At 41.6% G+C, this 576,716-nt stretch overlaps 1 protein-coding gene and 2 long non-coding RNA genes across 8 annotated transcripts; 2 read left to right on the top strand and 1 right to left on the bottom strand.

Annotated features, from left to right (window-relative positions):
• Positions 1-82,791: 82,791 nt before the first annotated feature.
• LOC142827617 (uncharacterized) lies at positions 82,792-117,405 on the bottom strand. Its single transcript, XR_012902313.1, has 3 exons — positions 117,282-117,405; positions 102,837-102,976; positions 82,792-82,927 (listed from the first exon to the last, which is right to left on the bottom strand). It is a non-coding gene; the product is annotated as an uncharacterized LOC142827617 (long non-coding RNA).
• Positions 117,406-233,570: 116,165 nt separating this feature from the next.
• On the top strand, positions 233,571-237,854 carry LOC142827616 (uncharacterized). Its single transcript, XR_012902312.1, has 4 exons — positions 233,571-233,794; positions 235,009-235,245; positions 235,760-236,339; positions 237,355-237,854. It is a non-coding gene; the product is annotated as an uncharacterized LOC142827616 (long non-coding RNA).
• Positions 237,855-288,241: 50,387 nt separating this feature from the next.
• On the top strand, positions 288,242-541,109 carry HS3ST5 (heparan sulfate-glucosamine 3-sulfotransferase 5). 6 transcript variants are annotated; one of them, XM_075924003.1, is made up of 6 exons: positions 288,242-288,573; positions 296,901-300,139; positions 314,115-314,148; positions 410,307-410,512; positions 534,297-534,435; positions 539,355-541,109. In XM_075924003.1, the coding sequence occupies exons 5-6, from the start codon at positions 534,329-534,331 to the stop codon at positions 540,283-540,285; spliced, it is 1,038 nt and encodes a 345-aa protein (XP_075780118.1). In that variant the 5' UTR covers positions 288,242-288,573; positions 296,901-300,139; positions 314,115-314,148; positions 410,307-410,512; positions 534,297-534,328; the 3' UTR covers positions 540,286-541,109. The 6 variants fall into 6 exon arrangements, with proteins under 6 accessions (XP_075780118.1, XP_075780120.1, XP_075780121.1 ...); XM_075924004.1 differs by lacking the exon at positions 288,242-288,573 and having other exon boundaries at positions 288,586-299,487; positions 300,040-300,139; XM_075924005.1 differs by lacking the exon at positions 296,901-300,139.
• Positions 541,110-576,716: the final 35,607 nt, after the last annotated feature.

Raw genomic sequence — 576,716 nt, 5'->3', positions numbered from 1 at the left:
GACGTACCCTATATGTTCAAAATGAGAACACCGCTGCTGTGGGCAAAATATCTTTTGTGAATTAAAATTACATAATACTAAATTCCACATTCTCACATACATCCATGACTTCAATGAAAGCTGTACCAGCATAACTATGGGCAGATTTTGGGACACTTGCTGGTCATTGCCACTGATCTGAGCTGAACATCTGATGTCATGGGGGGCCATAAGAATGATTCAGAATATTTCACTTTTCATTGATTTAATGTCCATAGACTTTAAAAAGCATATCTATTTGCAGAAATTTGATCAGTAGGTCTAGCTCACTTCTACCCAGTTATTCAGTCATTTCTCTTGAAGCACTGGTTAAATTATATTAATCTATCAAATACATTAAACAAGCTCCAGTCCTGCAATTTCTGACTACCCCTAACTTCCACTGTAAGGTTTATGGTTTTGCTTTTGTTTCTCAAATAATAATAAATAAATAAACAAAGAAACCAACAGCCTCTCTGATAATTTAATATTCAGTAGAAGGTGACAGAGATAAATAAGAGAAATTCAATTCTGCTTCTGATAGTCAAAATAGTCTCAGTGATACCATTCAGTCTTTGACTAGTCCTTATAAAAGTTAAAGTAGCTGCCCAATACATGATGGAAAGTTTGCTTGTCTCCTACCGTGCTGTGAATAATGTCTTAAAGAATTTACAGTGTTTGGACAAAAATATTTTGAATGTGAAATTATATTCTTGAGTCCTTTGACTATTGAATTTATTTTAGATCTGAGGGAAACCAGGATGCTCGAAAGAGACAACCACTTTTTTTATTTATTGCAAGCTTTAAGCAGTTAAAATAGTTGTTTAAGTTTTACAAGCCTTAAAAACAATTACTACACAATTTAAACCTTAAATACTATATATTTCAAAAACAATTAGTACAACACAAAACAATACAAAAGCAATTAATAAAAGATTTATTATAAAACAATAATTAAACCTAGTTCATTTACACTTCATCCATATGCCACCTACAGTAGCAGGCAGGAAGTTCGTGGTCCCTTTGACTCCCAAGCTTCGGGATGCTGTGCACTGCCATAGCCAGTGTGAAGGATCTTTTACTTCTAGTTACAACAAGCAGGACGTGTGTGTGAATCCTGATCACTACCTCCCATAGATTCTTCTTACTAAGCCCATTTTATAGCAAAGCGAGACTTGGTCGTTCTTATAATATCTACCAATTAATTACATAGTGTAAGATACCTATTATACCCTTATTTGAGGATAAATCCTGCTACTCAGGATGTTGAAAAACTATATGCTTAGTTAACAGTTCTATGGCTGTCTCTGCTTTTTTGCTTATCATATATAAAATGTACCAGTTTACTTCCAGTTTTCTTGGTATTATCATGCTATACTATGCTGTATACGCAAAAATTGTGCAAAAATATTTCTGCCATTCAAAGCCCCAGACTTGCCTGCATGCTAGGTGCATCAGACTTGAGACAGGCCTGAGTTTGGCTTTATTAGAGATCAGTACTTTGGATAAAGCAGACATAGTGGAGTTTAGTCAAGACAGGGTCATCTAGTCGCCCCTAGCTCTTTGCATTTCCAAGGATAACTTCAACCTACACCCCACCATCAACCTCAGCCTGGACCATTCTACACGAGAGATCCACTTCCTGGACACCACCGTACAAATCAACAATGGAAAATTAGACACCACTCTCTACAGAAAACCCACTGACTCATACAGTTACCTACATGCATCCAGCTCCCATCCAGAACACACCACACGATCCATCGTCTATAGCCAAGCCCTTCGATACAACCGCATCTGCTCTAACCCCACTGACAGAGACCAGAAGCTTCAGGATCTCTACCAAGCATTTATAAATCTCAACTACCCACCCAGAGAAACAAAAAAGCAAATTGAAAGAGCCAGACGAATACCTAGAAACCATCTACTTCAAGACAGACCCAAGAAAACCAACAATAGAACACCACTTGTCATCACCTACAACCCCCAACTTAAACCTGTCCAACACATTATCAATAAACTACAGCCTATATTGGAACAGGATACCATACTCAAAGAGGCTCTGGGAGACAGACCCATAGTCTCCTATAGACAACCTCCTAACCTCAAGATGATTCTTACCAACCACCACAGGACATACCACACTAATACCAACCCTGGTACCTTTCCTTGCAACAAACCCCGTTGCCAGCTTTGTCCACATATTCATTCTGCTGATACCATTATTGGACCTAACCAAGTGAGTTATAAGATCAAGAACACATATTCCTGCGCATCCAGAAATATAATCTACGCTATCATGTGCCGAAAGTGTCCGTCTGCTATGTACATTGGACAAACATCTCAGACACTTCGCCAAAGGATTAATGCCCACAAAACAGATATCAGACAAGATCACAAAGAGAAAACAGTTTCTTGCCACTTTAACCAGAAAGGACACTCTCTAAATGACTTAGCCACCTGCATTCTGCTACAAAGACCTTTTACATCTGCACTTGAAAGGGAATCCTCTGAACTGTCATTCATGTTAAAATTCGACACTTATCAACAAGGACTTAACAAGTCTTTGAACTTTCTCACCCATTACCAAGACAGTTTCCCCAATTATCACCTGTAATACCATTAACTCACAAACATCCCACTCTCCCTACCTTTAATATCAGCAATTCACAGACACTTACCTTCCTTCCTCCCCCTTCCCACCCCCCCGCATTCCCCTTCTGTTCTGCAATGTGATTTGTCCTTTTCATATTTGTTCATTTTTTTTAAATTGTATCCTTTGGTATATATGGTTGTGACTACTTTCTTCCACTATTTGATCTGAGGAAGTGGGTCTGGCCCACGAAAGCTCATCATCTAATAAACCATCTTGTTAGTCTTTAAAGTGCTACGTTGTCCTGCATTTTGCTTCAACTACCCCAGACTAACACGGCTACATTTCTATCACTATTCTACATGCAAGGCACTACATTTAGCCGTTTGGAATGGAAATCCATCAACCATATGAAGAAACTCGCACAGATACAGACAGACATCATCTTTCTATCCAAGTGCAAGAAAATGGACATCGTACCCAAAGGACTGAAAGTGAACAATCCACTAAGATCAACATACTTCACTGACTACAGTGAAAGACTCTGCCTCACACTATCCAAGAAATTAAGAAACCACCTGATAAGTATTTTATACAAGAAACAGAAAACCATCAAGAATGACATTTCTAACTTAGATCGTCTCATCTCAAGACAAACATCCACACCGACTGACACCTTGCAAGACTTTTGTTCCACCAGACAAGAAATCTACTATACACACTTCTATTCCCTACAACAGAGAAAAGACAATAAATTTTCTAACCTGCTCCATACCACTGGCTACAACAGCAACTGCCTCAACCCACCGGATAATATTGTTAACCTCTCCAGCTACAAACTCAATCCAGCAGAAGAGTCTGTCTTGTCCCGGGGTCTCTCTTTCTGCCCCACGTCCCCCACAAACTGGATACAATTTTGTGGTGACCTTGAGGCTTTTTTTCGCCGCCTCCGTCTCCGAGAATATTTCCAAACCACCACTGAACATCAATCTGACCTACCAGATCCCCCCTACCAACACCAAAGGAAAAATAATTCTATATGGACTCCCCCTGACGGTCGGAATTACAATCTGGATTTCTATATACACAGCTTCCGCAACAACGCACAGACTGACATTATTCGCAAACGACAACAAGCGACACACAATCTTAGCCGCGCTGAACACCATGCCATCCAGAGTCTCAAAAACAACCTGGACATTGTAATCAAACCAGCTGACAAAGGGGGTGCTGTGGTCATTATGAATAAGGCCGACTATAACCAGGAGGCAACCAGACAACTCTCGAACACCACATTTTACAAACCTCTCCCCTCTGATCCCACCTTGGACTACCAAAAGAAACTACACTGTCTCCTTAAAAGCCTCCCCACAGCTACTCGGGAACAAATCCTCACAGAATCACCTTCTGACCCCCGACCAGGATTGTTCTATCTACTTCCCAAGATCCATAAACCTGGGCACCCCGGACGTCCCATCATCTCTGGTATTGGCACGCTCACTACTGGTCTATCCAGCTATGTAGACACTCTTCTCAAACCCTTCGTAACCAATACCCCCAGCTATCTCCGAGACACTACTGACTTCCTAAGGAAACTACAAAACATCGATAACCTCCCCAATAATACCATCCTTGCCACCATGGATGTAGAAGCTCTATATACCAACATCCCACATGAAGACGGATTACAAGCAATTAGAAACACTATCCCAGAGGACACTACTGCCAACCTGATAGCAGACCTATGTAACTTTGTTCTCACCCACAATTATTTCCGGTTTGAGAACAACTTATACCTCCAGATCAGCGGCACAGCCATGGGTACACGCATGGCCCCACAGTATGCTAACATCTTTATGGCTGACCTAGAACAACGTTTCCTCAACTCCCGTCCCCTTTCACCCCTCCTCTACCTACGGTACATCGATGACATCTTTATGATCTGGACACATGGCCAAGAAACACTGGAGATATTCCACAGAGATTTCAACAACCTACACCCCACCATCAACCTCAGCCTGGACCATTCTACACGAGAGATCCACTTCCTGGACACCACCGTACAAATCAACAATGGAAAATTAGACACCACTCTCTACAGAAAACCCACTGACTCATACAGTTACCTACATGCATCCAGCTCCGATCCAGAACACACCACACGATCCATCGTCTATAGCCAAGCCCTTCGATACAACCGCATCTGCTCTAACCCCACTGACAGAGACCAGAAGCTTCAGGATCTCTACCAAGCATTTATAAATCTCAACTACCCACCCAGAGAAACAAAAAAGCAAATTGAAAGAGCCAGACGAATACCTAGAAACCATCTACTTCAAGACAGACCCAAGAAAACCAACAATAGAACACCACTTGTCATCACCTACAACCCCCAACTTAAACCTGTCCAACACATTATCAATAAACTACAGCCTATATTGGAACAGGATACCATACTCAAAGAGGCTCTGGGAGACAGACCCATAGTCTCCTATAGACAACCTCCTAACCTCAAGATGATTCTTACCAACCACCACAGGACATACCACACTAATACCAACCCTGGTACCTTTCCTTGCAACAAACCCCGTTGCCAGCTTTGTCCACATATTCATTCTGCTGATACCATTATTGGACCTAACCAAGTGAGTTATAAGATCAAGAACACATATTCCTGCGCATCCAGAAATATAATCTACGCTATCATGTGCCGAAAGTGTCCGTCTGCTATGTACATTGGACAAACATCTCAGACACTTCGCCAAAGGATTAATGCCCACAAAACAGATATCAGACAAGATCACAAAGAGAAAACAGTTTCTTGCCACTTTAACCAGAAAGGACACTCTCTAAATGACTTAGCCACCTGCATTCTGCTACAAAGACCTTTTACATCTGCACTTGAAAGGGAATCCTCTGAACTGTCATTCATGTTAAAATTTGACACTTATCAACAAGGACTTAACAAGTCTTTGAACTTTCTCACCCATTACCAAGACAGTTTCCCCAATTATCACCTGTAATACCATTAACTCACAAACATCCCACTCTCCCTACCTTTAATATCAGCAATTCACAGACACTTACCTTCCTTCCTCCCCCTTCCCACCCCCCCGCATCCCCCTTCTGTTCTGTAATGTGATTTGTCCTTTTCATATTTGTTCATTTTTTTTAAATTGTATCCTTTGGTATATATGGTTGTGACTACTTTCTTCCACTATTTGATCTGAGGAAGTGGGTCTGGCCCACGAAAGCTCATCATCTAATAAACCATCTTGTTAGTCTTTAAAGTGCTACGTTGTCCTGCATTTTGCTTCAACTACCCCAGACTAACACGGCTACATTTCTATCACTATTCACTTCTATCTTATCCTTATTCGCTGGTTATTTCTATGTTGCATTTGAAAACAACTCTGAAGCAGAAACATCAGCTTAGCAAAATACAATACTGCACTAGTACAAGGTTGGGTAGGAGAGATTATTCAATAATCTTTTCACAATATTTAAAATTATGTTCTTGGTAGTTTCCTAGCAACTGTGCTAAGGTTTATGGGGTTTCACTAAATCACTGCTCAACATGGCTTGCTGAGATGGGGAGCAAAGGAGTGCTTTCCACTCCTGCAGCATTGTTGCAAAGAGAGATTCATTCATTACTCCCAGAAAACTTTTCGGCTACATCTACACTGGCCCCTTTTCCGAAAGGGGCATGTTAATTTCACAGGTCGTAATAGGGAAATCCACTAAAGACTTCAAAGTAGGAATAAGAGATCCTCCGGAAAAGGGCTTTTTTCCGGAGGATCGGGGCCAGTGTAGACGCTCTTTTCCGGCTTTTCTAAAAGCCGGAAAAAAGCGGCGGACATTTTTATTTAAATGCCACGGGGGATATTTAAATCCCCCGCGGATTTCCCTATTACGACCTGTGAAATTAACATGCCCCTTTCGGAAAAGGGGCCAGTGTAGACGAGCCCTTCATGTTTGGGATAATGTGTATGAGATGTTATTTTTTTCCTCTACATTTTTTGGTAATATAAGAGGAATTTTGTTTGCAATGTTCTGAGAATTATTGTAGATATATTGCTGGGAATAGTCCAACTCTAGAGCTGGATAAAATGTTTTGAATACTGAAATATAAATGTAATTTACGTTTTCTAGAGTGAAACTTTGGGATGGCACTACAAGAGTATTACAAGTTCTCTTTCACTGACTGTATCAATAGTTATATCTTAACAATATTTATTGTTAGCAGTGGAACAATTCTATTTGTAAGTTGAATGTATCAATCTGTTAAATATTTTCTCTCTGACTGGAATTATTCCTAGGGATCGTTATTAAGTGTTGAGCTACTGGTTGCAGGATATACTTATGCAAGTGAATTAAAACACTGAATGGCTCCAGAATATTATTTAGCCCTTTTTGTCTCTCTTCATTGTTTATGCCTCACCTCCTGTTCTTATTGTAACTTCATCTTCTCTTTTTAGTTTACTCATGTCTCTTTCTAGTTCATTAAGATTTCAATTCCCAATCTTTTCCAGTTCAACCACCATGGAAAATATCTGAGTAACTCCTTGTATGTCCTCAACTTCATCCACTGCCATTCTCCAGTCTCTTGCCCATCATCTAATTTCGTTCAATTTTTGTTACTTTTCACTGATAAATTCTGCTCAGTTGCTTGTCTTCTGATTCCAGTTCAGTGCAGTTAATTTCTCTCTTTTTCTAGGTCAACCCCAAATACCTGAGAGTAAACTAAAATTGGTGAAATCTCAGATGACAAAGAAGTGCATTTTTCATTATGAATAAACCTGGGTGGGAATGAAAATGAGAATTTTGGGTTGAACTATTAAACAGAAATGGTTGAATGGGTAGAGAAGAGTATGAAGTGCATGAGCTGAGACTAGAAGTAAGATGACACTAAACTACAAAAGGGAAATAAGAGATTATGTTAGGAAAAGGGAAAGTGATATACTGGGCACAGAGAAATAAGATAATAAGGAAGGGTATGTCTACACTACCACCCTAGTTCGAACTAGGGTGGTTAATGTAGTCAATCGAAGTTGCAAATGAAGCCCGGGATTTAAATATCCCGGGCTTCATTTGCATCTTGCTGGGCGCCGCCATTTTTAAATCCCCAGTAGTTCGGACTCTGTGCCCGTGGCTACACGCGGCTTGGAGTAGGTAGTTCGAATTAGGTAGTGGAATGAGGTGTAACGGTAGTTCGAATTAGAAAGCCTAATTCGAACCACCTACTCCGTGCCGCGTGTAGCTGCTGGCACGGAGTCCAAACTACCGGGGATTTAAAAATGGCAGCACCCGGCAAGATGCAAATGAAGCCCGGGATATTTAAATCCCGGGCTTCATTTGCAACTTCGATTGACTACATTAACCACCCTAGTTCGAACTACCCGAAGAAACTTGCAGGCAACAGAAAGCAAGATGGGAGGGGACTAAACTAAGATTTATGACAAAGGAATTACAAATAAACAGTAATAGGAAACTGAACAAACTAAAATTAAATAGAAATCCAAATGGAAAGAAACAGAAGGTTTAACAACAGTAAGTAGAAGATGCACATGATGAAGGCAGTTTTAGGATTATATTATGATGAAAAAAGATGAAAAGGATACTGCTTTCATGGAAGAATGTTACTTTGATTTCTTCATATGTCATTGCAGTGCTTAGTGATGTAGGATTATTTTTAAAGTTCATAACTTGGAAGATATATTGGGTCTCCTGCTGCCAGATACTCAGATAGCAGCAGTTGTTAAAGGGGCTTCTTATCACCTGCACTTAGAAAGGAAATTGTGATTTTAACCTCTGAATAAGAACTCAGTATGGCTACGTCTACACTGGCCCCTTTTCCGAAAGAGGCATGCTATTTTTCCAGGTCGTAATAGGGAAATCCGCGGGGGATTTAAATATCCCCCGCGGCATTTAAATAAAGATGTCCGCCGCTTTTTTCCGGCTTTGAAGTAGGAATAAGATCCTCCGGAAAAGGGCTTTTTTTTCCGGAGGATCGGGGCCAGTGTAGACGCTCTTTTCCGGCTTTTCTAAAAGCCGGAAAAAAGCGGCGGACATCTTTATTTAAATGCCGCGGGGGATATTTAAATCCCCCGCGGATTTCCCTATTACGACCTGTGAAATTAACATGCCCCTTTCGGAAAAGGGGCCAGTGTAGACGAGCCCGGGGACTGTATCTTCAAACTACATAGAAACTGTAGATAGCATAGAACATCCCGGCCCACTTGTTAAGTGGTGTTTCATGTGGAAAGCAGTTTGTTTTGACCTTTTAAACCACTTTTAAAATGTTATGGGGCCCAGCTAGTCAAGAGACTGCCTCTTCACACACACACCCTTCCCATGTCTGTGGTTCCTTGACAACTGAAATCTTGTGATATGCCTGTGCTAAAAGCCCCTTCATGGTACAAATAAATAGGAGGAGACTGGTGGCAGAGTGTTCCCTGCATGAGGTCTTTGACTTTGGATCAAGCTTTCTTCCTTGGCCCCTCAGAGATTAGATCTGATTACCTCAGGAAATGCTAAAAGATTAATCTGTTTTCTTAGACCTGTCCAGGAGAATTAGAGAGATACTTGAGAGTTTGGCATTGGTGTTGAATGGGAAGATGATGTATGTGTAGATCTGGACTTTGGCCAGAGGTGATTTGGTTTGTATAGAAGTGTCTGAAATTATAATGAAAAATAGGATGTGGTGGTGGGGGGAAGATATTCATCTGTGAAGTGCTTGACTTTGCAGCATTTCAGTGTTCAACATCCAAAGCATCCAATGACTGATATGTATAAATCAAATATAAATAAATATATCATTTCTAGGATAGTTCTAGTATGATGTGGACATGGTAACCTATATAAAAAGCTTATGCAAGGCTCATCCGTTGCTTACCATGTAACTATATTTTTTATTATAACAGTTACAGAAGGAGTAGAATGTCTGCCCATCATTCAATTATATTTTTCAACTCTTGTGGTGGAAGGATTGTTTGGAAGTTTTTATTCTTTAGTTAACTTTTTAGACATCAAAAGAGCAAGATTCTGCATGCATGATGATAATGTGTCAACCAGAGTCTGTAAGTGCAAGAAAGTAGCAAAAGCAAGCCAAACTTAGGTCACCTCTCTGACAAAAGAACACATGGAGAGGAAGGGGATATCTTACTTAGGTCCCTGTGGAATGAAAGAAGAGAAATGTTCTTGACAATGGAGGCCATGGGATTTTTCTTTGTCAATGAAAATAAAATGCAACCAACAGCAGCTGAGAGTAAGTGGCATGAATGAAAATTGTATTGTAGGGTAAATAAGCCATAGGAAGGAATACATTGCACATATTAGTAGGGTAACTGTAAAGGAGTTTAATTTCATAATAATTAGATAGATCATTTGATGAGTACCTGTTCAGTTCATTCCCCCTGAAGCACCTGACATTGGCCACTATTGGAAGACTGGATACTGGGCTAAATGGAACTTTGGTCTGTCCCAGTATGGCCATTCTTATGTAAATGGAATAATCATCTTTAACATCACTTCTTAAGGAGCTAAGTCCTACTATTTTGCACGCTGGAAAAAGGAAGATAGAGATGCCACACATCACACAATTTTATTTCCAGAAAATGAAATACAATTCTTTTTTTTGCCTTAGGTTGTATCTGATTATCTATGTGATTTTTGTTGCTTGAAAATTATGCTGGGATTCAATGTAAAACCAAAAATGTATGTGTTTGTGAATTTATTTATGCAGACTAACTATTAGCCTCAGCTTTCATCATTAATAATTTTCATAAGAAGAATATTAGCTGCACTTTTCTATGACCATCATGCTACTGCCAAAGCAGAACTCGGGTATTAGCCTGTGAACAAATTCACAGTACTACATAAAAGGGAATTCTGTTTCAAAAGGTAAAAAATCCACTTTATTTATTAGCAACAGGAATTATAAAGTTGTCAGGTAAAATAAATATTTATTCTGAAAATTTTAACATAATGGTCTAGACGGTGTTTGGTCCTGCCATGAAGGCAGGGGACTGAACTTGATGACCTCTTGAGGTCCCTTTCACTTTTAGTCTTCTATGATTCTAAAACATTTTGATTCCTTGGAAACCTATGGCTTTATAAAGAGAACTGGATCAAAACAGATGGTAATTCCCTACTATTTTTACTAGCCCTGACAACTAAGGGGGAAGGGTTGGTTTTGAGATGAAACCATTGGCCTGGGACTCTGGAGATCTGTGTTCCATTCCTTGTACTGTCTCAGACTCCCCCAGGCACTGAATTTAATTTGTCTGTGGCTCATCAGTCATCTACAAGAGCAGAATGGCAATACTTCTCTACCTCACAAGCTGTTATGAGAATATGTTAAATAATAATTGTGAGTTCCTGAGATTCTATTGTGGTATAGGTTATATAATTGCCTACATAGCTAATTATGGTTGAAAGATGTAATGACTGTATTAACATTCCATTATTTTAATGGATTTTATGAGCTTTCTATTAACAGTTGAACATGTCAATATGCACGTAAATTTACACACAAATAAAGGTTGCAGAGTGGTGAGCTAGCAAGGATTGTCTGGCCAATTATTCAGTTTCAGTTTGACCTCAAAATATTGTAAATTTAACACTAATAGTTTTGGTCAAAAGCAATCTGGTGGAGCTAGAGTCACAAGGGCTGTGACAGGGTGTTTGGAGGATCAGACAGCCTAGTATCTAGCATGCCTGTCCTGCTTTTGACTTTTTCCTCATCAAGCAGTAGGGATTTAGACCTGGTTCTCCCCAATCCAAGTGGGGTGTTAGCTACAGGACTTTAGATTATGGGAGGGACAACAGATTCTCCATGAAGGGTGCCTAGGTCCCTTTGAGAATCTAGCCTGAATTTGTATGTCTGTGTGTGTGTTACAGAAATTGTTCTGTAAATTAGTGTTAATTCCAAAATATTTTTTCTATGGATCATTTAGGGAACCAAAAAATCAATTATTCATGCAGCTGTTGAAAAAAATAAGCACTCGAAAGTGAAGAAACACTAGAATGAAAGATGCTTGAACAAACTTTACTTGGCTCTCTTATGCATATTCATTATGATACAACCTTTAATTATATTTCATAAATTTTAGTTACATTAAATGTATTTGTGTCAGCAGAGTCAGATGAAATTTATCCTCCAATATTTAAGAAACTACCTGAAGCAGTGATGGAACTGTTAATATTTCTCTTCACAAATCACTGAGGATGAGTTAGGTTCCAGAGGGACAGAGAAACAAAATATAGAAAGGGGGAACAAAAAGAACCCAAGGAACCCAAGCACCCAGATGATAACAGTTATAAGCAATAACTAGCACAGAATAATGCCAAACTAATCTAATTTACTTCTTTGACAGGGTTACTGGCCTAGTGGATGGAGGAAAAGTGTAGAAAATGATATATCTTGATTTTAGTAGGGCTTTTGACACAGTCCTACATAACTCATAAGCAAACCAGGAAAATGTGCTTTAGATTAAAGTATTGTAAAGTGCGTTTAAAACTGGTTGAGAAAAAACACTCAAAGTGTAGTTATCAATAGGTGGCATGTAGCGAGTGGGGTCCAACGGGGGGCTGTCCTGGCTCTGGTACTATTCAACATTTTCATCAATAGCTTGGATAATGGAATGGAGTGTATTTTTGTAAAATGAGCAGATTATTCTAATCCAAGAAGGTTTACAAGCATTTTGGAGACAGGATTACAATTCAAAACAATCTGACAAATTGGGTGAATGGTCTGAAAATAACAAGATATAATTCAATAAAGTCACATGTAAAATACTACTTTTAGGAAGGAAATGTCAAATGCACAAATACAAAGACAAACTAATGGGCTAGGCTGTAGTACTGTTGAACAAAATCTGGGGATTATAGTGGATCACAAACGGAACAGGAGTCAACAATGTGACACAATTGTAAAAAAGGCTAATATCATTGTGGAGTGTATTAACAGGAGTATATATTATATGGGATGTAAATACTCCAATCTAGCTGGCACTGGTGGGGCCTCAGCTGGAGTACTATGTCCAGTTCTGAGTATTATACTGAAAGAAAGAAAGAAAGAAAGAAAGAAAGAAAGAAAGAAAGAAAGAAAGAAAGAAAGAAAGAAAGAAAGAAAGAAAGAAAGAAAGAAAGAAAGAAAGAAAGAAAGAAAGAAATTGGAGAGTCCGTCCAGATGAGAGCAACAAAAATGATAAAAGAATTAGGAAACATGCTCTGTGAGGAAGTTTAAAAATGGGTGTGTTGGTGATCTTTCTGAAAAAAAAAAAAACCTGACTTACTGCGGATGTAGAAGCTCACTACACCAACTTTCCATACAACAATGGACTACAAGCCATCAGGAACTTATTCCCAATGATGTCACAGCACAGCTGTTTATTGAATTGTGTGACTTTTTTCTGACCCACATCCAATTCAGATTTAGGAATGATTTATTTCTTGAGGTCAGAGGCACTGCCATGGGTACCCACATGATCCCACGTGATGCCAACATTTTTATGGCTGATTTAGAACAACTCATCCTCGGCTCCCATCCCCAATTGTCCCTCCTCTACTTATGCTACTTTGATGACATCATCATCTTCTGGATCCATGGAAAGGAGGCCCTTAAAGAATTCCACTGGGATTTTTTCAACAATTTCCACCCCATTATCAATCTCAGCCTGGACCAGTCCACACAGGAGAGCCAGACAGGAGTGCTCACCCTATGAACAGCTATTCAATCAGTTATTTTCTTTGCATTGTTCATTGTGTGGCCTTTTTTTACTGCACTTTATTCAAACACTGCACTGAATTATTAATTCCCTCATGGGTTTTTCTATGGAACCCATTACTAGGGTGTCTGAGGGCTTCACAAATGTGAATGAATATATTTTCACAATAGCCCTGTGAGACAGGAAACAGATGCACCAAAAGATAAAGGTTAAAATATCTCCTAACTAACAAATGTACCTAGTATTGCTTGAGTCCATAACTGGTTTATTTAGGGGATTGTGAGATGTGTGGCGGGAGGGCTCAAGGCAGGTGTGGGGGATTCAGGACAGAGTGTTGGGAAGCATGGGGGGCTGAGTAGAGCCCCAAGGTCAGCAGAGGGATGTGTTGTCCTACCAGCAGTGCTCCCTGGGACACTGGCTTCTCCTCGGGTCTGCCTTGCAGAAAGGGGTTGTACCCCAACTACTGGCTTTGCCTCAGGCTTATTCTGGGCTTGGGGGCCTGCACAGTAACCAGCAGCTACTCCCTGGGGCACACCAAGATGGCAGGTGTTGCCAGCCTGTGGTTCTTGCAGGGGCACTTGCTGCCTCTCTGTTTTCATTGCTGCCCCCTGTGATTTTGAGTGAGTGTAACTGTCCCTACCATCACACTCTTCCCTTTCCTTTTGATATGAAACAATTGCATTTCACATATATCCCATTATCCTGGCACAAACAAACCTTAATTTCTCTTTAAGTTGTGACAAAAGGAAGTTGCATACCAAATTTAGTGATCCTAGCTCTTGCCGTTTAGGAGGAGTTCATGAAGAAACAGACTCACAGACGGATGGACAAACATACAGGTAGATGCACATTTCTAAAATATATAGATAGATCTTGGGTATACAGTCTGAGGAAGCCCAGGGCCTTATATGGGAGTTTTGAGCATTATATATGTTCTTATATAGGTTCATAGAACTCCTGTTGATTTCAATGGCAGCTAATAGCATTCTGTTAAACCCGGACCAGGGTCTCAAATTGTGGCTACTTGTGAAAATTTGATTTAAGCAACTTGCCTCTTGAAGGAACTCTCCAATTCTCCAGTGCAGTGTTCTGTTGTCTTAAACATAAAATTACCGTTTTTTGCTTCCTGTAATCCCCTGACTCATTCATGACATACCTTCCAATTTAATATGTGTAGACGTTACGTGCCTGTTGTGAAAAGTTTATACTGGGGTCCCACATATTAAATTCTAGCCAACATATAGGAGAGTTCTAAGATGATCGTTTCATTTTCGTCTAGATTTTACCTTAGATACATGAACTGACTGTTAATCTTTTGCAAATAGTGGAATTCAAAGCATCAGAGGGTAGTCACATAGCTATCATAACACATAATAAATACAGTGAGAACTATAAGGCACAATGCCCATGAAATCATTTTTTACTTAAGTATAGCTATGAGCAGTAAATATAAAATTTTCCACATAACTCTTGATTGTTACGGAATTACGTGCCAATAAATTAACACATATATATACTGAGATGCAGGTTATGGGTGAGTCAAACTGCAATTTAGCTAGAGTAGTGCTGAGTCAATGTAAATTAGCAGCAACTTTGGCAGTGTTTATTTTTCCATTCCAATATTAATATTTCTGAAACGTAAAACATTGGGCTAGATCACAACATAAGTTTCAAAGTAGAATCCTCCATTACTGATGGTGTGAGTTGACCCATGATTCCCTTTTTGCCTGGAGGTGTGCATTAAAGGCACCATATTCATCAGCAGAAGTCTTTAGAGCAGGGCATAAGCACCACTGATGGGCCTCTTTGGTTTCATTTTTTCTACATGAATTGGCTTATAGACTAATGTGACTAGGAAAATCTAATTTTCTACCCGTTTTCAGAGGGTGTGTCTGAGCACTTTGCTGGCAAAAAGTGGCAGTCTAGACGGGGATCGGTTGACAAAGAAAGCTTCTTCCGACCTATCCTTTATGCCTTGTGCAACTATGTTTACAGGATCAGTTGGAAAAGGCTTTCCTTGTCGACCGATCCCCGTCTAGACTGTCACTTTTTGCCAGCAAAATGCCACGGTGGCAAAAAGTGGCTGCCATGTCTATTCAAATGAAGCGTGGGATATTTAAATCCCTCTTCATTTGCAATAGTGATGTGCCTAATCTACATCCCTCTGTCGGCAGAGGGGTGTAGTTTAGACACACCCAGATGGACAGAATTGTAAGCTCCTCTTCTCTCCACTAACTGAAAGAGAGTAAAACCCTGCAGTGTGGTCCCTCCTTCTCAGCATTCACTCATCAGATGAACTGAGTTACCTGAATAAAGGTGGATTTAAGTCTGAAATATACTACAGGCTCTACCTCCTTAAACCAGAACACTCTGGTCCATCAACATTTGTGATCTGCTAGGAGCATGGATGTTCCTGGACCAGAGAGCCTTGGGTCAAGCATCAGTAGCAAGCCCAGACAGAGTCTGGCCTGGTCAGCTGCTCAGCTGGGACAGAGGCAGGGGTGCCTGGCCTGAAGCAGAACAGGCAGTGGAGAGGGGCGGTGGCCTGAGGGTCTGATGGCAAGGAACCTCTCATGGTCTGGCAAATTCCCTCATTAGGGACTGGTCAGGTCCCGAGGGTGCTGCACCAGGGAGGTTCAATCTCTAACACCGCACAATACATCATACATATCAGGTATTAATGTAATGTGTAAATAAATAAAGATACAAGAAGAAAAGTGATCCAACTCCTATCAATCTTTACTCGTGGAACGAGGTGTACCGGTAGTTCGGAATAGGAAGCCTAATCCGAACTACCTAGTTCGTGCCGCGTGTAGCCGCAGGCATGGAGTCCGAACTAGCGGACATTTAAAAATGGCAGCGCCCGGAAACATGCAAATGAAGCCCGGGAAATTCAAATCCCGGGCTTCATTCGCAACTCCGGTTCCCTACATTAACCACCTAGTTCGAACTAGGGTGGTAGTGTAGATATACCCATACTGTGTAAGAACTGCAGGAATGAACACTTAAATTTTGAAGTCAGAATTGGGTCGTATTCTACCATTTTTTTAAATAAGGAAACAAAAGCCCAAAAGCCAAACATACCTGAAATTTTCTTTTAAAAGAATATTATTTAAAGCACTTATTTTTCTTTGCAACAAAATCCCTGTTCAATCTATGATGTCATTGGACCTCCAACTACACAGCATTCAGCCAGGTTAATATTTTGACAAAAGACTGCTAGGAAAACCAAAGATGTGACAGGAATTTATTCTTGAACCTGCTGCATTTCAGTCACAACTGCTAGTGCTTCTGGAAGGTAATCAAAATTCCTATATTCACCATTTTCTATGAGATTTAGATGCCCAATTTTAATTGAGAATTGGGTGTCCAAATCCATTAAGTGTCTTTGAAAATATCACTACATTTAAAGAAGCAAAGCCTTGGGTGAATTGCCCTATAATTAGCACCAATAATTATACCTTTTTTCCATTTTTTGCCTTTTCATCTGATAAAGCACCTCATTTGATACATAATTTAATGGTGGCAAGAATATATCTGCATTGAAATGCACACAGGAGACATTTTATTTGCTACTCAAAACTTCAGTAGAATGCATGTGCGTGCGTGAGAGAGAGAGAGAGAGAGAGAGAGAGAGAGAATATACTCAATTACTAGCTGATGTTTTTCTTGCAAAAATTTTATGAATGAATACTTTTCTGTTTATCCATTTTATTTTATACTTCCATTGAAAATGAACCCAAAACACTTTACAAAGAAAATTGCATTCTGTCCTGATGCAGATAAAGTGGCTAGCATGATAGACAGTGTTATTTCCATGGCATGGTTGCCGAGCAGTCTTTTGCACTGACACTACTTTCAGCACATCTATTTCTGGAAAGGAAGTGGTATATCCCATACAAAGCTCAGGGGCGGCCCGTCCATATAGGTGAACTAGGTGGTCGCCTAGGGCGCCAAGTTAAATGGGGCACCATGAGGCACCAAATGGTGGCGCAATATCATTGAGGGGTTTGGAGGTGGGGGCGCCGATTGCATGGTTCGCCTAGGGTGCCAGTTGCTGGCAGCTAGTCTAGGGCTGCTCCTGACAAAGCTAGAAAAGTCTAGGACTGGTATAGTCAATCTTCATTTAACTAGCCAATTAGCCCATCATAACACGGGATTTTCAGGTCTCTCCTCCACGTCGGTCTTCTCTCCTGAGCCTCCGGTCTCTCTCTCCCTCTCTTTCTCACTATTTCTCTCTCTCCTCCTGCTGCCTCTCCCCCCTCTCTCTCAGCTCTCCTCCACCTCTTGCCTCTCTCTCTGTCTGTCTCTTTCTCTTCTCCTCTCTCTCCTGCCTCTCATTTGGGGGACCGCGAAGCCCAAATGGCCGTTTGGGCACCACACTCCCCGTGCTGCATGAGGGGTGTGGAGCCCAAACAGTCGCTTGCACCACTTGCTCCCATGCGGTGGCTGTGCAGAAGTCAGCCAAGCGCCACGGCGGGAGGCGAAGGGGGGTGGAGCAGTGATGTTCATGGCCAGGGGGCAGGGCCTGGAGCCGCTGTCATGCTGCACGTCACTGCCCTGCCCCCCTTCACCTCCCGCCATGGCACTCAGCTAACTTCTGCGCTGCTCAGCTGGGCTGCCGCAGGGGAGCAAGTGGCACAAGCAGCCATTTGGGCCCCGCACTCCCCATGCAGCATGGGCCACCCAGAGGGAACAGCCAGCATTTCAGGCAACAGCGCCTACCAGAGGGAACAGCCAGAATTTCAGGCAACAGCGACCCCCAGAGGGAACAGCTAGCATTTCGGCGTTACAGACTCACAGACATTGGGCTACTATATATATGATATGCTGATCTACAGCTTTTGATGTGTTAATTGTGACCACTGCAATGCTGAATGGAGCAAAATGAAAATAAGTACAAACTCTGGCAAGTCAAAAAGTACAATTAGGTAGGCCAAAAAAGAATTTGAAGTACATCAGCAGAAGATTCAAAAAATTGCTGTTAGTTTTTAAGTACATGAGAAGTCAGAAGCCTGTCAAATAATCTGTGGGTCCACTGAAAGTCTGGGTTACTAGAGAAGCACTCAAGGCAGATATGGCCTTTGCAGAAAAGCTAATGAATTCTTTGCATCAGTCTTCACTACAAAGAATGTGTGGGAGTTGGCCACAACTGAGCCACTCTTTTTAACTGATGACTCTGAGGAGCTGTCCCAGTGGAGGTGTTTATACAGGAAGATTTGAACCAAATTGATAGATTAAATAGTAATAAATCACCAGGACCAGATGGCATTTACCCACGTCTTAGGTGATTTGTGGTAGCTCTTAGGAGTTGAACTGCCCTCCTGTGCCTCCACCAAAACTTTAATTGCCCCCTCGTCCTCTTCCTATTCCTCTGGGTGGCCCTCCTTACACCCTCCACAGGCATCAGTTGCCTGTGCCGAGAGATCTAAAGGAAATCAAATATGAAATTGCAACTACTAACTGTGGTTTTAACATTTCATTTACCACCTTCTGTACTAGATGACTGTAGGTTAGGTAATGTGACACCAACTGGTGGGCAATTCTAGGACAGTAAGCTAAAGTCAATGCCACACAAATACTGGATATGATTTTTTTTCCAGAAGTGTCAACATGACTTTTGTAAAGGGAAAACATGCTTCACTGATCTTAGAATGCTTAGTGGGCATCAGTGAACATGTGAAACAAGGGTCATTCAGTAAATATAGTGTACTTGGACTTTCAGAAAGCCTTTGACAAGGTCCCTCACCAAAGCCTCTTAAAGTAAGCTGTCAGGGCTCAGAGGGAAGATCAGCGACTGGTTAAGAAACAGGAAACAAAGGGCAGCAATAAATGGTCAGTTTTTAGGATGAAGAAAGGTAAATTGTGGCATTCCCCAGGGATGTGTGCTGGGATCAGAGCTCAACATATTCATAAATATTATGGAAAAAGGGGTTAAACAGTGATGTGGCAAAATTTGTAGACAATACAAAATAATTCAAGATAGCAGATAGCGAAGTGTAGTGTAAATTGTGTAGTGTAGCTTATTTTGAGCTCAGGGTGCAGAGTGGACATAGCCTAAGTGTGTGTAGGTAAGTAGGTGGGAAGGCTAAGGCCCCTCCCTGAGAGTCATACCAGGGCTGCTTGCTCTTCCCCTTTGCCTATTTAAAAGCATCCCTTTTCCACAATGCATATAAGCACAAGGCAATCAAGCTAACTGATGTGCTTAAAGAAACTCATGGACTTAAAGTGTTTTCCTGAACAGAGTTTGTATTTAAGCACAGGCAGTTAAAGTACTCCTGAATCAGAATCTTAGTACATTTCCCAGGGTACGATTTGAAGGAGGAAATGCTAGGGCTATACACAGTAGTCCCAGAGAGACATTCTATGAATAGGGGCAGCCCAGAAGAGAGAACAAATATGGCTACAGGAAAACAGGAAGGTTGAACCCAGTGTTGTTGACAGAGTTGATGGTTAAGACAATGTGAAAGAACAAGAGTGCAACTTGTGAACATCACATTGTGAACATCATAAACACAGGTGGCAGTGAATCAGCACATTACCTTCTATCCCATCAAGAAAAGCTCTTAGCTCTATGACTGTTACATTTTCATGAGCATTCATCTACCCTCAGGAGGGAATCAGAAGGATATTATAATGCCTGCATGGAACCACTCAAAATTTTTAATGCAAACATTAGATACCAAATCTGTTTTCCTCCCACCTTTCCCAAAAACATGTTAATAGGACTTAGTCCTCAAATCTTCTGGGTCCCCAGAAATTGCACATGACACAGGAGATCATAGAAATATATTTAATGTGAAAGCAAACCAACAAACTCCTACTTTTCCTTCCTCTCTTTCTATTCTCAGTCCCCACATAAATTAAAAGGAGACTCACACAAGGAGATTCTCTCCTCCAGGTTTTGGTATGGGAGGAGGTGACCCCACCCACTATTGTGTAGTAAACTCCATACATAAAGCTTAAAAGCCTGAGGGGAAGTGATATGCTAATTCCAACCATTCTGCATAAAAGGATACTAAAATAAATGAATGCTAATGCCCCAGCCAAAGCTGGGTAATGAACATTCCTGTAAGTAGTGTGAGAACCAACATAAATCCATGTTTTCAGTCTAAAATAATCTATCTTTATTGATCTTTTAACTTAATTTTCTCTGACTAAGATTCAATTTTCCAAACCTAGTACAGCACAACTTTCTTTGATGTTATTAGGTTGTTCAGCTGTTCACAGACTCAAGGCATTTAATTTACCTCCAATGTATTTTTTTAAACTTTTTATACTTTTCAGCACAGACTGCAATCTGGACAGAAGATAAATTGAGTGTGATTTGTACTGTTCTATGCAGTATAGAGATCAGACTTGAAGATGACAAAGAGAATTAAATACAAGTCTTCCCTCTGATACAAAACCCTACCCTAGTGTCCTTTATAGACCTTTTTTGTGCCAGTTAGTGTTGCTACAAGTTTACTTCAAAGTATGATAGCTGCTGTCTCAGACATAGATGGAAAGCATGTGGTTTAGAATTGAGTGCTCACTTTTCAATGCAACAGATAACACACCTAAATTGACAAATGCAGCAAACTTCAACTTCCTAGGATATTTTTCTTCAGCAAGGATTGGTTCATAGGGTTATTTCAAAGATTCCAGAAATTCAGGTGACCAATTGTCTGCAAAAGTAGAATTACTATGCAGAAATAAAGATTTTCGTATTTTTTCTGAGACGCTTTGTGTTGTTGTTATTCATGTAATTTTTTCATTCATCTATTTTTCCAATATCAGAATCTTTTTTGAATGCCCCCCCCCAAAAGAAAAAGTAAGAATCCTAGCAAAATATGCCCTAATTTCTAAGTGGCTTTACAGAATCTATAAGGAAACAAAGGACATTTCCTCTTCTGGCTGTTGGTTTGATTCAGGTCAGTTGTGGCCAAAGGCATCATTGTTTGATCACTGTTCAACCAACGCAAAATAAATCAGTAATCTCAAAGTGGAGACAAGTAACACTGAAAAAATCTATGGCACTAATTGGCATCCTTGCTGACAGATCTAGACAAGATGCCAAAGACTGAATGAGCAAAGAAAATGAATAACACTCCCCAGTAGAAGTGTCCCTCCAGTGCAAGCCTGAGAGCAATATGACAGCACCACTTGAGGAAGCTCACATTACTGCTGTGCTTCTTCTGAGCATTGAACAAGGAGAATGAGCTCCAGTACACTCAGTCCTAAATCTGTGAGAAAATCATTTGCTTTTCATGTAAAAAACACCACCAGAGCTTGTCTCTTGTTCACAGTGATTGACTCAGCCCTAGTCCCAGCCTTCACATGATTTCATTAAATGTATAGAACATGATTAAAAACATCTCTCTCTCAATGTTTGAAACCATTAAGTAGGTGTTAATACAAATATCCCCTTTTCTATGCAAATATTTAACCATAGTCACAATAAGGTTCAGGTAAATAACATATATAGAACTAAATTTGGCCCTGTGCCAATAAGAAGTATGTCTACACTGTAGCAAGGAGCAAGCCTCCCAGCCTGGGCAGAGACTCATGCTAATGGTCCTTGAGCTAACTTGCTAAAAAGAGCCACATGGATGTCACAGAGACTTGGGCTACAGTTCAGACACTGGAGACCAGGTTGGTTTAAGAACCTGAGTTACCACCTACGCTACAATGACCACACTGCTATTTTTAACTTGCTAGCTTGAACCCTGCTAGTGTGAGTCTGCCTGCATTGTAATACTTCGGTCTCACTTCTGCTGTTGGGTTTAGTGTGTGGATTCTGGGTGCAATGGTGACCTGTGATATACAGAAGGCCAGATTAAATTATCTGTGTTCTCTTCTGGCCTTAAACTCCTTGACTGCATTGAGGTTTGCTTCCAGCTGTAGTGAAGGCAAACCCTCTGAGGCCTACAGACCAAGTGAGTGAGGTAAAGTCTGATTTCATCTCTAGTGAGAAATGACCAAACACACAACTGTTCATTCTTCAGAGCTTTAAACCAAACATCATTTACGAGTTTTGTAGTATAGTAGGTAGTTGCACTTGAATGTATGGCTTAAACACCAAATACCCATTATACTGCATGTAAGTTATCTCTTCACACATGGGCAAGAACAATGCTAAAAAGGTAAACCTAGATATTTTAAATGTATTTATTCTTCCCTCACCAAACATATTCAAAATGACATATCAAAAAGGGCTCATCAGTCCTTCTTCATTTAAAATCACCTTCACAGCGTCCACTAATTCTGCAATACACATTGAAGGCTTGATCCAAATTGCTCTGAAGTCAGTGGAAGTCTTCTGATTGACTTCAATGGATTCTGGAGCAGCCTCAAAGACTATAGTGTGTCTATAAGCTCCACTGAGCTCATACTCTTCTTCCATTTACAGTACTAATGCTTTTATTTGCTGGTACTTTTCAGAACTTCACTTATTTTCCTGAATGCTGTACAAAATCATATTTGCTCTTTAATTACTGCTTTTGAGCTCACCTGCATAGATACTCTGTAATGGGATGTATGAAAATAATTATTATTTCAGGAATAAGATCTAAAAGCAGGAAGTAATTGACTAAATCCAGTATTTGGACACACATCAGATAGCACCTTATTAACTGATGAGAATGATTAAGCTTGGGCTAATCACTAAAGCTATTAATTTCAATGATTATGACAATGATTTAAACTACATAGTGATAACTAACCCAATTGATGCCTCTGGTTTGGATATGGGACCCTAACATAAAATGGAATAAACACAACAGAGGCCTGTTTTGTTCCCATCTTGTATACTTAGTTTGTAAGCTCTTTGGGATAGAAGATCATTGTACAGTACTAAACACAATGAATGTCTATCTTCTGTGGGTCCTGAAGAACTGTTGCAATTAAAATAATGAGTAAGTATAGTCCTGATCCCAATGAAATCAAAGTCAAAACTTCCATTGATTTCAACTGGAAAAGAATTAGGTGCTAAAGAGTACTCATTAAGGGAAACAGTGCATTTTTCATACTTAGTATAAACTTATACTTCTCTATCATGATAGGCTGGTCCCTTTCAGTAGTGTCTGTGCTTGCCAGAAAAGTTGTTGGAAGTTAATATTCTCTGTCTTCCAAGCAAAGCAATAGGGCAGCATAGAGAGGGTAAAGAAAAATGACCAAAGGAAACTGATTTGATCATCTGACTTTAACAATGTTCTTTGAAAGATAATTAAATTAAATCATAGCAAAACCACAATTTTTAAAACAATTAATTTCCAGATTAAGTACAGATAGCATAGCCTTCCTGAAAAGCATTTCCGTGTAAAACAAACACAGTAGCACAATGCACAGAAAACCTTTTGTATTTAAAACTCTCCTTAGAGGTATATACTATTAGGATACAGATATATGCCGGTTGAACCTCTCTACTCCAGCACTCTCTGGTCCAGCAACATCCATTGTCCAGCTAGATTTTAGTTAGCCGGATGTCCACTTTTCATGGGTGTGGTCAAGTTTCCCATGGTCCCATAAATTTGTTTACAACCACCAGTCCTAGCTATCAGAGTTCTGTGCTGTTATCTAGTTCTAATTTATCCCTACATGTCTTCCAAGATCCCAGTAAGCAGTGGAAGTGTTGGTAATGCTGCTACACGATACAGCCAGTCCCAAGTTGCGATCGGTCAACTTACGATCATTCGCATTTATGACTGAAGCTGTCGTAAATGGCAGACCCTGAGTTAAGAATGCGATCTGCGCTTACGAACAGCGTGGTTGCGTGTAATTCAATGGGGTCCGACTTACGAACAAACCGAGTTCCGGACCAATTGCTTGGTCTGTAACCAGTTTGTAAGTTGGGGAGAGGCTGTTTTGACCTCCCATGGTTTGGTAAACTCTCTGGTTTGGCATTGGTTAGAACTAGAGAAGTTCAACCTGTAGTTTACTCTTTCAAATTGCTAAAATGTAAACAATCTTTTACCATTATTTTAGTTGCTGTGAATTTTGAGAATACTCTAGGAAAACCTCTTTGTGATTAAAATAGCTCAGTACATCATCTCTGTGTGATAACACGTATGTTGTACATCTTTGAAATACAAATCAATTATTTTCGACCTAACACTAGCCAGAAGCTGTACTACTAATTAACAAGTTGAACTGGAGGATCCCTCTGCTACTGCTCATTAAAGAGTTCATTGCAACTGTTAAAAATCTCAAGATAACAGAACACTGCAATATACAGAAAAAAGGCAGATGTCCATATGGTAATGATTATTCAGACTTTTGAATGAACAATATGAAATAGAGGTTTTTCTGGTTCCAGATTGCATTACTGACATAGAAGCCCATTATTATTTTTATAGGAGGTTAGTGTCTCACTGTGTTAATGAAAAAATGGTTAATTTATTAATTCCCTTCTCACAGATCTCCTGATACTCAGTCATGGTACAAACAATTAGTGTAAGAGATAGAAGAGTGGGAGCAGGCAGTATATCAGTCAATCAATAATGAAAGGCAAGATAAAGGTTGCAGATACTAGGAACAGTTTTCAATGTGAGATGGAGAAAGCAAGATGTTTGTATAGCAATCAGTCAGCTGTTACAAACAGTGGCTTTCAGAAAATGTTTTCTTTTCCTGTAGGGAAATTTTTTTCTAAAAAATGAAAAAGAAAATCAGCTTCATCGAAAAAAAAAAAGAAAAAGAAAATCTTAAAACTGTTTGAGTTTACAATTTTGGATGAAAAAAAATTCTAGAAAGCAGAGTCTTTCCATAAAAATGTTGTTGAATGGCCAGTCTTCTGTCAAAATAGTAAACAGTCAAACATTTTCTAGCCCTAGTTTCAAGGTATGAAAGAAGACAGAGTCAGGGGAAAGAAGCTGGTAGAGAAGATGCAAAAGAGAAAATGCTGGAAGTCTTTACCAAAGAGAAAAAGACTAAAAAAAAACCTGAAACAACTGTCATCAGAAACTGTGGTTTCATCTACATTAGGAGTTTCCCAGCTCGCATAGGCATACTGCCACTTGCTGTCACGGAAAAAGTAGTAACAGAGACTGGAAAGGGGTTCCTGGTAAGCAAAAGGTTGAGAATCACTGTACTAAATAAAGGAAACCCCCATCCCACTCACTACCAGCACAAACAGTATCCCTGCACTCAAGTAGCTCTAGTTAGGTGCACCTGCAGAAAATGTGCTGCCCGAAGAGAAGTTAAAAGGGTGAAGCTAGCCACAGAGCAGGGAGAGAGTTTGCCCAAGAAGGCTGCCAGAGACTGTGAGGGAGACAACTGACCAGGGAAGCCCAGCCCAAGGCAGTGCCTAGTCTTCCCAGTCCCTTTTCTTAGGACAGACAGAAACTGTAGGTGAGAGAAGGGCTCTGGACATTTGCTCTCCATCAGCGTTCTGAAGGACAGTATGGGTTTGTTATTTTGAAATAACATAGTCCACATCTACGCAGCAGGCAGTTATTTCGAAATAATGTCAAAATACTGTCAAGCTGGAGGACTACTTACTCTGATTCCTGTAGCCCTCTTTGTATGAGGAGTCAGGGAAGTTGAAGGAAGAGTGCTCTGTTTTGAAATAAGTGCTCTGTAGACACTTCCTGTTTCAAAATAAGCTACGCAATGGGCGAAGCTCAATTTGCATAGTTTATTTCAAGTTAAACCCATCAGCATAGCTGCAGCCTGTCTGAGGAGCAACACCAGGGACAAGAGATCATTAGATTCAGAAAGAACCCTGAGAGTTGAGCCCCACTCCTGACGTGAACAGTGAGCGTGCTTAACAGTGGGGACTCCAAAAGGATCCCCAGGGCAAGGGAAAGAGAGCAGACTGGGACCCTGCTGACTAGATACAATTCATGTCCAAAGTAAATGGTCTGTACTTCCTCTAGTAGCTCAGACTCTACAGTAACGCCACTTGACTTCACACAACAACAACTTTCTGCATCCTTAGAATCAACAAGCTAGTTTTGTTCGGGTCATTTTTTTCAGTGTTTTGATGATCCCTGATATCCTATTTGTGTTTACTGAAATATGAGAGGTAATCTAGCCACCACAGCAATGATGAGACATCTCCCGTGAAAGCATCCAAATTAAATGATGGTTTCTGCTCCTTTAGATGATCTATCTCTTGCTCCCACTGCTGACTGGCAGCATTGTGCTAGTTATTACAATCATGTTAATTGATTTTCCAACAGAACAGCAGCGCAAATGCCATTGGTCATATGAAAGAGCAAATTACTTGGCAGCACTGGTTTTGGTGAAATACAGACACTAAATTTACACACACTCTTTCAGTCCAGGAACTTCAGCATTTACAAATAGGTCTGAACTATGCCAGTTCCAATAAATCACTACTGCTGACAACTAGCTGCATTAATCAGTGAAACGTAAATTAATCTAATGGAGTTCATTGTTGATTTCTACTCATTTAAAATAAGAGTATGTACCAGAATGAATGATACACTCAATGTTATTTCAGGTGGAGAAACCCAAGACCATACTGCTCTTGTTTCCAAATGGTCATTAGCTGTATTTTGATTGCAATGATCCCATTTACATGTTTCTGTACTTAGTCTATGATAATTATACATTAGAAAATTGTAAATAAGGCTCACCAGGTAAGGCCAAAAAGTCACAATCAAGAAACTTGACACTCACATCCACACACAAAGTTATACTCCCTTACATCCCTATACTGTCATGTAATGAGCAGTCCTGTAGCATCTTAAGGTACGTCTACACGGCAACATTATTTTGAAATAACTAGCATTAGTTTGAAATAACTTAGTCCATGTCTACACAGCAGGCAGTTATTCCAAAATAATGTAAAAATACTGTCAAACTGAAGGACTTTTTACTCTGACTCCAGTAACCCTCATTATACGAGGAGTAAGGAAAGTCAGAGGAAGAGAGCTCTATTTCGAAATAAGTGCTGTGTAGATGCTTCCAATTTTGAAATAAGCTATACAATTGACATAGCTCAATTTGGGTAGTTTATTTTGAGTTAAGCCCTGCTGTGTAGCTGCACCCTTAGGGAATGTCTACACTTGCCCCCTAGATCGGACTAGGGAGGCAAATGAAGCATACTGCAGTTGCTATTGAAGCATATTCACGGCCAGTTGCCATTTTAAAAAGCTAATAGCCCGAATTAACTCACTGCGTGTAGATGCGGCAGTCCGATCCACAACTCTTCCCTCAAATTAACTGTTACTGTCATTGTACGAGGAGTAACAGTTAATTCGAGGGAAGGGTTTTGGATCAGACTACCACGTCTACATGCGGTGAGTTAATTCGGGCTACCAGCTTTTTAAAATGGCGACCGGCCACAAATATGCTAATCAAGCGTGGGATATTTAAATCCTGCTCTTCGTTAGCAACTTTAGTATACTTCATTTGCCTCCCTGGCCTGAACTAGGGGGCAAGTGTAGACATACCCTTAGACACTAACAAATATATATAGCAGATGAGGAAGTGGATTTTGCCCACGAAATCTCATGATATTATAAATATATATTTGTTAGTGTCTAAGGTGCTACAGAGCTACTCTTTTTTTTTAAGTTACCGATTAACACGGCTATGGCTCTGAGACTTTTAAACATTCTGTTGTATTATGTAGCTGCATCTCTCCTACTACCCAATCCCCTCTCGTCTCAGTCTTCTGTCTTCCACTCAGGCAGCTTTCTCCTCATGTGACTCGGCATTGAGAACATTGATAGCACAGAAAATAGTTGCACTAATTGGCATTTCAGATGTACAAGGAATACAGGATTGCTCTCCCCAATGAGATGACATTCAGATAAGTACGTCAAACAAACTACATGCATCAGAGTTTAAAGGTTAATAATCAAATCATTTTTTTAACTTACAGCATGCATGCACACACAGAGAGAGCTAAAACATGCCAGGGATTCATTCTTGTATAAGTTACAAATGGACGAACAGAATGTTCCTCACCTTTAAAAAATGAGCTGGAAATAAAAATTATTTCAGAAAGTTATAAGTGCCTAAAATCATGAGCTTGGAACAAAAATGACTTTTCAAGCCTAATGCTAGCATCAGTATCTAGTTATTGTAAAATATATGTTATTTGCAGTTTGACAATAACATCCCATCTTTAAAGCTAACCCTGCTGTTTCTTGCAGTGCTTCATGAACATCAGAGCTGTGAATGAGTTATCAATTGCATTCTAAGTGAAGCAAAACATTACAGCAATTTGGCCATTGTGTATTAAATATAGTGTCAAATATGAATGTTTCTAATAAACTGTATTTAATGTAAATGATTATATAATGGTTAAACATTCATGCCTATATAAAATTTTGTTTATGTCATATCAAATGTTACTGTCTTAAATAAATAAATACATTGGCAGAGGCATTTAAGATGGTGGCCAATGGAGATCCTGGCTTTGGCAGTGTTTGTGGATGATTTGTGAGTATCAATCAAAGGGTGGAAATTAAGCTGCCAGAAAAGGGAGGTATAGAGGCAATACACAGCAATCTCTCTCCTCCTGATTAGTTGCTGGAGATCAGGATATCCTTTTAATTTCAAGACACTTTGAAGTCCTCAAAGTAGTTGCTAATATGGTTTACTGACACAATTACAGGCCCAGCTGTACCCCGGGACCCTTCTGGGGTCTGAGAGTACCCCATCAGGGTAGAATCTTGCGGTTTTGCCACTCTTGAAACTTGTGTACATGGGACATAGTTGCTCAGCAACTAAAGGTAGGTCTACACTTGCCCCCCGTTTGAACTAGGGAGGCAAATGAAGGCGACCGAAGTTGCTAATGAAGCGCGGGATTTAAATATCCCACGCTTGATTAGCATAGTCACGGCCGGTTGCCATTTTGGAAATTGACTAGCCTGATTTAACTTGCCTTGTATAGACGTGGTACTCCGAGAAAAACCCCTTAACTCAAATTAACTGGTACTCCTCACTGGTACCCTGTGCTTCATTAGCAACATCAGTCACCTTCATTTGCCTCCCTTGTTCGAACTAGGGGGCAAGTGTAAATGTACCCTAATATATGAATCTACAGCACATGAGTTTACAGTACAGTAACATCCTATGTGGACACTGCTACTGTGCAGTGAAACACCCAGACTGTGATTTGGCTTACTGGGGGCTTTACAAGTAATAGCCAAAATGCATTCTGGGGCTTTTAGTTCACTGTAGTAGTATCCACATGGGACCTTCTACAATGCAATCATTTGCAAGATATTGCTTCAGCATAATAAAAGTCACTAAGTCTCTTAAAGCAAGATTTTAATTTGTTGTAGCAGTGCCTACACAGGACGTTATTGACAGCAAGCTGGTGTACTGGAGAGTTGCACACTGACTTGCCATGTAGTAATGTCCCATATAGACAAGTCCTTAGACTGAGTACTCTACTGGTGCATATCAACTGCTTATTATCATGCAGATGATATGGCCTCTCAGTTTGAGTTTAATCTTTCTTTAGGGAACCTGGGGCCAGTTATATTGACCAGCAGCCTTCCTAAAATGAAGTTTAGTCTTTAAGTTGATCTGCTAAGTAAAGTAAAACTGCAAACTGCTTTAGCTTCAGATGGATTTTACTTTGACTTAGTTTACTCAAGTCTGCTACCTTGAGTAATGGGCATAGCTTTTTTTCATAATGAAGTCACAGCCACTGAAGCCCAGCATAAACTCTCCTCATGGATTGGTTAGATAGGAAATTAAACAGTTGTATTCCTGTACTAATACAAAGGGCTAAATTCTATATGAGAATAAAAGTTGGCCTCTAATATTTTCCTTTAGCATTTCTAAAGTACTTATCAGAGCTGTAAATATTGGTCACATGAAGAGTAATACATTGTCTTGATTGTAATTAGCCGAGTTCACAGCGTGGGGGAAAAATTCCAAGCCAAGAACAGAGTTACTTATGGTCCAAGTTTAGAATGCTTATCAAGCAAATCATATTAATAGTTTGCTCTTGACTATTTTATCAATTCTCTTAGTGAATATAATACAAGCTTTAAATTTTAATGTATCAGAAATACCCTTTTTTGACAGAAGGGCTAGTTCCTGGCTCCTGCTAAGGGCATTTTCGACCATTCCTTCAATACAAAGGAGCCCTATTTTAAAGATCTGGTGGAAAATTATCTCAGTATAGTTTATGGGATGTGGCTAGGTGAAAAAGCAGCCAATATTAATCCAAAACACCAGTCAGCACCCTCATGAGATACAGCCAGTGTTAACACAACCCGAGCAAACATGGATTTTAGAGCACTTCGAATAGTCCCCAACTGTACAGAAAGTGATGCTCAACCTTAGCTGTAACAGAGATGGTGCTCAGTTTGAGTTACACTGGGAGACTTGCTCGGTGACTAGTAGCCCCAGGATTGTAGAAACTCAAGAGTGGCATAAAGCCATTGTTGTATATCACCAGCACCAGCCTACTATTTCATTCTTGATTCAAAAAAACACAACTTCATTATCTGTCCCACAGTCTTTAAATGCAATCCACCCTCATTTAATATTCTAAGTGCTTTATAAATGATGGTTATGTCTGTATTATGTCATAAAGGCACAGCCCTGTGTTTGAAAGGATGAGATTCCCTGAAGGAACTCCTCTGGATTCATTAAGCATTCCTATTGGGTGAGCACACACTACAGCAGGAATATACCTTTCCCTCCCCATGAAGTGTTGGAGAATACACCCTTCTCTCCCCCACATGAGCTGCATTCTGGCACAGAAGTACTAAGCCAGAGGCTGCTATCGCGTTGCCATTTTCCAACCCCTTTAGAAAGGTTACACCTGCTAATTTATGTGATTGCCTGAAGTTTCTGATCTTTCATACTGAAATCTGGTAAGAAGGATTCACCAAGGTTAATCCTCATTTAACCTGGCTCTTAGCTTGGAACTGGAGCTGGGGATCTGAATCACACGCATTCAAATGTCTTTACTGAAATTCAGTGTGGTGAGGTTTCAGTTTGAACTTCTGGTTCTGAATCACCTCTAGTGATAATCAAACATATGTGCAGTAAAAAAACCAGGGGCTACAAAAACTTTCAGCAACATGGCTAGTATCAATTGCATTTTACACGCTTATGCAAAAAACAGAAAAAAATCAAAACCAGACTAAAAAACTTCTATTTTCAGCTTAGCATTTAGATGCTTGTTCTATCACTACATTACTCAGATTTACATTTGCATAATTCCGCTGATTTCAGTAAGGTCACAAAGGTGTAAAAAAGCAGTAGTATAGAGGTGAATCAGGTCCTTCTAGTGTATATATTAGTGAAGCAGGTTTCAGGAAGGACATGAGATGAAAAAAATCAAATTTTGCTGCCAAAGAAAGATGGGCCCTTTCTTAACCTCTACAAATTAAGAGAAAAAAATGCCACTTATGTAGAGTACAGAATGAACTATGACTGCAAAGTGGGTATTATTATGCTGAACATTTAAGAGTTCACTAGAAAGCATCAGGCACAAGTTCAATAAGCATCCAAACAAGAAAATATCTGAGTCACTAGTTATAAAATAAACAGAGATGTAGCAGAAACTGTCAGCTGTAGCAAGAAATCTTCAGAACAAAACAAAAGAACCTATTCCTCCAAAATCCTGCTTAAAATGTAGAGTCCCATTCAAAGTAATACTGAAGAACTGATGCCTGAAATTGTGTCTCTGTGCTTTCCAATGGGTTCAAACTCTAGAGATAAAAGTTCTGAAGAAATAAGAACATTGAGCCTCCACATACAAACCAAATCAATTAAAATGTCTAATCTTTATTTCTAATCCTTGAGGGAGCCATTTAGGAATTTGGGGCAAAATCTGTCACGGATGGTACTTGGCCCTGCTATGAGGGTAGGGGACTGGATTCAATGACCTAAGGTCTCTTCCAGTTCTATGAGATAGGTATCTCTCTCTCTCTCTCGCTCTATATCTATATCTATATCTATCTATCTATCTATCTATCTATATATATATATATATAATACGTAATTTTCAAGGGCAAACATGCATATTATTCCCACTTCACAGCTGGGGTATCTGAGGCACAGATCTTCAAAGATATTTAAGTGCAATGGAAGTTAGAAGACTACATATCTTTGAGGATCTGGGTCAGCATAATTAGAATGTAAGACCATAAGAACGGCCATACTGGGTCAGAGCAAAGGTCAATCTAGCCCAGTATCTCATTTCCCACAGTGGCCAATGCCAGAGGCCCCAGAGGGAGGGATCACAATAGGTAATCCTCAAGAGATCCCTCCCTGTCACCCACCTCCAGAGAAACAGAGGCTAGGGATACCATTCCTACCCATCCTAGCTAATAGCCATTGATGGACCTAACCTTCATGAATCAATCTAGCTCTAGATGACTTGCCCATGGTTACAAAGCAAGTTAGTGGCAGTTCAACAAGACTGATTAGTAGCAGATTCCTAGTCAATAGGTGCCTTATAAATGCTAATTTGCTTTACTCTTCCGTGTAAGCACTTCTGTCATTGCACTCCATGAGAAAAGGCTCCATGACAAAAACTATTAGACGTATGTGTCTTAATAAAAAAAGAAGCATTTCTTATGCTGGGAAGTAATTGGTCTTATTTTCTAAAAAAAATGAATTCAACATTTATAATAAAGTGATTTTAATTATTGCAGGAATGACCCATTTTGATTAGAAGTTGCAGATCAGCTGTTTTTTATAAAAAGTCTGAGCTCTGGAAGATGTATATTTTTCTAGAATATTTAAGCAATTCCTCAAATGAGTTTGTCTCTTCAATTAGAAAAGAGGCACTTACACGGGCTGGGGGAGGGGGCTGCTCTTACTCAGTGATTTCAATTTTACTTTGCAAGACAGTGATATAAACCGCAACACATTACAGACGATAATGAGCTTCTAGCTTTTACCAAATCCTCATGAGCTTAAATCAGGTCTTAGTGTCTCTACCCACATCTTCAATTTCCACTGGAAGTCAACAAAGTGGCTTAAAGACAAAGATACATGGGCAAAGAGCCTTTAAAATCATCACAATACAGACACGCATCATGCAGGCTTTGACAAGCCTTTCAGAATCCTCAATTATTGCCAAGCCCATTGTAGGCAGCTATCTGAAAAAAGTTGCTATTATCAATGCATTTTGTCGGGGATGATATTATTCTGATATTTGAATGGATATTTACTGTGTTTCTTTACCTGTTATTACAAATAAAGTAGTGTAAAATGTTTTATAAGAAATACAAACAAAAAAAATCCTCAGATTTCATTTGGTCTCCAGAAAAGAAAAACCTTTTTTTAATGTTTTTAGTTTCACTCTCCCCCTACCTTTTGCCCTTTCCACCACAGGTTCTGCACTTGTTTGTGCACTGAGTAGAAACAAATAACCCAGTGCTAAAGTTTGTCCCATATAAAGTGAACACAGCTTCATACCAGCACAGGGTTCCCCTCTCATAGCTCCAAAATAAGGCAGAGGTCAAAAGATGTGTATCATCACCCTGTGTCCACATGTCTGCATCCTCCTGGGCAACTGCTTTGAATGAGTATTCTAACAATAAAGGACCCAATTTGACATTTTTTGGTCAAGCAAAACCCCCAAAGAAAGGTGAAAGCACTAGCCCAGGATACAGAAAATATAGGTGTTCTACTATTAACGTCCTGTGTGGCTTTCAGCAAACTACCTAGGGTAAAATTTTGAAAACTGGCTCAATCTCATTTTAAAAACTTATCGAGAAACTTCTGAGGCACCAAATTCCCACTGACTTTGAATGAGACAGGCACTTTAGAAAACGGGACATGAGCACTTTTGAAAATGTTATCCTAAATGTCACTAAGAAGAAAGAGTCAGTCTGCTTGTGCCTATGCCATTTATGGACACATCCTCAAATGTATTTTATGTGCCTTTTGGTAGCTGGGCTTTCATACTTTTGAAGTATCATTAATCTCTTTGAGCTTCTGTTCCCCATCCATAAAATGGGGATAGCAGCACCTTCCTGTCTCCCTGGGGAGATGTGAGGTGCTCAGATACTATAGCACTGGGGACTCTAGAGATACATTAGATAAAATGACTTGAAGGGAATTTTGTTTAAGGAGTACAAAATAGAACAACAGGTTTCACAAGAAACTTGGCCATATAACCGATTTTTACAGGCATGTAGAAGCAAGCTATCAATACTAACCTACAGGTGCTTTACTCATTGGTTCTATTGAATCTGGAATATCAGTTCATGCCACTCCAGAACACAGACAAAAAGGGAGGCAGAGAAGAATTGTCAAAAAACCTTCATTCTTCAGGATAGAAATATTTTTACTGAATTAACAGAAAAAAGTAAGGTGCCTTGATTTTTGCATTTCCTGTAGAACACCACCACACATGGAAAACTGTGCATTACACTCCAATTACACATGAAACGAGGTATTTTGTGTTATGCATTTCTGGCTCAGGACTATGGAGTGAAAGTGATAGTGAGCTTCTGAGCATATGCAATTTGAATATGTTAGTGTTCATTCCATTTGCTCCACACACATCAATTAGATAAGAAAATGGTTGGGCACAGATATGGAAAAGAGGATCATACCTTAGTCATTAAAAACTGAGTACAGATGTTTCCTCATAGTGTATCCTTATTTGAGTGCAGATGATATCTTTAAACCACTTTCTGAGATAATTCAGGTGTATAAAACAAGTTGTCATGAAACAAGCTTACCCCTACTTGGAAAACACTGTATTTAATGAGTGCCCTCCAGACATAGCAAAAGGAAAACATTCTCTCTGCCCCCAAGGACCTTACAATCTAAGTCAAACCAAGTGATATAGAGTATGAAGAAGACCCAGCCTTCAATCTTGTGAGCCTCTGCAATTAGAAATGAAATGAATTAACACTAGTGGTGACATTATCTCAATCTTATTCAATCCACATTGCAAGAGGGAAATTGTCTCTGGATTCGAACATTGTTTATTTTTTCTTTAATTAGTGTTTGTTTAAGCTTCACTTCCTTTCGTTTGTGCAAATACAATGGATCTTCTAGAATACAAATGGCTTTTACACGAGAGTAAAAAGGAAAGGATTAAGATAGAGAACAACTGAAATAGCAGTAGTAACAGCATATGTAATTATAAAGTTCATGAAATCCCTGCTAATTTAAATTGGCAAAAGAGTAATAAGTTAATGTAGACCTATAAAGAGTTTCATCATGCCATCTCTCTAGATATAGTCATTGAAGCTAGGAAGATGAACAATCAAATGATCTGAAGCAAGGGAGATTTAGATTAGATGTTAGAAGAATATTTCTCACTATAAGGATTGTTAACTACTAGTTGAACCTCCCTGGTCTGGCATAATTGGGATCTGACTAGTCCTGAATGAGGGAATTTGCTGGACCAGAGGAGGTCTCCTGCCTCTGGCACCCAAACCCCCTGCCTGCTGTGAGCCCTGCCCCCAACCTCACTGAGCTACTGGCCCAGATGCTGCCAGCTCCCTGGGTAGCACTAGCTCTGGCTCCCGTCACAGGGCTTGGGCCCACACATCTGGGGGCAAGTCACAGGGCTCTGGCCCCAGCCCGGCACTCTAGGAGGCTCCAGCTTGGCCCCACACTCCAAGATACTGCCGCGGTACTCTGGGCCTGCACTGCCACAGTGCTCCAACTCCAGCCCCATGATCCCAGGGGCTGCCGAGGTACTCCAATCCCACATGCCATGAGGCTGCCGGGAGACTCCAGCGCTGGCCCCAGCCCCCTGCTCCTAGAGATTGTCAGGATACTACAGTCCTGTGCTGCCATGGAGCTCTAGCCTCAGTCCTGCATTCCCAGGAGCTACCTCAGGGCACTAGCCCCATGCTGTCCCGGGCTGCCAAGACACTATGGACCTGGCCCCACACTGCCATGGTCTGCTGGAGGTGCTGTGGGATTCCAGCCACGGTCCTGCCCTCCCCTGAGCCAGGCCGCTGATCCTGTTGTGCTGGCTCTAGCTGACCTTGTGCCCTTAGGCTTCTGGGCACTCTGGTCCAGTGCTGGGTTTTCTGAAGTACAACCTCTACTAAAATAGCTAATTGTGAAATTGCAGAATTCCCATCACACTGGAGGTTTCTGAGAAAAGGTCAGACAAATTACTGTCAGAGATGGTCTAGGTCAGTGTTTCTCAACCAGCGGTACGAGTACCCTTAGAGGTACTCAAAAGAAGTCTGGGGGAGTACGTCAATACAACTGAAATTTGGAGAAAACTAAATTTTTGTTTTAAGTTGTTTTACGTTTTACAGCATTTTATTATTTTTATACTTTTTACACCCCAAAACTGTAGATACTAGGGGTATTTATAATTTTTGTAAAGAGGTACTTTACATAAAAAGGTTAAGAAAAACACTTGTCTTGGTTTACTTGATTGTGCCTCAGCATGGGGAATGGACTAGATGACCTCTCAAGGCCCTTTCTAGCCTACATTTCTGTAGTTTTATATTATACTGTATTTGGCTCAATTTTGCCCTCACACCTCACTGAATAGCTCAGCTTTTACAGAGGGTCTTTCATTATCTTATGTAATATAGGTTACCACCCAACATTTCACTCTATTTGTACACAGGAGTCATAATGCAGACAGTGATCAGAATACAATGAACTGAGCTTATGCAGAGTACGATTGATGTATCCAAAAACCAGGAGAAGTTGATGTAGTTCTATTGCTTAAAGATCTCCCATAATTTATTTTAACACCAATTACTTTTCATTAGTTTTACATGTTATTGGGCATGAGAGACAAAACAAAAGAAAAAAAATGTGATTGGTAACCCTGAGTTGAGCTCACTGATTGATGGTTAAAAAGGCAAAAGACTCAGAATAACATCTGTTGCAAAAAGGCCCAAGGGTGGAAGTATAATGGTGATTTAATAGCTGAAAAGCCTCAGCCATGTGGCATCCTTTCCTCATGAGTTCACATGGGTAAGCGTGGTCTGAATATTTTCTCTGAAGAACTTTGGTGTTTCAAGATAAATCAGATGAGGTAGCAAACCAAGCACAAACAATCACATTGTTGCAGTTTGGTGAAAATGATCAGGTTATATAGATGGTATCATATGGTGTGTCTAGACTACATGGCTTCATCGATGGAGCCATGTAGATTAGACAGATCGGCAAAGGGAAATAAAGCTGCGATTTAAATAATCACAGCTTCATTTAAATTTACATGGCTGCCGCGCTGAGCCAACAAACAGCTGATCAGCTGTTTGTCAGCTCAGCGCGCTAGTCTGGACGCTCCACACCGACCTGAAAGCCTTTTATTGACATCCCCGTTATGCCTCGTAGGATGAGGTTTACCAGAGATGTCGATAAAAGGCTTTCATTTCGACAGGGGAGCGTCCAGTCCAGCTGATCAGCTGTTTGTCGGCTCAGCGCGGCAGCCATGTAAATTTAAATGAAGCCGCGATTATTTAAATCGCGGCTTCATTTCCCTTTGCCAAACAAACAAATCTACATGGCTCCATCGATGGAGCCATGTAGTTTAGACGTACCCATAATGACATAACATTGGTATTAAGATCAGCTAACCTATGATGTTATAAAGGAAACAAACCACAAATACTTGTAGTGTATTAAGACTTTAGCAGAATGTGGATGGTAATGTTCCGTGATCCTTTGGTGAAACTGATAAAAATGGATGACAGGCAAATGGTGGAGGTGAAGAAGACCTGGCCAAATTCTGCTCCAATTCAGACTAGTGGTGATCCAGTTTAATTCTCTGAAGTCTATGGAGTTCCACTAGATTACCCCATTGTATCAGAAAATAAAATTTTACCTACTTTCTATTATATAACTTGTCAGATGTGTTCTTCCCCACAGCATATTTTTAGTATGAGATTATCTGACAAATCAGTTCTCAACACAAGGGCTTATTCCAGTATTAGAAACAATAAATTGGGTTGGGTGGTTTGTTTTTAAGGCAGTGCTACTAAAATAGCAAGCCTAGAACAATGGTACATGGAGGTAACTGCTTCCAAATACAAGTAACTCAGCATTATTGGCAAAACCAGAAGCAATACAGGAGTTGTGAATTCCTGCTCTAGCTGTTTCAGAGAAGCGCATCAATGAATTATATCAATTTGACAATATAAAAATATTGTACCTTATGTGCAGATTATTATTGTTAAAGGATTAAGGCTGCAGCAAGGCACTTTAAATAACAATGAAGAACAGAAAGTAGAGTTTGAAGGAAAAACATTGTGAAAGCCTATAGACACAGCTAATGAACAACTGGCAGATTGACTGAACAGAGCCAATAGACAGTGAACTAATTTTACCAGGGTAAAACCAAATTTCAGTCATACACAACATCTTCCTCCCCTTACAACCATCCATGAGGCAAAAATAATTAATTTTGTCAGCTATTAGATTTCAGGTCTACCTGCAAAGATTTGCCAGTGTAGGAACTTTGTAACACTGGCCTGAGTTAGTTAAAGTTACAGTGAATACACCACAGCACTGTGGAATAATGTCTTATAGAAGAACAGAAGGCCACCTCCCAAGCAAGTAACTGTCATAGTACAAGTGCAAAGAAAATTAAAGTCACAAGAGGTTCTCTCTGTTCTGCTTTCCGTGCCTATTGAAAAGGCCTTTGGTGCGCCACAAAGGCCTATCAATTTACCCATCCATTGAGCCCCATCATGCATGGGATGATTGGCTTCAGTCACCATTGAAATCAGCTTTCTACAAGTTCTCAACATTTTCCATGAGCAAGTTCTGCCTTCTTTTAAATGAAAAAGCAACCAAAGGCCATTTTGCAACATAGGAAACTGGTGCCTGCAGGGTGAAAAGGGATATAGGGAGGGCTGTAATATACCGGGTCAGTCTGGGCACTTCTGAGTGTGTCAGATCTGGGCAAATTGCTTACAACCTGGGCTACTTACAGCCCAAGACTGGGTTCCTTCCCTATAAGACACCAAACTAATCACACAGATCACTTCAACTGCCACTCTGACCTGCAAGACTCACAAGCAAAATGCATTATACTTCTGGCACAATTCACAGTTTCTGCAATACTCTCTCAGGGTATGTCTACACTACCACCCTAGTTCGAACTAGGGCGGTAATGTAGGCAACCAGAGTTGCAAATGAAGCCCGGGATTTGAATTTCCCGGGCTTCATTTGCATATTGCCGGGCGCCGCCATTTTTAAATATCCGCTAGTGCGGACTCTGTGCCCCGCGGCTACACGCGGCACGGACTAGGTAGTTCGGATTATGCTTCCTATTCCAAACTACCATTACTCCTCATTCCTAATCTGAACTACCTAGTCCGTGCCGCGTGTAGCCGCGGGGTACGGAGTCCGTACTAGTGGACATTTAAAAATGGCGGCGCCCGGCAATATGCAAATGAAGCCCGGGAAATTCAAATCCCGGGCTTCATTTGCAACTCCGGTTGCCTACATTACCACCCTAGTTCGAACTAGAGTGGTAGTGTAGACATACCCTCACTGACCTGAATATGTGGGGCCAGTAGAAGTTCTGCTTTAGCCTGCCACAAGTTTTGCATTCACCCAGATGTCCTGCAAATGGACCATCATGAGCCAATTTCAACAATTCATTGCAATAAGCTTCAGGTATCACCAGCTGTCTGTGAATTTTTGCTTGTGAGTGCATCCTCCTTTGCAGGCGGGGGTGGGGGGGGAAGGGAGGAGGCTTCCTTTATATCAGCCTCAGACCCATATTCCTTTTGTGATCTGGTTATCACATTAACCTGGCCAGGCACATCCACTTTGTAAATCTCCACCAAGATATCAGTAAGAATCAAATCCTGTATAGCCACTAACGCCTGGTTCCTAAATCTGTCCCCCTTGAGTTGGACGTTAGCCACTGGTCAGAGTACTCAGACAGAGCCACCACTCTCATATACTCTCCTGGAAAATGTCACATAAAAAACTCATATGTGCGGCATGTAGATTAGCAGGCCCAGGATGGAAGTTTCCATCCTAGCAGCACACATCATTGGAGTCTGCAAATGCAAACAGCAGCTGGGCTTTATCACTAACCGGTAAACAAGTTTGACCTCAGTCTCAGCTCATAAGAGTGATAAGAATGAGTAGTTGTAGCTAACTTAGTCCCTGTCATATTTTATGTATAGTTGGGATTATTTTCTCCGAAGTGCATTACTTTACATTTACCAACATTAAATTTCATTTGTTTTGTTGTGCAATCACTTAATTTGGTGAGATCTTTTTGAAGCTCTTCACAGTCTGCTTTGGTCTTAACTATCTTGAACAGTTGATATCATCTGCAAATTTGCCAGCTCACTGTTTACCCCTTTCTCTATTTTCCCTGATAAACTTATCACTGAAAGATATGTAACGATATGCACAATCAGCTGCGGAGAGTTGGGTCAAACTACCAACCTCTGAAATTGATTCTTCAATTCTTACTCCTTCATGTACTCTGCAAAGACAGATGTCCCAATGTTACAATAAAATGGATTCTCTCTGAATATCACTGATATTTCAGCATCTGCTTTTTGTTCCTAATCCTGGGAAAGTTTGACATTTTTCCGCTGCACAAAGGCCAAATGCAAGCGCTTATGTGGCATCTGCAAAATCTGTCTATTCACGTGATGCATGCAAACAAACTGCATTTGTAGCAAATCGTGTAATTACAAATGCAAATAGTACTTGTGCATGCAATTACCAGATTTTCATGAAGGCTCTGCAGGTGTAAATCATCTGTATTTTGACGGTTTAATATTATGTATTTGTTTTAAATGGTCAAGAACAGTCATACTGAAAAAATCATCAAGGTAAGAAATTATAGCTTATGTTCAGGCTTTATTCAAAACTGTGGGCAAACTTATATATCATTCTAGAGGCACTAATAGCCCAACACAATGAGATGAGATAAAGTGAGATAAAAGTACAGTACTCGAGTCCTTCCCAGATTTTGCGTGTTTAAGACAGTCCCTCATTATTTGTAATATTTTTTTGCTCCAATAGGAGATTGTTGCTTATCACAACTAGGTATTTTTATGAATAATTATATGACTAAAAGGCAACATTTATGTTGTATTTATTATTCATTCGCTAGAAGTGTACTATAGTTGTTCTTTAGCAGTCAGAAAGAACTAAGCAGTAAATGGACACTACTCAATGGCTGGAATTCTAGCTAAAGTAGTAACTTTATCCAGAGGATAACGGGCTTATGGTCTAACACCCATAGATTATCTGAAAATACTGAATGTTCACCTGTGAGCTTTTCATTTCAATAAAAGGGTTCTTGAACTATGTAATTATCTCTTTAATCACACACTTCCTCCCCTCCTCTCCCTCGCCCTCCCCCCCCCACTTCAGAATATCCCTTAGACCTAGCCAACTCCCTTTCTCTGTAGGGAGTAATTGTAAAGGCTTTCCCTATAGTCAGTGCCAGACCGAGCCATATTTATGCCCCGGGCAGCAGGCACGCGGTGGATGCGCGGCCCCTCCCCCAGGCATGTGGTGCCTGATTGACATGGTAAGGGGCGCCGCGCTTCCAGGCGAGTGGCACATGCATGGCTGTGGCCCTGCCCTCGGGTGCCAACCTATGGGGGGCACCTGACTGAAGTGGTAAGGGGGGCCATGCACCTGTGATGATGCGTTGGGGTTCCCTCGCCTCCTGCACCCCCGAAATGGCACGAACTCTCTCCACCAGCCAGTAGACCAGAGGGAGTTTATTGCTTCTCCAGGATACAGCACAGCATAGATGTAATCTGGTTCCAAGGCAGGCCTAGGATGCCTCAGCCCCCCTTGAGATGGGGGATACTGGGCCCCTAAATTCCAGCCCCCTTCCCTAGGCTGTCTCCTCCATGATCCCAGACAGAAACTAACCAACCCTCTTCCAGCCCTGCCCCCAGCCAAGGCATTCCCCCTTTCTTTGTTTCTCTCCCTGGGGGGTGGCTGGTCAGCTCCCTTTGCATAATGACTCACCCCCTGCCCTGCTGGGTCATGGTTCAGACAGCAGAGGTCGCCCCCTGCCCAGCATAGCACCCCCAACGAACAAGGCACCCCCACTATGTCACAGTGCCAACCTATGGGGGGCACCTGATTGAACTGGTAAGGGGGGCCATGCACCCGGGAGCATGGCGTATGCATGGTTACCACTTCAATCAGGTGCCCCCCATAGGTTTTGCCCCAGGCAGCTGCCCATCTAGTCCCCCCCCTCTTAATCCAGCCCTGCCTATAGTCCCTCCTTTTAATATCTCTTAATCTCCTCTCTTTATAAACCTATCTCCAGTTCCTCTACCACCTGGGCTCCATCTACCAGTGGCCCTTATCAGTCCCTACTTTTCTACAAGTACAGCCCATAAGGATGTTCCACTGTAGTGCAGACATTCAAGCACAGGCCTGCATCGGGAGGTGGAAAGATCCCAAAAGTCTATACTGCCCGTAAGCAGCACCATAGCACAAGCCCAGGAAGCACATGTCAGGCCAGCTCTAAATGTTTAATTTCTGTGCCAATGTCCAGGTCATTTTTTTTTCAAAATGAGACTTATGTGTTTTTTAATTAAAATACTGTAAGTGATTTGCCCAAGATCAAAAGGACAAATTACTGGCAAAGCTAGAAATAGAACCCAGGGGTCCTGAATTCTTGCTTTTCTATTTTGGATTATTAATGATGCCTCTGGATTTGCAAGGTTCCTTTCAGGCATGTTCCTTCTCCTGAAAATTCTTAAATGAGTGTGTAACTTTACTCATGTAAGTAGAGCCAAAGTATATATGTGTATAAGATTTGCCTATTTCAATTTTAAAGGTATTTAGAGAAGTGTTTCCCAATTTTATTTGGCCATGGAACCCTTTTAAATTCAAAGGAATTTTGCGGAACCTCTGATAAGAGTCTTATATATGATATATAACAGGTGATCAGACCATTGACTGACTGCGTGCGCAGCGCTGAGTAGTGACATCATTGTTCCCACTTTCTGGCTAAGCTGGCATTACACAGGGACACTTATTGTGGCAAACCCAAATGAAAATTGTTTTCAATAAAATTCAGAAATTCTTAAATATTATTATTTTTTGAAATCATAAAATGTTATTGTCATGGAATTTTCTCACAGAACCCTTATTTTCACTTCGCCGAACCCCATGGTTTCGCGGAACCCCATTTGGGAAACACTGATTTAGAGAATGGGCTTGCACCATTGTTTTTCAAAGAAAGGCTACAACAAATGGGCAAATGGTAACTTTTTCCTACCTTAAGTTTTCAATCAGGATACCTGCCACATGCTTATAATCAGGGCTCGACAAATCACTGAATCTACTCGCCCATGGCGAGTAGATTTCAGCCGGTCGCACCATTCACCGGCGGTGCACGCATGCGCAATGTGGGTCTTTTGCATGCACAGTGTGGGGCTGACGAGTAGGTTTTGCCGCCGTTTGTCAAGCCCTGCTTATAATGGATCTCTTCTGCTTCCCCCTCCATCTCAGTTCCCTCTCCTTTATTAGGAAATTCCTTCGCTGGCATGAATGAAGGCACTTGGGCATGGGAGAAACACATTATGTTTTTATTGCATTCATTATAAATATGCAGCAAATCTTCTCTGACATGATATGACACTTGTGCAATAAATATAAATACAAATGAAGATGACTACTTATATTCTGAATTCTACTTGTGGTTCTGTTTGATACTATGCCAGTGATGTGCAAATTTTTCTACTTGTGGTTCTGTTTGATACTATGCCAGTGATGTGCAAATTTTTCACTGTGCCAGAAAAAAAAATGAAGACAGTATAAAGTCCTGATGATAGAATGTACTTAAGGTATGGAAGGTTTCCATCAAACAATCAAAATGAAAAAAAATCAAGGTACCAGTTCACAAACATTCCAATATATAATCCATGATAATTTGATCATGTAGGTAAAAGATAAGTAGAAACTGGGTTCTAGGATGCACGATGAATTTGTTAAATCATTTTGTGGGAAAGTTACCATTTATTTTATACATACCTATTTCCAGATGTTTCTCCAAAATGCAGTAGGCTAATTCTCTAATTTCACTAATTTCACTAAGGCCACTTTAAAGTGCTCTGACAGTGTAGAGAACTTAAAGTGGGGGAAAAAAATTAAATGCATCAATGAGAATTAGTTCCAGTGTCTCCCATGTTCCAGGTTCTCACTATCAGGTCAAGCTATATTTGTAACAAGTCAAAAAAAAAAAAAGAAAAAAAAAAGCTCTGAAGTACAAGTTGAATGTCTCTAATCTGGCACACTCTGGTCCGGCCACACCCATTATCTGGCATGATTTTAATTAGCTAGGTGTCCACTTATCATGGGTGTAGCCAAGGTTCCCATGGTCCCATACTGTTTGTTTGCTGCTACCAGTCCTGGCTTTCAGTGTTCTGTGCTGTTATTTAGCTCTAATTTTCCACTACATGTTTTCTAAGAGCCCAGTAAGCTGTGGAAGTGTTGGTGATGCTGTTGGACAATATTGATCTCCCATTCTCTGGCAAATTCTCTTGTTCAGCACCAGTTATGTCCTGAGGGTACCGGACTACAAAGGTTCAGCCTGTATATGCAGTTATGGTAGATGAAACCAGGAATTTCAGCAGGAAAACATAATGTATTGAATATAAACAACTTGGTATGTGTTAAATGATTTTATGCTTTGCCCATGAAAATTGCTTAATTGTGCTGGCATTGGCATTTTAATTCTAACACACTCTGGTAATGACTTGACTCTCACTGGGAAGCCTTGCAGGTGTTTCCTGTAAGACACTGAGATTTAAGACAGTGCATCTGTTATAAGCAGTAGTTGTTCTGGAAAAAGGGCACAGAATATGGGGGGAGTTGAGAGGGAGCCTTTTTATTTGCACATATTTCTATCCTTATTTAATTCTTGTCTTGGCAAGAGATACCTCAAAGCCTACAGTAGTGGCAACAGGATTTTTCTTATCTGTAGTCACTGAAGGTTTTCTTGTCAACATGTGTGGGTAGCACATTGTACAGAAAAATGCAGAAAGAGAAATATCTTTTAAAGAAGACAGCAGAACTTAAAAGAATTGTTGCTGCATGATGTGTTTGTCAATGCAATGCTATTTACAGCTGGAATGTCAGCATAGATTACATACTAGCCTTCCTTCACAAACACTTGTTTCTTCATAGACAAGACAAGAGTGTTCACTGTAGCAAGGAATAATAGGATGAAAAAAGCAAAGAGAAATTTAAACTGAATATCAGGGACAAATACTAATAAGATACATTACACTGTGATGTAGTGTGTCCTTGGAGACAAATGGTAGAAGTTCATTCTCTAAAGATGTTTAAAATTGAAAAAGAAGTCTCAGGTTCTTTGGACTAGAGCCTTTGTATCTCTTGCTCCCATTCATGAATGGTTAATGGATGTCCCTGGGAGTACTGGAGCCATTGCACCAAGGTTGCAGCAAGATCACATAGGCAGAGCAAGTTCCATGGGGACAATATCATCAGTGTAACCTAGAGCAGGCTTGCAGAGACCTCAATGGGATTACTCATCGCTTTAAACTTAATCATGTTCTTAAGTGCTCAGGGTCTGAATTATATCAAGGAACTCCTACTTCCAGATAGAATGAAAATACTACAACTGCCTTTCTTGAAAAATCACATCACTTTCCATTCCAAAGCTGTAGAATCCAGAAATGCAAAAAAAAGAGAATGATAATGAAAGAAAGAAAAAAAAACAGACATTTCAGAGCCTGCTTACTTCCTAGAAAAGGGCAAAACCTTGAGGTATTCCTGAAATAGTTCTGCTGGCCCTATTTAAAGCAGACTAGAGAATACATAAAAAAGAACAGTTTTTCATAGATAGGGACATAAACCTCAAGATTGGTACAATTATCTTAGGGTGCGTCTAGACAGAAGCCTTCTGTTAGAATAAGCTACACAACATGCACTACACAAATTGCATAGCTTATTCCAAGTCTAAGTTGAAAGACCTTATTTTGAAATTTGGTGCTGTGTACATGTGGAATGAGAGTTGCAGGGATGCCAGAATAGCGCGCCCGCAATTTTGGGAAATAGTGGGCGTTTTTAAAAACACAGGGTTGCTATTTCAGGATACTTCTGGTATACTGAAATAGCACTCCAGTCTAGGGCTATGTCTAGATTATATCCCTCCGTTGACAATGAAGCATTTCGAAAGTGCAAATGAAGCGGGATTTAAATATCTCATGCTTTATTTGCATAATCGCGTCATGACGCTCTTTCAAACAAGCTCCATTTCAAAAGTAAAACCACGGTCTAGATGCAGTTCTTTCAAAAATGGCAGACTTTTTCGAAAGATCCTGTAAACCTCATTTTTTAATCATGATGAGATTATGCAAATGAAGCCTACATATACCCTTACAAGTAAATAGCCTACATGTACCCTTACAAGTAAATACTCTAACCTTTAATTTTCGAATTTTTTAAATACTTGTGTTCTGCAGGTTTTCCCATCCCCACATCGAGCAAGTGTAAATATGTCTAAATATGTCTAGACAGTTTAAATATGGCTTCTTATATTCTCTAGAGTACTTGCAAAATTTCACAGTAGATGTATTGCTGATTAAACAATTGACAAAGCCCAGATATTAGACCATTTGCAAACTTCTCCAGGGTGGTTAGACATTAGGGGTATGTCTAAACTACATGGCTCCGTCGGCGGAGCCATGTAGACTTGTTGTTTTGGCAAAGTCAAATGAAGCCGCGATTTAAATGATCGCGGCTTCATTTAAATGTACATGGCTGCCACGCTGAGCCGACAAACAGCTGATCAGCTGTTTGTCGGCTCAGTGCGGCAGCCATGTAAATTTAAATGAAGCCGCGATCATTTAAATCGCGGCTTCATTTGACTTTGCCTATGTGTCTAATCTACATGCCTCTGACGACAGAGACATGTAGTCTAGACACAGCCTAGAAGTCCATAGCATACAAATGAGGTGCCTGACTCCTAATGACACAGTGAATATCTTCAAAAATGTATAAAACTGTCTCTGGAAGGCAATAGGTCAAGTTAACGTGTACAACATTTGAAGGTTCTAGATTAAAGGGTTTGGTGATGCAAGGGATTAAAGGGTTTGGTGATGCAACCAAAAATAGGACTCTCTGTAATATCTCAGAAATGGTACAGCCAATTCACTGAAGGAAAGAAGTCATGGCCTGAAGCTAGTTTTATCTGTAATATACCATTGTGGCATTCTTCAGCCTGCCCTCTTAAGGATGTTTTACAGTTGTTATGCACTGTCTGAGCAGCACAAAACAGCCATGAGTGGGATAACCTACACCACTGACTGTATTTATTCTAACCAAGCGTCCATTAAAGCATGCTGTTGTCTATGCAGCTGCTGCATTAGTGTGAAGTGACTGCTTCAGCTGACTGTCTCTTATTTCAAAGTCTCCTGCCTTCATTTCCCCCCTTCTTTTGATGCTGGTCACCTTCACCTGTCCTAGGTTCTAAAGATTTAAGTGATCATAGTGTCTGCACATTCTGACAGCGCTCCATAGTTCGCCTATCTCTTGAGCTCAGCAGGAATAAATCTGTTCCAGAGGAGATGAATTATTAGACAGTGTGGGTATGAAGAACTTGTAAATTAGCATGGGGAGCATCAGAAAGGAAATGGGGCATGATTGTGAAAAAAGATGGCACATCTCATGGAATAGAAAAAAATCACAGAAACAGGACAAGAGGTCCACTGAGGCAGCAAAGGATATAGAGAATACAACAGAAAGAAAGAAAGAAAGAAAGAAAGAAAGAAAGAAAGAAAGAAAGAAAGAAAGAAAGAAAGAAAGAAAGAAAGAAAGAAAGAAAGAAAGAAAGAACAACCACTATACAAACATTTTTGTATCTGTTTAATACATACCTGTGCTACTGTAGCAAGAATATCAATCATGTAAAATGAAAGTTTGATAATTATCCCTTATTCTCAATCTAAAAATGTTGATGTTAATTTCTTTCCTGTGTATTGATTTTTTATTAAAATTTCAAACTGTCAAATAATATTTTACTCAAATGCAAAATTTAGCAGATGAATGATGTTTACATCCAGCATGCAAAACATAGGGGCGTCAGGATCATTAGCAAGTGAAAAGGGATACTGCTAATTTATACTGAGGATCTGCATCTATTATTTCAGTACCTAATACTGAAACTTACAGATCGCTGGGGAAAAATTAACATAAGTTGATCACATTGAAAAAGGTACATGTCACTGAGCAAATGTTTACATAACAGATGGCTTTATGTGTAGCCTATCAATGAATAAACAATAATATAATTAATAGTAGAAATTATTAGAGTTGTTATACCGTAGTTTTTCAGAATGTTTGTATCTATGCAAAGTACCTAAAAAATAATCATATGTTGTTGCCAACATTTCAAATAAAGATTTTTTTAAATGTAAATATTTTAAAGTTTTAGAGGTAGAACACTGTGGAAGACTTTATAGACCAAGTTAATTTATTTATTGGACATAGACTGTAACTCCTTCTATGAGGTATTATTATTATCCAATTATTGAAACTCACAAGGACCCAGGGGAGTAGTGCCACATTTTGTACAATACCATCAATCACAAGATGTCATGTTCCAACCCTGATGACCATACATTCTGTCAAGACCAAAAATGGATATAAGAACTGATGGAAAGGAAAGGGAAGGAAGTATGAAGGAAACAGTCTTAGGAAAACTACCAAGCATCTCTATAATATTTGGATTCATTATCTTTCAGTGATGACCTTATCTTTAGTAGCATAAATTCCTGTGATTCTCTGACAATAATCTCTTGTCTTTAAAAGCTAGCATCTCATTCTACCATATGAAAACTTTTATCATCATTTTACCTGTGGTGGCATTTGAGAAACTGCCATGTAAAAAAGAAAAAAAACATGTCATCTGATTGCCAGTCTGAACTAGATTTAAATAACAAGAAGTAATTTGACATAACAAACCAGTTACTTTTTTTACTGTTAGCCGTACAGAAACTAGGAACTCAGTTGGGCTGACACTGCAGAAATGGCAAAGATACTTGATGGATCTCTTGTGGTTGCTGAAAATGTGCTGTAGGAGGCAAATGCTACAAAATTTTCTGTAGCTCTCAGAAAGGAAAGAAATAAAGGTGGGGGGAGGGGGGATTTTTGCCCAGTTAGCTTCAAAATGAGACTCTTTCAATAATGACAGCTGTAGAAATTGTATTATCAAGCTACACATCCATTCCAATAACCCTGCCTACTGCTACATAAGTGTATTTCATAAATGTAGCTAACATGTAGGAGAAGTATATCATTTTTTTATAGTACTTATTGTGAATTGTCAAAGTCTATTCAACCATACAAATGGCAAAACATGATCATCAGTAACAGCACTGCAACAAACAGTTTTATTTTTCAAACCTATTTGAACAGCAGCAGACAATGGTGGAAATAGATTGTTACCCAGAATCTAAGGAATGAGTAAGAGAATGTTTCTTAATATTTCTGGATCCATAGAATCTGTACATTCTCTCCCTGGTGGATGTTCAGATTTTCCATGAATTAGTTTTGCTTTTGCATACAGATTTATACTAGTAAAAACCACTCTCATTTACAGCCAAGTATCAGAGTGGTTTCTACCATTATGGCCATTTCACATTTAAATAAAGCTGCATTCTGTCTACAGTTGAACTACATTGATTATTGGCAATGTTAACTCTAAAGTTATTGGACTCATCCAACTATAAATCCAGAATAATTCCATCAAATTATTTACTTCACTGGAGTTGTTCTGGATTTTGACAGATGTAACAAATATCAGCATTTGTTACAATAGCTTAACCTTTTCAGTGAAGGAATTCTATCATCAATAAGAAAAGGGCAAATGATTCAAGCCCCACAAAATGAATTTCAGACCAGTTTCTATGTGTTAGCAAGCACCAGGCCTAGACCTGAAGGCTCAGTGCAGCAAGGAGCTGTCTGCCAGTCCCCAGCTGGTAGTCTCTAAATATAGCAAGTGAAAGACTGTAGCCTTAAGAAAGCCCTATTCAGCTAAGATTAATATCCATGACCAAAGATGACACAAACACTTCATTTTGATTCGGTTGCTTGCATTAGATCATAAAAACATATGGACCTATACAGCTCTAAAGCTGTTGGAGAGGTCACTTGTGACATTCCTTTGAAATTAGCAACTGCCTAAGTCTCCCTGCACTACAAAAGAAGAGAGAATATATTTAAGGAAAATCCTCCAGTACATTTTAACCCTCCAGCTATTGACAATGTCTGTGATGTTCTTCCTTCCACATGTTTGTGACAAGAAAATTCTGAAGGCTATAACTACTCATTGTGGTTTGTAACCTATCACACTTAAATCAGCTTCTGGAACAAATGACTGGAGGATAGCTAATGTGACACCAGTTTTTAAAAAGGGCTTCAGAAGTGATCCCAGAAACTCAGGCTGGTATACCTGACTTTGGTACTAGGTAAATGGGTTGAAAATATAATAAAGAACAAAACTGTCAGACATATAGATAGGTAAAAGTCAATATTTTTTTGTAAAGGGAAATCATAGCTCATTATTATACTAGGATTTTTTGAGGGGGTAAAAAGGCATGCAGATAAGGGGGATCCAGTGGATGATATAGTGTACTTAGATTGTCAGAAAGTCTTTGACAAGGTCCAGCACCAAAAGTTCTTTTTAAGTAAAATAAACTGTCATGAGATAAAAAAGGAAGTTCCTCTCATGGATCAATAACTAGTTAAAACATAGGAAACAAAGCGTAGGAATAAACGGCCAGTTTTCAGAATGGAGAGAGGTAACTAGTGGTGTCCATCAGATGTTGGGGGAGGGGCACCATTTTTTAAGTCATCCATTTTGTTTTCCTCTTTAAGATGGAGTCCAGGCTTCTGGTCACCATCTCCAGTCAGAAAAGAGTAGGAAAAAGAGGAAAGGCGAGAAAGAGAAAAGGTGGGTCACATGACTAATTTGCCCAGTAACCAGAGGGTTTTTAAGGGGAGTTCATCCTCCTCTCAGGGCTCTCTGCGTGCATGTCATCAGCACAACCCAGCAGTACTAGGGCGTTAGCTAGCAGGCTATTTGGCTTTGTAGGCCGTCTGGGAAGAAGCCAGTCTGGTTGCTGACAGCCCTTTGTGGTGCAGCAATCCAGTTTCACAGCTGAAACAACTGCTAGTGCAGGGTTTATTTTGTTTAGTTAGGAGTCTGCAGCAGGGCCAGTTATCCACACACTCATATGTACCATCTTGTCCTCCAGCTCACACACAGCACTCAGGACATTGTGGGTGTGTCTAGACTACCTAGTTTTGTCGACAAAAGTGGACTTTTGTCGACAAAACTATACCAGCGTCTACACTACCGCTGAGTTCTGTCGACATAACGTCAACAGAACTCAGCAGTTTTGTCGACGCTGGTATACCTCATTTTACGAGGCATAACACCTTCTGTCGACAGAACTCTGTTGACAGAAGGTGTTATTGCCTGTAACACTGCATCCAGACTACGGAGTTCTGTCGACAAAGCAGCTTGCTTTGTCGACAGAACTCAATGTGTCTGGACGCTCTTTGTCGACGGAAGTTTTGTCGACAGTATCTGTCAACAAAACTTCCGTCGACAAAACGCGGTAGTCTAGACATACCCTGTGTCAAGTATAGAAGAAAGGAAGAAAGAAGACCATAAGCAGGAAGACTGTCTACTTACCTGGGTCACTGCAACTCTGTCCTGTCTCTGCTTGCTCCTTTTTCTCAGCCTGAAGACGTTCACCTATCTCTTTTCTCCGGACATCAAGACAGACTGTTTAAACCATTCCTATTTTGGGTTCTGGCCTCATGCCAGGCTTCATTTGTGACAACCAGATTTTATGTTTGCTTTCTAAATTTAGTATGTTGTTAAATAAAACAGTTGCTGTTTCAGCCATTTCTGTTTGGCTTGATTAATGCATGATGATGCAGATATGGTGCAGGTGTAGAACTTGTGTCCCAATAAGCAGGATTCAGTCCTGGTCTAACACAGGGATCCACACTGGGACCAATTCTATTCAATATATTCATAAATGATCTGGAGAAAGGCATACAGTGAGTTGGCAAAATTTGCAGATGATACTAAACTGCTCAAGATAATTAAGTCTAAAGCAGACTGTGAAGGGCTTCAAAAGGATCTTACAAAACTAGGTGACTGGGCAACAAAATAGCAGATGAATTTTGATGTTGATAAATGCAAACTAATGCATACTGGAAAATATAATCCCAATTATGTATATAAAATGATGATGTCTAAATTAGCTGTTATCCCTCAATAAAGAGATCTTGGAGTTATTATGTATAGTCTTCTGAAAACATCCACAGCATGCTCAGTAGCAGTCAAAAAAGTGAACAGATTGTTGGGAATCATTAAGAAATGGATAGATAATATCATATTGCTGCTATATAAATCCTTATTATGCCCTCATCTTGAATACTGTGTGCAGATGTAGTCACTCTATCTAAAAAAAGATATATTGGCATTAGAAAAGATTCAGAAAAGGGGAACAAAAATTATTAGGGGTATGATATAGCGTCCATATGACAAGAGATTAATAGGATTGGGACTATTTAGCTCAGAAATGAAATGACTAAAAAGGGACATGCTAGAGTTCTACAAAGTCATGACTACTGGAGAGAAACTTAATATGGAAGTATTATTTCCTCCTTTTGATAGCACAAGAGCTGGGGGTCACCAAATGATATCAATAGGCAGCAGATGTAAAACAAACAAAAGGAAGCTTTTATTCACACAATGCATAGTCAACCTATGGAACTGCTTGCCAGAGGATGTTGTGAAGGCCAAGACTATAAGATGGTTTTTTAAAAAAAAGAACCAGAGAAGTTCAAGGAGGATGGGTCCTTCAATGGCTATTAACCAGGATGAGCAGGAATGGTGTCCCTAGTCTCTGTTTGTCAGGGTTGGGAATGGACAACAGAGAATGGATCACTTGATAATTGCCTCTTCTGCTCATTCCCTCTGGGGCATTGGCTACTGTCATAATCAGGATATCAGACTAGATGGACCTTTGGTTTAACCCAACATGGCCATTCTTATGTTCTTACGATACAGCTGTTTACTAAAGAAAGATTATTTTGTGAAAACTAATTTGTTGCCTATTTTAAATGGCATTAACTATAATCATAGCAGCTCTGTTATAATCTGTAACTACTAGCAATACCACTCTTATGTCATGAATAAAACATAATTATCAAATAAATAGGTATCAAGGAGACAAATTAACTTTGACCAGTAATATGTTTTCTCAGCCACAATTTATATTTAATGGGCTGCATCCAACTGTCTGAGACTAGATCTCTCTCTCTCTCAAAACCAGGAGGGTTTGTATTTTAAATACAATGTATTTTTTTGCGCCTATGTTCTTTCCTTCCATTCAATCCAAGGAAAATAACCCAGAGTGTACTCCAGAGACAGGTTATTATAAATCAGATAATTATCTTCTAAACTTGGTAACTATGCTATTGTGTTTATTTACAAGCATTTCTTAGGATAAGGGGAAAAACACTAATCATTATGAAGGTTACTAAGAAAGAGTAGCAAGCGGTTAAAACATTGATATTACATTAGTTCCTTTGTAAGTAAATAAAATATCCATCCTGCGGCTTTGAAGCTACAAAATAATCTGAATTATATTTTTTATGATGAGTGCATTCTGTATCACTGATGCTTCATACAGTGGGTTGGTGGTGGTCTCTCCCATTCTGGCTCAATGGGAGGCCACTCCACCTCATTAAATCAGTGGACATCACCCACAGTGAACAGAGCACTGAACAATCTATGGCTCTGTCCTGCAGTCATGGCCAAGCTGCTAAAGAATCTCTGAGCACAGGCCCTCAGGCAGGACAGGGCATCAAAGAGTCTATATCTTTGGCCAACAGTGAGGGCAGAGAAGCAAACAGCTGGGTGTTTTGGGTGTGCAATCAGGGCATGGCAGTAAACGTCCTGTGAGTCTAGACCCACAGTCAATAAAAGGATCTGTCATCCTAGCTCTGGCAGTTGTATAAACACAGGTTTATAGAGTGGAAGCTGACAACCAGAGGTGGGGTAGCAGGAGGTAGGGGGACTTCCCAGCACTGTGTCAACAGGGAATCCAGCCACAAGAAGCTAACTGCTTTTTAGGCAGTGATGTAGCCATACTGAATTCAGATACTCTGATCTACTTTCTAATACTCCCCTCAGGGTGTACCTTTATCTTTGGGGTATCCTCCTGTTCCTCAGGCTAGGTAACTAGTGGTAGCCCAAGCAACTCCTCAGTGTCTTGGTTTGCTGGAGACCTCAGCTTCTCTGACCAGTCCTCAGCTCAGTGGAGCTCCCCTTTAGTCTCCTGTCTCAGGAGTGGCCTGAAGGCATCTGTCTCCTCTGGCAGCTGCAGACCAATTAAGCTCCTGCACCTGCCTTTTATCCTTCCTGTCCAGCATCCTTTCTTCCAGTGGGAGGGGTGAACATGACCAAGCTCTGCCCACCTTGGTTCAGAGAGTGGTCCCTCCTCATCTGACTCAGTTGAATGCAACTCTGCCACACTACACTTGATTATAAAAGTAGAGGAAAGTTACTAATCAGACCATGAGATAGAATCTGGCCCACAGCATTGTACCTTATCTAGCCTTCAATTTATATTTTATCAACAGGCCAATGACATTTAATCTGTGTATTTTCAGTGACATGTACTAATGGGTTAATTCAATGATGATATAAGGCTTGTACATACATTCCTATCTGCTTCTACAGTATTAATATTCATTGATAGGGACTACATACCTTGCTCACCAGGGAGTAAAGTCAGTGACCAGGCAGATTTCTCTAAATATATATAACTTCCCTTGAAGTCTTATAGGAGTTTTATCCTCACACTAAGATGCAAATCTATCCCTTAATTTTTAAAATTGTAAAATGCAATACAGTGAGACTGAAGGTTGAGTTGAAATATTGGCGGTATTATAGCTTATTTTCTAATTTGCTCTCACCAGGTAACAATATATTCTAAAGAGAAAACATTGCAAAACAAAACTCTGACTCAATACTGTATTGATAAGTGGGTGTCAGGCTGGCTTTTCAGCCTGAACAGCCTTCAATGAAATGTTTTAACAGCAAAAAAGAGAGCAGCTGTCTTTGACTAAATGTGTCTGTACTTCTCAGCTACACTCAGAATGTTTCATTCTGGACATCTGAGAGACGTCTAGCAGAAAGAAATCTACGACATATTTTCACTGCTGTATTCTGAAGACTTCATATCTTTCAATCCCTCTGTGTTTGCTATACCTGAGTTGAAAGGATGGCTCTATTCCAACATGTACTCGAAGCTATGACAAGTTTTTCATTTTGGATGTCAAAAATAGCAAATGAAAAAAAAATGAAGAACGAAAAAAAAAGTAGTGAACTGGATGGGTGGGAAAGAGACAAACATAACCAGGCTGACTCCTGAATTAGATGCATACAGGTTTGTTTATTAACTTATTTGTGTGTTTTAATGAGCTATGAAAAAAATCTTAATGAGAACTAAGAACTAATAATTCCAGACCTGCAGCTCTTTAGTGACAAAAGACCTTCTCTCCCCCAGGACATTAATGTAGTTCCTATGCAACTGCTTCCTCTGCCACCACCACCCAAGAGAGTGAAGACCATGACCCTTCCATTGTGATTGCTATATATGGCATCAGAGATGCTAGCAGATGACATGTGTGAGTGGGAGTAGGTGTCTTCTCAGAGAATGACAACTGGGGAGGTTGAACGGGTCAGCCTGGCCCAAAGCCAGGAGTCCCAAGCGAGAATTCCTGAATGCCATCTGTCAGGCAGAAGGGAAAGGATAATTTATTGTTTGCCAATACTTTATAGGGAATCTACCAAGTTGCTTCTCTCCTTCTCCGTCTGTTCCAGGCTTATTAATGGTACTTTGTCTGAGAATGGGCTGTGTTAAAAACTGAATGAGGACCTCTAGACCCCATATTTGCGGCATGCTTGCATTTGATAACTAAGAGTGCAAGAGCAAATGGGTGAATGCTATTCTATTGCTATGACAGACGGTCGATGAATCCTTCCATTTTCATTCTCAGCGAGTATCTTAGTATTGATACATTTAGCTATAGGAGCCTACATGGGGAATGTCCTTCATATTTATTGTAGCCCTAATCTAAATGTTGAGCCAGCTGTTCGGTGCAAAGCCCTCTGCTACATTGAGCACAGAGCTTTGTTGTACTGAGTGCTCCTGAGCCAATTAAAACGTGACATTTTGCACCCTCTAATTAAAATGTAAATGAAGAGATAAATTATGTAAAAACAGATTATGTAGGTTAATTAAGATGAAAACACACCTAGACCCTGAGTTAAGTGGAATTTAAACACACAAGGAACAAACCAAGTATACTTTTGTAGTGGAAAGACCTTTTATCTGTAGCAAATGAAGTGAGGTTCCTAAAGAGAACAAATGCATCATTACTCAATTGTTTTTAGAAAACAGAACAATTAGCAAAGGTGTGAATGTTTCTGTTCTGAATTGACAGTACTACCTTATCCTCCTGATTATAGCACAGACCACAGTCCTACCTTACCCTCCTGATTACAGAACATACACTATGACCAACTGCCTGTCTACCAATCTGGTCTACAATGACAGTGCCATCACAAATGCAGCCACAAGTTTGTATTCTTCAGTGAGTCTTCTCTGTTAATAATTCCCAGTTTTACTAATTACAGCTGAGCTTCTGGGTGCACAAGATACTGAGGGAAGAGGAACAAAGCCAAAAGGAAGCAAAATGACCTTTCGGCTTGGTATATGCTGGCAGTAAGAAGGAGGTACTATGAAGGGTAGAGTTGGAAAGGAATGAAAGGAAATCTAATATATATGAAATGAAGTGCTGTGCTGTGCATAGAATTACAACCCAACTCTCAATCCTCCTGATCACTTTCACTAAAGGTCTGCAGGCTGGGACTCAGAACCCCAGTTGGCAATGAACTCATGCCAGAATTTCATAAAGCAAAATTTGCAATTAACAAGCAGGCCCTTCTGGGAGAGGCGAGCAAGTCTAAAAAATCCATATGGGTCTTCTGACAAGTGAGCCTGGTATGAAAATGCCCTTCTAACCCCAAATGGCAATTCAACCAAACATCACAGCAATTCATGTGATCCTTCAGCAAACACCATATGCAAACTGTGCAAAACAACAATGGTGAGAGTAGAGCGAGAGCAGCCATTTACATGAGACCAAAAAAAAGAGCACCATTTCCCAGTTCATTTCAGGGGAAAAACAATAGCCAATTAAATAAACCACTCCTCTTGACACTGGACAGTTGGTGACCAATGAGGATGAGAAAGTCATACGTGGGACTTCACTTGCCACAGATTATGAACTTCCACTACACTACCTCCCTCTTTAAAGGAACAGGGATATCTCTTTCAAAATCGCAGGAGACCAGTCTGTCAATCAAAGTGGGCATGTTGAGTAGACTTTCAGCTGATGTGTAAAGTAGGGAGCTTTACCAAGCACCATAGAGTAAATCATGGTCAAATTCAAAGTAGAAACCACATATCCAGACATCTAGCTGCCTGGTCTTCTCATTGGATCACCATCCTCTGCAACCAAGGGTTGATTTTTTTTCTACAGCAATCTGAAAGCAATAAAGGAATAAAGTGAAAATTTGCAAATTCTTTCCAAACAAACTCACAACATGGTATCCTGCGTGCACACACTGACACTCATCTGCAATATGTTCATGCCAGTGAGACAGAAAATGACATTAATTCTGTCAATATAAAACAACAGTGATTCTGGAAAGCATTTCATACTATTGATCCCTTATAGCCTCACACAAACTAAAACCACTGTTGATTAGCCATTATCACACTTGCCTGGAAAAAACAAACATTTATCACTCTCAGGTTACAGAACATTATCATCTGGCTACAGGGCTGCTGCTGTTGTTGCTAATATAGAATCAGCTACCTAGATTTTACTGTGAGGAGAAAGAATTCTTCAGAAATTCTATTTTGTTTTGTAAATTTAAGATGAAAATGGTGAAAGGGAGAGAAGGAGAAATTTTTACACTGAGGTAACAGCCCTGCTGGGTTTCTTCAATGGGTCATCTTACCACTGTTGAAATGCTTTAGTACAGTATTTCTCAAAGCGGGCCAAAGGCCCACTTTGGGAAAGCTACTACCAGGCCCATGCCACTTTCTTTACCTTAGGAGTCCATAGCCACATAGCCTTGTGTCTCCCATTCGCTCCGGTTTGCCCTTTCCAGACAAGGGGAGCTGCTGGAAGTGGCGGCCTGGGCCCACACTGTTTCCCATGACTCCCCCGGCTGAAAATGGTGTACCCGAGTGAATGGGAGCTTTGAAGCTTCATGACTACAGACCCTTTAGCTAAACAAAGTGGCATGGGCCTACTAGCAGCTTTCCCAAAGTGGGTCTGCTTTAGTATAAACAACATCTATCAAATAAATCCTAATTTGACTGTCATGGAATGTTATCTCTCCCTCCTGCCCTCCCCATAACCTGCTCTGTAGTGTGTCTGAATCTACAAGGTAAACAAGCAGACTCTTCCCTTTCCTGCCACTAGCATTTCCTATGTGTGTGAGGGGGAGGGAGGAGGAGAAAGGGCTTCTTTTCCAGAAGTTCTAGTCCCTCATTTCTGAATGCTCATGGCCTTTTTATTAACCCGTGTTGCTCAATTCTTTGATGAACAGCATCCCTGACTGGCATCTGCTTCTAATCAGTTACTGTATGTAAGGGGACTGTTACCCCTTACTAAAACTCTGTGGGAGTTTTTTGGTTTGCCAGCTCCCACTTTCAGAGGGGGAAGGGTTCAGGAGGCTGACAGACCCCCAGAGACAATGGAAAGCAGCCAACACTCCAGCTCAGCCTGATGGACAGGTTGGACAGGCCAGTGAGGAAGGGGAGAGGCCAGGCCCCGTCCTCCCTGTGAGCTGGGATTGTTCTGGCTCTCTCTCTGAACAAACAAGCTGTGTGCAGAAGAGGTCCTGGAAAGACAGAGAGCTGAAATAGGAGTACAAGCTGTGTGAAGAAGTCCTGCAAAAACAGAGAGCTGAGAGACAGCCCAAGCAAAGCAAGCAGTATGCTGAGGGGCAGTTTTTGCAGCAGCTGAGCCAGACACACACAGCTCAAAGAGCGCAGACCCTGTGTTGAGCAGCAGACTGGCAGTGCTCAGAGAGCCAAAAGGAACAGAGAAGCAACGCAAGAAGCTAGAGACTGGCCACACAGCACAGCCTGCAGCTGGATGTGGTGAGCAGCTGGGAACTGCAAAGTGTGGGGAGAGGCTCTGGACTGGGAGAGGGGTCTGGCCACTTAGAGCTTGAGGGTGTGTGGGCACTGCCAGAGCAAGCGTGTCCAGCCTGCAGCCCCCGCTGCAGCACATCCAAGGCCTCTAAGGGGCCCCTAAGGAAAAGACTGTGAACTGTCCTTACACTCTGCAGGCTGCTGTTTTGATGTCCCTGTGCTACAGAGCAGGGCTGTGTGTTCTCATTTAACCATTCTCATTTTTTTCTTATTCTTTTCTCTTTAATCAGTTGATGTTTAATAAATTGTATTTGCTTTGAACCTTATGAAGTGATCACTGGGCCAAGAAGGCCTGCAGTGTAAAGAGAGCACCTCGGAGCACCTAACTCCTGCCCCTAGTGACTACAAGGGCAGGGATTAAGCCCCAGGAGACCTGGGCCCAGCCTTGTTGGGGTTTCGAGGGCTCTGCTACTCAGGAGAGTGGAGGGGGAGCCCTCAGGATCAGGGAGCCGTGGGATAAAGGAAGTGGGAGTGGGGACTCAGATCCTTTTGCTGGTTCATTTCACCGGGATGTATAGAAGCCAGGAAAGTTCCCCACAATAGCGGGATCATTCCCCCGCTTACATGTATAAGCAGTGCTGTCATACCCACACTGCGCAGACCCTGCGCAGACCCCAGTGAGTACAGCCTGCCTCACGTAGCACAGTAGCATACTGAAAATAAACTCAGAATAGCCATCTTAAATAGTCTTGAAACGCCATTAGGCTCATATTGTGACTCTCTCATCATTTGACATCAGTGGGGGGTTTGGTGCTAAAATGAGACACATTAAATCTGTCTCAGAAGCATTCAAGAGCTGGATAAGAGAGTTATTGCTGAAAGCCAATTCTGTAATGCACAGGGGGAGACCACAAGAGAGATGCTTGCCTTACAATGTATTTATCAGAAACATTAAATGAGAAAAGAATCACCATTGCCTTTAAATGGGCAGTTCCTTCTTGCTTGGAGTACTTTGGCTTTCAGTAAACAAGTTCCTTCTCAGAACATCTAAACAGTTTGCTTTTGTAGAGAAGAATAGTTGTTATGCCCTGAGTGCTTATTGCACTAACACATTAGTCTTATAATTTCTAATGACAGGTTAGACGTACTGGGAATCCAGCATTTTCATACAAAAAGAAGAATGTGATGTGACTTTATTAATACCCTGGATCACCCGGAATCACTGTGGTTTATGGCTTAGAGAACCACAAGAAAAAATGACTGTCTGTTAGTGAATCCATTCTGAGCCTAACTGAGGCCTGAAGCTTTACTATAGTACTGCGAAGTAATTACAGAACATAAATGAACTCAGTATTCGGTAGTTTCTCTTCTCTCTCTCAAAGTCTTCTTTAAATATAACCAAATAGCACACTCACTTCATCAAGAATATAAGAAAGATGATCTGACAGGGGAGAAGAGGCTACATTATATTAACTGGGAAACAACAGAAGGAAAAAGTCTTTGAATTTCATAGCAGGCCTTTTTGCAACAGCAATTGTAGAGAGATTTAAGACCTTTTGTGAACAAAATAATCTTTTAGGTAGGAATTTTAACAAGTGCTTGGAAACTTAAGCTCTCAAATCCCAATGAAACACATGGGAAGCTTGGTGTCTAATACTCATAGGCACTTTTGAAAATCTCAGCCATGATTTTTTTTAAAATAGAAGCCAGTAAGATTGTAAGGTTCAGAAGTCTATTTGTTTCACTTACCCACTAGCTATATAATTCTTAACTTCCTACACTCTAGCAGCTGAATATCTATACCACAAAAACAACATTAAAATAACATTATTAAGATGGCAAAAGAGAAGCACTCAAAAATTAGGAAACAATTGAATATGCCTGTGCAACCTTATTTCCACTTCCTCATGCTTTGTTGGCATGGCTGGGCATAAGTTACTTGACATAAGTAAGACCTCATTTTTTAGTGGGCATGACAGGGAAGGTGAATGCAAGGTTATGCTGTAACAAGCAGTATTCTGGCATCAATACGTCTGTGCTAGCTAAGATAAATAACAACCTGATTCTAAAGACAAGTGGACAAGATAACCCTGAAATGTGAAAGTCAGGTTAGACATGAACAGCACATGGATGGAGGATGTGTACAGGAGGGTTTGGGGTGGCCATCCCAGGCTTCGTGCTTTGGGGTGCCCCACAGAGGCCTCTTCACCTGTCTTATAGGTGGGTCTAGGGCAGTCTGGGAAATTACTGGGATGCCTAGCATGGGGTGGCAGCAGGATTGACCGACCACACACACACTCAGCGCAATGGCAGGAGCTGGAGCTACCTGGCAGCCTGCTCTGCTCCACCCTCTGCCCCTATTCCACCCCACTTCCCACCTCCCAGCTTGCTGTGCTACGCTTCAATATGGCAGCAGGAAACAGAGCACCCCTGGGCATTCCGCTTCCTGCCACTGTGGTGAAGAGAGAAGGCAGGACCCCTGCTCCCACCCTGCACCAAGTCATGCAGTAATATCCCAGCTCATGTTGCTGGAGGAGGGGGCTTCAGGTAAGGCAGTAAGCGGTGGAAGGATCAGAGCAAGTACACTGGGGGAAGGGGTGCAGTAGGGGTGGAGCAGAGCCAGGGTGGGGTCTGCAGTGGGGGAGTTACCACATTCCCAAAGCCTGCGGCAATGGGGGGGGGAGGGGAGAAGAGATTGCTCCAGACCCTGGATCTTCATAGGGATCACCCTGGGTACAGGGATTGATTCCTGAAAAATAAACAAACCAGTCATGAAGTATATGATGCAATATATAATTAAGAATGTATGTTTTATTAGTGTTAGTAAAAATATATTTAAGGTAAACTTTTGATACGTAACTTTGGCTATGTCTACATTACACTGTAAACTCAAAATAAGATACGCAATTTGCACTATGCAAATTACGTAGCTTATTTTGAGTTTATTTTGAAATAGGCTATTTCGAAATTTGGTGCTGTCTATACCCCACCAAATTTCAAAATAAAGTGCTATTTTGAGACATCCACCAATGTGATCTATGCCATCAAGTGCCAGCAATGCCCCTCTGCCATGTATATTGGCCAAACAGGATAGTCTCTACAATAAAGGATAATTGGACACAAATCACATATTTGAAAAGATAACACACACAAACCTGTTGGGGAACATTTTAACTTTCCCAGGCACTCATTAATGAATCTCAAAGTTACCATATTATTACAAGTCAATTTCAAAAAACAGCTTGAAAGTGGAGCTGAAGAACTGAATTTCATTTATAAATAGAGGTTTAAACAAATAGGTTTAATCTTTAACTGGATTGCCCACTACATTCCACATTTTAATAACATAAAAAAGCCAAGCACCAGGTACTTAAGAGAACTTAGAACCCACTCGGTTAGCTTCATTTAGCACGGACACTCTAACTGACAATTTTTTCCCTTTTTTTCCCCCCTTCTCTTTCTCTTCCCATTCCTTCTCTGCTATTTATTTTGCAACCTGCACCAACTCCACTCACCTGAAGTAGTGGGTTGTGCCTATGGAAGCTCATGATACCATTTGCATGTTTTGTTAGTCTATAAAGTGCTGCAGGACCATTAATTGTTTTTTAAGTTTTTTCAGTTACAGAACTAACTTGACTACCACTCTGAAACTGTGCATGCTGTTATACTTGAAATAATTTTACCAGTTGCTGCTGGTCAACAAAATGCTGCCTTAGGAGACTGGTAGCAGACTTACTTATAAAAATACTAATTTTATAAATGCAATTTTTGTCACCTATCAGTAAGGAACAATCAGTACTTCAGCTTAGACTTCACCAATGCAGAGTATAGACATTAATTATGTCTTTTCTCTAATGAACAATGCTGCTGTTAACACACCAGAATATTAGCTTTAGTCTATAAGTGCATCAGACTGCTAACTCATATCCCCCAGATCCTTTTCAGCAATACTACTTCCTATCCAGTTATTCCCTCTTTCTACCTGTGCATTTGATGTTTTTTAAGTGCAATACTTCTTACTTATCTTTACTGAGCTTCTTCTTCATGATTTGAAATCAATTCTCCAATTTATCCAGCTTATTTAGAATTCTAATCCTGTCCTCCAAAATGCTGGAAACCCTCCCAGTTTGGTGTCATCTGCAAATTTTGTAAACAGATCCAATTCATTATACAAGCCATTAATGAAAATATTGACTTGTACTAGGTCCTCTGAGGGACCCCACGAGACACAAAAAAATAGTTATCAGTGGTGGGAATGTGTCATCTTTCAAGCACCCATCTTACAGTAATTTCAATTAGACCATATTTCCCTGGTTTGCTTATGAAAATGTCCTGTGAGACTGTCAAAAGCCTTACTAAAACAAAATCAAGATATATTACAGCTACAACTTCCCTAGACAGTACAGCAATAATACAGTTAAAGAAGAAAATTATGTTGGCATGACATGATTTATTCCTGACATGATATTCCTCATAGCCCTGCTACCCTTCACTTGCTTACATATGGATTGTCTAATATTTGTTTTGGTATCTTTCCAGGTAACCAAGATATGCGGATTGTTCCACCACTTCCCATGATTTTTGTCCTCTCTTTTAAAGATAGGTGCTATGTTTTCTTTATTCCAGTACTGAGATTTTCCCATCTTCTAGGAGTTCTCAAAAATTATTAACAGTCCTGGGATTGTTTTTACTAGTTCCGTAAGTACTCTAGGGTGAATTTCATAAAGACTTGAATACATCTAATGTAACAACATTTTAAAACCTTTCCTTTTCTCCTATTTTTTCTTGCATTCATTCTCCCTTGTTTTTAATGTTAATTGTGTTGTGTATCTGGACACCCTTAATTTTTTGTTGAAGACTGAAGCAAAATAAGCATTGAACATCTTACCTTCTTGATGTTCCATGGAGTACAGGACCAACACTTTTCCTTCTTCCTTCTCTTTCTCCTACTGTATAGCAAGAAGGTAATTTATTGCCTTTTATGTCCCTTCCTAGATATAATGCATTTTGTATCTTAGCCTTAATGATTTTCTTTCTACTTGTTCGTACTTCTCCTTTGTTGTCCTCCTTAGTAATTTTTTCATGTTTCCCCTCTTTGTAGGATTCTTTTTTGATTTTCAGGTCAATAATGAGCTCCTAAAGGAGCTATATTTTCTTCTTCCTCTCTTTCATTTACATTGTGATAGTTGGCTGTTGTGCTTTTAATATTCTCTTTTCTGGAGAAACTGACAGGACTCTTGAACTCCCATTTCCTTTAGATTTTCTTCCCATGGATCACTGTCTACTTGATCTCTAAGTTTGTTAAAGTCTGATTTTTAAAATATTTTTCTTTGTTCTTCTGCTTACCCCTTCCTTTCCTTAAAATCAGGAACTCTATCATTTCATGATCACATTCATCCAAATTACTTTCCACCTTCAGATTTACTACCAGTTCCTCCCTGTTGGTCAGAATCAATTTTAAAATGGCTGTCCATCTGGTTACTTCATTCACCTTCTGAAACAAAAAGCTATCCCTAGCACAGTCCAAGAACTTATTTCATAGTTTGTGTTCTTCAATATTACTTTTCTAATTATGTCTGGTACTTAGTGTTCCCCATTACTGCTAGGTCTTGTGTTCTGGGTGTTTCTGTCATTTATTCTAGAAATGCCCACATTCACCTCCTCTTCCTGTTTTGATCATCTCTAATCGACCTCTACTATGATGTTGGTCCAGATTTTTCCTCTTATCTTTAGAGATTCCACCTCCCTTTGGACTGCAGAATAAGTACACAGCAGCACCTCCTCCCTTTTCCTCCTTCCTGTGCTTCCTGAACAAGCTATATTTCTCTATACCAATAGTCCAAACATTAGATTTATTGCAATAAGTTGCCAAGTCAGAAATAATTATAACTACAAGATAAATATTTCCAGTTCTTCCTGATTATTTTCTATACTTCTTGCCTTTGTGCATTGTCATCTGGGATGTTGAGCAAATTCCCTCACTCTTTTTCCTGTGCTGCATTTCATAGGACATGAGGTCAAGTTTCCAGATGTATGTCTCTGTCCCCAAAAAAGGTAGACCTCAATCACTACCACCCTATATCCCTCTTCTTGGGTATCAGTCTCGGTGGGTGGGGGCAGGTGGCTTCTCTTTCTTAGCCACTAAACTCTGCTCCACTTCTCCAGCAGAGCATACGGGCATATGTTCCATTTACCTTCTTTGTAAATAAACAGCCTTTGTAAATAAACAGCATTGCATCAAAAAATACCTCACTCCCTCATTGGTTTCTCATCCTAGTTAAATCAACTCACATTACTGAGGTCAAAAGGACAACAATATATATTTATCTTGTCCCATTTTGTCTACTTTCTAAGGTAAACAAATCTTTTCAATCTCTCTTCATGTGATAGGTTTTCCTTGCCCTTCATCATTCTTGTTGGCCTTCTCTGAACCCTCTCGTCTTCTGCTTTAACCTTTGGGAGAAGGGGTGACCCAGTACTAGTGAACATAAACCTATTACTGTACATAACTAAAAGGTGTGTATATTGATAGTCGAACCTCAACTATGATGATTCTAATCTTACAGCTCTTATTCTGGAAGATGAAATTTGAACTAAAGTAGTTTGAAAAACAATGAAAACAAAATAGTCTTTATTTTGAACTTTGGGCTGCTGAAGGATTAATGTAGGTGGAGTAAATAACCTGATATCCTATAGCTATCTTGTCTGAAGTCATCAGCAGACAGGCTACTGGGCTAGATGGACCTTTGGTCTGACCCAGTATGGCTGTTCTTATGTTATCATTAACTCTGCTCAGTTTTTATAATCATTTTAAGCACAGATGTCATATGTTACAAGTTCAAGTTCAGTTTAGATTAGGCTCCAAAAGATCAAATGCTTTCCCAATGCTTCTCCAAACTCTCCTGCTTTCCTAAGTCTGCAAAAGTGATCCTGAAAGCCCCATAAAAAAAAAAGACTTGTAGCATTCCTGTTGCTCCCTGTTTCCAATGAAGCCAGACATGACATTAAAAAACTTCTCACAGCATTTCAACATTTCATTTCATCAGATTTTTACAGCCAACATGTATCTTTCTGAAACCTCTGTTATGCCCTACTCCAGCTACAGATTAATTCAATAGCAAACTCTCTTTGAGGTCAGTGGGAGTAGGAATAAATTCAAAAAAGCAAATTCTGTCCAGACACCTTGCAAGTTCCTTGACAATGGAACCAGTCCGGTGAAGAATTTGGGTGGCTATGCAGCTGATGCACACTATCAACATTTCATGTATCCCGCACTAAAAAGATTATCTACAAGCAGCACAGAGGAACGGCTAGAGACATGCAAGACCTAAAATTGTGTATATTCTCTAGTCCTCCACCTAGATGTGAGTGCGTGTTTGTTTTGGAAGGTGTCCATAAGTAACTCCCATGCATCTGTTTTTCACTTTATCTAGGACCTTATATTGTCCCATTATTGAGGTATCTGATATATTGTGATCTTAATACTATCCTCATAACATTCCTATGAAGAACAATAATGCTGTTAATATTATGCCCTTTTTTCAGATGATGAACTGAGGCAAGTAGGATTTTCAAAAGCATCTTATAGAAGTTAGGCACACAAGTGATTTTTTAAATGCCACCTCCTAAGTGTTAAGCTCTCTAGCCTTTGCAAAGGTTACACAAGAAGTCAGCAGCAACACAGAGAATAGAACCTAGGTCCCAAGCTAATGTCTTAATTTCTGGATTAGTCAGTCACTTTCCCAGTGCTCTGCTATCTTTCACGCACATTTTTCCCAGCACTCAACCTAGCTTTTCCCAGAACTGAGATTGTGGAGAATATTACACAAATAGATTTTATACACATTTAAAATAGACTTATCCAACAACTCTGCATGCATATGCATGAATATGAAAAATGAATTAATTTTTTTAAAACAACAACTGACACAATGTCAACCAAGGGACCCTCACCAAAACTTAATTAGAAAACTTAGCTCCCCATCCTGTGCAAACTGTCCTGCAGTGTGATTTATACAGAGAGAAAACCCAACCTCGACTATGAGATACAGTTGAAGAACCAACTCTGCACAAGCACATCTGTTCATTAAGTGTCTTGGGAAGAACATCAGCTATCATATTCACAAATGCAAAAAATACAACACACACACAGTCCACATTTTCTGAAGTACTGAACACATATTCCTGATTTACTAAGTGAATAAAACAATGTGAATATTTCCACATATGTGTAGGCATGAACATAAATACATGCTTGTAAACCTCCACCAGTGCCTCAACATTTTTCTTCTTGTTTGCCATACATGCTTAACGCCTGCCTTGCCTAATCGAAATGTAAGATTTCATAAATGCTGCAGCTGAACAGAACAAAATTACAGCACTCCCTAATATCGCAAACATAATTAACTTTGAATTATGTGAATTAACCGTGCCTGACAAATTATCATTCAGCTCTGAAATTAAATTCTTTCGTACCATTAGATTTGTTTGTTAAGCTCAAGTAGGCAAAAGTAGTATTTAATAAAGTAATAATGATGCTTTGCTGAGAGTGTCTTTGAGAGATATATGGATTTATCCAAAATAAATCATAGAAGTGCTATTATTAGCTCATTTGAAAATTCTATATACCATTGGATCTGCATAATAAAATTATGAAAAAAGGTTTGAGGCATCTATAGGTTTCTCTTTGTCTATTTAAACAAAATTTTTCTAATCACTACTTTAACTTTATCTGTTTATATGCCTATTTAACAATCTATGCAGTACACATAATAAAAATATATTTAACACTTGGTACATGCCAATTGTAGCTAAGGTCGTGTCAGAAAAAAACACCACAACCCTACTTGTAGAGATGTCAAACACAGCTGAATTTTAGTCTACTAAGCCTTTCTTTGGGAAAAAATGTTTGGACTTTTCCTACAAAAGAAATGCACAGCAATGTGAACAGAAAAAAAAATCATGGACATTAGAAAGAGATAAGATCTGTTAGGATACTTCATCCATCACATTCAGAATTGTTTCTTACAGTATATTCTCCAATGCTTTATGCAATTTAGTTTTTAGCGCAAGCCACACAGATTCTCGCATATCACTAGGAGGTATTCCACATGGCCAGTCATTGCTGGCAAACCCTTTCCCACCATAGAAGTGGTTGTCGATTATCAGGGAAGTTTTCTGTATTTCAAATATCCGTCTACCTGAAGACTGGAGAACCAAAGAGGAGATCATGTTCAGGAAAACCCAGATGCATGGTATAGCTCTCAAACATCAGCATAGCTAGCATTAGGTGGTCATATAGTTGTTTGTATGTATTTGTGTTTAAAGAAACCATTTACTTACCTGAGAACAAAAATATTTTGTTTACATTCCATTTGTTTCAGCCAGAATTTAGACAACCTTCTACAACTCTGTGTCTCCTGCAGGCTGCTGTCCCTGCCTGAATTTCCTGGAATAGAAAAAAATTATTCTTAGCCTCTGACAGATGCTACATCAGTGCAAAATTCTTTGTCCTAATGGCACAGCCAACCTCAGGCACAGCAACATCAGAAGCCACATAAAAATATCATGAGACTGGCTTAAAATAATGAGATGAAAGAGCAATAAATATAGAATTAATTTTGGGTCTGTTTATGCGTCTTTGTTTTCTGAGTCTTTAGGACACACTCGGTTCATGTTCTCAGCCATTTCTCTGTAAACTTGGGGATTTGAAACACTTTTTCAATGAAAGCTGAGGGTGCATCTACACTACAGAGCCTATGTTGACATAGCTGTACCAGCATAGCCCCCTAGTTTAGATGCAGTTCCCCCCCCAGAACACACAGAAGGAGTTCAGTTGACATAACAATGACACCTTCCCAAACAAAGCCCCCTTAGACTGCTAGCTCAGGAAGTCATGACTAGTAGTCTGAATATTGGCAGTCAGAGAACTGAATTCAGAGACAAGGGTCAGAGCTGGGATCAGGAATCCAAAAGCATGCTAAAAGGCAGATCTCAGTCTCAGACTTCAAAGACCCCAAGCTGCAGAGGTGGACATTCCTCCCCCATAGGGTCACTTAGATCATGAATGTTCCACCAGCCAAGCACCTGGGAAAGAATTCTCTGTAGTAACTCAGAGCTCTTCCCACAAAGAATCCCATAATCAGCCATTTTGGATATTTGCTACTAGCAGATGCAGATCAGCTACTGGTTATTGTAGGCAGCCTTATTAAACCAGCTCCCTCCACAAACTTAGCAAGTTAGCCATTCAGCTAAGTTATAATGAACGCCTAGGGCTTTGTGATGATTTCTTCGCTCCTTGAATTAAAATCTACTGCAGTGTTGCTCTATCTTGCTCGAAAGCTGCTAGGATTTAACCCAGCACCATTTCAGATTTTGGGAGGAGGGCCACCAGTTCATGCTGCCATGGTGGTGGGCAGCATGAGGGTCTGGGGGGCAGACTGAGGACAACAACTTCAGCAGTGTTATATAGCATGCTCAGTACAAGCTAAGTAGCAAATATTGGAGGAGGGGGGGAATTTTACCCCATCCACCTACCCCCTCCACCTTTTTCCAGGGGTTACTAAAGCACTTGAAAATTTTAGGCTTTTTTGGCAGTTAACTTAGCAATTAGCTGGCAGGAGCACTGTGTCTAATTCCTATATAAAAGAAAGAAAATTAACTAAATATTAGAACCACCCATTTCTAATACTAACATATTCTGACATCTTGTGGCAGGGACACTGGTTAAACTTAAAATTGTAATCTATAGTCTGACTTCATTACTAACACTGCAGAGAGAGAGTGACTGTCAGGACTCTTGGGCTCTTAGTGGATTATAGCAGGAGTCATATACACCTCTGTTCTAATAACATTAGATTGGCCATACTGGATCAGTCTAATGGTCCATCAAACCCAGTTTCAAGTCTTCCAACAGTGGCCAATGCCAGGTGTGTCCGAATGAATGAACAGAAGAGTTGATCATCAAATGGTTCACTCCCTGTTGTCCTTTCCCAGCTTCTGGCAAACAAAGGATAGGGACACAGTCCATTCCCACCCTGGCTAATAGCCACTGATGGATCTACTTTCCTTTAATTAATTCTTTTCTTATTAGAATAATGTTATCGTTTTGGGCCTTTCCATCATCCCCTGGCAAAGAGTTTTGTTGGTTGACTACAAAGAAATAATTTTTTTGTATTAAATCTGTTGCCTATAAATTTCATTGTGTGACCTTCTTGTGTTATGTTATTGAAGGAGTAAATAACATTTCCTTATTCCACACCATTAATGATTTTCTAAACCTCTAACATATCCCCTCACCTTTTGCTATTTCTTTTCCAAGCTGAAAAGTCCAGTCTTTTTAATCTCTCCTCATATGGAAGCTGTTCCTCACCCCTACCATTTCTGCTCCTCTTCCCTGTACTTTTTCCAAATCCAATATATCTTTTTTAGATGAGGTGACCAGGTCTGCATGCAGTATTCAAGATGTTTGCATGCCATGACTTTATATAGAAGTAACATGGTATTTTCTGTCTTATCTATTACTTTGCTAAAGATTCCCATATTCTGTTACCTTTTTAAGATCACTACTGAAGATTGAGCAGATGTTTTAAGGGAATTATCCACAATGATTTCAAGATTCTTTTCTTGAGTGGTAATAGCTAATTTAGACCCCATCATTTTCTATGTATAGTTGGATTATATTTTTCTATGTGCATTAGTTTTAATTTATCAACACTGAATTCTTCCTGCCATTTTGTTGTCCAGTCACCCAGTGTTGTGAGATCCCTTTGTAACTCTTTGCAGTCAGCTTTGGACTTAACTATTCAAGTAATTGTATATCATCTGCAAATTTTGCCACTTCACTGTTTACCTCCTTTTCAATGAAGACTATTCCCCTGCCCCATCTTATAAATTAAGAACCTGGCAATGATTCCATGTCATCACTTGAATGACAAGAACAAAAAGGAGTCTGCTATTTTAATGTTCTGCCCCCCTCTGTTTATAAACAAAATCCCTGCCCCAAGGACAAAGGTGGGAGCAGTACAAGCTCTGTTGCAATTAAGAGCTGCCTTTGGGGGCTCTACAAAATACAGAGGTTCAAACTTTAGGGGAGGGCTCCCCACCCATCTTATCCCCCATTGTGCCCATGCTCAGGCACAAGATAAATTACTATGCTGAACTGAGCTGTAATATTGGTGAGCCAGATTCAAATCTTTGTATAGTCCTCTTTATCCTTCAAATACTATAGATAGGTACCATGTCCCTCCCAAATTGTTGCTTAGCTAAGATTTGTATATATAAAAGGTGAATTATTAAGAGTCTGCAGGGACTGATTTACAATACAATCTGAAGGGTTTTACACATCAGCCAGAGAAAAGTGGTTTTTTTGTGTGAAGTGATCTGAGAACCACTGATATTATTCCCTGCCCCCTCCTCCCAAAAAACAATTTATTTGGTTATCTAGTGTATTTCCTTGACAATTGGGCTTTAGTTTTCCAAATAATGGATAACAAACTCTGGTTAGTCACATGTCAGTTATGTCTTCTGGGGATGAATGGGCTGAAGCAACACTCAAGAAGATTTTAGGGATTCTGCAGGTGCTTTCCAGGACTGATACTAAGCTCTCACAGAGCTGCTAAGATTAACAGGAGTGGAACTTCTTTGCAGCTCCTCAGAATTGTATCTTCAGCCCTGAACAACAGAAGATGCTGACAAGCTAAAAGCTCCCAAATATCTGATGCCTTGGTTTTATGAACATTTGTAAATTTCCAATGATCTGAATTTCACATATATCCACACTCTTACAGAAATCAACATATATCAACCAACATTACAAAATGAGAAAAATGTTTTAAACATTAAAAGCAGACATATATGAATTAATTGAATCCTAATATATACGGTCCTAAATATTGAAAACTGAACAGTGAGAGATGAGAAGAATAAGCTGACTAATGGAAATACATAAAAATTATACACAAAAACTATAGTTTTACCAATCTGAGTTGGGATCCACAAACTCAACCATGTGTATTCCAAGGAAAGATATGATTGTCTGTCAGGCTGTAATCACTACAACAGATAACAAAATATTTACAAAACTAACTGTAAAACAAGATTGGCATTTTCACAAATATTCATCATTGGCTTAGCTCTACTCTTGAGAAGTCAATAGTAACAACTCATTAGGACATCTCAGTAAAACTAAAAAGAAACTCTTTTCTTTAACCTTGATGTGCAGCAGGGCCCAGCCCTCATACACAAATCAATGCTGACAGCCTTTGAAAATCCTATCCAATTCTGTGTTTATTTTAACAGACAAGAAGAAGAAAAGGAGAACAGGGAGGGATGGGAAGTGATACATATAAATTCTCTAATTACAATCCTAAAAAAAAATCTATGGGACCGAAGTCAATGTGACTCCTCACAGTGCATACATCTGAGCACATGCAAAAGTCTTTGCATGATTGGAGCCTGTTAGAGGTGGACAAGAATGGTGATTATTTTTCCACATTTTTAAAAAATTTTCATCCTCCAAATTTGCAGATTTTTGCTAAAGAAGTTCAGGTGTTTGAGTTAAGCTCTTTGGGCTCAATTGTGCCTTTAACAGAGAGTCCCATGAAGGAGACAATGTGGAGCCAACCAGTGAAGCTCTCTGAGGAATTTCGATTCAGGGAGGGCTGAGTGCCTTCTGGACTTCTGCTGAAGTGCAAGGAAGAAGTCTTACTGTGGTCCTCCATCTGGGAGGCAGGGTATTTACTCCTGAACAATTGATCACTTGGTACTTACAGAAGGAGTAAAGTTCACCTCTACTCATTTGTTGAGATACCTAGCAAATCAGGAATGTACGAAGTGACTGCAGTTGTGTACCACTGTGTCTCACGGTTGCAAGTATTTGTGTGAGAAGACTCTTTGCATCTTCATAACAGTATTAATTATGTTAATTAATACTATTATGAAGTACTCAAAGTGTATGTTTGTCATGCAGGGCAATATATGGGGAGAGTGCTTTTCATTATAGTATATTGCGCAGAACTGGAAAGTTGGTGTAGTTTTGACACTATTTGATCTTTCCTGGTGTTATGAAGGACCTTTTTGAAGAAGCAATAATAAAGTACTAGCTATGCCTTTCATTTGAGAGTTTGGACCCTATCATTTTTTACTTGGTGCAATAATGAGCAGGGAAAGCTACTGTGCAATTTAATAGTGAAATCACGGTAGTTTTCATTATATATATTTTCCCTATCAGATAACCCTGAACACTGTTCCAGATTTACCTTCTGTTCTTAGCTTGTAGTAGATAATGACTCAAATCATACTGAGGAAGCTGCCTTAATCAAGATGACAGATGTAAGAATGAGTGAAAACCATGCAGAAGATTATAAAAAAAAATTTCAGCTAACAGTTGCAATTTTTAAGACTGACATCAACACAGACCTTTAAGAGGATTATGTTTTTTAAAAGCCATTATACAAACCACTCATGTTGTGCCTGCATTTCACTAAGAGGGCCTATCAATATGGAAAACAATTTGCTCTATTTCATGTTTGTTTGTAGTCACAAACTGGAAATAGTGTCAGTGCACTCTATTATCATTTTCATTGCACAAGAACAAGTATTCTCACCTTCTTGGATTTTCATTTGCGGAATACAGTAAATTGGTGGAGGCTATGGAATGCACAACAGTGTCAACTAATGTTTTTTGTCCAGTAAAGATAGCAATTATATTAGAGTATAGAAGCAACAGCCACGATGACCCATATCAGCAAGGTGGGTACAGATATATAGCAGAATTTCAACCAAACAACAGTTAATACACCCCTTTCAGTAAGAGGATATGTTCTTATCAATGTTAAAGTTTAACACTGCTTTTTTGTGGAAGGCCACCTTTTTGGAGCTATGTGCCTGGCTTGCCCCCGCCCTCCAGAAATGTGACACCCACCTGCAGCCCACCATCCCCTAAGAGAAGTGAGTTGCAATTGCCATCTGGTAGCTCGCTACCCCCAACAGCTACCAGTCGGTGGGCAACCAGTTTGGTGTGGGGAAGTCCACTGTCAGGGCTAGCCTCACAGAAGTAAGGCACTCTCGGGCTGCAGTCCCTGCACCGAGAAAGGGGGGGAGGAGTCCTGGAAAAGGGAGACCATAGGGAAAGGGAGGTTGGGGGCTGTGGGGGGTGGAGTTCAGGTGGAGGGGGAAGCCCCATCCCAGGGGGGTTGTGCCATCCTGCCCTCACACAGCCCTGCTGCTGGCAGGTGGCCTCATAGGGCATGGCTCCTGGGGTGTTTGGGGGAGGGGAAAGGAGGAGAGAGGGGCGGGCACCTCCCAAGGGCTCAGGCACTCCTCTCATTCTCATCCTGCTGTGGAGGGTCATCCATCTGGGAGACCTGGACTTGATTGTGGCTGGATTTGCTGCCCTGGGGTCCCTGAACTGTGTTGGAGCATAGATGGGACCCACATACCGATCTGCACACCTGACCATCGAGCAGCCCAGTAAATTAATAGGAAAAGCTGCTTCTCCAAGGTGCCGCAGGCCCTGGTCAAACACCATGGACAGTTCATGGACATTTTTGTCAGGTGGTCGGGCAGGGCACATGATGCCCATGTCTTTCAGAATTCCAACCTGTACACCAAACCTGCGACTTTGTGGCCTACCCCCTGATGCCATGGCTCATGAAGCCATATACTGGACACCTGGACCCCAGCAGCGACCAATTTAATGCCCGCCTGAACCTGGCCAAGATCCAGATCAAGTGCACCTTTGGCTACCTCAAGGCACGGTTCAGCTGCTTGCTAACCCGCCTGGATGTGGGAGAGCTCAACATCCCCAAAGTGGTTGCAGCATACTGTGTCCTCCACAAAATTGTGTAGAGGAAGGGGGAGGCCTTCCTCCTGGGGTAGGGGGCAGACACCAGCCATGAGGGGCGAGCCTTTGAGCGGCCAAAGACAGCTACCATCCACCAAGCCCATCAGGCCAGGGTGTGCATCCGGGAGGCCCTGAGGGAGAGGTTCTCTCAAGGACCCTAGTAACTCTCCCATGGCCACCCCAACAGGGAACTCTGGCATGCTGCCCTATCCCTTCCCTACCACAACCCCTCCTTTGCTCCTTCCCTGACCTCTCAATGAAGACATCTGTTTGGTTTTCAACAAAACAAACTCTGCATTTATCTTTCATTAAAAAAGGTGGGCGGGGGGGGGGGGTATCATAATTGGGGGGGGGGGGTCTCATGGCCTAGAGGGGGAGGGAAGCTTGGAATGGTGTGGGTGGTGGCTGGATGTGCCACCTCCGGTGTGGAGACCTTGTTGGACTTGGGGATGGGTGGATCCAGGAACCACAGGGGGGTGGGCAGGCGGGAGCTTAGAGGGGGGTCAGGGATGGCAGAGGGCAGGAGAGAGGGCATAGGCATCACTCGGGTAGGGAACATAGGCATTGCATGGGAGTCAAGGGGAGAGGGAATGAGCATAGCAGGGGGTGCAAGAGGGTGGTAGGCAGGAGGAGCAACAGCAGGCAGGTGTACCATCATTTCTCTCATGATGTCACTCATGCTATTGCACCACTGCATGAGTTGGTCCCATGTGCAGTTCCACCACTCTGCATCCTCCTGGATCATATCACGCAGGACACTGACATGCTGGCACATGAGGTCTTCCTGAACCCTGGCACACTTTCGTGTCCCCCAGGCTCTGGCTCTGGTGATGTGACTCGCCCCTTAGTCCCAACTGTGGAGAACACAAAGAGGGAGAGGTGGTCAGTCATCCCTGCAGACACTGTCCCTGAGGCCGTGCCCACCTCTGTGAACAGCGACCAAAAGTCCTTGGGCCAGAGGAGGGGGATATCCCAGGAGCAAGGCCATGTGTGGCCTGCACAACAGGCCCTACCTCACAGGGGCCCCAAGAAACCATGCTGCCCACTTCCTCCCCTTCATGGCCTACGGACAAGCAGACCAGGAAAGTGTCTAGTCACAATGGGATCCCATGGGTGGCACAGGAGCTGGAAGCAGCCTGGTCCTCCCTAGGGTCCACACACACACCTGCGGCTCACAGCGCTGCTCACAGGAGTGAGTGGTGCCTTGCACGTGCAGGCATGCCCACTTGCTGTGTGCAGCACTTCTCGGGGTCTGGGGTCGTACCTGAGCCCTTGTAACTAGCCTGCTTCCAGCCATAGCAGGTACTGGGAAAGCCCCCCCGCCCCGGGGCCGTACGTGTGTGGCCTCTCCGAAGCCTGGCAGCAGGATTTCATCCAGGCTGCTTGCTGAGTCTGTGTACTACACACTAACGCTGCACGTGATTCCACATACATGGACTGTAGCACAATATCCAGCGTGAGCAGCCCAAGTGATGCTTGAACCTCGCCCCCTGTGTGCCTGCCTCCTCCACCCTGTGTGTGTGACAAACTGAGCACACTCACCTGAAGATCCCTCACAGGCATCAGATGAGGCCTGGGAGACATCCTGGCTGACCGGCTCCAGCTCCAGTGACAGGGTGTCTGTCTCTTCCTCCTCCTGCTGCTGGCCCTGATCCTCCTCCTCCTCTGCCGTGACCTCTGGCCGGGTGATGATGGGGGTCTTGAGGCCAGAGTCCACAATGATGGGTGGGGAAGATATTTCCCTGCCCCCCCAGGATCTGTTGCAGCTCCTGGTAGTAGGGGCAGGCTGTGCTCTCTGGCCCTGATGTATCCCTGGCAGAGCTCTTTGATCTTATTCTGGACCAGTTCCCAGGTCCGAGGTGGGTGACCGCGCTCCGCCAGGGACTTGGCCATGTGCTCGAAGAGGTCTGCATTGCGGCACTTGGAGCAGAGATCCTGCAATATCTCCTCCTCGCCCCACAGCTCAAGGAGGGACAGGATCTCTTCTCTGGATCTGAAGGGTGCTCACTCCTTGATCCCCTTGGGTGAGTATTAGGATCCCTAGGGCTGCTTCCTGTGAAGGCCAGGAGGGCTTCTCGGGAGGCTTGTGGCTCTTCTGTGTGTGGCAAGGCTTGTGGCAGGGAGAGCTGCACAGTCAGGGTGCAGCTTTCAGGCCAGCTTCCTGCCACAAGGCTTCTCCAGGGTGCCTGCAGCATTAAGAGGGGCCAAGAGACAGGAACTATAGAGTTCTGACTAATTTGGATGGAGTGTCCACCAGGGCACGTGTGTTATTTCCTAGTGGCCTCTTCTTTCGAAAGAAAACCCTCCTCCCCATCCGAAGAAGCCTTTTTCCAAAAGAGCTCTTTCAGAAAAAGGCTTCTTCCTCATAGAAAGAGGATTACCAATGCAGGAAAAAACCCTCTGTTCTTTCAATTTTCTTTTGAAAGAATGTGATTGCAGCATGGACATAATTGAAGTTTTATCGGAAAAACGTCCCTTTTTCCAACAAAACTCTGTAGTGTAGACATACCCCCAGGTAGGTATTGGGCCAGGGTAGCTAGATCACACACTTCCTTCTGACACAATGTTTTAGCATTGAGTAAGCAGCATTTAGCTACCTCGCAGTGGCAAACGCATCCTCTGCAAGAGGCAAAATAAGTGTCCAAGCTATTGGAACATGGGTCACAGCTGAGACATTTTATCAGAAGCCATAATCAGCTCTTTGACAGACCACCCCCACTGCACAGTGTAGCAGAAACTGACAGCATCAGAGAATCTGACTTAAGGCATGGATTCAACATATTCTTATGTGTCTACACTGGTTTGTGTAGGTCCGTGGTCCCCAACACGGTGCCCGCGGGCGCCATGGCACCCGCGGGGGCATTTCCATGCGCCCGCCAGGTGCTCGGGGCTGGCCTGGCACCGGGCGCATGGCGGGGGGAGCGCCGGCCCCGGGCGCGCAGCGCATGGCGGGGGGAGCGCCGGCCCCGGGCACGCGGCGCATGGCGGGGGGAGCGCTGGCCCCGGGCGCGCGGCGCATGGCGGGGGGAGCGCCGGGCCCGGGCGCGCGGCGCTGGCGGGGGGGGGCGCCGGCCCCGGGTGCGCGGCGCTGGCGGGGGGGGGGTGCTGGTCCCGGGCGCGCGGCGCTTGGCAGGGGGAGCGCCGGCCCCGGGCGCGTGGTGCTTGGCAGGGGGAGCGCCGCCCCGGGCATGCAGCTATGGGGGGGGGGCCACCCCCGGGCATGCGGCTATGGGGGGGCCGCCCCCGGGGCGCAAGTGTCCCCGCCCCCTGGCGCCCGGCGGGCAAACGGCCACACCCCCTGGCACCCGACAACCTTGAAAGGTTAGGGACCACTGGTGTAGGTTAACACAAAAATCATTGTTTTGCAAGAAACTGAAGCAGCCTGAGTGGTCACATCCGAAAACAGTAGAAATGGTAGAAAAACACAATTTCTCTCTCAATGTAATGATATTTTGAAATTTGTTTTCATCCCAACTTGGGACAATATTCTAAAATACTGACATTTTTATTCACTGGAATTTTTTAAAAAAAATTAATTTTGAAAATATTAGAATGACTACATGGTTACATTTTGTTTTAACAATGTCAGCACATAATATAAAATACTTCACTCTATGTAAAAATTATTACATATAACATTAAAATAAGGTATAATACAGAAGTCAAAATGCGAAAGAATGAAATAAAATGAAATGTGAAATTTGGAGCAATGGTCAATAATAAAACCAAATCCTCCATTTTGATGGTGAATCATTAAAAAAAAATCAAATGATTATTTCATGGAAATGACACATTCCTGTGAAAATGCAGTGTTGCCACAACAGCATTTTCTGACACAAAACTGTTTCATCAAAAAGTTTTCAACCAGCTGTTGAAGATACCATGTAATTTGCCCCTTGTGATTATTCCCAAGAGTACACACTTAAAACCCAAATTCACTGGTGAACAAGGGTTTTGGAATACACACAGAGCAAATGTCTTCATTGACACAAATGAAGCTCTAATGAATTATAACTGGTGCATGGACAGCAGCCAAACTCCACCCAGGGTTAATTTTGAATACTTTCTTGGTTTGAATAGAACATGTCACACATTTCTAGGTTTTGTCCAATTGTAGTTTATTTTTAAATGATCCCTCAAATGGAAGTAAGTAGTGTATATGTCAGTTCACAAAACAGAACAAAATACCATGTGCATGTGTGTGTTAATGAACTATAATTACATAATTATTGGTATTGTGAAAAACAGAAAGGCAGATGTCTCCATCCCTCCTCCACCCTTCCCATAAGCAAATGGTTGGAAAAGCAATGTAATCTAATCTGATGAGACACACAGCTCAATACATTTCTCACACAGCTAAAAACAAGCCCAGCAAGAGTAGCAGTATTTCCCCTCTTAAGGCAATTGAAAAAGAAGTGAGTGGCTAAAGGAGATTGGTCTAAAGTTTTACCTACAGAGGGCCAGAGAGAATCAAAGACCATGCTTCAGGCTATACATTTGTCAGAGACATAATTTGCATGATGAAGAGTACAATGTTTAAAAGACTTTTATGAAACCAATTGGGGTATTTTGACCAATATGACGTAGATGTGTTCTGCCACTAACCAGAATCCAATTAAATGTGGCTCTTAATTCCTAAAGTAAAGACAGTGAAAGGAGAATCTGGCTGTCATCTGTTCACTACTGAGCAAGATTCATCCACGAGTTAAAGAACATCTAGCTCACTGTGGGGGCAAGTATGTGTTTCTTTATTTCATGTTTTTAACTGCTAAGGCCAGAATCACTGGGGCTACTTGAGGAGTAAGATACTATTCAATTGGGGTAAACATGGCAGAAAACTCAGGTTATTATTAAATGTCTTAAACAGTTTACTGTAAAAATAAAAGATTTGAATTGTCTTAAAGATCCCCAAGATAAACTTAATTTAATTTTAATGCTGTGCACCATGACTTTTCCTTTTTTAAAGTCTACAATGAGCAATATAAGGGTTTGCAATCATACTGCCATGACTTCTCCAGTTTTTGTCATGTCAGCTTTAATTGTAACTCCCTAATTTATATTCTAACAAAAGGCTGTTCAAAAGTTCCATGTTCTCCCACCGAGGAGTTTAAAATGTACATATTATACTTCAGCAGCGTGAAAGTGCTCCTGTCCAACTTGTGGGAGAGTAAACTGGATTGAAAGAGTTTAGGACTGGCAGGATAAGGAGGCTGGGCCTGAAAAACAGTCCCACTGCCCTCAACCCCACTTCTTCGTCAAGTGTGGAGCTGCCCTGGGCCCCATGCTGGCTAGTGGCTTTGCTTGGTGCAGAGGGTCTGGCTAGGAGGGAAGGTAAAGGGAGAGGAGACAGATCTGATGAGGAGCCATCATGCAAGCAAGAACTATGGCTGGGCAAAAAGACTGTGACAAGAAATGGGGGGAGAGAACACAGACTGGAGACAGAACCAGGTGAGGGAAATTAGAACTGAAAGCCACTGAGAATGGGGAACTTGGGTGGGAAAAGCAACTGGAGGACCAGAAAGAAGAGCATGGGGAAAGAGAGGTCAGTTGAGTAGCTAACAAGGAATTGGGATTGGCTGGGGAAGGAGAATGGAACCTGAACATGGGTGGGAGACTGTGACAGAAAATTTGGAGGAGTGTCGCTTCTTGGTAAAAAGACTGGAACTGGGGTCAGATGCCTGAAGAGTAGACTCTGGGACTGGTTAGATGAAGAGAATGAGACTAGGACAAGGAGCAAGGATGCAAGGAAGAGACAGGATTCTGACAATGGCAGGTTGGCATGGACAGAAGAATTTGTGCTCACTGAAGAAGCATGCTCCCCTTCTGATTCTGAAATGGAAACTCAAGGTCTCCAAGTCTCATCATTCCTCTGCTGTGAGCAAATATCAGTGAAACCCCTTGGCAAACTGAGTCACATCCTCTTATAATTCTAATCCACCTAGAAGATGACAGCCTACTACAGCTATCAATTATTTTGTTAGCTCAAGTGGCAGAACTCTGTGCATTAGAACTAAAGGTTTTATGCAAATGAAGCAGATGAGTGTCACTATGATGCGGCATGATGGATTTTTTTGATTGTTGTTTAAAAATAGGGACATTATATATACACACATAGCTAAATTAAAAAAAGACAAAATGCAAAGTCAAGCTGCCAAAAGTTAGGAATAGAAAGTAATAAGGTTACTGGGGACTATGTAAATTGAGTATTATGCATTTAATTTCCAAATTTTGTATAGACCTAAATACTGAAATCTTAAACCTATACATTTTCAAGATTCAATTTCAATATTCTGTTTATATCTAAAACTGAAATTTCCTAGTGGGTTTATTTGCAGAGTATTTTAACTGTAAATAAGCAGAGGTTTCCCAGAGGGTTTACTTCCACAGCATTTCAAATGTGAAATGTGTTAATTGACCTATCAATAATGTATTCTTGCTCTTCTAATGAAGATGTAATTCCAGTATTAATCAATTGACTCATTTAGTAATCTCTCACTGCCTTTAAAATGCCTAACAGCTTATGCATATTCATTTTGCTTCAAAAATACATTTTCAGTCTAAGTGGGATGCCAACATGCCTTTTATACATCTTTTGTGAAAAGACAGGAAATACCAGCAAAAGGATGATTCTCCCAAATGAAAATTACCCTGTTAAATATTACCAATGTACAAATTTAAATATTTCAAGGCATCATAAACTCTTTTAAATCCCACTCTTTTCTTATTTAGAAAAGAAGCATCAAAGGCAGGCTCTCTGATTTCAAATGGAATTTTGTCATTAAAAAGTCAATGGGTCCATCACTTCACCCCAAATGCATAGGCTATATCTACACAGCAGCATTATTTCAGAATAACTGACGGTATTCCAAAATAACATAGTGCACGTCTACACTACAAGTCTTTATTTCAAAATAATGGCATGTTGGGGGACTTTTTACTCCTGTAACCCCCATTTTATGAGGTATAAGGGAAGTTGAAGGAAGAATGTTCTCCCTTAGACTTCCTGTGGCATAGACAGTGTTAAATGCCAAATTAAGCTATTTCAACTTAAGATATGCAACTGACATAGCTGAAGTTCCATAGCTTAGAGTTTTTTCTCCTATGTAGGCATGCCCTGCGATCTAAGCGCATATGCCTAGAAACAAAAATTCAGATTAGGACCTTAAAGGCCACTCTTTGCTTTTGGATTTGAAACAGTAGACCTGGGGAACTCTTTCCTTGCCAAACAAAATCTTTGACCATTTCACTAGTTTTATTTTCTATAAAGATGATGAATTGAAATCATTCAAAGCAGTGAAAAAAGTAATCTAATAATCAAGAGAGGACTATCATTTCACATTTATTCTCCCTAACCAATTTATTAAAAGATGCTTCCACTTATGGCCATTTGAGATTTGATTCAGTAACAGGATATCATTAGTTTCATAAAAAGATTCAACCGTGGGAGTCAATGTGATCCCTAAATACTTTATTCTGTTATTTAAAACTTTAAAAAAGGACATTCTTTAATCAAGCATTCCTTAATTACATTATATTTTGTCAATATTGTGCAGAGGATTATTTCCATTAATCTTGAGCCCAGAGTTCATGCCATACTCTTCAAGAACACCTAAGATTAAAAGGGACAGGATTTATTTAAAACAGAAGAAAAATATAAATCTGTCATCTAGCAATACAGGGTGATCATTCTTTTAATTCAAACCAGTGTCATTTTTACAATTATTGTTAATATACTTGTGTATGGCTCAAGTCAGAAACCAAACAGAAATGGAGAATGTGGGCAATCCTGTTTTGCTTCTTAAAATAAAAATAAAGTCTTAGAATTCTCTCTATTAATTAGGATAATATTTTAAGGTACTTTTACTAGTTGGGAAAGCTGATATCTTAATTTGTTTCCATGACTTTAATATGAAGCCAGATCAGGGGTGAGCAATAAATAGCCTGGGCTAGATGCGGTTTGCCAGGGATAGTCACTGGCAAGCTGTCAAACATTAATTCACCTGCACATCAATAAGAATGGCTCATAGCTCCCATTGGCCATTGTTTACCATTCCCAGCCAATGGGAGCTGTGAGAAGCTGTGGCTCTCTAGACCCTCTCCAATTTCTCCACATCTTTCTTGAAATGCGGTGTCCAGAAATGGACACAATACTCCGAGGCCTAACCAGCGCAGAGTAGAGCAGAAGAATGACTTCTTGTGACTTGCTCACAACACACCTGTTAATGCATCCCAGAATCAGGTTTGCTTTTTTTTGCAACAGCACCACACTGCTGACTCATATTCAGCTTGTAGTACACTATGACCCCTAGATCCCTTTCTGCCGTACTCCTTCCTCGACAGTCGCTTCCCATTCTGTATGTGTGAAACTGATTGTTCCTTCCTAAGTGGAGCACTTTGCATTTGTCTTTATTAAACTTCATCCTGTTTACCTCAGACTATTTCTTCAATTTGTCCAGATCATTTTGAATTATGACCCTATCCTCCAGTGCAGTTGCTCCCTCCCATTTCCGACCCATCTCTCAGGTCTCCATGTTCTCCACTTACCTGTGGGCTTTGCTTACCTGTCCCTGTCGAACCTAGTTTAAAGCCCTCCTCACTAGGTTAGCCGGTAATCTGAAGAAGTAGGCTGTGCCCACGAAAGATCATGATACCACTTACATATTTTGTTAGTCTGTAAAGTGCTACCAGACCATTTGCTTGCTCTTTTTATCTGTAACAGACTAACTCAGCTACCCCATGAAAATCAGAAAAAGATACGCAATTTGCAGTACACAAATTGAGTATCTTTTTCTAATTTACTTTTAAAAGAGGTATTTCTGAAATTCAGTGTGTATACACGGTGCCAAATTTCAGAAAAAAGAGCTCTTTCCACACATCCCTTATTTCTCGTAGAATGAGGTTTACAGGGATGGTAAAAGAGCACATCCACTTTTTTGAAAAAAATTCAAAGGGTATCCCGGAAAAGCAATGCATTCTAGACGTAGCCTAAGATAAATAGATAAATATTTTTAGAATATATTGTGGGACACAGAGAAAAAAGTGCAAACACTTTAGTTGAGAATTTTTGTGCTTCCAGTAATCTATTAATCTTAAATCTGGAAAGTGTTTCAATAATGCCTTTGAACTCAGGAGTAAATAAGAACAGATTTTTCCTTATGAAAACAACACACTGTTAATACTACACTCAATTCTTATACTATTTTAGCATGAAGCTAATTCCAAAAAGTATTTATTTTAAAAAAGGGAGGAGGGACGAGAGAGAGAGGGACACAAGAACTCCACACCATACGTAGGATTGCCAATTCTGACAAACTATTCCTGGAGATTTTTTTTTCCTCCAGCATGACGTCATGTAATTTTCTTAAAATAGTCTATTGAAATCTCCAGGGTTGCTTTCAATAGTCACCAGGAGATTCATGCTGTTTCTGGGAGACTCCAGGCTAATGTCAGTGAATTAACAATCCTACCCATACCTCAACCCACCCATCAGGAGAGATATGAATCTATAAGTGGGGCTCTGATAGATTAACAATTAAATATATTACTAAGGAGCAATCTCTGACTCTCGGTAGCTAAAAATATTAGATTTAAATATGACATAACATGTAATGACTCTATGTAACATTAACAGACACAAAGGCAAATATGCTGAAGAGAGTATTTAGGGGAAAATGAGGAATTTCATTTATATTTGTGTTTCCTGGTTATTTAGTAATATTGTATGTCATGAAGTTGATGTTTCTTTTTTAATTTACTGTATTTTTAAAACATTATTTTAGAGGCAATTAGATGGAAAAAAATAAGCATATGGTAGATTTTTTGTTGTAAGAATACATTTGCCCAGTATTCCTAGAAATAAAACCTACCATATGTTTCATTTTGCTGCCTTTCAATGTCATTGACTGTCTCCTGGTTCTTTATTGTGGGAAAAAGCTGTACAGAAATTCCTTCTCTATTGTGTACACTTTGAACATGTTCCCCTTCCCTTATCTCTCTCAGGGTACATCTACATTGCAGTTTTTCCTCTGTAGTCACTTCCCACATAAAGGAAAGGGTTTTTTCCCCCCCTATCACTGTACTCAATCTCTCTCTCTCTCCTGCCAAGCCTAGTCTTCAGTGAGGTTAGGTTGACCTAACTACTTCACACAGGGCACAAACATTTTCACAGCTCCAGCTATGTAATTAGGTTGATCTAATTTTAAAGGTACAGACCAGGCCAAACCTGAACAAATCCAGTCTTCTTTTTCATGTCTCTAAATCATTCTTTTCACTGATCATCTATTTCTGTTACTCTTTTTTGAGTCATGCTGATCAAAACTCATCACATTATTCCAGCAAAGAATCATACCATTTTTATATAGATAAAATTTGCATATTCTATTTATAAGTATGTTCTTTGTTTTCTGTCTAATGAGAAATTTTTATTTGGCTGTTCACAGTGAAACTTGGGTTTTCTTGAGTCATGAAGGCCTCGGCAAGATCCGGCCCACGAAGCCACCAGATCCAGCCCCCAGACACAAAGGGGAACCCCCAGGCAGGCTCCTGCTTGCTTCCCACCACCTGCACACTACTCAGAAAAGTGGCTGCCAGGCCCTTTGTGTTTCTCAGTTCTGCACCTGAGGCTGGGAGAGGATTCATGAGCACAATCCCATTGGCTGGTTAATGGGAGCTGCTTGTTTGAATAACAGGCAGCACACGAAGCACCACTTCCCACCCCTCCCTTCCAACCCTCTGCCCCCTCACTCCTGCCGCCTTACTCCACATAACCAAAATCCTCTGCCCCCTCCTGCACCCACACTCCCTCCCAGAACCTGCACCCCAAAACTATCCCTAGGTCCCAACCCCCTTCTGCCTTAGGTCACGACCCAAACCCCTGCACCCCAGTCCAGTGCTCCAGGTCACAACTGCCTCCTTCACCCAAACTCTCTCCACACTCCCTCTTGTACACTAATCCCTTACCTGGAGCTCCCTTCTGCATCTAACCTCCATCCTAGTCCCTGTACCTCCTCCATACATATCATGAAAGAATGCAGCCCTCAACCATTTTCCAAAATCTTAGAGTGCCCCCCCCATCAAAAATTATTGCCCACCCCTGATTTAGAGCCTTCAAAATTATTGCTTCCAATGCTCCCTGGAGCCTCACAGGCAAGTGGGCGTTGGGCTAGACTGGCAGGGAGAAAAGAATGTCTTCCCTCATTCCCCACTGACTATTTCTTCCTGTACTCTATTTTAGCCAGTTTCTCAGCATCTCACTCCATAACTGTTTAGTTTCTTTAATAACTTCAGTGATGGCAGAATTCTGATCTCCGTATTCAGCTAAATAATATTTTAGTAACACTGATTTTACATGGGATTAGCTGCTAAGAAAGTATTACTGAGAATGAGTAAGGTTAACAGAATCTGGATCCAAACATTCAACAGTGATCACATGAGAATTTCTCTCATGTATATTAGTATTGGCTCAATCAATGAATTGAACACTTATGAATTTATGGCTCTCCCTTTTTTTCCCCTCTCTGACCTCTTGTACATGAGAAAGGAAGGGTTTTATTGGGCATCCATCCTCAGCTCCCTTATGTAATGAGAATGCTTTATAAGAGCAATGTCTGTATATATGCAAATAGTTACCAGAAAGAATGCTGTCTACTGGCATAAATTAGGAGGCTGAATAAAGTAATTGTTGTTAAACACTTTAAATGGATTACTGGGTGCAGCTTTGAACAGCTAAGATACAATGGCTGGACATTAGCAAAGTAGGGGCCCTATATCCCCATGTAACTGGAGTACATAACTGAGCCTAAAATTTTTCTCTACGTGAATTTGGGAAGTGAAGAAATTGCTTTGCAAACAAAATGTCATAGCAATCTTTGGCCACTGCTAGCATTCCAGTCCTTAATTAGAACAAGGCAGCCTAAGGTTAGTTCAAAACTTTTTTTCTTCCTACAGCTCACATATCTTCCAAATACTGATAAGAGGTGACTATTTTGGGGGTGGTCCTGATATGAAGAAATTGGAAAGGGAAACTATACAGAAGTGCAGTGTCTGATCTTTAAGCCAGTAGTAGAAATCAAACACAAAACTATGCTCAGAGCTAAGCCACCATGCTGGCAGCTAATTGAAGAGCAGGGTGGCTGCTATAACACACAGAGTACATGAACAGAGTTGACTAAATGTTACACATTTTAAATGTCATCTTACTGACAATGTTAATGTACTCTTCTTGTCTTCTCTGATATGGGCCATGTCTTCATGTGGCTTAAGTAACATGAGGATTTGTCAAAATAATACACTGCTAACTAATTTGTGATTTTTCAAATTACTTAGCAAATGTTATTTCCTTCTATCTTAAGTGAAGGACCAATTCTTATTGCATGCCAATCTAAACAAATGCTATTTGCTATCTGGGTGTAAAGAGTTAACTTACTGAAAAAACATGCAAGATATGCAATGTGACATTGACACATGATTATATAATGATCCCTATTTGCAACTTCCCTATAATGAAATAGGGAAACTTGTAAATTAAACAGCAACAAAATATGGTTTTTAGAAGTGTGAATTTGATCTATCACACAAACAGAGAAAATAATGAAGATTAGTCATTTTATTGTATATGGGAACCCCAGACACAAATTCAAGTTAGCCTCCCTTGCAGCAAACAACTCTGACTCAGGGTACGTCTAGACCGCAGACTTCTTTCAAAAGAAGCTTTTCCAGAAGAGATCATCTGAAAAAACTTCTTCCGAAAAAGAGTGTCCACTCTTCCAAAGCACATCAAAAAAGTGGTCTGCTTTTTCAAAAGATAGTGTCCACACTGAATGGATTCTATCTTGCATTTAAGATGTGATTACTATGGCTGGAGTGGCCAATAGGGCACCTGTGATTTTTCCTGGAGGCCTCTTCTTTCTACAAAATTCCCTCTTTCCCGTCCAAACATTCCTTTTTTCTGAAAGAGCTCTTTCGGAAAAGGCATTCTTCCTCATAGACTGAGCTTTACCAATGTTGGAAAAAACCCTGAGTTCTTTCGATTTTCTTTCAAAAGAACGCAATAGCAGTAAATGAAGTTTTCAGAAAAATCGTGGTTTTTCCAAAAAACCCTGCAGTCTAGATGCACCCTCAGTGATACATTGGTATCCACTGGCAAATGGCACAAGGAGCGCATATAGTTTTGTTAAATCCCTTGTCAGATATATGCCTAATATTTCACCAAAGGGGGCCATGTGAGTTCTCTACTGAGAACCATTAGCTCATTGGTTGTCATAATCATTCTGAAATGTATGCATGGATATTATTTGAGGAGTTAGATATTTATATTAATAATTATGATAAGGTCTTAAAACTCAGGCAAGTCACCAGGAGGAATGTTCCTTTCATAGAAGAGGTAGAACACTCACGCATTTCCCTGTCTGGCAATTTCTGTATTGTATACCTTCTTGCATACTCAGCCAGGAGTTGACTGAGCAATTGACAAATCAATAAGAAGTCAGCAGGAGGCAGGGGTGGAGAAAGGGACAGCTAATCTACTATACATTTCACAGAGTGAAATCATCTAATAAACCATCTTGTTAGTCTTTAAAGTGCTACATTGTCCTGCATTTTGCATAACTAGTCCAGTACTACTGGTCCATAAATGTATTTAAGCCCAGGTCAGTGAACCTAAAATATACCAGTCTGCACCTACAAGTAATCACTGCATTTTTATTGTTTTATCATTAACAAAAAATTAGATGAAATCTTAATTTTTTTTCTACCTCAGTCTCTAGAAGAAGATTATTCATGCTTCCTCCTACATGCAGTAGACAAGCTAATAGAAAAGCACCCTCTACATTTGTCAGAGTAGCAGTTTAACTGGGTCATTTTTCTGTCTCTTGCCTTGAGCCTTCAAAGTTGAATGCATTTCCTGTGAGGTTCCCAGGCTTCCCAGGAAAAGAATTTTCAGCAATCACTGCAGATTGTTATCCTGATCCATGTTCTTCTTCCATTTGAAGAACTGTTGTATTGCAATGGAGGCAGCTTTTTTTCCTGGCCAAGTGCCACAAATGATATTCCATGATTCCCAGATTACTGAAGGCCTGTGTCAGACAGCATGTTTCAGTACTCTATTATGGCTAGTCATTAGTGTTCCCTCTAAACTGCATGGCAGCACAGTTTCACTGGTGATTAATCAGCCTCTCCCAATCAAAGGCTTAGGGCTCCTTGCAGTGACTGGGCTGGGCTGATTAATCACCTGTGAAGCTGTGCTGCCCTGAAGCTTAGAGGGAATACAACTTAGTCATCATGGGAAAAGTCTTGATTGGGTCTTGGAGGGTGCAGGGGAAGGTTAGAGGGAAGTCACAATTTTAGTTTTCAAATAGGTAAAGCGAATAGCACAATACTGGATTTAAGCCACCAAAAACAATAGACACCAATACATTGTTAGATGTGTATACAGCCAAACTGTGCGAATTCCTGGATGATATTTGGTTGGGAGAAGGTCAGCTATTTTTACAAGGCTTTGAAAATTAAAAAAAACAACAACACACCTTGAATATCACTTTGTCATGGAAGTCAGAAGCACGAGTAAGTTAGTATTATTGATAAAGCAACTTCCAGTAAAGGTAAGAAGGGGTACCTGTAATATACTGGTTATGCAAATATTCTCAAAAAAATTAGAGATGGTTACACTTCCAGTAGGGTACTTGAAACATTTAAGAGATCAAATTACTTATTCAATAGTTCTGTGTCAACATTGTGCATTCCATGAATTACTTTACTGCAAGGATTTTACCAGCACTTGTGACATTTTTAGGTCTTCTGCATAAATATGTTTGAGAGATTGAACCAGATGTAGTGTGTGTTTCTAGTTTGAATAGAGACTATGACAGATTCTAAGAAATTCTTATCTAATCCATTGGTTCACTGCTTTTTCATGGAATGGAACACATTTTTAAAAACAGTTATACAAGGACGTCCTTCCTATAGATGGGGAAGAAAACTGCTTTGCTTATAAAAATTAGTCACCATTCCTAACTGGATTGAGTTTCACACTATTTCTTGTTTATTCTTATAAATAAAAAAAAATACAAGTAACTAATACACAATAGCTATTTTTAACAATCATTGCATTTATTCAACTGATCGGTAAATAGACTACATATACTGGGCATTTCATTTTAATTTCTATATTGTTTAATGATTTCTTTAAAAAACTTTGTTCCATTTTTAAGTTGGCATCAGGACAGATTAATATTTGCATGGCTGAATTTGATTGACAAGTTTGATTAGATGTAGGGGGTTGATTTTTTTTTTTATTAATTCAGAGTTATGCTAACTGTTAAACACGGAATCCAGAATTAACAACATTAGAGGCATCTGGCTGTATTTTTGCATGAAACATCTTTGTAATGAAACTGCTCTTTCAATAAATAAAAAAAAATAGATTTATTGCTGGGTTTGTTTTATTTTCAGAACTGCGGCCTCTCCCTGAACTCTTAAACAAAAACTCTCTTCAGGGGAAAGATGATGTCATTTTAGCTGAAGCATTATTTTCGTGTTGTACCTCCAAAATGTATAAAAATAAAATTGACTGTTGCTCTTATTTATAAGGTCATATTTTACCAAGCTTTTTTTAAACTTGTCACAATATGTCCTTATCCTCTGGCTGGCACATTATGCTCTAATTAAAATGAATATGTCATGCTGAAATACAAGTGATTCAACACTTCACTAGACTAAAACTTGAATTTTAAATATAGTTAAAAGGAAAGTCAATGCTATGTGGTAAAAACTGGGATCAGCCACAGCAGTTTAATTTTGCATATGGGATAGCGAGGGGTCAACATGAGGAGGTCCAGATAGAAAATGCAGAATAAAAATTTCCTAAAATGAGTGCATGGGAAAACAACTAAATATAATATATACCACTTAATCAAAATGCACTTAACAGGGAAATCCGCTTAAGTGAAATTGGTACCCTGGGAAACATTTAAGCCTAATAGTACATCATGACCACACTGCTGTTTAATGGGGGTGATAATTCTGTTTAATGGGGATACCATCTAGTGATTAAGTGATGCTTAAGTCTTTGCGTGTGTCTCATTTTCATCCCTGTTCTGTTTCCTCCTCTTACAACACCTTATATTACCTCCCTTAGCTGGATACATACAGAAAATATGCAACATAGGTATGAGTTCAACCATCAAAGTTTAGCATATTGCAAAATTTGAGGGCATACAAAGTTAGGCTTTAAACCATTTTGTAGTACGAAGTGATTTATTTGTGGTCCTAAATTCCAGTTTTTTTTTGTGTGTGTTCTCTCTCTCTCTCTCTCTCTCTCTCTCACACACACACTCTCACACACACACACACACACACACACACCCCTCCCCCCCCCAGATGCTAAGTTGTGCACTTCATGCCTGTCACTGGAGCTGGACAAAGGAAGGACAGACTCTTTCCCCAGCACAGAAAGTGGCTTCTCCTGCTTTCCAGGCCTGTCCAGTCACACAGCTTCCTGGAAAGCAGCCTTACTAGCGAGGGGAATTTCCTTTCTAATCAAGAATTCTGTATGTTTGGGATACTGTGGTAAATGGCCTGTATCTCAAACAGGTTCTTCTGCACTTTAACTTAGATAACACATACTCATGTCCAAAAAATGGTATGGCTAGGAGTGAGGCAATATAGGTGAATGTCATGGGCCAACTCACCAGTACAGCACCTCCAGCTGGCTGCTCTATGAATTAGCTTGTTGTTTTCTGGACACCTCCCTCAAGCTAGTATCTCCCTAGCTGTGTCTACATTAGCAAAAACTTGCCACCTGTCTACACTGGCCACGAGTTCTTGCACAAGAACACTGACATTCTAATGTGTGAAATCAGTGCTTCTTGTGCAAGAACTATGATGCTCCCGCTCAGGAATAAGCCCACTTGCACAAGTGTTCTTGCGCAAGAGGGCCAGTGTAAAATGGCCATCGACACTTTCTTGCGCAAGAGAACGTCTACACTGGCACAGATGCTTTTGCGCAAAAGCACATCTCTTGTGCAGAAGCACATACCAGTGTAGACACTCTCTTGCACAAATACTTTAACGCAAAAACTCTTGCGTTAATAGTATTTGCGCAAAATCTTGCTAATGTAGGTGTAGCCCCTATGTTCCTTTTTTTACCCCAGCAGTACCCAGTCCAGTCTCTCTGTGCCCCCTTCTGGGGGTGGAGGAAGCGTGTTGTTTACTTCACGCACTCCAGGATCCTCCCCTTCCAGGGGCTCCCAGGGATCACCCAGTGTCCCTGTACCCACCTTGCCTCAGTGACACACTGCCAGCCTTCATCTAGCCCCTACCTCAGGGACAAACTGCAGTCTGCAATGGCCACTCATCACTGGCAAAGGGGTGTGGAGCTGCTGCCCCTGACTACCCTGGCTTCCTGTCTACAGCCCTAGTAGCCATGGGCCTTGCTTCAGGCCCTGCAGCCTGGGAGCTTGCTTGGCCAGAGCTTCCCCAGCACTGCCTTCCTTCCTTCCCTAGCACTGCTCTACCTCCAGGAAGCCTCTTGTTTCCCTATCAGTCAGGTCCCTACTGCACTCACTTCTCCTTCCAGGAGTCCTTTTTCATATGGTCCACAGTTGGGCCCTCATTAACAGAGCTGCTTCAGCTGGGGCTTCTCTTAGCCCTCACTTAGGGCTGGGAGTTTTGCCCTTAAAGGGCCAGTACAGGGCAAACGCCCTGTCATAGTGAGGTAATATATTTTATTGGGCTAACTTCTGTTGGTGAAAGGCACAAGCTTTTGAGCCTTAGTGATTTCATTAGATCTGGGAAGGTAACCAAAGAGGTACGTGAGCTATATGAAAGCTGGAGTTTCTCTTTCCTTCATAGCCTTGCTTAATCAATAGTACAACTTGAATATTTCCCCTTTCTTTGTGCTCTTACTTTTTCTAATGAGTGTCAGTTCACCTAGCATTACTGATGAACAAGAGGGCTGTGTCTACACTGGCACGATCTTGCGCAAAAGCGACCACTCTTGTGCAAAAACTTGCTGCCTGTCTATACTGGCTGCGTGTTCTTGCACAAGTAAACTGACATTCTAATATATGAAATCAGGGATTCTTGTGCCAGAACTCTGATGCTCCCACTCAGGAATAAGCCCTTATGCACAACTGTTCTTGCGCAAGAGGCCAGTGTAGACAGGCAACATGAATTGCTTGCTCAAGAAAGCCCTATGGCCATGAGAGCTTTCCTGCGCAAGAGAGCATCTACACTGGCATGGATGCTCTTGTGCAAAAGCACATCCCTTGCACAGAAGCACATGCCAGTGTAGACGCTCTCTTCTGGAAGACTTTTTGCAGAAGAACTCTTCTGCAAAAGAGTTTTTGCACGAGAACGTGCCAATGTAGACACAGCCAAGCTGAAGAAATGGGAAGGGGAAGCTATGTGCCTAGCAATCAGACAATAGACTTTATGCTAATAAACTCCTAAAATATAGCAGAAAGAAAAACTTAATAGAAAAGCAGCAACAAGGAAAACTCCCCTCCTCACCACTTAGTGCCATTGTTGGGAGTCTAAGCTTAACAGCTGTTTGCTCCTTATTTGAGCTCACTAAAGGTCATCTGAAACTTCTGGAGATATTTCTCATAAAGACAATATCCATAGCGATGTGACATAATCTATGTCAGAGAGGGGGAGAAAAAGTGGAAGGTGAAACTGAGAGTCCAAAGAAATTTACAATGTTAGCAAGCTATAATTCTGTAGAGAAGAATGTGGGAAGATAATTCATTGATTCACACTATAAGAAATTGTAAGGAACAAAGGGGACCTGCTAGACAGCATGCAACTTAAGAAAATCAAGAATGAAAAATTTCTGGCCTACCTTTTATAGCACTCTGGACAGAAAATGAATTAACAATATTTTAAATTGTATATATCTACTGAGAAACAAATACAGCCAAATACAAAATAAGGAGGCTTCTAAACAGAGATGGGTAAACAGCTGACAGAAAACAATTTATTCGACAAATTAGCTCTTTGTTTTGCTCGAGCTATCCACAAAGAGGTTTTCTGATTTATGCCAGACATTTCAGGAACAGATCAGATGAACATATTCCATCCTATGGATTGCTTGCAAATTGCTCATTGCAAATATTTCAACTCTGATATTGAACTATTGTATCTGGTCCTTGACTGAATGATTCTTAGCAGTTCGGGTCTCCTGCCGCACATCTTACATATGGGCTCTGCTATCCCTGATCTACACTAGAGAGTTATTTAAAAAATAACTCCTCTTTAATTCAAAATAATAAGTGGAATGTCCACACTACCTAGCCTGTTATTTTGAAATAGCAGGCTGGTTATTTTGAAATCTGTACTCCTGCTTTCCTTGGGGAATAAACTATTCCAAAACAGTCATTTCTGGAGTTATTACTTCAAATTTAGTTATTTCAAAATAATTTCCTAGTGTAGACATATCCCTAGGCTTCTTGGGCTTGGCTCCTTCCTGATTGGGGGTTGAGGAGCGTGCGGGAAAGAAGGAGTATTTCTCAAAAGCCAACTATTTGTTCTACCAAAAAGAGAAGTTATTCACAGTAAATCGGTAGATCTATTACTATCCCTCTCCCTCCTTACATGAGGAATGAAATATAATAATGCTGCATAGTGATTGTGATGTGCCATGACAGTATATTTACTGCTTACTTGCATAGGACGGAAAAATAACCTCTGTGGAAACTGTTCTCCCTCCAGAATCCCAAATACTGGAACCTGCCAGATGCATAGCCCTTCTGCCTCCTGGTATCAGTGTGGATTTTGTACCTTTTATCCTTCTGAATGGGCTAAAACGGCAAGAGAAAATATTGTGCTAGGTTACCAAAGGGATTACCAAGAGGATTAAGCAGTTTTCAGTAGTATAAGGGTAAACAAGAAATTAGGTTCCATGATAAATGAGGAAGCAGATGTGATAGGACATCATCATCAAATGGAGACTAATCAGAGGAAGGAAACAAAAATGAACAGTGGGCTGGAAGACATGACTTACCATGCTCTATGTAAAAACAATGAGAAGTCCTGTGGCACCTTTGGGTACGTCTACACTACAGCGCTAATTCGAACTAACTTAGTTCGAATTAGTTAATTCGAACTAAGCTAATTTGAACTAATGCATCTAGAACTAAAAACTAGTTCGAATTAGCGTTTTGCTAATTCGAACTAGCGCGTCCACACTGATTGGATGCAGGGGCGCATTTAAGGGTGGCTGAAACTGGTTCTGGCAGGGCATCAGGTTAGTAATTGCGTTGTGTGGCTGCTGTCTGAGGCTATCTGAGGTTCGTGCTTAAAGGGACTCCCCTGGACAGCGGGTTCTCAGCTTTTCCTGCTTGCTTGCCAACCTCGTCGAGGGACAGCAAAGCGTTGGTCTCTGTGCCCGTCTGTGTCGGTGCTTCCCTTCGGGGACGCCGCCGCAGGTGGCAACATGGAGCCAGAGCTCGCCCTGCACCTTCTGGTGCACTTTCTGGACTTGCTACTGCAAGCCTGCCACCAATGGCTCGAGGCTGCCTGGCACCACCTGGTGCACATCAGCCCCCTGCCTCTCCACCTGGCCGCCCTGGGGGCCGTGGAGGAGCCGCGGCGGCGCGCCAGCACCGGCGTGCCCCACCGCATCTGGCGTCTGGACACCAGCAGCGACTGGTGGGACCGCATCGTCCTGGAGTGCTGGGAGGACCAACAGTGGACCCAGAACTTCAAGATGAGGAGGGACACCTTCTTGGAGCTCTGTGAGTGGCTCGCCCCTGCTCTGCGCAGAAGGGACACTCGCATGAGGCCCGCCATCCCCCTCCAGAAGCGGGTGGCCATCGCCCTCTGGAAGCTCTCCACGCCGGACAGCTCCCGATCCATCAGGAACCAGTTCGGCGTGGGGAGATCCACCTTCGGAGCAGTGCTCATGCAGGTACGGTCCCTCTGCCCCGGGGTCTATCACGTCCCGGGGGGCAGGGACGGCATGAGCCCCCAGGAGGCGGTCCAGAGCCAGAAAGTGGGGGTACACCTCCGGGTCGGCCCCTGGCAGGCAGGCCCGGGAGTAGGACTGCTGCAGGCCCTTGATCTTGCAGCGCACCTGCTCCCGGCTGCGCTGGTGGCCCCTGGCAGCCAGGCTGGCAGCCATGCGGCCGTAGACAGCTGCGTTCCTGTGGCTAGTGCGGAGATCGTGGACATTGGAGGCTTCCCCCCAAACCTTGATGAGGTCCACTATCTCTGCACTAGACCACGCGGGCGCCCGCCTCTTGCGGCCCCAGGCAGGGTCCTGGGAGCTGCCAGGCTGGTTCCGGGAAGAGGGGGAGGGTTGGGTGTCATTGGGTGGCTGGCTCATGGGTGTCAGCTGCTGGGTGTGCTGGCACGGGTGCTGGAAGCCTTGCAACTGGCACAAACTGTGTAGCCGGCCCGTGGCCCTTTACTGCCCCCCTCCCGGCCCCGGAGCCCTTAGAGTTTGCCTGCTGTTGGCCAGAGTGGCCACCAGGGCAAGCTGGGAAGGGCTAGCCTCCCACTAGTTCGAATTAAGGGTCTACACAGCCCTTAATTCGAACTAGGAAATTCGAACTAGGCTTAATCCTCGTGGAATGAGGATTACCTAGTTCGAACTAAGTGCTCCGTTAGTTCTAGTTAAATTCGAACTAACGGAGTGCTAGTGTAGCACCTATGAAAGTTAGTTCGAACTAACATCCGTTAGTTTGAACTAACTTTGTAGTGTAGATATACCCTTTGAGACTAAAACTATGTATAGCTCATGAGCTTTCAAGAGTAAAACCCACTTCATCAGATAAGAGGTAAATTCATAGAGCAGTCAATCTTTACTCATAAGAGACAACTAAGAAGAGGGCCACATCAGTGTTCCCTACAAGCTCAATGCTACCCAACTGATTAGCAGAGCATCCACAGTGCTCACATCAAGCAGGCAGTACTGGTGGTGTACCGGTGGTACACATCCCCACAAGCCTTGGCACATATAAATTTTATTCCATATGTCGATGGAAAACATTACAGGGAAAACATTGGGCTACAGGTAGCTGAGCAAAAATGGGGAGGGAGGGTTTCGGGAACAATGGAAAAACAACAATGAGGTAAATGGAGGGATTCAGAAAAATTATCCTTAGACGTCTGAATAGCCATCTGCAACTTCTAAATACATTTTGTTTTGATATGCCTTAAAATGTGGCATATACAACTAGGAATTCTACCAGGTATTTATCCAGAATACTGTATATGAATAGTTTCCCAAAACCAAATTATGTTTGTTAAACTACTGGCAAATGCTTCACCCCAAAATCAAATAGTCCCAAAGACCCTTTTGTATTTGCCTACAGATGTACACCATACCAAATATAAGTATATTGCAAAAATGTAAGCACAAAATCATAAGAATATAGGGCTGAAAGGAACCTTAATAGGGCAACAACTCCATCCCTCCTCCCGCCTCCCTCCCCCGGCCCTTTGCTCAGGTTCAATCTAGCAAATGTACATAATCCATGATTGGTGTTTGTCCAATATGATATACAAATCTCCAGGGTCAGGGATTCTACATACTTCCTTGAAAGTCTCTTCCAGAAGCTTACCTACTCTTACCTACCCTTATAGTTAGAAAGTTCTTCTTAATATCTAACCTAAATGTCCATTGCTTCAGATTAAATCCATTACTTCTTGTCCTACCTTCAATAGAAATGGAGAACAATTGATCACAATCCTCTTTATATCAGCCCTTAACATGTCTCAAGATTGATATGAGAGCCCTCCTCAGTATTCATTTCTCAAAGATATGCATGCCCAATTTGGAGTTCTCTCTTCAAACTTTCCATATAAGTAAGGTTTTCTAAATGTTATTTGTTCCTTACTTCTGACATTTCTTCAGTTTGTTCTTATCTTTCCTAAATGGTGTCACTCAGAATTGGAGGCAGTATTCCAGTGATGTCTCACCATTGCCAAGCAGCAGGACATGAGCACACTATTACCTCCCACGTCTTGCATACAACACTCACGTTCATACATCCCAGAATAATTTGTGATCCATTGACTCTGCTGCCACTTATTGCCTCTTTTGTCATTCTGCATTTGATTTTTCCTAAGTGTGTGTCTACACTACACAATAGTTCAAAATAAGATAAGCATCTTGAGCTATGCAAAGTGCATATCTTATTGTGATCTTATTTCAAAATAGCTTATTTTGTACTTTGGTGCTGTCTACACCACATCAAATTTCAAAATAACCCACTATTCCAAAACGTCCCTTACTGGAATGAAGTTTACAGGGATGTCACAAGAGCGAACCCATTATATTTAGAAACAACAGGCTTGCTATGAAGATGCGGGATAGCTATTTTGTAATACTTCAGTGTCCCGAAATAGCACTGCAATATAGACATAGCCTAAGTAGCTTGCACGTGTCTTTACTGAATTAGATCTTGTTGACTACAGACCAGTTCTCCAGTCTGTCAAGACTGTGTTGAATTTTAACATTGTCTCTAAATCACTAATGAAAATATTGATTAGTACTGGACCCAGGACTGATTTCTGTGGGAATCGACTAGATGCGCCCTCCCACTTTGATAGCATTTGTAAGCCAACTTTGCAGCTGTTTATCAAAGGCCTCACTGAAAATCATGATATATCCTACCTAATGCTTCTCCCCTATACACTAAAGCTGTCAAAGAAGCAAATTAGGTTGATTTGCAATTATTTATTCTTGACAAATCCCTGTTAGATGTTAATTCTAATTCTATTATCCTTCAGTGCTTACATATTGATTGTTTAATGCAGGGGTGGGAAACCTAAGGCCCGGGGCTGGATGCATCCCCTAGCTTGCCTGGAACTAGCTCCTGAGGTTTGGGGCTCCCTCCCAGCATTGGGAAGCCCAGACTGGTGCTTCCCCTCCCCTGGCATCCCTACTAGCTTGTACCTTGCCAGGCTCTAGTGCGTGAAGGTAATGAGGGGCGTGTCTTTCACCTTCTCTGTCGGGGAGGCGGGGCATGTTACTGAGAGGTATGTAGATTTTGGTTTGGGGTTTGTTTGTTTTTAGCTTCTTCCTTGTGCATGGATCCCGACTGATTTTTCTGTGGGTCAGTGGTCCTTGACCCAAAAAAAGGTACCCTAGACCTCATTTAATGATTTGTTCCATTATCTCTCCAGGTATAAAAGTTAGACTGACTGGTCTATCATTTTTCGGATTTTTTCTGTTCTCCTTTGTAAAAATGTCCTGTGTTTGCCCTTCTCTAGTACACTGGAACCTCACCATTTAACTCTCCCTGACCTAGGAAATGGAATATTTTCCTTTGTCTTTTTCTTGCTCCTAATGTATATAAAGGATATTGGGACTTTTATGAACCTTGCTTAATGTAACTCATTCTGTGCCTTAACATTTCTGATTTTGTGACTGCATGTTTGTGCTATTCTTTTGTCTTTCTCTTTAGTGATTTGTTCATGTTTCCAATTTTGTAGGATTGATATTTGATTTTCAGGTCATCAAAGAGATGGAGCCACATCGACCTCTTCCTTTATTTCCTCCTAGCATAGTTGGCAGTTTTGCTTTTAATATTGTCTCCTTGAAAAACTGTCCACTCTCTTGAACTCCCAAGTCCTTCAGATTTTCTTCCCAAAAACCTTATCTACATTTCCTCTGAGTTTATTAAAACCTGTTGTTTGTCCAAGATCTGTTTTGAAACAGATGTTGTCCTTATTCTCCTGACTTCAGACCTTTCTTTACTTAGAATCATTGACATTTTGCTACCAAATCCTCCCTGTTCATCAGAATCAAGCCTAAAATATCTTCTTCCTTGTCACTTCCTCCAGTTTCAGAAACAAGAAATTGTCATAAGAACTTATGAATGGCCATACAGGGTCAGACCAAAGGTCCATCTACCCCATATCCTGTCTGCCCAAAGTGGCCAGTACCAGATACCCCAGAGGGAGGGAGCACAACAGGCAATCCTCACATCATCCCTCCCTAGTCACCCATTTCCAGACAAACAGAGGTTAGGAACACCATTCCTACCCATCCTGACTAACAGCCACTGATGGACCTAATTCATGATACATTTCAAGAATTTATTGGAAATTTTGTATTTTGCTGTGTTATTTTTTCAACACATCTCCTTAGTTAATCACTAATTCTTAAAAACAAACGTATGACAGTTCTAAGGGCCTCATTGACCATATAAGTACAGTTAATGATAAAAAATGTAACCATATCTTGCCCCAGTCCACTCTATGTGGAAGGATCACTACGTGAACTTTTGCCTCAGGAAGACAGAATGTGTCTTGCATTTCCCAGTGTGCATGTACAATGGGCACACTGTTACAGCTCATAGCTAGCTGCAAGTTAGTTTCCTGCCACATAGTTGGCAAAATCTGGTGGATGTATAAGGAGGGAGGGCCAGGGTGTGGCTCCTTTCTATCCCTTTACAATATTTTGCTCCTGAAGGAGGTTGCACAGGTTCTTACACATTTATTCTCCTGATCTCAGAGATTGCAGTTCTGTCTAACCCTTATGGTGGGCTCTATACAAGTAGAATTGGGGAAAGGCTCTTTCCTCCATCCCCTTTTCACTCTATAGCCATGAAAGGGCCAAGCAGAATCTATCCCATATCCTGTATGCTTGCCTCATTGCTGAACATGAAAGGACCTAAAGTAGATATGTGCTAGATATACTCCCAAATACAGTAATTTCCTGACCCTATGGAATTAATATTCCCTGTTGTTGTGGCAATGAGCAGAGTATAAATACCTGGACAGTTAGAAAGGAACTGAGGAAATGAGAGAAGTAACAAGGTGTAGGAGAATGGGGAGAGGAATGAGGAAACTAGGAGGCTAGGAGTCAAGGCAAACTGATAGTATTAGCGAACAAATGGAGCCAGTGAGGGGAGAAGGCAACAAAGAAAGGGTGGGAAGGAGCAGTGTGAGAGAACCTAGTAAGGTGGGGGAGGGGAACGGAGGGGAGGGAAGGAAGCAACATTGGGTGAATGGGTATGAGGGCTCAGGGAACCAACAACTAGGGTGAAAGGGAGAAGAGTGGCAGCAAGTGGTGGGCTGTGGAGGAAGGATAGGAAGGAAACAGAAATGGGTAGCGGGACCAAAGCATCAACTGGTGTGCTTGAGGGAAAAATGTCTCAGGTACACAGAAAAAGGAAGATCTGGTGGAGCTGTGGAGAGTGACCAGTAACTAGGAAGAGCAGAGGGATATATTTTATGCTGATTTGGGAGGAGTGTACCTGGAAACTTGGATAGGTAGTTGCAGAAGGGGAGGTTTTCAGGGTGCAAGATAAGCACTTCAGCAAATCACACAGCAGCTACAGCACTCAGTAGGAATTGGTTCAGCTAACTGAATGAAGCCTCTCCCCGCTCCTCTCTGTGCAGATAGACCTGACCAATTCAGCCATGATAACAGTCTAAAATACTTGAGACATGTAAACAACAAAAAGGGAGAGGGGTTTTTTAGCCTAGTAAAAGGAACTAGTTTAATTTTGTAATTAAACAAAATTAAGAAAAGCAAAATATAGGATGGACATTAGAAAGCTTTTACTTCCTGAGAGTGTGACTGATTAAGCTGTTGAATAGCCTCCAAGGAGATAGGGGGTATAAAAAGGTCTTTAAAATTACACTGGACAAAACACTATTCCTCAGATTCTGCCATAGTGGGAAAGTGGACATAACACAGGGTAACAGTAAATAGTGAATTCCCCCTACACAGGGAAATGGCTGGCAAAGACAGCACTGCTATCTCCTGCACCACTCGTACCCAGCACATGGGGATTGTGTGGGCATTCCACAAGAGAACAGGGGAGAGACAAAGCAGAATTTTGCTACACCTGATCCTCCTTTGATATAAAGTTACTGTTAAACCTTATATCTGTTATATAACTTAGAGCTGCTCCTTGCAACTCTAACTTGTACTGGCGCCAAACACCTTGGAAAGAGAGAGAAGCATAATGGATTCCATGATGGCTTTCCCTATAAAGTGTAATACAGGATGTATTCCTACTTTGGAAGGGGTTGGACAGGATGAACTTAGACATCTTTTCCATCTCTCTGGAAATGCTATAATTGAATCTGAGACATCTGCAAACCAATCAGACTGTCATACCTAAATCCTTACCAAAGTAATAGAACTCTAAAATTCATTACACTATTTGCCCTAACTTTAAATTGCAACACACATCTATGATGCTGACAAGTCATTTATTAATTACTTAAGAATAAAAAAACCCAAACCTAGTATTTCACTTGACATGGGTTTTAAATCCAGGGAAAATGAGTAAAAAGACTCTTAACTGTTTTACAATGGTGGATTTAGCAACTGAACCATCAGAAAAGAAAATTATTTTTCAAAGGCTAAAAAGAATCAATCAACATAAATTTGTCATATCAGAATTAAGTTGTGGGAAATCTATGGACATATAACACATCACGTATTACAGAAATAGGTATAATGTTGCTTCAGTGCATGCCAATATATTATTAAGTATAATTTGCAAAATGCAGAAAATCCCAGCAGTCATCAGTTCTCATCTGTGTGTAATTACCTGTAAAAATTCCAGATAAGTTTGAATCATTCAAGTCACTGGTGTTCTCCATGATCAGCAGCTTCTAACAAACATACATGATCACTATGAGTTCTGCTTTCTTAACACTGAGCCTTTAAAAATATCTGCAGAGACAAAAGCTGTAACAGAGAGAAAATAAAGTATACCCCATGGAGCATTACAAGGCAGTACATTCATTAGGCAGTTCTTATGATACCATAAATGCTTTAGTCATAAGAACGCAACATACAATTATAGCCTAATACTCCAATAGGGACTACTTTGCTTTTTATAATATATGGTGTTTCCTTGCACAAAAAAATAAAAAGTATCAAGTAATTTTTGTCTTTATAAGTTGAGAGTGTTTTCCCCTTTTAAATGAGATTCAGGATGTTTCATATTGGGACTATGTAACATTTAGAATGTAATTCATCACTGAGGTCATGTTTAAAAATCTATCCTATGGAGACACAAGTGAATGATGTATAGAAACACATTAACTATAAGCACTAACCAATATTACAATTGCCTGTACAATGTTTGGTGTGAAAACACAATGTAGCAATAGCTTGCAGTTAGCAATTAAACAGGAGCATCCAGCCAATTAGCAAGCTTTGGTTCTAGCAAGAAAGTGTTAAATGGTTTCTGCTGACACTCTGAGGAAGGTGGCTTATTACCCCAGGCTCTGGAGATAGTGGCTCTGGGATGTAAACCCAGTAATGCATAAGGAAGGGAGATGTATTTGGACTTTACATAGTGGGTAAATGCACACTAGGCATTTACACAGCTAATTTATTTATAGAATCAAAGAGCCCTAGAACTGGAAGGGACCTTGAGAGGACATCAGATCCAGTCCTCTGCCCTCATGGCAGGACCAAGCACCATCTAGACCATCCCTGATAGATGTTTATCTAATCCACTCTTTAAAAAGTCAAATCCTTACACTGGCTGGGAATCAAATCCAGGTCAACTGCTTGGAAGGCAGCAATGCTCACTACTACATTGCCAATGCCTCCTTTGCCATATTCATGTCTACCACTAACTCAAGATATGTAATTCTTTTACAGAAACTAGTGTGGACACTTGAAACTTTTTTCTGTGTAGGGATGAAGGAGTGGGTAACTACTGCCAAGGGATGTACCTGCTCTCAGGAGCCACTTGCTGTTCTGTGCCCATGAAGCCAGGCCAGGCCTGAGTTCTCAGGCTGAGTACTGAGTTTTCTAGGTGGTAGGATTTGGGGCACTGATTTCACTGATCATTTTGCCTCAGTGAGGTCTAAGGGATCAGGCCCCAAATGTTATTTCTTTACCTGAACTCAAAGTTCTGTACTGCAGCTGTGGCCACGTTAGTTTTTTGTTCAGGGAGACATAAATGATTGTTATTGTGATTTGTATTGCAAATTCTTCAGAGGTGCTCAGTTACTACCAACAAAAGCCCTACATACACCTGTATAGATTAAACAGAAAAGTGTCTGGTCCTAGTAACCATCTAGGAAAATGCTGGAAGCCTGGATTAAACTTTAAGGTTAAGCCAAATTAGGATTCCAAACTTAAACAGAAGTCAGAAAAATAGCTAATTCTGAGAGAACACATGCAAAATTTTGGTTCAAACAAACAAACAAACAAACAAAAAGGAACTGTGGGAAAGTTAAGATGCTACTAGAAAACAGAGCAAGTTGTTCTTGATTTTACCAGAACATGAAATAAGCAGCAAGATAGAAGTAAATAAATACAGAGGCAGTCTATTAGTGAAGCCTAAATACTCAGTCAAGACTATTAAAAAGTTGTCAGTCCATAGATTTGGACATTTGTTTTAAACCAGAAGTGACTGCAGTGATGAATTTTGTTGTAGCATTTGGCAATTCACAAATGCACCTTGATGGCACAGCATGAAGTAAGGCTGGCTGAGGAAACATTACAGCAGTGACCGAACATGGCTTTTTTTTGATGGTTAAGAAATTGTAAGGACAAGATGATAGTCCTGAATGAATTGTATTGATTATTAACGAGGACATGGGAGGGAATGATATAATTTATCACTCTATCAGGGAAATAATCAAAAAGGAAAAAAAATGCAGATGTCACAAACCTAAATAAATAAACTAAAAAACAATGGGAAAAAAATTAGAATGAAATCAGAACACCAAGAAAAAAAGAGGAAAAAGTAACATTTCCTGAGTTTGGTTAGGTTAGGTTTTAGGAAGCCATTTGTTCAACACGAAAAGATAAGGAAAGTGAGTTTTGTCAGAGATTGCCAGCCAAGTACACATAATTAGTGATGGTTTCTAAATTAAGTGTTATCACCCAAGAAAAAAAAATTTGGAATCATTGTGGATAGGCCTCTGAAAACTTCAGCTCAATGCACAACAATATTTTTTTAAAAGCTCATAGAAGGGAAATCTATTAGCCAAGATGATCAGGAATGTAATCCCATGCCAGAAGCCAGCAGGTGAAGATGGGGATGGATTGTGCCACAATTCCCCTTTTCTGTACACTCTCCCTGGAGCTCTGGTAATGGCTATTGTTGGGCTAGATGGACCATTGGTCTGACCAAGTATGGCAGTTGCTGTGTCTTAATTCTCTGAAGAATCCATCTGTACTGACTATGTTCCATCCCAGAGCTACAAAAGCCAAGCAGGAGTTTCCTTTTAATTGCTGCTACCAGCTGACATGGGTCACTGAGCAAACAAGCACAAAAACAAAGAAAATCTGTTCGTCCTGAGCTCTCAAGGCTTGCTCTACTGGTGCTCAGGAGGCAAGGAGAAGCAACAATCTGACTTGAATGCAGAGGGAACAAAGCACAGACTGGGGGAGGCATACTTGGATCAGGAAGAGGGACTTGGACTGAGATTTGGAGCTGATGAGTGTTGGGGCTGAGACCCAAGAAGAGATGGGGGTGTGAGGAAATGGGACCCAAAGGATAGTGGGAAAGACTAAAATGGCTTAAGAAGCCAGGGGAAGGGAGATTGTACCTGGCAGAGAAAAGAAAAAAGGAGTCACATACTGACAGGAAGAAAACAGGTGCAAAATGGCTATGGCGTCCTGGACTGGATGGGCAAGGCAGCTGGGTGAAGAAGCTATGTGACAAGAGACTAAGAGGATTTGGACAGGACAGGCTGAAGGTAATGGATCAGAAAAGTTCAGGATGAAAAGGAAAGGGCAGAAAGGTCTGTGACCATTAGCATACACACCTTACCAGAACCTGGAATGAAATCCAAGATTCCTGTGCTTTACCATTACTTTGCTGTCAGCAGGTATCTGTGAAATCCACTGGCAAAGAGTCTCATTCCCTTCTAGTGCTAAACCACTGAAAGGATGACAACACACTGCTGTTATCAGTTATTCCATTTGTTCAAGCGGCTGAGGTCTGTGTGGTTGATCTATGTACTCCTGCTATAGCTAGGTTGCCTGTGTCATTTGTTGTGGAAGTCAGAAGATATGTAGGGAATAAGGCAAGGGACTGTAGACAGAGAAAGGATGGTCTCTGTGCTTCAATTCACCATCTGTAAAATAGGAATAAAAATACCACCTATTCTCATGGGGTGTTGGGAAAATTAATTAGTTAATGTTTGTGAAGCACTAAGATACTACAGTGATAAATACCACAGAAAAACTCCCCATTATCAGGAAATTGGTAATTCTGTCTTAATAGGAGGACTTGAATAGTGTGCAGTAAATAAAGCCTGGGGCCACACATTGAACAACAAGGAGAAAACAATGCATGGAACAGCTGCTCATTAAGGGAGTACTGTTTATGCTCTGAATGAGGCAAGGGTCTTGCGGAAAAATAGTATGTGATCATGTAATTAAAGAATGTATCGTAATACAGATGCACAAGGGGAGCAAATTAAAATTGCCTGGCCGCATTCATTCTGACATTTCTTAACTTGGAGCTTGACTTCACCACCAATGTTCTTTTAATGTTGTTTTTTATGTAGTTATTTCAACATATTATACCTACGGATAAGATTTTCTCCTGATTATTTTTAGGAAAAGTCACAGACAGATCGCAGGCAATAAACAAAACTTCATGAAAGCTGTGAATTGTTTGTGACTTTTATTAAACATAAGAGGGGGGGGACTGTTGAGGAGCGATGACTAAAGGCCAAGCCAGGAGGTGGGGAGGATAAAAGCCTGAGGCCCACCATGGAGGAAAGGGGAGCACCTGCTAACTGTGCCTCAGGGCTGCAGGGCCCTCCCCACAGTAGGCCTTGGGGTTCGAGGGCTCGCCTCGCACTTGTAGCAGCTAGGAGCTGCAGGGCCAGCACAGTATTCATGACCTCCATGATATAATCTCATCCTAATTAAGCCATTCCTGTAAACAGTGCTTTACAGAAGTCAATTAAACCAACTCCAAACTCAAGTCAGTTAGGTTATGGCTCCAGAAAAAATAATTTTTAAATCCCAGTCCTGCAGCCAGCACTTTTATTAATGCTTCAGTCAGTGATCACCTCCAGTATGGCAACCTTTGCCCTCTTTGTTCCCAAGCTTTCAGCACAGTCTGCATTATTTCCACATATTTATTGTGGGTATGATATGACAAACAGCTGCTCTCTGACTTAACCTACCCCAGACAACCAGTCCCCAGGCTACAACTTCAGGAACCATACTCACCCTGGTTGGTGCTGTGACTGGTTCCATGCATAAGCAACCCCAAGCAGAAGTGAGACTGTAGTGTCTGTATCTTAGAGGAGTGACTTTAGCAGGTACTATCACAGCGTATTCTCAGCAGAAAGAGAAATAAGATGCCAGTGACAAAGAACGTAGTAAGTATCTTTGATTAAGTAATTCCATTTAATCTTGTTATTCAGCTGTCTTGGGTCATCCTTAATTTAGACACACCACTGTCACAAATGACAATGGACCTCTGTGTTTTATCTTCAGCTGCTGGCACTGAAATCTGAGTGTCTCCCCCTCACAACCATGGAACACCCGAGCCAGGTAAAGAGGCGAAAGAAGAGGAGTTGAGATGGCTTGTTTTATGAGAGCCTGGAAGGCAGTGTGGCATCTGACTGAGAGCACAGACCCTGGGGGATGAACACGGCAGACAGCTAGGAGAAGGAAAAAGAGTAGTGAGGGAAAAGTCAGGAGGCCCTGCAGGAAAAGGAGAGGGAGATGCACCAAGACATAATGGGGCTTCTCAAGTTTCAAAGAGATGCTTCAGATGCTGGTGGACCTGCAGATTCCACTGAGTATTAAGTATCAGGACCTCCCTATACTGCCCTCTACCATCACTGTGGCATCAGGAGTCACTGCCCTATCCCTAGCACTATACTATAAAGGATATTAAAAACAACCACAGCTTCATATTCACTGACCAGTGAAAGCCACTCTTGGTGTATGTATAACTGGAATGGACAAGAATAGTCTTTCCCCTCCATAAAGTCTATTTGATTTATTAAAGCTTTTTATGTATTTGTTTTTAAAATGCCTCCTTTTTGTACTGATTTTTGTTAGAGTAAAATTCTATTATTTGGGACATAATCAATCTTTCTTAGTTCACAACATATGGTGCTGAGTATGCAGCAGCTCTGAAAGCAACCAATTACCTGTTACTGTTATGTCACAATTCTCATAGGATACTTCACAACCAAAATAAATAGGTCCATTGCCATCATTATGTTCCTAGGCATATAGCAATCACCACACTATTCCTACCCAGCCCCAAAAGAGCAAGCCTCAGTGGAGCACACTATAACACTAGACTAGCTCACTGTTAAAATGCTCTTTCAAAGCCTCACTGAGTCATACACTCCAAGCTGATTTCTCCTAATAGTCCTTGTATCTGGCTGTTCAAATTCAGTAAACTGCCACTCTGCCTTCCATTCCAGCAAGAATTATTCATCCTTTGTGTCACATATATTATGGAGGACACAACAGGCAGCTATAATGTTTGGGATTTTTTTCTCATAAGAGGTCCAATCTTGTGAATAAAGAACTCCAACAACCCTTCAAATGACCAAAATCACATTCTACTGTTATTCTGTACCTGCTAAGACTGTAGCTGAATCATTTATTGCTGCTGTCGAGGGGGCCAGTGAACAAGGAGAGCAAAGGTTAGACTAGATTGCCCAGGATCACTATTGGCATTTCAACATAGCCAATGGTAATTTACCAGCTGGAAAAAAGTCTTTGCTTGGACTCTCTGAATAGTCCTGTGTTCTTAAAAATGTGCGTATTATGCACTCTTCTTGACCAGCCCACATAATGTCAGTGAAGAAACCCCACTGATCCATGAATAACCATAGCAAAGTAGCCCTTTCTGTTCATGTAGTCTGTGACAAGGTGGTCTGGTGCCAAAACATTACCACATGCTACCACATTTCAGGATAGCTGCACCACATAGCTGCAAAGTGTCCTGCAAATTGCCAAGAGCATTGGTCCTTTACAGGAGGAGGCTATTAATGACCCCACACACTGACATGGCAATGGCTCCTACAGTCAGTTTCTTGACTACACTTTGATTCCTGACTGACTGATAGCAATCTGACATGTCAAGGTTGCACAGTGCAATTCCTATTCACTTCTCCATTATCAGTAAAGCTTTTATTTCAGTGTTTCTGTACTGGGACCCTGAAGCAGGCTCAGTACATAGATCCAAGCCTGTGGCCTTGTGTGCCTGAAAGTTCTGCAGCCGCCACTCTTCATCTCAAACCAGCGTTTTGCTGCAATCCTACCAAACACTGCTCGTTTCTTGGGCCTAGAGGTAGCAGTTTACCATCTGCAGCTGCTCCGTGATGGCCAACAACAACCTTGAACTGATTATTGCTATGTCTTGCAGCAATGTGGTTTTCCAAGGAATCGTCATGTTCCCAGGTAATTCTATTTGTTCTTGCATTTCTGCAAATACTGTAGGAATTCATACCCCATTCTTGCATGATAAAAGTGCAGAGTTCTGCAAGCTCCATCATTCTTTCAGTGATGGTGAGCAGAAAGGACAGGCAGTTTGTGGAGTTTTGAACAAAGGTGCAAAAGGTACGGGATACAGATACGATTATGGGATGGAGGCAGTTAGAAACTAGGAAGTTGATTCCATGCTGCCAGTCACTCCTGCACAACTCATTTCTGCACCATCACACTTTGCCAAAGTTTCCCAAAAATGTGCCAGATGGTGGCAAGTTACACATTGGGATGTCTATACGTGGTGCATCACACTTTGCAGTGACACAAGCATTCCTGCTGAGCCAATGTGCTACCAACACAAGCAGCCAAGTGGGTATCTGTACAAGCAATGTTCTAACCGTGGTGGTTAAATGTTGACATAACTTGAGTTGATATAAAGCCATGCATATACTACAAACTTAAGTAAAAATCTGAGGGGCTGTCTGTGCCCCCCACTCAGCTAGTTCTTTGGGGCACACTACCCCCATAAAAATTCAAGACTGATCCTGGGATCCTAGTTGCATGTGGCACTACTCAGAGGGAAAGAGACTGATTAAAAAAAATCAAACAAAAAAGCATCTGCACTCTGAAGGCAACTCTTTTCCTCGCACTCTGGCTGCATCTACACTGGTATGATTTTGCGCAAATACTTTTAACGGAAGAGTTTTTCCGTTAAAAGTATTTGCGCAAGAGAACATCTATACTGGCATGTGCCTTTGCGCAAAAGATTTGCTTTTGTGCAAAAGCATCCATGCCAGTGTAGACTCACTCTTGCTCAAGAAAGCTCAGATGGCCATTTTAGCCATCGGGCTTTCTTCCTCAAGAAATTGATGTTACCTGTCTACACTGGCCTCTTGCACAAGAACACTTGCGCAAGAGGATTTATCCCTGAGCGGGAGCATCAGAGTATTTGCGCAAGAAGCACTGATTTTGTACATTACAACGTCACTGTTCTTGCGCAAATACTCGCGGCCAATGTAGACAGGCGGCAAGATTTTGCGCAAAAGCGGCCACTTTTGTGCAAAATCTTGCCAATGTAGACACAGCCTCTGTGTTTAACCAATGTCCATGAGTCTGGGCAGAGGTGCAAGCATAACAGAAGAAGAGCTTAAAAAACATGAGTGGGGAGAAAAGTGGGGTAGAAATTGCCATAGTCCCAACCTACTGTAAACGTGCTACCTATGGAAGGCTGAAACAAGGGAGCAGAAAGAGATTAGTGGTTCCTTTTAGTCACCCTTCCCATTTTCTCTGTATATTTTATTTACAGGGTTCCGTACAGAGAGAATTCCTTTTCTCTACTGCCGCAGGGGCATACAATAGTACAGACGTACTAGCAGATACTTCTCTATTGCATAGTACAGATCCTGTCATAGATGCTGGAACTAGGTTTGCGGTTGCATCCCCGGGCTTGAAGTGCTTTCCATTATACACAGTTTTACAGTTTAGTTCAATGCTTTTCAGCACCTCCACTATGTACATTGTTCCTGGATCCTATAGCTCATTGGGACAAGGGGAGGGGCAGGGAAGGGAAGCCAAAGTATGAAGAGAAAGAGAGAACTAGGGAAAGAGAGAAAACGAAGAAAACAGTGGGAGGAAGGAACTGAAAGAGCAAGGGAGTGAGAGAAAGGAGGGGAACCAAGAGAAGAAATGGAAGAGACAGAAATGTAAGAAATGAGGGCAGAGAGAAACACTTATTGATAATTCATTTTTTGGCATTATTTTCATATTTAAGTATCGGGGGAAGAAACAGTATATGAGCAACATCTCATCAAGAATAGCAAATATTAGAACTGAAGATTTGCCAACTCAGAGCAAAAATTTCCCCCAACTTCAGTAAATGCAAATAATGGCTACATTCACAGAAATCAAGAAAGGTCTGCGAATAATTCATAATCCAAATGGAAGACTAAGGTTTATATTAATCTTTTTGTTTTAATGAATCCTATTTAACCAGCATGAAGGAAGAAAGAGACTTTTTGAGTTCAGGCTGTTTGTAGAGTACTTGATTGGCAAATATTGGAGAGTAGGGGATTTTTTAAATTACTTGTAGAGTGAGCCAATTTGAACCCCAAATACCTGAGACAATAAATCATAGACTCATAGAGCTGGAAGAGACCTCAGGAGGTCATCAACTCCAGCCCCCTGCCCAAGGCAGGACCAATCCCAACTAAATCAAACCAGCCAGGGCTTTGTCAAGCCGAGACTTAAACACCTCTAAGGATGGAGATTCCACCACCTCCCTAGGTAACCCATTCCAGTACTTTACCACCCTCCTAATGGAATAGTTTTTCCTAATATCCAAACTAGACCTCTCCCACTGTAATTTGAGAGCATTGCTCCTTGTTCTGCCATCCGTCACTACTGTGAACAGCCTTTCTCCATCCTCTTTGGAACCTCCCTTCAGGAAGTTGAAGGCTGCCATCAACTCCCCCCTCATTCTTCTCTTCTGCAGACTAAACAAACCCAGATCCCTCAGTCTCTCCTCATAGGTCATGTGCTCCAGCCCTCTAATCATTTTGGTCTCCCTCTGCTGGACCCTCTCCAATGCATCCACATCCTTTCTATAGTGGGGGGGGGGGCAGAACTAGACACAATACTCCAGATTTGGCCTCACCAAAGCCGAATAAAGGGGAATAATCACTTCTTTGGATCTGCTGGCACTGCTTCTCCTAATGCACCCTAATATGCCATTCGCCTTTTTGGCTACAAGCTGATTCATATTCAGCTTCTCATCCACTGTAATCCTCAGGTCCTTTTCTGATGTACCGCTACTTAGCCATTTGGTCCCCCAAACAATGCTTGTGATTCTTCTTGTCCTCATTGAACCTCATCAGATTTCTTGTGGTCCAATCTTCTAATCTGTCCAGGTCACTCTGGACCCTATCTCTGCCCTCCAGCATATCTACCTCTCTCCCTACCTTAGTGTCATCTGCGAATTTGCTGAGGGTATAATCCATCCCCTCAGCCAGGTCATTAATAAAGATGTTGAACAACACCAGTCCTAGAACAGAGCCTTGTGGCACTCTGCTAGAAACCGACTGTCAACCTGACATTGAGCTGTTGATCACTACCTGTTAGGCCCGACAGTCTAGCCAGCTTTCTATCCATCTTACAGTCCATTTATCCAATCCATATTCCCTTAACTTGATGGCAAGAATATTGTGGGAGACTGTATCAAATGCTTTGCTAAAGTCAAGGTATATCACATCCACTGACTTTCCCATAGCCACAGAGCCAGTTACCTCATCATAGAAGCTAATCAGATTGGTCAGGCACGACTTGCTGTTCGTGAATCCATGTTGGCTATTCCTGATCACTTTCCCCTCTTCCAAGTGCTGCAAAATGGATCCTCTCCATGATTTTTCCGGGGACTGAGTTAAAGCTGACTGGTCTGTAGTTCCCTGGATTGTCCTTCTTCCCTTTTTTAAAGATGGGCACTATATTTGCCTTTTCTGAATCATCCGGGATCTCTTCCAATCTCCAAGAGTTTTCAAAGATAATGACCAAAAGCTCCATAATGATATTTGCCAACTCCCTCAGTACACTTGGATGCATTAAATCTGGGCCCATGGATTTGTGTATGTTTAGCTTTTCTACATAGTTCCTAACTTGTTCTTCCCCACCAAAGTCTGTCCACCTCCTTCCCATACTGCATTGCCTAGTGCATTTGTCTGTAGGATCCCATGTTGCCATTTTTTATAAAAATCACTTTTGAGACCTGCACTTCAAGGAAGCTGCAATCCTTACAGAAAACTCACAGTAACCATGTTTCAATAGAATATTAAAAACAAATGGTACCATGATGAATCACAACACTGATGGTTCACACGTAAAGCACTGTGCCTGAGGGAGCAGACAAGAGAAGAATCCCACCTAGGCATGTCTGCTCAAAAAGTAGCAAGCTGGTGCTTCAAATGTACAACAACCACTTTTTTTCTTAAGCCACGTGCAAAAAGGAGGCCTGCATTTCACAGGAGGGGAGCCCAATTCCATTACTGTTGCTAGCTCCTCTAACTTACATTGCAACAGGCCAGTTGCACTCTGGCATTTCCCTTCCTCTCCCCGCACATCTCTGCTGTTTATTGGCAGGGATGCTTATGTGGAAGGAGCCCAATTTCCATTCATAGAGAAGACCATGTAAAATTAAATAGCTCACCACTGGCCATAACCTGCCATCAGAGATTTGATTTCCAAAGCACACACCCTAACATACTTGGTTTATTTATTTATTTTAATATTATTAGAAGCTAATATTTCTGGAGGGACAAGTGACAGCAGGCACTGAAGCTGAAAGTGATGTGACAAACACAGCAGCACACAATGGTGAAAACAACTCAACCTTGTAATTAATTTCTGTCTTTAAATTCCCATCAATAAAGTTTAGCTGGATGCATCTAGGAGGGAGAGGCTTTCTAGCGGCACATTTCCTGTTGTAAAGGTTATGATATTGTTTGCATATTTACTGTGGAGGACATGAGAAAATGATGCAGAACAATGAGCAATGAAAACTTTAATAGATCTGGGTGTATAAAGAAATCTTGACAACATTAGTATGCATTATAAATGGTATAATATATTACTAAGGTAGAAATAACCTTTGTATTTCAATTGAAAGGAAAGAAGAAACTTCAACCTATAGCAGCCTATACATGAGTTTAGCCAAAATCCGTTAACAGGGCAGCATGAAAGTCTTGGGGGGGATTTCTGCTGAGATTCTTACTTGTGAATAAATGAGAATAATGAAGCCTAACAATGACCAACCTTCATATAATTCATTAAAAATGTTCTTTGGCTAACATTTCTTACCTGTTCAATCAGTAAAATTCACCAAACTGAAGTTAGATTCAGCCCCATGTAATTGCCCCTTTCTCAAAAAAGTTTTAGGTTACTTTCACCTATCTTACTACCTCTTGTTTTAAGAGACATTTCATTTGGCTGACCCAGTGTAGTACTGTCATAGGTATACTGCAGGCCACTAATGGGGTTTCTAATTAGAGCTGGACCAATGTTTCAGAAGTTGTTCTATAAAATATCCACATTTATATAAAAAAATTGAATCTGATCTTCAGCTATGGCTGAGGAGTTCATGGCAGAAATGGGAAAGAGAAATAGAGAGGCATTCCAGGTCAATCTCTAAGCTGCTATGATACTGAGATCACCCCCAAAACAAACTGGAGAACTAAAAAGGTTGTTTTAAATAGTGCTGGCTGCTTGTCAAGCAAAAGGACTGTTAATTGAAACCATAAATTGCTGGGGATGTAGGAATGGCAGAGCCATACCTCTGTGCTGGTCACAAGCAGGAGAATTGCCAAATAGCCATTACTGTGACTCTAAACCCCTGAAGAATTCCCTCGGCTGAGAGTTTCCTAGTAAGAACTGGTGAAAACAGTCGCACAAAGGAAGCCATCTGCAGTTCACAACAAATTATATTGATCCAATAAAACTCAGAATTTATACTTTATATTCTTGAGCACCATCTATGGCATTGGATCTGGACAATGAGTCTCATGGTACTGACCTCCTCTGAGACCCACTGATGGAAAGAATGAAATAATATAGCAGTGTCTAGCTCTTGAAAAACTATTTACATATTCAGAGTTGTAAAACATCCTTGTGATCTCTCCGACTATATCTGTCTAATCTGACTCTGGGGCTATGTCTAGACTGCAGGCTTCTTTCGAAAGAGGCTCTTTCGAAAGCATCTTTCGAAAGAGCCTCTTTCGAAAGATCGCGTCTAGACTGCAGGCGGATCTTTCGAAAGAGCAATCCGCTTTTTTGAAAGAGAGCACCCAGCAAGTCTGGATGCTCTCTTTCGAGGAAGCCCTATTTACATTGAAGAACGCCTTCTTTCGAAAGAGGAACTTTCGAAAGAAGGCGTTCTTCCTCGTGAAACGAGGTTTACCGCCATCGAAAGAAAAGCCGCGTTCTTTCGAAATAATTTCGAAAGAACGCGGCTTGAGTCTGGACGCAGGGGAAGTTTTTTCGGGAAAAGGCTACTTTTCCCGAAAAAAACCCTGAGTCTGGACACAGCCTGGGGTACCTTTATGCCAAGGGAGTGGTGGAAGGTAGCCTAACAGAGTAGAGAATCTGGCCCAAATATTGAGGGAATGGCTATGCTGACAAGAAAGTATATCTTCTTTAATCCATAACTATTAAGAGAGAAGCAGAAAATTAGTTTTTCTGTGCCCTGTTCTTATAGGCTATGGTAGAATTCATCATTTATTTTATACTATCTGTGTAGCTGAAAGGCAGTGTAGTCGAGTAGTTCATTTTATCATTTAATTGTGTAATCCATTGTTGTGGCTAACTGATATGTAATTTCACAAGTAATCAGTGTGTGATGAATAGACTTAAGTTGGAGGTAGATATATAAATAGGATAGGATTATAAGAGTATAAGATTGACAAGTATTTATGATTCATGAGTGTAGTAAAGCAAAGCTGTAATGCGAGGCCTTCAGGTTAAGGGTTCTCAGATTTCAGTTTACCCACACTAGGCCTCGGGCTTAAAGAGGTTTGGCATAAGTAGGTGACCTAGGAATAATGCTGCACCAGTAAACTTACATTACTGTAAAAAAAATGTTCCTGTAGGTCAGGAGTGGGCAAAAGGGCCTCTGCAGGCCAGATGCAGCCTGTCAAGTGAGTTGATCTGGCCCATAGAGACCCTGCCGCTCCTCCCCACTTCCCTGGGGCATGAGGAGCACATGAAGTCTCCTCCTGTCCTGCAAGAGGCTTAGCATCTAATGTCAACTGCTAGCTGTTTGCTGTTGCTCAGCTGGCAGTTGACTGTAATCACGGCATTTTCTTGTAGGGTAGGGGCAAGGAGAGAGATTTCATGTGCTCTCCCTTCACATGCCCTGATTGACCTGGGGGCAGCAGTGGGGAGCACACAAAGTCTCCTCTCACTGCCAGGAGCATGGGTATCTAGAGGGAATTGCCAGCTGTTCAGAACAGCTGGTGGTTTTTGGGGTGGGGGAGGACAAAGACTTTGTGCACTCCCCCACACCAGACCAATCAAGATCTGTAGGTGGGGAAGCATGGAAGTGTTCTGGCCCTGCCCCTTCTGCCTGAAGCCCTACCCCTATCTGGAGTGGCTTGGGGCCACTTGAAAAAATTTCTGAAGTGACCCCCGGTCAAAAATTATTGCCTACCCCTTCTATAGGTGGATATTGGCCACAATATACCCATCTGTCACGGGGTATGCCCCTGGTGTGGGCTGTGCCCCCTCCCTTACGGGCCCGTTGCCCACTCTATCAGGGCGAATACCACCCTAGTAGTCCCTACACAAAAGTCCAGGTCCCTCTATCAGGGTAAATACGACCATACCAGTCTCACTGTAAAGTTCATGCCCCCTATCAGGGTACATATGGTATTCACAGCACAGCCACTCCAAGAAGCCTCTCCTGGCTCGGGGTTGATTGTCCAGAGTGGGGAAAAGGTGGTAGGCTCCTGCCTGCTCAGTGGGGAATCCAATACAGGCCGAGCCGTGCTATTGGTCCTTTGCCCTGGGCTGCTTCCTACCGCGCCCCGGTTCCCCTGGGGCCCATTTGCCACTGGGTTGGTACCTGCCAGGGTTGCGGGCATGCTCCTGCCTCCCTGGGGTTGGCGGCTGCTTGCTCTGTCTCCAGGTCAGGTACAGGCGGCAATTCCCATCTCAGCTGCTGCAGAAACACTGGTCTGCTTCCTCCTCCTTCCATCTGCTGCAGGGCTCCCTCTGCTTTTATACCCAGTCTCTGCTGGGAGCATGCCCAGCAGGGCCAGAGGGGCGGGGCTTTCTCCGCCAGCTGGGCCTGGGCTACCCCCTGTCCATCAGTGTGGGGCCTGTCCGCCCCGTCACACCATCTAAACTGCAAGACACTTGATTGTTACATGGAAAGTTTTGCTTTCACTACAGGTTAATATGTTTACATGAGATGCTAATGAGAATGAATAGAACTAAGAGAACAACCTATGAGAAGTGGGACACGCCTAAAGTTAATGGGGTGTGAAAGTACAATGAGAACAAGGGAGCTAGAAACCTCCACACATACATAAGATGGCAGAAATGATCATAATAAGATAAAAAGGGTTCCTGGGTTGATTAACAAGGGAAGACCCCACCAGGGAGGACTCTGATAGAAGACCCATGGAAGAGACTCATTAGGGAAAGAACCAAGTCAGGATGACCCCATGGAAAGAACCCCTGTATTGATGACAACTGTTGAGAGATCCACAAGACTATTGATATCTTTGGGTATGTGCTATGAATACAGAATGGGTTCTCTTTCACGTTGCACATGTCTGTTTGTGACTGTAACCTTCAAGATTAGCTTAGTGAAAATTATAACACAAACAAGATACTTTATTTGTAGCAGTGTTTATGGTTACTATTTTTGTTCTTCCTGTATTCCTATAGTTTCCCAACTTAAGAGACTCACCAACGATGATCTTCATCTTGTCAGTCTTAAAATGGTAGCAATACAGAAGCCAGTCTCACTCCCTAGAGACACTGTGATTTCACACAAAACTATAAATTCAATTTTAGAAAAGGCTACAGCAGCTTCATTTTAAAGGGCAACCTTTAAAGGTTTCTTTTCAGAGAAGTATCATTTATTTCAGAGAAACAAATATTAAATACTTTACCAACTGTGAATGAAATTATTCTAGCTTTATTGAAAGAGCTACATGCATGCCAAAATTGCTCATCTCAAACTGTTGACAAGGCTAGTTAAAATTCATTCACAATAGTAATAATAATACTAGTTGATGCTGCCCTAAGCAAACCATTTCACAATCTATATGTTACAAGAAGGCTCTGTCAAGAGAAGAATCCTATATTTTTAAATACTCCTAATCAGAATTCCGAACACCACCTTTGATTTATGAAAATTGAAGTAAACATAAGTACTTAATTTGCTCCTCATTAATTTTTGCTGTTTCTTTCATTTCACGCTGCCATGAGAATGAATCTAAACTGGCCAATTTTTAGTCCATTCTACATCTCAGGTCGTATGCATTAGACCATGAAACTGCACAGTGTGAGCTGCAAAACTATTTTGATGATTTTTTAATAATCATTACCTTTCTGTTAATATTTGGTTTGGTAAAACCATCTCATTATTAGAGAGAGGCTAACAGTAAGCCTTTAGAGCAGGGATTGTCTCTTCTCTGTGTTTGTGTAGCCTCAACACAATGAGGCCCTAGACCTGACTGGAAATTGAGTGTTATAGTAGTATACATATTTTCTATTATGTTCCATCTATCATGGAACTTCAGTATGCTGATGACAATGCAGTTTTTGCTCACTCTGAGAAAGATCTTCAGGCTATCTTGAATGTATTTGCTGATGCTTATGCATGCCTTGGTCTCAACCTCAACATCAAGAAAACAAAAGTGCTCCATCAGCCATCTCCAAATGAGGTACTATAGGCCCCATCTATTAAAATCAACAGAGAGGCACTGGAGAATGTTGATCATTTTCTCTATCTTGGAAGTTATCTTTCATCCAAGGCAGATATTGATATAGAAATCCAATGTCATCTGAGCTGTGCCAGGGCAGTCTTTGCTTGTTTACAACACAGGGTTTATAACATTTGAACAGACACCAAACTTCTTGTCTATCAAGCTGTCATTCTCTCAATGCTATTGTATGGGTGTGAAACCTGGACAACCTACAGACATCACTTGAAAGTCCTTCAGTAGTATCACCTCCACAAGATCTTGAAGATCAAATAGGAAGACAGGAGCACTAACTAACTGGAAAAGGCAAACACCAAGGCTACGTCTAGATTGCATCCCTTTTTCGTAAAAGAGATGCAAATTAGACGTATCTCAATTGCTAATGAAGCAGGGATTTAAATCTCCCCCGCTTCATTAGCATAAAAATGGCTGCCGCTTTTTTTCGGCTCGGAGCTTTGCCGGAAAAAAGCGCCAGTCTAGACGTGGATCTTTCGGAAAATAAAGCCTTTTCCAAAAGATCCCTTATTCCTTAGAGATAACTAAGGGAGTATCCTTAGAGGGATAAGGGATCTTTCGGAAAAGGCTTTATTTTCCGAAAGATCCGCGTCTAGACTGGCGCTTTTTTCCGGCAAACCTCCGAGCCGAAAAAAAGCAGCAGCCATTTTTATGCTAATGAAGCGGGAGAGATTTAAATCCGCACTTCATTAGCAATTGAGATACGTCTAATTTGCATTCCTTTTACGAAAAAGGGATGCAATCTAGACGTAGCCCAACAGTATTGGGACAATGATCATCTGTCAGCAACTTCAAATGCCAGACCATTACCTCCCAAAACAGGTCCTGTTTTCTCAGCTGAAAGAAGGATACCGTAACGTGGGAAGACAACGGAAACATTATAAGGACTTACTTATAGATAACTTAAAGAAGTGCAACTTTGACATTGACACTTGGGAGACACTTGTCCGGGATCGCTCAATATGGAGAGAAACCCTATGCAATGGATCCCTGCATTTTGAATTTGCCTGCTGGCATGCTGAAGGGGAGAAGAGGCACAGGAGGAAGAGGAAACTGGCTTCTAGTCAGGGTCAACAGCCTCCTGCTGTACCAGAAAACATCTGTCCTCATTGCAGTAGGACTTGTAAGCCACCTGAGGGTCCACAACAACCATGGAAGATAATCATACTCAGCAACGAGTGAGCACCCATCATCATCATTTACTATTGCTGACATAGTAGTATGTCAAATCCATAACACACCCCACAGCTCAGATACAAAACTCCAAGCACATGTATCCCAGTTCAAAGAGTGAAGAAATACTTGTTCATCTTGACTCCATTTTTGTTCACCCACATTCACTGTTCGCTTTTATCTGTATTTTGGCTACAGTAGAACTGATTTCTTTCCATAAGCTCCTGTCTGTATTTTAGCAGAGTTGTCATCCTTCTGTTTGTATTTATCTGGGCAGTGCTGCAAATGGGGGAGTATATGCATATTTTTATTTCTCTTATAGTTCTGTTATATAAGAACAGTCACACAGGGTCAGATCAAAGGTTCATCTAGCCCAGTATCCTGTCTTCTAACAGTGGCCAATGACAGATGCCCCAGAGGGAATGAACAGAAAATCATCAAGTGATCCTTCCCCATTGCCCAATCCTAGCTTCTGGTAAACTGAGGCTAAGGACAGCATCCTTGCCCATCCTAACTAACAGTCATCAATGGACCTATCCTTTATGTTCCTTATCTAATGCTTTTCAAATCCTATGATTATATATATATAGTGATTATTTTAGCTGGAATTTCTCAAACTAAAGCAAAGAAAACTTGAATGGAGCATTCTATTTTTTATTTCTATAGGATGCCAAACCAATGCCAAAAAACAACCATAATCTTGATGTGACATTTGTTTGTTAAGTTGAGGTCACAGAAATTGAGTTACTGCCAGAGATGAATTTGGCCCAAGACTTTGCTTTTATGTAAATTATCTTAAAACACACAAAGGTCAGAGGAACAAACTCAGTTATACACAGGAAGAACGTTTTAAATTGAGAAATCAAGATATATATGTCCCTTCTTCTCTCCCCTCACTTCAAGTAATGCATTCTCTAAATGTACACTTAACTATTCAATTGTACCAGCCATTGATTGCCACTTGATTTAAGCCTAATTTATCCTTATGCAGGCATCTTGCTGCTTATGAGGCCTTTGATGATTGTGAGCCACACACAGCGCAGAGAGAGTTGTAGATGGTTTGATTAATTTAGTGCTGCTGAGTATTTTTTTGAACTTGTAATTGTATTTTGTGTATGTTTAACTAATTTGTAATTCTGATTTATAGCCATGCTGGCAGGATCACCTAAACATGGAATGATGCATCACAGTGGAATTTTAACCTGTACATAAAACCAACGGCAATTAATGAACTAGATTTGTGTGCTGTCCTAAGAGAATGAGTAAGGTATATCGTAGTCCATACAAATTCCCTATTTGAATGCAAATGTGGCATAGATTAATTTATTTAATCCCAAAATGATTTTTTTTGCCTATATTTTTTTTTGTTTGAAGGCAGACTCCATAAATGAAAAGGTAAGAGAAGAGGTATAAAGATGTACAATGACTGAGGTGCACAGTCATCAGGTTTGCCTGTCCTGGAGCATGGCCTGCTGAGTTAGATTGGTGCTTCATGAACTCTCTGCCTCACTTTCCTTTCTTAGGCAGCCAGGAAGTCCACTCTGACACTCTTGACTCAATAATACCCTCCTGAGAGTTTGTTTATTACAACCACATCATACAAAAGGGCACATAAAAACCCCCGCATAAACAAAAGATGCTTCAGGCTTTCTCTATTGACTAGGTTCTTCTCCTTTTTCAATCAGGGTAACTCACCAGTCTCTGTTATCTCTTTGTGATAGGACCACTCAGCTCTCCTCCTAGAGCTAAGTAATACAAGCAATGATTATTCCTCTCCTCATCAGGAATCCCAGCTCCCCTCGTAGGACAGAGATGTGCTTCAGCTAACTCAGCTGGTCCCACTTAGTCCACAGGCTCAGAGAACTAAGTAACCTTCTCCTGCTGATATCTGCTCCTTTCTAACTCAGGGCTTTGAGGGAATCTCCTTACTGACTTCACTGTTGTAGGCATCTGCCTTCTGGTGAGATAGGAGATGAACTTCTTTCAGATCAGTCCCAATTGGTTTGGCGAGATTTGCCCTGTCCTCTCTGCAAGGCTCTTGGACCCAGACTCTTCAAGAAACATCACTGAGTTTTCTTTCAGGTCCTTGCATCTGTAATTAGACCTTACAACTCTTAATAAGCCATACCAGGTCGTGGTAGAGACTGACCAGTAAAGAGTGCTGCCCTTATAGGCAAACCACAGCAACATATGCACCTATAAAACTTATATCTGTTTACAGTCATGTGGAATATTTGTTGCAAATAATTTTGCCTATGAAGTTTTAATAAGGTTTGAGTTTGCAGAACTTTCCTAGAATTGTAGAAATGTTACACGTCTTGTTTTTGAAACAACTTGTAAGAAATGTCAGCTAGAGGACTCCATTGTGGATTTTTGTCATTGTTACAGTGGGTCCCTCAAAGCCATCCAGCTAGAAAAACTACTATGTGTCTGAGTTTCCTTGTTGGTGATATGAAGAAAATATATCTAACTACATGCAGCTAAGAGTGCCTTAAATCCTGAGGTGGGTCCCTCGAAGCCATACAGCTAAAGAAACTATGAGGTGTCTCAGTTTCCTTGTTGGTGATAAAAAGAAAATTTATCTACCTACCTTCAGCTGTGCGCCTTAAATCCTGCAGATGGGGTTTTTTTCCTATTTCATTTAAGGTAAATTTTACACAGTGTAACATTATTTGAGCAGTAATATACTGCTATAATGAGTGCCCTCAGAAATATTCAGCTGCTGATATATATGACTGTTCTTAACTCAAATAAATCTTTCCTCTTTTTCTTCACTCTTCACCCTCCCAAAAGAATACACCAGTACTTAAACTCTTCACAGCAAAATAAATAAATACATGCATACCCCAGCTCCATACTATATGACAAAAATCCATTAGCCCTCTCCTGCTTCTCCTCCGCACTTTATGGTATCTTACAGGTGGCTTCCCTACCTATCAGCTATTTTTCACAGTAGTAGTGAGAGTAGCAGGCACATATTCTGTGGCCTGTGGTGGTTGTCTGATAGGTTATTTGCAAAGGCTTCCCTGTTGTTCCTGAGATAGTAAGATCTTCATTGATAGCTGATTATTGCCACCGTCTGGTAGTAGAAACATGGGGGGTGAGGTTAAGAGGGTGCATGAAAGTTTATAAGGGGATACTCTATCCTACTATAACTCATTAAGCTCTATGGAGAGCAAGCTGGCATAGTAAGAGGGAAAAGAGGACTACAGCAGTTGCAAGATTATTACTCAGAGCTTGACTCCTCCTAGTCTTCATTATGCAGTACGGCAGCAGCCAATGGGGTGCTGAGTCTAGCTAGTACTCCACATACTCTTCGGCTACGTCTACACTGGTGAGTTCTTGTGCAAGAATGGCCGTTCTTCCGCAGACCATCCACACTGCCTGCCTGCTCTTGTGCAAGAAGTTTTACAGTAGGACATGGGAAGAGAGGGCTTCTTGCACTTTTTCTAACAAGTGTAAGATCTCTTGCGCAAGAGGGCAGTATGGATGTGCAACAGGGGTTTCTTGCACAAGAAAACCCTATGGCTAAAATGGCCATCAGAGCTTTCTTGCTCAAGAGAGCATCCAGACTGCCATGGATGCTCTTGCGCAAAAGCACATTGCAGTGTGGACGTGTTCTTGTTCAAGATCCCGCTAGTGTAGACATAGCCTTCTTGTAGTATTGGTTGGAAATACAGGAGAGGATTCCCCTTGTGACAGCTGCCAAGCCAAAGCAGGTGCACCTGTGGAGAAACACCTTCCTGACTAAGTAGCAGTTGGCTTAGTCCCAGCCTGAGAGAAGGCTAGAAATTTTAACAAAGCTCAGCATTTTGGAGCAAGCCTGTAAAATAACTTTACACACCATCACCATGATGTAACTAGTTCCCATTTGCCATTGTAACTACACTACCCACAAGATCAACCTAAGGCCTAGTAAAATGACTCTTAGGAGTACAAACCAAGCCTAACAGACTCATTTTATATCAAGAAAAGTACATGGCAGAGGAAGGAATTCGGGGTGGCAGGGAATCTTTAAGTTCCTCTTAGCTTCTTTCAATTTTAGCAATTGCCTCTGAAAGGACAAGCACTTTTTATTTAAAAAAATATCTTTGTTTCAAACACCTCCATTAATAAAGGGCTCACATGAGCCCTTATCTCTTCATCAGTGGTCTGGTGAGGTCACCTCTCTCTCTCAGGTTGTTCAAAATTCTTATAACCTGGGGTGGGGGGTACAAGAATTCACACTGGAATAGCTCCAACAGAGAGATTATATTCTACTGCCTTTATTAATATGGATAGAATAATATCATTCAAAACAACAGCCAGTATGAGTAGGACACCATACTATGATGCTTACAAGAAACTTTGTCTCCCTTAGTCACAATCTCACCAGTCCCTGAGTAAAGCACCTCCTTCTGCCTGGGCAGGACTGATTTTTATGCATGGTGCATGCTCATCAAGACTCAACACTCATGCTGCTCCCTTAGCTCTCCTCTGAGTTTTACAATCAGACCTCAGTTTCCTATGTCCCTGCAATGGCAGTACATGCCCTCTCCTGCTACCTATGCAGTTCCTTTTATCATAAACTCCTCATCTTCCAATTAAAGAAGAGTTAGCAGGGAGATGTAGGGTGAAAGTTTCCTTCCAGAACTCCAGCCAATCAGACCTTGGTGATAATGGGCAGGAGTGGAAATGCCAGCTTCCCATTCAGAGCCAATCAGGGACATGCAGGCAAGGCCAGCCTTCAAAGGACTGCTGCTGAGCTCTGGAGTGGTGGCTCTAAAGGTGATATTGCTCACGGAAGTGGAAAATGTGGGGAAGGACCCACTTTTTTAAATTGGAGCTGCCATTGCTGCTCTTAGTACATACCCCTACTGCTTTTTCTCCTTTGTTCAAGCATAACTTATCAAAAAAAAGCTATGAAGTGGGTCTTTGGGCAGGGAAGAGGAGATAAGGAGGATGAATTACAAGTATCCTGTCAGATGGGAGTTGAGCTTCTTTCTCCAATAAGTGGTGAGGATATTGGAGCACAGCATTCAGCAGCGGAGGAAGAAGTGCTAATGTTTCTTTCTTTCTACTTTCCTTGTTTAAAGAAGATAAAGATTTATATCACCTGCAATCCACAGAGAATATACAAGGGTAGCCCCTGATGCCTAGATGAGGAGCAAGGACATGCAAGGATGGCTTTATACCAGTTTGATCTTCTATAAGCTCTTACAGATGGTAGACATCACGAGGAGTACAAAAACACTTGTCATTCTCCTTTACCCCATGCATGTCTCAATACCAGACAGAGAGAGGTGTAAAGCTGTCATGCCAGATACCCTAGCCCACACAATAATCGCGACACATGGGAGGGGGTGTGTTTTATCCTGCTGTGGCTATTAAAGCTGTAGTTAGGACAGCTGTGTGCCAGTGATGCCCTACAATATACCAGGCAATATGGTCCATGTTGTAAAATTGGCCTGTAGGAAAGGGAACCAGACTGCCTAATTCTCCCTGGTGCAACAGCAGAAAACATTCAGCTCCCAAACTGTGTAAAGCACATTTTGTAGGGTTCTCCAAAACAGGAGCCAAAGACTGAATTGAAAACACTAGAAGATGCTATCCAATATTGAAGAGCACTTTCTAATATGACAATCACCATCTGTAATAGTCTCTGTTAAATATTGGAATAAAATGCAACATCATATATCTTTTATTCTTCTCTCTACTCCTTGACTTCCAATGTGGTCAAACACCATCTTCACATATTTAAAGGATACACGTACATGTACATAGAGGTACCTACTTTTAATTTATTAGTCACTGCGGCTGTGTCTAGACTGGCCAGTTTTTCTGGAAAATCAGCCGCTTTTCCGGAAAAACTTCCCAGCTGTCTACACTGGCCGCTTGAATTTCTGCAAAAGCACTGACTTCCTACTATAAGAAATCAGTGCTTTTTGCAGAAATACTATGCTGCTCCAGTTCGGGCAAAAAGTGCTTTTGCGGAAAAGCGTCCGTGCCAATCTAGACGCTTTTTTCCGAAAATGCTTTTAACGGAAAACTTTTCTGTTAAAAGCATTTCCGGAAAATCATGCCAGTCTAGACGTAGCCTGTGATTTTATTTTGATTGGGTATGCAGCTTGGAGAGAGGGGCTTTGCATATAAAGCCACTGTTAAAGATAACATGGTTTGTTTGGTTTTGGGAGAAATATCTCATTCGCTTTTTTTTACTTCCTTCTCTCCCATTTGCCTAGTGAGGGTTAAAAGTGAGATTATGGTGAGGGTGGAGCAAGAGAGGGACTCCCTCTGAAACCAAATAATGCTCTCAAAATTCATAATATGAAAAAAACGACATAGTTTAAACAAAAGAAAAATGCCATTTCTTTCTTTGTTTCAGGCTAAAGTATGGTCTATACAGAAAGATACACCAGTTTAACCAAATGTGTGTTTAAAATGGCTTAGTTAAATCAATGAAACCTGTGTAGAGATTTAAATTTGTCAGTATCTGCACTCCAGGAGGGGGAAGGGTTGCATTGATTTAACTAACATGGTTTCTAAACCAATGTACTTGAATCAGTGCACCAATTTTGTAGGAAGGCTCTCGCACAGGCATCAGAGACACTGGGTCACATATTCAAGCTTTACTATGCAACTATGAAGGCTAGAAACACTTAAATAACTGGAGATTCTGATCTCATCCTGTAATGGCAGGACCTAAAGTTCTAGGCATGAGTCTATAGTTTGGCACTCATTTAAGTGTTCCACAACCTGACCCTGAGAACTAGTGTAGAAAAACACTCTTTCCATTTTACTTCTCTAGAGTATCTAAGAATTTGTTCAAATATCACCTGCTTAAAAATACTGAATGTGACATCTTACTTATAATTCACTAGCCTTTAAAAATCAGAAATACATATTACTTTTACATGAATTTGTGTTTGAAAACCTCAGAGTGGCAGAAAATTATTTTAGGCCATGTGTATAGCATATAAACAGAATTCTTGAGATAATGCTGTGCATGGCATCTTTTGTCTCTATTAGATTTACTATCTAACTGCAGTGCACTCGCTTTCTAGTTTTCTGCCATGTTGTAGCTAACAAAATATCTTCATGGCCTACCCTGCTTCTATAACTGAAATACATGCTCATATTAAGGGGGGAATCAAATTGATTAAAATTATAATAAAAACAGAAGTGATTTTTTTTCATATCGGCTTTTCCCCAAATGTATTATTTGTTCCCCTAAGAAAGCACCTTGTAAGAACACATTTGAGAAGTTGTATTTTTATGCCAGCTCTTCAAGCCACTCTGGTGTTTGAATGACTCAATATTATCTCTTAGGCTATGTGATCTTGTTCTGCAATCAAAGCCTTTATGTAACAAGCTAGTGAAATTAGAAATGTGATTAGAAAATGTGACTATATTATCTAAAACTTACACACACTTTTGTATTGCTTCAGCTTTTCAAGTCTTGAGGGAGCTGACAATGATTAGGATCTATTTCTAGTGAAGTTACAATTGGGAATAAGGGTCTTCTGAGTACGTGAATCTACCTTATTATGACAGAATCTCCAATAAAGATATGCATTAGAGTATATTAGAATTTGCTTTTGAAACCACATGAAATTTTTGCATAAGAATTTGCACTGCAGCATACATTAACCAAACGTAATATTAAAAGATATCCCTCCCTCCCCACACACAACCATACTACATAAAAGTGATGGCAAGCACACAGAAAGAGGGAAATTAAAAGCTGAGCTTGATACATAGCAGTACATTTGCAGAAGGGTAGTTTTCTGTTTGCACATGTAAATCAGGCTGACACAGTATGGGTGTCCCATTGATGTGAGCAACCAACACCCAAAAGCTAACAAACAAGCCAACTCTGAGAGCTATCTTATGTGGGGCAAAATAAGATATTCAGCAACTGTAATCATTTCCCAGGCTGCAAGAAATCAAATAAAGGTTGTCCTTTCTTTAGGGTTTATCCAAAGTCTTATTAAAATAAAATGAACCCCATGGCTATGTCTACACTGTAGGCTTTTTGTGCAAGAACAGGTGGCGGCTTTGCTCGGGTGACCCTGGTCTGCTGGGGGGGTCCAGCGGCTTTGCTGGACCCCCCCCCAGCAGACCAGGGAGACCGGGAGAAGCTTTTCTCGCCCCGGAGGACACAGGTGATGACCCGCCGCCCGTGAGCTCCGGGGCGAGAAAAGCCCCGTTCGTAAGTGCGGATCCGACATAAGTCGGATCCGCATAAGTCGGGGACTGCCTGTATATGGTTGTGCCAAGTTTCTTCCACATATTGATCTGAGGAAGTGAGTCTGGCCCACGAAAGCTCATCACCTAATAAACCATCTTGTTAGTCTTTAAAGTGCTGCATACTCCCGTCTTTTGTTTTAAAATATTAGGGTGTGTCTACACAGCAAAGTTATTTCAGAATAACTACCATTATTCCGAAATAACTATGTGAGTGTCTACACAGCAATTTTGAAATAACAGATGGCTTATTCCAACTTCTGTAAACCTCATTCTACAAAGAATAAAGCCTATTCTGAAATAGCTATTTTGAAATCAGGCATGTGTAGACACTCCACTTCTGCTATTTCGAAATAGCCCCTCACCAGGACCATTCTAAGTTATTCCTGTCTCTAGTTGGCCCTGTGGCCCTGCTCCAGTGATGCTTTATTGCTTGTCTGAGTGCTGAGGATGCCTGTGCACAGGCTTAGAAAGGTATACTAATCCCACAGAGTATCTTTCACAGCTATCCCCTATAACAATTCTACCAGGAAGGCAGTGTCATGCTGAAATGCCTTGTGTGCCGTGCACCCCATGGACAATTGTATGCTAGGCTTGAATATCTTCATAACAGGAAGATTACTGTCCCAGCAATGTTGATTGGCACCTACACTGCAGGCTTCTTGTGCAAGAACTGTTTTGCGCAAGAGTTCTTGTGTAAAAGGTCTTCCACAAGAGCACGTCCACACTGCCATGTGCTTTTGCGCAAGAGCATCCATGGCAGTGTGGACACTCTCTTGCACAAGAAAGCTCAGATGGCCATTTTAGCCATAGAAGTTTCTTGCACAAGAAAATCATGCCAGAAAATCTACACTGTCTTCTTGTGGAAGAGCTCTTGCACAAGAGGGCTTATTCCTCATGGGGAGAGGAATAACTCTTCCGGGAGAAGCCCTTTTTTCCAACACTGTACTGTAAATTTACTTGCACAAGAACACATGTGCAGTGTAGATACCCAGCAAGTTTTTGTGCAAGAACACCTGTTCTCACACAAAAAGCCTGCAGTAGTCTATCTGACTGTGGCTACATCTACATTGCATATGCTTGCGCAAGATATGCAAATGAGGCAAAGCATGGACTATTGCCACACCTTATTTGCATACCTAATGAGCCACTATGTTGGACAAGAAGCAGTCTACACTGCTCCTTCTTGCACAAATACCCCTTCTTGCACAAGAGCTGTTCTGCCACTTAAAATAAGTGGCAGAATGGTTCTTGCACACAAGGGGGGTTTTGCACAAGAAGGAGCAGTATAGACTACTTCTTGCGCAAATGCTCCTTGTGCAAAAATGGCAGCTCATTTTGTATACAACGAGGCACAGCAATATTCATCACCACACCTCATTTGCATATCTTCTTGCACAAGAATGCACAATGTAGACATAGCTTTTGTGTGTGGCCAAGTTCCAACTCAGGTCCCTCGGTCAGGCACACCTTCTGGTCCATGAATCAGCCAGAGACACTTCTGGTGCAGTCACCTGTGCTTTTATTGTTAGTTCCCACCACCTTCTATGCACAAAGCTTACAATCAAGTCAGCCAACTCCTCCATCTGCCTAGGCACACACTCAACCACACCCTAGCTCCTCATGGCTTCCTTCCTCTGCCTTTTATAGCCCTCGCGCAGTGAGGCCCACAGCTCCTTGTAATAGCTCTTCAGGCTTAGGCTTGCTCAGCTGTTTCCCCTCAGCCTCTTTAGCCAGGCTACAGCGGCAGAGCTGTCTTAGCCAGCAGTCTGTCACAGTGCATAATAATGTGTAGGGTGGGACTTATTAATCCTGAGTAGGTCACACACCTCTTGGGGCAATAGTGACACAATGTGCAAGGAGTGAAGTGTGTTGCACAAGCAGAAAAACTGTTCAACAAATACTTTAGCAACTATCTGTGCCTTTTGGTCAGGCACCAGATGAGACTCCACCCAGGAGGATACACCAGCTGTCTTTCTCAGTCACTGATGGGGGTCCCAGAATACACATAGCTACCTTCTCTAAAGGTCAGCTCATCTAGGTGGTAACCATAGATGCTCTGGGTGAAGTATGGGCTTTATTCAGTCCTTAACAGACTATGGCAGGCCAGAAATATGATTTTGACCCTTTTGGTAAGCTTCTCTGTGCCCAAATATCCTCCAGTCCTGCTGCCATGTAACACCTTCAAAATCTCAGGGACGGATCCCCTTGAGAGCCCTAGTTGAGTGTAATAGTACATTTTGTTGACTATCTTTGGGTATGTCTACACTACCCCGCTAGTTCGAACTAGCGGGGGTAATGTAGTCATCCGCAGTTGCAAATGAAGCCCGGTATTTGAATTTCCCGGGCTTCATTTGCATGAAGCTGGCCGGCTACCATTTTTAAATGCCGGCTAGTTCGGACCCCGTGCTGCACGGCTACACGCGGCACGGAGTAGCTAGTTCAGATTAGGCTTCCTAATCCGAACTAGCTACTTCGTGCCGCATGTAGCCGCGCGGCACGGGGTTCGAACTAGCCGGCATTTAAAAATGGCGCCGGCCGGCTTCATGCAAATGAAGCCTGGGAAATTCAAATCCCAGGCTTCATTTGCAACTGCAGATGACTACATTACCCCCGCTAGTTCGAACTAGCGGGGTAGTGTAGACATACCCTTTGAGAGTTAAACGCTCCTGGTGTAAGTCAGGCTAGGTTCTCTGTATTAGCATGTACTTTGGTTTACCTGTGCCTCTTTCTTTCTTCCAGTACATTATCTGGGAAACTATTGGGTCATTGGCTTGGGGTTCCTTAAAAGTGCTGACTCCTTCATTTGGCATCACAGGCCCTGCCCTATTGCCACTGATCCTTTTGGGAGCAGAGCTCCTACTAGGCTGGCAGATATTTGTTCCCCAGTCCTAGCTTTCTTGCTGGCACTGCCCAGACTCAGTGTCCTAGACAGGGCATCAGCATTGGTATGGGTGGTATCTTATCTATTATAAGATTTGAGCCAGTAGTGCAAGCCACTGAGCTAATTGTCCATGGGGATCCTGGAAATTATGAAGCCATCTGAGTGAATGGTGATCTGACCTTACCAGGAATTCTTTCCTCAGAATGAAGTGCCAAGCATGTTTGGTGAAAGAAACCACTGCCAGCAACTCTGTCAGAGCCATGGTGTATCTCAGCTCTACTGTGTTGAGGGTCCTACTGGAAAATTCCACTACTCTGTCTGCATGCAGCTGAGGCTGAACATCACCATTGCCAACTTCACTGGCACCTGTAGCTAGGATGAACAGTAGCTGCAGATCTGAATAGGCCAACATTTGTGAAGACACAAACTTTCATTTTAGTTCTAGAAAGGCTTCTTAGAATGGGATAGTTCACTCAAATTTCCAACCGTTCTCTGCCAGCTTGTGCAATGCCTGTGTAACCATGGCAAAATCAGCAATGAAATTCCAGTAGAATGAAGAAGACAAGCAAATGAAACTCTGTACCTCAGTGATGCAACATGACACTGGCCAGGATCAGATGGCCTCTGTCTTTTTAAAGTATATCCCAATATCCTCAGTTGAGATTATACAGCCTATGTAATTTATTTTGCTGCAGGAAAAAATGTATTTTGATTGTTTCACCTTTAAGTTAAACTTTCTAGCATAATTCCCATCTTTTGAAAGTATTCCTCAAGTGATCTCCCAATGATGATGATGTCATCAAGATATACCAGGCAGAACGTAACCTGAAGATCTGCCATCATGACATCCATCAACTTTTGCTATTAACTTTGCAGAGGCCCTATATAAAGGCAAATACTGTCATTGGAGTGCACTTTCACTGTCCACTAGCCATGGGCCAGCCCAGGATGGCGAACCAACAGGCCTTTTCTAGCAACTCTAGAATGTCATCAGTCCTAGGGAGGGGATGTGCATCATTCAGGGTTCAATAACACATCCGTTAATAGTCAGTCTATCTCTGTGTTCCCCCCTCCCTCCTGAAAATAGATATTTTAGAATAGCAGTATAGCCGCTCCCCGAGTTACGACCACCTCCACTTACGACCATCCGCACTTACGACCAAAGCGGTCATAAATGCGGATCCAAGTTACGAGCGGCGATCCGTGCTTACGAACAGCGCGGTCGCCATGTAACTCTATGGGAGCTGAGTTATGAACACTTCGAGTTACAGACCAAATGTTGGTCCGTAACTTGTTCGTAACTCAGGGAGTGGCTGTACTGTGGATGCTCCACTGCTTCTGTTTTGAAATAGCTTCTCCCCTGTTATTATTGGAGTTACTACATTGCCCCCTCTAGTGCAAAAAAATATGCAAATAAGGTGAAGCGTGGAATATTGGCATGCTAAATTTGCATAATTAATGAGGCTCTGTTTTTGTGCAAGAGGCTTTTGTGCAAAAACCCGCTCTTGCGCAAGAGCCATTCTTCCTGAAAAAAATGTGGAAGAACGGCTCTTGAGCAAAAGCCTCTTGCACAAAAATGGAGCCTTATTAATTATGCAAATTAGGCATTGCAATGTTCCATGCTTCGCCTCATTTGCATTTTTTATGTGTGCAAGAGGGAGCAGTCTAGACATAGCCCTAGGGTACTAGTAGCATGTCTTATGTAGTATGTCTTGAAGGCAAGCACTATTGGTTCTTCAGCAGCTAGGGCTTGTAGTTACTTGCCCTAGTGGATCCCAATAACGATACAGATATATGGAAAATGTTTTACAAGGGCTGGTGGGAAAAGTTGGTAGAAAATAATTAGCTTCTGTTTTCTTCAGACTGGAGAATAACATTTCCTTGCCTAAAAAATAATACTGAGACAGTGGCACTAATCAGCATGGCATGGCATGGCACGGCACTTCCAGAACAGGTCTGAGGTAGCTGGTGGGATAAAGCAGAGAAGATTTTGTTATCACTGCACTGTCCTGAGGAGAGAGAATTACATTCTTTAGTACTGTCCATTGGTACCTTTCATGTGCACTAAATCCAATTTAAAAATACATTGGTCCAATAGAGTTACTATTTCAAATTGTCTTTTAAGTACAAGAGTTTTCTGCAGGAGCAGAAGCTTCAGATGATACTAGTAATGTTCTTGTGCACATTGAGCCTTAGCAATTATTTTTATGAAGTAATAAACTGAAAAATAGACCCTTAAGTACTGTATTGCTTTATTAATTCTATACATGACATGCAGCAACAGCCATTCTGAATCATAATTCTCACTGCTCTGAGAATATCTGAAATACAAAATCCCTGAAAACCTTAGTAAGATTTGACCCACACATATTATAGTCAGAAAAAATAGACATCATTGTAGGCTACATGTTCAGACTTAGGCAACTAAATCTGAGTTTATTTTTTTTTTAATAAAACATTCAGAGGTCCTGTGAACTCTCAGATGCCATTGATTTCATTAGGATTTCTGGGTTCTTAGCAACTGTAAATATTGGGTTGTTTTAATTTGTCTGGCTTATCTGTAGTATATGGTATTACAAAAGATATTGGAGTTTATTCCAATAGACACATTTTCCTACATGGGGAAAGGAGTGTAAATTTCAGTATTAACGTGCACTTTATCTTTCACATTATTTTAACACCTTTGCTTTTTTTAATGCTAAAACAGTCATAAATATTGAGTATTTCTATAAACATTCCAGGCAGAACTCATTCATGATGTCGTTTTCTTATCATCTTTTCCAGCAACATCCATCTCCACGTGCCACACATAAGGGGCTTTTTGTCAGTTCCCCTAAATATTATAAGGCTGTTCTAAAAGTTACAGAAATACAGGAAATGAAAATGAAAAATTTCCACCTGAAGCATACAGCTCAAAACTCACAACACATCAGATCTTTTTCTGTTCACTCTGTCTCTGAAACCCACTTTCATGTAGTTTCCATTGTGAAATGGAGCTTCTGCAGAGATAAGGGCAGGAGCATATGAAACTAGATGACAATGATCTCCAAATGCACAAGTTTCTCTGGCTGCCTATGGTAATTGCATTACTTGTGAACCTTTATGTTATTTTTCTTTCTTACTAGCAGTCTACACTTTCCATCTGCTAGATGGTTTATTACCTTATTTTTATTTCAGCCTTCATTTTTATTTTCAGTCTTCTTCCTCATCCACACATCTTTAAAAAAACAAACTACTGCTCCCCACAATGGCTGGCTTTCTCTTAAGCATTCCTGACACCACTCTCAAAAGCTGTGTTAACTTTAATCTGAAAGGAAATACTGTAATAGCTAAGGAACATTTGAACATAATATAAAAAAAATCAGGTGATTTACAATGTCTTTTAAATGCAGCCCTATTAGCATAAACAAAAAGTATTTCAATCATGGAGAGAAAGTGGACCAAATTAAAAAGACAATTAGAAATGTTGAACTTCCACCATGTCAAGGAGATTCCCTGGTAGATAATATGTATCTATTAAGTACAAGTTCATATGCATTTTCTTAGAACAATATAATGTGCCATTCTTCTAGCACTGTCTTTAATGTATCTTGTGCTCTTCCCAATGATCTGCATAATCTCAGCAAATGCAGGTTCCAGAATAAGACAGTTTTGGCAGAAGGACAAAAGACACTAGTAACCAATTGCTTTCATGAATCATATTTTTTCTCCTTCATAGTCTTCACAAGATATCAAGCCCGCATGGTAACCCAGAGTTCTCCATGAACAATAAGATAAAGTCTAGGATTAGTCAAGTATATTTACTTTAAATGGATTATTGATGGCTCACTGATAAAGTTAGCCTTTGTATGGAGACACATACATTCTCCAGTCTATAAATAACCTAATGGATAACACTGCAACCTTTACAGTCACTGTATTGCAGTTGTATCAAGGCCAATAAGTATAATACATAACAGAAGGAGAACTGTTATTTGCTAAGGTTCAGTCCTATTTAGCATAATCTCATTCTTTAAATAATGCATTTTGAGATGTTATAAAGATGCTGTACTATAGCCTTGGACTATGGTGAATAGTCTGTCAGCATTCCCAGTAAATCCTAAATTTTCAGGAACTGATAATATACCTCAACATTTTAAGACCGTCTTAAAGTGACTAAAACTCAGCTGATACGCAAACTCAATTTCTGTCTTATAAAATATAGTATACATCATTATATAATTAAGAAACTTTTTTGTAGTTTCTAACTTCCTTATCTCCATTTTTAAGATCTAGATGACGCTGATTAATTTTAACAAAGAGACAATTCTGTCATTGTAAAATTGGTGGTTTTGTGATGTTTTCATTTAGAAATAGTTCAGATATAGTGGTTAATATTTGAAAAATAGCTCCTGATCATTTCCACTAGCTACTATTTATAACATTATTCTATTATTTATATTATCACACTGCATCTTCACTATGCATTTATAAATATCAATTTTGAGAGTTCAGTATCTCAGCTGTATAACATCCCTTCAGGTTTCTATCCTAGATGCAAATGGTATCTGACAAATAAGATGAAAATTGGTTAAGTTATGGCATTTTTAAAATCTTATTGACTATAATTCCCCATATATCTCTAAACAAGTCCTGGAGAAAGAGGGGATTATCAGTAACACTGAGGGGCACTGGGGAGAAAGAACTTAGACTGGCAAATTCAGCAACATCAAAAGCTATAAATTCACATTCTGCCAACACTTGATCTCTAGAAAAAAAATTAGAAAAGAGTTGGCATGGAATATAGCAGTGTTTGCTGTTCATGCTTTCAATCCTGGCTTAGTTGATTTACATCACATTACTAAGGTTAAGCCTCTGTTTTTTAAGTGAGTTTCATTCTTATACTTACTGTTTCCCACATTCACGCATAATACTATATTTCATACACTGCGTTATTAATGAACCAAGCAAAAACAAAAACAATCAGTCATTTTGTCAGGATAGAGGGAAACAAAGTAATATATCCATGAGTGGAAAGGGAAAAAATAAAGCAGTCATCCAGCTACTGGTATTAAATCTTGAGTCTGCAGATTAGAGATAGGAGTGGATTTTTTTTTTATAGACGTGACATTTAACCCTTTATTGAAAAGGCAAAGGTGAAAATATCAAAGACAACTAGGAGTCTGGTAGCAACTTAAAGACTAACAAATTTATTAAGGCATAAGCTTTTGTGAGTTGTAGCTTAGATGCACAAAGTAAAAGAAATATATAGTCAGGGATATGCACATACATATATAGATGGGAGTGTTACACAGTGTTAATGAGGCTAATTCAATCAGAGTAGATGTTGTTATGCTTGTATGCTTATAAGATACACACAGGATCATTTTAGAGAAAAAGGCAATATGCAAAGTAAAACACACACAAACACACACACACACACACATCAGTCCTGCTATACCATTACTGCCCAAGTAATAAGTCATTATTGTCTAATAATAACACATTTACTATATAAAATACTTTCAGTAAAAACTTAAAACAGTCTTAATTTACATAAGCAAAATACTCGCCTTCTTTTATCACCACAAAAATGAAATGTTTAGTACATAAAGTTATATCAGTTAATACAAAATAAAAACATTAACAAGAGTCCAGTACTATTAAGTTTATTTAAAAAAAAACCCTTTGCAATGAAAATAAAACAAATGCTAATGTTAAGAAAAAATATAGCAGTGTAATGTATTTATGACTTCACATGAGCAATGAGGCCTCATGTGTGGGAGATAGGATTAGAAATTTAAATGTATCAGCAGGCTAGAAACAGAATATATGTGCTAACTAGAATAGATAAATGACAGGTAAGCTAAAAGACAGAATGCCTTTACTAGTTAAGATAATCGAGAACACCCGAAGGATCATTTACAAAGGACAGGATAAGCCTAGAATGTAAGATGAGATATAGAGTAAGTTTTACGTAGACAGAGCTTGCGCTACAGGATTTGGTTCCTAAAAAGTAAAAAAGCCAAATACCAAAAACATAAGATGCAATACATAGTAAAGGCAATTTAATATGATATATATAAAGGAATGCTGGAGGTGTACATGATGCTCACAACTATTTGGCTTATTTTATGTGTGACTTTACAGGTGTTGTACACTCTGGACCAGCGTTTCTCAAAGTGGTCTGTGAACCCACTTCGAGAAACCCACTAGCTGGCCGCTCCAGTGTGTTTATTTACCGGTTCCATGTCCTTGTGGCTGCCATTGGCTCTGGTTCTCCATTTGCAGCCAAGGAAAGCTATGGGAAATGGCATGGGCTGAGCCACTGCTTTCCTTGGTTTCCCTTGCCTGCAAATGGTGAACTGGCACCAAGTGGAGCTGGAGGCTCTGTGGCAGTGAAGCCTGTAAATAAACACACCAAACTGATCAGTTAGCAAGTTTCTCAAAGTGGTTTCACGGATCGCTTTGAGGAAAACTGCTGTATACCCACCCTGTGCACTTGAGTCTAATCAACTCAGCATAGCTTTGGTGTGTGCCTGAGGAAGGTACCTGAGTGACAAAATCTGAAGTCGAACTAAATTCTTAGGAAGCCAAGTAGAAAGAGTTCTTGGAAGGAATACCAACAGCAAGCTATTTACTTGTCAATGTGAACCTGTGCCGAGATTAAATATTTCCTTTTTTTTTTAGTTTGAATTTCTGCGAGGATATACTACACTAGTGAGGAGGGTATGTTAAAAATAATCACCTGTGGCCATGTCTACACTATAGATAAGATCAAAGCAGCCACAGTCAATCTTCCAGGGTTTGAATTAGCGGGTCTAGTAAAGACAGCTAATTCAAACTGAGAGGGCACTCTGGTTGATGCCGGTAGTCCTTTTTCTATGAGGAGTAAGGGAAGTTGAAGGGAGACTGTTCTCCCTTCAACTTCCTACAGTGTGGATGACGCCAAAATTTGAGTTAAGATCATTCAATTTCAGCTACACAATTAATGTAGCTGAAGTTGCATCTCTTAATTTGAATTTATCCCCTAGTGTAGACCAAGGATGTAAATTTAACGGTTTGTAAGTGAACACCTTTTTCTTATTCTTAACTGTAAAGAAAAATTACTACAATTGGAAAAATGGTAGAGAATGATGAAAAAAAGGAAGACTGGATTTAGTACAGAGAGAGCCTTCGCAGTACTTCATTGAAAATGACATAGACAATAACAACAAACACACCACTTTACTGAGAGTGGAAGGAGCAAATTAAATTTGGGGGCACCAGAAAAGCCAATGCCAAGTCCTTTGATGCGCTTGTTAAAATTGTCACACATCACTATATCCCCAACCCATCAGAGGTTGTGCTATGTTTATATGTAAAGTTACTGCCAGTCTGGAAAGTCCATAGCAGTTTTTGTAACTCAACTGCATTGTTTATCAGAGCATGGTTTTAAATGCCATGTTGTAGGACAGACTTGTCTGTGGTATCAGTGATGAAATAATTCAGAGACATCTGTAGGCAGATCGAAAACCTTTAGATTAAACACACACACATACACCCCTCTAGGAAAGCACAAGAAATGGAAGTAGCCACACAGCGTGTTTTGGATTTATGGGGAAGCACTAAGCACCACATAAATAGCCAGAGTAGGGGCTTCTTGTAAATGTCCAGCATTCCACATAAAATAAATGTATATTTAATTAAACCGTGATGTCTCCCGCGACATTCCTTTTGAAGTGGGGAGAAACCAGGACCATATCTCCTATCCATAAAACTTAACACTTACTGAGTGTTGGTGAAAAAATTGGCTGACACAGGCCTTAACAGGGAGAAGTGATTTTTTCAGGCTTCTGAAGTAATTTATATAGGACACAAAATTGATGTAACTGGCTTACATCCAGTAGAAAAAAAGGTACGGTCCATTAAAGAGACACCATCACCAAAGTCAGCGTTCAAATTGAAATCTTTTCTAGGCCTGCTAAATTATTATAGTAATTTTTTATCCAACCTGACATCAGTATTGGTACCATCACACTGACTATTTCAGAAAAGGAAAACATTCCAGTCAGGTCAAAACAAGACTGTTGTGATACAATGTGCTGTTTGCTAATCTAATCCATGTAATGTTCTTTGCCGACACTAGAGTGGCCTCCACAACCCTGAGTAAGGCTTCATGTAGACTATGTTAGCCCTTTTATAGGGAGAGTTTTTTTCTCTCATCTGTCTGTCTTCTGGACAATGTGTCTAGCCATATTCTACATTAGTGGAAGATGATCAGCCTTCAAGGACAATATTAAAGCAACCTTGCTGGAAATAATCTTTATATAATAACGATTCATACTTTTTATTATTATACTGCATGCTAACTTTGAGAAAAAGGACATATTTTCTTGAGAGACAACAAAAACAAATCTATCTAACAAGTTTATGCCATTATATTTATGTTTCTGCTTTTATGTGTTTCTGAGTGGAGAAGTGAATGTAGGACATGATTCAACTTTGCTGGGGCCCACAAGTGAGAGCTCGAATGTCCAGTTATCAATTATAACTCTGCCAAAAGGACAAAAAATAGAACTGCCCCTGTAAGATTCCTGCAGGTAAGATGATTATTTGATGATCTGCAGTATTGAAGATTACTGATAGATGTCCTATCAGTTCATTCAGCTTCAGGTGACCATATACCAGCAAGAACAACTCTTTCTTCATGTCATACCCAAATCTGAAACCTGACTGGAAGAAATTCAGAAAATGAAGAGATCACATGCTCTTGGCACTAACACTTTCTTGGTAAACTCAAAACAGGAAGTATAGAGACAGAAGTAATTGAATGGATGTGTGCTATCGAGTTTTTGTTGTTGTTTTCAGCAACAGATGGACCACTATGTTAAAGAATCAGCAGAACACACATTTGCAAATATTTACATGAGTTTATGCCATTATGTTTATTTTTCTATATAGAAACAGTAATTCATATCAATGGGCTCAACAACTCTAAGCTCTTCACAGGGGTCAGCTTGGGAATAAAAGTTATTGGTACTTTTCCAAGCTCTGCCCATGAGTGAAACATCACTCATACTCTCTTCTGAAAATGTGGAAAATAGAACAACACATGCTGTCTGGATTCTTGGATTTCCTTCCGCCTTCCCCCCCATTCCCCCCATGAAGGGCCTTTCTTTTTTCACTTTGGCATCCCAAAGTTGTCTCATTGAATTTGAACCACTTAGTTCTTGTGCATCACTTTGCAGATACTGGACCCCAAATTGGGACTGAGCAGGTTAACACCATGCTATGGACTGAGGAAGCCAAACCCCTCCTCTCCTCTGCTAGGCGTGCTTCAACCGGAACCACATCATAAGATGGAGCAACTCAATTCAGTCTAGACTGACTGAGGAGGATAGCAGATTGGCAGGTTCCTGCCATGAAGCTGTCGGTGCTCCAGGTGGTACTAAGGCCCCTGTGGATTCCAGTTGACTGCTGAGGGCAACAGTTTGCTGATGCTAGGAGAATGCTAATGCTGAAAGTAAGGGTAGGAATCAACCCAAGGAATGAAGGGTTCCAGAGAGAGACTGAGTCTAAATACAAGCAAATCAAGGCCTTGGGTCGGGACTTGGTGGAGTAGAGTAGACCAGGGTCCTCCTACCCTACACTTCAGGGTAGGATGTGTGATGGGATGAGGTCATAGAAGACCCCTTGGGGTTGCTTCCTGGACTGCTGACAAAGCCACTTACACTAGCCTCTTTGCTCTCTGGGGCTTCTAACCACCCTGGCCTGCTGGGCCAGCTCACGTGGTCTTCCCTAGACATAGCACAGACCTGAGATCACTGCCTTCTCCAAGGAGCAATATAGACACTGAAACTCTTCAGATCCAAGGAAAATGCAGTTTTGGGGCCAGCTTCCAGGGAAACCACTCCTCAAATGGGATCAGAACCGCAAAATGAACTGGTTAAGTAAACCCCCTTTAACAATGAAAGGAAGATGCACACTGATTGCTTCCCCAGATAATAATCATTTATACTGGTCTTGAAATAAAAGAGTTTTTATTAAGTACAAGCAGTAGGATTTAAGTGGTTGCAAGTGAAAACAGGCAGAGAAAAGTAGATTAAAAATGTAAATCAACAGAAAATGCCTAACTAGTTCTAACACTGATTGCAAACTTACCCTAAAACTGTTCTTATTCCAGCTAAGCTTGCTAACCAGGGAAGTTCCCTTTTGCCCTGGGCTCTCCTGCTCATTCTCTTGAGCATGACATGCCAGCCAAAAGCCAAGAACTTTGCCTTTTAATTAACCTCCCTTTCAGGTGGGAATTCTGTTTTACTCGCTTCCCTTCCATGGATAATGACATTGTCAGCCCCTACCAGTTGGGGAATCACATGACTTCCTAAGATTAACCACTGCTAAGAGTTAAAGAACAAAGGAGGCTATTTAGAGGTGATCATCCAGGCTATGTCTAGACTTCAGGCTTTTTTCAGAAGAAGCTTTTCCAGAAGAGATCTTCCAAAAAAACTTCTTCTGAAAGAAAGTGTCTACACAGCCAAAGCGCATCGAAAAAGTGATCTACTTTGTCGAAAGATAGCATCCACACTGAATGGATGCTATCTCGCATTTAAACTGTGTTTACTATGGACAGAGTGGCCACCAGGGCACCTGTGCATTTTCCTCTTTCCTCTTCTATCGAAAGAACTCCCTCTTCCCTACATGTCTTTTTCCAAAAGGGCTCTTTCAGAAAAAAGCTCCTTCCTCGTAGAAAGACATTTACCAATGTCAGAAAACCCCTGCTGTTCTTTTCATTTTTTTTTTTTGAAAGAACGTGATTACAGCATGGACATAAGTGAAGTTTTTTTTTCAGAAGAATGGCTGTTTTTTTTTTAAAAAAAAACCTGTGTAGTGTAGACATAGCCCCAGACATTGAAGGAAACACCCTTGATGGCTTTCATTTGCACATGTAAAACCATAAACCATTCCATACTCCATATTCCTAACTCTGCATACAAGCATGATACATACACCAAAATAAGATATCCACTGATATCCCAGGTTCTACTTCCAGGAGGCTAACGGCAGAGTCACCCCAGACACACCACTCCCCCTTGAAGCATAACTGACAGGAATGCAGCTTGGGTTTACTGATACACACCCAGCATCAATCCCCCATCACCTTCCCCCCTGTCAAAGATGGAGGAACCAACTTGTGTGCCACAACTACAAGTTCCCTTTCAAGAAACTATTTTGTTCCTATATACCTGAATAATCATAGTACTAAAGAAATCAGTATGTTTCACCACCAGTCCCCAGAACTTGGCCCCACAATTGCAATGTAGTAGGAAGTGAAGTCAATGAATACTAGTAGGTATTTATGGGTACAGTGGGATCTATTAAAATCAATCTACTATATTGTATTCATCTCTATCTCTATCTCAGAAAAGTCTGTAAACACCACTTCAGATAATGTAATAATGTAACGGTAGATATCTTTTACAGGTGCTCACTGTACAGTGCAAAAAAGCAACTGTTTCCAAGATGTTTTACATGATAAAGTACAGATCTAGGCAGCCATGGGAAAAGAGTTTGCCCTCATTGCATGATATATATTTTAACACAGCTGTATCAACGTGAGCTAGGAACTCCTCTTGATATCTCCATCTGGCTTAATCCCACAAAGGGCATCTTTAGATGTCCAGGTCCATCTGTCTGGGTCTGGCCTCCTCACAGCAGGCCCATTTGTGTGTATGACTCTGTGTTCTGCCATGCAGGTTCCGCCAAGGCTGCCTTTGTGGCTTCCCTGCCAGCCAGAGCAACTCTAATCTGAAAACTGCTGGACTCTGACAGCAGAGCTCTCCTGCCTGTGTGAAAAGATTATGTAACATTAACTGGGGCTATATAAATGATTTCATGTACATCCAATGCTGCCTTGTCACAGGCAACTCTAAGAAATAAACTTGACATGACTGAGAACTGCTGCTGGAGACAGATCCATAAAAAGAATGGTTAACTAGAAGATATGGTTAATCCACAGTTATGATTAACTGATGAGAATGCCACCTATACACTGCTTAAATATGACTGGTTTTCTACCCTCCCTGCTTGTAATGGAGACAGCTTCCTTTTACAGTCAGTCTGCTCTGAAGAAAGGGATAATATGGATTCATACCTTGCAAAAGGTAGAGGGGCTGTTGCAAAAGACAGTGCCTGTTACAAATAATTAAGCTTGTCTTTTTCTTGTATTGCTTCTGAAACAGGTAGGCAGACTTAAAAGTGTTGACACAACTAAGTATATCGCCATCCAATTTATCTGATGGACATCTCTGGCATTGTACAAGTTACTTTCTAGGACACTAATGATTTCTTTTTGCTACTGCATGAGTCTCCTTTAAAAAAAAAAGCTACTTTCCTCCTATACATATCAACTGCAAGGCACAAACATAAGATAATAAAAGAAAACAAATATTGAGTCTCATTGAACTAGAAACTTTAGCTGAGACCTGACTAGGGCTTGGCACCCAAGGAACACGAGTTGGGTTATATTGTGAAGTCAGTGAGGGACTTGGAGTTTGTCTGAACTTGCTCCACTTCTCCCTGTCAAGGCATGCTGAACAATGACTCTCACTGCTTATCATGTATATATGGTCATTATTTTTCATAGGAAGTACACAAATCACCTTGGGGTATATCTGTGATAAGAGTGAATCGGCTGACTTTATTATTTGTTATGAGAAAGACAGCAGCAAGTGTCTGAGCCAATAAGTTGTCTGGGAAAAATTTTGACATCTAAAGTGCAGTATTACCAAAAATGTAGAACAAGAAAACATGTGCATATTGATAAAGGGTATGTACCTGATCTTTGATCAAGAATGCAACTTGGCTTGCAAAGAAATAGGTAATTAGATTATGATGTTTATCAGCTGGGTGGTTATCAGTTGCACCTGTCAGCAATCACAGGCTGTTAATGTGATCTTGAGTTAGAGTAACATTATGAAAATAATGAAAACAAAAAATCAGCAACCATGGGACTGGAGCTTCAGGCTCTCCATGTATCAGGCAGAAACTCTTCAGAGCAGAAGTGCTTTCTCATCCATTCTCCTTGGTCTTTATGCATCTGCAGAACAAGTACAGGCAGTCCCCGAGTTACGCGGATCCGACTTACGTCGGATCCGCAGTTACGAACAGGGATTTTCTCGCCCCGGAGGACTGGAGCGGCGGGACGCCTGGTCCCGCCGCCCGCTTCCTCCGGGGAGAAAAAAGCTGCTCCCCATCTCGCTGGTCTTCTGGGGGAGCCAGCAGACCAGGGAGACGGGGAGCAAAGCGCCGCGGTCTGGCCCGGGTCCTCCGCCACTTTACTCCGCGTCTCCCTGCTCTGCCCCGGGCTTCCTAGAATCAGCTGCTGATCAGTTTCAGCAGCAGCTGACTTGGGGACGCCTGGGGTTCTTAAGTTGAAACTGTATTTAAGTCAGAACTGGTGTCCAGATTCAGCCGCTGTTGAAACTGATCAGTTTCAGCAGCGGCTGAATCTGGATGCCAGTTCCGACTTACATACAGATTCAACTTAAGAACAAACCTACAGTCCCTATCTTGTACATAACCCGGGGACTGCCTGTAGTAAGTTAATTAACTGCAGAGCCAGGATGTGAAGTTTTCATAGATTTATATAACTGGGAAGGCTGGATATCACTCTAGATGAATAGAGAATCATTTCATTAATGTGAGGGATGGTCTAACTAGTTGAGAAAAAACCTAATAAGTGCCTGAAACTTTGATCAATACAAGCAGAACATTTTTAAAAATATAAAAATTGAGTTCCATTTTTCATTTTACCCTTAATTTTCATTTACTTCTATAGTTCATAATTCCAGCAGGGACTGAGAAAAAGTTGCTAAAATGGTATGAGTTGGTGATCTCAAGAGATTTTCAGCACAGTACTGAATACCCAAAAATTCAGATGAGGTTTGAGTAAGCATCCAAAAATATAGGTTGCCTAATAATTTAAACCAAGCTGCTAAACCATGTGAGTATCCCTTGTTGTTAGTTAATATTTCTTTTCATAGCACTATTACAGTAATCGATAACAGAATATGAGATTAGCAAAACCTTCTGTTATCATCATTAATATTTCGTACTCATATTCCCAGCAAGGCTTATTCATTCAAGACATTTATAACAAAAATCATTACATGTAAAAGTTGTTCATGCTGCATTAGCATAAACAAATTTGAACACAATACAATGCTAGTGAGATATGAGTAAATATTCTCAATATGCAAAGTTTTCACATAAGCTCATGAAAAATTTTATCAGGAAACTGAATTAAGAAAAACAGAATTATTCTCTTTTCTGCTACTATTAGGCCTATGGAGCTTTGTTTGATGACAGGCTCTCTTGTTTTTTATTCTTGACATAAGCACTTTACTTACTGGTCGCTTTGCTAACAATCTGGCTCCCTATATACAGGATTTTTACCTATATACTGAGTAAGGTTCTAGAACTGGCAATGCAAAAACGAGGGTCATTTGTTGGTTTCAATAAAAAGTTCATATAATACCTGTTTAGTAACAACTAGAAGCTTCTGCTCAGTATTCTATTTCTTCTGTTATTTTGCACATCAGACATCTATAAACACTCTCCCATTCAAATTACAGTTTTTATAAACACCCTGTTAGCCTGAGCATAATATCCCATTTTTTCCCTTGGTATAGCTGAGATTGGGATGAATGTTTCTTAAAAGCCTTGTTAACAATATTTTTTGACTGAGCACACTGGAATTTTTATTTAAGGGTGAATATAATGTTGGATCTGGAAAGTTTGCATAAATATATTCCCCCATTCCTGTTCTACTAGACTGTAGGCATGGGTTGGAGAATGCCCTTTTCTAATTCAGTTAGTGTAAGTGTTCAGATTGAATATCATCCACTTATGATAGTGCCTTTTTTTCCCTATCATCCTTTTCCCTCCTCTTTTTTCTTTCCCATACCAACACACATATAGGCAAACAGTCAAGACCTTTGAAACACTGCAGGAGATTGCCCATACAGAAGCAGACCTAAAAAAACATCTACCTGTGACATTTCTGCTTCTCAGGAGCTTGATTTGCCTGCAACATAAGATTAAATAAAGAACTGAGATAAAAACCAAATACATGGACTGTTTAAAGGTCACTTTGGAAAGCCTCACGTATTTTAATACTGAGGACAGGGTGAAGATTAGCCACACTTTAAGGAAAAGGTTAGTATTGAGAAAAATCTGGCAAAAAAAAATCTAGATATAAAGAATTCATGTCAATCTGAAAAGGTCCATGTAAAACTAAACTGAACTGATGACTCCCACATTTCTCCCAATTCTATGTTGCTAGAAACAAGAAAAAATGTCATTAGGTGTCAGCCTCCTTTGGGCTCCTAGGATGACATAGATATTGCATCACCTAGCAACAGAATCATCTATTTAAGATACAATGAAGATCATTTTTTAAAAATATCTCACAAATCCCCTAAGGTAGACAGACGTATGTGAACTTCCATAGAAAAGTACCTTGTCTGCAGGGCAGTTTTTCCTTGTTATATCAGTGATTTTCCTATAGAAAGTCTTTGGCCTTTTGCTAGCAGAACTGAAAATAATCCCCCTCTCTCTTTTCTTCTCTTTTTTTTTCCAGAAGAAGACTCTATAGTTGAAGCTTCTCTTATTGTTCATGGTAGCACTGAAACAGAGCCTGGCAATAACATTATAGGTCACACAAACAACTTGTCTTTTTTTTCCCAAATAGAGCTTGCCTTTGTCTCTATTTCAGTTCTCATTCCAGATGTAAGGAAACTCTCTGCGGATTTCTGCTTTTATAGTTTTCCCATTCTCAGTTTGGGAAGGCAATAATTAATCTGTGACTTGCATGTTTTGAGCAATTAGTGTTTGGAGCACTGCATTTATGGACGTTCTGGAGTGACCGTGCAAGCTCTAGACGTGCCCAGTGCTGCTTTTGTCAGAAGGCCCAGATGAAGAATAAACTCAACACTTGATCCTTCTTCTGTACTGCTGCCCTCAGCATTTGCTGGCCCGCTTTTTCTTAGTGAATCCCAGACATCAAATAACACCAGATTTCTATACCTTTGCTCATGCTGAATAGTCCCATTGATTGATAGATCAATAAAGATGATTCTGTGCTTAAAATGCAGGCCTGGGATTCCAGAGGTCTTGGTTCAATTCTGATGCTGTTTTGGGAAAGTCATATGGGATGATATCCACAGCAGTATTTATGTGCCTAAACCCCACACTTTGAAACTGCTTGGAAGTGATAGTTGCCTGCCTCCATTGATACCACAAAGGTTTTACCAACATGGCCATGTCAACACAGCTGTGTCGACACGCTTTGTTGGCTTTTTTGCCTTCTCTTGATCACAATGTGCTGTTCACCCTGGCACTTGCTGAAGCAAAACTTTTGTCTTTTGTGGCAGAGAGGATAGAATCTCTAAGGGTACGTCTAAACTACATGCCTCCGTCGACGGAGGCATGTAGATTAGCCAGATCGGCAGAGGGAAATGAAGCCGCGATTAATATAATCGCGGCTTCATTTAAATTTAAATGGCTGCCCCGCTCTGCCGATCAGCTGTTTGTCGGCAGATCGGGGCAGTCTGGACGCGACGCGCCGACAAAGAAGCCTTTCTTGATCAGCACAGGTATGCCTCGTGAAACCAGGTTTACCTGTGCCGATCAAGAAAGGCTTCTTTGTCGGCGCGTCGTGTCCAGACTGCCCCGATCTGCCGACAAACGGCTGATCGGCAGAGCGGGGCAGCCATTTAAATTTAAATGAAGCCGCGATTATTTTAATCGCGGCTTCATTTCCCTCTGCCGATCTGGCTAATCTACATGCCTCCGTCGATGGAGGCATGTATTCTAGACACACCCTAAATGACAAAAGTCTGGTTGTTCAATAGCCAGTGTAGATATAACCTAAAAGTCTGCACCCAAAGAGAGAGGCAGAGTTTAACTCAACATGCCTCTGTTGTTGGCACCTCTGATTGGCTTGAAGTGATCCAAATGAACAGGGAATTAGTTGTATTTCCTGTTATGGGATGACCCAAATTGGTAAAGGTTGCTAGTGAAACTATCCAAGATTCTGTTAATAATACCCCAGCATACCCATGATGACTAGAGTTCACCTACAATCCAGCTGTTACCCAAACAGAAATTTCCAACTAACTGATTAGTCTTAGGAATTAGCAATATCTTACTCATTAAGGATAGAATCTCTGCAAGATTATAAACATATATAGTGTGGGGAAGTAGAAAGGAACTTCCTTGTAATGGGGTATACAAACCCCACACTGGGATGGAACGGGTTTTAAGGACATTACTGGGCCCTCCTCGTGGAATGAGGAGTAACGGTAGTTCGAACTAGGAAGCCTAGTTCGAACTACCTAGTTCGTGCCCCGTGTAGCAGCGCTGCACGGGGTTCGAACCAGCGGGGTTTTAAAAATGGCGGTGCCCCGCTTATGCAAATGAAGCCCGGGAAATTCAAATCCCGGGCTTCATTTGCAAGTGCGGTATGCCTACATTACCCTGCTAGTTCGAACCCTCTGGGTATGTCTACAATACAGAGTTAGTTCGAACTAACATCCGTTAGTTCGAACTAACTTTCATAGGCGCTACACTAGCGCTCCGCTAGTTCGAACTTAATTCGAACTAGCGGAGCACTTAGTTCGAACTAGGAAAACCTCATTTTACGAGGACTAAGCCTAGTTCGAACTAGCTAGTTCGAATTAAGGTGTATGTAGCCCCTTAATTCGAACTAGTGGGAGGCTAGCCCTCCCCAGGTTTCCCTGGTGGCCACTCTGGCCAACACCAGGGAAACTCGTCTGCCCCCCTTCCGGCCCCGGATCCCTTAAAGGGGCACAGGCTGGCTACGGTGCCCGTGCCAGGTGCAAGCCTGCCAGCATCCAGCCAGCAGACCCTGCACCTGGCACGGATCGAGCCACCCACCCGATGCCCCCCAGCCATCCCCCTCTTCCCGGGACCAGACTGGCGGCTCCCGGGAGCTTGCCCAGGTCCGCAAGAGGCGGGCACCCGCCTGGTCCAGTGCAGACATCGTGGACCTCGTCCACGACCTCCACACTAGGCACAGGAAAGCGGCCGTCTAGGGCAGGAGAGCTGCCAGCCTGGCCACCCAGGAGCAGGTTTGCATGAAAATCAAGGTGGCCCACTGAGGCCCCCGACCCTGAGCCCTGAGCTTAGAATGGCCATACTGGGTCAGACCAAAGGTCCATCTAGCCCAGTAGCCTGTCTGCCGACAGCGGCCAACCCTAGGGACCCTGGAGGGGATGGACCGAAGACAGTGACCAAGCCATTTGTCTTGTGCCATCCCTCTCCAACCTTCCACAAACCTTGGCCAGGGACACCACTCCTACCCCCTGGCTAATACCACTCCATGGACCCAACCTCCATGACTTGATCTCACTTCCCTTTAAACTCTGTTCTAGTTCTAGCCTTCACAGCCTCCTGCAGCAAGGAGTTCCACAGGTTGACTCTTTGCTTTGTGAAGAACAACTTTCTGTTACTAGTTTGAAGCCTGCTACCCATTCCTTTCCTTTGGTGTCCTCTAGTCCTTCTTTATGGGAACTAATGAAGAACTTTTCTGTATGTACCCTCTCCACCCAACTCCTGCTTTTAGAGACCTCTATCCTGTCCCCCCTCCATCTCCTCTTTTCTAAGCTGAAAAGTCCCAGTCTCTTTAGCCTCTCTTCATATGGGACCTGTTCCCAACCCCTCATCATTGTAGTTGCCCTCCCTTCTCCCACCCTCTCTCTTCCCCTCTCCCACCTCCTTTTCCCAGTCTCCCCCAGTTTTGTTCAATAAAGACAGATTCCATTTTGGAAGACACGTTATCTTTATTTTGTACATCAAGAAGAGGGGCTAGGGAAGGGTAAGTGGAAGGAGGTGAGGGAGGAATGGGGTACGAGCCCCCGATGGGGAGGACTGGGCTGGCTCTGCGGGCTTCTGGGGATGGAAGCTCTCCTGCAGCCCCTCAATTGCCCCCTCTCCCCAGATGGCAGCCTGCGGCAAGTGCAGCCGGGCTGATGGCCGAGTGGTGTGATGTGCCCAGTGTGGGTAGTCCGGGCAATCCAAGCCAGGACTGCTCTGCAAGCGGGGCACCCCTGAGAACTGTCAGTCCGGGGTGAGGGTCGGGACCCTTTAAGCACAGCCCTCGGCTAGCCTGAGACAGCATCTCCACGCTCTAAGTCCTCCTCTGATGCCCTGCCGGCACTGCTTCCGGCCATCCTTAACCCCGGTTCAGGGTCCACTTAATGTTTTTTAGTCTGGATCCGTTAGTTCAAATTAGCTTAGTTCGAATTAACTAAGTTAGTTCGAATTAACGTTGTAGTGTAGACATACCCATAGTCCATGGACTATGTCCAAACAGCATAGTCCTCGATCTGAGTTAGGCAATATCTCATCTTTGGAATCTCTGTTGTTGTTTTCTTATAGAAAGAATTTTTATACTTAATCTAAGCCTCTTAGCAAGACTTTTCACATCCATTACTGCCAGGGGGCCTGTAAAAATTGGTTCATCTTCTTCAAGAGATTTTTTTTTCTTTCTTTGGAACTTGTTTCTGGAGTGTGTTGTCTGGAGTGTGTCATCTGTGTCACCTCTTGATAGTTACTGAAGAGATTAGACCTTTCCTTTCCTAAGGAAGTTTTGGAGTCTGCTTGTGAATAATTATTGTGCTCTTTTAAGTCCAAATGTGTTCTGTTTATGAGTGATAGTCTGCGTATTCTAGTCACTGATTGCAATATCCTTCTTCGTGCAATAAACAAAGGCTTGGGAGCCACATCTTAAACTTGTGTCCAGAAGGTTCAGACCTTTCCTTTAGTAGGTTGGGGCTCATAAAAGGATGTCCTTGAATGCTGCACAATATCCCCATGCTTAGAGAGATGTTTCCTTTTTGGATGTCTCATGCAAATGCAAGACGAGTCAGGTATGTTATTGTTCTCTTCATTTGTACAAATTATTTCAGTTTCTTTCAATGAAAGCTTTTAATAATAATCTTACATTCTGAAATTTTCAGAGATTAATTTTTATCCATTTTTGTTTATCTGCATATATTAAAACATTTTCTGATTAATATACATGTTCATTATTTCTTTGAGTCTATCTGATTTTAACGGTCTTTAGCTGCAAAATTCTAAAATTTTGTGCAGTGCAATTCCTTTCTTCTTGGGATTTTCATATATAGGGTAAGCTATGTTGACCATGGAAAGTCTGATTAGCATAAAAACACAACTTTTAGAATTATAGATAACTTTCAGGGAAACTCAGTCAGGGATGAATACATGTGACTGTAACATTTGTTTTGAGGAAACAAGAAAGTAGATTGTGACTTTAAGCGTGCTTCCTAGTCTAGATCTAAGTTAGTTCAGCTAAACCATTGCCTGTCATATTCATAGGATTTATAGCACAGACACCCTCAACCAACACGTCAGAAAGCCAAATTGTGATTACTCTCATTAATCATAAAACGACAGCACATACTTTTGATATTAATCTTCACACTCACAGAAGTCTTCATTATTGAAATAGGCAGGACTAGATATTTAAATAATCTTTAAGTAAATCAACAAGATTAGCAAATTTCTCAAAGAAATATTGGTAGAAAGAGAAAATAAAACTGCAAGACATTTAACCAATGGACGTGATGAGATATCCAGAAAGCAAAATGTTCCATAGCATACTATCAAGTATCATTAATGTGTCTATGTTGATTAATCCCTTTAATAACATGAAACTAGTTGTATATGTTTTAACTGTAGTGATAATTGTCATACAGTTGAAAACAAATAAAAATTATTACATGTTTTAAATAAATGAAGAGTTTGGATAATATATAATAGCAAAAGAAAAACACATGGGAGGCCAAAGACCACAAAAAAAAATCTTCCACCTGAATTTTGTAGGATTACAAATCCTCAGATAAACACCAATGCTTGTATATGATATGAGCAATCCAGAGAAATGTTTCAAAAGGAAAGATAACTGGCATTCACCCGAGCTGTTTTTGCCGCATTTTGGACAGTGTTTGAGGCTGCTCATGCACTTGTTATCTGCTACCTCAACAGGCAACTTTATTTATCCTTATCTTGAGCTGTCTCTCATTTTACTAAAGAATCATCCCCCTATTTAATTTGTTGTTTAACTCATCCTGAAACCAGCTGGGATAGACAATCCATTTTTCATCCTATACTTGATAATGAAATGATAACTTAGCAGCCATAATTGTTTTTACAACATCACTCATCACTAAGACCATGTGTTGCTGTGGCTGCATAAAGTCCTGGAGTAATTCACATTGATTGATTGCAACTATTATTATATTCATTGTCCCTAAATATTCTCTCCTCAGTCCCAGAGTGAACTACAACAGCTAATAGACATGCTGTCTGATGAGTATGTATGATCAAAGACTAGCTTTTAGCAACAGAAATAAATGGAAGTATAAGCTTTTTAGTGCCTTTTAGGGGCACTTAACATAGATCTACAAAGAAGGTATAGAATCAAAGGAATTAGTGGTGGAAAAGACATTGATTCCCTTTGTCCATTCCCCAGACAAGGCAGGGTTATTGCCTATGATTCTAAAGTATCAGGACCAGTTCTGGGAATCCAATGGATGGGGTTTCTATAACTTCACTCAGGTCAGCAAAAGTGTCTTGATATTTAGTGTAAATCCTTCTTTGCTCTGTTTTGTCCCATTGCTATAGTTATATTCTTCACAATACCATGAACATTTCTGCTCTCCTTATTGTTTGTACTCCTCAGATACTTGCAGAGAGTTAGCTGGTTTTTAGTCAAGCTAACCTTGTTTGATCCTTGTCCTTGACCCATTGGTCTGTGATATAACTCTTATTTACATACAGCAATCATATTGTATTGCAAGCTCATAGCTAATGTACTACTCACTATCTTATCTGGTGGGTTTTGGTTTGGGTTTTTTTGCATTACTTCTTGTTTATTTGCCAGACACCTCCTTTTTGGATTCTGTTGATTTTTTTTCCCATTCAAATCTGGTGCTTCTTCCTAGCAGCTAAGTCTTAGCAGAATATAGTTCTAGGGGAGCAAGCCCTGAATCAAATCCAATGTGGAGAAGACATTAAAGCAGGTGGCATTGCAAATCAGTGTTATCCTTTGATATCTCCTGAAGAATTGCTAGCTTTCCTCTTGGTCTCCAAACCTTTGAGTGCAATCTGTACCACTGAGACAAGCCCCTGCCTCCTTATTTTTTTGTGCCTAGATGGACACAGCAAAAGGTTAGATATAGAGGGTCCCTTTTCAATCCCTTTTCAAACTTGCTTATTGGAATGTTAGGATAGTGTGCATTGGTATGCCAAATGTTCTAGAGGATCATGGATCCTAGAAAGTCTACTGTAATTGACACAGAGCTGGTAAAGTTTGATGTTGATACAGCCACTCTCTCTAAAATGAGACTAGCTGAGATAGGTGATGTATTACATCTTGCCTCTGGCACAGAAAAAAGTAAAAAAAGACTACTGCAAATGTGGAGTGTGTATTGCACTCAAAAACTGATTAGTAGCAATGGTTGAATGTCCTATTACAATATCAGAATACATTCTGTCACTAAGAATATATGCCATAGTTGACTTTGCCAATGTCAATACACTTTCCTGAATCTCTGAAGATTTGTTCTCTGCTATCAGGGTACATCTACACAGTAGCGCGTACCTTGAAATAAGCTAAACAATTTGAGCTATGAAAATTGCATCGCTCATTTCAAAATTTGGTGCTGTGTACTCAGAACTAATATCAAAATAAATCACTATTCTGGCTCCTTCTTAATCCTCGGGCAATGAAGTTTACAGGAAGCCAGAATAAGAAGCCCATTATTTCAAATGTGTTTTGAAATAACAGGGAAGCTGTTAAGATGTGCAGAATGCTGTGTAGACATACCCTGAACAGCTCATGAGTAAGCTTCCACCAGGCAAGCAGATATCTAGTGAGCAATCTCAGCACAAGAGTTGAGACAAAACAAAACTGTTCCCCATATATTAGCATCAACACCTCAAAAGACCTAGGAAGTTGTCCCCAGGTCACTGCAAACAATATCATATTTTGCATGTCCCTGGAATGCCAATGCAGCATAGAACATATTCAGAATGAATATCCAGATAGCTGTACCATTAACTTTAAGTTAAAAAAACCTACATGATAAACTGGTTTCCAGAATACAGTATTCTGAAAAAAAAATGCTTCCAGTTATTGCAGCAAAACACACAGCGTATCTTGGTTACAACGTGAATTTCTCTCCTGAGATACGTCCTAACCTCACATTGCAATGAACAGCAAGGCAATGTGCTTAATCTAACAGGCTCAGTCTCAAGAAGTATCCCTTGAGAATGGTGATCTAAAAGATGTGTAGGATGGAATCAAGAAAGCAATAGATCTTTCAGCCCTGTTCAAATCTCTTAATGGAGACCATGTCTTTGTCAGAAATAAACCAGTGTAATGCTGGATGGAACATGATTCCCCTGAAACTACCATTTCTCAGGCATCACTAAATGTGGTACCCAGGCTCTAGACCACCAAAGAAATTCATACGTAAATGAGCTTGAAAAGGCAATAGCCTCCCTTGCACCAGGAATGGAGTTAGGAAAACATGAAATTCCATCTGGAGTGCTGAAAGGAGGACAGGTTGTGCTTAAACATCTGCACGCTGTTTGCCACCTGAAGAGATACACAAGACATGAAGGCTGTCAGCATCATAGCATGCAAGGTCAAAGGAGACGAGAGGGAATTGAACCTGTTTCTCTGATGCCTTCCAACCCTCTCTTTGGTGTAAAAGCAGAGAACTGGCAGAAGAAAGATTCTTGACCTTACTTCTAGTTGTGTATTATGTATATTAATGGGAAGGAGCAGAAAGACTGGATTTTTGTTCCTGATTCCATCCAATTAGCTTATCATTAGAGGGTCCCTTACAGGCCACCATCATCAAAAGAATAAAAAAGTTTTAAGAATATGAGCAGAAAAAACAACGCTATTCAGCAAATATACTGGAAACAAAAAAAGCGCATATTTTTATATACCAAGATAAAGCTGCTGTGTTTATTAGAAGCACTTTTCTGAGGATAGAGACTATTAATATTATTCAAGCTATACAGCATGTGTGGAACATTAGAGAAGATTAAATACACACAAGGAGTGTAGAAATCTCTCCTTAAAAGCCCACTTTTCTTCTGTAAGAGAAACCTTTATAAATAGAATATGCAGCCCTTATAAACCAAACATGTGAAGAGTGCGAGATAAAGTGTACACATAGCAATGTGAAGTCTCTTTAATAAAGTCAATTCCCCTTGTTGGTTCAAAGATTTCAGCTATCTTCCAAGTTCTCCATTTACAAGATTTTTCACATCAGCACTTAATATGCTTAACATCCACTTTTTGAGCTACAGGCTGAAGATAATCTTCTGCAGCTGCAATGAACAGTCGTGGGCTGTGTCTTCTCTTTAACCCACTCTGTGCAAGTGAATGCCATTTCACAGAAGAAAAAACCTGTGTAAGGAGGGTTTGTGCTCTGCATGAAGGCACTAGAACTGCACCAATTTATCCATCTTATTTTGTAGAACGAGCACCTATGAAGTATGTACATACATCTAAATTACTTCCCCCACCCTTTTGTGGGTGCTTTAGTAGAGAGAAAAGAAAAAGAGAAAAGCATCTGCCAATTCTAATTTGGCTTGCAGCCCAAGGAAGTGAGGTTGGCTAGAGAACTAGTAGGCCTTGAGAAAGCTTGCTGGTGAGTGGAGGGATTATGAATGCAATGCTTATGTGGCAGCAAAAAGCAGTGCTCCAGGCACTATGGCACTGCTGATTCATCTCTCTCCCCTCAACAGCATAGCACAAGCTCACAAGAGCTATAATTGAGCCCAAGGTAAAGTTAGTCATTGCTGGATATTTGTTATGAGTATTGCTGGGATGATGTGGCCTAGGATTTTCCTATACCATCCCATCCTATATGACATTAATTCCTTGGTACCATCTTATCCCATAATTGCCCACCATAATGTTTTTTAAACACATTCTGGCACGGACCACTTCAAGGTATAGACTACTGGACTAGGTGCATCTAGATCTGATTCAATAAAATCATTCCTCTGTTTTGGGGCTGTTCACCTAGTGAGACATTTAGACAGTGATTCCTTTCAAAATGTTGCACTACAGTGAATTATTCAAAGATTGACAAAAGCAAAACAGAATCCAAGAATACAAAGCCATTCCACTGATAAAGCTAGGGAAATGTTGACACTTTGTATTAGTAGTACAAAGGCATATGATGCTGAAACTGCTCCATCTCTGATTGCTGTGCATGAAAGTGTATAAAAAAGGAAGCTAAGTAAACTGCAGCTTTGATCTTTTTTTATGTCTACTCTTTTTGTTTACCATTCAAAACCAAAATGTTTATATTTCATATAGATTTGAATAACCAGGTAACAAATTCCTCTCCACTAATTTTACAGTTGGCATTTTTGTAACTTCAGTTCTCTTTTAGTCTCACACTTCTACTGAAAACCTACATCAGTTTGATAGAGATTCTTCAGTACTCAGTTGCTCTCAGCAAATAAGCCCAGCAGTTTTTACTTGAGTGTGGAGGAAGAGAACAAGTTACTTACTGCCTTACGTATCCATCTTCCAAAAACTGACAAGCCCACCATATATCTAATCATGGATACTTTTTCTGGCTAGTGCAACATATTTCTAATAAGAAGGATGCAATGCAATGCAGAGCAAGCTATCACAAAGTGTAACAGTGAGTAGGAATATTAGTACTGCATGTCCTTGCACTTCCTAATTCCATCCCTCACCTCCAAGGATGTGGAGTCTTATACACCAAACCAAAATTAACGCAGATGGCACTAACAATAAAACAAAGATGGAGAAATGGTCTATATAATAAATAGGAAGTAGACAACATGGCATAGTCAGAGGATGCAGCAAGGTACTGCGATACTGCCTTGAATTGTTTGTAGAATGTTGTCAGGAAACAAAAGAGAATGAAATTCTGAATTTAAAAAGTGAAGCAGATTGAGGCAGAACATAAAATTAGGACAACAGCATATGTCCTACAACAGAATGGCATATTCAATATGGAGGAAGGCAATGCAATATGCATAGGATGAAAAAGGGCACTAGAAAAAAAGGCAGAAGGATCAAGTGTTATCTGGTACAGCTTTATGCTGCCATTACTCATTTCCGGCACCACACTAGAAGATGCTGCTGTTGTGTTCCCAAGACTTCAGTATGAAGTAATATTTTCAGGGAACCATAGACTAGATGTAGTCAAAAAGCCTGTGTACAAGCCATTGACTGGTTCACTTTGCATATTAGAATTAATGCCTTGAAATCTCCCAAGCTAGTGCTTAAGGTACTGCTTTAAAAAAGATATCATGTTCTACTCTCCAAAGGGGCCAGATTAGCTCCCAGCATAAGTGAGAGGCAGTTATTCAACGACTGTTGTTGTCCTCCTCAATGACTCACCTCGTCCGTGCACAGATAGAGGCACGTGCAGTGTTTATTAAGTCACCCTTAGGAGGCAAGTTGATTGCAGAGAAGACAAGGCACCTTTTTATTAACTGCATAAGCACCTGAGTTTGCCTAGGATTCTGGAACATTTAGTTCATTCTGACTATTTCCAACCATTTAATGCAGTTATCACCGAAGTCATTCATATACAGTACTCTCATTATATTGTCTCATTTGTACCGTGACTCTGATACAAGTAATAACTGGATATCTTTAGGGTAAAGCAGGAATATGGTGTATCTTCTACGAAAAAGAACAAAATGCACAAATTAAGGGATCCAGGAACATGTTAGAAAGGAGAGTAAAAATCAGATAATTGACTTTTAAAAAGATTCTTAACTAGCATTCTAGCCATTTCAGTGGATTTGCTTCACAATTGATTCTGGTGACTGCTGTCATTGAATGGTGCACACATACACGCACACAGTGTATGTATTTATACTGTATATATGTAGTGTGCCTAGCACAATATAGCCCTGTTCCCTGGCTGTGGTCTCTACATGATACTAAAACAATAAATATTTATGAATTCTTCTAAGTTTGTGTTGCTGTGTTTGAAAGAAAGGACCCAATAAATCAAAGATTTCTCTTCACTAATAATAAACCCCCCCATTTAATACATGGCTATGATGAAATTGAAAAGTAAAGTATATATAAGAGTCATACAATCCCATATCAGACTCATAATACTGTCCTTGTCAATAGAGTACTTCTCCTAGTAAAAAATAGATTTGTTTGAAGTCAAAGTCATGACAATTTTTTCCAGAGTAAAGAGAATTATATCAGAGAGACATTTAAATATGGTAGAGCAGAGTTCCCCAAATGGCAGCATGTGCAGGAACATTCGGGAGAGGGTCAGTGGAACTGGGCCAGCCATCACAGTGGGTAGAGAGGGATAGCCAACCAGCCCCATTCTGCCCCAGCTCTGCCCTGACCCACCTCCAACTGCAGTCCAAGCCTCAGCCACTGGCTCCTGGCCCAACCATGGCTGCTGGCACTGACCTTTTATCAGTTCCCACTCCTAGCTGCCAGTCCCAACAGCAGCCGCTCTTCCAGCCCTAGCCCCAGCCTCTGCCCTCACTCCACTTCTGGCCATGGCCTCAGACTGACTCATATCTGCAGTCCCCACTTCAGCCTCTCTCTTCTGGTTCAGCTGAACACCCGGTTGAAAAAGGACCATCCCCAGCCCACGACATGGGGGTGCAGGAGAGAGAGTGATGGAGGGACGGGGAATGAAGTGAGCAGTGGAGCCTTGGAGAAAAGCCAGAACAAGGGTGTTTGGTTTTGTTTGGTCAGAAAGTTGTTGGCAGCCCTGTATGTTATCTCTCTGAGTAATACAATGAGATCTTGCACGCCGTTGCACTGAGTAACCTCACTGGCAGTGAGCAGCTTGCTTCCACAGGACACGATGAAATCCAAAGATAGTTCATTACCTTACAATAATGTGAAGGTTTATGTATAGTAACAGTACTGGTCCAACGTTCAGGTTTACAGGAGATCTGTTTGACTGCAAATTAGATATCACAGTCAATGAGAAGTAACCTTCTTGCGCCATCATACCCAGTTACATTGTTCACACGATTGCCTCATCACACCCACATACATTCTCTGTTTCGTGTGCCCATGATTAATGTCATAGCTTTCCTATCTCTCAGGAATGCACGTAACTACATTTGCTCCTGGTCTGTCTCCTTTTCTTTCCTGTCTGCCTCTAACAGAATGTCAAGAGTGAATAGGCAGCATCTGGTGGAGTCTCAACGGAATTCAGCTACAATAGGCATATTCATTCTAATGCTAAGACAAGCACAAACTTCTGTGAGGTTTGAGTGAGCAGAGAAGCAGCTTTAAAATTGTAGGACCAGATTGTGAAGCTCTCTCTGGGGAACACTTATGCCATGATCCCAGAGACTTCACTGGGAATGCTCATGAAGTAAGGTACCACGCGGCATAATCAAGGGGATCAGAATCTGACCCACAGATATAATTGGAAACACATTTGTATAACTAGAAGCTCTTGTATGTCTACAAGGCACCAAAACCTTGCTCACATAGGGCCAGACTGAATATTGCCTTTGGTTGGCCGTGCAGGAGTGAAAGAGCAAGATAACTCTCCATTTGCCCAGCAGAACGGGAGCTATTGCTACTTGAGAAACAGCTCATTGTTGCCCTCCCAAGAAAGCCAGGCAGCAAAACGGAGGCAGGGCCACGTCTCCCCTCCACACTAGCCTGCAGAATGGTGCTGGTGCACTGTGGATAACATTCTGCACAACCCCTATGCAGGGTTGGTGGCTGACTACTAGTCTAGTCTTTGGTGTGTTTCTACATTCTCTCGGCTCTAGACAGACTAATAACTATATGCATTCCTAAAACCTCACACATAAAAGCACAAGTAGCTTTAAACAGTTTTTCAACAAAGGAAGAGACGTTATTTGCCTTATGCAATCATCCTTACAGGGCTCCTCAGTCATTGCCAAGGCTCCTCAGTTTTGCCCTATGGTGTCCATTCTATTCCAGGTAGGTGCAGCTTTTTGCTGATGAACGTTATAATCTCTGCTCTTAAAAAGAAACAAAAATTACTGTTGACTTATCTCTGTATTTTCCAAATCTGAGATTTGTGAATGGCCCTGTGCTTTCCATGTATACAAAAGGCACATAAACTGAACACACCAAAAGTAAAACCCTGGAAAACAAGAAGACAAAGGGAGTCTAGTGGCACTTTCACTGTGACAAGATCAGAGACTGTTCAGTTATCACAGTCTGTGAAGATCCTGATTCCTTGTTGCATTTTGCATAGTCTTTTGCACTGGTGCAAAGGGGATGTGAAATGGATACAAAACACTCTTAAATCAGTTTGGTTTATTCTACATCTATTTAGCATTTACTTTTTACTGGCATAAGTAACCCAATCATACAGGAATTGATGATTCAGGCCACAAAATTGTAGTGGTGAAATACTTTAAATTATGTAAGGTAGAAGAAAAAGGGGGGGGGGGGAAGCAGACAACAGATTCTAGTAAAACCATATTTTCCTGTATCTTGTTCTCAGTGCAAATATTTAGGTATTAGCTATTCATTGATGAAGGATTTGAAAATGAAAGTAAATAAATCCATCTTTAATCAAATGTTAATATTGGGTGAGACTGTTGAAAGCTAATGAAAAATATGCAGATGCTTTATATTAACTATGGAATTAGGCACAGATGAAGTCATTGTGAGCTAGGGACCTAAGTACCTTTGAGAATTAGAGCCTGAGTGTCTAACTTAACATTTACCAAAAAAAAAAGTAGATTGATTAGCTAGGTCCCTATGTCTGGCTACAGATAGGAAGATAAGTTGATAGATATTAGAGCTGGTTAAAAATATGAAAACATTTGTTTTTCCATTTTTTATATTTTAAAAATTTCAGAATGAATGAATCAATCATTATGAGCTCTAGAGCTGCTTGAAATTTCCCAACTTTTGAGTTTCAAGTGAAATCTTGGGTTTACGGGGCTCGCATTAACACACTACAAATAGCTGTGTAGGCAGTGCTTTCAAGTTGTGTCTTGGACTTTGAAGCCTATCCTCTTCCCTGGCTTTAGAGCCCAAATTCTAGCACAAACTGCGACTTTAAAGTGCTGTCTGCACAAATGTTTTTGGACCATGAGACCCATTAGCCCAAGTCTCTTGACCAGGGATGAGAAGTTCAAACCCAATTGCTCCAAAATTCTGTGTGGACATACGGAGCACAAAGTTTGTGTTTACTGCTATACTCCTTCATAGGATCACCGGAAACCAGCAGGGAGTGAGCAGTCCTTGTGTTCCATTGCAGACAGGGACTAGGATTCTGCCTGACCAGTTTGTGTGCTGTGTAAAGGTAAAGGGAAGCTCCTTACTCCCTGCCCTCCCAAGTAGGCGTAGGTATACCCAGAAAAGGTACAGGAAGAGTCTCATCATATGTGTATATATGGTGCCCAACACAACAGGGTCCCCCGGTGCTCATAATAAAAAATCATTATGGGTATGTCTACACATCAAAGCTATTTTGGGATTCCAGAGGTATCCCAAAATAGCTCCCCTGTGTCTTCACAAGCCACCCGTTATTGCATATCTTATTTCAGGTTTAGAGTGAAGTGTAGACATAGCCTATGGGAGTAACATTGAATGTAACTTTGTTTGAGTCATGGCTTTCTGCCAAGGGAAATATGTGCATGGGCTGGTATTTTTCGGCCATGATTGTCTTTCAAGTTTTATGGCTCATTGATAGGTTAGGGTAGCAAGTAGGTCATTACTGAAGATATGTGGTATAAGCACACTACACTTTAATTATTGTCTCAGTGATAATGGTAAAGAATCCTCAAACAGCAGAAATTATGAATAAATGGCTGCTGCAGCTGTCTCATGCCATAGTTGCTATTCCATAATCTGTTTTTTCTTGCAATATACCTACGCCTACCCAAAGAGAAAACAAAGGTATTAGCATAGTGAAAGCCATAGCTCATCTTCCTCAAATGCAAAGCATTGATTTGTTACCATATATGTCCAAACCGTGCTTTGCATTTGAGAGGCCCTTAGAATATTCAGGCCTTGACCTTCAGAATACTATTCATCCTTGTGGTTTTATATATTTAGGAGCTTGTACTGAGAAACCGCAAGCAGTTGAGTTAGTTACTCTATAAATCACTCTCCATCTCTTTTTTCTCTGAATTTTACTTGACACAAAGTGACACACAGGTGTTTTGGTTTCTTGCCTCATTAAGTGTCACTGCAAACCAAAATCTCTGCTGAAGGTCAGGAAATGATCTTAAATCTTGTGAACATTTTGATGAACCAGGAATGAGTTCTGAACTTAGATCAACCTTCAGGCCATTTTGAGCGAGTTTATGGTTTTGCCTGTGAATAAATGTAGTTGACTGATTTACCTTTGAGTCCAGATTAAAATGGAAATTCAAAGGGGTACAAACAAACTTGGAACAAAACCTGAAAAAGGGTTTGTATGAACTCATAGGAATCAGAATCACAGATATTCTCACAGGTTCTAACAGAAACCAAAGGTGAAACGATGGGGGCTGGATTTCATCCCAAATTTCTATCAGTCATGTTCCCCAGTCTTGTATAATGCATGAGACCAATATGAGAAGAAAAAGCAGTGAAAGAAACAGAGATGGAAATGTAACTTGGTTTTGAATTTGTGAGAAATGGCTTCCTTTCATTTAAGTATTTTTTTTCTCTTCCCCCTGCCCACCTTGTCATCATTAAGGGTACGTCTACACTAGCCCCCTAGATCAATCTAGGGAGGCTAATGAGGGTGACCAGAATTGCAAATCAAGGCCAGGATTTAAATATCCTGTGCTTTATTTGCATGTTCCCGGCCGGTTGCCATTTTAGAAATTGACTAACCCCAAGTAACTGCCCGCGTCTACACGCCGCAGTGAAACAGGATTCCGGAATAAACCCCCTAAATCGAATTATTTGGTATTCCTCATGGAATGAGGTTTACCACCTAATTCGATTTAGGGGCTTCATTCCGGAATCCCATTTCACTGCTGCGTGAAGACGCAGGCAGTTACTTCAGGCTAGTCAATTTCTAAAATGGCAACCGACCGGGAACATGCAAATCAAGCACGAGATATTTAAATCCCAAGCTTGATTTGCAATTCTGGTCACCTTCATTAGCCTTCCTAGATCTATCTAGGGGGCTAATGTAAATGTACCCTAAAGGAGTGAAAGGACTCAGAAGTTTTCATTCCATTTCTGGCCACACAATTAGCACTGCCAATCCCAGCTTCCACTGCTCTACAGTTTGGGATGGAAAGTGGCTAACCTCACCCTCCTATTTGTAGCCCATCCTTGAAGCACAGTAATTCAGGGCTCTTTTTGTGTGGCTATGAAAAGGCCCTTCTTCCACACGCTATATATGCTTACCACTGCTGTGAGAGTTGTAGTGAAGCACGGGGATCTCCTTTCTTCTATGCTACAAGGCTGGCATTGTGGAGCACACGCTGTGCTAAGCCATATGCCAACAATCTTAGTGTCAGAGCCACTTTGTGACCCCAAATCTGAAAATGGGAGGGGACCCACGGGCCTTCAATATTCAGCATCCACCCTTGGAAGGAGAGAGAATTGTGTGGCCCTAAATTTGAAGAAGCAGTCAATTCACATACTTCAGGGATTCCCAGAAAAAGTAATAGAGCAGGGGAACATTACATTACCATGTAGCCCCTCCCCACCTTTTCATGTCAGAGGAATCCCTGGACTCACAACCATGGTCTACACTAGGGACTTATTTTGAAATAACAAGCAGAGCATCCACACTACCAACCCTGTTATTTCGAAATAAAGGGCTGGTTATTTTGAAATAACAACTCCTGCTTTCCTTGGGAATAAACTTATTTCAAAATAATTATTTCAGGAGTTATTATTTTAAAATAGTTTCCTAGTGTAGACATTCCCCAAGTGTCTGGGGATGAGAGGCAGAAGCATCACAGGGTCTCTATGGGTATGTCTACACACAGCAATATTATTTTGAAATTACTTACTCTGTGCTCATCTAGACTACATTCCTCTGTTGAAAGCGCAGTCTAGACATGGTTCTTTCGGAAAAAAAAACCCTTTTTCAAAAGAACCCATACTCCTGAAAAAATGAGGAGTATGGGTTCTTTTGTAAAAGGTTTTTTTTTTCGAAAGAACCGCGTCTAGACTGCACTTTCACTTTCAAAAAACCCTTTTTTGAAAAAGTGCTCAGATGTGAATATGCAAATGAAGCACAGGATATTTAAATCCATGCTTCATTTGCACTTTCGATCGGGCTCATTTACATTCCTCTTTCAAAAGAGGAATGCAGTCTAGACATAGCCGCAGTGTCTACACAGCAGGCAGTTATTTTGAAATAATGTCAAAACACTGTCAAGCTGGAAGGCTTCTTACTCTGACTCTTGTAACTCTCATTGTACGAGGAGTAAGAGAATTTGGAGGAAGTGCTGTGTAGACACTACTTTCGAATAAGCTATTTCGAAATAAGCTACGCAATTGACATAGCTCAATTTGTGTAGCTTATTTCGAGTTAAGCCCTGCTGTGTAAATACACCCCAAATGGCCTTGACATCCTGTGGATTCCAGGGGTTTCGTAGAGTTGTGAGTGGCCCTTGTGGCTAGTTCTGTGGGGCACAAATCTCCTATCTCTACAGTAGAATAAGTGTATACTACTTAAATCATTCACACAGACAATATTTCGTTTTGCCATCCTAGTGATTCAGCCATCTAATTGCTAGTCCTGATTTCCCAGACACTAGTGCATTACTCTGATTATGAAAGATAAGGTACATGGATTTGACAAAGATATGGTGTCTATGCACATGAGAACATTTACACACCCACAAGTAAAGCAGATTCTGGTTGAATCAGCATCACCCACATTTGAAGGTGCTGTTTTGCTTCTTCCCTGTAACAAAATTTCTGAAAAAGACACAAAAGTGTCAGATATAGAGTACCTGACAAATATCTTCAAAGTTTTTAGTTTGTAGGAATGATTTGATGAAAGATAAATCCCAGGGATTCAGAGCAGCTTTGAAAAGAGAATTTGTTCGGGAACTATCTTTGACATACATGGTTAATGTTTGCAGAGCCAACACAATCCTATTTTGTAGTCCAAACAACATACACTAAGACTGTTGCTATACTTTATCTTTTATCAGTGCAGCTCCCATATAAAAGATAGCACCGATCTTATATATATATTAAAGAAATAACAGATTTACTGTTGTGTTTTACTCTTAATTGTTAACTAAATCCCAGTGTGATTGTGTTTATTAGTCATAATTACACCTTTTAGGCAAGAGCAAGTTCTGAAGTGGAACATGTTTGCTAAATATTTTTCTTTCACATCTGCCCGAAGGGATGATATAATTAAATTCAACAAAGCAAAAAGCAAGTGTAGGTGAATGAATGAAGAAAGTAACTTTTTAGAGGAGGTTTTTCTATAGACAGTCATGCTCTTCTGACTGCAAAACTAACTAATCCTAACATAGGAGTTTAAAGAATCAAAGCTGATTCCAGAGGATCAGGATTATAGACGATGGATGAAACTCCTTTTACTTTTAAAAGAGCCAGGATTTCACCCTAAGCCTTTCCTCTGCATACACTAGGGCTACGTCTACACGACAAGGTTTTTGCACAAAAACAGTCATTTTTGTGCAAAAACCAACAGAGCATCCACACCTCAAGCACAGTTTTGCACAAGAAAATCAACTGAATCAACAGAAAATCAACAGAGTGCTTTTGCCAGTAGAGCTATTCCTCTCCCACAAGCTACAGGTCTTTGCAAAAAGGCAGGTGTGGACGCTCCGAAGGGGTTTTTGCGCAAGAAACCCCTAATGGAAAAAGCACAGGTGCTCTGATGGCCATTCACTCTTGCACAAGAGTGTCCATGCAGTGTGCACACTCTGTTGCGCAAAAGCACATTGCTTTTGCAATGTGCTTTGAGGTGTAGACACGTTTTTGCTGAAGAAGTTTTTGCGCAAAAACTCTTGCAAAAAAGGCTTCTTCTACAAAAACCCTGCAGTGTAGACAAAGCCTAGATGAAAACTTATATATTTATTCTTTGAATCAAAATATAATGCTCATTTCACTGTGAGCACTGACACTCATCTGCTACATCTTCACAGAAATGGAGACTTTCATCTCATCTATCTTATCCCCGCAGGTCCAATAATGACCTGCAGAATTCTCTAGCTGTTCAACACACAACCTCTCCCAGAATCCCATTGAAAGTGTGATTTTTTAAATTTAACTCTCTCAAAGAGGAGCATTTAACTAGGCTTGGCAAAAAATATATATATATATATATATATATATAACTTTCATGAACAATATTAATGTTTATTTTAAGCACTTTTTCAATGTTTATTGATTTAGATGTTTATAGTTGCAGGAAATTGTGTGGGCTACACAACAGAGGGTTCGACAATAATTATTTAATAACAACAGATGTTGAGATTCAAGTTAAACCTTCTAACCATGTAACACAAGTTGCCAACGTCACATCAAAATGTACACAGCCAATATCTGTAAATCAAACTCTAGTGAGATCTCAGGTAGTATTTTTCTCACTTTGCCTTTCTTATTTCCATTTCTATTTCCACAGCCTCACACAGAGACTGCCCACAGAATCCCCACACTACTACTCTTTAATGTAACAAATAAACCACAAAAGATTACAGACTACTTAGAAAACATCCTCCTTTGCTCACCCTTCCTTTGGAAGCCCATCTGTATTCGGAAAGGCAACTTTTTCAATGCCTTATCAGGCCTCATCTTGCCATGGGAGTGTAAGGAAAGGAAAGGAAAGGAAAGGAAAGGAAAGGAAAGGAAAGGAAAGGAAAGGAAAGGAAAGGAAAGGAAAGGAAAGGAAAGGAAAGGAAAGGAAAGGAAAGGAAAGAGCAGCTTCTCCCCTTTATAATATTCCCACCATTCTGTCTGGTGATGTCCTGAACAGCATCTCTTGGTAATCCAAGGCCCCTCCCAACTGACTTCATTGCCAGGTCACCTCTCCCTTAATAAACTGGTTCTATTGTTTGGAGATATTTGGTTGGAATAGGCGAGCATTTTAAGTCAATGGTCCTCATTTGTTATCCTTTTTGTCAGCAGCTCTTGGAAGTTCCTCCAACATAGAAACTAACAGGCAACAGAAGACAAACACCCCTTTCTCTAGAGTTCTCACTTCTTTCCTTTCAGAATCTATTTCTTCAAGATAGATTCATTTTACTTCCATGCCTCCCTCCTATTCATTCCAACAGGTTCATCTAGTTGATTAGAACCTATTTTGAAGGCCTGACTCAACAAATTAAATAAACTAAACATTCCAAAAGCTTCTTAGTAGAACACAGGGCTTCAAGTTCAGTTCTGTAAGACTATTTCAGAACCATTGAGTTGGTGTGGATTCTTTAAGCTATTATATAAACATAGTTATTATTCATAATTAACCTAACTAATATATTTCTGTTTGCTTGGATCTTACCATCCTAACCTGCCTTCTAGAAGGCCTATTAGCAGAACACTGAACTTGTGAAAGACTCATTCAAGTGGTGAAGCCAATTAACAGGTCTATACTGTCATTTTCTGACTTTAATGTGTTAATGTACAGGACCTTAGTTTAAAATTTCCTTTAAAATATTAGTGTGCTGCTGAAGATTATAATATCTGTGAGCAGGGTCTGAATCAATAATTTCATTAGAGCCAGCTGAAATGGGAAAGAAATCCTGGGTATGTGCAAGTAAACACAGTTCACTCAGTTTGCTTAGGCCTGCTAGATAGTAAACTGTCACAATGGGGTTTTGCCCATTGTAACCAATTTGGCTGTTGCGGAAATAACAAATTGTGTTAACACTAAATGCAGAAATTGTGAGATATGGTCACCAATGCTTACAGTTGTTGTGGGAATGCAGGAAAGTTGGATTGTGTTTAACTCAGTGCAAAAGGAGAGACCCTGACAGTGTAAACACCCTTGAATTTACAGAGGATTGACTTCCAGAGCCCTATGAGATTAAGCTGGAGAGGGCAGAACTCTGAGTCAGCAGGCTGTATGCCCTCCATGCATGAGCTGTAAGACTGGTTCAACCTGTTTCTCCCCCCTGTTTCAATGACAGAGCTAAAGAAAGGCTCCATAAGGAGTCCTTTTGGTATTTAAATTTACTCCAGTGGATGCTGGAATCTTTTGTGGCTGGGCTGTGCATTGGGCCAAGATCTGAAATCACTGGGGGTATGTCTACACTACCCCGCTAGTTCGAACTAGCGGGGTAATGTAGGCATACCGCACTTGCAAATGAAGCCCGGGATTTAAATTTCCCGGGCTTCATTTGCATAAGCCGGGCGCCGCCATTTTTAAATCCTGGCTAGTTCGAACCCCGTGCCGCGCGGCTACACGCGGCATGGAGTAGCTAGTTCAGATTAGGCTTCCTAATCCGAACTAGCTGTACTCCTCATTCCACGAGGAGTACAGCTAGTTCAGATTAGAAGCCTAATCCGAACTAGCTACTCCATGCCGCGTGTAGCCGCGCGGCACGGGGTTCGAACTAGCCAGGATTTAAAAATGGCAGCGCCCGGTTTATGCAAATGAAGCCCGGGAAATTCAAATCCCGGGCTTCATTTGCAAGTGTGGTATGCCTACATTACCCCGCTAGTTCGAATTAGGAGGGTAGTGTAGACATACCCTGACAGATGAAATCACTAAGTTTGGCCCAGAGCCAAATCCACTACAAGCCAGTAGAAGATGTGATGAATGGCCAGCAGGGTAGCAGCAAAGGGTGACAAATGGCCAGCAGAGCAACACCAGACACCAGTGAGCAGCAGAGTGACCAACAGAGTGAATAAGATACTTCCTACCTTCCCCCTCACCCACTCAGGCTGGGAGGTGAACTCTGTGGATGCTCTGCTGAACTCTGGTCTGCCCTGACCAAGGGCAGTGACTGAGTGGAGTGCAGAGGAGAGCTGAGCATGTGAAGGGGACATTTACATTGCTGGACTTAAGAACCTGAGAAGAAAAGGACATTGCCCAACCTACTGGGGTTGGGACTTTTATACATGGTTTTGGTAATTGACTCTGTTTGTGGTGTTTTCCCAAATTATTATCACATTACTTCCCTCACCTTTTATTAAAGGTTTTGGATTGCCAAGAGGCGATGGTTCTTCCCTTAAGGGATTCGGAGGCAATAAGCACACAAATTGGGTGAAGGCTTAAAGATTTTAGTAAGCAAATATTAGGGTAAAATACAACGCTTAATGTTAGAATAAAATACAATGAAGCCTAAGCAAATCTTAGAATAAAATGCAATGTCTATTTAAAAATATAATAATTATTAAGCCTAAGAAGATCTCAGAATAAAATGCAATGCCTACATCCCTTCTGCTGCTAGGAACCCTCTGAAGAAGGACAGCGGACGGACCCCAGTGGCCAGTGCGTAGCACCTTCCACAACTTTGGTCTACGCCGAGGTTCCAATCTTAGGAATATCCCTGGCACTTATATACTGTTGGATCTATAGTAATCACCCCTATTGTTTTGAGAACCTAACAAGATCGTTGATGCATTGCATATTTTCCCACATCCAATAATTAGCTTGTTGATACTTTGAATATTTTCCCAAGCCAAATAATGAGCATTACCAGGTGGGAAACATTCAGCATAAATAGCTATGTGATCTTCCCAAGCACTCCTGCACTCCCATGCCAGGTGGCTGGCCTTGGGACCTCTCCCAGAACTTGTTGAAAGTCAACAGTGCATGTCTACACTGTGCCATCTTGAGCAAACAGCTAACTCTTTGAGAATAACAAAAGAATAATAAGAAGCAACAAGCATAAATGGCTGCCTAGATCATCCGGGCCTGTAAGAAAATGCAGGCACAAAAGGAATGCTTGTGGTACATCACCTAATTTCCTCATTATCACAATCATCTTCTGCATTTCCACTACAAGTTTCTTTTCTACGTTCAGACTCTGTGCTTGCGAGTAGGGAAGCATCGCCTCTCAGAGGCACCGAGGGGTGTTGTGTGAATTGTCCAGGTTACTAGATGGGGTGCTTGAACAAGTTCTTTGTTGATTGGATGGACAGGAACCACTAGATATTGAACTTGGCTCTGGCTGCTGTTGGCGCTACCTGGCAGAAGGTTACATATCAAATCTTTAAAATTGTCCGTGTCCCTCAGGCTGCCATTGGGCACAGGGACACCAGATTAACAGTACTGCAGCAAGCCCCATAAATCCTAAGAATAGCCCTGAGTGGATGACTTCATGTTACCTTCCTCTGGCTGCCCAACTGTCACAGTAAGCAGTACCTACACACTGTCTCCACTGGATTTCTCTTCTCTCCTCTCCTCTCCTCTCCTCTCCCCTCCCCTCCCCTCCCCTCCCTTCCCCTCCCCTCTTCTCTTCTCTTCTCTTCTCTTCTCTTCTCTTCTCTTCTCTTCTCTTCTCTTCTCTTCTCTCTAGCTAGTAGCTGTTGTTGTCCACTCAGGGCATCAGTCACCACAGGACAAGTTATCTTCACAGCTGTCCCCTTCATATCAGCAGATCCCATAGCCACCAGTTTGCCACCAGGTCCCACATTTATCTTTCACTTGGCATTCTCATTTCTGGGTTATTTGCTTTCACAAGTCCACACCACAGTACTTTGTGGTTGGTTGCAGAGCTGCAGCCCCTGCAGCTACCCCAGTACTCCCTATCACAGCTACTGCCCCTCCTATTCTATTCATTACTGAATCTCCTTATGGTGGTCTCTGCCTGATAGTCCTACACCATGTAACTGTAACACACACACCTTCTAGGTGTGTTGGACTGTCCCTTCTAGTGGCACTGAGACCACTTACAGAGAGAATAATGAGTCTGCTCTATAGCCTTAGCTGAAAGCCATCTGTCTTTTAACTCATGAAGTAGAGGCTCATGCACTAAGGTCAGGTTTACACTAGACCTGGAAGGTTGGCTTAAGGTACTCAATTCCAGCTACATAAAATACATAGCTGGAGTTGGCTTACCGTAAGCTAAGCTTGGCAGAGTCTTCACAGCAGGAGGCCGATGGACAAGAAGACATTCTTGAAGAATTGTAAGGACTTTCACTGGATGCTGACAACTGGGAATGTTCAGCCATCAATAAAAAAGGGCCTTTATTTCAAATTGGACAAAATCCATCGTATTTTGCACAGGAGGAGCACTCTCATCTCTAAGTTCTTTGTTTCATTCATGATGCCAAGCTGAAGGATACTTTTCCTGGGGTGTGGGTAACTTTGAGGATTCTGCTCATGCTGCCAGTCACAGTCACGAGTAGTGAGAGCAGCTTTTCGAAGTTCATGATCATTAAAACATATTTTTGATCTACAATAAGAGACTGATATTCCTTGCTATATTATCACTTAAAATGCCTTTGAATAGTCTCTTGATCTCTCTGACTCTCAACTTCAGCTTGTGAAGGCAAACACTAGAAAAGTGACCTTTTGAACAAAGGACTGGGGTTAATGTTCCAAGGCTGTCACCTACTGTAACATTATTTTATACTGGTCCACTCAGTGTTGGCACGATTCAATCTCTTAATGTTAATACATTTCAGTTATTCTTAAAATGTAAAAGTTTCTATAAATTTAGAGGAAGCATTTTGATTTGCTTATATATGGCATGATTAAATAAAGATTTACAAATCCTAGCATGCATATTTATTGTCTTCTATGGCAAGGATAAATCATGTATGTGAATCATGAATAAAAGCCTTGAAATAGGCTACGAATGCAATAAAATATAAGGTATTCAAAATGGGGAGCACAGGTGCTGAAGATCATCCATGCTGGGAGTTCCATTCGGTTTAAGATTAGACCTGGCACTCTGTAAAGTAAAAAACAACAAATAGTTTAGTAGCAGTTTAAAGACTAACAAACCATGTAGATGGTATCATGAGCTTTTGTGGGCACAACCCACTTCTTCAGATGACTCGAGTGCTGGAAGTCCAGAACCAAGAATAAATAAGGGAAGTAGAGTGGGAGGAGGAGCGGAGGACAGTGAGTAGATAAGTTTCAAAGGGATAGCAAAGCCAGTTTGTAACAGGAAAAACTTAAAAAACAACCAATAGTCTATTAGCACCTTAAAGATTAAATAGTTAAAAGAGGCTGATAAGAACCATTAGTATGGACTAGGAAAGGAAGAGTACTAACACTAGTTTCTACACAGACACCAAGAACCATTGGCACCTTCATTGTTTGGTTGGTTGATAATGTGCAAGCCATGGGATATCGTGATTTAGACCATTAGCATGAGAATTAAGCTTGTGAATGAAGTGGAGTTTCAATCCTTTTCTGTGTATTTGGCTTGTGGAATTGATCTGATACTAAACAGCAACTTGGAGATCCATTAATGAGTGTCCAGAAAGGTTAAAGTGTTCCCCAAGAGGTTTTTGTGTGTTGCCTTTGCGGATATCTGATTTGTGTCCATTAAGTCTTTCCCGTAGGGAAAATGATTCTTGATGTCTGTGTAGAATCTAGTGTTAGTACTCTTCCTTTCCTAATGCATATGAATGGTTCTTATCAGCCTCTTTTAACTATTTAGTCTTTAAGGTGCTAATAGACTGACTATTGGTTGTTTTTTTTATTTTTTCCTGTTACAGATTGGCTCGGCTATCCCTTTGAAACTTATCTACCCACTGTCCTTCCCCCCCTCCAATTTTTTTCCTTCCCTCTCCCCCCTTCCCTTATTTATTCTTGGTTCTGGACTTCCAACACTCTGGTCATCTGATGAAGTGGGCTGTGCTCATGAAAGCTCATGATTCCATCTACATGTTTTGTTAGTCTTTAAAGTGGTACTAAACTATTTGTTGATTTTTAAGTTTTTCCTATTACAGACTAACTTGGCTACCCCTCTGAAACGCTGTAAGGTAGAAAGAGTTGACAACCTTTCATGGGTATGTAAAGGCTGTGAGGAAGAAAGGGGAAAGCAGTGAGGACTTAAAAAATCTCAAAGTAACAACAGTTACATTAAGTTACTTAGTAAAAGACTGAGGGAAATTGGATAGTATTGGAAACAGCATTGTTACATTACTTGTAGGACACAGAGCACAGTGAGAGAATATAAACTGCTAAATATTTAAGAATTATAAGTGGAGGCAGCTATGGACTATTCAGTCAAGACTGCTTCACCATTTAAATGAAAAGAAAAGAAAAACAAAGCAGGGTTGTGGTAGGTGGTGCACATTGCTTTGCATGCTGAAGTTGCCTTGCCATAGAAAGATTGGAAAAGAAAACAAAGGAGTTACAAGAAAAGAAATTTGCAGTTTCTTTCCTTGGAGTAGATTGAATAGAGCCAGAGAGGCAGTTGATGTTAGAATCTTCTTCTGCTTAGAGAAGGCTAGTAAGAGACTAGGAGAGACCCAGAATAGCTGCCAGGCAGAGCAGGCAAGTACTTAGTAAAATGTAGGCTCCAGACTTCCCGGGACAGAATAGTGGGAGGTGTTTAACTGAGAAATAGAGTAGGGGTTACTTAGGAAGAATGGGAAAGAAAAGGCTAAGGAAGGCAGAGTTTGGTTTAAATTATGCAATTTTGGGACTGGGATCTTGCTTGAAAATTCCAGGGGAGATCCCTGGCCCTGAATGAAGGGTGAACCTAGAAAGGCTAAGGGGATAAATCCTGGCAGGGAGAGGGAATCTATGGTATGAATAAGTCCAAGGAAACAGAAGCAAAGAATCTCAGAGGGCAGATATAGGCTGCTGGCACAAGGTACTGGGACTTGAATCCAGGATAGTGAAGAACCTGGGTTTCCCTACCAGCTATTGTGAAGTTGGTGTGAAGCCCCTGACGTAAAGATGACCTTTCTCCCACTTGGGTGTGAAGACCATGGGGAGTAACAGTTAATTTGAACTAAGGAGTTAGTTCAAATAAATGTTTAACTGCCGCATCTAGCCGCGGGCAGTTAGTTCGGACTAAGGGGGATTTAAAAATGGCAGCACCCGGGAACATGCAAATGAAGTCCAGGATATTTAAATCCTGGGCTTCATTTGCAACTCCGGTTGCCCTCATTTGCCTACCTAGCTCGAACTAACGAGCTAGTGTAGACAGACCCTCTCAGCTCTCTCTGTTGGCACATGGTCTCAGGGAATGTTTCATAAAGCAGCTGTTTCAATTCCATTGCGAGTCAGCTGAATCCAGTGACTTTGTAGAAATTATGAAAATGACTGACTCAAATGATCTCAGTTATGTAAATATCCAAGTTAGAAACAGCAATTTAAATTAATGGTTTAGAACTGCTTATCGGAACAAAATCAAGTGGGAGAGGCTATATGTGATTTTTACCAAATTATTCCAATAGAGAACAGAAGTGAGTGTTGTGTGCCAAAGACTTGTATTTGGGATTCAGCCACGGGAGGATATCAGGCAGTACAGGGGTCAGCTTAACCAGTGCAAATCATGGCTTTCCTTTTCTATAACAGGGGATTGTACCAGTGTGTCTCTGTTGACTCCTGAAGGCTAAATTAGGGTTAATCCCAGATATAGACAAAAATCTAATTTTCTACTGTATAAATAACTCCTGTTTGTGGTAACCACAGTATGAGAGTAAAATGCTACAAAATCTCCACTCCTGTGATAGGGAGGTTTTGGTGTTTTTTTTATATTTGAATTAGATAAAAGACCTAAAAACTATCAAAACACATCTACTCAGCAAAGCACTTGTGTTCATGCTTAAATTTAAAATGAATAGGAGCTTTAATAACTATACAAGGGTGAATAACAAAACTATGTGGGGAAAGGAGGAAATACGGGGTCAAAACAGGAGAGGGGGATAAAAAATCAAAAAAAGATAAGACCATATTTGATGGAGTGGTCAAAATGGAGAATGAGGTCAGACAGAAACAGGGTAGAACATAAAACAAGCGAAACAAGGTGATGCAATTACCTACAATTGGGAATGGAAAAGTCTGAGATTTTTCTTGGTGATCCCTTAATCCCTTTTTCTTTTTACCATTTTAATTATATTACATTATTTCTGTGAAAAAATCCTTATTTTTTTCCTTATAGGGTCTCTAGCTAGTCCTCCTATAATCTAAGTATTGTTGTTTCATGGTTGCTCTGCCAAAAGCCCTGAGACTTTGTCTCCTGAAGGTCTGAGGTATCAGCATAGAAGCCTGAGGGGAGTCTGATGAGTTTGATTCTAGGGATACTCCTGAGACTACCACCCAGTCTGCTGGTCAAGCCACAGAGCCCGCATCCCTGCTCTATAGGATTCCTCAACACCTTGTCCTGCTAGACCAGAAGATCTGATCTCACCAAGAAACAGAGCTGGGGTTACAGTCCCCTCCCCCAGTACAGTGACACAGACACTGAACCAGCTCAACTATAAAGCCATTGACAGCACCCAGGAACACAGCCCCAAAGAGGACCAACCCCCCCCCCCCCCGATAAATCAGTCTTACTTTGTTTAAAAGTTTTACATAGAGCTTATAAGGTCATCCCCCTTTATCAATGAAAGAGAGATATGCACAGTGGTTCCTCTCCCGGTCCTTGGTAATAATTATTTACACTGGGCTTGATAAAAAACAAAAGTGTTTTTATTAAGAATAAAAGTAGGATTTAAGTGAATGTGAGTGAAAACAAACTGATCAAAGTAAATTACTAAGCCAAAATAAACAAAACATGCCAGCTACTCCTACCTCACTGAGGGGCTACGTCTACACTGGCCACAATTTCTGGAAAAGGGATGCAAATCAGGTAAGTCAGGATAGGGAAATCCGCGGGGAATTTAAATATCCCCCGCAGATTTAAATAAACATGTCTGCCGCTTTTTTTCCGGCTTGGGGAAAAGCCGGAAAAAAAGCGTCTAGACTGGTGCGATCCTCCGGAATAAAGCCCTTTTCTGGAGGATCTTTGAAGTAGGAATAAGAGATTCTCTGGAAAAGGGCTTTATTCCAGAGGATCGCGCCAGTCTAGATGCTTTTTTTCCGGCTTTTCCCCAAGCCGGAAAAAAAGCGGCAGACATGTTTATTTAAATCTGCGGGGGATATTTAAATCCCCCGCGGATTTCCCTATCCTGACTTACCTGATTTGCATCCCTTTTCCGGAAATTGTGGCCAGTGTAGACGTAGCCCATGGTGTGCCTACACAGCAAAGTTATTTTGGAATAAAGGCTGTTATTCCAAAATAACTATGTGAGTATCTACACAGCAATTCCATTATTTCAAAATATTTTCAAAATAATGGACAGCTTAGTCTGACATCTGTAAACCTCATTCTACGAAAAATAGCTATTTTGAAATAAGGCACGTGTGGACACTCCACTTCTGCTATTTCGAAATAGCCCCTCACCAGGGCCATTCTAAGTTATTCCTCCTGGGGCTCTAAATCAAGATAGCACATCTACATTAGAGAAGCCTGCCTCGGACTAATTTTGAGGCTTCCCTTCAGTGTAGAAGTTCTATTTCGGAATAACTATTCCAGAATAGTTTATTCTGAAATAACTGTGCAGTGTAGATGTAGCATTAGAGTGGATAAGTACAAGATCCAAAAAGGGTTCCAGCATCCAGTGGCCTGATTACATGTCCTGGCATGACCAACCACAATGCAAGCTTATAGGACAAATAAAACTATTCTCAAATTGTTTATTTTAGCACGGGCCCATTATGTTTCCAGAGTATCAGCAATGGCTCTCATTAGCACATTTAGAATTATAGCAATTTAGAATTATAAACATAGCCACACTTCAGATTTCTAACATCACATACAAGAATGATACATATACACATTCATATGCATCTGAAATAGCTATACTGTGTTTTAACAACAAGCCCATTCTTTAGGGCTCGCTATTCCAACGACTTTGTAAACCTCATTCTATGAGGAGTAAGGAGCATTTTGGAATAGCAGGTTATTTCGAAATGTGGCACTATGTAGACAGCACCAAATTACAAAATAAACTATTTTGAAATAAGAGCGAAATAAATACACAATTTGTATAGCTCAAATTGTGTATCTTATTTTGAACTACAGCACAGTGTAGACATAGTCTCAGGGAGACTGGTTTCAAAGATACCAACTCTGTGAGGCAGAGTTCATTTTCATAATGGTAATTTATCTCTTAATAATTTCTCTTTGGCCTGTTAGTGTCATTTCCACAGGTTTCTGAAATACTTCATGATTCAAACCTGATCTCAGTCACTAGTGCTATAAGTTATTCTATCCTTCAACTTGGCTTTGTCACAGGATCACAGCTTAAGTTTTCACCGTTTCTTCTCCTCCCTCGCTCTGAATCTAATTCTCTCTCCTGTTCAGTCTAACAGAATAGTGAGGATTAGACTGACACAAGTAGCAAAGTGATTCACAATGTTAAACCTGCAACTCTTTTAGTTCTTATCTCAACAAATTCTGATATTTATGGGCCTATTCATTAGAGCAGGAAGGGAGTGTTGATTTTTCAACATTGCTGCTGATTTTTATTAGGTTGGAAGATGTAGTACGTGCAACAAACAATGCATAGTCTATATCTAAGCAATTCTGTACATTTTTGGCAGTTGCTCAGTAGGGTTTTACAAGTGATGTAAAACTAAAATATAAGGAATTTTGCTTTTGAAAAAGTATGAGGGAAAAATAACCACAGTAATCATTTAAGCCTTTTTAATACATAATGTCAGTGAAAAGTGGAAATTTGCCAAATGACTATGAAACAGGCAAAGTAATGCAGAACTCATTATACTTGAATGAAACAGATGAAATTTGAGACCTCCCAAAGCATTTTTCCATTAGTCAGTGAAAATGGATTTAATGGCCTCTCAAAGGATTAATGAAAATGGGTGGAGGGGATACAAGAGGGAAAATTCTAAACAGCTTCACTAAGGATAATCAGGCTTGTTCTTCTACGCATTTGTACTGAACTAGACCACTACTACATATTCACAATTCCTTTTGGTACAGTGACATTTGAAAATCAAATATTCATGTATTAAAGTCAGTATTACTATAACCTTAAAATCCGCTAACGTCAATAACAGTTGTAAGTATTTGATGGAAGATCTTTGGGGGCATGGGGAAAGGAGTGGTTTGGAAGAAGGGATATTTCATATCCTGTAAGTGCACTTGTTTTTTTACAGTCTGAATTACATTGTCACCTCTGACTTCAATAAATCATCTACTATATATTTTAGAGAATTTGTCTGTCCGGCTGGACCACAGAGGTTCTGAACTAGGGAGTGCCAGACTAGAGAGGTTCAACCTGTATTCATAATTAAATCTATTTTAACAGTTCTGCAAGACAATACAATAACATTGGGTTGTGTTCCCTGGTGCAATCAATATTCTACTTGTTATTGAATGTTGTTTTTCAAAGAGATGCAAAAATCTGTAACATTTCCCCCAAGTTTTTCTACTCTGTTAAACCTTGTAACATATTAATCTGAAATGTTAAAAGAAACCCTGAAATAGATAAATGTAATGAATGAACAGGCATTCAAACTAGCTGCTGCAATAATACAGCATTCAAGAGGATCTAGGAATGTAACAAATGGAATATATATTTTTGTGTGAGCCATGAGAGAGGAATCTGCAGGTGCACATAAAATAAGAACTAGAACATGTGTGCTAACATTTGCAATGTGGACCTTCACCGAATGTCTTAGAAGACATTTAGCTGTAGGGGAGATGTTCCAATGTATCAATGTCTTTCCCCAATCCTGCTTTTCATTGTTGGTCTTCTGGTTCTAGCTCAAATTAAAACTGAATGTACCTAAAATACCATGAGAGGGGACTTTCTTATATTTCTAGTTTAATTGATAGAGAGATGACTGTAAAATCTCACTTAAAAGCCCATTCTCGTGATCTTTCCAGCCCAACTCTGCAGTTCCAAGAAGTTTGGGTTATTCAATTACAGTTTGAATAAACATCTAGAGCTAAATTCTGCTGTCACTTACAGTAGTGAAGTAACTTTATTTAAGCAGGTGGAATTCTTCCTTATGTGTCATGGTGAGAACATAATTTAGCACCTTAATCTCCAGTTGTTCAGGTTTGCCACCCTCTAGTGCATAATACAAAACAGAAAACTGCCTTTATTTTGCAGAATTCAAGCAAACGCAAGCCAAAAAATCACTCATACATTTCAAAGTATATTACAACACTGTGACAGGCTTTGATGTGAGAGCTGATTTAACTTCCATCAGTTCTATTCCATATATTACTAGAACAAAGGCTGAAGACTGTAAATGTTTCATGGTAATACAAAATATCTGTATTTCCCAGGTTTATGCCTCTTTATCTCATTTTCATCATTCAAAAATCATAGTCAGATCTATAAAAAACAATGTCCCTGTCTCAGAACATCTGTGTGCTTTTCCTTTGTAAGAATATTCCATATTTTTTGGATCCACAAAATAGTATCAAGGGACTCCTTCCTCCTCAGAAATCTCCCACAAAATACCCTGATTCTAACTAAGAGGCTTGAGAGTAATTTTTGCATTATGAAATGGAGAGATCTTTTATTTCATCACTGCCAAAAGCACTACCAATGGACCACTAGCTAATTTCACAATTGTTAAATTGATGCAAGCTTTAAAATCCTAGGCCAATATTCCTGTGCATTGAGATACTATGCCATTACATCTAGAAAAGGTATTTCTATAGTCTCTTCAGCAACTGCATACATTTATTTTTCATGAGGTGTCAGGTACTGATAAAACAGTAATTTAGAATGATCATGGACTTACTAAAGACACTGTATTAATGACTCACTATGATAATTCGTAATATATTAATACTCCTTTGTCCTGGAACTGCCTAGATATTAACTGTCCACTTCACCTGAAATGGTCACTTGCAACATGTGTTAACTCTTTATGCTTGACTATCTGTATCATCCTGTGACCTTTTGCAGAGCTGTAAGAAGAGCTCTATAATTCTGAAGTCTTCCCTCAATCTATATTGTAAATGTATATTGCTGTGAACTACATAGGTAAGAGATGTGAAAACTCCACACCCTTCAGTGACATAATGGTACCAGTCTAACCCTTTCTGCCCTCGTGTGGGCAGCACCATGTTGCTGGGAGAACTCCTCTCATCTTGAGTTGCTGCCTCTCAGGGAACTGGATTAACTATGTCAACAGGAGATGTTCTCTGTTTGGCATAGTAGCGTCTTCACATAAAGACAATCCAACAAAAGTGCCTCTTTCACCAACAAAAGTTGATCCAAAAAAAGATGCTACCTCACCCACCACTGTAACTCTTATTTAGAATAGCTTTCTTATGCTGCTGAACAGATGGAAGAAGCTGCCCAATGCCAAATAATAGACAGAATTTCTAGAGTAATGTTCTTATCTAAAGTCTTTTTTCCTAATTAATGCATTTAATTACAGTTGCCTGACATATCAATATTAATAAGTTCACTATCTCCTTTGAAATTTCACCAGTAATCTCCAGACTAGAGTTTATTATTTTCTTTGCTCTTTTAGTCATCTCTTGAAGCCTTCCATTAATATATCTATAATTTTATTTTATCCATAACTATCTACACTGATTGTTGGTTTTGAATAAACCCTGCCTGGTATCAGTTGATTGCAGAAGACACAGTGACAAATATCTGTACATCCTTATTTATTAGGAGAAATACTTCCATAAAAAAGAAGCATAATTAATTTTGCCTTTGGCTCATTGATTCTGGAACTGGAGAATTTTCTGGGAAATTATTGAACTTATAGATTTCAGGCTCAGTGCCTCTTCTACAGTTGCAGAGGGGTAGCCGGAGAAAAATATTTTCAATTAGGGTATGTCTACACTACAACGTTAATTCGAACTAACGGACCCTGAGACCCCCCGACCCTGAGCCCTGAGCTTACAATGGCCGTACTGGGTCAGATCAAAGGTCCATCTAGCCCAGTAGCCTGTCTGCCGACAGCGGCCAACCCTAGGGACCCTGAAGGGGATGTACTGAAGACAGTGACCAAGCCATTTGTCTCGTGCCATCCCTCTCCAGCCTTCCACAAACTTTGGGCAGAGACACCACTCCTATCCCCTGGCTAATAGCACTCCATGGACCCAACCTCCATGACTTTATCTCACTTCTCTTTAAACTCTGTTCTAGTTCTAGCCTTCACAGCCTCCTGCAGCAAGGAGTTCCACAGGTTGACTCTTTGCTTTGTGAAGAACAACTTTCTGTTACTAGTTTGAAGCCTGCTACCCATTCCTTTCCTTTGGTGTCCTCTAGTCCTGTTATGGGAACTAATGAAGAACTTTTCTGTATGCACCCTCTCCACCCCACTTATGCTTTTATAGACCTCTATCCTATCCCCCCTCAGTCTCCTCTTTTCTAAACTGAAAAGTCCCAGTCTCTTTCGCCTCTCTTCATATGGGACCTCTTCCAAACCTCTGATCATTTTAGTTACCCTCCCCTCTCCCACCCTCTCTCTTCCCCTCTCCCACCTCCTTTTCCCAGTCTCCCCTAGTTTTGTTCAATAAAGAGAGATTCTATTTTTGACCACACGTGTCCTTTATTTTGTACATCAGGAAGGGGGGCTAGGGAGGGGTAAGTGGAAGGAGGTGAGGGAGGAATGTGGTATGAGCCCCCGATGGGGAGGACTGGGCTGGCTCTGCGGGCTTCTGGGGGTAGAAGCTCTCCTGCAGCCCCCCAATTGCCCCCTCTCCCCAGATGGCAGCCTGCGGCAAGTGCAGCCGGGCTGATGGCCGAGTGCTGTGATGTGCCCAGTGTGGGCACTCTGGGCACTCCAAGCCAGGACTGCTTTGCAAGTGGGGCACCCCTGAGAACTATCTGTCCGGGGTGGGGGTCGGGTCCCTTTAAGCAGAGCCCTCGGCTAGCCTGAGGCAGTAGCTCCATGCTCTAAGTCCTCATCTGATGCCCTGCCGGCAATGCTTCCAGCCATCCTTAACCCCGGTTCAGGGTCCACTTAATTCAAAACGCTAATTCGAACTAGTTTTTTAGTCTGGATGCATTAGTTTGAATTAGCTTAGTTCGAATTAGCGCTGTAGTGTAGACATACCCTTAGAGTGTTCATGCTACATGAGGCTAATAAGAGTGGGCTGTAAATTCCCACTTAGAACTTAGTTTTTTATGTCATTAGAGTGTGAAATGTAGTGACCTATCCAGTTCAGATCTTTGTACAGTCCTCGATTCCAGGTATACATGAAACTAAGTTCTGCAGCTTCTTTCTCAAACTAGTTTTTGAAACTAGGAAGCCTAGTTCGAACTAACTAGTTCGTGCCCCATGTAGCCGCGCTGCACGGGGTTTGAACAAGCGGGGTTTTAAAAATGGCGGCGCCCCGCTTATGCAAATGAAGCCCGGGAAATTCAAATCCCGGGCTTCATTTGCAAGTGCGGTATGCCTACATTACCCCTCTAGTTTGAACTAGCGGGGTAGTGTATACATACCCAATAGTAGTTAGGTGCCTAAATACCTTTCAAAAGTCTGGCCCTTATGCACTTTTTGAAACTTTTACTCTTCCCATGTTCATTCATTGAAAAACTATCTGTAATCACATTTTAAAGTTTTTCATTTCCATGTTTCTTATATTCACTACTGGTCCAATCTCACAATGATGCCATCTTTAGGGTTGGACCATTTCATAGTGACTTCAGGAAAAATTGAATCTCAGAAGATGTAGCCACTACAGTATGTGGTCATTTTCAGCCTACAATTGATGGGGGAGAGGGAGGGCTAATCTCTTAAAGTTGGATTAATTTTCCCTCCCAGAATAAGGAATGTCCACTTCCAAACATCATTTAGTTGGGATCAGTACAACACATTTTCCCATGTGTACTATTCACTCTATTCAGTCTCCTCCAATAAATATATCCTTAGATGGAAAGTAATATCCCTAGCTCTACCAGGTGATCTATTTGCCTACATGCTCCCCCTTTATTACACCTATTCGTTTTTTTCTCTTGACAGGTTTGACTTCAAATTGTGATGATTGAGAAATCAATATAGAAAAAATCTGGTATTAAAGTTCTGGGCATATAACATTCTTGCCAGCACCAATCATAGGGATTTTATTTAATTTCTGGCTGCATTTTCTTAAATTCAGACATTTAGGCTTCTGACATTTAAGCTAAGATGCCAACATCTATCTAAGTCTAATTTTATTTGGATGCCATAACCTATTTTTGTTTGCAGTGTTGTTGTAGTCATATTTGTCCCTGGATATTAGAAAGACATAGTGGATGTGATAGGGTGTTTATCCTGCACTAGTCCAGAACAAGTTAATGAACCAAATAGATCAATGGCTGGATGGAATTAGGTGGTCTATGTTACCCTGGAATGATGATGGAGTCCAGCTGAGAAGGAATGGGGCTGGTGGGGCTAGAATGAAACGTAGGAGCTGGGATCAGAAAAGGGCTGAGGTGAGAGAATCTGCTGTCACTTTCTGGACATTAGGGTATGTCTACACTACCACCCTAGTTCGAACTAGGGTGGTAATATAGGCAACTGGAGTTGCAAATGAATCCTGGGATTTGAATTTCCCGGGCTTCATTTGCATCTTGCCGGGCGCCGCCATTTTTAAATGACTGCTAGTGCGGACTCCGTGCCACGTGGCTCCAGGCGGCACGGACTAGGTAGTTCGGACTAGGCTTCCTATTCCGAACTACCGTTACTCCTCATGAAACGAGGAGTAACGGTAGTTCGGAATAGGAAGCCTAGTCCGAACTACCTAGTCCGTGCCGCGTGTAGCCGCGCGGCATGGAGTCCGCACTAGCGGACATTTAAAAATGGTGACGCCCGGCAAGATGCAAATGAAGCTCGGGAAATTCAAATACCGGGCTTCATTTGCAACTCCGGTTGCCTACATTACCACTCTAGTTCGAACTAGGGTGGTAGTGTAGACATACCCATAGAGAGAGAAGGAAGGAAACCTAGAAGGAGCGGGTGTCAGAAATGTCTCAGGGAAAGAGCAGCAATGTTCAAGGTGGTGCAGACTAGTGCTGCTGATTAGAGGGCTAGAACCTGGAGAAGAGTGAGGACCCAGGAACTCTTACCATCCACTGGTGAAGTAGAATAGTCTAAGTAGTGAATGGGAAGACTGACTGGAACAGTTCACTCTATGGGACTTTGATACCCCTGGAAAGGGAAAACACATGGGGGGTTGACCAGAGGGCCAAGCCATGGAGAGAGAGCACTCTGACTTGGAGTGAGAAGGAGACTGTGACGGCCCGCGTGGGTGCGAGCGCCCCCTTCCGGCGGGGGAAGGGGGGTTCAGCGGACCCGCCGTCTGGCTGTTTGAGTGCGATCACCCGGCCGCGAGTCCGGACCGGGGATCAGCGAACTCGGGGTTCCTTTTCCTCGGGGCTGGCCCGGGGTTCCAGTCTGCCCGGGGTCCCGGCGAGGAGACGGGGTCGCCTCCGGCGGCCTGCCCGTAAGTCGGGTCCCCGTCGGGACAGTCAAAGTGACAGGGTCCTCGCCCTTTTATCTAGTCACCCCAGCGGGGTTCTGTGGGTTGGGGTCTCGTGGTAGGGAGGGAGGACGTGGGGGACCCGGGCCCGCCCTCTCCACCGGGTCCCAGCCCGGGGCCCTAAGTGGGGGGGGAACAAAGTATGCGTTCCTCCCACGACAGGCGGGGTTTATCCCCGTAACGCGCCTGTCCACGGGCGCCAGAAGGCCCCCACCCCGGGCTGCTTCCACTCCCCGCTACCATCTTCCCTGGCGGGGGGGGTCCCGCAGTCACTTACCCCGCCCGAGGCGCCGGTCTCGTCCTGCGGCCGTCGTGAGGGTTCGGGATCGTTCCCTCTTCTCCTCCAATGCGGGGGGGGGTTCCCCTTGGCGGCTGGGGCGGTGGTGGTGGCGGCAGCTCCCCTGAGTGCCGCCCCGCCCTGCTCCACCGGGCCACTTTTCAAACGGCCCGGGTGATGACGTCAGGGGCGCCCGTTCCGCCCCCCGGGCGTCCTGGCGTCCGCTGACATCACGGCCGGGGCGTCCCGGCCTGACGCTGGTTCCGCACGGCTCTGGCCGAGCGGAACGCCGTTCGGGCTCCTCGCCCCTCAGCTGGGGCTGTCCCTGGCCCCTCCTTCCACGCCGGGGAGTTAGCCGCCCCTCCCCCTGCGGGGTTTCCTCCCTGGCCTGCTCTCCCCTGCTTTCAGGGCTGCCTGCCGGGTCGTCCGGCAGCCTCCAGGGGGCATCGGCAGCCCCCGCTCTAGTGCGGACCTGCAGCGGTCCGTCACACGCCTCCCCCCTTTGGAGGGACTCCCTCGGGGGGTTCGCGGTTTCTCCTATCCGCGAAAAGAAGTCCGCGTTTTTGTGGGTGGCCCCCGGCCGGTGTACCACCTCGAAACAGTAGGGTTGTAGCGCTAGATACCAGTGCATAATGCGGGCGTTCGTATCTTTCATTGTATTTAGCCACACAAGGGGGGCATGGTCAGTTACCAGTTTGAATTTATTTCCCCATAAGTAATATCTCAGGGCGTCAATCGCCCACCTCACCGCCAGGGCCTCCTTTTCCACGGTGGCGTAACTTCTTTCTCTGGTCAGGAGCTTCCTGCTGAGGTATAGAATGGGGTGTTCTTCTCCCTGTCGTTCCTGGGCTAGTACTGCCCCGAGGCCCACCTCTGAGGCATCTGTGTACAGGAAGAAAGGTCTGTTAAAATCGGGTTGGGACAGCACGGGGGCGTCTGACAGTTTGTCCTTTAATGTCCGGAACGCCCGGTCTGCTAGCGGGGTCCACCTCACCCGCGTTGGTTCGGTGTTCTTTACCATCTCCGTCAGGGGCGCCGCGAGGGTGGCAAATTGAGGTACGAACCGTCTATAGTAACCCGCGAGCCCCAAAAACTGTCGTACCTGTCTCTTTGTTGTTGGCCTCGGGTAGTCGCGGAGCGCTTGGATTTTACTGAAAATTGGCTTTAGCTTCCCCTTCCCGACTGTGTACCCCAAGTACGACACCTCGCGCTGTGCGAAGCGGCACTTTTTTGGGTTGGCCGTGAGACCGGCCTGCCTGAGGGCCGTTAGTATTTTTTCCAAATGCTTTAGATGTTCTTCCCACGTCTGGCTATAGACGACGATGTCGTCTATATAGGTGGCGGAGTACTCTTGGTGGGGGGTCAGCATGCGGTCCATCACCCTCTGAAAGGTGGCCGCCGCTCCATGTAGCCCGAAAGGCATGGTTATGAAGTGGAATAGCCCCACTGGGATCGAAAAGGCCGTCTTTTCCCTGGCTTCGGGGTCTAGCGGGAATTGCCAGTACCCCTTGGAGAGGTCTAAGGTTGATATGTACGCGGCTTGGCCTAGTCGCTCGAGGAGTTCGTCCACCCGGGGCATAGGGTACGCGTCGAAGCGGGAGATGGAGTTGACTTTTCTGAAATCGATACAGAACCTGGTCGACCCGTCTGGCTTCGGGACCAGGACAATCAGGCTCCGCCACTCGCTCCTGGACTCCTCTATCACGCCCCACTGCAGCATCTGCTGGATTTCCCGGGCGACGGTGTCCCATACCTTCCGGGGCAACGGGCGGAGGGATTCTCGGACGACCTTCCCGCCTTCGGTTTCTATCCGATGTGTCCCTAGGGTCGTGCGTCCGGGTCGGGTGGTGAGTGTCTTTTGGTGTCTCCGGAGGACGTCACGTAGTTGTTCCCGCTGAGGGTTCGTCAACTCCGCTCCTATCACGCCCTCTCCTTCCAGTTCTTCCTCCCCGCCCCAAGGCCCGAGGTCTTCTCCTTCGGATGGCGTGGCAATCATCAGGGCCTCGCGGGGGACCCACTTTTTCAACAGGTTCACGTGGAAGACCTGGGTGCCCCGCCGGCTCCCCACCAACCTGATCTCGTAATCCACTTCTCCCACTCTTTTCACCACCTCGAAGGGTCCCTGCCACTGGGCCAGTAGTTTGGATTCCTTTGTCGGCAGTAGGAGCATCACACGGTCCCCCGGTTGGAACTCCCTCAGCCGCGCCTTGGCATCATAATACCGGGTCTGCCGCCTCTGGGTGTCTTCTAGGTTTAATCGGGCGTATTCCCCGAGTCGGCTTAGTCTTTCACGCAGTTCGGTAATGTATTGGACGGTCCCCCTTCCCGAGGTGGGCTGGCTCTCCCATCCCTCGCGCAACAAGTCTAGAATCCCCCTGGGGTGACGCCCGTAGAGGAGCTCGAAGGGTGAAAAGCCCGTTGATGACTGGGGGACTTCCCGGACCGCGAACAGGAGGCCCGGGAGCAGCTGGTCCCATCCTCGGGGTTCGTCCTGCACGAATCGTCGTAGCATCCCTTTTAACGTTTGGTTAAATCTTTCGACCAATCCGTCTGTTTGAGGGTGGTAGACGGAGGTCTGTAGTCGTCGAATCTTCAACAGCCGGCAAAGTTCCCGGATGATACGGGAGGTGACGTTCGGGCCTTGGTCCGTGAGGATCGCCTGGGGGAGGCCCACCCTCGAGAAAATCCTCATTAATTCCCGGGCCAAGGTAAGGGCCTTGGTGTTCCTGAGCGGGACGGCCTCGGGGTAGCGGGTCGCATAGTCTATCACGACCATAATATACCGGTGCCCCCTCCCCGACGGCTCGAGGGGTCCCACCAAGTCCATCGCTATGCATTCGAACGGCACCGTCACTATGGAGAGGGGCACCAATGGTGCCTTCGGTACGCGAGCCGGGGCCGTGCGCTGGCACTCGGGGCATGACTCGCAAAAGTCCCTTACGGCTCAGAACACACCGGGCCAATAAAACCTCTGGAGCACCCGTGCCAGGGTTTTCTCCTGCCCCAGATGGCCCGCCCACGGGTTGGCGTGTCCTAACTCTAGGACCTCCCGCCGAAACCGCGCCGGGACTACTAGTTGTCTGAGTCCCCCCCCCTCTCCCTCTTTGGTCACTCGATACAGGCGGTCATTTAGTACCTGGAAGCTCGGCCCTTGGGTTGGGGTTTCCAGGTCCCCGTCCGTCTCCCTTGTGCCGGCGGCCTGCTCCCAGGCATGCTGGAGTGAGGGGTCTTGTCTCTGTTCCACCACAAAATCAGGGGCCTCCTCTACCTGCAGGCACGTGTCTCTGTTGATGTCTTCCCGGGGTTGTTGCTCGTCGCTCCGGGCTCCTTGGTTCTGTAGCAGTCGTCCGAATTCGGGCCAGTCTCGCCCGATTAACACGGGGTAGGGCAGGTGCGGGGCCTTCCCCACCCTCCAGACCCGTTCTTGTCCGCCTCCGGTTAGGCGGACCTAGACGGTGGGGTAGGCTTTTACGTCGCCATGCACGCATTTCATCCATACGGGGTCTCCGCCGGGCCGCCCCGGGGGGATCAGGTCCGCTCGCACCAACGTCATCGTAGCGCCTGAGTCCACCAGGGCCTTCACGCGCCGGTCCCCGACCCTCATATCCGTGAGGACCCTCCGTCGCCCGTCCTGCCTCCCTCCTATGGCTTCCGCTCGTTCCTCTTGGGCCAGGGTACAGTCCATGAGCGGGCAGTCTCTTTTAAAGTGCCCCTCTTGCCCACACTGGAAGCAGGGTCCTTTCGGGCCAGTCCGGGGTTCCCCGGGGGGCCTCTCGGGGGCGTCTTCCCCCTCCGATCTCCCCACTGTCTTGGTTGGCCACACGGGGGCCAGTCGGGGTATGTTGTCCCTCCCTCGCCGGTTCCCCGCGGTCTGGGCCCTCTCGGTGGGCTTACCTTGTGGTCGCGTGCCCCCCGTCTTCGGGCCCGGTAGCGCCTCTCGTCGGGCGCTGCCTTCTTCTGTCTCCGCCAAGAGATGGGCCTCCATCAAGCCCACCGCCTCGTTCACGGTCGTGGGACGGTTTCTCCGCACTCACCGTTGTCCGTCCCGGGGCAAGATGTGGATGAACTGCTCCAGAACAATCAGCTCCAGGACCTGGGTGCCCGTTTTGTGCTCTGGCTCCAACCACTGGGTCGCCCACTCTCGGAGGCGCTGGGCCACCGCCCTAGGCCGGTCCCCAGCCTTCAGTGCCTCCTGTAGGAACTTCTGGCGGCAGGTTTCGGGAGAGTGTCCTATTTGGTCCAAGATGGCCTCTCGGACCTTGGGGTAGTTTAGGGCGTCGTTGACGGATAGGCTCCGGTAGGCCAGTTGGGCGGGCCCTGTAAGGTACGGGGCCAGCAGGGTGGCCCATTGCTCCGGCGCCCACCTGGCTGCGGTGGCCACCCGTTCAAAGGTAGTCAGGAAAGCCTCTGGGTCATCCTGAGGCCCCAACTTCGTGAGTCGGAGGGGCAACCCGGGTCCCTCCACGGGCCCTGTGGAGTTCGTTGCCGGCACTCCGACTCTTTTTTCGACTGTCTGGCGCCATTGCTCCTGCTGCGCCGACAGTTCCCGAACCAGCTGTCTCTGGTGCTCTTGGAACTGAGTAGTGAGTTGCTGTATTAACTGTGTTTGTTGCTCCTGCTGAGCTTGTTGCTGTCTCCGCTGCGTCTCCCCGAGCCAATCCAATAGCTTCGTCGATGGCCCTCCGTGGGCGCCAACCGCTCGTGCGTCTAGCGTCTGCGTGACGGGGGGGCACAATCGCAAATGCCCACGTTCGCCACCACTGTGATGGCCCGCGTGGGTGCGAGCGCCCCCTTCCGGTGGGAGAAGGGGGGTTCAGCGGACCCGCCGTCTGGCTGTTTGAGTGCGATCACCCGGCCGCGAGTCCGGACCGGGGATCAGCGAACTCGGGGTTCCTTTTCCTCGGGGCTGGCCCGGGGTTCCAGTCTGCCCGGGGTCCCGGCGAGGAGACGGGGTCACCTCCGGCGGCCTGCCCGTAAGTCGGGTCCCCGTCGGGACAGTCAAAGTGACAGGGTCCTCGCCCTTTTATCTAGTCACCCCAGCGGGGTTCTGTGGGTTGGGGTCTCGTGGTAGGGAGGGAGGACGTGGGGGACCCGGGCCCGCCCTCTCCACCGGGTCCCAGCCCGGGGCCCTAAGTGGGGGGGGAACAAAGTATGCGTTCCTCCCACGACAGGCGGGGTTTATCCCCGTAACGCGCCTGTCCACGGGCGCCAGAAGGCCCCCACCCCGGGCTGCTTCCACTCCCCACTACCCTCTTCCCTGGCGGGGGGGGTCCCGCAGTCACTTACCCCGCCCGAGGCGCCGGTCTCGTCCCGCGGCCGTCGTGAGGGTTCGGGATCGTTCCCTCTTCTCCTCCAATGCGGGGGGGGGGTTCCCCTTGGCGGCTGGGGCGGCGGTGGTGGCGGCAGCTCCCCTGAGTGCCGCCCCGCCCTGCTCCACCGGGCCGCTTTTCAAACGGCCCGGGTGATGACGTCAGGGGCGCCCGTTCCGCCCCCCGGGCGTCCTGGCGTCCGCTGACATCACGGCCGGGGCGTCCCGGCCTGACGCTGGTTCCGCGCGGCTCTGGCCGAGCGGAACACCGTTCGGGCTCCTCGCCCCTCAGCTGGGGCTGTCCCTGGCCCCTCCTTCCACGCCGGGGAGTTAGCCGCCCCTGCCCCTGCGGGGTTTCCTCCCTGGCCTGCTCTCCCCTGCTTTCAGGGCTGCCTGCCGGGTCGTCCGGCGGCCTCCAGGGGGCGTCGGCAGCCCCCGCTCTAGTGCGGACCTGCAGCGGTCCGTCACAGAGACAATGGAACATGGGAATGGCCAATGGAAGGGGTCATCTTATGTGGAAAGAGCTAATTTCCGGAGTAGCCAGGAAGAGATGCCCTAGCAGTTAATGAACTTTGTGGTAGTGTGTGAGGCAATACCGGTTATTGGACCAACTTCAATTGGTGAAAGAGATAAGGGTTGAACTACATATAGCTTTTCTTCAGGTGTGGAAAAGGTAATCAGAGTGTCACAGTTAAATATAAGGTGGAACAGATAATTTTGCACATACGAGACCATTCAAAGTGAAGGGCCTGGTAACAAATTTGAAGGCATAGGACAAAAAGGGGTGGGAAAGGGAATTAGTGGTTTACAAATTGTTGTAATAACAATAAATCCAGTGTTTTTATTAACACTATAAATTTTAGTGTCTAATGAAGTTATGAATTTAAGCTCCCAGGCTCGTCAAGGTCTGCAGAAGGGTTTCAGGAAAATTTAGGAATATCCTGGAACAAATACAGCTACAATAGCACTGCAAATAATGAAAGATATTAATTTTTGTTGTCTGAAATGGAAACTGGACAACATGAAGAAAAAAGGAAGCAAAGCTTTATGTCTTACCACAAATGCAAGAAATAAAACATCATTCCCAGATGACTTGTCATCTATAGCTGTCTGTTGACTATATAAAACTCCAAATATGCTGAACAGCTGTACAGCAGGACTTTAAAGAACAGGGGAACCATTTCCTGCACTTCACACAATTCAGAAGGGAGCACCTCAAACAAAAAATCTTTTCAGACTCCCATTCAGTGGAAGGAAAAAAATGAGAAAGCATGTCTGCAAAATCATGCATGAAACCCAAAACAACTATAAAAACCCACCAATGACAGCTATGCAACACAAAAACAAAAACTGTAACTTCACAACCCACAGAATATCACCTCTGGGAGAAAGCACAGCACCAGTACTCACTATATAGATATTACACAACACCCCAACATCACCAATTTATCAAGACTATCCTAACTGGAGTTTTATCTATATTCTCCAAGGGTTGTACATATTTGATCATTACATTCATTTCTTTGCCAAAAACATTGACAGCAAAATCCTTAACAAACTTCACATCCATTACAATCTGTTCACCTCTGATAGAACAGCTATACAGTACATTATATCCAATCAACAGACAGTGATCAAACTAGCAGACCATGGGGGTGCTTGTAGGCTTTAACTGGATTACTGTGATGACTGTGTTAATAAGGCCAAAAAACAACTCTCCAACACCAAACAACTTTATGGAAGAAACGAGATAATTACTATGTTCTTTTCTGTGAGATTTCATTCAAATAACAGGACAAAAACACCATAACACCCATGGACAAATGTTTTTCACAAAATTATCACTCCAGATCTGCCCCTCTCAGTTCTTGACTTCAAAGAAAACCTACCCAACAGCTGCAAAAAGCGAGCTTGGGAATAAACATTTGTAATTTTACTGAACACTAAAAATTGTGGTCTTAACAAAGATACTGGGTATATATCTACTGCAACAATCTGTAAACCTGTAATATTTTCTCTTCCCTCCCTCCTCTACACACACACCACTTTTTTTTTCTTTTCCTAGGCCTTCAGAAGTGTTAACAGGCACTTTCAGATGCAATGGTCTCTTACAATCTGTGTTAACTAGTTATTCTAAACAATCTGTTCCACCTCTTACTTAGTTGTGACACTCTGAGTACCTTTCCCAGATCTGAAGATCTCTGTGTAGCTTCAAAGCTTGTGTTTTAAATCAACCCAAGTTGGTCTTATAAAATATATTACTTCACCCACCTTGACACTTAATACTTTATTCTCAAATTTTACAGTTATTGTCTCGCTGTTCCTTCTCTGGCACTAAGCCAATTATAGCATCCCTACATATAGGCCCAAGCATATGTTTAATGGTTTTGTGACATAAAGTCTAAAATCCTTTCTTCTCAGCAGATGCATCTCTCCTCCAGGTGGTGGGAAAAGAGTATCCAGTCATAACAACAATGATCCAACAATATTGTAAAAATGGGTTGGACTCCAGTGTTTGCCTTGATTCTCAACATGTGCTATTTATTCCTATTCAAAACAGATATAAATAGGAGCTTCCTCAGACTCACCCCCACTCTATTTTTTGTTAAAAAAAATTAAAATCCAAACAAAAAAAGTAATGCTTGTGGCAAGTATTTAGTATAACTGTATCATGTCCTGAGATAAAAATAATGTATTGAAAAATATCTCTAAAAAGTTTCATCAGAAAGCTATTTCACCAGCACTATAAGAAGTTGTCAAGTATGGAAATAGCTAGAACCCTCCCCCTACAGATGCCTTCCCCATCACCATCCCTATCTTAGTGGCAAACATACAGGCCAATTTAAAGAAAAGCAGTAAAAGCTATCATATTCCATGCCTATATAGTAGATTGCGTTGTCCGTAGCCCTTCCATTCATTCCTAACATACCTGATGAGCATACACCTAACATACCTGTTATCCTCACCTTTTACATATTTATGCTCTATTATAGAGTAAACCAGTCATTCAATAATGCGACTTCCAATAACCAAATATAAAATGGAACGCTTCAGAGCTGTGCATGTCCAAGAAACCCTTGATCTCATTGATTACTCCCTCAGCCATCTCTTTTCTGCTCATATACCTCTTCCTCATTCTGTTCATCACCATATGTTCACTTTGGAAGATGTCTGTTCTGGTTATAGGCCCTCTGGGACTTGACCTGCTGCCACTTGAATGGAGAGCTGCTGCTAGTCTCATTTTCTCCTCCTGGTGCTCTGTCTAAAATTGTAATTTCCAATCTTCTCAGGGAATGTTCACCCTCACCCTCAGTCCTGATATTACAATAATGGTCAAATAGGAAGTTCTCTTGGTGTTTTATATTAGCATGGCTCAATACTTAATTGATTGTTCTGAATGTGAGCGAGGCCAAATCTTGAAAAACAACCACTTTTTGCATGTGTACTGACAATAGAGCATTTCACTTTCTGACTTGCAGTAAGGTACACTTGTATTCACGGTAGTGTAGCCAGACAATCATATTCCCAAAATAAACTCTGTTTGTTATTATATGAATGAATTGCTTCTCCCTTCCCTCTCAATTCTCTTAGTAGGATATCCAGATTTTTATTTTTGCATTCCTCTTTTTTTATCTCACATGAAAGTCCTTTCAGATTTGTATTGTTCCTTCTTATTCCATAATGCAGTATATGGAATTCTATATATGATTCCATATAATGCATTCCTACCTGGTAACCAATTTGGAATCTCTTCTCTGCATCACTTTGTATATCTGCATACTCCTTTAAGCCTGTCTCAGTTCTCTCACTATCAGCAAGTTCTAGTACCTCTTTTATTATTCCCTGAAGGAGACTCACATCTCAGGTTTCACTGATTTCATTTCAGATGCTAATTCTGTAATGTCTGCCTTTGTGGCAGACACAAATCTCAGAGGTGAAAGTGGGCCAGTGTAGTGCACTGGTAAGAACCAGCCACCAATGCCAGCTTGCACACAGCTGACTTTTTGCCCCTCCTTGTCACCAGCCCTGCCAGTAGGGTCTGGTGGCACTGCTGCACCTTTTGCCCTTTCCACCACTACAGCCTCAGGGTTCCCAGCTGCCAGCCATGAAGAACTGGCTGGTGGGGGTCTGTCCGCGGCTCTGTCCTTTCTGCCTGAAACACTGCTCCTTCCAGGGCTCAGAGCCACCCCTCCCACGCCATTGTTAAGGGCACACTATTAAGTCTCAGCATCTACTTTCACCACTACTAAGGGTGTGTCTAGACTACAGAATTTTGTCGACAAAAGTGGACTTTTGTCGACAAAACTATACCTGCGTCCACACTACCGCTGAGTTCTGTCGACATAACGTCGACAGAACTCAGCAGTTTTGTCGACGCTGGTAAACCTCATTTTACGAGGCATAACGCCTTCTGTCGACAGAGTTTCTGTTGACAGAAGGTGTTATTGCATGTAATCTGTCCTTTGCGTCTACACTACCATGTCGACAAAGCAGCTTGCTTTGTCGACAGAACTGAATGTAGTGTAGATGCTCTTTGTCGACAAAACTTCTGTCGACAGAAGCCTGTAGTCTAGACGTATCCTAAGTCTACACTACCTATATAGGACTGTTTACTCATGTCACTCAGGGGCATGAGAAATCCACACATACAAGCTCAGTGTAGACAGTGCTTGTCCTGTCAACATAGCTACCACCACTTTCCAAGGGTAGATTAACTGTACAGAAAGGAGGAGCTCTTCTGTCACCAAAGGTGTGTCTGCAGGGGCATGTCTGCATCAGTGAATGGAGTTGGTGGGCACTGTGAGAATATTGTGGCAGGCCCTCCAACTAATTTTCCCACATTCTGAAGGCTGAGAGCATAATTTTCTCTGGGAAAAAGGTGGATGCACACTCTGTCCCTTTTGCATGACTTCTCATCCCTTTGCCAATACTTTGTGTGTAGGACCATGGTGAAGATTTGCATTACATTCCTTGAAGTATATTTTGACTCTGTCTATTCAGTCCTCCAGGTACTTACATTCGACTGTCTGCTTTCAATATTAAAACCAGGGAGTGAGGTTTAATAGACACTTGCTATAAAATAAGCTTTAATATTAGGAAAAGTTATGGGCACATTGAAACATATTTCAGTGCTCACATTTCTGTATTCCTGGATCTGCACTAGCCAAAGTGAGTACTTTCAATAAGATATTCATAGAGTGATTTTTGGAAGAGATGCAGCTATAAAATAATAATACTATTTGGGCCATTCATATTTTACCCAGTGATATCTCTTCAGTATAGTACAGAATTAGTTACAGACATAATACAACAAAGATATGATCTGAGTTGAAATGAGAATAGTTGAACTGAGTCCTTATTCCATTCCATCCCCACAGTATGTTGGTAAGCTCTTGTCTGAGGAAATCTCAGACAGGAGTGTTACTAAATAACATGAATGACATGTTAGGTAGCATCTTTCATACACTTCTATCACCTTTTGGGTGAAACACAGCAGCTATTTAACAATGCTTAAAATAGTTTAAGAGGAAGTGAAGAATACTTTATGACTTGAAATTAAAGGGGTGTTTTGGTAGGCAGAATATAAACATCAGATATAGCCAGGACCACCTGGCTAACATTCATGGGGTATTTAAAGACCACAATGACATTGTTTCTATATTAATTATTCAGGTTCATAATCTAGGGCTGTGTCTAGACTGGCCAGTTTTTCCGGAAAATCAGCCGCTTTTCTGGAAAAACTTGCCAGCTGTCTACACTGGCCGCTTGAATTTCCGCAAGAACACTGACGATCTCATGTAAGAAATCAGTGCTTCTTGCGGAAATACTAACCTGCTCCCGTTCGGGCAAAAGTACTTTTGCATAAAAGGACCAGTGTAGACAGCTCAGATTTGTTTTGCGCAAAAAAGCCCTGATTGCAAATATGGTGATTGGGGCTTTTTTTATGCAAAAGCGCGTCTAGATTGGCACGGACGCTTTTCCACAAAAAGTGGTTTTGCGGAAAAGCGTCCGTGCAAATCAAGACGCTCTTTTCCGCAAATGCTTTTAACGGAAAACTTTTCCGTTAAAAGCATTTGCGGAAAATCATGCCAGTCTAGACATAGCCTAGATGTTCTCCCTTTTCAGATAGACCACAGGATCTGATTTTCTACCGTGCTGCCCTTGTTGCACACCAACATAACTGCTAAAGTCAACAGCTCCACCTGCAAAAAAACTGGTGTAAAAGTGGAGAAGTAGTCCAACATGTTTGAATGTTGAATCAATACTATCTCTGAAGGAAGAATAACACATACCAACCCCACTTTGGGTCACACCCTGAGCTGGGGTACACAAGCACATTTACATCATCTTATCTGGCCCTCCATATTTCCCCTGGTGGTCTCCTATGCAGGTACTGATTAGATCCAACTTTCTGAGCTTCTGAAAGTTGATGCATTCACAAAGGGGTCTTGATGCAGGTCATAAGTAAATACTATTTACATGGATTAGATAGTATCAAGTTTAATATCACTTTTGTACTCATGAGTACACTGGAACTCAACAACATAACCATGTTTTCAGAAAAAGATGTGTCCAGTTACTGTAACAAGGCAATCCAACAATATGCATAACTTTTTCCCTGTAAATGTAGGCCTTGGAATTCTTCAGAACACATTTAACATAATCCCTGATGAAGAAACCATAAACTGAAAATGAGATTGGCCAAAGAAATTCTATTCATTATTGGGTTAGTTTCACCTTTGACTAATTTCATTGTTACCATAGATCTCTACCATCATATCAACCTTATAAACCTTTACAAGATCTAAATACTCATATGATTTTATCCAGCAGGTCCTTATTGGAAGGACCAAAAAGTGATGCATTCCTTTGACAGAAACTGAGTGGCTTGATGGAGTTTGGTTTCTCTGATGCTGCAAGACAAAGGATTTTGTTTTTCACTCAGACATTCTTTCTTGATTTTTATGACTGAAATCAATGATGGACATGCCAAAAAACCCTAATACATCTTGTGCTGAATTCTCTGCTTGTGTGAATTGATGCAGCTCCATCCATTTGGCCCTTTGTCCTTATAGAACAATTATATTGTTACTGAAGCTCTGTGTAAATATATTTGTATTTTCATTTTGGTACAAAGACAATATTAAGCTGATTCAAGACAGCAACCTAAATCTAATGTATAAATAAAACGTTATTCAGAATCTTTTTTCTTATTTCTGATATAATCTTTAATGTTTATATTTGAGTGCCATTGTTAGATTTCAAAATACATTATCAAAATACATTAATTTTGTCTTACTGTAAAGGTTAAAAATATCTGCTGTTGTTGAACTGCTTTTCGTATGTTTGTTATGATACTGCTCTTGGTTTTCTTTAAACTTGGCACACATGTATAAGCTAACTGAAGCTATTGTATTCATACTATACATTGACAATTCAGTGCATATTCATATGGAAAGGAAAGATAGGGTTTATTGAGATGCGATTTAGGGTGCCAAAAGTACGCAAGAGAATGCAAATGTAAGAGTTACTCCCCCTCCCACATTTTAATAGTGGTGTCTCCTGGGGAAGGGTACCGAGCAGGACAATGTTGGAGGAGTGGATTTAACAGGCTTTGTTAGAGGAGCAGTGTTAGTTGTCATACTTCCCTGGCTTCCAGGTTTCCTTGTAAAAGAAACATCATAGCACATATAGCCCTGTAATAGATTTCAAAGGCTCCATTGTTTGTGACTCATCTGAGTAAGGATGAGCCGCTTCTAAAAGGAAACACAAAATGAACAACTTAAAATTGTAATGGGATGGCCTGTACCATTTCTCCTCTTTGGTACTGTATGCCATGAGAGTGGATTCATGTTAGGTTATTTCCTACTTTTGTTAAAATCTTTGCTATGGTAATAAAGTATCAGATTTTGAATGTCTAGGATCTCCTTGGAGTATGGTAGCAGTTGACATTTAAGTACTTAGTCACTTCTTGCCTTCCTCAGAAACGAGTAAACCTGTAAATAGGAAGGAATAGGATGACTTGCTAATCAAAATAAGATTGTGTAAAGGTCAAAGTAATTTACTACTGGCATTATTAACATCATGTATTCTAGGAATTAAATTCTGATACTTCGTTCTCTTTGCAAAGTCTATTACAAGTAAATAGCATATTTTTTTCTTGACAATGCTGATGCTGATGTTGATAATAGCAAATGGAGGAAAATCAACGCATTTTCCTTACAACCAATAGATTGAAATCACAAAGTCTTTTTTTTATATCATGCCAGCTAACAGCTTCCATTTCCTTTGTACCCTAGCAGTTTCAGATGTAGAACACAGCTGAATGATATCTAAGTCATACAAAAGCATCCAAAACTAAAGACTTGGGACAGGAAACCTGATACAACAAATCTATTCTCTCTGCAGTACTTCATTTTAATATTGCAGGGGGTCTTTTGTTTTTATTTTGTGTGTCTCACAAACCATCAGGCTCTGCAACCTCCCAAGGAGAAATGTAGAAAAGACATTTTCCAGGCCCAAATTGAAGGGTATGTGAAGGGTAACAAGAAAGGTTTCTACAGGCAGATTAGCAATAAGAGGGTGATCAGGGAAGGTGTGGGACCCTTACTGGATGAGAGAGGTAACCTAGTGACAGATGATGTGGGAAAAGCTGAAGTACTCAATGTTTTTTTTTGCTTCTGTCTTCACGGAAAAGATCAGCTCCCGGCACTAGGCAATGCAGTATGGGAAAGAAGTGGGCAGCCATCGGTGGAAAAAGAACAGGTTAAGAACTATTTAGAAAAGCTGGACATATACAGATCCATGGGTCCGGGTTTAATGTATCTGAGCGTACTGAGGGAATTGGCAAATGTCTTTGCAGAGCCTTTGGCCATTTGAAAACTCGTGGAGACCAGGAAAGGTTTCAGATGACTGCAAAAAAAGGCAAATGTAGTGCCCATCTTTTAAAAAGGAAAGGACAATCCAGAGAACTACAGACAGGTCAGCCTTACCTCAGTCCCCGGAAAAATCATGGAGGGGATCCTCAAAGAATCAATTTTGAAGCAGTTGGAAGAGGGGAAAGTGGTCAGGAATAGACAAATGTATTCACCAAGGGCAAGTCATGCCTGACCAATCTGATTAGCTTCTGTGATAAGGTAACTGTCTCTGTGGACATGGGGAAATCAGTGGATGTAATATACCTTGACTGTAGCTATACAGTATTTAGAAATTTATTTCAGTAAATAAATAGACTGAGGATGTTTTTTTAAACTTATACAAATGTTGGATTGTATTGGATGTGCATAACCACCTCAGACAATATTACACAGGTTCAAACCCAACTTTCTGCTACATCATGTACTTAATATCTTGGTTGTAATTGAATAGTCTGCCATTCCAAATTGATGTAAAAGATGATGCCAGCAAATCTAATTTGTGTTTATACAAAAGAGACCTTGTGGAGGTCAGATATTTTGTAGATATTCAAGTATTACCGAAAACAAAAGTTACCTAAATAGTTGTTATGACAGAGGGTGTGTCTAGACTACATCCCTCTGTTGGAAGGGAGAGGTAAATGAAGCACTTTGAAAGTGCAAATGAAACCAGGATTTAAATATTCCATGCTTCATTTGCATAATCACATAATGGTGCTCTTTTTAAAATTGAAACCGCAGTCTAGACATGGCTCTTTTGAAAATGGGGTGCTTTTTCAAAAGTTCCTGTAGACCGCAGTTTCAATTTTGAAATATAACTTTCTCAAAAGAGCACAATAATGTGATTATGAAAATGAAGCACGGGATATTTAAATCCCGGCTTCATTTGCACTTTCAAAGTGCTTCATTTACCTCCCTCTTCCAACAGAGGGATGTAGTTTAGACATAGACAGTGAGAGAACATGCAAAAGAAAGCTTTAAGTCCAATTTAGTACCAGCCTTAAGGCCACTTTAGTAGCAATTTAGACATGTAAGAGGAAGTGTGAGAGAACAGGTTACTATCCAGAAAGGTCATTCTGAGACATCTACCATGTTCCATATTAAAAAACAGGAAAGGATTTGGCATAGGGATAAAGAGAATGTAGTAATTTTCCTAAGAGAAAACATAATACTGTACCAGCAATTACCCTGTACTGTAATTCATAGACTTCATTAAAAATTTGTATAAGAACAATAACATGTGTATCAATCTATTGTGACCAATTATAAATACCCACATAAGTATAAGTACATTGGGTAACTGCGTTCCTTAGCTGCCTGTCTACATTTACCATTTCTATGCATGTGTGTGTGTGTGTGTGTGTGTGTGTGTGTGTGTGTGTGCGCGCAATCATTTTGGGTGTGTCTACAAAACACCCTAAACTCGAAATAAGATACGCAATTTGCACTACACAAATTGCATAGCTTATTTTGAGTTAATTTCGAAATAGCTTATTTAAAAATTTGGCACATCTACACAGCACCACATTTTGAAATATCGTGCTATTTCAAGACATCCCTTAATTTCACACCCCACACCCATTATTTCAAAAAATAGCAATGTCTATCTAGACGTACTGTACAAGAATTTCCAGGAACAAACATCTTATCTTTCAATTCTGAGCTAAAACAAGATACTGCCTTAGAAGATGTTTTTATGGAAAGAAAGTGCATGGGTTGCAGGCCTTAAAGGCACTTTGAGGCACACTGGCAAGCATAATGCTTCCAGAACACTAGAAAGATTATGTTCAGTGATGGCTTCAGCCTCTCCTCTCTTTGAAAGTGTAGCATGTAACCCAATTGATATGGCTACACTTCACCAAATAAAGGAGCAATCTGGATGCAGCCATACTGTTTGGCCAAATATACTTAATCCTTCTATGAATGTAGAATGTGGTGTCGGCCTATTGTGTGCTCCATAACTTGTATGAAAGCAAGAGGGAAACTTATCTGGGAGGCTGGGGGGCTGAGGCAGAGTGCCTGGCCTGAGAGTTTGAGCAGCTGGACACCAGCGCCATAAGGAGAGCACAGCAAGGGAAAGTGCAAATCAGAGAGGCCTTAAAGGACAGTTTTATGCAAAGCCTCTTTTGAGACTCTGCCACATGGCTCTCCACTACTTGCCGCTGCATTGCCTGTTTTTCTCTTTAATCCCCCACCCACCACTGCAGTTCAAGAAGAAACCATTGGTAAAAGAACAGTTTTTATCTGAGGAAAAACAACAGGGAAAGGAATGAACTAGGAACCAGAAGTGGGGAGGGAGGTTCAGGAATGGGAATGGGGACTACAAATGGAGAACACAGAGTTTGGGAGACTCGGGAATAAATACTTTTTCCTCCTTCTCACAACTGTAGAGAAGGCTGCATAGACATCTTTCATCTTTTAAAATATATTTTAATTAATTCTGTGTCATACTCATTTACATTAATCTGCCTATTTGTGTATAACAGTAGGATGCAATTTGTAATGGTCTTTGTATATGACAAGAGTAGAGTTTTGAAGCAGTAAACCACTCAAAGTTCTTTTTTTGAAACGGAGAAGGGGCAAAAGGTCAGCCTTTTGCCCCGCCAGCCTTTCTTTTTTCTCTTCTTTCTCTTACTGCCTACTGTTGTGCATAGTCCTTGTATTTTCCTACAGCAGAGATGTTTAAATGTGGTAATTGTGTTTTTGAAGTTGCTATATATCATTTTCTGCTTAAGATTCAGAGAGGATCTGGAAGATAAGTAGTCATAAATGGATATTTCTTTATATATATATTTGAAATCCTGATAGGCTCTTCTTTTTGACAACCTTGCTAATGGCTTTTTGGGTACAAAGGAAGAAAACTCTTACTTTTAATATCATCCATACCTACTGAAGGTTGACATAATCTGCAGTTTTTCAGCCTCCAATGTCTTGTGCTGCTTATACCAGCATTGTGATATTTGAAAATATTAGTCCTGCCAAATTGTGGATGAGCATTTTTTTGGTTTTATTTGCTGACATGAAAGGAAGAGAGAGGAATTACAGGAGGGTGAAGATTGAGGGGCTGAGAATAAAGGATACGTTTATAAAACTTTTCTTCTCACGGAGATCAGATTCTCTTACCTCTTTATAGTAGATGCTGGAAGGAGGTACGGGGAAAGGGTGCCTTCATCTGGCTAATCTCACTAAAGGAGTGGTTAAAGTAGATTGAAGAAGTTCACATTGCATCAACCACACAGGAAGTGAAGCTCTCGTTTGAGAAAAAAATCCCCTCTTCTTTTCCCTTTACTTTAACCCTCTTGCAATAAAAGAAGGCTACAGATTATAGCATTTCTTTTTTTGTCTCATCTAACCAAAATTATACATTGAGTTGTCTTGGACTACCAAGGAAAGACAGAACAATGACATAAATCCCACCTGATAGACTCATTTATAGTTACAGTAGGCATTTTTACTGCAATGCAGGCCATCAAGAAAGATGATTTATATTACAATATTTTGCTTGTCTATCAGCAATGGCCTGGATATACATTATTGGTGATTCGAATGAGGAGAGCAACATGACAATTGAAGTGACAACAGTAGTCAGAATTTTCCACTATTTAGAGCATTTTGTCAGGGCATTTAGATTCTATTTCTGGTTCTACCATTGCATTGTCTGACACTAGTCATGTCAATTTAGTTCTCTGTCCCTCAGCTTTCCATTCCTCAACAGGAGGTAATAATTGCTATCTACCTTCATAAGCCACTTTGAGATCCTCAGAGCTGTGAAATTTTAGAGTATTATATTATAAATTTAGATTGTTGGTTCTGCTTACCAATATGGCAAGAAAAAATATGTTTAAAAATAAGTTTTGTTTCATTGGTGTGAACTGATTCAATTTTGCGCCCAATGAATCAGTAGCCAATTTGTTTCTTGTGTTTGATTTAATGTTACAGTTTTACAGGGCTTTTTGGGAGGAAGCTATCTTTTATTTTCTATTGTGATTTTAGACAACTCAGAAAAATAATATTGGACTGCATCTTTACATGTTACTATTTATTGTTTTTTTCCTAGTCCTATCAGTGGTCAGTTTTTTCTTTGCTCCCTGCCATCCTTGTAATAAACTTTAGAATTAACAACTTTAGAACCCTAACTAGCCTCTTTTTCCCCTCTACAAGTTTGTTTTTGAAAAGATATGAAAGTCTCAGTAACAAATTAGGGGCCAGTTCAATTTCTGACTCTCTATTCATGCTCATGAAATAAAAGGGGATACTAATGGAGATATGCACTGTACAATGGGCGAAGAATAAGTGGAACAACTGTGCTCCATCCATAGAATTTTCCAACGTGCACACTACTGGCCTAAGTCTGCTCCCTTTGAAGTCAATAGTAAAATTCCCTCTGACATAAAAAGAAGCAGTCAGGCCTATGCTGAACATCCTAATCCCACCCAATATTTATTGATAAGTCAAATGTATTTAAAAATTAGGTCTCCAGTTAATTGTTTTTCCAGACCTTTTAGATAGTGGTGGTGCCATTCTGGGTTCAGTGACAATCCTAGGCTTATCACCACACAAAAGATCAATTCTTCATATGACAATGTAATAAGTATCGCAAAACCTTATTTTTTTCAGTAAAATGGTTTTTTACTGAAAAATTCTGATTAATCAAATCCAAAAATGTATAGTCGTGGGTTGACCAATTTTTCTATTTGAAATAAAGTTTTTAAATTGAAATTTTCATTTTCTGAATTTAAAAAATCAGTTTTAAGGGTTGAAACTTTTTTCGTTTTTAAATGTCAGCTAATTCTGGTAACAAAATACAAATGTAAAGTAAATATTTTGATATCAACAAAACTTGTCACTTGATCTGTACCCGTTTTTCCAATTTTTAGTTCATAAAAAGGGAAAAGATTGACTTTACAGCCCAATTTGAGATTACAAAAAAAAATTTAATTGAAAATTTTCTTTAGATGAGAAAACCATATTGTATCCAACTCTAATGTTAAGCATGAGAATATATGGCAATATCACAGTGACTTACATTGATCTTTATAATGGCAACCCATTGCACTTCAATAGGCAGCCATTCTGACCATAGCTACTTGCAATATCTAATTACTTGCTAATATGAGTACAGTAGTCACTATGGGTAATGATATTTGATATTTTGATTATGTCTAGTACTATAGGCTTGTGTGTTCTCCCAAATTGTCAGCTATCATTACTAATGATACAATAATTATGAAATACTTTCCTTGATTCTAACCTGGAGTGAGTGTCACCTCTGTCACTGACTAAGGGAATATGGCTTTAACAATTGAAAAGTTGACCTGCTCTTGAAAATATTGCTTAAAAAATGCTAGAATCTGCTGTGTCCCGTATACAACCCATAAACATGGGGCAAAATCGGCACATCGAGTCTTTTGTCTCTCTTGAACTTTGGATGATACCCAGTGCCACATCACATGCCTGTTAAACCCTTTTAGTGAATCTTTTGTCTTCCCTTTTTTTTTAACATGCTGATAATCAGAACAAATTGATTTTTGTTTCGTGGATTGCTGAAATCCTCCCAACACTTTCTTCAACACCGGTGCTGAATAAATCATTGTAATGTTCCCCTGAAGTGAATTGAAAATTAATTTACACAGCCGAGATGATCCTCCTAATAACAGGGTACATAGAATGGGGAAATTGGAAATCATTACCCAGCAAACATTATCTGCATTATTTTTGTAGCTGCTTTAGATTGCATTGTAATAGAAAATTAGGAGACCGGCTGTGAAAAAGTTTAAGAGGGTCCCCTGAAGAGCTTCTGCTTCAAAATTGATTCTTTAAGAAAGCATTAAAAAGCTATTGGAATTGATTGCCTGCTAATATAAAGGAAAAACTCTTTGCCACCATTTGAGTTAAAAAAGAGCATCTTCATTCATGCATGTTATTAAAACTACTGGCCTGAAAGCCCCTGTAGAAAGATAAAGGATATGGATGAGATATTAAAACAGCCAATCTTTACCTTATCTGGGATTTAAAGTTAATATGTCGCTTTTATTAATTTAGCAGGAACCATTAGTTAGGATGTCAAAGAAAGGATTTACAATTAAAATGCCATAGAGCAGAGGCGTCTTTAATAAACAATGGACCAGGAATTCTTCATTAATCTTCCAAGCATGAGGTACACCCCTGCAAAGAATAAATCCTGATTTTACAGTTTTCTTTATTGCTAAGTTTGCAATACAGCAGCAATAAAAGTCATAGCTGATAACACCCCTGATCAGCCCTAGCAGCTTCTAGGGAAATGGGGTGATGGCCAATCGGATTCTCAGCAATCAGCAAGATGGGAAACAATGTTGTCAGTTTTAAAGGGGAGCCATCTTCTAAAGGTCATTCATCTATTTAACAGTATTTAACATGTGTGCTACTGTTTGTTTAAAAAATAAACATAGAAATATAATTTTATTTCCTGACACTAGACTATTTAAAGCTTTTATGGCTTTCTGCTTTCAGATACAATTGGCAAAAAAATTTGCCTTGTCTCCTTTATTTTGTGTTGAAGGGGAACACTTAAGAGCAGGGAATAATGAGCAGGAAAAATTGTGGACAATATTAAAATATTGTAATAATATTTTAGCAGTTTTCACACTTGAAAAAATTACTGAACACAGCAACTTAGTTATATATGTTTTTAATGCATCTTTAAATTGAGATAGTGGGTGTGGGATTGTGGGTGGATAAATTTCTCCAAGATAATTAACGAGGTGAAATCTACTTAGTGAGTACTGCAATAGTCTATAAGTTGATGAAATTTCATGTTAATTACAGGTGTGGGCCAAGAGAGGATAGAAAAACAAAAGCAACATATTAGATGAGCAGACAATATGGAAATAAAAGCAATAGCTCTACCAGTGAAGTGTCAAGCCAGCAGTAATGCCATGGCCCTCAGTTGATAAAAGCAGCCAGCATTTATTTGGGATTTTAAATATCAATGAATAAAAGAAATCTAATGGAATAAAAGGGAAGACAAGGGATGAAATTGGTAAAATGGGGAGCAAGAGGGAGAATAAGGGCAGATATTGTTATCGGTATATTATGTATATCTCTTAAACATGCCATTAACCTATACTACTAATGTGGGAGCAAGGACGACTCTGCTGTTCTTTCCTCTTCTGAGCATTAGAAACTGTTCCACTGAGTAGCACCAAGGAGGGAAACAAGGCGAGTAAGAGGCCCTATGGAGGGTGAAAGCATTTGTAACACTAGTTGAAGTCAGTTGGAGCCATTGGTGCTCAGCTCTTCTGAACATCTGGCCCCATATTACTGGAGAATGGAAAGGGGGATGTAATGAAAATTGGTATGACTGAATGAATATGCTTAGAACATGGCATAGTATTTACTAGAGCTGCTAAAGTTCAGAATTTTCATCCCACAGGAAATGTTAAGATTTCAAACTTGGTTTTATCCTCAATTGGGACAAAAAGTCAGTCTTGGAATTTTTCACAAAATGAAATAATCTGAAAAGATTTAATATTGCACCTACAGGAAAGGTTTCATTTCACAAGTTGAAATTTTTTCAACCTTATACTGTAAAACCTGTGTTATCTGGCATCCTCAGGGATTAGGGAGTTCCGGTTATCTAAAAATTCCCATTATCTGAGGGTCCTCATCAACCTAGGAAAAACCAATGGACAATAATAGTAAAACAAGTTTTTAATATTGGTAGTTTTGTACTGTTAGGCAGCTGGTCTCGCATTTCTATTTTGACTTAAAGATGATTAGTACTTCTTCAATTAAAAATTGTTAAACCAATCATGGTAAATAGCATGGTAAACCAAGCCAGGCCTGTGTGCCTGAAGATGTGACAGTAGTGTGGCTGGGGGCAATGCCAGTTAACAAAGTTTTCTGTTTAACAGAGTGCTGGATAACAAAGGTTTCACTGTATGTGCTTTTTGATAGGTCCGTGTTTCCGTAAAACTATTTCAAATTTGTCAAGTCAGCATTCTCTGATGAAAGACTGTTCAGTCGGGAAATTTTCATCTGGCTTTCGCAGTTCCATTATTTGTGTTCACAATTTATTTTTCAAAGAGAGAAATACAGGCTATAGGAGCAGATGAAGGGATATGTTACAAGAAATAAATTGAACGAAGGAGATACACTGAGGCCTAGCACAGATAGGGAAAGCCTTTCATACCAAAGTGGCCAAAGAAGAAACTACCCATCCTGAATCTTATATGGTCATGGCCTCTATGCAGGAGCTATGTTACTCCTACAACATTATAAAGAATGCTTTACTAGTAGGACCAGATACAGCCAGTTCTGAGCATTCTTAAAATGTAACAAAATAGCTGCTTACTCTCAGGCACTTATTCTAAGCATTTTTTCCAGTGCTGAGGTGATTGTCACTGGTTGAATAATTCAGCTACTAAGAATGTTGAAAAACTGACATTCGTTAATGAGCAAACACATGCTACTTAAAAGCTATACCTTAAGGTGAGCTCACCATTCACCAATGTGGAGTAGGAGGACAATGAGGAAAAGGCAGGACTCTTCTGTCATCCGCAATAGTTACAAGGAAAAATAGTAGCTAAGCATCTGGTTGCCAGTTTGTTGTAGTATTTGCTGTGTAAATATCTATGGCCAGGGAGACCAAATTGCTGGATTAGTTTTATTTTTAAATTCTTAACCTGTTATAAGTCCTGTTTAAAAATGAAAACAAAGCCTGCACTATATATGTTATAAACATGGATGAGAAGTAAATCAAGTTGCTTTAGATAAAAAGAAACTGGGTAATGTATAAAATTAACATGTACTTATTATATTATAGCACCTAGAATACGTAATCACAAATGGAGCTTAGTATGCACAATGAGAAACAGTTTCTGCCCCAAATATTTACACTGTAAAGAATCATAGAAGATACGGGTTGCAAAAGACCCGAGGAGATTCTCTGCTCAACACTCTGCTCAAAGCAGGACCATCCCCAACTAAATCATCCTAACCAGGGCTTTATCAACCCTGGCTTTAAAAACTTCTAAGGATGGATATTCCACCATCTCCCTAGACAACCCAGTGAAATCATTTTTCCGAATATCCAAACTAGACCTCTCCCCCCACTGCAGCTTGAAACCACTGCTTCTTGTTCTGTCATCTGCCACCACTGAAAATAGTGTGGCTCCATTTTTTTTTATCATCCATCCTTCTATCCTTTTTAATCCTCCCATTTTACTGATGGGGAATTGATTCAAAGAGATTAAATGACTTGCCAATGGGTGTATATAAATTCTATTGCAGAGCTGGCTCTTAAATCCAGATCTGGTGACCTCTAGCACTCCACTGTATTAACCACAATTCCTTTTTCTCCTCACTTGTGCAGCTCCCTATAACCTACATCCCTAGCAAACATGCTTTAAATTTACCATAAGAGGTTCACTTTGGACAATGCTGTAATTCTGTGATGGTCCTATATTTAAGGTTGAAAAGTTAATTAAACTAAAGGTCAAAAGTCTAAGTTGAAGGACACCATAAGAAGATCCTTGTGAGAGCATTTAGAGACACTGGTCCCTTGTGAATAAGGAGTTAATTTTGTATCAGCTTTCTCTTGCAAATATGCGAACTGCAAATGGAATATAATGGTTATTTTAAATATACATTGGAAATATACTTACAATTGGATCTGCACAGACATTTCAAGGGAAGTTTGGGTGGGCACAATTTTAGGGCTGTTCCTAGTCTTGCTTGTACAAAATAATTACATTGTACAAAAATCATTACATTTTCAACAATTCTGGTTTCTAGTAAAATTAGTGCATTTTGAAACTTAGGGCGTGTCTACATTGCATTGTAACTTGAAATAAGATATGCAATTTGAGCTACGCAAATTGCATATCTTATTTCAAATCTATTTTGAAGTAGCGTATTTTGTCATTTGGCACTGTCTACATAGCACCAAATTACTAAATAAAGCACTATTCCAAAACGTCCCTTACTCCTCGTAGAATTAAGTTTACAGGATACAGGATGTCAGAATAGTGAGCCCAAAATAATGGACTTGCTGTGAAGACACAGGATAGCTATTTCAGGATACTCTGATATCTCAACATATTGTTGCAGTGCAGATGTACCCTTAGAGGCCAAAAGTCATGGGTCTGATTTTATTCTTGTCAAGTACACAGCCACTGAACACGGGCAAAGATTGATACCTGCAAAGATTGTTGCCAAATACCTTGCCTACGGTCAGCATGCATATTTTCCTGATACATAATTGATTGGTATTCTGTGGAATCAACAGCAATACGTCAAAAAACTGCAAGAACTTGCCCCCAAAAAACTAATAACTCACTGCTATTCTTTTTCTCTATATCAGTTCCCTGGCATTAACAATATTTGCTATTATTTTATGGCATCGGGGGGAAGGTACAACCTTTAAATAATATGTTTCTGTATATTTCCTTTCTTCCTTCTTCTGTGCTTAAAAATCTTTATAACAAAATGACTTGTTATAAGTTGTTATGGTACATACCCTTGGACAGTGATTTTACAGTTTTCATCTTCCTTTCCTGTCTCTTATTTTTCTTATGGCTGTTAACTTGCTGGAGGTGGGTCTAGGTCTTCCAAAATTATAGGAAGAAGTAATCACTGTTCTCTTCTCCTCCTCTATTTGGAGTGTCTAAACAGCCCTCTTGTTGGCAGCTTCCACTTCTATTGAAAACTTACATCCAGAGTGCCTTTCCATGCATATCTTGGACTTTCAACAACAATGTAGCTTTGCAATTACTGTAATTAAAATAATAACATAGCTTTGTCTCTTTCTGGTTCCTAATGCCTATCTCTCGCTCATTCTATTTTCTTCAATTATCACTGTGAACAGCTGTGGTCATACATAGAATACACCTGGTAGCTAGAAGTATCCAGATGCCAAGCTCATCTTTTCAGTACTGGCGTTCCTTTCGTAGTTTAGCTGTTATGTGGAAGGAGGATTTTGCACAGGAAAAATGCTTCAAGAATTGGTGGGAGAGGCAGCTTAGCAGGAATAACTAATGTCCCATGTGGAAACTATTTGTGAGAGGTGACAGGTGTCCTGATTGAAAGTGCAAGTGAATTATTGGACTATGGGATTCATTGCCTCTCTGGAATCCACTGATGAAGTCTTCATTAGTTAGCATAGTTCACTTGAGAGAATCTTCAAGCTGAGTTTTGTTCCTTTTCCCAACAAATGGAAATGGCACCTCTGATCAAATCTTTATCTGAGGTCAATAGGTAGAAGTGGATCAAATGAACAGGTAATGTTTTCTTTTCCAAAGCACTTTCTATTCTAAGGCATCTTTGGACCTTATAACACTTCTATGAGGTAGGCCAATAATATTATCCTGATTTTTATTTAAAATGGAACATAGGCACAAAGAAGGCAAGTTGTTTGCCTGTGGACACAGAGGAAGCCCTTGACAGGGCTATGAATCAAACATCCATCTCCTAATGCCCAACCTATTTGTTGCCACAGGATCACTCAGCCAACCTCAAACTTCATATAATGTAACTATGAAGAGAAAATGACAGTAAGTGCTCTGTGTACTTTTCAAAGCCAGGAAGCTTTGCAACTCTTGAGATTAAAATGACAGTTTCTGGTAAGTAACTGGGAGGCAAACTTGGAATACTTCCGAAATTCTTCAGTTCTATAACTATCAAGAGCTGTTTGTTTATAGATTATAAAAAGTTGCATATCTCTGTGGCATGACTGAAGAACTGAAGACTACATAAACTATAAGGATATAGTTCAAGTAGTTCATATTGGCTGTTGAACTTCAGGACTGCATTATAACAAAATTACAGTACATAATCTAATGACTTTGGTGTGCATTTTTCTTCTGGACTGCTTATGTCTGATTTTTCCCTGTGAGGTTTCTTAATTTTAGCAAAAAAGAGAATTTATTCCATTCAAATTGCAACCCCTTCAAGAATTCAATGCTCACTTACAGGAATGCTGCACAGAAAATGATTGGGTATAACCATCGCTTTACTGAAATGGAGTATACAACTATTTTTTTTTAAAAAGCAACTTGTCCTAAAAGAAAGGCAGCAAGTCTGGATTTACACAGTGATTTTTACCCTTCATGATTCCCATAGGATTTTAATAAGTAAAGCTACATAAAATTCCCCTTTATTATTTTAAAAATATCGGAAACTTTCATGAAAAAATGTGATGGATGATGACACTGTGACAGGGCAGCTACCTGTGCCATCTTTGTAATTAAGCATATGAATGGTTTAGGTATCAGTATGGGCCAAGTATTGTCCAGTCCATGTATGGGGGAAGCTTACCATCACTCTTCCAGGAAGTGAAAACAGTGTGTGTGTGCGGTGGGAATGTGGGGTGGGGTTGGGGTTGGGTGATTTAGGCCAATCACTCAGGTTATTAAAGCACCAGAGTAATTCTACCAGCTGGGGAGGCTCACATATTCTGGTTTGTGTTAGATTTTCTGTAGGCTAGCAGACAAAGAGAGGGCTTTTGTATAAATAATCCAGATTTTAACTGACTTGGCCTTCAACTTGATTCCTGATTTAAACATTGACGTGAGCTTGTAACCACAAGGAAAAGCTAGTGGGTGTGAGGAGCTGACACCTACCACAGCTCTAAGTTGGAGTTCAGAGTAATCTCTGGTAAGCTTTTTAGCATATATGTAGGTTCCTTTATTGTTTCTGTATGCTTTCTCTGTAATGCTATTACCATAAGGATACAAATGTTTACTTAGATGGAGGTAACTTATAGTGACAAGCAATATACTGGTCATAGTCCTTGGAGAGAAAGTACAGATGCTGTCCTTTTAAGCAGACTGGTTTTCAGAGGCTGCTGCAGTGTAAAATAAGGAGGTGTGCAGCCCTGAAATGCCTGGTCAGAACAGAAGGAGAAAGAAAACTTGACATGAGTGTCCTTGAGGGACCATAGAGGAGGAAATCCTGGTGTAGATATCCTGAAATAGTGACATATTGCACCTTTAACTCTCTTTCCCATCAACTCTCACACACTGTACCAGACTGACAGAAGAAAAATTCAATAAGGGTGCATCAGAAGCTTTCCCAGAGAAATGGGACATAGCCTATTGACTGAAAGTTAAGATGTGCCAGGAGATACATTAGAATACACAACTCTCCACCAGATCATAGGCTTCTGGCAATGAACTTAGTGTAACAGTAAGACTATTTAATTACACTGAAGACCTTTTTTGGCTTCAGCTAGCCAGAATTGGAGAAGCATAAAGGTGGTTTAGAGCCACTTACTCTGCATCTGTCTCCTCAGCTGTTCTGTAAGTTTGAGCCTTCATTGTTTACTAACACCATCCAATGGTGTCCAAGGTACCAGCTTTCCTCTATACTAAGAAGGAAATATAAGTGCATGTGACCTGTGTTAATAAAAGTTTTACTATTCAATGGCAATCAATGTGGCACTAAGTAACACTAATGGTGCGTTTACACAGCAGGGTTTAATTCAAAATAAAGCTGCGCAAATTGCAATACATCAATTGTGTAGCTTATTTAGAAATAGTTTATTTTGAAATTGGGAGAGTCTACACAGCACTTATTTCAAAATAGAGCACTCTTTCTCTGACTTCCCTTACTCTTCATACAAGAAGGGTTATAGAAGTTAGAGTAAGAAGTCCTGTAGCTTGACAGTATTTTGATATTATTTAAAATAACTGCCTGCTGTGTAGATGTGGACTAAGTTATTTCGAAATAATGTTGCTGTGTTGACATACCCTAAGAAGCACATATTTCTGCTCAAAGTTTGATCTCCCAGTGGATAATCAAAGAAACTAACCAACCAACCAAACAAACAAAAAATCCTGGTCTGTATTTTGCAGAAATTTCACATATGACAAATAGGTCAAATATCCCTAATTCCTTTGCTGGGTCCCGAAGTGTCATGTTTACTAACAAGATACAGGCTCAAAAAATTAGTAGGGATTGCAAAATGTTATAATGTTCATGTGTACTAAGCAACTAGTTGGGAGAACATGGTCTAATAGGTATAGCCATAGTCCCAGACTGCCAAAGGGTTGTGAGGAGAGGAGCCCAATCCTTCCCACTCTATTACACTCTGACTGATGGTCCTTTGAGTTACTGGTAGTATGGCAACCCAGGTTGTTTAAGGCTGTTGTACCTGGGTCTCTTCTTCTCATTCTCCCCCAGGGTCAGCTTAGTCCAAAGCTTTCTCCTGGTGGGGAAATTCAAACCAAAATAAATAGAAGGGAGTTACTAATGTCCAAAATACTTCCTTATTTAGTTGCCTCTGGGGTGGTGTCTTCTCTTCCCTCAGAGATGGCCTCTTTGGGTATCTATATCAGAGCCTTTAGGCCTCTCTTTGCTTTTGATCGATGGAGCTATGGGTGAACTCAGCTCCAGATCTACCACCCCAACGAGCTAATCCCCTGCCTTTTCATTGCTCCCAGATGGAACATTTGCTGCAGTTATGGTGGGGTGGTGTTGGCTGAGCCCAAAACAATCACTTAACCCCTTGTTGCCCAGTGTGCATTTGGGCAACAGGGTTGTATTTAGGGTGGCTACACCCATATCTCTAGAATAACGGAATCTGTTGCAGTGTCATGAAACCTAGACCCAGCCCATACGGAAATATTAGCCAATAAAACCTGTACCAAATGTTGCATTCAAAACATCCAGCTCATTGCTGAGTACTATAGTAAAAGACTAATTCTGATTTTTGGCAAGTTTAATAACAACAGTTTGATTTCACTTCTGTATAAAACTGCAACACAGAATAAAAATTACAACACAGCTCAGTTTTCTTAATAAAATACACATTCATTTGTGTGCAGGGAACAATGTGAGTGTATAAATACAGTTGGGCTGTGTCTATACTGGCCACTTATTCCGGAAAATCAGCCGCTTTTCTGGAATAACTTGACAGCTGTCTACACTGGCCCCTTGAATTTCCAGAAAAGCACTGACGATCCACTGTAAAATCATCAGTGCTTTTCCAGAAAAACGATGCTGCTCCCGTTCGGGCAAAAGTCCTTTTCCGGAAAACTGTTCTGGAAAAGGGCCAGTGTAGACAGCACAGATTTCTTTTCCGCAAAAAAGCCCCGATCACAAAAATGACGATCGGAGCTTTATTGCGGAAAAGCATGTCTACATTGGCATGGACGCTTTTCTGGAAAAAGTGCTTTTCCGGAAAAGCATCCTACCAATGTAGACGCGCTTTTTCCGGAAATACTTTTAACGGAAAACTGTTCCGTATTAAGCATTTCCGGAAAAGGGTGCCAGTGTGTAGACAGTCTTGGAGTTGCTAGAAAGAAGGAGATTGTACAGTGTGCCTAATTCACAAGTGTACCAACTGGTATTTATAGTGACCATAAAAACAAAATGTATCCTTTAACTATGCCTGTACTTTTGCCCATCCCAGGCCTCCTTCAGAAGTTCTTTGTTCTTGAGGAGTGCAGAGTACATATTCTTGCAATTCCTCTGCTTTCATTCTCTTTACATCAGCCTATTTCTTTCATTTCTCTAAATTGTGGTCATCAGAGAGAAAAACTTCTCCATATAAGTGGTGTGCCTCAGTACTGAAAAAATGCAAGAGCTGATTTTCTTCATTTTCTTAAAATTGTGCTATGCGTTGGTGACAATTTTCAGGTACTTATTCTCACATTTCAGACAACCCTTTCATTTAGGTGCTTAGGCTTTCTACAGTGCCAAATTCTTCATAGAGTTCATTCATGTCCACTACTTTCATACTGCAGTGTTGAACAAATTCAGAAACTGATGGGTTTTTCAAAAGAACACTTAAACATTTTGCTGTACAAGCTGACTTCAGAGAAATAATACTTTTCATGCAGATCCTTCTTTGCTCTTTCATAAAAGGTCACAAAGTTCTTCTTCCACCTTCCAACAATGCCTTGAGAGAATTGCCTGAGCTTACAATTCACTGTATATCCAAATAACTTGTCCCTAATCCTTCTCTCATGTTTCATATTTGGTCAACTCTTGAGCTCACTTAGGCCTACCTCAGTGAGGTCACAAATTGCTTTTAGTTGTTTTATTCTAAAACAACAAGGTGGGAATAAACCTTTAGAATTAAATATTCTACATCAACTTCAAGTTTCCTTGTAGCATGCTTCATTGTGTTATGAAGAATGTGTGCTAAGTGGTATGCTATGGTGTCTATGGCATTTTCAAATTTCTGGTAAACACTGTTATGCTTTGGCATTATCGACTGTATCTCCAAACAAATGTCACAAGCCTTGAGTTCTCCAAGTATTTTTGTGGCAATGACTTGCGCATTTTCCTGACTATTACTGTAGGGATCCAACAGAAAGTGCCGATTCTCTTTTTCAAAATTTAAAGAGCTTAAGAATAATAAAAAATATTGCCCCCTTATTTGAAACATCAATAGCCAACGAAAAATATTGATATTTAGCCTTAATATAGTCAATGTGTTTCTGGATTAAACACGGGGATAAAATATTCTTGCTCAGTGCTTTTGTCTTGGTTTCTCTGTATGTCTTTAGCCACAGATGAGTCATAGCAAATAGTTTTATCAATATTTATGCTACATTTGATGCTTCAGTAAGAATGTTGATGTGTAATGGCATGGAACACTGCAAAGTTCAGCAGCAGTCACACTATTATCATGAGGCAACACACAAGCTTTGAAGAAATTCTTTATAGTAATTGAAATAGCTGCACTGAGTTCTGTTTGAGCTTTTCAGAAGAAACGTGATGATTTAAATCCCCTTTTCTACATCACACCAAATCAGGCTGCAGAATTCATGTTGCTTTCCTTGCCTACTTTTAGCAATGAACTCATATTCATTTGACCTTTTGGGATTGAACAATATTTTACTTTTTATAGTCATGGTGACTATCAACAAACTCCAAGAGGATGTTGACTTTATAGAGTCATAGAACTGTAGGACTGGAAGGGATCTCAAGAGGTCATCTAGACTATTCCTGTGCACTTATGGTAGGACTAAGTATTATCTAGACTACCCCCCACAGGTGTTTGTCTAACCTGCTCTTAAAAATCTCCAGTGATGGAGATTCCACAAACTCCCTGGGCCATTTATTTCAGATCTTAGCGACCCCGACAATTAGGAAGTTTTTCCTAATGTCCTACCAAAACTGCCATAGCTGCAATTTAAACCCATTGCTTCTTGTCAAAACCTCAGACATTTAGGAGAGAAAAAAAAGTTCTCCCTTTTCCTTCTAACAATCATTTTTTCAGTCATCATGGAGAATGGATTGTGAAACAGAGTTTGGGGGAATACTTTATCTATGACAAGTGGTTTAGTCCTGCATGAAAAATGTACAGGTACTTCCAGAATGGCATGGGGCTGCTCTGGCCTATGTGACCCCCCACTTCCACCCTGCTGGAGTGACCTTAAAGAGTGTGCTACTCTGTCTCATCCAGTGAAAAATCTCTTTTAAAAAGGTCTGCATACACAAATGATCAGCGTTCTATTCAATAATGGTGAGGGGGAAGGTAGAAACATGAGTAATCACTAGAAATGTTGATGGCTAAGCACTGATACCTTTCTGGAGAAAAAGCACCTCCTTCAATGACTGCATATTTGGAGGAAGAGGAATTATTTAATGAAATAAAATGGCTTAGAAAAGAGGTTAAGCTAGAGAAGCTAGATTGAATATCTAGAATAGATTAATTTAGTAGGTCTATTTCATCTCTGGATTCTATGGTCTATACCAGTGCTTTTTTTGTAGAAAAAAAAAGGTACCGGTACTCCAGGGCTACGTCTACACTGGCCCCTTTTTCAGAAGGGGCATGCTAATTTTGAAAGTGGGAACAGGGAAATCTGCGGGGGATTTAAATATCCCCCGCGGATTTAAATAAACATGTCCGCCGCTTTTTTCCTTTGAAGTAGGAATAAGAGATCCTCCGGAATAGGGCTTTATTCCGGAGGATCAGGCCAGTCTAGATGCTTTTTTTCCAGTTTTTCCCCAAGCCGGAAAAAAAGCGGCGGACATGTTTATTTAAATCCGCGGGGGATATTTAAATCCCCCGCGGATTTCCCTATTCCCACTTTCAAAATTAGCATGCCCCTTCCGAAAAAGGGGCCAGTGTAGACGTAGCCCAGGGGAAAAGTTGTTGAGATCTGACTGGAGATGCCAGTACTGCATCTGGAGGTGCCGGTACTGCGTACCAGTAAGTACCATCACAAAAAAAGCACTGGTCTATACCCAAAACAACAAAAATGCTTTTTCAAATTGTTGCAATTTCAGATACAGCCCCCTTATATGCCATTATTTGCAAATTGTCCACTTAAGTTCGTGAAACCATAGAATGTACATGTCACTCACAATGAGGTGCAAATTTATCCTGATAGGTTATTACCCACAGCCATAATTACTGACTTTGTGATCCAGTTCTATAGTCCTTATTCCTGGGGTTAGACTTACACTGAAATTAAAGAGAGTTTGATCTTGTTAGAGATTGTAGGATGTCATCTGTGGACAAAGTAATGTTGCTTTTCTAGGGTGTTACATGTGGCAGTTTAGCTTTCCACTAACTTATCATGGAATTCTACAGACCATATTCCATCTATGTTTTTTGCAGATCATTGGAGAACCTTCCACATGTTTCCCAATGGTGTGTGCCAAAGTGTGACACTCCAAATTCACCACATTTACCATAGAGTGATTATGATCATGATATGTTTTATACAAAGTATGACTTGAGAAGTATTTTAAAAGTCTTGATCCATTGAACATTGATATCCTGTTGTATTGTTCCATTGTGGAGTTGTGAAATTTTGCTTATGTGTTTCTGAAATATGTTGGTGCATTCACAACTAGCCTTTCAGGTACAACAATGGAGTAGCTAGACATGCTGGTGGCCCATTAAAGAGAATCTACTATCCAAGGAACTGTATACAGTGTTCTCAGAAAGAGCAGAGAGAATGGAGACTGCTTGACCCACATTATAGCAAAAGATCTTCCCAACAAGAAACTATAAAAAGGGAAGTGACATCATGGCTTGGCCTTATACCCCCAACAACTCAACACCTGAAAACAAATGAGGAGAACAAAGATTTTGAGCTCAGGATGAGTGTCTCCAGGCTGGAGGAGAATTCAAGCCTGTGTATTCAAGATTTGTGATCTATTTGTAACATCAGAGTGAGACACTTCTTGATTCACATCCCGTCTAGTTTATATAACTCAGATTGTGCATTTACTTGTATTCATTAGGTAACCAATTTTAATCTCTGTTCTTACTACTTATAATCACTTAAAATCTAACATTTTATAGTTAATATGTCTGTTTTTTCATTTTCCCTAAAACAGTGTGTTTTGGTTGAAGGGCTTGAGAAATCTTATCTCAGTGTATAAAGGTTAGTGTGGAGGAGTGGAGTGGGTAATGAATTTACACTGGTCAAACTTCTAACCAGAGCAAAATGGTATATTCTAGGGATGTGATGCTGGGGAACTGGAGAGAATTGGCAGTGGCCTCTCTATTATTGGTTCATGTGTAGTTGGAGAAGCTTACATGGGTGTGTCCTTGCCTGTGGATGTCTGTATGGGTGCATCTATACTGCACTATTACCTTGAAATAAGCGACACAATTTGTGCTACACAAATTGCGTAACTTATTTCGAGATAATTTTGAAAGAAAGCATTATTCCAAAATGTCCCTTAACCCTTGTGCAATGAGGTTTACAGGGATGTCAGAATAGCAAGCCCGTTATATTTCAATATAATGTGCTTGCTCTTAAGATGTGTAATAGTTATTTAGGATACCTCCAGTGTATAGGTGATATAGCCTACAAGTTGTTACCTAAAAGCCCTCTGCTCTTGGGGACACTCATGGAAAACCATCCCCCTCTCCCAAGCCTCTGCTAGAATCAAAGACAAAGCAATGAAAAGGCCGGGGAAGACACACCTAAACTGCTTCAGAAAAAGGTGATAGAATTAAGGAAACACCCCAGCTTCATCTGCATTGAAGATAGAACAGACACACACCTCCATTAGCATACAGAATGGAGACCAGCTCTTCCAAAGCAGGGACCGCGCTGAACTATGGGATACCAAAAGCAGAGAAGCACTTCCTGATGGGAAATCTCTGCTCCAGATGCTAATGAACTCAGGCCTGCTTCCACCCAAATTAGTTATTATCAGACCAATTCTAGAAATGGAACCTATTGACATCCAAAATATGAACCTTCCCAGTTGCATTGTGAGCTCCTTCAAGGAACATCACCCATAACAAGATGTGATCAGTCTCTATTGTCTCACCTTTGTTTACCCATAAACAAATCCAGTATTCCCTTCAAACTATTGTCCTATTCCTATAAAAACTCCCCCACGAAAAACTGTTCTGATACCTGGATTTAAATTGCATCAGTTCCACTGAGACTTCTTCATCTCCTCTCTGATCAGGTTGGGGGCTCTGCTCTACTTGTCTCCTGCCCTCTGGACTCCCAGTTTCAATCATCATCCGGGAACCCAGATCAGGGCAAGCTCCATGGAATGGTGAGGTTTTTCTTTCTTTCTTTCTTTCTTTCTTTCTTTCTTTCTTTCTTTCTTTCTTTCTTTCTTTCTTTCTTTCTTTCTTTCTTTCTTTCTTTCTTTCTTTCTTTCTTTCTTCCTCCCTCCCCCCACCCAAGCATAGCCTCCTGATTCTGCCCTATGTAAAGGAACTACCATGACAGAATACCTGCTCTTCCAAGCTAATGACAGCTGTGTGTATTTTAAGGTCATCACTCTGTAAGACATACATTTTAATCTCAGCACTACTGTGGGAAATTATATTATCTATTGGCCTGCAGACAAAGTCTTATAATTAACCCTTAGGTTCCAAATACCTTTAATTGGACTACCTTAGTACCTGACCAATTTCAAAATCTGCTTTCATTCTTACCAGAGGTCCAGAAAGTCTCTGAATTACAAGGTCAAATTCATATGCTCCAAAACACATATCAAATTGTGAAATATGCTTTTCCATTCAGCCTATAGAATATCTCTTTTGTGCACTAGCTGTGATATATCATGTTATGTAACTAAGGTTATGAAACAACCCTATCATAGAATGATATTGGGGATATTAATGATTGTATTGCTTTCGCTTATTCTAGGAATATTTTGTTTTTGTAGAAGATGTAATAATAGAAATTGTTTTTATGTTTATATTAATCATGTAGTGCTGTTACAATCAACGAAACTTGTGGGGTTGATCCCCTTGATCTGGAAACAGAAATACAATGCCTAATGAAAATAGAGGTTTAAAAGGTTTGTTGTGCTAATAGTACAAAAGGGGGGAGTGTGGAAGCAGGGAAAGGAAAAAGGGAATTTGTGTACAGCCAACTCCCAGTTTGTTAGCAATAGAGCAGGACTCAGGCTAACCCTGAGGCCTAACAACACGGGAACTTGCGAGAGACACTGTCTTCGCGTCTCTCTCAAAGATAAAGATGGAATGCTGACTCCAACAGGGACTTTGAGATAAGGTTGCATCTCAAGGGAATTGTGTGAGCAGAAAGGTAATTTCTAGCCATTGTTGTATGTAACGGGAAGGTATATATATTGCCCTTTTTACTGTTTGTATTTGAAAATCTGTCTAAGGAAGACAGATCCCGGCATCTGTCCACAGTCTTCCCTTGCAATTGCTCAAAAAATAAACTGTCTCTGGCTTGTTGCTTACCAAACGCAGAGTGAGGACTTTGTTTTCTTCCACAGGGCATATGAGGATGGCAGCTTAAAGTGAAATCCAGCCCACGGAGTCCAAAGGCACATGAGGGTACAGTGTGGCATTGCTGTTAAACCCAGCCTGCAGAGTCCAGGGACATATGAGAGGTCAGCTTGTGAGTGCTGATTATCCAGTTCTCTCATACGTGCTCTGTTAGTGGGTGTGCGTCTGTGTGTGTTGCTACGGTGGAAAGACCCCTATCCTGAGGAACCTAGTTCCTGCAGAAGAGCTCCAGTGGGAAGGAGAATTGGCAGCAGGGAGATTCAGCTCCATATGAGAGCACAGAGGTTTGTGGCCTGTCACAGCATCGTAGTATAAGAAGGACACTCCAGGTTAGTGGTACAGAGGGCTCAGCAGTCCCACAGTTCAGAATGCATCTCCGGAACCCCATCACAGTGAGAACATTATGGGTGGCAAAACACCAATCAGCACTTCAGACTACTGGATCTGAGTCCATTTTTATCATTTAATATGTTGTTTTTTTCCTTTCTGGCCTCTTAGTCACATGGGAGCAAAGGGCATTTAAATCACTCTTCAGAAATAAACATGGGATTATGCTACGTCTAGATTACAGACTTCTTTCAGAAGAAGCTTTTTTCAGAAGAGATCTTCTGAAAACTTCTTCCAAAAGACAGCGTCCACACTGCAAAAGTGCATTGAAAAACTGATCTGCTTTTTCAAAAGAGAGCAGACTGAATGAATGCTCTCTTGCATGTAAGCAGTGATTGCTATGGATGGAATGGCAACCTGGGCACCTGTGCTTTTTCCTCTTTCCTTTTCTTCCGAAAGAATTCCCTTTACCCCAACCACACTAAGAGCTCTTTTGCAAAAAGGCTTCTTCCTCATGGAATGAGGATTACCAATGCCGGAAAAACCTCTCTGTTCTTTCAATTTTCTTGCGGAAGAACGCAATTGCAATGTGGATGTTCCTCAATGGTCGTTTTCCCAACAAAACATACCCTATGTAACAGAACATGGAGCTTAGTAATTATTTGGACCTTAAAGGGGAACACTGTAACCTGGGTTCCATAGGAGATATAAGAAAAAATATTGCATAACTTAAAACAATTTTTTTGCAAGATTATCTAAATACTCTTTAGAAAGAGTGAGAACATAATAGACTCGTTTTTATGTTACTTGGTTAATGGTAAGAACTCCTACATTCCCTAAAAAAAATGTCTTCCCATTATAAAGTTCTTTAAATCTCACACACATGAACTTCAAAGACTGTGTATGTGAGTGAGTGAGTGTGTGTGTGTGTGTGTGTGTGTGTGTGTGTGAGAAAGAGAGAGAGAGAGAGAGGAGGAGGAGGACTTTGTCTTTACATCATAATTACAGCTGCCTTTTTTCGCTCACTACACAGCTGGCAACTAAGAGGAAGAATGGAATCCCGGAATAGTATGATTTTACCATTATTCAAAAATAATTTAAAAATAAGAAAACACCTTGGGAAGGGAACCAAAATTTCATGGAAACAGAAAATTCACTTCTCTATTATTTAATGGAATGAGAGTTTAATTCCTACAGCAAAATAACTCAATAATCTACACTATAAATTTTTGTCAACACCTGAGTAAATCAAACGAAATATATTTTTCTGTCAGCCAGGCATGTCAGAAATGGCGTCAGCCCATCTTGATTGACTAATTAAAGAATCTGAAATATTTTGTTACTTTCATGTTTTTCAAGCTGTTGCAGGTTGATGGAAGCTGTTTTACCTAGGAAGCAGTTACTCCTTTGCTCTTCCAAAGTTAAATCTATTCAGGTACTGCAGTGTCCCTCTGTAATCTACATAAGGTTGGAATCTGGAATCTGAAAACTTGATACTTTTAGATGCCACAAAATGACTGAGGACAAGAGTGGAGCATAACAAGTAGTGCATACCTGTAGTCACAATCTTGATCACGTTTTCCATTCTGAACAATCACCTGTCTGCTGTGTTAGGGTTCCACACACTTCACCTGTCAACTTTTAAGCTTTCTTGAGTCCAGGTGCTGCCTTTTTATTGCGCTCCCCTCCCCCACCCCCCTAGACCTGACTCCTCCATTGTTTAAGCAAACCCTTCCAGTTTGCCCACCAAATTGGAAATCTGGATTTACAGTTCACTCTGTCAGAGATATAGGATGCAAACACACACAGGCTTTGAAAAGGGGGTTTCTAAAACAATTACTCTTCACATTAGACAGAAGAGATGTGGGAATCTAGGTTAAAAATGACATTTATACACTAATCCCTTGCCTCAGTTTATTCTCAAGAGTTCTTTGGGTATGTCTACACTACAAAGTTAATTCAAACTAACAGCCGTTAGTTTGAATTAACTTTCATAGGGGCTACACATGCAAACTGCTATTTCAAATTTAATTCGAAATAGCGGAGCACTTAATTCGAACTAGGTAAACCTCATTCTACGAGGAGTAACACCTAGTTCGAATTAAGTAGTTTGAATTAAGGGCTGTGTAGCCACTTAATTCGAACTAGCTGGAGGCTAGCCCTTCCCAGCTTGCCCTGGTGGCCACTCCGGGCCAAAGCAGGGAAACTCTTCTGCCCCCCTCCCAGCGCCGGAGCCCTTAAAGGGCCATGGTCTGGCTATAGTGCTTCTGCCAGTTGCAAGCCTGCCAGCACCCAGCCAGCAGACCCTGCACCTGGCACGGCATGAGCCAGCCACCCCCTGCCCTCTGCCTCTTCCCAGGACCAGGCTGGCGGCTCCCAGGAGCCTGCCCGGGGCTGAAAAAGGCGGGTGCCCGCCTGATCTACTGCAGAGATCGTGGACCTTATCGAGGTGTGGGAGGAGGCCTCCAACGTCCACGATCTCCCCACTAGGCTCAGGAACATGGCTGTCTACAGCCACATGGCTGCCAGTCTGGCCACCAGAAGCCACATGCGGACCCAGGAGTAGGTCCGCTGCAAGATGAAGGACCTGCAGCAGGCCTACTCCAGGGCCTCCCAGCCAGGGGCTGACCCAGAAGCATGCCCTCATTACGAGGCCCTGGACCGCATCCTGGGGCCTCACACAGTCCATGCCCCCCGAGTGGTGATCGACCCTGGGGCAGAGGGACCCGTCTCAGACTGTAGCCAGATAGGAACACCTCCTCCCACCCATAACATCCATCTTTGCTTGCCTGGAGCACACAGGGCATAGACAGAGCAATAAAATCAGCATAGTCTTTGAAGCCTTGACAGAACACCCGGATATGATCGCTGCTGTGACCCTGGATGGCTGTAAACAGAGATACACCAATTGTTGACCTCGAGGCTGCGAGAACTGACTTGGCTGGCACCTATATTGATACGAACACACAGCCGTCTGCGGGGGGAGGAATCTCCCGCCCAGTAAAGAATGTCCAGTACTCACAATTTAGTTCTCTCTCTTGCAAGTGTTAATTAAGTTGAAACTTCCTTGTAAGAACTGGCATCACAAAGACAGACCAACACAATTTGGCATCTTAGATAAGAAAGAGGATACGGGCCCCTATGGGTATAAAGATGGGTCCAGCAGCACACTTACTCTGAGCGTCAATCTACCATCTATCTGCTGGTTGGGTTAGGTGATTGGCCTCCCGAGGTTACATGGGAACACCCACCTCGTATTCGTCTTTCCTAGGAATTGAGGGACCGTCCCTGGCTGATACACTGGAGTCAAGAGGCATAGAAGGGGGTAAAAATTGTACCTGGATGTGGTCCTTTGTCTTAAGTGTATACATAGACTTAGAGCTCTTTAAAGATTAAGCTGTCACTTGGTACCATTATTTCTATTTTCTATCTTTATTTTCTTTGTAACCATTTTTAAGATCTATATTTGCTAGCAGTTAAGAAATAGAGCAATAGCCATTGTAACCATATGATTTATAAGCTTCTTTAATAAACCTGTAACTGTTTAAGCTTTAACCTGACTCCTTCAGTTGCTGTAACAGAACCAAGCACACTTTAAAAGAACTCCAGCCGGTCATAAGGGACAGATACAGGCAGAGCTGGGCATTTGGATCGTGTCGCTTCCAGGGGACAGATCTGTAGGGGCATCTCTCAGCCTTCCCTAGGCTGCACGCTGTGAAGGGATCATGTATCCTAGCAGTCAAAATCTGAGGTGTAATAAGCTCTCCCTGTAAACTCTGGGGCGTCTGTCAGCCTGTTGGCTGCCCACCACGAAGGGACCCTGGTCCTAGCAATCAAAGACATGGACGTTAAACTTCTCGGGGTGCCGCTCAGCTTCCCTAGGCTGCCTGCTGCGACGGGACCTTGTGTCCCAGCAATTGAAGACTCGGGTGTAACACACACACACACGCACTGCACTGACCATCGGCTGACACTGACACAGAAGAGGAGGAGGATGCTGAGAGCCAGGAGCCTGCAAGGAGCCTGCCCAGGACCCAGGACCCCTGAAGCACCCCACAGAGCACTTTGGCTGTGTTGTATGAGGCCGGGGAGGACTCCACATGTGAGTGCCATCACGCTCCTCTTATGTGTACGGGGGGGGGGGGGAGAGGGAGCCCAGGGACCGTGCGCCTGGGCCTTGCCCACCATGGAGCAGCAGCTGGGTGTCATGCAGGGGCCCTGGCCCATTCCCAACATGCCGACCTCACCCTGCAGAGGAGGGCTGGGTTTCACTCACTGTGTCCCCAGGGAGAACTGACCACTGCTCTTGTTTCACCACAGCTGCAGCACCTGGAACTGCAGGGCAAACCACCCCACCTGCAACAGCCACCCGCACCCGGGCCAGGAGGTGCACCAGGAACCTGGAGGACTACCAGTGGCAGCACCTCTGGCTATTGGAGCACCAGCTCCGCACCCAGGACAACTGGGTCCGGGAGGACCTGTGGCTGTGGCAACAGATCTTGGAGGCGCTGGAGGAGCAGGGCCATGCCCTCAGAGGTCAGTCCAGACCTTGGTGGACAGGTTCCTGCCTCCTCCTGCTCCAGCCCCTGTGTCTGCCCCAGCTCTCACTCCTCCTCCCGCTTCCTCTGCACCCCCAATCCCTCCTGACCCACCCTCCACACCCACTCCCCCCTAACGCCCCCGCACCCACAGTGCTGTGAGACGGGAGAGCCAGCAGGACCCCCAATCCTGAGCTTTCTCTTCCTCTCCTTCCTTCCTCTTCCAGCTCCCTCCTCCCAGGTTCCCCCCCACACTCTCATTACTCCCTCCCTCCACCCCAGTTATGTACAATAAAGAGAGGTTTTCTTTGGCAAAACAGGTGTTTTTATTTTACATTAGGAATGGGGGTTAGGGAGGGGAAAGGGGAAGGAGGGGAGGGTGGAAGAAGGCCCCAGGGCGGTATGCAGGGAGAGTTCAGTCCTCCTCCACCTAGAAGCTCTCCTGCAGGGCTTCCTGGATCTAGATGGCCCCCCGCTGGGCCTCCCGGCCAGCGGCGGTGAGGGACTGTGTGTACTGGCCAGCCATGAGCTCAGCCTCAGCCATCCAGGCAGGCAGGAAAGCTTCCCCTTTCTGCTCACATAAATAGTGCAGCACACAACATGCTGCCACCACGGGGGGGATATTGTGCTCGGCGATGTCAAGGTGGGTGAGGAGGCACCTAAAGCATGCTTTCAGTCAGCCAAAGGCCCCTCAACCACAATGCGGGCCCTGGTGAGCCTGGAATTGAAGGCCTGCCGGGAGGGGTTGAGGTGTCCCATGTAGGGCTTCATGAGCCAGGGCTGTAGGGGATAGGCAGCATCCCCCCACCAGGCAGACGGGCATGTCCACGTCCCCGACCCTGATGTGGCGGTCAGGGAAGAAGGTCCTGGTGTGCAGCTGCTGGCACACAGAGGAGTTGCGGAACACCCTGGTGTCATGTGCTTTGCTGGACCAGTCCATATTTATGTCCATGAACTGGTCCCGGTGGTCAGACATGGCCTGCAGGATCACGGAGAAGTAACCCTTGCGGTTGATATACAGGGAAGCCTGGTGTTCCGGGGCATGGATGGCCCCCCTGCAGTTGGGGAAGCCGAGGGCGCTGAACCCCTGGATGATTGCGTCGGGGTCGGCGAGGTGGACCACCCTGCTGAGCAGCACCCGGTGGATGGCCTTGACCACCTGCAGAGAGACACAGCAAACCGCGAATCACTAGGGCACCCGGGTGGCTGGGAGTGTTTGTTCCCTGGCACTGCCCCGTGCCCCACTCCCAGAAGTGACCCCCGCTCCAATTCTGGCTGCCACGGGTGGCGTGTAGTACGGCTGGGACAGACCAAACCCTCCCGTGCGGGGCACTTTTGCCTCCTCCCCTCCCCTCGTTTTCCCTGGGGCGGCCCATTCCCTCCTTGCAGCCCCCCTCCCCTCCGGCCCAGTGGCCGATGTGTGCCATACCTGCATGAGCACTTCTCCGATGGTGGATTTCCCCATGTCAAACTGGGGTTCCCGATGGATCGGTAGCTGTCCGGCGTGGAGAGCTTCCACAGGGTGATGGCCACACACATCTGGAGGGGGATGGCAGGCCTCATGCGAGTGTCCTGTCACCATAGAGCAGGGGCGAGCCACTCGCAGAGCTCCAGGAAGCTGTCCTTCTTCATCCTGAAGTTCTGGGTTCACTGTTGGTCTCCCCAGTGCTCCAGGACAATGTGGTCCCACCAGTCGCTGCTGGTGTCCAGACGCCAGATGCGGTGGGGCATGCTGGTGTCCGGGCGCTGCTGCGGCTCCTCCACAACCCCCAGGAAGGCCAGGGGGCTGACTTGCACCAGATGATGCCAGGCAGCCTCCAGCCATTGATGGCAGGCTTGCAGCAGCAAGTCCAAAAACTGGAGCAGCATGCCTAGGGCGAGCTCTGGCTCCATGGTGCCAACTGCGGCAGCGTCCCCAATGGGAACCACCGACACAGGCAGACGGAGAGGAAAATGCTTTGCTGTCCCTAGGCGAAGTAGGCAAGCAAGCGGAAAAGCTTAGAACCAGCTGTCCAGGGGGGGGTCCCTTTTTAAAGGGACCCCCACAAAGCAACTACTGACCTGATGCCCCACTGGAACCGGTTTCAGCTGCCCTTAAATGTGACCCAGCATCCAATCAGTGTGAACACGCTATTTCAAATTAGCAAAACACTATTTCGAATTAGTTTTTGGGTCTAGATGCGTTATTTCAAATTAGCTTATTTCGAATTAACTAATTTGAAATAAGTTAGTTCGAATTAGTGCTGTAGTGTAGACAAACTCTCAGGGATTTGTTCAGTCTTCTAGAGTGTCCAGGATGCCCCTCCTGAAGCTCCTGGATTCTCCTGTGGCTCATGGAGTCTGTCTGTCTGTCTGTCTGTCTCCTACAGCCAGCTTCTTTCAAAATGTCTTCTTTCCCCAAAAAGCCCTTTGTTCTTATCTCTTGTCTCACGTTTCCATTGTCTCCCTGACCCACTCAGCCTCTGTGTTTTTAAAGGGCTTTACTAAGACCTCATCTCTTTGTTCCCTCCCTTGTGGAAATTCCATTCCTTCTCCAGAACTCTGTAGAAAATGTGGAAGAAAGTGGATTTATTTAGGATGCATTTATTCCTCTGTGCTGTCAGGGCAAGACCTAATAAAATGTGGATAGTCCTTTAATAATTAGTTTATTCATAAATGCACCCTTAGCACCACTGTCCTTACCCTTTCACACAAGGAATATGAGATAAAAATAGAATGAAAGACATACATAAAGATATAAAGAGTTCATAAAATCAAACAGGAGTTCATAATGGATACCTAGACAGATTCCCTAAATTGTCACACACAACCTCCAATAAAAATGTTTTCTGATCCAGAGCCATAAACTAAGTGACAATTGCTTCTGAAACACTTCAGTGTGAACTAATGTGATATTTTTAGCCTATTTCCTCTGAACATGTGCATACGGTATATCTAATCTTTATACATTTTTAAGATAAACTGTAAAGGAAGGGGAAATGGCCTTTACGCTATACTGCTACTTTATAATACAGAAAGATAGTGTCATGTTTTCTCTTTCCCAATAGCCAAAAGAAAAAAAATACTGGGCCTGATTAGATAAGAATATGAGAACATAAGAATGGCCAAAGGTCCCTCTAGCCCAGTATCCTGTATGCTGACAGTGGACAATACCAGATGCCCCAGAAGGAGGGAACACAACAGGTAATCATCCTGTGATCCCTTTCCTGTCACCCATTTCCAGACAAACATAGGCTAAGAACACCTGGCTAATAGCCACTGATGGACTTCCATGAATCTATCTAGCTCTTTTCTGAATCCTGTTAAAATCTTAGTCTTTACCACATCCTCTGGCAAGAAGTTCCAAGGGTTGACTATGCTCTGAGTGAAGAAAAGCTTCCTTTTGTTTGTTTTAAACCTATTGTCTATTAATTTCATTTGGTGACCCCTAGTTCTTACATTGTGGGAATAAGTAAATAACTTTTCCTTATTCACTTTTTCCACACCACTCATGATTTTATAGACCTTTATCATATCTCCCTTTAGTCTCCTCTTTTTCTAAGGGCATGTCTAGACTACATTCCTGTTTTGAAAGAGGGATGTAAATTAGACAGATCGAAATTGCAAATGAAGCCAGGATTTGAATTTCCTGTACTTCATTTGCATAATGGCGGCCACACATTCTTTCAATAACTGGTATTTTGAAAGTGAAACCACTGTCTGGATGCAGTTCTTTTGAAAAAAAAAACCAAAAAACCCTTTTTCAAAAGATCCAGAAAGGGTTTTTTTTTCTGAAAGAAACGTGTCTAGACAGCAGTTTCACTTTCGAAATACTCGTTTTCAATACAATGCGTGGCCGCCATTATGCAAATAAAGCATGGGAAATTCAAATCCCAGCTTTATTTTCAATTTCAATCTGTCTAATTTACATCCCTCTTTCAAAAGAGGGATGTAGTCTAGACATGCCCTAAGAAGAAAAGTCCCAGTTTTTTTAATTTCTCTTCATTTGGGGCCCGTTTCAAATCCCTAATAATTTTTGTTGCCCTTTTCTGAACCTTTTCCAATGCCAGTATATCTTTTTTGAGATGAGGAAACCACATCTGTATGCAGTATTCAAGATGGTAGCATAACATGGTTTTATACAGAGGCAATAAGATATTCTCTGTGTTATTCTCTATCATTTATTAAAGTATTCCTAACATTCTATTTGCTTTTTTAACTGCTGCTTCGCACTGAGTGGATGTTTTCAGAGAACTATCCACAATGACTCCAAAATCTCTCTCTGGAGTAGTTGTAGCTAAACCAATCCCCTCATATTGTATATATAGCTGGGATCATTTTTTCCAGTGTGCATTAGTTTACATTTATCAACATTAAATTATTTGCTATTTTGTTGCCCGATCACTTAGTTTGGTGAGATATTTTTGAAGCTCTTCACACTCTGCTTTTGTCTTAACTATCTTGTGCAGTTTGATATCATCTGCAAATTTTGCCACCTCACTGTTTACCCCTTTTTCTAGATCATTTATAAATAAATTGAATAGGACTGGTCCCAGGAAAAAACGTTGGAGGATCCCACTAGCTAACTTTCTCCACTCTGAAAACTTACCATTTATTCCTACCTTTTGTTTCCTATCCTTATGTTCTTATGTTCATTTGTGTGTGCATGCATACGTGTGTGAAAATGTGTGTGTATATTTGTGTAAAAAGGAATTTTCTTCAGTGGAAAAGAATTAGTGAAAATCTCTGTTTATTTTTTATTTAAGTTGCCCATGGGCCCATAAGTAGAATGTATCACTAACTATAAAACTGATTTATTTCCAAAGATCCTTTTAGTTTTGGCTGGAGGAATTTTGGAATGATAATGTGCTTAGCAGAAGTTAAATCAAAGCATTATAAATACAATAAAACATCTCTCTGCACTTTTTTCCCAAAATATCTACTGCAGTTTACCACATATGTATCAAAGTATTATACTCACACTCATATTTTCAGTTCTGTTCAATAACAATTAGACTTACAATCATATTTTGACCTTCAGTTTTTAACTAGATTTCCATTACAGTAAATGACAGCACTACAGCGCATCCATGGGTGAAATTAAGAATTCTCTGTACAAGCATTTCTCAACCAAAAGGAGTGGAATGTTTATTTGAATCTAAAAATGAATCTAAATCTAAACATCAGAATGAGGATTTTGGGTGGCTACTCTACAGTCAATGCACATACAATACTACTGGGAAATATGTACTCAGATTGGATAATAGGTCCTTTAATCTTAGAGAACATTACTTTTTTAGCTGAATGAGATTTTTTTTAAATAGCCCTTATTTTATCCCACAGTAGCTATTTTCCCTTTAAGAACATATTTGAAGCTATACTTGGGGTTGATCTTGCTTTACGCAGGAGATTGGACTAATCTTCTATGATTCTATTTTAGTCTTAGTTACTGCAGGAGAAATAAAATCTAGTCACAAAATTGCCCACTGAATTTGAATCATAAGTTTAAAGAATCTCCTGAAAGTAATTGCTAGACACATTTGAATGATTTCTGTGTTACGCCAGGCATACTGATGTCAAAAGGATTGCATGGATGTAAGACAGGACGTTTGACACATTACGCTCCCAAACACAACTTCACACAGGTGTGCTCTGGAAGAAAAAGGATTGTCAGGAAAGCAGGAAATAGTTTTGTCCCTTTGTTTTCTGAAGTGCCACTTTATGTTTACAAATTAATCTATACATAGTTTTCACATCTGTGTTTTATCTTATTTTTCAAAATAAGGAAATACAATAAAAAGCAACAAATCTATATTCAGGGGAACGAGTGAACAACAAAACTCGTTAGAGGTAAGTTTAGAAGCTCGGTAATGTTCCACTTTTTCTTTGCTTGTGAGAGAGGATTCCCAGCTTAGCAAACCACATATGGCAACAATCTCAAAAATGATTTCATTAGCTTACATCCCTCATATCAGATGACAAGAAAAATAATTGAGGTGTTGCAGCCTAAGCAGTTTTTGTGGACAAAATGGTATGCCTTCCTCACAAAGTACCCATCGTGTGGTCCTGCTGGCAGAAACACTTTAAAGCAAGAAAGTGCTGGAAGGGTAATTAAGTTCCATCTCTCAGTTTAGCTAGCACATTCTGAACATTTCTCTCTTGTATACTGGTAAAAGACATTGATATTTGTAGCTTACTGCATTCACTTGAAGGACACTGAGTTAAAAAAAAGACACATTATTGCACATACCCAAAGAGACTTTTCATTGATTAGATACTAGGCTCTGTAATTTAATTGTGTATTTACAGTTCAATATCTCTTGTATTGCTCTGTATGGAGTCTGTTATCTGGTCACTAAAAATAAATGTGCCAAATGTAGACAGAATATGATATCTTATAGAAAGTTTTCTGAGAAAAGAAAGTGGTTGAATAATAGGAGTGAAAGCTAGAAAGGCTAATGCCTTTGTTAGTCATCTTTCAGAAACAAGGGAATAAGCCAAAGCCCAGTCAATAGGAGTTACTCTATAGACTTGGAGATATGGGTTTTTTATTAATTATTATTATTACTTTACAGCCAGAAGGGAACACATCATCTAATTTGACCTCCTAAAAGCTACCCACCATTATTTTATCATTCACTTACCCTTACATTATGCCCCAAAAAATTGTATTTGAAGGAAATACTTTTAAGAAAGGTATCCAGTTTTGATCTGGAGATATCAAGAAGTAGAGAATCTGCCACTTTTCCTTCCAGTTTATTCCAATAATTAATCGCCCTCAGTGTTAAAAAAATTGTGCCTGATTTCTAATTTGAATTTGTCATGTATTCAGCTTCCAGCCACTGGTTTAACAAATTCTATCATGCTCTGCCTCTCTCTGTTAAATTAAAGAGCCCTTTAGTTTCCATATTAATCAGTAATCTAGTAGTGGTCTCATGAATGCTATATTCAAAGGTGGAATCACCTTCATACTCTTCCTTACTGCTTCCCTTTATACACACTCATCCACATTACACATTATCCATTTTTGTAATAGCATCACATTGGAAGCTTACGTTTGGTTGTTTGTCCACCATGGCCACCTAAATCCTTTTCAGTGTCACTGCTTTCCAGAATATAGGGCCCCATTCTATAGGAGTGGTCTGTATTCCTTGCTCGTAGGTGTACAAACTTAAGTGGCTGTATTAAAATATATTTTGTTTGACTGGCTTTCCATGAGGTCTAGATTGCTCTGTACAGACTTTGGATCAGGCAAACTGTTTTCAGTTGCTGGAACTGTGGACATTATTTACTGGTATTCTTGTCTCCCTCTCCAATTAGCACCTGATTAAAGCTCACTGGAAGTCAGAGAACTCACAATTGAAAAGGAATTAAGGATAACGGGCTGGCAATATTGAGTTTAAGTATAGTACAGTTGTCTAAAAATATTAAGAAGTGTAGTGGATGATATATTACTTCATTGTGTCAGCAGCAGCTGGGAAGAGAACAGGGTTCTAATTACAGATTTCATCAGTCTGTGCTAAGCAGAAGCAAACTTCCATCTCAGCTTTGAGAACTGCACCTTGTTTGCAGGCACATAATGAATTAGGATGACAGCAAGACATTATATGATGCAAGCAGATGTGGCACATTAAGGCATTCATCAAATGCACTTTAGCTTTTGACATGTTCATGTGGAAACATCAAAACTTTGCCACTTTTACTGAGGAGCTGTTTTGTTGTTTTACCTGGCAGGCCATGGAAATAATAAGCTTCACCATGAGGTGGACCTAGCCTTCTACAAAGTTGCTACTGCTTAAGGATCATCACTGTTGATATCTCAGAGAAATTCAGATTTTTCATAGGTTTTTTTTAGATGTATCCTCTGAGAGCCAGGAGCTCATCCACTCTTCTCAAAGTGATAGGTAAAATCAATCCAGGAGGTAAGATGGAAATTGTCTCCTTTTCCAAAACCTTGCTTCCATTGTTTTAAAGCAGGTATGTGTGTCTCAGTGCTACTGTCAAGCATCTCCATCTCGATGCCCAGTTTTAAATGTTGGTAGCCAGGGAGATGTCTTAGAAGCATAAGGACTGATTCATAAATCAGGCTACAACCCATTCACTCCCCCACAGATCAGACATACTAAATTTAGAACTGTTGATTTGAAAGTATAAATAGCACAAGGGCCAGCCTGTGGAATCAGAGAGCCATAATCATATCCTTTCTCTCCAGTGATGAGTGGAGCTCTGGTGCAGGAGACAGTCTGTCTCGTAGACTATACCAAATATCTCCTGCTTGTAAAAATTAAATTGAGCTTTTGGAGCAATACAGCAAAGCACACAAAACAGAAAGTCCTCTTGCTTGCTGTGCTCTGGCTGGAGGAACTGGAGAGAAGCTGAGATCATCTTAGTCTTACATCAGAAACCATTTCTAATATGGCAATTATCTGCCACAAACCATGATTAATATAACCTCTCCTTCAGGAGAAAAGATTTTTTTAATAAGAAGTTATACTTTGAAAAATTAAATTTAAAAGTTACAAAAAAAACTCTTTAAAAATAAAACATTACAATGATTTGGAAACAAAAGCCCTTAGAATGATTTTATGATGCACATTAATACGCTGCATGAAAACCTCTTTTTTAATCTGAGACAATGAAGATGAACGCTGTATGCTCTAACCACCTATTACTTTCTTTAGCAATTAGCGGCAGCTACCTATTCCTTGTAGAACAGTCTGAGTGCTCTTCCAGTTACTAATAACAGATTCCCACGGTGCCTCCTGATACTGAACTTGCAGGTTATATATGAAAAAAACCCTAATTAATGAAAATCAAAATGATATAGGTTTTTTTAAGAGATCGTTTCTGAAACTTTATTTTAAAAAAACCCTAAGATGATGCAAATTTGCTGCTTCTTGGAATGCACATACCGAACGATTGCTTTAGTCAGTTTAGTGTATTTTGAGATGGAGATACATGAAAGCTGTGCTGTTCATTTGCACATAGATTTTGAATAACATGGATTTTATTAATTTAAATAAGCATAACAGGGGTCATTGATAAATAAATACGAAGATATGAATTCATCCTTGGAGTTGGGTGAAACTAGTTCAAGGATGTTAGTTTATTTGTGGTCTGACTGCCTCTTCTGTAGAAATCATCAGGAAATACCAAGGAAAATTCTGAGGATTATCCTGTGGAGATCTGCTAAGATCATTATATTAGGAGGAGGATTTGCCCACCCCAACCATCCCTAGTATGGGCATTGGAGTTGAGCTACAAGATGCACAGGAGGCTCTGTGTCTCCCTGCTGGCTCTAGGGCCCACCGTTTATCACACACAAGCACCTGCTCCCCGGCAGCGTGGATGTCTCTGTAAAGATGGTTCTCAGGTAAGTTTGTTCTTTTCTTTGTTGAGTCATGGAGACCTTGTATTTTATGCTAACATGATTTTTATTTAAACAGCAGATAAGCAATCAGAGAAGGATGGTGATGGGAGTTTGCATACTAGAAACCTGCTATCCAAAACTGTAGGTTGATCCTTCATCCCTGAAGCCACCTCCAACATCCTTACATAAAAATAGCAGCTACTTTATAGAATTATAGAAATGTAGGCGTAGAAGAGAACTCAATAGGTCATCCAGACCAGTTCCCTGGAGGACTAAATATTTTCTAGACCATCCCTGACTGATGGTTCTCCAACCATTCCTTAGAAATCTCCAATGACAGAGATTCCACAATCGCCCTGTGGTAATGTGTTCTAGTGCTTATCCAACCCTTACAGTTAGAAAGTTTTTCCTAATTTCTAAGATAAATCTCTCTTGCTTCAATTTAAGCCTGTTGTTTCCTGTCCAGTCTTCAGTGCTTAAGGTGATTAATTTATTACTGTCCTCTTTATAATACCAGAGGTCTTCCACGTGGCCCCTGCCGTTCAGCAGACACCCCCAAGCACAATGGCAGCTCCAGGTGGGGATCAACCACCCGCACCCCCAGCACAGGAGGCCCCCAGGGCCAGAAAAAGAAGGGCCCCATCTTGGTCCCCGGGGGAGCTGGAAGCCCTCCTGGACCTCTGTCAGGAGGAAGAGGCCCTGCACGAGACCCGCTCCCAGAGCTGTAATGTGGAGATCTTCGATTGCATGGCCCAGGCGCTCGCACAGCAGGGCCATCCAGCCTGGATCCTGGAGCAAGTCCGGGCTAAAGTAAAGAGCTGCACCTGGGCTACATCCAAGCCAGAGAGGGCCAGGGAGCAGGAGCCGACACTTGCCCCCATTACCAACGGCTCCACACCATCCTGGGCCAGCCAGCACCGCACCGGACATCCCCATGGACAGCAGCATGTGCCCCCCCATCACCAGGACCACCGAGGCGGGGGAAGGAGATGACAGCAGTGCGTCGGAGGACGAGGCCAGCACTGCCACCCTGCAGGCCTCCTCCGGCAGCCCTGTTGTTTCCCGTGCATCCTCAGAGGCCGGGGAAGGATCCACTGGTGAGTGTTACACTTTGCACTCACAAGGGTGTGGGGTGGGGGGAGGCAGCCAGGCGCCCGGAGGGGGTAGGGAGAGATTACGTCACTCAGGCCGCGTGAGCTACACGCTGTGCGGCATTAGGCAATAAGCAGCACGTGCAACCATGTGCAGCCTGGTGACCGAGCAGGATGTGGCTGCATCAGGCAGCTGCAGGGCATGCCTGGGACCGTGCTGCTCACACACATTTCGGTGGCACCAAGGGAAAGGGTGGATGCCAGCTGGAACCAGCCAGGGCCCCAGGGTCTCAGGCCAGAGCCCACACCTCCGCAAGGGTGCAGCACACAGAACGGCACACTGTCCCATGCCTGGCTGTGAGGCGCAGCCAGCTGCTCCTGGGAAAACCGCAGCGTCACAGCCCTGTCAGTGTGGCCCCCACTGAGCCCCTCGCCTGCTCCTGGTACCTTAGCTGGCCCCCCCGAGGGAAGTCCCCACTGTGGCCATATGTCCCTATGGGCTACGTGTGTGAGGGCTAATGGAAGGGGGAGGGGAGGAAGTGCTCGGGCCGGCCCTAGGGCCGCCTGAGTTTTGCTGCAAGGATGGTACACTCCGCAGTCACTCTCCTGGTTCCGTCCAGGAGACATCCCACGCGATGGGGATTTGAGAGCCCAGACCACGTCTGCCATATGTGCTCCCAGTCACTGTGTGGGGATTCATCTCGCTCCCTGTCAAACACCATTGATTAGACCAAAGCCTCACAGCCTCCACCGGCAGGGAGTTCCACAGGTTAACACAACACAAGCACCCTCCCACATTCCACGGGGCCAGGACACAGACTGGTGGTTACAATACATGGAGCAGGACCCTACTCCAGGGGTGGTCCTGTATGCAAACATACAACACGGGAGGCAGGGGGTAACCGAGTGGGCCCAAGCCACACTACTGTGGTGTCACCTGGGCTCAGGGGTGGAGGGAATGAGGTGTGGGGACAGTGGCCTGGCTGCCTGATTGACCCATCCTTTCTTCTCTTCCCTGCAGTGGGACCAAACACAAGCTGGGGACCCTCTAGTCCTGCAGCAGCGGCAGCAGCAGCATCCCCAGCCGCCCAAACACCGAGGCAGCGGCTCCGCCACTGGAACCAGCTCCTTCGGCGCCACATGCAGGCCATCAAGCGCGTCGAGGCAGCCATCACTTGGCGAATGGAGGCGGACCTGCAGTGGTGCCAGGAGGCCTGGGTGCCTTCCATGTCCAGTGCGTCTGCATGGCAGATTCAATTACCACCCTCACTGCCCACATTGGCCATGCCATCCATTATGGCATGACCTTGCCCCATGCCCCCGCCATCCCTCTCCTAGCACTGTCCCTATCCCTCCTGCAATGGCCCCTCCTGCTCCTGCTCCTGCTCCTGCTCCTGCTCCTGCTCCTGCTCCTGCTCCTGCTCCTCCTGGCCATCTCCCCGTGCAGCCTGCCTGATGCGGCCTGCCCTCCATGTGCAGGTCCGCCCCCACAGGAGCGGTCGCAGGGGCCACCCCTCCCAGGAATAGCTCCTCTCCCTCCCAGTTCAAGATCTCCTCCTCCTCTCCCCCTTGTAAATAAAAAAATACAAGTTTTTTCTGTTCAAAGCAAAACTGTGTTTGGTGTTTATTGGGAAGTAAGGGGAGAGGAGGGGAGGGAGAAGGGTAGGGCATGGGAGGGAGTTGTAAAGGGAGACCGAGGTGACTCTACTATGGGGCCTGGGCGAACATGTCCGTCAGGGCCTCCCAGATGCGCACCCATCCTGGTGCGCCTGGCGCATGGCAGCTGCGTGGGGCTGTTCATAGGCCTGGCCCTCGGCTGCCATCCATGCAGGGAGGAAGGCCTCCCCACTCCGCTCCACAAGATTGTGGAGCATGCACCATGCAGCCACTACCTCCTCTATCTGTCGAGAATGAAAGCCTTTTTCGACAGATCCCTTATGCCTCCTGCAAGGAGGTTTACAGGATCTATCGAAAAAGTCTTTCTTTCTCGACAGATCCCCCTCTAGACTGCTGCATTTTGCCGACAAAGTGCTGGGTCAGCAAAACGCAGTGGCCATTTTTATGCAAATTAGGCATGGGATATTTCAATCCCTGCCTCATTTGCAATGTCGACCTGCCTAATCTGCATCCCTCTGCTGACAGAGGACTGCAGTCTAGACATGCCCAGGAATCTCTCCACCTACCCATGCGCCTGCCCTCATGCATGGGTTTTCAAGTGTATGACTACGTTCTATTTACCTCTCTGGAGTTCTTTAGGATTTAGTTTGTATGAAAGATGAAATGCAAAATAACATTTCCTTGCACTGGATTTTCTGTGTTATTTGTAGACTGCATTCTTATGTCACACTTGTCCCTTTTAAAAGCATTTAATCCTGTAACCCTCTAGTCTAGAGGATTTCTTGTTCTCCCATTGAATTGATTCTATCATACTGCCAACATTATAGTGGTGATGCCTGGTTGCACAACTCTACTTAAAGGTCAGTTAGTATTTCCATTATAAATCCCATTTTTCTTCTAACCCAACCATTTCAAATTACATTGGGCTGAAATTACATAAGTACTGGCCCACTTGTGTTTGTTTTGTTCATTTATAAAAGGAACATATTTAAGGCATTCTCATTCTTCCAAAACCAAGTACAGGCAGTCCCTGGGTTACATGGATCCGACTTACATCGGATCCCTACTTACAAACGGGGTGAAGCAACCCCGCACTAGCTGCTTCCCCCCAGCAGACCAGGGAGACGCGAAGCTAGCGCCCACCCCCCCAGCAAACCAGGGAGACACGGAGCGGCTTTTCTCAGCAGACACCTCAGCTTGAGAATAAAGGACTGAGGGAAGTGAGGTGTGGGAGAATAAAACTGAGCTCTGGAGAAATGTTTGGCTAGAGTTTCCCCTACAATATGTACCAGTTCCGACTTACATACAAAATCAACTTAAGAACAAATCTACAGTCCCTATCTTGTACGTAACTCGGGGACGCCTGTATAGTGATGATTAGACACCAACTGCTACTTGACACCACCCCCTTCTTATACAGATATTATTGTTCCATATAACAAGCATGGTTTTCAAACTTCATCCTTAATTCACAACTAGCTAGAATTTGTTATCTTAAGTCAGAGCCTCCACATTAGTTTTAGGCAGCTTTTTTTATTATTTAACAACAAGACAATCCATTCTACTGGAGAGAAGTAAATAAGCTCACTGCAAGATGCCAGTTGGGAATCAAAATGGGCAATAACTGATCTCTAGTGTGACATTAACTAAAATGATGTGTCCTACAGCCAACCTTGAGACTTGGCAAAGCATTATTATATAACAGATTATCACACATAGAAACATGTAACTATAATACAAATTGCATCAAACCTAATACATTTTCAGATATCCAGAGTGCTGTTTTAAACAATTTTAATTTGTGTTTTCAAACAAGCAAGCATATGTAACTGTTCAGAAATGTATGTGTATATGTGTAATATGTGAAAGAACAACACTCAGCCCAGCTTTAGCTATGGAGATGCATCAGGTGCATAGGTTAATTTAGCGACAATCCACAGGGCCAAATTCACTACTATGATCTGGTTTCTTTAAGTAGTCTGACAATATAAAACAACTGTAAATGAGATTGTGTTCATCTTTTGTTTGCAGGTGAAAAGGTATAAGAAAAATATATGAGCTTAAGCCTTGCTTATTTGCTAGAATGAACCAGTCTGATGAGTGTATTTTTTTCACATAGCTCCAGGTCCAAGGTAGTTGTGACGGCGCGTTGGGGGTTCCCCGTCTCCTGCACCCCGAAATGGCACAAACAGACTGCACCAGCCAGTGGAATTGAGGGTGGTTTATTGCTCCTCCAGCACAGCGCAGCACAGATGTAATCTGGTTACAGGAACTGGGCTAGGATGCCTCAGGCCCCCTTGATATGGGGGAGGCTGGGCCCCTAAACTCCAGCTACTCTCCCTAGGCTGTCTCATCCATCCTCACAGACAGCCACCAACCAACTCACTAACTTCCAGCCCTGCCCCCCAGCCAAGGCAGCATTCCACCTTCCTTTGTTCCTCTCCATGGGGGGTGTCTGGCCACTGGTTTGCATAGTGACTCATCCTGTTTTGCTGGGTCGTGGTCCCCACGACAGCCAGTGGGGGTTACCCCAGAGCCAGCAGCATAGAAACCAGCCAGGTACCCCCACTACGTCACAGTAGTGCAGTAGAGTCTGTTGTTATACCACACATTCATAACCCCACCAACACAGACAAAACAAAATAAGAAAGGAACCCTGATTTATAGTATCTAGTGCTCCCTTTCACTCTCACATAGATTATCTACATCACCGATTATACGTTGTGTCTACATTGGCACCCTTTTCCGTAAAAGGGATGCTAATGAGACAAGTCGGAATTGCAAATGCCGCGGGGGATTTAAATATCCCCTGCGGCATTTGCATGAACATGGCTGCCACTTTTTTCCAGCTTGGGGCTTTGCCAGAGAAAAGCGCCAGTATAGACAGGATCTTTCGGAAAATAAAGCCTTTTCCGGAAGATCCCTTATTCCTGATTTTAAGAGGAATCATAGACTCATAGAATAATAGGACTGGAAGGGACCTCGAGAGGTCATCGAGTCCAGCCCCCTGCCCTCAAGGCAGGATCAAGCTCCGTCTACACCATCCCTGACAGATGTCTATCTAACCTGTTCTTAAATATCTCCAGAGAGGGAGATTCCACCACCTCCCTTGGCAATTTATTCCAATATTTGACCACCCTGACAGTTAGGAATTTTTTCCTAATGTCCAATCTAAACCTCCCCTGCTGCACTTTAAGCCCATTACTCCTTGTCCTGTCCTCAGAAACCAAGAGGAACAAATTTTCTCCTTCCTCCTTGTGACACCCTTTTAGATATTTGAAAACCGCTATCATGTCCCCCCTTAATCTTCTTTTTTCCAAACTAAACAAGCCCAGTTCATGAAGCCTGGCTTCATAGGTCATGTTCTCTAAACCTTTAATCATTCTTGTCGCTCTTCTCTGTACCCTTTCCAATTTCTCCACATCTTTCTTGAAATGTGGCGCCCAGAACTGGACACAGTACTCCAGCTGAGGCCTAACTAGTGCAGAGTAGAGCGGCAGAATGACTTCACGAGTTTTGCTTACAACACACCTGTTGATACAACCTAGAATCATATTTGCTTTTTTTGCAACAGCATCACACTGTTGGCTCATATTCAACTTGTGGTCCACTATGACCCCTAGATCCCTTTCCGCCATGCTCCTTCCTAGACAGTCGCTTCCCATCTTGTATGTATGGAACTGATTGTTCCTTCCTAAGTGGAGCACTTTGCATTTCTCTTTATTAAACCTCATCCTGTTTACCTCTGACCATTTCTCTAACTTGCTAAGGTCATTTTGAATTATGTCCCTATCCTCCAAAGAAGTTGCAACCCCACCCAGTTTGGTATCATCTGCAAACTTAATAAGCGTACTCTCTATCCCAATATCTACATCATTGATGAAGATATTGAACAGTACGGGTCTGTAAGGAGTAAGGGATCTTCCAGAAAAGGCTTTATTTTCCAAAAGATCCTGTCTAGACTGGCGCTTTTCTCCGGCAAAGCCCCAAGCTGGAAAAAAGCAGCAGCCATGTTCATGCAAATGCCGTGGGGAATATTTAAATCCCCCGCGGCATTTGCAATTCCGACTTGTCTCATTAGCATCCCTTTTCTGGAAAAGGGTGCCAATGTAGACACAGCCATAGTGTAGGAGAGAGAACAGGCTAGATGAGGCCTCTACCTGTCCTTATGGGTGGGTGAAAAAGCAGGGCAAGGGAATGGGCAGAGCAAGCACAGCTAAATCAATACAGAGGGAAAAGTAACCTATGCAGACAAAGGGCTAACAGATTTGTTCGCGTAGGAGCGGGGGAGCACAGGATGAAATGGGACCAGGAACCGGGTCTGCTCTTGAGGCAGCACAATTAGTCACTACACCTTAATAAGGTCTTGGGATAAATTGCAACTGAGAACTATATTGCTGTTATTTTTTGCAATACTGGCCAAAATATGGCAAACTCTGAACGAACAGAGAGGAAGATGCAGCCACCTCTCCACTGTGTGCTGGGATTTTCTTTCTTCAGTGACACCCATCACACCCATCACTGTAGTTTGGGGCAAGGGTGTCAACATAAAATTATTGATGGAACAATGCAGACCCATAAGGCTTGGAAGAGCACAGCTGAACACAAAAATCTTTTATCCAAAAATTCCTAAAAAAAAAAAAAAGCTTTCCCCAAACCTCATTATTTTATATTAAGTGATCAAATTTGCTTTACATATAAATTATTGGTCAGGACACATTATTTTTCCATTGCTGAGCATCTATTTGGAGGGAAGGACAGGTTCATTACCCCCTTCTGTGTTTTGTACACTGACTGATATGTGCTGAGAAAAGAAAGGGCCTATGGAGCATATTCTGTACATCTGTGAGTTCCGGTGGTATTAATAATGCTGCAGCAAAATGCCTTGGCTATTGTGTGTGCTCACCCTATTTAACTGCTCAAAATTAATCCAGCAAACTCTTAAATCCAAAGAGAAGTGCAGAGGGGAGTCTTTGAAATACGAGATGCCTGGTAAAAAATAATGTAAGGGTGTATATGGTTCAAGTCAAGCACTGTAGTAAAATAAGGTCAAATAATGTCGAGAACTGTGTTATTGACCTTTCTGTGGCTTCTCTGTGCAAGCATTAGGTAGCTCACAGTATCTGGTAATTAAAGTGTGTACATATTGTACAGCTTTCCAATATCAATATGAGTTTCTTTTTTCTGCTCAGTTACAGCCAGAGTCAGCATGTTAAAGGTTGTGTCTACCTTACATTTGAACTTATCAGTAAATATTTGCACTTGAGCAGGTTGCATGACTGGCTGCCTTGCAATAAGTGTGTTTTCCTCCTTCACTGAATACAAGTTACATATTGTACAGAGGAGCCAGAGGCTATGTCTACACTCCACGATTATTTTGGAGTGAGCTATTCCGGAAGAAATACTCCGAAACAGCTTATTTTGAAATAGCATGTCTACACTACAGGGAAGCCTGGAAATTAGTCTGAGGCAGGCTTCCCTAATGTGGATGCGCTACCTGGATTTAAATCCCCAGAAAGCACTGGGGAGTAATTACTTTGAATGGTGTAGGGGAGGAGCTATTTTGAAATAGCAGCAGTGGAGCATCCACACTACTACTATTCTGAAATATCTGTTTTGGAAGAGATGGTACTCAACATGGAACGAGCTTTACAAATGCCAAAATAAGCTGCCTGTTATTTCAAATAATGGATGTTATTCCGAAATAGCACTGCTATATAGAAGTGCCCAGACAGAGTTCCAGTTCATATCCAACCAAACTCTGCCCATTGCTTGTGATCTGATCTAAAGGACTATCTCTCTCATTTGTACATTGCTTCAGCCAGGGCTGTCCCTCAGCAGCTACTCAAGGGCGTCCAATTGTTCTAATCATATAGATGTTATTTCTGGTAATTTTGTGCCATAATAAGGACCGGGCCCATTTCTCTTCACTTCTAAATATAATCAAACCAGGAAGTAGAGGGACAAGACTGCTCTTCTTGTTCCCAACTAAACCATATCTCAGATTGTAGTACAGGAGGCCCCCACTTTACGACAGCTCAATTTACAACCCACTGCACTTATAACCTTTTCCATAAGTGTGGAAGGGGCCGAAATCCCCTGACTTATGTCCTCAGCCCTGCATTTACAATGGTGTATGACACCTGTTATAAATGCGGGCTCGAGTTACAACGCCTCCGACTTGCGATGTTATCCCCAGAGCTGATTGCATCACAAGTCAGGGGCAGCCTGTAGTAAATATGGTAATGCCTAAAGGCATTGGGTGATGACTACCCTACTGCTGGGAGTGAACCACCTAATCCACACAGATATGCACTCATTCTACTGCCAATAGCCCACTAAAAATAGCAGTGTGGATGTTGTAGCTGGGGTTGAGGCATGAGCTAGCTTGATCCCAAAGAGCTTACATTGTACACGTATATGGAGAGGTAAAAACAGGCAGAGAAATGAAATAAACAGGAGAGGCAAATGGTGGACTGTTCATGACTGATAGGAGAAGCAGCAGCTCTGGCACACACATTGCCTGATCAAGTACTTTTCAACAGTGTCTCTAACTGTCAGAGACAAATTATTAGATGAACCAAGGCAAAATGAGAAAATGAGCATATAGCTGAGATTCAATTGTATTCCAATTTTATCTTGCCTCATTGCTTAGCTTTGGACCAGTAAAATCCCCTCTCTACTTCACCCTATGCTCAGTGTGGATAAAAAGGTACCTTACATCAGGAAAGTGCTATAAAAAATAAGTTAACTGCATTTTAAGATACTTGGGAAGGGGAATACCAAGTATGGGAAGGCAGAGCAGAGCTGAGCTGCAAGCAGGCAATTACATGCAACCTAGGGAAGGGAAATTAATTTCTACATTCCACACCCTCTGGGTCTGATTCTAATCTGCCTTACACCAGTATAAAAAGCCAAGCTTGTGTTAGATGAACCCATGTCATTTGGGGGGGGGGGGGGGGAAGTTGACCCTTTGATCTCTGGTTCTGAAGGTGGGTCCCTTAGCCACTGCACCACTAAAGGAGCCCCCCTACTATCCTATATTCTGGGCCCCCTCTTATCTGTCCTACATCCCAAAAGTGCCAGCTGCATCCATTTCAGTGGAGTTATTGAAATAGCAGAAGTGGATCATCTACACAGCCCCTATTCTAAAATAACTATTTTGGAATAGGTATTATTTGTCATACAATGAGGCTTACAGAAGCCAGAATAAGCTGTCCATTATTTTGAAATAATTTCAAATTAGCAGAATTGCTGTGTTATAGACATGCATAGTTATTTTGGAATAACAGACGTTATTCTAAAATAACTTTGCTGTGTAGACACACCCTTTGTGTCACTCTAGATGGACAAAGGTCCTAAAAAACTCTTTTAATCAGCCAGTTGAAGATTTTCTTTGCATGGAGAAAAATATTGTGCCAGGTGCACTGATCCATGGCTAGAAAAGCCCTAAACCATAATGCCCTCACAGATCCTAGCCAAACACCTCTCATCTGGATCCAGGAATTGGGCCTATGATGTGCAACATATTACTATTAACAGATTTCTTCATAGTTAAGAGGGTGTGCATAGGCGTGGGCGTGTGTGTTCTGACAACTAGGTTATAGGGAACTGCTAGATATTACCTCATCTCAAGACTGCAATACATTTGAGAATGGTCTTTTTCCTTGTGCTGATCACTAACAGGATCTGTGGACCTGCACCACTAATGAAACACACATTGCAAATATGGTGGAATACGGGTTACAGTATTTAACAGAATAAGAAGAGGCTACTCATTTAATATCAATGTTTTTTTATTTCATTGGAAATAATCTATCTGAGATTTCTTATTTTATTGCTTTTGCTTTTGCTGTTGTTGGATAGCAGGACTTGCAATTAAATGTTAAGTGAAAGTTTTTGTTTGTTTTGCAGCAGTGTTTTTAAATATTTATGAAAAACCTTAAGTCTAACTTGCCTTGAGGAAATATAGAAGAATTAATAATGTATGTGGTTGCTTTACAGAAAATTAAAGGGTAGAAGCACATGTTTAAAAATTAAATCAACCACAATCTAAGACAGCAGATGTTATTTAGTTAAAATCTTGCAGATAACAAAGGACCATGAGGTATTTTCTTCTCCTTGGTCCAACTGAAATCTTAATGAGTCATTACAATTGCACAGATTCTAAAGCCTGAGGGTAGCTAATGTTGGGATAATAAAGAGGAACTTCAATTACATAGACTAGAATGTGTTGCTGTTTGGTTGTTTGGCTGTTTGTCTCTGCATTGAGAAAGTCTGTGAATCTGAACATTAGAATAGTGACTTCTAAAATGTTGCACCAAGTAAAATGCCTTTGCATGTTTCAGAAGTACTTATAAAATGACAAATCTTTCCTGTGAAAGCATGGGTGACTCTGTGTTCATTTTTAGAATGAAAAATATCATATCTAGATTGTTGTTATTGTTGGTTCTTTTATTAATATTAAATTATGTATCTGTATTGTGGTAGCAGCCAAAGGCCCCTATTGGTTTCAGGGTCCCTTTGTGCTAGGTCCTATTCAAATCTGCAGCAGGATATGATTACTCTCTCAAAGAGCTTCCATTTTAATCTGAAATAAGACTTAACAAGAGAATGTACCAAACAATGGGAGGGAAGATTATAAAGTCTAACATTCTGCATAGTCGGATGATTCTGAATTATTTTTGAAGTATTTTTTTTTTATTTTTATAAATAAATGTCAGTTATCCTTAACTCCCACACAGCCTAGAGTCATTAGTGGTCAATTACTTGTGGGTGTCACAGATTCAGAAACTATGCAGGTTGGCCTTCGAGGTATGTCTCTACCTATTTTAGTGAAAAACTGATTCACAAGGTGAGCAACAGATATGGTACCAAATTCTGCTCTCAAGTACATCTGTGCACCCCCATTGAAGTCAAAGTTGAACAGATGTAAATAAGACTGAATTCAGTTCTGCAATGCAGTCCTATGCCACTTTAGATTCTTGTTTAGGGAAACTTGTTCTTCACAACCACGGTGCAGATTTCTGAATCACAATCTAGGTCTCTGTTCCATAGTCTAGGGTTGTTCCTTCTGTAGATCATTGGCAAACATACAAATGAGTTCAGAGTATGCAGCAGTGATCCGTTCTGCAGATAAAATGTTCCACTGGAGGATATGAGCAGAGATTTTTTCTCTAAACAAGGATCCAAGGACACTAAGGAAACAGTCTCCTCTCAGTTTGGCCCACGGTATCTTGACTTCAAAATTATGCACTCTCCCAACTATGTGGGCTTGTCTACATTGGCCCCCTTTCGGAAAAGGGGCATGTTAATTTCAGAGATCGTAATAGGGATCTCTGAAATTCAAAGTAGGAATAAGATCCTCCGGAAAAGGGCGCTTTTTCCGGAGGATCGGGGCCAGTGTAGACGCTCTTTTCCGGCTTTTCTAAAAGCCGGAAAAAAGCGGCGGACATTTTTATTTATATGCCGCGGGGGATATTTAAATCCCCCGCGGATTTCCCTATTACGATCTCTGAAATTAACATGCCCCTTTCGGAAAAGGGGCCAGTGTAGACGTAGCCTGTGTGTAAAACATGGGCATTTTAGCAGTATAGGCAGAACAGAATATCAGTTTATTACCACAGTGCACTTCTAAGAGGAAAATATAGCCCTGCACATAAACGCCTGAACCATGGATTAGATAAGAGAATTTTGCACTTATGTTCCATCTAATAAGAATCCAGCAATATGTTCCATTTAAATTAAATATACATCCTGTGAAGAGTAAAATAACTAAGAGGTGCTCTTTCAAAGTACTGTGCAGCAGTTTAGCGATGTAATTCCCATCATGTTAATTGAGGCAGAGGGTGTGTCTACACTCCAATTGAAAACCTGCATTGGGCCTGTGCCAGTTGACTCAAGCTCACAGGATTCAGTCTAAGGCAGTGGTACACAACCTGTGGGTTGCGACCCCCAGAAGGGGTCGTGGCTGTCTTCCAGGGGGGGTCGCAGCACTGAGACAGCTGCCATTTTTTCCCCAGAGTGGCGTATATGCAGTGGGGGCGGAGGGAGTGGCAGACGAGTGGAGCGGCATTTAAAGGGGTTGTGCTTTTTTTTTTTTTTTGTGCTCAACCAAAATTTTCCTGGGGGTCGCACCAGGAAAAAGGTTTTGCACCACTGATCTAAGGAACTGGGTTGTTTAATTGCAGAATAGATGTTCAGGCATGGGCTCCAGTCTCCCTTGCAGGATCCTAGCACTTGGCTCCAGCCTGAGCCTGAATGTCTATACCACCATTAAATTCTTAGCCTGAGCCCAAGTCATCTGGCATGGACCAGCAAGGAGTGTCTAATTGCTGTGTAGAATTACCTAGCGTGTCTAAATCTCTGTGTGTTGCTTCGGTAACATAATTTAGTTCAGCAGTTTGTCACTTTCTGCTCCAGCGAAGCCAAGTATTGATAATTCATCTATGGTGATGCTAAATTACAGTTGGTTCTAGAAATTTAAGAATGTAATTGCAGAGCAGTACTATATGAGAAACTTTACACAGATGCTACATATATAGCAGTACATACGCTCAGTCAGTTTTATTGTCTTTATAAATATTCAGCTTCAATTAAGGGTCACAACTGGGGATATCAATCTTTTTTTATTTTTCCTAGTCAGTTTAGTATAGTTCCATTAACTTCAGTAGTGCTATACCCATTCAGACCAGCTGAAGAGTTCATGCTCAAAGCCTACATAAAAAGAAGAGTTTCACAGTAAGTTATCAAATAAACCACTAACACCAAAATGTCTTCCAACTATATTTTGGAAAAGTAAGGAATTCTCTGTTCTAGAAAACTAAGATGTGGAACCGCAGTGTTTTGAAAAGTTTATAACACTGTTGTCAATACTTTACTTTCCAAAATATACAGAATTCGCAAACAGCTGGCTTGCATAATATCTACCAGCATTTCAGATTAGATACAAGCTATCATTTTAGACAGGGGTAGCCAATCTGAAAATGTGTTCTCCTTTACATTTTAGCAGTCATGTCTCATTACACAGTTAATGTTCTATTACTCTGTCTAATGTAACATGACATGAGTGGTAAAATTTGAGAAAGAAAATAATTTTTCATATTAGATACCCACTCTTGGTTTTGGTAGTAGATTCCGTTCCATACTGAATGCACCAAACAGTAACTTTGCCTAAATCATCTGTATGTGTGAGTTAGCTAACACAGTAGCTAGTTTATTAATGGGACAAAAACTGAACAGCTTGGCACATCACTTTAAAAACAGTGCATGACATATGATGTTTTATTGCTTTCAAACTGCTTTGAAAGACTGTTATCTTAGAATACTAGATTTTTTCTTCACTGTTTATATATTCCAACACCTAAATGCAGAAAATATAATCAAGTTATTGTTTAATTAAGAAAACTATGCAACATGTAGATATTAAGGAAAACATGTTGCCAAGTTTGATTCTCTTTATAAATAACAAGACAAATACTGAAAGTTGAATTGAAAAGGGAGTAACGCAGCATAGCATATATTAAATGCAGAGGGACAAATTCTGTAGGGCTTAGTCAGATAAAACTCTCTATTCTTTTTAACAAGTGATGTATTTGAGAAAAGACTGCAGAATTTGCCCAATAACGAACAAGTAATTGGGGGAGAGGCTTACCACAATTTGGGAAGTGCTATGAACTAAGTAAATTGCAAGCTGAATGGGTGAGACACTCACCTTTTGTAATTGGGGTAGCTCGATTGATTTACGCTGCTTTCCCTCCATTGTGAATCTGACCCATTTTTTGATTTATGACTTCTAGGCTACAGCTACACTGTAGCCTTCTTGTGGAAAAGCTTGTGCAAATGAAGCATGGCATGGAATATCGCCATGCTTCATTTGCATAATTAATTAGCAGCCGAATTTGCACAAGAGGCTTTTGTGCAGAAAGGAGCTGTGTAGATGGCTCCTTTTTGCGCAAAAACCCCCTCTTGCGCAAGAGCCATTCTTCATGAAAAAATGAGGAAGAATGGCTCTTGTGCAGGAAAGGTTTTCTGTGCAAAAAGGAGCCATCTACTCAGCTCTATTTTGCACAAAAGCCTCTTGCACAAAAATGGCTGCTAATTAATTATGCAAATGAAGCATGGTGATATTCTATGCCACGCTTCATTTGCATAAGCTTTTCCGCAAGAAGGTACAGTGTAGCCGTAGCCCTAATGAATGAGGGGACATGGTTTCTGACAAGTTTGTACTCCTGCTTGCACCACACAGTTAGTAGCTCCAGCCCTAAGCCTGAGAAATACTCATGGGTTTGGGTCCATGGGTTTTCCAATTGCTATAACCAATTTCCAATTTGAAAGATCTCTATTTACCTATAAACCCAGCCTCTCTAATATTGGAGTTGTTTTCAATGAGAGACAAACTCAGAACCCCTAGGTGCTGTTAGAGTAACTTCAGCATAACTAAACTTTAATGGCCAGGAGACTTGTCCACAATATTTCCAACATCAACAACCACAGTAACATAATGCTTTGTGTAGCACAAGAGAATATGCTCATAATCTGACCATCGCCCCTCTGACTCTGTGTCACTTGCAAAAATATGTAAAGATAAGATTACAGGACTGGACATGGGTACCTATTATTTGTCATTGCCTTCTGCCAATGTAACAATACAGGCAGTCCCCGGGTTACGTACAAGATAGGGACTGTAGATTTGTTCTTAAGTTGAATCTGTATGTAAGTCGGAACTGGCGTCCAGATTCAGCCGCTGCTGAAACTGACCAGCGGCTGACTACAGGCTGAATCTGGACGCCAGTTCCGACTTACATACAGATTCAACTTAAGAACCCCAGGCGTCCCCAAGTCAGCTGCTGCTGAAACTGATCAGCGGCTGATTCCAGGAAGCCCGGGGCAGAGCAACTCTGCCTCGGGCTTCCTGTAGTCAGCGCTGGTCAGTTTCAGCAGCGGCTGATTTGGGGACGCCTGGGGCAGAGCAGCTGGGGTGCTGCTGGGTTGCTCCAGTAGCGCCGCTCCTCAGCGCTACTGGACCAACTCAGCAGCACCCAAGCTGCTCTGCCCCAGGTGTCCTGATTCAGCCGCTGCTGAAACTGACCAGCAGCGGCTGAATCAGGACTCCTGGGGCAGAGCAGCTGGGGTGCTGCTGGGTTGGTCCAGTAGCGCCCAGAGTGGTGTTGCGGGACCAACCGGCAGCGCCCCAGCTGCTCTACCACAGGTGTCCGGAGAAAAGCTTGGTCTGCTGGGGGGGGGGGGGGGGGGAGGAGCACTAGCTGCACCCCCCCGCCCCACCAGACCAGGGAGACGTGGGCGGCAGACTGAGATGCACCACGGTTCCACCGCCCGGGTCATCCGTGGCTTTGCTCCGCGTCTCCCTGGTCTGCTGGAGACCAGCAGACCAGGGAGACGGGGAGCAAAGCCACAGAGCACGCGGGCAGCGGGACAGCCGCAGCGCATCTGGGCTGTCCCGGTGCCCGCGTGCTCCGTGGCTTTGCTCAGCGTCTAGACAGCGCCAAATTTTGAAATAAACTATTTTGAAAGTAACTCAAAATAAGCTACAGAATTTGCATAGCTCAAATTGTGTAGTTTATTTTGAGCTAAGGGTGCAGTGTAGACGCACCCTGAGAATCCAGTTTCTATTTGGTTTCTTAAATTTTATCAGTGGTTGGAGTAGGACACAAGGTCTCTCTGTACAAGGTCTCTCTGTACATTCCAGAGGAATGTGGAAATTATTGATAGTTAAAAAAAACACATTCCTCTTCTTACCAAAAGACTTTTTTGTTTGTGGGAGAAGGTGTTATTTCCCTTCGCCTTTCCCCACATGTGTCTATCAATGATTGTCTCTCTATATGTAACAAATAAAGTCAAAAGGGTGAAGACACATTTTTCCACCTTAACTATACACCTAATGGCTGGAGGAGTTGTTTTTAGAGGAATTGTAATTACCACCCCACCCATTTCTTGATGCATAATTAGATACCCAGAGGAAAGCTGCTCAACTCCCAATTCTGCAATGGGTGCCCTATGAGCTGAGTTCTGTGTGTTCTCAGAGTTCCATTGACTTTAGTGTGGCTCCACAGGGTTGTAGAAATCTGCCCACACAGAGATCAGAGTTTTAGTCTTTTGCTAACTCTCTCTACTTACAAAAAAAAGTGTGTTTTTTAACTAAAACATCCTGCTCTCCTCTTACAGGATGTTAAATTGAAACAAAATGCATGGGGAAACAGAGAAAAAGCTGGGAAATGTCACATTATGCCTTCATTTGTATATTTAGCTATTGTTGCATGTTTAGAGTATATATTTTAAATAAATATATAATACATATATTGTTCTTGAACCATATTTTAGGAAAGCTTTCTTTATTGATTCTCCTATTCATTGCTTTGTTGGAAAAACAAAATGTAGAGTGCCTTCCAATTATCTTCTATGTAAAGATTTTTCTTTGAATCAAAATGACCTTTTCAGTAAGGCAATAGATATGGCTGAGTACTGTAAATACACAGTATTTTAATAGATAGAAGGCTGTCAGATTTTCTAAGCTGTCAGGTTCAATATCCTAGACTTCACAAAATTATTACTCAATTGCACGTTTTGATGAAAAGTAGGGCAGAGTCATATCAACAAGTTAAATCTTACTCAGGACCATGGATTATATTTATATGCAAAATGATACTCTGTTCTACTGAGTACTCATATATAAAGTGCTAATAACAAGAAGTGATGGGACTTTGCCTTTCTGTAAATGTATTATCTTCTACTTTTACCTTCTTTTTCACACAGGAAAGTTGCTCACCTACATCTAATGTGTATTTTAAATGCTCAAAATAGAGAAGAAAACCAATAGTGTCACTGTCAGAAACTTAAGTCACCAAGCTACCTTGTTAGTTTGGAAATAATATAGGAGGAGAGAAGTGCAAAGAAAGGAAAGAGAAATTTTGATAGCTGTTATGCCTAAAGTATTTGCTTTAGCAATGTGTTTGAGGGTGACTTGCCCCTAGGATTGGAGAGACTGGAGATGAACCAATTCTCATTACAGGAAGAATCTCACCTATAAGGAAGTTCTTTAAGGATATGTCTACACAGTGGGGCTATTTCGGGATACCAGAAGTATCCCAAAATAGCTACCGCTCACCTTTTGAACATGAATGTTATTTCGGTAGGTCTCAAAATAGCAGACGGACTATTTCCGCATCCCTGTAACCCTCATTCCATACGGGTTAAGGGATGTCTCAAAATAGCATGTTATATCGAAATTTAATAGTGTAGATGTGCCAAATTTTGAAATACACCATTTTGACATTCAATCGAAATAAGATAAGCAGTTTGAATAGCACAAATTGCGTATCTTATTTCGAGTTTAGGGTGCTGTGTAGGGTTTTGAGTTTAGGGTGCTGGGCTTAACTTGAAATAAGCTACGCAAACTGAACTACATCAATTGCGTAGCTTATTTCAAAATAGCTTATTTCAAAATTGGGAGTGTCTACACAGCACTTATTTTGAAATAGAGCACTCTTCCTCTGACTCCCCTTTTTTCCATACAATGAGGGTTACAGGAGTAGGAGTAAGAAGTCCTCCAGCTTGACAGTATTTTGACATTATTTCAAAATAACATTGCTGTGTAGACTTATCCTAAGAGAACAGGAAGTTATGGCGAAAGGGGAAAATTTGGGAAGTTGTGGCAAGGTCTGCAGGGAGTGAGGAAAGCTCTCCAAGGAAGGAGGCCTAAGAAGGTTTGCCATTGGGAAGGAGCAAAGGAGGCAACTACCCTAGGGACCATTGCTTCAAAAAGGCCAGGGGCTCCTGGCTACCACCATCGCGACCACAGGTATGGCAGCAGCGGCTGGAGCCCCAGCTCTTTAAACTACTGCTGGAACTGCTGGAACTCGCCATGCCATGCTCCAGATGGCTGTGAGAGCTGGGAGGTGGGGGGGAGGCGTGTCAAAAGCACAGCATGCCCCCACACACAAGGCCATGCAGAGCCTAGGGGCTCAGTGAAGCTGTCAGCTCTCCTAGGCCTAGGAGAGACTGTGTCTGCATGGAGGAGAGACTGCGAAGGCCAAGGCATGAAGGACAATAAGGAGGAGGAGAAATCTTGGGTTGTATGGACCTATGAATGGATTTCATTTTGGTGTTTTAAATTTCATTTATAATTTATTTTATATTAATAAACCCAGTCCCCAAGGAACAGAAAAATCCTGAATTAAAGTTTATTTGAACAGTTCAAAAGAGGAAATTGACGCAGACTGCCTGCAGTGGGACTGGACTCGATGACCTCTCGAGGTCTCTTCCAGTTCTAGTGTTCTATGATTCTATGAGAGGGACCATAGGAGGCAAGTGGCCCAATTATACTGTGTAGGAAACCTTCATCACTCACCCATTGATATACACTATAAAGTTTCACATAACCAAATAATAGTGATAGGAGCTGGTCACAGGAATAAATAGGCAAACAAATAAAATCGGACTTACTTTTGTACTGCTGGCTTTTTGCAATGGACCAATTTTCTATTTGTTTAAACTTTCTATTGTTTTCATAGTTTTGATCATCATTTTTTAAAGTGAAATTTTCCAGTTTCAGAATGTGACCTTTCTTCATTTGGAAAAAACCCTACCCACTACTTAAATCTGAAAAATTAAAATTAGTAAAAAGAAAAGCCAGCTCAACTCAAAAGAACTCCCAAACATGAAAACTAAAAACAACAAGCGTTTGGAAAAGAGAACTTTGAAAAATTCAAAATGACTCAATTTTGTTTTGAACTGCTTCCCCGGGGAAGCAGAAACAAATTGGAAATTAGGAGGACTGTTGGAACTGAAATTGTTAGCTGAGGGATATGTCTGCACTGGGACATGTCTGCACCAGATCCAGCTACAGGAGAGCCCTGACCTAATTGGTTCCTGCAGAACTGTCATAAGTCAAGCCATCATAAATCATCGAACCCGTATTGCCCATAGGGGCAATGTTATGAATGGGGGTTCCATTTCTGGCCCACTTTGCCTCCTGGGAGTTGTAGTCTCCTGGAGCCAGTGGTGCGAATGTCACTCAGAGCCAGCCAGGGGCTGAGCTGGGCGGTAGGAGGCTCCCATAGCTCCCGGAGCAGGGTAGCCATAAATGCAGGGGGTCGCAGGTCGGGCTATTGTAAGTCGGGGGCCACCTGTATTGTAGTCACTAATGCAGATGCACAAACTCCAAGCTTAGTCAAGGAAAACTGGATGCTCACTCTTTGAAAATGAAGCCCATGTTTCAAAGTTGGGCACCCAAAAAAATGTCCAAAATCACAGTTCATGTTTATAAATCTTGGTTTTTATCTATTTTATTAATCTCAAAGTACAGAATTCAATATCCCAATAAGATGGCTGTTAGTCTCTTAAAATGTACAAAGACAACACATTCTTTACAATAGTGGTGGGGAACCTGCACCCCCTGGCTTGTCTGGATCCAGTCCCCAAGGTTCAGGATTTCCTACCTCCCAGCATTGGGAAGCGTGTGCTGGTGCTCCACGCCCCTCCTCCCCACCACACACACAGTATCCCACTATGCGGCTGGAGCACACAAAATCTATTTCCCTGGAGGTCAGTGGCTCCTAACCCAAAAAAGGTTCCCCATCCCTGCTTTACGATATGTCTATTCCTCCAACCAGTAGAGAACAGGCACATTGTGGACTATGTTGTTATTAAAGCAAAATCTTTTTGATACAAAAAGTGGTGATCCCACCAATCTTTCAGCTTTCCCTGTTGATGGTGTTTGTGCCCATAGAATGTATGCAGGACACAGTTCTGGGGATGCATCTAGACTGCAGGCTTCTTTTGGAAGAAGCTTTTCTGGAAGAGATCTTCTGAAAAACTTCTTCCAAAAGAGAGCATCCGCACTGCCAAAGCACATCGAAAAATCAATCTACTTTTTCGAAAGATAGAATCCACACTGAATGGACACTATCTCGCATTTAAGCTGTGATTACTATGGACAGAGTGACAACCAAGGCATCTGGTTTTTTTCCCTCTTTCCTCTTCTTTCGAAAGAACTCCCTCTTTCTTCTCCACACACACCTTTTTCCAAAAGAGCTCTTTCGGAAAAAGGCTTCTTCCTCGTAGAAAGAGGTATACCAATGTTGGAAAACCTCTCTGCTCTTTTGATTTTTTTTTTCTCAAAAGAACGTGTTTGCAGTGTGGACATAATGACGTTTTTCAGAAAAACAGCCTTTTTTCAAAAAAAACCTCTGTGGGTACATCTAGACTACATAGCTCTGTCGACGGAGCCATGTAGATTAGTTTATTCGACAAAGGGAAATGAAGCGGCGATTTAAATAATGGAATAAATTTAATAAATAATAAATAATTTAATTTATTTAATAATTTAATAAAAGATTTAATAAATAATTTAAATAACTTATGCCTCGTGAAACAAGGCTTACAGGATCTGCTGACAAAGGGCTCTCGGGTCAGCAGATCCCCGCCTAGACTGCTATGCTGTGCTGACAAACAGCTGATCGGCACAGTGTGGCAGCCATTTTGATTTAAATGAAGCGGTGATTATTTAAATTGCCACTTCATTTCCCTTTGTCATCCTGCCTCATCTCCATGGCTTCGTCGAGGGAGCCATGTAGTCTAGACACACCCTGTAGTGTAGACATAGCCTGGGGGAAACCTGCAAAAGGAAGAGAAGCAAATGCATAGAAAAAGGCATTTTCTGGTGAGGTAACTTATCTCCAATATTTTTGGATCCATTTCCTTATTTCACCTTTCTCTTCCAGAAACAGTCATAGAATTTAAGGCCAGAAGGTACCACTAGATCAATGATTCCCAAACTTGGTACTGGGTCCTTAGGATAAGGATCTTGTGCAAAAAGGGTTTTTTGCAAAAAACAGACATGACCACACTACTTGTTTTTGTGCAAAAACCTCTGATGCAAAAAGTATCAGAAGAGATTATGAAAATGAAGTGCAAGAAAATGCTAATGAGCACTTCATTTGCATTGTCTCTTCTGCAAAAAAAATGTAGTATAGATATAGCCTAAAAGGATATCATTATTGAGTCATGGGCATAAATGATTTTCCTCAACTGGGTCACAAGAAAAAAAAGTTTGAAAACCATTGCACTAGATCATCTCAACTGACCATCTGAATAACACATATCCCAACCCCCACTTAGCATCCACAGATTAACCCAATAACCAAAATGAAATATTACAGCTTCAGTAGTTTTCTGCATTTGCCAATTCTATACTTCTTAGTCTTATTAGCTCTCTAACATTGTAGATTTAGTTATTTTGCACATTTTAACACTGAAGAAAATATCCTTGACATGGTATTAGTGTGCCAGCTCAACAGTATTCATTCTTTGTAGACGGGACTGTTACAATGAAATTGTCTCCGCTTGTGATCTCACATTAGAAAGTGTTCTGAAGCTCTAACAATTCATGACATTATGATATACTCCTCTTACACTGTTAAAGCAGACATGGAGAGCAGGGTTTTCTGTAGAGCATAAGTAAAGATTTATAGACATAGCAAAAGAACACTTCCCTAGCTCCCTTCTTTAAATAATTATGGCTTTCCATGAATCTCTTTCTAAATCAAGTGCAGAATGACAAAGATCTGGGCCAAAAAAATAAAAGCTACTAATATGATTCATAGTAAGATGCAGCAGATTTTTTTTTCCAGCAGCACAATACCAAATCCTATGATGAAAATACTCTGTGTATAATTCACTATGGAAGACATCTTGTACCTTTGTATGTAAAGTATATTAATATTGGGCCTGACATTATGCTTCAAACCCCTTCTTCTTCTATCTAAAGCCTTCAGTTCCTATAACACAACTGTCTGACCTCTATCAACTACCCAAAGGGTGCACAGGGATAAAATGATGGATAGGCAGAAAAAAAGAGAATTATATTATGCATTGTATACAACCTAATATACAAAGTTATTAAGAAGCACCCTTTTGGGGGGAAAAAATGCCACTTAAATGAAGATAGCCCTCAATTTCAGAGAGACATTTGATTATTAGCTCACTCCAGAGGAGAAAGCTATTGTGTCTGACCTGTCAGCAGCTGTGGTACTACACAAGGCACACTCCATATTTTGGAGTAACCCACACTTTTAGACTTCATTTTATAATATATATTTGTTGTAATTGCACATGGCTTTCAAGGGTCCCATATTGTATTATCTATTTTACATATCGGAAACATGGCAGAGATTCTATAGCGGCTTTTCATTCTAAGCCCTGTTTTAATCCCCTCTCCTCCAACTTCCTCAAATTATTCCTTTCTGCCTGAAATCTGGCAAGTAGGGACTCTGGTCTATAATTAGGGCATACTAACAGACAAAAATATCCTATAGAGAAGACTTTTTGGGGAAAACCCTTCTAACATTATTTTTACAAATTGACATTTCAAAAGAGTTAATCTAAATTTTTGAGGTGTAAAATACAGTTGTTTATTTATAACTCATGCTCTTTCCCAAGTATGATACTCTTGGGACATCTGGAGGCCCCTTGGGCTTTGCAGTCCTGGAGAAGACTTGGAATCTTAAGTGACCTGCTACCCTTTCAGAAATTGCTATGTGGCTACTTACAACCCAGCCACCATTTACTCATGTCTAGTAGTAATGCTGCCTGCAGATGCTGATGAGTAAGAGAGTGTTTCTTCTGAAGTCTCAGTCAAGGAGATGAGAATTTTCCTGTTGAGAAACCAGCTAGAACGTGCTAAACAGTTTGAAGTTTGAAATGGAATTGTGAGTCAAAAAGGAGGGGAAGTAGAACCCATTTTTCCTTGTGCCACAAGGAAATGGAGGGGGAATATTGATTCATACTCACAGCACCATGTGCACAAAATCAAAGGGAGGGGGGAAGAGATGAATTCATGCATAGAAAAACAACAGAACACAATTGGTCATCACCTAGAACATAAGAACAGCCAAACTGGGTCAGACTAAAGTTCCATCTAGCCTAGTATCTTGTCTGCTGACAGTGGCCAACACCAAATGCCCCAGAGGAAGGGATCACAACAAGTAATCCTCATGTCACCCACTTTCAGAGAAACAGAGGCTAGAGACACCATTCCTACCCATCCTGGCTCTATCTAGCTCTTTTCTGAACCCTAATAAAGTTCTAGCAAGGAGTTCCACAGGTTGACTGTATGCTGAATGAAGAAAAACTTCCTTTTGTTTGTTTTAAACCTGCTGCCTACTCATTTCATTTGGTGACCCCTAGTTCTTATATTATGGGAATAAGTAAATAACTTTCCTTATTCATTTTTCCATACCTGTCATGATTTTATAGACCGCTATCATATCCCACCTTAGTCTCCTCTTTTCTAAGCTGAAAAGTCCAAGTCTTTTTAATCACTCTTCATATGGGACCCGTTCCAAACCCCTAATCATTTTTGTTGCCCTTTTCTGAACCTTTTCCAATGCCAATATAGCTTTATGGAGATCAGGCAACCACTTCTATATGCAGTATTCAATATGTGGGTGTACCATGGTTTTATTTAGAGGCAATAATATATTCTCTGTCTTATTCTCTATTGTTTTTAATTACTCCTAACATTCTATCTGCTTTTTTCACTGACACTGCACACTGAGTGGACATTTTCAGAGAATTATCCACAATGACACAAAAATCTTTCTCTTGAGTAGTTGTAGCCAAATTAGTCTCCATCATATTGTATATATCAGTGGTTCCCAAACTTTTTGGCATCATGCCCCCTTTTTGATTTTTGGAAAACCCTCATGCCCCCACTCTCACCCCCACCCCCAAAATAGCAGCAAAACTATAGCAGCAAAACTTGTGGAGCAAACAAAACAAAACAAAACAAAAAAAGGAACTGACTGGGGCAGCAAAACTTGTTGGGGGGCCTGGGTCACCTCATACCCCCCCCCCCCAGTTTGGAAACCAATGGTATATACAGTTGGATTATTTTTTCCAATGTGCATTACTTTACATTTATCAACATTCAATTTCATGAGCCATTTTGTTGTCCAATCAGCGTATGTCTACACTACAGCACTAATTCGAACTAACTTAGTTCGAATTACTTAATTCGAACGAAGCTCATTCGAAGTAGCGCATCTAGACTTAAAACCTAGTTCGAACTAGCGTTTTGCTAATTTGATCTAGTGCTTCCACACCGATTGGACACTGGGGCACACTTAAGGGCAGCTGAAACCGGTTCCGGCAGGGCATCAGGTCAGTAGTTGCTTTCTGTGGCTGCTCTCTGAAGCTATCTGAGGCTCGTTCTTAAAGGGACCCCCCGGACAGCCGGTTCTCAGCTTTTCCACTTGCTTGCCTACCTCGCAGAGGGACAGCAAAGTGTTTTTCTCTGCACCTGTCTGTGTCAGTGGTTCCTTTTAGGGCCACCGCCACAGTTGGCAACATGTAGCCAGAGCTCGCCCTGGGCTTTCTGGTGCAGTTTTTGGCACCACCTGGTGCACGTCAGCCCCCTACCTCTCCGCCTGGCCTCCCTGGGGGCTGTGGAGGAGCTGCAGCAGTGCCCGGATGCCAGCATACCCCGCCGCATCTGGCGTCTGGACACCAGCAGCAACTGGTGGGACCACATCATCCTGGAGCACTGGGGAGACAGACAGTGGACCCAGAACTTCAGGATGAAGAGGGACACCTTCCTGGAGCTCTGTGAGTGGCTCGCTCCTGCTCTGCAGCGATGGGACATGCGCATGAGGCCCGCCATCCCCTTCCAGAAGCATGTGGCCATCATCCTGTGGAAGCTCTCCACGCCGGACAGCTACCGATCCATCGGGAACCAATTTGGCGTGGTGAGATCCACCATCGGAGCAGTGCTCATTCAGGTATGGAACCCACCGCCCACTGGGCTGGGGCCGAGGGGGGCTGCAAGGAGGGGATGGGCCACCCCAGGGAAAATGGAGGGGGAGGGGGTGAAAGTGCCCCGCACCGGAGGGCTTGGTCTGTCCCGGCCGTACTACACGCCGGCTGGGGGGGGGTTGCTTCCGGGAGTGGGGCATGGGGCAGTGCCAGGGCACGAACACTCCCAGCCACTCGGGCGCCCCAGTGATTCGCATTTTGGTGTGTCTCTCTGCAGGTGGTCAAGGCCATCACCCTGCTCCTGCTCCGCAGGCTGGTATGCCTCACCGACCCAGACGCCGTCATCCGGGGGTTCGGCACCCTCAGCTTCCCCAACTGCAGGGGGGCCATCAATGGGATGCACATCCCCATCCGTGCCCTGGAACACCAGGCCTCCCAGTATATCAACCGCAAGGGGTACTTCTCCATGCTCCTGCAGGCCGTGTGTGTCCACTGGGGCCAGTTCACGGACATTAATGTGGGCTAGTCCGGCAAGGAACACGACGCACAGGTGTACCGGAACTCCGCCGTGTGTCAGAGGCTGCAGGCCGGGACTTTCTTCCCCGACCGCCACATCAGGGTCGGGGACGTGGACATACCCATGTGCCTGGTGGGGGATGCGGCCTACCACCTACATCCCTGGCTGATGAAGCCGTACACGGGGCACCTCAACCCCTCCCACCAGGCCTTTAATGCCAGGCTGACCAGGACCCTCATCGTGATTGAGGGGGCCTTCGGATGCCTGAAAGCCAGATTTAGGTGCCTCCTCACTCGCCTCCACCTCGCCAAGCACAATATCCCTCCCTTGGTGGCAGCAAGTTGTGTGCTGCACAATTTGTGTGAGCGGAAGGGGGAGGCTTTCCTGCCAGCCTGGATGGCTGAGGCTGAGCGCATGGTTGGCCACTACACTCAGCCCTGCACCGCCGCCACCGGGAAGCCCAGCGGGGGGCCATCCGGATCCGGGAAGCCCTACGGGAGAGCTTCCAGGTGGAGGAGGAGGACTGAACTCTCCCTGCATGCCCCACTGGGGCCTTCTTCCACCCTCCCTCCCTTCCCCTTCCTAACCCCCGTTTCTAATGTCAAATAAAGACACCTGTTTTAACAACAAAAATTTCTTTTTATTTTACATAACTGGGGTAGGAGGAGGGAGGAGTGAGGATGGGAGAGGGGAAGGGAAACCTGGGAGGAGGGAGCTAGAAAGGAGAGGAAGGGGAGGAAGGGAAGGGAAAGCTCAGGCTTGGGGGTCCTGCTGCTCCATGGTGGGCAAGGCCCAGGCGCACGGTCCCTGGGCTCCCTCTTCCCCCACCCTCCCGTACACATAAGGGGAGCATAATGGTACTCACATGTGGAGCCCTCCCCGGCCTCGGACGACACAGGCAATGTGCTCTGTGGGGTGCCTCGGGGGTCCTGGGTCCTGGGCAGGCTCCCGGCAGGCTCCTGGCTCTCGGCATCCTCCTCCTCCTCCTCGGTGTCAGGGACGGGTCCCTCTGCCCCGAGGTCAATCACTACCCGGGGACATGGATGGCGTGAGCCCCCAGGATGCGGTCCAGAGCCTCAAAGTGGGGTCATTCCTCCGGGTTGGCCCCTGGATGGCAGGCCCAGGAGTAGGACTGCTGCAGGTCCTTTATTTTGCAGCGGACCTGCTCCCGGGTCCGCATGTGGCCTCTGGCTGCCAGGCTGTCAGCCATGCGGCTGTAGACGGCCGCATTCCTGTGGCTAGTGTGGAGATCGTGGACATTGGAGACTTCCCCCCAAACCTCGATGAGGTCCATGATCTCTGCACTCGACCAGGCAGGCGCCCACTTCTTGTGACCCCAGGCAGGCTCCTGGGAGCCACCAGCCTGGTCCCGGGAAGAGGGGAAGGGCTGGGTGGTAGTGGGTGGCTGGCTCATCCTGTGCCAGGTGCAGGGTCTGCTGGCTGGGTGCTGGTAGGCTTGCAACTGGCCTGGGCACCGTAGCCAGACCGTGGCCCTTTAAGGGCTCTGGGGCCGGGAAGGGGGCAGACAAGTTTCTCTGGCTTGGCCAGAGTGGCCACCAGGGCAAGCTGGGAAGGGCTAGTCTCCCACTAATTCGAATTAAGTGGCTATACAGCCCTTAATTCGAACTACTTAATTCGAACTATGCGTTAGTCCTCGTAGAATGAGGTTTACCTAGTTCGAATTAAGCACTCTGCTAGTTTGAATTAAGTTCAAACTAGCGGTTTGTATGTGTAGCACCTATTAAAGTTAATTCGAACTAACGGCTGTGTAGACATACCTTGACTTAGTTTGGTGAGATCTTTTTGAAGTTCGCAGTCTGCTTCCGTCTTAACTATTTTAAGCAGTTTGGTATCATCTGAAAATTTGACACCTCTGTGTTTACCTCTTTCTGTAAATCATTTATAAATAAGTTGAATAAGATGGGTCCCAGGACAGACCCTTGGAGAACCCCACTGGTTACCTCTTTCCACTCAGAAAACTTACCGTTTATTCCTATCCTTTGTTTCCTGTCTTTTTAGCAGTTATCAATGCATAAAAGGACCTTCCCTCTTATTCCAAGACAACCTACTTTACTTAAGAGCATTTGGTGAGGGACCTTGTCAAAGGCTTTCTGGAAATCTAACTATATTATATCCACTGGATCCCCCTTGTCCACATATTTGTTGAACCTCTCAAAGAACAGTAGCATATTAGTAAGGCATGATTTCCCCTTACAAAAACCATGCTGACTTTCTCCCAACAAATTATATTTATCCATGTGTCTGACAATTTAATTCTTTACTATAGTTTCAACTAATTTGTCCAGTCACACGCACCCTAGGAAAGGAGAAGAGGAGTTAAATCCTCTGATCAGCCTAGAGCGACAGCCGGGGAAGCAGTCAATCAAAGGAACTGCAGGGAACAGTCAAGAAGGACCCAGAAAGGCAATATAAAAAGCTGCAAAAACAGAGACAAGAAATTCCTTGCTGGACCAGAGGAGTTCAGAGAGTGCTCCTGGCTGACAAAAGGGACTGCAGCACCATGGACAGTTCAGTGCTGGCAGGGACTGGATGAGTGAGCAAAAGCTCCTGCTGGGCCTGAGCATAGAGGGTAAAACCATTGGCTCCAGGAAAAAAGCCCCCAGTGTAGGGCCCCAGAACAGGACTTTTTAAAGACTGAAGACATATCCAACCAGAAGGGATGCTCATGAGGTGCTTGCCATGCTGCTACACACCATGCAATGGTAATATATTTGGATCTTATTATACCTGGACTACATTCAAACCATTGACCAAACTATTGATGCCTAGATACCACCACAATGGAAGGTGATCTAGAAACTGAAAAGGAGAAAGAGAAATAGGATGAGTGATCTTTGCCTTATGAAAACACATTACATTAAAATGATCAAAACAAAAGGTCTCATGGCAGACAGCCAAGATTAAAGAATAAAATAAAACACCAATTACATAAATAGGAGGCAGTATACAAAAAAGTGAACATGGCTTCTGAAAAGCTAAGGAACAATGAAATGATGTGTTACCATCTTCCTAGTCCTCTTCTTTTGTTCAGTCTATGCATTTCAATTCCCTAAATAGATCTTTGTGTCACATGGATCTTCATGGACTGTAAAGACATTTAATATCTCAGTTCTTTGAATGGAGGTCTTCTTGCTCATTAAACTAACATGTTTTCAATCCTTACATGTCTGAGAAACGGACACACTGCTAATTCATTTTTTGTGTATAGGCAATCGATTAAAAGTGCAGTACTCAAAGGATGCTGAACTGCAACTTTAAAGTGGTTTGAGCAAAACACCAGTTCAAAGCATCACAACAAAGATTGTTCCCATAGTGCTAGCTTAGATGTAAGGCTATCCACTTCCTTATGGAAGAGCTGTGAAATTTCATGAATTGCAGCCCACAAGACTTCAACAGTCTCTTATTGCAAAAAGCTTTCTGTTTAACTTCTAGTCATTCTTTTCAAATGTTGGACCAAATTTCCTTTTGTTACACTTACTTTGGCAGGGTGGAGAAAGAGAGGAGGCAGGAAAACACAGGTTGGAAGTTTGAGTAAGCCAGTGATGATTTTGACAGCATTATCTGATTTGGGGAAAGTTTGTATGGGAATGATGTTGAAGAAAGCAATTCCCAGATTTGCAAAGTTTGACATGTGCAGAGCTTCTGCACAGGGGTTTTTATGAAAACAGAAGGCAAGGTATGCCCCACTGACTCAATACCCTTATATTCTCCGTCTTCCAATATTTGCAGCTAAACTGCTAGTTTCTTGGGCCTTTTTTATACCCTGTGACAAATAAATAAATGGAGAGAAGACTCTGGCCCATGGTTTTGATTGTAAACACTATAAAACCCATCTAGTTGAAGCATGGATTATTACACCACAAGACAATGTTTTGGTTCTCACAAGTAGTTTCAGGAGTTTGGGGAAATATAACCTTATAATATTAAATTTCAATTAACTATCCTCTTAACACTGACTTGTCATATAGTTCTATCGCTTGTCACTATATAAATATATTTAAATTCATGGAGGTTAAGTCCATAAATGGCTATTAGCCAGTATGGGTAAGGAATGGTGTCCCCAGCCTCTGTCTGTCAGGGTATGTCTACACTACAGCACTAATTCAAACTAACTTAATTCAAATTAGTTAATTAGAACTAAGCTAATTCGAACTAGGGCATCTAGACCTAAAAACTAGTTCGATTTAGCATTTTGCTAATTCTAACTAGCATGTCCACATTGAGTGGACCCTGAACCGAGGTTAAGGATGGCCAAAAGCAGTGTCGGCAGGGCATCAGATTAGGACTTAGAGCATGAAGCTGCTGCCTCAGGCTAGCCGAGGGCTGTGTTTAAAGGGACCCAACCCCCACCCCGGACAGACAATTCTCAGGGGTTCCTCGCTCGCTTGTCTAACTCGATGAGGGACAGCAAAGCAGTCCTGGCTTGGAGTGTCCTGAATGCCCACACTCGGCACATCACAGCACTCAACCATCAGCCCGGCTGCACTTGCCGCAGGCTGCCATCTGAGGGGGGTCAATAGAGGGGCTGAAGGAGAGCTTCCACCCTGAGGAGCCCGCAGAGCCACCCCAGTCCTCCCCATCGGGGGCTCGTACCCCATTCCTCCCTCACCTCCTTCCACTTACCCCTCCCTAGCCACCCTTCCTGATGTACAAAATAAAGGACACATGTGTTCAAAAATAGAAACTCTCTTTATTTAACAAAACTCGGGGAGACTGGGAAAAGGAGGTGGGAGAGGGGAAGAGAGAGGGTGGGAGAGGGGAGGGAAACTACAATGATCAAGGGTTTGGAACAGGTCCCATATGAAGAGAGGCTAAAGAGACTGGGACTTCTCAGCTTAGAAAAGAGGAGACTGAGGGGGGATATGATAGAGGTCTAACAAAGCACGAGTTGTGTGGAGAGGGTGCATAAAGAAAAGTTCTTCATTAGTTCCCATAATAGAAGGACTAGAGGACACCAAATGAAATGAATGGGTAGCAGGCTTCAAACTAATAACAGAAAGTTCTTCACAAAGCAAATAGTCAACCTGTGGAACTCCTTGCTGCAGGAGGCTGTGAAGGCTAGAACTATAACAGAGTTTAAAGAGAAGTTAGATAAATTCATGGAGGCTGGGTTCATGGAGTGGTATTAGCCAGGAGATAGAAATGGTGTCCCTGGCCTCTGTTTGTGGAAGGCTGGAGATGGATGGCACGAGATAAATGGCTTGGTTATTGTCTTCAGTCCATCCCCTCTGGGGTAGCTGATGTTGGCCACTGTCGGCAGACAGGCTACTGGGCTAGATGGACCTTTGGTCTGACCCAGGACGGCCATTCTAAGCTCAGGGCTCAGGGTCGGGGGTCTCACTGGACCACCTTGATTTTCATGCAAACCTGCTCCTGGGTGGCCAGGCTGGCAGCTATCCTGCCCTAGATGGCCACTTTCCTGTGCCTAGTGCAGAGGTCGTGGATGAGATCTACGATCTCGGCACTAGACCAGGCGGGCGCCTGCCTCTTGTGGCCCCGGGCAGGCTCCTGGGAGCTGCCAGCCTGGTCCCGGGAAGAGGCGGAGGGCTGGGTGGCAGCGGCTGGTTGGTTCATGCCGTGCCAGGTACAGGGTCTGCTGGCTGGGTGCTGGCAGGCTTGCACCTGGCACGGGCACCGTCGCCAGCCCGTGCCCCTTTAAGGGCTCCGGGGCCGGGAGGGGGGCAGAAGAGTTTCCCTGGTGGTGCCCAGAGTGGCCACCAGGGAAAGCTTTGGAGGGCTAGCCTCCCACTAATTCAAATTAAGTGGCTACACAGCCCTTAATTTGAACTACTTAATTCGAACTAAGCATTAGTCCTCGTAGAATGAGGTTTACCTAGTTCGAATTAAGTTCGAACTAGCGGTTTGTATGTGTAGCGCCTATCAAAGTTAATTCGAACTAACGTCTGTGTAGTGTAGACATACCTTCAGAGGGTGAAGATGGATGGAAGGAGAGAGATCGCTTGATCATTACCTGTTCGATTCACTCCGTCTGGAGTACCTGGCATAGGCCACTGTCAGCAGAGAAGGTACTGGGTTGGATGGACCTTTGGTCTGACCCAGTATGGCCATTCTTATGTTCTTACATTCGTACTAAAATTTCTTGGGAAATTTATTTCTGTCCTACAGGAAATTTAGACATTTCAAAATTTCTTTTCATCCTAAATCAGAACAAATGTCAAAATAATTAGTGGAATAGTAATTCTGAAATATTTCAATTCAGAAATATCAAAGCAATCATCAAAATATTGTAACTCAATAACGTTGAAACATAATGTTAAATTGCTAAATTCAAAACTAATTAGCATATACATATAATTTAATATTAAAATAATATTATATGAAATATAAGGAGAAAACCAAAATAATTTCAAAACTCTTAATTCAAAGTTCATTTCAATTTTATGGAAGCAGTATTTTCTGATAGTAAACTCTTCAGTCAAAAAGTTTTTGACCAGCTCTTCTGGTTTGTACAGAAAGATGCATAAACAAAAGTGATGGAATGTTGAAGCTCTGTAGGATTCATATTGTTTCAGCAGAATATGGTATTAGGAAAATAAACTCCAGATATAAGTTTTAATTGTTATTTCCTCATATTTTGCTATAATTTACCACATATAATTTTTGTACCTTGTGATAAATAGTACTTGTGAAATGGGTGGTGACAATCTGAAAGGATCTGAAATATTACAATAAAAAATCAGGTTGGGCCAAAAAAATCAAAGATAAAACCAAACACAAATAAATACTCAATGGGGCTCTCTGCAGGTGTTTGGGACTTTTTCCCACAAGTGTAACCTGCAGCATAAAAGCTTTAAGCTTGATGGATCTTCAAAAGAGCCACTAACTAGTACAAAACTAAGCACATGCGTATGTCGTTGCAAGACCAACACCATAGACGAAGTTCTGTGAGACAAGGCATATTGGTACACTTGTTTCTGTGAAGTGTCAAGTACTCGTTAAAATAATAAGAGAGGACTGAAATAGCTTTGAGCAAATCAAATACATAATTCTTGTAGAAATCGCTTCTTAGCTACCAAAAAATGAACTTTGAATTTCAACTGTTAGATATGTAAAAAAATAAAATAAAATAAAATAAAATATGAAGAAATATTGTTGTGCATGAATTCATAATCTGCAACTATGTTTCACATAAACTTGAGTTGTATTTAATTTTGTTCCATAGTACATCTTAATGTACGTTTATTTTCTCAGATGGCTTCATTGCATTGCTCATTTTAATTTTTACTTAATTACTACTGTAATAATTATAACACACTTAATCCAATACATATATAGTAAGAATGCTTTACCAAAGGAAATCTTTTACACACTTTTGATCCAGTTCTATTTAGACCTATTGATGTATGACAGATACCAACTACCCCCAAATGCATGTCCAGTGCTAATAATTATATATTTTTGGCCATCTACTATATATTTGAGAGAGTTTGCCTGTCTGAGAATGTGTCAGTCTGTCTGTCTATCTGTCTGTTTGTTCAAGAACTCCTCCTAAACAATAAGGGTATGTCTACACTACCCCGCTAGTTCGAACTAGGAGGGTAATGTAGGCGTACCGCACTTGCAAATGAAGCCCGGGATTTGAATTTCCCAGGCTTCATTTGCATAAGCGGGGCGCCGCCATTTTTAAAACCCCGCTCGCTCGAACCCCATGCAGCGTGGCACACGGGGCACAAACTAGGTAGTTCGAACTAGGCTTCCTAGTTCGAACTACCGTTACTCCTCGTGGAATGAGGAGTAACGGTAGTTCGAACTAGGAAGCCTAGTTCGAACTACCTAGTTCGTGCCCCGTGTAGCCGCGCTGCACGGAGTTCGAACCAGCGGGGTTTTAAAAATGGCGGCGCCCCGCTTATGCAAATGAAGCCCGGGAAATTCAAATCCCGGGCTTCATTTGCAAGTGCGGTATGCCTACATTACCCCGCTAGTTCGAACTAGCGGGGTAGTGTAGACATACCCTAAGAGCTAGGGTGACCAAGTTTGGCATGTAGCTTCCACTGATCATAACTTAAAGCAAAGTCAGAGTTTGATTGTGCCAAAAGAAGGGGATGTGACTGGAATGGGATTGCTTCCCATAAAAATATACAGAAAAGAGACAGAATCAACAGGAAGATGAAAAGGGCTGGCTGGGGGTACCCCCTTCCTACTTCTGGGACTGCCCCAGCCCTGAGATTCTTACAACCTTAGGCACACTTTAGAGAAGTTAGGAGGCTGAAGCTCTCCTCCCTCAATTCATATGGGAACATTGCTGGCTCTTACCCTTCATCACAGAGCGAGCGGAAAGTGCAAACTGTGCTGCGTTCCTTGCTCTGGCTGGGCAGCGCAGTGGGCAGATAAACCCGGACTTGCTTCATCTGTGCCTACTGGAGCTGCAGCAGTCAGAGGTGCTTCTGACCTGGCCCCAAGCTGCTGTGTTGAGAGAGGGCAGGGCTCTTTTGCTGGGGCAGTCTGAATACTGAGTGCCTCATCCCATGCCTCACCCCAGAACAATGATTTAAATGAAGCGTGCACATTTTCATTTTATTTTCAAAAAAACCAAAAATTGAGTTAAGGACCTGAGCAACACTGAATAAATCTAGTAACTTATTAATCTGAAGCTATATATAAAGATTTTTCTATTGAATGGACAATATTAAAAAAAAATTGTCACTTTTAACAAAGTGACATTGTACTAAAACTGTGATCAATGTTTCATTGTAGGCATCCATAAAGAAAACATAAAGCACTCTGTGTCAAATTCATCCCTGGATTACTCCTTTGATTTCAGTAGAGTTGCATCAGCTATGACTTTTGTCCATTGTGAAAAATGAATTCTCTACACATCTATAATAGCAGCAATAAGGCTGACCCTAGGGGAAAAGGAGAGACAATGTCTCCACTGTTGTCCATTACCTTTTTTCAGCAAAAGTTAATTTTAGATTTTTTTGCAGAGAACCCATCAGCTTCAAGATTTAGCCCTAAAAAGAGTACTTGGGTTTCCCCATTGATATTTTACTCATTCAGATGCAAGTTTATGGTAGTCTTCTAGCACATTGTCTACTATGTGCCATATTAAATTCACAACACATGACTCCACTGGCTTTTGTGTAATTAAAATTGCTACTCTTGACACACAGAACCCATTCAAATTTTAATGGTAAGTGTTGTGTGGATGGAAAGGACTTATTTGTCACCATTCATTATGTCAAATCACACATAATAAATTAACAGGGATGAAGTATTCTCCGAATTTCCACTATACTGTCCAAAACTCCCACATGTTAGCTATAGCTATAGCTAACATGGTGAGAAACAGTTGCTCTTCAGGGAAATGCTCTGCATAATGTGGGACTGCTTAAAAGCACTTTGCAATCTGGTGCCCAAGTGGCAGTGATCTGTCTCATCTTCATGTCAACTTTGTTTGGGATGGGACTAATATATTATTTTGTTTGTAATTAATCAGCAAAATTTGTGTCTGTTAAAATGCATATTTGACATTGACCTGGAAATATTGTTCTCTGGGAAAAACATAAGTATGTAAAACTATACAAGAGATTTTGGACTAATCAAAAAATAAAGTTGGTGCTATGTCAATGTATAATTATTTTGTCCAAAAGCAAGAGTGCAACATACACAAAAAATAAACCATTCCAAAATTTGGCACAGTGTTTTTGTTTTCTCGCAAGTTCATTCTCACAATAGACATTCCTTTTAATTAGGTTGATGTTTTGTGTATTTAATATAGGAGATGAAAAAATTATTCTGTCAAAGAAAATAAATCGTATTTTAAGGCAGTGCTGAGGGTATGTGAGTGATCATTCAAAAGTTATGAAGAAGATTAAATTAATCTTAACTTTGCCAGCATGTGAATATCCATTATGGTAGTCTTCAAAAGCATGACTACTAGTTTTCAAATAAAATTTTGTACCACACATTCCATAGAAGCCATCTAATAACAAAATGCATAATACATCAGTGAAAGTATGTCATGTAAATCTTGCCTGATTCACTTGCCAATGCATTCCACAAGACTTTGGAGAAAAAATTCAGGGATAATTGTGGTTTGTATGAGAGCTTTAGGGAGGCAACAATCTATTTCTGTGCAAGATTACAGCTACATATAGCTGTTTCTGTGCTAGAATTCTTTTAAAAAGTCAAGATGTTTATTAAATAACTGCAGCTGTGATAGCATTCTCATTATAATAAAACCTATGGAAAACATTGGCTACCACTCTCTCCCTATGGGAAATTATTCTAAGGCTTTTTCTCATACAGAAATTGAATATAATCTTCAAAATGTTCTATAAGGTTCTAAACTGGAGAGTTCATGTAGTTATTGGTGAGTATTAATTACTAATTTAGGGTTCTGCTTTGTCCTGAATACTAAAGGACTGAACCCAAACATTGGTAAGATGTTTACATATGTCAAGGGAAAGACTGAATGACTAGCCTATAGTGACTAAAATGGGTGAGGGGTGAATCTTTTAAGCTTCAACATCACAGAAGATCACTTTGCGGCATATGTTGGGTCACATTTTATATTAAGGGTACCATGACTACAGTGTAGTTACAGTGTAATTAAACTGTAATTATAGCTTTATTTTTTCTACCATGACAACTTTCATGTAACCAGAAAGTTCACTCCATGGCTGAGAATAATTCTAGTTTAAACAGAATGCCATTAATATATATATGAGTTCCAAAAGTATATATGACAAGAAGAATATTATAGCAGCAAAAACTAAATCACATGTGTAATTAACCTTTCTGATATATGAATTAGTGGTAATTATGTAGTAATAGAAAAAACACATTGAGACTACATTGAAATGAATATAGTGTGATGATGTTTTTAGAATAACAGTCTGAGGTTTGAGGAAAAAAAGTCACAGATATTATTAAGAGTTAAGTTCAAACTACAAAATCAGGAGAGAGACATTCTTCCCTATAATAGAAAAAAAATCAGAAAAATTTTGTCCACACAAAGCAAACTGTCAGGGTATAAGGCTGCTGACAGAAAACTTTTCATGTTCATATACACTGTATGATCTAATTATTAGCAAAACCATTCTTATATTTGTTAGAGCTTATGAAAAAATAATGTGTTACATAAATATTTTAGACACTTGCTTGAATAAAGTTTTCTGGTTTCTATATGGTCTCTACAATTTTTATCCACACAATTTTCTGAGATGTTGACATAGTATTACATGGTGAAACTCTCTACTCCAGCAACATCCGTAGTCTGGCATGATTGTAGAGTGTGGCCAAGCTTCCCATTGTCAAATAAAATGTGTTTACAGCCACCTTTCCTGGTTCTCATTGTCCTGTGCTGTTATTTAGCTCTAATTTACCCTTATATGTCTTCCAAGAGCCCTGTAAGAATGGAAGTGTTGTTAATGCTGCAAGACAATATTGACCTCCTGTGGTTCAGAAAATTCTCTGATTCGGCATCAGTAAGGTCCTGAGTGTACTGGAAGAAAGGTTCAACCTGTATACTATGTATTAATTCTAGAGAATGTATATTATAAGTGAATTATATTTAGATGTTCATGTCTCATCCATAGTGTCACTTGAAAGAAATTCAGTTTCCTACATGTTCAAGATAATAGGATACTATCACTATTATTTTAAAGACTAGGGGGTTAAATGCCATATTTGAGTTACAACAGCTAAGTATCAAAGATATAAAATGTGTCTCCGTGTTATTAGATGAAAGTATTTGTAGAAAATAGAAATGTTTCTTATTTTGTGCAAATGTTATTAATGTTAACTAAGGACATCTGTTCTTCTCCTGATTCAAAGTATAATCAAAAGCCAACTTACACTATTAACTCAGGTTGTATTCATGAACTTGGGTTAAAATAGCAGTAAAAGGCAGGATAACTCAGCTTTTAACTTAGGTTTGGATGCTTGAGTTCAACTCTAGGCTCTCCTATGGATTTTCACTCTTGTAGTTAAAAGGTGAGCTGCCGTGTCTTCAAAGCTATTTGTGCTTATATTAGCTAACTCTGAGTTAAGAACACATGTTTTTTCACAGTGCTGATATAACTTCAGTCCAGTGTTATCTCTGATGTGGCCACATACATAGAATCATAGAGCTGGAAGAGACCTTAGAAGGCCATTAAGTCCAGCTCCCTGCCCAAGGCAGGACCAATCCCAATTATACATAATGGTGCATAGGTTTGAGAATATTAGGAGATTGTGGGTGCTTTGACTTGTTTGGCTTCATTATAGAACAGGTCTGCTAAAATACGCCTACTTTTTATTAGGTGGGAAAAAATAGCAGCCCTCTTTTGTACCCTTAGATCACTGGTTCTCAACCTTGCCACCTGAGCAGCACACCATTGTGGCCCATGTGCCTTCCTGAGGGCAATACAATTAGGGTATAAATATGTTGCATGGATGAGGCCCACACAATACATAGACAGTTCTGCATATACAGTCCATAATGGTAAATAAGGTTGAGACCCATTGCAAGATGTATCACTCAGCTTGCATGTATAGAAATTCCATGTTTGCTTTACAAAGCCTGGGGGGAAGGAAATTGGTCTGTAGACCCCATTTGGCAGTCTCCGCTTTTTCAGGTTCAGTGGAAAATATGTCTGCAAATAACTGCACTGTTTTTTGTTGATGCTATTTCTTTGAAAGTCTCAGAACACTTAATCCAGCAAAAGAAGTTTTGTTGATGCATTTAGCAAGAATAGTCACACTTCTATTTCTTCAGTATTTGCTTTGAGTCAGAAAATGGGAAAAGTAACTCTGGTGAAGCTGTCTATTAAAAAGGGTATAAACACAAACAAAAACTTCCACCCCTTAGCATTTGCAAGCAAAGATTTCAGCTCTTGCCACATCCACTGGTATCCAAAACCAGAGATGTCTAATCTCCCCCCGAACATTTTAATTACATACAAATAATAATTTGCAACTATCAATAGTCAAGAAGTTAGTTCAGAATTGTCGAGAGTGGAGGTTTTATAGATCCTTGTAGCAAGTAGTATGCTTTGCAGAGTTAGTTATAAAATGAACCCTCAACAAACTTCTGAGGAACAAACTATTCCAAAAATTAGATCTTTCGCCATCCTTTGAAGTTCTAGCGACCAGTTAAGCCATGTCTACACTACAGGATGAGGTTGACTCTATTATGGTTGATTTCTTACCACCTGATTTTGCAAAGTTGTAAGTCTATGCCCCTATTGCGGGGAAGAACTCAACATAGTTTGAAATGGTGTGTCCCCATTAGGGAGACTGCCATAGACTTTGAAAGCAGCATACTGGAGGTAACTAGCCCACAGTGCCTGTGCCTCTTTGCATTCGGTTATACTCCCAGTGCATGCTGAGACCAAAACTGTGCAGCAGATGGTTATGGGTTCATGTCATCAGTGTCCCATAATGCTCTCATCTACTCCCCCTCTTGGTTGAGAAACAGTCTTTTCACACTCTTTTTGGCCCTAGTTACCTACTCAGGTGCCCCAGCAGTGCAAGCATGGATACACATCAAACCATTGTGCAGGAGATATCTGCCCTGGTGCTCCTAATGGTGCAGTATTTTAAGACATTAGCATGGCACTCCAGAAAGAGAGTGAGGAGGAGAAGGAATCTGATCACACAAGCCATTGTATTGAACAAAATGGAACTGCAGCTGGCATTCAATCCTATTGACACAGTGGAATGCCAGTTCTGGTGTCATGAGACAAGCATAGACTGGAGGGACTGCATTGTGACACAGAGTTGGGACAGTTAGCAATGGCTGCAAAACTTCTGAAGGCACAAGGCCACTGTCCTGGAATTTTGCGAATGGCTTTTCCCTGCCCTAAAGCACAAGAATACCAGAATGAGACCTCCTCTGACCATGGAGAAGCATGTGGCAACCCCAAGTTATCTGCCAAATAACTATCCTTAGTAGCACCTAAAAAGAGATGATGTCTGTGGGGACAGAGATGGACAGGAGAGTTTCCCTTTTCCACCACCCATGTGCTGCATTGCTTGTAGTGAGCATGTAAGTAACATTGCTGAAGCCACTGTCCTCACTCTGTCTTTCCTCCCATTGTGGCATGCACAGGTCTCCCCATCCCACAAACATCAAAATCTGAAATGGTGTTCCTGGATGCGAAGACTGCCACCCTGCCAAATTAAGTCTATGTCTGCATGCATAGATATTTTAGAGCTTAAAAAAAATTACAACCCATTTAACATAAGCAAGATAGTTTATTTTCCCCTAATCTTGTTCTGAGAAGGAGCTGAATCATTTTTGCTGAGCTTTACAAAAATATTCAGCCTGAGGCAAACACCTGGCATGGAAAATTTCAGTACAAAACATCTTATATGAAGCAAAAATATAAGCATCTGATGACAGGATCTTACCATGACAAGTGTCAAACAGTCTTCAGTATAGGTGATGCTACCTATACCATTCATAAGGAAGTGGTATACATTGAAAATTTAAATTCCTCTTGTTAGATACACACACACACACACACACACAACTATTTTTCGGTACTTGTTTGAGGAAATGACTAGAGTTTATAGGTTCCATACAATAGTTTGATATTTAGTAAAGAAGATAGAAAATCATAAATACATGTAGATGGTAAGTGTTCCTATGTTTAATGGTCAAATTCTGCCATTATCTCATATACATTGGGGGTCCCATTAAAATAAGCATTAACTCTCTGTGCATCTGATTTTTGTCCAAGTTACTGCCATACAGGGGCATCTGAAAGCAGAACGTGGTCCAAAGCCTAATACCTTTAGAAGTCTCTTTAACATGCTAGTCACATTTCCCCATGATTTAAAATTTACTAGCCTTCCACCTATTATAGTATAGCATAACTATTTTTTGGTATTTTTAAAAAGAGATTTCAGAACTCCCAGATATTGTAGGTGAGCCTGGAAAGCACTGGCTCAAAAGGATAAAGCAATAGATGCTGTAAAATGTATAAATGTAAGATTACTTGTTTTTCTTTATTATATGTCTAGGATTTCAATTGATTTTTTTCTTGTTCCAAACAAAAAAGAAGGGAGAAACCCAATAAGTCGATAATATACAGCTCAAAATATAATATATACCAGCTTCACTGAAGAAAAAGTTGTGAGCAGGTTATGATGGTAAGCTCTAACCAAACAGAAGTATATTAGCTAGGTGTATTATGAATAATAGCTATTTTTATATAATAGCTTAAAGAATCCTGTAAGATCATCAAGCATTTTGCTAAACAAATAGAAATAAATATTGATTTTTATGAAGTTTTTTAGGGACACCCAAAGCTTCTGTAAAATAGAGACAGCATACAATAGACTAGCATTTTGGATTAAACAGAATTTCACAACTTTGGAGTTTGTAATATTGACATATAAAAACCCACATCGGTGATGGAGCAGCTGTTTAGCAGAGTACAGCAATAAAGCACATCAGTCACCAAAACTGCTAAGAAAAATACAACATCAAACTGAAAAAGCAGGAAGACTTTAGAGAAGACAGTGTAATTACCCATACTGACTTTTTTGCCAATACAGAAGAGCTATCACTTCTACTTAAACAAAAAGTAGCATGAATCTTTAAAGATCACAGTTCATATATGCAAAGAATTACAAAGGTACTTTGGCAACTAAGTCTGGGATTTAAGTGCTTAAGTTTCAGTTTCAGACTCCACTGGGATCCACAAAATTCCTGCCAAACACTGTAGCTGCCTAATTCTCAGAGTACAAGTTCCTGGGTTTTTTTCTTATAGGCTTGTGCACTGGTTGCTTGCTCTAGGCATCCAAACAGTTATGCTGGAGCAGTTTTTGGAATGGGGTTCTGCACTGCACACTCCCTTTACCTTGTCTGCACTCCTCACCATCCCCCAGAGCTGTGGCCAGCAGCCAGGACCCTGGGGCCAGCAGCAAAGCTCCTAAGGCTGGCAGCTGAGTGGGACCCAGGCTGGAAGCAGAGTCCCTGGAGTGGGGCCAGAAGCCAAGTGGGACCAAGGGCCAGCAGTGGGACCCCTGAGCAGCAGTATACCTGGTGGCTGGAACCCGGGGAGGCAGAGGCACGGAACCGGGAGCCAGAATCACAGTCACTAAACCCAACGGTGCTACTTCCCATTCCTATTAGGGATGTAAAATCCTGTTTAATTGTCCATGGCAGGCCCTGCAGCCTGGAACAGCTCCAGTTAACCAGAACTGGTAAGCATTACCTATTAAGGGTGATGCCTACTGGTTAACCAGTTAACCTTTCACATACCTAATGCCTATGCATTCAAACACCTATCTTCCACTATGATCCACAAAAAGGGAAAAGGTAGGTATTTGCCCTTCTATCTTGCCTATAAGGTCCAATCCAGTTGGCATGCTTAAAGGTTCCTAACCAGATTACATTTAAAATCTAGAATGTGAAGAAAGTGATGTTTACCTTACAATTTTTAAGACCAGTGATTAGAGCACTCATTGAGTTACAATCCAAAGTTCAATGTCCCTTCTGCCTGACGGAGTTTGAAAAGGGGAATCCCACCTCTCAGGAGCAAGCACCAACAACTCAGCCATGGGGCATGGGAACCCCTCAGTCTTTCCTGTTGAAGTCATTCCACTTTGGATTAAATATTTAAAGTCACTGGACCAGAAAAAAAAAGTGTGTGTGAGTGAGAATGATTCTGTACCTTTGTGGGAAGGGCACCCACCAGGAAGTTGGGTAACCAAGGGTACATCTACACTACAGCATTATTTTGAAATATCTTAATTTGAAATGAAATAAGTTATTTTGAAATAATGTGTCTATACACAAAATGCAATTCAAAATAGCTTTTTGCTAAATCAAAATAGTGCGCCCACACTGATTGGATGCTAAATCGCATTTAAGGCCAGCTGAAATTGGTTCCCGCAGGGCATCAGGTCAGTAGTTGCTTTGTGTGGCTGCTGTCTGAGGCTTGTTCTTAAAGGGCCCCTTCCCCGGACAATCTGAAGGACAGCAAAGCATTTTTCTTTCTGCCTGTTTGGTTGCCTTCACTCCAGATACCACAGCACTCGGCACCATGGAGCCAGAGCTGCCCCTAGGAACTCTGGTGCTTCTTTTGGATGTCTTGCTGCAAGCCTGGCAGCATCTGCTGCAGCCCAACCCCTAGACCCTCTTACAGATCCCCCTGGGGACCGTGGAGGAGCAGAAGCTGGATGACAGCGTGCCCCGCTGCATCTGGCGTCTGGACACCAGCAGCGACTGGTGGGATCACATCGTCCTGGAGTGCTGGGGAGACCAACAATGAACCCATAACTTCAGGATGAAGAAGGACATCTTCCTTGAGCTCTGTGAGTGGCTCTGTGCTGATTGGACACACACATTAGGCCCGCCATTCCTCTCTACAAGTGTGTGGCCATTCCCCTATGGAAACTCTCCACGCCGGATAGCTACTGATCCGTGGCGAACCAGTTCGGCATCGGGAGATCCACCATCGGAGCAGTGCTCATGCAGGTATGGCAATCTCCGGCCACTATGCCGGGGGGGAAGGTGTGAGGAGGGGGTGGACTGCCCTAGGGAAAAGGGGGGGAGGGTGCAAGTCCCCTCCATGGGAGAGTTTGGTCTGTCCCACCCACACTATGTACTGCCCGCAGTGGCCAGGATTGCAGGGAGGGTTGCTCCTGGGAGTAGCAGGGAAGGAGCACTGTCAGCCACCCTGGCACCTTAGTGCCTGTTGGTGGTTTTGTGTGTCCTTCTGCAGGTGGTCAAGGCCATCAACAAAGTGCTGCTCCGCAGAGTCATCCACCTCACTGATGTGGACGTGGTGATCAAGGGGTTTGGCACCCTGGGCTTCCCCAACTGTGGGGGGACAATAGATGGGACGCACATCCCCATCCATGCCCTGGACCACCAGACCTCCCTTTACATCAATCGGAAGGGATACTTCTCAGTCAACCCGCAGGCTGTGTCTGACCACCGGGGCCAGTTCGTGGACATTAACGTGGGTTGGTCCGGCAAAGCACAAGATGCGTGAGTTTACTCCTCCATGTGCCAAAGGCTGCACACTGGGACTTCCTTCCTCGACTGCCACATCAGGGTCGGGGACGTGGACATGCCTGTCTGCCTGGTGGGGGATGCGGCCTACCCGCTACAACCCTGGCTCATGTAGCCCTACACGGGTCACTTCAACCCCTCCCAGCAAGGCTTTAATGCCAGGCTCTGCAGGGCCCGCATTGTGGTGGAGGGAGCCTTCTGCTGGCTGAAGGCCCAATTTCGATGCCTCCTCACCCGCCTCAACCTCTCTGAGAAGAATATTCTGCATGTGGTGTCAGTGTGCTGTGTGCTGCACAATTTGTCTGAACAGAAGCAGTAGGCTTTCCTGCTAGGCTGGAAGGCAGAGGCTGACCACTTGACTGGCCTGTACGCGCAGTCCTGCACGGATGCCAGCCAGGAGGCCCATTGGGGGGCTGTCCATATCTGGGAGGCCCTGTGGGAGAGCGTCCACACGGAACAGGACTGAAGTCTCCCCAGCGTGCCCCACTGGGGGCTTGTGCCTCATTCCCCCCTCACATCCATCCACTTACCCCTCCCTAGCCCCTCTTCCTGCTGTCAAATAAAATGCACATATTTTCAAAAATATAAACTCTGTTTATTTAACAAAACTAGGGGAGTACGAAACTCTGGTGAGACTGGGGAAAGGAGGTGGGAGAGGAGAGGAGAGAGGGTGGGAGAGGGAAGGGGGAAAACTGGGAGGAGGGAGCTGGAAGGGGGAAGCAAGGGGAAGAACGGGGAGGGGAAGCTCAGGGCTCAGTGGTGGGGTGGTGTTTGGCTGGTCCTCCTGTGGAGCCCTCATCTGTGGGAGCATGTCTCAGGCAGGGTGGTGCGCCCTGCACATGCAGCTGGTATGGTTGTGAAGAAAGAAGAGAAGTGGTCAGCTCTCCCTGGGGACACAGTGGATGAAGCCCAGCCCCCCTCTGCAAGATGAGGATGACCATTCCCTGTACCATCATAGCCGATGTGCTTGCACAGAGGCCATGATCAGATTGTCTGGCTATCCCCGGGAGTGGGAGCTGCCCTGAGATTGCACCCCTGTCCCCATGCTGTGTACAATGCAGCTGAGGTGGGGGCGGGGGGGAGATGTCCCCTGCCTCTGTGTAGAGGGGGCTTGTGAAGGGAGGGCGTCCTGTTGTGTCCAACTCCGGGGTCAGGAGAATGTCATGTCTCTTCACACACGCATGTGGCTAACAGGCCAAGGCCCCTGTGTGGCAGGCAGCTGGAGCCACCTGCCCAGGAGTGGCACAGCACATGCTCGCACATGCACAGGTTGCTGCATAATCCATGGTAAGGAAGGTCTACACGTGCGGTCCCTGATCTCCCTCCTCCCCCCGGGAAGGGGACAGTGATGGCACTTACATAGTGTGGCCTCCCTGGACAACACTGGTGACTCCACTGCTGGGACAGCTCGGGGGGCCGGCTGACATGGCACCCTCCGTGGCGGCTCCTCCTCCGTGCCCTGGTCAGAGCCCTCTGCTCCCGGCTCACTGTCCCCTGGGCTGGCACAAACCATCCCGCCCCCCATGATGCGGTCCAGGACCTTGAAATAAGGGCAGGTGTGTGCTCCTGTTGGGAAGCTGCCCCATGTGGCCCTGGCATATCCCTGCCGCAATTCTTTAATTTTCATGTGCACCTGTTCTTGGGTGTGCATGTGGCCTTTTGTGGCCATGGTGACAGCTATGCAGCTGTAGATGGCTGCTTTCCTCCGTCTAGTGCAGAGATCGTGAATGTTGGAGGCCTCCCCCGAAACCTCAATGAGGTCCATGATCTCTGCATTAGTCCAGGATGGCACCCGCCTTCTCCAGCCCCTGGCTGGCTCCTGGGAACTGGAGGGCTGGGCGGTGGAGAACTTGCTGGATCTGGCAGCTCGGCTCATATTGGGGCCACTAGGTCAGGGTCAGTGACTACTGGCTCTGTGCTTGCAGGCCTGTAGCTGGCACATGCGGTGTGGCCAGAGTTTACCCCTTTAAGGGCTCCGGGGCTCGGGGAGAGGAGAGGAGTTTTCCTGGTTTGGCCCTGAGTGGCCACCAGGGCTCCCTGGGAAGGACTGGAAGCCCTCTATTTCAAAACAAGCATCTACACAGCGCTTATTTTGAATTAGCTATTTCGGATTTGGCATTATTCATCATAGAATGAGGTTTAACTAATTCGAATTAAGCACCTCGCTATTTCGAATTTATTTCAAAATAGCGGTTTGCCTGTATAGATGCTATTAAAGTTAATTCGAACTAACAGCTGTTATTTCAAATTAACTTTGCTGTGTAGACGCACCCCAAGGCTGTGTCTAGACTGCATCCCTTTTCTGTAAAAGGGATGCAAATTAGACACATCACAATTGCAAATGAAGCGGGGATTTAAATCCCCCCCCTCCCGCTTCATTTGCGTAAAAATGGCTGCTGCTTTTTTCCAGCTCGGAGCTTTGCCGAGCCTTTTCCACAAGCCTTTTCCGAAAATAAAGCCTTTTCCAAAAGATCCCTTATCCCTTATTTTAAGAGGAATAAGGGATCTTTCGGAAAAGGCTTTATTTTCCAAAAGATCCGCGTCTAGACTGGTGTTTTTTTCCGGCAAAGCTCCGAGCCGGAAAAAAGCAGCAGCCATTTTTATGCAAATAAAGCAGGGGGATTTTAAATCCCCGCTTCATTTGCAATTGCGATATGTCTAATTTGCATCCCTTTTACGGAAAAGGGATGCAGTCTAGACACAGCCCAAGAGTACAGTCTCCTTGCACCATTGGCTATTTAATAATTTATCCACAGTGGAATAGCTTCAACAGGAGAGACTGAAGGACCGCTAGATCAGAATACCCCAATGCTCAGTGGCTGACCTGCTTTCCTGAGAGAGAGATGTCTATTTAAATCCCTGCTCCTTCTCAAGCAAAGACTATGTCACAGGATAGCTGGTCCCTCTCAATATAGATCAGAGCAGGTGAGGTCAATCCAGCCAATTAAATAGGTCTGGGCTAAACCTGAGCCTATAAAGGGCAGTGAGGGAGTAGCTGGAGGAGGAACTGATTGATACAGGCTGTGTCCTGGGGTAGGAAATCCCCATGGGATTGGAGTTAACCTGTGTAGTTTGTTACTTGGAGCTAGGGGTGAAGAGTTCAAGAAGTCAGCTCAGAGGCAGCTGCCCTAGAGTAGGAGCAGAGTTTGAAGCTACCTCTAATAACATGATTAAGACAAAATATCTGGGTAATACACTTGAACCTTCATACTCCTGGTGTCCCTAATCCAGGAACATCCATGGTACAGAGAAGAAAGTGGCTCTACATGCTGCTGCTGCTCCAGCCCCAGCCCACCCTCCACAGCTGGGGGAATGGCAGCTCAGCGATGCATACTTGGGGGAGGGTGCCTGGGAGTGGCAGGGAGTGTGGAGTCACATGTGCCTGTGAAAATGGGGTGCCAGATAAGTACCTCACCCCAATCCCTTCATGCCCAAACCCTGCAGCACCCTCCTTGGCCTGGCAAAATTTTTAATCCAGCACACCCTACGTCTCATGGCTGCAGGGATAAAGAGTTACAAGCGTAAAATGTGGTTCTGTAATATCATAACACAATATTAGAATAGTATTTAACAATTTATGTAACAACAATTGATGTAGTTTGGGAAGGTGAAAGATGTAATGTTCACTACATTTTTGCATCCGGATGGTGGTTTGATGTTCCTCTGTGCCCAAGTACTGTACTCTTTCATTTTGTTAGGAAAGACTACTGTTTGGCTTGCCATTGATCTTGGGTTTACTTGATATTTCACATTGTGGGCTGGCATATTATGTTGGTTCCCTGTCTGTTGTGTGTCTAAAGAAGGAAATTCATTAAATTCCATTGAGCCTCATCCTGCATTGGGTTTCTATTGGCTGTAAGATTTTGTGCTTGAATTGATTTATTGATGGTGCTGGAGATCTGTATGTCCAACAACCACAAAAGTATGGGGGGAGTGTTTATTTGCTCCATGCATGTTGTCTATTTCCATACGCAGGACATGTTCTGAGAAAATAATTCCACTTTTATTGGCTTTACACCAGTATCTGGATGGTCTTTGGACTGTGACACAGCTGATTTTAGCTTTGTTGTACTTTTTCCTCTAATTGATCTGTGACTTCTTCCATTACTTCAGATTTTAGTAGTACATTGACTGTACCCATATGTTCGAGTGTCTAGATATGAGATATTGCACATGGCTGCCTTCATACCTTTGGACAGGGAGATGGCTTGTTGTGTGTTTTCTTAGTCTTTAAATTTTTATTTAATAGAATTGTTCATAATTTTGATGGCTGATTCAGCTTTGCCACAGGATTGACTGTTATAGGGGGCAGCTGTGATATGGTTTCATTCCAAATCTTTGGCAAAGCGTACTCATTCATAAGAACATAAGAATGGCCGTACTGGGTCAGACCGAAGGTCCATGTAGCCTAGTAGCCTGTCTGCTGACAGTGGCCAGTGCCAGGTTGACTGTGCATTATGTGAAGAAATACTTCCTTTAATTTGATTTAAACCTGCTGCCTATTAATTTCATTTGGTGACCCCTAGTTTTTGTGTCATGAGAAGAAGCAAATAACATTTTATTTTCTCCATACCAATCATAATTTTATAGATTTCTATCCTATCTCTACTTGTTCATTTATTTTCTAAGCTCACATGTTTCAGTCTTATTAGTCTCTCCTCACATGGAAAGTCTTTCATACGCCTAATCATTTTTGTTGCCCTCTTCTGAACCTTTTCCAATATATCTTTTTTAGCAGGCTTCCTGTTTCTGAGGTACTTAATTTTTTAAATTATTTTTGAGTCTTTGGCTAGCTGTCCAATTGGTCTTTTTGATGATATTTTTATATTTCATTTGCCAGAGTTCATCGTTCCTTTCTATTTTCCTCAATAGGGTTTAACTTCCACTTTTTAAAGGATGCTTTTTTTGCTTCTTACTTCTTCTTTTACTTCATTGTTTAGCCCTGATACCAATTGTTTAGGTTCTCTTACTATATTTTTTATTTGGGATATACCTTAAGATGAGCCTCTATTATGGTATCTTTTAAAAGTTTTCATGAAGCTTTAAAAATTTCACTTTTGGCACTGTACCTTTTAATTTCTGTTTAATTAACTTCCTCATTTTTGTGTAGTTTTCCTTTCTGAAATTAAATGCTACCATGCTGGGCTGCTGTGGTGCTTTTCCTGCCAAAGAGATGTTACATTTTATTACAGAATGGTCATTATTACCCAGCAGTTTGGCTATATTCACCTCTGTGGGTGGAGAGAAATCTTTGGGAAGCAGTTAAAGAAAACACTCCTTGTCTCTGACGGTTGAGTGACAATAATGGGACTCTGTAGACTCTTACCGTGGGTTGATCATTGGACTGGGTGAATTTTTGTAAAAGCATGTGAGTACTGCTAGCAAAGAGAAATCCAAGGTGAAGTAGTTTTCTCTGTGACATGTCATGGTTTGTCACTAGTAGAGAGTCATAACTGAATTCAGTTCTTCTGAAACCCAATGCAGCAGGAAATGGACTTTCCAGGAAGGGACCACCATCTCTTTTACTCAATGTTTAGCACAAATAGGTTCTGGACTCAAGATGCTACTGCAATACTAACAGTGCTTGAGCCAGGTGACCACCTTAATCTTTATAAAATCTTTTTGGTTTTATCTTATGTTTCCTATCAGTACAGTCCAAACAATAAAAGCCATTCTTGCATATGTATCCAGGCAGAGGTCCCAGAGATTTTGATGGATGTTATCATTATTATGCCTCCCCCAACATTCAGTATTCTTCCTCTTATTTTTTTCTTATGTTTTATTTAAATGCATTCTCTAGGGGGCTGTAGGGTTGGAAGAATATTCACATATCTGTAGCACCCACTGACTGAACAGTAAGCAGGGTTTAACAGTATGTGGCCACACCTGAGGAAGGCCCTTCTCTCATGATTTGATCAAATGTTCCAGTCTGCAGTCAGAAAGGACTACAGATATCTCCACTGAGAAGGATGGCATTTGCCCTTTAGAATACAGATCTTTCAAGATGGATAATTGAGTCAATGATAGCCATGTCTGAATGGAGACATGACTGTTCTCAACTGACTGTTCACACAAAACAAACAAACCAAAACTAAAGCAGGAAGTTTATATTATTTCCATATTTGCTTTTAAAATGACTGACTTTGTAAGACACGACTTCCTTTATCCAATCAATGATTTTCCTTACATCCAGACACCAATTTGTTACTGTTGTGTTGAGTGCTGCACCTCTAATACTGATTATTATTATTTATTCAGGGGGGATGTCTTTGAACTATATGGATAATATTCTCTGTGTGTGCAATATAATAGATATGGAATAAAAAAAGGTAGTGAGGAAAAATAGATCTAACATATTCTATTTGAATATTTTAATTAGCAAAACATTTTCTAGCACATATAAACAGAATTAAAATTAAAACTGATAGATAACAAATGTATGTTTTTGTGCTGAATATTAAATTAATTAAGAGGTTTGATTCAAAGTATGAATTTTTCATACATAGTTATTCACCTTTGTAGAATATAATACCATACTGGACAAGCTGTATTTTTTTTATCCTGAGCAAACTAATAGCACCATTTGTTTATAAAATAGACTGTATTCCTTCCTTATTTCTTTTATTAAGAGAAGCTTTTTATAATATGTTATGCGTGGATTTTAGTACAAAGAAAATGATTTGTCATTAAAATATAAGAATTTGATTGTGTGCTGCTATTGTTGCCTGCCAACAATGAGCTAAAGAGATTAATGGATCATAGATTTGGCAAACAGCCATATTTCCTCCTGCTCAATACATTTAACAACATAATTTTGGTTAACTTTTATCATTGTAGGAGTTGTGGGTAAACAGAAGGTAGATTTTATACAATTTTTTTTCAGAACCCATACAGCATTTTCACTCGTTCATGTTAAACATGGAGTGCCATAGTTTGATGGGTGAGAAATGGCAAAGAGCTTGCTTTTGATTCTCTTGTGCACAGGCACTTGTATAGTCTTACATGTGTGTAAAGTGGGTATAAATTAAAATAAATCTGAATGGTACAAGGCTCTTGCTATTTTTCATTTCTCATTCTTCATATTCTGGGACTCGTGTCATTTTTAATGACAAATACCAATGCACTGTAGAAGACTGGTAGCATTTTACGCCCACTTTGTACTGGTGCAAATCATTACACAAGTAAAGGTCCAAGAAGAATCAAGCCATAGGTTGATTTTTCTTTTGCTATTTGAGATATTTTGGGCCTAGTTCTTTCCTGTGAAGTGATTGGCTAACAGCCCACTTACCTGTGTATGGACCACTTTACACCTGAAACCAATGTTTCCCAATTTTATTTGGCCTCGGAACCCTTTTAAACTTGAAAGAATTTTGCATAACTCCTAATAACAGTCTTATATATGGAGCTGAAAAAGTAGACCACAAGTAAGTATTATTGTTATGTACTGTAGATTAATCTATCATAGTCAATTTATATTTGTCACAGCTACAGTTACCTGAGAGTACTGCCTGCGTACTCCCAGACCAGCAACTGGTTTGACAGCTGAAGCTTGGACTGTCCAACGTGGAGCTTGTATATTCGTATTCAGTCACACACGTGATCTGCGCTCCCTAAGAGTGAGTATGGGAATTTATGGTGGTATATAACAGGTGATCACATTACTGACTGACTGTGTGCAGTGCAGAGTAATGACATCATCGTCCCCACTCTCTGGCTAACCTGGCATTACACAAGGACACTTATCATGGCAAACACAAATGAAAATCGTTTTCAATAAAATTCATAAATGCTTAAATATTATTTTTAATATTAAAATGTTATTGTAATGGAATTTTCTCATGGAACCCTTATTTTCACTTTCTGGAACACCATTTGGAAAATACTATCTGGAACTGTTTCATGAGACCACTTTGTAACTTCTCATTTGCAGTTTACCCTAGGTCTGCTCCCTTCACCTTCCTGCAATGACTAAAATGAAAAGCTATACATTCAGAAATACATGTATTTTTTAAACAACAGTTCAATCTGAAACTTGTATTCAAAAGCCAAACCCCTTCCCATTCTCCAGGGTGGGACACCTTTCGCACAGGTCTTCTGGAAAAAACTCGTTAGACAAGAGTATTGCTGCCTCTCTCCAGCAGGGGATGTCCGCCGGGGAATACTGGTGAGGCTTAATAAGACAGGCAGCAGCAGTCGAGCTTAAGATGCAAATCATCACGGAAACAAGTTTGCAATGAGACGGTGGCTCTTTCCCCCCCTCTTCTGAGGATGAGGGTATCTAGTTTTTTAATCATTCCCTTAGACTGGGGACATGTTTGAATGTGGCTGTCAGTAAATCAGGGTGAGGCACCTAACTCCTGAGCCGATCGTTCTGCTTCGGGAGAAGGTGAACTGAGAGCGGGAGAGGGGGACTGTGCAGCGGGCATTAAATCAGGCATTGCAACGCTTCCGCGGCGCTGCTGCTGCTTTCTTACTCCGCAGTGGAAATCTCGGGCAACAGTTCAGAACAGCCAGCAGCAGAGCCCCGCTCCTTCCCCGCCTGATGAGCCGCGCTCCCCTCCCGGCTCGGGGATGCCTGCACCTTTCCCCCAGGGACAAGTGCGTGGCTGAGGCAGGCCGGGGCCCCGTGAAGCAGCCGCTGGCCGCGGCGGAGGCCCGCTGCTTAGGCTGTGTGTGTCTCCGTGGGAGGCACCTGCCAGCTTCCCACTGACCTCCGAGGCTAGGGGGTCGGGGGAAGGGTGCGTGTGTGGGGGTGGCGTTTCAGGCGCAGAGATTCCGGCGCCCAGCTGGGCACCTCTACAGGCGGCAGCAGCTGCTGTGCGCTGCGCTCCTCACGGGCGGGGGGCGCTCCGGGAGCGGGAGCGCCGCCGTGGCTCCCTAGCAGGCAGCCACCGAGGCGGGACCTCCTCTAACACTCCGGCTTCCCGCAGCAGCCGGGCAAGGCAGGGCAGCGGGGCTCTCCTGTGAACTGGGCAGCGCGAGTTTGTGTGGGAGAGACTTGGGGTGGGGAGGGCGGAGGGGAGGGGACAACGTGCATCTCCTGCTGCTGCTGCTGCTCCCGGGCACGGGGACTGGCAGTGCAGGGACTGGGGCTGCTGCTGCTGCTGCTGTGCCCGCGCCGCGGGAGCGCGCCCTGCTGCACCTGGCCCCAGCCTCTGTGGGATGTGCAGAAAACGCGCCCTGCTGAACTCCGCCACTTCCCTCCGTCTCCAGCCGTGCGTGTCCCTGCCTCCCGCAAGCCGCTCCGCTGGCCCCGGGAGTCCCCGCGCGGAGCTGAGCGCCGGCTGCCGAGCGGCGATTCCCGCCCCACTGCCCACGCCTGCTTGTCAGGATGCCCGGTAAGTGGCGGGGAGGACCGGGCAGGCTGCCTGGGCCACCCTCGGCAGGGCTAGCGACCGAGGAGGGGGAGAGGCGGAGGCTGGCGTGCTGCTGAGGTGAAGCTTTAGAGAAGGACTTTCAGCTGCTTGGCTGGGTCGCTCTGCCATTGCTCCGGGTAGTGGGTCGTGCTAAGGCTGCTGCGGTGGGGGGCCGTGCGTTGCTTTGGGCGCACTTCGGGGGCTCCGGGCATCGCTGTGGGCGTGCTGCCTGCCACACCGCTGTGAGTGCCGCGTGCGGGCTACGCTCTTCACTGCCGGGGTACAGCGGGCGGGCGGAGGGGGGGTGTCTGGGAGTTGGTCAGGTCACGGTGCATTTTGGAGGGGTTCTGTGCACTGGTCTGAGTGCAGTTCGGAGGGGGGTGCATTGCTGACGGCTCTGTGCACTGGTCTGAGTGCAGGTTTTGGGGCGCTCTGCATTGCTGAGAGCGCTGTGCATCGCTGAGTACAGTTTGGGGGGCTGCATTGCTGAAGTCTCTGCCTATTGCTCTGAGTAAGTTTTGGGGGCTGCATCGCTGAGGGCTGTGCGCATTGCTCTGGGTACCGTTGTATGGGGGGGGGGGGGCTGCTGTGCCTCCGGGCACAGACGGGGGTGCTCGCGGTTCCGTGCTTTGCTGACGGGCTTCTGTGCCTTGCTCCGCGGGGTACCGCTCCTTCTGTGCCTGCCTGGGGATCAGGCTTGCGGCGGGCACGGGGTTCTGAGCGGCCGAGGGCGCGCTGGAGGTGCTGGAAGGAATTAGCTCGTCGCGGCCTGTCAGGCGCTTGTTTTTTATGTGTTACTGGGCGAGTGACCCCTAGTTAGCGATGATGCCATTCGGGGCTGTGGAAGGGGAGTGAGAGGATCTGTTCTCCAGCCTGTGCGGGGAGAGGCTCTGTTACTGGGGTAGGCAGCATGACTCCTCCCCGTCGCCTGGGTCCCAGTTGGGTCACTCCCATGGCGGGCAACTCAGCCCTTACTCAAGGTAGGCACCGATGGATCTTAACTCCTATCCCCTCTTCCTGCCAGCCCAACTCTCTTCATCGTGTGCTTCACAGGGCTTTCTGGCTCTAAAGTATTGCTCCCCTATGAAGAGGTTTAATATTTGCAAAATGGTTGCTATCAAATTAGTGCATGGCTCTGCATTTAGCAGGGGGATCTGTGCCCTGTGAGTCCTCCCTCACTGCTACTACCCCTGGCTGTCAGATGTCAGGCTCTCTAGAGCAAGGGGGCTGTTTGCTTGTTCTTTCCCAGATATCAGGCAAAATACTGGGACCCAGAGAAAGCTGGTGATTGCTGGATCCACTTTTACATGGATTTTTTGCTATCTAGTTTCAATGGTTCTCCCGGTTTTAGAAGCAGGACTCTGCCAAGGATTTCTTGGTTTATTTGAAATGCTAGGTCTGAATCTGTTCCCATTGAAGTCAATGGCAAACCTTCCATTGACTTCACTAAAAGAAGGGCAGGGCTCAGACTGGATACAGTTCAAAGGGAAAGGACAAGAAAGAGGGCTGAAAGAGGAGGTACAGTTGCAGCGATTAGTGAAAGAAGTTCATTTTAAGAAAATAACAAAGATTATCTCTGTTACTAAAGAGATTTTTAGCTGCATTGTGTCAGAATTATCTTGTAGATTTCCGCTTTGAAATAGCAAAGAAAAAACTAAATAATTGTCTTCAAATGTTTGCTATCAAAAGGAAGACTTTTATATACCTCCTTATACACAGATCTCCACACAATATCCAGGGAGCCAGATTGTTGTTTTTTTTCCCCCTGGTGCTCTACTTCTCCTTCCCCTCTCCACCCTCCTCACTATAAAGTTGTTAACCAGAGCGGAGGAGGTATTTCAAAGCCCACTGGGGTCACTGCAGAGATTCTCATTGACTTCAGTCGCCTATGAATCAGAGCCTAAGAGTAAGCCATGGGATCAGAAGGTTAACACGACAAATATAATATAATCCATAAGAAAAGGTGTTGCATAGGCATCTAACTCTTTTAATGGGGTCACCAGGGATGGCTTAGACTTTCTAGGGCCAGTGCCAGAACCACATTATCTGGACCTGAAGCCCAAAGGTTTTAGCTCTGGGTGGCAAGGCTCAGGTTACAGGCCCCTGCCTGGGGCTGAAGCCCTTGCACTTTGGCTGTACATCTCTTCCTCACCTGTACCCAGGGTGGCAGGAATCAGGTGGGCTCAGATTTTGGTCTGTCCTCTTGGGGTCACATGATTTTTGTGTTGTCAGAAGGGGGTGCCGTTCAATAAAGTTTCAGAACTCCTGTAACTTATGAACAAGTCCCCTTTCTCCTTATGGGAAAAACAGTATAATTTTATAATGGTAATTTTTTTATTATTCCGTTTTAAGAACTCTTGCACCACAAATACACAAACAGGTATGCATCCTAATAATTCAAATGAACATCTTTGTATAGAATTTAAAATACAGTTTGTGCAAAAATTAGTAAATGGAAGTTGTAGTTCATAGAAAGTTGTCCGCGTAGTGGGGTATCAGGTTAGAAGCAATTTGATAAAGTTATGAGAACCCAAATCATTGAGCTGTTTAAGGAAAAAAAAGTCTCATTTTCACAACCTGACCACATTTTAGTTCTTTCCACCTATTCTAAAAGGATAGACTGTTACTTGTGCTTTGTGGGTATATTTCTCAATTCCCAGTCCAGAAAAAATAATTTGTGCAAGTGCTAAAAATATTAAACATATTTACTTTTTTATAAAATGTTAAAAGAACCTCAAAACACTTAATGCTCTTATAAAATATGTAACAACTGTCAGGGTTGTGCCAGCAATCCAAGTTGCCAACACATATTTAATTATTAGAAATAGGATGCTTCATAGCAAAGAAAAACCTTTCTGTATTATGTTCTTATAGTTACACTTTTAATAAAAAAAAGTCACATTACTATATCCTATATAAACAAGTTCAAGGAACTGGATCTAGCAGTCAGCTTGCTCTCTATACTTCCAGCAGAATTGCTACTAAATTGAATATGTCCATGATATTTATTTATGGATAGATGTTCCTATTAGATCTAGCGGTGGTGAGGAGGGGGAAAACCAAGGCTTTAAAATGTTTTTCTTTTCATCACTTTATTGCAACCTTCATATTAAGGGGCAGACTGCAATTTCAATCCCTAACTTTACTGTAACATTTTGACTTTTTTTTAAATGGAGGTACTACATAGTTGGGACTCAGTTAGACAGCTTTTTTTGAAGTTTTTCTTGCCTTATCTAATAAGTTATTGACACATTCATCTTAATAAATTATTTTTACTATTTTACTTTTCATTTAAAATATGGAGTGAGTATTTCTCAATATAAAAAACTTGGGCCTTTATTTGGTCAAAGCTGCTAAGCAACTGCTGGTTCTGCTGATTTCACGTGGAGTTGTAGATATTCTGTGACTCTGAAAACAAGGACATTTATTTACATACATTTTAGCATAAGAGCTATGAGCCAATACAGTATTATGCAGTTTTACAGATTTTCTACCAATAATGACCATTCACATATACATTAAGAAACACAAGTGATTGAAACATTTGGTGTGTATGGTTTCTGAATTAGAAAGTTAGTGAGTATTCATTGTTGATATTTTAAGCTTATCTATAAATGAAATGTGTGTGGGGATAGGTGGAGGGAATGGCAAATGGAACCTGCATTTGAACCTCCTTTATTCGCTTTTAACCTTCTTGTCAATAAATTAATCTGCTAAGGAAAAGGTGTTACTTGATCCAGATATTGCTCTTGTCTAAATTTTTCATTTAGGCTATAGAAAATTTACCATAATATTTATAAAGTTTTGTAATCTTCCAATGAATTTCTCAAACAAATGATACTGACAGATTACTGGGCTTTTATAATTAAACAATGAATATTCATATAGGATCCCAACAAATAGACCCTGCCCATCAACTATCTGCTGACTTCTTGTCATATTTATACATTTTAAAAATTGTGTATGGTGTCATATTGTAGTCTGTAGAGCAAACTCTTAGAAAAATGACTTAAGAGCTATATTATTCTAACCCTTCAAATTAAGAACAAAAACATCCATAGTAGCTAAAATCCATCATAATATTGTATTTAGGTTATGCATTCTACATATGGAATATGACATGTAAACCAGATGGTATGTAAAATTATGCATAACATGGTAGGAGGCCCACAATACCTAAATACAATGCAACAGAACAAGGAAGAACTATCATATGTAACTTAATGTTTCTTAGTGGCTTGTGTGTACTGGCTTAATACTTATTACTGGATTAAATGTATTTCTTGAGCTTTATTTTCCTTTGTCTTCTCTAGAAAACTCTTGATCAAAGCAATTTCTCTTAGAAAAACATGAGTTTACTACATACTAGACTCTAGTGGCTAATTATATGGAAACAGACATTGAGGGAAACATTGTTATCTCAACTTTTGGTCCCATATATGAACTATGTAAAGGCAAGTTTCTTTAAAATCCAAAATTAATAGAAACACTGTTGTGTATTTAAAAAAAAACAATTTTTAAACCAAATACACTGTTCCTGCAATATTGCAAACTAGATAGTGTTTACAGTATTTGGAATTTTATTACTCATCAATTCTGTTTACCTAACTAACTAGTTGGCAATGCATGACTTTGATGAAGTCATTTTGATCTGTGTAAATACTGTGCTACTACCAAAATCTACTGTCCTTATTGAGGCTATGTATAGACTGCAGGCTTCTTTCGGAAGAAGCTTTTCTGAAAGAGATCTTCCAAAAAAAGTCTTCGGAAAGAGAGTGTCTACAGCAAAAGTGCATCAAAAAAGCGATCTGCTTTTTCAAAAGATAGCATCCTCACTGAATGGACACTATCTCATATGTAAGTTGTGATTAGTATCAATGGAGTGGCCACCAGGGCACCTGTGCTTTTTTCTCTTTCCTCTTTCGAAAGAACTCCCTCTTCCCCTGTCCACACACACAACTTTTTCCAAAAGAGCTCTTTCAGAAAAAGGCTTCTTCCTCATAGAAAGAGGTTTACCAATGTCAGAAAAACCTGTGTTCTTTCGATTTATTTTCGAAAGAACGGAATTGTAGTGTGGATGTAAGTGAAGTCATAAAGATGCAGGATTCAGCCCTGAATTGAGAGTTTGTAACTATGCTTAATAGTGCTTGCTTTAAAACCAAATAAAATTGTTATAGAAGGACTCGTGTTCAGAAACTCACTAGCCTATACATATTTTAAACATGTATTTAAGTCCCATTAAAGTCACTAAGACTTTAGGCATGTTCTTAAAAACTTTGCTAGATAGGGATGCTTTCTTGAATCAGGGCCACAAATGTTGACAGTATGGGGTATAGTGTGTAATAACTCCTTAACAAATTTTATTCACCTTTTTGGGGGGGGGGAGCAGCTTACTCAAAAATCAACTTTTTTTGTTGTAAACTACAACAAAGGTTCAAATGCATTTTAATTACATAAAATCATGCAATGATTTTTCAGAATGGAGCTATCTTATGCTCAGACCAAAGTGAACTTTCAAAGATGAAGTATGAACGAACAAATTTTATAATTAAGGTGCCACCACATGAACTCTAGAAATACTAGAAGAAACCAATATAATATAATGCAAAACAATCTTGTCTACAGTTTATATGCTTCTGCTATTGTTGAATTGGTGAATCAAAGGAAAGTTGCCACATTTAAACAATTTTAAAATCCAGAAAACCCTTTTAAGACATTTTGAAGTGACACAGTATGCTTCACATTGCCAAAACTGATAATAAGTTTAGCTCTCTGGTACCTGTGGTCTTGCAGTATCTTGTTGCTAGCAACAGATGCTTCTTGAGAAGATCTAACTTTTCGTGCAGAGGAATTAGGATAACACATCTGGTGTGGTATGATATATAACAGTTCTGTCCAATCCATTTCTTTTCTGCATATCAAGTGTGTTTATTCAATTTGTTGTTATAGTATCTTCTTTTATAATGTCTTGAATAATCTTGACGGTATGGTATTTGTTGGAGTCTCCACAGGACTTTAATAAATAAAGCTACTTGTTTGCATTATAGTAGAAACATTTGGAGCATGCCAAGGGATAGTTGGATATTACATTTAGGCAAACTTGTTTTAAAAATACAACTAAATACCAGAAATCATAGAATCATGAAAGATTAGGGTTGAAAGAGACCTGAAGAGGTCATGTAGTCCAACCCTCTGCTCAAAACAGGATCAACCCCAGCAAGTGGTTGGTAAAAGGTCTTTATGTCTCAATTTATACAGAGAAGAGATATAGTCTTGTTTTAAAAAGACACAAAGGCAATGCTTGTAATAACTAGTCGTTTAATCCTGCATAGAATTAACTGGGACATGAGTTGAAGAATAGAAATTTGTCCTCCAGTGCAGGTACTTAAACTTGCTTAACAGGAATCATAGAATCATAGGACTGGAAGGGACCTCGAGAGGTCATCGAGTCCAGCCCCCCGCCCTCAAGGCAGGACCAAGCTCCGTCTACACCATCCCTGACAGATGTCTATCTAAGCTGTTCTTAAATATCTCCAGAGATATTTAAGAATACCTCCCTTGGCAATTTATTCCAATATTTGACCACCCTGACAGTTAGGAATTTTTTCCTAATGTCCAATCTAAACCTCCCCTGCTGCACTTTAAGCCCATTACTCCTTGTCCTGTAGGTATGTAAGCTGCCTTCACAAGCTGGACTTAGTGTATGTTCACAATGTTTCCTGCTCCACTACTACAAATATACATTTAAATATACATTTAAAAGTGACATGTCTCAGGAGTACAATGGGCTTGTATTAATGGAAATAACCTTGCACAGCATCCTAGGCCTTGTGCAAATGGGCAGTTTTTTAATCTTACGGCTATTACATTATACATTAGCTCTGAACACAGATACCACATAATTTGTTTAAATGAGCAAACCCAAATACTTTGCCAGTATTTTTCTAATTGAGACAGATGCTGTTTTCATAGAAGTTTACTTAATGGAATAACAAGAGACAGTTGAACAGGTCTCTTTGGTCTACTCTCCTACTCCTGCTTCTGAGAACTAAATTTCCAACAGATCTTGAATTGACAGATGCAGAAGAAACAAGCAGAAATGTATAAAAATGCACTTTTTTGTCAAACAGAGGTGAAATGTATGGTCTTGGGCCTTGATGGTATTATTCACATGTGCAGAATTATGCATTTGCTTAAGTCTTTTTAGGATCAGGATAAAATTTTGCAGAAATCTTATCACTTTGTTGGATAGATAATGCTTTCTGACAATGCACCACTTTTTTTTTCTTTGCAATTCACAAAACACTAGACCAATAAACTGATTTGTGTTGTGTCTGTATTTATTTAACAATAAGATCTAGTCTGTGGCTATATCTTACTGCTGTTTGGTTCCTGCACTACAGCTATGATCCTGTCTTTCTTCTCCATCTACACAGTTAAGACTCTCTTCCTGTGTCTCAATTACTGCAACTTCTTATTCTTTGGTGCTGACAAATCCCATCTTGTCCCACTGAATCCATTCAAAAAACTGCTGAAAGCATCCTATTTATTAGATGACCAGTTGAGCTGTGTCACTCCTCTCTTTGTGTCCCTCCATCATCTTCCTTCTGCCATTGAATCAAACTCCTTGTCTTCACTTTCACAGATTATCCTCATCCTATCAACTTTAAAATATTATTGACATGACACCTCTCAGCTCTGTTTTGTCACAATTGTGCCAGACTTCATGCTTACAGTATTTGATAATTTTTCAAACAAGTATTGATGATTTTGCATGGGAGGAGTGCTCCATAACCATGTGCAAGACACCTCCTTCACTCTTCTTAAAATTTTCCTCTATGATGACTATAAAATCCTGACAATGGCTAGATGGTTGCTTTTCTCTGATCCCTGCCTGGTACCATGACAAGTGTGATTTCATTGTTTTCTGGTGCTTCCTGAATCTGTTTGTTCTATCCAACAGGTGTCTCTGGTTCTATACATAGATTGTGAGCTCTTTCAGGCAGAAACAATTTATGTGTTTGTACAGCACAATGGGACTCTGGTCCACGATTAACACCTCCACCCAATACTAATAATAACAACATTTAATGTGCTTGACATGCCACAGTGCAATCTAGAATAGAGAGAGAAATGCAAGATACACTGGGGGAGATAGGAAATTTTATTTATTTATTTATTTATTTATTTATGATCTAATTATAGTGTAGACCCCACAGAAGTGATGGTGAAATTCTAGCCACCCTGATGTCAATGGGAATTTAGCCATTAGCATCCATGGTGCCAAGATTTCATACCTCCTCATTTAGGAAGAATATAGAGGAGGAGAAGATGGAGAAGAAAAGATTGGTGACCTAGCAAACTCAGCTATGGAGGTGGATCTTTGGTTCGGGGATAGTATTGGGAAATGTCTGAAGGAAGAAGTCGGAGAAAGAAACAAGGGGGATGTTGCTGCCGGCAACATTAGTAGACCAAGAGGGTGAGTAGAAGGTGAAATATAGTTTCAAAAGTAAAGTGAGTGATGAGACACCAGTACTGCTATTCAAAGAGCATTTGACATTGACTGCCAAGGAAGGTAATTTTGTCTGTGACATTGGATTAGCAGAAAAGGGGTCTTGGGGAAAGATTTGGGATAAGGATTTTGGGAAGGTCTGAAGTTAAAATAATTGAGACTCCAAGATTCTTGGGGTAAGAGTTCTTGCTGCCAGGATAAAAGAAGGCTTCTTTAGGGGAAGGAGAATATTTGGTTTATAATTTTGCTTTTTTAATCAACTGCAAATGAAAAACAGGAGTCAAAGATGATTCTGAGACGGTAAACCTGAGGGATGCAGAATATTAAATGAATCTGATGCTCTCTTACAAACAAATGAACTACCTAATACTGATGTTAATGCATAGGATACAGAGAAAGCTGTATCCAAAGGCAAATGAATATCATTTGTCTTGCTCTGTCTTTCAGAACAGCTAAGATGGCAATTAGGAGCTTTGCTATTACAGTATAAACTAGTAAAAACTTCTAACTGTATAAAAATGAGAATAATCAGGATGAAATAAGTGTAACTGAGATCAACTGTACCATACAAAAGTTATCTAAAATGTTTTTACTGCTAAGGAAATAACAAATCTGATGCATTGCTGGAATGAATACTTAAAAAGAAAAGTCAGAAGGAATAGTTTAAAGTAGTGGTCACCAACCGGTAGATCTTGGAGCCTCTGACAGGTGATCCTGACTAGTTTGGCCAGAAAGCTTTCAAGTGTTGGCACTTCAGTTGCCCCTCCACCCACTGTCATACTGCTCTTGCTCTTTGCCTTCGAGCTGACCCTCTAGGAACCTTCTGGTTGCTGTGTAGTGTGTGGGAGACAGAAGAGAGATGGCGCTTATGTCAGGGTGCCCCTCCCCCACATATGTACCCTTTCTCCATGCAGAGAGAGGGGGATGGAGGGAGTTTGGCAATGCAAATCTGTCACTCTCACACACTGTGTGTCTGTCTGTCATTCTCACAAACACACACTGTCCTTCTCTCTCATCTTCTGATCCAACACACATGTGGGGGATTGTTGTTACTACTTTTACTGCTTGCAAAGTGTGTTATTTTTGGTTTTTGACAGGTCTGTGCATTTCATCATTTTCATTTCTCTCTTATGCTTAAATTTAATTATTTGAGTAGTGAGTTCTAAAATGCCTGACCTGTTGGGTCTGGAGTAATTATCCCTATGGTAATTACTGCTCCTGGAAGTGGGTGGCATGTCCCTTCAGCCCCTGAGAGAGGCAGAGCAAGGGGTCTCCATATGCTGTCCTTTCCTGCAGAAACCACTCCTGCAGCTCCCATTGATCAGTAAAGGGGAACCATGGTCAGTAGAAGCTGTGGGCCCAGTGCCTGTAGATGAGGGGTAGCACATAGTGCCATGGAGTTATTGCTATACATGCCAGTTGCTTTCAGGAGTGGTGCAGGGCCAGGGTAGGAGTAAACCTGTCTTAACCCCACTGCTTTACCACGCAGAAGCTGTCCCAGTTAAATGGGGCCAAGCCAGAGCCTGCATCCTAAACCCTTGTCCCAGCCCTGAACCTCGTCCTGCACCCAACCTTCTGGCCCAGACGTCTGCTGCACCAAAACTCCTTCCCAGAGCTTGCACCCTGAAACCCCTCCTGGATCCCAATCCCATGTCTTGGGCTAAGCCCAGAGCCCCTCCCTCACTCCAAACTCCTTGGCCCATGACCAGAGCCTGCACCCTAGTCCTCTACCCGAGCCTGGTGAAAGTGAGTGAGGATGGGGAAGGAGAGGGGATGGAGTGAGCAGGGTGAGGCCTCAGGGAAAGGGTGGAGCAGGGGTAGGGCCTCAAAGAAGGGGCAGGAAGGAAGCAGGGCAAGGGTATTTGGATTTGAGGTAACTCTTACATTGCGCTTACATTGAAAAAGTGATCTTGTGGCCACTGGTTTAGAGTATTAAAAATCTAGATGGACACTGATTCATACAGATTATATTTTAAAAATATTGATTGTATTAAAATCTAAAATGTTTTCTTCTTTGACCCCTTCTCACTTTCCTATTACTAGCAAAGATCTGCTGATTGTCAAACAGGAAAAACAGTGAAGAATAAAGGAAGATATGACAGCACAATTAAAAATTTAGTATAACTGTTTCCTGAAGGTAAAACAAAACAGCAGGACCCAGAAGTTTTCCTGAAAAATGTTTTAAATCTATAGCCAGAAATTAGCTCCTGCATTGACAAACTGTATACTGACAAAAGTCGGAGGGAGGGGGGACTCTTTACTTCATTGTTTGCGTCAAATATTGTATTGTATCTTGAAGAAGAGAAGCCTGAAGATTGTTTTGTCAGCAAGAAATGAATGCCATTATCACATACTGACTTTAAAATCCTGGACGAATCTTGCCAGTAAGGATCAGCAACCTTATATCTTATACCAGGAGTGGGGAACCTTTTTTGGTTTGGGGGCCACTGATACACAGAAAAATCAGTCAGGGACTGCACACAAGTGAGAAGCAAGCAAACAAACAAACAAAACCAGACCAATCTCACTGATGTGGCCCCCGACTAAGAAGGAAAAAGACACTCCCAACATTCCCCTCTCACATCAGAGCCCGGGGGGAGCAGACTAGTAGATTTTGTGTGCTCCAACCCCACAGATGAGCACCGGGGGCTGTAGCACCAGCGCAAGCTCCCCAGTGCTGAGGGGGAGCCCTGAGCACTCGGGGCTGGATTCAGGCAAGCTGGGGGCTGCATCCAGCTCCTGGGCCTTGGGTTCCCTACCCTTGTCTTATACCTAAACACCAGGGGCCTGATCCAAATATTAGTGAAACCAGTGAAAAAAGTCCCACTGAGTTTGTCAGGTGCCAGATGCAGGGATAGTATCCACAGAGCACTAGGAGTGAGCTGTTTTATGCAATCATCTAATAAACTGAATCTAATATAATTTCTTGATCATAGAATCATAGACTCATAGAATCATATAACTGGGAGGAACCACGAGAGGTCATCAAGTCCAGTCCCCTGCATTCAAAGTAGGACCAAGCATCATCCCGGACAGGTATTTGTCTAACCCGATATTAATAATTTCCAATGCATGACCTCCCTATGCAATTTATTCCAGTGCTTAACAACCATGACAGGAAGTTTCCCCTAATTTCCAACTTAAACCTCCTTTGCTATAATTTGAGCCCATTGCTTCTTATCCTATCATCTGAGATGATGTTGAAAAGGCAGTTGACTGGATCGAGTGAAGTATTTTTTTGGCATGCTGTCAGAAATGGAATTTACTGGGAATTTAATTTTAGCTGAATCATTGCCATGCATTCTCATCTATATGATGCCAGGTAGTTATTAAGCATGATATAAGCTGGGGTGGTAAACATTTTCTACCACTTAATTTCATATTAGTGCCTGTAGCAAAAGGATTGATATCAAGTGTAAAATTGTTTGTAATTGATACTCTATATTTCCATCAATCCAGACAACAAACATGCTTTTATTTATATTGTAAGCAGAAGTGTCCATTACAGAATTATGATGGAAAATCTAATTTCAAAGCAAATATTAAAATATTTGCTGTTATGAACATTTCAAATTATTATGAAAGAAAATCAAAGTGGGTTTCAACTATTTTAGAGTTTACCCATAAGCAGAAGAGACTTTGGAAGAAATCCTGCCTAATTTAAGTCAGTGTCAAAACTCCCATTGAATTTAGTGAGCTGAGGAGTTAACCTTTTGTTTATGCCAGATAACTGTTGTACATAGCAGATGATGTCAGTAGCCTACATTTAAAAACTCTTAATTAGGCTGCTTTTTCTCCAAGGGAGAAATTCACTTGACTGGTATAAAGTGCTATTGTCTAAGTTCCATGTGGGTGGAGTGAGGAGTGGTTGAGCAGATGAATTCTACTGTATCTCCAAACCTGGATCCTAATGTGGGGCTACTGTTTAAACCCAGGCAGCTGCTACTTTAGACTGCCTCCCTCTCCGACTGAGTTATTAGGGCACTGGATCCATGTAAATATGACTCTGTAGCTCCTTCCCTGGCCTTCACTCCTCACTCTTGTGGTCTTACCTGCTTGCCTCTTTGATGCCAGTACAGAGATCCATATAGGTGTGTCTGCACTTCTCATGCTACCAGCTATATTATCCTGGTCTACTTGGCGGGGAGGGTGTGTGTGTGTGAAACTTCAGCTGAAGTTGTGTCTAAGTCTGCATGCCACACTTTATGAAAGATATGAACAAATTGGAGAGAGTCAAAAGAAGAAGCAACGAAGGTGATAAGGTTTAATGAAGAAGGGTTAAAAAAGGGGCATGTTTAGTCTTGAGAAAAGAAGACTGTAGAGAGATCTGATAGTACTTCTCGAATTTATGAAGGGCTGCTATAAAGAGAACTGCGATTAGTTATTCTCCATGTTTACTGAAGGTAGGACAAGCAGTAATGGGTTTAATTTAGCAAGGGAGATTTGGGTTACTTATTGGGAAAAACTTTCTAACTATAAGGATGGTTAAGGTCTGGAATAATTTTCCTAAGATGGCTGTGGAATATCTGTCATTAGAGGTTTTTAAGAATAGGTTGGACGAACAGCTGTTGGGAAGATTTGGTTTACTTGCCCATCTTCAGCTCAGGGGCTAGACTTGATGACTTTGAAGTTCCTTCCAGCCTTATATGTCTATAATTTAATTTATATGCATAATTACAGCACAATGGATGTTTTTAGATCAAAACAAGCTGCCAAGATTTTGCAGCTCTGGGATGTAACTTTGGAGACCTATTAAAGATTTTCCCTGCATGAGACTAAGTCTTGACCAAATAGGAAGTTCAGACCATCTGAGACTGCAGTTTGGCACAGAGGGCTTGTAAATCATGGAGCGAATATTCACTGTTCCAGCAAGTACAAATTGTGCAGTAATTAGCAGGTTTGAGGCTGGTAACCAGTTTACAATGGCTGAGCAACCTCCTTGTACTTCTGGAAAACATGCCCTGACTTTAAAAAATACTAGTAAACACAATAAAATCTACAAATCAGTATGGAACAGAGGAAAAGGATGATGGGGCAGACACAAAAGGCATACATGATTCCAGACTAGGAATATGATTTCTACTGCACACACTAAAATCTTGTTAGTTGATCTGTTTCCCTCATTTGAAAGGAACTCTGAACCTGTCTTTATTTTTATTTATGTGTGTGTGTATATATATATATATATAGTTATTTATATGAATACAGTAGTTCAACTTTATAGCATATTTTTTCTTTGTTTATACTTTTAAAAATAAATTAAAATATACAGTACTGTGTACAAAACGTGAGTGTAATAATATTAATAGTACAAAGTAGAAATCTATACCTGGAGGTATATAGATAAAATAAATAAAACTTTCAGATTTTTCTCACGCGTCTGCTATATCTAATATATATATTACTCTGGTCTAGCACACTGCACACTATTTTGCAAACATGAAGAGTTATATCAGACAATACTCAGTTTTAAAATAATGGGTCTGCTCAAACTGCTTTTATGTCATCCTTCATCTTAGCCAGTATTATGCCAGACAGGCATATTTCAGACACCCTTGTACTAAATAAAGGCTAAAGTTTTCAAAAAAATCCTTCCCTATACCACACCCAGGCTGCACATCCTGTCCAAATGTAGAAAAGTTCAGAGTCAATCTACATGTCACAACTTGGGCCCATCCTAGTTCTCTCCATGTGTGTAAACAGTGCTATGGTGAGAATGCAAAGGAAAGTAGAGCAAAGATTCCGGCTAATGAGGCGGAAACCAGTCTAACTTAAAGGGACTGCTCTAAGTAAGGGCAGCCATCCCAGCATTCCCTATGGTCCTCCTTTCCCTGCTGGAACGCCAATCACTTATGTCATTTTGTGAAGATGGGTGGTGCAGTGCTTCTTAAGGCAAACCAATATAATATGTGTTCCAGGAGAATTCACATCATATCTTTTTGCCATCTTTTTACAGACTTTATAAGCCGATAGAGCAGCATATCAGGAGGGCAGAACCATTTCATGTATATCATTCTTATTAATCAAATCCTAAGTAGCTATTCATTTTCACTCATAGCGTGTTTCTGTCTTAATGGGATGATTACAAGACTCTATTCACCTTGAGAATTTGCAAATGAGGTCCAAAAAGAAAGGCTACTGAATTTAGTTGATGTTACATGTTCATTGATGATAATTTAAAACAATACCGAAAATTGAGATCTCATGGACAGCTCCAGCCTAATTGTACACATTTTCTTCTTCTCTACCATGATGAGTGGAAAGATCTTTGTTTATATTACACAAGCAGCCCCGTGTTATGTATATTCTCATTATAAGTCCATTTTGCAAACCTTATAAATGCTGGATTTCTTATCATTCGGAAAGCTTGCAGAAATATTTGAACTCATGCCCTTTGTCTTAATACAGATTTCAATTATTTATAAACCCTTGAAAATGAACTTGTAAATAAACAGTCCTAGGATTTTGGCATTTAGTGCAAACTGACCTTTGTTTTATCCACTGAGAAACATGATTGCAGGTATTGAAAAATGGGCAAGAAATGACTATTGTTTTTGTATATCTTCATCAGTAATCCTATTAATCCAAAACTCTTCCCTCAAATTAATGAGGAGTAACAGTTAATTAGAGGGAAGGGTTTTGGATCGGACTACCGCATCTACATGTGGCAAGTTAAATCAGGTGATCGGCATGTTAAAATGGCGACCAGCCGTGAATTTAAACCCGCACTTCATTAGCAACTTCAGTATGCTTCATTTGCCTCCCTACTCCGAACTAGGGGGCAAGTGTAGACATACCCCGATATTCTGGACAATCACCTGTATTTTAATGTGGTGCATCCTCAAACATGATGCCTAATTTTGCATCCACAATTTTGGGCTCAGTCATAATTGCATTTATAACGTGAATCTGCACTGACTTGTGAAATCTAGGGAGCAGATCCTTTCAAATGATGAGAAAACGACATAGCTCCATTGACTTAAATGCAAGTAGGCTGATTTCTACCAATTTCAGTTCTGGCCAGTAAATAACAAACTGTCTGACTTTTGGGCTCAGTCTGCTGGTTAGAAGTGCTAACTGTGACTTCTTGCACAGCTTAAGTGTTCCTGCAGCCTCGCTTACATTTGACTGCTGCCCCAATACCACATTACATATGGAAGTCATTATAGAAAATGTCCCACTTCAGACTATAAGGGGGAAAAGTGAAAGGAACAGACCCATGCTCCTAGACAATGACACCTCCTCACTTGTGCAAAGGTATTCAGGAAGGAAGCCAGGTTACCTCCTTCTAGAATTGGGAAAATAATTTTGAATATTCTCACTAATTTTTGCGTAAGACCACTGGCACAGCTGTTTCACTTCAGCTTTCGTTGTTTCTCCTTCTGCTTTAGTTTGCAGATGATGATTCTTATTGAGCTACCACTACTCTTCATGCTACACTATCTGCTGTGGCTGAGGGTACGTCTACACTAGCCCCCTAGTTCAAACTAGGGAGGCTAAGGAGCATGACCGAAATTCGAACCCCTTAGTTCAAATTAACTAAACATGGAATGAGGTTTAACTGTTAATTTGAACTAAGGGGTTTATCTCAGAATCATGCTTCTCTGCCGCATGTAGACGGGGGCAGTTATTCCGGGCTTGTCAATTTCCAAAATGGTGACTGGCCGGGAACATGCTAATGAAGTGCGGGATATTTAAATAATTTTATTTTGCACTTTCGGTCACCCTCATTAGCCTCCTTAGTTCGAACTAGGGGGCTAGTGTAGACGTATCATGAGTCTCGTATTCCAGCTGCAGCTTCTTCCCTTTCAGGATTCAGTGTGGCACTGGATGGACAGGAGTAACCTGCTTAGTGCCCTCTGCCTTGTCATGTAATTTGATGTTGTTTTTAGCTTCTGAGTCTCTCCAACAGTGGGCATTCAGCCATGGAATGAAACCAGCTTCTGGGCACAAAATATATCCCATTGCGTCTGGGCATGGATTGTAACCCATTAGCCATCTGTTTGCCTGATCATTATGAATAAAGGCTGCCCTGAGCTAGTCCTTAGCAAGACCTTTAACATCTTTACCTCTGTCTTCACACAGCCTTGCTAACAGAGTTTTCCTGAATGCTCTATAAATAATGGGCATTGTGCCATTTTGAATTTAACCTTCCATACCTTGAAACAAAACTTAGAGAGGAAATAAACAGTTCTCTGTTCATTGAACACCTTCTGATTCAGTACGACTGCTCTCTTGTATGTGTGTGAGGGAGTGCGGGGTATGTGGGGAATACAGTCTCTAGTCCACCAGCTGCCACCAAGTTTATCGCTTCTCTCTTGGGTACCACAGATCCATGCCAGTTCCGTGTTCACCCTATTGAGACAGCCTGACATGTTTCGTGATGTGGTGAAAAATGCTTTGGCTTCTCTTATACTTAAAATGAAGAGACTGGCATAAACAATGGTATTATGATTCACACTGGGGGTTTTTTCTCCCATGTAATGAAGGATGCTCATATCAGACATTTTGGAGCCATATTTTCAGGAGATGAACACTAGAGGCAAACAGCACTACCATACAGGGAGAAATTCTGCACTATGCTATGTGTGAGCACAGTAGGGTAAAGAAGCTTGTTCTCTCTCTCCCTTATAAGCAGAAGGGAAGTATATTTGCATAGCATACTAGTAAGCAGTAGGAAGAGGACCTATCACACTGTAGAAGAAGCATAGTCTACTAACGAGGGTGTATATCTGGACCTTTTGCCAGCTATCAAGTGTTACTGCTGCTCCTGTAAACATCACTACTTCTTTTAGAATAAGCATCCAAATGTGCCTGCCAGTATTTTCTCCTAGTCAACCATAAGCTGGTTGGTCCCGCAGCTTTAGGATGGCTTTTGTGCTGGATGCATATTGGACAGCCCTATGACTCCACTCTTTGACTAACATTATGGCAGGATTTTGTCATTAGAGTTTATTTTACTACACAATCTTAGACTGTCATCTCTTTGGACTGGGGACATCTTTTTTCTTATAAAGTGCTGATCTATATAGGGGGTAGGAGAAGGCTTGCAAATGCTATCACAGTACAAAAATTAAATTATTTTACATTATTTGCAGGCCAAAATATTAGTGGAAACGAAGATAATTCATTTTCTGTAAATTTGATTCAAATTAATATATTAAAAGGTTTTGTTAATGCTTACAAAAGTGTTCATAAATGGTAAATAAAGATGCATTTATTAATCTGAGCATCTTTTGAGATCTCATCCAGGCCATTGTTTCCGGAGATCAGGTCCTTCATGTGGCACTACTTAAAGATATTCTTTAAGTCTCTTCTGCTTAATTAGTTGTCCATTACCTTGCCTTGAGATCCACCCCTGATGCAATAAGCATCAAAGTGACACTTAATTGGATAGAAGGGCTCTTCATTCCTTCTGGGAGTTGCATGTGGACTGCCTCTCTTGCGGTGGCTGCAAATGTCATTGTTGTTTAATAGATTCAGTCCTTGCCTTAATGAAGGACTATATTACTAACTCTCGTCACTTGGAGTGATCCCTCTCAGTTCTTTCCTTAGTCCACTCTCTGAATGATGAAGATAAAGTATAAGCCATGCCGTAAACACTCTCTCCCTTGTTCTTTTTGGAATTTCATAAGAAGAAAATAAATTTACAAGTAACTCCAAGCAAAAAATTTAAAAATTAAAAAAAAATCCACCCTACCATAAGTTAGTCTGTTGCAGGATACAATCATTTCTCTCAAAATTAGTTACATCAGTAACTTGATATTTGTTCAGTTCATAGCGGGGAAACCCTAACTAATTAACAAAGTGAAATATTGCCCTTTTTATAACTGAAATTTGCAAATACTAATGAGATTATATAATTGCGCTGTCGATAATTAGCAACTGTTTATGTATGATTTTTGGCATGTATTTATAGAGATGTTTCAGTTGCACTATGAGTCTGTTAGAATACTAAGCTAGCTAATTAGCTCAAATCCACTCAAACCTCACATACAATGCACTTGATTACAAAATATAAAACTGTTGCCTGATAGAGAACCCATTCTGACACCCTTGTTGTCCAAATTGTAAATAGTGGTTGATGACCATGACATTGCAGGTTGACTTTTCAATTTTAAAGGAAGGAGTGGTGTGGAACTACTGTGTATTCTAAGTACATTTTTTTATTTGCATGTGTATTATCAGTCCTAGAACAGAGATGGTCAACCAGCATTCAGGGCAATATATCCTTTTTGAATCTCAGCACAACAATGCCCGTGTCACAATGAGCAACTCTACCTCAAGAATTTACTCTAATCAGAGAGCAAATTCTGCTGCTACTCATGCAGTTACTCCTTTAAAGGACCACTTCCTCTACATAGTTTTTGCTATGTAAGGCTTTAATACCACCATAGCTTCTCTTTTCAAGACAGAACACATATGCTGAAGACCACAAATGCTAGATAACAATGCCACCTGTAGCATCTGCCATAATATATTTTAGTGGCAGTATTGTTTCAGTTACATTCAAATATCTGTGTTGTACCACCATGTCTTCCAAGGTCTGTAACTTTCTGAAACATTGACCTGGACTAAAATTTTCCCAGCTTGGTCTGTGCCTGAAGGTGAGCTTGGTTGGAAAGTCTGAAGAAAAATGATCAAGTCATTACTTTTAGCATAAGGAGAACTGAAAATGTATTTTTCTCATTATAAAAATAGAATATTTTCAACATTTTTTGAATAGGGTTGTGTAGTCATGGGTGGGCCTGTGTGGGTTGTGGCCCACCCACCTGGCACTCCAGCCGAGGAGCAGGTTGGAGACACCAGGGCTTACCCTATTCTGCTCCACTCAGTGCTGCAGCCAGATAGCAGAGATGGGAGCTAGAGTTTAACCCTGCCCCTCATTATTGCACTCCAACCTGAAGCTGGGGCCCTTCTGGTTATGCCCCTGGGTTGCCATCTCTGAGGCACAAAAACCTTGGACACCTGGCATGATCCAAAGCCCATAAATCTGGACATCAGACAGTGCTTCCTGAGTTTCCATATGTATATTTCTTTATTAATGTTCATATGAAGAAACTAGGCTGTAGTCTAAAAAGTTATTTGTTTTTTCCTGTCCCTTATATCCATTAACTTTCTTTTATTTGGAATGTCCGCTATGATTTACAATGGGACATATGATACATAGTGGGATTGAAGTTGTGCATATCTTGGGTAAAATCAAATCACCCTTACATCAATAGTAGGTAGAAGAAGTTCATACTAGAGATGACTGCTGTCTACTGTTGTTTTTAATAGGACTGAAGCCATACATCCCTCTCAGAAGATGAATACCAATTCAAACCTACCAGCATGTGACATTAGCAATTGAAATATGTGAGGTGTAATCAAAATGTGGAACAACTATTTTATTTTATTTTATTCTTTGTTGTGCATAACAAAGTTTAAAGTTCCAAAGTATACAGTGGTGTAAATTATCAACTTTTTTAATTAAATAAAACTGGAAAAACAGGAAGGTTTGTCAGTAAAGACCCCACATTCCTCAGGTTCTCCACAGGACTCCTCAGCCCGGGCATCTCCATTAATCCTCTTATAAACTAGCTATTAGAGGGGGAATGCACAGTTAGAGTGCATCTAAGCTGCACCCTTAGCTCAAAATAAGCTACACAATATGAGCTACATAAATTGCGTAGCTTATTTCGAGTGTATACAGTGCCAAATTTTGAAATAAACAACTATTCCAAAATGTCCCTTAATTTTCATGGAATGAGGTTTACAGGGACATTGGAATAGCACACCTGTTATTTTGAAAGACATTTCGAAATAATTGGTGAACTGTCAAGACATGGAATAACTATTTGGGGATATCAGAAATAATCCAAAATAGTGCTGCAGTGTAGACATGCCCATAATTATTTACTAGTCAACAGTAGGGCACTAGGTATCATGTTTGTTTTCCAGGTCTGGGGGAAGAGTATAGTGGTTATAGCAAAGTGGTGGGTCCTGGTTTTTGCAAGAGTGTGCGATCTAGAAATATCCCATAATTTGGTATTTTCTTGCTATGTTAGACTTTGCATTTGACATTGTCGCACTTAGCCAGTCTTACTGCTTTTTAAATTAAGATTTTATTGATAGGAAAATAGGTTCTTTAGAGAGATCTACCAATTAACTCTTTAAGGCTTTATAAGCATAATTGAGTAACTTCACACATGTGGGTAGTCATTCTTAGGCTATGTCTAGACCACAGGCTTTTTTTGGAAGAAGCTTTTCCAGAAGAGATCTGCCAAAGAACTTCCTCTTCTTTGTCCACACACGCCTTTTTCTGAAAGAGCTCTTTTGGAAAAAGGCTTCTTCCTCACAGAAAGAGGTTTACCAATGTCAGAAAATCCCCTCTGTTCTTTTGATTTTTTTTTTTGAAAGAACGTGATTGCAGTGTGGATGTAAGTGAAGTTTTTTTTAAAAAAAAGCCGTTTTTCTGAAAAAACTCTGTAGTGTAGACATAACCTTAGTCACTTGGGTGAGTGTTTGCAGTATTAATCACTAAGGGTATGTCTACACTACCCCGCTAGTTCGAACTAGCGGGGGTAATGTAGTCATCCGCACTTGCAAATGAAGCCCGGGATTTGAATTTCCCGGGCTTCATTTGCATGAAGCCGGCCGGCGCCATTTTTAAATGCCGGATAGTTTGGACTCCGTGCCACGCGGCTACACGTGGCACGGACTAGCTAGTTTGGATTAGGCTTGAGGTGTACAGCTAGTTTGGATTAGAAGCCTAATCTGAACTAGCTAGTCCATGCCACATATAGCCGCGCGGCACGGAGTCCGAACTAGCTGGCATTTAAAAATGGCGCCGACTGGCTTCATGCAAATGAAGCCCGGGCAATTCAAATCCTGGGCTTCATTTGCAAGTGCGGATGACTACATTACCCCCACTAGTTCGAACTAGCGGGGTAGTGTAGACATACCCTAACTTTGTAGTACATTTATTATTTTTGATGGTCATTTAAATATATATTTGTAATTAAACATAGCAATTTGTTATGGCGATGTGTAAACACTGCTCAAGAATAGGGACCCATTGTTCTAGGCTATGTGTGTACAAACAATAGTAGATAGTCCCAAAAGTTCACAATTTAAATAAGCAAGACAGACACAAGGTTAGATGAAGGGGGAGAAAACACCAGCAAAATTAAGAATGGGATGGTGGTAAGTATCATTTTAATTTCACGGTGTTATTTATTTCCTGTTTTAGTTAACAGAGGATCAGCTCAATGGAGAGGGAAAGGAGACAGATCAGAGGAGACAAGGATACCAGCTGTGGAGTAAACAGACTGAGAAAAGGGAGGGAAAAGGTTGGAACAAATAGCCAATCAGTATGGAGAGGAGAAAATACTATTCTATTAATCTGATCATACCATTAAATTTGATATTTTAACTATGACCAACCCATGAAATATAATTATATCAAAATATTGTTCCTGTCATTGCATAAAAAGAAGAAATATACATGCCCACTTACATACTAACCATGAAAAATGTATTAAGAGGGATCATAACCATCATATTACATCAGCGGAGCTGACAGCCACTGCAGGCCCTGGGGCAAGATTTCTGGGGCTGGCTCCACACCCTGAAAGAGTCAGGGCCTCAGGCAGAAGGGGTAGAGTGGAGGGAAGCTAGCCTTCAGCAACCCCCCAAGCCCTCGGAGATGCATGGAGCGGTGCTCTGGCAGCGATTCAAAAGGGCCCAGAGTCTTTGAATCACTTGGTTCTGGGACCATTGTGCTTTTTGCCCCTGCTCTTGCCCCATCTTAGTGGGCCCGTACTACATTTTGGATTAGTGGTCTTCTTCACAGCATAACAGAAATGTTTTAAATGGAGTTTTGAGTTCTGAAGCTGTCACTTGAATCAGTTGGTATACTAATTTTGGTTCTCTTAAGCTTTTTTGTATTGTGTATAAATAAATGTTTCTATTTTAGTACAATGATGTGAAGAGCAAAATATTATATGAAATTCTTTTCCAGTTGGGCTACCAGTTAATCTCCATAATTGAGCATCTCACCCAATTTTGCAAAAGCACCTTGTAAGTGCTCAGACCTCAGTAAGGTACTCCAAAACTATTGGTGGCCACTATTTGAAATTCTTTACTTGTCTTGCTAACTAAACTGGAAGAAAGTGTTTATGTAATCCTTATTGTATGGGGGAAAATAAAGCTACATTAAAAGAAAATGCTTAGGGTTGCAAAGGACTTCAAAAGTTAGGAAATGCCAGCATACAGTTACCTGTGCAACCTTAATTTGGCCCTTTGGTTCACATGCATCATTGTACAGTTTTTAATTACATAATCACATATTGTTTATTTCTATAGGCCTCCTGCCTTGTTCAGTACATTAAATGGACAGTGCTGAATTAACGAGCCTCTCTTCAGTAATTTGTTTTCTTCTTTGAGTTGGTGACCCCATACTTTATTAACATAATACTACTCAAACCTTCTGGGAAGCCAGAATGTGATACCTAATGTTGGAATGTAGGAATCTAAGAAATGGTAGTGTCATGTTTTTAAATATGGATTGGGTTACTTAATTTTGTCACTTACTTACTTCTGTCATAATGACAGAACTTGCCATGATAAAATATATAAAAGCAAATATGTCCATTGCTTAATATGTGTCATGTACTATTTTCATATTAGTGACATAGCTTAGAAGTTAATTGTGGTGTAGATATAATCATTTATCTGCTCCCAAAGAGCCTAGGTTCGACTGTCTCTTATCTCTTACTTCTGTTTAGACTCATTGATCTCTTATTAGTCATCCAGTTTGCCAAGAATTTCCCTCTAAGTTTGCGCTACTGACAACTTAGATATTGAGAGCACTATACTCCATTCTCTGATATGCGTTAGGCACCTTGAGAATTCAGTTTCTCCCGAAATTTGATATCTTATAGTATAGCTAGTTTTTTATCTGATCTGACAGCAGTCCTTAGCCTGTTTCCCATAGTTTTCCTTACTTCCACATTATCCTTTGTCATGACATAAGTAGAAGTATTTCTACTCCTAAAAATAAAATAGCATTGCTTTTTTTATTCAGATTAAGAGGAACATGAGTGATTGTTTTGGATACAATGTCACAAAAGAAACCAGGTTGAGAGTAATTTAACCCTTGTCATGTATGAAATATGATTAATTTCCCAAGTTCAACTTCTTTCATGCAGCCCACTGGTCATTCCATGGTATAAAATGTTACAATTTTGGTGTCCTTTAAAACTTTTTTCCTTCTTCATATATTAAAAGATTATCTCCTTGATGTAATTCATGAGTACTTTAATCCTTTTATAATTTTTGTCTCTATATATTGTGTCATTGAAATAAGTATTGTATTAATCCTTTCCACCCTAAAATGTACTTGCCCTGCATGGAACATTTTATCATTTTACTTTAATTTCTAGTTATCACTCACTTTTCTTCTAATTCATAATTCATAAACAGATGCTGCTAGAAGTTTAGAGGTGATAGTTCATCAATATGTGCCTTTTTTGTTTTTTTGTTTTTGTTTAAACTGGCATTGAAACAGTATAGTTGTATGGTACTTTATGTCACTGCTTAGTGTGAGATGCTGACTTCTGCTTGCCTTACTACTTTGAAAGTAAGGTCCTGACCCCTTCCTGTCATTGGAGGAAAGACTGCACAGTGCTCTTTGAAAGGTTAAGGATGTTAATTTAGTGTCTTGGCCAAATTTCAATTTTCAGAAATATATTCTACAATTTCCCTGTGAAGATTCAAATGGAGAAATTATTCTTTACTTCTCCTCTAATAACTCTTGTACAGCATTGTAGGCACAGACTGAGTGCTTCTATTACACCCCATGGGCTCGTCTACATTGGCCCCTTTTCCGGAAGGGGCATGCTAATTTTTCAGATCGTAATAGGGAAATCCGCGGGGGATTTAAATATCCCCCGCGGCATTTAAATAAAAATGTCCGCCGCTTTTTTCCGGCTTTTAGAAAAGCCGGAAAAGAACGTCTACACTGGCCCCGATCCTCCGGAAAAAAGCCCTTTTCCGGAGGATCTCTTATTCCTACTTCAAAGTACTTTGAAGTAGGAATAAGAGATCCTCCGGAAAAGGGCTTTTTTCCGGAGGATCGGGGCCAGTGTAGACGTTCTTTTCCGGCTTTTCTAAAAGCCGGAAAAAAGCGGCGGACATTTTTATTTAAATGCCGCGGGGGATATTTAAATCCCCCGCGGATTTCCCTATTACGATCTGAAAAATTAGCATGCCCCTTCCGGAAAAGGGGCCAATGTAGACGTAGCCCATAAGAGACACATTTGGGTATTGGGAACTTAATCCTGAACTTTGTGAGGTCTGTAATGCACTTCATGATATTTGGGATTGGTGCAGGTGTCAGTTTTACCCTCATGGAGCTAAGATGTGTGAGTTGCTATTATTAGTGTCTTTAATACTGAAGTGAGCAAGCAAGAGATGACTAAATATCATGCTAAAATGTTTGTTGTCTTTGGTTGCCAGTTTCTTGCAAAAAAAATAAATAAAAAGGTATTTGGTGTAAAAGCCAAAATGTGAGTATGGAGGAAATATAAATAATTTCCCTTAGAAAGACACCTCAGCCCATACTAATCCCATGTAAGGGCCAGGAACAAACACAGTACTTAAGCACTGATGAGCTGAATAACGCTGGCTGCAGAGCATAACTAAGGAAATTGCTGAGCTACCCATTGCAGATGAGAACATATGCTATAGTCTCTGAAAGGGTGGAAGAGTAGCCACTTCGCAACTGTGTGATATGGAGATCTGAGGAGCATTATGTCTGGCACCCAAAGCTTCCCAGAGCTATCACTTGGTTAGTGTAGCTTTGGCCTGCTCCAAATGCAGGGAAGCAACTCTGATACATGCCAGCCCCAGAAGATGAGCTGATACTTCTCCTTGGTTTACCATCCAACAAGTCTGTTAGTTATTCAACGTACAAGTAGAGTTCAGATTTTTTTTAAATACAGATTTATTTTATTTTGTATTGTAGGAGACAACCAAGAATAGGTGCACCTTCAAAAAAAGTAAGTGGTCCTTTTTCTTACACATTATTGTTCAACGTATGCATTCATTTAACGGTGATACATTTTAAGGTTATCAGACCAAACATATATTTTCAGTAATTGTCAAATTATTCTGGGATGAAAGTGGGAGATATGCACCCATGAGACCTTTACATGGGCTTTGCAGAATGTGATCGAGCGAACAGATGCATGTATCTGGGTTAGGTTCTGAGTATAGCACTAGGGGATAGATGCTTGCAGTCTGTTTTCAGAAATCATGGTTTCATGGTTGCCAAGTCAGAGCCATCCCAAGTGAGAGTGAGGTGATGTGGGCAATAAGATAGTGGAAACATGGGTCTCACCCATATCTATTGGGTTTGGATGGGTTCAGATTGGGTGCTCTCACCAGTCAGTATGGTATTCTCCTCAGCTTTTTAGCAGAAGACAGGGACTTCTATCACTTTTTATGGCCAAGTCATGCTGTTGCAGCCTGTTATGTTTCCTAGTGGTTGTTTTTTGTGCCTGTGGGACTAATTAGCATATACGAATATGGGAGCAGATGCTGTTCGGGACTACCTACTTCTTAGTTTTGAGAATTATCTCCTTAAGTCACCATATTGGTTTGTGTCATTCATCCTCAAATGCAAAAAAATATATATTTTTTAAATTATTATGCAAGATCAAAGGACTTTCCAGCTCACCTAAATTAGCACAAATAATTACATAGCCCCTAACTCACCCTCCAGGTCTCTCAGGACCACTTCAAACCCCTGTCAGTTTTACTCCACCCTCTTTCACTAAACATTCACTAAAGAAATTGTGATTTGGAGGACAGAGAATTGCTTGAGAAAGAAAAGAAGCGTAAGGAGGTCAGGACATGGCATGGTATCAAAAGCTCATCAGTAGCTATTTGCTGTTCTCATTGGAGAATGGAAGCTTAAGTCTATTGGGAAAGGTATAGCTTGTTTCATAGAGCATCTCTGCTTTTTAATGCTTTGTGTTGCTGTGGGAGGATGGGGGAGCCATACTTATGCAGCAAAATTGGCCTCACTGGGCCCTGACATATTTGTTTCCTGGTCATGATGTAGTTAACAGTCAGGGTGCCAGAGGCCCTGCACGTTATACTCCCATTGCTTGCAACAGCTGACTGGGACTTCTGGCCAGATAGTGCAGTGTTCTGCAGTGCACTCCTCTAGCATAGTCAGTCACTGGTATAGCTGTCCCAGCTGCTCCTCAGCTCCAGGGTATCAACAGACATGACAGTGTGTGGTGTCCACGCATGCCCAATTCAGGGCACAGGACCTGTTTGACTAGCATGAGAAATAATGTTGTAACATGACTGGGTGTTGATGCTCACTAACCTTTTTTTTCCCCAACTTATAAAAAAAACTGTAAATACAATTGAGGTTCAAAAAAAAATCATTAATATAAATTTCAGGCATATTTGTAATAGTAGTAAGCTTTTAGGGGATCTCCCCTAGTATTCCCTTGGGCATTGTATCAAATAACTTGATAGTGGTATCACTGTTTATTTGGCCATGTCATAATATTGTCTAGTTAGGAACTGAGGATCTTATCTATGGGAGGAGGAGTAAAAGAAATTCTATATTATATAGCCATCACTTATAGCCTGAATCTGTGAGGTACAGTGTTCCTTTAGCTACCACTGTCTTCACAGTACAGTACTTCATGGGATTAAGCATTGTTTATTCTTCAAAGACAGTCACTTCTCACTCCCATTAAAACATACAGTGGGCCACATTCGCTAATCAATTATCTTAGGGCTCCTCAAGTAATATAATAATAGTCATATGGGCCTTATGCTACTACTATTCTGTACCATCAACATTCATGGGAGCTTTGTGGAAAAATGGAAAGTAAAATACAGTTTAAAAGTTTTTGAAAAGAATATTCAATATCTGATTTAGTTATTTTACAGTTATAAAGGATGAATATGTGAAGGGGCAGAAGCAAAGAGCATGGATTTGTATTGGCATTATAGTCAAGGAATTGGAGTTAATGGTTTTTTTTTTAAATGATATGATGTATGAGTGGCTATGATATAAATCAGGGGTGGGCAATCATTTTTGCAAGGGGGCCACTTTAAGAATTTTGGCAGTGATTGTGGGTTGCCCCTGAAGAAGTGGAGCATCCGGCAGAAAGGGCGGAGCCTCAGACTAAAAGGGGCTGTTCTCTCTAGCTGCGATCAGCCCTTGGCAGGGGAGGAGGAGACTTTGTGCATTCTCCCCACGCTCAGGCCAATCAGAGCCTGGGAGTGGGGAGCATGTGTGAACTGTCTTGCCCCCCTCCATTGCCCTGCTAAGGGCACACAGTGACTAGAGGGAACCGCAAGCCATTTTCAACAGCTGGTGGTTTCCTCTGTTGCTTCATGCCCTTGGTGGGGAGAGACTTCACTTGCTCCCCCATTCCCAGGTTTTGATTGGACTGGGAGAGGGGAGCAATTAGGCGGCCGTGGGACCGATCAAACAGGTTAGTGGTCTGGATGCAGCCCGCGGACCCTATCTTGCCCACCCTTGCTATAAATCATGCTGCTGGCCTTTCCCCACTGCTGACTAGACTAGGAAAGGAAAGACAGGCAATAGTTATTATATGGAATAAGTAATAACATGGGCCTGTTATTTGTACAGATTTTATTGATTAGGGTGAGAGGAAGCAAGATGATACTTTTAAATTAACAATTCACAAAGGAACATCATTCTGTACAACTTTATGGGCTAAACTCCGCTCTTGGATATGCATGTATGTCTCTGTTATAGTCTTACTTCACTTGTGATGATCTCATTTTAAATCTGTTCACTAAGAAATATAGGTTATGTTTACAGAGGAAAATGTTCTTGAACAGGAAGAAATGCCATATTGGTATATTGTGAGCCATTATATAATTAGTGTATTGCTATGAAGGAGATACAACAAACATGGCTTAAGTCAGCCTATCTAGTTCAATGGCTGTTGACTAATAGTGGCCATTGCTAGTGCCTTCAGAAGCAGTGAACAGAACAGGGCAATTAATTATCAAGTGATTATCCGTTATTGTCCAGTTCCAGTTTCTAGCAGTTAGGTTTAGGAACACTCAGAGCTGGGTGGGTGCATAACTGACTGGATCATCATTCTCAGAGAGTGGTTATTAACCGTTCAAAATCATGCTGGAAGGGCATAACAAGTGGGGTCTGTTTTGGAACCGGTTCTGATCAATAGCTTCATCAATGATGTAGAAGATAGCATAAGGAGTACAATTATTAAGATTGCAGAAGATACCAAGCTGGGAGGGGTTGCAAGTGCTTTGGAGGATAGAGTCATAATTTAAAATGATCTGGACAAACTGGCCTGAGGTAAATAGGATGAAATTCATTAAGGACAAATACAAAATACTCCAATTAGGAAGGAGCAATCAATTTCACACATACAAAATGGGAAGTGACTGTCTAGAAAGGAGTACTGCAACAAGGCATCTGGAGGTCATAGTGGACCAGAAGCTGAATATAAGTCATCAGTGTGATGCTGTTGCAAAAAAAGCAAATATTCTGGGATGAATTAACAGGAGTGTTGTCAGCAAGACATGAAAAGTAATTCTTCCACCCTATTCTGTGCTGATTAGTCCTCAACTAGAATACAGGTTCATCCTCTCAAATCCATGATTCTCTGGTCTGCACTGGCAGGTATGCAGCCAGCAGCCACTGGGAGCCCCGGTTTGGGGATACCCAACCAGACTGACAGCAGAGGGGCTGATGGTGGCTGGTGAACCCCAATCCATGGATCACAAGCCTCACTGGCAACAGCAGAGCTGGTTGTGTCTGGGGATCCCCAGGGCCGGGGATCCCCGGCTGCACTGGCAGGAGCATAGACAGTGGCAGTCACAGAACCCCAGCTCCAGGGGTTTCCAGTTGTGCAGGCTGCAGCTGGGCATCTTGACCACTTTGGTCAAGTTTAAAGCTCCCTGGCTGGATTGGCAGAAGAGTGAGATAGTAGGCTGGGAAGCCAGCAGCAGGGGACCTGTCCTAGTCCTGCAAAATCCCTTGTTTGGGACTGGTCAGGTACAAAGGGTGCTGGACCAGAGAGGTCCAACCTGTATTGTGTCCAGTTCTGGTCACCACATTTCAGGAAAGATGTGGAGAAATTGGAGAAGGTCCGGAGAAGAGGAACAAAAATGGTTAAAGGTCTAGAAAACATGACCTATGAGGAAAGACTGAAAGAACTGGGTTTGTTTAGTTTGAAAAGAAAAGACTGAGAGGGGACATAATAACTTTCAAGTACCTAAAAGGGTGTTACATGGATGAGGGAGAAATATTGTTCTCCTTGGCATCTGAGGATAGAACAAGAAGCAATGGGCTTAAACTGCAGCAAGGGAGGTTTAAGGTTGGACATTAGGAATAACTTCCTAACTGTCAGTCTGGTTAGACTGGTAAACATTGGTAAACATTGGAGCAAATTGCTTAGGAAGGTTGTGGAATCTCCATTTGTCGTCTAATTGGCCTGGAGGTGGGGGAGCTTGCGGTGCTTCCTCCTGCTCTGTGAGCAGCATACAGTGCTTTGAAGCGCCGCACACTGCTCACGGGACAGGAGGAAATGTCATGTGCTTCCCCGCCCTCAAATCCTGATTGGCCTGGGGGCAGGGGAGCGCACTTCAAAGTGCCATACGCTCATGCAGGGTGGGAGCAGGGTGAGGGAAGTTTCACACAGCTCCCTCGTCCACAGGCCAATCAGGACTTGGGGGCAGAGGAATGCGTGACATCTCCCGCCCTGTGAGCAGCGTGTGGCACTTTGAAGCACCCCGTGCTCCTCGTGGGAGGTGGGAGGGTAGGGCGGGAGGAGGCTTTGCATGCTTCCCCTGCCCTCTGGCCAATCAGGGCCTGGGGGCGGGGGAGTGTGTGAAGCCTCTTCCTGCCCTCCCAGGGGCATGGGTGCCTCATGTGAAGGGGAGGCAAAGGGGCTCCTCCCCCAGACCAATTATGGTCTGGGGCTGGGGAAGCCCAGAAGCATTCTGCCCCCGCCTCTTCCTGATTAGGGCCCGCCCCTTCTGGATTAGGCCCTGCCCCCTTCCGGGGATGCCCAGGGCCACTTCAAAAATTTGTAAAGTGGCCACCGGCCAAAAATTATTGCCCACCCCTCATGTAGATGGTGCTTGGTCCTGCCATGAGTGCAGGGGACTGGACTTGATGACCTCTCGAGGTCCGTTCCAGTTCTAGTGTTCTATGATTTACTATAATCTCTGATCCCTGACCATATTCACTGCCTATTCATTTCATTGGTTTGCTGTGGGATAGGGTATACAAACCCCATGCTGGGACCAAAGTGGATAAAATACTATAATGGGCCATGCTGGTTCCATTCTTCCAATCCTGCAGAACATGCTGCAACTGGATACAGAGCTGAAAAGTGAGTAACTCAGGTCAGAAGCAGAAGGCTGGGGAGGAGTGCAGACCTACGTTGCAAGATTCTGTAAAAGTAGGTAGAGATGTCTCTATGAGAGACCGAGGACTGCATGCTGAGCCCCGTTGAGGTTGATGGTTTGCTTTCCCTTTTTATATTTTCTTTTTCCTTATCTGGAACTAGAAACGGAGAGAGCAGTGGTAGAAAGCAACCCAGGGAGGGTAACACAGAGGTTACACAAACCTCTCCAAGGATCAGCACTCCTCAAAAACTGGGTCAGAACCCTGTGGAGTTGGATTTCCTGGGTTCCCCTACTGCTAACCACCCTTGGCTAACTGGATGCTAATCACTAGGCAACTAAGCTCACTTGAGGCCCTGCTATAGGTTAAATAACTCTTTATTAATTTTCTCTATACCAGTCATGATTTTATAGACCTCTATCATCCCTCCTCAGTTATCTTTTCCATGAAGTGATAGAAAAACTGGCTCCCATTTTAAAGGATAATAACATTATAATGTCCTTTTTCAAATTATCCCTAGTTTATAGGAATCTTATAATTAGTTTTAATAGTAAGTAGAATCACTTTATTGGATTATGTATGCAATAACTGTTGTGAATCATTGTGTGCTGAATAACTTAAACCCAAATGATGCATTACAAAAGTACTTAATATGAAGTAAATACAATTGTAGATGCACTCATGTATCCTTTCAGGTTCATCTGTGTCAGATTAATCTATGAAACAAGTCTAAGACATTAGACAAATTTGAGGATATTACTGCAGTTCTGCCAAACTTTGCCAAGATGCATCTTTATTTTGCAGAATTTCCCTCTTTAAAACAAACAAACAAACCCTGCTGTATCCAAACATGAATTTTAAAAGTGGACAGAGAAATTCCTCCTTTTTCTGAATGGATAAAATAACTGTTAGATACATAACACTTTACACTTCATTCATCAATAGCTGATTCATTTTGTAATGAACAAGAGCAGATTAGTTTCAACCATATTAAGTAAAAAACGGTTACAGTGTAGACTGATGTCATTAGCTCTACATTTTGCATAATTATGGAGTGTAACATAGAAAGCACTGTAATTCGTCCACTGTTTAGGCATCAATAAGTATGGATAAGGAATGAAGTATGTGGATCTGCATTGGCAATGTACAGGATCTAGACTTGCTGATAAGTAACCTTCTTTCTCTTAATAATACTGTCAGAACAAGAGCTGCAGTCTAGGATAATGAAACATCTTTCTTTACAGATCTTTTGTAACATTGCTCAAGTCACAGTACCTGAAGATCACTCTTTGCTCACATTCTACCAGCTTCAAAGTGACTTCTGTAGTGTGTTTCACTGATGTTTGCATTACTGAGATATACAAAGCTGTCACGTTATTTCTTGATTTGACTATTTGACCAAATACCATTGATCAGGTATGTATCTTCACACACTAGACATGAAAACCATATTTCCATTCTGAAAAGTGGGTACCTCCCAAGATATTAAACACCAGAAATTGCTTTATATTATTCCTGTCTGCTTAACAAAAAACAACAACAAAAATACCATGTCCAGGGAGAGGCTGCTTCTATGGTTAATGAACAGCACTGAAATGAAGAAGACCTGAGTTTTTAGTTCCCAGCAGTGCCACAGGCTTCCTGTTTGACCCTGGGAAAATTCTTCTGTCTTTCCCTTTGTTTTGTGCATTTAGATTTTAAGATATTCAGAAAAGTGACTGTTCTGACTGTGTGTTTGTACAGGGCTTGACACAATGGGATCCTATTGTTATATCTATAGTAACATAGATATAACAAGTAATGTTAAGTTTAAGTAGCAAAGGGTATGTCTACACTAGCCCCCTAGTTCGAACTAATTAGGGAGGCTAATGTAGGCATTTGAAGTTGCAAATGAAGCCTGGGATTTAAATATCCCGGGCTTCATTTGCATCTTCCCGGGTGCTGCCATTTTTAAATCCCCCTTAGTCTGAACTCCGTGCCCGCGGCTACACGCGGCATGGAGTAGGTAGTTCGAATTAGAATGTCTAATTCGAACTACCATTACTCTTCCACAAGGAGTAATGGTAGTTCAAATTAGAGATCCTAATTCGAACTACCTACTCCGTGCCGTGTGTAGCCGCGGGCACGGAGTTCGGACTAAGGGGGATTTAAAAATGGCAGCGCCCGGGAAGATGCAAATGAAGCCTGGGATATTTAAATCCCGGGCTTCATTTGCAACTTCGAATGCCTACATTAGCCTCCCTAGTTCGAACTAGGGGGCTAGTGTAGACATACCCAAACTTAGCTGAAACTTAATACCTATCAAAGGTTTTTCTATATGGCTGGAAAATCCATTATTTTTTAAACAAAACATAGCTACATTTGTTTTCAGTGCATTTTACAACAGGTTGAACCTCTCTAATCTGGCATCCTTGGGACATGACTGATGCTGAACTGGAGAATTTTTTGAACTACAGGAGATCAATATTGTCTAGCAGCATTACCAACACTTCTACTGCTTACTGGGCTCTTAGAAGACATTTAAGGGTAAATCAGAGCTATATAACAGGACAGAACACTGAGACCCAGAGCTGGTGGCTGTAAACAAAATTTATGGGATTGTGGGAAACGTGGCCATACACATGATAAGTGGACATCTGGCTAACTAAAATCATGCTGGATCATGGATGTTGCCGGACCAGAGAGTGCCAGACTAGAGAGTTTCAACCTGTACAAAGTTTACTGGAGGTACTGCAGATCTTTGAAGGATCAAATGAGTTCTGCTTCCAATGAGCTTATAATAAATTATAAATTTATAAAGTTTGCATTTTCTGTTGATTATTCCTGATGACTTTGAAGAGTGCACATGGAAGAGTCAAGGCATGAAGTATGAGGCTGTAGAGGTAAACTGAGAAGACTGCTTTGGAGCTAAGACTTTTAGGACTCCCTGTTTCCCAGTGCCCTTTAGAGTTTTAAACTCTCTGCATGGTCCTCTTATTTTATTCCTGCTCTCTTTATTTAGCACATCTGTGTACATATTGAAGGCTGTAGGAACAATGCCTCCAACTGGAACTTTATGAAGTGCATTCTAGGTCCAATGAAACTTTCAATTTTTATAAAGTGAGCACGATTGATCATTATTTCTGTGGACTTTAAGAAATCCAGCAGGATGGCAGTTTTTAGGAGAATCAGGAATGACAAACTGGGGAAATGAAAAGACTGATGGGAAGCAAAGAGCTCTGCAGGGCTGTGTCTTGATTTTCAGGAGACCTAAACCTGAGGTCAATGGGAACAGTGGGTGCTCAGTATATTTTGAAATCAGGCTGCATAAGTCCAGGGAGAGGGATCCTTTTTTTCTCTTCTGCCCTGGTCCCTGGTGTCATGCAAACCTCCAACTCCACAGGGTATCTGTCTTCCAGTAATTCTTGGTGTCTTCCACACTTTCCCCTTTTTAAATGTGCTTTATCACTGGTTTGGACTTTTCCTCATTTACTGGTGGTGTAGAAGCAGCTGCTGTTGAGTTTATCCAGCAACTTGTACATGATCATACAAATGTCAGCCTCCTTCATTCAGCATGTTGAAGTGCTTATCAAAATCTTAATGGATGCAACATAACTGCCTCTGCGAGCTCTAGGGAGCTATGCTTGCACCGTTCAGCTTTGCATGGAAGATGTTGTCTTAGAATATTTTATTCAGCATTTTTCCTTCTGTTGGTTGGAATTTATGCATGAATTAAGAATTTTGGGACAGATTAATTTGTTGTTTAAGATTTATTTATGGCTGCTTTGTTTCACCAGAATGGGTGTGTCTAGACTATAGGGTTTTTTTGAAAAAAGTAGCCTTTTTTCGAAAACACTTCACCTCTGTCTAGACTGCAGCAGTTCGTGTTTTTTCAAAAGTAAATCAAAAGAACGCAGAAGTTTTTTTCGATCGCAGTAAACCTCATTTTACGAGGAATAACACTTTTTTTCAAAAGGTACTCTTGAAAAAAAGGCGATATTGAATGCAAACTGTGCTTTTTCGAAAGAGAGCGGCTAGACTCTTGAAAAAGTGGCTTGCTTTTTTTAAAAATCTGCTTGTAGTCTGGATGATGTCTTTCAAAAGAGGTTTTTTTGAAAGATTCTTTCAAAAAAGACTTTTCGAAAGAGGCTTGTAGTCTAGACATAGCCTTCGATACAAAGCAGTTGAAACAGTAAATTTGGCCCTACCAGTAAATTTGCCCCATTCCTGATCACTAGTGTGGGGGGGGGGTGTTTTTGTTAGAAACCCTTTCTGTGCACTTGGTTATATTGAAGACTATTTAAGTGCAATCCTATTTGGAACAGTGACTGTTTAAATAATGTCTCCAAACTCAACAGACTTTCCATGTCTGTGCATTTCTGTTTATTAACAAAACTAGAAGATTTACCCACTGTTGCGTGGGTCCTTAACTCAAATAAGTTTTGTTTTCCTTCATTTAAATAATTGTTCTGGGGTGCAGCTAGAGGTGAGGGGTTCAGTGTGCAGATTGCCCTGCAGAGAGTGGACAACCCTAGCCCTTTGTCAGCACAGTAGCTTGGGACCAGGTGAGAAGTACACAGCCAGCGGACAGACACACAGATAAACAGACACACATAAGAACATAAGAACATCCATACTGGGTCAGAACAAAGGTCCATCTAGCCCAGTATCCTGTCAGCTGACACTGGCCAACACCAGATGCCCCAGAGGGAGGGATCACAATAGGTAATCCATATGTCACCCACTGTCAGAGAAACAGAGGCTAGGGAATAAGTAGGAATAAGAGATCCTCCGGAAAAGGGCTTTATTCCGGAGGATCGCGCCAGTCTAGACTCTTTTTTCCGGCTTTTCCCCAAGCCGGAAAAAAAGCAGCGGCCATGTTTATTTAAATCCCGCGGGGGATATTTAAATCCCCCGCGGATTTCCTTATTCTGAAGTTGGAAATTAACATGCCTCTTCCAGAGAAGGGGCCAATGTAGATGTAGCCAAGATGTATCATAAAATCTGGCAAGTCTCACACCCCCAGAAAGGGCATCTCGCACCCCCAGGGGTGCGTGCATCCCAAGTTAAGAACCACAGCACTACGTTATGGTAAGAGGAAGCTGTATACCAAATTTGGTGGTCCTAGTTCTTACCATTTAGGGCAGTGGTTCTTAACGTGGGGGTAATTACCCCTCAAGTGGTATACATTTAAATTGTACCCCTCAAGGGGTAATTTGGCATATTTCAGGAAGTAATAAGTTTAAAATACAATAGGTGTTCAATTTTGTTCAACATAATGTATGAGGAAGCAAAATACAAGAAAAATAATTATTCATAATTTTGTTTTTGTCTATTGCCATTTTAAAAAGGAAGAGGGGTAATTTTGGTTTAAGCTTAAGAGGTAACAGTGCCAAAGAGGTTAAGAACCACTGATTTAAGGGGATTTCTTGAACAAATGGACTCATTCATGAATGGACAGACAGAAACACTTTTTACTTTTGATAGTTCTGATAGTTCTCATAGTTCTTCACAGCCAACACAGCTAATATTGAATTAGTTGGATTCTATCTGCTTTGCTCATCACCATCATAAGTATTTAAGTTCCAGTCAATTGCACCTGAGTAGTCCTATTGAGAGCCTAATTTAAAGACAGCAGGGTGCCACAGTGTTAACAGAGGGCTTCAGATTACTACTGTGTGAAATGGAAACAGTTTGCCTTTCAGAACCCAGGGTGAATTTGCCCAACTGTCAGTTGAAGCAGAGGGGGAACCTTCGTAATTACTATGCAATTGTTATGAAAAATCCCTGAAATAATAGTCAGAAAACCCCAGAATGCAATTTCAGTTGCTATTCAGAGTATAAACACATTTCAGTTTCTCTCTGCCATAGAGTTACAATATTTATTTTTTGTGTTGAACAATTTCTAAATACTAAGCAAAACAACACAGAGCACCAGATCTTGTTTCCATTTAAATAAGTGGCAAAACTCAGACATCAAGGGTTATGTGTACACTAACAGGTTATTTTGAAATAAATTGCTTTGAAATAATAACTCCTGAAATAATTATTATGAAATAAGTGTATTCCTCTTCATAAGCAGGAGTTATTATTTTGAAATAACCAGACCCTTATTTTGAAATAACGGGCTTGGTAGTGTGGATGCACTGCTTGTTATCTTAATATATAAAGGAGAATGTTTGTATGTTTGTGCTCTAATAACTTGGACATTATAAGAATTACCTCAACCAAACTTTCCATGGGATAACCGTTCCTCCAGAAGAAGGTTTTAAGGTACTTTTGGACCCAATTGGGTGCGATCTCAACCTGTAAAAATAAAAAATAAAAATAACCCTCTGTGCTGCACTGCAGGGGCAGCCCCACCCACTCTAGATCACGTGCTCGCCACCTGTGGCCCCCAGCGCCATCCAGGACTCACCCCACCCTCATGCACACAATGGCTCGGGCACCCGCTCTGCTCCCTGCGGCTACAGTTACCAGGTAGTCTAAAAAAAAAACGGACACACTTGATCGTGGGCGGGCGAGGAGGAACCGGCCAGGAGGAGAGCGGAGCTGCCCAGGAAGAAGGGGGAGGGGCCGGGAAGCAGAGCAGGGGCGGGGGCAGCGGGGCTGGCCGGGGGAGATCAGGAGAGGGGCTGCCAGCGGAAGCAGAGTTGGTCGGGGGGGTGGATTGGGGGCAGCTTGGCTGGCCAGGGGAGATTGGGAGAGGGGAGGCCAGCAGGAAGCAGAACTAGTAGCAGGGGATCAGGGGCAGCAGGTCTGGCCGGGGGAGATCAGGGGAGGGGTGGCTGGCAGGAAGCAGAGCTGGTTGGGGGGGTGAGGGGCAGCAGGGCTGGCCGGGAGAGATCAGGAGATGGGTGGACGGCAGGAAGCAGAGCTGGTTGGGGGGGTGAGGGGCAGCGGGGCTGGCCGGGAGAGATCAGGAGATGGGTGGACGGCAGGAAGCAGAGCTGGTTCTGGGGATAGGGAGGGGGCAGGGGAGCTACCGGCGGGAAGCAGAGCTTGTCGGGGGAGATCAGGGTGGAGGGGGCAGCTGACGGGAGCAGGGCTGGCCGGGGGAGATCGGAAGGAGGAGAACCGGCCAGCAGGAAGTAGGGCTGGCGGGGGGCGGGGAGTGGGACCAAGCAACACCGGGTAACTCCAGATAGTTTTGAAATAATGTGTAGACATGTCCAAGGGGAGCAGAACTAACCCAGAATACATTACTTTTGACAATACAATTATTGGGTAGGATTAACTCCTTTTCATCACAAAATATTTTTTCTCGCTCCATTTCTTCAACACTAACAAATGGAAGTCAGGGAGCCTTTCAGAATCTGAGCCCACCAGCAAGCCTTACAGCTAGGAAGACAGTATTATTTCTGAGTTCAGGTTAGAGTGTAATGATTTTTGCTCTTATTAGCAATCCCAATGCTAACTCGCAGGATACAATAATTTTGATTGGCTGTCTTAGGGCCTGATACTGTGCACACTTCATGCACTCTCAAATACATCTGGTGATTGCATTAGGAGTCAAGAATGCCCAACATATTGTAGTATGATTGCTTTGATTTTTTCCCCCATGAAGTATTTCAGCTCTCTGGTATCTCATAAATGTCACATAATGGCATGCACACAAAAATTTAATCATCTTTTTACAGCTGTTGTCCTACATTCTTAGAGGAAAAACTATTGTAACCTATTAGTTTTCTTTGCACTAGTTGGCTTATTACTACTCATCCTAGTTTGCATTCTCACATAAATTGGATGATGTGCATTCAGGTCTATTGACCATGAGAACCATAATGACCAGTAGTGGGTGTTTGGCATTAGTTATTAATGACATCCACCTGTGTGAAGAGTTAATATTAATTGACTTCTATATTAAAATTTAGTTTTTAAATACAAAGATTATGGAAGGCTGTTTTGCTAAACTATATGACAAATGTTTTAGAGGTACGATAGTGGAACTAAGATATATAGTTTATTCTGCAGACTGTAAAAGGAAAACTTTTTTACATTTATTCTTTCCCCAAAATGAATCTTGCCCCTTATAATTGTGGATAATTTTGGGGCGTCAATGAAGAAACGGCTCAAAAACCATAACATGAAATTCCTGATTGTCATTAAATGTGTCAAGTGTCAGTGATTTATTTTCAGGTTAACAATGTAGATCCACAGAAAAGTCCCTCCAGATTTTCAAAAGTGGGGCACCTAAAAATCCCTACTACTCAATTTTTATACTTTGGAATATCATTCAGAATGTCACATTTCAAAAATTGCTGCACATTCATCCTCCAAAAATCAAGCTTCTTTAAGGTGTTTCAGTTTAGGCACTCAGAAGCATAATTCACTTTTGAAAATCTACACTATAAATGCAAAAAGTAACGTTTATAACAAAAACAATGTTTTTTTGTCAAACAAAAGTCAAACTGCTGCAATTTCTGGTCAGTCTGGATTTGGGGCTTTTAACATCTCTGAAAATAAGTCTCTTCTTCAATATTAAATATTATCAAAACTAGATAACTATGAACATGAGTAAAATTTACTTTTCTCTTGACATGTACAGTGCATGAATTATATGAAGTGTGCAGCTGGTGCTCCAAAGGAACATTAAGAGCATATACTATGTTTTAAAATGCCTGCTTTAGTCATTTATTCATTGGATGTAAATTACTTATTTTATGAGTGTTTATTAATTTAAACTGAAGCATGTACATGTTGTGCTGTACTAGGTGTGACAGTGCTTTCTGAATCCCCACAGAACTGATTTCATATTTCATTATTTAAAATATTCCACTTCTGTTCAAAGTTCTCCCATCAGTCTGAGAATTCCTGATGTCTCTTATGTAGTCATTTGAATACAACTTTCTCTAACAGGGACTCCTCCATCTTTTCTTGCTGGTCATAAAAGTGGGTCCTGCTGGTATACATAGCTGCATTGAAGTCAATGGAGCCAGGATAACTTACAACAGCTGAGAATATGACTTGTGATTTTTTTTCTGTTCACCACAATTTCATTTGTAATTAGTGACTTACCTAATATACACACAAACAAATCCATCATATAATCCCCTTCCAACCAAAACCCATTATAAGGTAGGTATCATTTTTATTTACTTTATTATCTAACATGATGAGGAGAAGGTAAAAAGACCTTTTCCCCTTCCTTCTCATCTGCCAGTACACTTCCTCATGAACGTTTCTGATCACTTAGGGTATGTCTACACAGCAAAGTTATTTCGAAATAACAGCCGTTATTTTGTGTTTGTGTGTGTTCCACCCAAGTCTTCATCTGTTGGGACGCAAGGTCCCATTACAGCGGGCAGCCTAGGGAAGGGTGACGGGCGCCCCGGAAAGTTTAATGTCTGTGTCTTTTACCACTAGGACTGGGAATCCTTTGCGGCGGGCAGCCAACAGGCTGACAGATGCCCCAGAGTTTGCAGGGAGAGCTTATTACACCTCAGACTTTGACTGCTAGGATTCATGATCCCTTCGCAGCGGGAAGGCCAGGGAAGGCTGAGAGATGCCCCTATGGATCTGTCCTCTGGAAGCGACACAATCCAAATGCCCAGCTCTGCCTGTATCTGTCCCTTATGACCAGCTGGATTTCTTTTAAATTGTGCTTGGTTCTATTACAGCTGAAGGAGTCAGGTTAAAGCGTAAACAGTTACAGGTTTATTAAAGAAGCAGTTCTCGCAGCCTCGAGGTCAACAATTGGCATATCTCTGTTTACAGCCATCCAGGGTCATAGCAGCCATCATATCCGGGCGTTCTGTCAAGGCTTCAAAGACTCTGCTGATTTTACTGCTCTGTGTGTCCTGTGTGCTCCAGGCAAGCAAAAATGGATATTACGGGGAGTGTTCCTGTCTGGCTACAGTGAGGGCAACCAGAGTACACAGAGACAAAAATGCTTTGCTGTCCCTCATCGAGGTAGACAAGCAAGCAGGGAAACCTGAGAATGGGCTGTCCACTCAGTGTAGACGTGTTATTTCAAAATAAGCAATTTTGAAATAACTATTTTGAAATTAGATATTTTAAAATAACGCTGAAGTGTAGGCATACCCTTACTCTTTTCCTACCCTGGCTCACCCTTACCACTGAACTTTGTTTTTCACGTTTATAATCTGGATATATTTGTAGGTGACCTTTGTGGCTCAGGTTCATCTCTGTTCCATTGCAGACCAGGTAATTTGTTTGTTTCCATTGTCAGTTGCCTAGGGTATTATAATGTTCCCAATTTGATAATCAAAAACCTACATTTTACTGAATTCAAAATAAGTAATGGACAGTATTTATAAGGATTGTAAATAAGAAAAGAATGTTGAGTTTAACATTTAGTAGCACTGATTACGATTTTGTTCACTGTCTTCATTGTTTGGTTTTTAGTATCAATCTTTTATAAGGCATTTAACTGCAATTCTTGGTAAAATAGAAATTCATTTTTCTATTTAAATATAAATGCAAATTCCTCCTTTCCACTTACCTGTCCAAAAAATAAATAATAAAAAAGGCCACTGGAAGATCTAGCCTACCCCTTGCTTCCTTGACTCATGGGGCACTTCAGCTATAGGCTCAGCAGGTACAGAATGTGTGTTTGATTATTTTAAGGTATTGGTATTCCTTTATGCATGAAATGGGATCTTGCTGAGAAAAATATCCCAATACTTATAGTCAGGGCTTGACAATTAGGGCAATCTACTCGCCCATGGCGAGTAGATTTTAGCCCGGCATGGCACCGCAGTGTGAGCAGTGCATGCACAGCGCGGTCTGCACACGCACAGCGTGCCAAACTGCACGGCTGGCAAGTGGGGCTCGCCGCCGCGTGTCAAGCCCTGCTTATAGTTGTCTATGGTGTCCTGCGTAACATCTGGAAGCAAAGGGGGGAGGGCACTTTTACTGGGGTGGACGGCAGAAGTGAAGTACTTGCTTGCTGAATTTGAACAGCCAGACACAAGGGCTATAAGCAGAGCTCAATGCAGAGCTATGGGTTTAAAAGAACACTTTAATAGTGAACCTTGCTTTCTTGCAGCCCAGTATGAATCTCGTACTGAATACTGTCTATGTAGGAATATTGTATTGTTAATGCACCTATTAATATTGTTTGAGTGATGGTATGAGTTGTGTGAGACAGTGTATTGAGTAGGAATTGGCACTTTCAGAATTGCTCAGCACCAGCCAATATATGTTGTGGATAAATAAAGATTAATTATGCTTCAAAGAATAAATTTGTATTCTGTAACAACCATTTAAAGCTTGATAAATTAAGAGAACTTCTGAAATGTAAAGGTACATGTACGCCAAATGTGTCTTTCACAGGTCAGGGTATGTGTAGTTGTGAATGTCTTTTATGTCCCTGGGATGCAATGGTAAAGGAAATGCACTGATGCCACTTGGAATATTGTGGGGAGAGGGACAGGGAAGTCCTGATATTGAGATCTCTATGGGATATAGAGAGAGGCAAGCTCAGAACTGTTGAACCTGCAGGTCCACCAAAGTCTGCAGCATCTCTGTTTGCTGTCTGAGCAGCACAAGCAGGTCCTGCTACACATCCCTGTCCTTTTCTTGCACCTTTCTCCTCTCCATTCTGTCCTCCTCCAGTCTGTTTCCAAGTCTCATCTCTTTCTACTTCAGGGCTATGAAGGTTTGAGCCAGCCATTTGCAGGGGCCACTAAGCTGCACAATTAGCCAGATATGTTCTGTGATTCTGTTTGTTTGTTTTCCCCACCTTCCTCTGAAGTATCAGGCATTGGCCATGAAATGAAGCAGGGCACTGGATGGCTCAGGCCTAAGGTGTTACAGAGAATCTTTCTTAGATGTCAGGCTGGTGAGTCTTGCCTAGATGCTCATGATCCAAGTGATCATTGTTAATTGGGATCAGGAAGGGATTTTCCCCCAGGTCAGATTGGCACAGACCTTGGGATTTGTTTTGCCTTCCTGTGCTACATGGCGCACAGATCATTACTAGAATAATCTAGGCATATCCCCTTTAATGCCATTGCAGGGACCTCAGACGTTAGTGTTATCTCATTCTCTCTTGTTCTTGGCCTGTGGCACACACAAGCTTAATCTTCAGAGGACTGAAATGTTTTAATCCAACAGTTCTCAAACTGTGGGTTGGGATCTCAAACCAGGTTGTGATCCCATGGTAATAGGGTCACCAGGGCTGGTGTAAAACTTGCTGGGGTTCAGAATTGAAGCCCAAGACCCACTGCCTGAGGCTGCAGTAGAAGCCTGAGACACACTGCCCAGGGTCGAAACTCAAAGGCTTCAGCCCATGATGGTGGCTGTCAGGCTTCAGCTTCAACCCTGGGTGTGGGGCTCAGGTTACAGGCCCCCTCCCTAGGGTTGGGCCTGGGCTTTGGACTTAGGCTTTATTCACCGTTCTCGGGGTCACAAAGTAATTTTTGTTGTCAGAAGAGAGTAATTGCAATGAAGTTTTAGTATTCCTGCTTTAATCTAACACAAGTTATTGGACTCAATACAGGAGTGACTGGGCACAGGGTACAGACCTCCTATATAGAAAGACATAGGTCTAATTGTCCCTTCTGATTTGAAACTATATAAAGTTCAAGAACACATAGGACACATAGGTAGCAGCTTAACAATGAGTGGGTAACCCGAGATGTACTTTTAATAAAAATAATACAAAAATGTCCCCATTTTCCAGCAATACAATTCAAGGAAAGTATAGACTTTTAAAATGAGATAATTATGTCTTCTTTAATTCAAGTTATAACTTCTTTAATTCAATTTAACTGCGAGATACTTTATGTGAACACAAGTAATGGTAAAACATAACCCTTAATCTCTTAAGAATGTTTTCAGCAGTTTAATGGTATATATTGCCCTCTCATATTTCTGCTTATCAAAATACTTAACCTGCTTTTTGGTCATATTAGTCAATTTTATAATAATGGTCATGGGGGGGGGGCGGTAAATGTCCTTTTTATTGTTGGTCACTGAGCTATTAGTCTTGTAGAAAGCTATTATAGAAAGGCTTTTTAAAAATCATATTGATGTACTTTTCATACAATATGGTACTCAAATTATTTTTGGCAGGTTGTATCAGCAGAAAAAAAATCTTAGATATAAACATGCAAACGTGACCTGCTGACCATCTTTTGAGATCTGTCTCCTTTGACAACAAAAGCAGAAAAGATGTGACAAGCTCAATCTATTCAAAGCAACTAGTTGTTGAGATAGCAAGAAAAAAAGGTCTTACCTAGAGGTCAGTAGGACTTTTGTAGTCAGACAACCATAATGTGGATGGATAGAATGAACCCTTTCTCATGGAGTACTCAATTTATGGTAACCTCTTTTTTTACTGTTCAAAGGCTGTAAAATCTGTAGTTGTAAAATACCTAAGGCTACGTCTACACAGCAAGGTTTTTGTGCAAAAACCTGTGGAGCGTCCACACATCAAATGCGCTTTTGCACAAGTAAATCAGCAGTAAAATGGCAGAACAGAGGGCTTTTGCTGGTGTAGGTAAACCTTCTTCTATGAGGCATAACTCCCTTTTGTGCTACAGCTATTGCTCAAAAAGGCAAGTGTGAACACTCCAAAAGCACAGGTGATAATTTGAAGGACCTAGAGATGTTTTGACATCTAGACTCCCTTCCTGCAGTACTCCTTCCTAGTCAGCCATTTCCCACTTTATATGTGAGAAATTGATTGTTCCTTCCTAAGTGGAGTACTTTGCATTTGTTCTTATTGAATTCATATCCCTATCCTCCAAAGTACGTGCAACCCCCTCCAGGCTTGGTACCTTCTGCCAACTTTTTAAATGTACTCGTTATGCCATTAACTAAATTGTTGATGAAGATACTAGACAGAACTAATCCCAAAACTGATCCCTGAAGAACCTCACTTGTTATGCCCATCCAGCATGACTGTGAACTGTTGGTAATTACTCTCTGAGAACACTTATTCAACCAGTAATGCTCCTGTCTAACAGTAGCCCTGTCTTGTATTTACCTAGTTTATTTATAATAAGGTCATGTGAGACTGTATTAAATACTTTACTAACGTCTGTGTTGGGGTGGGCAAATGCTGACGTGCAGGCAACATCCGGTCCACAAGGTTTAGCCCCTGGTATAATCTGTGTCCTGTTCTGTTACTTTCCCAATAGATGTTTGGATACCTGAAGTCCTTCTTCATCACCAAGTTCTGAGCTTTGGATGATTCTGTTAGTTTAAAAAAAGCCTCATCTGCCTCTTCTTCCTGGTTACAAGGTCTGTAGTAGACACCTACCATCACATCACCTTTGTTTTTTTTAATCCCTTTTATCATTATCTAGAGACTCTGAACAAGTCTTTTCTCTTGAGTCCTTCTTGTGTGCTAGTAGAGCAGACAGAGTTCTTGGACCAATGACATTGACATGAATTCAGTAACAACAAAACATATACAACTAGTATAAAAGGATAGATGCAGCTCCCCTCCAGCAACTGGTGCTGTTAATCACAACTCCTTCTCTTCCCCCAGACAGGAAGTACTTCCTCTGATCTCCCTGTCAGGTTACTTCCTGAGTCTGAAATTGTCCTTATCTGGGAGCAGCAATTTTCTTTAGAGACTCTCTGGATGTGCTCCGCACATAACGAGCCAACTACATGACACTGTTAAAATATTCTGCTAGAACAGAAATCACATATTCTTTATTTTTCTGTTATCTGCCTGTCAGCCGACGGTCAGGGCAGTGAGTCCCTTATGACCGGCTGAAGTTCTTTTAAATTGTGCTTGGTTCTGTTACAGCAACTGAAGGAGTCAGGTTAAAGCTTAAACAGTTACTATTTTATTGTTACAGGGTAAACTTAGTTGTTAAATGCTACTGCTGTGTTACAGATAACACAGCCACTACAAAGGACAGGACAGAAATTACACTAATAAGTCACTTACAGGTACCATGAAACCCTTTTGGTTCTCTGAGCTCTTATTAAATGCATGCAAAATAGACACATAGCAGGTATAATTCTCACCCCTGCGTTCCAGACTTGGCGTGGCCAGAGTCTTTCTCTTAATCCCCCGGGAAGAAGTAGGGCGAGGTTGGGCGTCCCACAGACCTCAGGAGACAATCAATACCTGCCAGCAGGTGTAGATGATTGGAGCTCAAATGGGGTGGGCTACTATACCCCTCTTTATACCCCTTGGGTCATGTAGGCTTCTTCCTGGTCTCAAGTGTCCAATTAGGAAAAATGGCTTTGAATGCCAAGTTTCCCACGAAGGGTGCAAAGCATAATTCACACCTGGGAAAATGCAGATGTAAGCGGGGGAATGGTCCCGCTCTTGTGGGGAACTTTCCTGGCTTCTATACACCCCGGTGAAATGAACCAGTGAAAGGATCTGAGTCCCCGCTCCCACTTCCTTTACCCCACGGCTCCCTGATCCTGAGGGCTCCCCCTCCACTCTCCTGAGTAGCAGAGCCCTTGAAACCCCAACAAGGCTGGGCCCAGGTTTCCTGGGGCTTAATCCCTGACCTTGTAGTCACTAGGGGCAGGAGTTAGGGTGTCCCCACTCCGAGGTGCTCTCTTTACACTGCAGGCCTTCTTGGCCCAGTGATCACTTCATAAGGTTCAAAGCAAATACAATTTATTAAACATCAACTGATTAAAGAGAATAGAATAAGAAACAATGAGAATGGTTAAATGAGAACACACAGCCCTGCTCTGTAGCACAGGGACATCAACGCAGCAGTCTGCAGAGTGTAAGGACAGTTCACAGTCTCTTCCTTAGAAGCCCTGGATGTGCTGCAAGGGGCTGCAGGCTGGACACGCTTGCACTGGCAGTGACCACACAGCCTCAGTCTCTAAGGGTGTGTCTAGACTACATGCCTCCTTCGACGGAGGCATGTAGATTAGCCAGATCGGAAGAGGGAAATGAAGCCGCGATTAAAATAATCGCGGCTTCATTTAAATTTAAATGGCTGCCCCGATCTGCCGATCAGCTGTTTGTCGGCAGATCGGGGCAGTCTGGACGCGATGCGCCGACAAAGAAGCCTTTCTTCATCGGCACAGGTAAACCTGGTTTCACGAGGCTTACCTGTGCCGATGAAGAAAGGCTTCTTTGTCGGCGCGTTGCGTCCAGACTGCCCCGATCTGCCGACAAACAGCTGATCGGCAGATCGGGGCAGCCATTTAAATTTAAATGAAGCCGCGATTATTTTAATCGCGGCTTCATTTCCCTCTTCCGATCTGGCTAATCTACATGCCTCCGTCGAAGGAGGCATGTAGTCTAGACACACCCCAAGTGGCCAGACCCCTCTCCCAGTCCAGAGCCTTTCCCCACACTTTGCAGGTCCCAGTAGCTCACCACATCCAGCTGCAGGCTGTGCTGCTTGGCCAGTTCCAGCTCCTTGTGTTGCTTCTCTGTTCCTTTTGGCTTTCTGAGCACTGCCAGTCTGCTGCTCAACACAGGGTCTGCACTGCTTGGCCTGTCTGTGTCTGGTTCTGTCGCTGCAGGACTTCTTCTTGTACTCCTCTTTCAGCTCTCTGTCTTTGCAGGACCTCTTCTGCACACAGCTTGTTTGTTCAGAGACAGAGCCAGAACAATCCCCACTTACAACCTGTCAGTCAGGCTGAGCTGGAGTGTTGACTGCTTTCCATTGTCTCTGGGGTCTGTCAGTCTCATGAACCCTTCCCCTTCTGAAGCTGGTAAACCAAAAAACTCCCACAGAGTTTTAGTAAGGGGTAACAGTCCCCTTACACAGACAATGGGCACCTCTGGTATGTGATGGGTGAAGATTCCTCTCCTGGGACAGTGCAGGCGTGTCAATTACTGGTACTAGCCATCAGGACGGCGGGAGGCCCCGGGTCGTCAGCTAGCCCATTTACTGTCTGGTTTCTGTTTATGGTAGAGTCAGGGACAGGCAGCACACCTGTGTTCCCAGGGCATCAAAGGCTGATTGCCTTTCTCTTGCTCTCTGGGGGAGGCAGAAACCAAGATGGGGTTCGTGTCTGGCTACACTGCCCCCATCCACAAGAATGATATCTGTGAAAACTTTTCTTTTGCTTTTAGGAATTCATCTTTTCCTGGTCTTTTTCTTCAATCTCAAATTTATTAATCCTATCTTGTGATATCCCAATGTAATTTGTTGCCATAAAAAAGAGTATGACATCACAAATGAGAGCTGATTTCAGACAAAAGATAAGCAGTGGAAACAGAGAACAAAAATGTCTCTGAGACTAAAAATATGGAGGCTGTGTGAATACGTGTGTGTGTTTATATATATATATATATATATATATATATATATAATGAGTTATAAAATACAAATGGACATACTTTGTCATCTCCTGGTTCATCAAGAAAATCTTATTGCTTCTCCTTATGGTAACACTCTTAATAACCAAAAGACACTAAACTGCATCCATTAGAGTATCTATCTATCTATCTATCTATCTATCTATCTATCTATCTATCTATCTATCTATCTATCTATCTATCGGTCACTGTTTCATAGCTATATGACAAATTTGGCATTCAAAAATGACTTTTGGATATAAAATACTGTTGAAACAGTGCTGTAAGTATTCAAAGTAGCATTAAGTGAACAAAGTTGTTTCACCTGCACAATAAAGTATATTGCAAAACCAAAAATTCAGTCATATAAAGATTTGCTACCTACAGAAACAGTCAAGGTAGATATGGATTAGCTATTTAAGCGAGACACAATTAAGGCTAAATTGGAGCTATTTCTATGGTTCATCAACTTACATTGCAGAGCTATGAATTGGAGAGTGGGTGATCAAATTATTCTTGATTTTATCATCTTTATCTTAAACATCTAAAAGCTAACTCTTTCATAATCTGTCTGGTTTGTATATATTTTCCAGTCCAAAATCATTTTGAATGCCTGAATTTTTGGAATTGTTAACCAGTTTATGTTCTGAAATTCAGGTCTCGTGCGGGGTGTTCCAAGTTGGTGCCCAAAATAAATCTCTTTTCACACTCTTAGATTTCATGTTTATTAGAATGAACAGTTCTTTTCGGCTGGCTTTTTAACATGCGAAGGTACATATTTTCCACTTCATTGCATTTATTTTATACCAATAAAACCCCAGGCAGTAGAGTCCAACTAGGGGTAAATCCAACAGAGAATCAGGCTCAAAATATTTTGGATTCTATTTTCTTAAAGATTATTTAGAAATTAATTATGATTATTATCCAATGGTTTGTAAAGGTTAGTAGAAATTTAAATAAAAACACAGGGCTAACAAGAATGGCAGAAATTGAAGCACTAGATAAGATATCTAGATATTTTAGACCAGATATTTTTCTAATTTGTACATACAAAGTTCAAACAAATTGTTAATATATATTTAATCATAGAAATGAAGGACTGCAAGGCACCTCAAGAGATCACCTAACCCAGTCCCCTATTTTGAGGCAGAATCAAGTCTGCCTAACTATCTTTGTCAAATGTTTGTGTATCTGGTTTTTAAAAACCTCTAATGATAAGAATTCTACAACTGATGGTAACCTCCTCTACTGTTTAACTACCTTTAAAAAATGTCCACTAGTATCTAATCTAATTTCCCTGGCTGCAGATTAAGCCCATTCTGTGTCCATGGGAAACAACTGATCACCATCATTTTTATAAGAACCCCTTAACATGTTATTGGGTCTCCTCTCAGTGGTTTTTTCTTAGAGCTAAACATACGCTTTTGCATAGGTTTTTTTGTTTATTTCGGGGGAAAAGGGGGCATATGTGAGGACTTTTATTTTTCCCTGGGCGTGGTTCACACTCCAGTGTTCTGACTCTATTGTGTCGCCCTGCCCTGAGGGCCTACCCTTGCACCTCCCTAGGGCCTCCACCAGCCCACCACTCACTGCTCTCTGACCTCCCCCAAGCTCCTCTCCTAGTTGCTGAACAGCTGTTTCAGTGGGGTCCTGCTAAACAAGTATTACTGAAGGATTTCAGAGGGGTAGCCGTGTTAGTCTGTAACTGAAAAAAACTTAAAAAACAACGAATAGTTCTGCAACACCTTAGAGATTAACAAAAAATGAAGATGGTATCAAGAAATTTTGTAGGCACAACCCACTTCTTCAGATGGATGGAGTTAAGGGGTCCAGACTGCAAAATAAATAGCAGAGAAAGAGAAGGGATGGAGAGGGAAAGAGAAGGAAAAAATGGGAGAAAAATGTCAATGCGTGTGTCCATGCTAAATGAAGCTGATAGAGTGGGTTCTAAGTACTCTTAAGTACCCTCTGCTTCCTTTTTATGTCATTAGGATGTGGAAAGTGGAGGAGGGTAATCTACAGGTTGTTTAAACCTCCATTAGTATCAGACTTGTAAATGAAACTAAGTTTTGCAGCTTCCCTTTCAAGCTGTTTTTTGAAATTGGCTTATAATAATATGGTAACTTTGAGATCCATTAATGAGTGCCCCGGGCAAGTTAAAATGTTCCCCAACTGGTAGTTGTTGAGCACCCATTATTATTTTTTTCCAGTGGATGTTCCCTATGACAAGGAGGGAGGGCTAAATTTGTTAGCTACATCTGGCTCTTGCAGTCCCTCCCTTGAAACACTTCCCTTTTTGCTAGCTCCTCTGAGTACTTATGAGCTGACTCATTAATCACACATTCTACCTGCTTAAGACTCACCTCTTTGTCATAGGATTAGGAATGTTAGCATATAGCCATTTCAACAATTAATAAATAAGCCTGGATTTATTAGTTAAACCAAATGACTAGACTCACACATTCACCCTTGCTGCCTCAGTGTCAGAGGCAGCAAGGGGGAAGGAGATGGGATTTGGTGCTCATGGTGAGCTGTCTTTTAAGCTGGCTTTTAAGCCAGCTCCCTGTGTGTGCTGGCTCCTGCATAGCCATCTCTTCCCACTCTCCCTACCCCCGACTCAGAGGTAGCAGTGGGGGGGGGGGGAGGGGCAGCCTCTGTCCATGGGGAGCTTGGGTCTCCTATCAGCAGGGGCTACTGCTGCCTCTGTAACAGAAAGAGCAGGGTGCAGAAGCAGACAGGAGCTGGTCTGCATGGGGACCTCGTGGACTGGCTCCGCCTGACATCCTGTGCTGCAACCTCTGATACAGAAGTAGCAGCGTGAGGTGACAGGGAGTGGGGCCAGGAGCTGGGAGCACACTGGCTGCCAGCCCTGCCGCCATGGGAAGCATCTTAGTAACCGTGTAACTGCTAAAAATTATTGCAGATACACAATTACTAAAATAAACAATATCTAACGATATCTAAATATCCCGACGTGGGGGTAACTTTAAGGTATTAGGGGTCAAAGGATATCAGGATAGAACAAGGGTGCCATTTCTGATGTGGGGGGGAGTGGCTGACCTGTGCATGCCCTGATATGAGGGAAGAGAGTGAGAACATGGGACGGGAAGCAGACTGAGGATAGTGTCTTCAGCAGTATTACTGAGCATGCTAAGTTACTGAGTTGATTTAGTTTTAAAGCTGAGAAAGTCTTACTTGTGTCCAGTGATACTTGTATTTTTATGTCTTGTTTTGTAAACACATAGCTGTAAGTGAGGAGAAACTTGGGAGTAAACAATACAAATTAAACTCCCCAAAAGAATACAGGTTGAGCGCCACGATTCTAGACCAAATTTCCCTAGTTTGCTTTATGAGGACTTCATGTGGAAACTGTGTCAAAAGCCTTACTAACTCAAGGGATCTCATGACTACTTTTTCCCATACACCCACCCCAACCACGAGGCCAGTAATATTAACTAGATAAAGCTAATAAGACTGAAATTACATCCATTCCAAACTGAAGCAATTTGTATCCAGAGCAGAACAGGTAGAGGACAACACATCCCTCGCTCCCCATTCAGTCAAGAATCCAATTGTTTCTCCTTCTTTTCCAAACTATTAAAAATGCTGCCTCCTTTCCACAGTCTCTAGAGTATTATGATCAACACCTATAATAAAGCTGTTGGTGCCCAGGGAAACTGGTGGCACTTAAGACCTTGTTTCACAGCGGAAGGGAATGTTACTGGAATTCTGACAGGGAAAGTGAAGATGATTTCATGTCTTTTTCAAGGTGCAGTGCAAGAGTCACCTTGCACAAACAGTTCCTTAGCAAAGATTGCCACCTAGACCCTGAAACAAAAAATATCGAGTGAGCAAAAGGTAAGAGCTTAGTTCTAATCACAACCGTGCTGAGAATTCCTATGTGTGGTACCAAGATACTATGGTGAATGGCATGTTATATTTATATAATAAAATGAGAGTATTGGTATTATGAGCAGAGTTTATTAGTAATTGTTTTTGGTGATGATTAAATCCTCAGGGGAAATATATAATGTGACTAAAATATCATTATAATTTAAAGATTCAATTCATACATGTATTCATTGACCATTGTTTTATTAAGCATTTTTATAGTGAAAAGATCGCTCTCTGATGTATGAATTGCTTACCAAGCCCCATATTGTTTAACAATTTTAGGAATTGAAGTCCAAAAGCTAAATTCTAACCATAGGTGCTCATATGGCTTCCACTGATTTCAAACCTACATCCAAGGTCCAAGTTTTACTATGTTTTTAAATAAGCCATTTATTAAGCAAAAGATTGTTCTACAGGTTGGACACCTCTAGTGCACAACCCTCAGTACCTGACCGGTCCTGAATGAGGGAATATGCTGGCCTAGAGGAGGTCCCCTGCTACCGGCTCTCCAGACCACCTTCCCTCCCCGTTGACAGCCCCAGCCTCTCCCAAAGCTGGAATGTTGCGGTCCTGGTAGCCTGAACTACCCCGGCTCCAGCCCTACTATCGGGGCTGCCGGGGCAGACTAGCCCGGCAGGATAACGGGAATTTCCCAGTGGGCCGTCCTCCTAAGAGCCGGCTGGTGGCTGCTGGAGGAGGAGAGGGATTTGTGACGGGGCGCCATAGCCCCGCACTTTAAATTCCCTGGCGCCACATGCCAGCCATGTACAAGATACTGTGGGGCCAAGGGAGCGCATGCGCGGCATGCTCAAACGCCATGCAACAGGTAAGAGGGAAGACGCCTGGGTTTGGCATGATGTCACGGCCTGGGACTTTAAAATTGCTCGGCCCAGTATTGCACTGTGTGGCTCAGCTCCAGGTCCAGCATGTGGTCTGGTCTGGAGCCCCAGAAGTAGCTCGGGCCCGATCACAGACTTCAGCCCTGCAAACTGGAAGGCAGAAGCCAGGTAGGGGAGGGAAGGGGAAGGGGGAAAAAAAGGAGAAAGGGGTGGGAGAGGAAGGGGCTTGTGCTAGGAGATGAAAATACCCTGAGGTTTGAGCTCCTCCTGGAGCGTGCGCCCCACCCCCCAGGAAGCTGCACAAGCTGCATTTGCGCGTGCACCCTCCCCAGACAAAAAAGGGGGAGCAAAATGTTTTGCTTGGGGTGGCAAAAAAACCTAGAGCCGGCCCTGGACACAGGGAAAGGGGAAGGGGCCTGCAGAGGTGACGTCAAAAAGGGGTAGGGGCACGCAGGGTTGATGTCATGGGGAGGGCCATTCTCAACCCATTTCCCGGGCCTATTTTGATTGCCAATCTGCCCTTGGGGGCTGCTGCATCCCTGGACCCAGCTCCATTATCAGGACTACCATGCTGCTGCATCTCTGGCCCCAGCCCCGCTACTGCAGTTGCCACGACTGCCACATCCCTGGCTCCACTACTGCACTACTGGGGCTCCGGTGCTGGCCCTCTTGCCACTGGGGCTCCCAACCAGAACTGCCTGGTTCAGGAACACCAGTGGTCCTACCGGACCACAGATGTTGCCAGATGAAGGAGTCCCTATTTTGGGAGGTCCAACCTGTATTAATTTAATCTACTTTAAAAAGCATAAAAAATACTAATCAGTGGAGATCATCTTACTGGGAATAGCATTAATTACAGAAACAACTTAAAAAACAATGAATAGTCTAGCAGCACCTTAAAGACTAACAAAATGTGTAGATGGTATCATGAGGTTTCGTGGGAACAACCCGGAAAGCTCATGATACCGTCTTCGTGTTTTGTTAGTCTTTATGGTGCTGCTAGTCTATTAATTGTTTTTAAAGTTTTTCCAGTTACAGATTAAATGCATGCCTGTTTGCTCCTTAAGACTTAAAATAACTATTAATATATTTCAAAGGAAACTTGACTTTGTATTTCATGCCTGTCACTTTTGCAGAAGACTATTGAGAAGTTGCAAAAGTAATGATACTCAGTAATTTTGACTAGCTGGTTTAGAAATAAAAATGGATTACCCATGAGCCTGCACAACAAAAGAAAGATTTCACATTTGTTAAAATACACCATATGGCATTAGTTAAGGGATACCATCTGGCACTGCGAATACCTTTAATTATTAAAATGAAGTACCATGTACATTTTTCCTAGATTTATAGATCTACAACCTTGTATATCATTGAGGTATTCAGCAGATAATCTTTAAAAAATATTTTCATGCTTACAGTCACCCATCTTATACATTCCAGTAAAAAGAGTGTGTTGGTCCAGTTTTCCAATGCTATTGAGGCGTAATGTATAATTTGTAGAAGTCACTGAGAATGTGATTTATTTACATAATAGTGCTTTTAAAATTATGTCTGGAAAAAGCTTTGAGTCCTCCTTTTTAAATGTAATGAACTGCTCATTATTCTGATGCAGCAAAAAAAAAAACAATGGATTGAACTATTTGTCTTTTTAAGCTTTCAGTACTGTACACAGCAGTGATTGTATTTGGTACATTGAACACTTTTAAAAGCTGATTCATGTAGTGTTTAGTGCATCTTTTAGGACATTTTTCAATGTTAATTAGTGTGAATCTAAAATTTACTAGTACTAGCAAATTTCAAGAGAAAATTATATGCATTTTTCATCATGTTGAGATTATACACATGTATGAAATAGAGAAGGATAGGAATATTAAAGTGAAGGGTGATTTGCATTTAGCTATTGCATTTCAGTAACAAGGCTTTTTTTTTAATAAAATTAGAAGCCACGCTCTCCTATGCTGAAACTATGTAATCATAGTGACTTTCTAAAGAAATTTATCATATATCTGTTTAACATTAATACAGAGAGATCTTTGCAACTTCAAAGTGATAGTCAAAAGTCTGTCTCTTTGGAGTACAAGCTAATGAAAATAGTGAAGGTGCTGAAATTTTGAGTTTTGCAAAAATCATACAATAGCTCAGAAGAAGAATGGAAATTTCAGTTGTAGAGCATTTAGTCTAATACTCCTGGTATTTAATTCAGCTAGTTTATGACTAGATACTGGTTACAGAAAAGGTCATTTTGCTTTAGCCCAGTGAGCTCAGCAGTAGGACTAGATCCCTATGGACTAAGGAGAAAATACTATCCATAGATAAGGACCCTTCACCAAGAATTTCGTCCTGCTTTTCATGCTCTTTTAAATCAAGGCACTGTCCTTTAACTACAGGTTAAACTTCTCTATCTCAGCACCCTTGAGATGTGACCAGTGCCAATCCAGAGAATTTGTAGAACTACAGGAAGTCAGTATTTTCTAGCATCACTACTAACACTACTGCTTCTTACTGGCTTTTAGAAGACACTTCGGGATAAATTAGAGCTAAATAACAGCACAGAACTTTATGGGACTGCAGGAAAGTTGGCCATAAATATGATAAGTGGACGTTTGGCTAAGTAAATCATGTTGGACCACTGATGTTGTTGGACCAGAAAGTGCCAGATTAGAGAGATTCAATCTGTAATTGTAACTGTTGCTGTGTTGCACAAGAAAGTGGTGGTCCTTGAAATAGCCAGGACCCAGCACTATTTCCTCAAAGGCCAAACTAAACCCTTTGATTGTCAACCTGAAGTCAAATAGTGGCTTGCTAAATATGGCACCTGGAGATATTACAGTCTCCAATAGGAAATACAATGGAAGAGACTCTCGGACATTTCTGTAGTAGCTGCATTTTCTGGTTATATTAAAATATACCTCAGTGTTGAGCATATTACAATAATCCATGCTGGAAAATTTCATTTGAAACAAATGCAGTTAAAGTTTCAAAAGTCTTTAGTTCATTCAGAGTGAATACTGGGCTTGATTATTATTACTGCTCTCCAAAATAGCTGAAATAAAAACAAGTCACAGTGGTCTGAGTAAAAACAATATCTACAAGGATATTCATGGAATTATGAAACTTCAGAGGTAAAATGTTAGGAAGAGATTAGAGTAAAGAAGAAAGAGGAGGTATTGTCTATCAATTAATAGTAATCTTTCACAGAGTAACTCTTTCACAATAACTTTCCTTTTAATTCCAATTCTGTTTCAGTTCAATATGTTGGGAGCAGGACCTGAAAGAATCATTTCTTGCTTGGTGTAGAATGAAAGTGACTGGTGTGGAAAAAGTGAATAAGGAAAAGTTATTTACTTATTCCCACAATAAAAGAACTAGGGGTCACCAAATGAAATTAACAGGCAGCAGGTTTAAAACAAATAAAAGGACGTTTTTCTTTACTCAGCGCGCAGTCAACCTGTGGAACTCCTTGCCAGAGGAAGTTGTGAAGGCTAGGACTTTAACAGGGTTCACAGAAGAGCTAGATTCATGGAGGTTAGGTCCATCAATAGCTATTAGCCAGGATGGGTAGGAATTGTGTCCCTAGCCTCTGTATGTCTGGAAATGGATGACAGGAGAGGTATCACGTGATGATTACCTGTGTGTTCCCTCCCTCTGGGCATCTGAAATTGACCACTAGGAGGTGAAATTGCGCAAAAACCTTGTAGTGTAGACATAGCCTTTGGTTATTGTTCCAATTTTTAGATATCTCTGACAGGTTACAAAATGTAAAAAATAAAAAATTATTTTTAGTATTTGTGCTGTAGTACTAGCCATGGTGGAAATTTCTTTCAATACCAGGAAAACAATTCTTGTAGGGATGGTGCGTTTGGAGGTGCATTTTCCTTTCCTCTCTGTCTCTCTTCCCCACCCCCAATCCCTTGCATGTAGGGTTGCCAGGTGTCCGATTTTGAACTGGACAGTCCAGTATTTGAGCTTTCTTTTTGGGAAACAAATTGAGAAAATATAAATGTCTGGTATTTTCTAAATAAGATGTAATGTAGATTGTGATGTAATGTCAAGTGTGTCCAGTACTTTTGTGGAAACTATCTGGCAACCCTACTTGCATATTCTGATCACAAACCAGAGAAAAAGAAAAACAATAAAAAAAATAGAAATTTCTTTTTGATTTTCCTGTTACTTGAATATTAATTAACAAATTGCACTATGTCTGCCATTGCCCTGTTCTCAGTACTCATATAACTAACCAAGATTAGTCACAGTGGAATATGGAATGCAGACATATCAGTGCAATATTTATAACAGAAGGAGTTGTAGGGGGAAAGGGCTGGAATAAATAAGACAAACCCCAAGAGAATCTATTTGACTTCCCTGTTGATCCTGTTCACTTGTTATAATTTATTTAATTTGGTATATACAAATGAGATTTAAATTAAATTACCTGTAGCCTGAAGCAATAAGCATTCATTTTAATTAGTAAAAGGGTAAACCATATTTGGCTGTCTGCTTACTGCTGTATTATCTGATTTTTGGTAAAGTATTGACTAATGAAAGCATTTCAATTCATTTTAGTCCTCCCTGCATCATCCCTTTTCTTCACTGCCGGTCCCCAGCTTCCCCTTTTTAACCTGGCTAGAGCTAAAATAATATCAATCATTGTACCTTGTTTTCAAAATCTAATCTATGGTTCAGTGTTCACTAGTTGCATATAGAAAATTGCCTATTGGTGATTTGCTTTGCAATTTCATTTCTACAAGCTAAGTCCTAATTACACTAGGGAAGCCTAGCTTGCAACTGTCAGGAATTTGGATTGATATTCTACTTGCAAAAATGATGTGGATGTGATTTACTTCGTTTCAGAATAGAAAGCAACAATATATTACCATCCAAGAAGGTAAAAATACAGAAGTTACATGTTTGGTACAATTAAAGAGAGACTAAAGCTATTGTTGTGATATGGAGAGAATGCTGTAGATTCTTAGAATTCTACTAAGATAGTGAGCAACCCGTTGGTGTTTGACACACTCTTACTAAAATGCTTTCTGTTTCCAGTTTTCTAGCAAAACCCCTAAGGATTTTTAAAGTACATTTTTAAAAAGTCTTAAATGTGGAAAAATAAATGGCATTTTTTACCAGCTCTGTTCATCACCTTTACACAGGAGAAATAAGGAAAACAAATTGATCCCAACTGAATATGTTTTCTTTGAAGTATGCAGAGTTCATAAGGTGTACAAGACAGAGCTGTCATATCTGTGAATTTCACAGCTCAGAACTTTACAAAATCCAGAGACAGCTGCCATAGTTTGGGCTCCTTAATTTAAGTGTGAAGTTTATATGTGAGTTTCTTAACATGTAAGTGTATAGTGGGGTGTTTGTGTGTGTGTTTTAAAAAAAAATCTTCATTCTATTTTTAAAAGAGACTTAAAATATACTGAGAGAACAGTTTTAATTTTAGAAGGACAATTTCAAACTATACGATAGAGCTCCAGCCCATCCAAGCAGATACGATTTTTTTCTATAGTATTGCAGATTTTGTAAAATATGTAAATTAAACACTTCTCCTTCAAGGAACCAAAAAGCTTTGCCTGTGTAGGTGAGAGAAACCCCAATCCTGCAATTAGTTTATGTAAAAGTCTTCATAGATTATTTTATAATACTAGAATTACTTGAATGTTTCTATGTCAAGAAAATCAAGATGCAATGACTGGAAGTGATAGTTACAAAAATTCAAATGGAAAACAAGCCACAACTTTTTAAAAAGTAACCAGATTACCAGCTAGTAGTTGAGTACTGGACCAAAATTGAATCTTTCTCCAAAATACATACTCTACTTCCTTCATAAGTTACTGAGTTTGATCCCTTACACAGTAGGGAAGAGTAAGTCCCTCCACTGGAAAAAACTGGGCTCTGGTGGTGTAAAAAAGGGAATGAGGGCCAAAGCTGAGGAACTCTAAAATAAAACACTCTGCCAGCATACACTGAAGGGACTCATAAGAGCTTATCACAGCTGCTAAGAAAGGCAACTTTGGAGGAAGAAAGGTATTTTTTCTTTCCTCGGAACTTAGTCCCAACCCATTTAAAGTTTAAGGGTGAAAACTGTCTTTAAATTCCATGCAGAAACTAACATGGTCAGTGCAGACTGTCACTATTATGCAATGACAGTGTGCCTCACCACCATATAAAATGCAGGCAGCAACATTATATGCTTATTTCAGCTTCCAAATGGCCTCAAGATGTAGTCCCACACAAAGTACATTATGGCAACCCATTCTCAAGATAACAAAGGCCTAGCTAACTGCAGTAGACGTCACATTAGAAAGAAAAATTTGCCCTTATTTCAACAGGCAAAGATGGAAAAAGTGTGCTCAGATGGTTAACTTTGCTGTCACCCATGCACTTAGGAGCAGTAAAAGGTCTAAAAAGATCCCCTGAGTTGCAAATCTGTATTATCAATTACAATTGCACAGTCAGGGAATGAAGATATAATGTTAGCCAACTTTTCCAATTTATGTCCTCCATTCTACCAACATTACTTCAGGCTAGCCCTCATCCCAGACCCAATTTCAAGACTCATGAGATCATCAGCCATATTAGGTTTCCAGCACACAAACAGAGAAATTAGATAAAAACATAAAGTAATCTTTCCAAAAAACATCAACATTAAACTACTTTATTTGTTTAGAATTTAGCACTTTGAGAGCAACTTCATATACAAAGGTGCTGGAACAAGAGATGCAGAGGATGCTGCAGCACCCCCCAACTTGAAGTGGTTACATATGGGGTTTACAATATAGTTCAAATGGCCCTCAGCACCTCCTTCGCATCCCCCCCCCCCCCCCATAAAAACTGTTCCAGCATTACTGCTCATCTGTTATTTGTACAGGAGAGGATTCAGTTTACAGTGGAGGTTCCACAGCTAACTTTGTTTGATCTACTATATTCTTAAGACACCCTTCATCTCTATCCCTAAGGTATTTTTATATCTGTTTTCCTTTTCTGCATTTTCAGTACCACAGTTCCACATTCTGCCTACTAATATGCAAAACTACAAACCTACTTCTGATTTACCTGTTCTTCATAAACTCACCATAGAAACATCACCTCTGATTCTCTATGCACCTCTGGAAGATCTACTCTTTCCTTATTACAGTATCTCACTCCAGTTAATGGGTTTTTTTTTGCCGAGCTCCACTTCTCCGCAGCAGCAGGAAATAAAGCGCACCAGTCCTCTGCTGTTTTGATTCTTGCTACTGGGGAGAAGCCAGATGCAGTGGGTTGGGAGGGTGGTGTGGTGGGGCCACAATGAGTTGGTGTGAGGGAGGGAACCCTTTCTGCTGCCCTGCACCAGGTCCAGTAATACCCTGGGCCATATTATTCAGGGGAGGGGTGGGGAAGAGAAGGGGTGGGGATTGGTGAAGTGGAGCAGAGACAGGGCTGGGGAGGGGGGTCTTGCAGAAGGGGAGTTGCCCTGAGCCCTGCACCTAGGACATTGAGGGGTGAAGGATTGCCCCAGGCTCCGTGGTCCCTAAAGACAGCCCTGGGCTACTCCTTGGCCACACACTCCTGCTACGTCCTAGATATCCCCTGAGCTACCCTCTGCCTGCACAGCCCCTTGCTACTCCCCATCTGAAGCCTGAGCTAGCTACCTAGCCGTGTGTAGCCCCTAGCTGCTCCCTCCCTACACCCTGAGCTACTCATCTTCCTGCACCCAGCCCTTAGCCATTCCTCTTTCTATACCTTGAGCTATCTCCTCCCTGCACCCTGAGCAGCTTTTTCAAACTTTGTGAGCTGAGCCTCACTCTTTGAGTCATAGTTTTTGGTTGCACCTCCCCTGCCACAACCAAGACAGTCTGGGGAGCCTGCTGGGAATGAACGAAGGTGGAGGTGGCACTGCCTCTCTGGCCTCACCATATGGACCTTCCTTGAGCCTGCCACTCCCTGCTCCCCAAACAGAAGTCATACTACACCCAGGCAGAGAAAGTGTTACAGCCTAAATTGATCTTGAATCCCATCAGACTGGAATTCCCAACCATCTCTGGTCTCTGAGCACCTCACTGTCAAACCCTAAAATCACATGACAGGTGATGCATGACGGTGGCAGGAGGGGGCATTCCCCCCCCCCCAAAAAAAACTATGGGCAGGAGAGTCAAGGATCTGGCAGGCCCAATGTCTCTGGGCATCAGAGAGGGGACTAGTGTGGGGGAGGCTTGGCAGCAGAACCAGGGGTCCACTCACTGACTGGGGTGGAGAAAGCAGAGCAAAGCATTCCACATTATTCTGTTTGATTTCCATTGAACTCCCTTGAATTCGAGCAATTTTACTAAGTATCCCGTATTCACAATAGGGAAATACGGTCACCCTATGCATGCAGGTTGCCCGCCACTGATATAAACTGATGTAAAATTTGTTGTGAGAGACTTCCTCGGATATCCTCACCTAGCCTTCAGAATGTTGGTATTACCTCTTAATCAAACCTGGGGGGGTTTTTTGGTCACCATTTTTCTTAGAAAATGCCTATTTTTCATCTCTCACGATGTGGCAGTATTTTGCTGACAACTCCTCCAGTTTCCAGCGAAGGTGGTAATTGATATATGTTGTGTTTGCTGTTTTCAGCAACATGGCATATTGGTAATAAATAATTATGTGTCACACTGGGAGGAAAATAAAGCATAAGGTTCCCTTGGGGGATTTCCCATCATGTCTGGGATATGGATTATTGGGGAGACAGAATAAAAAGCCTAGTTCTTTCTGCATCCCTCTTCTCCTTCTACTGACAGCAGCGTTAAAAGCCTGCCTCATTCTCTTCATTTGATTTACGTTTTTTTTAAACATCAAGACCAACTTCAACAGTTTCCCAAATGGGCACAAGGGAAGGGAAAGAGTAGTAGAAAAATGGATTATTTCAGTATACTACTCCTGGAAGGGGCAGGGAGAAGGATTTATTGCACTGAGCTGTTTAGACATCTGCTTTGGACTTTCAGGGAGACTAGTCTTCTGTTGACAAATTTTAAAAACAGATTAAAGATAAAAGAGCAATATAAAAGCTAGCCATGATTCCATTTCTGAAATATGGTTGTATTTTATATATAATATAAAGGTTTAGGACTAGTTTCATAATAAGGATTTGAATAATAAAATGAACAGAACTGGAGCTTATGCTCAGATAATGTTGTACTGATGATCAGTAAATATTAAGGATGCATTTTTAAACTTACCGGCAAGGTGACACTGACATTTGTATTGGAAGGTGTCACAAACTACACTGCTAACATTATTTTGGTTATTATCAAATTTAATATGAACTCAGTCTTTTAAAACTTCAAATAATAACTCTGAAAAGTCCCTCTTCTGGTGGAGGAAATCTATTGTGGCAGCTGTGCTGTCCTCTGTACCAGCATTCGAAGGTGGAATAACTTCAGTGTTATTTCTAAAAAACCTGTTTGAGAATAAAGATAAGAGAGCATTTGAAGCTTCTAAACTCAGTGGGACTCCTCACATCCACACCGGTTTGCAGGAGTGGGGTGACGGTCTACCCTTGAGGTAGGATTGTGAAGGAAGTCTGGTATAGTTACCTGACTTGCAGTGTGGTAAAATTCTGTGTTTCAAAAGTAACTTTTTAGGCCTAATTGTACACTTTCTTGAATAGAGTGGGAAGTTTGTAACAAATAGCATATTTTGACTCACATGGCAACATTTTTCAAATACATGGTTTGATACCTAATTTAAAAAGAACTTTTTTTAATTTGAAAATATATTAATTGACTGTGTGGGGGAAGAGACAGAAGACAGTAGCCCTTGTTTCAAGTGCATTTTCCCTTATGCAACTAGGTAAGGCAAAGCATAAATTCTACAGGTAAGAACATAACCTCATCTCCATTATGTTCAACCAAAAGGAATCCTTATGAATTGATCTAACCTATTCTTAGTCCTTCATATTCTCTTCAGGAGAGTAGATGTGATTTTCTTTTCTAGGCACTCAGTCCTTGTACTAGCAGAGTTTGGTGGTAACCTGAGCCAACAGAGAATGAATTATGCTTCTAACAATACCCTTTTCAACTGTTTAAGATGATGAGTTACCAGAATCTGAAGGAATTTTAATCTAATACTTCTTCGCCGGAAGGATTGAAAGATGGAGGATAGGCATTAAGATGATGGGTATGACAGCAGGGTAAAACTGAAAGCTCTTTAAGACTCCAATTGTGGGGACAGAAGACAATCTCTGTGGAAAAACTGGGACGCAGAATCTCTCTAGTGCCTAAATCTGCTTATTCCAGGAGAAAGGAAAGCATCCTAATTATGGCTGTGATTTGCACAAATCGATTCAGAGACTGATTTGAGCCAGTCATTCTCACTTGTGCCACCTGGCTGCAGTCTCTATGGGTATGTCTACAGTACCCTCCTAGTTCGAACTAGGAGGGTAATGTAGGCATATCGCACTTGCAAATGAAGCCCGGGATTTGAATTTCACTCCTCATTTCATGAGGAGTAACGGTAGTTCGAACTAGGAAGCCTAGTTCGAACTACCTAGTTCATGCCCCGTGTAGCCGCGCTGCACGGGGTTTGAACCAGCGGGATTTTAAAAATGGCGGCTCCCCGCTTATGCAAATGAAGCCCGGGAAATTCAAATCCCGGGCTTCATTTGCAAGTGCGGTATGCCTACATTACCCCGCTAGTTCGAACTAGGAGGGTAGTGTAGACATACCCTATGGGATTAAGCTACAGACTGCCAGAGAACTACAACCATGTCCCCTTCCCTCTAGTATACCCACCTCAGCCAGTAGCTGCAAGGGAATTTGGGAGATGGTGTAGGAACTAGCTTTGTTAGCTCTGTGTCAGTGAGCTGAGGACTATCTTACTGGGAGATACTCAGTGGGGGCTTTCTGCTCATTTGTTTAGCAGGAGAGGTACAAAGAGACTAAGGGGATGGCAATACTTATGGCTTTGGATCTCTTTGACAATATTTGACCATCTCAATTTCATCAACGCCCTTGCCCCACTCAGTTACACACCTGGGATTTATCTTTTCACTCTTGCCTTTTTAGCAATTAACACAGGGTCAAAGCAGAGTATCTGTGCACTTTATTTTGACAAATATTAGAAATCAGATCCCTGAGATTCTATTACAATTGTATGTAGGAATTTTCTTATGCCTTGGTCCTCTGAGTTCCCATAATGCATGAATAAAGGGAAGAGTTGCTTTTGTGTATTTCCTGAATGAGTCGCTTCATATTCTAACATTATAGCACATGCAATCCAATTTCCATGTAATCTGATAGTAATGTTTGAAAACTAGCTAGGGCATATAACCATTCCATACTCCTAATCATTACACACAACACAGCACACTCTTCAGTAAAAACTAGGGCTAGATTTTGACAGCTGAAGGTGATTCATAAACTGCTCCTACTGAAAGGCATTTCTGCTTCCTCCTTGGAGGTGAGAATTAGGAAGAAGTGAGCAAGAATTTACTGCTTAGGTGGGTAGTTATTCCTCCTCTGCCTGGGTGCATAACTCAACTGCAGTCTAGTCCTAATTTTCATAAAAATCTTCCTACACAGAGGAAAACTGCAACTTCTACTTTCATAGGGCAAGAGAGCTGATGAGCAACATTCAGATAGTCGAGTCTAGCTTAGTAAACTAATCAATACTTTTGGAAGTGCCTTAGCAAAAGCCTAAGATGCCACTGGCTAATGAAATCATGCTGCAACGATCTCTTAGAATCTTTTGAGTGCATCAACAAGCATATGAATGAGGGGGGTACAATTATAGTGTACTTGGACTTTCAGAAAGCTATTCGCAGGGTCCCACATCAAAGACTATTGGGAAAAGTAAATAATCATGGGATAAGGCTTCTAGGTGTCCATGTTTTGACCACAAAATCTAGTCTAAAAGGTATCCTGGAATCTCCAGTTAGTGCCAGTGACTGGACCATTAACAATACAATTAGTGGGGCTGTAACTGGCAGGCTTCCTACCTGGGTCCATGTGGCTTCCAAAAGTGGCAACAAGTCCTTCTAGCTCCCAGGCAGAGGGACAGCCAGGAGACATCATGTGCTGACCCACCTTTTGACAGCTCTGCAGCTCCCGTTGGATGTGAACTGCAGCCAGTAAGAGTTGCACACAGCATTCGCTACAAAGAGCTACTCTCCCACCTAAGATCCAATGTCACCACTTCTGCGGAGCCACCCCAAAGTAAGAGCTGCCCAGAGCTCCCTTCCTTCACCCCTTCCCACACATTAACTCCCTGCCTCAGTTTGGAAGGCCCTCTTGCCTCCAAAGGCCCTCTGGAAGGTCCTCAGATTCCCTCCTGGAGCCTGCACTGCTTCCCATGCCCTAATTCCCTGCCCTAGCTTGGAATCCCCTCCTGCACCTTGAATTTCTAATATCTGGCTCCACCCCAGAACTCACACTACCTGCCCACTGTCTGTATATGCTCCCACACGCCAACTCCCAGCCTCATTCCAGAGCCCTCTTCCATATTCCAAACCTCTTGGTTCCACACCTTCTGCCTGGACCCCCCTACCACTCTGATCCTCTAATTTCTACCTCCCCCTCCCAAAGCCCTCACCCACTCCTATACCCTCAAACTCTGCCCTAGCCCAGTGAAAATGAGCAAGTGATTACGGGGAGCAAGTGAATGGATGGGGGTTGAGAGAGTGAGGGTGAGGCCTTGGAAAAGGGGCAGATCAGAGCTAGCATCTTGGGGAAAGGATGAGGAAGAAGGTAGGAGAAGGGTGTTCAGTTCTGTGTGATTAAAAAGCTGGCAACCCTAAGCAAGAGGGAAAGTTCTCTTGTGGATCAGTAACTAGTTAAAGATAGGAAACAAAGGTCAACAGCAAGGTCCCCCACGGATATGTACTGGGACCAATGCTGTTCAACATATTCATAAATCATCTGGAAAAAGGGATAAACTGTGAGGTGACAAAGTTTGCAGACAACATTAAATTACTCAAGGTAAAGTCCAAAGCTGACTCCGCAAAGTTACAAAAGGAATTCTCAAAACTGTTTGACTGGACAAAAAAGAGGCAGATGAAATTCAGTGCTGACAAATTCGAGGTAATTCATGCTGGAAAAATAATCCCAAAGATACATGTAAAATGATGGATATAGTTTAGCTACTATCATTCAAGAAAGTGATCTTGCATTCATCCCAAATAGTTCTCTAAAAAACATCTGTTCTATGTGCAGTGGCGGTCAGAAAAGCCAACAGAATGCTCAGAACCATTAGCAAAGGGGTAGCTAATAAGACTGCAAATATTATAATGCTACTATATAAATGCATGATATGCCCACATCTTCAATATTGCCTGCAGTTCTGGTTATCCTATCTCAAAAGATTTATTAGAAATGGAGAAGGTAGCAAGAAGGGCAAGAAAAATAATTAGGGGAATGGAACAGCTTCCAAATATGAAGAGATTAAAAAGACTGGAACTGTTCATCTTAGAAAAGAGATGACTAAGTTGAGGGAGAGAGAGATATGACAGAGGTCTCTAAACCACAAATGGTGTAGAGAAAGTGAATAAGGAAGTGTTTATTCCTTCACATAGCACATAGTTTAGAAAAGAGGAGACTTAGGGGGGATATGATAGAGATATATAAAATCACAAGTGGTTTGGAAAGGGTGAATAAAGAAAGTTACCGTATTTTCTGGCGTATAAGGCGACTGGGCGTATAAGATGACCCCCTAATTTTTTAGTTAAAAGATAGGTTTTCGTCTTATACCCCAGCGCCCCTCCGCCTCCCCGGCTTTGCTCCCTGTGTCCCCGGTGTCACGGTCCACAGCAGACCAGAGGCACCGAGAGCAAAGCCGCAGCAGCGGCGGGGACCCGCGCCTCTGAGGCTTTGCCAGAGCAAAGCCTCAGAAGTGCGGCACCCCGCCGCCGCTCCGGCTTTGCTCCCAGTGCCTCTGGTCTGCTGGGGACCATCTCCAGCAGACCAGGGACACCGGGAGCAAAGCCTCTGAGGACGCCCCGGCAGCGGGACAGCCCCAGCGCGCCTGGGATGCCCCACCGCCGGCTTCCCCCGAGGCTTTGCAAAGCCGCGGAGGGGCTCGGGCGGCGGGGCAGCCCAGGCGCGCCTGGGATGCCCCGCTGCCGGCTTCCCCCAAGGTTTTGCAAAGCCACAAAGCTGTATACCCGGCGTATAAGACGACCCCCGATTTTTGGGGGATGTTTTTTAACATCAAAAGTCGTCTTATACGCCGGAAAATACGGTATTTATTAGTTCCCATAATAGAAGAACTAGAGGACACCAAATGAAGTTAATGGGTAGCAGGTTTAAAGCAAATAAAAGGAAGTTCTTCTTCACACAGTGCGTAGTCAACCTGTGGAACTCCTTGCCAGAGGAGGCTGTGAAGGCTAGGACTATAACAAGAGTTTAAAGAGAAGCTAGATAATTTCGTGGAGGTTAGGTCCATAAAAGGCTATTTGTCAGGGGATAGAAATGGTATCCCTGGCTTCTGTTTGTCAGAGGCTGGAGAAGGATGGCAAGAGACAAATCACTTGATCATTGTCTTCAGTACACCCCCTCTGGGGCACCTGGTGTTGGCCACTGTTGGCAGACAGGCTACTGGGCTAGATGGACCTTTGGTCTGACCCAGTACTGCCATTCTTATGTTCTTATGTTATGTTCTTATGACATTAAGATACCCACCTTGGAATACCGTATAACTTGGTGGTTAGGGAAGTCACCCAGGAAAGAGTAGATTGCTTAAAGCTTCTACTCCAGAAGAAGGATTTAAACACAGGTCTCCTCTGCCCTGGGTGAGCGATCTAACCACTAAACTAAAGGTTATAAGGGGGCAACGACTTCCTGCTCTGCCAGTGTTTTTGTAATGGTGCCTAACTCCCCTTGTTGGCAAATAAAAATGTTTCATTTAGGTAACATCCAAATGGTTTGATTCACCTTCTCCAGCTGTTCTTTTTTTTCTTCACTTTGGTGGAAACAATTAGCTGAAATTAGTACAAATTCACATTTCAGTAAACCAAAACCTGCAGTTTTTAGGGAACTGGGGAAAAAATGTTTTTCTGAAAAATTTCTCCCAGATCCTGTGCTAGTCAGACTCAGCAGCACTGAGTAGTGTTCCAGAAGAGAGCAAGAGCTACCTGTTCCCCACTGGGCTTGCCCAGTGCAGTAGCATCTGCCTAGTGACATTATCTTTGCTCTGTTAGCATATGTGTGCATTTGCTACTTATGGCATGTGACTGCTTGTGCTGATAGCTAGAATTTTCTGAGGTATCGTATTCACAAAATACTTTAGGATGGTGTTTCGAGACTGAGGAATGTTGGTCTCCATTATAGGTTTCAATGTAACCAGTTGCTTATTATCGCAAAAACAATCAGGTTGTGGTACTCACCCATTTCATTCCTCGCTTTGTCCTCTTATTATGGATAAAAGAAGCAAAGTAGACATCAAACAAAATATATTTTTGCAATAACTTTTGGCTTCATCACAAGCATGCTAAGCTGCTGGTGAACTATTTGGATTGCCTTGTTTTCTGCAGACTGTTTCCTATTTCTTTACTTTTCTTTTTAAGAAATATGAAAACTTCCACATTTTTCTTTAACAGAATCCTACTGAGAGGTTTGTATGCATGAACTTTCATGCTGGAGAGGTATGTTTTCTGAGACCATGCCTTTTTATGTAAATTTATTTTGACATTAACTCTCTACCTCCATATAGACATCCTATCTGAACATATTAGATTTTTTTTGGTGTCACTCAATGAAATCATGAAGTTTCAGTGGTGTTTATAATTCCAGTTGACAGCAATGTTACGCACAAGTGAGAGCAGAGCTGCTCAACAGTAAAATCTCAGGTTGTCGCATTCAACCAAGGCATGATGTTTCAGCCTTTAGGGCAATTGCAGTACTGGGTTATTTTAAAGGCAGATTTTTTCACATGAACAACTAAATTCATCCTTAATTCTACTATCAATTTTTCAAGATTTTTTTTGTTTTGTTTTTTTGCCATTGACAATGAACAATCAACTATTCCTAAAAGTCAGATGTATAGATGTTTATTTAGTTAGGCAGTTGACACTCAGGTCTGAGCATCCAGATTCTGCTGCCTCAGATCTGAGCAGCCTCCCTGCCAAGCCATAACAGAGTTATCATGTCCTCACTGGTTCTGTACTCACCCAAGTGTGTTCCTAGCACTTGTGGGGCCATAACCCATATTTTTATGTACTGCAGTAAGTTGAGATGTCCTGACTTTTTCTAATGAATAATGGGAAAACTTGTCTGTCCCTCTGGGCATGTGGAAGAATTGGAGAGTTTTTATTATCACTTGAATGGTTTAGGCTACATCCTCATTGCAGAGTGGGTTTATTACCATCCTGAGTGAAAAGCTCATTCGGGCTTTGGCTTATATACCCAGAAGAGCTAGCCAGCCTGGGGGTGTGTTTAGACTACCTAGTTTTGTCGACAAAAGTGGACTTTTGTTGACAAAACAATACCAGCGTCTACACTACCGCGGAGTTCTGTCGACATAATGTCGACAGAACTCCGCGGTTTTGTCGACGCTGGTATACCTCATTTTACGAGGCATAACACTTTCTGTCGACAGAACTCTGTCGACAGAAGGTGTTATTGCCTGTAACACTGCGTCCAGACTACGGAGTTCTGTCGACAAAGCGGCTTGCTTTGTCGACAGAACTCCATGTGTCTGGACGCAAATTGTCGACGGAAGTTTTGTCGACAGTATCTGTCAACAAAACTACCGTCGACAAAGCGCGGTAGTCTAGACGTACCCTGGGTATAAAGCAATACTGCATTGAGTGAGCTGGTTTTGTGTGGAAATGTGTGGAGTAAGGGTCACTTGACTAAGGATACGTCTGCACTGCAGCCGGGAGGGGTAACTCCCATTTTGGATAGACATACATGTACTAGCTCTGATTAAGCTAGCATACTCAAAATAGCTGTGGTCACACTCCTATTTTTAGGGCCCTAGTCCTATCAGAGTGATAGAATGTATGTCTATCTGAGCTGGAAATTACACCTTCCAATGGCAGTGTAGCCTGGATTAACTCTGAAGAGAAGACCCTTAAAGACTTGATGCCAGTCAGTTTTATTCAGGTCTCCGTGTTTGTCAACATTTTAGTGGTTCTTTTATACAAACACTGTCTTTTTGGATTATTTTATTTTTGTCTCGTTTTAGTAATTAGAGTGATTTTTTTTTTCTTTTTAAGAGCTATTGGACTAATTTAGGCCTAATTATTAAAAGGGTTGTCGATTAATCACAGCTAACTCATGCAATTATCTTAAGGAATTAATCATGATTAAAATAATTAATTGCAATTAATCTCAATTTTAATCACACTATTTAACAATAGAATATAAATTCAATTGTATTAAATATTTTGGATGTTTTTCTATATTTTCAAATATGTTGATTCCAGTTATACCACAGAATACAAAGTATACACTTTTCACATTACATTATTATTTTTATTGCAAATATTTGCACTGTGAAATGATAAACAGAAGAAATAGTACAAGCTGAACCTCTCTAGTCCTGCACCCTTGGGAACTGACCAGTGCCAAACCAGAGAATTTCCTGAACCATGAGAGGTCAGTATTGCCTAGAAGCATTATCAACATTTCCATTGTTACTGGGCTCTGAGAAGACATTTAGGGGTAAATTAGCTAAATAACGGCAGAGAACATTGAGAGGCAGGACTGGTGGCTGTAAACAATCTTTATGGGACCATGGGATACTTGGCCACACCCATTCTAAGTGGACATCCAGCTAATTGAAATCATGCCGGACCAGAGTGTGCTGGACTAGAGAGGTTCAACCTGTATTTATAATTATAATACGTAGTGCAATCTCTTTGTTGTGAAAGTGCAGCTTACAAATGTAGATTTTTTAGTTATATAACTACAGGCAGTCCCCGGGTTACGTACAAGATAGGGACTGTAGGTTTGTTCTTAAGTTGAATCTGTATGTAAGTCGGAACTGGCGTCAGCCGCTGCTGAAACTGATCAGTTTCAACCACGGCAGAATCTGGATGCCAGTTCTGACTTACATACAGATTCAACTTAAGAAACCCAGGCATCCCCAAGTCAGCTGCTGCTGAAACTGATCAGCGGCTGATTCCAGGAAGCCTGGGGCAGAGCAACTCTGCCTCCGGCTTCCTGTAGTCAGCCGCTGGTCAGTTTCAGCAGCGGCTGACTTGGGGACGCCTGGGGCAGAGCAGCTGGGGTGCTGCTGAGTGTACAGGCAGTCCCCGACTTACGCGGATCCGACTTACGTCGAATCCGCATTTACGAACGGGGCTTTTCTCGCCCCGGAGCTCATGGGCGGCGGGTCGCCACCTGTGTCCTCTGGGGCGAGAAAAGCTTCTCCCGGTCTCCCTGGTCTGCTGGGGGGGTCCAGCAAAGCCGCTGGACCCCCTCAGCAGACCAGGGACACCTGAGCAAAGCCGCCCAGGCGGCGGGAGTCCCGCCGCCTGGGCAGCTGTGCTCCTGTCCCCCTGGTCTGTTGGGGGGTCCAGCAAAGCCGCTGGACCCCCCCAGCAGACTAGGGGGACAGGAGCAAAGCCGCGGAGCACGCCCGCAGCGGGTCAGCCCGGGCACGCCTGGGCTGTCCCGCTGCGGGCGTGCTCCAAGGCTTTGCTCCCTATCTCCCTGCACCCTGTCTCCCTGCAGAGCAGGGAGACGGAGAGCAAAGCTGCTGAGCACGCCCACAGGGGGACAGCCCGTCTCCCTGGTCTGCTGGGGGGGGGGGGTACAGCAGACCAGGGAGACCGGGAGAAGCTTTTCTCGCCCCGGAGGACACGGGTGGCGACCCGCCGCCCGTGAGCTCCGGGGCGAGAAAAGCCCCGTTCGTAAGTGCGGATTCGACGTAAGTCGGATCCGCGTAAGTCGGGGACTGCCTGTACACTCAAAACCAAAATAATGTAAAACTTTGTCACCCACACGTCCACTCAATCCCACTTCTTGTTCAGCCAGTCGCTAAGACAAAGACGTTTATTTTTATGAGAGATAATGCTGCCTACTTCTTATTTACAATGTCACCAGAAAGTGAGAAAAGATATTTGCATGGGACTTTTGTAGCTGGCATTGCGTATTTACATGTCAGATATCCTGAACATTTGTATATCCTTCATGTTTCAGTCACCATTCCACATGATATGCTTCCATGCTGATGACACTTATTAAAAAAACAGTGTGCTCATTAAATTTGTAATTAAACCCCTTGGAGAACTCTGCCATATATTTCATGCTGCAGCAGTCTCGCATGATGACTCAACACATGTTGTCTGTTTTAAGGACACTTTCTCTGCAGATTTGATAAAAACGCATAGACCATGCCAATATGGGATTTCTAAAGATAGATATAGCACTGGACCCACAGTTTAAGCATCCTAAGTACCTTCCAAAATCTGAGGGGCAAGATGTAGAGCATGCTTTTGGATGTCTTAAAAGAGCAGCACTTCGATGCAGAAACTACAGAACCCAAACCACCAAAAAAAACCAACAAAAAAACCTTTTATTGGTGGCATCTGACCACTTTGCTTTGGATAGTTATTGAGCAGAATTCATCACCAGCATAGACTCAACTCCCCTGGAATGGTGGCTGAAGCATAACAGAAAATATGAATCTTTAGCCAATCTGGCACATAAATAATTTGTGACACCAACTACAACATTGTCATGCAAACACCTGTTCTTACTTTTATGTGACATGAACAAGTGGGCAGAAATATCTCTTGCAAATGCAAGAAAAATTATTTGTCTGAGCAATTGGCTGAATAAGGAATAGTACTGAGTGGCATTGTAGACTTTAAAGTTCTACATTATTTTATTTTTGAATGCATTTATTTTTGTACATAATTCTACATTTGTAATTTCAACTTTCATAATAAAGGGATTGGACTATAGCAACAGTATTAGGTGAACTAAAAATACTTTTTTTTTTTTGCTTTTTTACAGTGTAAATATTTTAATAAAAAATAAATATAAAGTAAGCACTGTACACTCTGTATTCTGTGCTATTCAGGTTTGACCTCCCTGGTCTGGCACTACTGGGACTTCACCAATCCCAAATGACAGAAGTTGCCGGACTAGGGAAGGTGTCCCCTGCCACAAGCCTCCTGCCTCTGGCCTCCTTTCCCCCCCTGCCCAGTGGACTCTCCTCTCTGCTGCTGCTGGCCCTGGCCTGACATGGGCAGCCAGGGTTCTCTAGCCCCCAAACCCGTGCTGCCTCGTGTGGCTAGATGTCCCGAGCCCAACACTGTCATGGATGATCTCTCAGACCCCTGACCCCGCACTGCCACAGGCTGTTGGGGTTCTCTGACTCCGTGCTGTCACAGGCGGCTGGACTTCTATGGCTCCCAGCCCCAAGCTGCCGCTGTGTCTAGATTGCACCCCTTTTCCTAACCCCAGCACTGCTGTGGGGCTCCTCTAGCCCCACTACTCCCGGCCCCAGCCAAGCTGCTGACCTTCCTTAACTGACCCTCCTTAGGCTCCCAAGTTCTCTTGTCCAAGAGCATCTGTAGTCCTGCCAAATCACCTATGATGCCATACCAGAGAGTGCCAGATTTCAGAGATGCAACCTGTAATTGAAATCAATATTTTGAACATGTATAAAATACCCAAAATATTTATAAGAATTTTATTATGTTATTATTTAATAGTGTGATTAATTGCAATTATTGTTTAATTGCTAGAGAGTACTACTAATTATTATTTTTAATTTTGTATAAAACACCGGATGGTCCTAGGATGGGCATGTTAGAAACTTACTCTCACTCACTGAGTAATGTCTGCAAATTAGATTGTTAGCACCTAGGGCAAGGATAATGTTGTTTATTTTTTTTGTGTGTGTGAGAGATTCATAATATAGTTGAAGATATGAGCTTTCATGCAGCAGGGCACATGTCAAATGCTAACTGACAGGGGTTTGAAAAAAAATTGCCATATGCAAAGGTTTTCCTGAAATTGTCCCTCATGAGGAATGTATTTGTGCACCTCCCTCTATATCATTCAATATTGCTCACTGGCAGAGATAGAATTTCAGAATAGATGGCATGGCATTTCCTGTGCACCTCTACATTTTGCTGATCAGTGTATCAGTAACTACTTGTAGTAATACTAAAGGGAAATGCTTTCATTAGAGGATCTACTGGATATTACAGGTTAACCTTCTAGAGTCCAGTACCCTTGGGAACTGACCGGTGCCAAACAAGACAGTTTGGCAAACCATAGAAGGTTCATATTATCTAGCAGCATTACCAACACTTCCACTGCTTACTGGGCTCTTAGAAGACACTGGGGTAAATTAGAGCTAAATAACAGCATAGAACACTGAAAGCCAGGACTGCTGGCTGTAAACAATCTATATAGGACTGTGGGATATTTGGCCACATCCATGACAAGGAGACGTCAGAATAACTAAAATCATGCCAGACCACAGATGTTGCCGGATCAGAGAGTGCTGGACTAGAGAAATTCAATGCGTATTAACATGCGAATGAAAAGAGTGGCATTCAGACCAGAAGTCCTGTTTATGCCCTGAAACACTATGGCTGTGTCTAGATTGCACCCCTTTTCCATAAAAGGGATGCAAATTAGACACAGCACAATTGCAAATGAAGCGGGGATTTAAATCTTCCACGCTTCATTTGCATAAACATGGCTGCCGCTTTTTTCCGGCTCGGGGCTTTGCCGGCAAAAAGCGCCAGTCTAAACGGGGATCTTTCGGAAAATAAAGCCTTTTCCGAAAGATCGCTTATTCCTGATTTTAAGAGGAATAAGGGATCTTTTGGAAAAGGCTTTATTTTCCGAAAGATCCCCGTCTAGACTGGCGCTTTTTGCCGGCAAAGCCCCGAGCCGGAAAAAAGCAGCAGCCATGTTTATGCAAATGAAGCGTGGAAGATTTAAATCCCCGCTTCATTTGCAATTGCGCTGTGTCTAATTTGCATCCCTTTTACGGAAAAGGGGTGCAATCTAGACACAGCCCTCGTAATAACACATCTTATTCTTCACTCAGCCCAGACCAGAAGAATGCAAAACTAAACTCCTTGTAGAACATTTGGATTATTTAACCTGAAAGGGGTGGGTACAGGATAATTAGTTATTGTCACTATCTCACTATAGGATACAGATTCAAAAAGAAAAATACCTCATAACACTCAATTCTGTGATCCTTATATAGACCTATGTGCAGTGTTCCAGGGCTGAGCAGCAATCTCCAACCCCCTTGCTTGGCTGTATAATAGTCCCGGGGTTCCCTGGAACAAAAGGGCTGCTTTCTCCTGCCCAGCCCAGGGAATGTTACCAAGCCTCCTGATTTTGTCACAGCAAGTCTTGTGGTGTATGATATTTGGTGGTGGGTGTGGGTGTGGGTGTTTGTTTTCCTTAATGCACCTGAACCTAGGCTTAAGTTTCTCAGTTTCACTTTTTAAAAAAATAAGCTTGTATCCCACATGGCTGAAAAGTTTAGGAATGTGACCTGAGTGCACACTAAAGGCTTAAATCTTTAGTAATTCTTTTAATGTTACAATTTTTAATCCTATTTCAGGATTTTGGGGGACCTGACTCATGATTTTTGAACACTAGAGACTGACAGTGTTGTAAGTTCTCCTAAACTTGGATATGGACAAAAGGTAGGGTCATGGACCTGCCTTCCGTTGAACTGCCTATGAAGTGAGGCCAGCACGTACTGGGGTAGCAATATGCTTTATTGAGCAGATGCTGTAGATTACATCCCCTGTGCAAATAGCAGCCCTGGGAAAGATTGTGCTTTCCAGACCCTCTCTTGGGGCACTGCACCTCAGTGGCACTGAGTGTGGAGGTGCTGAGCTGTACCTTACCCTAACTGTGCCCCTCATCAACCCAAGCTGGGACCACATCTGGGGTAGCTGCAGAATCCTGGGAATGAGGCTGACAGCTGGAACCCTGGGTCCTACAACAGAGCCTCTGGGCTCAGCAGCTGGGGAGGCAGTGGGGCTGTCAGCAAGGACTTCTTGTAGCTGGTGGCTGGGATCCTGGAATAGGGCACAAAATCCAGAGGATGCTGCAGCACCCCTCTCCCCCGCATATTCCTATTTCCCAAGCCTGTGCTGCATCTATAGAACAACTCTCCTGCTCATAGAATTTAAGGCTGGAAAAGACTATCATGAGTGTCTAGTCGGACCTGCTGCACACTGTAGACCACAGGATTTCACCTATCCACTCCTGTAATAACCCAGAACCTCTGGTTGAATTACTGAAGTCCTCAAATTGTCATTTAAAGACTTTAAAATACAGAGAATCCACTATTTACAATAGCTTAAACCTGAAAGTGACCTGTGCGCCATGCTGAAGAGGCAGGTGAAAATCCTCCAGGTTCTCAATACTGGCTGAGAACTCCTTTTCCCTTTAGAATATATTTTGCTTGACTAAAGAAGAGCCTAAATAAATATTCTATAAGTTTTCACTGAAGTATAGTTAAATATATTTCTCCACATTTCACTGTATTCTTTGTTATATAGGGAGCATGATGTTTCATGCCACATAATTCATCATTGCAATAAGTTGTTCCCGCATACTTTGGCTTGAGTGATAGGTCATTGCCCTCAAATAATAACATAAATGCTAATTTTACACTGATTATCTCCAAAGCATAGTACATAACTTATATATCTATATAATTTAGAATGACATATTTAAATATTTAATCTAATCAAGTATCTGAGGTGGATTGACCCAGCAACCTCGTTGATATACAGCATATTTCCACACAGGGCAATTTAAGAGTTAGGTCTTGAAATTGATTCATCTTTTGCTGGGTCAGCAGAGGCTGACGGTGCTGCAGAATCTGAGAATGCTGCCTCTGAGGAAGGTAGGAAACTTTACTGATGCTGACAACAGGAGCAATTGCTCCACATGACCTAAAAGTGATTGATGTAAAAGTCTAACTGGTTTCTTGCTCCAATTTTTTACAATGTAAGCATTCCTGAAAAGTCTGTGCTTTGGTGCGTTTTTGGATTATGAAAAAAAGGATGGTTTTGTCTTCTGCAGCCAAAGCATAAAAACCTCATGTACTATCATGGAAACGTAAGCTGCTTCTGAGTCACAGGAATGTGTTTTAATTTAGTTTCTTGATCTTTCACTCTGATTACTGATGAAACTTTTATGTCCGAAGGCTATAGGAAAGTATAAAAATAAAAATACAGTATCAGGAGTTAGTCCAACTTCTTTGTGTGTATCAACTATGTATGCTCACAGATGTGCTGTACATCGTTAGTGCCCCAGCTAGTAGGGGAATAGGTCCCAATATTTACAAATAAGTGGAAAAGCAATTAATTTATAGGACATAGTTAATGTTGTGCTGGTTACAGCTTCCTTCCTTTCTGGCAGCTTTATTGTAGAAGAGAAGTTAGCAAGGAGACTGAAAGGGAAAAAGGAAGAAAAAGTATTTTTTGAAAATGGGACCTGCATGTCTGTTCATCGGTAAGCCTGGAAATGTAAATTACACCGTATTTTATTAAATTTGTGCTGTAGCGAACAAAGCAGAAAATGTCATACTTAAATAAACTAAAGTATATCACTCAGAACACTTTATAACAGTCTTATAGCCTTTGCTTTCTATTTTAGCAACCCGCTGTGACAACCCATGGGCTAATCCACTAAAGCAGCCATTTGCCCAAATGAAATCTGTAATCATAAAATGAATGATTTTTAGTCCTTAAGAGCTGAAAGGGAGAAAATACAGTATGGACTTCTTTCATAGTATCATAGCTAAATATTGGAAATACTATGCTTTGAGAGCAGGAATTTGAACTTCAGGCTTTTATTGTTTATTTCTCTTATTTTGATTTTTCTTTCTTTATTTTGGAGTATATTAAATACATGCCAAAAACATCCTGTGTAGAATACATTGAAAATGGTATTGGGTAAAATTGACAGGTATTCAAAAAGCACTTACTCCACTCTAAATCATCTTTTCCTTACAGCTGTTATGTCTATTAAAGAATATAAACCAATATTGAATAGGTCGCATTTTATAGCTAATAATGAGCCTTCTTCACAGGTATATAAACTGTCAAAATGGAAGAACATTATACAAAATTTCTACCTATTTAATATTTCTAACCCTGCCAGAATCCATCAACTTTTGACATCCATTCATGTTATGTCAGTTTTAATGTTGTTGAACATGGTGAAGAATTTCCCTTGGCTCTAATGCACAAAGCACATGCTCTCTCTATTTCTGAGTCAACTTCTCTATAAAATAATGCATTAAAAGGACATTATTAATATATTTTGCAGCTTTTCTTTACCATTCAGATAGATGTTAATTTTTGACTGTTTCCCTCTCATTTCATAGTTATTCATTCTGGGTGTGTCTAGACTACAGGGTTTTTTTGAAAAAAAGTGGCCTTTTTTAAAAAAAACTTCCCCTGTGTCTAGACTGCTGCCGCATTCTTTTTAAAGTAAATCAAAAGAACCGCAGCAGTTTTTTTGACCGTAGAAAACCTCGTTTTACGAGGAATAATGCTTTTTTTTCCGAAAGTGCTCTTTTGGAAAAAGGTGCTATGTAATACAAACTGTGCTTTTTCAAAAGAAAGCAACCAGACTGCCTAGGTGCTCTCTTTCAAAAAGGCAGCTTGCTCTTTCGAAAGTACTGGTTGTAGTCTAGACGCTCTTTTTTTAAAAGAGGCTTGCAGACTAGACGTAGCCTCAGGGTGGGCGGAAATAAATTATATTTGATTTTAATTTTTACATGGACAAAATTCAAATTAGTTTGGACAGAGAGAAGCAACATCCTTGAGAATTAGCTTAATATTAAGTGTGTACTCAAGTTTCATTGACTTTGGTTTGCTTTTCGGTGTTCTTTTAGAGTGCATCTACACCATTATTTCGAAATAACAATGCGAGTGTCTACACAGCCATTCTGTTATTTTGAAATACTTTCAGAATAACAGACGGCTTATTCTGAAATCTGTAAACCTCATTTTACAAGGAATAATGCCTATTCTGAAATAGCTATTTTGAAATAAGGCGTATGTAGGTGCTCCACTGCTGGTATTTTGAAATAGCCCCTCACCAGGGCCATTCTAAATTACTTCTCCCCAGTGACTCCTGGGGCTCTAAATCAAGATAGCATGTCTACATTAGGGAAGCCTGCCTTGGACTAATTTTGAGGCTTCCCTGCAGTGTAGATGTGCTATTTTGAAATAATCTATTTCGGAATAGCTAGTCTGGAATAGCTTATTTTGAAATTAGCGTGCACTGTAGATGTACTCTTAGCCATTGACCCCAGTTCAGCAAAGCACTTAACTTTAAGCATATGCTTAAATTCACAGTATTGTCAGCCACACATGTTCAAAAAAATCATTAGTCAGGCAAGCTCACAAAAATCATGAAAATAAAACAAACAATTGAATTTGTTGTTCTTTTTGTCTTTTGGTTTCTGAGCCTTTCGGATATATTTAACATTCTCTTTCAGGTGTTTCTCCACAACTATGGCCTGGTCTACACTAGGACCTTAGTCCGGAATAACCCTCTCCCACCCAACTTCAAATATGTAAGTGGTGCATCCACACTACCAACCCCATTATTCTGAAATAAGGGGCCATGGAATTTGAACTCTGTGCACCTGCCTTTCATGAGGAATAACGCTGTTCCCGAACTTGTAAGTCTGAAATAATGTTAGTGTGGATGCTCCGGTGCCACTAATGCAAATTTATTGGCCTCTGGTAGGCCTCCTGCAACTCCCCAGAATGCTACCTGGGGTTCTGAGTCTGAGGTAACAGGTCCACATGACTGAAACCTGCCTCGGACTACATTTGATTCTTCCCTGTAGTGAGGACACGTAACTTAGAATTGGTAAAATCAGGTGCCCAAAAGTTGACCTTAGTAAATTCAGACTAATCTCCTAGGCTACGTCTACACTGCAGGCTTCTTGCACAGACGTTCTTGTGCAAAAACTTGCAGCGCATCTACACTGCACGCGCGTTTTTGCACAAGTAAATTTACAGTAAAGCATCGGAACAGAGGGCTTCTTGCGCAAGAGTTATTCCTCTCCCCACAAGGAATAAGCCCTCTTCCGCAAGAGCTCTTGCACAAGAAGGCAGTGTGAACAGGCAACAGGGGTTTCTTGCGCAAAAAACCCCTATGGCTAAAATGGCCATCAGAGCTTTCTTGCGCAAGAGAACATCCACACTGCCATGGACGCTCTTGCGCAAAAGTACATCTCTTGCGCAAAAGCACGTGGCAATATGGACGCGCTCTTGCGCAAGATCTTTTGCGCAAGAACTCTTGTGCAAAACAGTTCTTCTGCAAGAAGCCTACAGTGTAGAAGTAGCCCCAGTGTAGACATGGCCTAAGAGAACTAGAAACATACTGAAAGTTCAGCTTCTCTTGCTATTACGTCCTTCCCAGAATGGGAGCTTTTGGAAAAATACCACATAAAATGAGACTCACAATAAAATCATGAGTTGGCGATGTGGTCCACTAATGTAACTTGAGGAAAGTATAGTAAAACTCCTTTGGTCTGGCATCTGATGGTCCGGCACTCCTAATGGTCCGGCACCATCAGGAACCCGGAAGTGCTCCGGGCAGCTGGACTATTGGGGCTGCTCTGCCCCCGGCTTCCCCGATTCAGCTGCTGCTGAAACTGACCAGCAGCTGAATCGGGGAAGCTGGGGGCAGAGCAGCTAGAGTGCTGCCAGTAGGTCCCGTAGCGCTGCCCCTTGGCGCTGTGGGACTAACCCGGCAGCACCCTAGTTGTCCCTAATTCAGCCGCAGCTGAAACTGACCAGTGGCTGACTCTGGGAAGCCCAAGGCAGAGCTGCTCTGCCCCAGGCTTCCCGGAGTCAGCCGCTGGTCAGTTTCAGCAGCGGCTGACTTGGGAACTCCTGGGGCAGAGCAGCTGGGGTGCTGCCGGGTTGGTCCGGTAGCGCTGCCCCTAGGCGCTGTGGGACCAACCCGGGAGCACTCCAGCTGCTCTGCCCCAGGCGTCCCCAAAAGCAACTGAGGTGCTGCCGGGTTGATCTCGCAGCGCCAAGGGGCGGCGCTACTGGACCAACCCAGCAGCACCCCAGCTGCTCTGCTGCAGGCATCCCGATTCAGCTGCTGCTGAAACTGACCATCAGCGGCTGAATCGGGGACACCTGGGGCAGAGCCGGACTATCGGAAGGGGGAGGCTTTGAGGGGTCTGGGGTGGCATCCCCCCCACACCACCCTAGACCCTTCATAGCCCCCCTTCCGAAAGTTTGGCATATCTGATAATCCGGCATCCCCTGGGTCCTAAAGGTGCCGGATTATTGGAAGTATACTGTATTTATTGCAGCATTGGGGTCAATTCTGTAATGAACAAGTGAATGTTTGACGTGTTATTTTTAATTAAATATATTATTCTCATCAAACAGCTCTAGGCTTCCTGAATCTTCCATTAGTGCAAATTAGAGAGGTTTGAATGCAGTGAACTTTTATTGTTAGATTTTCTGTCTATTCAAACTGCAAATTTCAGTAACTCACAACATGTCTTTAATGGAATTCAAAGAGGATCTGTGTACACCCGACTGTAGCATGTCCCTGCAGCACCTTAAGTTTGCTTCATTTTATTAAAAAACGGGTGAATCACCATAGTCAGCAGCCTTACAAATGGCCTATGTCTGGCTGCTCTCTCACAGTCCTTAGCCCCACCACTACAATATTTTGCCTTAAGATGTGCAGTACAATGTATGTTATACCGTATGTATAAAAGGAAGAAAATACATTGATATGATGTTGCATATGCCCCTATTTCAAGTTGCAGAGGTTAGGGCTTTCCTTTGCGAAAGGGAGATCTAAGTTTAAGTCCCTCCAATGACTGTTTCATTATTTACAAACATGGAACAGCTTCATGAGAGATGTTGAGAGATCCACCCCAGAATAATTTTTAATCTGGGAAAGTCAATGACCTCACTTGGGAGGAGGAAGACCCATATACAAGATCTTAGAGCAGTGGTTCTCAAACTTTTTGGCCATGACCCAACCCACTCAACACAGATCTTTCTGAGAACCACCAGCCAATCACCCATGATGACAAAAGTGGGTCTGGGGGCATCTGGCCAGCAAGAATGGTGCGGTAGCAGGTGGACCGTGGGCTTGGGAAGCCTGTGTTCGCACTTCAAGCATGCTCCCCGCCCCCACTTCTGTGAGGCTTGAGTGCCAGCACCAGCTTCCCACAGCAGGGGTGGAGTAAGCCTCATATGCTGGATCCAGCTTGTGGGGGAAGGAAGTGGCTCCACACACTGCCATTCTTCCTCCAGCTGGGGGGAACAATAGCACTGGAAACTGCTTGCCTAGAGGATTTCCCCACTACTCCCGTTGGTTGGAATCACGGTCAATGGGAGCCATGTGGGGAGCAGTGCCTGGGAGCGGTGAGAGGCATAGAGCCAGATAAGTGCCCCCATCCTCCTCATGCCCAGACCCTGCACCCCCATCATTGTCCTGCACCCTCCCTCCCATAACCCCCACTCCCAGCATGCTGCTGCACCCTACTTCCCAACCAGAGCTCACCCTGAGCAAGGACATCATATTGGGAGAGTATGGTGTGCAGCAGCCATGCACCCCGAGATATCGTGAAGGGAACTCAACAGCCAGGAGTGAGAGGCATACACAGAATGCAAGTACTTTTCATTCCCTGTAGTCCAGGGAATAGGATGAAAAGCAAGCCACATCCTGGAGTGCAGAGCTGCTGCCCCCTCCCCTCCCACCCTCCTGAAATGGTGCCCTGCATCTGAAGCCTGCTCCTGCACACTCCCACCCAAACCTCCCACCCCACCCTGCTCCTGCACCCTGCCTTCCACCCAGACCTCCCAGCATCCTCCTGCACCCAACCTCCCTCCTAGCGAGACACCCAGACCCCACTCCCTCTTGCACCCATTTGTCATCATTGGTGGTTTGCTGGTGGTTCACTTGTATTGGGCCATGGGCCAAAAAATGTGAGAACCACTGACTTACAGAGTAAGGGGAAATGAACCAATTGTCAAAAAAAATCATCTAGCTTAAGTGGAGTGGATTAAACAGGATAGAAAATAAACATATCATTAAGCCTGGGCTGCAGATATAGACCCCCATCTGTTTATTCCTTTTAACCCTAGTGACTGGTTTACATTGACGTTTTCAAGGTAATCTTCACAGGGGAGAAGGTTAGACATATTCCAAAATCAGGTGTGTTAATGGCTCACATTAGCTCCTCTTAGCTCTGCAGTATTTAACAGTCTAATGATATCTAGATTGCTTTATAATGCATGATATTGACATATGTTTATACAGTTAATATGTGGTAGTGAAAAACTGAAGCCTGGGAGTCTCACTAGGAATTTACTTGGGTACACTTTTCAAAGGCATGGACAGAATTCTTCCATTGACCAATCAACTGCCTCCTAGGGAGGTGTATTACCTGTGCCAATGGGAGAAGCTTTCCTAGAGGCATAGGTAATGTCTACTCTGAAGTGCTACACTGGCACACCTGAAACATCTGAAGCATTTTAAGTGTAGACAACATAGCGCTTAAAATGCAGTATAGCTTCAGGGACTTTTAAACTAGGCTGAGGAGTTCTTAATATCACTTCATGCCTTTTCAAATTCCAGGCCTAGCTTAAATTAGCAGTTTCTAACAGAAAATATTTTGATATCAAATGTACAGACTTGAATTTTGCATATTGATTTGATTTTCTCTCTGACACCAAATATCAATACCTTCCTGATACCCCAAATTTAAACTTTTACTATTCTAAGAGCTAATTTCAGTAGAGTAGAAAGGGCACCTTTGTACTCATATTACTGCGTCCATGCTGTCATATTCTTATTCAAATTAATTACACTGGTACAAAATCTGTGGGTAGACTAGTCTTAATAAACTAGAATGTTTATTTAATTCAGTATTTTTGTTCAGCTTCATCCCAGCCTAAACCAGTTTATCAGTTTATAACTCACCTCCTTCCATACATTGGTCTTTCAAAATGAAGTATTACTCACACTGATTATTCTACAGCTAACAGAGTTGGGTTATTCTGATGCACCTCCCTTTGCATGGCTACTGCTTTGAAGATCAGACCTCTTCACCAGGGGCTAGAAGATCTAAGCACTTCCTGCTGTTCCAGCTGTAATTTAAGGCTCAGGCCACAGCAGGCATAGAGCCAGAGCCCTGCTTCCAGTTCACTTTTTACCCTAGCCCAAATAGATTGAGTTGGCTTTGCTTATCCTATCTTTTCTATTGCTTATCTCTGATTCTGTTAAATAGCTGTTCCTCATCTTATCCCATGTAGCATTACATTAAACTGTAACTCACACCTCCCATCATGCACCTGCACCTACATCCACACAAACATGCTCACTGAGAGCTCAGTCCTGTGTCTCATCTGGGGATAAAGCTGTGTCAATCAGACTGACATAATCAGTAACCAACATACAAATCACTTTTAATGTAATTCACCGTGGCAGGTTCTGTTTGCCAGGGATATCTGTTTTTATTATAGGTGAATTCACTCTTTCTGTCAGCAATAAAACATATGCCTGGTGACCACAGTGAACTGCATCAGTTTGGTTGAAATGTAAAGACATCATCTCTAGTTGTTGTATAATAGCACTTTTTCCAGAATCTTTTCTAAGCATTGTCAGTTTAGCAGGTATAAAGATTGAACAAAATACTGTTTTTGACAGTTCAGCTGAGTGTGAAAGCATCAAGCATCAGCACTTAGTTAATGACATTGGGAATGTTTTTATTTCACTAGATGCCAATTAAATTACTGATTTCATAATTATAAATCAGCATATTATAGTAAATAATTAATGTTTTCATACTCAAGCTAAATTACTGTACATAAGCATAAGTCTTTCCTCTGATGATTTGCTAATTCAGGAACTAGAAAACACTGCATATCATTTTAATTTTTTCATATCTTTAAGGACCTCAACAGTTTATACCCACAGCTATAGCAATCCATGTTATTAGGTCTGACTAGCTAAGACAGGTTGGGCTAGGTCAATATTTGGATAACACACAATGACCTCTAGTGAGAATTGTTAATATAAGATTAAATCCTCACAAGTAAATCACAATAATTTCAGCTTTCTGTATTACACATAAAGGCCCCATATAGCAATGCAAAGTGTCTGGAAAACAAACATAACTAGAATGTGCTGGGTTGGGAACAAAGAGATACTCTACGCTATGCTGCGCAATGCCATAGTCAGTCAGCATAAGGCTGCTCTAAAATATGCCAGAATTGATATGCAATCAGCATCAGGATAAAGTTGCTGCATAAGCCCTTTTGGTGTCTCCCCATCCACTCAGTATATTGGGCACATGTGAGGACCAAGACCATGAAGTATTTCTGGTGACCAGTTATACTGCTAAATATATGCACAACCTTAATATACAATAGAAGGCAAATAATTCAGTGAGATTGCATACCTGGCTCCAGTTAACTTCAGTGGAAATTTAAAGATGTAGCTGAGAGTGGAATTGGGCCCAATATATACATTATACTTTCTACAAGGAAAGACGAGGAATTTGGGCTTATTTAGTCTAAGAAGAGAAGTGTGAGGAGGGAGTTGATAGCAGTCTTCAGCTACCTGCAGGGGGATTCCAAAAAGGATGGAGAGGGGATGTTCTGAGTGGTGACAGATCACAGAGCGAGGAACAATAGTCTCAAGTTGGTGATTGGGCAACAAAATGGCAAAAGAATTTTAATGTTGATAAATGCAAAGTAATGCACATTGGAAAAAATAATCTCAACTATATATACAAAATGATGGGGACTAATTTAGCTATACCCACTCAAGACAGAGATCTAGGAGTCTCTATGGATAGTTCTCTGAAAACATCCACTCAATGTGCAGCAGCAGTCAAAAAAGCAAACTAAATGTTAGGAATCATTTAAAAATAATATCTTATTACCTCTATATAAATCCATGGCATGTCCACATCTTGAATTCTGTAGAGAGATGTGGTCGCCTCATCTCAAAAAAGATATATTGGCATTGGAAAAGGTTCAGAAAAGGGAATAAAAATTATTAGGGGTTTGGAACAGGTCCCTTATGAAGAGAGATCAAAAAGACTGGGACTTTTCAGCTTTGAAAAGAGGAGACTAATGGGGGAATGTGATAGAGGTCTATAAAATCATGGCAGATATGGAGAAAGTTAATAAAGAAAAGTTATTTACTTGTTCCCATAACATAAGAACTAGGGGTCACCACATGAAATTATTTGGTAGCAGGTTTAAAATGAACAAAAGGAAGTTTTTCCTTATGCAGTGGAGCTGCTTGCCATAGGATGTTGTAAAGACCAGGACTTTAAAATGGTTTAAAAGAGGACTAGATAAATGTATGGCGATTAGGCCCATCAATACTTATTGACCAGGATGCATAGGAATGGTGTCCTTAGCCTCTGTTTGTCAGAGGTTGAAAATGGATGACAGGAGAGAGATCACTTGTTGATTACCTGTTCCGTTCACTCCCTCTGGGGTATCTGGCATTGGCCATCGGAAGATAGGATTCCAAAGGTCTGATCCAGTATGGCCATTCTTGTATTTCTTATGTAAGTTGCAGTTAGGATGGTCTAGATCGGATATTAGGAAAAACTATTTCACTAGGGGGGTGGTGAATCACTGGAATTGGTTACCTAAAGAGATGATGGAATTTTCATCCGTAGAGGTTTTTAAGTCCCATCTTGATAATACCTTGGGTGTGATTATTTAGTTGGGATTGGTCCTGCTTTTAGCAGAGGTTGGACTTAATGACCCCCTGAGGTCTCTTCCAACCCTATGATTCTATGGTTTCTTGGGTCTCAGCATAAAGTGTTCAAGTAGTCATAATGTAATTTTACTAATATCTGGTGAGATTGAACCAAAGAACCAGAGGAAACTTTTTGTTTGTTTGTTTCTAACCAAAATTCTGGTCTCTTGATCTTGCAAAAGACATTGCACCAAAAGACATCCAAAAAACGTCTCCCCATAAGTTTTCCTTCATCATCTAAAGCTCCCAGTGCAGTGACCTTGCATATTTTCTAAAGACTGAAAATGTTAACTTTAAAAATATATTTATCGGCATACAAGGGAGTGCATGACAAATGTAATAGTGGAAAGGGGAATCTAATAAATCATATTTTCCTCTCAATACACCAATCAGCACAAATCTCAAGAAATTCCATCAACATCAAAGGAAGTACTTCAGGTTTACACTGATGTAAACGAGAGCAAATTTTGGCTCAGCATATTTTAAAATATGACTTCTTCATGACAAAAGCCTGTGAGTTTGAAGAGGCAATGACTGAAAATAGAATAATAGAATCTTAGAGCTGGAAGGGACCTCGGGAGGTCATCAAGTCCAGCCCCCTGCCCAAGGCAGGATCAATCCCAACTAAATTAACCTAGCCAGGACTTTGTCAAGCCGAGACTTAAAAACCTCTAGGGATGGAGATTCCACCACCTCCCTAGGTAAACCATTCCAACACTTTACCACCCTCCTAGTTTTCCTAATAGCCAACCTAGACCTCCCCCACTGTAACTTGAGCCCATTGCTCCTTGTTCTGCCATCTGTCATTACTGAGAACAGCCTTTCTCAATACTCTTTGGAACCTCCCTTCAGGAAGTTGAAGGCTGCTATCAAATCCCCCCCCCCCCACACACACACACACACTCTTCTCTTCTTCAGACTAAACAAACCCAAATCCTTCAGCCTCTCCTCATAGGTCATGTGCTCCAGTCCCCTAATCATTTTGGTCGCCCTCCGCTGGACCTTCTTCAGTGCGTCCACATCCTTTCTGTAGTGGGGTGGGGGGGGTCCAGAACTGGACACAATACTCCAGATGCAGCCTCGCCAGAGCCGAATAAAGGGGAATAATCACTTCTCTAGATATGGTGGCAATGCTTCTCCTGATGCAACCTAATATGCCATTAGCTTTTTTGGATACAAGGGCATACTGTTGACTCATATCCAGCTTCTCATCCACTGTCCTAGTCCTTTTCTGCAGAACTGCTACTTATCCAGTTGGTCCCGAGCCTGTAACAATGCTTGGGATTCTTCTATCCCAAGTGCAGGTCTCTACACTTGTCCTTGTTGAACCTCATCAGATTTATTTTGGCCCAATCCTCTAATAAGTCGAGTAGAGCTGGTGAGAAAATTTTCACTTACAGTGTTTTTATTAGTAAACAGGGAAAACATCCTGATTCTTTTTTGTGAAAAAAAATTTCTGTTTTTTGACCAGCTATAATGGTGAGTGAGTTACGATGCCTCAAATTTTGAGTGAAAAAAGAGGACAAAATGTCTATATTGCTATTCTCAATTTTGTGTATAAAACATAGTTTTGTTTTGTTTTTCAAAATAATACAGCTTCAAATATACTTTCTGGACACTTCCACTCTTTCTACATGCCTTCATTTGTTCTGCAGCTTTAATTGTTAAATTAAAACCCATTTTTGGTTAGTGAAGCAAAAGCAGCTTTGAAAACTATGAATTCTTTCTGTATAAATATGTATGTACAACCTGATGTTAATGAGTTCAGTGTTCTGGAATTAGCTAACTTGTTTACCTTGGTGTATAGCCAAATAGCAAGAATCCAGGGATTCCCTCACTTGACAGCTGGAAAGAGATCCTTAACTCTGTAACATAAGGTTTTCCATGTTATACAAAACTGTGAGCTGGTGGTTTTGGTGAATTAATATTTCTTATTACAGTTTTCATCATGTCTGTTTTAATTAGCAAAGGTTACTGATGGAACCTTGAAAAGAAAGAAATTTTCCAAATTAACATTTATTTAAGCCTCCAAAACCAGGTTGTTCTTTGATATTTCATTTCTGTAGAGATAAGCTCAAATAATTTCAAATAATTTGGAGAGTGTTTGGAAACCTGTGCATGGGGGGGAACTGGGGTGGAGAAATGTTAAAGCATTTTAACAATCTACCAGTTTCTTAAAAAACAACAACAACCTTTTGAATGGATTGCCTGGCTTGTTTAAATGACAAAATCTAAATTTTAGAAATAAATACCAAGTTTTTTAGTTTCAGATTTTTATTTTTTTGCTCATATAGTTGAATTTGTGGCTCAAAGTGGATTTAAAATAAATCTTTCAGCGCTAAATATTTTATGATGATTTTCTATGTTTATTGGTAATGGAAATGCAATGTGTGTGCATTTGTACTATCCATTCACATAGTTGGTGTTTCAGAGGAACTCTATTTGCTTCTCTTAAGATTCAAAATAAATCAGAGTTGTTAGTTGCTTGTGGGTTTTTTAACTTTTTTATTATTTTTTCCAAATGTGAAAAATTGAAAAAATGGATAAACAAAGCAAAACAAAAATTTTCAAAGAGATCAGAAAATTAAGCCCCACAACAGTAAGCAACACTGAAGTGATATTATTTATTTACAATCATTAACATTAATTATTCTGTCTTGAAGAATGGTAGCGCTTAGCACTTTTGAAGTCACTAGCATGATTCAGTGACAACAGCCAATGAGAACAAAAGATGGACAATGCAATTGAAATGAACAGTTTTCAACTACCTAATGGGATGTTTAAAAGGGAGATTCCGGTGCTTCCTCACGTGGCTAGACATGGGGGAGCGCAACATCCCTAAGGTGGTGGCCGCGTGTTACGTTCTCCATAACCTGGTGGAGAGGAAAGGGGAGGCCTTCCTACCAGGGTGGGGTACAGGTGCTGATGGCCAGGAGAGGCACTTTGCCCAGCCCCGGACAGCTGCTATCCGCCAGGCTCACCGGTCTGCTGTTTGCATACGGGAGGCCCTACGGGAGCAATTCTCAATTGGAGGCCACTGACTCTACTGAGGGGCTTCTGCCTGGGGACTGGGCCCTGGCCCAATAGAAGCTTCCCTCCACAACCCATCTCCTGACCCTGTTTGGAGAAATAATAAACACCAGGGTCTGTCTCAAAAGAATAAGTTCTGTTTTATTTTTTTAAATATCACTCACTGGAAAATAGTATAACTGTTGCAAACATAAAAAAGCTTTTGTTCATTTTTTATGTAGAAAATATACTTTCATGCCAAACTATGTACAATAAACACATTCCTTGTCATTTAACTGGGGTGATGGGGGTGCTTGAAACCCGGAGGGGGAGAAGGGGACTTGAAACCTGGTGGGGGGAAGGGGACTTGAAACCTGCTTGGCCCTCGTGTTCGGAGTCCACCATGGCCACGGGATTGGGTGGTGCGCCTGTCAGTTGGCTGGATAACAGCAGGTAGGTGCTCTTGGGACTGGGTGGCCTGGGGGAGAGGAGGGCCAGAGGGAGAGAGGGCCTGGGGAACTGGGGGGGCTGGGGGAGAGGGAGGTCCAAGGGGGGAAAGGGATGCTGCTGTGGAAGGGGGGTTTGGTGGGGCGGGGTCATGGAGTGCTGGAGGAGCAGGACCAGGCACAGGAGCAGGCAAGCCGCAGACCTCCCTGAGAGTGGCACTCAGGGACGTGCGCTGCTGGACCAGCTCCTCCATCAGCCGGTCATGCCACCGATCCTCTGCCTCCGCCCTCTCTCACAGGATGGTGTTAAGCTCCTGCACGGCCTCCACATGCTGCCTTAGGATGTCCGCATACACATGCCTGTGTCTGCGGCTCCCATGTCCCCGAGATGGAGGTGGGGCTGGGATGCTGCGGCCCTCTTGCATGGCTGGTCCGGCTGTGGAGGAAAAGAGGAAGACACAATCAGTCATAAAAAACTGGACTATGTAGCACTTAAAATACTAACAGGATGGTTTATTAGGGGATGAGCTTTCATGGCCCAGACCCACTTCCTCAGATCAGAGTAACACAACTACATTTCTATCACAATCAGTCATGTGTGCAACAGCTGTCCAAAAGGGCATGCCCTCTCCTTGAGACAGGGGAATCAGACATTCTGAAGGTAACACCGTGTGTGACCTGGGCATCAGCCTGAGCATTACAGGTTTCGCTTGTGCATCACCCACTGTGCACCCACCTACCCCCTCCCTCCCCCAGGTGTTACACAACCTCACTGCACTCACCTGCTGCTTCATCTCCGGCATCAGATGACACCTGGGAGGCCTCTGGGGTTTGTGTGACTGGCTCCAGGGTAAGGGTCGCCGTCTCCTCACTGTCCTCCTCTGGCACCATGTCCCCGTCTCCAGACTGATCTGGGTCCTGCTCTGGCGTGTCCACCACAGGGTCCGCCAAGCCTGAGTGCACGAGACGCGTAGTGTGCATGCTTCACCACCACTAAGGATGTGGTCCAGCTCAGTATAATGTGGTCCAGCCAGAATGGGAGCTATCCTCCCTGGCCTTCACATATCCTTGGCGCAGCTCCTTAACTTTGGAGCGCACCTGGTCCTGGGTGCGGGGGTAGTGTCCTTTCTGGGCCAGGGACTCTGCCCTGCGGCCATAAATGTCCGCATTTCGCCGCCTGTTTTTTAGAGCTTGTAAGGCCTCCTCCTCTCTCCAGAGCTCGAGAAGGGTCTTGAGTTCTGGCCCAAACCATGACGGTGCCCGGCGTTTGGAGCCCCTGGTTGGGTCCCCAGAAGGGTCTCTAGAAGGGCCAGGAGGGTCTTGGGGTTGGGACATGCTGCACTTAACCAGCCGTGTGCTCTGGCTGCTTTGCTGCCACAAGTGTCTGTGAGGGTGCCTGTCCCTTTAAGAAATGGCTGCAGACAGGAACCAGAGACATGCAAGGCATGCCCCAGATTGTCCACCAGGGCTTCTTCCTGGAGGCCATTATTTTTGAAAAAATGGCCTCCCCGTATCCTCACACATTTATTTTCGGCGGATCTCCGTCGAAAAAGGCGTTCTTCCTCGTGTAATGAGGTTTACCGCCGTCGAAAGAAAGGCCGTGTTCTTTCGATTTAATTTCGAAAGAACACGGCTGCAGTCTAGACGCAGGTGAAGTTTTTTCGAAAAAAGGCTACTTTTTTCGAAAAAAACCCTGAGTCTGGACACAGCCTAGGAGGGTGCAGAAGCACTGGAATGGATTACCTGGGGAGGTGGTGGAATCTCCACCCCTAGAGGTTTTTTGAAGTCCCGGCTTGACAAAGCCCTGGCTGGGATGATGTAGTTGAGATTGGTCCTACTTTTAGCAATGGTTGGACTTGGTGACCTCCTGAGGTCTCTTCTAACCCTGTGATTCTATGATATATAACAGCTGTGTTAGACTTATTCACCAACATTTCAGTTTAATATTGATCTATTTTTTCATTACTTACAGTTGCCGTTGATTCTGTGTGCATAGTTCTTTTGGAGCTTAGCTACATTAGGATTCAAGCTAAACATGTTATTGGGGCCCTCCCTGGAAGAAAAAGCCTTTTCAGGGGAGCAATAATGGCAAGAACATAGTTAAGGAGGGCTAAAACCTGCCACATCACCTCACATGTCTGCCATTTGGACTAGTGTAACTGAGTAAAGTAATAATTACAAGGGTAAGTGATATATTGTAGTTGATGAAATAAAATAAGCATCAGATGTAAAAGTAAAAGTTTTACATCATATGTAAAAGTTTAATCATTGATTAATATGTGTTTGAGGAATGAAAGAATTTGCTGCAAAGGTTTCTCTGGGAGAAGAAGAAAAAAGTGTAGCAGGAGAGAATGTCCTTGCATGTGTCACTAGCTAAACAAGCTAACATTAGCAGAGATCTGTTGAAGGGCAGCATACAAATCCTGCTGTTATCATCAAGGATCACAATCAATATCACAAAAGTTGTCATATGCTGCCTGAGGGAGAAGCCAAGAAAAGGAGAATCTGGAATAAATGTAACTGTCAAGAAAGAAGAGCTATCAGTGAGCTGGAAAATTTTGAAATTGGTACATCCCTTGTTTGTGGTCTGGCAGGTTGAATCCCAATTTCAGTCCTATGAACAGAACTGCTAAATGTCAGCGTATGCACTGAGGAAGCTGCAAAAAGAAAGATGAGGTACAACAATAATATACTCTGCTACAGTTAAAAGAGAAAAATGTGCTATGAAATGACTAGGTGCTTGGATGTAGCTGACCTTCACACAGTAAACATCAGGGCTACGTCTAAACTGGCATGATTTTCCACAAATGCTTTTAACGGAAAAGATTTTCTGTTAAAAGCATTTGCGGAAAAGAGCATCTAGATTGGCATGGATGCTTTTGCGCAAAAGCACTTTTTGCGGAAAAGCATCCGTGCCAATCTAGACGCGGTTTTGTGCAAGAAAGCCCCGATCGCCATTTTCGCCATCGGGGCTTTTTTGTGCAAAACAGTTTTTAGCTGTCTACACTGGCCCTCTTGCGCAAAAACATTTCCAGAAAAGGGCTTTTGCATGACTGGGAACGTCAAAGCATTTGCACGAGAAGCACTGATTTTCGGACAGTAGAACGTCAGTACTTTTGTGCAAAATCAAGCGGCTGGTGTAGCCAGCTGGCAGGTTTTTGCGCAAAAGTGGCTGCTTTTGTGGAAAAGCTTGCCAGTCTAGATGCAACCCATGGGTTCATATACAAGGGAGTCTCGCAGCTTCTCTTTTCAGTCCCCTGATCCTGATGCAGCCTGTATGGGCTTCTTGCCCCGGCAGCAAAATACAGCCAAAGTTCAGAGGTGCATCACAGACATGCCAGGCCCCTTCTAGTCACACTGTATTTTTTTTCCTTTGATATGACAGATATAGGGAAGAGGAGTGGCATAAAAACACTTACACTGGCTTTGTACCATCAGAAGACCTTCCTTACATGGAAGTAATATTTTCTAGGCTTGTAATGTTGGATTAAAGGACCACTTCTTCTGGTGATGCCATGCAACACAGCCAAAGCATGCCAGAGAATCTGGCCTGCTAAGTTTATATAGCGAAAAAAACTCAAATTGACTAGATAGTACACTAATTAGCATAGGTTAATTAAAATTCTTTAATGACAAATCATTATTGAAGTGAGACAAAAAATACAGTGAAAATATTAATAGTACATTTTATGGCAGCATAAGTTTCACTGGCATTATGGTTATCTGAAACAAATAGATCCTAGTTTTATTACAGAGATATTGATATGGTGCAGGAGGAGAGGAAAGAAAAGTGAAATATAAGTTTCAAAATGTTCTTTATTTTATCCAAAGTAGAGCTCTCTGAATACATATGGAATCTGTGTATGTTCCAAATTAAGGGTTCGAGTCAACCTGTGGGCATTCGTTTCAGCTCTTAAGTATCTAAACATAGAGGTGGGTATCCAGGTCAGGGATTCTGATATTTTATTACATTGCCAACATTTGAAATGTATGTTCTTTATGTCATTTTGTTTTTTCGTCATGCCCATTTTTAAGTATTTATTGATTTATCAGTGGTTCAAGCCTGGAAAATTGTGACAAACAATCTGAATTCTAACAGAAATTTAGAGAAGCATTTTCCACAGTTACAGAAGCCTCAGTAGGTGTTGAGACAGCCTGGAAACATTTTCAGTACACAACATATAACAGTACTGATGAAGTTCTCAGCTTCTTTAAGAGGAAACATCAGGACTAGTTTGGTGAGAATGATCCTGAAATATGTCGGCCGTTGAACTCACTTTGTACTCTACACTGAGCCTACATATTCATACCATCAAATAAAACAGATGGATCAGACCAGACTTCAGCAAATGAAAAACCAGTGATGGAAAAAGAAAGTGGCTGATTATTACTGACAGAAGACTGCAAAGAGACCAAAAGCATTTTTGCTGGCCTGAATGCTGTGTATAGAATAATCTGTGTATACATAGAATCATAGAATCATAGAATACTAGGACTGGAAGGGACCTCGAGAGGTCATTGAGTCCAGTCCCCTGCCCCCATGGCAGGACCCAATACTGTCTAGACCATCCCTGATAGACATTTATCTAACCTACTCTTAAATATCTCCAGAGATGGAGATTCCACAACCTCCCTGGGCAATTTATTCCAGTGTTTGACTACCCTGACAGTTAAGAACTTTTTCCTAATGTCCAACCTAAACCTCCGTTGCTCCAGTTTAAGCCCATTTCTTCTTGTTCTATCCCCAGAGGCTAAGATGAACAAGTTTTCTCCCTCCGCCTGATGACACCCTTTTAAATATCTGAAAACTGCTATCACATCCCCCCTCAATCTTCTCTTTTCTAAACTAAAAAAACTCAAATCCTTCAGTCTTCCCTCATAGGTCATGTTCTCTAGATCTTTAATCATTCTCGTTGCTCTTCTCTGGACCCTCTCCAATTTATCCACATCTTTCTTGAAATGCGGTGCCCAGAACTGGACACAATACTCCAACTGAGGCCTAATCAGTGCAGAGTAGAGCGAAAGAATGACTTCTCATGTCTTGCTCACAACACACCTGTTAATGCATCCCAGAATCATGTTTGCTTTCTTTGCAACAGCATCACACTACTGACTCAGATCCCTTTCTGCCATACTCCTTCCCAGACAGTCACTTCCCATTCTGTATGGGCATGTCTACACTACCACCCTAGTTCGAACTAGGGTGGCTAATATAGGCAATCGAAGTTGCAAATGAAGCCCGGGATTTAAATATCCCGGGCTTCATTTGCATCTTGCCGGGCACCACCATTTTTAAATCCCCGTTAGTGCGGACTCTGTGCCCATGGCTACACGCTGCACGGAGTAGGTAGTTCGAATTAGGCTTTCTAATTCGAACTACCGTTACTCCCTGTGGATCATGCAAGATCTCGTGGTTAAGCCAAGGCTGTTTTTTGCCGTATTTTCTATCTTTCTGAGACATCGGAATAGCTTGCTTTTGGGTCCTTAACAATGTCCTTTTGAAAAACTGCCAACTCTCCTCAGTTGTTTTTCCCCTCAGTCTTAGTTCCCATAGGACCTTTCCTATCAGCTCTCTGAGCTTACCAAAATCTGCCTTCCTGAAATCCATTGTCTCTATTTTGCTGTTCTCCCTTTTACCCTTCCTTAGAATTGTGAACTCTATGATTTCATGATCACTTTCACCCAAGTTGCCTTCCACTTTCAAATTCTCAACCAGTTCCTCCCCATTTGTTAGGATCAAATTTAGAACAGCTTCCCCCCGGTAGCTTTCTCAACCTTCTGAAATAAAAAGTTGTCTCCAATGCAGTCCAAGAACTTACTGGATAGTCTGTGCCCTGCAGTATTATTTTCACAACATATATCTGGATAGTTGAAGTCCCCCATCACCACCAAATCTTGGGCTTTGGATGATTTTGTTAGTTGTTTAAAAAAAGCCTCATCTACTTCTTCCACCTGGGTAGGTGGCCTTTAGTAGACTCCTAGCATGACATCACCTTTGTTTTTAATCTCTTTTAGCCTAACCCAGGGTATGTCTACACTACCCCGCTAGTTCGAACTAGCGGGGTAATGTATGCATACCGCACTTGCTAATGAAGCCCGGGATTTGAATTTCCCGGGCTTCATTAGCATAAGCGGGGAGCCGCCATTTTTAAATCCCCGCTGCTTCGAACCCCGTGTAGCGCGGCTACACGGGGCTCGAACTAGGTAGTTCGGACTAGGGTCCTATTCCGAACTACCGGTACTCCTCGTGAAACGAGGTGTACCGGTAGTTCGGAATAGGCACCCTAGTCCGAACTACCTAGTTCGAGCCCCGTGTAGCCGCGCTACACGGGGTTCGAAGCAGCGGGGATTTAAAAATGGCGGCTCCCCGCTTATGCTAATGAAGCCCGGGAAATTCAAATCCCGGGCTTCATTAGCAAGTGCGGTATGCATACATTACCCTCCTAGTTCGAACTAGGAGGGTAGTGTAGACATACCCCCAGAGACTCTCAACACTTCTGTCTCCTATGTCCATCTCCACCTCACTCCAAGTGTGTTCATTTTTAATGTATAAGGCAACACCTCCTTCCTTTTTTCCTTGTCTATCAATCCTGAGTAAGCTGTACCCTTCCAAACAAACATTCCAATCATGTGTATTATCCCGCCAAGTTTGTGTGATGCCAACAATGTCATAATTGTACTTATTTATTAGCACTTCCAGTTCTTCCTGCTTATTTCCCATGCTTCTCGCATTTCTATATAGGCATCTAAGGTCCTGATTTGACCTGCCTCCCAGTTTTGCCCTGACCCTCCTTTCTCTCTGCCATTGTAGCCCATGCTCCCTCCCATTTTCGAACCATCTCCCAGGTCTACATGTTCTCCACTTACCTGTGGGCTTAGCTTACCTGTCCCCATCGAACCTAGTTCAAAGCCCTCCTCACTAGGTTTGCCATTCTGTATCCAAATAGGGTCTTCCCCCTCCTCATAAGGTGGATGCCATCTCTGCGTAGCAGTCCTTCATGGAATAGGAATACATGTTGGACAGCAATTAACTCTTAACTGACAAAAAAAAAAAGAAATTCTTGACTGATGGATGGAACATTTTAGTTTTTTTCTTAATTACTCATATTTCTGAGAAATAAATTATTTTTTTTCATAGCATCTCTTAAAAAGAATATTCGTACAAGCTCCTTTCTTATATGAGTCAAAATAGTAATCAAATAGATGTCACAAGGAGAAGCAATTGGACCTGATGGCATTTCATTAGAGATCTAAAAAGTAGAGTGGCTACTGAACCACAAGGTGCCTTACTTAGCTTACCTGCATTATCTGAGAACAAGTGTCAATGCCACAGGATTTAAAGGATGCCAAAAATTATCCACTTCTGCAAATGTAAGAATCGACATAACATTTCTGTGTTCTGTATTGCTGGGAAAATTCTTACACAGGTCATATTGATAGATGCTAAATCTACTTTATGAAACTAGCTTCCCTAATGGTGCGTCTACAGAGCAGCGTTATTTCAGAATAATGTCTGTTATTCCGAAATAACAATGCAAGTGTCTACACAGCAATTCCGTTATTTCAAAATAAATTTGAAAAAACAGACAGCTTATCCTGACTTCTGTAAACCTCAGTCCATGAAGAATAATGCCTCTTTTGAAAATGCTATTTTGAAATAGCAGCAGTGGAGCGTCCACACTACAGCTATTTCAAAATAGCTCCTCCCCAGGTCCATTCAAACTAATTACTCCCTAGTGCTTCCTGGGGCTCTAAATTGAGGTAGCACATCCATCTTAGGGGAGCCTGCCTCAGACTAATTTCGAGGCTTTCCTGTAGTGTAGATGTGCTATTTCAAAATAAGCTATTTCGGAGTATTTCTTGCAGAATAGCTTATTCTGAAATAAGTGTGCAGTGTAGATGTACCGTAAGGCTCAGTGTAAAATTCAATCTAGACAGGACTCTGTAGGCATGATCTGTATGGCCTATAACCTCCAGGAAAGTGCTGGGAGTAAAACCATGTCTTCTATATGACATATGTTGGCTTGGCTGAAGTTTTTGTGAATAATTTAAGAAACTTTTTGTTCATCTTTGGATGCCCTGAAAAGTTCAGCTCTGTCATTTGGTCCTTTCATGGTGGGGCCATGGCCAGTGTTCTAGAAAATGATGAGCTATTGGATCCCCTCCTATCATCAATGATAACAACCAAGGTTACATTCTGTCTTCCATACTCTTTTTTCATCTATACTTATGGATGTATTTCATGACATCACCAGAGGAGTATTTATCCAGTTCCTCACTTATAAGTTGTTGTTCAGTCTGCAACATTTCCATGCTTGCACAAAAATGACAGATTTACTCATTAAGGAACTTTCACTTGCTGCTGATTGTGCACTGGTTGCTCACTTGATGAATGACATTCAATTTATAACTGATCACTTTGTTCATGTAGTCCATTGTTCTGATTTCACAGTCAGACTAAAAAAACTGCAGTACCCAAAACTGAAAAATGGTGCTAACTTGTGTCGCGACTTGCTCATGTCTAGCCAGTTACTAAGATCTACAGTGCTCCTCGTAAGTCTTTGGAGAAGTTTTGCTACCTAGGGAGTTTGCTGTCACAGAATAGCACAGTTAATTAAAACATGACCTACCATATTGCCAAGGCTGGCTCTGCCCTTTGAATGTTGTCACAACATCTGTGGAATTATAGGTGTATCAAAATATGCACTAAGATAAATATCTAACAGGCAGTTATGACTAAAGTGTTTCTGTAGGGCTGAGAAACATAGTTAAGGTATCATTGTTCCATTAGGCAACTTGATCAGTTCTATAGGCAATGTCTTTGGTCTATTTGAAGGGTCAACACTGGGCAGGATTCCCAGTATTGAAATCCTTAGTTGTTGTTAGATGACATTCACAGAATGCTCACAAAATCTCAACTGTATTGGTCTGGTCATGTTGTTTTTACTGTTAACTCAAAAACATCTCAGATAAACTTTTATGGTAGTGAAGTCAAGACACCCATTCTCTTTGTGGGTATAAACAATATAAAGACATGCTGAAGCCAAACTTCAATGCATATCAGGTTGACCCAAGAAACTGGGGAGCAACAGCTGAAGATAAAGCAAGTTTGTGACATAATGATCTTATTGCCATTAGCTACATTGAAGCAAGGCTACACCTTAAGGCTGTGTCTACATTGTCACCCTTTCCCGGAAAAGGGATGCTCATGAGACAAGTCGGAATTGCAAATGCCGTGGAGGATTTAAATATCCCCTGCGGCATTTGCATGAACATGGCTGCTGCTTTTTTCCGGCTCGGGGCTTTGCTAGAGAAAAACGCCAGTCTAGACGGGATCTTTTGGAAAATAAAGCCTTTTCTGGAAGATCCCTTATTCCTCTTAAAATCCTCATTGCTAGGAAGTGCTAAGGCATGTGGAAACAGGGGAGCCCCACAGGTCTAGGAGAAATACTAGCTTAGGACATGTCTACACTAGGAAATTATTTTTTAATATTATCTCCTGAAATTTCTATTTTGAAAATAGCTTGTCCACTTTACAAGGAAGCCTTAAAATTAGTCTGAGGCAGGATCGCTTAATGTGGACATGTTACCTCAACTTGGAGCCCCAGGAAGCACTGGCAGTAATTACTTTGAATGACTCTGGGGAAATAACTGTTTTGAAATAAGCATTATTCCTTGTGGAAAGCAGGAGTTATTATTTTGAAATAACCAGCCCCTTATTTTGAAATAATGACTCGGTAGTGTGGATGTTCTGCTTGTTATTTCAAAATAAGGGGAGCAGACCAGGGCTTAGGGAACTGGACTCTCTTCTTCCTATCATAGGCAAGCCAACCACCAATGTAATTCAAAGAGGAAACTCCATGAGATGAAAATTCTGCTGGAAATAGCATTCGTAGTGGAAAAGCAATCTTGAGCAAACCAAAACTTCTGTTGGTCAAGAATAGCAAAAACTCTTTAAAATTGCCACTGTGCATAACACTTGCATTCCTTGGATTGGAATTAAAGCACTGACACCACTGCTAATATTTCTCTTTATTGGCACACTCACTATTCCCTCTTCTCAGCACTCTGTTCATTGAAGGTATGGAGGTTTGCTTACATTGCTGAGCTCTGTACACATTTTTCTGCACCTTCCAGAATCCTCTCTCAGGTGCTGAGCAGCCATTGCATTGGCATTGCTAGCACTCTGACTTTGCATTTCTTTTAGCAGCACTCAGCCACCTGTAGGATTGAACCTATAGCCATGCTTTTCATGAAGATGCCCCCATTTGACCCAAAAGTCAACCTTGTATGTCAGAGGAGTATTGCTCATAGGTTGAGATTACAGAAATGAGTAACTTCACTGTTACTGGAAGAAAAGAGATTATCAAAAGGAAGATCCACAAATAAGGAATTTAATTTTATCCAAATTCTAACATGCATTTACACACACAGTCAGTGCCCATGGTGAATGATATGTTCTCATGGAATGAAAGAGATAAGTATATGAAATATTGTGTACTTCCAGTTAAATATATCCTCTGTTAGATTTTCATGCTATATGTATTGTTTTCTAAATGTGAATTAACTGTTATAGTCCTTAGGCAGGGTTCCTCAGAGGCCTTATCCTAGAGTCATCATAAAAAAAGCAAAATTCTTTTGGAAGTCTGTTTTTTTAATTTTGTCTGTTTTGTGACTCTCAGAACTCTCAGATTTGAGAAAGCTGACTATGTCAAGGAGGTCAGACATTTCATTCATGACAAAGAGTTCCTACTGCTTAGATTATTAACTGTCACCAAAGATTTTTCAGGTTTCTTTGTATAAGATACTAAGCTGTCAATTGCATAGAAATGCTTTGAGGAATGCATTTGAAAATGCTTAGAGATCAGACTACATGATCAAAAGGTCCCTTCCCTTCTGGCCTTAAAAATCTATGCATTCCTTTATATGCATTATTAATAGACAAATGAAGAAGAAAGTTAGATGTAGCTGTCTAGTACCTAGTACTATTAACTCTGCCTATTAAAGGGCTGTTGTGTACAACAAGACCATATTGTTCAAAAAAATCAAATAAATGAATAAGGTACATAAATAAATAAAACTTGGCATATGTTATTTATTTATTTATGAGAAAACTTGCTTCTGGTTTATTTGGAAGGGGAAAAAGAAAATATTTGATCGTAGAAGATGTGAATTTGTCCTCTGTACATAAGTGTAACTGGGTAAGGACTAAGCCTATAAAATCAGCATATTGTACCAGCAGCTGTATTCTGAACTAAGTGTTTTCCTCTGGGGAAAATGTCCTGTATCTTTGAGTACAGAATGTAATTATGAATGCACCTGCTCCACCCTGCTTCATCCCTTCGTCCCCTACCCTGCCAGACCTACCCTATGTTTGAATCCCCATATAGCTTTGCCTCTCACCATGCAGTTGGGTGTCCAGGTTCCTAAATCCTGTTTTATTTTGAGTTGTAGAACTAGCCTGAAGACTTCAGACACTACAGAGGTGAATTTCTGACCCTATGAAATTCTGAGGCAATACTCGATCAACTAGGACCAGGATTTCACCCAGAATTTGCCCTTATTGGTTATACAGATTAAATGGTTTCTAGTTTAGGCCAGTTTATGTGTCTGATAGTGCAGATGAACATATTAACAATACACACCAGGGGTATTAACTGATATCTCACGACTAGTTGCATTTCACAACAATAAGCCTGATATGATGAATTTTCAGATCATAAGCTCTTACATATAAGAGGTCAGTAGTCTTCATGATGCAAGAAACTGTGAAAATTAGAATACTGTTTTGTCACTGCCTATCTACCTTCTAAAAATGTGGATGTTTGTCCAGAAGATACATAATAGAAGTAGATAAAAGTGAGAATGTTATGATCGAAATATCAGAAGAAAAGGAGAGAGAGTAATCAATATATGTTTATCTGCCCACCCGATTAGGCCAACAAATTGCATTGAAGAAAATTTTAACTTTTCCAGCCTTCACTCTTCCAGAAAGACTCATCACAGCCTTCAAAATTATCCGCTGGAAGAAGTTAGGTGTAAAAAAGAAACTGAAAAATTTATAGAGATTAGCTGTTTTCTCTTTTGAGTAATATAATTTTGATTTTAAAAACAAACAAAATACAAAATAACCCATCCCCCTCCCAACAGAACATTTGTTTTACATTGTTTAAGGAAATGAAACAGCTTTCCTTAAAAGTTATGATTCAGCACAAAAACAGCTGAAAATCTTGTTTTGCTTATTACAATTGGGGATGATTCACAGCTTGGATTATTTAGTGCATTGATACCAATACCATTCTGGTGCAAATACTTCTGTGCTTCTTGACAATGTATGAAGACCCAACTTTGGGGATAATGAACACTTCCAGCTCCAATCATTTGTGTAATCAACACATTTCATAAAACAATAAATGCTTCAAGATGAGTTTGTGGAGTTTCAGATCCTTTTCATGTGAAAAATGACAATAGTTCAGGGGGGCTTAGCTTTAAAACAGTACTTTTTGCTAGTTATTGCTGAAAACTACAATTACTCTTCTGTGTTTACATTCTGGCTACTTTAGAAAATGACTATAATTAATAGAAAAGAAAGTGCAAATTATATGGTAGGTCTTTTAATGTTTGAAAATTATAAAAAAATATTATAGTAACATTTTATGTCTAAATTAAACTCTTTAAGCGAAGTGGGAGCAAGACTACATTTGTTACCTTAATTTAGCCTATTAAGTTTCTGGTGGTTTGTGGCACATCTAAGGCAAGCCACTTAAACTTTGTCAGAATTTAGGGCTTGCAACTGAGTCTGGCACTAAGTAGTTCCACTTCCCTGGGGTGTGTCTAGACTACAGGGTTTTTTTTCGAAAAAAGTGGCCATTTGTAAAAAAAAAACCTTCTCCTGCGACTAGACTGCTGCTGCCTTCTTTCGAAAGTAAATCGAAGGAACGTGGTAGTTTGTTCAACCATGGAAAACCTTGTTTTACAAGGAATAACGCTTTTCTTCTAAAGTGCTCTTTCAAAAAAAGGCGCTATATAATGCAAACTGTGCTTTTTCAGAAGAGAGGCCCTGGAGGTTTTTCTCTTTCCTCTGTAGCATGGGGCACGTGTCACTAGCAGGAGGATTCTCTGCATCTTGGGGTCTTTGAACCATCGTTTCAATGACTTCAATATCTGAGATATAGGTGAGAGGATTATTCTAGCAGTGGGTGGGTGAGATTCTGTGGCCTGCATTGTGCAGGGGGTCAGACTAGATGATCAAAATGGTCCCTTCTGACCTTAAAGTCTATGAGCCTGAGAGCATCCAGACTGCCTGGGTGCTCTCTTTTGAAAAAGCGGCTTGCTCTCTTGAAAGTACTGGTTGTAGTCTAGATGCTCTTTTTTGAAAGAGGCTTGCAATCTAGACATAGCCCTAGAGAGCAATGGAGGACTCCCTTCTGAATCACCTGATTGGAGGAACCAACAGGCATGTTCTCAAGCCCAGAAACAGCATTAAGCCAACAGCTGCTTGAAGTATTTGTCCTTGGTTGTGTTAGTTCTTGTGCTGGCTTGTTCCTGCTTTGCTTTATTTCAGGTACCCTGGCTCTGCTCCTTGGCTTTTATTCTTGAATCTTGACTTTGGCTACTGACTTCTGCTGTAACCATTATTTATGATCACCTTCAGGTTTCTGGCAAATCCTCAGTACTTGTGTACATAATATATGGGGTTAATCTAGGGACAGTGCTGGAATGAAAATAACAATAATTGGAATGTGAGCTTCTTCTATGGAAAATTCTAAATAAATGCCTAAAGCTAACATCTGGAATACAGATTGAAACTCTCTAGTACAGCACCCTCAGGAACTAACCTGTGCTGAAACAGAGAATTTGCTGAACCACGGGAGGTCAATATTGTCTAGCAGCATTACCAACACTTCCACTGCTTACTGGGCTCTCAGGCTACATCTACACTGCACAATTATTTTGGAATAAACTATTTTGGAATATCCAGGGGGTAGTCAAGTTAGTCTGTTACAAAAAAACCCAGCAAATGGTCTGGTAGCACTTTATAGACTAATAAAACATGTAGATGGTATCATGAGGTTTTGTGGGCACAGCCCACTTCTTCAGATAACCGGAGTTATGAGTTTGGGATGTGTACACTTGAAATAAATAGGAGAGGGGAAGGCACATCCTTAGAAAACATTTAGGGGTTAAATTACAGCAGAGAACACTGAGAGCCAGGACTGGTGGCTGTAAACAAACCTTATGGGACCACGGGAAACTTGGCCACACCCATAAGTGGACATCCAGCTACTAAAATCATGTGGGGTGACAGATGTTGTAGGACCAGAGAGTGCCAGAATAGAGAAGTTCAATATGTACTAAAATTGTAGTGTTCATATGAATCCACCTGCACTTTTTTATCATTAATCAAGAAAGGCAGAAGCAGTAGCAAATGCTATATTTATATTCCTTTATTTTGTACTTTTGAAGTGTTCCATGTGTATAGTAACTAAATCAGCTTTTGCACTTCTGGCAAGTTGTCCATGTGTCCTTTGCTGTTATAATGTTCAAGAACCTCTGATATTGAGATAAAGAGCCTCAATTAACTCATTGTAACTCAAGTGACTCATTGGATTTAACAGCAGATCTTGAAGCTAGTAAAAACTGTGTGGGGAAATTAGCCAAAAAGCAGGGGTAAGTCAGAGGGTATGTCTACACTACCCCGCTAGTTCGAACTAGTGGGGTAATGTAGGCATACCGCACTTGCAAATGAAGCCCGGGATTTGAATTTCCCGGGCTTCATTTGCATAAGCTGGCCGGCGCCATTTTTAAATGCCGGCTTGTTCGAACCCCGTGCCGCGCGACTACACGCGGCACGGGCTAGATAGTTCGAACTAGCAAGCCATTCCGAACTATCTGTTCCACGAGGCGTACAGATAGTTCAGAATGGCTTGCTAGTTCGAACTATCTAGCCCGTGCCGCGTGTAGTCACGTGGCACGGGGTTCGAACAAGTCGGCATTTAAAAATGGCGCCGGCCGGCTTATGCAAATGAAGCCTGGGAAATTCAAATCCCGGGCTTCATTTGCAAGTGCGGTATGCCTACATTACCCCGCTAGTTCGAACTAAGGTGGTAGTGTAGACATACCCTGAGGGATGATGTATGTGGGCAAAGTGCCTTGTGAATACTGAGGATCACACTTAATCCTGTGATTTATGGCAGCAAGGCTCAAATTTCCTTGCACAGTGACAAGTATTCTGACAACAAAAATTACTCCCCAATCCCAGGAAGGGGGACTAAAGCCTGAGACTCTGCCTGACCTCACCACCCCAGGTGGGGGTGAAAGTTTGAGCTCTAGAATCCCCAGGGGAGGAGAAAAGCCTAAGGGTTTCAAAGCTCCAGGTAGGAGCATGTAACCTTATCCCTGCTGCCGAGGGCTGAAGCCAAAACCTGTCTCCTTCGACCTCAGGCAATAGGGCTCAGACTTGAGCTCTGGCCTGGGACCCCAGCAACTCTAACGCCAGCCCTAGCGACCCCATTTGTCAAGGTTGTTTCCCACTCTGGCACTCCAGGAAGGTGGGGGCCCGCAAGAGACCTTAAAATACTTTGCCTCGATAGGCTTCTGCTTAAAAACTCCAGGGTCACAGATTCCCTGACTTTGGGAGATAGGCTGCCACCATCAAGTGAAAACCCCCTTCTTCTTAGACACAGGAAGAAAACATTTGAACTTCTTCCAGAGGGAGACCCCCAGCTCTTTTTTTTTTTCCACAAGAGAGCTTGTGGGTAGGGGAGAGAGAGAAAACAAACTGCAATCTCTGATAGCTGACCTCATAGGCATGCCTACACAAACCTCCTATTACCTTTCAGGACACGAGAAGGAAATCATAGCCTTTAAAAAGGTGATTTTTATTAACAAAACAAAAAGATATACTTGGTAAAGCATACTAGGGTTGCTAAGTGTTATAAGCAACTAAGAAAGAACAGATTAAAACACAGAGAATTATATCTCTGCGATTCATCTTAATACTGTGTATGGGAGAAGGGAGGTACATAGATTTAGCACAGAGAAGTTTAACCAAACAACAAAACAAGGAAAATAACCTGATAGCATCTAAATAGACATATCATTCCCTATCTACTTATAGATTCTTGCTTCAAGATCCAGTCCATTCCTATGCCCAATATTCTTTGTAGGCATGGTAGTTCTGCCTGGTTCAGTTCATCTTGTTCTCCCAACTCCTGGTTTAAAACTCACACAAAGAAAAACACCTTTTCCCATTGGCTCTCCTGGCATCTCGCCCCCACCCGAAGTTTAACCTGTTAGTCACCAAATGCTGTCCAGCACTTTTCCTATCCATCACACCATTAAAATGGGTCATGACCAGCTTTGGGGTCCTAACCCACAGTTTGAGAACCGCTGATTTATAGGAGTACTAGTTTCCCACCTGTTTTTATGCCATGTCTTTAAGAATAAAAGAGAATAAAAGTGGACAAAGGGATGAAGTTTGTTCTGCTGAGTCTGGAGGAACCTGCTGTATATTCTGCAAGGGCTTCTGGATATGGGGTAATAATTAATTGTGTATCTTAAAGTAACTTATTTAGCAGTAGGTAAATAATGTGCAATTTGTGAAACAATTAAAAAGAATAATTAAAAAGAAAATTACATCCCCCAAAAGTTCTCTTTATGGAAATCATGTCTTAAACCTGTTTCTCATCATCAGCTTGGTTTCTCCCTTAAATAGAGAATTCAAAGTTTTTACAGGGCAGAAACTACACAGAAAAGCCTAATGTTAAACTAATCTTTTAAACATAAAGCCCAGAGGATAATGATACTACCTGAGAAACTGGGTCACTAGCCACTTGGTTTAAAAAAAGTTACGTGCCATGCCTCTAATCTTCTATCAGAAACATATTAGAAGGTTTGAAAGAAGCAAAATATCCCTGCTAGAGCAACAAGCTGTGTTACAAACTGTGTTAATTGTGCACATATCCTTGCTAAATAAAAAAAGTCTCCAAAAAGCAACCTTTATTCCCTGGTAACCTGGGAATTGATAAGAAAGTTCTTCTAGCCAGGAGCCATCCTCAGGGCTTGTATGAGAGGGTATGTCTACACTACAGCGCTAGTTCGAACTAACTTAGTTCGAATTAGTTAATTCGAACTAAGCTAGTTCGAACTAACGCATCTAGAACTAAAAACTAGTTCGAACTAGCGTTTTGCTAGTTCGAACTAGCAAGTCCACATTGAGTGGACTCTGAACAGGGCTTAAGGATGGCCGGAAGCAGTGCTGGCAGGGCATAAAAGGAGGACTTAGAGCATGGAGATGCTGTCTCAGGCTAGCCGAGGGCTGCGCTTAAAGGGTCCCGACCCCCACCCCGGACACACAGTTCTAAGGGGTGCCCCGCTTGCAACGAAGTTCTGGCTTGGAGTGCCCTGAGTGCCCACACTGGGCACATCACACCACTCGGCCATCAGCCCGGCTGCACTTGCCGCAGGCTGCCATCTGGGGAGAGGGAGTAATTGGGGGGCTGCAGGAGAGCTTCCACCCCCAGAAGCCCGCAGAGCCAGCCCAGTCCTCCCCATCGGGGGCTCGTACCCCATTCCTCCCTCACCTCCTTCCACTTACCCTTCCTTAGCCCCCCTTCTTATTGATGTACAAAATAAAGATAACGTTTCTTCCAACATTGACTCTGTCTTTATTGAAAAAAAACTGGGGGAGACTGGGAAAAGGAGGTGGGAGAGGGGAAGAGAAAGGCTGGGAGAGGGGAGGGCAACTAACATGATCAGGGGTTGGGAACAGGTCCCAGATGAAGAGAGGCTACAGAGACTGGGACTGTTCAGCTTAGAAAAGAGGAGACGGAGGGGGGACAGGATAGAGGTCTCTAAAAGCAGGGGTTGGGTGGAGAGGGTGCATTCAGAAAAGTTCTTCCTGAGTTCCCATAAAGAAGGACTAGAGGACACCAAAGGAAAGGAATGGGTAGCAGGCTTCAAACTAGTAAGAGAAAGTTGTTCTTCTTCACAAAGCAAATAGTTAACCTGTGGAATTCCTTGCTGCAGGAGGCTGTGAAGGCTAGAACTAGAACAGAGTTTAAAGGGAAGTGAGATAAAGTGATGGAGGTTGGGTCCATGGAGTCCTATTAGCCAGAGGGTAGGAGTGGTGTCCCTGCCCAAAGTTTGTGGAAGGCTGGAGAGGGATGGCACGAGACAAATGGCTTGGTCATTGTCTTCGGTCCATCCCCTCCAGGGTCCCTAGGGTTGGCCGCTGTTGGCAGACAGGCTACTGGGCTAGATGGACCTTTGGTCTGACCCAGTACGGCCATTGTAAGCTCAGGGCTCAGTGTCGGGGGTCTCAGTGGACCCCCTTGATTTTCATGCACACCTGGTCCTGGGTGGCCAGGCTGGCAGCTCTCCTGCCCTAGACGGCCACTTTCCTGTGCCTAGTGCGGAGATCGTGGACGAGGTCCACGATGTCCGCACTAGCCCAGGAAGGTGCCCGCCTCTTGCGGTCCAGGGCAAGCTCCCGGGAGCCGCCAGCCTGGTCCCGGCAAGAGGGGGTGGGCTTGGGGGCATCGGGTGGGTGGCTCTGTGCCGTGCCAGGTGCAGGGTCTGCTAGCTGGGTGCTGGCAGGCTTGCACCTGGCACGGGCACCGTAGCCAGCCCGTGCCCCTTTAAGGGGTCTGGGGCCGGGAGGGGGGCATAGAGTTTCCCTGGTGTTGGCCAGAGTGGCCACCAGGGAAACCTGGGGAGGGCTAGCCTCCCACTAGTTCGAACTAAAGGGCTACACAGCCCTTAGTTCGAACTAGCTAGTTCGAACTAGGCGTTAGTCCTCGTAAAATGAGGTTTTCCTAGTTCGAACTAAGCGCTCCGCTAGTTCGATTCAAATTCGAACTAGCGGAGCGCTAGTGTAGCACCTATTAAAGTTAGTTCGAACTAACGTCCGTTAGTTCGAACTAACTTTGTAGTGTAGACATACCCTGAGGGAGTAAAATCCATAGATAGCTCTTCTGCTTGTACCCTGGCATTGTTAAAAAAGCAACTATCCTCTTTCCCTAGATCTTGTTGCCCAACAAGAAATCAGCCAGAGCAGCTTCTCCACCGCTCTCCCTGATCTTGGGGTCTCTGAGGGTGCATCTACACAGCAGCATTATTTTAGGATAACATCAGTCTAATGTTATTCTGAGATAACATAGTGCACATCTACACTACAAGCCTTTATTTCAAAATAATGTCGAGTTGGAGGACTTCTTACTCCAACTCCTGGTAACCCTCATTTCACAAGGAGTAAGGGAAGTCCAAGTAAGAGTTTTCTTCCTTCGACTTACTGGTGTGTAGACAGTGCCAAAAGCCGAATTAAGCTTTTTTGACTTAAGTTACATAAATGACGTAGCGGAAGTTATGTAGCTTAATTAGACTTTAACCTGCTGTGTAGATGGACCTTCGCTGTCCTTTACCGTAGCATGGGATTCACAAGGAAAGATTCCCTATACCAGTGATCTCCAACACAGTGCCCACGGGTGCCATGGAGCCCGCCGGGGCATTTATGTGCACTCTCCAAGTGACCAGGGCCAGCCCAAGCCATTCTTGTGCCCTGGGCCCTGGGCGTGCGGAGCATGCGCGGCCCCTACCCCGGGCACGCGACACATGCGTAGTGCTGGCCCTGGACACGTGGCGCATGCGCAGCCCCACCCCCGGACGTGCAGTGCGTGAGTGCCCCCCCCCCCCTCAGGCGCCCAACAGCCCCAAAAGGTTGGGGACCACTGCTATACCCTCCTTCATGCCTATGGAAAGTCTGAACCAATACTTGTCTTTTGAGTTAAAGATAAATTTTCATTTCCCTGGCACCACATATAAATGAAGGGAAAAGAGAATAAATAGATTTGGCAATCAAATATTCAATTATTTTGTGTCCTCATGCCTCATTTTGGGTCTGCAGCTTGTGAAAATCAACATATTTATATTGACTCAAGCTGAGAATCTGTCCCTGGCTGCCCTGTTAATAGTTGTGTTCATAAGTATTAGACACTGAATATATTAATTGCACATTCTTTCTTGTACAGTTACTTTACAGTGTGTTTTATTATGGTTGTTCTATTTAGACTGCTTAATTAGCATTACTAAGCAAAAACTGTTTTAAACACACTCACAACCGCTTTACACATTTTAAAGTGAATATATATAACCATAGATTCATTGTGATAGAGATGCAGCCATGTTAGTCTGGTGTAGCTGAAACAAAAGACAGAACTATGTAGCACTTTAAAGACTAACAAGATGGTTTATTAGGTGATGAGCTTTTGTGGACCAGACCCACTTCCTCAGATCAATATGTGGAAGAAAATCGGCACAACCATATATACCAAAGTGATACAACAAAAAAAAATGAACGCATGTGAAATTGACAAATCAAATATTAGAACAGAGTGGGGGTGAGGGGGAAAGGTAAGTTTCTGTGAGGTGATGACATTAGGGGTGATAATTGGGAAGCTATCTTTGTAATGGGTGAGATAATTAGAGTCTTTGTTTAAACCCATACATAAAATGTCAAATTTAAGCAAGAATGACAATTCTGAAGCTTCTCATTGAAGTCTGGAGTTAAAGTGTCTTTGAAGCAATATGCACGTTTTAAGGTCATTAAGGGAATGATCAATCTGGCTGAAATGGCAGGCAACAGCTTTCTCTCTGTGAGAGAGCCTTATGTCTGTTTTGTGTGCATTGATTCTTTGGCAAAGTGTCTGAGACATTTGTCCAATGTACATAGCAGACGGACACTTTAGGCACACGATGGCATAAATTATATTTCTGGATGAACAGGAATATGTGTTCTTGATCTTGTAACTGGCATGGTTAGGTCCAATAATGGTGTCAGCAGAGTAAATATGTGGACAAAGCTGGCACCGGGGTTTGTTGCAAGGGAAAGTTCCAGGGTTGGTATTAGTGTGATATGTCCTGTGGTTATTGGTAAGAATCATCCTGAGGTTAGGTGGTTGTCTATAAGTTGTCTTTCTCCCAGAGCCTCTCAGAGTGTAGTAGCCTGTTCCAGTATAGGTTGTAGTTTATTGATAATGCGTTGGATGGGTTTACGTTGGGGGCTATAGGTGATGACAAGTGGTGTTCTGCTGTTGGTTTTCCTGGGTCTGTCTTGAAGTAGATGGTTTCTGGGTATTTGTTTGGCTCTTTCAATTTGTTTTTCTATTTCTCCAGGTGGGTAATTGAGGTTTAAAAATGCTTGGTAGAGATCCTGAAGTTTCTGGTCTCTGTCAGTGGGATTAGAGCAGATGCAATTGTATCTAAGGGCTTGTCTATAGACGATGGATTGTATGGTGTGACATCTCTAACCTAGAGAATCTCATCTCAAGACAAACCTCCACACCAACTAACACTTCACAAGACTTTTGTTCCACCAAGACTATTTACCACTAGATGTCAAGTATCAGAGGGGTAGCCGTGTTAGTCTGAATCTGCAAAAGCGGCGAGGAGTCCTGTGGCACCTTAAGGTATGTCTACACTACTCTCCTAGTTCGAACTAGCGGGGTAATGTAGGCGTACCGCACTTGCAAATGAAGCCCGGGATTTGAATTTCCCGGGCTTCATTTGCATAAGCGGGGCGCCGCCATTTTTAAAACCCTGCTGGTTCGAACTCCATGCAGCGCGGCTACACGGGGCACGAACTAGGTAGTTCGAACTAGGCTTCCTAGTTCGAACTACCGTTACTCCTCGTGAAATGAGTAACTAAATCAGCTTTTGCACTTCTGGCAAGTTGTCCATGTGTCCTTTGCTGTTATAATGTTCAAGAACCTCTGATATTGAGATAAAGAGCCTCAATTAACTCATAGACTAGCTGAAGTGTTGGAGCATAAGCTTTCGTGGGCAAAAGCTTTCGTGATGCGTCTGACGAAGTGGGTCTTTGCCCATGAAAGCTTATGCTCCAACACGTCAGTTAGGCTACCACTAGATGATTTACCTGGTATTGCTCTAGTCCTTAAATCAATTGGGTTTTTTTCTTCGTTTAAAATCATTGTTCCTTGGTGGGGCTGGGGATGAGGGGTTCAGTAGGCAGGCTGCCACAGGGAGAAAGAACTACCTCAGCCCTCTCTCACCACAGCAGCTTGGGGTCAGATGAGAAGCATCTTTCCATGGCTGCTGCAGCTGCAGCATGCACAGCCAGGGTAGGAGTGCATGTCCTTTGGCTAGTTAACAGACAGACAGACACACAAATAGACAAACTCTCTCAAATATATAGTAGGTTAAGGTTATATTCCTGGCTTTTTATAAGGTTAGTTGGACAAGCTTCAAATTTTAACAATTGGAAAAAATATTCTCCTGAAAAACTTGTCCTCACTTTCATTGGCATTGCTTTTAAGCATATTTCATTACAATCCTTACTGAGTGTGCAAGTCATCACATGGGTTTGCAGAAAGAGAGAAAAGTTGTTATGCACTGCTGCAAGCATGAGTGCAGGCTATGTGTGCAGGGCTGAATTCTCTGAACCCAGTAGAAATAATTCTCAAACCCCATGCATATACTCTCCCTTCTCTGTTGAGAGAGCAGAGAACAAAATATGCCAGGTGTTGTTTAAGTGTGATCCTCACTTTGCAACTGAAGTACTTGGATAACTTTTTTAAAACTACGCATGAGTGTCTTGGCAGCTGATTACTTTTTAGACATTTTCTTAGTTGTGCATGAACTTCCACCTAGGCTTTATCTTGCAAAGCCTTATATATCATAAGGTATTTTCTTAATTTTCCAACAAATGCTAAGGATGGCCTTCTTGGGGCAGACCAGTGGTTGATCTATTTTATGATTCTGCCTTCCAACAGCAGCTGGTGTTTGATATTTCAGAAGGCATGAATAGGGTAACTTATTGAGTGGTTCTATTCCTCCTTTTTTCTCCCTCTCCCCTCCCCACTCATTGCTCAGTCACAGCTTCTGGCTGTCAGAGGTATGGGGTTGCCAACCTGGCCATCTTGGTAACAGTCATTAATAGATCCATTCTCCGTGAACTTATCTAATTCTTTTTTCTTACTCAATTATACTTCTGGCATTTACCACGTTACCTGGCAACCAGTTCCATAGATTTACTGTGCATTGTATGGTGAATTTCTTCCTTATGTCTTAAAAATACTGCCTATTAATTTCATTGGGTGACACCTGGCTCTTGTGTTATGTGAATGGGTAAATTAAACTTATTTTTTTCCCCATATCATTCTTGATTTTATAGACCTTTATTGTAGCTCCTCTCAGTCATCTCTTTTCCAAGCTGAACAATGCCAGTCTTTTTAATGCCTCCTCGTGTGGAAACTGTTTCATAACCCTAATTATTTTTCTTGTACTTCTCTGTACTTTTCCTATTTTTTTTTAAGATATGGTGACCTGAATTGAACACGGTAGTCAAAGTGTGAATGTACCATGGTGTTATATTGTGGCGTTATGTTTTTTTTTTTTTCCTGGCTTGTCTATCCCTTTTCTAATGGTTCTTAACATTATTAGCTTTTTTTTATCCTGATGGCTGCTGCAGATGTTTTCAGAGAAATTTCCGCAGTGACACCCAGATCCATCTTAAGTGAGAACAGCAATTTAGACCCCATCATTTTGTCTGTCTAGCTGGGATTATATTTTCCAATGCATTTCTTTTTTGTAATTATCAACATTGAATTTCATCTCCCATTTTGTTGCCCAGACCCCCTCTTTTGTAAGATCTCTTTGTATCTCTGCACAGTCAGCTTTGGACTTTATCTTGAGTAATTTCATATCATCTACAGACTTTGTTATTTAATTGTTTACTCCTTTCTCAAGATCATTTATGAATATATTGAACAGCACTGGCCCACTACAGATCTATAGGGGACCCTGCAATTTACCTATTACCACTGGGAAAACTGACTTTGTACTCTTACCCTTTGCTTCCTGTTTTTTAACCAATTACTGATCCATGACTCTTATCCCATGATTGCTTACTTGGCTTAACAGCCTTTGGTGTGGGACCTTTTTAAGGTATTGTGACAGTACAAGTAAATTATATCCGCTGTATCACCCCATCCATGTGTTTGTTTACCTCCCTCGATGAATTTTCAATGGATTGGTGAGGTTTGGAGAGCACCAATGGAGTTCTACCAGTTGCTAGAAAAAGATGGGAACAGTCTTGTTTTGGGGGCAGTGTTCCCCATGCAGTACTGAGACAAAAGTGGGACATAGGTTTGTCTGATTTCAGACAGGGGATACATTATTGTAGTGTCCTGCTTCACCCCTACAACACTGCATGCAGTATATGTTTAAGAGCAGGCTAGACAAACATCTATCAGGGATGATATAGGCTGTGCTTGGTCCTGCTGTTAGGGCAGGGGACTGAACTTGATGATCTCTCGAGTTCTCTTCCAGTTCTAGTATTCTATGAGTCTATAACTTTATGATTCTAAGATCCTGGTGGCATGGGTGCAACAAGATACTCCTTAAAATGGTGTCCTCTATGTATGATGACCTCCACAAGGTGTAACAGTTAACTCAAACTAAGGACTTAGTTCGAGTTAACGTAGCCACGGGCAGTTAGTTCGGACTAAGGGGATTTAAAAATGGGGCCCGGATGGGAAGGTACAAATAAAGCCCAGGATATTTAAATCCCGGGCTTCATTTGCAATTTCAAATGCCTACATTAGCCTCCCTAGTTCGAACTAGGGGGCTAGTGTAGACATACCCTAAAAGTTATCATTGATACTAATTCTGGTATTTCACCGGTTTTTTAAAGTGATTTCATTCTACAGACCACAGCGGTTGCACAAGGAATAGTTGAAAGCAAAATCAGGCCTACTCTGGACTTAGAATGTTATGAAACTTCATGAGCAATATGTCTTTAATGAGGTTAAGTAAAGTACATAGCTTGTATAGTTGACAAACCCTGATTCTGAATTCAGGTACCACCTGGATAAAAAGAGGCTAATTCTGCTGAAGTCAGTATAGTAATAACTCTGTAAAATCTGTTGAAAAAGATCAGAATAAGGCACTGTATCTCTATAAAGCAATAGTGAAATATTTCATCAGGGATTGTCATGCCTTCCTATCTTCAAGAAATCAATCAAAGCTGATATTTTAGATGAATGAATGCAAGAAATTATGTCCAACTTAATTAGCCAGTGCTGAGTTGTTGAAAGTAATATGTGACAGGACACTATGGCTATGTCTAGACTGCAAGCCTCTTTCGAAAGAGGCTCTTTCGAAAGATACTTTCGAAAGAGCCTCTTTCGAAAAAGAGCGTCTAGCCTGCACGTTGAACTTTCGAAAAAGCGGCTTGCTTTTTCGAAAGAAAGCATCCAGTGAGTCTGGATGCTCTCTTTCGAAGAAGCCCTATTTACATTGAAGAACGCCTTCTTTCGAAAGAGGAACTTTCGAAAGAAGGCGTTCTTCCTCGTGAAATGAGGTTTACCGCCATCGAAAGAAAAGCCGCGTTCTTTCGATTTAATTTCGAAAGAACGCGGCTTGAGTCTGGACGCAGGTGAGGTTTTTTCGAAAGAAGGCTACTTTTTTCGAAAAAAACCCTGAGTCTGGACACAGCCTATGAAACCAGGCTGTCTGTGGCTGGTATAGATAATTTTGGCTCTGGAAAGGGACTAAATTTTCAAAATCTGATGTTAGAGTAATAATGGTTGTCAGCATTGGGGCAGATATGAGGTTACTGCAAAAAGAAACTGGAGGTAGAGAAGACTGTTATGGTTCAAATACTGCCTGTCACACAAGCAATTTCCTTTTGGGGTGAAGCAACAAATTTATTTTATTTATGATCTCAGTAGCCAGGAGTTTTTTAGACACACAAAATTAGGTCAACTTTGGTGATGAAAGGGAGACTGCTGTTTTTTTAACTTTTCTTCTGTGAAAGCTCCAAACCTTGTCTCTCTCACCTACAGATCTAATATTTGCTGCAGTGTATTTGCTGCAGTGTAATGTCAACAGATTTGGTGTAACTAGGCTACCAGGCATGTTGTGGAAGTGGCATCCAGATTCTGCTCCCTTTCTGTTGTTCTGTTTCGTCCCTTCCCTGCCCCCCTCCTGCCCACATGAGCAGAATACATAGCAGCTCTATGGCACATGCTTACACACACCCAGGAGGCACTGTGGTTTTTTTTGTTATTGTTTTTGGGTGGTTTTTTTTTCATTTTCATGTCTCTGTTTCCTTACAAGAATGAGAAAATTAGGGTTCTACTTACTCGATATTACAGTTTCACATTTAAATCAAGGAAGTTAGGAAATGCAAAGGTTACATGTTCTGCAGGAGCCTTAATAGGGCTATGTGGTTTATACATAGGGCCAAATTCTAACAGCTTCACTAGCACTAAGCAATACCTTACAGCATGAGCCATCCCACTGAAGTGAGTGGGACTAATGGCAAAATAATCCTGGTACCATGGCCAGCAGTGTCTAGAGCGAAGACGTAACTTTTGCATTTCTTGAATTTAAAAATAAATTAAGTTTATAGCCTTCATGCTTCATTATCAGGAGGTTTATTTTTTTCATGTAATAGGTATTCATTTTCATTGTTAAAAATACATTATTTTAATTCCATATATCAATGTGAATCTGCATATATTTCAGATGCTAACTTGTAACTTTTTTGTTGTAATATATTGCCATGATAATATATTTTGAAATTTCACCTTGATGCTAACTATCACAAGCAGGAACAGAAATTCTATTCATTTTATCACTTATGAGAAGATTTTATCATGGACACAGTGCATCAGCACTTCTTTCAAAATTGAACAGCACATGAGGAATCGGAATGTCTACATAGAAGCATATTGTTAGTAGGGCATTAATATTGATTAGTTTCAATTTAGTTAGTAGGAAACTGGCCCATCTGGCAAATAGAGTCCTTGATGTCATAGTGACCTCACAGCACCATTATTCTCATGCAGGGCAAGGAAGAGGATTTCTTTATAGTGGCCTTGGAAAGCTTTAAATGACTCGCTCCATACTTCTAATCTCTTTATAGATGGGATCGTGCAGTATGCCCACTATTTCCCAACTGCATGCTCAGTTTTCCTACATAGCACATGACATGTGAATACCTTTTGTCCAGTGCTTTCCATTCCCTTCTCCCCCACAGACTCCATTTCCACGATGAAAAAATAGCAACACAACCTTTAGCATTCTTTGCTACCAGTATAGATAGGACCTTGACCTTTTCTTTCTTACAACATATACCTGGTATATGATGACATAAGACCTAAGGGCTGCGTCATAAGGTTTAACACATTCAGTTCTCTTATCATTCCCTTTTCTCACAAAAATGTAGGGCCTTCTCAAATTCATGGTCTATTTTGATCAATTTCACAGGCATAGAACTTTTAAAATAATAAATTTCATAGTTTCAGATATTTAAATCTGAAATGTCATGGTATTTTGACCATGGGGTTCCAGACCCAAAACAGGACTGGGTGGGGATCTCAAGGCTATTGTAGGGGGCTTGCAGTAGTGCCATTACTTCCATGCTGCTGCCTTCAAGCGGGGCAGCTGGAGGACCACTGCTGGCTGGGCACACAGCTCTGAAGGCAGCACCACTGCCAGCAGTAACACAGAAGGGTTGCAATATTTTGTCACCCTTACTTCTCCACTGTAGCTGCCAGTGACCCTGCCTTCATAGATGGGATCCCAGCCAGCAGCTGCCTTCCAGCTACTCAGTTCTGTGAAATTTGGTCACCTCTCAATAGCCAGATTTCACAGGAGAGAACAGATTCCATAGTCTAACACACATTTTTCACAGCTGTAAATCTTTGCTAGTTCAAATACTGTTTTGGGTTTGATCCTGTACTCTTTACCTGAAGTCTGTGTATAACTATTGTTGAAGTCAATGTGAATCGGGTCCTCATTATTCTGGTGTAATCGTCTGTAGTCTGAGATGAATTTACCTCTTTTCTTCTAGCCCATTTCCAGAAATGAACATGTGTATTAACTTCCATTAGCGTTCAATAACAAGTTTTCATAAAAGCAGTAAGTCTCCACAAAACAATAAATGAAATGAGTTTTATTGGATTTTTTTTCTAAAACATTTACATTATGGAAACTCAACTTTAAAAAAATAGAGCTTTTGGGACATTATCAGTCTAATGCATGAGTTTCAGTTATTTTACCATGTAATATATGGCCCTGTGTCCTTTTTCATTGATTTGTCTACATGTTTAAAATGCTCAATCTAAAACCATTTATCTGCTGAATTATTAATAAATAAATGTTTCTGATGAAAAAAGACATTCAATATTGTAAGCCATATATCAAATAAACAATAGCAGAACAGCCAGAAATAAACTATTATAGATCCACATGTAAGTGATTTATGTAGGGTAGATAAAGTGATTTTAATAAACACTTTTCATTGCAAATAAAAGGTGAGAAATAGCTTACCGAGTGGTGTTCTGTTGTCCATTGCTTCACATTTTCATAGGTTCTAGTCTTTATTTTTCCAATATTAGATTCAGAGATTTCTGTGTTACACCAATTGAGGACAGTTTACATAAAATCTACTAACCCACTATTTTGTAAACAAAGAGTAGTCCTGTGGCACCTTAGGGTACATCTACACAGCAGTGTTATTTCAGAATAACTGATGTTATTTTGAATTTTAAAAATGTGTAGATGTGGGTACATCTACACAGCAGGCCATTTTTCAAAATAATGTTGAACTGCAGGACTTCTTACTCCAACTCTTGTAACCCTCATTTCACGAGGGGTAAAGAAAGGAAAAGGAAAAGTGTTCTTCCTTCAACTTCCTGCTATTTAGACAAAGCCAAAAGCCAAATTACATTATTTTGACTTCAGCTAGGCAATTGACATAGCTGAAGTTGTGTATCTTAATTTAACTTTTGCCCTGCTGTGTTGACATGTCCTTAGAGACTAACAAAAATAGATATAGTATCATGAGCTCTCGTGGGCAAAACCCACTTCCTCAGATGTGCCCTATACACTACATATATTTTTGTTAGTCTCTAAGGTGTCGCAGGACTACTCATTGATTTTAAAATTACAGACTAACACAGCCCTCTGCCACTATTTTATGTTTATAGTGACAAAAGTCAATGGTATTTCCTGGTTGCCGTTAGATTCCTCTGACCAGAGGATAAAAGGAACTCTAGCAGACACACATTTCTTGATGTTGCTGAAGTAATGCCTTTCAATTTAACTTTCCTTCTGAACTCCGAACTTTTTCTTCACTGACAAGCTTATTGTTTTGGCAGCTGACATTGGCATTCATGGTTTTGAGGGCTTTGCTGTGTTCCGGAGCACATGGGGCTTGATTTGCTTTGAAAGAAACTGGCTGTGTTCATGCCCAGAGCTAGGAATGGTAATATGGGAGTTGCAATTAGATACCATATTCATATTCATATCTGTGCTACAGTTCTTGGATATGGATGCCTGGCTAGGTTTATAAATATGCATGATTTATTGAGGAACGAATGGAAAAAAAAACACCAAGGATAGTCAAACAACCCGCTGTGTGTTTTATCAGCCTTTCCTCTACGTAAGTGTCTGACACAGTAATAAAATTGTAGATGCTGGGTTCCTTTCTAGGAGTAATAAAATAGTTAATAAACCACTCTTCTGGTTCCAGTTAGTGTTCAGTGTAGAAGGCAACATATGCAGGCATAGTCAGAAGGAGACACCTCCTGCATTAGATTCTGAGCTTTGAACCCTCTCTAGAAGCTGAGTGCCTAAACCAACCAACCAAACAAACAAAAAAAGCAGAGCTTCCTTTCCTCCCCCACTTTACCCTATTACCTTCCCTCACTTTACCCTATTTACTCAACTGGGATACATGAGACCTGAGTTTAGATCCCCTTCTTCTGCCTGATTTGGAGCAGGGACTTGTACACAAACCTCCCCTACCCCAGAAGGTGTCCTAGCTGCTGGGCTATGGATTATTGGAGAGGAGCTCTCTCAATATCTCTTGTTAAAGCTGTACTACTTTTGGTAAATCAGCAAAATATTTCATGGTGCAAGGGACTGGAAGTTCATCTCTTCCCTTCCCCTGAGGTGAGTGTTCTAGCCCCCAGTAAAGTTGTTCTCTTACTCAATCGGGGTATGTCTACACTACCCTCCTAGTTTGAACTAGGAGGGTAATGTAGGCATACCGCACTTGCAAATGAAGCCCGGGATTTGAATTTCCCGGGCTTCATTTGCATAAGCGGGGAGCCGCCATTTTTAAAACCCCGCTGGTTCGAACCCCGTGCAGCGCGGCTACACGGGGCACGAACTAGGTAGTTCGAACTAGGCTTCCTAGATTTCACGAGGAGTAACAGTAGTTCGAACTAGGAAGCCTAGTTCGAACTACCTAGTTTGTGCCCCGTGTAGCCGCGCTGCACGGGGTTCGAACTAGCGGGGTTTTAAAAATGGCGGCTCCCCGCTTATGCAAATGAAGCCCGGGAAATTCAAATCCCGGGCTTCATTTGCAAGTGCGGTATGCCTACATTACCCTCCTAGTTCGAACTAGCGGGGTAGTGTAGACATACCCTCACTAAGTATTTCGTACAAAGTGCAATAACCCAATTAGAAGAGACTGCGTGCAGCCTTCTCCCTGAATACCTTATAACCCAGGGACTAGGGCATGCCCCTGACAAAGGGGAGACTTGGGTTCAAGTTTGATTTCCCTAATAGGTAAAGGAGGGATTTGAACATGAGTACCTCACATGCCAGGTAAGTGTTCAAAACCGTGGCCTATTGTGTAATAGTGGGCACCACAATCTCAGTGCAGGCTCTCATATAGTAAGCATGCTATTAGCTGGCCTCTGAGCATGCCTACTAGCCTGGGTTACACAAGTGAGAGTTGGGGGTGTCTAGTTTGTGAATGCTGTCAAAACTTAGGCATGAGTTAGGCACTTAGCAGCTTGACTTAATGGCTTTGTGCTGCCCACCCTTAGATTTTTAGGGCACTTTATTAGTTGGAAACATGTAAAGTACTTACAGGATTAACTGGCAGCTTAGAAGGCTTTTTGAGGATCTAAGATTTGGACATAGGCACCCAAAGTGGTAGTTATTTACGTAAATCTCTTCTGTGAAATGTAACCGTCTGTGTTTAAAAAGTTTCAGAGGGGTAGCTGTGCTAGTCTGTAATTGAAAAAATCTTTAAAAACAATGAATAGTCCTGCAGCTCCTTAGAGAGCAACAAAAAATGTAGATGGTACCGTTAGCTTTCGTGGGCACAACACACTTCTGCAGATGAAACTTCAGATGTGTTTAAAAAGGACGTCTGAGATTTTGAAAAAGGATTCATGAGGTTGCTCTAAGTAGTAACCCTATGATCATAGAATCACAGAACACTAGAACTGGAAAGGGACCTGGAAAGGTCATCAAGTCCAGTCCTTTGCCCTCATGGCAGGACCAAACACCATCTAGATCATCCCTGACAGGTGTCTGTCCAACCTGCTCTTAAATATCTCCAATGATGGAGATTCTACAACCTCCCTAGGCAATTTATTCCAGTGTTTAACCACCCTGACAGTTAGGAAGTTTTTGCTAATGTCCAATCTAAACCTCCCTGGCTGCAATTTAAGCCCATTGCTTCTTGTCCTATCAGCAGAGGTCAAGAGAACATTTTTTCTTCTTCTTCCTTGTAACACCTTTTTGGGGTGATAGAGTGGACTCTATTGTAAAGTATTTGTTCTTAAATTTGTATACTAAACTTTCTTTTCAGATTTTGCAAATGAATTTTCTCTGTTTTACAGAGTCAACAAATTACATACAGTTGCAACAGGGCTGTCTGATTTTTCCATCTACATATCTGGAATCTCTTTATCACACGGTTAGTTCCATTAGCAAGCATTGAAGACTTCTGGGTACTGAAGATAGAGAGATGAATTAAATCCTTTTTGAATGTTCTTGATCTAAGGTAGATGTATCGGATTCACTGGATGTGCATAAGGACACGAAGGTTGGTGAGCACTCTAAATGCTGGAAGTTTCCAAAAGTAATTTGAACTTTTCTAAAAATATATTCGTTATATACAGTGGTGATGAATATATAGCATGTAAATATTTGAGAACATTAAAAGATCTAGACAGATTTATGTTTCCACGGAACACACTGAATGATATGCACCATTAGAATAAGCAGGCACTCCTTAATTTGATTAAATAGGATTCCACAGGGTCACCCAGCAGTGAATTTGGTCTATCTACATCATGTGGGATATGGAAAATGGGCCACACTTCTCCCAAATGAAAGCATGGCCTATACAATATGCTAGACAAAGTACAGAGAAAAGAGTTAAATGTAGTAGAAGAACTGAATTTATTATGAATTTCATTTATTCTCTGGAAGCTCTTTGATGATAATCAGAATTTAATTGAATATTTGTACAATGCATGAATTCTAGATGATGAAGACCCAATTCAGGAAATCATCCCTATTCTGGACAGCATTTTAATTCATGTTCAAGTGCAACACTGAATACAGATGGAATGCTTAAATGCCTTTCTGAATACGGCCCTCGGTTGCTTAGAAAAATTTAGTTTAGCTTTTTTCCAACCCAGCTGCACAGAATCATAGAAATAGAAAAGTCTGTTTGGTCAAGTGTTCCATCTCCTTGCCTATGCAGTGTGTCACTGAAATCCTTGATATTTTTGCTGAAACAGACCTACATGACTATTTCTCTGAAATAGTTACATATGCTTCTTTAACAGGCCAAACAGAAATAAGATACTTAAATCTTTCATGGTGCTCCCAGCACAAAAGATAATATCATAAATAAAGGACAATTAAATCCCAACACTGTGTTTCCATTGAATTGGATACACTGCTGAATGTCACAGAGATGAGGAGATGATGCTGACCTTGACTGTCTCTGTGATTTTCATCACTTTTTCTCACATTTGCAGAAAGTTTTATCAGAGTTTTTGGCAAAATTATTTTCTCCAACTTCAGATAAAAATACTTGATAAACCTCAACTTATTTATCCTGGCTATTTTTCTGAATAAATAAATGTGGGTATGTCTACACTACAGCGTTATTTCGAAAAATCTTATTTTGATATTTAGAAATATCTTATTTCTAAATAGTTAATTCGAAATAAGATATTTCAAAATGATGCTTCTACACACAAAATGCATTTCAAAATAGCACGTCCACACTGATTGGACGCTGAATCACATTTAAAGCCACCTGAAACTGGTTCCAGCAGGGCATCAGGTCAGTAGTTGCTTTATGTGACTGCTGCCTGAGGGTGTCTGAGGTTTGTGCTTAAAGGGACCCCCCAAGACAGCCGGTTCTCAGCTTTCCCTTCTTGCTTACCTACCTCTCTGAGGAACAGCAAAGCATTTTTTTTCGCTGCTTGCTTTGGTTGCCCTGACTCAGGACCACAGGACTCGGCATCATGGAGCCAGAGCTGCCTCTGGGAGCTCTGGTGCTCATTTTGGATATCTTGCTGCAAGCCTGGCAGCAATTGCTAGAGACTGCCTGGTAGCATCTGCTGCAGCCCAACTCCCCTGGGGACCATGGAGGAGCAGAAGCTGGATGACAACATGCCCCACTGCATCTGGCATCTGACAACCAGCAGCGACTGGTGGGACCACATCATCCTGCAGTGCTGGGGAGACCAACAATGGACCCATAACTTCAGGATGAAGAAAGACACCTTCCTTGAGCTCTGTGAGTGACTTGCCCCTGCTCTGTGGTGATGGGACATGCACATGAGGCCCGCCATTCCCCTCCACAAGCATGTGGCCATCGCCCTATGGAAGGTCTCCACAATGAATAGCTACCGATCCGTGGTGAACCACTTCGGCGTGGGGAGATCCACCGTCAGAGCAGTGCTCATGCAGGTACGGCAATCTCCGGTCACTGTGCCAGGAGGGGGTAGGCTGCCCTAGGGAAAAGGGGGGGAGGGGTGCAAGTCCCCTCCATGGGAGGGTTTGGTCTGTCCCACCCATACTATGGACTGCCCACAGTGGCCAGGTTTGCAGGGGGGGTTACTTCTGGGAGTGGAGGCGCGGGGCAGTGGCAGGGGAGGAGCACTGTCAGCCACCCTGGCACCCCAGTGACTCTCGGTGGTTTTGTGTGTCCCTCTGCAGGTGCTCAAGGCCATCAACAGAGTGCTGCTCCACAGAGTCATCCGCCTCACTGATGGGGACGTGGTGATCGAGGGGTTTGGTACTCTGGGCTTCCCCAACTGCAGCGGAGCAATCGACGGGACGCACATCCCCGTCCGTGCCCTGGACCACCAGGCCTCCCTCTACATCAACTGGAAGGGATACTTCTCGGTCATCTTGCAGTCTGTGTCTGACCATTGGGACCAGTTTGTGGACATTAACGTGGGCTGGTCTGGCAAAGCGTACGACGTGCGGGTTTATCGCAACTTCTTCATGTGCCAGAGGCTGCACACCGGGACTTTCTTCCCCGACTGCCACATCAGGGTCGGGGACATAGAAATGCCTGTGTGCCTGGTGGGGGATGTGACCTGTCTCCTACAACACTGGCTGATGAAATCGAACATGGGACACCTCAACCCCTCCCAACAGGCCTTTAATGCCAAGTTTGTGATGGAGGGGGAGTTCAGCCAGTTGAAGGCCCATTTTAGATGCCTCCTCACCCATTTGGATCTATCCCAGTGGAATATTCTGCACGTGGTGGCAGCGTGTTGTGTGCTGCCTAATTTGTGTGAAAGGAAGGAGGAGGCTTTCCTGCCAGGCTGGATGGCAGAGGCCAACCACTTGGCTGGCCTCTACATGCAGCCCCGCACAGCTGCCAGCCGGGAGGCCCATCGGGGGGCTGTCCATATCTGGGAGGCCCTGCAGGAGAGCTTCCACCTGGAGGAGGACTGAAGTCTCCCTGGTGTGCCCCACTGGGGCCTTGTGCCTTATTCCACCCTCACAGCCTTCCACTTTCCCCTCCCTAACTCCCCTTCCTGATGTAAAATAAAAACACATGTGTTGCCAAAAACAAACTCTCTTTATTTACCATAACTGGGGCGAGGGGGGAATGAGGGTGGGAGAGAGGAGGAGGAAACCTGGAAGGAGGGAGCTGGAAGGGGGAGGCAAGGAGAGGAAGGAGGAGGAGAAGCTCAGGGTTGGGAGTCTTGCTGGTCCACCTGTCTCCCTGCACTGTGGGTGTGGAGGCCTTGGCGTGGTATGGAGGGTAGGGTGAGTGGGGGAGGAGGGGAAGGAAGAAGCGGGAGGGGGAGCAGGAGTGGGAGAAGGAGCAATAGCTGTGGCGGCCACAGGGGCTGGAGAGGCAGCAGGCAGCAATCTCTGCACCAGGGTCTGCAGGTGATCGCGGATGGCATGGCCCTGGTCCAGCAGCTCCCGCAAGCTCTGCCACCACAGCTGCAGGTCTTCATGCACCCAGTGCTCCTGGCTGTGAACCTGCCTTTGCAGTAACCCCAGGAGCTGCCGCTGGTACTCCTCCTGGTTCCGGGTTAGCCTGTTGGGCCGGGTGAGGGAAGATGTCCTGGGTGGGGTGGTGCGCCCGGCAGTCGCAGCTGGTGCGGCTGTGGAGAAAAAAGAGAAGTCGCCAGTTATCCCTGGGGACACAGTGGGTGAAGCCCAGCCCTCCTCTGCAAGGTGAGGAAGGCGGATCTCTGCACCATCACGTCCTGCTATCCCCAGGAGTGTGAGCTGGCCCAGGACTGCACTCATGCCCCTGTGCAGTATATAGTGTTGGTGTGGGGTGGGGAGGGAGATGTGCCCTGCCTCTGCGTAAAGGGGACTTCTGGAGGGAGGGCATTGTGCAGTGTGTCCCCCCGCCCCCGGGGTATGGAGCATGTCATGTGCCTTCATACATGCATGTGGGCTACAGGCCAGGGCCCCTATGTGGCAGCCAGCTGGGGTCACATGCCCCGTCCGGCATGGCACATGCACAGGTTGCTGCATGATCCGTGGTCAGCAAGGCCCACACGCACGGTCCCTGGATTCCCCCCCTCTCTCCACCCTGCATAAGAGGACAGTGTTGACACTCACATGTTGAGGCCTCCCTGGCCTCAGAAGACAGTGGTGACATGGCTGCTGTGACGGCTCGGAGGTCCTAGGTGAGTGCCATGCTCCTTCCAGGCTCCTGTGACTTCTGGCCATCATCCTCTTACTTCGTGCCCTGGTCAGGGCCCTCTGCCCCAGGGTCGATGACCACCTGGGGGGCACGGACCGTCCGGGCCCCCAGGATGCGGTCCAGAGTGTCAAAATAGGGGAAGGGGCCTGGGTCTGCCCCTGGTTGGGAGCTGCCCCCTGTGACCCTGGCATAGGCCTGCCTCAGCTCCTTTATTTTTATGCCCACCTGCTCCTGGATGCGCATGTGGCCTTTGGTGGCCAGGCTGTCAGCCATCCGCCTGTAGATGGCCGCGTTCCTGCATCTAGTGAGGAGATCATGGACGTTGGAGGCATCCCCACAAACTTCAGTCAGGTCCATGATCTCCGCACTGGACCAGGAAGGCGCCTGCATTTTCTGGCCCCTGGAAGGCTCCTGGGAACTGCCAGACTGCTCCTGAGGCGCGGTGGAGGGCTGGCAGGCCTGGAGCCGGCACAGGCCCTGTGCCAAAAAGACTCTACTCCTTTAAGGGCTCCGGGGCTGGTGGGGAGGAGAAGAGTTTTCCTGGTTTGGCCCAGAGTAGCCACCAGGGCACCCTGGGAAGGCTGGAGGCCCCCTATTTCAAAATAAGCATCTACACAGCGCTTATTTTGAATTAGCTATTTCGAATTTGGCATTATTCCTCGTAAAATGAGGTTTACCAAATTCGAAATAAGCACTCTGCTATTTTGAATTAATTTCGAAATAGCGGTTTGGCAGTATGAACGCTAGGAAAGTTATTTTGAAATAACGGCTGTTATTTTGAAATAACTTTGCTGTGTAGACATATCCTGTGTGAATTATATCTGTTTTTCTTCTTCGTTTGCTGTTACAATTGTTCATAGGAGGCATTTTTATTGATAAAGATGAAGCTCAAACGTAGCAGTATGATGACATTGTATACTATATAGATTGAGCTTTCCTTTCATTGTAAATGATATCACCAGACTACCTCAACAGTATTATAGCCTTGTAATCAATTTCTCTGTTACTTTGTCTATGACTACTGTGTGCATACTATATACCCATACTCTGTATAAAAATGCACTGAAAATAGGAGATAATTCCAGTCCTGTTGTAATGAAGCCAGAGTTTTGTTCCTAGGTTCAGTAGCAGTTGGATGAAGTTTGTGTATAAAAAACAGTGTAATTCTGGAGATGAGAACAGGAAGGATTGAAACATTTAGCAAAAGCCCTGCTCTTGCCTCTCTTATTCTTTTTAATTAATATTTTGCCACATTTTTAAAATCCCATGTTTTCCAGTTCTATAACTGATCATAAAAATACCTTTAAAAATAGTTACAATTTATTTTTAAGCTGAATTTTAATGTTCAGCAAGTTTTAATATATAACTTTAAAAATTATTACTAATATTCATTATTACTATCGTAGCTTGTTTAATGGCAGATTGATTTGCAAAACAATCTGAATTCCTGTGAATGATTATAATCTCCCGTAAGAATTCTCTCATGCTAAAGGACACTAAGATGAGGGAATCTCTGAGTTACTTGTTCCTAGTTGTCCTGAACCTTACATCAGGGTGTGAGGTCAAACTCTAAACCTTACTCAGAAGTCTCTTTGGGGTCCATTATGAAAATAGAAAGAAAGAGCAGCAGTCTGTTAGAATCAATGAACAAAAATATTGAGGCCTATCATATTCATGTGAATGCTTGCAGAAAACTGATAAAGGATTATGGAGAATATCAAAGTGAAATTGCAGTTTCTGGTCAATCAATAGATATGTGAATACTTTTTGGGGTAGTATTTGTCCAGCTCTAGTCTGCACTATGTGGTGACCTGGCATTTCTAATCTCCAGTCTTCCATATCTCTCAAATTATTCATTTTTGGCTTAATCTTGGTGTCCTCACTCAGGCAAAAATCTCACTAAATTGAATGGGAATCTTCCCTAAGTAAAGAGTGGGTAAGGACTTCAAGGCTATGTCTAGACTGCAGGCTTCTTTCGAAAGAGGATCTTTCGAAAGCATCTTTCGAAAGAGCCTCTTTCAAAAGATCGCGTCTAGACTGCAGGCGGATCTTTCGAAAGAGAAATCCGCTTTTTCGAAAGAGAGCACCCAGCGAAAGAGGAACTTTCGAAGGAAGGCGTTCTTCCTCGTGAAACGAGGTTTACCGCCATCAAAAGAAAAGCCGCGTTCTTTCGAAATAATTTCGAAAGAACGCGGCTTGAGTCTGGACGCAGGGGAAGTTTTTTCGGGAAAAGGCTACTTTTCCCGAAAAAACCCCTGAGTCTGGACACGGCCCAAGAGTTGACCCAATATCAGGAACCAACAAATTCATCTGATTAGACTTGTGTACAGTGAAAAGGTCTCTTATTTCAATACCTGCACAGAAGAAGAGAGGGGACAGAGGCAAATGGCCTTAATCTGAGGCATTCCACAGGCTGCAATGTGCAGATGCAGGCAAAATTGCCAGCATGATCCGCAGCACCCAGCCACTACCTCTCCTAGGTGTAGCACACAATCTTCTATCATGTCAGTGAACAGCAGGCATGTGAGAAGGAGTTCTTCAAGACTGGACATCTTTCTTTTTAGGGACTAGAGCACTACTGTCTGAAACAATTGTCCTCTTTCCTATTCAGCCTACAAAACATTTGCCTTGGTACCTATTTGCATAAATAAGGGAGAGGAAAGAAGATAATTCTGTGGTGCCCCCGGCCTTTCCTTGGATGCCAACAGTGCGTCTACACTGTACCCTTACCTTGAAATAAGCTACGCAATTTGCACTACACAAATTGCGTAGCTTATTTCAAGGTAATTTCAAACTAACTTATTTCGAAATTACCTGTCTACACAGTGCCAAATTTTACAATGCCAGTTCTGATTACAGAGTGCTGAATTTTGAAATAAATGACTATTCCAAAACATCACTTAACCCTCATGGACTGAGGGTTATAGAGACACTGGAATGCATGCCTGTTATTTCAAAATTCCGGCATCCTGAAATAGCGCCACAGTGTAGACATAGCCCAACATGGGAAGCACTGCAGATTGCCCCACCACATTTGAAGGAAGTGCCAGAAAACAATTATTGTTAGGCATTTTCAATTCTCTCCAAAGCTTAGTAATCCTCAGATTCTTTTTACTTATACTGTCTCCAGTATACCCTCTTTATACCCTCCTTGCTAAAGGATTTGAATGGATAAAACTGTATTTTCACTCTTGTTGATGAAGTTCATTTTCTCTCTGTTCACCAGTTCATGGTCTTCTGCTTTATTTATGGGTTTTTTTCAATACACTATTGTCATATATATATGGGTTTACTGAAGGTTGTTGTATCATAACTGCTAACCACTTCAGGGTATCTATTCATACCTTTTCCCTTTATACAGACCAGAACACTCTTGCAAACGTTCAACTTATTTCAGTGTTAAGGCAACAGTTTAACAAGGATGAAAATGATAAGCTTCATACATACTAGCTATTAAATACTGAAGACTATAAGAGAATCCCAAACAAATTCTGTGTAGCATAGTTGTAGCTGTGTTGGTTTCAGAATATAGAGATAAGATGGGTGAGGTAATATCATTTATTGAACCAATTTTTTTTGTGAGAGACAACCTTTTGAGTTTACATAGCTCTTTCTTCAGATAATAATTTGTTCAAAAGATCATGTAAAGAAAGAGGCTGTGAAGTGGTGAACAGCAAGGTCTCTGTAAGCTCTAAAACATGTCTCTCCCACCAACAGAAGTTGGTCCAATAAAAGATTTTTACCTTACCCACTTTGTGCCTCAAATTCTAGGCTTTTTTCAACTGTCAATAACATTTGGAAACTAGTTTTCACTTAAAAAAGTGATGATAAACAGCTTTCACTATCTTGGTAATTTAACCACATATTTTTTTAAAGTTCTTTAACTTAAGGAAATGTGAAAATTTTTAGTTGGTTTTAAAAAACACACCAGCATTTTAAACAGCAGGACACAATTTCAGACTATTTGCAGTCAAGAGGTTACTGCTGAGCAAAATGCTCATTCAATTTAGGAATGCAGATTATAATAATTTTCCTATCTCACTCACAGCAGGATTCCTCCCATTATTTTGCAGACTCATAAGTTGCAGTGCAATATTACTAGCTAACTTCAGTTCCAGGTAACACATGCTTCAAGCACATTTTCATTAGCTCAACTTAGTTATAATGCAAAGCTGCATAGTTTCACCAAATGAAATGGGATACACTTAAATTACCATATCTAATGTAATACTCATTTTCAGTACATGCAAAGTGGTTTATTATGTGTGAAAATTGGTGGGGGAAAAGGGGAAATTTGGTTTTTGGACAACCTGTCAAGGAGGAAGGAGTCTTTTTATATCACTTCTATTTAAAGAAGCAGAATACAAAAAAAGCAAAGAGAGGAATATTCTGTCTAGAAAAGAAAGACAAATTTAATATTATTTACCTTTCTAACCTCACAAGAAAATCATTAAATAGAGCAGTTATATTTCTCAATATTGTCCTTTGTGTGTAAGTAAAATGAAATATTTAAAAATGCCAGCTGGCCAACATTCACTTGAGAAAGAAACCAGTTTTATTTTTTTATCATTTGTACTGAGATGTGGGATTGTGGTAGTGCTAAGACTGTTTTATTGTCCACTTATTAGTACCATTAATTCAAGATGTTTCTGGATATACTAGTTCATAGGAATTTTTTTTTGTTGTTCTTTCTGTCACAGAGAAGTATATTTTTTGTTTTTGTTTTTCTCCCAACACTGAATGTATCTTGCCTGTTCTTGCATCCCTTCTGCATAAAAACTGATTCCAACAGAACCCAGAAAATAGTGGTGGATAAATTGTTCCTCCTCTGCATTAGCTTCCATCTGCAGCATCTCATGAGCAACCTACCATTTCCCCCATCCCCTTTCTTTCAATCCTTACAGTAGATTGCTTGGAGAAGCAATGAATGCTTCTGAAGTTTACACCCAAGAGCGTATGAAATGTTCCACAGATTAAATCAAAATCATCACAATGTGTAGAGAACAGGTCCTGGAAGAGGCTCTAGCTCAAACTGAATCTGGGCAAATGAGTTAGAGAAATGCTTGTTTTCTGATTCAGCAAGAATTAAGTATGTGCCTAATTTTAAGCACATAGCCTCACATAGAATACGCTCATACTTAAAACTGGCTACGTGTTTAAGAATCTTGATTTGCTACTGGTCTGTGGGAAATGATTTTGGAGTTAGAAAAGCCACAGTGGCTATTGATATGCAAGTGTGCAAGGCCATTAATAGTCCCCTACTAGGCAAAACTTGTGACTGTTGGCAACATGCAGAATGTAGTTGATAAATTTACAGAAATGGGGTTCCAAGACTGTAATGGAGCAATGGATGGCTCTCTTTTGGATCCAGACTGCCTTACTACAGAGTATAGGCACAGAAAGGGTTCCTTCTCTGTGGTTATGCAAGGTAGGTCACTAGTCATGCTTCACCAACATCAGAGTTGCCAAATGGTTTCAACAAAAATACCGAACACACTTGACATTACATCACAATCTACATTACATTTTATTTAGAAAATACTGGACATTTATATTTTCTCATTTATACTTTCTCAGTTTGTTTCCTGAACAGAAAGCTCAAATCCTGGACTATCCAGTTCAAAACTGGATACCTGGCAACCCTAACCAACATCCATGTTGTCTGGTCAGAAAAGGGGTATGATGTGTGCGTCTTTAAGAACACAGGTCTGTTCAGAAAGCTGCTATCAGGGACTTCCTTTCCCAGCTATGGATTATCACTGGCAATATTGAAATGCCAGTAGTAATTGTGAGAGATACAGCATGTGCTTTGCTCCCTGACTTATGAAGCCATACACCAGCTATCTTGACAGCATAGAGAAAGGTTCAACTACTAGCATAGCACTTGCTGAATTACAATTTAATGGCTTTTTGGCAGACTGAAGGGATACTGGTAGTATTTGCTCAAAAGAATAGTAAGTTAGTGATTGGTTGCCTAATATAGAGAATGCCAATAAAAATGAGTTAAGGAAAGAACAAGTTAAAATTACTAGAGAAGTTAGATGTTTTCAAGTCACAAGGGCCTGATGAAATAATTCATTCTAGAATATGTGTGGACCTGATTGAGGAGATATCTGAGTCCCTAGCAATTATCTTCAAGAAGTCTTAGAAGACAGGAGAGATTCCAGAGGATAGGAGAAGGGAAAATATATTTGCCCATTTATAACAAAAAGGGGAATATGGACAATCTAGGGAATTACAGACCAGTCATCTTAACTTCAGTACCTGGAAAGATAATGGAGCAAATAATTAAGCAATCAGTTTGTGAATACCTACAAGAATATAAAGTGAGAAGTAACAGTCAGCATGCACTTGTCAAGAACATACCATGTCAAACCAACCTAATATATTTATTTGACTGTGTAACAAGCCTTGTGAATGGGAGGAGATGATAGATGTGGTACTGTGTACCTTGACTTTAGTGAGGTTTCTGGTACTATCTTGCATGATCTTCATGTAAACTGTAAGAGGGTCTTTGGATGCACCCTCTCTCCCTTGTGGTTTCACCCCCTCAGGGACACTCTCTTGCGGGGGGGGGGGGGTAAAGGGACCCGCCCACTCTCACAGGCCCCAGCCCAGGGCTCTAAGGACCAGTACACTAAGGTCTGGTCCGTCTGGTGGGGCTCCTGCTAAAACTCACCAGCCCTTGGGCAATTTGCAGGAAGCCCTACCCTGGGCTGCTTCCTACCCCCCGCAAGTCTGGTTCATGGCCTCCGAGGTGTCCGCTTGATGCTCCCAGCTTCCCTTCCTGCCCCCCTCCCTGGGCGTCCTCCTTCCCCTTTTTGAATTCCCCTGCCCAGGCTTTCCCCTCTCTCACCCCTCCCCCTGACCTCACGTTGCCCTTGAGCCCTGCCCCTCATGTTCGCCTCGTCATCATTCCCCCTCCCCCTTGCTGTGGGGGCTGGACATCCTCCCGTTTCATTGACACTGCCACGGTTCAGCTTTGCCATGGCATGAGAATAAGCAGCGCAGCTGGGCATTTGCACCACTGCCTCCCCGGACAGCACAGGGATCGGCACGGAGTCGCCCTGTCACATAAACAAACCAGGGAAATTCAACCTAGGTGGAGCTACTGTAAGGTGGGTGCATAACTGGAAAACTGTTCCCAGAGAGTAGTTTTCAGTGATTCAAAGTCAAGTTAAAAGACCATAACAAGAGGGATCCCACAGGAATCAGTTCTGTACAATGTCTTCATCAATAATTAGATAATGGCATAAAGAATACTTTTAAAGACTGAAGATGATACTCAACTTGGAGGGATTGCAAGTGCTTTGGAGGATAGGATTAAAATTCAAACTGATCTAGGTGAATTGGAGAATTGGTCTGAAGTATATAGGATGAAAGTCAATAAGGACAAATGCAAAATACTTCATTTAGGAAAGGAAAATGAGTTACACAAATACAAAATGGGACATGACTGCCTAGGACAGAGTACTGCAGAAAGGGATCTGGAAGTAATAGTGGGTCACAAGCTAAATACGAGCAAACAGTGTAATTGTTGAAAATATCATGCAGAAGGCTTTTAAAAAGTCTCATTAACTTTGTATAAATTCTAAAACACTGTGTAATTATTTTTACATAACATCTGTGGCATCAGCAGAAAACACCCTGGTGTCATATGGCAGATAAGTTTCATCAGCCCTCATTTTAAATGGACATGTTTTTGTTAGGATCCAAGGCCTGTAGCAGAGCCAGTGTCAAGGCAAGGTAGTGAGTTCAGCTAGCTGCTAGCAGGCCTGTCTGACCAGCAGTTTTGCCTGGTAGGGGGAAGAGCTAATCTGCTAACTCTTCCCACCAAAGCCCTGCATCACCTTTGCCTGTGGCTGTGATAGCGCCTGTTCTTACCTCTGACCCATGGCTCTGATTTCTAGCTCCAGCTCTGGTATCTGGCCTTTGTCTCTGACAATAGGATCCTACTCAAGGCTGTCTGAAGACTACTCTAACTCCTAGCACAACTCCTAGCACAACTGCCCATATCCTTGTCTCTGACAGTGTTACTCAAGGATGGCAGAGCCATGAGCTTAACAAAAAGAATTGTGGGTCTGTGGCCATGACCAGAAACTGTGGGTGATTTTTCAGTCTTGGATAACAATTATCTCTGCAAAAAGCTTGCAAAAGACAAAGATCACGGCTTTTTCCAGTTAATCTAGTATATTAACGTAACTCAGATATGAGCCAAGAATAGAAGCAGGAATTTTTCCACCATGAAAACTGCCCTTCTGCCAAATTGTGTAGGCCCAGTTTGAATTATATAAGAAACAATATAAGATAGGACATCTGAATCCTGGGAGACCAGAGGACAGGACAATGTGCCTCCCCAGGTCTACTATGCTTTTGATGAAATCCTGGCCCTGCAGAGTCCATGAGATTTTTGCCATTGACTTTGGCGGAGCCAAGATTTCATCCCAGGCCCTTGGTTCAGAATTAAATTTCATAGCAGGATTTTTAATATTTGAAAATAAGGACATTCAGAAATACCAGTCTGAATTGCAAATGTTCACGTGTGTCCCCTGTAACATGACTCAGGCTTGAAGCTTTGCTAGATGAAGGAATGATACATTACTCACTAAGGACAGGAGAGGCTTTTTCCTTTGAAACTTCAGACGATGCTCTCTTGGCAAAGATTAACAATATTGTACTCATAGCTCTTGTTCAGTGCCACAAAGGCTTGTTTACAAACACGTCAGGCTTACGCATTGCAAATAAAAATTGACAGGCAACATTATAATTGAAGGGACACAACATGGCATTTGTATGTGCCCAGCACTGTGTTGGGCTGTACCAAATGTACTGCAGAGAAGGAACCATTGCAATCATTTTAACAAATCGCTTGGCTGCTATGTGCAATGTGATTGACTCCTGGGCTTAGCTGATGCAGTCAGCCTTATTTGTTAACCTAGCAGAACATTATTTATTAATGAGTTCTTCATGCTTTATTAAGCCTAATGTCAAAACACCTCTGTGGGACTCTAGGCATGTTCTCTCTTTGTGTTAAAACCTTCTAAAGAAAATGAAAAATTATGCAGCAGAGCTGCAGATAAAACCCAGAAGATAGCAGTTCAATTATTCTTGATCTTGGCAGATGATGTTTCTGAATATTTGTAAAAGAGAAGCATTTGATTGTGTGCTGGCTTCAATTGAAAAATTCTGCACTCTTAAATGTACATGATTAGGGTGTCTTAGAAACCTAAGAAGGCTACTCTGGTCTCAAAAAGCGGAGTAGAATGCTCAGATGGCAAAGGCTGACAAGTATGGCATGGAAGTGTAATTCATGGGGTGGGAGAGTTCATACTGATCTTTTATAATAGGGAGGGAAGATTCTGTGTGAGAACATTAAAATGAGTGAGCATGGTAACACAAGGCATTAACTGCAATTTTCTGTTACTCAGAACTAATGTTGCTCAGGAAACCAATACTGGAGTTCAATAAACTTCACCAGCGATCTGACTGAACACCCTCTTTTTGGAATTAACATGAAAATTCAAGTCCATTCATTCTTGGCCAGTTTCTAGGCTGTGGCATTTGCTCTGATATGCATTTGATTCTATTATGTTTTCAACCATGTCTTGCTCAGGCTTGCTTGAACATCACAAAAATAATGACAATGAATTCAATGGAAAAAAATCTAATATTCTAGGGTAGTGTTTCTGAAAATGGTCCGTGGACTCACTCTAAGAAAGCTGCTTCCTGCCGCTTCCTTTGGCTGCAAATGGTGAATCACAGCCAATGGGAGCCATGAGGTTCTATGGCTGCGTAGCCAATAAGGGTGTGTCTAGATTACAGGGTATTTTCAAAAAAACTTCCCCTGCGTCTAGACCGTTGCTGCGTTCTTTAAAAAGTAAATTCAAAATAACGCGGCATTTTTTTGACCGTGGAAAACCTCGTTTTATGAGGATGAACGCCTTTTTTCGAAAGTGCTGTTTCGAAAAAAGGTGCTATGTAATGCAAACTGTGCTTTTTCGAAAGAGAGCATCCAGACTGCCTGGGTGCTCTCTTTAGAATAAGTGGCTTGCTTTTTCGAAAGTACTGGTTGTAGTCTAGACGCTCTTTTGCAAAAGAGGCTTTTTTGAAAGTGTCTTTCGAAAAAGCCTCTTTCGAAAGAGGCTTGCAGTCTAGACGTAGCCTTAGTAAACAAACCAGAGTGGCCCAGTAGCTGCTTTCTCAGAGTGAGTCCATGGATCACTTTCAGAAACACTGTTCAAGGAAATTAATGTTTTCTCTGGCTTTGCATCCTGCACCAATTAGTCCTAGTAATAGTTACAAAAATGGGAGGCCTGTTATAAAGGCTAATTTGATATCTGTTTCTGTTTTGTGTTTGTAAAGTTTCCTTTAAAATATGTACTGTCATGAAAGGATTTCCAGTACCAGGCCTGAAAATGGTCAATCAAAATGGCTTTGATTCATCATAATAAATAAATTCAGTTCTCTACGTATCAAAAATTGTGTAATTGGGGTACAATTTGGTTCACCATATGAAATTGTGAAGGAGCATATTTATCATTGGGGAAATACCTTTGATAGCACTTAAACTTTTACAGTTTACAGGAAGGGACAATTTGGACTCAATCGTGCTCTGAACTGAAGTCAGAGGAAGTTTTGTCATTGGTTTCAGTGGAAGCAGAAAAGCAGAAGTGAACTCACAATCAATTCCCTTAACAATATTTTATCACACAAGTCTGTTTACTGGTTTTGATGGAGGGTTTTTTTGTTTGGTTGGTTTTTAGTATTGACTAGTTAAATAATCGAGGTTTCTTCATCCACAGATTTTTCTCAGCTTAACCTTGAAAGCAGATGCTAGAATAGCCTAATATGAACAATAAACTCTGTAAATAACAATTAAGTTAACAGCTTTAAAAACAAAAACAAAAAAAAAACCAACAGTTTTTGCTCACAGAGGGGCAAATTCTTCAACTTTGACTCATGGTGCTTACTCACACAGTAGCCCGATTTGACTTCAATAACACTATTCAGGCAATTACAGGTTGTACCGCCAAAATTTGGGATTCTCTAATCTGTGGTCCAGCAGTACCTCAGATGCTCCTGGAGCAGAGGCTAGGAGCCTAAGGGCAGGAGAGCCAGCCGGGTGGTACATCAGAGTTGTCAGCCTGGTTTGGGGGCTGGCAGGACCGGGTCCAAAGCCCTACAGCAGCACGCAGGACTGTGGGGCTGGGATCGGAGCCCCACAGCTTCCCCCAGCTATGTGGGGTTGGGCTGGGACTGTGCAGGGCCTATGTTGGAGCCCCGCAACTCTGCGCCTGCATAGGACCAGGGCTGGGGCTAAGTGGGGTTGGAGGCCCAGTCCTGCGGCTGCTCCTGGATGCAGAGGAATGGAGCCCCATGGCAGGAGCTGGAGCCTGTGCTGCCCAACGAGCTAGAAGTAGCTGGGCAAGCCTCCCAGCCAGGTATGGGGGGAGCGAGGCAGGGTTGCCTGCTGGGACAGCCTGTCAGCAGCGGATGATGGGCTTGGAGGCCAGTGGCAGGAGACCTCCGCTGGTCCGGCAAATTCTCTTCTTCGAGACTGGTCATGTCCCAATGATGCCAGACCAGAGAGGCCCAACCTGTACATTGATTAGTACTGACAAAGATGGCAGACAGAATCTGGCCAATAACTAAAGTCCAAGGGATTACAACAAGAATTCATGCTTGCAGGGTTTTATGGATAGATGAATTTGGTGTTTTATAATCTGTTCTGCTAATATAGAATTTCTGTCTCCTAATTTCTGTTTATAATTACTGTCAGTAATAAATATTTTATCTTAGCTTGTTTTTGAGCCTTTCCATTTTCTTTCATCTTACCTCTTTCATCCCATTTCTCAACATTTGACAGATCAATCTTAGGCTGAGGACCATATTATACAAGCAGCATGTCACAATGAACGTAAATAATTGGAGGGCCAGATCCTTAGCTGGTGTCGATAAGTGTAGTTCAATTGACTTCAGTGAAACCATGCTGAGTTACTACAACTGAGATCTATCTCTGAGACTTGCAGGCATAAAAGATGTTATCATATACAGGAATTTATTTTGCTGTCTAAATTCTATCTCTAGATACTATTGACCAGGAATGATAAATTCAAGGTATAAGGTCCATAAGATTCTATGAACTCCCAATGAGAATTTTCCACTGACTTCAGTGGAAGCAGTATTCAGACCACAAAGTGATATAGAACTGTCGCTGATCACAAAGCTTTGTTTTAGGCTTAGGAGGATTTAGCTTTTAAGGGTAAATGTCAATTTCAGCATGCATGCACACACATGCGAAAAAAATGCTACTTGATTATCATCAATGCCTATCTGGAACTTAGCATTCAAAATCTAAGATTTCTTCTTTAGGCTTGTTACAAATAGATTAGTGATTGTATAGCAAAACCAGATATGATTTATTGAGTTAAGGACATTTACTTTGTATTAGGGCTATTGATTAATCACAGATCACTTGCGGGATTAACTCAAAAATTAATTGTGATTAACCACACAGTTAAATAATAAAAAAAACAATTGAAATTTATTAGATATTTTGGTTGTTTTTCTACATTTTCAAATATATATATTTCAGTTACAAAATTGAAAAACATAGTGTTCTTTATCTTATTTTAATGATAAATATTTCCACTGTAAAAAAGAAACAAAAAATACACCATTTTTCAATTCACCATATATAAATACTATAATGCAATCTCTTCATCATGAAAGTGTAACTTAAAATGTAGATTTTTTTTGGTTATATAACTGAACTCAGAAACAAAACAGTGTAAGTCCTATAAGTCCACTCAGTCCTATTTCTTGTTTAGCCAGTTGCTAAGACAACCAAGTTTATTTGCATTTACTGGAAACACTCCTGTATGCTTCTTATTTATAACTAGCAAATTAGCCCATCATAAGATGGGATTTTCAGGTCTCTACTCCACGTCGGTCTTCTCTCCTGAGCCTCTGGTCTCTCGCTCCGTCTCTTTCTCTCTCTCTCTCCTCCTACTGCTACTGCCTCCCCCTCTTTCTCTCTCAGCTCTCCTCTGCCTCCTGCCTCTCTCTCTGTCTCTCTCTTTCTCTTCTCCTCCCCCTCCTGCCTCTCACTGGGGGGACCGCGGACCCCCTGGCCATGTACGTCAGCACCCCGCCCCCCTTCCTGCTGTGGTGCTCGGCTTACTTCTGTGCCGCTCAGCTGGGCCGCCGCGGGGGAGCAAGCGGTGCAAGCAGACGTTTGGGCCCTGCACTCCTCATGTAGCACGGGCCGCCCAGAGGGAACAGCCAGCATTTCAGGCAACAGCGCCACCCAGCCGGCAGTTATTTCAAAACACTGTCAAGCTGGAGGACTTCTTTCACCAACTCCTGTAACCTTCATTGTATGAGGAGTAAGGGAAATTGGAGGAAGAGTGCTCTATTTTGAAATAAGTGCTCTGTAGATGCTCTCAATTTTGAAATAAGCTATTTCAAAATAAGCTATGCAATTGACATAGCTCAATTTGTGTAGCTTATTTCAAGTTAAGCCCTGCAGTGTAGATACCCCCTTACTGTTTAACAGTATGATTGATCATGATTAATTATCTAATTGTTTGACAACTCTACTTTGTAGGTTTTGGCATGTGATGTTTATGTTTTAACAATTTATAAAGCTTTAACTTTTTTAATCTCGATGTGTGTCATTAAGTAATTATCTGACATACACACCAATTCATGGGAATGTAGACTGGAAAACTGAATTGCGTCCACTCAATTCAGGCTTACTCAGTTTTGCCTTTAGTACAATTTCAGACATAATTATTATCACTTATAGTGTCTAGACACATACTAATGGGAAACAAGAAAGAAATTTTACATAACCTGAATTTTTATGCACGCACAAGCTTTAATCATCCCATCACACAATTTTCTTCCTGTATTTACAGTTTCTGGGTTGTGTTGCCCTGGGTCATGTTGTTTCTAAATTTCCCAGAACTGGAGATTTGTTTTTCATTGATCTTGGAATGTTTTTACCTCTTACTTACATCTTCCAATACAATACCTTACTTATCTTGCCAACAATATAATTTTTAACAAATCAGAAAACTGTATCAAAGAAATTAACAAAAATACCCTTATGCCAGGCAAAGCCTTGGCTCCTGCGTGACCTCATCTAATACTTTCTTAGTATCCATAATTGCAGTTTATTACCAATATAGCTAACAATGCCTTTAATCATATCACCTTCATTGCAAAGTTATAGTTCATTATGATTCTTTAACATCAAAATATCTTATATACTGCAAACAAAATTGTCAAGGGGATTTTTATTTTACTCAAAGTCCAAACACATTTTTTACTTTTGCATAGCCAAATCTTGTTTTTTTCTGTTACAAAACTTGAGGTGATTTTTTTAAGCCTTCATTTTCAGACAAATTTTAATGGTACTCTAAACACTATGAAAATTTAAATTGATAAAACTAAAAAATGTGCTTAAAATATATCTCTGTTTTAGCTATCAAAATAATTATAACAATAATAGTAACTGTTTTGCATATCAATGATTCATGCAGTGATTCTGCTGTTTTACAGCTGCTATTTGCTATTTTTCTGGCCAAGGCTATGTTATGCTCACACTAATAATTAGGTAGGCTATAAAGAAACGATCACAATGTTTTTTTCTCTTTTTTTTTTTCCTTTTTTTTTTTTTCAATACACGGACTCTTAGGGCACATCTACATAGCTGAGCTTAACTCAAAATAAGCTACGGAAATTGAGCTACGTCAATTGCGTAGCTTATTTTGAAATAGCTTATTTCAGGTTTTGGTGCTGTCCGCACAGCACTTATTTTGAAATAGAACACTCTTCCTCTGACTTCCCTTACTCCTCATAAAATGAGGTACAGGAGTTGGAGTAAGAAGTTCTCCAGCTTGACAGTATTTTGACATTATGTCGAAATAACTGCTGGATGTTAGATTCAAACTATGTTATTTCAAAATAACACTAGTTATTTCAAAATAATGTTGCTGTGTAGACATGGCCCTACAAATGTAATCAAGAAGCATGAATTTGCCCAATATCTACCATAGCATAATTTAACACTAATCGTTCTTGTAAGTCCATCTGAAGAAAAGGTATGCTAGAATTGCAAAAAGTACAAAGAAAGCAACAACAATTATTAGGGGTGTGGAACAGTTTCCATAAAAAGAGATTTAAAAGGCAGAGTGTTCCTCTTAGAAAAGAAGATCAAAGGGGAGAATATACTAGAAAATAATAAGTGTTGGGGTAAAAAACATGTTTACCATTTCATGAAATAGGAATTATGGGTCACCCACTCATATTAATAAACACAGTTAACCAAAGAAAGTCATTGCAAGAGGATGTTTTGAGGGCCAAAAATATAACTGGGTTCAAGGAATTTTCACAGGATAGCTGAGTTAGTCTGTAACCGGAAAAACTTAAAAAACAGCTAATAGTCATAGAGCACCTTAGGGTACATCTACACTAGCCCCCTAGTTCGAACTAGGGAGGCTAATGAGGGCGACTGAAATTGCAAATGAAGCGTGGGAATTAAATAGCCCGCGCTTCATTACCATGTTCCTGGGTGGTCGCCATTTTGGAAACTGACTAGCCCAGAATAACTGCACGCATCTACACGCGGCAGTGAAACGGGAGTGTTCTTAATACTGTAACAGAAACCATCAACTTTGCTGTAGTTTGTCTAAGCACAAGGGAAACAGAAGAGATCCTGCTAGGGCTCTAGAGATTACAGAGAGGCTAAAGGAGCTTGCCTTGTATCCTCTTGGGAAGACTCCATGATCAAACATCATTAATTCAGCAACCACTTTACATGCTTTTGTTTTTAATTAAGCCCTTTGAGACAAAAAAAAAAACAACTTACAGTATTAATCTGTTTTTGGCCAGTATGTAGTATCTACACAGCTTCATCAACAGTGTGTGTCTCATCTTCTATCTTGCTTGTTATACTTCCTTCTTTAGGATTTACTGTCAAATGAGCAGTCATAAATGAGGGTCACATCACTTAAATGTGGTTTACAGAAAATGCTTCTTTTTCTTTTAATTTTAATGTATTCTGATCCTGAGACTTGGTTGTTTAGGCATGTGCAAAATATGCATTTTGTAATAAATACATAATTTCTGCAAAATATATGTGGCATATTTGCAATTAATTGTGGCTTACAGCTTATAGCTAACAAAACAGACCAAAATTTTGCTCTTACTGTATACAACATAGCAAATACAGAGTAAAATCAGTGATTTCAATGTGTTTTTATGAGAACGATGGAATTATTCCTAAGTTAAATAGATGTATCTGAGAGCAAAATTTTGCCCAAAATGAAATCTGTTTGAATTATTCCTCTACATTTTTGTATTCTTAGAAAGTTCTTAAAGAATCATTTGATTTCTAAATATTACATTGTTCTTATATAGCACTCACTGCATGTGAAACTGTGATCCTAATTCTAGGGCCCTAATTCTAGGGTACAGATTTCTCCCCATACCAGAACTTTCAGTATATGGGCCGAGGAGGTCTATCCCTGTGTCAGAAAGTTAGTGGGAGATTTATCTTTGACTTCAGAGCAGGAGTAAGCCATAAGACCCTGGAGTGGTATGCAATCTATACAGGGGCATAACTTTTCCTCTTCATTACATACAACAAAGCAGACCATGAGCTAAAATCTTCTGAAAACAATTATTTGTAGATAGGGATGCCAGGTGTCTGATTCTTCACCAGAATGTTCAGTTGAAAAGGGACCGTAGGAATCCAGTTGGCTGCTTGCAGTGGGCCTTTCCTGGGAAGGTGCCAGCATCTCCCTCTAGGTCGTAGGTGTCAAAGTGGACATAGGTTCCACACACTGTTTCTGCCCACGTGCCAGATCCACAGTTCCGACTGGCCAGAAACCACAGCCAATGGGAGCCAAGAGGCAGTGCGTGCAGACAGTGGCAGCAAGAAGTGCCATCTATCCATGCCTCCACCTAGGAACCATAAGGATATGTTGCTATTTCTGGTAGCTGCCTGTACCCCTAAACTCTTCCCACACCCCAATCCCCTGCTCCAGCATGGAGGCCCTCCCACTCTCCAAACCCTTAAACCTCTAATTCCCAGCCCCACCCCAGGGCTTGTGCCCCCTTCCCCCACCACCATGTGTCCATACCCCATCCTACACTTCAACCCCCTACCCAAGTCCAGAGCCCTCTCCTGCACCCCAAATCCCTCATCTCTGTCCCCATCCCAGAGCCTATATCCCAGATGGAACCCTTACCCCCTTTCACACCCCAGTCCCTCACTCCAGTCTGGTGAAAATAAATGAGTGCACAAAAGAGGGAGAGGAATGGAGTGCGTGGGAGTGGGGCCTCAGAGAGGGGGTGGGCGGGGCAGGGCATGGCACTGGGAAGGGGCAGGGTAAGGAGGCAGGAACAGGGTGTTCAATTTTATGCTACAAGAAGGTTCTGCTACAAGAAACCCTATCGGTAGATGTATACAAATTGGGGGGAAATATTGATTGTCATCTGATCTACTCAATGGATTTTCACTCAGCCTTGGTTATTTAGGTGGGAACAAAACAGCATGTAGGAAAGGCTCCTCTCATTTCTCCATGACTGCTGTCTTTATGATATCTGCTTTACTGTAACAATTCTTGCAAATCTACAGAAGAGAAAGGCCCTTTCCTAGGACTGCAGCTTTGTTAAATATTTCTGAGGCAGTGCAGTAAAGATTGTATTGTGTGGGGTTTATTTTAATAGTGGATAACAATGCCAACTGAATTTTTACAAAATGGGCTCAGGAACTTCTGAAGACTAGTTGGTTGAAAGTACACTGTGCCTGTTCTGATAATTACTGCTACTGCACTATTCAAAACTAAATTTTAAAAAATCAAGCCTCATTACAATAGAAATAGTGAGCCGGTAAAATATGTATTAAAAGAAGCCTATTGTTCGATTGTCTCATTCTGCTCTGTCTGAGTCTCCTCCCCCTTTTCTTTGTCCTCTTCCCCTCCCCCATACCCTGTCTCTAGTTTCTTTTGTCTGCTTTTACCTAACTTCATTCTGTTTTTTTTCCTCTTTCACCTGTCATCTAATAATAATAATTGCCACATTACCTTGTGTGAGGGGGTGTTGTGGGTGATAGCAAGTAACCAGGGTTCAGGGGCATCACATTTTAAAAAAAAGTGTGGTTGTAGCCTGCAGGTAAGAATGAATAAAATTAACAAAATGAACTAGATATGTATGTAAGTAATATATTTACAGAGAAATGTCTTTTAAAGCTTTTTGAATCACTCCAGCCTCTTGATAACTCGTTGCAGGTTCTCATGGATTCTTCTCAAGTCTCATAATATTTGAGGGTTTTCTTAATGCCCTCACTGTTGGAGTCAGTAGATGCAAATCTCCGATTTCATTTAGTACTATTCTATCTCTTGCAGAGAAATGCTTGAAAACACCAAGCAAGTAAATACTAAAAAATCAGAAACTAAAATTCAAACAAAATGTATTATTTGTGTATCAGTCTCATTATTTGTAGATTAGACTTGTGGTTTGGGAACTATGGAAATACTAATCAGTGCCACAGTGCGGTGTATAGTTCCTTACCACTGTTCTTCCCTAATTAGAAGAAGCTTCTCTTCCCCTATATTAGTGGATTGTTCTCTATGACCATATCTTCACTCTGCGGAAGATTAACGCTGCTGTGATCAATCTTTTGGAGTTCAGTTTAGTGAATCTAGTTAAGACTCGCTAAATCGAACTCAGAGGGCACCCCCTATGGCATCCGGTACTCCTGCTTTTGCTGTGAGTATGGGAAGCTGATGGGAGCATCCAGGATTAACAAAGTCCAACAAAACAAAAAAGTGCCATTGTCCTCACAAAAGGTCTTTGGCCTCATCTGTGGGCCCTATGGTCCTCCTGCTTCTCGGGGTCTCAGTCCTCATTATTGTTTTGGTGAGAAATGGGCTTCACATCAGTGTTCCCTGTAACTGAGAACTTAGGCAGCCACCCAGAAGAGATTCAAATAGCACCCAGCTGATTAGCAAAGCACTCAGAGCTAGCAGCATGTGTTTCTACTGGTGGTGCACATCAACCCATGCCTCAGTGCACATAACAAAATGTATTCCTCACATGGATGGAAAAAAAATTAGAGGGAACATTGACTCACACTACCTTTTCTTGGACTTTAGTAGCAGACCCACACTTTCCTGCTATCCTGGGTTCCAACCCAGGGACCTTATAACAAGAAAACAAGATCGGCTCTGCACAACTCCTTGCTGCTGCATCCCTGGTCACCTTCTTATCCAGCCTTCTCAGGCTGTGTTTGTTCTTGTCTAGTAAATACACACTACCATTCAGGTCACAGTGACCTGATACCATATATATAATTACTCTGTTTCTTCTATCATAGGTTCTAAATATACCATTATCCGTCAAGTTTATGACACATTCATAGAACTTTTGTCCTTTTCTTTTGACACATAGTTCTTGCCATTCTTTTTTAAGTTCTCTCAACCACACTTTTGAAGTCCTTCCTATTCAGAGGAGTCTTTATGTTAACTTCCTCATTTTCTAAGGCATTTTTCACTGCTTTATCTGCCATTTCATTGCCTGGTATCCCAACATGCCCCAGACTACATACTATTATTATATGTATGCCTAATTTTACTATTTGTATAATAAAGAACAAAATTTCATGTATTAAGTCATCCCTGGTTTCCTAGATTCTCTATTTTTCATTATACCTCATAAAGAATCAGATGTGGAAGCTGTCATAATTGGTCATACATCCCTTATCCAGGTTATGGCCAACAGTATATCTATCAATTCTGCTGTCATAATGGCCACAAAACTGAATACTTATTGATCTCTTAACTCCAAGTTTAGGGATACAAAAGGATACAATCCCACTGTGATTCTGTTGTTGTCTCTTGAGCCATCATAATGGGTATGTCTACACTACCCCACTAGTTCGAACTAGCGGGGTAATGTATGCATACTGAACTTGCTAATGAAGCCCGGGATTTGAATTTCCCGGGCTTCATTAGCATAAAGCCGGCGCCGCCATTTTTAAAAGCCGGCTAGTGCGAACCCCGGGCCGCGCGGCTACACGCGGCACGGACTAGATAGTTCGAACTAGCTAGCTATTCCGAACTATCTGTACGCCTCGTGGAATGAGGCGTACAGATAGTTCGGAATGGCTATGTAGTTCGAACTATCTAGCCCGTGCCGCGTGTAGCCGTGCGGCCCGGGGTTCGCACTAGCCGGCTTTTAAAAATGGCGGCGCCGGCTTTATGCTAATGAAGCATGGGAAATTCAAATCCCAGGCTTCATTAGCAAGTTCTGTATGCATACATTACCCCACTAGTTCGAACTAGCAGGGTAGTGTAGACATACCCATATAGATTAAGCAACACTGACTCAATTTATCTGTATAAACTCATACATCTTAGTTGTCATATTTGATGGTCCTTCTCTTCCCTCTGTTTTATTATATAATTCCAAATCCATAACTGGAGAGACATCTATACAGGTATAGTTTGATTTCACATGAATGAAGATTCTAATTTCTTCCAACTTTCCCTTTCACTCATGTCTCTTATCTACTGTTTGACCTTGTTAACATGTGTAAGTTTGAGATCTCCAGTTACTTTTTGGTAACAAGTATCAGAAGGTAGCCATATTAATCTGCATCCGCAAAAACAATGAGGAGTCCTATGGCACCTTAAAACAGAGAGCACATCTACACAGCAGGGCTAAAACCGAAATAAGAACTCTTCTGCAAAAAAGGTTCTTCTTCATAGAAAGAGGAATGCAAATAGCGCAAAAAACCCTCTGTTCTTTTGATTCTCTTGCACAAAAATGCGCTTGAGGTGTGGAAACTCTGCGAGTTTTTGTGGAAAAACAGCTGTTTTTCTGCAAAAACTCTGTAGTGTAGACATAGTCTGAGAGAGGAACTGAAATTATAAAAAGGAGGGATAAACATCTCAAAGATCCCCCCCTCCTTTTTGACTGTTGTATTAATAATAGCCTTTGAAAGAAAACAAATCACTGAATCTATAGAGGTTTGGTCAGTAAGATTACTGAAGGCATGTGGTGAGGAATTTTGCTGATATAAATCAAGTTTAAGGCATTAGTAGGCTTCTTTTATTTTTCTTGTAATGATTTTGATCTTTGTCATTACCTGTACTCACTTGAAATCTCTTTGTAGTTGTTTTACATAAGCCTATGTGTTTAAGTTGAAGAGTCTGAGAAATTGCATTTGGTGTAGAAAGATGTGTGCATATGAGTATGCAGCCCTCATTGCCAGACTGTTACTTCCTCCTGCTCATGATGCAGATTGGCTCAAGACAGACACCTAAGTCCAGGATCTGCATATGGGCACTCTGTCTCTGTTCCTGCCCATTCTTTCTCTCTTAGCTCCCAGAACTGCAGTGTCTTTTCTCAATTCAGTGCTCTGGCTAGGCCACCCTGTGTTTCTCCCTTCTGAGGAGAAAGTATCTCCATCTAGCCACTTACTCAGTAAAGGATGGGGTCCCAGGCCAACTCACTACTCTGGGCCCCAGCCAGGAATCTGAAAATAGCAGCATCCTGTTGCCCCTCTGTCAATACTGCTCTATTTCTCTGGGCTTGGCCCTAGTGCCTTCTTTGCCCTTATCTTAGGGCCTCAGTTGTTCAGTCCCTGGGTTCCTTTCAGGCTACGAGTAGACTGCAAGCCTCTTTCAAAAGTATCTTTTGAAAAAGCCTCTTTTGAAAAAGAGAATCTAGACAACAAGAAGATTTTTTGAAAAAGTGGCTTGCTTTTTTGAAAGAGAGACCAGACGCTCTCTTTTGAAAAAGCCCTGTTTCATGCAATAGCTCCTTTTTTCGAAAGACGACTTCCGAAAAAAGGTGTTATTTCTCATGCAATGAGGTTTACCGCCATCGACAAAACCACCACATTCTTTCGATTTACTGTCGACAGAACACAGCAGTAGTGTAGATACAGGTACAGTTTTTTTGTAAAAAGGCCACTTTTTTCGAAAAAACCCTGTAGTCTAGACACATCCTCTGTGACTGATCATACTCTGCCCTGCTGGCCCCCGGGTTACTCCCTGAAACTCCTTCCTGATTGGTTGTCTTTTATGCAGTTTCTCTGGGCTGCGCAGAGGACTTTCCTCCATTGCTCTTTCCAGGGTATAATTAACCCCTTGTAGGTATGTGTGGAGAAGGTACCCAATCAGAGCATATTATTCCTTTTAAAGAAATGTGCTTTTCCTAAGTCAGAATTTTCTACTTTATCATTCCACCATAAGACCAGATATAAATATAATTGTTACTCTATACCCCATGCATTTTTAGCATATATAAATTCTTAGAATCTTTGTTCATTTTCCCATAATGCCTTCTGAAACCTTTTCTTTGCCTTTTTAATAATTCTTTGCACCACTTGTTTATATGTCTTATAGTTTATTAAGTTGTATGCTGTGCATTGTTCATTTTGCTTATATGCCTTATTTTTTCTTTAATTTCTGCTTAACAATTTTCATTCTGCAAGGAAACTGGATTTCTGAATTTGTGGCCATTTGACAGCTTATGTGCAAAAGCAGCCAATCTAGTTTGAACTCTCTTTATTCTATTATCATGAAATTCCACTGATTATTACTTATGCAGTTGGTACTTAGCACATTTACTCTTTAAGACTCCTCGCTTGCCTAAGGCTTGTGGAAGGAATTGCTGCAGTGTTTTCGATATTACCTTGGCCTCCATATGTACTTAGTGATCACTTCCCATTCCATCTATAGATTTCCCAATTGCTTTTACTTGCTATATTTTTATTGCAATTTCCAGATCTAAATCAGAAAAAAGGTTTCACCCACCAAATTCTCCCTTGTAGGTGCTCCAGTATTGAGCAGTAACAGGTTGTGCATGTCAATGAACAGTTCTGGGCATTTGCCATTATAATCACTTTTTATGCTTCCACATAATTCATTGTTGCTCTAAAGTTCTCCACAAACACTCAGGCTTTTGACACCCTTAACTAACTCTTCCAAATCTAGATTGTGTAGTTTTCTATGTATTTGTAAACATTATAAATTCATGTAAAGATGCTACTGTTCTTCAGAGGAGTCTCAACAGCATAGTACTTACAACTTTTGTTCTGAACATCAATTTCAACATACCAGTAATTAAGACATTATTTTATAAATATACAGATTCCTCCTCCTCTTGTTATTTCTGTCATCTCTGATTACATGATATCCTGGAAGTCTAAACATAAGTCCTCACCATATCAGGTTTGTTTTCCACTTCAAAAACCGTTTTCTCTAATTCCTGGCCATGTGTTATTAAATGAAGCCCATTCCAGCAAAAAATATTAGAACTAAGTTGTTTAAACTACATTATTATGTACATTTAAAACTGCATGAATGTAGTCTATCAAGAGATTGTCTCCATGGAAATATTTTGTCTGATGTTTTTGTTATAATTTTTATTCTTTTGCTTCCTGTCTGTAAAGTGCAATTAATTTCTTATACGATAAGTGCTTTAAATGTATCTTTAGCCTGAAAGCTGTATATCTTCATCTATTCCCCTTATATTATCTTTCCTGCCCTGAACTGTTGTTGTACTAGTGATTCTTTTTCCTCACTGGCATTTTTCACCTTCTTCTCCACATTCTGCTGTGAGTATCTTTTGATAGGCACTGCATAGGATGTGTTATGTATCGTTTTAATTTTCTCTGTCTGTCTATTTTCTTATTCTGCTGTCACACATCCTTTGTTTGTTGCACTATGGTTATCCTCACTATTGTTACATTTTAGTTTTGTTCCTTCTGTACGGTGCTTATGAGTGTTCTCCTCCACATTTACCACACCTAATTTTTCCCTTACAGATAGCCACCACATGCTCATTTACAGCACCTCTAAGGTGCTGGGATTATGATTTAACCCAGAAGAGCTATATTAACCCTATTGGGTAGCATTGTGTCTTTAAATGTTACTTAGATGGTCATGGATGTTGTTTCTTCCCCTGCTCCTTTTAATAGGTTGCTTAACAAGCACTACTTGGTTGTTCAAGAAGATTCTTTGCCTGTTCTTTGTGTATATTTTACTAATTAATATCCACCCTGAATTCTTTTAGCTCCTAATATATCGCTGATATTTTGTTTAATCCGTTCTTCTGTTTTCAAGGGATTAACATCTCCTGTCTTTACAACTTCAGCTAATGATTTGATAATAAGAATTTGGCCCTTTCCTTTACTTATTTTTTTATCCCTGTTTGCACTTCTTCTTCAGATGTTTCTGAGCTTTTATTCTTCTTCTTCTTCATACTCTGAAACCATGCCTCATCTGTTGCTTCTTCTCCCTAATTTTCCAGTGTCAATTCTAGCTTCTCCCCCTCAATCTGTATTTCCAACTGTGTTCAGCCAGCCATAGCTGCCTCTGAGGCATAAGACCAATCTGCAACTTGATCTGCTCAGTTATTAGCCAGCCACAGTGCAGCCTCCTCCTTTTTTCTTCTCATTCCTTTTCTATCAAGGAGGGATATGACAGAAGTATATAAAATCATGAGTGTTGTAGAGAAAGTGAATAAGGAAAAGTTATTTACTTGTTCCCATAATATAAGGATTAGGGGACACTAAATGAAATTAATGGGCAGCAGATTTAAAACAAATAAAAGTAAGTTCTTCACACAGCAAACAGACAACCTATGAAATGCCTTGCCTGAGGAGGTTGTGAAGGCTAGGTCTATAACAGGGTTTAAAAGAGAACTAGATAAACTCATGGAGGGTAAGTCCATTAATGGCTATTAGCCAGGATGGATAAAGAATGGTGTCCCTAGTCTCTATCAGAGGGTAGAGATGGATGGCAGGAGAGAGATTGCTTGATCATCAGCTATTCAGTTCACTCCCTCTCGGGCACCTGGCATTGGCTACTGTCAGCAGACAGGCTACTGGGCTGGATGGACCTTTGGTCTGACCCAGTATGGCCATTCTTATGTTCTTAGGTTCTTTTTGTTTCTTTTCATTTCTTTGTTTTGTTGTTTTGTTTCTTTTTATTTTGTTTATGGCAAAGCAGTCTTGGCTGAGTACTCTATAGCTGCCACCAACTTTAATGCTTCAGTACTTAACCTTTTTTATTCTGTCATTCTGCCCTGTTTCATAGAGGTAGCAGCACCTTTTTAATAATATTCCATTTCCCTAATATTTTGGCTAAATAAAGTTTACAAACTACATTATAATAAAATATCTGAATTCCTCCAAATACTTTTATTTTTTTATCAAAGCCCTTGCTAGGAGAGTCGACAGCCTCACTGGGCCTCTGGATGAGATGAAGGCAGGCCTGGCTCTGTGTTCCCAGAAGGGGTGGGGCCTTGGGTGAAATGGGAGGGGCCTCGGTGGAAGGGGAAGGGGAAGGGCCATGGCAGCCAGCCCTGAGTGCCACTCAGATTGTGGTGCGTCCCCCACCCCCACCCCTTAGAGACACCTGAAACGGCTGCTTCTGTATTAGCAGCAGCGGTGTCTGGGAGTACCTGAACCCTTTTGAATTGCTGGGCTCTGGGGCAACTGCTCCCTTTGCCCCACTGTTGGTGCACCTGGCACTTACATATCCATAAAAGACAATCAATTGTGTATTAACCTTTGTCCTTCTTTGTGTCTATTTGAAAAAGATTTTTGTTTCCATCACAATGGCCAATAAGTACTCTTAAAAACAAACAAAAACAAAAAGCTCTTCATTTGTCCAGCCCAGCCCATGAAAATGTGTCATAATCCTCAACTGTAGGGCACAAATAAAAAAACCTTCTAATTCATTTTACATTCATCCAAACTCTTGTCATTCCTCTTTTAAAATGTTTCTATATTGGGCTTTTGAATTCCTGTTTACTCAAAGGTATTTAGGTATTTTTAAGACAATCTTTAATTTCCTTGCAATATTTTTAGCTGCTTTGTTCACCATTTTGTCTCCTGTTACCCCAATATGCTCTGGGATCCAGGCTAATGCTACATGTATCCCCATCTGCACTATAAGAAATATAATTTCATGGATTAAATGACTTCTTACTGAGACACTCTTTTTTTGTCTCCATAAGGCCTGCAATTGAGTTCAATAAAAAGACTGCTTCTGCTTGGCGTATATCCCAGATCCAGTTTAGTGCTAGCATAATTCCTACTAGTTCGGCTGTCATGACAGCTGTATAGTCAGATATTCTTTTAGATGTACTGATTCTCAATTTTGGCCTACAATGTGTCATCCCTACTCTTCCTGATTTGTTTTGTTTTGTTTTTCCTTTTTGGATCCATGTGTATATATTTGACAAAACAGACTTTGCTTTTCACCTACATATTGGTACACTTCATATTTTTAATATGTACTTTCTCTTTTATCCTTAACATTAAATATAAATCCATGTTTGGATATACAGGCAGTCCCCGACTTACGCGGATCCGACTTATGTCGGATCCGCACTTACGAACGGGGCTTTTCTCGCCCCGGAGCTCACGGGCGGCGAGTTGCCGCCCGTGTCCTCCGGGGTGAGAAAAGCTTCTCCCAGTCTCCCTGGTCTGCTGGGGGGGGTCCAGCAAAGCCGCTGGACCCCCCCCCCCCCAGCAGACCAAGGACACCCGAGCAAAGCCGCCGCCTGGGCGGCTTTGCTCGTTTGCCTGGGAGCAAAGCCACCCAGGCAGCGGGACCCCCGCCGCCTGGGCGGTTTTGCTCCTGTCCCTCTGGTCTGCTGGGGGGGTCCAGCGGCTTTGGCCCCCCCCCCCCCAGCAGACCAGGCTTTTGTTGCAGGACGCCGCGGGTAGCGCAGCTGGGATGCTGCCGGGTTGGTCCTGTGGGAACCTACCGGGCAGCGCCCCAGCTGTTCTGTCCCAGGCTCCAGATTCAGCAGCTGTTGAAACTGATCAGGCTGATTCCAGGAAGCTGGGGGCAGAGCAACTCTGCCTCCGGCTTCCTGTAGTCAGCCCCTGGTCAGTTTCAGTGGCAGCAGCTGAATCTGGAGCCAGTTCCGACTTACATACAAATTCAACTTAAGAACAAACCTATAGTCTCTATCTTGTACGTAACCCGGGGACTGCCTGTATGACTTTGCATCCAAAACCAATTTTAACATTACAAAAAGGTTTTATTTCATTCAGCTTTTCCTTGTCCTTCGACCTCTGCATCCCCACTTTAACTGAAATGGTATGTGGAATTCTAGCATTGTGTGCTATAGTTTGGCTATCAAATTAACAATGTTGCTTATATATTTGTTCGGCACTTTCACCATTGCAAATCCCATTTACTTTGGCCCAAAATGTTGGGTCTAATAGTTTCATTCATAGTATAATGGGCTGGTGGTAGCATGCATATATGTGTTGCAATAAACGAGCCATACACACTTTGTAGTACCTGGGGTTGTGTTAAATCTAATTTTGTAAATTTTGATTTTGATGTTGATCCCAAAGCTTGGCAGCCAAAGTCAATTAACTGATCTGAATAAAGTTCTTTATAACTTCAGCAATGTTTTCTTATCCATACACACACTCACAACCCATTAGTCCCAGCAAGATTTAAGCAGGGTAATCCTTCATGAACATTTATCTTTAATCTACTTTGTATGATCTTTCCAAAGTAATTCAGTTTCAAATATTGCCCCCAAGAATTGAACACTTTAATTATATCTATTTGTTCTTCATACAAATTTAGTTTACATTGCTTTGTAACTCTCCTTTTTAAGTCCTGCCCCATAAGCACTAGAGATTCTTGAAGAAATGGTTGTGAGATTTTTTTTTTCCTTTTTAAACCTGGATATAACATTTTTCTTTACCCATAGTCTCAGAAATGGCTGAATCATGTTAGGTGAAAATTTCCAAAAATAATTCAGCCTAAGTCAGATATCTGGCATGGAAAACTTTGGGTAAAGGAGTTAAAATTTGGGAATGTTATAACCAACTGAAATCAGGATCTTAAAATAGGAAGTGTTTGGCTACTCTGCCAGTAATGCTTAAAATTAGGTGTGGAGAAGGAAACTAGAGTATATAGCTAACTTTGCTATATATAAATTAACTTAACATGTTTCACTAACAGTACTTACATAAATATAAGAAGTTTTTTAAATGTCTCTTTCATAATACTATGGCATATTATTATACTACATAAAAATAACACGATGTGTATAATATTAATAAGAAACAAGAATCTCTCCCAGGCTTCATTCCAAAAGAATTGTGCTCAGATCCACTAACCTTTTTTTAACTCATCACTGAGGCAATAATTGTCACCAGGAGTCAGATATTCACAAGATTTGTTACATCCCTGATGCCATCATGAACAGTTTGTGCCAGTGATTCACAGTTTTTGCAGTCTTTTCCATAGAAAGCTATGTTCTACAGATACTGTTTCATTACCTAATGCCCCAATTTCAAGTCAATTTCTCCTGGTTCAATTTAAGACTCGATCCTGCAAAAATGTATGTGTACACGGACTTTTGGACACTGTGAATAGCTCTACAAATGTAGCTATTCATAATACAGTATATGAGTGGGTCTTAGTGGGATCAGAAACTATATCTGGATTATATGGATGTCTTTTGTGTTATGAAAAGAAGCCATTTGCCATCAAGTATGCAAATTAAGAACACAATTTTAATCCAGAGCTATTTACTTTTTTTGCAGGTATCATCATCAGACTTTCCCGTGGCTATTTTGTGATAATTTCCTATGTGTCTACAGGGCCTTCCCATACAAAGTGGTAACAATGTCATATTCGACAGTGTACCACCAGATATTTTGTGGGATCGTGCTCATAATATTAAATGTGTACTTCAGTTGCTCTAGACGGGAAGTATGCCACGTGGTTTGCAATCAGATTCTGTATTCATGCTAACCAGGGAGCATGAAATAGTTATGGAAAAGCTATCATTAGGAAACTCAAAATTCAAAACACAAACAAATCCCTTTGAGAAGACAGACACTACTCCCCTTTTTAATTCTATTGCTTCTGGCCTTCTGACTCTGTTGCATAGTATGTCAATGGAAGTGAAAAGCACTTTTAGACTCCTGTATTTTTAGTATTTTGTAGTGGCATAATTATGATATTAATGAACATTTTAAAGTTTCTAGACATATAAATACTGGGAATGGCTTCTATGAAAGTCTATAGAAAATTGGCATCTGCTTACAGGTTCCCCTCAGCTTAATATCTGTTACACTATTTTACTAAGGATTAAAATTAGCTATATGGGACAGGAATAGCTGAGGGACCAGACAATGGCAAGGGTAGAAGCTGAGGGAGGAAAGGAGTAGGATTTGGGTTGGAGAGAGAGCTGGTGGCATAGCAGACAAAAGCTAGGAAAGGGGGATGGAAGCAAAAGGGGAGTGGGGGAAGGATGGAAACAGGATCATAAAGGTCTATAGAACATTCCCCTACAGAATCAGAAACTCCCATCTCAACAATGTTTGCTCTTTAGGGAATAGATGTGAACCCCCCTTGCAAAGTAGATGCCTTATCCCCTTTCCCACCATTTGATGCATTTTTTGTTTTTTAATGTATGTAGTAAGATGAAGGCCTAAAACAAAAGTCCATTAACACAGGCCTGGTCTGAGGCCTGAGGCCTACTAACAATGGAGAAAACATGGCTAACATAAACAAAGCTAAGCTATGAGCAAGAGGCAGGCCCTTGCTCACAAAACTTGCTATCAACAGGGCTGAGAGTGCAAAAAACTAATTGGTGCTAGGTATCAACTGCAGAACAATAATTGGTACTGGTCATAAGTTGAAAGCACCTTGGTACCCACTCCTCACAGACACAGACCCAGGTTCAGGAAAGGCTCTAAAATGACAGAATGATGGATAGAGATGATCTAATCAAACCACGAGGTACAGGTTGATGGGTGGTATCTAAGTAGCATCAGAGGGTTGTAACCTGACAACATCAGAGGGATGCATTTTGATACATTAGCAGTGATGTTTGATTTGTTTGTACCTGTGCATAAAGTGGTCTCTTGGGCAGTCTTTGTATGACCTAGGGGGCAGTGGAATTTCCCACTGACTGAGTCATTCCATTGTTACAGGATACCTATGTATAGTGGTTCTGTAGAGTCTATTGGCAACTGTTACTATACTTTGCTTAACAATAAACCTGGCTGGGTGCTTTTGATCCTTGTCTGGTTTGTTGTCTTTGGGGATTCTCTTGGGGTCTGCTGTAGAGAATAAGTGAACAAGTCAACATGGCACACATAACTGAACATACACACAAGCAGCCTTCTGGTTATCATCATTGGGAGTGCCTCCTGAATAACTGCAATGTCCACATTTTATATATATATATATATATATATAAACTATGTCACAAGAAAATCAAGATAACAAAGTCAAGTATTCTAAAGCTAGGAAATGCTAGAATGGTTGTCCATGCACCCTGAACTAAGTCTCTTGTGAATAAGCATTACAATATAGCTTTTAATTGCATGATCACATAATATTTTCCCTACACGGCCCCTGCCTCATTCACTGCACTGGAGGGGCAGTGCTTTGGGAATTAATCAGGGTAGTTGTACTGAAGGATATTTGTTTGTAGACCCTGGACCTTTTTCTGTTGTAGAAACTGGAGAGTGTATGGTGAGGCAGGAAACTGCAGGAAGACAAAGGATGATCTCATGGTCAAGTTATTTTATTCCATCCCAGCCTGTGCCAAAGAGTTCTTGTGTAATACAGGACAAGTCAGATGTACCAACATTTTCACAGATCGCCAGTTGCATTCCCATTTTTTTTAGATTGCTGACATGAGATACCTGAATGGACTCAGACTTGCAGAAGTTGCAACTGCAACTGAGATTAGTGGGAGTTCAGCTCTGACCTCATAAATAATTATAAAATGCTAAGTGCCATAAAAAATCGGGTCCTAGTCATCTCAGATTGAACACCCAAAAGTACTGTTGCCTGATGACAATTCTGGATTTAGCCTTTGTGTTTCAGGGTTTGCCACCCCTTTGCCTCATAAGGGCATTGAGGAAATAAATTTAGTTTGTAAAGAACTAAGATACCATGATGTGAACACCATAGAAATGACTATGAAGAAATTAATGATTTTGTATTCAGTGCAGGGTTTGGATGTTCTACAGTAAATAAGGGCTGGGGCTACACATTAAGGCTACCTCCAGACTGCATCCCTCTGTCGGCAGAGGGATGCAAATAAAGCAGTTAAAAAGTGCAAATGAGCCCGGGATTTAAATATGATTCAAAAAATGAGGAGTACAGGATCTGTTGAAAAAGCTCCCCACTGTCGGCAGAACTGCAGCTACACAGCACTTTCACTTTCAAAATGGCGCATGATCGGCAGAGCACCGGAATGTGAGTATGCAAATGAAGCCTGGGAGGTAGCCTCTGTGATGAGAACAAAAAGAAATACAGAATAGCTACATATACAAGAGAGTGCTATCCATCCTGTACACTAAAGCTACGTCTGCACTGCAGCACTATTTCGGGATACTGGAGTATCCCAAAATAGCTACTGTGCATCTTCACAGCAACCCTGTTTTTCAAAATATAATGGGCTCACTATTCCAACATCCCTGTAAACCTCATTCAATGAGGAGTGAGGCACATTTCAGAATAGCAGGTTATTTTGAAATTTGGTGCTATTTCAAAATAAGATTGAAAAAAAATACACAATTTGCGTAGCTCCAGTTACGTATCTTATTTCGAATTACGGTGAAGTGTAGACATAGCCTGAGTGAAGAATGAGCCTCATGGAAAAATAGCATGTGATCATGTAATTAAAGACTGTATTATAATCTTAATCTTAATCCTGCCGTTTTCTAACTTTTGAGAGCTTGGTTTTACATCCTCAATGTTCTTTTTCACTATTTTTTTGCAGTTTAATAGATAATATAGGTTTAAAATAACCTTCCTCTTCTTTTAGAGATATAGACTGTAACACATTCAATCTATCATGCGACATTTCTTCATTTTTATCTTTCTCTTTTATACTTATGAAATCCTTCAATATGACTAAAGAAAATAAGGTTTAAAATGAGACACCCATTATGACTTTGAACATATGACTCCTGAATAGGAATTATCCCTGTCAGAATTTCACTCTCTCTCAGTAGTCAATGAAAGGAAAAGTATGTCTTTCATTCTGTTAGAGTATTTTTCCTCAGGATTCCAGAGTGCTTTTCACTGTATGCTATGTTCCTTGAGCTTCTTATTATTATTCTGTCAGCCATATGTAGTGTTGATTAGGAAATTGATATGGTTACTAACAAGCCATATTTCATACGCAAGAATCCAGTCACTGAGACACATATTCTTGATGCTCATTGTGCTGATGATATAAAAATGCACAGTTAATTTATATTTTGGAAATTTGCCTTTTAGTGTATATCTGGTCATCATAGATATTTACATTCATGTAATTCAATATTAATTCAATGGAGGAAAAAAACAAGTACTATCCATTTGGCTATTCTTGTGTGCTCTTCTAAGAAGTGGTTCTGTGTTTGTGATGAAGACTCAGTACGGCTAAATATCTCCTATTGCTTGTGCCAATAGCAAATTGGAAGAAGTCCAGATCTTCTTCATTTTAAAAACATTGCTGAGTTTCTTTGTGTCTGAATATATGAATACAGATATTGTGCTTATTTGAGCAAGCAATATTTCTTTTTCGGTTGACTGTGCCTTCTTTTTGTATACATGTGGGTTCAGAGGTAGATCAGAGTTACCATATGTATTGAGGTGGATGTGAGGGGAGAAGAGAAGGTCTTTTGTGCTTAACAAGAGCATGGTTTGTAGGGACCTAATGGGGGGGGTCAGAATTTATTTTGTAATTTGAAAAAAGGCATCTATGAGATGCTATGTTGTTAGTTAAAGTGGATTTTTGTTTAAGATGGAGTGCTGATTATTGAACTAAGTAACATATCTGTAAAAATCCATGGAATGCATTCCTGAACCTTAGTGGTATAAGTAGGAATAGATGAATAAGATAAGGACACCTAGAAGACAAGGAGGCTACGTCTAGACTAGAATGATTTTCCGCAAATGCTTTTAACGGAAAAGTTTTCCATTAAAAGCATTTGCAGAAAAGAGCGTCTAGATTGGCACAGACTAGTGCAAGCACTTTTTGCAGAAAAGCATCCGTGGCCAATCTAGACGCGCTTTTCCGCAAAAAAGCCCCAATTGCCATTTTTTGGGACTTTTTTGTGCAAAACAAATCTGAGCTGTCTACACTGGCCCTTTTGCACAAAAGCTTTTGCGCAGAAGGACTTTTGCCCAACTGGGAGCAGCATAGTATTTCCGCAAGAAGCACTGATTTCTTACATGAGATTGTCAATGTTCTTGCGGAAATTCAAGTGGCCAGTGCAGCTGCTTTTGCGGAAAAACTTGCCAGTCTAGATACAGCCGGACTGTATGTAGGGAAGAGCTTTTTGTCCCTAGGTTTATCTGCCTCTTAGGTAACATGCTCTCTGTCACTAGACTGGGGTGCGGGGAGTTAGAGGTGCAGGAGCTTATCCCAGCTATAAACAAATGCTTCGAGGAGCTGCTGAACTGCTGTAACTGGGCTTGAGAGCCTGTCTGCTCATCATATCTATCAAGTATTGTAGCCAGTCCATCATCCTACTACAGGCTTGTTAGGTGCTAGAGACTGGCTCTGCTGCAGATCTTGATTTTGGGCACCCTGTTCTCTCTTATCCTTTCCCACAGGGATTTTACAAGGTTTGGGATCTTCTGATCTCAACCAGGCAGATGAGGAAAAGCAACTGGGCTCTTCCTGATTTTGCTCCTCTCCAAAAATGCAGAGGATGTCAGTGTATGTGAGTCCTCCACTTAGACGGTGCATGGGTTGGCTTTTCACTTACCCACAGCAATAAAGGACTGTGACTCAGGGACTCGTTGGTGCCAACTGGAAGAGGGCACAGGGATTACATATAGTTATACAGGGATTCCATGGGGCAAATATATGCTTAACAGTTCACTGTAGGCTAGGATGTGAGGTCTCTCCTGAGAGCCAGTAGTTCACTGGTTGTTGTAATCATTGTGAAATGTGCATGTGGATAATATATAAGGAGTTATATAGTTACACCTAATATTATTCTCTTAGGCTACATTTAGACTGGCATGATTTTGCGGAAATAATTTTAACGGAAAAGTTTTTCCGTTAAAAGTATTTCCGCAAAAGCGTGTCTAGATTGGCACGGATGCTTTTGCGCAAAAAGTGCTTTTGCGCAAAAGCATCTGTGGCCAGTCTAGACGCGATTTTGCGCAAGAAAGTCCCAATCGCCATTTTAGCCATCTGGGCTTTTTTGTGCAAAACAGTTCTTCCCTGTCTACACTGGCCCTCTTGAGCAAGTATTCTTGCACAAGAGAGCTTTTTCCCGAGTGGGAGCAGGAAAGTATTTGCGCAAGAAGCACTGATTTTGTACATTACAAAGTCAGTGCTCTTGCGCAAATTCAAGTGGCCAGTGTAGACAGCTTGCAAGTTTTTGTGCAAAATCGGCCACTTTTGTGCAAAATCTTGCCAGTCTAGATGCACCCTTAGGGTATACCTACACTACAGGACAAAGTTGAATTAAGATATACAACTATAGTTACATTAATTGCGTAACTGAAGTCAAAGTAGTTTAACTCAGCTTTTGGCATTGTCTACATACACTGCTGGAAGTCAAAGGAAAAACGCTCTTCCTTCAATTTCCTTTACGCTTCCTGAAAGCAGGGTTACTGGCATCAACCAGAGTGCCCCTCTCACTTTGAATTAGCTGTCTTAACTAGACCACTAATTCAAGTCCTGGAAGATCAACAGTGGTAGCTTCAATCTTCCTCTGTAGTGTAGACGTATCCTTAAGGTCTTAGAGTTAAGGTTGGTTATCAAGAGGTGACATTTCTCAGAATGCTCAATTCTTCTTTCCAGGTCATATGTGCATGGTGTATTGTATACCGATTTGCATCCAGAGCCAGGTGTTAAATGAAAGGTTGTGAAATCTACAAGAGAGAAAAGTTAGAGGATGAAATGTACAGCAGGAGATGTCTAGTTTAGGAATAAAGACAAAGGACTATGACAGTATCACATATACAGGAGTGTATACAGGATCCTTCACCAATGAGAAATTGACAGCATGCTTAGGTCATGAAAGGAGGTTCACAGCTAGACTGGCTGTAAAGTGCTGCAAAAATATGGGGTGAGCAATACTTTTACAAGACATGGGAATAAGGCATGTCTTATGATTTTATTTAATATGTATCCATTTGTTTCCAATATTTATACTAGCTGTAACTTGAATCTCTATGTTCTGTTAAATAAATTTGTATTTGATGTCACTGCTTGTGAAATGCAGTGGTGATCTGGGGAAGGACTGGCAAGCTGGGATATACTGTTTCTTTAGAAGCAGCACAACTATGAATACTGTGACTGTCCAATAGACTAGGGGCTGGACGATCAAGAGTAAATCTCTGAGAGTTCAAGGGTTGGAGTATGTCAGTTGTTAACCTGCAGAGTGACAGAAGGACCTGTGGAGCCTAGAGGTGTGAGCTTGTGTTACCAATGACCAGTGGAGTAGGGGAGCTGAGTGTACAAATAAGGCTTCCTCACACTAAGGACAGGTGTTAGATAGCCGCTCATACTCCTGGCAACCCCAGGAAGTATCACAGCCTCACTGAGTTTCAGTCTGTCTTTCATAAATTTACATTCTAAGCATGAAAATTTAAAAGGATGGAGTGCTAAGAATGGTGTTTGTATCATAAAACATGCCAGTATATTTGGATTTAGCAAGGTATAGACTGTAGGGTGATATGAGCTGAAGACAGACATAGAGCTGAAAATGGAGAAAATGAATTTTTTTCATATTTTCTGGTGGATGGGAAAGAAGCTGTTTTCCCTCCAGCCAATGAGCTATCATTCAACAGAAGGAAACTAAGACAGTGAAATTTATGAGCAGTAGAAACCAAATGGAAGTAAATAGGTTGAAACCTCCCCCAATATTTGAAGCCTATGCACACCAGATGTGTGTTTAACAATTTTATTGATTAGTGAGGAGGATTTCACTGAGATAAAAGGCAATAAGCACAAAAAGATCTCCCAGAAAATGTGAGTCTCTGATGTGACCTCAGTAAGTTCAGTATTATTGTGATCCATGTTAACAAGATGTTGAGCCTATAAGCCTAATAATAATAAGCAATTAATGCAAAGTGGGGGCAATTGTTATCTCATCGAATTCAGAGAACATGAAGTCTTGTAGATGATTAATTTTAAAAAACGTATTTAAAAGTATTTGTATAAAATACATAAAGACCTTTTAATAAGCAGTTAATAAGTAAGACCTGAAATAAATATAATTGTTGTTGTGATCCATGTAAAAAAAAACTGAAGCAAGTATCATAAACTATAAACCTTTTTTCTCTTAATCTTGATTCCAGGAAGTGTGCAGCTATGAAGTTTTTATAAATACCGCCTTTAAGTTGAGTTTTATGGTTAATAGTTTAGCACCTCAAAATGTTTTATAAAATTAGCAAATTATTTATTAAAACATAATGTATTCATTCTCATAAACAAACATACAGCAGTGTGTGAGATAATATTCCATTTCAGAGATAATCTAAGTGGATCAAGTAGATCCTAAAAGTAAGGATTTTATTGTCAGAATAATTGATTAGATCTGAAATTATTGTTAATTGTGTGTGTGTGGGAGAAAGACCCTCACTAACAAGAGGGTAATTTCCTTTAACTCTTTTTCCCCCCCATGCATTTGTTCCAGGAATTACAAAACATTTGATTTCTCACATGCTAACAGTTCAAAGAATATTTTTTTTGTATACATTTTTGCACCGCCCTTCCAGTACAGGTGCAGCACCTTTGCGTCATGACCAAGAGGGACATAGGAAGTCAATATTGTAGTGTGTGACTCTTTTTATTTTTATTTTACAAAGGCAAATAAAACAGAACAGTGCTTGCAATGCTTCTTAATAATTTATGATTGTACTGATTCACCCTCTATAAGCCTGTGCCTAGCCAAGTTTTATCAGTTCTCTTCATAACAAAGTGTTAGTGTTGTTACACAATTTTACTATTGCTGCAAGGAAATAAGTAGATAATGCATAAAAATGCTTACACTTAGCAGCATTACCAGCACTTCCAATGCTTACTGGGATCGTAGAAGACATGTAGGGGTAAATTAGCGATAAATAACAGAACAGATTGCTGAGAGCTAGGACTCGTGGCTGTAAACAGACTTTATGGGACTATGGGAAACTTGGCCATGCCCATGATAAGTGAACATCCAGCTAACTAAAATAATGCCAGATCATGGCTGTTGCTGGACTAGAGAGTGCCAGACTCAAGAGGTTCAATCTGTATTACATTTCTCTGAACTCTGCATGGACATCACATCAGCTTTGTACGTCCGACAGGCTGACAATTCTCAGGATTGAGATGATTGTTTTGGGTCATGGAGTCTGGGTGCTAGATATCTGGGGAGTTGGCGCAGCACTCTACCATTGTGAATGTTCCAATATTTTCTTTGCATATGTAAGGGGACTGTTACCCCTCACTAAAACTCTGTGGGAGTTTTTTGGTTTGCCAGCTCCCAGTTTCAGAAGGGGAAGGGTTCATGAGACTGACAGACCACAGAGACAATGGAAAGCAGCCAACACTCCAGCTCAGCCTGATTGACAGGTTGGACAAGCCAGTGAGGAAGGGGAGAGGCCAGGCCCCGTCCTCCCTGTGAGCTGGGGTTGTTCTGGCTCTCTCTGAGCAAACAGAGAGCTGAGACACAGCCCAAGGAGTGCAAGCTATGTGCAGAAGAAGTCCTGCAAAAGGAACAGAGCTGAGAGACCACCCAAGCAGTGCAAGCGGTGTGCTGAGGGGCAGTTTTGGCAGCAGCTGAGCCTGACACACACAGCTCAAGGAGTGCAGACTCTGTGTTGAGCAGCAGACTGGCAGTGCTGAGAGAGCCAAAAGGAACAGAGAAGCAATGCAAGAAGCTAGAGAATGGCCAAGCAGCACCCTGCAGCTGGATGTGGTGAGCAGCTGGGAACTGCCAAGTGTGGGAAGAGGCTCTGGACTGGGAGAGGGGTCTGACCACTTAGAGCTTGAGGCTGTGTGGTCACTGCCAGAGCAAGCGTGTCCAGCCTGCAGCCCCCCCCCCCCCCCCCCCCCCCCGCAGCACATCCAAGGCCTCTAAGGGGCCTCTAAGGAAGAGACTGTGGACTGTCCTTACACTCTGCAGGCTGCTGTTTTGATGTCCCTGTGCTACAGAGCAGGGCTGTGTGTTCTCATTTAACCATTCTCATTTTTTTCTTATTCTATTCTCTTTAATCAGTTGATGTTTAATAAATTGTATTTGCTTTGAACCTTATGAAGTGATCACTGGGCCAAGAAGGCCTGCAGTGTAAAGAGAGCACCTCGGAGTGGGGACACCCTAACTCCTGCCCCTAGTGACTACAAGGTCAGGGATTAAGCCCCAGGAAACCTGGGCCCAGCCTTGTTGGGGTTTCAAGGGCTCTGCTACTCAGGAGAGTGGAGGGGGAGCCCTCAGGATCAGGGAGGCCGTGGGGTAAAGGAAGCGGGAGCGGGGACTCAGATCCTTTCGCTGGTCCATTTCACTGGGGTGGTATAGAAGCCAGGAATGTTCCCCACAATAGCGGGACCATTCCCCTGCTTACACATAACCTTATTTCTGATGCCTGTTTTTATTTAACTTTGATTCAGTATTGATAATGTGTTCCACATTTTAGTAGACAGAAAAATAAACATAGCTCCTTCTCTAAAAGGCAGATACAGAGAAAACTAAGTGTGCCCGGAAATGCAGCAGGGGAAATATAGAAATCATGTCACTATTTCTTTTCTCCAGCTCTTGATGGAGTTGAGCTCTCTCTGGGATTCTGTTATTTAATACCACTTGTGATCAGCCAGCAAATGTGAATTTTCCCAGCCCTTGCCAGCTTCAGAAACAAAACAGTGGGGCTGGTTCCCCCCGATATAAGTCTGACCTTTTCATGGTCAAATTTCTCTCTCTGACTCCAAGATATGGATAAGGGTTTGTCACTAGATAATAGTTAACATAATCTCTAGATCACTATCCTGGTCCTTTAACAGCTCATTTGACCCTGAAATGATTGTGATTCTTTCTGAAGACTACTGGCTCATTGCATTTTATTTGGGAGCCTTGAGTAGCAAATAATTTGAAATGGTTGATAGGTACAACTCAGCCACTCTTCCGCCTAAAGATATTCCCACTGAAGGTTCACAATTTTATATATATAAATGCAATGTAGGAAAACAGCAATAATATAGAGATAGATATTATTGCTGTTTTCCTACATTGCATGTTTACCCATGTCTGTTCCATATATAAAACTTTTCACCTGGGAATTAATAAAATTCAAACTTTAATTATCTGTCAGCCTATTGGAGAGATTAGGAAAGCACAAATAAACTAAAACAAGACTTCAAGCCCTGGTCTACACTAGGGAGTTATTTCAAAATAATTCTCCTTATTTTGAAATAACAAGCACAGTATCAACACTACCACGCCCGTTATTTCGAAATAAGGGGCTGGTGATTTCAAAATAATTACTCCTGCTTTCCACAAGGAATAATGCTTATTTCAAAATAGTTATTTCAGGAGTTATTACTTCAAAATAAATTATTTCAAAATAATTTCCTAGTGTAGACATGCCCTCAGAGACCTCTGCATGAACATAAAAAAAATTACTCAATGCATAATTATAAATATATATTTACTGTGATCAAATTTGAACAAATATCTAGTGCTAAAATAGTAATCTGACACATGGTATATATCTAGGTGATCAAACTGATATATGTTGTTAGGTTAAAATGACAATAAATCAGATCTTTCATAGAGTATGTCAATACTATCTTGCATTTTTCAAATATTATTCACCATAACTCTCACATGAGATAGGTAGGTGATCATTATTATATGGCAGACTTTATATGTGTGGAAATTGAGGCAGACACCTTTTTTAAACCTGTCCATTATTTTTGAACATCTCAGTATTTGGGTTCCCAATTTTAGACACCTTAAGCCTGCTTTTAAGTCTCCTACACATCTCCTCCTTGATATTTTATACACAAAGCCCAGTCTTCATAAAAACATATACAAAATTCTAAAGTTGATTTGAAATCAAGTTACTTTGAAAAACAATGAATTTGTTTCACTGTGCTCTGAGCTTGGACAGAAGTAACAAATGCCTCTAGCCACTGGAAAAATGAGTTCTTGTAAAATGCACTGTTCTAATAATGTGATGATGTGGGTGATTCTCTGTTAGACTCAGCTATAGAAACAGCATAATTATAAGACTAGACACAATTCCCTTATCTATTATGAACACTTGCTGCTTAACTGTATTTCAGTGAGTTAAAGATGAAGCAGAGAATTAAAATTTAAACTTAGTTTTTCAAGCAGTTGTTTTCACACATTCTAAAATCTGCTAAAATAGACCAAGAGCAAGTGATGTTTTGGGATCTTTGAGTTGTTATTGCCAAAGGCATATCATATGCTCTTGTTTTAAATATTGTTTACTTCTTTAGATAGGTTCTGCTCTACCTTACTTGCTTTCTATTATATTCAGCTTCTTGTATGGTACTCTCAATTATATTTTCAGACATTAAAAAACTGATAAATCATTTTTAATTTATATTCTCAGTCATTTTTCAGATCCATTGGCCCTCATCACACAGGCTTACACTTTAGCTTTGGAATATTATTGGTAAATCAACATAGGCATTACCATGTTCCCATTAATAGCAATACTGTAGACTTCCGATAATCTGGAACCTATGGGACCTAGGTGGTGCTGGATTATCAAATATGATGGACTATCAGGAGGTACTATAAGCTGGTTATATATATACTGTATACATTATATACTGTATATAAAGTGTTCTTAACCCTTTTTATTGTACATACTGTATACAATATACTGTAATGTTTTAGTTTTTTTAACCCTTTTTTACCATTCTTGCTCAGTTCAGCTGCTGCCGCTGTTACCTTGTGACTCATTTTTTGCTGAAGCTCACTCACTAGGTTCTTGCCATTTTGATGCCGGACTATGAGGAGTGCCGGACTATTGGATGCTGGACTATTGGAGTTTTACTGTAATACTATTCATGTTGGCATTATCAGTTTGATTAGACCCCAGTGTCCTGGCTCGGAGCCCACACAAGACAATGGAAATTGTCACTGACTTTAATAGACTTTGTATTAGGTCCGATATGAGGCTTTTACAGTAATAATGGAGCAGTTGCTAACCTTCCGACAAGAAGCAATGGGCTAAAACAGCAGCAAGGTAGGTTTAGGTTGGATATTAGGAAAAACTTCTTAACTGTCAGGGTGGTTAAACACTGGAATGAGTTGCCTAGGGAGGTTGTGGAATTGCCATCTCTGGCGATATTTAAGAGTTGGTTGGATAGACATCTATCAGGGATGGTCTAGATGGTACTGAGTCCTGCCATGAGGGGCAGGGGACTGGACTTGATGACCTCTCAAGATTCCTTCCAGTTCTAGTGTTCTATGTTTCTGCAAGAACAACAAAATTCCAACATTGCAACAATGAAGCAATTAATAGAAATTTACTATATTGTATGCACAATTAGTGAGTTTTTACACAGAGAAAACGTAAATACCATAAGCACAGGGAGCAGTTACTTTTAAAAAGTAAAACTACTAGAGGAAGGAAGAATGTTAAGAGACGAAAAGTGGCCAGCATCCCGAGGACTCATGAGAATCATACTGAAAATGATGAGCCTAAATGAAGTGTACATGGAGAAACCAAATTATAATCATTATAGTTTTTCCTCAATATAAGTTGATGAATATTTCCAAAGCAAATGGAAATTTCTGTACTATAAGCATTGTAGTTGTCTAAATCTGCTGCACATTAGCTTCTCAGAGCATTATGATAATGTCTAATATAAACAGATTATTGTAAAAAATCACTAGATGAAGACAGATAAGGCCAGATTTATATCTAAGCTTTTTGATCATCAAAGCTTTAATAAAGAGGATATGCTGGGTTTTTTATAAATAATGAATGTGAAATGGCATGTGAAATTGTAATAATATTAAGCCCTTCATATTTTTTTTAAATTACATATAGCAAACATTTAAAATAACTATCTTCATTAAGTACAATTCCCAGGCAGCCAATCAAAAAGAGCTACGCTGAGGTTTATCATCCTTTAAGTAATTTGTACTAGATTTTGTCCTTTGCTGCATTAAAATAAAGGACTACAAGTATCTCACAAAGTGATATTTAATAAAAGATAACCATAAGGACAATCCAGGAAGCTATAGACAAGTCAGCTTAACTTCTGTACCAGGAAAGATAATGGAGCAAATAATTAAGTTATCCATTTGCAAACATCTGGAAGATAATAGCCAGCATGGATTTTTAAAGAACAAATCATATCCACTCAACTTGATAGCTTTCTTTGAAGAGATAACAAGCCTATGGATAAGGGGGAACTGGTAGATGTGGTATACCTAGTCTTTAGTAAAGGATTTAATACAGGCTCTGCCTTTTAAATGTAGTAAGAGCTACCTGACTTTGCCTTTTAAATGTAGTAAGAGTCCACTGGGCTTTTACTACATTTAAAAGGCAGAGCTGTAGCAGGTTTAGCTCCCAGGGCCAGCACGAGCAGGGACTGCTTAGTTGCGGTTCATGCCCCCTCAGGAGCTAACCCCATGTGCCTCTACCATTTAAATGTAGTACGAGCAATGCTGCTGCACACCTGGCTCCTATTACATTTAAACTGCAGAGCCACAGAGGGGGCAGTGACCAACACCCCCCCCCCTTATTAACTTTCGGTACGTCTACACTTTCTCCCTAGTTCAAGGTAGGGATGCAAAGGTAGCCGACCAAAATTGCTAATGAAGTGGGGATTTAAATATCCCATGCTTCATTAACATAATCTCGCCCATGTGTTATTCCGCTCAATAGTTGATTCAAACCCCTAGATCCCTTTCCGCCATGCTCCTTCCTAGACAGTCACTTCCCATCTTGTATGTATGGAACTGATTGTTCCTTCCTAAGTGGAGCACTTTGCATTTCTCTTTATTAAACTTCATCCTGTTTACCTCTGACCATTTCTCTAACTTGCTAAGGTCATTTTGAATTATGTCCCTATCCTCCAAAGAAGTTGCAACCCTATCCAGTTTGGTATCATCTGCAAACTTAATAAGAGTACTCTCTATCCCAATATCTACATCATTGATGAAGATATTGAACAGTACGGATCCCAAAACAGACCCTTGCGGAACTCCACTTGTTATCCCTTTCCAGCAGGATTTAGCACCATTAACAACAACTCTCTGACTACGGTTATCCAGCCAATTATGCACCTACCTTATCGTGGCCCTATCTAAGTTATATTTACCTAGTTTATCAATAAGAATATCATGCGAGACCGTATCAAATGCCTTACTAAAGTCTAGGTATATGACATCCACCGCTTCTCCCTTATCCACAAGGCTTGTTATCCTATCAAAGAAAGCTATCAGATTAGTTTGGCATGACTTGTTCTTCACAAACCCATGCTGGCTATTCCCTATCACTTTATTACCTTCCAAGTGTTTGCATATGATTTCCTTAATTACCTGCTCCATTATCTTCCCTGGGACAGACGTTAAACTGACCGGTCTGTAGTTTCCTGGGTTGTTGTTTTGGAGGGGTACATCTCATAACTTGTATTCACATTAATATAAACATTAATATAAACATAGACACACTGAAATTTTAAGTTTATATATGGTGTATAAGATTGTATACTCACATCATCCACTTTGTCCTTACCTGAAAAGGAAAGAAAATTAGGATTTGTTTGTAGATGTGAAGGTTAAGCCTAGTTAATCATCCCTTCCTCAATAATGAAAAATTAATACTCAAATCACCTATATTTTATGTACTATACATTCAGTAGTGTCAGCTGAAACTTAAATCTGCAAGAATTATTGGGCCTCCTGAGAGGATATTGATCTGATTCTTGTAGTACAGCCGACACTGTCAATGTCTATATCTTTTATAAGATAACACAATGAGCAGGTATGTTAAAAACAATACTTTATAATGGAATCTTCTTAAACTGGAAAATGTATCTTCTGTTTGCAACTCATTCAGATTTGAAACTAAAATCATTATAGCTTTTCCTAAGGAAAATCAAATAAACAACTTTTATGTGTCAACTTTAACCTATCTAGGCCTAGGGACATTACATTACGCTATAATAAAAATACAAGCCCATTTTCAATATTACACAATGGATGAAAACTGGAGGCCATTTCCAATTGTTTATCTTTCTGCATATCTAGTGACATAAATGACCAATCATAGAATCTTCTGGTTATTTCATTCTCTTGGCACAATTAAAGAGATTCAGAGTGGGAGAGAGGATTTTTTCCCCAATGACACTTATTAAATGCAACTTAGCTTGCAACTGATATCAGATGTTTACCTAGAAATGTTCTTAGCACATTTTTCTGCAGTGCTCAGACTTGATCAAATTGAAAGCTATACTTTCTAGGAATAAGTGTTACCATATAATGAATGTTAAAGCACCTATATGACGGCATTTTAATTCTTTATAAAAATATAGTTTTCTTTTTGATTCCTAGATCTAAAAGTCTTGTTCAGGCTCTATTCATTTTCCCCTTTAGATACTGTGACCTACTCATTGCTGGCCTCTCTGACACTCACATTTTCCCCCTCAAATTCATACAAAATGGCTGTCACTGAGATCATTTTTCCATGTCAGGCCCTTCAACTCATCAACTCTCCTTCTTCTTCACCTGTATGAAATCAGTCTTCTTGTCACTGTTCCTCCATGTTCCTAAAGACCCATTTCTGCCATGCTGGTTAAGGGACATTATCTGAGATTAATAATACTGTACTATAATAACTGATGAAATATTTGTGTCAATATAATGTGCATTATTTAAATGTAGCCAATCTCTATCCTGATCATTCTGCGAAAATATATAACTGTGAACTGTTTGTAGTAAGGACCATGCCTTTTTATCTGTTTGGAAAGTGCCTCATATATTCTATGGGCTGCCAGAAAATAATCATAGTAATAGGTATGAGTCACATATATTTGAGAGTCCACTGAAATTTCTTTTTATCTGAGGTATCTTAAAACCTAGTAAACTTTTTGTAGTGTCTCCAATAATTTCAGGAGATGTGCCATGAAAATGCGTTTTGGCTAGATTTTTTCTCATACACACACTTTGGGCATGAAGGGGCATGACCACAGAAACAATTGACCTGGCCAAACAATGTTCTATTTAGAGCTCCTGCACAAATTATTTTTACTATTATTTGATGTAAAATGGTTGAAGTAGGTGGGCATGGGTCTGGTCTCAGGCAGGGAATGATCTCATAATGCTATTTTTACCTCAAATGCGTGTGCACTTTCTGGGGAGTGAGAAAAGAAGGTATTGCCACTTTCTGTACTCTTCAGTGAACATTTATCTAAATGAAGTCTAATTTATTCAAAAGTATTTTACATAGAAGAATAGTCATAGGATTCTGGTCTTTATTGTCAGTTGTGCCAGAGAATAATTAGGGTTGGCAGTATGTACTATTCCAGTCATTTTTATAGTTGTTTTATGTACTCATATATACCTTGTCATAGTTATACCACACAACTGGTGACTTCCTGTCGCACATTACCTTGCCCTATATCTTTATCAGCATTTAAAAGTACTATTTTAGCCAAAAATTAAGATAACAAAGCATCGGGAGTTAGCAGAACAAGGTGGCTGAGGAGCCCCTGGCATTAGCAGGGCCAGCCATGGGCTGAGAGCTCCCACCCCAGCCAGGGAACCCCCCCAGCATCAGCTGAGCCACATGACCAGGGAGCCCTGTCCCCAGCTGGGGAATCCCCTGTTGCAGCACGGCCGCTGGCAACCAGGAAGCCCCAGCCAAGAACCCCAAGAAACCCCCAATGGCAGTGGGGCCAGAGGAGACCAGTCAGCCTCTGCCAGGGAACCCCCAAGCTGGGAATCCCCGAGCTGCAACAGTGCTGGTGGAGGCAGGCAGCTCAAATCCCCAGCAGCAGTGGAGAGGCCCTAGCAGCGGGGGTGGGGTGGCCAGATGGCCCTAGCTGGGGAACCCTAGCACAGTAGGGAACCCCGGGAACACTCTGTGGCAGAGGGCCGGCAGTGACCAAGGGTCCCGCTGGGAACCCAGGGGACAGCAGGGTGGATAGCCCGAGGGAAGTATTTTCCTTCCCTGGTCCAGCAAGCTCCCTGGTTTGGGACAGCTCAGATCCCCAGGCAAGCCCAGCCTGTATTTTATTTTGTCTGCTTACCCACCACAGACATTGTCTCTGTCTGTTTTTCCACTCCAGAGACCACCCCACCTTCCTAAATTGAGGACGTCCCCTATCCTGCCTTCCTAGTACCAGAGCCGAGTCCATCCAGGATGCGACTGGTGCTGGTGGGGGGGAGAAAGAAGGGGCACGGGATTCGAAAGCACTACCCTACGCTCACCAGGCGGTTGCCCTAACTGTCTATCTCTCTCTCTTTCTCTTACTTGCTCTTAATTTAAAACATAATAGTAGCACTACAGTTGATTGATGGCTCGAGTCTTCTAGTGGCCTTTATGCTACTTAGAAAAACAAAACCGGTGCTTCCTGTTTTCCAAAAGGACTGAAAAGAATGATTGATGTTGCAGACAGACACATGCACGCGCGCGCACACACACACACACACACCCCTACCTTAAAAGGTGAGTAAATCTAGCTAATTACATGTTGAATATTTTAAATAAGTGATCAAAAAAAAATCTGATGGAAAGGATGTGGTCTAAGGGTATGTCTACACTAGCCCCTTGTTTGAACTAGGGAGACTAATGTAGGCATTCGAAGTTGCAAGTGAAGCCCTGGATTTAAATATCACGGGCTTTATTTGCATCTTCCTGTCCGGGTGCCATTTTTAAATCCCCTTAGTCCGAACTAACTGCCCGCAGTTACACGCAGCAGTCAAACGTTAACTCGAACTAAGTCCTTAGTTCGAGTTAACTGTTACACCTCGTGGAATGACTTAGTTCAAGTTAACGTTTGACTGTCGCGTGTAGCCGCAGGCAGTTAGTTCGGACTTGGGGGATTTTAAAATGGCGCCCAGACGGGAAGATGCAAATAAATCCCGGGATATTTAAATCCCGGGCTTCATTTGCAACTTTGAATGCCTACATTAGCCTCCTAGTTCGAACTAGGGCACTAGTGTAGATATACCATAACTGACAGCACTGAAAAGAAAACAGCTAAGTTTACCATGACCAGGCTATTGGAGACCACAGAATGAATATGGATTTGGGAAGCTGTAAATTGCTGGCAGTAGCTGTGCACCTAAAGAAGTTATTCCAACCAAAACATCTCAGACAATAAACAAAGTTTTAGTGATCCAACTGTAAGACAAATACTGGTGAACTTTTTTAGACTTGACCTTTTCCTTATGCATGTTCTTTCACTTAAAATTAATAAGGCCATAGAACAATTTTTAATCTATGGGTGGTGGGAAAGCCAATAGGTGTGGAGAAGCACATGGATCAGACAGAGACATCCTTTGGGGAGGGTTTTTTAATAGGAATTATCTATGTACAGTACTAGACAAACAGGAAAGGATGGAAGATGATCAAATACAGGTAAGATTTGATGAAAAACAGACAAATGAAAAGGGCACCATTTAATTATGTCATGTAATGGCAGATAACTAAAAAGTGACAGATTTTTAAAGTGCTTATATATAAAATCTAGGGCTACGTCTACACTAGCGGCTTCTTGCGCAAGAACTCTTTTGCGGAAGAGTTCTTGTGCAAAAAATCTTCCATGAGAGAGCGTCTACACTGCCATGTGCTTTTGCGCAAGAGCATCCATGGCAGTGTGGACGCTCTTTTGCGCAAGAAAGCTCTGATGGCCATTTTAACCATAGGACTTTCTTGCGCAAGAAATTCATGTTGCCTGTCTACACTGCCCTCTTGTGGAAGAGCTCTTGCACAAGAGGGCTTATTCCTTGTGGGGAGAGGAATAACTCTTTGGGAAGAAGCCCTGTTTTACAATGCTATACTGTAAATTTACTTGCGTAGACAGCAGGCAAGTTTTTGCGCAAGAACAGCTGTTCTTAGACAAGAAGCTGCCAGTGTAGATATAGTCTAGAAGTCTAAATAATAAGGTGGGTGATGTAGAGTTCCTCATAGTAAAGTGATATAATAAGCATCACAGAAACTTGGTGAAATGAGGATAAACAATGGGACACAGTAATACCAAGCTATATATTTGAAGGGCAGAACAGATCATGCTGGCGAGGGAGTGACGCTATATGTGAAAGAAAGTACAGAATCATATAAAGTAAAAATCTTAAATGAAGCAAACTGTTCCATAGAATCTCTATGGATAGTAATTCCATGCTCTAATAAGAAGAATATAGCAGTAGGGATATATTGCTGGCCACCTAACCAGGATGGTGATAGTGATTGTGAAATGCTAAGTGATATTAGAGAGGCCACAAAAATAAAAAGCCCTCAATAATAATGGGGAATTTCAACTATCCCCATATTGACTGGTACATGTCACTTCAGGATGGTATTCAGACACTTTAAATGACTGCTTCTTGAAGCAACTGATTCTGAAACCCACAAAAGGAGAGGCAATTTTTGATTTGGTCCTAAGTGGAATGAAGGATCTGGTCTAAGAGGTGCAGGCCCGCCAATGGGACAGCAGGTAAAGAGAACAATTGCCCTGAGGCCCAAAGATTCAAAGAGTCCCAGAGCTCCCGTCTGCTGATACTGCTACTGTAGCAGCGGTGGCTGAAACTCTGGACCTCTTTTAATCACCTCCGGAAAGCTGCTCTGAAGGCTGGGGGATAGGAGTGCGCCACAGTACGGGCAATGAGGAGAGCTGACTACCTCCAATTCCACACCAGAGGCTCTTAAGCAAAGCAAGCTGTCATAGGATAAGAGGGAAGGTCCTCTCATGGACTGATAACTGGTTAAAAAATAGGAAACAATGGTAGGAATGGTTCAGAATGGAGAGAGATAATTAGTGGCATCCTCCAATAGTCTGTACTGGAATCTCTCCTATTCAAAATATTCACAAATGATCTGGAGAAAGGGATAAACAGTGAGGTGGCAAAATCTGCATATAATGCAGCACAGATGAAGACAGTTAAGTCTAAAGAGTTTTAAAAAGATTTCACAAAACTAGTAGACTAGGCAAAAAATGTCAGATTAAATTCAGTGTTGATGAATGTATATTATAAAACATAACCTCAACTATACATATAAAATGATGGGGTCTAAATTAGCTGTTACCACTCAAGAAAGAGCTCTTAGAGTCATAGTGGACAGTTCTCTGAAAACATCCACTCAATGTACAGTAGCAGTCAAAAAAAAAAAACCAAACAAACAGAATATTGGGAATCATTTTAAAAAGATTGATAATAAACAGAAGATATACTGCCTCTGTATAATCCATGGTATGCTTACATCTTGAATACTGCATGCACCCTCATATAAAAGATGACACACTGGAATTGGAAAAGGCTCAGAAAAGGGCAACAGAAAGTATTAGGGATATAGAATGGATGCCATATGAGGCGAGATTAATACAAATGGGACTTTTCCTCTTGGAAAAGAGACAACTAAGGGGTGATATGATAGAGATCTATAAAATCATGACTGATGTGGAGAAAGTGAATAAAGAGTTATTTACTCTGATCGCCAAGATGGGTAGGAATGGTGTTCTGTTTGTCAAAAGCTGGGAATGGGCGATGGGGATGGATCACTGTTCATTTCTTCTGGGACACCTGGTATTGGATGCTATCAGAAGACAGAATACTATCTCATCCAATATGGATGTTCTTATGTTCTAATTGTAGCTTGCTTGAAGATTTTTGGCTTTCATGGAAGTTTGGTAGAAGTTAACACTGAAAGTACATAATGAAACTTTAGTAGCTGAGTAGCTGATCCAAATCACCCATTGTATATTCCTGTATTCCACAATAGTAAAATATTGCTTTCCTTCATGCTGCTTGGCTTATTTCCCAGCACCCTTTTCATATTCTCTACTGTTTTGGGGGGTATATTTATTTGCACACTTAGTATTGTATATCAAATGCTAGATGTGAATTGTTCTGGGAATCATAGTCTGAAAGCATCATTTTAAGATGCCGTTATGTTTACCAGTTATTATGGACAGTTTTGTGTTTCTCAATCTCACCTTTTTCAAAGAATGATTGCAAGAGTTCACTACAACCTTTTTGTTGTTGTTACTCTGTGGGAAAAGTTTGATGCTACCTTTTGTCAAGGACAAGCTGCATGTCATATGGAATCATGGGCTCCTTGGAGTTTGACATGTGATGCTGTGAGCAAACCAGACAGCTTAGAACATCTTCTTTAATTTGCACATTAATTCCAGGCCAAAACAACAACTCTCTAGCCTGATGTTTGCACTTCTGTCTTCCCAGGTGTCCCAAATGAATTGATTTTGGCATTTCTTATCTTAGTGATCATGGCACCACTTCTTTCACCTTCAAAATTAGATCATCTATAACTGTCAGTTCCTCATAAATGACTGTGACTGTCATTGGGAAAGACACAAACATTTTTCTTTTGGCCAACCAGCAATGATTTTACCAGCAATATGGATAACTTAGGATGCTATTTATTTGCAAAACTTAATTCGGGAAATTTCTTGTCTGATCGTGCTCATGACTAAATGAACTTGTGCCTGAAATGACTCTGTGATACTGTCATCTTGACCAGGTACAGTATAATCTGCTTACGGTATCAATGGTTGATACATCATTTTCTGTCTACATTTAACTACAATATTGCATCTCTACCAATACAATATAATTGTTTGTAGTCTTAGTGCCACAAGATTTTTATTCATAGAAGTGCTAACAGTCAAATACTATTGTATACATTTTTCAGTCCATGCATTAGTCATTTCCATGCACTTGAGAAATTTCAATATATTATTTCACTGCCTTTCTTTTTGTGCAGGGACACAGTCTTTACTTGGATTGCATGAACGTTTACCTCTTTATTATATCATAGTATACCAATAGGGCCTTCTCTATATTTACCTGTAGATTGACACTCTAGAGACTGATCTTCCAGGATTTGATTTAGTGAGTCTAGTAAGGACCCTCTAAATTGACCGCTGATGGTACCCCTATCGACATTGGTAGTCCAAGGGGTCGTAAAGAGTAAGGGAAGTCAACCAAAGAGTTTCTCCCATTTACATCTTGCAGTGAGGCTGCCACAGAAATTTGACTTAAGGTACATCAACTCCAGCTATGCTATTTTCGTAGTTGGAGTTGCGTATCATAAGTCAACTTTCTTCCCCAGTCAGCTAAGTCTACATTGACTAAATGCTGCTTCATTTTGACCATTAAATATTGCCAGGTAGCCCACTAAAACTTAGTCTTTATAACTCTCAGTGATTCCAAAACTTCTTCAAGGTGTAATGAAGTATCACCTGGGCTATCTTTTCTAGCTCAGCATGTGATCTGGAAATCCCATTTTAGTGATTGGTTCCATTTTATCAGAATCGGGCTTGATAAGCCTGACAGAATGTAGTCAAAATACTTCAGCTGTGGTGAAGATTCATTTGACCAGGTTTAACTTCTTGTGCATGGCATATTGATTGGCATCATTATCTTCCATGATGTCACAATTATACATATAAATAATCATCCACTAAGTTTGGAATATCACATAGCCTGAAATATGTTTCATGCACTGTATTTTGAAACACATCTTGGGCTGAATGTAAACTAAAAATTTAAATGGAGGCGACTCTGCTTGCTTTGTGAGGTATTGAATGTGGCTATCAGTAAAATTTCTGTGTCCATTTTTATCTGGCAGGCCACATGGGTCTGACATCGAAGATACTGAAAAACTTGGAATTTGTCAGTTTAAAGCAGATCTTCTCCATACTTCCCTCTGTGCAGGCATCTCCAGTGAAGTCAGTGCTGCTTTTATGTGGGATCTAGGCACAGTTGTAGCTCTCTAGCTTGTGGTTTCATTGCTACCACTGTGAGGTTTAATTACTTCATAAGATCATTTATTTGACAATTGTGTCTAGATTTTCTAATCACAAAATTTCTTTAGCCATCTGCCTTGCACTGCAAATGGGATTTTTTTCTCCTGTTTAATATGTATTCCTTGATTATTGAGTGCTACTATTTTTAGTATTTATTGTCCAGAAAAATGTTTTAATCCATTATCTATAGTTTTGTATTCCTTTATTAGGTCATCTGTCTTGGTTTGTCTCCTTCAGACATTACTGAACAGAGTAACATAAAATGCAGATATGTTCAATCTGAATTTAAAATCTGGGCCTTTTTATATTTACAGTGTTCGTTCCTGGTTGTACTATACATTGCAGGGTATATATTTTGTACACCCAGTGGCTTGTCTACTTTTCTGGTTGGTGTATGTAAGAGATGGGTTTGAAGCATTAAATGTTCACATAGTTTTGACAATATTACTCTGACTTGTGCACTCCATTCCAATGTGCTGATATTTCTCTCCCCTCCCCCCCCCCCCCGATAACCTTCGTGAACACTTGGTATGGTTGGGCTGCTGAATTAAAATTCATTGCAGATCCTTACTTTGCATAGATGAAGGCTTCTACTAACCTGTCATCTGTGCTGTAGCATGGCTGCTTAGCCACTCCCTCCATTCTTTTGAAGTTGCATAATTTTGCATAATGATTTTTTTTTACGTTTGTGACAGAGCTGCCCTTTGTTGGCATTATGTGACTTTTCTCTGCTCCCACTTTTGCCACAGATCCTCCTTCCTTCTGTTTATGGGTTTGTATCCTGCTTGCTTTTGTGCACTGCATTTTTTTTTCTTTTTATGGCTGTCTGAAACCATTTGCTACTAGATCGACTGCCTTTTTCTTTATGCACATTTTGGCTGAGCTTGCCATTTCATGTGATCTAACAAGGGGAATTTAGTTATCAACTTTTCATGGATTTTTGGTGAGTTTGCCACAAACATTATGCTGTCCATAATCATTTCGCTCACATCGTTAAGTACACAATTTTTAGCCAGCACTCTGTCAGAAATTGTTCACCTGCACCTCTTTCTGAAATAGATAGTATGCAACGTACAAGGTTAGTTTTTGGAGGGTGGGGACGTATGTCTCAAACTTTTTAAAATATCCCCTCAGTTTTCTCCTCTTATTTTTACACTGAGGTTAGCAGACAACAGCACTTTTCTTCCTATCTTTGGATTTTAGGGGACCTTTGAAAATGAGCTCTATGTGCTGCTAGAACATCTTCTTTCTATTCATACTTTTCCACTTCATTCTGGGCAACTAGAATCCAGCAGACCCCATATTCCTGGCTAGCTGTTCTCTTTGGAGCTCTACAAAGTTACCTTGACTGCAAAAAATGGCTTATCTATTTTCTTAATAGTAACTCAGTGTTATTCAATGGAATGCTCTCAGCCAGGGATGAAATGCTCTATAGAACAATGGGATTTTAGGGATCCAAGACACTGTACAACATCCCAGGCCTTTTTCATTAGGAGGTAGCATCATTCTGAATCTGTTTCAAAACAGTTCACATACATGTAGCTAAAGTGAAATTTAGGTTTTATTTTTAAATGTTAATGTGTCTATCTTGGTACAATACAGCACGTCAAATTCAATAGTTGCCATAGCTGATACCTAGTTTTAACTTTGCAGCTTTTGATAGAAAAGGAGTCTGAGTTCAATCAGTCATTAAACGAATGCTTCACTGATTACCAGAATGACAACTCTGTCCTACAAGAATGTGAGTGACAATAGTTGCTATGGATTTCCTCACTCACCTAAGCGGATTTCTTCAGAGCTGTATAATTATTAAGTCATTAGACTGAACTTCAAATGGTATGACAGATTTATTTTGAAATTAAAATATGTCCAACAGGATTTTATTTATTATTTCTTTTACATATCTGTGCTCAGAAGCACTAGAAGCATAACTGCAAAATTGTTGAGGTTAGTGTGATATTTGGGAACAGGCTGGTTGACCTAGTTCTTGGCAGTGACTCTGAAAAGAGAGCCCACTAAGGGAAGATGTGAGAAGCATCTCCTTTTGTTATGTTTTTCAAGATTGAGCTGAATGAGGTGGGGAAGGGCAGGCATAGCTTTGAAATTATATAAAATAGCTGTTCGTTTATTTAGGCTGTTAAGTACACAAAAGGATTATCATTGCATAGAAAGGGTTGGTTCACAAAAGGGGGGAGACTAAGGAGATAGGTAGCACCTGCAGAACAAACAAAGGCATGCAAACAGCATGAAACTTTAAAAGTCGTGTTATTCATGTGTGTGTAACCACAGGAATTCAGAATACTACTCTTTGTCCAGGTAAAATCTCTGTCCTCTCGTGGACTCTCTGCTGTGCTTTGGAACTACTGAGCTATTATGAAACTGGCATGAATATGCCTAGAAAAGCAATCCTAATATTTTTGCTATATGGGTGTAATCTGTGGCTATGATATTGGTGCTCTCCATGATGCTTCAAAGGTTCAGGTGACACACTGAGTCATTTTATACTGCTAAATTGTTTTGATATTTTAAAATATAAAATCTCTAAGGCTGGTTTAAGGGTAAACATTTAAATGTTTTAAACAAACACAGCTAGAGTTTGTCACTTTAAGTAGTTTTTTTTATTGTGTCCTCACTTTCCATGATTTGAGAGGAAATTTGCTACATATGCACACAGTAGCTGCTTAATGATTTTCAATATGCCGTATACCAATACATTTTTAGAACATTGTCCAAATACATGTTAACACGATAGATTTAAAGACCCAACAGGAGTTCAAAAAATAAGAGGGGGGAGGAAGAGCTACAAAAGAGGTTGTGGCAGCACCCTAATTCTGGAAGGTATTCTGGCCCAATCCCCAGAATAGTACAGAGTTCAGTCTTAGTGCTGCCCTCAATTCTGCTACCAGGACATGATTCCCGGGGAAGGGGGGGCAGTCTGCTTCCTGGGACTCTGGAGCACCATAGTGCTCTAGTCATAATCCCTTTGTGACTAGTGCTTGTGCAGTGGGCCAGGAGGAGACTCCTTATGCATTCCTGGCTGACGGCCTCTTCTCTCTCCTTTGTGCACACATGCAAGAGCACCAAATAGCTGGCACAAGTGAGCAACTTAAAGGTAGAGTGCGCTATCCCGTCTGTTTCTGAGTAGATACTTCTACACTTCCCACTGGATTCAATGAGGTGTTCTACTTCAATATAAATGGAACTGTATGGGCTAACTTGCAGCCTTCACCTTGGATTTTCTGTTTTTGTTTTGTTGCTTTTTGTTTGGGAGATTTTTTTTCTTCAGTTTTTGCCAGTCTTAAAGAAGGATTTTCATATTTGGGAATGAAAGTGAAGAATGTATATACAATAGCAATGTTCCTATTCCTATTCCCATTTTAAGATGCTTAAATGTTGGTGTTTCAACGAGAGCATTCTGCCACACCCTCCTAATTTCTCTTTGTCCTGGACTAACAGCTGAAGTTGTGAGCCTTGTTTTATGACACCATGGGCTGTTTTCATGGACAGCAGTCACTCAAGCTATCATAAATCCAATACCATGATTTTACCGGAACAATGGGAGTAAAGACTAACATTTGTTTAAACACAAATGTCCTTGATGTGTATTTAGACCAGAGGTGTGCAGAAGGGCCTCCGCGGGCTGCCAAGTGGATTGATCTGGCCCGCAGAAGCCCTGCCATCCCCTGCCCCCAGGCCATTTAGTGCCTAGGGGCAGGAGAACGTGTGAAGCTTCCTCCTGCCCCGTGAGCAGCATGCAGAGCTTTGAATCACCTTGCACTGCTCGCAAGAGACATCTCGCACTCCCCCGCCACCAAGCCCTGATTGGCCTGTGGGCAGGATGAGCGCGCAAAGTTTCCTCCCCTCTCTACCCTGCCCTGCGAGAAGCGCACAGCACTTCAAAGTGCCATATGCTCATGCAGGGCAGGAGCAGCGCGAGGGAAGCTTGGGAGCTTGGGGGAGTGCAAGATGTCTCTTCCCGCCCTGCAAGCAGTGAACGGTTCTTCAAAGTGCACAGTGCTTCAAATCAGCATGTGATGTCTCCTCCCACCCTACGAACAGCATGTGGCACTTTGAAGTGCCGCATGCTCCTCGCAAGGTGGGCGTAGGGTGGGAGGATGCTTTGTGCGCTCCCCCTGCCCTCAGGCCAATCAAGGCCTGGGGGTGGTGGAGTGTATGAAGCCTCTTCCCGCCCTGCAAGGGACATGGGTGCCTAATGGGAAGGGGGGACAAAGGGGCACTCCCACCTTCTGACCAATTATGGTCTGGGGGTGAGGAAGCCCGGAAGCATTCTGGCCCCGTCCCTTCTGGAATGGCCCCCAGCCCACAACCAAAAATTATTGCCCACCCCTAATTTAGAGGTAATGTCAATGAATGTTACGAAAGAAATAAGGGAAACAGAAACTGATATATTATTAGCATTCAATATCAGAGTGAATGTCCCACCCTAAAGTTACTAAACAACTCTTTCTTAGTGTTACTTGAAACATTATCAGGTCCAATTTTAATTTACTATCAATTCAAAATTAGTAAAACTATTTACAATGTAGAACACACAGCAAGTTCTGTTATGCAATTCCTGCTGCTTTGAAACAGAGTTCCTTATTATCTTCAGCTATTTGGAAAACAGGAATATTTTCCAAATTTGATAGTAATTTTATGTTGCCACTCCATTAAGTTGATTTTATGGCAGCCAACACAACCAATGACCATTTATGTGGAGTCTGAAGACTACTTTAGGTCTCCATGAAGACTGTTTGATACCTTCCCTCATTTATGGCTGACCTTGAGGGGAGTTCAGTTTGGTAATTTATGGCGAACCCCATCGAGGAAGAGCCATTTGCAAGATTCACTGTCATTTAGCACTAAATGATCATTCCTGACTCCAAAGACAATCTGAGTCCTGACAGGGCAATCCCATAAAAAATATTGCCTGGCCACCCAGGTGTCTTTTCCAATTATCTGGAGTAGAAATTAATACTTTTAAAAGCTGCTAGTTTTTGAAAGGTTATTACAATTTATTCCAGGGGTTTCTTTTGCACATTATGATAAATTGGTTTATTATGCAGTTATTTTCTATGTCAGCTTTTTAGAAGATTGAACCATAATGTTGAAACATTAGAGTGAATGCCAAACGTATTATTTTACAACTGAGTAATATATATCTTCTAGAAAAGTGTGCTCTGTTTTTAATAACAGGTAATTTTATGTTTATGTTCCCTAATGCTGTTGTCACACATTATTTATTTCTGGGTAGTAAGGACCAGAGAACTTTCTTTTAAAATGTTACTGATATGGACAGATTTTAGCGCAAGATGCTAAGAATCTTAGTTGAAAGTACAATACTATAAATTGTGAATGATGCTTTCTGAAAGCAAAGAATTTCTGTCACTTTCTCAATATCAGTTTAATAGCAGCAACTCGAGGAGGAATAAAAATTACCTTCCTCCACACACACCTAAATTTAGGAACAAGAAAAAATGGTTCTCTAATAATCAGCATATTTTCTTCTTTGAATTTTTTCTGAAATAATCGCTGAACATTAATTTTGTTCCCAGAGTCTTCTCTACCTGACATAAGGGCAGAAATTAATACATTAATAGAAATAGTTCAATTATTTACCTACAGTGCACGTATTCCTCCTGTTTATGTGTAGCTCAGCAATACTGAAGGACATAAGGCATTGGATGTTTGATTTCATTTTGGGGGACAATCAGATTAAGGCTCCAGTCCTGCAATAGTGCATGGTAGGGATTGTTGTGCCTAGGCAGGGCTGCACTGAAGTCAGTGGTGCTCCCTTTTGGGCACAGTGGTTGTCTACCCTGAATCTGTCTGTTGGGGTATGTCTACACTACAGCTTATTTCGAAATAAGATGACTACACACAAAATGCATTTCAAAATAGCATTTTGCTATTTCAAAATAGCACATCCACACTGAGTGGACTCTGAATCACTTTTAAGGCTGGCTGGAACCAGTGCCAGCCGGGCACCAGGTCAGGACTTACTGTGTGGGGCTGCTGCCTGAGGCTATCTGAGGTTTGTGCTTACAGGGACCCACCCGGACAGCCAGTTCTCAGGTTTCCCTGCATTCTTGTCTACCTTGATGAGGGACAGCAAAGCATTTTGTCTCTGTGTACTCTGGTTGCCCTCAATTGGGACACCATCACACTTGGCAACATGGAGCCAGAGCTGCCCCTGGGCATTCTGATGCTTCTCTTGGACATGTTGCTGTGAGCCTGGCTGCACTTTCTGTAGGCTGCCATCCGGGAGGTCCATTAGGGAGCTGTCAGTATCCAGAAGGCCCTGCAGGAGAGCTTCCACCCTGAGGAGCACTAAGAGACTCCCTGGTCTGCCTCATTCCTCCCTCACGTCCTTCCACTTACCCCTCCATAACCCCCCTTCCTGATGTCAAATAAAATACATGTATTTTCATAAACATAAACTCTCTTTATTTAACAAAACTGTGGGGGAAGGAATGAAACTCTGGTGAGACTGGGGAAAGGAGGTGGGAGAGAGAAAGAGAGAGAGTGGGAGAGGGGAGGGGGAAACCTGGGAGGAGGGAGCTGGAAGGGGGAAGCAAGGGGAAGAAGTGGGAGGGGAAGCTCAGTGTTGGGGGTCTCTCGCCAGACCTACTTGATTGTCTTAAAAACATGCTCCTGGGTTCACATGTGGCCTTTGGTGTCCACGCTGGCAATTATCCTGCTATAGACAGTCACATTCCTGCATCTAGTGTGGAGATCATGGACATTGGGGGCATCTCCCCCAAACCTGAATAAAGTCCATGATCTCCACCCTGGACCAGGAAGGCGCCTGATTTCTCCTGGCCCTGGCAGGCTCCTGGGAGCTGGCAGACTGCTCCTGTGGAACGGTGGAGGGCTGGCTGCCAGTGGCTTGCTGGCTTATGTTTTTGGGCCACTGGGTTATTTTGGGCCACTGGGTTAGGGGCAGTGACTGCTGGCTCTGGACTGGCAGGCTTGTGGCTGACACAGGCACTGTGGCCAGAGTCAATCCCTTTAAGGGGTCTGACGAGGGTGGAAGGGAGAGAAGTGTTCTTGGTTGAGGCTCGAGTGGCCACCAGGGCACCCTGGGAAGGCTGGAGGCCCCATATTTCAAAATAAGTGACTACATAGCACTTGTTTTGAAATAGCTATTTTGAATTTGGCATTATTCCTCATAGAATGAGGTTTACCAAATTTGAAATAAGTGTTCCGCTATTTCGAATGTATTTTGAAATAGCTGTTTGCCTGTGTAGACGCTAGGAAAGTTATTTTGAAATAAAAGGCTGTTATTTCGAAATAGCTTTGTTGTGTAGACATACCCTTGCAGAATATTGGATTATCTCCTGCTAAAAGAAAGAGGCTTGCCAAGAAACAAAGGGAAAGCATGAGTTTTGCGTATTCTGCATAGTAGTAAAGTGGTCTACTCTAACTAGTTTTAACATAACTTCTGCACTTCTGGTACTCTGGCATCAGTCCTGCAGGTGATTAACTACTCTCAGTTCACACTGATGCCTTTTGCAGCATTAGAGCATAATACAGTTTCCAACCCAAAGTGCATAGCAGTGCCCTCTATAGTTTTAACTGGAGCTATTATCTTAAAATGGTTTGTATCTGGTATTATTTCCAAAAGTCAGTTTCCTGTGGGTAAATGGTGTTTATTTCAAAAATAGCAGGTTTGTGCTAATGAGTGCTTGACACTATTTTTCAAACAAGCAGTGGCAGGAATGAAGAGCTGGCATTAAGCCCAAATGTTTTAAACATGTTCTTAAGTGACTAATGCTGGAAAATAGCGATAAAGGCACTTAAAAATATTCTCTCTTCAGAGCAAAAAGTCCTAAAAATGTTCTGTCATCAACCTATCATCAAAGTATCTGAGTCCCTAACAAACATTGCTACATTGCTTCTTTCCATTATGCTGATTTTATATAAGTATGGAGAATCAGGGCCTCATGAACCTACCATCAGAACACCCATCTCAGGTAGGGACACATCAAATTTATTTTCAAGGCATTTTCCAGTTACATGCCTTAGACCAGGTCTACAATAAAGGGCAGTGTTGAACTAAGCTTGAATTATCACGGTGCAGTCAGGTTGATGGAAGAAACTCCCATCCACTCCCCTTACTCTTCTCAATGTGGTGGTGATATTGAGTCGATGGAAGTATGATCAACGGTTGATTTAGCAGGTCAGCCAGCTAAATTGTCCCCCCAGGAGATCAGTCCCCATAATGCTGATCTCCCACTGGAAGGTTGGGTTAAGGTACACAACTCCAGCTATGTAAAAGATGCAGCTGGAGTTGGCTTACCTTAAGCTGAGCTTGGCACCATCCTCATAGGGAGCACGAAGGGAGCAAATGCTCCCGTTGACTTCCCTTACTCCTTGCAACTGCGAAGAGTGCCAGTATCTTAAGCAGACCTGCTAAATTGAATGCCAGAAGATTGATCTCCAGCATGGCAAGTGAAGACATGGCCTAAGTGTAGAGAAGGCCTAGATCACTAGACTTGTGTGCTGCAATAGTGATATGGACTGCTTTGTGTACAGAGCAGAGGACCAGGATTTAGTTGCTATCTCTGTCACAGGTTTATTTTGTAATCATGGACTAATCACTTAAGTTTTGTGAACAATCCTAAAGTCAAGTACCAAATTAGAGGTCAATAATATGGAAGCCTGCAACAATGTTAACCAATCTGATCACACATGCAAATCAGTGTGTCTTAATGGGTTATGGTGTGTTCTGTGGATACCTTTTGTCTTAAAGGAAAAGCTGTCGCCCTTCTCTAATTCATTCTCAGGTAGAGAGGTTTCCAGATTTTTTTTTATAAAAATATTTACAATGTATGTAACAATGGTTTGGTTTGGGTGACTATCCAGATTTATTGTCCCTCAAGATACGTATGTACCTTAGCTTTAATTGAGTCAACAAATCCTGGTGTTCTCTTCTACAGAAATCAGTCTGAGTTTAATATATTATATTACTGAATAAAATTAATAAATTAAGTTCTTTTTGCAGATTTTCACAAGTGGCAAACAAATCCAGGTTATTGGGATTCTACAAAAAGGTTTCACATCATGATTAATACATATTAATGCTAGTACATTGCTGTGTATAGTGCATTTAATAAGTAACTATATAGCTAAGAGAGTAACAATAAGGTTTATTAAGTACTTATTTCAAGGCTTGGCAAAAGTGAACAACAATAAATAATTCAAGTAGCACCTCTAATCCTGTTTTCTTTCTTCTTAATTGGTATTACAGCATTGTTTTGACATTTACCCTTGAATTTTAAAAAATTACTTACGAAGAAGAAAATGCATGCTGTGCACTAATTCAGTCGCCAATAAGATACTTGCATATTGATGCATCAGAGTACAAGATTTACAATCTGTCTTCATGGCTAGCGAGGCCTGTTACTGGTATGAAATAGTATAGATTTACAGTCTCGCACATACACTGATCCAAAGAACTCTATTTGTATATGTGTATGAGTTCTATTAGAGAATTGTATTGGATATATAAAGTCTGAATCACCTCCTTAGGATGAGATAAAGGATTCCTTCTCCTGAGTTGAGAAGGTACATTACAATTCACCATTAGTGGCAAAGGCAGGGGTTTTATACAATTGTATGACTAGACATGAGCTCCAAGCCTAGCAACCTGGATCCCGGCTGCAGTCCTGTTCCCTGAGGGCTCTGCTGCCAGCCATGCACTGGCTCCCAGCTGCCAGCCTTGCATACTAGGGGCTTTGCACTCAGCCTCAGCTGTGGAGATAGTCAGGTTTAAAGGGGGCTAGATTGCAGCAAACCAACTCTTAAAAATGTCCCCGTGCTACTGATTGTATAGTATTATTTTAATTCTGTTTTTTTTTAACTAGAAGAGTTAGCATTGTTTGCATCAAACTGTCTCTGTTATATTAATTTTCTGCATAAAAATATATACATGTGCACACAATTATTTTTCTTGAAATTAAAACAAAGAAGCTAAGAAAACATTTCTAGTACTATTAAGTTGCATAAACCGTGTGTGTGAGTGTGTGTGTGTTATCTATCTGTTCCTATTCCTTTAATACATAGAAGACTTTATCTCCGTAGTAACTTTATTTCAGTACAGGCAGTCCTCGAGTTACGTGGATCCGACTTATGTCGGATCCCTACATACGACCGGGGAACGGGGCTTTTCTCGCCGGGGAGGACACGGGCGGCGGGACCACCCAGACGCGCCGCCGTCCTGCCACCTGCGTCCTCTGCGGCGAGAAAAGCGCCCCAGCTGCTCTATCCCAGGCGTTGGGGAGAAAAGCCTGGTCTGCTGGGGGGGGGGCGCACTAGCTGTGCCCCCCCCCAGCAGACCAGGGAAACACGGAGCAAAGCTGCGGAGGACGCGGGCAGTGGGGTCCCGCCGCCCGCACCCTCCACAGCGAAAAAAGCCTGGTCTGCTGGGGGGGTGCACTAGCTGCGCCCCCCACCCCCCAGCAAACCAGGGAGACACGGGTGGCGGGACCGCCAAGAGGTGCCGCGGTCTCGCCGCCCACGTTCTCTGCGGCTTTGCTCCGTGTCTCCCTGGTCTGCTGGGGGGGGGGGCAGCTAGTGCACCCCCCCCCCAGCAGACCAGGCTTTTCTCCCCAACACCTGGGGTAGAGCAGCTGGGGCGCTGCCAGGTTGGTCCCCGCAGCACTGAGGTGCGGCACCGCGGGGACCTACCCAGCAGCGCCCCAGCTGCTCTGTCCCAGGTGTCCAGATTCAGCCGCTGTTGAAACTGATCAGCAGCTGATTCCAGGAAGCCCGGGGCAGAGCAGCTCTGCCTCGGGCTTCCTGTAGTCAGCCGCTGGTCAGTTTCCAAAGCGGCTGAATCTGGACGCCAGTTCCGACTTACATATAAATTCAACTTAAGAACAAACCTACAGTCCCTATCTTGTACTTAACCCGGGGACTGCCTGTATTGTAACTAAAACAAATATTACACCATGACTTAATATCTTGTATTATCTCGGTGAAGTTGTTTGATGATTTTCCTTTTAGAGATGTTCTGCAAACACTTAAATTAACTCATATTAACAAACAAATCAGACTAAATATTATTGTTCTAATTTTACACTCCAGCTTTCATCCCAAGAAAACAAATAAGTGTGGAGGTTGGGGGTAGAGGTGTCATATGGTATAGCTGAGCCATAGATGTTAACATCTTAATTCCATACAAATAGAGATTGACCTCAAATTGACTTTAAAACTTGTAAGCTCAGGGGAGCAGTTATGTTACCAGAGTAACTACTACCTGAGAGAGCAAAAGCAGGCAACCTGGCATATACTGTGTAATTGCAATCAACTGAATCATAAAGCTAGAGGTTTGGGTTGCATTTTTAAATGCAATCACTCCTGTTGGACCCTGTAGTCACACTCCATGTACAGGTGGAGAGGGGGCAATTTTGTCTTTTGGGTTTTAGTTTTATGATAAGCAATCTAGCACTTCTGTGTTTTAGTTAGAGGTATGGGTTGGTATCCTAGCAAAACAAGACATTGAAAGGACAGTTCTCTCCAAGGACCTAATTCAGCAACCATTAAAGTCTGTTGACTTAGGAGGAAGCTGAATCATGTCATATATCCTTAGTTAGCAAGTCAGAATAGCATTTCCCGAAAGAAAAAAATGCCTATATTTAATCCACAGTAAATCTACCAGAATTTACAATTATAAGAATTGCATACTCAATGAGTGCATCTACACTGCACTGTTATTTTGAGATAACTAGCATTATTTCAAAATAAAAATGCAAGTGTCTACACAGCCATTCCATTATTTTGAAATAATTTCAAAATAACCGACGGCTTTATTCTGAAAACTGTAAATCTCATTCTATGAGGAATAACACCTATTCCAAAATAGCTATTTTGAAATAAGGTGTTTGTAGACACTCCACTGCTGCTATTTCAAAATAGCTCCTCACCAGCGCCTCTTAGGGCTCTAAATCAAGATAGCATGTCTACATTAGGGAAGCCGTTTAGTGTAGACATGCTATTTTGAAATAAGCTATTTCAGAATAACTATTCCGGAATAGCTTATTTTGAAATAAGCGTGAAGTGTAGATGTACCCTAAATGTCTTCGTTCTTCTGTCAGTGGAAAAGATGGCACACTTGCTTTTAAATATGAACATTAGATTGAAAGAGAGAGCAAGAGAGAGAGAGAGAGATTCCCAGAGTACATATGAGTACGTAATGCTACTACATTAGCAGAACTTTTTTGGATCATATTAAAAGTAACTCAAATATTTACCCTACAAGATCACAATATTAGAGATTGTGTAGCTTAACTATATATTGCACTTCATTCTTTGACCCAAGTCTCTTGTTTTATTTTACTTAGTTTTTATTTACTTTCATTTTGTTGTATGTCTATTCTGATTGTTATATATAGGCAGGGCTTGACAAACCCCGGCGAGAGCCACTCGCCAGCCCCACACTGTGCATGCGCCAGACCAGCACCGTGCATGCGTGAAGCGCCGGTGAATGGGACTCACGGAGCGACCGGCTGAAATCTACTCACCACAGGCGAGTAGATTCAGCGGTTTGTCAAACCCTGTATATAGGTAATGGACGCTATATCACAACCTAGGCAGAGAGGTTAAAGATTGCATGTGTTCATTCTGGGCCAGAATCTCCAGTATCATCTAGCCTTTTTGTACCACTCGGGGCAGCTCAAATTCCCATTTCAGTGAACGATACCTCACTGGCATAAAGGTGGAACGGGTGGCACTTTGCACTACCTGCCCTGCCTCACTTCCACCTCAAAGGCAGCTGAGCTCCACTATGCAGGGTTCTCTGTTTCTCAGCTGCTCAAGTAGATGCCAGGGTCATTGCAGAATCATTGCATAGCTGTCACATTCATTACTTGACTCCTTGCTTTTTGTTGTGCTGATAGGAGCTTGGACCCAGGGGAGAATTAAGATTTCTGTATTTGCATTATTACCTGACCGAATTACCTTAATAAAGAGAAGCTTCAAGTGCATTTTGATCTCATTCTGTAAGTATCTAGGGGGAGACCAATATTTAATAACAGGCTTTTAAATGTAGCAGAGAAAGATATAACAAAATCCAATGGCTGAATAAAAATAAGGCATAAATTTTGAACAGTAAGGGTGATTAGCCATTAGATTTTTAAATCAAGTTTGGATGATTTGCTTTGGTAATCATTTGGGGAAAATACTATGGCCTGTGTTACACAATATGTGGAACTATGTTTGTAATGTGCATAACAATCAACAAATGGGTGTATTGCTCACTAAGGAGGACAGGGCATATTTATTAAAAGGCACCAAGACTGAGCTTTGACTTCACCCTTGCACTGATTAACAAACATTTGGAAAGTTGGAAAAAGGTCAGTTGTGAGCCCTGACTCAAAGCAGATCCTTTGTGGAGGGGGAAGTGTGTGCATGCACCCTACCCATCTGCCTCCTGCACTGTTTTCTCTCACTCCTGTATTTAGGGGTTAAGCCAGAATCTATTTTTTCATACCCACATATTCGGTCTTCAGGATCTTTGTGCTCTGTACACTGCAATCTTGCTTCTTCTGTGGGCAACCAGATCGCTAACTCACCCTTCAATGAAACAGGACACAGACATCTCTCACTTGGGCATTCATATCACACTCGATTTAACATCTGAAAAGCACTGTACATCTTTCCAGTACTGTAACTAAGCCCCTTTCAGGGTGTGTCTGTGAGTGCTGTGATATGCCGGTCAGATATGATGTTCTGAGACCATGAGCTCAGAGCCAGGTGCTATTGGTACTCCAGTGCACTGGGGTATAAGAGATCTAGCCCTTGCTGTGTTCCCATAAACAATCATACAATTTTAAATAAGCTAGGAGAATTTCTTTACTAAGTCTGCCAGAACTTGTCTCCGTGGGGAGGTTTCTCCAAACATACTGATAGGTTTAAACTCCTATACCCTTCCTCCCTGTGGATACTATTATTCCAGAGCTAGGTAAATTCATGGAGGATAGATCTATCAATGGCTATTTGCCAGGATGGGCAGGGATGCTGTAGTTAGTCTCTGGCAAAAGCTGGGAATGAGCAACAAGGAAGGGATCACTTGATGATTGCCTCTTCTGTCCTTTCCTTCTGGGGCACCTTGCCATTGTCTGAAGACAAGATACTGGGCTAGATGAAGCATTGATCTGACCTAGTATGGCTGTTCTTACACTCAGTATAAAGAAGGCTTTTTTCTGTTTAACTTAAGTTCCTTCCCAAAAGGCATAAGCTAAACGCAGAAATGAACCTCTTCTACTGAAACAAGATTGTCCACCCAGGGGGTTACATCTCTATAACTATTTGAGTTTAAATGCACACTTTAAATTATATTGAAATACGTGGTCTCCTTGGGCACATCTACATTCACAGCATCGTGTAGAGTGTAAGCTACACATTGCAGTGAAAGGATCTGGCAGGAGGGAGACAGCAGGACACTACTGAAAATAGTGGTGTAGATGTGGGAGGGCTTATAGAGAGCCATGTAGAGTATGTACTCTAGGAGCTTAAGCATTTGGGGAATTCTACCCCTCAACCGCCAACTGGCACCTCTGCCCTGGTCTACAATAGGGAGTTATTTTGAACAAGCAGTGGTTGTTATAACACTAACAGGCTGGTTATTTCGAAATAACAAGCAGTGGCTATTATAACAATAACGGGCTGGTTATTTCAAAATAAGAACTGCTTTCCTTGAGGAATAATGCTATTTTGAAATTGTTATTTTGGGAGTTATTACTTTGAAATAAGTTATATTGAAATAATTTCCTAGTGTAGACATGCCCTTACTGTCTACTTTGCTGTTTATACCCATGCTTCCATACACTGCTGTAAGTGTAGACATATCCCCATAGTTGTGAGTTCTGCTATCTCAGAGTTTTGTGAAATTTGAAAGTAGTGAGAGAGGTGTACACAATATTTGGAGGAGTGGTCCTGCTGCTTCTCTGTGATAAGCAAACTAGCTTTCTATCTCTCTCTAACACAATAATAGAAGAATTAAGGGACTGGACTTATTGGGGACTATGTGCAAAAGGATGAAGCTGTGTCAGGGCACCCAAAGTAATTTTAAATGGTTGGATAAAAAAAATCAAGTGATAAGTTGGTAGCTGTTCGGGGTTTTTTTTGTTTTGTTTTGTTTTGTTTTTTTTAAACATGAAAGATAACCGCAAGGGAGCTGACATAGGGACAAATACATTAGATACTGAAAAAACTCACAGTCTACTTAGGTAGGTCCCTGCAGGAAGCCATCAAAACAACAAACCTCTTGAAGTTACAATTCAATCTAGCAGTCTTTAATCAAAAGCACTGTGAACCTTAGGATGCTTCTTCCATCATTGCTGTGATTAATGTATTTTTTTCTTTCAAGCTGTCAAATAAATAAATAAAATATGCTTAAATGCTCTTTTCTGTAATGTACAAAATATGCCTTGCCAGCTTCCTGCCTAACAAGAGAATCTTTCCTGCAGAGACCAAGCAATCATGGTGGACTAGCCTCAAAAGGTGTTGAGATTTGTTTCAGTTGAGATCTGCATAGAATTTTATACATTTGCTTATTAGAGTCAAACGATATAGTTATATTAGCTTATCTGTCTCTCTATGCAGTCAATAAGCATTAGTCAAACCATGGCCATTGAGACAGTTTAGAATACTGGCCTACTTTGCTTTGTAAATCACCGAAGCATATTGAAATAGATCACTTACAGTTATTTATTCTGATTTTACTTAAAGCTCATCCAACAAACCATAACCCAAAATTATCTTTCTTGTCTTCACTACGGACGTTCTATTTCATGTAGATAGATTGTTTCACCCATTGCCGTGATAACATGCTACCTCCTCATATTCTACTCGTGTCACCTTCTCCTTGAGGCCCTGCATTGATTTCCAGTCTCTTTCTGCTTCAGATTCAAGTGTCTCATTTTCAGTGCTCTGGGTAAAATCCTATTGCCACTGAAATCAACAGCAAATCTACCATTGCCTTCAATTGGACCATGATTTTGCTCCATCTATACAGCTCTATTTATGCCTTCTTAGCATCTCCTAATACTTCTCCACTTGCCCTGCCATCACTCTCAACTTGACACATTTTGACAAACCTTTGGTCTCCTTCCATTAGCAATTTTAATCCTTTTCTTCTGCTGTCCATATGCCTGAAATGATTTCACAGGTCTGTAAACTACACATTCAGTTACCTCCAACTACAAGCTCATTTTTCCTTTCAGACCTTTCTCCTTTAATATAATACATTCAAAAAAGATGGTGCAATCTGTGACAGATATGGGAATATCTTTGGGAGATCTTACTGAATGCAGTTTCATTGTAGTCAGGGATTGTATATAGTTCCATGGCAGAGAGTGATCACAGCCCTCTAGGAACTCAGAACAGTGGGATAAATTAGGCAAATTCATTCAGGTTGTAACACTTCCAGAGAAGGACCACCACCTGGAGAGGCTCTTGTATGTTAGCTCACACTGGATTCTCTGGGGATCAGCAGACAAAGGAAGGACATTTGAATAGGCAGTCTTGGTTTAAACTCTGGTTCAGGTCTTCTTTCTGATCCAGCAAATGGACAGAACCTTAGGGAAGGGTTTGAAGTACTGATTCCTGCCACAGTCCCTGCTAGAAGTGGGTTGGGGCTGGGAGGCACTAATCTCTGGTGAGCTTCCTAGTATGTGTGTAGGTTCTTTTATTGTTTTTCATGTTTTCTTTAAAATGTTTTCACTTTAAGAACAAATATCCTTGCTTTGAAAGAGCTGTGTTGTGATAACTTGTAACTGATGGCTTGCATTGTTCCTAGACTTTCAAGAGTAAACAGGTGCTGGCTGTTAGACAGTCTGTCTTGCTGGGGAACTCATGCTATATGCAGGGAACCATGCAGCCTGGAAAAAACATGGTCAGGTGGGGGAGAGAGACATGGCTGAGGAGTCAGGAATGTGGGTACCCTAGCCAGACCACAGAGGGGAAATACAGATGCAGTTGCCCTGAACGGTGACACAGATCATTACAAAAAACACAACAGCATATAACAAACACATAGCTCGTGAACTATTATTATATTCCATATCCAGTTCTTTTCCTGCAACATGACTCTATAACCATGGTGGGTAAATTGCAGCACACAAGCGGGCCTCACGTGGTCCATCCGGGTTCTAGGTGTGGCCTAGGAGACATTTTATTTGCCATTGTCCATGCGCAGGGTTGCCAAATTCTTCTGTTGCCATCCACACAATTTTTTTTCCTACTAGTGACAGGCATGTAAAGTGAAGTGTGTGCAGATTCCACAGAACATTGACTGTGAGAGTTGTATGTTCCCTCTGCATCCAATCAAAGTGCTGCTATTGTTAAATCGAGACACCCTGCAAATTTCAGATATACAAACGCTGTTAGCAAGCACAGTTACCTGATCACCTTAGTTATAACAATCTTGCAACTCATTGAAATGAAGGAGGGCAACTTATGCAACCCACTCGCTAGCCAAGTTGCCCATCATTGCTCTATAATCTGATATTAATCTTATATAGGAGGTAATAATTCAAAATGATGAATACACTGAGTTACCACTGATGTTCCTGACCTCATGCAGGGCAGCACATGGCAGGATTGATCCTGTAGAGAGTGAGAGCTAGTATAAAATTCCTTATACAATAATGACATTGTAAGAATAGTCATAATTAATAATATAATACCTCTCATATATCTGCTGGTGTGTTGAACAAGGCTTTGAAGTAATTGTCTATAAGAAAATAAAACCAGAAAATATTTGAATTAAGACTAAATGTTTGCTATTGTTCATACAAAATTAATATTAACAAAATAATTTCTCACACTATGATGTGCTTGTGTTAAAATAAAAATAATTAGAAGCAGTAGTGATAATGAGAAAGTCTAGGTTTAGTTGTGATTTTAATCTTTCATTATCCTTTTTTTAGATGATAGTTGTGCTGCAGCAGTACATCTGAACCCTTTTTCAGACTAAATCTCTGTGCCACAAAGGTGAACAGATGGCAAGCACAGTGCAGGTGGAGTGTTCTATAGTCTCTCATTTGAAAAGTGTGTGCATTTTAAAATGCTGAAGAAGTCCCAAGTCTGCAATGACATTTCCTGTGAGCTATTCCTATTCTTCACCTCTTTTGACAAGTCACAGATTTGCATTGTGTGTCATGCCTAACAGTGTTTCTAGCCCCTTGTAGGTAGTGGCAGCAGGTGTTTAAAAAAATATTTCAGATGTATTACTGGTGTAGCTTCTGCAATGTCAGTGTTAGTCAAGAAGAAAATTTCATACTAAGAAAACATTTTTCATATTAACTTTAATATTAAATGGAATGTTCTACTTCTTGGTTCATAATGTGTGTATTCATCTAAAATCTTATAGACTTCTTTTGAAGATTTGTATTCCTTTTTGCACGTACAAACTATGAAACACGAGCAAAGCCAATAGACATCACTAAAAATGGCAGAGGTTTTCTTGACCGATACTGCAAGTTTGTGTGTGTGTGTGTGTGTGTGTGTGTGTGTGTGTGTGTGTGTGTGTGTGTGTGTGTGTTTTGAAGTAAAATGAAAGCATTCTCTGTTCATCAATAGGAATCATTCAGAAATTTGTAAAACTTAATATATCCATGAAAAAACAAAGAATGTTTTAATGAATTTCCACATATTGGCCATGATTCCAAAAGTATTGAGTCATACTTAAAAGTGTAAATCAACATCTAATGCTTGATGGTTAGGAAGAAACTTTCCTGGGGAGCACAACAGCTAATAATTGATTAAAACAGCATTTCCCTGCACTTTCACTGAAACCTAGACAAAGTACTGGCTTAGACAGACCACTGGTCTTTTCTGTTATAGCAGTTCTTTAAGTCCCTGTTGTTACATTTCCCACACATAAACAGCAACCATACCTCTGTAGGTTGAATAACTCAAGTTAAAAGACCAACAAAAACAATAAAGAGCAGGGGACTATGTTTCAGTTATGTATGTATACCTTGCCTAGCACACTGAGGGCTGCATTCCAGACTGCAGTGTCTAGGCATTCTCAAATATAGATAATAATAAACCAGAAGGTTTCCATGAGAGATACCCCATCTATGAATTTTACCCAGTGTGTTTTTTTCCATGGTAGATGAAAGGCTTTGATTACATTGTTTCAACTGGTGTTACAAAATATGAGAAATAAGATAATTACTCTCTGTTGGGTTTTTTCACCTTTTTGGAGCGGTATGTCACTGGTGGTACTGGTTTGATAAAAGACCATGCCTCCATAGATTCATTTACCAGCCTCATCATAGTCACAATGCTGCAGTTAATTTTCAGTTTTTCAATTCACAGAACTGTTGTTTTACATTCAGCCTAGAGTTTTTTTTCCTATTTATAGCTGAGGACATATTTCAAATTCATTGTTACCTAGATTGTCTTCCTAAAGCACAAAGCTTTCAATTATTAAAACATTCACAGGCAGCTCTATTTAAGCAGCTGTTGTGGCTAACAATTTCTCTTTTGACAAATGCTAATATTTGTCTGAAAAGGTAAGAACAGTTTATTCAGGAACATTAGTGCTCAGAGTGAAAATTTAGAAAATGGAAGTTTTAAAGTCAATGTGAATGTTCTCTGGGCAGCCCTTTTTTTTTTTTTTTTTTTTTTTTTTAACTAAAAGGCTCAGTCATTGCCAATTAGGAAGAAAGCTTTGTTTCTTTTTGAAATACAATTTTGTAATATTTAAAAATTTTCAATTTACTTCTTGTTGCCTATCAAAGTTATAGCCTTCTGCATTTCCCAAATATCTGTTGTGTATGTCTTCAAGGGATCACTTGATACAAGTTATACAAACCCTATACATTCACAGAAATATTTTTGAATTCTCAAATGCTCATTCCAGAAATTCCAAATTTCATCTGAATCTAACTCCATTCTCTATAATTTTCTGCCCTCTTAAGCTAAACAACATTTTTTAAATTTTCCTAGTAAACCAAAATGTTTTAAATTGTTTAAAATTAATATAAATGGCAGGACATTGTTTAAAATGTCTACATTTTCCCATATTTTTGTAATGCTATGCCATAAAAATGTGATGGACATAAAAAAAGAAATCTTCAGGTTAAAATACACACCTTTTTTATACTGCTATCAATTAGATTCTGCTATATTAGTACAACGACTGTATAGGCCAGGCCTGAAAAAGTATAAAAGACAGACATGTGTTAAAGTCTGAATTTCATGTCTTAAGGTTGCCCTACAAACATTAACTAGGTAAACAAACGTTTTTGAAATTCACAACTTGAAAATTTGAAATTTCAACAAAAATGGTTGATGACAGAAATAATACAATTTTCAACAAAAACATTCACCAACATTTTGAAATGTAATATTTTTATCAAAATATTAGATACAAAAAATTAGAGAACAGTCTTTTGTAAAAATTAAAATCCCATTTTTGAGACGCTATAAAGGCAAAATATGCACCTGTCCAGGATTCTTATTGGTCACTGTCCAGAGGGATAGTATCATAATGGAAGAAGCATGTAGAGAGGTTTTTTTCTGCTTTTTTCCTGTCTTGAACAGACAATTTCATGCAACTTTAGAGCCTGAGAGACTTAACTAAGAGCCAGTCTATGCTTACAAAGCACTTACAAAGGTTGATATAAATACTATTACACCCATTAAAACCATTTGAAAAGAACCTTAAGATTGCAAACTCAAGTTAGGAAGTGCCAGAACTGAGGATGTCTGTGAATTGATCTAGTTTCTAACGTAGCATTTTGCATCTTAACCAGATCACTATTTCTCTTCCTGCCAAATTCACTTTATTCTTTCTAACTTTTGTAACAAATAAGGCAGTAGACCTACAGACAATAGCCTCACTCACTCACGACAACTAAAGCTAGTGAAGAATTTTTCAATAAAAAGTTTTTACATCAAAAAAATGCAAATTCAACTTAACCCAAACTTTTTAAGGGGAAGGGTTCATTTTGATGATCATCTAATTCAAAATAAATAAATAAATCAGTTTTGAAATTTGGAAACATAATATAAACATTGGAAACATAACACAAAACAAAAAAAATTGTGTTTTGATTAGGCATGGCTTTTTGTTTCAAGAAAGTTAATTATAGAATCATAGAACACTAGAACTGGAAGGAACCTCAGAGGTCGAGTCCAGTCCTCTGCCCTCACAGCAGGACCCAGTACCATCTAGACCATCCCTGATAGATGTCTATCTAGCCTGCTCTTAAATATCTCCAGAGATGGAGATTCCACGACCTTCCTAGGCAACTTATTCCGGTGTTTAACCACCTTGACAGGAAGTTTTTCCTAATATCCTACCTAAACCTCCCTTGCTGCAGTTTAAGCCCATTATTTCTTGTTCTATCTGCAGAGGCCAAGGAGAACAATTTTTCTCCTTCCTCCTTGTGACACCCTTTTAGATACCTGAAAACTGCTATCATATCCCCTCTCAGTCTTTTCTTTTCCAAACTAAGCAAGCCCAATTATTTCAGTATTCCTTCATAGGTCATGTTCTCTAGACCTTTAATAATTCTTGTTGCTCTTCTCTGGACCTTCTCCAATTTCTCCACATCTTTCTTGAAATGTGCTGCCCAGAACTGGACACAATACTCCAATTGAGGCCTGATCAGTACAGAGTAGAGCGGAAGAATGACTTCTCATGTCTTGCTCACAACACTCCTGTTAATGCATCCCAGAATCATGTTTGCTTTTTTTGCAACAGTGTCAGACTGTTGCCTCATATTTAGTTTGTGGTCCACTATGACTCATAGATCCCTTTCTGCAGTACTCCTTCCTAGACAATTGCTTCCCATTCAGTACATGTGAACCTGATTATTCCTTCCTAACTGGAGTACTTTTCATTTGTCCTTATTAAACTTCATCCTATTTACCTCAGATCATTTCTCCAGTTTGTCCCGATCCTTTTGAATGAGGACCGCTCCTATCTTAGTATCATATGCAGACTTAATAAGCATACTCTTTACGTGTTATCATTGATAAAGATATTGAACAGAACCGGTCCCAAAACAGACCTCCGTGGAACCCCACTTGTTATGCCCTTCCAGCAGGATTGTGAATTATTAATAACTAATCTCTGAAAACAGTTATCCAGCTAGTTATGCACCTACCTTCTAGTAGCCCCATATAAGTTGTATTTACCTGATTTATTGGTAAGAAGATCATGTGAGACTGGATCTGATGCCTTACTAAAGTCTAGGTATACCACGTCTGGATCCAGCCCGCCAGATGGGTGGATCTGGCCAATGGAGGCCCTGCTGCTCCCCCATCCCCAAGCCAATTAGGGCCTGGGGGTGGCGGAGCACGTGAAACCTTCTCTGTTCTGCCCCCACCCATACTGCAAGGTTAGAATTGACAACTCTGCTTGAGGCAACCAAACAGGAATGTTCATTTGTTGATGATATCATAAGACACTTATCTGTGAGTAACAGAGTCCATCAGCAGATACTTTCCAGATACAGAATAGTGTCACGTGAATGCATGGATTATGAGACCACTTACAGTGGAAGAAAAAGTAATTGAAGACAAGGATATCAAAATGAAAGCAGAATTCCTTGGTCTGCAAGAAGATAACACATTGAAAGCAGATTTTCAGGATTCTGATCTGGCAATTTTTTGGTGAAAAGTTGGTTTAGAATAGCCAATTCTCTCTGAGGGTACATCTACACAGTGGCACTATTTCGGGATAACATCCGTTATCCTAAAATAGCATTCTTCTCATCTTAACAGCACACACATTATTTTGAAATACGTTCAAAATAACGGGCTTCTTATTCTGGCTTCCTGTAATTCTTGTTGCATGAGGATTAAGGAAAACCCCAGAATAGTGATTTATTTCAAAATTAGCACTGTGTAGACAGCACCAGATTTTGAAATAAGCTGTTTTGAAATAAGCTACACGATTTGCATAGCTTATTTCGAGGTACGTGCTACTGTATAGACATACCCTGACAGAGCTCTCAAATTACTAATCCCTTTTGCCACTAAATATCACTGTGAGGGTGGCTTTTCTACAATGGTCAACATTAAAATGAGGGCAAGGAATAGATTGGATCTTAGTCATGACCTGAGACATGCATTAGTTCTGACAAAACCATGTATCTCTAAGCTAGTCAAGCAGAAGTAGTATCAAACTTCACACCAAGAAATTCATCTGAGAAATGCTATTTGTGATGAGTTTTCATTTTATGAATAACGAGCTTAATATATAATAAGTTTAAAATACAATAGGTGTTCAATTTTGTTCAACATAATGTATGAGAAAATGAAATACAATTAAAATGATTAATTGTCATTTTCTTTTTGTCTATTGTCATTTTAAAAAGGAGAAGGGATTATTTTGGTTTATTCATTAATCTTAAGGAGTAACAGAGCCAAAGAGGTTAAGATCCACTGGTTTAGATCATTATATCTACCACTTGTGCTAATATAATAACTACTACTCACAGAAGAGCATTATCCTGTGTGTTGACCATTCACTAGAGAAGAGACGACACACATTTTGCCTATTGGTTTCACAGCTATTTGCTGACAGCAAAATAATGTAAAGACTGAGGACTAATATGTTTTATTCCAAGTTGTTGGAGGGAGGAGGGATCTCTTGTGATTATATACTCTTCTGACCATTCCTCTAGCCTGTCTCCCCCTACACACAAACCTCATCTCAGTTCTTGTCTTCCTCCTCCTGTGCAGCTGTTCTCTCCCTCCCTCACAGCTTCCCCCTCTCCCTTCACTTATTCTATCCACTGGTTTCTGCATCCTCTTCTCAGCCTGTATCCTCCCACCCACCCCCTATACATACGCGCACACACACTTTTCAGGGAAGAAACCAAAGATGAAATCCTGGCAGCACTGAAGTCAAAGGAGTTTCTTTAGTCCCACTGATTTCAATGGGAGCTGACAGAATAAAATGCCCCTTAACCAGCCAGCAGGAGTATGGGCATGGTGGAAGGCATTTGTAAGGCTGCCTCCAACAGACACCTTTGTAAGACCTGGTGTAGAGGATATGCCAAGAGAGGCCATAACACACAACACTGAGGAGATTCCAGTCAGTGTGCAGACCTTAACGACAGGCCCACAGGGATGTCTAATTTATCCCAAGACATCTCCACCCTAGAGGAAACAGACCAAAATCATGAGGGCACAAAGCTAGCATACCTTAACTGTCTCCTTCTAAGGAGCACAGGACAGCATTTCACTCTCAGCTGGATCTATTTCTCATATGTATGTGAAGGTATAGCTTTGCATATGCACAAGTGGAGCCAGGTTTGTTTGTTTTTTCTCTCCTACAATGCAAATATATTCTATGGTTGTACCATCGCCCTTATTCCAATAGCTCCAGAATATTGTTTATTTTCTAGTCCATCTCACTACATATCAGTTGCGTTACATACGTTATAATGCAAAGTTTATTCCTCTGACAAATCCTAGATTACTTTCTTTTTGGTAGGAAAACAAATCAAAATATTTTAGGCCTGTATATGCTCAGGCAGCTGAAATTTTGAAAAATGTAAAGAAGTTTTACAGACCAAAGAGTCTGAGTTACCACTTTCCATTGCTTACATTATTTAAGGTTTTATAGATTTGTTATTTCCTAGCACCATTCAAATATCACGTATTTCAGGATGCCATGCTATTTGCAGGCATTTTCTCAGTGCCACAGTCCAATGGATTTGTTCAAAATATTACGCAAATGGTAAAAACTGAAGAAACTGATTTGGGAAAATCAGAGGGCTGGTGAGCGGGAGGAAACTGTGAGAATCTCTTGCAATAAACAAAAGCAGACTTTAATTTCTGTAGACTTCAAAAATATGTCAGAGATTTGAATTATTATATTGTCTTTGAAGTCTAAGAAAGATCTGTCAATCACAATTTTAATTCAAAAGCAGTCCGTATAAAATATCAGTGTAAGGCAAGGTGATTTGAAAGCTTCATGTTGCACTTTTTTACATAAAATGTAACACAATTAATTTTTAGATTCTCTATTTCTGTGAGCTCCCATGATTTTTTTCCCTTAATCACGCTTCTTCTAAATGATAAGGAGATTTTTCAGTTCAGGGGATTGGTTTTTGTTCTGTATATAATAAGAAAAGCCCTTTGTTCACCACTGATATAGTGGGGCATAGGAACCACCCTTGTTACTATATATGTGTATTAAGTAGCACATGGAACATCCAACTATGATCAATCCCCAAACATGCAAGATACTGTACAAAATCCTAGTAAGAGGCAGTTTTTGCCCTTAATAATTTGCAATCTAAAGTTCTGCTATATCCTACAATTATTTACATAGTGACTTCAGTGGAACTACTCATATGCAGAAGCCTTTCCATGATCAAGTCTTAATAGACAGCAGAAATGTCATCATCCCCATTTAACAGATAGGGAGTAATTTAACCAAACTAACACAGAAAGACTATGCAGAGCCAGGAATTCAAAGCAGAGAACCTGAGTCACATGCCAGTGCCTTTTCTTCTCCATACCATCCTTTCTCTCAAAGCATAAAAGGAACATATAGTGATTTTTTAAAAATTCCTCCGCCAATAGGGATCATGATTGCCATGGAACTGGCCTTCATCTTCAAGAGCAAAGCCAGTTTGTATGCCAGTATGATAGTGGCCTTCACAGGTCATTCCCTGAACATAGCAGAGTCAAGAATTAGAAGGCTTTTACAAAGGACCTGTGTTGTAATATAGATGACAGAATGAATCAAAGTATAGTTTTACTATCTGTGGCAGTATAAAGATCACTGGAGACAATGTACTCATTTGTGAGCTGGTGTTTACACTCATGCACTGGCGTAAGTTGGTGAAAGGTGTCATCACGGATCTGTGGGCACCCTCTGTGTGTCACATTGCCAGGACAGATGGGAAAAATAGCTCCCAAAGGACCATTTCTCCCACTCCTGCATTGGTGAGCTAGGAATGCGTGGGCAGAGGCAGTAAGTGAATGGAGCCCTGGATTCTTTGCCTCACACATACTAGCAGCACAGCATAGCTGACAGGGTGAAGATGGGCCAAGGAAAGGGCTGAGGGAACTTTATTTGTGGAGCAACAGGAAAGCAGAGTAGACTGTAAGGTAGAAATTTAACCTGTTTTATTTCAGTAGGCCTGGAGATTCCTCATTGATCTTAGGAATTTGTGACTTGATTAACTTTTTTTAAGAAGTTTTTAGCCTTGAGCTTTTTTTTATTGGAACTTTACTGATTTCAACAGAATTGGTCCTAACTTATACCAATGTTACAGCTGAATCAGGTTCCTCAAGTTATGTTTTACATTTTTGGACAGTTTTATCTAAACATGTTTTCAATTAAAAAACAGGGAAGTGTTATTGATAAAAAATTTCATAATTATTTTTCATATAAACTATGTTGGTCTTGTCATATTTATTTATACTTTATTTCTGTTCTTTTTTAGTCCAGATAAGAGCTGGTTTAAAAAAAACCAGAAACTATTTTCCATTAAAAAAATTAAAATTTTCAAAAACTTTCTAGAATTTTTTTTCAGTTTTTTGATGAAAAAATCAATAAATCAATACAATAAAAAGGTTTTGGTTTTCAGTATAAAAGTAATAAATTTTAAATGAAACTATTTTTCCATAAACCTGTTCAATTATAAATAGCCCATTTTTCATTACAAATTATATTTTTACACCTGTTGTCATCCTAATATCTGCCTGTGGACAAGGATGTTGGAGATATTGCTCAGAAATACACTTAACTGTCCCACAAAGCTAATCAGAACACCCAGGTATCTATGCAAATAAAGTATTTATCTCATATTTTAAATAGTTTGCTTTTGTTCTGTGCACAATGCATTTTGCATAGTATGATCATAAAGATCTGCTCATGCTTTACCCACTTCCATACGGTACTTTTTTCCCATATCCCTCAGTCTATATGCAGAACACTTGCAGATGTTGGTTTCTGCTGTGTTTTTCCAAGCTACAACCACAACACAGTAATTGTTTGGTAAATAGTAGTTTTCTGGTGTGCTGGCACATTATCTACGTGAAGTTCCTTCCAAGATTTGACCCCATTTCTTTTTCTGTTTGTGCATGTGTAAATACGACAAATAAAAATTGTATCAAGGCTTATACTGACTGAAATATAAAGGTTTGATTTATTTTCTATCTTATTAAAAGCTTTCACTTTTTCTTCAGTAGCACAGATAGGAAAATACATTTTAGCTTACCAACAAAAGATAGCTGCTTACTGTTAATGAAAAGCTTAGGAACGGCTCAACAGTGCTATTAGGTTCAGAGCATGAAAGATCATAAATCATCGTAACCTATCTAACCTTCCCTGTACTAAATGACAAACTGCTGGAAATAACCTTTGGGTCAGGTCACATATGCACTAAAATACTTGTCCTTCCACTGAGGACTCTGTTGAACCCATACATCATTTGGCACCCTAAATCACAGAGACTTGCATAAATGCTAAATACTAATTAGGATTATAAAATCCTGTGGAAGCTAATGTCCATGAAACAGGTCAATTCAAAGGTTAATTGTGTTTAGAATTTTTTTTAGGAAGAGGTCAGTATGCAACTTTTTAGGAGTATTTTGTATAGCTGAAGTATTTTATGTTGCAACTAGCAGTTTCACCACTGGGCCACATGCAGTTTCTGGATTTGAGGCTGATTGTTTCAAGAGCCAATATATGGCAACATGCCTGAGGTATGGATCTGGTGAATGGGAGGCTTTTAGTTTGTTTTGTTTTCCTTACCTAGCTTTGTTAATGGCTTTCAGCAAATAGTTTAAAAAAACAATTCCACACAAGACAGCAACTGCTGAAACCTAAAAGTCTTCAAGAAGTAATGTACAAACCTATTTCAGAATGTACCAGAAATTATGGCTGGGACCTCATGTGCTTCAGTAAAATACTTTTGATGCTCTTATTTCAGTCGTGCTGACAGTTCTAAACACTGAAGAAAAGTAGTGTCTTCTCTAAGGAGGAGTTTAAGGGCAGTGCCTCATTTCTTAAAGTCTCTAGGACAGTGAGTCATCTTGTTACCCCGCCTCTAGCAAGAAGTAACTTTTGCCCATAGTGGTTGGGTGTTATCTCCTTAATGCCATGCAAGAACTTTCCTTTGGGCTATGCCAGCCACTTATTCCCCCAATGGGTTAACAAAAGGTGCATGCCAATACCCATATCCCTTTGAGGCATTTCCCTGTGATATCCAACCTGTGACACTGGCTGGATATTAATACAAAAAATTGTTTGATGTAAAAAATAAATAAAGCTGTGACTCTGACACAGAAATCCCCAATATTCTGTGCCCAATGGTGCAATGTGCCCAGTTTACTAGTTTTACCTTAAACCGCCATTCTGTGAACAGCACTCATGACTACTTATAATAAAACAAAAGTTGTTTTATTTAAGAAAGAACATTGTCAGAAACAAGAGCATGTGATGAAAGCACTTCACAAAATGTTTCCTCAACAAATGGATCCAGCAGCCTTTCTTTGTGCTATTTTGTAACAACCCTCTGTCTTTCATGCACAGACGGGTGATTCCCTGATTCTTATAATGTTCCATTTCTATCTCCGAGTGGCTTCAATTGTTTATAGCTGTCTCTGATACTTTTTCATTCTTAGTCTTGGGATACAGCAAGGCTAGACAATTGAGCCTTACCCTACCATCACTGGCTAAGCCAGGAGAGGTGATGACACCTGCCTGCTTGAGTGGGACATCACTGAGATATATTAGCCCTTCATGACTAATTATTACTTCAAGTTCATAAAGCATACTTCCAGTATATTTACATTTTTTCCTTTACATTTCAATATTACCTGTATGTGCATCACCTAATAATTCTGAGCCTTGATAAGTTATAAGTTTTCTGTAGATACCTTAAATATTAATCCTTATGGATAAATACCCTGTGAGACATGGTTTTGTTGCAGTGAGTTTGCTAGATCTGAAATGAGGGTTGTTTGCAAAGAATAATGGATCCTTTCCCAAGGAGCCTCTGTGATACAGAGAGACAGATATAAAAACAGAGGCCAAGGGAAGAAGAACAACGGGCAATTTATATATAAAGCCAACTCTATTCATGGTAAGTAGCACAGCAGAAGTGGATTTTTAAGAGGGACAGGACAAAGGGGAGCCTTCTAGATATAGTTAGGGAGGTCATGTCATGAATATAGGACAGCACAGGAAAAGGGAGCCAGGTGACTGTAAGAAGCTGCTTTCATTTAAATTGTATGGCACAGTGGTTTACAGAACTGAATAATACAAAACAATGAGGAGTCTGTGATATAAATTATGGCAAACAGAAGAGAAAAAATATTGTTTGATGTAAAAAGTAAATAAAGCACTGAATCATATTGCCAGTAATGCAGGGGGGAGGAGTTCATTAAGAAGACTAGATAAAGGAGAAAATACATGTTTTGAGTTGAGATTTGAGTAATAGCAAAAAAGATATGGAAACCTGTTCCAAGTAAAGTTGCAGCAGAGACTCATACATCTTAAATATGACTAGAGAGGAGAGTACAGAGTGAGAAGATGTGTGAGCAACAGCAGGCTGGAAGAAGAGACAAGTGAGTTATACAAACACAGAAAGCAATTCTGAACTGGATGCCAAAATGACTGGAGCAGTCAATGAGTATGTGTGAAAATAAAAGAGAAGTTTTTTCTCTACCCTGTTACTGTTTAATAGACTCATCCATAGAAAGGACTAAAAGGTCAAGTAACTGATCATAAAATGAAATGGTAAAATTCAGGTAGTGCAAAAGGAACAAAAACTAGCTGCATTCACTTCCCCATGAGTGTTCCAGCCCTGTCTGCTAGCCTGCCCACTCTTCCCTCCCCCCCCCCCCCCCCCCCCATGTATCCTCTGGCTTGTCAGAGTGACCTAGCTGGCCTGGGAAATGGCACTGGAACAGAATGGAGGCTGTGTTGCTGCTGTGATAGTGTGTGTGTGGGGGGGTGTCTGTCCCATTCTGCCACCATGTGCCAGGCCCCCCAGGAATCTCTGAGGCCACAGGAAGGGGTATGATGAGGGAAGAAGTCAGAGCAGGGGTAGAAAGGGGCAGAGCCGAGGTGGAGCAGGGGCTGGGTTTGGGGGAAGAGTAGGGACACCCCCACCCCAGGCCTCAGGGCCTCACATGCCAGTAGCCATGCATGGGACAGATTGTGGAACTTCTTGGACCACAGATGTTTCATGAGCTATGAATTTGAGACTTCCGTTCTAAACTCTGCCCTTGATATAGTTGGTGCAGCAAAACACCACAGACCAAGCAGCTATGATGCTCTCCTTTTAGTTGCACAGAATGGAAATGAGTGTAGCAGATAATCTGGGCCAGTCTTTGTTCCTTTAATCTCTTTACATTACAGTAATTGAATGTGATTTTTAACAATACTAGGTAAAAGAAATTCAGAGATGTGTGATTTTTAGATTGTCCATATCTCCTTAAAATGGGCTTTTCCTGTAATTATTTGTATTGCAGTATACAATTTCCTTGTATCAGCATAACAATCTAATCACGTCCATATAACTTACGACCTGCTTTATTTAATTGGTTTTGAAACAGCTCCTGAATATAAAAAATAGCCTGAAGTGATTACACATTTATTATTCTCTTTCTGTCAAAAGACAAGAACAGGTTAATCAAATCCATCCAAATGTCTAGCCTTTTCCATAAGTAGCTATTGTTGCTTTTACTGAGAAGAAAACTACTCCTACTCCTTCCCTAAATGATTGCACAATATTGATCTCAAAATGTTGACATGGAGGTCCTAGAGTATGCAACTTCAGACTTCGTGGATAGGAATTAACACACAACAGATGCTCTAAGTTGCATGACATATGTGGTCTTACATAATGAAAGCTCTCTCATCCCCTACTTCCACCGTTATTATCCTTTTGACTCAAAGCACTATGGGCCTTGCCTTGTGGTAAGATATTATAAGCATTAAAATTTAAAACACTATTAATCAAATAATGTAGATGGGGGTCAAGGAGCCTGTGTTTTTAAATGTTAAGAACTACTAGGAATAGCCAGTAAATACCAAGGGCCAGATCCTCGATGGGGTAAATCAGCACTTCACTGCAGACAATGATACTGTGAAAGTTTACACCAGTTGAGAATCTGGCTCCATGTCTTTAACAGGAACAAAAAAGACTATATATTATTTGGTTTGTTTCAAACGCTTTAGTAAATAGATATGGTGTCAGCATTACTGTATATTGAGCATAATACTTATTACTAATAGCCATACTTAGTGCCCCCTGCCTAGATCAGAGCCTTGCAGGGGCGGATATAGGGCAGGGCGAACGGGGCAGCCACCCCGGGCTCCGCACTTCAGAAAGCCCCGCGCATGCGCCGTGGCGCCGCTGCGCATGGTGTCACTGTGCATGCGCCATGGCAAAGGGGGGGCCCCGCGGAATTATGCTGCCCGGGGCCCCGCAAAATGGTCATCTGCCCCTGGAGCCTTGTCATGCTCAACACTCTGTGTAATATGAGAGCCCCTGTCCTGAACAGCTTACAATTTAAATGCTGAAAGGTTCAGGATAGGCTATTCCATAACTATCTATTTCAGTAATACCTAATTATAAGCAGCTGTTGTTTGCTACTTTTACTGCCAGGATACTGGACTAGATATATCCCTAGTCTGAACCAGTATGGCACTTTCTCTGTTCCTATCAAATATGTTTTATATGAAAAATGTTAATAACAATCTTGATTTGTCTCTCACTTATGCCACTACAAATTTTGAGTAACTTTTATGAAGTTAATGGAGTTATATTCATGTAAAATTGATGGAAGGAAAAGAAGCTAGTCCATTTTTATTATAATTTTAAAAGCAGTTCACACTGAGTAGAAACTAATTCCAAAGTCGGTGATAAGCAAATATTACACAAATTAATGAGTATGTCTACACTGCATTCCTCTTTCGAGAGAGGAATGCAAATGCAGCTGAGTGAAATTGCAAATGAAGCACGGATTTGAATTTCCCACACTTAATTTGCATAATCACGTCCGGGCACTATTTTGAAATACCCTATTTCAAAAAAAGAAATGTTGTCTAGATGCGGTTATTTCGAAAGAAAACCCTTCTTTCAAAATTACCCTTAAACCTCATTTTATAAAGAGCAAGGGTAATTTCGAAAGAAGGGTTTTCTTTCAAAATAACCATGTCTAGACAACATTTCTTTTTTCAAAATAGAGTATTTCGAAATAGCGCTCGGACGCGATTATGCAAATGAGCACAGGAAATTCAAATCCACGCTTCATTTGCAATTGAAAGAGGAATGCAATGTAGACATACCCATTAAGTTATACACATCTAATACACTGTAAAGCATATTCATAGGAAATGTAGATGAAAGAGACAAGCTATAGAGCCACACAAAATTCAGACCTTTCAGGACCATGGGTCCTATCCATTACAATATGTTTTGTAATTTTATCCAGTGCATCAAATCCCCCAATAGCAGCTTTATGGGTGAAATGAGACCATCACTATGCTCATGAAATTGCACATTTGCTGTTTAAGGTTTTGGTTTGGGTTGGGTTGGGTTTTTTGAATATGTACATATTTAGACAGAGTAAACATGGGAAGTTAGTAGCTGAAACATTCCGTCTGGTTGAACTCTTATTTGACAAAGTTTTATTTTGAGTTCAGGTAATCTTTCCTTTTGGTTCTGACTCGCACATGTTAGTATTATTGTCTATAAAAAGATATTAGTGATAGGCAGGTAAATTTTGAATGAATGAACACTTCTGTTCACTCTCTTCCACTTGAGTATGTTATAGTCAGGTTTGAAAAACAACAACAGAATGTGAATTTCTGGAAAGCTTTGGCAAATTTTCTTTATGAATTTCCTTGAAAGCACATCTTTATCATTTTTTACCTGTTTAATGTCTTCTAGTAGGATAAACATGTTTTCCTGTAACTCTAAACTCCTCAAACACAAAGGTCAAGAAAACCTGATCTATTAAATAAAATTGATTTGCACAGTGTGAGACTGAAAGCTGCTTCATATAATATGAACCACTCAATTGAAATTTTGCTAAAGTCACAAACAAATGCATCTGTCTACAGAGGAAAATGCTCACAGATTTTCTTATAAATGCCTTCCTTCTATGGGATGCTACTTTTATCCTTTGAAAGTAATGAGCTCCTTAAGTCATTTGTTTGTTTAATAATATGGCAGGGAACAACATTGTGGCTCCATGCTAACCAATGGGTACTTCATGTTCTTGGGCATAGTTCTATGATTATGTGTGTCATTTAGGGTATGTCTACACTACAAAGTTAGTTCGAACTAACTTTAATAGGTGCTACACTAGCGCTCCGTTAGTTCGAATTTAATTCGAACTAACGGAGCGCTTAGTTCGAAATAGGTAAACCTCATTCCACGAGGATTAAGCCTAGTTCGAACTTACTAGTTCGAATGAAGGGCTGTGTAGCCCCTTAATTCGAACTAGTGGGAGGCTAGCCCTCCCCAGCTTTCCCTGGTGGCCACTCTGGCCAACACCAGGGAAACTCTACTGCCCCCCTCCCGGCCCCGGACCCCTTAAAGGGGCACGGGCTGGCTACGGGGTTTGTGCCAGGTGCAAGCCTGCCAGCACCCAGCCAGCAGACCCTGCACCTGGCACGGATCGAGCCACCCACCCGATGTCCCCCAGCCCTCCCCCTCTTCCCGGGACCAGGCTGGCGGCTCCCAGGAACTTGACCGGGACTGCAAGAGGCGGGCACCCGCCTGGGCTAGTGCGGACATCATGGACCTCGTCCACGACCTCCGCACTAGGCACAGGAAAGTGGCCGTCTAGGGCAGGAGAGCTGCCAGCCTGGCCACCCAGAAGCAGGTGTGCATGAAAATCAAGGTGGTCCACTGAGACCCCCAACCCTGAGCCCTGAGCTTACAATGGCTGTCCTGGGTCAGACCAAAGGTCCATCTAGCCCAGTAGCCTGTCTGCCGACAGCGGCCAACCCTAGGAACCCTGGAGGGGATGGACCGAAGACAGTGACCAAGCCATTTGTCTCGTGCCATCCTTCTCCAGCCTTCTACAAACCTTGGGCAGGGACACCACTCCTACCCCCCGGCTAATACCACTCCATGGACCCAACCTCCATGACTTGATCTCACTTCCCTTTAAACTCTGTTCTAGTTCTAGCCTTCACAGCCTCCTGCAGCAAGGAGTTCCACAGGTTGACTCTTTGCTTTGTGAAGAACAACTTTCTGTTACTAGTTTGAAGCCTGCTACCCATTCCTTTCCTTTAGTGTCCTCTAGTCCTTCTTTATGGGAACTAATGAAGAACTCTTCTGTATGCACCCTCTCCACCCAACTCCTGCTTTTAGAGACCTCTATCCTGTCCCCCCTCCATCTCCTCTTTTCTAAGCTGAAAAGTCCCAGTCTCTTTAGCCTCTCTTCATATGGGACCTGTTCCCAACCCCTGATCATTTTAGTTGCCCTACCCTCTCCCAGCCTCTCTCTTCCACTCTCCCACCTCCTTTTCCCAGTCTCCCCCAGTTTTGTTCAATAAAGACAGATTCCATTTTTGAACACAATTGTCCTTTATTTTGTACATCAAGAAGAGGGGCTAGGGAAGGGTAAATGGAAGGAGATGAGGGAGGAATGGGGTACGCGCCCCTGATGGGGAGGACTGGGCTGGCTTTGCGGGCTTTTGGGGTGGAAGCTCTCCTGCAGCCCCCCAATTGCTCCCTCTCCCCAGATGGCAGCCTGCAGCAAGTGCAGCCGGTCTGATGGCCGAGTGCTGTGATGTGCCCAGTGTGGGTAGTCCGGGCAATCCAAGCCAGGACTGCTTTGCAAGCAGGGCACCCCTGAGAACTGTCTGTCCAGGGTGGGGGTCGGGACCCTTTAAGCACAGCCCTCGGCTAGCCTGACACAGCATCTCCACGCTCTAAGTCCTCCTCTGATGCCCTGCCGGCACTGCTTCCGGCCATCCTTAACCCCGCTTCAGGGTCCACTTAATGTGGACATGCTAGTTCGAATTAGCAAAACGCTAATTCGAACTAGTTTTTTAGTCTGGATCCGTTAGTTCAAATTAGCTTAGTTCGAATTAACTAATTCGAACTAAGTTAGTTCGAATTAACGTTGTAGTGTAGACGTACCCTTAGATAGTTAAGATATTATAGCCACTTATGGGTCTTGTTTTGTAAGGTGCTGAGTTGCACTTGGCAAAGGACCAAAAAAGGGCAACAGGTACAAAGACAGCTCTATGCCATCCTTCTGGCTCCCATAACCTGGGATAAATCTGGTGCCCAATGAAATTCAGAAGATCCCCAAAGCTGTTCTTGTACTCCACTGCCCACTGACCAAGGATTCTTCCATCAGCCAGGTGTAGGCAGAGCAGTGAGTTACACTGCCACATCCCAGTCCTCTTTTCCAGGGCTCCCTGCATCCAGAAATGGGGCAGCTGCTACATTTGGTTCTGTGACATTCCCAAAGAGATAGTAGAACCAGGTTTCTAGGTGCTTTATATCACCACCTGGGTGGTACAGAGCAGTCAAAAGATGGGGCCAGACTTTGGCCATGCATCAGCAAATCGTCATGATGGGGTATTTCATTATGCATCAGGCTTCACTGATTTACTCTTGGTGAAAAGCAATTCTTAGCTATCACATTCAAGTAATCGATCTTCTGGGCTCTTGCATCCAATGGTTCATACACGTGAAAAATCCCTGTAGTGACTTCATGAAACTACAAAGGTATTGACAGTATTTAAGTACTTGTTAAAAAATTAATGAAATGTTGAACAAATGAATATTTGTTCAGCGTGTGGATATAACATTATTGGCTTGGCACTTGTTTTGTAATTGAATATAGTTTGTCAGTGTATCTGGAACAAAAGGAGTCAGCTGAACATGCTTTTCCCCAACTGAACTATGAAGAAAAGCTAAGTCAAACTAAGAGTTGATAAACTAGCACAATTTGGAGAAACTACTTAGCTACTTGATCCCTTTGGTAGATTTTAGATTGAAGGGGAAAAGCAAAATTTGAGTACATTTACACCGTTAGTGGAAGTAACAAAAGCGAGATGGTGTGGATGCTATACTTCTTTCATGAAACTTCAGTAAAAAGACATCACTAAGTTCTGTCCAGCATGCAAACAACAACAACAAAAATCACTAACAGTACATCAGCAGCATGATAAAGCACCCAATGAATATCTGGCATAATTTCAGCTTTAAAGGCCATGTACTGTATGTTTTGAAACTAAATCTTTCTTCTTCCTATTGACTTCTTGCCCTCTAGAACATTGAGTCGACTGCTTCAAACACTTTCACTAAGTACAAAGTCAATTGACTGTAAGTAGTGATGAAGAAAATGTCATGTGATTAATGCTACAGTTCAAGCTCTTCTGATCAGTCACAGAAAGAATAGTTAAGTAAATTCAAATTTCCTTCCCAAGAATCACAGTGTGTTAATGGGGGATAGTCGGCTTGCAGCCCAGTGGAAAAAACAAGCCACTCAAGGCAAATCTCTCGGTTTTTACATAGAACAAACTAGTTGAGCAGTGTTAAAAGCTGGCTATTGATTTGTGCCCAGACTGAAAGCCATGCGCTGATGTAAATGAAAATGTGTCAAGAGTCAGTATTGATTTTTTTAAAGCAAGGCTGTCCCCTGGGAAATGCTGCTAGCCATACGGCTGTGCTTGTCAGTGAGTGAAGTAAGACCTTTTTCCACAAGGCTACACATGTCCAGACATAAAATTTCCTTCTTTAACTGAGGTAATATGGACACCATGTTGAGTGCAGCTGATGCTGACAATTTTTTCTTTGAGGAAATTGGTCAGTGGAAAAAAGGCCATGGTAGAGAAAGGAAATCAAATGTTAAAAGACAACAAATTGAGCTGAGGTTGTATTTAATTTATTTTTTAAACTAAACCTTCAATCACAACAAAGCTCTGTTACAATACAAACTCAATTTAACACACTTCATCTCTGTGTTTGATTCCAAATATCAAGAGGGATCTTTCACTCATGCTCTTGCTCTCTCTGCTGCTGTGGATAATGCAGTCACCCCAGACCCTGACAGAGACTTGTATCGTTACTTGTGCTCTCTAAGGACATGTCTATACTAGGAAATTATTTCAAAATAACTAAACTTGAAATAACTCCCAAAATAACAAAATCGAAATAACATGTCCCCACTATGGGGGAGCATCAAAATAGTGCAGAATTATTTCAAAATAGCAAGTCCACACTGATTGGAGCCTGCCTCAGATTTACAGTGCCTGGACGCACTCTGGGTGTGCTTCCTGTGGCTGCTTGATCAGGCAAGTTGCAACACATGCTTTTATGGACTCCTCTCTATGGCTGTCTCTCTCACACCACTTCTACACTGCCTCCCCCCTTGTGGGACAGCAACCGGACACAGTGTGTTCTGGTTGCCCTTGCAGGTACCACAGCACTCACAACATGGGGCCGGAGCTGCTGCAAAGCAATGCCAGGCTCACAGACCTTGTGCTGCGACCCACTACCCCCTATGCAGAAGTGCATCACCATCGCCCAGTGGAAGCTCAGCACGCCGGACAGCTGCCACTCTGTCGAGAATCAGTTCAGTGTGGGGAAATCCACTGTCAGGGCCATGCTTGTGCAGGTAGCCAAGGCCATCAACCACGTGCTGCTACGGAGGGTCGTCACTCTGGGCAATGTGGAAACCATTATGAATGACTTTGCTGCTATGGGCCTCCCAACTGCAGGGGGACCATAGATGGCACACAGATTCCCATCCTGCCCCCCCAACCACCATGCCTCGGAGTAAATCAACCACCAGGGGTGCTTCTCCATAGTGCTGCAGGACCTGGTGGATCACAAGGGATGCTTCACCAACATCAACATTGAGTGGCCTAATGCCCACATCTTCCAGAACTCCTGTCTGTTCCAAAAGATGCATGCCAGCACTTTGTACCCCAACCATACTGTCAGAGCTGGGGAGGTGGACATGCCCATCTGCATCATGGGTGACGCAGCCTACCCCTTGCTCCCCAGCTCATGAAGCCTTACACACCAAGGAGTACTTCAGTGCCAGGTTAAGCAGGTGCCACGTTGCTGGAGTGTGCATTTGGCCGCTTAAAGGGGAGGTTCAGGACTCTCCTCACCCATCTGACTAAAGCAAGTGCAACATTCCATTTGTGGTGGTGGCCTGCTGTGTGCTCCACAACCCTTGTGAGAGCAAGGAGGAGACTTTCCTTCCAAGGTGGGGGGCAGAGGCTGACTGGCTGGCCAGGATATACAAGCAGCCAGACACCAGTATCCCTGGCTGAGGGACTGCAAGCAGACCATCTAATCCCTCATGAGGTCTTCATGGGTTCTCGTCCACCTGTGGATCTTGCAGAGTCATGCAGATGGCATGGGAGGTAGTGGACATGGCAAGTTCGCAGCTGACCCAGCTATGAAGAAAAGTTACGAGGGTAGTCATTCCAGAGACACAGACATCTCAGGAGAGCATCGCTATACCCATCGCCCAGGGACAAGAGGCATGGGAAGGTACCGCCAGGCTAGGAACCTGGAGGTGGGAGAGGGGACAGGGTGGCTCAGTTTCCTTCTGTGTCCCCTACCTGCCAGTTCCGGCAATGGGAGCATCGTGCAGAGAGAGAACTTCTATCCCGGCCTGCTGAGGATGGGAATGCTGGGAGAGGAGTGTGTGAGGAGTAGAGGCCACTTGCTGGAGAGAGCGCTCCCGGGGTACCTTCCTCTTCTTCCCCCTAGCGGTTTCCAAGCACAGGATCAGTCTCCTATGCATTGCCACACTTGACCAGGATCAAATGCTGCCTGTATGCAGACATGACCCTGTGCTGTGTGCAGCACTGCTGTGTGGTTTCATGACCCATCACCCCAGACTCCTTATTAGAGGCCGGTTGTGAGGTGTCCCACAACAGAGGCCAGAGTAAGACAGGACTCTCCAGAAACCTTGTGAGAAGGACCAAGGGGTTCCTGTTTGGAGTTGAGTGCTATGGACTGGTGCTACATGTGCACCCACATGCACAGGCTGTGGAGCGACCCCCAGGCTGAGTAGGTCAAGCGAGGAGCACACATTCCCTCTCAGCTTGCTGCCTGCCCCCACATGTATATAGAGAAAGTTATAGAACTCACCTGACATTCCTTCCCTCTGATTGTCTGAGGTCTGGGAGACATCCTGGGAGGCGGGGAATGACTTCAGGGTGGGAAACAGGTCCTGTCTGGTGGGCATGGTCCTCTGGTTGGCCTCCTCTTCCTCCTCCATAGCCCCAACCTCATGGAGGCTAACGCCAGGATGACGAAGGGGGAATGACCGGCCCCCCTCCCAGGATGGCATTGAGCTGGTCATAGTAGTGGCACTTGTGTGGTGCCTCCCCATAGCGTCTGCTAGGTTCCCTGACCTCATGGTAGGCGTGCCAGGGCCCCTTCACCTTCAACTGGCAATGGTCCAGGGTCCGGTTGTGGCCTTTGTCATACATGTCCACATTTCATTTTCTGGTGCGGCGATCCTGGAGGTTGGTCTCCTCCCCCCAGACCTCGATGATGTCCAGGATCTCCACACCAGTCCAGGCCAGAGCTTTCCTACATCCTTGGCCAGTGGCAGCTGAGGGAGCAGCAGGAGTGCTGGCAACCATGGAAGGCTCTGGGAGGGTGTTGGAGTCTGCTATGGCTCCTGGGATGCTGCTGTGTGGCATGGGGCTGACAAAGTTTACCACATGGCACAAGCCGTTCTCCTGCAGGCTGTAGTTTTAAGCTCCACAGGACAAGGGGAGCAGTGGAGATGACAGGGGTAGCCAGAGCAGTCACAAGTGCGACTGTGAGAGGCCTCTGCAGGCCAATTACTTTGAATTAGCAGCATCGGATCATCCACACTAACAATTTCAAAATAAGTGTTATTCCCCAAGAAAAGCAGAAGTACAGATTTCAAAATAACCAGCCCAGTATTTTGAAATAATGGGGTAGGTAGTGTGGATGCTCCACTTTTTATTTCAAAATGGGGGGGGGAGGGTTATTGTGAAATAACTCCCTAGTGTAGACCGGGGTAAAAGACTAATAGAGGCTCTGATCTGCATTGTGTCATCTGGCGTCCTTTCATTAAAAGTGGCAATAGAATCAGCAAGAGACTCAGATTCTCAAGATAAGAAAATGGGGCAAACTTTCCTGGACCACAAATGAGGTTTATATTTAGCTTGAAAGCTGGATGAAGTTTCAGGAAGGTTTCTATCTTAGATCTGGTTTCATTAAAACATCTCTGGGAGAGACTTTTTGTAAGTATTTTCTGAAAGGCTTCTTTTTTTTCAAATGCTTTCAGAATCACTAGAGCCTTTATATCTGCAGATTTGCTAGCTGTGAGAGACACATCCCTCCTTCTGTGAGGATGGCTCCTCTGTTTCAGCTTCCCACACACAGTCACTGTGCCCTTCTACCACTACCTGCTATTTGTTCTCCAGAAATGGAAGAACACCCTAATACCTCTCAATGTACTCCTGTCTCCATGATGGGTAGGGAATACTCCTCAGCCCCCAGCTGGAATCTCCTGAGGGAGAGGAATAAGTGAGTTCATTTCACATATGAAACCAGAAATGAAAATATTAAAAATATCACAATGGCTGGCCTGGGACCCATAACATTACATCAGCCTAACAGCACTGCTACAGCAGTACCAGCTGCAAAGTTTGTCCCTCCAAGAAAATTGCTGGAACTCTCCAGGATTCTGATGCTAAACCTATATAAGTCAATAAAAAGGCTCCTGTTAACTTCATTGGGATTTGGATCAAACCCCATGTGAGTAAGCAAGCAGCTGTTTCATGGTGGGAACTGTAGACATAGTTATTTCCTTTTTTAAGGGGGGGAAGCAAAGCAAGGACATTTCATACATAAATGAGACTTAAGTATTATTATGATTGTCATACAATCTGGCAAAAGGAAGGCAAGGTACTGCTAAGGTGAAAATGTATCTTGCTATCTTAATAGCTTTTTTAATGTGCTGCATTCTGCCTGATATTGCATGGAGCTTTTTTTTTTTTCAATTTTGTATCACAACTTTGCAGCATTAATATTATTAAAATGGAGAGTTTCTTATAAAAGGAAATGCTAAAATTACTCCACCACTAGCTTCTGTACATAATCCTCAGAAATGCTTATACAATGAAGTGCTAGAATAAAAGAAATAATCAAGAATTATGAAATGCAAACCCTTTACCCTAGCTGCACAGTAAAAGTCTATGGAAAAATACATACATGGCAAAAAAAAAAAAAAAAAAACCTGCAAAAAACCATTAACTACTTACCATGCATTTTATTTGCCTCACAATGGGATTTTTGCATGCAAAATTTTAGCACTGTCTGGTACTACTCCTTTATAAGAACAATAATGAGAGATCATTGAAATGACTAGGGCCAAGCTAGGAACAAAAATATTTTTTTTTTATTTACCTGATGAACAGGGGCAGTGCAGGTTCTATAGTTACCCCAGTGTTTGCCTTAGCCTCCTCTCCTGCCCTCCCATTCCAGCTGCCCAGCTCTAAAGTCAGAGCAGAGAAAGCAACTGCTGGCTGGGCACCCAGCTCCAGTAGCAGCAGAGAAGTAAACACAAGTGAGGGGTAAGGATGACGGAGAGCACCCCCAGGTAGATGTCCTCCTGAAATCTTTCCCTATCCTAATCTTCTGTGATTCTCTCTCTAGGCTCCCAGGCATGTATTGCCTGCCTGATCAGGCACACTATTACCTCCTGATAGGCATCCAGATGCCTATTTCCCGCCTAAACATCAGAGTGAGTCATAAACCAGGAAAGACAGGTTTTCAGCCATACAGTCATGTGTGGAAGTGCGATTTGTATGGGTGCATCTACACAGAACCCTAAACTCTAAATAATACACAATTTGCGTTGCGCAAATTGCGTCTCTCATTTTGATTGTATTTTGAAATAAATAACACACAGCATCTACACAATACCAAATTTCAAAATAATGCACTATTTCAAGACATCCTTAACCCTCATGGAACAAAGGTTACAGGGATGCCGAATTAGCACACACGGGGTAGCTATTTTGGGTTACCTCCGGTATTCTGAAATAGCCTTGCTGTCTAGATGTACCCTATGGCTGTGTCTACATTGGCACCCTTTTCCGGAAATGCTTAAAACGGAACAGTTTTTCCGTTATAAGTATTTCCGGAAAAGCGCGTCTACATTGGCAGGATGCTTTTCCGGAAAAGCACTTTTTCCGGAAAAGCGTCCGTGCCAATGTAGATGCGCTTTTCCGCAAAAAAGCACCGATCGTCATTTTTGCGATCGGGGCTTTTTTGCGGAAAAAACTACTGTGCTGTCTACACTGGCCCTTTTCTGGAACAGTTTTTCCAGAAAAGGACTTTTGCCCGAACGGGAGCAGCATAGTTTTTCCGGAAAAACAATGACGATTTTACATTAGATCATCATTGCTTTTCCGGAAAAGCAAGCGGCCAGTGTAGACAGCTCACAGCTTATTCCGGAAAAGCGGCTGCTTTTCCAGAATAAGTGGCCCAGTGTAGACACAGCCTATATGACCTAGCTTTTAGCCTAGAGGTTAGGGTATACCTAGCCATGCTGGTTCAAATCTCCCCTCCACTCACTTTTCAGTGAGTACCCTTACCATTAGGCTATACAGCATTCTGATAGGGAGCTCCTCAATCTCTCCTATTGCAATTGTTCCACTATAATTGAACAATTAAATATTTATTGGGCCATTGAAAGTGTGAGAATGACTCTATAGCTAGTAGCTAGTACAGTCACATAGTATGCTGGTTTTGTGAATAGCAGTCTAAGGCACTTTCTCTCACTGCGCATTGTATTGGGAGCTGAGGCACCTAACTGTGCTTTTGTGTATCTGTGTTGTTCCTGTGATTTTCTAGCAGCCTAAAAGCTTGTTGCTCAGTCTAAGTTCCTTTGTGCATCTTGACCTTAGGCCTTAGAGCTGGTAGCTTCCCACTTTGCATGATATAAATGATTATACAATGTTCTGGGAAATGTTAATAAGCCCTGGGACATCTATTTTTAAAATGCCTGGTTAGCTGCTTAAATGGTTGTAACAAACAAAAACACAGTTGGGGTTCACCTGGTTCCTTATCACAAACCTCCTCTCCACCATAACACATAAGCTCATACACTGAAGCTCTAAAAATTGTCTGCAACTGCTCCCAAGAGTAATATCATGTGCAGTCCCAGTGATATCAGTGAATCTGCTCATGATATTTTAAACACTGTTTGTTACTTATGAATTATTCTGTGGCTTGCAGAAGCAGCTAAGGGTCCCAGTCATGCATCAGAGTCCCATTGTGCTAGATACAGTACAAACATAGCACACAAAGAAAGTGCCTGCTCTCAAAAGTTTACAGTCTGAGATGGAAGACAACAGGTGGATACAATAAACAGACAGGGGAGCAGAAGGACGTAATGAGGTGCTACTGGCAATTAGTGTGGTGTTGCACCACAAATAAGTAATAAGGGAAACCAAGTTCTCTTGGAGGAGTATTGTTTAAATAAATTGTTCAAATGCTCCAGCATGGCTGCTTTTCTAGACAGTACACCTTTATGTACCAAGGACTTCTCCCTTTTAAAAAAGAAAGACTGAATCCAGAACAATGGTTGGTGCCTTTTGTAAGCACAAGGCAGAGAGAGCAAACATGATAATAGTCTATCTTCTTTTATTACAAAAGAAACTATTTATAAAGTCTTCAAAAACAAAAAAGGAAACATGAAAGAAGTATCAGTTGTCTTGAGAAAACTGCCCAGTAGCTTCATTTTATTTAGAAAAATCTTTGGTAAAACCAACAAGAACAGATGTGTGCCTCTTAGGGTACAGCTATACAGCAGTGTTAGTTCAGAGTAACTGACTTTAGTCCAAAATACCATAGTCCGCGACTACACTACAAGCAGTTATTTCAACATAATGTCAAAATAATGTTGAATTGGAGGACTTCTTACTCTGAGTCCTGTAACCCTCATTTTATGAGGAATAAGGGAAGTTGGAGGAAGAGTGCTTTTTCTCGGACTTCCTGATGTGTAGACAGCTCCAAAAGCTGAAATATGCTATTTCAACTTAAGCTATGCAGTTGACATAAGCTATGCAACGGAAGCTATTTCAGCTTTAGCCCTTCTGTGTAGACATATCCTTAGGCTATGTCTACACTGTGCAAAATATATGCAAATGAGGATAAGCATGCAATATCGCTGCACCTCATTTGCATAATTAGGCTCCATTTTTGTGCAAGAGGCTTTTGCGTAAAAAGGAGCTGTCTACACAGCTCCTTTTTGCTCAGAAAACCCCTCTTGTGCAAGAGCTGTTCTTCCGCATTTTTTTTCCAGGAAGAACGGCTCATGTGCAAGAGGGAGTTTTTGCACAAAAGCCTCTTGCGCAAAAATGAAGCATAATTAATTATGCAAATGAAGTACAGTGATATTCCACGCTTTGCCTTATTTGCATATTTTTTGCGCAAAACCGGGGCAGTGTAGACATAGCCTTAATGTTTAATACGTTAGGTTAAGTTCAGAAGAGAATGCAACAGGAAAAAAAGAGGAGCAGCCATCTGACTTGGAGGAACTTAAAAAAAAATAAGCTGCCTGACATTGCGGGGAGAGGTGGTGAAGGAAGCGATACTGTTCAGGCTCTGTGTGTTTCAGGCCTCAAGTCAACAAAGCTGTACAGCACCTGCTCCGTTGCTATTGAAGTCAAGATGCCACTTGTAACAATATGAAAGTGCTAGCAGACACATACTGTTTCCTGAGGGCAACTATTTGGAACATCTGGGGACCAGCCTGAGAAAATATGTTGTAAAAGCACCCACAGTAATCCTGGGGGTTGTTAATTGTCAGAGTGAGATCATATATGGCAGGTGATCCAGACACAACAAAGCATCAAACACCACTGGGGCCTCACCTGCTCTATCCATAGTTGGAAGGAGGGCAGAGTGAGGTCTAGGCTATCATCTTAGGAATATGGGCAGAAGTGACAGGGGAGAAGGGTGATAGAAATGTAGCCGTGTTAGTCTGGTGTAGCTGAAACAAAATACAGGACTATGTAGCACTTTAAAGACTAACAAGATGGTTTATTAGATGATGAGCTTTCGTGGGCCAGACCCACTTCCTCAGATCAAATAGTGGAAGAAAATAGTCACAACCATATATACCAAAGGATACAATTAAAAGGGGAGAAGGGAGAGATTTATGTGATAGGTAAAGGAGAAAGAGAAAGAAGCTATAGAGATGATGATAGATAGAAAAGGACATAGTGTTATTCATTAATCCACCACAAACCCTGCTCCCCTATAAAATTGTTCGGTCTTTTGTCCCATCCATTTGTGTGTGCTCAGCAGTATAGATACATAGCACAGGAAAAAACTGGTCCAAGACCCATCTCTGTTTCCTCTCTTTCCAGCTCATGTCACACAGAGAAGTTGCTTGGGAAGGGGTGCTCATGAAATGTATTTGGAAAACAATCATGATAATTTTTGTGAATGTTTATATGACCAAAACTTCTCTGTGTGACTCTTTGAAAAAAAGACACAAAACATAAGGTGAATGGTTAACATTTAATTTTTAACTGGAATGTTGAGGAACATGTATGAACCCCATTCATCTTGCTCTGTTGATTCTTATAATCTTGTGAATGGGTAAGAATGTTGGCACTGTAAATACCTGTGCTTTATTGTCCTTTACCCATGGAACCCTGAATATCTTCTCAAAAAATAGTCCAGTAGCTAACTGGTTTATTTACTTATTACTTTTGTGGTGGTTGTTTTTTTAATGTGCTAAAATGTCTCTTGACCATTTATAAATGAGCATAATGCCTCTTTCCATATGTGCATGCAGCATAAATAATTATACCAAAGTGGCTTACAGCTAAGCATGGAGCATAATCTAAGCTACTGCAGATGGCTGTAGCAATGACTTTTCACTGCTTGTGATCTATGGCATGGCACATAATGAAACTCAGGGAATGGTCTATTATTGGACATGGGTTTGAAAACTGCATCAGTGTAATGGAACAATTAACTCAACCATTCTGTATCTCTTGATCTGCAGAATTTTGTTTTAAGATTCAAGTGACGAGGTGAAGATTAACACCTCTGGGCCCGTGGGGTTGATGAGACATGACTTATTAATCCTCAAAGAAAACTTTAATTGGACACTGGAGCACTCCTTGCTTCATTGTTAAACACTGCCAATTCCTTGGGTAATTAGAGTAGATGGTGCACATGATAAAGATTGTTATTGTAATTAGACACACCAAAACTAAGGCAATGATTATTTTCCTCTAGGAAAAGCACATCATTTTCTCTAAATAACCCAGGGTTGATTTTTGTGAACTACTAAAATGTATCCAGTATAAATACCCTTTAAATAAATACATAAAATTTAGCAGTCACAATTACTAACATGAAGGAACTAGAAATAGGGTTCATCAGAAAGAATCCCTTGTTTTAGAGGAATTGTCTTAAATTATGAACATTGGTGCACAAAGAATTTAGTCTGACACCAAATTTATGCTGGTATTTCCCTGTTGTTGCTCTCTCTATCAGGAGGCGCTTCTATAATGACATTGGTGTGATCTGAATTCAAATTTTGGGAAATATATTCTTTTGAAAGGGATTTCTTTTCACAGGCAGTTTAATAAATCAATCACTCTGTTATATTACAACATGTTGTTAAAGAATGGAGATGAAGCTTACAGTTCCAGCAACTATAGTCAGTGCTCTAAAACTGAGGAAATAGGATTTGAGGATTCATTAGTCTCTTGGTAAACTGCTGAACTGATGAAATAAGTTAACATTCTCATTAAGGGATTGGAGAAATCATTTGGAGGGAACATCTTTACTGCTTTGTATTACACAGTAAACAAATGTATGTCCTCAATCAATTGAGATAATCATTGTCAACATTTTACATTGCTACAGAGCAAACAAGACAGATTGTTGCATTATGTCAGTCATGTCTAAACACCAACAGGCAAATTGCCTTATGCAGACGGGACACTTGACAAAAGCCCAGATAGTCAATATAGTGTAAACAGCACATAGTATGACTTATTGATTTACCACTCTTAGTAAGGAGAATCTCTTGCCATCTCTGGAAGATTGCTATGAAGTTATATCACCCACAATATTAACATCATTTTAAAGAAGCTTTAATATATGGGGGCAGGGAAGGAGCCCCAACTTTTACACATTAGCTCCTGGCCCTCTCTCACCAATTTCACTTACCATTGAACCACCATACATGCATCTCAGTCCTCTCCTTATTTACTCTGCTGAAGCCCACAGGAGTGGTTGCACTTAAAAAGGCAGAAATTACTTCCATTAGACTACCGGAAGGGAAAAAGGAGCAGCTCCCTTCCAGTTTTTTTCTATTAATAATAAAGATAAATCTTACACCAATTATCATGGAAGAACCCTCCCCCATCCTTGTTATTTGGGGTAGAAGCTTTTGACCAATAGACCCCCAAACTTGCTTCCTTCACAACTGCATTTCGCAACTCTCATAAGGGAGGTATCTTTCAGCTATTCAGTCCATTCAGTGACCTTCATCTGTCAGCTGGGGAAGGGCATGCCTGGGATTCGACATTGGTGAAAACCTCTTATGATGTCATTCCCAAAAGTCCCACCTGGTATATAAAGGTATAAAAAGAACAGGGAGGTTTGCAGAATGAGTGTAAGAAAATCTAAAATAGAATACAACAAAGAGAGCATGATGATAAGACTTTTTCAGCTATAGAAAGAATAAAAGCCATTAAATTAATCAATAGAGCTTTTAAGGCAGTAGGGATAATTCAGTCAAACAAGATGTAGGCAATGGAGATGTTAATGAATTCACAAGGAAGGGATTGGGGACATGCACTAGCGACAGATACGCTTGATTTTAGCTACCAAAAAAAAACCCTATAGCAGGATCTTTAGTGAATGTAATGCAGTGGTGCTACAACAATTTATAGTGGTTGGGAATCAGCTTCAACTCAGAACCACACCAGTAAGCTTGAACTAGAGCAGTAGAATATTAGTAAGCAGTAACACTGATTTGTCTCTGCTCCAGAATTCTGAAGGAGGTGGCAAGAGGGAACTATATATGGTATCATTCACCAGAGATTTTTCACAGTTTGCTGTAAACCTAGGGAGTTCCTGTGGAGTAGAAAGAAATTAATGCTCCAACCATATTTTTAAAAATTGCTTACTCAGGATAGCAGCACTCAGCTGCAGTATCTGTTTTATAATGGAATTCTGTGGGGTTTTTTCTTTTTAATTCACAAGGTCAAATGACTTGCCCAAAGTCACCTACAGCCTGATCCTGAGACATGCTGAGCATGCACATACCTAATTAATTTCACAGCTATTCCTTACTGATTATGACTAATTACTGTTTGGCTTGGTGGTTTATTTTATTTTCCACTACTAGTGAATGTGGTAGGGCTTCATAGGGGCTATCCTAAAAGGGAAACAATACCTCTGAGTTTAGGGATGATCTTTTATGCACTAATATTGTCTCTCTCATAACCATTGCTATCAGAGCCAGCTTGCCCCAGACCCATTGTTGTTATGTTTCAGATTTCTTCATTTCTTGTCATATAATCTGTGGGGAGTGAGGAGTCTCCTTTTTCTGCTCATTGGGGTTTGGAAAGTCAAAATCTTGAGGTCCCATAGTCACAACTTTCTTCTCCCTAATCCATCCCCGAAAGAGCTGTAAGACAGCAAAACCTGGTCATTTGGAGCCTCAGACTTCCTCCAAAGTCTTCCCTATAGCTGCTGAGGAAACAGCCCCAATGTTATGAGTAACATCTTCCCAAGAGCCTAATTGCCATTTCCTTCATACAAGCACCTGTTGCTTACCAATGCTGCTAAGAGCTTGGGAGTGGAGGGTGAGAGAGTCAGCTGCAACAAACCAATCTATTGGATTAATACATGCAAACAAAATGGTTGGGGATGGACAAATAAATGAACCTCATTTTCCTGTCTGACTAGAGCACCTGAGTATAAATTAAAAGATGACTAAGCCAGTTGTGTTCTTCCTATTTACAATGACTCAGAGTCTCTTGCTCTAGAAAGGGGGAGCCAGAAAAACCTCAATCTGTAGAGAGGTTCTTTCTCTTCACAAGATGAAACAGCCTTTGCAGAGTTGGAATTTAGGAGGCTCACAAGGACATTTGAGAGGCAATAAACTCATTGAATGTTTCCTTCAGTACAATGTTGTAATAAACTTCTATGGGTTCATGAATCTACCACTGAAATTCTAACTCAAGGTAGTTTCACTTTTTTATTTTAATGAAAATACTGTTTAATTTGAAAGTCCTGCTCCTCCTGAAGAGCAGGTATTAATAAATAGATATATACATAGCTTGATTTTTTTAAAAAACTAAATTAGAAATCATGCTTGAGTTTGGTTTTGGTTGTTCCTTGTGAACTACTCCCAAAAAACAGTAAAAGACACAGAATTACACTTTGCTGGTGACTTTCAACCAAATCTGTTATCCAGTAGGGGAACTATCAATGCTGGCTGGTATAGCTTAGAGCACTGCTGGATTGAACTCAGCCACCTGTGTTTTCTGGCTGAGAGAGAGAGGAGGAGGAGGTCTGTCTTCCTTGGTGGTGAAATGGCAGTTATCTCTGAGAAGAGGAAAGAAATGTTATTGGAGTAGTTTTGTGTTATCTAGGCTGAGGTTTGTGTAGCTAGCCATTGACACGAGGGACTCCCTGGTTATGTCTAGAGCGCTACTGTATTTGCAATTATGAAAAATACATGACAGACTATGAAATCTGGTCTTCTCCTCCCACCCCCTGAAATGTGTGCTTTTAGCCTAGACTATACATATTTCATGGGGGATAAGGCCAGTTTTACTCAGACATGGGGTCCTGAAGCAAAAAGTTGCAGAGTGGTCACAAGGTTATTTGGGGGGGGGGGGTTGATCATACTGCTACCCTTACTTCTCTGCATTGCCTTCTGAGCTGTAGGGCCAGAGAGCAGTGGTAGTTGGCTGGGCGCCAGTTCTGAGCGCAGCACCCCACCAGCAGCACCACAGAAATAAGTGTAGCAATACCATATCATGTCACCCTTACATCTGTGCTGCTGTCTTCAGAGCTAGGCCACTGGAGAGTGGTGGCTGCCACCTGAGGGACAAACTGTGCCGTGCCATGCCTATGCCATACCATGCCATCCTTATTTCTGTGCTGCTGCTGGCAGCCACTTTGCCTTCAAAGCTGGAATCCTGGCCAGCAGCTGCCACTCTCCATCTGCTCAGCTCTGAAGAAAGTACAGGAGTATGGGGAGCAATACTGCAGGCCCCACTACAAAAAACCTTGTCATCCCTTCAGTTCTTGATGCCATCAAGGGTGTGAAAATGATAAACTTTGGGACAGGCCTGTTGATGGGGGCGGGGGGGAAGGCAAAGGTAGCAGATACTCCAGGTCCTAGAGATTCAAAAGGACCCAGGGCACGCAGATGCCAAAGCTGCTACTGTCACATAGGCAGGAGCTGGAGCTCCAGGCCCTTTCAGTCACTGCTGGCGCCCCATGTGTCAAGCTATGGGCAGCAGAGAATGGCTAGCTGGGGGGAGCCATTCTGCCCCAAGACCTAGCCCCCTCCAGGAGTGCCGAGCCACCCCTCCTTCACACACCTCACCCAGGGGCCTGACAATTCATTCACCTCCCCACTTTGGGAGAAATATACAGGAAATACATATTACAATAACAGATAATGAATGCATTGGAATTCAAAGTAATGAATTGGTATCAAATATACTCATCCACATTTTAGTCTCAAGCACTAGGGCATCCCTCTGAATTGACCTTCCTTTACCAAAAGCAAGCTCAATTGAATTATCTTCTGGTCAAAGGATCAGTGTAACAGCTGTTAGTGTTATGTAACATTTATAGTCAGTCCTTAACAAAAGAAAATAACAACAATGGTTGTCTTAGTGTGGTGGAAATAGCCCTTTTTGTAACTTCTAAAATAACAATTCACAGAAATGTACAATGAAAGGGGGGGTTATTTTTTACCTTTATGCTATAGACAAAATATTATTCTTCAGAAATGCTGCCCATAAATATTTAGCTTAGACAATATATTGCAAAAGAAGCATTTGGTTATTGTTACAGGAGAAAAGAAGCGGTTACAGATCTAAGAGATGAAAGAGAGGGATCATTTTTTCCCTCCTGATGCATCAGGTAGCAGAAAACTCACTGCCAGCTGTATGCCTGGTTATGTGCAGGTTGAACAGGGCTGTAAGAATTGAGGACAATTGTTTTGGCTGTAAATAAGCCTAGTTCACCAGACTTGCAGATTTGGGTGTGCACATAGTCAGAGGTGACTTTTGTTAGCAGCCTCAGCAAAATAGCATGATTAAACTATTACTTATTATTATGTTACTGCCTATGGACTCTACCCAATGATCAGACCCCACTTGCCCTACACACTATAGAAACAAATACAGTCCCTGACCCAGAGATCTCACATGCTAAGATTCAGACAATATGAAGCAGGTAAGTCAACAGAAAGGTGGTGGGAAGGGCAGTGGCAGGATAAGGTAGCAATAGAGAAAGGTGTTTTCATGACTGTTCACCACTCTAGCACTCTGAGTGCAGAAGGTGGGAGTCCACAAATACCTTGCCACTACAGGCTCTGCTTACAAAAACTCCCCTAGGCTACGAGTGGAAAAACTCTTCCACAAGAGAGCGTCTACACTGGCATGTGCATTTGTGCAAGAGATGTGCTTTTGCACAAGAGCATCCATGCCAGTGTAGATGCTCTCTTGCACAAGAAAGCTCTGATGGCCATTTTAACCATAGGGCTTTCTTGCACAAGAAATTCACGTTGCCTGTCTACACTGGCCTCTTGCGCAAGAACAGTTGCACAAGAGGGCTTATTCCTGAGCGGGAGCATCATAGTTCTTGCGCAAGAAGCACTGATTTCATACATTAGAATGTCAGTGTACTTGCGCAAGAACTTGCGGCCAGTCTAGACAGGCAGCAAGTTCTTGTGCAAAAGTGGCTGCTTTTGCACAAGATTGCGCTAATGTAGACACAGCCTCTAGAGTTACAGATTCACTGACTTTTGGAGCGGGGAGTAGCTGCCACTACCAAGTGACATAAAAGAAAAACCCCTTTCTTCTTGAACTCAGGAAGAAAGCACTTGGACTTCTTTCAGAGGGGTACCCCAAGAGTCTTTACCAGAAGAGAGCTTGAAAACAAAGAGAAAACAACTGCAATCTCTGGTAGGTGACTTCTTAGTCTGAGGCACGCATACACACACATAGACCCCTGTTACTTTCCACAACACAAGAATCAAATCATCACCTTAAAAAGTGATTTTTATTAACAAAAGATATACTTGATAAAGCATACTTGATTGCTAGGTGTTACAAAGCAACTAAGTAAAACAAATTAAAACACAGAGATAATCTCTGGGAACAAGTCTTAGGCAGTGAATGGGGGAGGGGAGGCATGGATTCACACAGAGAAGTTCAAACCAAACCACAAAAATAAAGACAAATACCCTAAATACACATTTCCCTGTATTTACTTAGTCCACTTTCATGCCCCGAATTCCTTGGAGGCATGGTTGTCCTGCCTGGGTTTAAATCATTCTGGGTATGTCTACACTAGCTCATTAGTTCGAGCTAGGTAGGGTAATTAGGGCAAGCGGAGATGCAAATGAAGCCCGGGATATTTAAATCCCGGGTTTCATTTGCAACTCCGCTTGCCCTAATTACCCTACCTAGCTCGAACTAACGAGCTAGTGTAGACATACCCTCTGTGTCTCTCAACTCCTATCTTAACTTCCGCACACAAAGAAAACAAGCAAGGTAACTTACATATTTCAAATTTCAGCACTGTCTGCCCTTTGGTTCTTCTGGCCCCCTGCCAACACCCTTGCTAGCTACCTCAGTTTAACCCCTTAGTCACCAGGTGCTGGCCAGCACACCTCCTATCCATCACAGGTGTTTTTGCATAAGATTGTGTTCACAGTAGTCACTGGTCTCCCTCTTTTAGAGGTGGTCCTTTTAAGTCAAGTTTGAGGTGTCTTGATGGGAAAGTTTGTACTGCTGCTGTCTGGGTTGTACCTTGGATGTGGCCAAGGGTATTATAACAACATCTTTCATAAGCATTAAATTCACACAAACATGGTGGGGGGGATTGAGAGAAGGCAATGTGAAAGGGAAGAACATACTTAAAGGTGTAGCGTGAACCTTCAAAAATACAATTCATGTTTTCTGTATTAAAATCCCAAATCAGCTTTACCTTTGTGCAAACTTATATTATTATATATGCATTCATTTTTAAACACAAAATAACAACTCCATTAGCACACCTGAAACATTGCCATGGTGTCCCTATAATATATTCTGGGAGCTGAATATTAATGGCCAACCTTAAGACCAGTAACCTAGAGGTAGAAAACTCCCTATTCTATTAGTAATTCTCTAAAGGTCATACTCCATTGATGAGAGTGGAAGCTTTGCCGTTGACGTCAGCGGTGCGAGGACCAGGGCTCGCCAAGCAGCAACGAGCCTCGCTCACCAGCCATGCAGTTTGGCATGCTGCGCATGTGCAGACCGCGCTGTGCATGAGCTAACCGCGCTGCGCAGCTGTGCCAGCTTGTAATCTACTCGCCACGGGCAAGTAGATTACACTAATTGACGAGCCCTGGCGAGGACTAACCCCTTACTCATGGGCTACGTCTAGCCTGCAAGCCTCTTTCGAAAGAGGTTTTTTCAAAAGATACTTTCGAAAAAGCCTCTTTCAAAAAAGAGTGTCTAGACCACAACCAGTACTTTTGAAAAAGCAAGCCGCTTTTTCGAAAGAGAGCACCCAGGCAGTCTGGATGCTCTCTTTAAAAAAAGCACAGTTTGCATTACATAGCGCCTTTTTTCAAAAGAGCACTTTCGAAAAAAGGCGTTCTTCATCGTAAAACGAGGTTTTCCGTGGTCAAAAAAACTGCCGCATTCTTTCGATTTACTTTTGAAAGAATGCAGCCGCAGCCTAGACACAGGGGACGTTTTTTTTTTTTTTTTTTTTAAAACCTGTAATCTAGATACACCCATGATCAGTAGCACTCAGTCAAAAATAGCTCTATTGATTTTAGATGTTACTCACAAAAGTAACAGCAATTTGTCATGGGTAGAGGATGCAATGCCAGGCCTTGGTTTATCTGTGTATCTAGGGCCACCAATGGGAGAGCAAAGAGGCAACTGCCCTAGGACCTAGTCATTCAAAAGGGCCCAGAGCTCCTGGCTGCTGGCACCACTACTGATGCAGAACCCAGAGCCCCGGGCCCTTAAAATCACTCTGGGTAGCTTTGAGGGCTGTGGGCGGGGGGGTGCACCATGCTCAGGATGGCGCTGAAGGCTGCCTGCCCCTGACTCCGTCTCTTCCATGCAAGGCCCTGCCTTTTCTGGAAGTGCAGAGCCGGCTTCCCACACCTTGTCCAGGGATCCAGCAAGCTTGTCGGATCCCCTGTGTATATCCAGAAAACATCATTATTTCTAATGGAAAAATAAAATAGATAGTAAATAGCCACAATTTTCATGGAGAGATGAAGAGAGGAGCAACTTCAAAGCCTGAAAGACTGAGATGATCTAAAGGTCTATATGGAAGACAAAGGAAATAATTTACCAGAGGTCATTAGTATTAACCAAGTTTCAGGCAGTGTAATAATTACTGCAGCTATATCTAGGTCATGATCCTGCACATGTGGAAAGTGGGATCTGCTGTGTAGATGTAAAGTAAATGACGCATCTGAATAGAAGGCATTGCTCCCTATAATGTGTTCTGACAACTGCCTCAGGTGAGAAATTCAGTGCACTGCTGCTATGGAGCAGGAGTAACTCTTTCCAACACATTCAATTGCAGCAAAGCTCTTAAGCAGGTTTGTAACTTCAAGCAAAAGGAGAGTCCTTTTAAGTCAATGAGATTGCACACCTGTCTAAAGTTATGCACACAATGTAGTGCTTATTTGGAGCAAGGCCTTATTGCTCTATGACTGCTTTGTATTAGGTAAACCAGAATCTGACACAGATCATCTACTCAACAACTACCATCTTTTTTCCTCTTTCACATGAGGACTTCAGACTGGGTTGTAGCCAGGGAGAGGAGTAGAAAAACTGCCCCTAAGTGGACACTTTCACAAGCATGAGGAGGCTGGTCTGCACCAGCAGAACTCTGAGTCCCTTTCTGCAGCATACAAAACAAAGCTAAATAAGGCTGCTGCTGCAGTACATCAGCCTGTTATTTTAGATGCAAAACTTCAAATGCATTTTTTTCCCCCAGTGGAAATCTCCAGCAGCCACGGGAAACTAGAAATTATATCTGTCAGTGATGGAGCAGTGGAAGAGGAAGAGGGAAGAGACATAGGCACAGCACAAGAGTAATAGGAGCAGAAGTCAACGAGAATAAACCAGACTTCTCAAGGATATATTTTATTTATTGGCTAGAGAACAACTAAGCATCTCTTTCACAAGCTTTCAGAGGAAGTAATTGAGAAAAAGTCCTATTCGGATACTGCTGGGATTGGGGTGCCCTGAACAGAACTGCTTCAAAAATTACCTTCAAGGAGCCTGGCTTAAAGTGTGTAAGAAAAGGGCCTGTTCTGAATTTACCAGCACATCATTCACTGAAGCACTAATGACAATTTTATGATGTGGAAAAAACCTATTTCCCACTTCATCCCCCTTCTACAAAAAAGGAAAAGAGAAATATTTCTTACATAAACTTCAGTTACATATTCCAATGAAACGGCAAGATTAAAAGAGTAATTAGGATTCAGGGTCCAAATGAAATTCAGTTCACATCTCAATCCTTAACACATCATTCCGCTAAATGAACGTGCTGAACAGAGAAAGAATTAACTGATTTCTTTTAAGTTTAGTAATTGCAAATGCCGAGTGAATATCATTCTGCAGACATGGTGCCAGAGGACAACTCACGCTAAGGAAATAATGGTAGCTATGATAAATAATTTATGCACAATATCAAAAGCTGAATGAGATAAAGAAATGAAGAGCCCATTTGAAAATTTGGAATTTGCTCAAAGCTGTTCCTGCAATAATTCCCAAGAGGATGAGTAGAGATCAGTAATAAACTCTGTGACTGTGTATAATGCATAAACTTTCATTCCGTTTTATTTCCAATCCTTACATTTTGTGGTTAATAAAGGAACAAAGAGCAAAACCATCATGTTTGATAGATGTAGATAAGCTAGTAGTTTTCTTTCCACTTAGGTTTTGGGTTTTTTTTCCATAAAGGGTATTTATTTCCCTTCCTCAAAACTACACACACTTCTCCCATTAAACCTCACACACTGAAAGGAGAACACTCTAGTGCTCACATCCACAGGCTTTTTTATATTTTTTATGACAGCTGTTATGATGTGAGATTATAATACAACATAAACAATTTCTTTGATTTTTATCAATGGCAATCTGCTATTGTTGATGGTTATTGTTCAGGCTGGATTTGCTATGGATTTGCTTAGTGGTGGCAATGCAAACTAAAAGCAAATCAGTTGAGGGCATATTTGTGAATGAACACAAGTGATTTTTCCCCTTGGTGGCTAAGTTTAAAGAAAATGTGGTTAAATTAAACAAACCTGTAAAATAAGATTGTCATTAGAACTGGTGCATGGCATACTTAGAAAGCTGAAAACATCTGGAGTAAGAGGAGATGGTAGCAAGGATTTATTGACTTTTGGAAGTAAGTGTTCTGTGGTTTAATTTTCTAAGCACTATAAGCACTATAAGAATCAATTTCATAACCAAACTTGCAAGATCCGTTGTAGATTTTATTAGTTTGACAATGTAACCTTTGGCTATTTTAATTTCTACAGCTGCACAATGACATGATTTCTCATTTTAGATGTGTTTTTATTTTCATGTACAGCAACTTCTTAAATATATTTCTTGGAGAGGATTTTGTTTTCACTTGCCTAGAAATATGTGACTGGATCCTGTAGTTTACTAAAGCAAAATGTTTGCCTCATAACTCCCCACCCTCCTCCATAGGTATCTAAGACCCAAAAATAACAGTGACCAACGTCAATTCAACTGTACTGGAAGACGGGATTAGAATTCAAGATGATTGTTATACATTGGAGAAGATATGCAAATGTAAGGTTAAATTAAATAGAGACAAGTAAAAAGTACTTTACTTAGAAAAGGCAAGTCAAATGAACAAATGCAAAATAGGGCAAGTAACTGGCTAGATAGGAGTACTGCAGAAAAGGATCTGGCAATTATAGTGAATCACAAAGGGTGCAGCTACACTGGACCCTTACCTCGAAATAAGCTACACAATTTGAGCTATGAAAATTGCATAGCTTATTTTGAGTTAATTTCAAAATAGCTTATTTCAAAATTTGACGCTGTCAGTACAGCACTACATTTTGAAATAGACTGCTATTCTGAAACGGCCTCTAATCCTCATGCAATGAGGCTTACAGGGACATTGGAATAGCGCACCCGTTATTTCAAAAGCTATTCCGAAATAACAGGCGCATTGTCAAGATGTGGAAAATGCTATTTCGGAATCCCGTAAGTATCCCAAAACCGCACCAATGTCTAGACCCACCCATAATGAATGTGAGTCAACAATGTGATGTGGTAGCAACGAATGGAAAATGTCATTCTGAGGTGGGGTCTATTAACAGGAGTGGAGAACTTAACAAATATGTTAAGAGCTGTTACAAAGAGGGCAGTGATCCATTGTTCTCTGAGATGGAACAAGAAGTATTGGGCTTAATCTGCACAAAGGGAAATTTAGAAAAAATGTACTAACTGTAAGTGTAGTTAAGCACTGGAATAGGTTACCAAAGGAGGCTAGGGAAGATTATTAAGAACAGGTTACACAAAGACCTGTTGGGGTGGTTTAGGTGTACTTGATTGGTTCAGTACAGGGAAAGGGGTGAACTAGATGAACTCCTGAGGTCTGTTCCAGTCCTACATTTCAGTAATTCTATGACTGAAGTGTTGGTGACTGAGTCATGGGCCATTTGGTCTTGTGGTTGGAACAAAAGTCCAATCTGTCAGTTAAGGCTGAATTCAGATGGGTCCAGGAGCAAGGTGTCAGAAACCAAAGCCTAAGCCGAGGAGTAAACTGGACCACATGTCAAAAGGTGTAGTGGAGGGTCCAACGTGGGAGTCAGAGATTGGGAAGAAACAGGAGCAGGTACAGAGTGGGAGAAGACTAGAGACAGTGAGACTGGACTAAGCACAGCTGCAGACTAGGAGCACATTGATCAGCCTCTGGATTGGTGCTGTTACTATCAGCCTGCTGATTCCTGAAATTGGCAGGTCACCCAGTCCCATAGAACTGCTTCAATCAGGGCCAGCTGCACTCAGACAGTTGGTACACTGAGGACATGTCGAGACTACAGACCGAAGTCGACCTCTGTTAGGTCAGCTTATAGCCACTGCAGTAATTGCTATCAGCTTAGACTGGGAGACATGTTTTTGCTATGCAGATTCAGGCCTGGTCTACGCTGTACATTAGCTCAACGTAAGGCAGCTCACACCGACCTAATTATGTCAGTGTCTACACTACAGCCTTGTCCTGCCATCTCCTATGTGGTAAAATCTGCAGGGGCTCCCTCCTGTTGATTCTGCTTGTCATGGTGGAGTACCAGAGTCGATGGCAGAGTGCTCAGAGATTGATTTATTGGTGCAGCATCAATTCACCACATAGTGGAGACAAGCCCTAAGTACCCTACTAAATGAACATAATATCACCACCTCCATGAGAGGCATAGGGCTTATGTTGTGTAGTTAAGATGATGCAGTACTTGATAAGCACAGGTGGGTGCCCCCAGCTCCCAGTAAGGATAGGGATGCAAGAAGACTAGGCAGCTGTTCCCCATTCCCAGTGGGAAGGCAAGTAGCCCAGACATCTGCTCTCATTCTGGCTGGAAACGAGGAGCTGCATGGAGCTGAGATTCCTGCAGTGGCTGATGTCCACACTATCCTTTTCTTGGGGGTGGTGTGCATTCTTCCGCCAGAGAGAAATGTGGGGGGGCTGAGAGCCAGGAATCTACACAGTATTTTGGAGCACAGCTCCCAGCCCAAGTCGACAGACTCAGGTTAGTGAGGCTTGTGCTAGCTCTCAGAAAATATCTGTACAGACAGCACTTTGAAGCTGCGGCTGAGCTAGAGTTTGGGATTTTGCCTAGGGATGGAGGCCTGAGCTGCAACTTCAAAGCTATGTCCATACAGCTATTTGTACAGCACTAGCAAGAGCCAACTCACCCAAGTCTGTCAACCTGGCTAGGAAGCTTGCTCCAAAATGCTGTCTAGTTGTGCCCTGGGAAGCTGCATAAAGCCTCTGTAATGACAGTGTTCTGCAGAACAGCTCTTGGCACCTGAAACAATGACACTGAAATCAATGAGTCCTGCTATTCCCTTACATGGGTGTTAGATCAGAGCATGTCTACACAGCACCACTATTTCAAAATATCTAGCACTATTCCAAAATAACTTAGTCTGCATCTACCCAGTTGGCGGTTATTTCAAAATAGTGTCAAAATACTGCCAAGCTGAAGGACTTCTTACTCTGACTCCTGTAACCCTCATTGCACAAGGAGTAAAGGAATTCGGAGAAAGAGTGCTCTATTTCAAAATAAGTGCTGTGTAGATGCTCCCTATTTCCAAATAAGATATGCAATTGATGCAGCTCAATTTGTGTAGCTTATTTCGAGTTAAGCCCTGCAGTGTAGATACACCCTCAGTTGCACAGGTAATGGGGAAACTGGAAGAGGCCGTGTAGCCACGGAGGTTCACAATAGGTACATAGATCCATTGGCCCAACCCCTTTCATGGTAGGACAATAGTAATGGATGTTTCTGTACTAACCATGAGCTGTAGCAAGCATGGTCTGTTGCTCCACAGCCTGCCATTAGGTTGGAGAAAGGATTTCATGTCCTCAGCACCTTTGTTGTTACTCTATTTATCTGTCTATGACTGAATATAGTTTATTTCATTAGACAAACACCTTTCAGGGATGGCCTACATGGTGTTTGGTCCTGCCATGAATGCAGGGGACTAGACTTGATAGTCTCTCAAGGTTCCTTCCAGTTCTGTGATTAATTTCACCCCCACTACCACTGTCATCAAATGATGAATAAATTATTCACAAGTAAACTGATAAATTATTCTCCCAGCACCATTGATGGTTGAATAATATTGACCTAATAAATTATTCACAATTCCTCCTTCCCTCCCCCCCCCCCCCACCTTTTGACTGGCAAATAAATTATTTGTGAATATTCTTTTATCATTAGTAGACCAGCTCTTCCATTCTTTCAGGTGTGTACAAGGATCCAATCTTCTTGGTATCTAAACATATATCTAGAACTCTTGCACAAATCTACTGTTTCAGGAAAAATGGAATCTGGCCCTAATTACAGCTTTAGAATTGTGCTTTCATCCCATATTTACTTAAAGTGTAGGTGTGCATTTGGATATTAGTGTTATACAAAGAAGTCTGCATGTAACTCAAAGCCAATGAAAATTAAACCTTTAGTTGTTTTTGTGTTGATTCCGATTTTCATCTGCCCTCCTCTCTCTTACAACATAATCATTACTGAAGCCTTCCTATAATCCCAAAAGGAACTAGGATGTCAGTTCTGTAATGCACAAGAGCCAGGAGCAGACAAAGCCAGACCTGGTGGATAACTTGACCAATGTCCGCTGGAACCACAAACTGCATACCTCAAAGATTATTCCAAGTTCCTGTTATGAGTTTTATAACCAGAGCCGTGCCATCTTTTTCTTTTTACTGGTTCACTGTTAGCTCATGCCTTGTGTGTCTGATGACCATTGAGCACAATATTGTACACCTGGGACATATCACAGTGGTGACTGTTCCCAGGCAAGGGGTTGAAGGAATCAAATGGCGGTGAAGAAATTAAACATAACAAATCTCTGCATAAATCAAGCTGTGTCACAAACTAGAAATTGTTTTAATTCCACCAGCATCAACTAGGGGTAACTCCTTTGAAATCAGTGGAGTACACTAGTATAAAACAAGTATCAGAATAGAATCAGGTCCAGTAAATGTAAAGTGTCACGTGGTGATGACGGGAGGAAAATGCTTTCTACCAATGGGGGCACATCTAGTGGTTTTTTAAGTGTGGCTCCCACTCTCACAGTTGATCAGGAGCAGAGTTACCCCTCTTCTTAGATTCTCTTGTTAGCAGTTTGTTAGCTTTTTAATTTAATAGTACAGGACACATCTGTCTTTCCTGCAAGCTGGAGTTGTGTAGGAGAGACAAGAACAGCCCCAGGCTGTTGTAACTTTGGCAGTCTGAGCTACTGCAAGAGAAGAAAGACAAATGGATCAAGAATGGGATGGAGTTCTGCTCAGGGAACAGACAGCTCATTTATAAGAGCTCTTGGGCACCATGGAGTTCTGCAACATCAGGCTGCAAAGATGTGCTTTGCTCTTCCTTTCTTTTTTTTCCTCTTGCATGGGGCCTGAGAGCTGTCATGTGAATAGTCTGGCCTAGTGTATAAATGTGTGCCTGGCTTTCAGAGCTTATACACCACAGATGTCACAGGTCTTTGAATCTCCCGTAGTGCTCGTAAGAGCTCCATAAGTACTGACTCTATGGTTACTCCATAGGCACTGACTCTATGGTTACTCTGGGGCTGGAGCTCTCTCACACACACAAAAATGGTGGGTGGTCAGCACCCATTAGCAACCACTGACTTCCACAGAGAACTGAGCATTTTAATCCCTCTAAGCACAATGCAAATCCCAGCCTACCTTTGCGCATCACTGCATGAGCAGGTGCAGTGGGCTTATCATATGCTGTTTTCCTTTGTCTGGTCCATAGGTGATATTTTCTTTCCTGTGTTTTGCTCATGTATAATTTTTAATGAGGGGGAAAACACAGCCTGCAGAAATAATTATATTTGTCTGCAAGAAAGAGCGTGTGAGTGAGTGAGTGAGCAAGATATTTATAGACTGAAATATCTTCTTTGCTTTGTCGTGCCTTCGTTTTCCTATGTTTGGCAAACACATTTCTTTAAATGCACCACATGAGCAGTGAAAGGATCTTATTGAAAGTTTATACGTGAGTTAAAGCTGGGTACATCCTTCAACCCCACTCTAGCAGAGCAGAAGTTGACAAAATCTCGTCATTGTTGCCTAGCAGCCCCAGTCATAAACCAGGGCCCCATTACACTTGGTGCAGGGGAAACACAGAATAAAAGGATGGTCTCTGCACCAAAGAGCTTATGGTCTAAACATAAGCCAAGAGACTACAGACGGATACAGACAGGGGAGCACAAGGACACAATTAGTCAGCAAAATAGACAATGGTATCTGCACAGCAACAATCTAGCCATGACCATGTTTTTTGTAGGTATCACAGCAAAAGACAGGTTGAAGGTGGATGAGTCAGTTTGCAAAATGTTTACAGGGAGCTCCTGACAAGAGTGAAGGGTAGCATGGGAGAAAGCACAAATATTCTGGAAAATGAAACAAGTGGATGCTGGAGGTTGGCATTACTAGTGAATGGGAAGCAAGAATTGAAAGTGAATGAGAGATGTTAGGCAGGATGGGGATAGGCAAGAAAGGGCCTTGGCAGAGAAGATATGTTTGATGAGGTAGAGAAAGGAGCAATACAAAGAAGGGTGATGTGGTCAAAATAAGGCGCTCATAGAATTTTTGCTGCAGCATTCTACAATAAATGGATATGAGTTGCAAGATTATATTTGGCAAAGGCAGAGAACAGGATGCTGCAGTAAATGAGATGTGAGATGACGAGCATAAATGAGAATTTTGGCTGGATCTGGGTAGAAAAGGCTATGGCTTAGAGATGTTATGCAGAAAGAAATGGCAAGAAGTCTGCATATGAGGACCTAGGTGGAGGTCCGAGTTGAATACGCAGCACAGGTCAACATGACAGGCAGAATGGTGGTAGTGTCCACTATGATCAAGAAAGGTGAGGTCAGGTGAGATTAAAAGCTCTGTTTTAACCATGTTGTAGTTTGAGCCAGTGACTTGGGATCCATGAGATGTCAGATAGACTGAGATTTTAATTTGGCAAGAGACTGGTATGGAGTACAGAAGTAGTTCTATGAGTCATCAGCAAACAGATGATAGTTGAATTTAAATTTGTGGGTGAGATTACCCAGAAATAAGGTGTAGAGGGAGAATACTCCTACAGAAAGGTAAAGGAGAATGAGGATCCTCTAAAGGCTATGTTGAAGGTGCAATCAGAGTTAAGAGGACAACCAGGAGAGGACAGAGGCAAGCCAAGAAAGGATCAGATTTCAAGAAGAGCATGGTAAAGACTTTTCTGCACTGAGTTTATTACACACAGCAGTGACACAAATGTAACTGTACTGATGCAAACCCTGATTTGTATGCAAGCTTCACTGCTCTAAAAAAAGGCTTGCACCAGTGTGGCTTATCTTGGTTTAGAAACTGGGGTAAAGCCACACAGTTGCAAGTCACTATTTATACTGTTGCAGCACATCTACAAGAGTTTGTAGTAGTGCAACTACAATGAAGTAGTTATGCCAATGCAAAATTCCAGTCTAAACAAGGCATATAGATTAGGTTGCAAAGATAGTTTCAGATTTACTAGACTTCTTTTGTAAATACATAAATAAATAATTGCATAATCCAAAAATTGTATACATTGATAAAGCAATGCAGGGAAAATCTATTTGTAAATTTCAACTGAGAGCGTAGGCTACTGGCAAAGCATATTTTTAGCATGAATAGTTCTTTGCTGATGATTTCTACATCAGTGCTTCTAAATGCTTTTAATATTTTGAAATCCGGTTAATACCAAGCTCTATTTATTTCGATTAAGTGGGCTTCACCATCTCCATAATAGCTAAGAGGATGGTTAATTTAAATAGTCTTCCACAGATTTAATGAATAGAAAATCATCTAAGTTTTTCCTACTAAGTCATTCTGGTAATGACTAAACTACTAACTAGTAAGTTTTATTCTCTTTTCTATGGAGTCTGAAGATTTTAATTTCTTCCACTTTCAAAAGTAAAGTGCTGCTTTGTCCGGTGTTTGTAGCACTTCTATCTGAAGGATTTTTACCTTAAATATATTTTGGTTGCTATTATTTAGTGGTTTCACTATAATTCTTGAAACAATTTCTCTGTTGTATAGGACTATGAACAAATAACTTACTTTTATGTACTTTAGAACTAGTTATTCCTAGATGCAGTCATTTCAAATGTCCAGAAATTATCTCTCTAAACCTTGTCCCATTGTAAAAATCATGGCCATATTTAATTACTTCCCAGTCCTGTTTTCAGGTGTATCTGTAGATTTTATGGAGAGGGGCCTACGTCCAAATCTCCCTGCATTCCAACCAACTTCAACAGGCTTTGTATTAGGTTCAGAAAGGCCTAACAGTGCAGATCTAGTCTCTAGCAAGGGGAGAATAGAATTCAAGACTACTTGGGCTACTAGGTCAATGATTATGAGCCACCTGAGCTTGAAGTGGGTACAAGTGTTTTCATTACCACTGCTATCCAAGCCTTTCTGAGGCCAAAAGCCTTTACAAGACAAGGTTTATTAATTCATTAATATTCATTCTTCTTCCATACCAACAACGTTCTTCACATTGTTAAAAAACTAATAAATAAAGACACAGTTCCTGTTCAAGTAAATTGGTGAGCCAAAAAGCAGACAAAGATTGAACAGCAGTGCACCATTCAGAAGATGGTAACAATTTGTTTCTAAAAATAAATTGGAGTTCTGATGGTATCCTGTGTGAGTTAGTATTTGCATGCTTGGCTAAAAGCACCATGTAGGGCTTTAAGGTCAAATGATCCCTGCTCTAAGTCTACTGATGTCAAGGAAGTTACCGCAGGAATTAATTTGGCCTTCAGCATTCTTGAAAATGTATATTTTGCCGTATTGCTTCACAGTTCTCCCAACATTCAAAGCTACAGATCACTGAAGAAAAACCTCAAATCAGTGACTGTTGTGACTGTGTTCTCTCCTCCCCTTGCAAATTTCTAAGCTGCAGACTGAGCAAAGAAACATAAAAGATGAAACCGTTACTCGTGTATACAAAAAAGTCAGCTCTCATGACTTCAAACCTACTGAACCAATTTCCTTCAAATTTGGTTGGTTCCTTTGGTCTTAAGAAGATCTACAAAAAATAAACAAAAAACAATGAGCAAAACTTGTTCTCCTTGGATAGGCATGGACAACATTTCTGATAGAAATGTAGGGGGAAAGTGGGATTTTTGTTTTAATACATGCAAAACTCAAAAGTGGCTGGACAAATTTCCATGAAACTTTAAAAATAAAGCACCTCTGAGCTGAAGCCAAGCACAGAAAATTCACCCCAAATGAATTTGTTTGCAAACGTTATGAGTAATTCATAAGTGGAATGGCAGGGGAATGAGGATGTGTGTGAAATGTAAATATGTAAGATGCCATTATATTTCACTCTGCTTGGTAATGAATGCAGTTATTTCCTCTATAACTCTCCCTTGTTCACAAACACAAAACTGGTACAAATGTGTTAAAGAAGTTGTGTGTGTGTCTGTATGTGACAGAGAGAAAAAGAAGACGCTATGATTACTGAGAGGATAAGACCCTATGGAATCTATGTTCAGGAGCCAAGTGATCTGTAATTTATTTTAACTATGTGCTGCAAATCTCCATAATCACAGAAAGGCCTGCAGATATGATTTAACATGACTAATCCATTGGGATCCAAGTGGCTTGACAAGACAGGACATTTGGACTGTGTTTTATTCTCATATGGAGAGGATCGTGTGTATTTCTTGAGAGTTGAAATTCAGAACCAATTAATGTGATATTGAAACCTTTCTTTTATCTACAGAAAGCAGCAGTGCAGGATTTAAGACTGTAAACCTATGGAAATTGGCTCTCATCATTTCTTGCCCCTTTCCTATTTTTTAATTAAAGGAATTTAATTAAAATGTAATTAGTAGTAATGTATCTACAGAGATTTAATATCTGTATATTTTCCTCACTTCTAAATTGTTCAGATCATTTACATTAAGCTCCAGCTATGGATTGTCTGCAATGCTTAAAACATAACATTCTTTATTTTATGGTCATTTTGTGTTTAACTTTGAAAGATTAGAGAAAATATAGTGTAAAAAAGAGAAGAGGAAAGAGAGTTTTGTGGTTAAGACACTAGGCAGAGACTCAAACTTCAGTTCAATTCCCAGCTGTGCTATAGATTTCATCTGTGACCTTCAGCAAATCAGTGAATCTCTCTGTACTGTTGTTCCCATCTTTTTTTTCCTTAAGACTATAGTATTTCCTATGGAAACTCTTCAGGGCATGGACTCTATGGGTATGTCTACACTACCCCGCTAGTTCGAACTAGCGGGGTAATGTATGCATACCGCACTTGCTAATGAAGCCCGGGATTTGAATTTCCCGGGCTTCATTAGCATAAGCGGGGAGCCGCCATTTTTAAATCCCCGCTGCTTCGAACCCCGTGTAGCGCGGCTACACGGGGCTCGAACTAGGTAGTTCGGACTAGGGTCCTATTCCGAACTACCGTTACTCCTCGTGAAACGAGGAGTACCGGTAGTTCGGAATAGGCACCCTAGTCCGAACTACCTAGTTCGAGCCCCGTGTAGCCGCGCTGCACGGGGTTCGAAGCAGCGGGGATTTAAAAATGGCGGCTCCCCGCTTATGCTAATGAAGCCCGGGAAATTCAAATCCCGGGCTTCATTAGCAAGTGCGGTATGCATACATTACCCTCCTAGTTCGAACTAGGAGGGTAGTGTAGACATACCCTATCTTACTCTGTGTTTGTGCCGTACCTAACACTATGCAGACCTGATTTGGGGATTATTCTTGTGGGGCTACTGTCATAGAAATAAGAAAGAATTCAGCACCACAGGCAAAATGAAGGGTTGGAGCTATGATCTGCCCCTGTATCTTTTCCAGGCATCATTATTTTATTTTATCAGCATTACAGAAGCACCATAAGGTATGGCTACACAGCCCATGGCAATGAACCTCCTAGCCTGGGCTGACAGATGTGGGCTGCAGGACTTGGTCCAGCACACTAAGTATAACTGTGTAGCCAGTGCTTGAACACACAGCGTGAAGCTCACCCCCATCCCTAGCCTTCAGAGCCTGAGACCCAGCCTGAGCCAAAACTACAATGTGCTGTCTATTTTAAGAGTGGTAATGCAAACTCTGCCGCCCCAAGTCTGCCAGCTCAGCCTGGGAGTCTGGCTGCCACAAGCTGTGCAGATATACACCAGTAGAGGCTTCAGTCAGAATCAGGTGCCCATGTGGTAATAGGCTGTATGTAAACACTTAATAAGAGACAATCTGTGCCCTCAAAGGGCTTACCAGATTACCAGACCGAGACAGGCACAAGGTAGAAAGGGAAACAAGATGCAGAGGGACAGAAAGTAATTTTCCTGATTCCCAATGCTTAGGCTCTAGCCACTAGAAACTGCCTTCCCTAGGAATGGTGGACACAGTTACATACCTCTTAAATAGTAAATTCCATTTCCTAGAGAAGTTGTGTGGCTTTATTACGAATGTCAGAAAAAGAGCAAAATAAACAAGTTTTATTTAATACCAGTGTTGCTTGAAAGGATTTTTTGCAAGTGAAGCTTAATCACTTGTAAGAATTGATTGCCTGCCTGTTAATAAACATTAGCCTGTGTATTGCCACTTGCTGATGAGTGGTTTATGTGTTCTGGTCCCTGCAGACTGAAGAAGTCCTGAAGATTGATGGAGGGCCATGCTATTCAAACAGCAGGTGTTGCTGAGACAGAAGCTCTTTGTGCTAGGCAGCCTTGCTATTGGAAGTCTCCTATATCTAGTTGCCAGAGTTGGGAGCTTGGATAGGTAAGTAATTAAACAATCAGGCATAAGTCACAGTCTTAATTTTAAATGGATCTGGATTTATTAATTATACCTGGATTTTTTTTCTCCTCTTTTGCTTAAAATGTACAGACCTCCAGGTTTTTTCCTAACTGATGTACAGAAAGATTATCCAACCTAATATTGATTTTCATTATTTCTTCCTCTTTGTGGGGAGGAAGTGGGAGAAGGGAGAGAAGTGCTGCTTGTCCAAGTCAAAGTATTTCTGTCTGTCCATTTGTATTCTGTGTGCATTGGTACTTGTTTTCAAGAAGGGGAATAAAGCAACATACCATACAGTACAAATGTCATTACAGTAGCTCATTTCTGTCTGTGTGCATCTGTGCATTGACCTCTAGTCTCAGCAAAATAGCTATGATGTATTTATGTATCTTCTTTTCTAAATTTACAGACAAGCAATTAATGTGCAGCAGTGGTAGTTAAAATTATGTATGAGCCTGCACAGTAGCTTATCAAGTTTTGAATCCTATTGCACTTGAAAGATTGCTGCAGGGTTTGAGAATTTTAACTATGTTAATTAGGCATGATGTTCTGGAACTGAATGCACCAGACCAGGAGGTAGTGCATGCAAATGATTTCCTTGAGAAGAGTGGAAAATCCATAGAGAGGAAATTAGAGTATTTGGCACTCTTGATCAGGCACACTCTTAAGAAACTATTTGGGATGTAACAGACTTATCACTAACAGCTGATAATATCTCTGAGAACAACCTGAGATTGCTTTGATAGATGCCAGCTTTGGAAACACGACTGAAAATCAAGTTTGGGGTTCCATGTGAGTGAGACCTAGGTTAAAGCAGATTTGGTTTTGGCACAGGTTTGTGTATAGAGGACCCTGGTCACCCCTTTCTCTGGGAAAATGTGGCCTAAGTGCAAAACTGTGACGTGCTGCTATTCAAAATAACTAATGCATGTAAGACTTCATGGGAACAACATGGAACCTGCAATATCAAAGCTGAAAGTTGGACAACCTGGGCCCCATCTCTATGTGATATTGATGCATTCCAAGGTCATTAGGTCCCATCTTCTTCCATTCACTTCAATCCCGCAATTGAGGGATACACTTACTGTTTTCAGTGCACTCAGTGCCTCACAGGATCAGGCCTCTAAATTGGTATATCTAGCAGTGATCAGTGCTTGATGTTTCAGAGTGTTGAGGGGTGTGTCCCCCCTCAGTGTGGGGACCGCCGTGGCAGTTAATATCCCCACGCGTCGGCCCCTCTATCAGGGTATATACAGCCTCCCAAGCCCGACCCTAAAGTACACGTCCGTCTATTAGGGTATATATGGCCCGTGAGGCCTAGTCACCGGGAAGCCTCTCCAGGCTGATGCGTCCAGGGTTGGGAAAAGGGAGTGGGGGGGAACCCGGGACCTCCCTCTCCACCGGATCCCAGCCCAGGGCCCTATAGGCAGAGACAGTCGCTTCTGCCTGCTTGGCGGGGATTCCTGCTGCTACACACTGAGCCCCCTGCCCTGGGCTGCTTCCTACCACGCCCAGGCACCCCTGTGGTCTGCTGGCCTCCGGGACCGCTTGCCTGAGGCTGGCGCTGGGCTTGCAGGCGCTTCTCCCCCAGGTGGCGGTGGTTCCCTGCTGTGGGCAGCTGCAGCATCAGCTGCTGCAGGACCACTGAGGGCGGTGCAGCCTGCCCTCCTCCTTCCCCAGCTGCCCTCCTTCACTGCAGAGCTCCCTCCTCTTTTATGCTCCGGCTCCGCTGGGAGCATGACCAGCAGGGCTGGATGGGTGGGACCTTCTCAGCCAGCTGGGCCTGGGCTACTCTCTGCCCTTCAGTGTGGGGCCTGTCTGCCCCATTTCACAGAAACAGTTAAAACTGTAGCTAGCCAATTATGTGATTTTGTAGATGGGGCAAAAAAGCCTTCATGACTCCTACTGGAGTTCATCTTATTCCCTGAGCCGTGAAATGTAATTAACCTTCTATCACTATCTGAGATTGCACAGCTACAAATGTTATTGATGGCTATAAAATTATCCAGCCACAATATCTGACTCATTGACCTCCTGTGGCAGGGAATTCCACAGGTTCCATATATATTATTGCTAGTGACAGAAAGGTTTATCTTCATCTTTCATTAAGCAGTGTGAAAAATATCACACTGCCATTAAAACACCTCTGTTTGTCCTCAAGAGATAAAGGGGGCAAGGTAATAACTTTTATTGGACCAACTTCAGTGCAAGATATTACTTCACTCACCTTGTTGCTCTCATATCCTGATATCCTAATATTATAACAACACTCTATTTTATACTCATCATAAGATAGAGAGATACATAGATGGACCAACTCAGAGAACTTATCTATAGCTCTGTTAGGGCCCAATCCAAAGTACTAGGAGGATTACCTTTGACTTCAATAGGCTTGTGACTTAGTAGCACCCCAATCCTCATAGTCACCTGATTCCCACTGAAGTCAGTCAGAATTAGGCATCTAAATAACTTTGACCATCTAGGATTAAAGATTTAATATTATAGGCAGAGGTGGCAGTATCACCTGTTAAGGTTGTCTCAGACTTCCATTATAAAACCTTATTTCAGTTACTTATAATTTTCCCAAACTTTTAACATCTGTGTTGAAACTTTCCATAGCAGATGTCTGCCTCACAAATGGGTTAAAAGGCAACAAGTAGTGCTAAAAGGCTAATAATTAGACTGGAGAGAGGTTGCTAGCAAAGTTCCTCAAAGATCAGTCTCAGGACCTATATTATTCAATATATTAATTAAATAGGAAAAATAGGAGTGCTTATGAAATTTATCAATGAGGGAACACAAAGAAGGATCAGAATATTGCGCAGAAAGATCTGTGATATGTCTACACAGTAACACTATCTTGAAATAACTAGCACTATTCCAAAATATCTTAGTCCGCATCTACATTGCAGGCAGTTATTTTTAAATAATGTCAAAATACTGTCAAGATGGAGGACTTCTTACTCCAACTCCTGTGGCTTTCATTGTACGAGGAATAAGGAAAGTCAGAGGAAGATTGCTCTATTTCAAAATAAGTGCTGTGTAGACGCTCCCTATTTCGAAATAAGTATTTTGAAATAAGATACACTATTGATGTACCTCAATTTGTGTAGCTTATTTTGAGTTAAGCCCTGCTGTGTAGACTCACCCTTTGATGACTTTGAAGACTAGAGTGACAGAAATGGGATGAAATGAAATACAAAGTGTAAGGTCATGCACTTCTGATCTAATAAGAAAAATCTGGGTGTGTGGGTCAATAACAGGATGACGAGAAACTTTGAGCTATCAGTACAATGCAGCTATGAAAAGGCTTTCTCCCAAACTTTAGACCTTAAATCAGGGAGCCTGTCTTTCCTGGGCTCTCTGTGATCCCCCTTCTAGCACCCAGGCATCATACAAGAAGAAGGCATCTGGGGGATGGGGAAAGAATAGATTGTGAGACTGGAAATGGTGGGGGGAGAGAAGCATGGACAAGGATGCTGGCTGAGAGCTGGGGTGGGGGGGGGACATAGGAGGTTGGGCAGAGAAGCTGGGACTAGAAGCAAGTGAGGAAAATGGAGGGAGACTGAGACTCAGGAGGTTGGGAGGGAGAACAGCTGGGATCTGAGAAGGAGCTTGGTATGGGGACAACCAGGACTAGCTGGATTAAAAGTCTGGAATAAGGATCAGGGAGCAGGAGGACTGGATTAAGGATCAGAGGTGGGAATGTGGGGGAGACTGAGGAGGTTAATGAGAAGACCAGGAAGGAAGACTAGCACAGGGATCTCATTGTGGGGGCAGAGAAGAAAGAAGAGAGAAGGGTAACTTGGACTGGCTGGGCAAGGAGACAGGCAAATGAGTGTGTGGAGGGGTCAGACTTGGTGTGGGAAAGATAGTGGGACTTGAACAGAGTGAGACGAGAACCCTGAGCAATGGAGCCTGAGACTGGACAGGAGAAAAGGGACTAGACTGGTAGAGGAACAGACTGGATTGAACAGGACAGAAGGAGTGATGCTTGAGGCAAAAGCATAGGAGTCTCTACTCATTAGAGCACATGACCTTCCGGAGACTGAAATAGACCCAAGAGTCCTGAGTCTCACCATTCCTCTGCTGTCCACAAATACCTGTGAGATCTGCTGGAAAACTGTGGTGTGTCTTCCTCAGGTGCTAATCTATATGAAATATGGCAACATACTATTGTTATTAGTCCCACTATTACTTCAAGTGACGGAAGTGTTTGTGTAACCTACACACCTATGGGGTTCACTGTCCCATGTAGTGGCACTTAGACCACTTACAGCGAGAGATAAGAATGAGTGAGCTCTAGAGTCTTAGTGGAGCGCCAGTTGGCTTTATAGCTCAAGCTGTCAAGACTCATGCAGAGAGGTCCCAGGTTCAAATCTGCCTATTGGTGGTACTGTAGGTTCCAGTTCTGCAGATCAACCATTTAGGTGAATCAATATGATGCCATACAATAGAATTTCTGGGGGGGGGAGGGTTCAGTTTACTTTTTAATAAAAAACAACATTATTAGCAGGTGTGTAAAATAGTATATAAACATATATAATATTACTGAATTCCTGCATCTCCCACCTTGTCAGTGCTTGACCTTGCAACCTTAATACTGTTATTTTAATATGGGAGAGGGCTTGTGTAATACTCATCTATAGATATACAAGTATTATGTGCATACCTGAGCATTACGGTTTTCAGTGATTAAAAGCTGTAGCATGGAATCCTGGTCATTTTCTTATTATTCCATATCTTAGGTTACTCAACATTTTAAAAACATAAATACCTTAAATGACAAGATATTGCTTGGGTCTGACCCATTTAATAAAGGGTAGATTAAAATAAAATTCGCAAATGTGTTCATTATGGTTTACAACAGAACAACGTTTCATCTGTTTTGTTCATTTCAGGCTGCAGCCCCTTTGTCCCATTGACGGTCGATTTCGACCCCATGGCCAAGACGAGATCCCACTCCGAGCTCTGCAGTTCAAGCGCGGGCTGCTACATGAGTTCCGTAAGGGCAACGCCACTAAAGAGCAAATCCAACTCCACAATTTGGTTCAGCAGCTCCCCAAGGCCATTATAATTGGGGTGAGGAAAGGAGGCACCCGTGCGCTGCTTGAGATGCTGAACCTCCATCCTGCCGTGGTCAAAGCTTCTCAAGAAATTCACTTCTTTGATAACGATGAGAACTATGCCAAGGGTATTGAATGGTACAGGAAAAAAATGCCTTTTTCCTACCCTCATCAAATAACAATTGAAAAAAGCCCTGCATATTTTATCACAGAGGAAGTACCTGAAAGGATTTATAAGATGAACTCATCCATCAAATTGCTGATCATTGTCAGGGAACCCACCACAAGAGCTATTTCTGATTACACTCAGGTGCTGGAAGGGAAGGAAAGAAAGAATAAAACCTACTACAAATTTGAGAAGCTGGCTATTGACCCTAATACCTGCGAAGTGAACACTAAGTACAAGGCAGTGAGAACCAGCATCTACACAAAACACCTGGAGAGATGGTTAAAATACTTTCCAATCGAGCAGTTTCACATTGTAGATGGAGATCGGCTCATTACAGAACCACTGCCAGAACTCCAGTTGGTGGAGAAGTTCCTAAATCTTCCTCCAAGGATAAGTCAGTACAATTTATACTTCAATGCCACCAGAGGGTTTTACTGCTTGCGATTTAACATTGTCTTTAACAAGTGCCTGGCGGGTAGCAAGGGACGCATTCATCCAGAGGTAGATTCCTCTGTTGTTACCAAATTGCGCAAATTCTTTCACCCTTTTAATCAAAAATTTTACCAGATCACTGGGAGGACATTTAACTGGCCCTAAACTAAATTTCATACAACACTATGTGTTGCACCTGGAGACAAGCAGTAATGTCTCTTCTAGAGTAAAAAATATGCACTTTTCATAGACACAACTATCAGATTAACTTTTTTCATGCATACTTGTACATATGCAGTGTGTGACCAAATATAAGACGGGATCAATTTTTCTACAGAGTAGTAACTAACACAAGTTTACTCTCTACATATTTGCATCATTTTAAGCTATATAAATAAAGGACAAGGTAGTATTTAGAGGAATAAATTCAGATACTGTGCAAAAGAATACTGCGTCAGTGTTCCTCCTGCTCAATAAAAGTTATTGACACATTTATAGACGCAGACAGAATGTTAGTTTAGAACATACAAGTTCACCTTGGAATTGTGTGTAGCTGGGAGGGTATACTAGAAAGTATATTATTTCAGGACATATTAATTATGCACATTGCTAAAGGAATACTGACACTTTAAATACAATGCTGAATTGTTACAGTAAAACTGGATAATAATATTTTCTTATTATTTGAAAAGAATATCATATCTCGTACCAACAACATTGGTTCAAAGTTCCTGTGGTGAGTTTGCACTATTGTTTTATTGTATGGACCATAGAGTCACTTGTAGCATGTCAATCATGTGTCCAAAAACATCAAATAATTTTTTCTTCTATGCTTGTGTGTCAACAAAGAGAAACTTCATGTATATAGTGTATATTGTTTGTAAATACTGGTTTCACACTAAGTAATTCTATTTTGTAAACTGAATATGGCTATTTAATTTATTGTGAAAATTAAATTTATTGTGGTATTTAAAAAAGGAATGGATTAAAATTACTATATGTGCAACTATTTTCCACCTTCTCCTGTTTGATGTATATTGGTGTGATTCCAGAGGCAAAAGTGTGTGTGTGTGTGCGCGTGTGCATGAGAGAGAGAGAGAGAGAGAGAGAGAGACTTGCACTTGTAAACCTGGTTTCTGGACAGTTGAGAAAACTGATATATGAGTTAAAGTTGAGTTTATTAAAAAACTCAACCATCTGGAAATCTGGTGTAATACACACCTCAAAGAACATTATTACTGTTCAGTTCCAATGCTTTGCAATAATTAATTCAGTTTCAGTTGCCCAGGGTGAAAGATGTCTATAACCAGGTATATCAGAAGAGCAAAGCAGTCATTAAAAAATGAAATAACAGAGAGACAAAAAGGCTTAGAAGAAATCAAAGAAAATATTTTTGATAATTCCTTCTTTTAAGTGAAAATATGTCAACCTACAAACAAACAAACCATAGAGCTGCTATTACTGACATAAACCTATAGCACAAGTGTTCATTTGGCAAATAAATGAAAATTAGTTCTGAATTGGGTATCTTCATGTGATATATATTACTACTCTGAAGGATTTTTAAGAAAAACAAAGGCAATTAAAATTGTCTTTTTAAAAGAGAGCCTTTTAGTACCATTGTGTGAAAAATATATATGGACAGCTATTTTGGAAGTAAACCAAAGAATCAAAGTAACCAGAGAATTCAAATCTTCTGAGTTATGGTTGTGGTATATTTGGTAGCTCTGTTCATAATAAGCTACAGTTTTTCCCATGAGCTTTTTATCTTGCTCAGTGATTTGAATGAATTAGTTTTCTAAACAAAATGCAGGACAATGTAGCACTTTAAAGACTAACAAGATGGTTTATTAGATGATGAGCTTTCGTGGGCCAGACCCACTTCCTCTTCCACTATTTGATCTGAGGAAGTGGGTCTGGCCCACGAAAGCTCATCATCTAATAAACCATCTTGTTAGTCTTTAAAGTGCTACATTGTCCTGCATTTTGCTTCAACTACCCCAGACTAACACGGCTACATTTCTATCACTTTTCTAAACAAGTGATTTTTAAGTCGCCTGTGAGAGATTGCTGTCTCACTGTACCTTTAATCATATGTGCTAGTTTTGTACACAATACACACTTTCTTCCGGAGGTGATTATGCAGTCTCCTGAGAAGGCAGCATGTTGAAGTATGGCAGCAAAGTTCAAACAGCAAATGCACTCAATGTTTTATCTAATGAACTATCTCACTCACCAAAGTACTGAAGTATAATTAGGGGCATAGCAACAATCCAAGAGATTAGATATACAATACTCTATCCATTTTAAAACGTACAGGGCCTTTTTAAAAGTGCAAGCATGTCCAAGAAGGCCTCATATGACAGCGGCTCATTGGCTGGCCTAGTCAGGAGGCAGGTTTGTTGTTTCCCTGATGCACAAGGCAAAGAGAAGAGAAGCATCCACCTCTGACTCAAAGTTACTGCTCTGCTTGAGGAGTGGAATGGTTATATAACTGAAGCATCTGTGTCACACCCAAACTAGTCCTACTAGCCTCCTCTGAACAGGAATTATACTTTTTAAATACAGAGCATTTTTTTGCGACTACATTGCCCAGGAAGCTCACTTACCATGGGTTACTAAGACACTTAACTTCACTGGGTTTTGGATCAGAATGTTTATTTACAAATCTACACCAAGTTCTTAGGCAAAGCTAAGCATGCATGGATGAGGGTTGTGATGTCTAAAGGAATCTGAAATAGTAGGGCACCAAAAGCCCAAATGTAAATAATACCACAACTGTATTGTTGACATTGGCTGGTTAAAAGTAAATCAGCAGAACTTGTTCTTTACAAAAAATCCCTAACCCCAGCCCCTACTTTAATTGAAGATTGTGCTGAAATATTCATAACTGGTGTGAACAGCTCTGACCTTATGGTATTTACTTCTTCAGGAGCAATGTGTGAATAATTCATTTTGGCCACTTCGATCGGTTCCCAAAGTTCTGGGTGAATCATTTCTATTCAAATTGGTCATGAGTGCTCCTCCTAGAAAGAGCACTTTTTGTTTTTAGTTTATGATTGCAACGTGATGTACAGTTAAATGAAGCTGCAGCTTCTCACTGCATTCAAGTCTCCTGTTAACATTGGAGAGTTCGCATTTGCTAAAATGCAATTCAGATTAAAACTAGGGCTGTTGAATAATTGCCATTAATTCACACAATTAACTCAAAAAATTAATTGTGATTAATCGCACAGCTAAACAATAGACTATCAGTTGAAATTTAGTAAGTATTTTGGATGTTTTTCTACATTTTCAAATGTGTTGATTTTTATTAGAACACAGAATATAAAAATAGTATATTTATTGCAAATAATTTGCACTGTAAAATGATAAACAAAAGAAATAGTGTTTTTTAAATTTACCTCATAGTGCAATCTCTTTTTTGTGAAAGGGTAACTTACAAATGTAATTTTTTTTTTTAAATAGTTGCACTCAAAATCAAAATAATGTACAACTGTAGAGCCTACAAATCCACTCAATCCCACTTCTTGTTCAGCCAATCGCTAAGACAAGTTTGCTTACATTTACAAGAGATAATGCTGCCTACTTCTCATGCACAATGTCACCTGAAAGTGAGAATAGGTATTTGCATGGCACTTTTGTAGTTGGTATTGCAAGGTATTTATGTGCCGGATATGCTAAACATTCATATATCCTTTCATGCTTTGGCCACCATTCCAGAGAATGTGCTTCCATGCTGATAATGCTCATTTAAAAATAATACATTCATTAAATTTGTGACTAAAATCCTCGGGGGGAGATTTGTATGTCTCCTGTTCTGTTTTATCCACATTCTGCCATATATTTAATGTAATAGCAGTCTTGTATGATGAATCAGTGCATGTTTGTTTTAAGAATGCTTTCACAGATTTCTAAAAATAGGTACAGCACTGAACCCACAGTTTAAAAAACTAAAGTGCCATCCAAAATCTGAGAACTCAGATGTGGAAACTACAGAACCCAACCCATCAATAAAAAAAAAATCAACCTTCTGTGGGTAACATCTGATTCAGATGATGAAAATGAACATGTGTCAATCCACTCTGTTTTGGATCATTATTGAGCAGAACATGCCATCAGCATGGATGCATGTTCTCTGGATAGGTAGTACATAGAATCATAGGATACTAGGACTGGAAGGGACCTCGAGAGGTCATCAAGTCCAGTCCCCTGCCCCCATCAAGTCCAGTCCGCTGCCCCCATGGCAGGACCAAATACTGTCTAGACCATCTCTGATAGACATTTATCTAACCTACTCTTAAATATCTCCAGAGATGAGGATTCCACAACCTCCCTGGGCAATTTATTCCAGTGTTTGACTACCCTGACAGTTAGGAACTTTTTCCTAATGCCCAACCTAAACCTCCCTTGCTGCAGTTTAAGCCCATTTCTTCTTGTTCTATCCACAGAGGCCAAGATGAACAAGTTTTCTCCTTCCTCCTTATGACACCCTTTTAGATATCTGAAAACAGCTATCATGCCCCCCCTCAGTCTTCTCTTTTCCAAACTAAACAAGCCCAATTCTTTTAGCCTTTCTTCATAGGTCATGTTCTCTAGATCTTTAATCATTCTCGTTGCTCTTCTCTGGACCCTCTCCAATTTATCCACATCTTTCTTGAAATGTGGTGCCCAGAACTGGACATAATGCTCCAACTGAGGCCTCACCAGAGCAGAGTAGAGTGGAAGAATGACTTCTTGTGTCTTGCTCACAACACACCTATTAATGCATGCCAGAATCACGTTTGCTTTTTTTGCAACAGCATCACACTGTTGACTCATATTCAGCTTGCGGTCCACTATAACCCCTAGATCCCTTTCTGCCATACTCCTTCCTAGACAGTCGCTTCCCATTCTGTACGTGTAAAACTGATTGTTCCTTCCTAAGTGGAGCACTTTGCATTTGTCTTTATTAAACTTCATCCTGTTTACCTCAGACCATTTCTCCAATTCGTCCAGATCATTTTGAATTATGACGCTATCCTCCAGAGCAGTCGCAACCCCTCCCAGCTTGGTATCATCTGCAAACTTAATGGCTACGTCTAGACTACATCCCTTTTTCATAAAAGGGATGTAAATTAGACGTATCACAATTGCTAATGAAGCGGGGATTTAAATCTCCCCTGCTTCATTAGCATAAAAATGGCTGCCGTTTTTTTTTCGCACAGAGCTTTGTCGGAAAAAAGTGCCAGTCTAGACGCTGATCTTGCGGAAAATAAAGCCTTTTCCGAAACATCACTTATCCCTCTTTCGGAAATAGAGGGATAAGGGATGTTTCGGAAAAGGCTTTATTTTCCGCAAGATCAGAGTCTAGACTGGCGCTTTTTTCCGACAAAGCTCTGTGCGGAAAAAAAGGGGCAGCCATTTTTATGCTAATGAAGTGGGGGAGATTTAAATCCCCACTTCATTAGCAATTGTGATACGTCTAATTTACATCCCTTTTACAAAAAAGGAATGTTGTTTAGATGTAGCCAATGAGCGTACTTTCTAGGCCGATATCTAAAGCATGAAGGAACAATATGAACCTTTAATTCATCTGGCTTTTACTAGATGAATTGGAAAAGACTATTTCTTTTGTTTTTGTTTTTACAGTGCAAGTATTTGTAGTCTATATATCTATATCTATATTAGAGATTTGTTTGTCTGTGAGTCCATCTGTCTGAGTGTCTGCAAATCTGTTTGTTCAAGAACTCCTCCTAAACTATAAGATCTAGGACCACCAAATTTGGTATGCCGCTTCCTCTTATCCTAACTTAAAGCAAGATCACGGTTTGGTTATGCCAGGAAAATGGGATGTGCTTGGAAGTTGATTATTTTCCATAAAATGGAGAGGGAGGGGGCAGAGAGAGGAAGGACATGATACACACAGTGGCCACTGAGGAAAAGCCCATAGGGGAGAACTATACTGAAGAGTGAACTCTGGAGGGTGCCACACCACCAAGCAAGTGATTAGCAGGGGATGGGGATCACCATCTTGCTGCCCACCAGCACAGGTAAGTGGTCTTTGCTCCAAACCCCTCCGTCAGCCCCAGTGCCGGAATGAGGTGGGTGTGGGAAAAGCCCTGCCAGCCCCACTGCTGTGGCCTCTCAGGAGCACCGCTGTGACTGGGCAGTGCAGTCCCACCCCTCCTCCAAAGGACCCGCTGGAGGCCCTCCTTCCTCCCACTCCCAGGTTATGCCTGGGGAGCACTGGTATGGGGAAGCCTATGCAGCCCCCATTCTCCTCCAGCCCTAGGCTGGCCCCATTAACCTCTGGCCCCAGACCCAGCCCCCTTCAAACCTTCTATCCCCAAACCCCAGACCAATCCCCCACCCCCAACCCTGGGCCCCCCAAACCTGTGACTCTCAGGCCACCCTCCACTCTTGGCCAGTTTCCCCTCTCCCTTCCCCCGCCCCAGGTCTCTGTCTGGCCTTGGGCAGGACCTGCCTACCTGTGGCCCTGTGCCATCACAGGGCCAGACCTCGGCAACACCAGGTAAGTCTTCTAGTCAAATATAAATATAAAGTGAGTATTGTACACTTTGTATTCTGTCTTGTAATTGAAATTAGTATATTTGAAAATGTAGAAAACATCCCAAAATATTTAACTACATGGTATTCTGGTATTGTTTAACAGAGTGATTAATTGTGCAATTAATTGTGATTAATCGTTGGTTTTTTTAAGCATATAACAGCCCTAAATTATAGCCTTTGATTTAGTTGTGCACTTTTAACAAGATTGTCCCATACCCTATTGTCTCTGCACAGCAGAATAAATTGTAACATAAAAGAAGACTTTAAATGTATGCTTTCAGACAGAGGAAATCTTAACACTTCATGTATGTTGCATCATTTAACATTATACATTTACACTTTTGCTTGGTGGTAGAGGGACACAAAAACTCTAAACTTGTCAGACTGAAGACATACAGTTCATATTTAGTTTGGGCTGCTGCTCTCTTTGGAGCTGAATTATAGGTAGGGCCAAGTTGTTGATTATGATCTGATTATCATTACTGAAATAAATCTTCAGGAGGCCTTTGTGACTCCCTCCCTTTCTCTGTCTTCAGTATAATTCTGGGGGTCCTTTGTTCACTTGTCAATTGATAACGAGTCCTCTCTCTATCTTCTTGAACACCAGAGGCCCTGAGGCTCAAATAGGGAAAGTGCCAGGCTCTTCTAAAAAGATTGGTTGGTACTTTGGTTTTTTGTAGTAGATTTTTTTCTCCCCTGATGTTTACGGTCAATCAAATGTTATTGCTTGAATGTTCATTCATTTGGGAGTTCAGCCTTTGGGCGCAGAAAGTTTGTGAATTGTAAGACTGAGAGTCCACTCAGCTGTACCCAAACATTTGAAATTGATGCTATATACCCAATTTGCAAACTTGAGTGCTGAAGTCCCACACCCATCTTGAGATATGAAATTATGCCATGGGCAAGATTGTTCAGATTTCAGTGGTTTGTCTCAGCAGTAGCAAAGCTGGGAGTTAGAAGGAACACAGAGACCCTGCTGTGTGAGTTTTTGCTGGGGTCGCACGCTGATGTTTTGAAAGGGCTGGGAGTTGTGCCAGCTGTAATATATCAATTAGATTAATGCTCTGCTTGGTTTATTAATGCCAGTGGGTCTTTGGATCCATTATTGGAGTGGATTGTCAACACTGCCTTCCAAAAGGGCAAGACCCCAGCTTCTCCTCACATAAGTGATTGTTAAAGCAGTGACTGCCAAGAACCCATCTTCTGACAATGACAGTCTCACAAAATACTGCCTTGTCCTGAATGTTTTCATAGCACTGATGAGCTGGAGGAGACCCCTTGTTAACAAAACCAGATTCTGGGTGCTGTACAGATGAATTCCAGCTTTCATTTCTATCCCCTTTCCTTGTGAAAATAGCCACAAAAATGTTAACTTTTAAAACCGATATAAACTGAAGGCCAAGATTGTCAGGGGTAGGTAACTGGGCTTCTTACAGCTAGAGTTTGAGGGTGCTAATGAGCCGCTACGTCAGCTCACAAACAATTTGTGTATAAAATAAGTCAATTGAGTTTGGATTGTACCCCCAAATAATCCTCTCAGTCACCCTCCATTTAATCCGTGCTGAATATTGTGGGGTGATAATTGTGGGCAGACCTGGTTTTCAGCATGGTGGAACATTTTCCATGACCCACTCAGAATGTCTTGGATAGTTCTGCTTGATTAGTTTTTTTCAGAAAATGGTGATTTCTTCCTCTTAAAGACTATAGCAGAATCTTTGGTCTTTCAAACTGCACCCACTGAATTGAACTGACTGGCCAAACTATCTCAAATTAGCTGAGAAGGTTTATACTGCAAATGGAATCTATACATATAAAATAATTGCCTCATGTCTTTAAAAAAAATCTTCTTTAGGGTCAATGTATAAAGAGAAAGGGGCTTCACCTGGTCACTCAATGTGGCTTGTTATAACAAGTAAAATGTAACTTTTTAATTACATTTAAAATGTAAATTCACCTAAGCTAGAGCCTGCTGTGGAGATGTTTTAACTACTCTACACCCTGCCTGTGACTTTTAAGAGCTTCTATTATAACTACATTGTAGTAGTACAAGTTATAGTAATAGTAGTAGTACAAGTTGTTTTTTGTTTGGAGGGTTTTTTTTTCCTTTTGATTATTTATTTAAAGGAGAAAGGCTCACAAACTGGGTAGAGGGTTATGGTCTTTTTCTTCGAAGTCACTCTTTCAAAGCCAGCCCTGGTCAGTAATGACTGAAAGCTATCTTCTCATAGCTGTGTGTTCCGAGACCAATGTAAAATGAGTTGATGATCCTACTCCAATTCTGCTGTCATACATCATACATGCAAAATAGACCTCAGATGGCTGAAAACAACAATTTTTCCCCTGTTTCTTGCATATTGGCCTGGAAGCTAATTCTGCAGCAAGAACTATGCAGTGGGAAAGCTCTGACTTGTAAAATTAATTTGCTTTTGTGAAAGCAACAATGATTTTCTATTCATAGCAGAACAATTACACTCTCACCATTATACCCCTAAAATATTAGGAGTCCGTATAGTGAGACCTGCTTCATAATGGAGAAAAATAATTACATAAAATTTAATTTAAAAACATTGATGTTATGGGAGTAACATGTCTCAAGGGGTCATATTATGGTCTTCACGACACTACTGAAGATACAGCCATGTTATTAAATGTTGAAGTGTTTACATTGCAATGGGAGTCCCTAACTATTGTTAGATTTTTCCTTTGCACAGAGGTTCTATCCATATTATAAGAAATTCTACATTTCTATGACCTGAATAACATTTTGTTTGTTCTCTGAATCCTGATCAATATCATGATCCATTTCAGACCAACATTTGCAATCAGGTTTAGGAAGTACCAACCATTGCTGAGTTCATTTACTTTTTATAAGGGGAAACCTTCAATGACCTACTTGAAGAGTAAAAGAGTAAACCCTTTAGACAACATCCATGTGTTATCAGTCTGGATTACCTGCCTTTTTCCTAAAAGCTTAGATTGACAAGAGCAATAAAAATGCAGAAGAGGCAGAACTTCCAACATCCATCTGCTCCATCCTGCTTAGCATATGGTAAGATCTCCTGCTGTTCAGGGACCCCTGCTAAAATTGGCCCAAGTTGCATGACTTTAGGACAGAGTTGTCATAATGTTGAGTGGAATCCCTGACTGCTATTGATTTATGTCAAGCTCAGTTTCATTTTGTCAATTAATTCTATTTAATTTTGTTTTTATAAAAATGTTCTGTACCTGACCAGAGCTGTCTTTGAAATGTACACTCAATAAGACAGAAGAAGGAGAGAGTAGTTTAAACTGCCAGTCTTGGGTTCAGATCTAACTACCATGGAACAGAGGGTTTTTTTTTCTTTCTTCTTCTTTTTCCTGTTGATTGGCTTCATATTTTATTGATTCCAGGTTTTAAAAATACATATACCCCACCACTGGTTGGTGTGTCTGAAAGCCAGTTCCTTACACCAGTCTGAATGGTCAATAGGTATAAATCAGGATTCAGGTAACATCTAAAATAGCTAGATTTTGATCAAGTCATAGAAAGACAGTATGACAAATCAAATTACACAAAATAAACAATAAACCATTAAATCTTTTCCTTTTATTCCTAAAGCCAATTAACTATGCAAAATTAAAAGAGACTTACATTCATCTTATTTCTGGCCTTGATGGCAAACAACTATATTTTAATATATGAATCTCTTGCCATCCAATTCCTTGCCTGGTTTTGTAATGATGAGAGATTTTCTCCTTCATTGATCTGTGAAGGTACCATCTCTATCCCTACCCCATGAAGAAATATGAGAATTAATGTGCAACATCTTCAATATATGAAAAAGGGGATAGAAGTATCACGATGGGAAGGGCTAGCCATGACAGTATCAGTAACTTCATCTTCAGAAAACAATCCAGCTGACACAAGACTTTCTGTGCAGCTCTGTTAATAATACAGCACCAGGGAGGAAAACATTATTCACATGGTATGTCTCCAGTAGACTGCAGTGGCTCATACAGAGCTATTCCACTCTACAAGGGAGCGGCTATATAGATTTTTCTTTTCAAGGAAGAATAGTCAGTCCTGAGGGAATTCAGCAATTTTACTATGGCTCTGAATGCAACAAACAATTGCAGAATTCCCTCAGGACTAAATGGCAGTTTCAGATTTACCACAGTAGTGGTTGAAATGGCTAGGATCTAGCTGGGAAAAAATTCTTTATTTTATACTTTTTCTTTTCTTTTTTTTTAGAGAATGCATAGCATTATGAGCAAAGTCTGTCCAAAGATATATAATTCTCATTAACATCAGTAATAGTTGAATATGCATATATGAAGACACAGTCCTTTTTTTTATGTCATGACCAAAAATGAGAAAAGCCAGAAAAAACAAAACTGTTGAAAGAGCTTGGGCCCAAATTTTGTTACCAAAATTAAAACCGAAAAAGAACAGCATTGTTCTTTTTTAAAATGAAGATTATTTTGTTTTCATTTCCCCTGAAATGTTAGAAGCACAAACACAGCAGCACTGTACTATCCATAACAATTAGAAAGTGAAAATGATTATAAACAGAAATAATGCAGATCTGCTTAGTTTCATTGTCCAGAGTGGGTGAAGTACAAACATTAATAATCAGCTTCAACAGTGAAAGGTAAATTATATTTCTTTTAATTCTTTCCATTTTAATAATATTAAAAATGTTTGTTGCCAAGATAGGAAAACAAAATATTATTTTAATCTTGAATGTTAATGGTACTTTCTTTTGGTTACATTTTATTCTGTCTGATCAACCTCATTGATAATAGGGAATCAGGGATAAGGAATTCTCATGGAAGTTTTCCTTCTTAGGTGAATCAAGTTAGCTCTCTTGATGCTAATAATTGTGCAACCTCTTTCAGAATGACACAGTCAGTAGTTACTTTTCTAAACATTCACTGAGCAGACACACAATATGCATGATATGACACACATACATTGGCTACACTTGGAATTTATAAATAATGTTTCTGTTTCTGTGTCATCATCTCATGGGATGTTGATTTTACCTTCTCTCAGCCACGTAATCTGAAAGTCCACAAGAGTAACTACAGGGGAAAAAACTACCATTTTTTTCACATACTGGAAAAATGTTGAAAAATTTCTATCCTGGAAAATTGCCAAGAGCAGCACTTTCAGGTAACTCCTCCTGGCTTCTGTGATTGGCTTTATCAGGCAATCTATTTGTGAAGCAGAAGATATACCAGTCAAATTATTTAATAGATTCCCACTATGTCTGAGGCAATACTTCCTTTCTAACTGTTCATATCAATGTTTTTGTCTAAGCATGTGTCTAGGCTGCCAAAAAAAGGTGTTTTCTTAACCTGTATTAACTAACCCCAGTTAAAAAAGCAGTGAAGATCCAGCAACTCAGCTTGTAACTCAGATTAGAAGCCCAAGTTCAACCACAAATGAACTCGCCTGTAGGCTTTAACTCAAGTTACTAACCCAAGTTTAAAAACCAAGTTTCTGTGTGTTCACTGCTGTTTTAACTTGAGTTAATTAACCTGAATTAAGAACTCACCAGGCTGTTTTTTGTTTTGTTTTGCAGTGCAGGCATATCTCAACCTTTTCCTGGAGTGAGCTATTGTTGAGCGCATCGTGGCTGCCATGTTTGCTTCCAGTACTAATGATTAACAATAAAGCCTGTGGAGCATAAAAAAATGTAATATAAATTTGGTGCCTCTAAACAGAGTAAGCCCAGGTCTACACTAAACCTGGTAGCTTGGCTTAATGTACGCAACTCCAGCTATGTAGAATATTCATAGCTGGAGTCGGCTTACCTTAAGTCAAGCTTGGCAGTGTCCCCACACCAGAAAGCCAATGGAAGCAAACACTGCCTTTGGCTTCCCTTACTCTTCTCAAAAGGAGAAGTACCAGATGCCTGTGGCAATGCCCTTTGAGTTCAATTTAGTGACTCTTAACTAGACTCACTCAGTCAAACTCCGGAAGATCGATCGTGAGTACAGCAATCTTCTGTGTAGTGAAGACAAGCCCTAAGCATGTTCAGTAGAAGCTGGCAACCAGTATGAACTGAAGATCATCCTGTGTACAACTATGTGCAGAAGCTGTGCCAGGAAATCTGGCTGCCTTTATTTTAGGGGGGGAGTGTTGCAATACAGTAGTACTCCATATTGCAGTCTAGAATCACTCCATATTGAACTATAGTGACAGAACTGTAGAAGAGCCCTCGTCCTATTGTGCAACCTTCCTGCTTTGACCCTACTGGTCAAGAGGCAAGACTGCCATATTACCAGGTCTGAAGATTGCTCATTGAAAATGCATTATGAAATAAGCATTAGTGCTTATTCGAGTCACCCTGGGGCTCTCATTTCATTTTCTTAACTGTTCTTTATTAGTTACACCTCAGCAGATGCGATGCCCTTTTAACTCACACAGCTTGTCATGTAATCAAGCTGGAAGTGCATTAGCACTTTGTGTTCAATTAATTCTGTATATTCTGCAGGCGCTATTGGAAAACCCATTTCAAAAATATTGAAATAGATTCCTCCCCTTTCCCCCCTGTGGGATGGAAGTAAAGCCCATGGGAGTGAAATATGGTATTTTAAATTTAACAAAAGCGACGAGGAGTCCTGTGGCACCTTATAGACTAACTGAAGTGTAGGAGCATAAGCTTTCGTGGGCAAAGACCCACTTCGTCAGATGCATTGGGTCTTTGCCCACGAAAGCTTATGCTCCTACACTTCAGTTAGTCTATAAGGTGCCACAGGACTCCTTGTCGCTTTTGCAGATTCAGACTAACACGGCTACCCCTCTGATACTTAAATTTAACAGAGGCTATGGTGGAAGGAGGTGCCACCAAAAACAGTTCTCTAATAATCTTGTCCAGGGACTCTACATAGGGCACAGTGGATGCTAATGCACTGCAGTCCTGCCAGCCTCACATCCCACTAGCTCACTCCTCTCTATAGTTCCCCTCACCAATCCTGCCACCATCTTGGGCTCCAAAGGGGAGGGATAGTATCACAGAGGAGGTGAGACCTCTTCTATTCATGTGGATGGAAGTCTGCAAAAGACCTCAGGTGACAATCTATGCCAAAATGATTAGAGGATCTGAGAACATGGCAAAAGGATCCTAGAACTGAACTAGGGTAAGCTACAAAGGATTAGGTTGTAAGGCATACACTTGATACACACAATGCCTGGTTCCACAAAGTGTCTTAGGCATAGTAATGTTATTATCAGTGGAACTATGAAGGCACTCCTCTCCCCGAATATCTCATAGTCCAGTGGTTAAGGACAGGCACCTGAAAGGTGGCAGAGCCCTGTTCAAATTCCTTCTTCTCAGGAAGCAGTGGAGTCTCCTAAATCTAGGGATTAGGTGACTTAAGTATCTTTGAGGATCTGCCCCATTGCTAGGAACTGTTTATTAAAAGGATTGTTACATTCTGGACTGGACTCTTTAAGAGGGAACTGGCCCATTCCACCTGTGCCTCATAAACAGTCTTGTGATGGAGCCAGATAGAGGGCAGCTGGTCACCATAAAGAGCTGAAGAAGAATCTGTGGCAGAGGGAGTCAGAAGATTTGCTGCAGAGAACAGAAGATGATAGAGAAAGCATAGTTTATTCAGCTAGGGCTGGGAATCATCTGCCAAAATCAGGAAATCAAGCTGGCCTCCATGGACTTCATCTTGTGCTTGCAACTTTGCTATCATGAAGTCCAGGGCTAATTGGAGCTACATGTCAACCTTTCAGTGCTGAAGAAGAGCTGATAAGTAGGGTGGCAATAGGTTTGGCAGGCTTTCTGCTTCTGATGTTCTTTCAAAAATGCTGTTAGTTTGACTCTTCTTGTAGTTGCTGTTCAAATTCACCAGAGTTTATGTTCCTTTCCATTTTCCTCAGTAAGATTTAACTTCCAGTTTTTTACGATGCCTTTAGCTATTTCTTTTACTTTGTTGTTTAGCCAATGTGGCACTTCTTCATGCCTCTTACTTTATTTTAACATTTTGGGAGTATACATTTTATTTTAAACTTACGGTATTTTGAAAAAAAGTTTCCATGCAGCTTGCAAGCATTTCAATCTTTCTTTAATTTCCATTTAAATAGCTCTTTTATTTTGTGCCACTTCTCTTCCTGAAGTTTAATGTTACTATGTCGGGCTTCCTGGATACTTTCCCAACTCACAAGCATGTTAAATCTAATTAGGTTATGGTCACTACTATTGAGCAGGTCAGCTACAAGGACTAAGGCTATGTCTACACTACATGTTTTGCTGGAAGAGGAAATGCAAATGAAGCACAGATTAACATTTTCTCATGCTTCACTTGCATAATCTCTTCCGATCCATGTTTGCGCAAGTAGTTTTTGCGCAAAAACATGCTGTGTGGACATTTCCTTTTTGCACAAAAATGGATTGGAAGAGATTATGCAAACGAAGCATGAGAAAATGTTAATCCGTGCTTCATTTGCATTGCCTCTTCTGGCAAAACATGTAGTATAGACATAGCCTAATTTTCTCATGGGTTCCAGGAAGAGCTGCTCCAAGAAGCAGTCACTAATGGTGTCTAGAAACTTTATCTTAGCATCCCATCTTGAGGTGATATATCCCCAGTCAATATCAGGATAGTTGAAATCCCCCATTGTTATGGCGTTTCCTATTTTTATAGCTTCTCTAATCTCCAGCATTTCAGTCACCATCAACTTCCTGGTCAGTCGTGAATAGTGTATTCTTACCTCTATATTCTTATTATTCAAGCATGGAATTTCTATCTACAGAGATTCTATCAGACAGTTTGATTCATTTAAGGTTTTTACTCTATTTCACTTTATGCTTTCTTTCACCTACAGTGCCACATTCTCACCAGCATGACCTACTCTTTCATTCTTACATATTTTGTCCCATTAATTAGCATCATTCCACCAAGTTTCTGTGATTCCTGTTATATCGGTATCCTCATTTAATACTGGTTCACCCACCGTAAGCACTTCTATAACATTTTGTCACTTTTGAGCCATTAGGTGATGTAATTGAATTGGTCTCTTTTTCATTTAACCATTTATCTCCAGTTTCTACTTGTTTAACAACTTCCATCCTCTCCTTCTTATTAGGATATAGAGAATCCCAGGTAATAGTTTCTCCCCTAAGGGATGTCTATATCTGAACCATATGCCCCTCTGTACCTGTCAGCTTTCCTCTGGCCCTTAGTGAACACCTAAAGAGCCTAAGCATTCTCTCACTGACAGCTGTGTAAATCAGAATTGACACCATTGACAGGCTTACAGAGAGGAAGAATTGTTCAGTGGATAAGACACTGGCCTAAAATTTAGGTAATCTTAGTTTCTGTCCTTGAGCAAGTCTCATATCCATGGTTTCCTATCTGGTTTCCTATAGGATAACTATATGTCCCTATGTCACAGGGAATTGTGGAGATTAATACACTAACGATTGGTAGGTGCTTAAGTACTACAGTAATACATAAAAGTATACTGGAGAGGAATGACAATTATGTCATTTCTCTGTCCATAATAAATGGTTGTGAGCATGTGACACTGACCTACTTAAAAGCCAAAGTGTGTGCTAAGGGATAAAGGCATAGGACATGATAATCTACAAATACTTAAAGGGTGTAAAACAAAAGGAAGAGAGAAAAGAAGTATTTAGCATGTTGCAAAAAAAAAGGGGGGAGGGATGGAATTTAGGCATAGTGTCAGGACTCAAAATTCTTGTTAATAACACACAATGTTTGAAGCCATAGAAAGGAGCACAGGGAAATCTTATGTGAAAAATCACTTAAAACAATGTCATTTGCCTTTTCCAACTTCTCTCAGACAGAAGGGTTTCAGCAAATCAGCTTGAGAACACAGACATGAATACAAATTCTGAAGTTATTCCCAACAGACAGCATGTTCTGCAAAGAAGTCATAGTTTGCTCTGATTAGATTTTTGGGGACGCTTCAAAAATACCAGCTAAATAATTTATTTTCTTTGCACTATGCTGATATCTTCAAACATAATTTCCATCTGCAACCAATTCTGTTTTTCTGGTATAGACAATTTATAGAGAAATGTATAGAGAAGTAGGGTGTATAGGATGGCATAATGTGGCAAAATAGTTTATTTACTAAATGGACAACAGCATTAAACCCTGATCTGTTTTCTTCTCATAATCTCCTTTTGGACTTACAGCTTCTGCAACACAGAGTGTATACAAAACACAGCTCCCAGCTAAGCTATGCAAAATTTTAATAAACTGCACTGATTTCAGAAAATTCTTACTGAAGATGGCTAATAGGGTAAGATGGCTTGACCATAGATGTTGATAGGTGTAGAGGCATCTGAATAAACAATTGTTTACATTTATATGGTGCCTTTCATTCCAAACATTCTTAGAAATATTCAAACTTATAGCAAGAGCTAGTGGTACTTAAAGGCTGCCTAACACTCTACAATATCCCTCTGTCTCCAGTTGTTCACAATTCTACCAATTTTTAACCATTTAGGCTCAATTTTTCTATGCTTGCTGTGTGCATCTGGTGAATTGTTTCCAGAACACTTCAACAAAAAGAGTTCAGCCACTTCTGAGAGTGACATTTAGTTTGAGGGGGTGTGAGTCTATATTTGCAAAAATAATAAGCATGACCATTATACTGAAATGTAACAGGCTCGCTATTCTGACGTCCCCATAAACCTCATTCCATGAGGACCAAGGGAAACTTCAGAATAACGATTTATTTTGAAATAAGTGCTGTGTAGACAACTTCAAATTTCAAAATAAGCTGATGCAAAATTGATTTGAAATAAGCTATGCAATTTTCACAGCTCAAATTGTGTTGCTTATTTGAGCTACAGGTGCAGTACAGATGCACCATAAGAGATTGGCTTTGATAAAATGGGTCCTACACTTGATATGCAACTATATATATATATATTCCTACCTCTGTAATTTCCACTTCATGCATCTGACAAAGTGGTTTTAACCCATGAAATCTTATGCCCAAACTAATCTGTTGTCTTTAAGTTGCCAGACAAGTCCTCGCAGTTAGTGAAATTTAGGGGAAGCTAGGTAGTTCTGCCAATCTTAATTTTTCCCCGAGGTGTTTCTTTGAAGAGCGATAGGGCCTCCAAAATTTGAACCAAGAATTCCAAATTTTCCAGCAGATAGTTTTCTGATGAGTTTCCTGTTGCTACTCCAATAAAAAACAACTAAGATGTAGATAATTCACAAACTTCTGAAAATTTGTCATATGTCCTGTAAATCTTTTTAGATGGTAAAAGTCACTCTGCACTTTCCATTTGTGTAGAACATCCTTTAATTGGCAAGCACAAAATATTGGACAAAAACCTGTTTGTTTTTTCCGTAAGATTTTACAGCTTTGGTACTCTTTTCACTCTTGGATATAGGCCAAAAATATGAAGAATGCATCTTCTTAACCACCTGTGCCTACTACTCAGCCGTGATCATAATATAAAGTGATAGGGGGCATTAAGCATGGTTCAAATGGTAGTGGGAAAAGTAATGAATTTTAAAAAGTACACATTGCAGAAATGTGAAGTCAGATGAAGAAAATGGATTGTAATCAATTATTTTCTTTTCCTCTAATCCATCTTTGAGTGACATGTTTCCAGTTCTGTTGTTATGAGAGTGGCTGTACCAACCTTTGCAAAGTATTTTCTCTTTCTATTCTACCTTTCAGTGGGCAGCATTTTCTGATACTTTGTATGAAGGATGCTATTTTAAAAAAAATATATTATGTGTGGGTGTTTATATATTTATAGATCTAGATGCATTTTCACACAACATATTCTCTCTATAAGGAGCGAGAAACTGCATATGGGGTTAGGGAAAAGATGGGATTATTGTGTAAACTATTAATTCTATTAAAACTATTAATTCTAAACTATTTAGGGTTTTCTGTAGTGCACATCACCATTGTTTCTAAATACTTCCCAGGCAAAAAAAAATTATTAGGAAGAAGGCCCTGTACAAAAGATTTCACTCTTGGTAATTACCTATGAGGCAAGGCTACAAACCATTCAGACTATGGGTTATTAAAAACTGGAACATCCTGTGTGTGATATAACTGACAACTCATTAGTAAGAAGCAAAGTGGATAGTGAGGTGAGCTGCATGTGGCTTATAGATCAACATCCACTCAGTGTGAGAACTAGATTCAATTTTGGTTTTGTAGGGAGCCTCAGCTCTGTGATGTCTCCAGAATCAGATGAACCAATTATAAGAGCATGCAGTGCTTAGGACTGCTCAGTGAACCAGGAACCCATTTGCATTATTTCTTGATTCCTCCCTATTTCCCCATTGAGCATTCCTGTGCCGTCCCTGGCCGTGAGTGCACCTTACACACCAAAACCAATCATCGGCACAATCAGTGAGCTTGATGTAAAGCCAATTTTTATGACTGGCTGGGGTTAGTACTTCCTGAACTGCTTCATAAATAGACCTCAAGATTTTTCTCTTAGTGCTCATGAAATACACTGGCTTGACAGACCCAGAGACTGAAATCCTCTGTTAAGCTACAAAATAGATCTAGCATAGACAGCAGCAGTACAAGCGTCCCCTCAATATCCAACCAGTAGGCCTTGTGGTAATTAGGGAAAAAAGATACTTCAGTCTCTGCACACATTCATTCTTTTACTTCTGTGCTGATTTGTGTAGTGTTGACACCTGTGGCCAAAGAGTTTTGTTTTATCAAATCATGCAAAAGGACCTAAAGTACGTCCATGTCCACGGATTCTGATGGTAAAGACAGTTACCAACTGGAGAAAAGTTTGGCTACAATTTTTAAAGGACCACTTAATGTAAGTTCAACAAAGACCCCTGAAGATAGGATATTGGCTAGCTAAATGTCATAATTAAAAGAAGTCCATTTAGTTTAATTTTACTTTTAGAAAAAATATTGTGCACTGGTGATTTTAAAAATCATTTGGGAACACTTACTAAAAAGGAGGTGGGAGGGATCTGGATCAAGGATGGATAGCCATGTTGCAGAGAAGCATTGTCATGTTTCACTCAAGGAGGTAATGATGTAAAAATTGGCCTCACAGTTACACTGTTATGGTGAAAGGTGCAAATGGCTTGCATGACGAGGTTCACTGAGCTATAAGGTTCACTGAGCTATCCACAAGGAGAATGAGTGGGTTAAAGTACTCTTCTCAAGCATTTAAACCTCTTTGCATTGCAAACAACAACAGTATGCTTATGCAAAGTCCACAGCACCAAATGTCTAACCACATGATGTGTGGTTTAAGTAACTTCCAGATCTATAGATGAGTATTAGAAGTATGTAGGTTTGATAAATCTGTACTTTTGTAAATAGTTTCATCTTCCAATTCCATGGTCCTTTGCAGATGAGGCTGTTAAAACAATTTGCATTAGGATGTCAGGCTATCTGCATCCATTTGACAGTTTATAGAATAGGTAAATGAAGTAATCCACTCCTTCCACAGTTTGTTGCCACACCCAGTTGTGGTCTTGTATCACAACTGTTGCACCAACACTCTGGATGTTTGTTTTTGTCCAGGAAACCCTTAGTGCAAAGGCAGCTGTCTCATGTTGGAAGTTTTCCAGTGCATCTTTGAGATTATTTACATCCTAACCAAAGAGGATGACATCATCTACACAATCCAGGTAGGTAAAAGGGACTGAACTGACAGTTATATTGATATTTGCAGAGTTGTTCAAGGAACATCATAACATAAGAACAGCCATAATGGGTCAGACCAAAGGTCCATCTAGCCCAGTATCCTGTCTGCTGACAGTGACCAATACCAGATGTGCCAGAGGGAGGGAACAGAACAAGTAATCATCAGGGCTACATCCAGACTGCAAGCCTCTTTCGAAAGAGGCTTTTTCGAAAGATACTTTTGAAAAAGCCTCTTTCAAAAAAGAGCATCTAGACGACAACCAGTACTTTCGAAAAAGCAAGCCGCTTTTTTGAAAGAGAGCACCCAGGCAGTCTGTATGCTCTCTTTCAAAAAAGCACAGTTTGCATTACATAGCACCATTTTTCAAAAGAGCACTTTTAAAAAAAGGCGTTCTTCCTTATAAAACGAGGTTTTCTGTGGTTGAAAAAACTGCTGCATTCTTTCAATTTAATTTTGAAAGATCACAGCAGCAGTCTAGACACAGGGGAAGTTTTTTCAAAAAAAGGCCACTTTAAAAAAAAAAAACCCTGTAGTCTAGACATACCCCAGGTGACCTCTCTCCTGTCATCCAACTCCAGACAAACAGAGGCTGAGGACAACATTCCTACCTATCCTGCCTAATAGCCAGGGCTCGCCAGCCGTGCGGTTCTGCACTCTGCACATGCACAGATTGCTCTCCGCTGGCTCTTCCGGGGTGTTTGTTTGTTGAGCCCTGCTAATAGCTATTAATGGCCCTAACCTCCATGAATCTATCTAACTCTTTTTTGAACCCTGCTAAAGTCTTAGTCTTCACCACATCCTCTGGCAAGGAGTTGCATAGGTTGACTCTGTGCTGAGTGAAAAAAAAACTTTCTTTTGTTTGTTTTAAGCCTGCTGCCTATTAATTTCATTTGATGACCCCTAGTTCTTATATTGTAGGAATAAGTAAATAAATTTTCCTCATTCACTTTTTCCACACCAGTCATGATTTTATAGACCTCTATTATATCACCCCTACTCTGCTCTTTTCAAATATGAAAAGTCTAAGTCTTTTTAATCTTTCTTCATATGGGACCCATTCCAAACCCTAATAATTTTTGTTGCCCTTTTCTGAACCTTTTCCAATGCTAATACAGGCAGTCCCCGGGTTACGTACAAGATAGGGACTGTAGGTTTGTTCTTAAGTTGAATTTGTATGTAAGTCGGAACTGGTACATATTGTAGGGGAAACTCTAGCCAAACATTTCTCAAGAGCTCAGTTTTATTCTCCCACACCTCACTTCCCTCAGTCCTTTATTCTCAAGCTGAGGTGTCTGCTGAGAAAAGCCGCTTCGCGTCTCCCTGGTCTGCTGGGGGGCGCTAGCTTCGCGTCTCCCTGGTCTGCTGGGGGGAAGCAGCTAGTGCGGGGTTGCCTCACCCCGTTTATAAGTAGGGATCCGATGTAAGTCGGATCCATGTAACCCGGGGACTGCCTGTATATCTTTTTTGAGATGACGCAACCACATCTGTATGCTGTATTCAAGATGTGGGCGTACCATGGTTTTATACAGAGGTAATAAGATATTCTCTGTCTTAGGGTACGTCTAGACTACATGCCTCTGTCGTCAGAGGCATGTAGATTAGGCTACCAGACATAGTAAAATGAAGCAGCTATTTAAATAATCGCCGCTTCATTTAAATTTACATGGCTGCCGTGCTGAGCCGACAAACAGCTGATCAGGGATGAGGTATACCTGGGTGGTCGACAAATACCTTTGATGTCGCCACCCGCGCGTCCAGACTATCGCGCTGAGCCGACAAACAGCTAATCAGCTGTTTGTCGGCTTAGCGCGGCAGCCATGTAAATTTCAATGAAGCAGCGATTATTTAAATCGCTGCTTCATTTTACTATGTCTGGTAGCCTAATCTACATGCCTCTGGCGACAGAGGCATGTAGTCTAGATGTACCCTTATTCTTTATTCCTCTTTTAATGATTCCTAACATTCTATTTGCTTTTTTGACTGCCGCTGCACACTGAGTGGATGTTTTCAGAGAACTATCAACAATGACTCCAAGATCTCTCTCTTGAGTAGTTGTACCTAAATTAGTCCCTATCATATTGTATATACAGTTGGGATTATTTTTTCCAATGTGCATTACTTTACATTTATCAACAGTAAATTTCATTTGCCATTTTGTTGCCCAATCACTTAGTTTGGTGAGATCTTTTTGAAGCTCTTCACAGTCTGCTTTGGTCTTAACTATCTTGAGCAGTTTAGTATCAATTTTGCCACATCACTGTTTACCCCTTTCTCTAGATCATTTGTAAATAAGTTGAATAGAATTGGTCCCAGGACAGACTCTTGGGGAACCCCACTAGTTACTTCTCTCCACTCTGAAAACTTACCATTTATTCCTACCCTTTAGGAACCAATCGACTGCATAGCAGAACATGGCTGAGGCCAAGATACATTCTTGCTTCAAACCAAGTTGAGTATGACACCTGTCAGACCTGTGGGTCTATAGCCCAGTAGGGCTCTGGGAGGGGCTTGTTTCCCTCTGGGTCAGTGGGCAGCCACTCTGCCCCACTAAAATCCACTTGTGAGGAATCAGCTGTGCTGGGTTTTGGCCTTATATCCGTCCCAGTCACAAGTAGTGGGCCCAGGCCCTTGTTCAGGGTGGGGCAGCAATAAACAAACAGTTCTGAGGTAAACAGGATGAAATTTAATAAGGACAAATGCAAAGTACTACACTTAAGAAGGAACAATCAGTTTCATGCATACAGAATGGGAAGTGATTGTATAGGAAGGAGTACTGCAGAAAGGGATTTAGGAGTCATAGTGGAGCCCAAGTTAAACATGAGTCAACAGTGTGACACTTTCAAAAAACAAATATGATTCTGGGATGCATTATCAGAAGTATTGTGAGCAAGACACAAGAAGTCATTCTTCCATTCTACTCTGTGCCGATTAGGCCCCAATTAGAGTATTGTGTCCAGTTATGGGCATGACATTTCAAGAAAGATGTGGAGAAATTGGAGAAGGTCCAGAGAAGAGAAACAAAAATGATTAAAGGTCTTGAAAATATGAGCTATGAGAGAAGGCTGAAAGAATAGGGTTTGTTTAGTTTAGAAAAGAGATGACAGAGAGGGGACAAGATAGCAGTTTTTAAATATCTAAAAGGATGTCACAGGGAAGAGGGAGGAAATTGTTCTCCTTGGCCTTTGATGATAGGACAAGAGGCAATGTGCTTAAACTGCAGCAAAGGAGGTTTAGGTTGGACATTAGGAAAATCTTCCTAGCTGTCAAGGTGGTTAAACACTGGAATAAATTGCCTAGGGAGGTTGTGGAATCTCCATCATTGGAGCTATTTGAGAGCAGGTTAGATTGGCATCTATCAGGGATGATCTAAACGATGCTTGGTCCTGCTGCGAGGGCAGGGGACTGGACACAATGACCCCTCGAAGTCCTGCCAGTTCTGTGATTCTATGCTTCTCAGGGCCAGGCCTTGGTTCAAGGTGGGGCAGCAACCCAAACAAACAGTTCTTAGGCCTACCAAAAAACAAAAGTCGCAAGTCCAAATTGCAGGAAGCTCAGGCAGGAGTTTGACAAATGTAGGCTGTTGTTTGGGAACAGCCGAGGGGAGACTGCCACACAGGAGTGAGGTGGCAGGGGGTACACAGGCTCACTCACTCCACTGCATCCCAGCCCCGGGCCCTAACAGCAGAGAAATAGTCTGCTTCTGGGTCAGTGGGGAACCTGACCGCAACATGTTGACCTTGGCTCTGGCTCAGCCAAACTACTGGCAGCTATCCTTGAGCTGCTTCCATTCTTCCCCTCAGCTCATACCTGGCTCCAGTGCAGGTCTGTTGTATTTTTCAGGGCTGGAACCTCTGGCCAGGTATGCAGTTACTCTAGGCCATATTCCAACTGTGGGTCTGGTGGTCCGGGTCAGTCCTCAGCTTCCCTCAAATCCAGCTCCCAACTTGGGAGTGCAGGGAAGGCCTCTGGTTCCCCTGGTGGCTGGGAGCTGACTTGCCTTTCAGGCTGGCCTTTTATAGTCCTACCTCCGCCCCCCTGCCTTCTGGTCAGGTGATATACTGGGGCTGGGTGCTCCTCCCCCTCTGGGTCAGTGGGCAGTCATTCTGCCCCACTACAGGGTCCCCCACTGCCTCCAAGCCTTCATGTAGCTCTTGATTTAGCCTTAAGAGTGTGTTGGAAACACCAGCATGCTTAGGGACTTCTACAAGGCAACTCTACTGACAGAATTGAAGGCTGTCTTTAGATTTATGTATGCTGCTATCAAAGACTGATTAAATTCACTACTTGTCTCAGACAAAAGACAGAGCAAGAATAGTATCCACTGTAGATTGCCTGTCAACAGAGACCAATTGCTGTAGGTGGTGGCATTTCCCAAAGAGATTAGAGTCCGGTGAGCAAGACATGTGTGAAGACCTTCCCAGGGACAAATAGTGGAATTATTGTCCAATAGCCTTAAGCTACTACACTTTGTGTGTGGTCCTTTTGTAGAGCAGGATAACAATGTCTTCCTTCCACTCTGTTTGTAGCTTCCCAGTATTTCAAAGCAGCTACACAAAAGGAGAGCAGATGTACAGAATCATCTATGAAGTCCATGTAGTCCTAGGAAAGCAGCTTTTGGCTATAAGGTCTGGCACACATCAAGATTGTGGGCTAGGGTTGGGTCTGAGATCACAGCTGAAGACAACTTTCTCTGCTTGGGCAAGAATAGAGTTGCCTGCGCTGATCTGAGATTCCCCCAAAAGAGAGTTGCTTGAGTGAAGCATGTGCCCACCTCTATTTAAGGAATCATGCTAAGAAAATACCTTGATTTTATATAACCAATTACTTCTCCAAATGAGAAATTGACTCGCAAGGTGTTGAAATCTACTTCCACTTGAAAAAGCAGTGACAATCCTTTAAGAAAGATTGATCTCTGCTATAAAATTTCTCCAGTAGTAGAACTCATAGATGTCAATTATTATTATAGGTTGAACCTCTCTAGTTCGGCACCTTGGTGATCTAACTAGTACTGGACCAGAAAATTTACTGAACTATGGGAGGCCAATATTGTCTAGCAGCATTACCAACACTTCCACTGCTTACTAGGCTCTTAGAAGACATTTAAAGGAAAATCAGAAGTAAATAATAGAACAGAACTCTGACAGCTAGGACTGGTGGTTGTAAACAAACTTTATGGGACCACGGGTAACTTGGCCACACACATAATAAGTGGTCCTCCAGCTAACTAAAATCATACCAGACCACAGGTGTTGCTTGACCAGAGAGTGCCAGACTAGAGAGGTTCAACCTGTAGAGTAGACAAATGTAAAAATGTTTCTTTAAGTGAGGAAAGAAAGAGAAACGCTCTCTAATACTAAAAGACAAAAGATGTGCCAACATACTAACAAGAACAGTGACATTTGGGAGATACGAACTTACTATTTGAATCTTTAAAAACCTGTAGCTCAGAATGCAGTGACATATTTTATAATGTGGTCTTATTCTTATATTTAAAAAGTATGTAAGGCTTTGACGAGTTGCATCCAGTGCTAAAGAAAATCCAGCAACAATTAAAAAAGAGTAAAATAATTTATTTGTCACAAAACCATAAAGATCTTCAGCAATTTAAATTCATTAAATCTTTATTTTCTTAGGATAGTAGCAAGGAACTCATGCTGGACTAATTGAAATTCTTGTTTATGTACTTAATTTAGATTGGAAAGAGTGGGTAACATGGATTCAAATAAATTCTACACTTGCAAAGAACACAGAATGACAGAGCCACTAGACATCAATAAGACAGTATGGAGATTTGGATTGCATATTATTTTGTGTATTTACTTAGAAGGCATATTTGGAAAGGCAGTGCATAAACTAAGGAAAGCTGGCTTGTTATATGCAAGCTAGAGATTCTTCCAAGCAACTCTCTTTTTCACTGGCATTTTAGAGAATATTCTTTTTCTGCATGTTTCTTTTTCAGTGGACTTACCCCTGGCACTTTTCTTTTACGGGAGCTCCCCCTCAAGGAATACAATGGAAAGTTAGCATTATGGTAAAAGAACAGATTTCCAGTTTTGACTGGGAAAATCCCCATTTCTTTACTTAGAAGTCTCAGATTTTCTGCAGGGCATTCACTCATTTTTGGCTGATTTCCAAACATATGTCATGTACAACTCAGAAGCTGGAAGCTATCCCTGTGTACCGAAACTTAGACAGGAGAGGATTACTGAATTGATGTGAGTAGCTTTCTGAACATGAATGCGATTTTGCTTCAAGAATTTTCGGGTCAGAAGAAAAATAATTATTGTATCATATCTGCCCCGATCTGCTCCAGCACACAGGCTCCTCCTTTTGGGTCCAGTGCTGTCCTTTTTGCTTGAGCAAAGCTCCCATTGACTTCAATGGGAATTTTGCCTAAACGAGAATCATAGGATTGGGCTTTCCTATCAGATGTCTTCTGATACCTGCTCATTGACATTAGTTTTAGGCTAACATGCAGCCAAGTCATCTTTATCCCCCCATCATTCTGTTGGAGAGTCTAGAACAACCCAAAAAGTGAATGGGTTTGGCTAAGAAAGGTGCTAGTTCAGTGAACTTATATCTTCCCTCCTTTAGTTAACATAGGTTCTTTCTCCTCTGAACAAGAAACTTTTGTAGAAGTTCTTCCAAGACTGTGGAATGAATTCTTCACAGGATTTAAGGCCATCACAAACCTCACCATTTTCTGCTTCTCCACAGGATTTAAGGCCATCACAAACCTCACCATTTTCTGCTTCAAATGCAAGGCATGTGTTTTTGACCTGCCTTCTCTCTCACAAACACACAGCAGTTGGTACATTTGGGGGAAAAAAGAGAAAATAACACCATTGTTAACATAGGAGGTGGGTATCATAGGGACAGGAAGGCTCTGCCTTTCCAAACAGCTTGACATGTCACCACACATGCTCCACTCTCAAGCTCCCCGCCTGCCTGCTGCTCCCTGTTGCGCCAAGGGCAAGGGCAGCCAGGCTGCTGAGGGCTGCACACCAAAACACACCAGACCACCCATTCTCCCAGCACTGGGACAGTGCTGCTCACCCGGTGCTCCAGCCATGCTGCCTACCTGTCTGCCTACTAAAATAAAACTCTAGAGGGGACACAGAGTTCTCTCCTAGGTAAAAGATGAGAAAAAGAACTGTGCTACAAATTCTCCATGACGTGTAAACATTCCACACCTCCAATACTGTGTAGGTATAGCCTTTGGTTTCCATGGACACAGTTCCTGCTGGAGGAGAGAACAAAGCAGCCCAGGACAGGGCAGGCACAGACTGCAGTGACACAGAGTACCAGCAAGTTTTGGTACTTTAGTCTGTACATAATTGCTGATCATAATAATGGGTTTATTTTGAAACTGGTCTCCTCTTTAGAAGATACTAGCAGAACAAGCCACACATGACAGATGCTAGTAGTGCCTAATGCACTACTGGAAGTCATCCAGATACTATGGAAATGAGGAGAGAAGACAGAACTGGCAATAGATATAAGCAAATTAAGCAATTGCTTAGGCCCCTGAGCAACTCACAGAGGGGAGGCATGCACTTTTTATTATGTGTTGGGGGGAAATATTTCTGCTTAGTTCCCTCAGTGGGCTAGCACTTCACTGAGAGTCTATCAGAGCCTATACCAAATAAAATAGACACCCCACTCATAAGCAGCCATTAATGTGGGCATCACCAGGCAGTACACCAGGATCAGCAGAGACCTGGTGAAGGGAAATAAGCTACCTGATCTTTTTTAGGGCTTCCAGAATCCCAACCTGACTCTTTTATGTCTACCTGACTATCTTCCGGATTGGTAGCTACCCTTTAAAGGAAGAGAAGGTCTCCCTCTCATTTAGGATTTCATCCCACCTGCTCTAGTGCTTGAGTTCCGTATCTACAGTGATTTGCACAAAAAAAGTCACACCTTTATAACGTAATGTATGAATTTAAACCTTTTGCAGTAAACCACTGCAAACCCCTGTGTAAACACTCGTATTTACATATAAGAATATCTTTTCCTGGGTTTAGTTTCAGTCAGTTGGGAACTGATTTAAGCTAAACCCAAATAAGCCATTCTTAAACTGACGTAAGAATGCCCACTGAAATTTAGTTAAACTAGTGCAATTGTTTTGTGTAGACAAGGCCTCAGTGTGCTTTACTACAATACTGTACTTATAAAGATAATCCACTCTGCAGAAATTCTAGCATCTCACATGGGGAAGTACAGCACCAGTGCAGGCACAGTAACTTAAATATGATATTGCAGTGTGTGGCTATTCCTACCTGAGGTAGGCCAACCCAGGTTCCCAGATCTGAGTTCAGTATGAAGTGAAGATATACCCTAAGGGCCAAATTCATCTTTATTTATATTGGGAAGCACTTTACTCTGCAGGAGACTTTTTATTATGTAAAGTCTTCCCCGGTATAAGGGTATCAAAATCTGGCCTTAATACAGTAATATAGCTAGGACACACCAACATCTTTAAAAAAAACTTTCCTTAACATTTGCAACAAGAAAATTGCTGTTTATTTTTCTTCCTTTCCCCCGTTAGTGAAGTTTTAAGTAGAAGCTTTCTCCTGTCTCAACTGTAGGCTTAGTTCCTAGAGATATGTAATCTACAGAATTCTCAAACACTTTTGTTTCATTATCTTGAAACATTGCTGCCAACATTGACTCATTGCTGATTGCCTCAATTTACAATGCAATGACTAAGTCAATGTAAATATGTAATACTGATCTCATTTGGAGTTCCTGTTCATGAGTAGGTGGATCATGGTATGTACCCTGCACACTATAATCCAATTAACTTTGTGGTTAGGAAGGTGGTTTGGTTATCGCGGACTGTTTAGAAAAGAAAGAAGGAACACAGTGTGTACATCTGCCACAACTGCACTTTTGACTTGTCTTTGTAATTACAGTGAGGGTTTTGGAAGAATATGTGCTGTGAGGGGTCGTCTGAGTGGTTATTTAAAGCTTTCATCTCTTTCCAGATTTTTCCTGTGGAGGGATGGATGAATTCTGCTGAATCCACCCATGGGAGCAGAGGGATCTTCCACATGATTCTCAGGTTACCATTATGCTGGAGATCATAAGGAAAACTGTTTTGCAACTTGACTTCAGTGGAAGTTATGCAAATAGTACATAGGAATTTGGGGTGCAAGCTCAAACTCACTGCAAGAAAAAAGGGACATAGAACTTTTTTTTTTAGGCTTATGTTTGTGAATCTGTTCTAGAAACAGGATAATCTATTCTGTAAAAACAATTCATAATCTTTTCTCTAACATCCCAAAAGCCGCTGGTGGTGTCTTGTAAACTAAGAAAACAACAGAGAGACACTCTTCAGACAATAACAAAGCTTATTTTAACTACAGACCATATGTTCAGATAGCACCTCTTTTTCCTTACTGGTAACTAAACTACTGACATCTCTTTGATTTGTTGAATAAATAGATTAATTAATCTAAGTGGGACTCGTTATGCATCCCCATTATCCTCCACTCTGTGCACAAAAAAGAGCAATCACTACATGCATTTCAATTAAATTTTGTCAGTAAAATATGCTTGTTTGATACTGTAGGCATTTGCATTTTATATACTTCAATTACTATCTGCTAATGTTAATTTAATCATTCAATAAATAACACTGAAGAGAGCAAACATTCATGAACACTGGAGAAATTTTTAATACAATGAATAATTTTTGTTCTGTTTTCTGAAGGCTTCAAGTGCATCCAGTAATAAAGAGGATAATCAATTAAAGTTAGCAAACTATAAAGAAAGTTGTTATGGCTCTGGCATGGTACATGAACAAGGGGATTGTAAATACTCAAAAACATATTTTCCTATACTACTGGATAAAGTACAAATAGTTATTTATGGACAGAGGCAGCAGCATGGGGGACTGTGCAAGGTGCACAAGTCCAGGAGACGCTCCTGCAAGTCTTGTACCCCAAGCAGGTATAAAGCTTCCTGTGGTGCAAGAGGAGTATGGCCACATCTTTTAAAAGGCTGCAGCATTTAGGTTCATTTCAAAAAAGCATTCATATTAAAGAAACCACACAAGAACATGCATAAGTAAGTTATCTGCTTGGGGTATATCCAGGGGTCCTGTGGGGGTATGTCTTGAGTCTGGTATTTTTATTTAATGGAGTTAAGTGTATGCTTATAAAATTTTCAGATGACACTAAGTTGGGAGGGTTGCAAGCACTTTTGAGGAAAGGATTAGCATTCAAAAAGACCTTGACAAATTAAAGAATTAGTCTGAAATCAACAAGATGAAATTCAATAAAGACAAGTGCAAATGAGAAGATAGGAAGGAAAAGTATATGCGCAATTACAAAAATGAGAAACAACTAGCTATGGGGTAGTGCAGCTGAAAAGGATCTGGGGCTTATAGTGGATCACAAACTAAATATGAGCCTTCAATGTGATTCAGTTAGGAACGAGGCTAATATCATGTTGGGAGGCATTTTCAGCAGTGTGGTATGTAAGACATGGCGGGTAATTGTCCAACTCTAGTTGGTACTTAGTTGGAGTAATGTGTCCAATTCTGTGCCCCACATTTTAAACAAAGTGGTGGACAAACTGGAAAGAATCCAGAGGAGAAAAACAAAAATGATTAAATGTTCAAAAAATGAGGCCTATGAGGAAAGGTTAAAAAAACTGAGCATGTTTAGTCTTGAGAAAAGAAGCCTTGTGGCGGAATTGGCAGTTTGTGCAGCTGGGGCTGGGGAAGGCAGGCCTCCAACCCCCCCTACAGCCCCGCTCTTTCTGCTAAGGCCCCGCCCTTCATGGGGAGGGGAAGAAGCATAGCTGTATGCTGAGTGTGCAACACCGCCCCCCAAGGGAAGGAGGCGGGGCAGTGCACTGAGTGCTCCCCAGTCTCCCCGGAGCACCGGAGAGAAGAAGAGAGGCGAAGGGGTGTGAGCACCAGGGGAGAAGAAGAGGTTGCATGGTTCCAGCCTCCCCAGCCAGTAGCACAGGGAGGGTGGGTGCTGGCGGCAGCAACACTCCGCCCCCAGAATGCCTACAGCAGGCATTTTGGGGGTGGAGTGTGGGCGTGGCCGTGCTTGGCAGTTTGGGAAGGCAAAGCCTTTCCCTGCCTAACATACCGGATGCCTGCAGTATATGATAACAGGCTTCAAATGTGTTAAGGGCTACTGGGTTGGCCCCCTAGCCCAAATGGCACCCTAGACGAGGAGTGTCTTCAGCACTGCCCCAATCCAGTCCATTTGTTAAACGTTTGAATACTTTATTTGTATTGCATTTACAGCTTATTTCATGACCTTGATGCATAATTATCATGCATGATTTATCTGTATCATATAAAATGATAAATTTGCACACTAGGAACTATAAATCTGTATTTATTAATGCCATGAATAAGCAAATAAACTTTGTTTCCTCTGAGCTTCTAAAATTGTTAATTTACTTTACTATAATTTAATTTAATTTAATTCACAGTAAGTGAAATGTATTGATATCAAGAAATGGAACCTTGTACCAACATTGGGTGGATCTGTATCAAATAGCATTGCAGTAAGTGACAGCCTTAGAATGTTAATCTTAATCCTTTAGTTCAAAAGATTACTTTTCTTGCATTTGTCCTCACAAAGCATAGCTTCAGAGAAATCCAATGGCTGACCAATGATATTTTCAAGTGATAAAATAGCAAGCGATTTCAGGCTCTCATTAGCTGTTGTTGATCGGAGATATGTTTTAATGAGCTTTGAAAATCTGTGCTTACCTCTTGTTAATGTGATGGGCAGTGCAAGAAGAACCCTCAAAGCTATTCACACATTAGAAAACATGTTCTTTAGCTCTGCATCATGAATGAATTTGAAGACATTGGAGTGAAGAGAGGTTCCTATGTGATAAAATGTGATGGATGTTATCCCATTTGACAGAGGTCTTTATCGTGGATGTCAAAATGTTCAACATGTGTCAGCATCTGAGGAAGGTCTGTACAATTGTTCAAGAGAGTTTTCCTGCCCGCTGGCAGCTTACTAAGATAATACAAAATCCCCCAGGTCTTTTCATTAAACTTCATTTGTCCAAACCTTTCTTTGATGGTACAACCCACTTCTTCAGATGAATATAGTATTAGTCCAGTTCCAAAATAAATAGGAGATGGGGGGGAGAAGGCAGGGGGAAAATAGTGAATTAGAGAGTATATGTTACAGGAACCTAATAGAGAAGGTGCAAATTGTTCTTAAGTACCCATTGTTTGGTTTTTTAAGTCATTAGGATGTGGAAGGTAGTGTGCTAGCCAGGTAATGTCTTTATTCATAATTTTGTGATGGGTCCTAAACCTGTAAATGAAATTAAGTTCCAAGGCTTCCCTGTGTATTTGGCTTGTGGAATTGGCCTGAAACAACACGGTGACTTTGAGATCCATTAATGAGTGCCCGGGCAGGTTAAAGTGTTCTCCAACAGGTTTCTGTGTGTTGCCTTTTTGGATTTCTGATTTGTGTCCATTAATTCTTTCCTGTAGAGACTGTCCAGTTTGGCCAATGTACATGGCAGAGGGGCCTTGCTGGAATTTGATAACATAGATCACATTAGTGGATGTGCAGTTAAATGATCCTCTGATGTGGTGGCTGATGTAGTTGGGTCCAGTTGTGTAGATGTGTGGACAAAGATGGCACTGGGGCTGATTGCAGGGGTGGGTTCCTGGATGATTATGATGGAAGTGTGCTGTGTGGTTACTGGAAAGAATTTGTTTGAGATTAGGGGGACTATTTCACTATTTTTCCCTTCCTTCTCCCCATCCTCTATTTATTTTGGAACTGAACTTTTAATACTCCAGGCATCTGAAAAAGTGGGTTGTACCCATGAAAGCTCATGATACAATCTACATGTTTTGTTAATCCTTAAGGTGCTGCTAGACTAACTTGGCTACCTCTCTGAAGCTTTCTTCAATGGACACTCAACGAGCGAGCCAAAATATTCCCTCTTAAATTTTTCTTCTAAACTTCCCATTACCTCATCTCTGCCCTAGTAAATAAGTTGTCTCTTCTTCTGATGAATATGAGATTCTTTGAAGATAGACACAACTCCTAAATTTTCTCCATTTTTTTGGTAGCAGTAATGGCATTTTCAAATCCACTGTCTCTGTGGGCTACAGCAAAATCAAGGCAGCTTATTATCAAAGCAGTAATGGTTCTGATGTCCATTGACTGACTTTGTAAGGCCTTGCTACCATAGTTTACTTTGAACAGGGTATCATGCTAAACCACTATTGAGACCAGTAATTTGAAGTCAGGGATCTGATTTACCAGGCTTTGCACTTCATGTCAGATTGTGGCCTCAGTTTTACTCAAATGCCCCAGATCCGTCAGGGCACCATAAACATCAGCCACTTGATACATCACTGGCTTTACATTGTCAATCCAGTGAGTGTCACTTCATGGCTTCATCACCAGATTTGTAACACTGTGCAGGGGGATCGTCCACCTGATAGTTGATGCTAAAAACAGGGTGTGTATCTGTTTCAGTACTCCAAAGAGAGACACTGAATCTAAAGGAAATTATGTTGCATCTGACACGACCAGGTTGAGGGAATGGCAGCCACAAGGCATGAACAAAGCTCTTGGATTCAGCACAAGGACCTTTGCCTAGATGTCATTGTTTCTTCCTTTCATGCTCAAGCCTTTACCAGGGCCTTGGCCTTGGCAGTCCTGGAACTTTATTTTATTCTCATACAAAACATTCATAAACAATTCTGTTGAACCCTTTCCAGTCAAGTCATTCAGAGACCGGAAACAAAGCGTTCCTTTACTTGGACACAGCCACCCCTCTCATCAACAAATCTTGCTGTAAAAGACATCTTTTCACCGTGACTAACGAGAGTGGTGCAGTCCATTATTGTGGCACAGTACTTCGCTTTGCCAAGGCACATCAATTCACACACCGTACATTTTAAATCTGAGGCCTGTGTGCATTAGTTTACTGAATTATACCTTGAGACATTTAACAGGCATGTATATTCCTAACAATCCCATGTGCCACCCAGAAGGGTGAGAGAGCCCACTGCTCTTCCCTGCACTGACTCATTACAGACTCGCCAAACAATTCTATCAGAGCTTGCTGGAGAGTCATTGGAGCCAAAAGATCATGAACAGCAGTTTCTCTAGAAAGCAATATACCAGCCAAGGAGTTCTCCCGCTGGTAAAAATAGTAGCATGTGGCATTTGGATTCTGCCAAGCTCACAACCCATGAAAGATGACAGACAAAAAGCTCTTAAATAGATGAAGAATGAGAAAGGACAAAGCCAAGAAAATAGCACATGCTGCCCTTCTCCCAAGTGAAGGGAAAAATGCTGCCATTGTGTTATCTTGTTCTGTGTGTTTTTTTACTTTGGAAGGGGAGGGTGGTTACTTAGAAATGAGAGTGCAATTACAGGGTTACTCTGTCTGAAGCAAAAAATTAGGCTAGGATTGTTGCTTCTGCTACTGTAAATCAAACTCTTGTTTTATGATCTGTGAATAAGGGAAAATGTAAAGTAAGAGGGAATCATTTGGGGTCAAAGACAGAAAGGAAGGAGCTAATGGCTATCCAGTGATAGAAATAAACATAAAAGTAAAACACCAGCCCTGGAATGCTCAAACACATATCCTCTATACATTTTGCATGGAAAAAGAACTCAAATAAAGGTCAAGAGAAAATTGGGTTCATTAACAACTGATACCATTCTCACTTATGATATTGAGCAGGCTATGCCTCAACTAATATAGATGCAGTAACTTACTCCATTGGTTAAGATTTTCTGATTCGCAGGGCCAAATTTACCTCTGGCATAAGGAATCAATGGGGTTACACTAGGAATAAATGTAGCCCTGTGTATTTACACTGCCCCATTTATCACATTTCAAATAATATTCTATCTTGCTTTCATTAAATAGGACATTTACATTGAAATAGTATTTTGTGTTTGTCATTATGTTCTTGGAAACTTAAAGTGACATATTGTGCGTGCACAAAGATGATGTACTGTAACACTGAAAAAGCATTGATAAGTGGAAATGTTTCCTGTGGTTACCTTCATAAAAATATATATTACTAAAAGATTTATGCTATGTTGCTCAGGTCCTTCACTCAATTAATTTTTGTTTTTTGGACAACAAAACAAAAGTGTACATTTCATTTAAATAATTACTCTAAGGTAGGGCTGGAGTGAGGGGTTCAGTATACAGGCTACCCCAGGAAGAGAGGTCCCCAGACCTTTCTCACCACAGCAATTTGGGGCCAGGTGAGTGGTTCCTCTCCATGGCCACTGCAGCTCCAGTGTGCACAGACAGGGGAAAGGTTCATGTCCCCCAGCTGGGGCAGGTCCAAGTTTGTCTGCCCCCTGTGTTCCCTAGCCAAAGTGAGGAAACACAGCAAACTGTGTACTTTTCCCTCACTCCCTGATGAAGGGGAGCAGCCAGAAATGTCCCCATGCAAATCAGTGGGAGGGACTTCAGCCCTTTCCCGCCCTCCCTAAAGGGCACCAAGGGGGTGTGAGCTCAGGGCTGGGGTTCTCGAGGACAGGGGGAGCATGCCCCCAGCCAACCTCTTTCACCTGCCGGGTAATTCGGTCTCTTTTTTATATAGCTATATGAGAAGCAATCCCATTCCAGGTACAATCCATTTTTCTGGCACAAGCAAACCCTTACCTTTTTTTAAGTTATAATAAAAGGAAGATAAATAATAAATGTGGTGGTCCTAGTTCTTAGTGTGTAGGATGAGTTCTTGAACAGACATACAGACCAACAGATAAACTCTCTCAAATATATAGTACATAATATTCTTCTGCAATTATTTTAAACTAGACAATTAGCCCATCATAAGATGGGATTTTCAGGTCTGTCCTCCATGTCGGTCTTCTCTCCTGAGCCTCCAGTCTCTCGCACCATGTCTCTTTCTCGCCTCCCCCTCTCTCTCTCAGCTCTCCTCCGCCTTCTGCCTCTCTCTCCATCTTTCTCTTTCTCTTCTCCCCCTCCTGCCTCTCACTTTCTCTCCGCTCTCCTCTGTCTCCATCAGGGATGCACACTTGTCCAGACACCACCCCCCTTCACCTCCCACCGTGGCGCTCGGCTGACCTCTGCACTGCTCAGCCAGGCTGCCGTGCGGGAGCAAGCAGCACAAATGGCCTCTCTCTCTCTTCTCCTCCTACTGCCTCGCCCTCTCTCTCAGCTCCCGTCTGCCTCCTGCCTCTCTCTCCGTCTCTCTTCTCTTTTTCTTCTCCCCCGCCTGCTTCTGACTCTGTCTTTCTCTTCTCCTCCTCCTGCTGCGTCTCTCTCTCTCTCTCTCTCTCTCTCTCTCTCTCTGTCCTCCACCTCCTCCGTTCTCCTCTCTGTCTCCTCTGTATCCTCTTGCCTGCTCCGCTTTACTCCTTTTGAATCTGTCGTCCTTTTCTGATGTTA

Source organism: Pelodiscus sinensis, chromosome 3, assembly GCF_049634645.1.
Source record: "Pelodiscus sinensis isolate JC-2024 chromosome 3, ASM4963464v1, whole genome shotgun sequence".
NCBI lineage: Eukaryota > Metazoa > Chordata > Testudines > Trionychidae > Pelodiscus > Pelodiscus sinensis.
This window is presented reverse-complemented; position numbering and strand designations above follow the sequence as displayed.

Coding starts and splice junctions, on each gene's coding strand:
- HS3ST5 (XM_075924006.1), top strand. CDS start 534,329: ATGCTATTCAAACAGCAGGTGTTGCTGAGACAGAAGCTCTTTGTGCTA. Junction 534,436..539,354: donor AGAGTTGGGAGCTTGGATAG/GTAAGTAATTAA, acceptor TGTTCATTTCAG/GCTGCAGCCCCTTTGTCCCA.